At 44.7% G+C, this 491001-nt stretch overlaps 12 protein-coding genes, 1 long non-coding RNA gene, 1 other non-coding gene and 1 pseudogene across 23 annotated transcripts; 4 read left to right on the forward strand and 11 right to left on the reverse strand.

Moving 5' to 3' along the window:
- Positions 1–5179: 5179 nt before the first annotated feature.
- Positions 5180–24692, reverse strand: LOC132479841 (ATP-dependent RNA helicase DDX19B). Of its 3 annotated transcripts, none has more exons than XM_060083482.1 (12): positions 24585–24692; positions 15193–15241; positions 14255–14308; positions 13061–13196; positions 12687–12779; positions 10183–10285; positions 9493–9607; positions 7907–8084; positions 7298–7535; positions 6590–6752; positions 5938–6129; positions 5180–5506 (listed from the first exon to the last, which is right to left on the reverse strand). In XM_060083482.1, the coding sequence occupies exons 1-12, from the start codon at positions 24654–24656 to the stop codon at positions 5445–5447; spliced, it is 1455 nt and encodes a 484-aa protein (XP_059939465.1). In that variant the 5' UTR covers positions 24657–24692; the 3' UTR covers positions 5180–5444. The 3 variants fall into 3 exon arrangements, with proteins under 3 accessions (XP_059939465.1, XP_059939466.1, XP_059939467.1); XM_060083483.1 differs by lacking the exon at positions 24585–24692 and adding an exon at positions 22012–22150; XM_060083484.1 differs by lacking the exons at positions 14255–14308; positions 15193–15241; positions 24585–24692 and adding an exon at positions 22012–22223.
- Positions 24693–29589: 4897 nt separating this feature from the next.
- Positions 29590–52588, forward strand: AARS1 (alanyl-tRNA synthetase 1). 2 transcript variants are annotated; one of them, XM_060083275.1, is made up of 21 exons: positions 29590–29662; positions 33317–33481; positions 37002–37190; positions 37502–37647; positions 39588–39779; positions 40291–40435; positions 40783–40928; positions 41564–41672; positions 41827–41977; positions 42691–42815; positions 43250–43394; positions 44236–44414; positions 45113–45226; positions 46529–46735; positions 47242–47426; positions 48658–48766; positions 49438–49551; positions 50083–50202; positions 51053–51139; positions 51546–51659; positions 52067–52588. In XM_060083275.1, exons 2-21 carry the CDS (start codon positions 33338–33340, stop codon positions 52250–52252), a joined length of 2907 nt encoding a protein of 968 aa, XP_059939258.1. In that variant the 5' UTR covers positions 29590–29662; positions 33317–33337; the 3' UTR covers positions 52253–52588. The 2 variants fall into 2 exon arrangements, with proteins under 2 accessions (XP_059939258.1, XP_059939257.1); XM_060083274.1 differs by lacking the exon at positions 29590–29662 and adding an exon at positions 29669–29991.
- A 1168-nt stretch (positions 52589–53756) lies between these two features.
- Positions 53757–55110, forward strand: EXOSC6 (exosome component 6). The gene has a single exon (XM_060083860.1). The coding sequence runs from the start codon at positions 53829–53831 to the stop codon at positions 54645–54647; it is 819 nt and encodes a 272-aa protein (XP_059939843.1). The 5' UTR covers positions 53757–53828; the 3' UTR covers positions 54648–55110.
- Positions 55111–55592: 482 nt separating this feature from the next.
- On the reverse strand, positions 55593–62534 carry LOC132480027 (RNA-binding Raly-like protein). 5 transcript variants are annotated; one of them, XM_060083861.1, is made up of 7 exons: positions 62448–62534; positions 61954–62032; positions 58023–58070; positions 57801–57943; positions 57542–57658; positions 57023–57159; positions 55593–56084 (listed from the first exon to the last, which is right to left on the reverse strand). In XM_060083861.1, the coding sequence occupies exons 2-7, from the start codon at positions 62022–62024 to the stop codon at positions 56046–56048; spliced, it is 555 nt and encodes a 184-aa protein (XP_059939844.1). In that variant the 5' UTR covers positions 62025–62032; positions 62448–62534; the 3' UTR covers positions 55593–56045. The 5 variants fall into 5 exon arrangements, with proteins under 5 accessions (XP_059939844.1, XP_059939847.1, XP_059939846.1 ...); XM_060083864.1 differs by lacking the exon at positions 62448–62534 and adding an exon at positions 62252–62299 and having other exon boundaries at positions 57542–57655; XM_060083863.1 differs by lacking the exon at positions 62448–62534 and adding an exon at positions 62252–62299.
- TRNAG-GCC (transfer RNA glycine (anticodon GCC)) lies at positions 59453–59523 on the forward strand. The gene has a single exon. It is a non-coding gene; the product is annotated as a tRNA-Gly (tRNA).
- Positions 62535–74366: 11832 nt separating the features above from the next.
- On the reverse strand, positions 74367–105859 carry LOC132479689 (C-type lectin domain family 18 member A-like). Its single transcript, XM_060083180.1, has 15 exons — positions 105854–105859; positions 88289–88365; positions 88207–88231; positions 87736–87952; positions 87020–87111; positions 84559–84798; positions 78937–79034; positions 78396–78517; positions 78111–78218; positions 77543–77635; positions 77047–77153; positions 76325–76454; positions 75875–75971; positions 74869–74960; positions 74367–74404 (listed from the first exon to the last, which is right to left on the reverse strand). Exons 1-15 carry the CDS (start codon positions 105857–105859, stop codon positions 74367–74369), a joined length of 1542 nt encoding a protein of 513 aa, XP_059939163.1.
- Positions 105860–113061: 7202 nt separating this feature from the next.
- On the forward strand, positions 113062–138522 carry LOC132479690 (pyruvate dehydrogenase phosphatase regulatory subunit, mitochondrial-like). Its single transcript, XM_060083181.1, has 10 exons — positions 113062–113234; positions 123171–123459; positions 124868–125001; positions 129194–129275; positions 129371–129534; positions 130350–130471; positions 131296–131413; positions 132160–132309; positions 134684–134876; positions 138420–138522. The coding sequence occupies exons 2-10, from the start codon at positions 123236–123238 to the stop codon at positions 138520–138522; spliced, it is 1290 nt and encodes a 429-aa protein (XP_059939164.1). The 5' UTR covers positions 113062–113234; positions 123171–123235.
- LOC132480391 (mitochondrial intermembrane space import and assembly protein 40) lies at positions 120717–121418 on the reverse strand. Its single transcript, XM_060084574.1, has one exon. The coding sequence runs from the start codon at positions 121354–121356 to the stop codon at positions 120949–120951; it is 408 nt and encodes a 135-aa protein (XP_059940557.1). The 5' UTR covers positions 121357–121418; the 3' UTR covers positions 120717–120948.
- On the reverse strand, positions 135778–175457 carry LOC132479780 (pyruvate dehydrogenase phosphatase regulatory subunit, mitochondrial). Its single transcript, XM_060083337.1, has 18 exons — positions 175301–175457; positions 166899–167187; positions 165596–165729; positions 161079–161160; positions 160820–160983; positions 159883–160004; positions 158941–159058; positions 158043–158192; positions 155479–155671; positions 153641–153765; positions 151623–151778; positions 151285–151418; positions 150760–150908; positions 150159–150271; positions 148706–148800; positions 147197–147286; positions 141645–141827; positions 135778–140558 (listed from the first exon to the last, which is right to left on the reverse strand). Exons 2-18 carry the CDS (start codon positions 167120–167122, stop codon positions 140154–140156), a joined length of 2637 nt encoding a protein of 878 aa, XP_059939320.1. The 5' UTR covers positions 167123–167187; positions 175301–175457; the 3' UTR covers positions 135778–140153.
- A 2888-nt stretch (positions 175458–178345) lies between these two features.
- Positions 178346–182471, reverse strand: LOC132480886 (uncharacterized). Its single transcript, XR_009530695.1, has 4 exons — positions 182398–182471; positions 181211–181348; positions 179133–179266; positions 178346–178884 (listed from the first exon to the last, which is right to left on the reverse strand). It is a non-coding gene; the product is annotated as an uncharacterized LOC132480886 (long non-coding RNA).
- Positions 182472–190496: 8025 nt separating this feature from the next.
- Positions 190497–341159, reverse strand: GLG1 (golgi glycoprotein 1). 2 transcript variants are annotated; one of them, XM_060083047.1, is made up of 27 exons: positions 340663–341159; positions 258933–258965; positions 244484–244570; positions 239716–239931; positions 234336–234539; positions 233366–233437; positions 232239–232422; positions 229715–229929; positions 225806–225927; positions 224197–224298; positions 222078–222231; positions 220133–220270; positions 217833–217919; positions 215249–215311; positions 214369–214482; positions 213441–213529; positions 212360–212477; positions 211048–211140; positions 203791–203928; positions 202304–202427; positions 201316–201458; positions 201022–201123; positions 199745–199852; positions 197665–197785; positions 196931–197037; positions 195401–195564; positions 190497–194375 (listed from the first exon to the last, which is right to left on the reverse strand). In XM_060083047.1, exons 1-27 carry the CDS (start codon positions 341125–341127, stop codon positions 194300–194302), a joined length of 3639 nt encoding a protein of 1212 aa, XP_059939030.1. In that variant the 5' UTR covers positions 341128–341159; the 3' UTR covers positions 190497–194299. The 2 variants fall into 2 exon arrangements, with proteins under 2 accessions (XP_059939030.1, XP_059939029.1); XM_060083046.1 differs by having other exon boundaries at positions 190497–195564.
- On the reverse strand, positions 275657–276321 carry LOC132480531 (STING ER exit protein-like; annotated as a pseudogene).
- A 14788-nt stretch (positions 341160–355947) lies between the features above and the next one.
- RFWD3 (ring finger and WD repeat domain 3) lies at positions 355948–397520 on the reverse strand. Of its 2 annotated transcripts, none has more exons than XM_060085050.1 (13): positions 397428–397520; positions 393768–394386; positions 388109–388305; positions 378262–378359; positions 374201–374392; positions 374010–374101; positions 369609–369723; positions 368634–368862; positions 365362–365512; positions 361656–361832; positions 359803–360017; positions 358330–358541; positions 355948–356854 (listed from the first exon to the last, which is right to left on the reverse strand). In XM_060085050.1, exons 2-13 carry the CDS (start codon positions 394382–394384, stop codon positions 356711–356713), a joined length of 2439 nt encoding a protein of 812 aa, XP_059941033.1. In that variant the 5' UTR covers positions 394385–394386; positions 397428–397520; the 3' UTR covers positions 355948–356710. The 2 variants fall into 2 exon arrangements, with proteins under 2 accessions (XP_059941033.1, XP_059941032.1); XM_060085049.1 differs by having other exon boundaries at positions 374201–374395.
- Positions 397521–397523: 3 nt separating this feature from the next.
- MLKL (mixed lineage kinase domain like pseudokinase) lies at positions 397524–425595 on the reverse strand. Its single transcript, XM_060083182.1, is given in 13 exon segments — positions 397524–397727; positions 398094–398131; positions 400391–400531; positions 400789–400838; positions 401180–401331; positions 403391–403475; positions 405342–405381; positions 405384–405476; positions 407279–407376; positions 408318–408513; positions 409369–409443; positions 414857–415089; positions 425399–425595. Coding segments are annotated over 13 exon segments (1602 nt in total).
- Positions 425596–426037: 442 nt separating this feature from the next.
- FA2H (fatty acid 2-hydroxylase) lies at positions 426038–479626 on the reverse strand. Its single transcript, XM_060084763.1, has 7 exons — positions 479357–479626; positions 448725–448817; positions 437379–437521; positions 436667–436773; positions 429120–429292; positions 427511–427763; positions 426038–426117 (listed from the first exon to the last, which is right to left on the reverse strand). Exons 1-7 carry the CDS (start codon positions 479624–479626, stop codon positions 426038–426040), a joined length of 1119 nt encoding a protein of 372 aa, XP_059940746.1.
- Positions 479627–491001: the final 11375 nt, after the last annotated feature.

Raw genomic sequence — 491001 nt, forward strand, 5'->3', positions numbered from 1 at the left:
CTGAAGAAGTGGTTTTTACCATTGAAAGAGGAAGGACTAGGAGGAGTGAGACAGAAGGGAGGGACGAACTGGGAGAAGACTCCCAAGTAGAGGTGTAACCGCGGCAGTTGATGCACCCGGTCACTGGTTGTTTGGGCCCACTTGGCAGAGGGGAGAGGTTCCCCCTCCAGGCTCCTCTCACCACACGGAGTACCGAAATCTCTGGTGCTCTGCTGAGAGGGGGGACTTTAAGAGACAAGGACTGTTGAACAGGAGGTTGGCCACAGGTGATGCCCTGGGGTGGCGTGAAGAAGGTATCCTCTGAACTTCCGTTCTGCTCCCTGAGCACCTGCAGCCTCTGAGGACTCCCGTTTTGAGTTACCTTCTCTCTTTCCTCATCCCCATCTTAGCTAGAATCCTGGAGGTGAAACATCCTTAACCTCATCCATAAGTCCTGGCAATTTCTTTGAATTTTTGTTCCTGCTTCAAAGTGGGCTGGCTCGGGGAGGAAATAACGGTCTCAAAATGATAAACTGAAGAGGGAAATGCACAGGATCACCAACCTCTCCGCGGCGTGGCCCAGCACAGAAGCAAATTTTGGCGAGGGTGGGATTGGAGCAGAGTCCAAGGGGGAAGTAAAGCAAGTGAGCCTTGAGGTGCCTTACCTGGAATGCCTACTACACACACGTGTCAGATGTACATACACAACATGGTACACGGTTTGCACTTCAGGAACATGGAAAGTAATGGGGGGCTTAAGCAGGAGAGTGGGAAAATCAGACTCAAATGTTACAAAGATCACACTGGCTGCTGTGTGACAAATGAACTAGAGGAAAACCCAATTAGAGGCAGGAGCACCTGTTAGGAAGCCAGTGCAGTAGAACAGATGACAGTGGTGATCTAGACCAGGGTCTAAGCTAACTTAAGACTATTTGGCATTTCTCCAATTGCAGAATTCCAAGGATGCTGGAAGCCTATGGATGAGGATATAACAGTTGTAAAGACTCACAAAATGTGTACTAGTACTTCCAGGAGAGTTCCATTTAAACAGCCCCCCTCCCCAACCCCGCTTCCTCTGGGAGTAGCTAGCTGTAGTCCTGCATAAAAGAAAGATCTGCCACCCAAGCACCTCTGCCTATGAGATATGGAGAAAGCAGAGCCTGTAAATGTCTCATCCGAGCAGCTGACATCCCGGACAGCGACCACTCTCAGGCTTCATCTAGTATTTTTTCTCCACCTACTCCTATTCCCCATTTTACAATTAGGACTACTAAGGAGAAGCCCCTTGCTCTGCTGAATACTAATGCCAGAACAGTTTCTAAGCCAAAGCAGAAGCATCCAACAACAGGGGCTGGAGAAAGAGGACAGAAGGTAGGAGTGTGACAAATATCCTCCAAGCAGATCCCCACCTGCCCTCTAACTTCCCACTAGGTGTTTGAAGCTCTTCCGGGAAAGCCCTGTTCCAGACTCAGGATTAGGAAAGCAGGAAAGCAGGGTACTGGAGCCTCCTAGCATCAGTCCTTCAGGTTCCCTCATGTCCACTGTGTCATTTTTGGAAGATGCTGCAACCTGAGTCAGACAACAGAATAAAGAACATTTATTCTCAAGCAGAAAAGCAAAGTCAGATAAAACTGCAGGGGGTTCCTAAGAACCTGTTTTCTATGTTCAGGATCAAGAGAAACCTTAAGAGGGCCTCTGAAATTTACAAAGCTTAGGGGTGTTAGTGAAGAATGGCCAGTCCCTTCTTGCAAAGGTGACAGGCCTGACATCATTCATGAGTCATTCATTCATGACTCAACCCTGATGTCATTTGTTCTTTCCAAACCTTCCCTTTGGATTTCTCCCCAGAATTATTTGTGTATAGTGTGTCTAAATTTTAAGAGCCACAGATTTTTTTCAGAATAACAACAGTAAGAAGGTATAAAAGTCTACCATTCCTCCTCTGCAGCACCCCTCCAGTCCATTTCTTCTTCTTCATTTTTTTCTTTTTTTGGCCATGCTGCCTGGCATGTGGGATCTTAGTTCCCTGACCAGGGATTGAATCCATGCCCGCTGCAGCGGGAGCGTCAAGTCTTAACCACTGGACTGCCAAGGAATTCCCCATTTCTTCTTTTGTGTTCTCAATACAACCAGTGACATCCTGGCACTTACTGTGTGATGGGACCGATGTAATAATCTTCTAACTGGTTTCTCAGATGCCAGCCTTTTCCAGCTCCAGTATATCCTGTATATCTCTGCTAGACCATTTTTCCCAAAACCCCATTTCATCACTTCCTGTGATCTAAGAATCTATGACAATTCACTACTAAATCCAAACCCTAATATCCAAACCCAGATATGTTCAAATAATCAAATCTCATTTTCTACCTAACAAGACTCTTCTCTGCCCATGTGGCAAGGCTGCTCCCTTCACTACCCTTCCAGTGTACTGCATTTATCCTAGTGAAGTTGCTTTGGTCTTAATAGGGCCTCATCTGCCTAGGCCACTCTTCTTGTCACTTGGAATCCCACCACTTTTTCTCTCATAAGCAAACTCAACCCTTTCATGAAATCTTTTCTAACCTCAGAAATTCTTACCTTCTGAATACCAGACACTGTGAATGAAACAGCCTTCACGTTAAATAATAAACAAGATGGGAACAAAAAAGGGAGAAGACCTGTTTCCAAGCCCTATTTGTATTCCTTTCCTAGGACTACAAAATCGAATGTAAGGCCTTTGTAATGCAGGCATCTACCTTCTTTCTGATTAGTTAGCCAGCATACGCTGGTTTACCAGCAGGAAAAACAGGAATGTAAGGAGCCCTCTGGCAACTGAGTAGGGCCCTTGGCCTCTGGTGACATCCCAACTGCTTATGTTGGAGCAATGTCAACTCTGAAATGGAATAGTAGTATCAGGTGATGACTAGTCTATGGAATAATACATAAATCTTCACTAATACCAGCAACCAAAACGTGCTGTTTTCTTTTTATACTCAGAAATGATGTCTTAGTAACATGAACATGTCAATTCAGTTAAACATCAATAAAGAATACATTAACGACTGATTAGTTCTTATGCATACAGCCAATGAACACTCCAAAAAAACCAATAAAGTCCATTGTTTATGGATAATTAACATATCCAGAATTTTCCACTGGGCCCAAATCTCCTTTTCTCAAGCGAGTTTCGTTTTGTAGGGCACAGTTTGTCATTCCATACATAGGAACTTAACTAAAATCAGCAGAAGAAACTCTGGGGACTGAAGCTCAAGGCCTCCATACATTTTTACATCACTGATGTCTCAAAATGGCACAAGGTCACAGAAGCAGCTACGGACCATTACGCCCAAGAGGCTAAGCACTGGCAGGTATGAACATGGACTGCAGTGACACTGGGGGACTTTCCAGAGCCATCCATACAGTGAGTCTTTCTTACCTTTTAAAAAGACACATACTCCTTTGGGAGTTTCTCCCCAGGAAAATACATTTAAACTCAAAACACTGCATAAACTTCATCATAAACTCCATAAAACCCATCCAGTGAGTTCTTAGGGGTCTAGCCGCAGATAAGGAACTGTTAGTCTAGATTTCTACCAGATACCCATTTATTCCTACTACTGAAGAGTCTGAAGCACATCGCTTCCCATTTTCCTGCTCGGATTTAGGGCTGCTCAGTAGATAGGTTACACACATTGTGAGAAGGCGGGATGTACTCAGCCTGCAGCCTCAGGAGTCCACACTCACTTAATTATTGCCTTTGTTTTACGTTATTTCAGGGTTGGTCCACAGGACTTTGCGGGGGTTGGGGTGGGGCATAAAATTTCTTCCCTTCTTACAAGACTCCCAAGGTGGGTCAGAGTTGGCCACAAGTACAAACAAGACTCAACACAGTCAAGTGCCCCCAGGGGAATGTGGCAGGACTGGCAGTCTGCGGTTCTCTCTGTAGCAGCTGTAACGTCAGATTAGGGAAACCACCTGGGGGGCTAACATTGGCCCCTTCCCTTCCCAAGAGACAAATCTGGCCCTAAAACACAGAAATGCCTACAAGGAAGGTCTGGGATTGGAATAGTTCTCATCACAGAAAATCCCTCTTCCAGGCCTGGTCCTAGATAAAGGGGCCCTTCTGTATCGAAGTCAAAGAGCTGAAGAGGACTCTCAGCTGGGGTTTCCTATTGCTCTTATAACTCAGTTTCATCTCATCTTTGCTCTGTCGCTCTGTGGGTGCCAACAGCTTTGGCCAGGTGTGAGGAAGTGTCCATTACTATTATTTGCTCTGACTGCTCTGCACAAAGATGCCACGTAAGGATGGAGCAAAGGCCTTGGCAGTTACTCTTGCCTTGGACAGATGAATGGCTGTAGTCCACCTTGTCCCTAAGTTGCACCTGTTTGTATTCCAAGTACTGTGAATGCAGATATTCGGAATTCCTTTATAATCAAGATGCCTAAATTCTGAAATCATTCCCCAGCTCTGATAAAAAACTTGCCTTCTGTGATCTGGAGGCAAAGCAAGGATTTCTGACTACTGCTGATCACTTCTGGAGCCCTGAGACTGGCCATTAGCAACTTGAAACCACAATTTTCACTGAGGATCCAAACCTCAGAGCACCTTTTATTTGCTTAGGGCTACTAAACGGTCAAGGTGATTTTAGGGATGTAAAAAAGATGCTGCAAGTGCCCACAAGATCAGGTTTTGTGGCAAGCCAGGACCACCACTAATTCTCCACGATGACTTCTCCACAGGACTTGCTCAAGCACAAGCACAGTTATCAGATGTGCATTCTACACAGATTGCACCCGCTGAGAAGAACAAGTCATGGTCTGCAACACAGACTTGTGTACACCAAAGATCCCAGGTTGGCATTTTGGTCCATGCTTAGTAAATCTTCCTGCTCTGGCCATCAGGACAGCGGGGACCGACAACACTCAGATGAGCTGTCCCAACCCAAATCCAAAGCAGCAGCTAGCAGGTCTCCTCTGCTGCTTCATGCCACACTCCAAACATGATGACTGGCTTACACACCAAACCTACTCGGTCTCTCTCTCTCTGTGTTCCCTCTTCACCTCTACTCTGTCACTTTCACGAGGGCTGGAGCCTGGCGTGAACAATTCTAAGCAGAGAACAGGCTGGGGCTGCCACAAAGGCTCCTGAGCAAGTGATCAGCCACAACAACTACATTAGCGTAATGATGTGGGAAAACGCTGGCCAAAAAAAAAGACGGAATTTCCAAAAGGTAAATTTCTGTGTATTCATGCCTAATCTTCAAAAGTTGTGTAAACAATTTTTTTCTACCTTCCCCATCACTTGTACAATTTTTGTCAAGTCCAAACGTAATTTAAAATGAGGTAGGTAGTTTCTCTCTACTCGTGCCTTCATCTTTGTGTTGACTGTTGAGGCCTGTGCCGTGAAAGCACTAGTGTCCCGTGAAAGCACTAGTGTCCCGTGCAGGGGGAGCACCGAGGGCGGCACCAGTGACTGAAGAAGCTTCTCAGTTGGCTATTTTCTCAATCTCGTCCAAGTCATCGGTGTCCAGTCTTTCTATTTTCTTATCTGGGGGACGGAAAAGAGAATTCAAAGAGACCAACATGGGGTTACAGAGACACACACTCAGGGAAGGAACAGCACAGCAGGGAGGGAGGAAACACAGGTCTCTGCTGCCTAGGAACGTGCTGTGCCTCTGGCCACAGAGATCCTTCACTGAACCCCAAAGGCTTCCAGTGACTGAGCAAGGGACACGGACAGCAACAGCCAGAGCCCCAGGCCCCTCAGCCTGGCCAGGGGGGACTGTCATTCAAGTCCCTGAGCCCTGAGCTCTCCAGGTGTGCATTTGAGAACTTCCACATTGTAGGGAAGGAGGGGAATGGGACAGAGACAAAGGCCTCTCTCGGGGCCACAGGAAAACCTACCCTTCACCCTTCCCTCCCCCCCGGACTTGCCCCTGTAAGGGAAGGGCCCAGCAGGGGACACTCCCAGGGACTCACTGAAATGCTCCTGGATTCTGTTCAGGATGTTCATGCTGTGCTTGCTGTCCACCATGTTCACGGCCAGGCCCCTCTTGCCAAAGCGGCCGGTGCGCCCGATCCGGTGCAGGTAGGTCTCGTTGTCCGGGTTCCCATCCTTGTCCACGGGAAGGTCAAAGTTGATGACGACAGACACCTGTTCCACATCGATACCTGCATGAAGGAGAGTTGGACAGGAGTAAGGATGGGAGACAGAAATCACTGTCGTCCACAGTCAGGCCTACACACACCAACCTCAGGTGGAAGGAACAGTCTGGGATGGGCCAGCTCTGGGATTCAGACAAAGGGGCAGGTAGCAGAACCCAGAGGGAGAAAACAGAACTGTGGCAGGTGCTGACCAAATTATGAAATCAGCCATCAGGCTCCAGAGAGCCTCTGCTGGATACCAGTATCTGGAGAAGCAGCTAAAGGCTCACGGGGGGCCCCAAGAAGAGCAGGCGCCGTTCTAAGCCACCAAGTCAGGACTCCTGGCTTCTGTGAAAGTTCTCTGCCTAGGGAATCCAAACAGGCTCTCCTAGAGAACAGGATCTCCCGCAAACCACCGGAGTGTCCCCCAGGCGAGGATCTCTCTCGCTACCCTGAGCCTGCAGACCAGGACACAGTCTCTGCTCACCGCGGGCACACACGTTGGTGGTGACCAGCACCTTCTCTTTGCCCTCTCGGAAGCGCTCAATCACTGCAGCCCTCTGTTCCACCACCATCTCACCACTCAGCAGAGCCACCTGGTGGCCTTCCTTTGAGAGCTCTGCTGCCAGCCAACTAGCTGTTTTGCGGGTCTGGAGTGAAAAGAATTGTTTTAAGTGAAGATACCTGTAAAAAAAAAAAATGAAGACACCTGCAGAAAAGTGGCTTGTTGCCATTAATATATATGAAGGCTCTACTGAGTTCAGTCAGCAGGTTAGGCTTAAAGTTTCTGAATATTTTTTAGCCATGTGATTTTTTTTTGAATAAATTCCTTCAATGATCCTAGTGTTTACCTATAAAGACTGGTTTGAGCCAAAGGGCTTCATTCCTAAGTACTCTGTATTACTAAAACTTTAAAATTATTTTCCTGGATGTTATTTGGAGGTTTTTTTCCCAAGTTATCTCTAAGAAGTGGGACCAAAGAAGGTTTAGATCTTCAGTCTTCCCCTTACAACTCATTACAACCTGCGAGAATATGTCCTGGGCAGATGGAGGTGATTCATTTCCTTTCCAGCCACAGGGAAGGAGCCTGGTCCCCCAGCACTACGTGGCGCTGGCTGAGAGGGAGGGCACAGGGCCACACCCTCCAGTGGAGCTCCTCCCCCGCAGGCCTCCTCCTGCTGCTGCTGCTACTCACATGGCAGAAGATCATGGCTTGAGCAATGGTGATGGCCCCGTAGATATTACACAAGGCCTGGAACTTCTCATCTCTGCTGTTGCACAGGACGTAATACTGCTTGATGGTGTCCAGTGTCTCCTCCTCGCGCTTCAGTTTGATGATGTTTGGGTCTGGGACCACTTTCTGGGCAAATTTCCAGACAGAGTCTTCAAAGGTGGCAGAGAAAAGCAGCATCTGGCAGTTCCTGGGAAGCATCCTGCAAGGGAAGGCCCAGGTGTTCGACATGACCCCGACCGAGTGTTTCACTGGAAGGAACAGAAGCACAGCCTCCCCAGGCTTGGATGACCTGCATCCCCAGGAAGGTGGCAAAGCAGGGAGGAGCACTGCAGGGAGGAGGGAGGAGCAGACGTGGGGCAGGGACGGGTGGTGGTAGAGTCCCTAAGTCTCCTTCGTCAACCCAGGCTGGGGGTATGGTCAGTGCGACATGGAAACGGCCCACCAAACAAATGCCTCTGAAAGCTGCAGAGTAAAGAACCTGGCAGGGGCAAGAAAAGGAGGGTGAAGGAAAAGGAGATGACGCTGCAGATCAAGAGGCCGAGAAGTTCCTCCTGGCTCAAGAGTTCCTACCTCTGGATGCGGATGCTCTGATCTTGGTGGCCCTGAGTAGCTATCATCACGTCAGCCTCATCCAGAACAAACACCTTGATCTTCTTGGGGTCAATGAACTTGAGCTTGGAGCACCAGTCCAGAACGGTCCCAGGGGTGCCGATGACAATGTGCTCACTGATCTTCTGACCTCTTTCCACTGTGGAGACAAGATGTGCTCTGTGGGTGTTTCCATGGCACAGCCAGCTCTACTCTCTGAGCAATTCTAAAGCTATGATGTATTTTAAAGCAATTGTTTTGATGTTTGCGTTAATATTTTAAGGAAAGGTTAGGATAGCACTACAGGATTTAATGGACATACACACAAAAAACAGTAATGCCGAAAAGATTTGGTAAGAGTATAAACAATGAGATGAAAATGGTATTCTTTTACATTCTCTATAATCATCAATCCTCTTTCAAGGATTTCTTATCTTTATTTCTTCTCTGTCAACATCATTCTCCCTTGCCCGGGTTTGCATTTCCTCACAAGTAGACTTTTTTAAAGTTCTCACTCCAGTATACTCTGCCTCTCAGTTCTCCCAGCGTCTATGTCAAATGAGTCAGTTGCCTTTATGTGCCCCTTTCCCAGGTCAGTAAATAAGATTCATTATGAAAGGTTTTGTCTTTTCCAAGAAACAAACTGCCTCTCTTAGAGTGCTTCCCCAGACTAGGCCTGGCACAGCATGGCACATTCTTGGCCCTGTGCAGCCTGAAATTGAGAATTTGGCTCATTTGGGGTTAGATGGTACTTACTGATTCAATTTTTAGTCCTTTAATTACAGTATAACCTTAACCAAATACATACAAGCTCCCATAGAAGTCACAGCCAAGGGACTTCCCTGATGGTGCAGTGGTTAAGACTCCACGCACCCAATGCAGGGGACCCAGGTTCAATCCCTGGTCGGGAAACTATATCCCACATGCATGCCGCAACTAAGAGTTCACATGCCACAACTAAGGAGCTCATGTGCCGCAACTAAGGAGGCTGTGAGCCGTAACTAAGACCCAGTGCAACCAAATAAATAAATATTAAAAAAAAAAGTCACAGGGAAAATTTTGCCTTAACATGAATGTTGAGTCAATTTAAAGCTAACAAATGCTCCTTTTTACTTCAGTTAACAAACCAATTACTGCCCTCCACAAACAAATGTTCAGAATCCTCTGCCATTCTAACTCAAATACAAACTGCAATATTTTAGATGTCTTAAGACAATTAGGGGGAAATGAAATGGACTAGATGTTAGTTATTAAAAATGTGTTATTTTCTTGGTTGTGGTAAGGGTATTGTGGATATGCTGCAGAATGTTCTTACTATGAAGTGCACACTAAAGTACTTAGGAATAAAGAGCCACAGTGTCTACAAATTACTTTCAAATGATTCACCAAAAAAAAAAAAAAAATACGGACATATATACAGATAAAGCAAATATGGCAAAATGTTTACTTTTCGAATCTAGGTGGAAGGCACATGTGTTCATTGTATTATTTCAACTGCGTACATTTTGAAATTTTTCAAAATAAAAAGTAATTAGCTTAATTAACAAGGATCACATATTCATACTCACATTTATTGCCACGAACAGCATAAGCTAGCTTCAGTTCAGGGTAAAATTTGCCCATCTGCTCAATCACTTTTCCCGTTTGAAGAGCGAGCTCGTAAGTTGGGGAGAGGCACAGACACTGGTAGGGAAAGAATGCAGAGAGAGGATTCAAGACACTCACTATTATGCAACAGGGAATTACCATTAGAACTTAATGATTCCTCCAGCTGAGGCTGAAGCAAAGAATATATAAAGTGCACACCATTTGACTCTTTAAGCTGCAGAGTCATAAGCTATAATTCTCAGGGGTCAGAACTCTGGCTGGGTAAAGACACTTGAGAACAGCTATTGGCCACTGGTGTACCAAAAGCCCCATGTGAGTAGGGATCTGAAATTCCAATTGGAGATAAGCTTCCTTTTCTCTTACTCAGAAGGTTCTCAGAAGTTCCTAATGGATGATAGTTGTAGATTAAGGAAGTTTTTCTTGCAACTAAAGAAGCCAAGCCTATCAGATCAGCAGTATCCCAGGACTGGCAAATCATCGAAAGGGGAACAGGATTTTTGTTATTACTGGAAGATCAACCATGTTGTTTGTGCTCAACTTACGGGGTTCTAGTTTATGTGAAAAGTAATACAAAGCTCGGCTTTTAATCCATCAAATGGCATTTCCCTTCCAGCTATGAGTTAGAAAACCCAAATTCACCAAGCCCTTACCTGGGGGTATCTGTTTGCAGGTTCTACTTGGCTGAGCATGGCCAACACAAAGGCAGCTGTTTTACCAGTACCAGACTGAGACTGGGCTATTAAGTTCTGTGGGCTGTACAAGAAAACAAACTGTTTAGGAGTATAAATCTCATGCATTCTTTCAGCGAATAAAAATGAAGCATAAAGCTTAATTAAAGAATGAATATTCCAACTTAATTTACAGAAGGAGGCCTTGGATTCTGTAGTAAAGTTACATATGCTAGCTTCACAAATAGAAGATTTTATGGTTTTGATTTGAAGTACTCCTTCCTTATCTTTTATCTGTTCTTGACATAGCAGTGAGTGATTCTTCTAAAATGTGAGTCAGCTCATGTCACTTTTCTGCTCAAAAACCTTCCAATCACTCCAGATTTCATTCACAGCAAAAGTTAAAATTCTTCTAATGCCCTACAAGGTCGCGCCTGGTGTGGCTCCCCACTAGCTCCCTGTTCTACCACCTCACCACTGCCGGCCCCCTTCCTCACTCCACCCCCCCACAGTGGCCCCGGCGCTGCTCTGGAAACATGCCAGCCATGCTCTTGTCTGAGGGCTTCTGCACCAGCTATACAGTGCCTGCTACTACTGTCCCCAGACGGTAACATGACAACTCTCTCCTCTCCTTCAAGTCTTTGCTCAGATATCACCTATTTAATGAGATTCTACCCTAACTACTTGATTTAAAGTTGCAACCTACTTTGAAAAGCCTTAAAAAAGATGTACTGGTAGATGGATACATGATAAAGCATAGTAAATAGTCACAGTAAAATGTCACTGAAAGAATCTAGGAGGTGGGTATATAGGTGTTCACTATAAAATCCTTTCAACTTTTCCATAATAAAACGTTGAGAGTAAAACTGCAGTCAGGTCCTTGGTATTCCCAATCCCCCCATCATGCTCTATTTTTCTCCTTAGCACTTATCACCTTTTTAAAAAAGAACTTTATTGAGATATAATTCATATACCATACAATTCATCCATTTAAAGCATACAAGTCAATGCTTTTTGGTATATTACATTAATGATATTTTAAAATTGTGGTAAAATAGATAATATAAAATTTGCCTTTTTTTTTTTTTTTTTTTTTTTTTTTTTTTTTGCAGTACACGGGCCTCTCACTGTTGTGGCCTCTCCCGTTGCGGAGCACAGGCTCCGGACGTGCAGGCTCAGTGGCCATGGCTCACGGACCCAGCCGCTCCTCAACATGTGGGATCTTCCCGGACCGGGGCACGAACCCGTGTCCCCTGCATCGGCAGGCGGACTCTCAACCACTGTGCCACCAGGGAAGCCCAAAATTTGCCATTTTTAAGTGTACAATTCAGTGGCATTAATTATATTTACAATCTATCACCTTTTAACAGACTATATATTTGATTTATTTTTAGTAAAAATATATCATCTATACTCCAAACTACAATGTAAGCTCCTTGTGAGCAAGAATTTTGGTCTGCTTTGTTCACTAATGTATCCAAGTGCCTAGAATAGTATCTGTTACAAACCAAGCCCTCAATAAATATGTTAATGAAGAAAAAGTACTAGAAAATTCTCCCAGATCTCTTCTAACATTGACAATCTAACACTGAGCATCTATGAAAGCATCAAGATCCATAAATACAAGTGGCAAATGTGAAACAATCTAATAAGCAGTCAATTTATTCATTTTTAAGTATGCTCAAAAGACATTATCCATCTTGAAAAATACATTATGACACAGAACAAAAAAAAAACTTTGAGAAAATACAGACCTAAAGCATCTATTTTCAGACAAATAGGGAAAGGGGGATTTAGGATTATATGCAGTACAAATTTAGATAATCATATGTGATGTAGGGATCAGTTTTTATAAACAGTTCCTCATGCTCTAGAACCTTGTTCCTCAAAATGTGGTCTGACACCAGCAGTACCAGCAACACCGGGAAGCTTATTAGAAATGGTGAACCTCAGTCCCCACCTCAGACTTACTGAAATCAGAATCTGCATTTTAATAAATTCCTATGAGATTCAAACGCCTATGAAAGAGTAAGAAGCACTGCACCAGAAAATGACCTTAGCAATTGTACTATTCTGGTCTCCTAGAACCCTGTTTGGTTTTTGTCTTCTACATTTGACACATATATTTTACTTATCCATATAATGAAATCATGGTGTATATAAATGATATAAATGTATTTACCAACATAGAAATATTATTATGTAATTATCGTATCAAAAAAACTTTTAAACATTTTATATGGTTCCTTTAAGAAAAAAGTATACATATGCAAGTTTACATAGAAAAACATCTAGAAGTCTCTACTCCAAATATTAATAGTGTAGGGGAGAGGGAGATTACAAATTATTTCTTTTTTCTTATTTTTCACTGTTTTCTAACTTTTCTAAAATGAGCATGTATTACTAGTATAGTTTTTTAAAATAATAAAAGTTAAAAAAAAACATGGGAGGTTAAAAATGGGATAGAGTTGCATCAGGACACGTACGGCTCAGCAAGCATTAAAGGCAACGCGTTCTCTTGTATCTTGGATGGACGGTTGAAGCCCATGGCGTAGACTCCCTTGAGAAGCTGTGGTTTCCTAGAAAAACAGTTAAAGATGAAAGTCACAGTCTCTTTGGTTAAGGAAAGAAGCCAAATATCTAGCTAACAGTACTGGAACTGTGAACTGGACACAATGTATAAGTGCAGCTAAAGCTTTTACAAATTACCTAGAATTTTTACTTACTAGCCCAAAGCAGCTAAATTCTTTTATTAAACTTGTGTTAACTAAAAATGTTCTGTAGTGATGAAAAAATTCTTGTAACAGGCCTAGGATTTCTATCTAAACACAAAGGGGAGAGACAGAAAGTAAATGCTCACAGCCGAAGCTCCTCGAAGGACTTCACTGAGTAGAGCGGGGAGTTTGGATCCCGCTGCAGAACTTCCACTTGGTTGGTGTTATCAACAAGGTTGCTTCTGATCAGCTTGTTGAGTAAGGACTGGGCGGCTCTGTCCTCTGTCAGGAAAAAAAGAGTATGAAGATTTTAAAAAGTCCATGAAATCCAGCGTGATGATCTCATCTGAATTCAGCTGCCATTGGTATTTTAAGCAATAACATGCATTTGTACTGGAACTCCTAATTCAAGGTAGAGCTTAGTTTAGATTTATAAATGCAATTAAAATAGTTTTATTAAAGGGAAAAATTATGATACTCGTATCATCTGTTGGGGCCTCATATTCTTCTCCAGAACTCTATTCCTAACAACTATCCTTTCTTGAGGTTACTGATTTCTCCTATCCAAACCCAAATATTTACTCCCCAATTTACACTCAATATAAATTTAAAATTATGAGCTTAAGGGACTTCCCTGGTGGCACAGTGGTTAAGAATCCGCCTGCCAATGCAGGGGACACAGGTTCGATCCCTGGTCAGGGAAGATCCCACATGCTGTGGAGCAACTAAGCCCGTGCGCCACAACTACTGAGCCCATGTGCCACAACTACTGAAGCTTGTGTGCCTAGAGCCCATGCTCCGCGACAAGAGAAGCCACCACAATGAGAAGCCCGCGCACCACAACGAAGAGTAGCCCCCACTCGCTGCAACTAGAGAAAGCCCATGCACAGCAACAAAGACCCAATGTAGCCAAAAATAAATAAATAAAATAATAAAATTATGAGCTTAAAAAACACATCACAACAATGGAAAAAAAATTAACAAAGTCTGTATCTTGATGTTGGATAAGCTGTTCATTAAATGTGTCAAAATACCAACAAATATATATAATTTTATTAGAAAATGGTGATGCAAGTTAAAATTTCTTTTATAAAGACCAATACAAGATAATCATTCAGGGAATATTTCCTGCTGATGCTGAAGTTTATCAGTTGTTCAAAGTAAAATTTCTCTAAAATGTAAAGAATTAGAATCCCTTTACCAATGACTATGTTGAAATTTTATTAGCACTGTGACTCCCATTAAAGTCCAGCCAAGTAGGGTGTAAAAATGAAACCTCATAACATTCCATTCTCTTAGACTGTAGAACTTCATGTATACGTAACTCTAGGCTAGGTTACCTTTCTCTTCTTCATCTGCCTTCTCTGTATTAGCATTGGTCTTGACCACAGCACCTTTATCAGACACAAAGCGGCCGTCATTCAAAATCACATCCCATACCCAACAGCTGAGACAATTCAAATTCTATGAGACACTAGAAATGTAAAGGCCTGGGGAGCAAAAAAATAAATGAGGAAACCAAGCCACAGATAAAAACATTTTATTGTTCCTATATAAACAAAGGTATGAAAACTGTTGCTTATATTTCAGTTCTTTCCAAGTCCTCTCACTTTACCTCAAAAACTAATATTAATCCCTCACAGCGTCAATATTTCTCTCATGTTACAGAAAGATGGTTACAGCAATGACCAAAACCACCTTGATGCTCAAGAGAGGAATATCTATATCTATGCAAATCATATTTCGTCAATATACAAACACCATAGTGCCATTAAGACTCTTTGTATATAAATTGTTGATTAATAGAAACATATATTCAATGTTGTAGTTCTGTAAAAACATACAGAAAAATAATTCAGAGTGAGGTGTTGCAATTTCTCCCCTATAATGTTAAATACATCAACGAAAATTCAGTGGACATCTTAGGTTTTTGGTAGATACGATTTCAGAATAATTACAATAGGTTAACCCTCAGGTTGTTCATACTTTGTCTATCTCATCTCAAATTGAGGAATATTTTAAAAAACATAATCATTGGTGGTATATTTTCATGGTTAGTAATACACTTTATAATTTATAAGCCAATTAGGCATCCTCATGCTTATATGAAGCAGCACACCAAACAATCCCGTTTGTTGATTCCCAAATCAAATGACTGCCAATATCTGCCAGCCCCCTGTCTGGTACACATATAATCTTTTTCCAGACAGTTGTCATGTTAAAACATTAATACTAAAGGAAATTATTTTTGTTTTCAAACTAGCATTTAGTTACTCACCATTGGCATCTGGTTTGATTTTCTCTTCCTTAAGATGCAAGTTGCTCAACTAAATGGAGAACATGGGGGGGAAAGTGTCAGGAAAATCACTTAAAAGATTTTGCATCAATAGTGCCTCCCCCAGTGAAGCTGGGAAGAAATGAACCACTCTCATGACCTATTAGTTAGGACATATTCATTAGGTTGTTCTGCTGGGCTCCTTTTGCTTACTAAATGTTAGAGTGAGAATAAACAAAATATCCCACAAAACCAGTTGAAAAAAACTGGTTACACAACAGCTCAAAATCCACACTTCCTAATTACAATCCTTAGAAAGAATTATAATTTGTGAGTTTGCTTAATGCCCGGATTACACAGATTCTCCCAATCTCTCAACAGAATACCATTTGAGTTGTCACTCTCATTCTTCAAACGAGGAAATTTAGAGAGATACTGGAAAATGCAGTCATTCTTCAGAGAACACTGAGGCGGGAAGACTGCAATGAAAAGCACCTGTGGGTGGGAATCAGTCACGCTGCAGGCTATGTTGGAGCGACAGAGCCACAGCACGCCAGTATGCATCCTCACATTCGGGTTGCCTTGTGCTAGATGTCTGGTATTTTAAATTGGGAACAGCCTAGAGCATCATGGCACACTGTGTAATCAAAATACCCAGCAGGATGAAGTGGGAGTAGAAAGGAAGGGATAAAGGAAAGACATTTCAAAGAAAGATTTATTAGGACTTTGATTAAACACTGTAAGTTAGGGATATCCTGGAAGGACTTATCTCCCCTATTAGGATGAAAATTTGTCAATTATACCTCAATAAAGCCAAAAAAAAAAAAAAAACAGAACTTAAAGACGGGATATTTTTATTTTTAGTTGACCTTCGGATCTAGCCAAAGCAGGTGCTCTAATCATAAAATATTAAGTGGGGCTTAAGACATCATGTAGAGAAGGGAAAAAGAATGAAAATCACCACCACAATCAAATGGCTATTGCTTAAAGCACCACTTGCACAGGTTTTCTGTCTTGAGGTTCATTTCTGCTTTTCCTTTAAGTCCAAGAAGGGGGAAAGTGGAGGGAGGAATGAAAAAACTATTTTAATAAGTGGTTAGCTGGGAATGGAGGAACCTCACTTCTATTGATGGAAACTGAAAAGGCAGTTTCTGGTGTCTGTCTACTTCGCTGTTAGGGTGGATGGAGGAGGAAGCAGGGGACGGGGGAACACACTGGAGAGACTGGCAAGATGGAATTGGCAAAAAAAAAAAAAAAAAGGAAATCACTATGAAGCAGTAAAAATCCTTCATTAATTCTGAAGGACAGAGAGCACACTAACAGATAATGAATGAGGCAACCTGCACCGTGTATGATATATAGTAGGCGTTCAATATATTCTAGTCTTCACTAAAGCACTCCTCTTCCACATCCTGCCAATGAACATGCTTTAAGCCTAATATTCAAGGCTGTTAAAAACAGAGACAGACAGACTGACTTACTGGCAATATTTACAAGAGCAGGGTTAATGGTACTCATGCCTAGGGTGATAACTGCTACCTAAAATAAATGATAGGGTTGAGGTATAAGTGAGTTAGAAATATCCTTTACTGTAATAATCAGCGATAAAAGGACAACCTATTCTTTTGTTGGTATATTGTTACAATTGAAGCTAACAGAGTAAATAAACAGTTAAATAAAATGCAACGTACAGAAAAAGTTGATAGCAACAATGTAAATGAAACCAGGAAATGTTGTTTTGATTACAATGTATCAGAATTCTGGAGAGGTTCCAGCAGATCCTGAAAACATACTCAGCCCTCACTTTGCTGTAAGGATCTCAAAGCCTAAACAGCAAAAGCACCAGGACAGTGAAGTTCACATCACCTACTGCAGTGTCAGTGAACTGAACGCTGAAACTTACGTTGAAAGTCCAGTTAGTTCCGATTCCTTCCTTTGCTCCATTTACTTGGACCAAAAGGGAGAAACCAATTTCTCTTGCAACTTCATTCAAAACTATTTTGCAATCCAAAAAATTAACCGAAAGGCAAAAAAGCCAAAACACCCACCTTATAATATCTACATTTTTTCAATACCTTTAGTTAATATTCTAGCTTTTTTTTTTTTTTTTTTTTTTTTTTTTTGCGGTACGCGGGCTTCTCACTGTTGTGGCCTCTCCCGTTGCGGAGCACAGGCTCCGGACGCGCAGGCTCAGCGGCCATGGCTCACGGGCCCAGCTGCTCCGCGGCATGTGGGATCTTCCCGGACCGGGGCACGAACCCGTATCCCCTGCATCGGCAGGCGGACTCTCAACCACTGCGCCACCAGGGAAGCCCAATATTTTAGCTTTTAAGATGTGTTAAAATAATTGGAATCTATACAGTTACACACTGCATTTTATTCAAAAGCTACTTGAAAAAGGATTCTCGAGACAGAAGAAGGAAGATTTAATGGTTATTCAGTTATACTGAATAAGGAATGCCTTAGGCACAATGGTGAAGTAGGAGACTTAAGAGTCTTACTCATCAGGGTTTCCTACTCCCTTTGCCCTTCTCTAAATTGAAATTTCCTAAGGAACAAGGGGAACAAAGAGGAACCACAGGGGAATTAGGAAATAAACATAAATAGGATTTAGTATTTTCTTTTCTCAAATGAATAAGAAATGGAGCTTGATGAATATTTAAAACACAGTAACCTGGCACTGCACATGTCAGAGTCACCTACATCACACAATTCCTGTGGAGATCCTCAGTGGGAGTTCCACAAAGAGCTGTCTTTACTCATTTGTTCAGTTTTAGAATATTGGGATCTATTATAATTTACCTGTGCATGATTAAGTAAATTCACAAAACTTATCCAGGTTTAACTAATCTGTACAATATGGATAAGTAATTCAAGATTCCTGCAAAGAAAATGAATTATAGATAACAATAACTATAATAATAACAATCACTTATATAGCACTTATTTCAGGCATGTCCATAAATCAGTGAGGTAGGTACTATGATTATCCCCATTTAGTAGATGTGGAAATTGAGGAACAGAGAAGTTAAGCAATTTGCCCAAGGTTATAAGTGTTGGGCCCAGAATACAAATCCAAGTCTGTCTGGCTACAAAGTCTTAGGTCTTAACTTCTACACAATAGTGCCTCTCATAGATGATACTAATCTCAAAAAAATAATAATAAACTTAAAGATGATACAATGATGCAGTCACTTTGGAAAACAGTATGGCAGTTCCTCAAAAGTTAAACACAGAGTTACTATATAATCCAGTGATCCCACTTTTAGATAGATACCCAAGAGAACTGAAAATGTCCACACAAAAACTTGTACATGATCAAGTACATATGAATGATCATAGCAACATTATTCATAATAGTCAAAAAGTAGAAACAATTCAAATGCCCATCAATGGACATCAATGAATAGATAAATAAAATGTGCTATCTATACAATGGAATATCATTTGGCAGTAAAAGTGAATGAAGTACTGATACATGTCACCACATGGATGAACCATGAAAACATGCTAAGTGAAAGAAGCCAGCCACAAAAGAGCACATATTATATGATTCCATTTATAGGGAATGTCCTGAATAGGCATATCTAAGGGGACAGAAAATAGATTAGTGGTTACAAGGGGCTGGGCTGGGAGGTTGAGGAGAAATAAGGGTGACTGCTGACGGGTACAGGTTTCTCTCTGAGGTGATGAAAATGTTTTAAAATTGACTGTGGTAATGTTGATTTAATCTTCCTATTACATAAAAAAATTAACTCAAAATGGATCACAGACATAAATGTGACATTTAAAGCCATAAATCTTCTAGATGAAAATACAGGTGAAAAGCTTTGAGGCCTTGGGTAAGGCATATTTCTTAGAGAGAACACAAAAAGAACTAATCATGAAAAATTTGACAAATTAGAATTAGCCAAAATTGAAAATGTCTCCTCTTCAAAAAAGTACTGTTAAGAAAATTAAAAGGCAAGTTCCAGTCAGGGAGAATATTTATGCAAACGACATATTTGATAAAGGACTTGCATCCAGAATACATAAAGAATTCTCCCAACTCAATAATAAGAAAACAATCAGATTTTTTAAGTGGGCAAAAGATTTGAAAAGCCACTTCAAATAAGTTATACAGGTGGCAAATAAACACATGAAAAGACTCTCAACATCATTAGTCAGTAGGGAAATGTAAATTAAAACCTCAGTGACATACCACTATACACCTATTAGAATGGAGGGAAAAAACTGGCCATGCTGTGCTGGTGAGGATGTGGAGCAACTAGAGCTCTTATACATTGCTGGTGGTATAACAAAATGGAAAACAGTTTCGTTTGTAACTTACAAAGTTAAACATACACTTAACATATAACCCAGCAAATCTCACTATTAGGTATTTACCCAAGAAAAATGCAAACATAAGTCCATACAAAAATCTGTATCCTAATGAACATAATAGCTTTATTCATAAATGCCAAAAACTAGAAAATACACAAATGTTCATCAACAGAAGACTAAGCAAGCTGTGGTACACCCACGCATGGAATACTACCCAGCAATAAAAAAGAACAAACTACTGATCCATGCAACAACATGGTTGAATCCCAAACGCATTATGTTAAGTGAAAGCCAGGTTTTTTAAAAGGCTACATATTATATAATTCCATTTATACCACATTTTGGAAAAGGTGGAACTAAAATGACACAAGACAAATCAGCAGGTGCCAGAGATGGGTGGGGAGAAGGAAGTGAATGCAAAAAGTTTGATGGAACTTTTGGAGTTGTAGAAACGTTCTATATATTGATTGTGATGGTAGCTACACAACTGTATGTCTCTGTCAAAATTCACAGAACTGTAGCACTAACAAGGGCGAATTTTACTTTATATAAACTATATCACAATAAACTTGACTTAAAACAATTAAAAGGCAGTCCAAGAGATCCAACATTCAACTGATAAGAGTCTGGAAAGAGGAAATGAAGAAAAACCAAGGGGAAGAAATCAACAATGAAATTTTTCAAGAAAATTTCCCATAACACAAGGACAAGAGTTTTCCAGATTGAAGTTCCCACCCAGTGCCTAGTAAAATAAATGAAAATAGACCCATATCAAGACACATCATCATGAATTTTCTGAATACTGGAGACAAATAGAAGATTCTTCAAGCTTAGGGAAAATGAGGTCACATCGGGAATCAGAATGGTCTCAGACATCTCAACAACAAATACAGAAATCTAGAAGCCAATACAACAATGTCTTTAAAATTTGGCAGGAAAATAATTTCCAACTAACAATTCTACACCCAGCAATACTATTGTTCAAATGATAGGGCAAAATAAGCTAATTTCGGAAAGGCAGTATCTTAAAAAAGTTACTTCCCATACACCTTCAGAAAGCTGATAAATGGCTCCACCAAATGGAGAAAGATGAAGAGAGGGGATACAGAAAGGAAGGGATCCAATACAAGAGAAGAGGAGGAAGTCCCCAGATTGAGCGCAAAGGGAAATTTGCCCTGTACCCCTCCAGCCCCCAAAATGAACTGGGGCAACTAGTACAGTTTTTTTTGTTTGTTTTTTGCGGTACGCGGGCCTCTCACTGTTGTGGCCTCTCCCGTTGCGGAGCACAGGCTCCGGACGCGCAGGCTCAGAGGCCATGGCTCACGGGCCCAGCTGCTCCGCGGCATGTGGGATCTTCCCGGACCGGGGCACGAACCCTCAACCACTGCACCACCAGGGAAGCCCCAACAACTAGTACAGTTTGAAACAGGCTAAATAAAAGACCTGGGAGAAATGGAACTGACAGATCACTTGATGTGTGGGAACATCCTGAGATAAACTTAGACAATTAGCAAAGAGGCTGGGGTTGAATTGGTGATAAACACAAATAAAAAAGGCAGTTATAAATTTCAAGGGAAAAGTTGTATAGGAAATAAAGGTATTCCTGAGTTACTAATAATATAAGCACAGAATACTGATCTAACTAAAATCACAATATAATGGAAAGATGGGGGAATGGGAAGGTGTGCTTTTGTGGTGGGGATAGGAGGATGGAGGAAAGTGTCAAAATCAATAAACACCTAAAACGGAAAATTCAAGAAGTAGCAAAGCAAGCATGTTATTCAGGGAACAAGGAAGTCAGTATCGTAAATCAATGTCGAGAGAAATAAGTTTTCTTTGGGGAGGAAGAAACTGGCAGGAACCACTTTCTAAAACTATTTGACTATCTATGTGCATATGAAACATTTTTATCAGTTATAAAAAATAAGACTAAGTCCTTGTTCTCGAGAAATTAACAGAAATAAGTACCAACAAAGAGGGTTCGAAGCACTATGAGAACTCGAGTGTTTAGGCGGGAAAAATGAATTCTACATAGTAACGTTTAACCCATATCTTGCTTACTGTGTGTCAGGCCCAGAACAAAGCTAAGCGGATCAGGAGAGGATTTACTGACTGCCAAGCCTACAGAGTCAATCATTCATCATCACTGAGCAAGCTGAGGAAGCACACAAATATGAATGAATAAGCCATGGTTCCTGAGCCCAAGCAGCTCAGAATCGGAAGGTGGAAAATGACACCTACATAGGTGATTATTACAATTCAGGGTCCTGACTCCAGGAAGACAGGCGGGCGCCTGGGCTCTTTAGCTATGGGAGCGCTCACCTGCGCTTACGTAACCTGTCGGGGGCTGGGTGGGTAAACAAAGCCAGCTCAGGGTCCAGGCTCCATCCCTACGCGCACCCCATCCCGGCCCAGACCAACCTAGGGAGTGTCTTTTCCCAGGCATCTGATCCCGGCCAAAACGGCCCCCTGACCCTTTTGCGGCTGAAGCCAACTCACCGACTCGGCTGCCGCTTCCTGCTCGTCCACCGCCAGGGCCCACGAGTCGGTGGCCATGGCCGCGGGCACGGCTGGGACGCAGGTGCCTGCAAAGTAGCCGGCTGGCGCGGCGCGATCCGCGATCCGCGATCCGCGATCCTCGATCCAGATAGACTCCCACCCCAAAGAGGGGGGAATTCTTTCGCTCCGGCGCTGGGTACCGGAAGCGGCGCGCCGCAGTGACGTAAGAGTCCGCGCCGGACCGGCCGCCCCTCACCCGCTTTGGACTGGCACTTTTGTCACCTTCAGGCCCCTACCCCTTCATTGCTCTTGGTTTCTTATCCAACGTCCAGAACCGCAGACTAAGGTAGTATCTTAAAGTGCCTAAGCTCCTGTCAACCGGCTCTCCAACCAAAGAGCAAAACCACATTTTACTCTCTATTGCCACCGTGCTGGGAGAGATGCCACATTCTCTCCCAGCACGGTGGCATAGAAGATGCTCATATAGATTGAATACACCAATACACAAAACCATTACGGATAGTGAGCAAGATGAATTTGAAAGAGATTTTTTCCTTCGCTTTTCAGGTTGGTAATTTTAAATGTCCAGGTGTTTGGATAGCCCTCTCAAACACCGTTTGGTTAAAAATTTGTCCCACAGACTATGTGCCAACATCACTTACAGGAATTTGACCTTGAAATATACTCAGAGTGGGTGCTAGGGAAATGTGTTCCAGGTAGAAAATCAGAGACAAAAAGCAAGCAGGTTTGTGGAACCAAACACAGTTTCTGGAATGATGACAAGAACCAGGGATGAAGTTGATAGGAGTTCCATGAAAAGGGCTGTGCAGAGCAGCTTATGAGCAAATGAGTTCACTCGAGGGATTGCCCCACTCTGGTGTAACTTTTAGAGTTAGCCCTGCCTGGCTAGAATCCCAGCTCTCTCATGTAAGGGTTCTGTGACTGGGAGAATTAAAAAAAATATGTGTGTGTGTGTGTGTGTGTACATGGCTTTTAGAAGAGGTAAAATAAGGATTAAGTGGGACACTTTCCCTTAACTGGGATCAAACAAGCTTCTCTCTCCTTGCTACTTCACTATAAAGAAGCTGGGCACTTCCCTGCAACCTGAGTGAGAAATGAATCCCCACTTCTTTCACTTTGCCAGTAATCCACTACAACAAATTAATTTCAAGTAACAGTGGGGTCTATGGGGAATTTTACTTGTAGACTTATAAGTAAAAATGTTTGGGAAAGTTACCCTTACAGTTCCCGCAATCCTCTTCTTGCCATGATTCTTTTTCTCCCGCACTCTTTACAGGGTTAATTTGGGGGAGATTTTTTTGGATCCTACAGGTAAGGATGTGCAAGAAGAAAAAGGTAAATATGCATTATGGCAGGCCACGACCTACATCTCCTCATGTGAGAAGCAACCCTGGAAATGTCTTGCCAAATTATATTGATCACAGGGCTAAAAGAGGTTAAGGAACTTTTATGTTTAATGAGGTTAAAAATAAGCCATTAAAGGTGCAGAACTGGGGCTTCCCTGGTGGCGCAGTGGTTGAGAGTCCGCCTGCCGATGCAGGGGATACGGGTTCGTGCCCAGGTCTGGGAAGATCCCACATGCCGCGGAGCAGCTGGGCCCGTGAGCCATGGCCGCTGAGCCTGCGCGTCCGGAGCCTGTGCTCCACAACGGGAGAGGCCACAACAGTGAGAGGCCCGTGTACCGGAAAAAAAAAAAAAAAAAAAAAAAAAAGGTGCAGAACTGTATACAATAGGATCCACTTGTGCAAACAAAACAAACTCACATATATGCTTGTACATACTACAGAAAATGTATAAGATACACACAAAACTGGTATCAGTGGCTGCTTCTAGTGAGGGGCTCTAGAAGTCTGGGGTGGGAGGAGACTTCCTTTTCATTGTGTACAGCTAATCCTTTGAAAATTTTTCCATGTGCGTGTTCTCCTTTTAAAATTGTATTTCAGACAAACAGGAAAGGGAATACTATAACAGACATCTAGATTCCCACCTCACGGCTTAAGAAATAAAACAATTAAGATTCAAATGAAGCCCCTGCATTGCCATCCCAAGAGACAGAAGCTCTCCTGAATTTTAGTGCTTATCTTTCCCATAAGTGCTTTTAGTATGTATAGCTTTTCCTATTTAAAAAGAAAAAAAAACTTAAAAATAAGCCCCAGGATTCTAGACTTTCCAATGTCCACCCCCAACACCTGCACAATGTGAGACTCCTGGTAAGAAGGAAACTGGTTCCCAAAGTGGGGCGTGGAGAGAGGAATCAAGGGAATAAGAGCACCTGGATTTGAATTCAGCCTCCTGCATTTACTCCCACGTGACCTTAGGCAGCTCGTCTCCTCTGAAATCCTGGTAAGCACTCATCTCACGGTTCGAGGATTCAACGACATCACAAGGTTAAGGGCCATCGGCCCAGTGCCTGGCCCTTGGCGAAGGCTTGATTAAATATACGCTGTTATTATTATTCCTGTCACCCACTCCCGTCCCAGCCCGGGGTGGGGGCGGGGAAGAAGCCTAAACGTGGGGAAAAAGGTCTTGTTTCTACCCTCAGAGATACTCACGTCGCCCACAGGCAGGGCGAGCGGAAAGCGCCCTACAGCGCGACTTCGGAACGGTCTAGCATCCCCGGCCATCGCCCCTCAGCATTGCGGTTACTGCCGCCAACGGCGGCTCACAGGCCGAGCCTCATTGGCTGAGACCTAGAAGCCGGTCTCGCCAGGCAATCAGAGAAGGGGAACTGCAAGCCTGGCGCATGCGCACTATAGTACCTAGGTGCAAAAGGCTAGGTCTACGTTTCAACAGGGGTAGCCTTTGGGTATTGAGCTGTTTTTTTCCCCCTCCCCCCGCCTTGAGTTTTTTAAACCGAGTTGTTTTTTCCTGAATGTCAGGCTCCCGCCTTAGGATGGAAACTCCATAAGGACAGGGCAGTGCTCTCCTTAATCTTGATCTCTAGGGTCTAGCGCATAATAGACACTTACTTGGTGAATAAATAGATGAGGAATGCACATCCCCCCTCCCTGACCCCCAGATCAAACATTTTTATTTTTAATCTATTTTTAATGAATATTTTATTTAATTTTATTGATTTTATTTTATTTTTGGCTGCACTGCACTGCAAGTGGGATCCCAGTTTGACCAGGGATCGAACCCCTGCCCCCCTGCATTGGAAGCGTGGAGTCTTAACCATTGGATCACCAGGCAAGTCCCTATTTTAAATTTATTTTTAATCTTTTTTTTTTTTTTTTGGCCAGGCTCTGCAGCATATGGGATCTTAGTTCCCCGAACCCGTTCTCCCTGCAGTGGAAGTGGAGTCTTAACCACTGTTCTGCCAAGGAAGTCCCTGTAGATCAAACTTTTTGATCTTTGCCTCTGAACAAATAGGTGAAGAAGCTCATTCTCTAGTTTAGGCCACTGCTACTCCAAGTGTGATCCCCCAGTAATAGCACAGATAATACGTGGGAGCTTATTAGAAATTCAGAATCTCAGGCTTCGCTCCAGACCTACTAAATTGGGATCTACATTTTAAGATCCTAGTGAGGCAGGAGATAGATGGACCCCAGGTTAGACATTTACAACTGGCCTCCCGTTTACACTTCATGAGACAGAAAAAAGTGGGTCAAGCTGGATACTTACAACTAGCCTCCTGTTTGCATTTCCTGAGACAGGAGATAGGTGAGCTGCAGGTTAGGCATTTACAATCAGTCTCCTGCTTGCTCTGAAATAGAAGAAATGACAGGGACAGGGTAAATAGCCAAGCTTTGTCTCTTGTGGATGCCTTAAGATAACAGTCATGGCAAGAGTAAAGAGGGGCAAAACCTTGTTTGAGTAAAGGATCAAGGGATCTCCGCTTCCCCTCACCTTGGGGCAAGGGAGACACTACACATGGGCAGAAAGGCTCCTTGGGGGTCAAAAGTCAGGGGACAACTCCAGGCCATGGTGACTCTTGCTTCTCCCAGACACCTTCACGTCGGGATCCATCTTGACTGAGAGGTGCGTGCGCACCTAAGGGGAGGGTCCTGAGACAAATTAGCCAGGGGAGAACAAAACAAGATGATTGGCCAGGGGGAAGACAAAGACCTGGAAAACTGCCCCTTTATAAAGAATTTAAGAATTTCCCAAAGGCGCGACTCTTTCTCTGAGTTCGCCCATGTGTCTTTCTGCACGTACTTTGCTTTTCCAATAAACTTTTTCCTTTTCTCTTTACCTTCTGCCTCCTCGCCTGAATTCATTCTTGACAAGGCAGGCAAGAACTAGGAATCCAAGCCCTAGCCGCTGGCCCCTGTGGTCTAGTGGTTAGGACTCCCGGTCCGGGAACTAAGATCTTGCTTCCAGCTACCACTCGCTGTTAATTGCTGCAAGCTACTGCTTACTGCTGCATGCATCAGAAATCACTAGGTGACTCCTATAGTACTTAATGGTCTGAAAACTCTTCAGTCACCCCCATTTGACCTGATAGCAAATAAATGAACATTCAAAGTCCATTTTATAGATGATAAAAGTAGCTTAGGTGCCATGGAAGAATTAGACTACATCCTTCCAAAACTAAGTATTTTAGCTGTACTATCTTGAGCCCCTGCTATCTTCTTCCTCATGCCCCCAGGTAAGGTTCAACCAGTATTCTACTGCAGAGCAAGCCATGTGTATTGCACTCACTCTTACCTACAGTCCTAAGCAATTAGCCCAGAATAAGTTAGTAGTTTCCTAAAATAGACAATTTGCATGTTGCATTAAGATAGTTTTCCTTCTATTATATAGTTGACACTATCTGTCAGGGAGAAATATTGTAACTGGGAAGAGCCAAATCTGACTACATGTTGGATCTGTTTCTTTTACTTTAACCTTTGCTTTCCGCTGCTTTGTTCACTAAAAGGGTACGGTCTGTACATAGTGGCCTGCCTCAGGGAACCCTGCCCCTGATTATTAAACCAAAGCGCCTTTGTTCAGGGAAATATCCAGACCCTGTCCACCTGTGGATGGCTGCAAGAAATAAGAAATTAACACATCCCCTCCCTGAGGCTGGCCATTACAGGGGATATTTGCAAAATTTACAGTCTTTTTACTTTACCTCCTCACCTCCTCCCCCTCTCTACTATAAAAGAAACTGGCATCCACATCCCAATAAGTGGTTATATTGAGACTTTAGTCTGCCATCTTCTTGGTCTTCTGGCTTCCTGGATAAACTCGTATTCCTTGCCTCAACACCTCATCTCTGATTTACTGGCCTGTTGTGTGGCGAGCAGAGCGAGCTTGGACTCGGTAACAGTATCATAGAGAACTGGGTAATTATCTGAATAATTCATGTAGAAAATTCATTTTTAGAAGAATGTGACTTTTGGGCTTCAACAATTTCTCTTCCTGTGTACTGAACCAATCACTGGGGAATAAAAAACATTTTTTTATCTATATTAAATTCTTGTTAGTGAAAGTGCTATATTAACAGCAACAACTATGGCAACATAGCTAAGTTATTAAGGCTACAACCAATATTGCTTTATTTTGAAAGTACAGTTTGTACAATTTTGGCTCTCCATTTTAAATGTGCGGGTACAAAAGTCTGACCCACTTCTCAGGTTGTTGTGACTAAATATGCTATTTTGGGCCATTTCATTAAATATCTTTTTTTATTTTAATTAATTTATTTTTGGCTGCATTGGGTCTTCGTTGCTGCGCGGCTTTCTCTAGTTGCAGAGATCGAGGGCTACTCTTCATTGCGGTGCATAGGCTTCTCATTGCGGTGGCTTCTCTTGTTGTGGAGCACAGGCTCTAGGCGCGTGGGCTTCAGTAGTTGTGGCACACGGGGTCAGTAGTTGTGGCTTACGGGCTCTAGAGCACAGGCTCAGTAGTTGTGGCACACGGGCTTAGTTGCTCCGCGGCATGTGGGATCTTCCCAGACCAGGACTCGAACTCATGTCCTCTGCATTGGCAGGCGGATTCTTAAGCACTGCGCCACCAGGGAAGACCTATTTTGGGCCATTTTGGATCAGAACAGTTGTCTCTCTTGGTTTTGACCTTAGCTGTCTTAACCTCTGGGTGCCTAAGTTTCCTCAGCTGTTAATAGCAGGTAATAAAAGTAACTCGTAAGGTTGTTGTGAGGATCAGTGTCTGCTGCATACTAAGTGCTCAACAAACGCTAGGTGTGATGATGATTATTAATGCTTTGCTGTGAACTGGGAAATTAAGTGACTTTTTGCTAGCTTTTGAGCTTGACCTTCTATTTGTGTAGCATGCTCTTTTACATAAAAAGAGTAAAATTTTTCTGAAGTATTGAAACCAAGCAGGACCCTGTGGGGCCGTCTTGGGCACAAAAGCCTTTCTAGGAAAGAGGTTTTATTCAGTCTCCTTGACCTTCCCAGAGTTCCAAAGGGCAGATTCAGACAGTTGCTAATCAGGGAAGGGAGGGAATGCAGAAACAAGGGAAGAGCAGTCAAGAAACAATAGTGCAGACTTGGAGTAGGGTCCTGGTTCCTCCTCAAGGAATATACATATAATATCTTTAAGTTCTTCTGCAGGAACTAAGGCACCCCACTCAGGAGGAGGATGGTAACTTCAGGCTGAGCACAAGATTCCTGGAGCACCACCCTGTTACCTCACCACCAACCAATCAGAAGAAAGTCACACACCCTGCAGCCCTCACCCTAAATTTTACCATAACCCCCCCCAAATCATCAGGGAGTTTGGGGTTTTTGAGTACCAGCCACCCGTTCTCCTTGCTTATCCCTGCAATAAACCTTTCTCTGCTCCAAATTCCCATTTTTGGGGTTGTTTGGCCTCACTGTACATCGGGCATATGAACTTGTGTTCCGTAACAATATCTTTAACCCAGTTATGACCAGCAGCACAATTTTATACCCTTGTATTTAGATATACAAGATGATGTAGGTTAATAGTGGAGAGGTTTAGGTCATGGGCTTTGGAGTTGAACAGAAACGGGTTTGAATCTTGGCTCTTTTAACTTACTTTTCAGTGTGTACTTAGGCAAGGCAGTTACTTCATCTGTAAAAGGTATGCCAGTTGGCCTGCCTCATACACAGTTTAAAAACTAAACGAAATAATGTAGGAAGTGTTTAATAATGCCTCACATATATTAACTATTACTTTTCAAAGGCAAATCGAGGACCAAATGCCAATTTAATTGTCTCTCAAAGAGTACGTTATTTTTTCCATACCAAATCCAACAAGGTCTAAAGGACAAGTGTATCCATAAAGCACAACGTATCAGAATCTGAGGTCTGCATACCATTCTGCAACTAAAACGAACATAACTAGATACTAAGAGCTGTGACCTCTAGCAAACACACGTCACCATTTCCCCCTTATTAATCATGTCAACGACTAGGATTTGGAGTATGGATACTAAAATGTCGGTCCCCAGAAGTCCACATCCTTACTTGTCACGTGACGTGCCCTAGTCCCTTCTTTCCCTGCCATTGCATCAGCCGATTTAGAGCCGCCTTCCCAGAAACCAACTAATAAGCTGATTCGTGCTCCAGTTGACTGGCATGTCGGATGACCAATAATTTCTCGGAAAGGTAAGGCGCGGCGGGGCACTTTCCACCCGCGGGCTCTGGTTGGACGGGGCGGTGCGTGCTGCCGAGGGCAGTGGTTTGGCGCTGGTACCTCTGCGTGTCTGCGGGAACAGGTAACCGTGGCTCCGGGCGCTGGGCTTTGAGGGAGGAGTTAGGAACTGCGACCCTCGGGGGAAGCAGATTGACCTCTGAGAGAGTTGTACGGCGCCGCGATAGCGGCTGTGCTTGGTGTTTGGTCCCTGGGCCAGGCCCTGTGAGTCCTCTGGAACGGGGCATGGGCTGGAGCCGGGGTTGAGGCAGCCGCTTGGCGACACGGCAGCTGGAGAGTGGCCTTTTGTCAGACCCTTGGAGCGCCGGTGGTGGAGTGGCCTCGGGTCGCCTTGCTGAGGACCGAGACCTTGGAAGGATCACTGTTGTCGCTGACCATCCGCCCAAAGCTGAGGTTTTATCTCCCCTGGTTTTAATCCTCTAGGGGCGGGCGGGGTTGCGGGCGGGTAGAGTGGTCAAGACGGGTGGAATCAGGCTGGGAGCCGTTCCCTAAATTCTTAAAATTAGCTAATAACTGATACTAGTCCAGGCCTATCTAGAAGCACTTTCCGTGCTCCACCATGTTTAGCTATTACTTTTTCAGGGTCTGCGTTTCCAGTGTGCTTTAAATTCATTGGCAGTTCGCTACTAAAGGGTTATTAATTATACCATGAAATACTTAGCAACCACTGTGCTGGATGCTGAGGACATACCCGTAATGGTGAGCAAAAACCACCAGTCATGATTCCCACTGGGCTGGAACTTACAGCCTGTTGGGGAGATGGACCTCCAGCTGTCAAATGCATGTGCAAATTATGACGGGAGACACCTGGGGCTATGAGAATAAAATAGGGAGAATCTGATCAAGAAGGAGAAGGCCTCCTTAAATAAGTCTCTTTGAAATTGAGATGCCAACAATGAGAAATTAACTAGGAAAAGGCAAAAAGGGAGAATAGGGTAGTCAGCTTACCTGGCAAGTGAAGACCATGTTGAAAGGTCCAGTGGCTGGAGCCTTAAACCCAAAGGCCAGTGTGATTTAAGGTACTTAAGACCTTTACAGTTCCTGCTGGGAAATGGAATCTGACCTCCTTTTTGCTACCTCTGTATCCAATGTAACCTTCCTGTGTATTTATATTGAATAAATGAATGAGTGGTGATGGTGACACAGCCTTTAATAGTCCCAGCGTCCATAGGGCCTAACAGCAATATACTGGATCCTTTTACATCATACTGCAGTTATTTCTGTGACTGTCTCCCTATTAAGGGCATGGACTCTCTTTCATCTTGGTTCCCAGCATACAGTATGTATTCAATACGTTGAATGAGTAAACAAAGATGGAAAATTCATGTGTCTTTTGGAATGGAACTGCTTATTTTCCTCAAGTAACACATTTAGAGGAGGAGCAATGAACATTCTGAAACAGCCATGATGTTGCTGCTCAGTCAGAATTAGCACCGTACGTTCATTGTTGCCACCATGATTAATATTCATTGAGAGCCATGATGAGAAGGGTCGAGGAAGAATGTGGTGTGACAAACTTTCTAGAAACCGTAGCCTTGACTCCTTAGCGTGAACAGAAAGTCCTCAGCTGTGGGGATTTTAGTCAGCTCCTTGGCTCTGTCTGCCAGTGTTTCACCATCTTTTTGCCCAAAGGGCTTTTTGTTTGAGTAATGAGTTGATTGAGTTGTGAATAAATCAATTGAAATTGTGATTAAACATAAATCTAAGAGTCACAGTCTCATCGTGTTCGCTGTATACATCTTTCTTTGTATCTTCCTCCTAGGAAGGAAGAAAACTTCGAGCTAAGTGATGTAAAGTAATAGTATCCAATTTGTTCCAGGTTACAAGTTGCTTCCAAATACAGGATGGCTTTTGGCCTCACACCCCAGGTGGCGTAGGCAGAGTAGATCTTACTTTTTTACAAAAAAGGAAACAAATTTAGGACAAAGTGCCTTTTTATTTATTTAATTGTTTAAAAATTTTTTTGGCCATGCTGTGAGGCATGTGGGATCTCAGTTCCCCAACCAGGGATCAAACCCACGACCCCCGCATTGAAAGCGCAGAGTCTTAACCACTGGACCACCAGGGACGTCCCAAAGTGACTATATTTTTAAAATAAATTTATTTATTTATTTGTTTGTTTATTTTTATTTTTGGCTGTGTTGGGTCTTCATTGCTGCGTGCCAGTTCTCTCTAGTTGAGGCAAGCGGGGCTACTCTCCGTTGCGGTGTGCGGACCTCTCATCGCGGGGGCCCCTCCCGCTGCGGAGCACGGGCTCTGGGCGCACAGGCTTCAGTAGTTGTGGCTTGCGGGCTCTAGAGTGCAGGCTCAGCAGTTGTGGTGCATGGGCTTAGTTGCTCGGCAGCATGTGGCATCCTCCCGGACCAGGGCTCGAACCCATGTCCCCTGCATTGGCAGGAGGATTCTTAACCACTGTGCCACCAGGGAAGTCCCCAAAGTGACGTTTTAAAGGTTAGAGCTAGGTCTAGAATTCTAGAGACTTTTAGATAATGTTGTGAATGAGAGGGTTCCTATTTTTCTAGACACCCAGTGCTACATGGCACTACAACTCCATGCCAGTGATTGGTACCCTCTACCAAGGCCTGTCACTTCTCTCTAACCCGCCTGTCAGAGAAGCCGTGTAATATACGTGAAAGAGCTTTGAAACTGTTTTATTCCTAATCTCCCTCTCTTCTGATTCCCTCTCTCTTTCACTGGCTTTGAACTCTACTTCCTCAGTGTGGCTACAGCGTCCTCACTCCCTAGCAGTCAAATAGCTGGGAAGGCAGCAGTTTAGCAGTTGGGTTCTGGAGGAGCTAAGTGGAGGCAGGTACATTCCTGCTACTTGCAAGGCAGTTCCTTGTACAGATGGGCCCATCCCCAGGTCCACTGTTTCCTCCCCTGGCCAAACCTAGAGGCCCTGGCTTTGGAGATAGTGGAACTTTGCACTGTTCTAGGCATGTGGGTTAAGACAGAGCTGGAAGGGCCCTTAGAGTTCATCTATTATGGCCCCCTTTTGTTCGTGAAGTAATTCCCTTAAGGACTTGGAGCTAGGACTGGAACCTGGGTCTCCTGAGCCTCCCTCGTCTCCAGGGGGCTCTTCTGCTAGACCGAACTGTGAGGTTTTATTCCCATTTCTTTCTTTTTCTTTTTTAAATTAATTTATTTAGTTTTGGCTGTGTTGTGTCTTTGTTGCGGTGCGCTGGCTTCTCACTGCGGTGGCTTCTCTTGTTGCAGAGCACGGGCTCTAGGCGCGCGGGCTTCAGTAGTTGTAGCACATGGGCCCAGCCGCTCCGCGACATGTGGGATCCTCCCAGACCAGGGCTCGAACCCGTGTCCCCTGCATTGGCAGGCGGACTCTCAACCACTGCGCCACCAGGGAAGCCCTATTCCCATTTCTTAATTCCTGACCTAGGGCTTGGAACAGCGGGCGCTCCATACATTTTTGCAGTGAATGAATGCATGAAGAAACCACCTCCTCCGCTTAATGTGTTGGTGTATTGAACAGATTGAGGTTGGCCCGGGAAGGAAGAGCCTGTGGGGTTGCTGTCTGCTACTGCAGCAAGTTTTGCTTCGATGATGATTTTAGCCTTGGACATTACAACATAGAGGTTTTAGGATCAAACAGCTTACCCGCGTCCTGCTTTGACATGGCCTGAGAAGCTAGGAGTCTTGTGTAATGTTTACTTATCTCTTAGTTTCAATTCCCCTAATTTTCTTTCATTTTTCCTTTGGTTAGTTCCGTAGGGTTATTTTCGAGATGGACTCAACCCTAACAGCAAGTGAAATCCGGCAGCGTTTTATAGATTTCTTCAAGAGAAATGAACACACCTATGTTCACTCATCTGCCACCATCCCTTTGGATGATCCCACTTTGCTCTTTGCCAACGCAGGCATGAACCAGGTAAGGGTGTTTTCCCTTCCCCTTGGCTTCTTTGTCCACAGAGGCAGCAAAGCAGCCCTGGAGTCAGTCAGAATCCCAGTGCTGTCCTTCCTGTGTGATCCTGCAGAATCTACTTTATGTCGTTGAACCTCTGTTTCTTTGTCTGTGAAATGAGGAATAATGATAGTGCCTGCCTTTAGGTTGCAGTGAGGAGTAAATAAAATAATGCATTTAAAATGTTTAGCACAGGGCTTCCCTGGTGGCGCAGTGGTTGAGAGTCCGCCTGCCGATGCGGGGGACACGGGTTCGTGCCCCGATCCCGGAGGATCCCACATGCCGCGGAGCGGCTGGGCCCGCGAGCCATGGCCGCGGAGCCTGTGTGTCCGGAGCCTGTGCTCCGCAACGGGAGAGGCCACAGCAGTGAGAGGCCCGCGTACAGCAAAAAAAAAAAAAAAAAAAAAAAAAAAAATGTTTAGCACAGTATTTGAAGTAGGTACTTGAATATTAACGATCATTATTTTTAATTATGAGAGACCCAGATACTCATGGATTAAACTTGTATGCCTCTCAAGAAAAATACAGCCTACACCTAGTCTGTAAAGTTTTGCCTTTTTTTTTTTTTTCTCCTAAGGAAAAAGCTGTGCTTTATTACAATCAGAGGCTGGGTTAATCTTGCTGAGCCCTGAAGAGACTTGTTAACTCAGCTCTTGTGGTTGTCCTTCATCTTTTCATTGTCCTTGTTTTTTTTCTTTATAAAATGTCAGTTCTTCAGGATTCTTTTAAGGCTTTGCTTTCATTCCCATTCTAGGCCATGCACAGTCTTATTTTTTTCTTTAATTAATTAATTAATGTATTTATTTATTTATTTTTGGCTGCATTGGGTCTTCGTTGCTGCGCACGGGCTTTCTCTAGTTGTGGCGAGCGGGGGCTACTCTTCGTTGCGGTGCGCGGGCTTCTCATTGCGGTGGCTTCTTTTGTTGCGGAGCACAGGCCCTAGGCGTGCGACTTCAGTAGTTGTGGCACGTGGGCTTCAATAGTTGTGGCTCACGGGCTCTAGAGCGCAGGCTCAGTAGTTGTGGCACATGGACTTAGTTGCTCCGCAGCATGTGGGATCTTCCCGCACCAGGGCTCGAACCTGTGTCCCCTGCATTGGCTGGCGGATTCTCAACTACTGTGCCACCAGGGAAGTCCCATGCACAGTCTTATTGATTTTTTTCCCTTTTTTATTTTTATTTTTTTAATTTTTTTATTAGTTTCTGCTTTATAACAAAGTGAATCAGTCATACATAAACGTCTGTTCCCACATCCCTTCCCTCATGCATCTCCCTCCCTCCCACCCTCCCCATCCCACCCCTCCAGGCGGTCACAAAGCACCGAGCTGATCTCCTTGTGCTCTGCGGCTGCTTCCCCTATCTATCTACCTTACGTTTGGTAGTGTATATATGTCCATGCCTCTCTTTTGCTTTGTCACAGCTTACCCTTCCCCCTCCCCATATCCTCAAGTCCATTCTCAAGCAGGTCTGTGTCTTTATTCCCGTTTTACCCCTAGGTTCTTCATGACATTTTTTAAAAAAATTCCATATATATGTGTTAGCATACGGTATTTGTCTTTCTCTTTCTGACTTACTTTTTCCCTTTTTTTAAACTTCTTTCTTGAAGCTACTGCCACGAATGCCAATTCGGATCTACTGCTGACGAAACTTTATTAGTAGGATTTGTGTTTGGGGCAATTGAACTATAAAAGACATTTAAAAGTTTTATTTTTGGAGACAAGCATTTTCTCGTGAAGTAATGAGAGCATCACAAGTTTATAAAGGTGTTTAAAAGGAGTTTTTCAATATACCTGTGACATTGAAAACTATTTAATTGGCTGGAAGTGGATTCAGGTTAGATGGGGCCCTCAGGACTTTCCTTTGGAGGTTCTCTGGGTGACTGTTTAGCCCAGTGGACCCACCAGCCCTTAGGATGCCCCTCACTGTGGGATAAGTTGACATTTTCTGTTCTCTCAGGTCTCTTCTCTGGCATGGAAAACTGGGAACATTCTCCACCTGTATTACATGAACCATGAAGTTATAAAAGTGTTTTCAGTTGTGTGAGTCCCATGCATACACCTGGAATTGAGGGCACTAATTTTAGGTGGACTCTTTCAAGGTGCTGAGTTTTCTGGAACACTGGAACAGTTTTATTCTACTCAGGCATACCTAGGCTTTGTCTTCTCCCACATGAGCTGAATGTACTTGGCAGAAGGACCATGGAGTCCAAGGTTTATAAACATTCTCTGAATAACAGTAACTAGTAGCCTGCATGTAGCACCTTCTATACACCAGGCATTGCTCTGTGTCTTATGTATATATATATATATATATATATATATATATTTTTTTTTTTTTTAAGATGTTGGGGGTAGGAGTTCATTATTTATTTTTGCTGTGTTGGGTCTTCGTTTCTGTGCGAGGGCTTTCTCTAGTTGTGGCAAGCGGGGGCCACTCTTCATTGCGGTGCACGGGCCTCTCACTATCGTGGCCTCTCCTGTTGCGGAGCACAGGCTCCAGACGCGCAGGCTCAGTAGTTGTGGCTCACGGGCCGGCCGCTCTGCGGCATGCGGGATCCTCCCGGACCGGGGCACGAACCCGCGTCCCCTGCATCAGCAGGCGGACTCTTAACCACTGCGCCACCAGGGAAGCCCTGTCTTATGTATATTAACTCATTTAATCCTCACTCTGTGCCATCCTACTGAGGCACTGAAGGCTCAAGTAAACTGCCCAGGCTCACGAAGCTGGTAAATGCTGGAGCATGGATTTGAACCCAGGCAGTCATTTGCTTATGTGCTCTATGCCTCTTGATCAGAAATACCTTGTGTTTTTTTTTTGTTTTGCTTTGTTTGTTTTTACATTTTGAATTAGTATTTATTGAGCATCTGTTCTTTTCAGGTACTTTTCTAGGTGCTGGATAATAGCTAAGTAAGATAGTTTCTGCTTTTAAGCAGTTTATGATCTAGTGCAGGACTGTACAATGTACTTTCTGCAATGATGGTAATTCTATTTCTAATCACACACCAGCCATGTGTGATTATAGAACTAGTGTGACTTAGTGTGACCAAGTGGTGCTAATTTTACTCCCTTAACAGGTCTCAATTTTTTTTCTTCCTTATCACCTTTACTACCAAGCCAGCACATTGGTTTTAGAATATGTTCTTCCAGAAAGATGGTATAAGCCCTGACTGCAGAGACTTGAGAGGAAACACAGGTTTCACTGCATCAACCTTGATTGTTATCCCAGATCTGGCAGGGCTTTCCTTTGTGCAGCTGGTGTTACTGGCAGTGGTGGAGACCGTTGGAGAACTAGGACCAGGGAGGAGCTGCTCCAAGACAGGCTGCCTCTGCTGCAGCCCACAGGGCCACCTGCCTCTGATAAGTTTCTGTATTGCAGGCTAATCAAATCCGGAAGTGAATAGTCTATGTGTGTTCTCTTCCTGCCAGCCTGTAACCACCTGATATATCTGCAGCTCTTTAAAAGTTGAAATGCTCCCTTTCTTTTTTAGTTCAAACCCATCTTTCTGAATACACTTGACCCATCTCACCCTATGGCAAAGCTGAGCAGAGCTGCCAATACCCAGAAATGCATCCGGGCTGGGGGCAAACACAATGACCTGGACGATGTGGGCAAGGATGTCTATCATCACACCTTCTTTGAGATGTTGGGCTCCTGGTCTTTTGGAGATTACTTCAAGGTAAGTTCAAAGAGGAGATCTCTGGGCAAAGATCAAAGGGATTTTGAGCAAAACAGTCATTTCTACTGTGGGAAATGGGTTCTAACTTTGATGGTTTCATGATACAAAATATCATCTAGGAGATTCAGAAGTGAAGGACATTTATCAATTCTAAGACTTCTTGGAAGCAGTACCTGTAATTTTATGATTTCAGTTTACGTGTGGATTTCTTGGATAAATTTGACTGTGAAGATACTGTATTGGACCTCTCCTACTCATATTAAATAGATTCTGGTTTGGTCATATTCCACATCTTTTTTATCTTTTTGTAGGAATTGGCATGTAAGATGGCTCTAGAACTTCTCACCCAAGAGTTTGGCATTCCAGTTGAAAGACTCTACGTTACTTACTTTGGGGGGGATGAACCAGCCGGCTTAGAACCAGACCTGGAGTGCAAACAGATCTGGCACAACTTGGGGTAAGAATGTAGCTCGCATGTGGAGAGTATGGAGGAATAAAATGGTTCCTACACTCAGTGTCAGAGTGGGGTCTTAGGACTTGGGGTGCATTGCCATTTCCTATTTTGGGGTGTGTATGTGGAGGTGGAGGTGACTGGGAGTAATTATCCTTTGGTGCATCCATTGCTTCTTAGTAGGTTTACTTGATCATTCTGTTGTTGAAAGCCAACATAAAGAGTCTCTCTTTTTTTTTTTGCTTTTTATATATTTTTAGAAATTGTACATAGAGTGCATATATTTTGAAATTTCAAACTATATGGAAATGCAAAAAAATAGGAAATGGAAGATCCCTAACATTACTCCTTGTTTTTAGTTTGATACCCCATATAGAGTCTTTCAGGTCTTTTTTCATATTTCTGTAGCCCTGTGTGTATGTGTGTGTCTTTTTCAACAGAGTGTATTGATATGAAACAGTTTATTTCTTATAGAAATATAATGGCGTCAAACAGGTCTAGGACAAAGGAAGTTGTGGGGTTTTTTTGTTTTTGTTTTTGTTTTGTTTTTGCGGTACGCGGGCCTCTCACTGTTGCGGCCTCTCCCGTTGCGGAGCACAGGCTCCGGATGCGCAGGCTCAGCGGCCATGGCTCACAGGCCCAGACGCTCCGCGGCATGTGGGATCTTCCCAGACCGGGGCACAAACCCATGTCCCCTGCGTCGGCAGGCAGACTCTCAACCACTGTGCCACCAGGGAAGCCCTGTGTGTTGTTTTTTTTTAATGTAATATAATTCTAATATAAGATCACATAGCATAAAAGGTAACATGATAGATGAGTGATATGTGTTCTGGGCTTTGAACATAATATAATTTATGAAGCTCTGTATCAAGAGGAATCTGTGGAGTGATGTTCCCCTGTAGATAACAAGAATGCCCTTGATGTCCTTGTCTCATTTTCTTGTTCTTTTTACTTAAACTCTCTTGTCGTTTAGTGCATAGCTTTTTATATACTTAAGCACTGCTACTTCTTTATTTTTATTTTTTTAAATTACTTTTACTCCAGGTATACTATTCCAGTCCAGCTTCCCCTTGTACTTGGTCTGAAATCCCTCTTTGGTTAGACTCTATAGTCTAAATGTACTTGGATGTTTTTAGTAGTAACACATGTGAAACTTAAAATACTACTCTTGACTTTCTGAATCCTGTTTTACTTGGCTTGTATATATCTGTACTTTGTTTTCAAGCAAGCATAATCTTTTCTGAGCGCTCCATTATCTAGCAACTCTCAGCACAGTCAATATTTTGGAAATGTTTTAACCTTATTAAATTCTTTTTGGTATCATTTTAAGGTAAAAGACAGATGACTAAATTGGGGCATAGAGAGGTGACTTTAAATGATCAGCTGCTTTTTTTTTAACACTTACACTGTCATAATATAATTGTTTTCATTTATAAAAATGAAGGAACATTTGCAAAGAAACGGGCAAAGAAGTTTGTTTAAATTCTGGTTGGGAATTCCCTGGCGGTCCAGTGGTTAGGACTATGTACTTCCACTGCAGGGGACACGGGTTCCATCCCTGATCAGGGAGCTAAGATCCCACAAGCCGGGCAGCCGATAGATAGAAAGACAGACAGACAGACAGACAGATAGGTAAATTCTGGTCATATTCAGCATAAACGTTTTCATTTTTATGTGTTCCTGTCTAGGCTTTATCTATATCTTTGCATGTTTTTATTTATTTATGATCACAGCATATGTGCATTTTGTATTCTGTTGTAGTCACTCTTGAAAAGAATCATGTTCTGCTTCTTTATCAGGATTTGAATGCAGACTCAGCACTAGTAATTGCCAAAGAGTGAGCCTTCTTTCTAGAAACGCATAAGGATCTCCTTTTTTGGTGGATGCAAGTCTCTGCAGAATCCTGTCACTAGCTATAACTGGGCTTATCTTCCCGCTCTCTGCAGGCTGGATGACAGCAAAATCCTCCCAGGCAACATGAAGGATAACTTCTGGGAAATGGGTGACACGGGCCCTTGTGGTCCCTGCAGTGAGATCCACTATGACCGGATTGGTGATCGGGATGCGGCGCACCTCGTCAACCAGGATGACCCCAACGTGCTAGAGATCTGGAACCTCGTGTTCATCCAGTATAACAGGTGGCCTTGGGGTCCTGATCTGTTCCTGCTAAGAGTAGCACCTTGCCTCAAGCCGCGTAGAGCGAGAGGAACTCAGAGCGCATGGCTGTCTTCTCATCCTCGTCTTTGGGGACAGTGGAGCAGTGCTAAAGGCATCATGGGATCTTGTGGACATTTGTTCAATTTTATTTCTCAGGTTTTCCCTCTGATCTCTGGGACAGGGCTGGGCCTATTCTTTTATAAACTAGTTTTATTCCACATACTACCTGCTTAAGGGCTATTCCTATAATGTCATTTTTGCTATAGTTTGAACTGCTGTTTTAACGCTCATTTCCTTGAAGCTTGCCTCACTCTTTAATGAACCCCAGAGTATTTCTCCCCTTTCTCCCTTCACTCCCCACCTCCCACCAAAACAGGCAGAGGCAAATGGCAAATAGTCACAGCCTGCAAGCTGCAAAGTGAGTTCTACCCAGCAGGGAGAGGTGGCAGCCTGAGTCCATGTTTCATCCTCCTCTTTCTCTGGATCTTGCAGGGAAACCGATGGCATTCTGAAACCTCTTCCCAAGAAAAGCATTGACACAGGGATGGGCCTGGAGCGACTGGTGTCTGTGCTGCAGAATAAAATGTCCAACTATGACACTGACCTTTTTGTCCCTTACTTTGAAGCCATTCAGAAGGTACTGGTCCTATTGCAGACTTCTGTGGAGGTTTCCAGGCTGGACCCTTAATACTGTCAGAGAGAAAACAATCATATGCTTTGCCGGGTGAGGGTACTGTGACCATCTACCAACTTCATTGTTAATAACACAGGAGTCTAAGCGCAAGGCACTGTATTTTATCATGTGCAGGGGCCTAGCTGGAGGCTCTTCACTCTTGCTCCTGTTACCTCTCTTGGAGTTACAGGATCTGGCAAGAGGGTCGTCCTTTCTCTTTATGCCCCGTCAGTCCCCTCTGAACCTCCTAGGGTGAGGCAACACTAGAAGGGCTGCTTCCTGATGAGCTGCCTCCTGTTTCTTACCTGTAGGGCACAGGTGCTCGGCCATACACTGGGAAGGTTGGTGCTGATGATGCTGATGGGATCGACATGGCCTACCGGGTGCTGGCCGACCACGCTCGGACCATCACCGTGGCCCTGGCTGATGGTGGCCGACCTGACAACACAGGGCGGGGGTAAGTGTGTTACACGTGGGGCAGGGTTAGGACTGACGCTGTTGAGTTTTATGGCTCTCTGTGGAACCTAACACCATACTTCATTGTTGTTTGTCTTCTAGGTAGTTGGAGGGATCCTTTTATTTTTTTTAGGGATAAAGGGAGTTTCAGCTCACTTGGAAGAGTTCACTATATTAAATTTCTGCTGCCAAGTACAAGATGATAAGGATTGTATTTAAGGTTGTTTGATAAGATATTGGCAGGGGCACGGGAAATACTGATGAACCCCAGGCAACTTCGTGACTGACAGCCAGGACCTGGGATTGGATTGTGGGCATCAAGTTGGCCGTCTGGTCTCTACTTCTTGCCTCCATCTCTGGTTCAGCAGAACAAGCTTGGAAAATAAACCAAGGTTACCCCAGGTTATCCTTGATGCATATTTGTGGATATATTACTGAGTTTTATGCTGGAATTAATGTTAATGACCTTGGGGGAATGCAAAAAAAAAAAAAAAGCAGGCTTAGGATAAAAGAAAGAATCTGAAAGAGAAAGATAAAAAATTGGTCATGTTGCTTGGGTAGAATTCCAAAGGACCCACTACAAAACGCTCGGCTGGGAATGTTGTCTAGCAGGAAACTGGGTTCTGCCTCTTATAGGTATGTGTTGAGACGGATTCTCCGCCGGGCTGTTCGATACTCCCATGAGAAACTCAACGCCAGCAGGGGTTTCTTTGCTACGTTAGCAGATGTTGTCGTCCAGTCCCTGGTAGGTGTATTTCCTGTTCACTTCTTCTGTACTGAAGCACATACCTTAAAAGGTGTAGAGTGGGAGATATCACACTGTTAATGAGAACTTTTAGAGGAGTCATAGTATAGTCCCTGCCTTCATTGGGCTCATATCTGTGTCTCCCGTTTACCAGGGAGATGCATTTCCTGAGCTAAAGAAGGACCCAGATATGGTGAAGGACATCATTAATGAAGAAGAAGTGCAATTTCTCAAGACGCTCAGCAGAGGGCGTCGCATCCTGGACAGGAAAATTCAGAGCCTGGGAGACAGCAAAACCATTCCGGGTAAGGACCGGTTTGTTCCTTTCTTCAGTAGGCTGGTTCATCTTTCTGGAAGAGGCAAGCCCTTTCTCACAAACTGACAGTGGACTCCTGTGTCTCCAAAGGCTGAGCATAGCTTGGTTAGACTGCTTTTGGTGTAAAATGGGGTTTATAGTAAGATTATTAAAAGTAACATATTATTGTGGCAAAGTATTCAAACAGTACAGAAGTAAAAAGTGAAAATCCTCTTTCCCAAACTCATTTCTCAGAAGTCACAACTCTTTGGAGTTTGTTGTATAACTATTCAGGAATTTTCTGTATTTGCATACAAACGTATATAGGGGTGTGTGTGCGTGCGCAAGCAAAAAATGGGAACGAATAGTATATAGTGTTTTACAACTTAAATTTTTTACCAGACAGGAAAATTAATTCCAAAAGTTTTTACTTTTTATGGAAGTATAATATAATGTTCAAGGTGAAAGCCTGATGAATTTCCACAAACTGAACACACTTGTGTTCAGATTAAGAAACAGAACTTTTCCAGGGACCTCTCGTGCTTCCCCCAGGTTGACTGCAAAAGATTTGATGGATTTTCTGACAAATACACAGAACCATTACTAACTTGCCTGGCTCTTTAATCCCTCCTGTCACTGCCAGTGTCCTCCTGGGAAGCCGTTGGGATGGAAAAGAAGGGGGCCATCCCTGTCATTCTTATGTGATTCCTTTGTGCTGTGTAGGGGACACTGCTTGGCTCCTCTATGACACCTATGGGTTTCCAGTGGATCTTACTGGACTGATTGCTGAAGAGAAGGGTCTGGTGGTAGATATGGATGGCTTTGAAGAGGAGAGGAAGCTGGCTCAGGTAAAGCATTTGGGGAGTGAGCAAGAAACTCAGCACCAATCACGGCAGGACTTGGCTGCAAGGCAAGAAAGAGTGTCCTTCCATTAAAGTCTTTGAAATTCTGTTTTTCCCAAGACCAGGGGAAATTCTGTTTTTCCCAAGACCCCCCTTACCCCAGGGGATATTTGGCAGTAGCGTATAAAGACGTTTTTTGGTTTTCACAACTGGGGATGGATGCTACTGGCCTGTAGTGGGTAGAGGCCAGGAATGATGCTCAACATCCTTCAGTGGACAGCCTCCCAGAACAAGAGTTACCTGGCCCCAAATGTCAGTAGCGCTGAGATCAAAAAACTGTTTTAGAGCTTTACATTGGGCATAGTTTTACAATTTCAAGTCCTTCAGAGTTCTTTTTCTTTGACATTAAGGTAACTTATGCTTATTTCTCTTACTGGCAGCTAAAATCACAGGGCAAGGGAGCTGGTGGGGAAGACCTCATTATGCTGGACATTTATGCTATTGAGGAGCTCCGGGAAAAGGGTCTGGAGGCAACAGATGATTCTCCAAAGTATAATTACCATTCGGACTCCAGTGGGAGCTACGGTATGTTAGTGTGCTCATCTGGGGTGGTTTTCAAGCAATGAGTCTCAAGATTAGGAACCCAGAATATCCATGGTAGCCTTGCTTGCCATGCTGTGTAGTCATGCTGTGTAATTTTATACTCAGAGAGACCCTTGGTGATTGACTTTCTATTTATTTTGGAATAATTATAGATTCACAGGAAGCTGAAAAAAAAGAAATTTACCAGGAGATTCCTTGTACCTTAATACCCAGTTTTCCCTAATTGCAACATCTTGCAGGAAACAAGGGAAATGACATTGATTGATAAAATTCACAGTGGCTGTTGAATTTTGCATCGGGATAGTAGCATTCTAAAGTTAAGACAACTCAAAAGAAATATACAGGTGCTACATGTTTTTGCTTTTTTTGCTCCAGCAGAGATACCTAAATCTATGTAAGGAAGCCCACAAAAGGAATACATTCCTTATGAATTGACCTTGGAGTAGGGAATTTATCACTACTCTTAAATACCTACTAATCAAATTCATCAGGTTTCTGTTCAGTAGCTCACAGTTAGGGTGACCATCTGTCCCATTTTCCCAGAATTGTCCCAGTGTTGACACTGACATTGTCCCTGTGTTTCCTCACACCCTGGGAAATCCCTTGGTCCCAAGCAAACTGGGACAGTTGGTCACCCCTACTGAGTATTATATTCTCCGGTAGAAAACCAGCACATTGAGCCCTTTTGTGGAGTCTAATAGGCTTCTTCCAACGTGAAATTAGACAATTAGGACCTAAGGAGAGTTTGAGAAATAGAATCCGATAAAAGCCAGCTAAGAATGTGTGCATGAAGTCATCAGCCGTGTTTTCCCCTTGTATGCAGTGTTTGAGAGTGCAGTGGCTACAGTGATGGCTCTGCGCAGGGACAAGATGTTTGTGGAGGAAGTGTCCACGGGCCAGGAGTGTGGAGTGGTGCTGGACAAGACCTGCTTCTATGCCGAGCAAGGAGGGCAGATCTACGACGAAGGCTACCTGGTGAAGGTCGATGACAGCAGCGAAGACGTGAGCCAGCAGTTCTTCTTCATTAGTGGGGAGTGGGGGCCCAGCAAGGGGCCGGGCCTGGGCCCCGGGCAGCTGCTCTGGCTCCTCGGTGCCCCCAGCCCTGAGGAGCAGACACCACCGATCTTTGAGTCGTGTTCTGTAGTCAGTGTTTCTGAAGCCGAGGGAGCTGCTGCTTGTACTGTGTTGCTTTCATCGCCGTTAGGCCCCCTTGTAGCAGGATCCTTGCAGCCAGGCTGCTTAGGTTGATCCTTGGTTCCTCCAGGCTTTCCTTGTAAGTAAGGAGAGAGAGCGCTCTGGAGGGCAGACAGCCTGGTCGAAGCCGTGGCCTGTAGCTCAGCCACTGCTCTCTCTGCGGTCTTGGATGAGTTACCGAGTCTCGGGCTTGAGCTTCCTTACAATGGCTTTAATTCTCTAAGACGCTCCTTAATGGAGAGTGTGTGTGTGTCTGTGTCTGTGTGTATATACACATGTATTACATATTTAAAGCGTTGTGTGTTTGTAATGATAAATATTTATATAGTGGTCCATATACATATGTATGTATGTATATATAATGGTATTAATGGTATGTGTGTATAGTACCTAAAGGGAGAATTCATATTTAGGTCCATTTATATATATTTATATATATACATATATACACACACATATGTATTTGGATTTATTTACGTATTGGTCTCCTCCTTGACTCCTCTTAGAAAACTGAGTTTACGGTGAAGAACGCTCAGGTCCGAGGAGGGTATGTCCTGCACATAGGAACAATCTACGGCAGCCTGAAAGTGGGGGATCAGGTCCGGCTGTTTATTGATGAGGTGAGTTTGAGTTGCTTTAGGCTGGTGAGTAATCATCTCTCCTTCCCCTTTTAAAAAACATGTCAGCTTTACTGGGCATACCTGGCATGTAGAATTACAAGAGTTGTTTAAAAGTGTACGTCATAGTGATTTGATGCAGGTTGTGAATTCATCTCCTCCTCTGGCTTTATTTATTTATTTATTTTTGCGGTACGCGGGCCTCTCACTGTTGTGGCCTCTCCTGTTGCGGAGCACAGGCTCCGGACGCGCAGGCTCAGTGGCCATGGCTCACGGGCCTAGCCGCTCCGCGGCATGTGGGATCTTCCCGGACCGGGGCGCAAACCTGTGTCCCCTACATCAGCAGGCGGACTCCCAACCACTGCGCCACCAGGGATGCCCCTCCTCTGGCTTTAAATTGGTCCGTCATTACTGTCCCTCCTAAGTGAGATTATAAGTAGATGATTGCGTGTTAGGTGCAGAAGTAAATTTTGAGGGATGTCACTGAGAGTTAAATCTGTTCCCAAGTTAGACCACAGTGATTTCAGTTGAGATCCTATAGCTTCATTTTCACGGATTGCCTTTCTCCAGCTTAACCTCAAATACTTCTTCAGGAGCCAAGGATCCTGTATTAAGAAATAGGTTCTGCTGCACGTGCCAGAGCTCCAAAATAATAGTAGCATAAAACAAGACAGAAATGTGTTTCTCACCTGAAAGTCTGAGCTGATGCCGAGGCCCTCCCCACAAAGTCACAGGGCCTTGCTCTTCCTTGCTTTTGTTCCACCATCATTCCTGGGGCGTTGCCCTTGCTTTCATGGTCCAAGAAGGTAGCTATCAGATCCATTTTCTAGGCCAGGGGTTGGTGGACTTTTTTTGTGAAGTGCCGGATAGTAAATATTTTTGGTTTTCTGAACCATACTGTCTCCATCACAGCTACTCGACTCTGCCGTTGTGGCACAAAAGCACCGTAGGCAATACGTAAACACACGGGTGTGGCTATGTTCCAATAAACCTAGATATAAAAATGGATTGCAGGATGGGTTTGGCCCACAGGCCATAACTTGCCAGCTCCTGTTCTAGACAGTGGGAAAGAGGAAGGGGAGGGTATGTTCCTTTAAGGGCACACATCACTTCTGCTCCCAGCCCACTGACCAGAATTTAGTTACATGGCCACAGTTAGCGGCAAGGGAAGCTGTAGGCTTTATTCTGGGCAGCCATGGGTCCAACTAAAAACTCTAGTACTTGGGAAGAAGTGGAGAGCAGGTACTGGGGGCCGACCAGCAGTCCGCTGCAGACCTCTCCACCAGCCTGCTCTGCCCTTTATAGCCCCGACGGAGGCCTGTCATGAGCAACCACACAGCCACCCACATCCTAAACTTCGCCCTGCGTTCCGTGCTTGGGGAGGCTGACCAGAGAGGTTCCCTGGTTGCTCCTGACCGCCTTCGGTTTGACTTCACCGCCAAGGGAGCCATGTCCACCCAACAGATCAAGAAGGCCGAGGAGATTGCAAACGAGATGATTGAAGCAGCCAAGGTAGGTTGCGTTACATGTGAGCTCTTGGGTCATGAGCTCCACTTTTTTCTGCACCATCGCTTTCTGTGTGCGGAGCCGCCCCCGCCCAGATGCTCTCACGCTGTCGAGCTGTAGTCTGTCCTGTGAACACATGTGTTCAAAGCAGTGATTCTTAACTGTGCTGGGTAGGGGGCAGTGCTGGTGTTCAGTGGGGGGCCTCAGGGAGGTCTTTGGTCCGCCCCTTCCTTAGGACAACCAGAGCTCTTTTAGTTAAATCTGTTTTACATATAGCACATCCATTTAAGATTTGGTTCACGGTTTAACAAAGTAGTTGGAGAATCCTATTTTGAGCCCCTTGACTTTGCACATGGGGCTTTATTTTGGGAGGCTCAGGGCACATGATGGGCAGAGCTGAGATCAGAAACCCAGAGCCCTGCCTGCAAGACCGCACTCTCCCTGCTGCTTCCTACTGCACCTTCAGAGAAGATCTTTTCCCAGCTTTTTTTCCTATCTTCTTTCCGTGGCAGCCCGTCTACACCCAGGATTGTCCTCTGGCAGCAGCTAAAGCCATCCAGGGCCTGCGGGCTGTGTTTGATGAGACCTATCCTGACCCTGTGCGGGTCGTCTCTATTGGGGTCCCGGTGTCTGAGCTGCTGGATGACCCCTCCGGTCCTGCTGGCTCGCTCACTTCTGTTGAGTTCTGTGGGGGAACGTGAGTACCTCGGGGGAGCAGTGGGTGGAACTGCCTGTTGTTAATTTGCGTTACCCTCGGAGGGTGTGGGTAATAGGCTAGACCAGCTCTCATTTGTCTAAGGTTGAAACAGAGTCCTCAGAAATGCAGTTGCCAAACAGCATTCCCAGGAATCAGCATCTGCGTGCTCCCATCAGACCCCTCAGTGTCTGACGTTGACATTTTCTGGGTGTGTGATGAAATGTTCTTCCAAGGAGGGGAGGTGAAAAATGTCACCTTAACACTTACAGCTGCTTGCTCTCGCTCCCTGGACGGATGACGACAGGAGGCCTGGGAATTCATGATTCAGCGGGGTCCTGGAGCTTCTGATCTGGTCCTAGCCCCTTTTCATTCCCAGGGCCTCACACAGTTCCCTTTTCAGGCTTGAGCAGCATCTGTGGAATTAACCTCATTGTCTCAGAGCCCCTGAGTCAGGCCCCACGGTAGACCCGGCTCAGTTTGGCTGTGGGCAGCCACATGTTTCTGCCAACTTGGAGTCCTCCATAGCCCTTGGGGTCTTTCTGGGACCGTCTGGTGGCCTGGGAAATTCCTGCCTGCAAAGAAATCAGGGGGAAAAAAACATTCTTAAGGCCATGGTAGAGCCCATCCAGGGCCTCCTATGAGCCTCAGGCAGGCAGAGAGCAGGTGGGTGTGTGGAGGATGGGGTAGGGATCTGGGAGGTCACATTCTAGGCCTCCCTCTGCCCAGTAGACTTGTCCCTTCAAATGAGTCCCACATCTGCCTTAATACCTCTCTACATGACACTCTCTAGAGCACTGGAAACAGCTTTCAGAGACTTTACATCATCCTTGCGGAGTGGCTGAGAGTAAATGAGCATTTGAGGTTCTCTGAGCCCCTGGGGCTGTCTGAGGTGCTGTGGTAAGACTTGAAAGGGAATCCACCGATACTCTCAGGCCGTTGAGCAGGTACAGAAGGCAGCAGTCCGGTGAGGGAGAACTGTCCACATTTCACGCATGGGAAACCTGAGGCCCAGGAACGTGGTGCCCTGCTCAGCGTCGGCCCCAGCCAGGCCTTCTCTGACTGCCTGCCCCTTGCAGGCCACAGCTGCGTTCTGAAATAAACACGAAGGGCCTTTTCTCATCATCCCCTTGAGGGGGCTTCCCTGGGAGCGACTACCACTTAGGGCTCCTGCCTGCCAGCCAAGGGCTCCTGGGTGCTGCGAGGACCATGAACTTTGCCTTCTGCCATTCAGGCATCTGCAGAACTCGAGTCACGCGGGAGCTTTTGTGATTGTGAGTGAGGAAGCTATCGCCAAGGGCCTCCGGAGGATTGTTGCCGTCACAGGTACCGAAGCCCAGAAGGTGAGCAGGTCAGGCTGGTTTGTGGCTTACTTGAACAAGGCAAGCGGGGCCCAATCTGTGGATCCACAGTGCCAGTGGTCACGTGGCCGCTGCGGTCAGAACCGGAGGTACAGCGCTCCCTCCAGAGCGTCCTCCTGTTACCCCGCCTGGCGGAAGAAAGCCAGCACCGCACGAAACGTTCTAGCTATCTTACACTTAATCTTTTAAAATATAGGTAAATTCTGCCATCAGATGTCTGTGTCTAGGTGGGTAGGCCATAGTTTTGCTGTGGCTTCTGTGCCCCCAGCACTTAGCCACATCTCCCTAGGGGTATGTACCCAGTTTGAGATGTATGGAGTACGGGGACAGTTGCTCTGGGCGTGGGGGCTGTACCTCACGCCTGACGTGTGCCGAGGCTTGAGGAGTGATGATTTCGTAGGTGGGAAGGGCTCCTGGCTCATGAGTTCTCCGTCACCCCCTGAACCTGAGTTCCGCTGGCCGGGTGTATGAGGAGGGTGGTCCTTTCTGGGGCATGAGGCTGCAAACACTTACTCCTGAAGGAAGAGAAAGTTCTGGTGTTCTGGGGGTGTGTTGTTCCATAGCCTGCCATCAGTGTCTGCCACCGTTCACAGAGTTGTGAAGCTAAAAGTTGCCTGACCCACAGTTGGCAACTCTGATTGTCCTCCTCCCAGGCGCTCAGGAAAGCGGAGAGCTTGAAGAAATCTCTCTCTGTCGCGGAGGCCAAAGTGAAGGCCCAGACTGCGCCAAATAAGGACGTGCAGAGGGAGATCGCGGACCTCGGTGAGGTAGGGGCGGCCGCCTCCTCAGGTCCTGGTTCTCGGTGCAGTGGGCCTTTGGACTGACTTCTGATGTCCGGCAACCTTGTGAAGGGGGCTTCCCGGATCCTGGCCTGCGGACCCCTGGAACCAACTGCTGCCCCCGTTGCCTATGGCAGGGCAGCCCCTTCTGAGCACTAGTGGGCACTGGTGTTGAGGGGGTGGGAGAGGCGCTGTGGGAGCCCACTGTCTCCAGGTCTTCTGGTGTTTGTTAACATTCGGGGGCTTCCCATTAGCCCATCACGGGCTGTGTTCACTGCCGTGGGGGTCCCCGCTCCCTTTATTCTGCCCCTTTCTCTCCAGCCCTGCTCCTTACAGCTCATACACTTGCTCATAAAGTTACTCGTCTCAAGGCCAGTGGCTTCCTTTTTGTTCTTGTGTTCTCTCTCCTTCTGGACACTGGTTGGGGGACTCTGGTGTCAGAAGCCAGAAGGGTGGGGTGGGCTCACATCCTCGCTCCTCGTGGCCCAGCTCCCAGCGGAGTTCCTGTTCTGGTTCCAGGCTCTGGCCACCGCAGTCATCCCTCAGTGGCAGAAGGATGAATTCCGGGAGAATCTCAAATCCCTGAAGAAAATCATGGATGACCTAGACCGGGCTAACAAAGCCGATGTCCAGAAGCGGGTGAGTCCTGGCAGTGCAGGAGCCGGGAGGATCTACCCCAGCGACGGCTGTGTTTTTTTTTTTTAATTTTATTTTTATTTTATTTATTTATTTATTTATTTATATTTATTTTTTTATTTTTTTTAATTTTTTTAATTTTTTGCTTTATAACAAATTTAATCAGTTATACATATACATATGTTTCCATATCCCCTCCCTTTTGCGTCTCCCTCCCACCCTCCCTATCCCACCCCTCCAGGCGGTCACAAAGCACCGAGCTGATCTCCCTGTGCTATGCGGCTGCTTCCCACTAGCTATCTACCTTACGTTTGGTAGTGTATATATGTCCATGCCGCTCTTTCACTTTGTCCCAGCTTACCCTTCCCCCTCCCCATATCCTCAAGTCCATTCTCTAGTAGGTCTGTGTCTTTATTCCTGTCTTACCCCTATGTTCTTCATGACATTTTTTTTTCTTAAATTCCATATATATGTGTTAGCATACGGTATTTGTCTTTCTCTTTCTGACTTACTTCACTCTGTATGACAGACTCTAGGTCCATCCACCTCACTACAAATAGCTCAATTTCATTTCTTTTTATGGCTCAGTGATATTCCATTGTATATATGTGCCACATCTTCTTTATCCATTCATCCGATGATGGACACTTAGGTTGTTTCCATCTCCGGGCTATTGTAATTAGGGCTGCTATGAACATTTTGGTACATGTCTCTTTTTGAATTATGGTTTTCTCAGGGTATATGCCCAGTAGTGGGATTGCTGGGTCAGGCGACGGCTGTGTTGACTGCTCTCTGGGTTTCGGAGTCTGAGCCTCTGACCTGAGGCCTCTCCTCTGGACTCCCTTCCTTGCAGGTGCTGGAGAAGACAAAGCAGCTCATTGACAGCAGCCCCAACCAGCCCCTTGTCATCCTGGAGATGGAGAGCGGCGCCTCAGCCAAGGCAAGCCGGGGTTGGGGCTCCATGGCACTGCCCTGTGCCTGTCTGCTGCTTGTCTCCTCCTCTCGGGGTCTCAGCCTTCTGGCGGCTGAAGTGGGAGCCTTGTGGCTCTGAGCAGAGTAGTTGCCTGACGGCCCACTCTCTGGGACTGAGGTTGGGCTGAGCCATGGAGAGAGCTGGTGGCTGGAGAGCTGTGGCTCCTCGAGGTGGAAGGTGAAGCTCCGAGCCAGAGCGTGGGTGAGGCCCTGTGCTTAGTCCTCCATCCAGGCTCCTGGGACCAGCACCTGCTCTTAGAAGGGGGTAGGGGGTGGGAGCTCTCTGAGAACTGAGCTCTCCAGACCCGCTGCACTTGTAGAGAGCGTGGCCCCGTTCCCCAGGGCCATGGCCTGATGCCAGGTTCTCCCCACAGGCCCTGAACGAAGCCTTGAAGCTCTTCAAGACGCATTCCCCTGAGACGTCTGCCATGCTCTTCACAGTGGATAATGAGGCTGGCAAGATCACATGCTTGTGTCAAGTCCCCCAGGTCAGAGTGCCCTGCAGTCTTGCTCACAGCAGCTCTGTGCCAGTGGCCATAGCTTTTCTCAGGGAGCTTGGTTCTTCTTACACCTGTTTGCCAAGACCCATGTGTGTTTGTGCAACCCCTGTTAGAAGTGGCCATTTTCCTGCTCACCTGTTTGTCACCTCCCCAGCACCCCTTCCCCTCAGGCTCTCCCCTCCCTGGTGGATATGTTTAACTGTGCTGGCTTTGCTACTCGGTATGCCTCGCCCTGGCTGTCGTACCCGCTGTAGGATCTCTCTTAGCTCTGGCAGCATCACCCAGGGCAGGATTGGGTGTCAGGCTCCCCCATCCTTTTTCCACCCCACCCCTCTCCTTGTCTCCCTCAATCCCGTCCTTTGTCCTGACCCCCGCTTCTCCTTCCTGTCTTCTAGAATGCAGCCAACCGGGGCCTGAAAGCCAGTGAGTGGGTGCAACAGGTGTCAGGTCTGATGGATGGCAAAGGTGGTGGCAAAGACGTGTCTGCTCAGGCCACAGGCAAGAACGTGGGCTGCCTGCAGGAGGCGCTGCAGCTGGCCGCCTCCTTTGCCCAGCTCCACCTGGGAGATGTGAAGAACTGAGGCGGGAGGGCGGCTTCCATGAGGAGGCATCTCCCCCGCACCCAGATGGATCCGTCCAGCCAGGAGCGCTCCATCCCCCACAAGGACATTCTAATCTTGGGACCTTTAAACAGCCCCATCTGTCCTCCTAGCAGTAACTGGAACTTAGCCTGGGAGCCAGCCTGTGACTCAATTCCCACGTCATGCTTCTGCCCCGAGCACATCAGTGCCATCTGTCTAGAACCACTACCCCAGGATTGTGTCTGTAGAGTTCTCTGCAGACCCAAAGCTCTGGGCCTGCAGGGAGGAATCGTTTTTGCTGCAGAGAATAAAAGGACCATGTGCAATACTCGATAATGCCATGTGATTTCTTATCTCCTCCTCCCCTCTCTCCCCCACCCCCCACCCCACGGGTGCCCCCAGTGTGACAGCCTGTGGCTTCCTGGGTGTCTGTAGAATAAATGCTGTGGCTCCAACTGGCTTCTGGTCGCAGTCCTTGCCGAGTCTAGCCCCAGACCCCTGAAGTTCGGGAATAATGGCCGCTGGATTTTCCTCAACATCTGTGGAGGCGGCCCACAGAATAGAGCCCCTTGTAGGAGAATATCTTCATTTCTTAGGCCCATATCCCTTTTCCTCACTTGATGTGCAGGTTGGGTGTGAGGTCAGAGGCATTCTTTGGTATAGGAGGTGTTTAGGGTACATCAGTTGCCTCCCCCCACTCCTTTGACTGCCATGTCATTCCTGGTTCCAGGACCTCACTTGGATGGTGAGGGTGGAGACTCTGACCTGGTTCTGCGTCCATTCACCCAAGTCTGAAGACAGTTGGGTTTGGTAGCAGTAGTGTACAGTACTTGGTTGTGCCCGCTCTAGCTGATTTCATGTCTCCTGAGTACAGCAGGCTGGCTCTGGGGCCCTGGGTCATTCTCAGGCCTGCTGACTTTGAGGGGGGAGGAAAAGCAGGTCTATGCTGAGAGAAGAAGCAGAGGCCAGCAGTCACAAGGCCTGGGGGTGAGGAGTGTGAAAAGCAGACAGAGGGAGGCCGCTGAGGCCCTTGGCTGCAATATGTGCATGCCAGGTGAGGAGTGTTAGGGATACAAAGAGCTCTCACAATCCAGAGCAGGAGAGACATAGTTCCATTCATTCACTCGATAACGTTTATGCCAGCCAGGGCACTGACAGTACAGGAGTGACCAAGACAGAAGGTCACTGCCCTCTTGGGCAAGGCAGTGGGGAACATGGATAAAACAGTCACACACATAAGTGCAAAATTAAAATAATTACAGCTTCACAAGTGAAAGGAAGAAGCTCTACTCCCTGAGCGCAAAGGCTGGAGGTCAGCCGAGCCGGCCTAGGTCCCACTTCCGCAGGCCTGCCCGGTACAGCCGTCCATCCATCCACTGAGCTCTGGGCGTCCTTGCGGCGGCCCCAGGACTCTGCAGCGCTCGCCGTTCTCCCTCCGGGGCGGCAGGGGGCGGTGTGGGGCGGCCTGCCGCTATCCCGACAGTCCTCGCGCGAGCGCGCGGCTTTGAGCGGGCGGAAGAGCCGGCGCGCGAGGCCGGGCCGACGGGTGAAGGCGGCTCGCACGCCAGATGCCGCCATGCCTGGGGATAACCGCCGCATCCGCGGGCCCGAGGAGTCGCAGCCGCCGCAGTTGTACGCGACCGACGAGGACGAGGTGCCGGCCGCTCGCGACCCGACGCGGCTCCGGCCTGTGTACGCGCGCGCCGGGCTGCTGAGCCAGGCCAAGGGCTCGGCCTACCTGGAGGCGGGAGGCACCAAGGTGCTGTGCGCAGTGTCCGGCCCACGCCAGGTAGAGGGCGGTGAGCGCGGTGGCGGCCCGGCCGGAGCGGGCGGCGAGGCCCCGGCCGCGCTGCGGGGCCGCCTGCTTTGCGACTTCCGCCGTGCGCCCTTTTCGGGCCGCCGGCGCCGCGCTCCCCCGGGTGGCAGCGAGGAGCGTGAGCTGGCGCTGGCGCTGCAGGAGGCGCTCGAGCCGGCAGTGCGCCTGGGCCGCTATCCGCGCGCGCAGCTCGAGGTGTCGGCGCTGCTCCTCGAGGACGGCGGCTCGGCGCTGGCCGCCGCGCTCACGGCTGCCGCGATCGCCCTGGCCGACGCGGGCATCGAGATGTATGACCTCGTGGTGGGCTGCGGCTTAAGCCGCGCGCCGGGGCCCGAGCCCACTTGGCTGCTGGACCCCACGCTGCTAGAGGAGGAACGCGCCGCCGCCGGCCTCACCGTGGCGCTTATGCCGGTGCTCAACCAGGTGGCCGGGCTGCTGGGCAGCGGGGAGGGCGGCCCGACCGAGAGCTGGGCGGAGGCCGTGCGCCTGGGTCTCGAGGGCTGCCAGCGCCTCTACCCCGTTTTGCAACAGTGCTTAGTACGGGCCGCCCGCCGGAGGGGCGCCGCCACGCCGCCTTAAGCAGAACCCTGAGCAATGACGGACGCCGAGGACAGCTGCCGCTGTCCCCGAAACGACCCGCGCCGTCGTCTTGCAGACTGCGTGCGCCAAGCTGAGAACTCGGAGCACGGAAGAGGATCTGGGGAGGCGTGCTCAGAACTGATGCACTGGACAGCTGTGTTGGTATGATTTTTTTTACAAACTGTTCCGTTAAAGGAACTTTTCTAATTGAGTTGGCTCCCAGCCACGACTCAGTTGAAGAAACCTGCGAATGCAGCCTGACCCCCAAGTTGGAAAGGACTTCAACTGGACTTACCTGGAAAGTGGAACCTGGAGCTAGTGTCTCGTAAGGGATGGACCCTATGCAGGCCAGCCAGTGACCCCCTCCTATATTATTGGGCTGCTTTTGAGAGAATGGACAGGGGGGCTGTGCTTTCCCACTTAATATCTGAGTTAAAGCAAAACCTCTTTCATATCTGAAAAATTTTGTTGTTCTTGGTACAGGATTTAAGAGAGCAAGGCTCTTCCGAGCTGCGTAGTGTGTTCCCGGACTCCTGGTGTCAAGGGCTTGGGACAGCATTATATGTGTCCTGGTGTCCCTCATCCAGTCTTGGCTCCTGGGAGAGGGCACTTGAACTGCCAGGAGTGAGAGTTTCTGGATGTTGGAGATGGAGTCTGGCCGTTTTGTAGGGCAGAGCTGGCCTGTCTGACCACAAGGGTAAGATCTTCCCTTTGTGGCTCCTGAGCCCTGCAGGTTTGTGCTCAGGTCTGGTTTGGAGAAAAGCGGGGCAGCTTGTTGCCCTTTCTGCCCTGGCTTGGTGTGAGCTTCTGAGCTTGTGTGTCTCGGGCCTGCTCAGCTTCTCTAGGAAGGGTTGGCCTGGGACAGCCAGAGGGCCAGAATAAGGCTTGGAGACCACACCGAGAACCCCTGATCGAGAGGGAAAAAATATAAATTTTATTTCCCCCCAGTGACATAATACATATTTCCAAAGCAGATCTGAAATACATGGTATCACATCAGCAAGAAACAAGCTAGAAACGACACAAAAAGGATACCCCTATTGACACCCAGACAGGATTGGGGGCTTTGAGAGGGGGAAGAGCTGCTGGAACAGTACCTGCAGTCAGAGAGTGGGCCTCAGCTTTATAAGAATGGTGAGCTGGTGCTGGGCAGTTGCAAGCCTCTTCCCTTCCCTGCCAGTCCCCAGACTGTCATCTGGAAACATGACCAAAGCTAAAGCCAGCACTGGGGGGAGGCTTCCTGGCTGGTCTGGCTGAGCCGTGCCTCCATTTCCGTTGCCCTTGCTCCAGAATGGGTTGCATGGGTGCCACTGAGAGGCCTTTGGAAAATCACTCAAGGCAAGGAAAGGAACCACTCGGGAAGGTGCCTGGAGCTGATGAGCCTGGAGGGGTTACAACCTACTGGCTGTCTTGCTGGTCTGCTGCATGATTCTTCACCTGTAGGAGAAGCAGAAGTAGGACTCTAGCCCCGAGGGCTGAGAGGTGTGGTATGGCTGGGAAAGGGAGGGCCATCTGCTAACAACTCCCAGTCTCTCACCCCCACCTCCCTTTCTTGGCAGCTTTGACATCTCAGTGCTACTGTAGATTCTTCCTGAGACTTGGGAACGGACCCAGGACCACCAGACCGAAGAAGGCATTTTCTCCGCCTACCCCAGTCTTTTCCTAGATGTGATTCAGTCTTGGGCAGCAGTAAGTGTCCCCTGGAGCCCACAGGCCAGAGCTAGGCAAGTGGAGGAAAGGAAGCTCCTCACTGCTAACCCCCCCAGCAGCCCCAGCCTTGCTGAGATGACCCTAGTAACAGTAGGGGCTTGGCCCATCTCAGGGACCACCAATCGGAGAGGAGGAAATGGTAGGGCAGGGAACATTTGGGCCCTTTGAAGCTGTACAAAAGGCTGTTATCAGATCCAGGTTTGGATATTCTCAGTCCAGGAAGGTCAGTGTGCTCCAGCTTTCCTGGGGAGTATGGTACAATGCAAGACAGCCCAAAGACCCTGGGGCAGCGGGTGGGCAGGGGCAGGCTTACCAGATGGTTTTTGGGCAAGGGATCTGGGGCCATGGGGCACACCTGTGATATTCCCTGTACAATGCTCAAAGCCCCCTCCCCACCCACCTTCCAGGAGGAGAAATGTATTTCAGCCCAGAACTGGCTCAGCTGCCCAGCTGTAGCCCCTGGTCCATTTGAGCTGACCAAGCCCGAATTAAGAGGGGAGAAAAAACAGGGCAGGGCCCCATCTTCTCCTGGGCATTGGCTGTGATGGAAGCAGACGCCTCCCCACAACAACCATTGTGGTCTCCCACACAAACCGAAGTCCCTCCCTTGCTCACAGAGAGGCCACAAGGAGGGTGAGAATGGGGGGAGGCGTCAGGCCACTCACTGCCTCCAGGTCTGTGTTGTGGAAGCTGTCCGCCTCTGGATGGGCCCTCTGGCCCCTGGGCTCCTGCTGGGGATCAGTGGTTCTGCACGAGGAACCTTTACTGCCAGAGCCCCTGTTCTGTTCACAGCCCTCTGTCCCTGCACAGGGAGAGTCACTGGTCAGTGGCTAGATTTGAAGGCCCCAGCTAACCCCAAAGATGCCACTTGATGCCCAGCACTGACCTGGGGAATCTAGGGAATCTAGGGCTCGAGAGGACAAGATGGGGATGGGCTGGGACACTGCTCTGGCTCCAGACAGCTGCTGAGTGGGTGGGGGTCATAGAACAATCTAGAAGCCAAAAGGGTCCTCAAGCCACAGAGACACCCAGAGGGAGTGGGGGGAAGTGAACTCCAGGGAGGGCGAGGAGGAGCCCTGCACCCAGGGAAAGCCGGAGGCAGGACCCCCTGGTACCTTCAGGAGTGGGAAAACCTGGAGCCCGCTAAGGGTGTGGCCTGGGCCCACACTTGTGGGGGACCTCACCTGAAAGCTGGTCCCTCTGCTGGTCCATGCGCTCCACAGTGTCCAACAGGCGGTCCACCTGGGCTTTGATCTGGCTCAGCTCTCCCCTGATGGAGTGCAGCTCCTCAGTCTGGACTGCTGGGAGAGGGGCCAGCGTTGGTACCAGTCAAGTTCAGGAGGCAGAGGGCAGTGCTGCGAGGACTCTGAACCCACCCTCACTGCTGAGGGCCTCCCAGTTCTTCCCTAGCCCTGCGGGTGAGGGCTGTGCTCCCTCACTCACGCTTTATCTTGGGGGTCAGCTGACTGTTCCTGGGAGCCTTGTGGGGACTGAAGTTGCTCTTGACCCCCATGCCCATGTGGGTCCTCCGGCTCTTGATAGGCACCCGGTTGATTAGTGGAGGGATCCTCTGGTACTCGTACACCCTGTGGACAGGATGGAGGGGGAGTCAGGCCAGCTGGCCCCACCTGCTTGCCCAGAGGACAGGGGGCAGGACCCACCTACCTGTAGGGGAGATCTTCCCCGTACAGCTTGTAATCCAGGTCATAGTTGCTGTTGAAATAGAGATAAATGAGGAAAGCGTTGTTGTCCAGGGCCAGAATCCTCGCCTCGACTCCAGTTTAATTTGGAGAAACTGATGTATGCAGCTTTTCCTTAGAATCCCAGGATTCTTGACCAGAAGAGCCCCTAGGGACTTGACCAAGGTCACTTTGGGAGACCACAGCAAACCAGCTTCCCCATAGCTGGCCTCTGTTACGGGCACGTTCCGGGTGCCTCCAGGTGGCAGGAGGGGGCAATTGCCCACAGGCTTCTGGCCAGCCAGGTCTGGGCTGTCCAAAGGCTCCTCTGCCTGACCCAGGCACTGCTGATCTTACTCTGGTTCTTAGTCGGGCAAAGGATGCAAGGGAAGGGTTAAGTCAGGGCTCAAAGCCACGGAGAGAGCCTTTAATCCTTGCGTGGGAATTGCCAGGATGCAGGGCTCAGCCCTGGCAGGGCCAGACAGTCGGGGTTAGGGCCGTGGCCAGGCCACCTTCCCTTCGCTCCAGGCCCTGGGAAAGAGGCTGAGTCTGGAAGGTCCCAGGCTGTCCCTGCCTGGCCTCAGCCCTGCTCTCATGCACCGTGCACCTCCAGGGAACTGGTGCCTAGGAGGGAAGGGAAGATGGGTGCAGAGGGACAGCTGGGTCCGGCTTGGGCAGGAAGATCCTGTGGGGATACGGCTGCAGGCAGTTCGGGTGCAGCCTGAGGCTTCAGTTAAGGCAAGTGAGGAGTTGACGGGGAGGAGAGGGGCTGCAAGCTGGGGGCAGTAAAGTTTCTGAAATAACTTTCTGGGACTGTGCGCCCACACCACCAGCTCAGGTGCAGCCGATGAGGGACAAGGCCTATGGAAGCCACTGGAGCGGAATAGGGAACATTAGGGGGCCCCTTCCCCTTCATGCCGTGAGGTCCCCAAGCCTGTGGATGAGATTTCCGGCCAGCCCTGCCCCCGCTTTCTGGTCTCAGGAAGTCTGGTGGGCGGCCCAGGAGCCGCTGGGATGCTGATTCCGGCGGTGGGAGGCCCATCCTTGGAGAAAGGAAAGCGAGCCGGTGGAGCGCGGGAGGGCAGGTACCCATCCTTTCGGCGCTCTAGGGTTAGGGTCGGGGTCCGGGGCACGGTGCAGGAAGCAGGCAGCCTCCTGAGGGTCAGCAACGACCAAGCTGGGACAGCTGGGGGCCAGGACAGGGCTCAAGGTTACGAGTCTCAGCTGAGCATGACCACTCTGGGAAAATTCTCACTTGTCCGGCCCGCCGTGGGTTGGCCATGGGGGCCCCCTCTCCCTGACTGGGTTGAAACCTCAGCAGAGATCAGACAGCTGGAGGGGAGGGGAGGGGAGGGAGATGGGGAGGGACCAGTAGCCGACCACCTGAGCTACCTCGATGAACCCTATCCTACAACAGCATTGGTGGTTCAGTGGTAGAATTCTTGCCTGCCACGTGGGAGGCCAGGGTTCAATTCCCAGCCAATGCAAGAAGCACACTTTTCCTTAAACACCTCTTCCTCACTTTTTTTCCTAAAATGACTTTTTAGAGTACCTAAAAGTTAATGGTAAAGGAATGGTAATTCACTGACTGCTGAGCACAGACTTGGGAGCTACCGGAGTTGGGACAAAGGCAGGATGAGTTTGCGGGTTAGAGGTTAGGCGGTATTCGCTGCTCCAGCTTGCTGTAGGTAGAGGGTCCCTCCCGGTCCGGGGTCATCCCTGCTCTGCCCCTGCGCCCAGTCATCAGCCAGGGCTGAGGCCTGTGCCCTGGGCGTGTGGCCTTGATCCTGTCTTCCTAAGGGGCAGTGGCCTAGTCACACAGGGTCTGCAGTCACATCTGTCCCCTGGTCTAGGCTAATGATTACAGTGCAAGCTGGGACTTCCCACAATAAGAAATAAAATGCACCATCCGTATGACCCAGTGGGCAGAGGTCAAGCCACCTCCCTCAGTGTCCTCAGGGGCCAAGTCGGGGGAGGGGACCTGGGACAATCCTTCCACCACAAACCTTTCCCTCCAGGTTGACAAATGCCATTTTGAGACCCAAGACACAAGGCCTGGACTTGACCAGTTCTCATAGAGAAGTCATCCAACAACTCAGGGGCCACCAGAACCCCATCCCTGAACCGCCCCTCTTTGGGTGACTATCCAAAGGGGCCAGAGCCACAGCAACAGCCTGCTGCTCCAGACATGCTGCCCTAGTCCCCAGAGAAGGGTTTCATTCTCCCCACTGGAGTCCCCTAGGGACACATGGGTCTTAAGGAAGCCACCCCTGCCCCAGGCCTTGAATGCCAGGCACCCCTCCAAATGGAATCTGAGCTCCTGCAGGACAGCTGGCATCACTCCCCATTGCTTCCCTGTTCTCCCAGCTGCACCTACAGGACTGGGTCCGAGCCTGCTAGGCAAGGGGGTGGGGTGACATGAAATCTGGAGAAGGCAACTGGAGCTGAAGAACTGAGGAAGGGTTAACCCAGCCTCAAAGCGGCCGAGAACTATGGGAAGAAACCACTTACCTCCCATCAGAGGGATATTTACCAAACCATATCAACTCCCAGATGAGAGTCTCATGCACGGAGGCAAACCAACACACCGCATGTGCAGTTCAGCATCACTGAGGAAATGCAAGCTTAAAAAAGTACGAGTACACACCTACCCATCAGCCCAAAACAACACAATGAAAAAGCAGTCCATGCCAGCAAAGATGATGTAGACGTTCTGGCTGCCACAGGCAGGGAGAGATTTGGCCTAATGTCTCTCGAGGTCAACCTGGAGGTGCAGAGGCTTCTCAGAGTAGCCCCTACCCAGCCCTGCCATCGCACTTCTGAGGAGATGAGACCCAAAAGAAACCAGAACCGGACTTCCCTGGTGGTCCAGTGGTTAAGAATCCGCCTGCCAATGCAAGGGACACGGGTTCGAGCCCTGGTCCAGGAAGATCCCACATGCTGTGGAAGCAACTAAGCCAGCGAGCCTCAACTACTGAAGCCTGCTCGCCTAGAGCCCATGGTCTGCAACAAGACAAGCCACTGCAGTGAGAAGCCTACACGCTGCAAGGAAGAGCAGCCCCAGCTCGCCGCAACTAGAGAAAGCCCGCGCGCAGCAATGAAGACCCAACGAAGCCAAAAATAAAAAAATAAGAAAAGTAAATTAAGTATAAAAAAATTATAAAAAACCCCCACAAACAAAAACCCAAAAGAAACCAGAACCTTTGGCAGCAGGCTGTTTACACACTGCTGTACCTAACAGCAACCACCTGCCCCACTGCCTTCCTGCCTCCCCCACTGGCAGGACAGAAACCACTCAAATGCCCACAGACAGGCCAGGAACTGATCGCAGACATCACAGGCTCCCAGCTGAGGGGATCAAGGGGCCACTGGTTCACACACACCCTCGTTACGCCTGTGAAAATGGCACATTGGCTGGCAGAGGTTGGTGAGCTCCTTTCTAAACATGTTTAAAGGTTTCTTTAAAATTCCTTGAAGCTTCCCAAGTTAGAGGGAAGATTTCATCCAGAAAGGTTCCCATTGTCTACTTCCCAAACATGTATACCCAGAAAAAGCCCCCGAGCACCCCACAGGTGAGGCTCCCCTTGGAGGACTCACACCCCCGGGTCTAGGAGAGAGGAAAGGGCACCACCAGCAGGAGGGTGTCTGGGTTGTGTCAGCTAGAAGGGGCCTTGGAATGAGCTGGGTTGACACTGCCGCCCCCCCCCCCCCCCCCAGTTTACAGACAAAACCTGTGGCCAAGGGAGACCGGACCTCCTCTAGTACTACAGAGAGCAGGACGAGCAGCCTGGCCGCCTGGGCGGGCAGCACACTGAGCAAGCCTCCTGGGGTTCTCACTCTGTCCCAGGGGAGCCCAGAGCCCCAAACAAGCTGGTGATCAGACTCCCTCCCCGGTAGGCAACCCCAGGCAGACTCACCAGGAGATGGCTCTCCCCCATGGCCTCTTCTGGCCTGGCCAGGCAGGGCCGGGCTTGGGCTCCCGAGCCATGTCTCAATCTGAAGAGAGAGCCAAAGAGTGGGACGGAGCAGGAGAGAGAGAGGGAGGGGTGGGGGAAAATGGGGCCAAGTGCACACGGGCCCCGCCTGCCTCCTGGCTGGCCCTTCCCTGCTCCTCCGCTCTGAGGCGGTGGGCAGTGCCCCTTGAGAGGCAGTGCAGTGGAGCGCCCCTCCCCAGTCAGTGGGCAGCCCGACCTGGCCTCCAGACACTGGGCCCACCTATTCAGAGCTGGGCTCCGGCTCCAGAGGGCTCATCTCCATCCTCAGAGGACCGTGGTTCTGAGACAAACAGTCCCTTTGGCTAACTTCAAAACGAAACCACCCCCCCTGAGGATGGGGAGGCTGCTCTACTGTTTCCCCCAAATTACCACGGGAATCAACCCATTGCCCAGGCCTTGGAAGTTGGGGGTGGTACCGTCAAAGGGCAGGAGAGGGGATGTCCGTGATCCTCTGAGGAGACACCCGTCCCTGGCTGGGTTAATTCTCGAGTGTTCTCCTGCTGCCTGTCTGCCCGCCCACAGGCCTGCCTGCTGCCAGGCCCACGCCCCACAGCTGCCTCTGGTCTAAGCTCCTGGGCTGGCTGTGTCTGAAACGGCCAGGATGGCTCTGAGAAACAAAGCAAGCAGCCTGCCTGGTCTGGGGTGGGGACACCCCTCTGCCCTCTCTCTTGGTGGCAGGGGAGTCGAGTCAGCTGAACCCGATTTAGAGGAGGGCTGAGAAGTCAAGCAAGGCAGCCGTCTGTGCACCAGTCACGGGCAGACTGTCTCCTTTCTGGGCTCCTTCAGTGTTCACCACTTGAGCACGTAGCTCTATGCTCGTGGGAGACGGGAATCTGCTCCTTGCCGTATTCCCGCAGCTCACTTGGGGCCTGGCCACTTAGTAGGTGCCCAGTTGCTATCTGCTGAATAAATGAATGGAACTCCATTAAATAAATTCCAGCTTTTGCTTGTGGGTTGGATCAGACCCCGGAGTTTCACCTGGGACCTCGAGGCCCCTCCCTGAGCCCACCCCCTTTCTTCCTGAATCTATGATCATCATCCATGGTCCACTTTTAACTGCCAAGACAGCAACAAATGCGAGCCTTTTCCTTTTCCTGTTCACAAGACTTCCTGCAACACAATCACCAAGAGCAGTTATCCAGCACCTGCTTGCTCATGGTGAGGAACAAGGAGACCAGCAACGATGTCCCTGAGGCATTGACAATCCAGATCGAGTGTTCATTTGGGAGGAAGCTGGCAATTCTGTACCCGCACCCTCAGCCTTCTCTTCCATTCATGATCCTGCCTTACCCAATTATCCACTCAAGAACACATTAAACAGATATCCGTGCACCAAGAAAACAGCTGTACTTCCATGTTGTCTGGCTTTCTATGTCTGTTTCTTTGACTTTCTTATTTGCAATGTCTGGAGAGGACAGAAAAACACACCCATGTCCACTGTGTAGGGCAGCAGTGCATGAGCACTATGAAAATACATAAAGAAAACCACCTCATTTAAAATGGACTTGGGGGCTTCCCTGGTGGCGCAGTGGTTGAGAGTCCGCCTGCCGATGCAGGGGATATGGGTTCGTGCCCCGGTCCGGGAGGATCCCACATGCCGCGGAGCGGCTGGGTCCGTGAGCCATGGCCGCTAAGCCTGCGCGTCCGGAGCCTGTGCTCCGCAGCGGGAGAGGCCACAGCAGTGAGAGGCCCGCATACCGCAAAAAAAAAAAAAAAAAAATGGACTTGGGAAGCTCTGAAGAGGGAACTCGCACACATGTACCATTCATTGCAGTCTGTATAACCAGCAGGAAGAGGGAAGATACGAATTATTTTGACAGAGGAGGACATTAATCACATGGGGATTTTATCTTATGCCTTTTTTTTTTAAATATTTATTTAGGACTTCCCTGGTGGCGCAGTGGTTAAGAATCCGCCTGCCAATGCAGGGGACACAGGCTTGAGCCCTGGTCCAGGAAGATCCCACATGCCGCAGAGCAACTAAGCCCGTGAGCCACAACTACTGAAGCCTGTGTGCCTAGAACCCATGCTCCGCAACAAGAGAAGCCACCGCGATAAGAAGCCCACACACCAACGAAGAGTAGCCCCTGCTCGCCACAACTAGAAAAAGCCCATGTGCAGCAACAAAGACCCAAAGCAGCCAAAAATAAAATAAAAAATGAATTTAAATATATTTACTTATTTGGCTGCACTGGGTCTTAGTTGTGGCACACAGGATCTTCATTGCCGCATGTGGCATCTTTGTTGCTGCATGTGGGATCTTTAGTTGCAGCACGTGGGATCTTTTAGTTGTGGCATGCAGGATCGAACCCGGGCCCCCTGCATTGGGAGCATGGAGTCTTAACCACCAGGGATGTCCGGCTTGTGGGATCTTAGGGATTAAACCCAGGCCCTCAGCAGTGAAAGCACGGAGTCCTAACCACTGGACTGCCAGCGAATTCCCTCTCCTGCTTTAAAAAAAAAAAAGAAATTTCCTCCCTGCCCCAGCAACAACTCTCTTACCACCACTTGCAGCCAATGAGAAACTGCCACAACCTTGAACGCTTGTTCTTTTCCAGTGAAGTTTTGTTCAAAACAGCTCTCCCCAATTTCCCCCTAAAACTTAATAAAAGCAAGCACCTCTCCTTTGTTCTCCAGGCTTGCCTATGATACATCATAACATGCTTGTCCCAAATTGCAATTCTCTGTTATTTCTGAGTAAACCTATTTTGCCAGTAAAATAACTGGATGTTTTATTTTAAAGGTTGACATTGCATGGTGTCAGAAGTGGGATCCAGAGATGCCCTCTAATGACTTGGAGGCTGGTGAGCAAGCAGGTGTTGGTACCCATGGAGTTCATTGAGCTCACTGCTTTCTTGTCAACCCTGGAGTTTGAAGGTAAGTTTTTTCATGAATCCAAGGTCTGCTCTCTCTGCATTTTGAACTCTCCAGCTTTATTGGAATCTGTTTTCATGAAGCTTTCTGGTAAGTCACCCTTTCTGTTCAAAGCGGGGAAAACGTGTGATTCCTAGTACTTTTTTGTTTGTTTTTTAAATATTTATTTATTTATTTATTGGCTGCATTGGGTCTTCATTGCTGTGCATGGGCTTTCTCTAGTTGCAGCAAGCGGGTGCTACTCTTTGTTGTGGTGTGCAGGCTTCTCATTGCGATGGCTTCTCTTGTTGCGGAGCACGGGCTCTAGGTACGTGGGCTTCAGTAGTTGCAGCATGTGGGCTCAGTAGTTGTGGCTTGTGGGCTTAGTTGCTCCGCGGCATGTGGGGTCTTCCTGGACCAGGGCTCGAACCAGTGTCCCCTGCATTGGCAGGCGGATTCTTAACCACTGAGCCACCAGGGAAGCCCCAGGACTTATTGTAGCTTCTTGTTTTTCAAATTGTGATCACAGACCATTGGTGAATTTGATTAACGTTTAATGAAATAGAACATGTACATATTGTCTGTACCTACATAGATAAATTAATAATATATATCTTCAATTTTATCTATAATTTATAGATAAATTTATTATAGATTTGTTTATTTGTACATAAGTAGAAGATAATAGTTTCATAAAATGCAAAATAGAGTGCATGCATGACATACACTAAAAATAGGAAATACAGTTTATTTAACTTTTATTTCAGTTACTTATATGTTTTTATATACGTAAGTATATGCTGGGCCATAATATTTCTTACTGTGGAATGATCCAACACATTTGAAAGCAACTGCTCTTATACCAGAGTAAATGGAGCAACAAAAGGGTCTTACAGCCAGCTGAAAAGGCCAATACAAGAACAACCACCCTTTCTGCCCTGGACACACTCAGTGATAACTTCTCAGTGCCAGGCTATAATCGCTTGTTGATAGGCTCATACTTTGTTGCCTTGTCTTTTCAAATTTACAGCCAAGTAGCAATCCTTATTTAAAAGAACATACCCCATTTCTCTTTTTTTATTCTATTTTGTAATTGAAGTATAGTTGATATACACATCCCCAATTTCTTTTTTTTTTTTTTTTTTTGGCAGTACGCAGGCCTCTCACTGTTGTGGTCTCTCCTGCTGCGGAGCGCAGGCTCCAGGTGCGCAGGCTCAGCGGCCATGGCTCACGGGCCCAGCCGCTCCGCGGCATGTGAGATCTTCCCGGACCGGGGCACGAACCCGTGTCCCCTGCATTGGCAGGCGGACTCTCAACCACTACGCCACCAGGGAAGCCCCCTTATTTTTTATTTAAAAATTTTTTTAAAAATTGAAGTATAGTTGATGTGCAATATTATATAAGTTACAGGTGTACAATGTAGTGATTCACAGTTTTTTTCCTTTTTCCTATGCCACATGGCTTGCAGGATCTTAGTTCCCCAACCAGCGATTGAACCCGGGCCCTCGGCAATGAAAGCACAGAGTCCTAACCACTGGACCACCAGGGAAGTCCCTAGAATGTAAGTTTCTAATAACTTTAAGATCATAATGCTGAACTGGTAAAAACTTCTAAAACTTTAATGAAAAACTGATTGATTCATAAAGCTGCTAACCCAAGATCAAGATCAACAAGAATTAGTTACAGGACACTAAATTAACTAATGAGGATGATTGTAACTTTTATGACTTTTTATGCTGGTTCTCCAATGTTTTACTTTTCCAGATTTAAGGAAACTTCTCTTCAACATCTATGACCTACAGCAATTTGGTAAAATACACCTTTGTAAACAAAGAAGAAACATTATCTTTTTCTCCCTAATTGATTCCTCCAGAATTTGGAAACTCTTATTAAATATTCTTATTTTTCATGAAAATATATGTATTTGCATAAGTTCAATAAGCATCTATTCTCCTTGTAATAGAAAACAATTGGAAATATTGGCTATATTACCAAGGCTTTGACTGGATTATCAAAATAAAGAGAGATATGCATAGATTCAGGTATGACCAGACAATTTTAAGGAACTGCTTGGAAAAATCAGGCTAGTACCTTGATTACAAGGTTCCAGCAAAGTAATCTTAAAAAGGACTTATATGAGGGAATTCCCTGGTGGTCCAGTGGTTAGGACTCTGTGCTTTCACTGCCAATGGCCCGGGTTCAATCCCTGGTTGGGGAACTAAGATCCCTCAAGCTGCATGGCCCAAAAAAAAAAAAAAAAAAAAAGGGCTTATATGGTCAATCACTATTCTTGCTGTATTTTTGTAAATAATCAAGCCAAATTTACTACAAACAAATTAGTTTTACTATGATTATCTTTGATAAAAAGGGTAATAATTATTGAGAGAGAAATTGTATTTGCAACTTTGTAGATATTAGATTCTTGTCCTGTTAATGATAAAGTTTCAAGGTTTTTTTATACAGCTGTAAGCTGAACTGGATTCTAAACTCTTCTAGCTTCCACAAATATCTGACTATAAATCTCCAAACTGTTTCCAATTTTCTCCCACCCTTCTGATTTGAAATCAGTAAGAACAAAGACTGCCCTTAAATGTCCTTGGAAGGGGCTATACCAGGTCCTCCTCACTACCCAGATGGCAGCCAAACCTGAGACTCAAGCCTTGGGTGTACATCTCACAGTTAAAGAAGGCTCCAACTGACATCCAGTCCGATATAATCAAGCGCTGGAGACCTCTGAATCAAATTTCACCAGGAATTGAAGCAGACAGCCGCTGAAGGAGACAGCTTTCCCAGGATGACCAGAACAGGACTGTATACTCTTTCCTGCTGTTACTTCTTCCCTTATCCTCTCCCTCTTCTTCTTGGAAAGACCAAATGCTCTTGTCCGCATTACTCAATCTATTACAAAAGGAGGAAACTTATCAGTCCACTGATTCAAATGTTAATCTCATCCAAAAACACCCTCACAGACTCCCCCAGTATAATACTTGGCCAAGTGTCTGGGTACCCCATGGCCCAATTAAGTTGACACATAGGCTTCCCTGGTGGCGCAGTGGTTGAGAATCTGCCTGCTAATGCAGGGGACACGGGTTCGAGCCCTGGTCTGGGAAGAGCCCATATGCCACGGAGCAACTGGGCCCGTGAGCCACAACTACTGAGCCTGCGCGTCTGGAGCCTGTGCTCCGCAACAAGAGAGGCCACGATAGTGAGAGGCCCGCGCACCGCGATGAAGAGTAGTCCCCGCTTGCCACAACTAGAGGAAGCCCTCGCACAGAAATGAAGACGCAACACAGCAAAAATAAATAAATAAATTAATTAAAAACTCCTACCCCCAACATCTTCTTAAAAAAAAAAAAAAAAAAAAAAAAAAGCATTTAAGTTGACACATAAAATTAAACACCATAGGGACCAAGAATCAGGAAATGGGGTGGAGGTCTTTGCCCCATCTTTACCTCTCACAAAGATTCCCAGACAGATTTCCTAAGGGACACCCTCCTGTATTCCCCCAAGTTGTGAGTGCGTGACTGCACGGAACATGGGTAGGACAGTTAATGAATGGGAGTCATAGTGAGTGACAGTGAATGATGCAAGTATGGGGAGGTTGGCAGTCCGTTGGGAAGACAGAAGAAGGCTGAAACAGAGAGGCCAAGCTGACGGAAGGACAAGAATAAGGAAAAAGGAGAGGAGCAGAAGGGGGTGGACATATTGAACAACTGGTCCCCAGAGTTCCCTGAGTTGACTCCCAGACACATCCACCCTGAATTCATGAGATGGATACAAAATAGTTCACTTATTTGCAAAGAGCTCCCAGAAAGAAAGAAAAGGGTAATTGTATCATCCCCAGTATTAAAATTGCAGTGGGCAGCTAACACTGCTTGAATTCCAGCTATTTGCCAGGCATTGTGCTACAAACTTACATCCATCATGTCATTTAATCCTCACAACAACCTTGCAGGGTAGCTGCTCCCCATCTTGTAGAAACGTTACCGAATGTGCCCAGGGTCACATGGAGAGCCACTTGAGGGGAGTAATGAGATCTCAGTCGCCTGCCTGGCAATCTCTGCGTGTTCCAAGAAGTTAGAGGACTTACTGAAAGACACTTACTGGTAGGCTCGGCTACAAGCATAGCCTGGTTCTGTCAGGACCTCCAGGCCACACTGCCTTTGTACGGGGATGTTCCATTACCCACCTTACCCTGCACAGACTCCAAAGGCTGGCGAGGCCCCTGGTTAGAGCGTGGGATGACAGGGCCAGTGCTGCAGGCCAGGGGCCCAGGTGTACCAAGTGGCTTCTTGCAGTGGACCTGAGTCATTCTCTTGCCTGTCCCACATCAGAGTCCCATTCCTGTGTTAGAAGTATCCCCCAGCTTGAAGACAGAGGCTGCCTCCCTGAAAGAAGCTGAAAATGCCCCTTTCTGCCTCCTTTTCCCAACCTCCCTTGCAGCAATGTCCTGGGCACATGACGTGGCTCCTCCAATTAGAACCACGTGCCCAACTTCAAGGTAAAGCTGCCAGTGGGAGAAGCTCATCTCAGCAATTGATGGCGGCAGTGGCAGCAGGTATATCCGGCTTTCAAAGGTGATGGCACCTCCATCCCTCGTTGGTGATGCCCGTTGTGGCATCTGTGCCCAGCAGAGGCAGTAAGGTCTCTTCCAGATCTGATCCTCTGACCTTCCAGAACTCCTGGGAGCTAACCAGTAACTTGGACAAATTCCTTTACTGCTTAGAGTCACCAGACTCAGTTTCTGTTGCTTACAGTTAAGAACCTTGATGGATACAAAAACAGGACTAGAGGTGGATGGAACAAGAAGCCCTGTGGGAAATGGGGGTGATGGAAGCCTGGCAAGTGGCCAGAGGACAGTGAAAATCCAGCTAGTATTAAGGGACAGGACACCAGTAGCCCACAGCATGCCATGGCGAGACAGTTAATCCTGTGGTCTCCAGAACAAAGCGCCCATCAAGGGCAAGGCTTTTGGGACCTGGTGGCTCTTGCCATAGAAGAATATAAAGATTACCCTGACGTCAAGGGCTGTTAGGCAGGCTGTGTGCTAACAGCACCAACAGCATAAGGGAAAGACAAGATCAAAGTCCAAATTTGCGGCTCAAGACATGGTTAGAAAATCAGGGAATTTTTATATCTTGTGGCTGCAAGGCTGAGAGAGTTACAACCCAAACTTAAGGCTTAATCAGTGGTTATAAAATGACACCATGAGGTGGCTTCACACCCTCTCTGGGTCTCTAATTGGGAAAGAGTGGAGAGTGGGGAGCAGAGAGAGTGGAGGGCTTTGCGGGAGGGTGTGGAAGACTCAGGACCCCCACTGCTAGAGGTTCCCTTGCCAGCCAAAGGGACTCTTCTTGGTCATTCTGAAGGTCTTGGCAGCAGAAATTCACTAGCTCTTTGCCAAACCCAGATCCCTTTCCTCCTGGGCGCACATCTAGGGGGGGTTGCCCACCCTCCCTCGCAGTTAGTGTGCTGCATGGCTGAGGTGTGGCCAGTGGCAATGGGAGGGCGGGATGTGCACCACTTTCATGCCTGACCCATAGCATCGTCCAAGTGACCATCAGCCCTCCTGCTTCCCAAGTTGGCCACCTGAATGCCAGTGCCCTGGGTGAGCTGGGAAGCCATGTGCTGTTGGTGGCAGGGCCTTGCTCAGCCTGGGTTCCCCCACTTCGTTGCACATGTGCAACCAGGCCAGCAGCTAGCATTTCCTTAAAAAATACACTCTGTAATGACCTTGCCCTGAAGGAGACCACTTGTGTGTCCTACCCCCTCACCCCTCATTTTCTCCAGACTTAAATAACAAGTCGTGTCACAGCAGGCCCCAGGGGGCCGATGACTTCAAATCTGGGAGGAAGATATTGAAACACCAGAAGAACCATGAGATTTTGCTAATTTATATTGACAAAACCTGCAAAATGATCTGGGAATGGATTCTGAGGGTGGAGGGTGGGGAAGGAAGAAAATGTTAAATAGTGTTGAATGTTTTGTTGTTTTTTTAATTTAGCTGTGCCGGTTCTTAGTTGTGGCACGTGGGATCTTTAGCTGCGGCATGTGGGCTCTAGTTCCCTGACCAGGGATTGAACCAAGGCCCCCCGCACTGGGAGCGTGGAGTCTTAACCACTGGACCACCAGGGAAGTCTGGTTGAACATACCGATATTTAGGATTCTATGGAGTGGCTGGGATGGTTCCAATTGTTTGCTCTGATGTTTGCTTAAAGCCTGGACTCAATTGTGGCTGAATAACATTAGCTAAATGCTAATTGAAAATAATAATAATACAAATAAGAATAGCTAAAACTTACTGAGCATTTACTGCTCTGCCAGGGACAGTTTTAAGCACTTCATTTATTTAACAAATTTACTGAGTTAACAAATGAAGTTTAGATAGTCTAATGTTGATGGAGGAATTGAGAAATGAGGGCGCTGGCTCAGCCCAGCTGATATTCATCAGCGTTTACTCTCCCCAGGCTTTGCTTCAAACACTTTAATGTATTAACTCATTTTATTATCTTCATTTCACAGAAGAGGATCATGAGGCAGAGAGATGTTTTAGGGTGACCAACTGTTCTGGTTTGTCTAGGATGGAGAGGTTTCCCAGCATGTGGGACTTTGAGTGCTAAAACCAGGACAGTTCCAGGCAAACTGGGACAATGGGTCCACCAAGGTGTTAATAACTTGACCAAAGTCACACAGCTAGTAAGCGGCAGAGCCTGTCCTCCAGTTCAGGCAGCCTGACTTTAGACCCCAACTCTGCCTCTGCCAGTGGTTCTCACACCTAAGCCTGCATCTGAAGGGGCTGGAGATCTTGTTAAAACTCAGATTAGGTTTGGGGCAGCTGAAAATCTGCTCGTCTAACAAGTTCCCAGGTGATGCCGATGCTGCTGGCCCGTGAACCAACATGGAGAACCGCAGCGTTCGGCTCCCTCGCCTCCAGATGAGAAGGTTGGAATGGACTTTTCAGGTAGGACCTGCTCACTGACACCCCAACCTAGAAACCCTGGGACGGCCCCAAGCGTGACCTTTGCCGAGGCACTGAGAAATATATTGGTGAGGGAAGCGCTGTAGCGCCAGGAGTGCTGATGGGAGAGGCTGCAGCTGAATGGGAATCCGGTGTCTGGGGTGTTAGAGGCTCAGAAGGGCCCTGGATTGCCAACCTCAGTTGCCATAAAGGTGGCTCCTGTGCTGCTGCTGTCAGAGTAGGCTCTGCATTTCCTGGGCCTGGCCGCAGTGGCATGGGAGTCTACCCAGATGGGCTTTGCAGCAGAACTTGGAGCACTGTTGCTGGCTACATAGGCCCCCAGCGTGTCTCTCTCGCTCTCCCTAGGATCCTGTGACCAACCATTATACTTAAAAAAAAAAAAAAAAAAAAAAAAAAAAAGTGAAACTTACATAACGTGAAAGTAACCAATTCAGTGGCATTTAATACATTTACAGTGTTGTACAACCACCACCTCTATCTAAATTCCAAAACATTTTTATCATTTCAGAATAAAACCCATACCCTCATTTTCCTGTTTCCCTTGGCAACCACCCGTCTCTGCATCTATGGATTTATTTACCTTTTCTGAGTAGTTCGGATAAGTGGAATCATGCAATATTTGACCTTTTGTGACTAGCTTCTTTCACTTAAAATGTTTTCAAGGTTCGTCCACCTGGTAGCATGTATCAGTACTTCATTCCTTTTAATGGTTGATTTAATATTGCATTGCATATGTACACCACGATTTGTTAGCTACTCATCCATTGGTGGACTTTTGGGTTGTTTCTACCTTTTGGCTATTGGCTATTGTGAATAATGCTGCTATGAACTTTGTGTTTTAAGGATTTATTTGAGCACTTGTTTTCATTGCTCTTGGGCACATACCTAGGAGTGGAATTGTTGGGTCATATGGTAGTTGTGTTTAATTTTTTTAAATTAATTAATTTATTTATTTTTGGCTGCGTTGGGTCCTCGTTGCTGCGTGCAGGCTTTCTCTAACTGTGGTGAGCGGGGGCTACTTTGTTGCGTTGCGTGGGCTTCTCATTGCGGTGGCTTCTCTTGTTGTGGAGCACAGGCTCTAGGTGCACAGCCTTCAGTAGTTGTGGCATGCGGGCCGTAGAGCGCAGGCTCAGTAGTTGTGGTGCACGGGCTTAGTTGCTCCGCGGCATGTGGGATCTTCCCAGACAAGGGATCGAACCCGCATCCCCTGCATTGGCAGGTGGATTCTTAACCACTGTGCCACCAGGTAAGTCCTGTTTAACTTTTTGAACAATTGCCAAACTATTTTTCACCAGCTGCACCGTTTTACATTCCCCAGCAGTGTATGAGGGTTCCAGTGGGTCCCCACCCTCATCAACACTTGTTATTGTCTGTTTCGTTGCTAACGGCCATCCTAATGGGTGTGAACTGGTGTCTCACTGTGGTTTCTATTTGGATTTCCTAATGACTAATGGTGTTGCACATCTTTTCATGTGCTTATTGGCCATTTGTATATCTTCTTTGGAGAACTGTCTATTCAAGTCCTTTGTCCATTTAAAAATCATTGCCCTTTTGATAAATTCCTTTTCTGCCATGACTAGCCAGAGCTGTTTCTATGTTTCTATTGGCTGCAACCAAGAACCGTGACTGATCTGCTTCTCCCGGTTCCATGGGCCCAGGCCACACTTGTACTGATACTTCCAACCAGCAAAGCAACTCAATGTTCGCACATAACAGTGTGCATTCTGGACACTAGTGGTAGCACCTCCCAGTCTTGCACCTGCCTGGACTCACCCTCTCACCACTATAGGGAGAGGGAGGAGATGGGGCCATAACAGACCCCAGTTCAGATTATCACAAAGAAAGCAGAGACATGTCGAAGCAAGCATAATTAATAAAGGAGGAGGTGTGAACAGAAACACAAAGCTGAGAGGCAGTGGTGAGAGGAGCTGGAAATGAGGGATACAGACAAACAAGGCTTCTAAATCTGTGCATTATTCAGGACTAAGGGTCTGAAAACCTCCAGAGGGTGGCCTGGGTCACGTGGGTGAGCAGGGATGGGACCGAGGTGGCTGGGAGGAAACCAGTCTTCCTGGGATTATTCTGGGTTGTCTGAATTCCCCTTCACAATGAGCATTCACAAGTCCAGCTGATCCATAACTTAGTTTAATCCTTTGTGGGGGTGCATCCTGGGCAGCAAGGAACCTCTGTCTGCCCCAGAGGGTCAGGCCCAGATGGAGGAGAGTGGTCTCTTCTGACCACTGCCCCAGACTCCTGTTTCAGTGCCTAATTAAGACCCATCTTCCCACTCAAAAGCAGGCTGGGGGACCCCAGGCTCCCCTCCTCCTATACCGGGCTCTCCATCGGCCTCACTTGTACCCCCCGCCCCGCTTCCTGCAAGGTCTGAGGCCTCTTTGGCTGTTGGGCCTGCAGTCCTAGCCCGGCCTTTGTTCTAAACAGGTGGGCAGGAGGGCAAGTAGGGCTGTGCCTCCAGGTGCTGGCAGGGGAGAGGCCTGAGTGAGCCTCAGGGCCCTGGGTCCCACCGGGAAATGTGCTCCTGAGCTGGAAAGGAAGAGGACAGGACAAGGGTCAGTGACGGCCCAGGTAGTCCTGGGATGGGGACCCTGCTGCACTAGGTCCAGAAATAGCCATGATCCCACTTGCAGCTCCAGATCCTTCTAGCAGGTGCTGCTGGGGGCTGATTCTGGTCGAGGTCTCACCTCTGTCGCCACCATAGTTCACTGTGCTCTAGGGAATCAGGGAACGCTGAAGAACCCGATGGGTCCCCAGGTGGCAGCTTTAGTGACGGGAGGAAAGGGGCCTCAGCCGGGCTGTAGTTCTGGTGTTGCCCCTGCGTGGCCGAGCCCAGGCCAATCTCCCTCTCTGTGCTTCAGGGGCCTACAGGGGCAGCGAGGCCCTGAGCAGGATGTCCTCGTGGCCCTGTGTGCTCAGACACTCTAGACTGTTCATCTGGATATCCCCAGGGGACAGGGACCAGAGGAGGGGAGCCGTGGGACGGCCCTCACCAAGCTGGCAGATGTAACGGTTGCGGGTTTTACAGCGCTGGTCGTTCCAGTTGAAGGCGGCCGATGCCTGCAGTTCCACACAGTTGCCAAACCTGCCAAGGTTGTCGAGTGCTCAGGGTGGAGGAATGAAATCATGAGTCCTTAAATCCTCCCCCACAGTGGGCCACCTGCATCTAGGGAGGTGCCTCTTGGGTGCCCCCATCCCACATATGGGGCTTCTGGGAGCCAGCCCCAAGCTCCATGCCTGCTCTTCAGAGCACTGCAGCTCCTCTCTTCTCGGTGTGCCGTGGGGACAGCTCCACCCACCGCTGCAGCCCTCAGCCATGCCTGCCACTGCGGGTGGGGGCAGGGGGGTTGGAACAGACAGGCCCACATCTTTCCTCCCAGCAGGAGAAGGTATGCCTGGGGGCCCACCAAGCCAGCTTCCTCTAGGGATGGGCCATGGGCCTGGGCATAGCTGCCATCAAGGAGGTCAAAGGAGAACTGGGCGGGGTATCTGGAGCCTTGGTGGCCACACAGCCTGACCACCTCCCCCCTGCCCTGGGCATTCCTGGGCTTTGAAGACCAGGGCTGGGCGTCAGTGCAGGCGGGCCAGTGGGCAGATGTGTGCACGAGTGGACACAGGTGGGTGGCCAGCTAAGGAGGGCAGAATCAGTGTATTGATACAGGCAGAGGGGGCACGGTTGGGGGGAGGGATGGAAAGATAATAGAGAGATGGAGAGACAGCTGGAGGGATGATGGGGACCGTGGATGGATGAAGCCTTCTTGGTTTCCCTCTCTTTTATGTGAGCCCCTGGAGGTCAGGGATGTACCTCATCTCAGCACTGGGCCCACACCCAGCTGTGCCTGGACTTCCTGGCACCTGGGCACCAGGTAAGGCCCAGACCCTCAGGGCGCTCAGCCAAGCAGCAGGCAGGGTGGAGGTTGTTCAGTGGTGTCTGAGGGCTCAGCAAGCAGGCCCAGGTGAGAAGGTGGGCCCAGGGGAGGGAGGGCACCCCAGACTCACCCCTGGTTGTCAGGCTGCCCAAAGGCGAAACTGGTGAAGGACTGGTGCTCCCCGGTGGTCCAGCGGAAGGAGTCCTTAGCGGTCTTGTAGGTGAGCCCTGAGCCACAACAGCCAAGTCTGGCCTCACACTCGAGATCCCTGGGCCCCACTGGCAGCCCAGGCTCCCTGCGATGAGGGCCTGAGCCCAGAGCCTGCTGCCCAATGCCTGTCGACCCCCAGCCCTTAAGCCCCCTTCCCAGCACTTCCAGCCCCTCTGGTGGCTCTCCCTCCCTTCGGCTCTCTCTGCAGGGAAAGGAGTCACCAGCCTGACTACTGGCCCCATTCTGGGCCCCAAGCCCTCACCACGCCCTTACTGGGTTTCCACGGCCCAGATTCCTGGAGCAGTGTGAGGCATCCCAGCCCCACACTCACTGCATCCCTCCCCCCTCCACCAATCAGCCAGGCACTCACCGATCCAGAAGTTCCTGGTCTCAAAGTCATTGTTGGTCACCTCGTTGGTGGTCTCCAGGCGGCCCAGGTAGAAGGCGAGGATGTCCTGCACTTTCTGGCTGTCAATCTGGGCTAGCACCCCGCCCTTTCCCTGTAACCCCCGCTCCGGGTCATGCTGGCCCCAGAGCTCAGGCCAGCCCTTCCTTTCCATCCTGCCACCCACCGTGGCCAGGGGTGTCCAATCTGTGTGCTGGCCGGGCTGTCATCAGCCCCCCAAAGCCTCCTGCCTCTTAGAGCAGAGTCTGCCTTCTCTTCCCTGCCCACAGCTCCTCTGTCAGGGTCCCACCCTCGGAAGGGTTTTGTTTCACCTGCTCAGTGTCTTTAATACATTTGAATTGGTTGCCAACATTAATTAATTGAGAGAGCTCAGTGAAACTCTGAGTTTCTGGTTCTCTTGAAAAATTCCAGGTCCTGGCCTCCCTGAACTTGCATTCCTGCCTGGCAGCCAGCAGCTCGAGCTGAGTCAGGATGGCCCCTTAGATGGGGGTTGAGTGGGGCCTTGTCCCTGGGTCCCTCAGCTCATTAAGTGATCTCCTGGCTTCCATGGACCTCTGAGTTGTAACCCCGGCTTTATACTAAAGATGAGAGTCAGGAGAAGTCAAAGGAATTCATCTCTTAGCCCAGGGTCCCTCTGTTAAGAACCCAGGGGGTTGGTCCCTGGGAAGGCAGGGGCCAACCATTACCTGGCATTTCATCTTGGCTCCATAATAGGTGTCTGCCTCTGAAGACACCATGAAGCAGTCTCCATCGATCCTCAGGTCACAGGTGTGGAAGGGAAAGTGCACCTTGGCTGCGGGGAGGGAAGCCTGATTTTGTGTGTGGGCACCTCAGAATCATTACCCTTCCGGTCCTGCCAGGATGTTAAGCTCAAGGTACCCCTTCCTCTGGCCACCAAGCAGGAGAGGGGGTTGGGGTCAGTGGTGTGCTGGTAAATGTGTAACAACCAGCTCTCCCTCAAAGAAAAAAGAAGTCTATGATTTTAGCATTGCCATTTCTGTGGTGGTGTAAAGACCCCCACCATGGCCAAGTTCAAGCTACTACTGTGACGTCACTGATCGGGGAATGGGAAAGAGGTGCGTACGATGGGCTCCTGTGAGCTGGTCCGAGCCGGACCCAGCACCAGCTGAGGGGGTCCTGGGAGGGGCTCGTCTTGTCGGGGGGCTTTGCGGCAGGACTCACTGGCACACTGGGCTCCCCCATAGCCAACATCACAGACGCAGGAACACTCCTCTTCCCGGAACCGGCCGTGCACGCACTGCACGCTGCACCGCACTGCCAGGATGGGGCAGGGGAGGGGACGGCACTCAGCTGGCAGCCACTGGGCCCCAGGCTGCCCCTCACAGACCACGGATGTGCGCAGAATGGCCGACCACATCAAGAACACCCCCCGCCCCCCAGAGATGGAACCCATCAGGGCTCCCAGCTGCTGCCACATTTGGCATCTTTGGTTTGATCATGTAGAGAGATGCAAATCGGGGTTTGGGAGTGGACCTGCTCATGGTCACAGAGCTGGGGGGGTGGGGGACAGTGGGAAAGGAATGCACTTCTGGATCCTGATACTGTCCTCCTCCCACCATCCCAGAGCCTGAGGGGCCGATCTGATTTCACTTTGAATTCCCTGCACAGCGCAGGGTCTGGCAGACCGTCGGTGCTCAGTGAATGCTTATTGGATGAGGATATGCTGTGCGAGGATCACTCCCTGGGTCCCCCCGCGTGGTCACAGTCCGGAACTCCAGGTGCCCCTCACCTTGGCAGTATCTGCCTGTGTAACCCGGGGGACAGTGGCAGTGGCAGGTGCTGAGGTTGAGATGTCCGTGGTTCCGGCAGCTCATGCGACATGGGTTCCTGGGGACCTCTGGTCGGATAAGAAGGAAACGCTGAGAGGGTGCCTCTCCCCGGCAGGCCAGGCAGGTGCCTCCCTGAGTGCTGAGGGCCAGGGCTTCTGGGACAGTCCCTCAGGATGCTGCCAGCCTCCTCCAGGATTACCAGATCAAGCTGCCCCGGCCAGAGGCAGGCAGGGTGGGGCACTTACCACACAGCCCCCCTGCGTGGTCCCAGGCTTTGAAGCAGCCCGAGACGCTGGCTGTGCAGAGCGAACACCAGGCGCCCTTCTTGTAGGGGACGATGGTCTTCCCGTTGACCTCCCAGTTGCCTCTGTGAGAGCAAGCAGCAGAGGCTAGAAGGGCCTGGCCTTGGACCTTGCTGCCTGCCCCACCAGCCCCTTCAGCTCCTTCCGGCCCAGCCAGGAAGGCAGGGAGCTGGGTGAGACAGGGAGACTTCCTAGGAAAGAAAAGATGATCTCTAAACTAATACTGGGCAGATGCCCTGGACGCTGGGTGGCGCCTCCAGGAGGGGCATCTGAGAAGAAGCCACATTCTGCGTGGCCAGAATCTTGGGTGCTGCCCACTGCTGCACCCTCTCCCTTTCCTCCTCCTTCCCTCTCCCAGCAGGGGTGCAGACCAAGGGGTAAAGGCCTGTGGGTGGGTGGGTGAGTGTCTCACCCTGGGTGACAGCACCCCCTGCCCCGCAGCCCAGCAGGGGATGGCAGGGCAGCTGCCATGGCGGAGGCTTACCCGGGAGAGTAGGCACAGACAAAGGCTTCCATCTCAGCCTGGGCCCCAGAGCAGGGATGCCGCCCACAGCCCAGCTGGCTCGAGGTGGCCCACACGAGCTGCAGGAGACACAGTGGCTCAGAAGCCCTCTCATGGGCCCCCTCCACTCCTAGTCTGGGGACCAGCAGCCTAGATGATGCTCCCCTGGGAAGGGTGGACACAGCTCTTGCCCCAAACCAAGCAGATAAACAGTTTTGTCACCTCCCTGGGGACCCCAGGAGCAGTAGTTGTGCTGGGCAGGGATATAAGGATGGGTGGGAATAGTCTAGAAACGCCTTCTGGGTCGGGAGGTGAGGGTCAGCAGATACCTGAAGGGAAGGGAGATTGTGGGTAGTGGAGGAGAGTGGGAAAAGAAAGACTTGGACATCAAAGGCCTTGTGATGACTGAAAAAATGGCCACAACCCTTCACTTCTCCCGACAGCCCCCTCTTTATAAAATGTGGCTTTGCAGTTCTTTGCATCAAGAGGAGGAATCTCTTTCCCACACCTTGAATCTGGCTGGCCCTGTGGCTTCTGTTGGCCAACAGAATGCAGGAGAAATGATATTGAACCATTTTAAACCTAGGCCTCAGGAGACCCTACAATTTCCACTCATTCTCTTAGAACTCTCATGCTCAGCCACCACGTGAACAAGGCTGCTGGAGGTTGAAGAACCTTATAGGGCAGAGATGAACCAGTTGAGGCCACTCTAGACAGCCAACTCCCAGCCAGCGCAGCAGCTGACTGCAGTTGCAGGAGTGGGCCCAGCGAAGACCAGAAGAAACTGTCAGCTGAGCCCAACCCAAACTGCCAAGCTGCAGAATCGTTAAGATGCTGTATTTGGGAGTAGTGCATCATGCAGCAACAGCTAACAGATACAGGTCTTTAATAGTATTCAAAACTTAGATTTAGAGTTTTAGAATCAGTGACAACTTGGAAATAACACAAATGGTCAATACACAGGAATAGCCAAGCAAACTCTGGTAGCCACTAAAAATGACCAGCATGAGGCAGGGAGAAATGCACATGTAGTCATACCTATGTGTCCAACAATTAGAGAATATGCATTCTTTTTAGGAGTGCCTGGAACTTTTGCAGACACTGACCCCTCACTAAGCCACAAAGCAAGATTCAATAAATACTCAATAACCAACATCCTACAGGACACATTCTATGAATTCAATGCAATAGAATGTAAAGGAAATAATTTACTATTATTATTAATTAAATTTTTTCAAAAAAATTTTTGGCTACGTGGCTTATGGGATCTTAGTTCCCTGACCAGGGACTGAACCCAGGACCCGGCAGTGAAGGCGTGAAGTCCTAACTACTGGACCACCAGGGAATTCCCAAGGAAATAATTTAGAAGTAAGTAAAGGAGAAAACATAGTTTGGAAATTTAAATATACACTTCAAAATCAAAGACAGCATCATAATGGAAAATAGGAAACTCATAGACCTAAGTGACAATGAAATCACTAAATTCCAAAACTTACGGGATGTAACTAACAAAGTTTAGAGGGAAATTGATAGCTTTAAAGGCATATACCAGAAAAGAAAAAGGAGTTAAAATTAATGAGTTAAGAAAGTAGAAGAAAGAAAATAATAAAAACAAGGGCAGAAGGACTTCCCTGGTGGCACAGTGGTTAAAAATCCGCCTGCCAATGCAGGGGACACGGGTTCAATCCCTGCTACGGGAAGATCCCACATGCTGCGGAGCAACTAAGCCCATGTGCTACAACTACTGAGCCTGTGCCCTAGAGCCTGTGAACCACAACTACAGAGCCCGCGTGCCACAAGTACGGAAGCCTGTGTGCCTAGAGCCTGTGTTCCGCAACAAGAGAAGCCACTGCAATGAGAACACTGCAACGAAGAGTAGCCCCCACTCTCCTCAACTAGAGAAAGCCCGCGCACAGCAACGAGGACCCAACGCAGCCAAAAATAAATAAATAAAAAATAAGTAAATTTATTAAAAAAAAAACGAGCAGAAATTAATAAAAAGAAGAATAAGGTTGTGGATGGGTGGAAAAAAGAGAGAAGGAAAACAAACAAAAAGCTGATTCCTTAGAATAAACAAACCTCTGGGAAGACTGGTAAAGAACAAAAGAGAGAAGGCACAAATAAATACAATTGAGAATTTTAAAAGGACATAGCTGCAGACACAGGAAACATTTAAAAAATCTGTTTAATTCTAGTTTAAAATCTCTGTTAAATAATTAACAGTTAGGACCAACAAACTGGAAAATATAAAATGGATAGTTTCCTAGAAGATAGAACTTGGCAAAACTGTCGCAAGAAGAAATAGAAAATCTGAAATGATCTACGACCATTTCTAAAAGTTGAATCAGTAATTAAAAATCCATGGATACATACACATGCGCACAAAACAATCAAAAAATAGAACAAGGCCCAAATAGTTTTACAGGACAGTTACAGCAAATATTATAGAAGCTATTCCAGGAAACAGAAAATGAGGCAAAACCTCCAACTCATTTTATGAGATTAATATAAACCAGGTGAGGGCAGTATGAGACAAGAAAAGCAGAGGTCAATTTCACTATCAAATAGCATTTAGGAAACCAAATATAGTAATTAATTAAAAACAACAATAACACACACACACACACACACACACACACACACACCTACATCGCTTTATTTCACATCACATCATATATACAATGGAATACTCAGCCATAAAAGAGAATGAAATTTTGCCATTTGCAGCAACAAGGATGGACTTGGAGGGCATTATGCTAAGTGAAGTAAGTCACACAGAGAAAGACAAATACTGTATGATCTCACTTATATGTGAAATCTAAAAAATACAACAAACTAGTGAATATAACAAAAAAAGAAGCAGGCTCACAGAGAGAACAAACTACTGATTACCAGTGGGGAGAGGGAAGAGGGGAGGGCAGTATAAGGGTAGGGGAGTAAGAGCTACAAACTATTAGGTATAAAATAAACTACAAGGATACATTGTATAACATGGGGAATACGGCCAGTATTTTATAATAACTATAAATGCAGTATAACCTTTAAAATTTGTGAATCACTATACTGTGTACCTGTAGCTTATATAATACTGTACAACAACTGTACTTCAGTATAAATAAATAACTAAATAAATATGAGTCATGAAACCGTGAGCTGATAATTGTTGAAGCTGGATGATAGGTAGATGGGGGTTCATTATATCACTTTGCTTTGTATATTTGAAATTTTCTATAATAAAATGTTTAAAATATGTGACCAGGAAGATGTAGGGTCATGCAACAGCTTTGTACACACACAAAAAAATTATTCATGTATTTCATCACTGTAAATAGTTAAGGAAAAACCTTGTAATTATTTCAATAGATGCACAAAAGGCATTTGATAAAACACAAAACCTGTTCATGACTTTAAAAATCCTTAACAAACTTAGATTAGAAAGAAATGTCTGTAACCTGATAAAGGCTACTTATTAAATTCATATGAAAGACTCAGGAGAAAGAATCAAGAATAGCCAAGAAATTTTTGAATGATAATAATAACATGGGGGATTTTCCTGTCAAAACTTTTTGTAAAGCCATAATAATTAAAGCACATATATGCAGGAGTAAACAAAAAAGCAACAAAATAGAAGAGAGAACTCAGCAGCAGACCCCTGTAGATATGTGAGCTTGGTATATGGCTGAGGTGGCATTAGAGTCTGTGGGGGAAAGATTCAGTGCTTAATACAAGAAGTAAAAAAAAAAGATAAAATTAAATCCTACATCACTAGATGGCTTAATGACTTCAGTATGAAAAAAAGGAAAACATTTGAACTTTGGAAGAAAATACAGGAAGAATATCTTGCTGATGTCGGAGTTGAAAAGGATTTCTTAAACATGATACAACAAATGGATGAACTATAATGAAAAATTAGAAAATTGACTACATTAATATTAAAATCTTCTGAAAGATTTTTCTTATAAAAGATAACATAAAGAGAAAATACAAGCCATATATTAGAAAAAAAGTATCTGCAACCAATATGACCAACAAAAAGTACAAAGAATATAGCAAAGATGCTTACAAATTAATAAGGGAAAGATGACATTAACAGGCAATGAAAAGAACAGAAAAGAGGCTCAGTCCCACATGTAATCAGGGAAATGCAAACTAAAAACAGAATGAGGTAGCATTTCACGGCCTTGAGTTGGCAAAAATTAAGGAGCTGACAATGCTCCTTAATGAATAGAGTAAGAATGGGGAGTGAGAACTGGTTTGTGGGCAGGAGTAGACTTGGCGACATCACTTTGGCAATAGCTACTAAGGTTGTAGGTGCGTGCTCCCTCTGACCCAGCCATTCCCCTTCCAAGTGTGTCCTAGAAAAAGTCTGGACACATATGTACAAGAGGACCGGAACTAGGACTTATGCATTTCAGTATGACTTGGGATAGTAAAAAAAAAAAAAAGTGGAAGTAACCCAGATGCCTGTAAATTGCAGTTTATTCATAGTGAATCACACATGCATGCTCGGATCAATGGAAATAAATCTTACAAATGTGGTCTGAAGTGATAAACACAAATTGCAAAAGAAGATGTACAGAGAGAGCACTTAGGTAGGATTTAATAACACACAACCCATTTGCACAAGTAGAAAATGTATCAAAACCCTTCTATGTGTAGTAAAGGTAGTAAAACATGCTTGGGGAAATTCCCTGAGGGACCAGTGGTTAGGATTTGGTCCTGTCACTGCTGGGGCCCTGGTTCCATAGTGGTCGGGGAACTACCATCCAAAAAAAAAAAAAAGAAAAGAAAAACAGGGAATTCCCTGGTGGTGCAGTGGTTAAGAATCCGCCTACCAGTGCAGGGGACATGGGTTTGATCCCTAGTCCGGGAGGATCCCACATGCCGCGGAGCAAATAAGCCCATGCACCACAACTACTGAAGCCCACGCTCCTAGAGCCCGTGCTCTTTAACAACAGAAGCCACCGCAATGAGAAGACCGCGCACCGCAACGAAGAGCAGCCCCCACTCGCTGCAGCTAGAGAAAGCCGGCACGCAGCAACGAGGACCCAACGCAGCCAAAAATAAATAAATAAATAAATAAATAAATAAATAAATAAATAAATAAATAAATGTTAATGTCATGCAAAAAAACAACAACAACAACTCACTACCCTGCAAGTTGACACATAAAAGTAACCATAAAAAAAAAAAAAGAAAAACATGCTTGGGATTTTGCCTGTGTTTTCCAGTGCTGGATCCTAGTACATAAACGATGCCAGTTACAGAGAAGGCATTCAACAAACTTTGTTGAGGGGGAAAGAAAGGAAACAAGGGGTGTTTTACCTGGACTTCAGCAAGGTTACCTCTGGGGAGGGAAAGAGGAAGGGCAGAAGGAGGGCTTACGCTTAGTTTTGTTCTTTTAAGAGGATGAGAAACAAATACAGTTAACATTTTCTAATGCTAGGTAGTGGGTAAGAAGGCGTCCGCTATTTGATTTAGGTTTGAAATATTTCATATTTAAAGCTGAAAAAAGTAAAACTAAACAAATGGGAGGAAAAGCAACCACCAATTTTGGGACAAACTGCAGACCTCTGAACCAGCCCAGCAGGGCAGGGGCCTCACCTGAGTGTAGTGGGTACAGGTGGCATTGGGGGCACACTCGGCCGCTGCCTGGCTGTACTGCTGACCCTCTGAGAACCACAGGCCCACCACGTGGATGAAGGACGCTGAGCTCACGGGCAGCAGCTGCACATTCCAGCCCACTTGCGGGGTAGCCCGGGGGACAGAGGCTGGGCTTGGGGCTGGGGCGCCACAGAGGGCCGCCCTGGTCTGGGCCTGTTGGGCCAGGCTCTCGCTCCAGTCCTGGGGAAAAGGAGCACAAACAGCAACATCAGCAGGGGGCCCCTGGGCCAGGCCTTAGTGATCCAGCCCCCCCACCAGCACATCCAGAGGTGCTGGTCCTGCAGAGAAGAGACCCCAGCCCAAATAGGGGTCCTGCTTGGCTGCTTGAGTGCTCTGAGCTGCTTTCACCGACTTCACTGGGGCCAGGGAAGGTCAGACAGGACCTGCAAGGGGCGCTCCAAGGTGGTGTTGGAAAAGCACCTGCCCTGTCTGGACCCCCCACCCAGAGCCCGGCTCCACCCAGGACTGACAGCTTCAGTCCTTCTGACTCCAGTGGCGGTACCCTCAGGCCCCGCCCACTAAGGGTGATGGGTGTTCCTGGGTGCGAGGTGCCAGCCCACGTGATAGGATGGGCCTCTGCCGTAATTTTTCCCGTCTGGTAATGGGAGCCCTGGATAGTGCCCAAGCCTTTCAAACTGGTTCCGTGTTAGGTAAAACTGACCCTGGCCATTGTCAGAAAGGCTCCCTCTTAGCTTCCCTTCTGTGATGCAAAAAGTCGCAGCAGCCATACCGCTGTGTCTTATTCCCTAAATCTGGTTTTGGAGTACACAGGGGCACCAGCTGGGAGTCAGGACCAGAGAGGGTGTAAAAGGTCTCCAGGGCCTCAGCGCTTTGGTCTCAGCAAGCAGAGTTCTCTGGAGTGGGCCTAATCTGCTCTTCCCACCATGTACCAGCTGCCCTTTTCCCTACCCCCATCCAACAGCTCCCCGTCCTCTGAAACAGGGGGCTCAGCAACCAGGATGACATGTGTCACCCGATTGTCATGCCCTGGTCCAGCCCAGCCACCTCATTCCAGCTGTGTGACCTCCAGCAGTCTCCTAATCTCCACGAGACTCAACATACCCTTCTGTAAAATGGAATAATAAGGTGGGCGTTCCCTGGTGACCTAGTGGTTAGGATTCCAGGCTTTCATTGCCATGGCCCAGGTTCAGTTCCTGGCCAGGGAACTGAGATCCTGTAAGCCGTGCCGTGTGGCCAAAAAATAAAACAAACAGATAATAAGGTACCCATAGGGTAAGATTGTGTGACGACTAAATGGATGCAGAGAGAAAAGTGCTGCACTTAGGGCCTGACCTGCAGCAGCCGGGGCAGATGGTGGTTGTGATTTTACTGCTGATGGGGACTGGAGCTGGGAGCAGCGGGGACTGCGTGGGGCGCCTCAGCAGCCTGGACCACCCCCAGGGGCCTCAGCCTCCACTGGGGTGCCCAGGGCCAAAGCTGTGGGTGTGACAGAGGCTGAGTGGTGGGGCTCCACTTGCATTTTTTATGAAATGCTGTTTTCTAAGACTTTGGCAACAGGGCCATGGGAAGTGTAGAAACTGACTGGAGCAGCCTCAAACGGGGCACTAGGGCTGGGAGTGTGGGGATGAGAGCCAGGACCTGGGCCTGAGGAGGGGCAGAGCTGCCGCCGAGCAGGGAAAGGGGGAGAGGCGACCCCCCTCCTGCCCACCCCACCCCCACCTCCTGGGAACCTGACCCTGGAGCTCTCAAGGTCGCCACCGCTGCGCCAGCCTCAGAGGAGTTTATGGGAAGCAGTCATGGGGAACCCTGCCTGCCCTGCACTGCCCCTCCCTCGTTCCCTCGACTGTTACCATGGGAGGGGGCAGCTGGGGTCCCATACTACGGGGCAGTGTTTCTGGGCCCTAGGATGACACCTCCAACCCTGAAACCCCGAGGGAGTGGTGGGAAACCCTATACCCCGCTCCCCGGCCCCCAGTGAATGAGCTGGGAATTGGGGAGGGGGCCCCTCCTAGTTGCCTAGACAAACTGCTGAAGAAGCAATGGGTCTGGTCACACACAAGCCTCACCCCTCCCACCCCCAGCAGGATGCTTCTCCCTCCCCGACTAGCCTCCCATCCCGCTGGGACTCTTTTGTGATGCTCCTCTTTCTTGGAGGAGGGGACCCCAGCTCTTTCCATGGCTTCTGGTCTCCGGGGCAACGGGAAGGGATGCAGGGAAAAGCCCAAGGACTGCCTTTCTGGGGGAGGAGGAAGCAACGGCCCCCCTCCACCACCACCCCGCCCCCCGGCAACCAGGCGTGGCCCCAGAGCGGGCAAGTTGGCTGGCCGCCGCCCCACCCTGCCAGGTGAAAGGGCACCTGGCACTGGCATGGCCTCCTCAGTCCTCTTCAGGATTGCCCCTCCGGTCGCCCCCTTGGCCAGCCCGGGTTGGGGGTACTCACCATTCTCTGCATGTTGGCTGCAGGGGGGTGGACCCGGCTGCGCAGGCGGTTGTGCAGGGAGAGGATCAGGAAGCTCTCCTTCTTGCTCAGGGCTGGGGTGGGAGACACGGTCAGGCCACCCGAGCAGTGGGACCCGGGCCCGGCCCCTGGGCGGTGGGGCGGGCGTCACCACGGCAAGATGAGAATGCAACCCTGCACTTATGGAACAAGACCTGAGATGGGACAGGACGATGGTCGGTGTGTATGGGACGACCCGGGGCAGAGGGATGGGGGTACAGGGAGAGGCGGAGAAAGCAGTGGGGCTGAGACGGAGAGACAGGTGTAGGCGTAAAGGAGCTTTAGGCTGAGAGCTGGGGGTGGGGTGATAGAAGGGAATGGGGGCCTGGGGGCTAGGTGTGAAGAGGGGTCCAGCCCTGGGCTCGCAGCCGCCCCTCTGGCTGGGGCTCCTCTCGGCCACTGAGTCTCTTCTGGGGTCCCTGCTGCAGGCTCCCAGGGTTCTTCCGTCACCCCCAGGCCCGGGCCCACTCCCCTTCATCCTCTGCCCCAGTCCCAGCCGCCTCCATCCATCTCCGGCCCCTGGACTGTTCGAGGGTGGCTCTTTAAATCACACCAGCCTGCCCAGGGCTCAGGCCTGGGAATTGGCTTCCAGAAGCCCCCTGCGACCCTCTGCAGAGCTCATAGCTCCTCCACTTTTTCCTCACCCCGCGGCCCCTTACCTCCAGGCACTGGAACCTGCTTCTCCTGTAGCTGGAGTGGGCGCACCTCTGCCCAGGTCATGCCAAGGAGAGCCAGGAGCACGGGCAGGAGGCCAGGCCGGTGGCCCCCCAGCCCAGGGGAGGGCTCCAGCCTCAACATGGGCCTGCTGGGTGCTCTGGGCTCTGCCTGGCTCAGCTGTCCAGCTCGCTTCCCAGACTGGATGGAGCTATTCACAATCTCTAAGAGTCAGGCTGGGCTGGCAGACAAAAGGGGGAGGCTGGTGAGTAATCGGTGAGTCCAAACAGCCTCCCTTCCTTGGCGCTGGCATGAAAGGAGACAGACAGCTCCAGTCCCGGGGCTCCCTCCCTCCCTCCCTCCTCCGGCTGCTGGCCTGGTCAGCCTGCCCGCCCGCCGACAGCCAACGGACCAACCTACCGAGTGGTTCGCAGCGACCCCGTGGCCCCTGCTAATCATTGCAGGATTATCCGAGCCCTCGGGGAGCCCTCAGAGACCCTGCTGATTGGCCTGCAGACATTCCAGGGCTGCAGATTAACGAATAGTGGCTGTGCCCACGCTGGAACAGTGTCCTCCAGGCCCATTGGCAGCTTCTCCTCCCAGCCCCAGGCCCAGGGAGGCTGCGGCCATGTGCCCTGCGGGCGGGCAAGAACTGGGCAAGACCCCAGGGGAGTTCTTTCCTTTCTTGGGAAGCCCATCCCAACCCCCAGCCATGAATTAAACATAGGCGGTGGTAACCGCACACCAGTCAGGTGCCACCGGTGGGTGGGGGCACTGGGGCAGTGGGTTTGTAGGGGAGTGGGCAGGGGCTGCCCCAGGGGGAGGAAATGGGTGCCTTAGGACAGTCTGTCTGGGTCGTGTGCGGGGCTGGGCCCCAGCCCTGGTGCCCCCCCAGGCCCACTCACGTGACTGCAGGCCAGGAGGGGGCAAAAGCGGGAGGAGAGCACGTGATGCCCTTGGCTGACTCGAGTCCTGCTGGGAACAAGTCTGGCCTCCAGACAAACAGGCAGGAGGGCAGCCAGTTGCCATGATGCTCCGGGGCCTGGTTGCAGCCAGCACAGTCCCGCTGGAATAAGCTGAGGAGGATCTGCACCATGGCCCACATTTCCTAGAAAATACAATTTGTCCCACAGGCCACAGCCAGGTGCCCACATTCCCCTCAGGGCAGATCAAAGGTTATTCAGCCATCCCAAAGGACAGCCCTGAAAGCCAGGTGCTTCTTCCTTCTGGAGTTTGTGTGACCCCTGACCCCTTGACCAGCACTTTCTCGGAACCAGGTGTCAGTTCCCTGGAAGCTCTGCTGAGAAGCAAGTGGGCTTGGCTTTTGAGGGGGAAACACCTATGGAATGTGGATACCTTTGTGGATGTTGGGGAGTGGAGACAGGGTCGGGCACAAGGACCCCTAAGCCAGTCTGGGGTTGGGGATCCGCCTGTAATACCCAGGGCCTGAGGAGTTTCTTCTCCCTCAAACGGATGACCAGACAACCTCAAATTCACCCTGTCTGGGTCCCAGCAGTGCTTAATAAAACGGATAGTTTTCTCTCGCGTTTACAAAGCAGCTTCGAATATGTGAATTCACTTAATGGTTGCAACAACCCAGGGCAATAGAAGATGAGGAGCCCATGTTTTAGATGCGGGAAGCTGGGCTCAGCGGGCCTGAGGGACTTGCCCCAGGTCACCCGGCGGGCACATGGTGCCTCCCAGCTAATCCGGGGGCTCTGTCTTCACAGTCATTCCCAGACCCTGGTGCAGATCTGCTTTAGTTCACATCCCGGCCCTTTGAATTCAATTCCCACAGCCCTGCTCTGCACTAGGTAACAAAAGACCCAATTCCTGCTCCTGGGCTTTGAAGATAAATGTGGCTAGTTTTCCTGTAGTACAATGCTGGGCACGTGACACAGGTGGCGGGAAAATATATTTGGGGGCCTGGGGTGGGACAACTTTTGAGGGGCCCTGGCGCACCGTAAGAGGAGGCCAGGGCGAGCCCGGCTTTCAGGAGCCAGAAGAGGAGGAGCTGAGTAGAGACAATACCAGACCAGACCTCTGAGGGCCTGGCTTCCATCTGAGGTGCTCCTGTGACTCGGATTGTCACTTCCACCCTGGGTCTCAGTGTCCAATGGTAGAAAGCAGGGGTGACAGTCTCGCTGGACTCCCTAACTAGGGCATTGCACTTTGGTGTATGTAATATTTCCTCCTGGGTCCAAACTTTTTACAGGAACCTGCTGAGTGGTTGTAGTGGGGTTTGAGAATGGGCATCCAATTTCTTGCAAGACAGATTTCCCCAATAAGCAACTTCTATTCTGATTTCTATCACCATAGGTTAATTTTATTTGTTCTGAATTTCATATAAACAGACTCATAGAATATACACGCTTTGAGGCCTGGTCTCCTTTGCTCCATGAAATGTCTGTGAGATTCATCCATGTTGTTGTTTAGTATTAGTATTAGTAGGTTGTTTTTGCTTTTGTCATTGTTTTTGCTCTAATTGATGGTAGTGTTTCATTGCATTTTCATTCTCCTACAGATGGTTATTTGTTTTTTTTGTTTTTTTTTTTGTTTTTTTTTGCGGTACGCGGGCCTCTCACTGTTGTGGCCTCTCCCGTTGCGGAGCACAGGCTCAGTGGCCATGGCTCACGGGCCCAGCCGCTCCGTGGCATGTGGGATCCTCCCGGACCGGGGCACGAACCCGTGTCCCCTGCATCGGCAGGTGGAATCTCAACCACTGCGCCACCAGGGAAGCCCCTGGGTTGTTTTAAGCTTTTGTTTATTATGAATAAAGTTGCTATAAACATGATTGTACAATTTAAAATTTTCATTTAATAAACATGTATAAAAGAAAGAAAAGACAAAATTACCCAAATCCTGAAGGAAAGAGGGGACATCATCACAACTGATCCTACAGAAATCAGAAGGGTTGTAAGGGAATATTAGGAGCAACTTTATATCAACAAAACAGACAACATAAGAACAATGGACAAATTCCTAGAAAGACAAATTACCAAAAGTGACTCAAGAAGAAATAGAAAATCTAAAAATAAAAAGAAGAAGAAATAGAAAATCTAAGTAGATCTATCACAACAAAAGAAACTGAATGAAAAAGACTTCCCACAAAGAAAAGCTTAAGTGCAAATGGCTTCACTGATGAATTCTGTCAATATTTACGGGAGAAGTAATACCAATCATACATAAACATTTTCAGAAAGCAGAAGAGGAGGAGGATTTTCCAACTCATCTTACAAGATCAGTATTATCCTGCTACCAAAGCCAGACAAATATATCTCAAGAAAAGAAAACTATAGATCAATATCACTCATGAATACAGACACAAAAATCCTCAGTGAGGGACTTCCCTGGTGGTTCAGTGGTTAAGAATCCGCCTTCCAATGCAAGGGACGTGGGTTCGATCCCTAGTCGGGGAGCTAAGATCCCACATGCCACAGGGCAACTAATCCTACATGCCTCAACTACTGAGCCCGCATGCCACAACTAGAGAGAAGCCTGTGCACCACTACAAAAGATCACGTGTGCTGCAACTAAGACCTGATGCAGCCAAAAATAAATAAATAAATATTTAAATAAGCAAAAAATAATTTTAAAAATCCTCAATGAAATATTATAAAAACGATCTAGCACCATAAAAAATGATTAAAACTATGACCAGATAGGATTTATTCTAGGAATGCAAGGTTGGTTTAACATGTAAACATCAGTGTAATGCACTGTATTAATAGAACAAAGGACAAAACCCATATGATCCTCTCAAAGACACAGAAAGAGCATTTGATAAAATCCCAAACCTATTCCATATGATGATTCTCTCAACAAACTAGGAATAGAAAGGAAATTCCTCCTCCTGTTAAAGGGTCCCTGTTATGGGCTGATACAATCTGCATCCCCCCAAATTCCTATGTTGAAATACTAGTCCCAGTACCTCAGAACGTAACTACATTTGGACATAGTCCTTTTTTGGGGGGGGCAGGGGTGCTGCATTGGGGCTTCGTTGCTGAGCACGGGCTTTCTCTAGTTGGGGCGAGTGGGGGCTTTAGTAGTTGTGGCACGTGGGCTTCAGTAGTTGTGACACACGGGCTTAGTTGCTCCGCGGCAACTAAGGTCTTCCCAGACCAAGGATCGAACCCGTGACCCCTGCGTTGGCAGGCGGATTCTTAACCACTGCTCCAGCAGGGAAGTCCTGGACATAGACTCGTGCTCTTATAAGAAGAGGAAGTTAGGATACACATACACACAGAGGGAAGACCATGTAAAGACACAAAAGATGGCCGTCTGTAAGCCTAGGAGAGACCCTCAAAATAAACCAACCCTCTTGACACCTTGATCTTGGCTTTCTAGCCTCCAGAATGTGAGTAAATAAATTTCTGTTGTTTAAGCCACTCAGTCTGTGGTACCTTGTTAAGGCAACCTAGCAAACTCATACAGCCCCTATGGAAACCCTATAGCTAACATTGTAGTTAGTGGTGAAAGACTAAATGCTTTCCCCACTAAGATCAGAAACAAGGCAAGGATGTCTACTCTCACCACTTCCATTCAGCACTGTACTGCTGAATGTGCAATTAGTGCAATAAGGCAAGAAAAACAAATTAAAGTCATCTAGATTGGAAAGGAAGAAATAAAACAGTCTTTATTTGCAAATGATATGATCCTGTATGTAGAAAATCCTAAGCAATGTTTAAAAAAAAACCTACTAGAACAAAGGTCTCAGGATACAAAATAAATATATAAAAATCAAGTGTATTTGTATAAACTAGCAATAAACAATCCAAAATGAAATTGAGAAATATTTCCTTTCACAATGGCATAAAAAAGCACAAGACCTAAGTGCATAAGGCTATAAAACATTGCTGAGAGAAATGGAAAAATATCTAAATAGTTGGAGAGACATTTCATATTTATGGATTAGAAGACTCAAGATTGTTAAGATGCCAGTTATTCCCAGATTCATCTACTGATTCGATGCAATTCCTATCAAAATCCCACAACCTTTTTTTTTTTTTTAATTATTTATTTATTTATTTTTGGCTGCGTTGGGTCTTCGTTGCTGCATGTGGGCTTTCTCTAATTGCGGTGAGCGGGGGCTACTCTTTGTTGCGGTGCGTGGGCTTCTCATTGCGGTGGCTTCTCTTGCTGTGGAGCACGGGCTCTAGGCGCGCGGGCTTCAGTAGTTGTGGCTCGCGGGCTTAGTTGCTCCGCGGCATGTGGGATTTTCCCGGACCATCCTGCATTGGCAGGCGGATTCTTAACCACTGCACCACCAGGGAAGCCCGCCTTTTTTTTTTTTTTTTTTTTTTTTTTTAAGAAAGTGAGAACTGAATCCTAAAATGTATATGGAAAGGCAAAGGAATTGGAATAACCAAAACAAATCTGAAAAAGGAAAAGATGGGAGAACTTATACTACCTGATTTCAAAACTTGCTATGAAACTATAATAAACACAACTATGTGGTATGGAGAAAAGATAGATACATAGATCAAGGGAAGAGAATAGACACTCCAGAAATAGTTAAATTTATGGTTAATTGGTTTTTTAAAATTTTTGTTGGAGTATAGTTGATTTATAATATTGTGTTAGTTTCAGGTGTACAGCAAAGTGATTTGGTTACACATATACATATATTCATTCTTTTTCATATTCTTTTCTCATATAGGTTATCACAGAATATTGAATAGAGTTCCCTGTGCTATACCATAGGTCCTTGTTGGTTATCTGTCTTATATATAGTAGTGTGTGCATGTTAATCCCAAGCTCCTGATTTATGCACCCCCCAACATTTCATCTTTGGTAACCATAAGTTTGTTTTGATATCTGTAAGTCTGTTTCTGTTTTGTAAATAAGTTCATTTGTATCATTTTTTAAAAAATTAGATCCCATATATGAGTGATATCATATGATATTTGTCTTTCTCTGTCTGACTTACTTCACTTAGTATGGTATCTCTAGGTCCATCCATGTTGCTGCAAATGGCATTATTTTGTTATCTTTTGTTCTTTATACACACACACACACACACACACACACACACACACACACACTGGAATATATATACCATGAAATATATGCCAATGGATGCCAATGGAATATATATACATCTTCTTTATCCATTCATCTGTCGATGGACACTTAGGTTGCTTCCATGTCCTGGCTACTGTAAATAGTGCTACAATGAACATTGTGGTACATGACTCTTTTTGAATTATGGTTTTCTCTGGATATGTGCCCAGGAGTAGGATTGCTGGATCATATGGTAGTTCTATGTTTAGTTTTTTAAGAAACCTCCATACTGTTCTCCATAGTGGCTGTATCAATTTACTTTCCCACCAACAGTGTAGGAGAGTTCCCCTTTCTCCACACCTTCTCCAGCATTTATTGTTTGTAGATTTTTTGATGATGGCCATTCTGACTGGTGTGAAGTGATAACCTCATTGTAGTTTTGATTTTCATTTCTCTGATAATTAGCGATGCTGAGCATCTCTTCATGTGCTTTTTGGCCATCTGTATGTCTTCTTTGGAGAAATGTCTATTTAGATCTTCTGCCCATTTTTTGATCGGGTTGTTTGTTTTTTTGACATAGAGCTGCATGTTTGTATATTTTGTATATATGCATTTGTATATATTTGGAGATTAATTCCTTGTTGGTCGCTTCATTTGCAAATATATATTTTCTCCTATGGTCAATTGATTTTTGACAAAGATGCCAAAACAGTTCAGTGGGGGAAAGGATGATCTTTTAAACAAGTGGTGCTGTGACAATTGGATATGCTAAATCACGAGGTTACACAGCTACTTCACATCATACACAAAATGAATTTCAAATGGATCATAGACCTGAGTATAAGAGCTAGAGCTATAAAACATCTAGAGAAAAAATTGGAGAAAATCTTTGTGACCTTGGGTTAGGCAAAGAATTCTTAGTTATAATACCCAAAGCACAATTCATAAAATGAAAAATTGATGAAATGGATTTCATAAAAATTTAAAACTTTTGGCTTTGAGAAGTCACCATTATGAAAATGAAAAGACAAGCCAAATAGAATATTTACAAATCATATGTCTGATAAAGGATTTATATGCAGTACACAAAGAACTCTCACAGTTAAACAATGAGAAGACAAACAACCAATTAAAAATTGGGCAAAGGGCTTCCCTGGTGGCGCAGTGGTTGAGAGTCTGCCTGCCGATGCAGGGGACACGGGTTCGTGCCCCAGTCTGGGAAAATCCCACATGCCGCGGAGTGGCTGGGCCCGTGAGCCACGGCCGCTGGGCCTGTGCGTCCGGAGCCTGTGCTCCACAGCGGGAGAGGCCACAGCGGTGAGGGGCCCGCGCACCGCAAAAAAAAAAAAAAAAAAAAAGGGCAAAGATTTTAATAGACATTTCACAAAAAAGATATATGAATGGAGACTAAGCACATGAAAAGATGCTAAACATCATTAGTCACTAAGGAAATGAAAATTTAAACCACAGTGAGGTACCACCACATATCCAGTAGATTGACTATAGTCCAAAAGACTGATGATACCAAGTTTTAATGAGATGTCGTCAAATTGGAGCCTGCATATATTGCTAGTGGCAGTGTAAATTTTACAGCCACTTTGGCAAACAGTTTGGCAGTTTCTTAAAAAGTTAAATATATACTTATCACAAAACCCAGAAATTCCACTTCTAGTTATCTGCCCAAGAGAAATAGACATACATGTCTACACAAAGACTTATACACAAATGATCATAGCATCATTCGTAATAGCTCAAAGCTGGAAAAACTCAGATTTCCATCAAAAAGGTGAGCTGATAAACTGTGGTATATCTATATAATAGAGTATCATTCATCAATAAAAGGGAACCAACTTTCCCCCCAGCTTTATTGAGATATAATTATCATATAAAGGAACAAATTTTGACACATGCCACAACATGGAGGAACTTCAAATGCCTTTAGCTAAGTGAATGAAGTCAGACACAAAAGATGATATATTGTATGAGTCCATTTATAGGAAATTTCTAGAAAGGGACTTCTCTAGAGGAGAAAGATCAGTGGTTGTCTGGGGATGAAGATGGGAGTAGGGACTGACTATAAATATTTATGAGAGAACTTTTGGGGATGATAAAAATTTTCTAAACCTGGATTGTGGTGAAGGTTTTACAGATGTATAAATTGACAAAAAGTCATTCAAATGTACATATACAGTGGGTGAATTTCACAGAAGATAAATTATATCCTAATAAAGCTGTTTAAAAAGCAAACAAACAGGGCCTCCCTGGTGGCGCAAGTGGTTGAGAGTCCGCCTGCCGATGCAGGGGATACGGGTTCGTGCCCCGGTCTGGGAGGATCCCATATGCCGCGGAGCGGCTGGGCCCGTGAGCCATGGCCGCTGAGCCTGCGCGTCCGGAGCCTGTGCTCCGCAACGGGGGAGGCCACAACAGTGAGAGGCCCGCATACCGCAAAAAAAAAAAAAAAAAAAAAAAAAAAGCAAACAAACAGGGCTTCCTTGGTGGCGCAGTGGTTGAGAGTCCGCCTGCCGATGCAGGGGACACAGGTTCGTGCCCCGGTCCGGGAAGATCCCACATGCTGTGGAGCGGCTGGGCCCGTGAGCCATGGCCGCTGAGCCTGCGCGTCCGGAGCCTGTGCTCCGCAACGGGAGAGGCCACAACAGTGAGAGGCCCGCGTACCGCAAAAAAAAAACCCCCCCCAAAAAAAAAAAAAAAAGCAAACAAACAGTAGGAAACACTTACCAAATCGTTTTATGAGTCCAGCATTACACTGATACGAAAACCAGACAGAGATATTGCAAGAAAAGTATGTAGGGTGAAGTGGACTGATGTCCACAATTTACTTTGAAATACACCAAAACCAGGTTAAATTAGTGAATTGATATCGACATGAATAGATGAATAAAGATCTGATAAAGGATGTTTAGAAAAATGGTAGAATCTAGCATTAAGTATTTTGATATTCATTGCAAAATGCTTTTAACTTTACATTTGAAATCTTTAAAAATAAAATGCAAAAAAGAAAATGAATTCGTATGGCTCAGCTGAGAATAATTTTTATAAAGACAAAAAATGTAAATAATATGGATTTAATCCAAAAGGAAAATAAAAGCAAAGCTTACAGAATTGGTGGCAAGTGGAAGGAACGAGTGTGTGTATACAGTGTGGGAGCTAAATCATCTTACAAGTCAGCAGAGAATATCTGAAGACTGGAAAACCAATAAAATAGCAGGATAAGCATGAATTAAGAAAAAAAGAGTTAATCCCCAGAAGAAAGACCTGTAAGAGTCAGACGATTACCCCTGTGGATTGAGAATCACTTGTAGTATTACTTGACTTAAAATTTGTGTTGGTATTACTTTGATGAAAGTCAAAATTAAACTTAAAAATCAGTCATAAAAAGCTGATACTTAAGTCATAAGGAAAGTAATAAGCAGGTCCTATGTGAGTCAGCAGCCCAAGACCTTCGCCTGGTGGCTGCATGGTTGAGCTGGAGACCAAAGTTACCCAAGGCTGGTTCCCTGAGGTCAGGGCTGCTCCTCCGTGGAGGGTTCCTGGCTGCTGAGGGTGCTGGACTGGCCCCGAGCCCTCTCGAGTCTCCAGAACCTGCCCCTGCCTCAGGTGGTGCAGTGGGGCTTAGAGGTTGCAGGAGCCTGGAGGTGGCATCTCCATCTGCCTCTCTTGTTCTCTGTTCTTCTTAGCTCCTGACTGGTTGGGCATCTGCAGGTGGAGATCCTGGAGGGCTGCCTGGAGGAGGAAAGCATGGCCTGGCTAGGCAAAGAGAATTTTACATGTGGGATGGGGTGTGTCACCGGGTCATATGGAGAGAGTCTGTGCCTAACTTTTAATGAGAAGGGTATGTGGACCAGACATTTAGAAAGCATTTGGAGGAGGAAAGGTGGAGCCCAGAACAAGCAAGCGTGTTGTAGGCCCAGAGCTCTGGCACTGAGCGTGAGTGGAGAGGAGAGTGGGATCCTGCGTTTTCAGGCCCAAGTCCTCCATGCTTGTTAACTCTGGTGTGTCTTCCTCCCGTGATTCTGCTGAGCTTCGGTTTAAAAAGCTGCCAGTATAAGGGGAACGAGTCACAAGTGGGGGCCCTCTGCTTGGGTGAGACTCTGGCCAGGCTCCCCTGAATCCACACTCTCCTCTGTGGCCAAGGGTCCTGGCTGCCTTTGCTCCTCAAGGAGCAAGGCTGGCAGGACCTTGTGGCAATGGGCTGAGAGACAGGACACAAGTTTCCTGGGAGGCTGCTGTGATGTTCCTAGAACCTAGAGCCTGTAGGAACAGAGGTTGGGTGTCCAAACTGGTCACCCAGGGCAGGAGGTCTAGCAAGCAGAGGGGGGCCAGCTGGTCCGAGTGGGAATGAAGCACAAACATCCAGCGCTACTCAGGCCCCCGAAAAAGCTGGAAAGCACAGAAGCCAAGTCAGCCAAGATCACCAGAGGGCCGAGTAGAGCTGCTCACAGGTCATCCACACACATGCATCCCTGGGCCTGGAAAGAGCTCACTCAGCTCAGACAAGCCCACTGGATTCCCAGGCTGCCTCCTGAGTGAGTGAGTCTCCACCAAGCCCAAGTAGCTCGTAAACAAGTCATAATGAGAGCAAAGCATCGGCCCCAGGGGCTCCTGGGGACTCCCGCCCAGCTCCCGCCACAAGCGTCAGGCTCACAGGCCTGGGCACAGGTCTCTCTGCTCTTCAGCTGTGTGTCACCAGCCTCTGTGGTCATTCAATTTGGCTCATCAGCCCCACCTCCCACAGTCTGGAGCCTCAGGTGCCAGGCCGTGCAGCTCGTTTTGCAAGAATAATAATAAAAGTAGCTGTTGTGAAAAATTTTCACAAATTTTGGGCCAAGTATTTTATACGCATTATTTGAGTCTGCAAAAACAAAAGCAAAAACGTATCATTGCCCATTTTACAAGCAAGTAATCAGAGGCTGTGATGATTAATTTTATGTATCAACCTGGCTAGGATATGGTGACCAGATGTTTGGTCAAGCACCAGTCTAGATATTGTTGTAAGGGTATTTTCTGGATGTGAATAACAGTAAAATCAGTAGGCTTTCCGGAAAGCAGATTACCCTCCATAATGTGGGTGGGCCTCATCCGTTCAGTTGAAGGTCTTAAGAGAAAAGACAGAGATCCTGTGGAGGAAGAAGGGATTGGGCCTCCACACTGCCTACGAACTCGAGACCCCCAACATCAGCTGTTCCCTGGGTCTCCAGCTGCCCGCCTGCCCTGTGCATTTCAGACCTGCCAGCCCCACAATCCCATGAGTCACTTTGACATAAATCTCTCCTTCTACATATATACACATCCTACTGGTTCTCTCTGTCTCTCTTTTTGCCTATTAAAAAAATTTTTTTTAAATTATTTACTTTATTTTTGGCTGTGTTGGTCTTCGTTGCTGTGTGCAGGCTTCTCACTGTGGTGGCTTCTCTTGTTGTGGAGCACAGGCTCTTGGCACGCGGGCTTCAGTAATTGTGGCACGCAGGCTCAGTTGTTGTGGCTTGTGGGCTCTAGAGCGCAGGCTCAGTAGTTGTGGCGCACGGGCTTAGCTGCCCCACGGCATGTGGAGTCTTCCCAGACTAGGGCTCGAACCCGTGAACTCTGCATTGGCAGGCGGATTCTTAACCACTGTGCCACCAGGGAAGCCCTTTTTGATTATTTTTGAAATTTCAGGTAAATAAACGTATTAGCATGTATTCTTTGGGGTTTTGTTAGACATAACAATATTATGTCCATGAGACTTACCCATGTTGTTAGGTTTGGCAGTAGCTCTTTTCCATTGCCGTGAATATACCACAACTTATGCATCCATTCTACTTTGTGAAAGACCTGTTAATTAACAAGACATGTCTTCTGCCCTGTTCTGCCTTTCCTCCTCTGCCATCCAGCAAACAGGACAGAATCACCACAGTCAACATTCCCATTGGGAAAAGGAGAAGATGGGACGCACACAGCACTCTGTTTCAGAGTAATTCTGAAATCTTGGGATGCAGATGTTACAAGAGCCCTTTATTCTCCAGGTGGAAAATGTTCTATATGATTAGATCTTCATTCTGGCTTTGGGGAGCAGGCCCCGAGCACATTGTTTCCTGTAGCTCCTTATTCTATCCTCTGGGCTCTTCATTCTATCCCCTTCCTTTTCCTCCTTGGCCACATCTGAATAGGCCACATCTGCGAGGGCTAAGCAGCTTTCTCATCCTGCTTTGATCCCAGAGAAGATTGGGGGCCCAAGTTGGTTTAAAGCTCAAACAGTCACTGCCAATTTTTGTCCGAGGTGATATTCCTCGGCAGTAAAACTTTTTCAAATACCTAGCATTTTTTTTAATAAGTTTATTTTATGTTATTTTTTAATTTTTGGCTGTGTTTGGGCTTCGTTGCTGCATGCAGGCTTTCTCTAGTTGCGGTGAGCGGTGGCTACTCTTCGTTGCAGTGCATGGGCTTCTCATTGCAGTGGCTTCTCGTCACAGAGCATGGGCTCTAGGCATGCAGGCTTCAGTAGTTGTGGCACGCGGGCTCAGTAGTTGTGGCTTGCGGGCTCTAGAGCACAGGCTCAATAGTTGTGGTGCACGGGCTTAGTTGCTCCACGGCATGTGGGATCTTCCCGGACAAGGGCTCAAACACATGTCCCCTGCATTGTCAGGCGGATTCTTAACCACTGCGCCACCAGGGAAGTCCCAGTTTTTTGTTTTTCTTTTCCATTATGGTTTATTACAGGATATTGAATATAGTTCCCTGTGTTATACAGTAGGACCTTGTTGTTTATCCATTCTACATATAATAGTTTGCATCTGCTAATACCAAACTCCCAATCCTTCCCTCCCCCACCCCACCTCCCCCTTGGCAACACAAGTCTGTTCTCTATGTTTGTGAGTCTGTTTCTGTTTCATAAATAAGTTCAGTTGTGTCATATTTTAGATTCCACATGTAAGTGATATCATATGGTATTTGTCTTTCTCTTTCTGACTTACTTCACTTAGTATGATAATCTCTAGGTCCATCCATGTTGCTGCAAATGGCATTATTTCATTCTTTTTTATGGCTGAGTAGTATTCTGTTGTATATACATACACCACATCTTTATCCATTCATCTGTCAACAGACATTTAGGTTACTTCCATGTCTTAGCTATTGTAAATAGTGCTGCTATGAATGTTGGGCTGCATGTATCTTTTAGAATTCAAGTTTTGTCTCAATATATGCCCAGGAATGGGATTGTGGGATCATATGGCAACTCTATTTTTCTGAGGAACTACCATACTGTTTTCCATAGTGGCTGCACCAATTTACATTTCCACCAACAGTGTAGGAAGGTCCCTTTTCTCCACACCCTTTTCAACATTTATCATTTGTAGACTTTTTGATGATGGCCATTCTGACTGGTGTGAGATGATACCTCACTGTAGTTTTGATTTGCTTTTCTCTAATAATTAGCAACATTGAGCATCTTTTCTTGTGCCTATTGGCCATCTGGATGTCTTATTTGAAGAAATGTCTATTTAGGTCTTCTGCCCATTTTTTTGTTTGTTTGTTTTTTTGTTATTGAGTTGTATGAGCTGTTTGTATATTTTGGAAATTAAGCTCTGTGGGTTGCATTGTTTGCAAATGTTTTCTCCCAGTCTGTACATTGTCTTTTCATTTTGTTTATGGTTTCCTTTGCTGTGCAAAAGTTTATAAGTTTGATTAGGTCCCATTTGTTTAGTTTTGCTTTTATTTCTATTGCCTTGGGATACTGACCTAAAAAAACATTGCTACGATTATGTCAGAGAATATCTTGCCTATGTGGTCTTCTAGGAGTTTTACAGTGTCATGTCTTATGTTTAAGTCTTTAAGCCATTTTGAGTTTATTTTTGTGTATGGTGTGAGGGAGTGTTGTAACTTATTGATTTACATGTGGCTGTCCAGCTTTCCTAGCACCACTTGCTGAAGAGACTGTCTATTCTCCATTGTATATTCTTGCCTCCTTTGTCAAAGATTAATTGACTGTAGGTGTGTGGATTTATGTCTGGGCTCTCTATTCTGTTCCATTGATCCATATGTCTGTTTTTGTGCCAATACTATGCTGTTTTAATTGCTGTAGCTTTGTAGTATTGTCTGAAGTCTGGAGGATTATGCCTCCTTCTTTGTTCTTTTTCCTCAGAATTGCTTTGGCAATTCTAGGTCTTTTATGTTTCCATGTAAATTTTAGGATTATTTGTTCTAGTTCTGTGAAAAATGTCATGGGTAATTTAATAGGGATTACATTAAATCTGTAGATTGCTTTGGGTAGTATGGCCATTTTAATAATATTAATTCTTCCCATCCAAGAGCATGGGCTATCTTTCCATTTCTTTAAATCATCTTCAGTTTCCTTTATCAGTTTTTTTTTTTTTTTTTTTTGCAGTACGCGGGCCTTTCACTGTTGTGGCTTCTCCCATTGCAGAGCACAGGCTCCGGACGTGCAGGCTCAGCGGCCATGGCTCACGGGCCCAGCTGCTCCGTGGCATGTGGGATCTTCCTGGACCGGGGCACGAACCCATGTCCCCTGCATGGGCAGGCGGACTCTCAACCACTGCGCCACCAGGGAAGCCCCTATCAATATTTTTACAGTTCTCAGCACATAAGTCTTTCACTTCCTCGTTCAGGTTTATTCCTAAGTATTTTTATTTTTCTGATGCAATTATATTTATTTTTAAATTTATTTTATTTTATCTTTAGTTGTGCTGCGTGGCTTGTGGGATCCTAGTTCCCCTACCAAGGATCAAACCTGGGCCCTCAGCAGTGAAAGTGCAGAGTCCTAACCACTGGATTGCCAGGGAATTCCCTTGATGCAATTTTAAAAGGGATTTTCCTTTTTTACTTTCCTTTTCTGATATTTCATTATTAATGTAAAGAAATACGACAGGTTTCTGTATTTTAATCTTGTATCCTTCTACCTTGCTGAGCTTGTTTATCAGTTCTAGTAGTTTTTGTTTGGAGTCTTTAGGATTTTCTATGTATAGCATCATGTCATCTGCATATTATGACAGTTTTACCTCTTCTCTTCAAATTTGGATGCCTTTTACTTCTTTTACTTGTCTGATTGCTATGGCTAGGACTTCCAATACTATGTTTAATAGAAGTAGTGAGAGTTTTTATCATGAATGGATATTGAATTTTATCAAATGCTTTTTCTGCATCCATTGAGATGATGTGGCTTTTGTCCTTTCTTTTGTTGATGTGGTATATCACATATCACAATGATTGATTTGTGTATGTTGAACCATCCTTGTGAGACATTTTGCCCAAGTGAAAGTATTAACTAGTTGCTATCATAATCAATTTTTTTTTTTTTTTTTTTTTTTTTTTTGCGGTATGCGGGCCTCTCACTGTTGTGGCCTCTCCCGTTGCGGAGCAACAGGCTCCGGACGCACAGGCTCAGCGTCCATGGCTCACGGACCTAGCCGCTCTGCGGCATGTGGGATCTTCCCGGACAGGGGCACGAACCCGTATCCCCTGCATCGGCAGGCAGACTCTCAACCACTGCGCCACCAGGGAAGCCCTCATAATCAATTTTTTAAAATTAATTAATTTTATTTATTTATTTTTGGCTGCATTAGGTCTTCGCTGCTGCGCGTGGGCTTTCTCTAGTTGTGGCGAGCAGGGGCTACTCTTCGTTGTGGCGCGTGTGCTTCTCATTACGGTGGCTTCACTTGTTGTAGAGCACGGGCCCTAGGCACGTGGGTTAAGTAGTTGTGGCTCATGGGCTCTAGAGTGCAGGCTCAGTAGTTGTGGCGCACGGGCTTAGTTGCTTCGCAGCATGTGGGATCTTCCTGGACCAGGGTTCGAACCCGTGTCCCCTGCATTGGCAGGTGGATTCCTACCACTGTACCACCAGGGAAGCCCTATCATAATCAATTTGAAAATTGATTTAAATCAATTTAAAAATTGCTCTTTCTCTTTAGATATAGTCTCTGTTGGTGACTGCTACAGAGGTCCAGGAAAGGTAACCACCTCCCAGGGTGGCTACCTGGGTCATACACTAAGGAAGAGGCAGTGATGGCCAGCTCCAAAGTTGTGCTCTTAACCAACCACCACAACAACCCTTTCAGCGTGGACTCTGAGAGGCTCCAGTCAAATGATGCCCCAGATCCAAGTGTCTGAGAGTCCCTAACTCTACAGAGCCTCTCATGGGAAAGACAGCGGAGGGATGGGCACATCCCTCTTTGGGAGGCTACACCAAAGGAGCCTCATTTGCTCCTGTGTCACAGGGACCACGCTGGGTTATCAGTTATCATCTCTCGGGGGAGATTTTACTAGTCTGACTTGGTTTCTAACTAATCTCCACAGTGTGTCCTCCATATGAGGGGGCTCTCTGAACCCAGGAAACCCCATTTCATCGGCCACAGCGCCACCTACTGCTGGTTTATATGAACAAAGAGAGTGACTGAATCATGCTGATCTCAGACCACTCCAGCATTAGCCCCATTTTACAGTTTGGCAAACAGAGGTTCTTTAAGAACCAGCTCAAGTCCTGCCTCATACACAAAGCTTTACATAACTACTATTTCCCCTCCATACTCTTCAAGAGTTGGCACCCAGTGGATTCCAGATACAAGGGGAGTTCCTGGAAACCTGTTTAGAAGAACAGATGTGTCTCTCAGCCTTGTTGATTCCAGTTCATGTGGAGGATATGGGTTTAGGTTCCCCAAGTGATTCTAATGCACCACCACCGTCTCCACCGCATTTCTTAGCACTGACTTGAATAGTTCAGTACTTCATAAACACTTAGATGTGAGGCCTGGTTTGTATTATCTGCAACTTGAGAACGTGCTTCTCCAGGCCTCACTTTCCTCACAGGTCAAGCAGGGATACTCTGCTGTAATTCACACAGTTTTGGTGAAGTTTCAACAAGGTAAGGCAGTTAGGGCACAGGAGCCACTTATAAAATTACTCTGTCTTACAGGGACTCTGAAATAGCGCCCTGCACCCTGCACAGCACTGAGTCCATAGCAGGTGTTTTACTGCAAAACTGCACCATGATTTGTCGGTTCAGGTTGGTGTGGTGAGTGCACTGGCTGCTTCTCTCAGACAGTGAGCTTTTTTCCCCACAGGTGTGAACAAGAATGTAGACACAGCCCTGGTTTCCACACAGACACGGGCTCACAGGTACGTAGGGGATACGCCCTGTGCCAGGTTCTTACCATGGAGTCCGTGTAAGGCTGGATGTCGAGTCCAGCGACAGCGATAGTAACTTCAGGGGGAGGAATGGGGTTTCTCCCCCAGCCATGTCCCCACTGCATGGAGAGTAACACTTGTAAACGTTTGTGTCTTCGTTATGTCAGTTCCTAAATTCTCTTTTACACTTCGGTAACAGGACAATGGTTTTATGTGCAGTGTTTATCCCATCACCCAGCAGGATGCCCGGCCACAAGAGGCCATCCATTAAACGAAATCGGCTTGTGTGGTGAGATGGGCTTGAATCCAAAGAATGGGAACTATCGAGTTGGCCCAACACGCAGGGGAGGCTGTACCATTAGATCGCTATCCAATCAAAGAATATGTACTTTGTGCCATGCGCTGTTCTAAGTGCTGAGAACATGGTCCTGCACGAGATTTAGGTTCTGTCGTCACAGGGCAGAGCTTGCAACTAGTGGGAAAGGCAGTCAACAAACACTGATCTACTTTAGTGACGAGTTCTATAAAGAAAAGAAAACAGGGCGATGTGATAGTAAGCAAGGTGATGGGGAGCTTCTCAGAGGATGTAGTGAATGATTCCTCTTCCTCTGGTCCAGACAAGCAGAGAAGGCGCAAAGAGTAAGATCCGGCCCAGAGCTCAGGTCTTCTTATCCTGCCTCCGAGTTCTGGCCGGGCCAGGAGACCGGATTTCCGATCTGCTCTGCTAGCGATTCGCCCAAGAACACCCGGGCGACTTCCAAAAAAAAAAAAGCGGCTGTCGGTCCAAGAATCTTATTTACGCCCTGACTAGAGTGTCTTTGGGCGGTGGACCACGTGGGACCAGGCCTGGGGACTCGCATAGAAGGAAGAGAGAACCCCCGCCCTCCCCACACTGCAGCGGAGCTGCCGTCATCTTGGCGGTCCCGGCTGCACCTGGATAATTTAACAGGGCCCGAGGATAGAGTCCTAAAGCGGCCTGCAGCTCACCGCCATCTTGCCAGAGGCGGTTCCCCGGTACACACACCCAGGGGCGGGGCCTCGCGAGACCCAAACAGGCCCCACGTGTCAGGGGCGGAGCCCTACCCTGGCGTCAAGGTGGACGTCGGCTGGAAGGAGGGGTAGCGCCGGCAAACCCTAGCTGGCTTCTCGCGTCCCGGGTACTTTTTCCTCCCTCCTGTCCCGCCCCCTTCCCTGTCCCACCTTCTGGACCCCGGGACCCCAGGCAACGGTTGTGGCTGCTGCACAGCTTCAGCCGGGGTGTTGCTGAGCGCGGAGCCCGAGTGCGCCCGTGAGGTAAGGAGAAGCTGCGGGGCCGCTCTGGCGTCCCCGTCCACGCGGACCTTGGCGGCCCGGGACCCCCAGCGCTCCCCCTTTCCGCTGTGGTCTCGGTCAGGGGGCTTCCGGCGTCCCTCGTTTCCCGTCGGTTCTGCCTGGTCCTCGGAAGGCGCGTCCCGGCGCCGGGACTCCGCCCGCCGGGGCCGACAGCGCGTCGCCCGGTTTCCCTCAGCCTCTCTGCGGCGGTGGCGTCTCGCGGACCCGTGCCCGGCTGCCAGGGGCCAGCGCAGCGGCTCTGCCAAGAGCCCGCAGCCCAGCCCGAATGCCCAGGGCGTCCGGGGTAACCTCTCTCCTGAGGCCCGCCTCGGGCAGGCAGCCCCCACCCCCACCCCCCAGCGTGGGTCGGGCTTGTCCAGCTGGGTCGTCTCTGCAGGCGGAATTGTTTTCCCGCGTGGCAACGTGCGGTCCGCTTGTGCTTAACTAACCACTAAAAGTGCTGCAGAGTCAGCGGTGAGGTTAGGTGGAAACGTCCAGGCCGGGGCGGTGAGCTCTCTTCCCAACGTTTGACCCTTTGGGCCTGATGTGTATGACACCGAGATATGATTCAGGCATGTTCACGTCCGTTTCGCCCGTGGCTTGTAAGCATGTTGTCGGGGGCTGCGGGGCGGCGAGGTAGCCGGGCTGAAGGGGACACGTTCCTAGGGCTAGAGATTTGTGTTAAGTTCTCAAACTTGGCTGGTCACCTGGTGCACTTGTTGAAAAATACAGCACCCTGGACCGCAGGATGAGAATCTCCAGAGAGGCAGCCTGTGAGTGAGTGAGTGTGTCCCAGGTGGCTCTCATTTGGAGGCAGGTGTGGGAAATGTTGTGTTAATTCGTCTCTTCTCACCCGGTCTCCCTTGTGACCAGCAGCCAATTTGTTCAAGGTGTTGTGACCATGCAGAGGAACAGCTCAGAAAGACGTGGAGCTGTCCTCTTGCTCTTGTTGGTGTAAGCAGATCTGAGCATAACCAGCGTCAGTATTGAGATTGTTTCGCAGAAATTCTTCTCCTTAGCAGAAATTAAACACATAATTTATTTTCAACCAGGTGTGTGTTTTACTTTGTTGTCTTTGACATCTTCCGTTTCTTCTCTACTGGCTTTATCTCCTTTGCTCTCAAGTTTTATTTTGCTTTAGCTGCCAGACCTACTGGAATAGACTGTGATGCCTCCTGTACCTTCATTGTTTGCATCCACTGTAAATCCTTTTTTTGTCCTCACCACTTCACTGACTCTTGAAGGTCATGATGAGCACAAGGTCAAAAATCCTTTTCTTGGTTCTTATCACCCTGGCCTTTTAGTATTATTTCTTCCATCTTGAAACTTATCTGTTGTTATATTTTGGGGTTTTTTTTATTATTTATTTTTGGCTGCGTTGGGTCTTCATTGCTGCGCGCGGGCTTTCTCTAGTTGTGGTGAGCGGGGGCTACTCTTCGCTGCGGTGCGTGGGCTTCCGTAGTTGTGGCTCACAGGCCCTAGAGCACAACAGCCTCAGTAGTTGTGGCTCACGGGCTTAGTTGCTCTGCGGCATGTGGGATCTTCCCGGACCAGGGCTCGAACCTGTGTCCCCTGCATTGGCAGGCGGATTCTTAACCACTGCGCCATCAGAGAAGTCCCTGTTGTTATGTTTTTAATGCTACCTTTGCAATTCCTTTTTTCTATTCGGGGAAGTGCCTTGTGTTTCCGGCCTCCCTCACAGCTACCCTTTTTTTTTTTTTTTTTGCTGTACGCGGGCCTCTCACTGTTGTGGCCTCTCCTGTTGCGGAGCACAGGCTCCGGACACGCAGGCTCAGCGGCCATGGCTCACGGGCCTAGCCACTCCGCGGCATGTGGGATCTTCCCGGACCGGGGCACAAACCCGTGTCCCCTGCATCGGCAGGCGGACTCTTAACCACTGCGCCACCAGGGAAGCCCCAGCTACCCTTTTTTAATCATCTAATCCTAGCTTACAGGTAGCATGAAGTAATGATTCAATGGCGGACTGTAGTGCTGAACTGGCAGGCTTTGAATTGAGGCTCTGCCGCTCACCAGTATTGTAGGATCTTGGATCAGTCACTTCACGTCTCTGTGCCTCCTTTACCTCAAATGTAGAATAAAAATTGTAACATCTTCTAGATTTGTGAGGGCTAAATTAGTTGTATACATAAAGCAGTGCCTGGCACATCATAACTACCTATAAGAATATAACCTTTTTAAAAAAAATTATATCAGATTATTTAGAGATCTCCTCACATCTGGGGGCCTAGCCTTGAGATCTGAGTCATCACTGAAGTTTTTCCCCATCTCCTTTGTTCTCTGTTCTCATTTAATTGTCAGGTTGTATTTCCAAGGTGCCTACTGTGGCAGCCCTGATCAAGTTATGAGTGGTCCCTGCTCTCAGAGAGCTCCATTATCCCAGGGGGCCAAAGGCTGCCACTTTCCAAGTGCTTCTGAGGCACCACTTGCCATGCTCTTCCTGCAGTTCTGCTGTAGTCTTGCAGCAGCCACGTGAGGAAGGTATTCCTAGGCCGTGTAACACACGGGCAGCCTGAACCACAGACGTGGAACAACTTGCTCAAAGTTACACAGCTAATGAGTGGTGGGGGAGATTATGAGACCCAGATCTGTCTGCTTCTGAAGTCTGTTTCCTCCTCACGTGGCTTGCTGTTTTGCTTCCCTGATTGGCAGACAGACCCTTAGAGAGTGTGATTGGCTCTGAGCTGGGGCTTGTGCAGGGTGTTTGGGGAAATATAGAACAGTTACCTAACTGAGTGTTGGGGGGAGAGTGGGAACAAATAAGATGTCAAACAGGCTGAGAGCTGCAGGGATTATCTTTATTTGCGGGGAGGGGTGGCAGGAACTATGCCCCTGAGAAGGAACAGTCTGCACGAGTCCCAGAGGTGGAAGAGAAAGTTCATGCCTGACACGTGTGAGGAATTAAAGTAGTTTAGGTTTGATGAGAGTGTGAGAGGAGAGAGGAGAGAAATGAGATCAGAGGTAAGAAGTGAGCAGGGTCTTGCACTTCCTATTAAGGAATTTGACTTTTTCTGAGGGCACCAGATAGTCATTGAAGGGTTTGAGCAGGGGCACGAAATAGGATCTTCATTTCAGAGATGTGCGCAGGCCTCTGTGTGAAGGCTGTGGGGCGTGGGGAGAATGGTGTGCAGATTAGAGGCGGGAAGCCCGGTTGGGAACCTTCTGCAGTAAACAGAGAGGGTGGTGGGCTGTGCTCAGTTCAGGGCAGTGGGGATGGAGAGTAGATCCATTGGAGGGAGATCTAGGATGTAGGGTTGTTGGTTAGGCCTTGATGATTGACTGGAGAGAGGAGATGAGAGAAAGGGAGGAACGTGGGATGACACCCAGGATTCTAGTATATGGTGTTCCTGGGGGACACAGGACGTGGAGCAGGGTTGGAGGTTGGGGAAGACGGCTTTACCTTTTGGATGTGCTCAGTTTGGCCTGTGGGAGTTCAGGTGGAGGTGGCCCTTCTTCCACTAGACGTGCAGGTCTAAGGCTCAGGAGTGCTGGGGGTTAGGTCATCAGTCATGGCAGGAAAGGGAATCACCCTGAACAGCGGTGGATGGGGAAGCGAAGCTGGCCTCAGGGAGCCCTGGGGGACGTCAGCACAGAGGGAAGGGCAGAGGAGAGAGGCCAGTGATCTGGGCAGAAGGTGCCACAGGAAACAAGGAAAGAGTGTGTGAACAGGAGGGAGTGAGATGGTGCCCAGAGAGTGCCCTTGGAAAGTAGCAACATTTGCGTTCCTGGTGAGAGGAGTGCGGTGGCCTGGTGGGGCAGGAGAGAGCAGGACGGGGCGGGGGGTGGGGGGTGGGGGGTGGGGGGATGGGAAGTGAAAAACAAATGTAAGCAATGCTTTCTGTACGTTATTTATTGTGAAGTAGAAAAGACAGGTTGTGAAACACACGTTAAGAAATTTTTGCTTAAAAAGTCCACTGGCCGACTGTGCCATCACCAAGGTAATAAAAGAAGGACTTAAGACAAAGGTGGTGGCAAACAAGTGGACGTCAGGGCAGCTCATTGCTGCAAGTTTAACATTCTGGGAAAATATAATTGACACTGGTATTGGTGACCTTTGAGTGGAGGGAAATCTTAACATCCTCTTGTTTTTCTTTTTTTGAAAATAAATTTTATTTATTTTTATTTTTGGCTGCATTGGGTCTTTGTTGCTGTGCGCGGGCTTTCTCTAGTTGCGGCAAGTGGGAGCTACTCTTGCAGTGTGTGGGCTTCTCATTGCAGTGGGTTCTCTTGTTGTGGAGCATGGGCTCTAGGCACATGGGCTTTAGTAGTTGCAGCACCTGGGCTCAGTAGTTGTGGCGCGTGACCTCTAGAGCGCAGGCTCAGTAGTTGTGGCGCATGGGCTTAGTTGCTTCGCAGCATGTGGGATCTTCCTGGACCAGGGTTCGAACCCGTGTCCCCTGCATTGGCAGGTGGATTCCTACCACTGTACCACCAGGGAAGCCCTATCATAATCAATTTGAAAATTGATTTAAATCAATTTAAAAATTGCTCTTTCTCTTTAGATATAGTCTCTGTTGGTGACTGCTACAGAGGTCCAGGAAAGGTAACCACCTCCCAGGGTGGCTACCTGGGTCATACACTAAGGAAGAGGCAGTGATGGCCAGCTCCAAAGTTGTGCTCTTAACCAACCACCACAACAACCCTTTCAGCCTGGACTCTGAGAGGCTCCAGTCAAATGATGCCCCAGATCCAAGTGTCTGAGAGTCCCTAACTCTACAGAGCCTCTCATGGGAAAGACAGCGGAGGGATGGGCACATCCCTCTTTGGGAGGCTACACCAAAGGAGCCTCATTCGCTCCTGTGTCACAGGGACCACGCTGGGTTATCAGTTATCATCTCTCGGGGGAGATTTTACTAGTCTGACTTGGTTTCTAACTAATCTCCACAGTGTGTCCTCCATATGAGGGGGGCTCTCTGAACCCAGGAAACCCCATTTCATCGGCCACAGCGCCACCTACTGCTGGTTTATATGAACAAAGAGAGTGACTGAATCATGCTGATCTCAGACCACTCCAGCATTAGCCCCATTTTACAGTTTGGCAAACAGAGGTTCTTTAAGAACCAGCTCAAGTCCTGCTTCATACACAAAGCTTTACATAACTACTATTTCCCCTCCATACTCTTCAAGAGTTGGCACCCAGTGGATTCCAGATACAAGGGGAGTTCCTGGAAACCTGTTTAGAAGAACAGATGTGTCTCTCAGCCTTGTTGATTCCAGTTCATGTGGAGGATATGGGTTTAGGTTCCCCAAGTGATTCTAATGCACCACCACCGTCTCCACCGCATTTCTTAGCACTGACTTGAATAGTTCACTACTTCATAAACACTTAGATGTGAGGCCTGGTTTGTATTATCTGCAACTTGAGAACATGCTTCTCCAGGCCTCACTTTCCTCACAGGTCAAGCAGGGATACTCTGCTGTAATTCACACAGTTTTGGTGAAGTTTCAACAAGGTAAGGCAGTTAGGGCACAGGAGCCACTTATAAAATTACTCTGTCTTACAGGGACTCTGTGAAATAGCGCCCTGCACCCTGCACAGCTGAGTCCATAGCAGGTGTTTTACTGCAAAACTGCACCATGATTTGTCGGTTCAGGTTGGTGTGGTGAGTGCACTGGCTGCTTCTCTCAGACAGTGAGCTTTTTTCCCCACAGGTGTGAACAAGAATGTAGGCACAGCCCTGGTTTCCACACAGACACGGGCTCACAGGTACGTAGGGGATACGCCCTGTGCCAGGTTCTTACCATGGAGTCCGTGTAAGGCTGGATGTCGAGTCCAGCGACAGCGAGAGTAACTTCAGGGGGAGGAATGGGGTTTCTCCCCCAGCCATGTCCCCACTGCATGGAGAGTAACACTTGTAAATGTTTGTGTCTTCGTTATGTCAGTTCCTAAATTCTCTTTTACACTTCGGTAACAGGACAATGGTTTTATGTGCAGTGTTTATCCCATCACCCAGCAGGATGCCCGGCCATAAGAGGCCATCCATTAAACGAAATCGGCTTGTGTGGTGAGATGGGCTTGAATCCAAAGAATGGGAACTATCGAGTTGGCCCAACACGCAGGGGAGGCTGTACCATTAGATCGCTATCCAATCAAAGAATATGTACTTTGTGCCATGCGCTGTTCTAAGTGCTGAGAACATGGTCCTGCACGAGATTTAGGTTCTGTCGTCACAGGGCAGAGCTTGCAACTAGTGGGAAAGGCAGTCAACAAACACTGATCTACTTTAGTGACGAGTTCTATAAAGGAAAGAAAACAGGGCGATGTGATAGTAAGCAAGGTGATGGGGAGCTTCTCAGAGGATGTAGTGAATGATTCCTCTTCCTCTGGTCCAGACAAGCAGAGAAGGCGCAAAGAGTAAGATCCGGCTCAGAGCTCAGGTCTTCTTATCCTGCCTCCGAGTTCTGGCCGGGCCAGGAGACCGGATTTCCGATCTGCTCTGCTAGCGATTCGCCCAAGACCCGGGCGACTTCCAAAAAACAAAGCGGCTGTCAGTCCAAGAATCTTCTTTACGCCCTGGATTAGAGTGTCTTTGGGCAGCGGACGACGTGGGACAAGACCTGGGGAACTCGCCTCAAGGGAAGAAAGAACCCCCGCTCTCTCCCCACACTGCAGCGGGGTTGCCACCAACTGGGCCGGCAGGACTGCACCTGCAGAAATAGCAGGGTCCGAGGCTAGAGTCCTAAAGCGACCCTCAACAGGCTCGCAGCTCGCCGCCATCTTGGCAGAGGCGGCCCCATTTAGGGGCGGGCCCTAACGAGACCCAAACAAGCCTCACGTGTCAGGGGCGGAACCCTACCTCCTAACGTAACGGTGCGCGTGCGCGAGAGAGGTCACGTGCCGGCGTACCCTTGCTAGGAACCTTAAAGCGCGGAAGGTCGCCGTATCAAGCTTCCCCGGAACTTTTTCCTCCCTCCTGTCCCGCCCCCTTCCCTAGCCGTGTCCCACCTTCCGGCCCCCGGGAACGCCGGCAACGGTTATGGCTGCTGCCCCGCTTCAGCCGGAGTGTTGCTGAGCGCGGAGCCCGAGGGCGCCCGTGAGGTAAGGAGAAGCTGCGGGGCCGCTCTGGCGTCCCCGTCCGCGCGAAGCGTGGCGACCCGGGACCCCCAGCGCCGCCCCCCTTTCCGCTGTGGTCTCGGTCAGGGGGCTTCCGGCGTCCCTCGTTTCCCGTCGGTTCTGCCTGGTCCTCGGAAGGCGCGTCCCGGCGCCGGGACTCCTCCCGCCGGGGCCGACAGCGCGTCGCCCGGTCTCACTCAGCCTCTGCGGCGGTGGCGTCTCGCGGACGCGGACCCGTGCCCGGCTGCCCGGGGCCAGCGCACCAGCTCTGCCAGACGCCCGCAGCCCAGCCCGGATGCCCAGGGCGTCCGGGGTAACCTCGCTCCTGAGGCCCGCCTCGGGCAGGCAGCCCCCACCCCCACCCCCACCCCCACCCCCTAGCGTGGGTCGGGCTTGTCCAGCTGTGTCGTCTCTGCAGGCGGAATTGTTTTCCCGCGTGGCAACGTGCGGTCCGCTTGTGCTTAACTAACCAGTAAAAGTGCTGCAGAGTCAGCGGTGAGGTTAGGTGGAAACGTCCAGGCCGGGGCGGTGAGCTCTCTTCCCAAAGTTTGACCCTTTGGGCCTGATGTGTATGACACCGAGATTTGATTCAGGCATCTTTACAGTCCGTTTCGCCCGTGCCTTGTAAGCATGTTGTCGGGGGCTGCGGGGCGGCGAGGTAGCCGGGCTGAAGGGGACACGTTCCTAGGGTTAGAGACTTGTGTTCTCAAACTTGGCTGGTCACCTGGTGCACTTGTTGAAAAATACAGCACCCTGGACCGCAGGATGAGAATCTCCGGAGAGGCAGCCTGTGAGTGAGTGTGTCCCAGGTGGCTCTCATTTGGAGGCAGGTGTGGGAAATGTTGTGTTAATCCGTCTCCTCTCACCCGGTCTCCCTTGTGACCAGCAGCCAATTTGTACAAGGTGTTGTGACCATGCAGAGGAACAGCTCAGGAGTTGGAGCTGTCCTCTTGCTCTTGTTGGTGTAAGCAGATCTGAGCATAACCAGCGTCAGTATTGAGATTGTTTTGCAGAAATTCTTCTCCTTAGCAGAAATTAAACACATAATTTATTTTCAACCAGGTGTGTGTTTTACTTTGTTGTCTTTGACATCTTCCGTTTCTTCTCTACTGGCTTTATCTCCTTTGCTCTCAAGTTTTATTTTGCTTTAGCTGCCAGACCTACTGGAATAGACTGTGATGCCTCCTGTACCTTCATTGTTTGCATCCACTGTAAATCCTTTTTTTGTCCTCACCACTTCACTGATTCTTGAAGGTCATGATGAGCACAAGGTCAAAAATCCTTTTCTTGGTTCTTATCACCCTGGCCTTTTAGTATTATTTCTTCCATCTTGAAACTTATCTGTTGTTATATTTTTGGGTTTTTTTTTTTTTTTTTTTTTTTTTTTGCGGTATGCGGGCCTCTCACTGCTGTGGCCTCCCCCGTTGTGGAGCACAGGCTCCGGACGCGCAGGCTCCGGACGCGCAGGCTCAGCGGCCATGGCTCACGGGCCCAGCCGCTCCGCGGCATATGGGATCCTCCCAGACCGGGGCACGAACCCGTATCCCCTGCATCGGCAGGCGGACTCTCAACCACTTGCGCCACCAGGGAGGCCCTGGGGGTTTTTTATTATTATTTTTGGCTGCGTTGGGTCTTCATTGCTGCACGTGGGCTTTCTCTAGTTGTGGTGAGCGGGGGCTACTCTTCGTTGTGGTGTGTGGGCTTCCGTAGTTGTGGCTCACAGGCCCTAGAGCACAACAGCCTCAGTAGTTGTGGCACACGGGCTTAGTTGCTCTGCGGCATGTGGGATCTTCCCGGACCAGGGCTCGAACCTGTGTCCCCTGCATTGGCAGGCAGATTCTTAACCACTGCGCCACCAGAGAAGTCCCTGTTGTTATGTTTTTAATGCTACTTTTGCAATACCTTTTTCCTATTCGGGGAAGTGCCTTGTGTTTCTGGCCTCCCTCACAGCTACCCTTTTTTAATCATCTAATCCTAGCTTACAGGTAGATGAAGTAATGATTCAATGGCGGACTGTAGTGCTGAACTGGCAGGCTTTGAATTGAGGCTCTGCCGCTCACCAGTATTGTAGGATCTTGGATCAGTCACTTCACGTCTCTGTGCCTCCTTTACCTCAAGTGTAGAATAAAAATTGTAACATCTTCTAGATTTGTGAGGGCTAAATTAGTTGTATACATAAAGCAGTGCCTGGCACATCATAACTACCTATAAGAATATAACCTTTTAAAAAAATTATATCAGATTATTTAGAGATCTCCTCACGTCTGGGGGCCTAGCCTTGAGATCTGAGTCATCACTGAATTTTTTCCCCATCTCCTTTGTTCTCTGTTCTCATTTAATTGTCAGGTTGTATTTCCAAGGTGCCTACTGTGGCAGCCCTGATCAAGTTATGAGTGGTCCCTGCTCTCAGAGAGCTCCATTACCCCAGGGGGCCAAAGGCTGCCACGTTCCAAGTGCTTCTGAGGCACCAGTTGCCATGCTCTTCCTGCAGTTCTGCTGTAGTCTTGCAGCAGCCACGTGAGGAAGGTATTCCTAGGCCGTGTAACACACGGGCAGCCTGAACCACAGACGTGGAACAACTTGCTCAAAGTTACACAGCTAATGAGTGGTGGGGGAGATTATGAGACCCAGATCTGTCTGCTTCTGAAGTCTGTTTCCTCCTCACGTGGCTTGCTGTTTTGCTTCCCTGATTGGCAGACAGACCCTTAGAGAGTGTGATTGGCTCTGAGCTGGGGCTTGTGCAGGGTGTTTGGGGAAATATAGAACAGTTACCTAACTGAGTGTTGGGGGGAGAGTGGGAACAAATAAGATGTCAAACAGGCTGAGAGCTGCGGGGATTATCTTTATTTGCGGGGAGGGGTGGCAGGAACTATGCCCCTGAGAAGGAACAGTCTGCACGAGTCCCAGAGGTGGAAGAGAAAGTTCATGCCTGACACGTGTGAGGAATTAAAGTAGTTTAGGTTTGATGAGAGTGTGAGAGGAGAGAGGAGAGAAATGAGATCAGAGGTAAGAAGTGAGCAGGGTCTTGCACTTCCTATTAAGGAATTTGACTTTTTCTGAGGGCACCAGATAGTCATTGAAGGGTTTGAGCAGGGGCACGAAATAGGATCTTCATTTCAGAGATGTGCACAGGCCTCTGTGTGAAGGCTGTGGGGCGTGGGGAGAATGGTGTGCAGATTAGAGGCGGGAAGCCCGGTTGGGAACCTTCTGCAGTAAACAGAGAGGGTGGTGGGCTGTGCTCAGTTCAGGGCAGTGGGGATGGAGAGTAGATCCATTGGAGGGAGATCTAGGATGTAGGGTTGTTGGTTAGGCCTTGATGGTTGACTGGAGAGAGGAGATGAGAGAAAGGGAGGAACGTGGGATGACACCCAGGATTCTAGTATATGGTGTTCCTGGGGGACACAGGACGTGGAGCAGGGTTGGAGGTTGGGGAAGACGGCTTTACCTTTTGGATGTGCTCAGTTTGGCCTGTGGGAGTCCAGGTGGAGGTGGCCCTTCTTCCACTAGACGTGCAGGTCTAAGGCTCAGGAGTGCTGGGGGTTAGGCCATCAGTCATGGCAGGAAAGGGAATCACCCTGAACAGCGGTGGATGGGGAAGCGAAGCTGGCCTCAGGGAGCCCTGGGGGACGTCAGCACAGAGGGAAGGGCAGAGGAGAGAGGCCAGTGATCTGGGCAGAAGGTGCCACAGGAAACAAGGAAAGAGTGTGTGAACAGGAGGGAGTGAGACGGTGCCCAGAGAGTGCCCTTGGAAAGTAGCAACATTTGCGTTCCTGGTGAGAGGAGTGCGGTGGCCTGGTGAGGCAGGAGAGAGCAGGACGGGGGGGGGGTGGGGGGGGGGGGTGGGGTGGGGGGGGGTGGTGAAAAACAAATGTAAGCAGTCCTTTCTGTACATTATTTATTGTGAAGTAGAAAAGACAGGTTGTGAAACACATGTTAAGAAATTTTTGCTTAAAAAGTCCACTGGCCGGGGCTTCCCTGGTGGCGCAGTGGTTGAGAGTCCGCCTGCCGATGCAGGGGACACGGGTTCGTGCCCCGGTCCGGGAGGATCCCACATGCCGTGGAGTGGCTGGGCCCGTGGGCCATGGCCGCTGGGCCTGCGCCTCCGGAGCCTGTGCTCCTTGGCGGGAGACGCCACGGCGGTGAGAGGCCCGCGTACCGCAAAAAAAAAAAAAAAAAAAAAAAAGTCCACTGGCCGACTGTGCCATCACCAAGGTAATAAAAGAAGGACTTAAGACAAAGGTGGTGGCAAACAAGTGGACGTCAGGGCAGCTCATTGCTGCAAGTTTAACATTCTGGGAAAATATAATTGACACTGGTATTGGTGACCTTTGAGTGGAGGGAAATCTTAACTTCCTCCTGTTTTTCTTTTTTTTTTAAATAAATTTTATTTATTTTTATATTTGGCTACATTGGGTCTTTGTTGCTGTGTGCGGGCTTTCTCTAGTTGCGGCGAGTGGGAGCTACTCTTCGTTGCGGTGTGTGGGCTTCTCATTGCAGTGGGTTCTCTTGTTGTGGAGCATGGGCTCTAGGCACATGGGCTTTAGTAGCTGCAGCAGGTGGGCTCAGTAGTTGTGGCTCGTGGCCTCTAGAGCGCAGGCTCAGTAGTTGTGACGCACGGGCTTAGTTGCTCTGCTGTATGTGGGATCTTCCCGGACCAGGGCTCGAACCCATGTCCCCTGCATTGGCAGGCGGATTCTTAACCACTGCACCACCAGGGAAGCCCTTTACTTCTGTTTTTGATTTTTTGCAGACCATCATTTTATAACTTAGAATTTTAAAAATTAAAAATTGCTCATTGAAGAGTGTTTTGGAGCTTTGTTTTATTCCTTAAATCCCCTGGGCGGGGGGAGGGGGTACTTAAGGAGGTGAATGTGAAGGTGTGTGAAAGAGGGAGGACAGGTGCTGGAGCTCGGTTCAGGGGAAGGGGCAGGAAGGGGGGTCCAGGCCACGGTAAGGGATTAACTTCCGACCCTGTGGAGGAAGGCAGAGGTGGTTTGCTAATGCCGGGAGGTTTACAGGTGGGAGTTTGGGAACAAGGTGAGACAGGTTATCTCCTCTGATGAAGGAAGAGAGGAGGGGGTGTTAAAAGGTTGGGAGAAAAGCCATGTTATGGGTTCAGAACCCGGATGTAGAGAGAGCTGTGCCTGTGGCTTAATAGGAAGGAGCCCGGAGCTAGGAAGGCGTGCCTGCTAGCTTAAGGCACAAGGGAACAGGGTCTTTTCCCAGCGGGACTGAGTGGTAATGGTTCAGAAGCCAGGAGGATGCCGACCGTGCCTCTTGATGGTGAGGTCAGTGGAACAGGGCTGGCCGTGTGACAGTGACAGTTCCCTCAGGAGAGCTGCACTTCCATTAAGACAGAGGGTGGAGAGAACATTCGTGAAGGGGTCACTTTGGTAAGGGTGTTCTAGAGCGCCCATAGAGAGGTTTTAGGGGAGGAAAACAGATGGTTTGGAACTGGGGAGAGAAATTGGCCATGTGGAGATGAGCTTACAGCAAGACTCGGTGTGTGGAGAAGCTTCCATCTTGAGACAGTTTGACAGGGACATGAGGCATGGTGGGACCTCAAGGTGGCCAGAAGAGTTAGTCCCTAGTTGGTTGGGGTTTCTCTTGGGATGCAGTCTGTGCCTGCCCTCGTCACACATCTGAGAGTCCCCTGACAGATGGGTGTTGATACGTGGCCTTAGGTGATTCAGGCTGATGGTGGAGCGTACTGGGTCCTGAGGCTGCTGGTGGGCGTGCTGTTGGTGACTTGCTAGCCAAGTCCTACCCTCGTGTCTGCTTGTCGCCCCCACTCTGGTCTTCAGGCCTCGTCTTCCTGTACGTCTGTGACCTCCTAGTCTGCGAGCAGGTCTGTCTTCAGTTTCTTGAAACTTGAACAGTCCCGTTTTGCTGTTAGATTAATTTCGTTAAAACCCTGCCTTTGTCATATTCAGCCTGTGGTACTGGACCAAGTATCAGAGCCTTCCATGGTCTGGCTTCACCGTACTTCAGTTTCTGCTATTACCCAGGGTTCATAGAAGCTGCGGCCTCTGAGCCAGGTCCTTCGCTGTCATCCACCAGTGGGTTCTTGGAGTCCTTAATCAGTAAAAGTTGAGGCAAGGCTTTATCGGGACTCAAGGGAGCAAAAGCAAGCGGCAGGTTCCCGTGCTCACTCCCCCGGGGTGGGGGCCGATCGGTGGGTGGGGCCGGGGGGTGGCTTGGGTGGTCTGCCCAGCCCCGTGGTGGTGCTGCGCGCGGGGATCGTGCCAGGAGCCTGCTTTTGCTTCTGGCACCTCAGAAATGGCAGGTGGGTTTTGGCCTTTTTGTATCTTTGTTCTTTTCGCCCCCGCTGCCCTGCATGCAGTTAGTTTTAGTCCCTTACTGTTTCTCTTGTTCTGTTGCTCCAGGAGATGTTTGTCCTGGTGCAGGCACTGCGACCAAGGGTCCCAGGCCCCAGCCTGTCTCACAGGAAGTTAGGGTCGGACTTGTTCTGCAGCTTGATGGTGTGTGCTTCCCTCTCTGTCCCGATTTTGCCCCTCCCAGGCTCAGCTTAGGTCTTACTCTGTACCCGCTCCTCATCCCCGTGGACCGGGCCTCCACGCTTTTCCTTGTCTAATGTAGGATACTTATTGTCCTGTAGAAGTGTGTCTTTTTTTTTTTTTTTTTTTGAATTTTTCATAATTTATATTTCCTTATATCACAACATTTTTAATTAGGAAAAGCAAATTAAAACCCACTCAAAAATCAGACAAAAATCATGTTTTCCTTTTAATTGACACTGTTTCCTCTGTCAGGTGCTACTTTGGTAATGATTAGGTCCCCACCTCTCAAGACCGTTGCATCTGAACAGGCTGAGACAGAGCCAGTGTGCACACAGACCCCAAAGCAGGGCTTTTGGGGTAACAAGAAGAGAAAAAAACGGCCTTTCTCTTCACTTACAAAGGGGGTCACTCAGAGGGTCCAAAGCTCTGTTTTCCAAACGTAGAAAACCTGGAGCTCAATGCAAACTGGAAACCAAAATATATCAGAAATGAAGCATAGTGCTTCGTCAAATACTCAAGGTCTGATCATCCCACCTCTTCTGTAAGGAATGCCCCCCCTCCAGCATTTTTAAAGGAAGATGTTTGTTTCTGTTTCACTTTCCAACTGGGTACAAAATCTACTAAAAGGGATACAATGAATCAGAATAAATCAGCTCACTCACAAGAGACACTCCCAGATAAAGATTTTTGGTTGCTGAGATTATTCAGAACATTATTTCAAAATGGCAAAATTCAGGACAATCTGAGAATTCAAAAGTGGCAGCTAGGGCTTCCCTGGTGGCAGTGGTTGAGAGTCCGCCTGCCGATGCAGGAGACACGGGTTTGTGCCCCGGTCCGGGAAGATCCCACATGCCGCGGAGCGGCTGGGCCCGTGAGCCATGGCCGCCGAGCCTGCACGTCCGGAGCCTGCGCTCCGCAACGGAAGAGGCCACAGCAGTGAGAGGCCCGCGTACCGCAAAAAAAAAAAAAAAGTGGCAGCTACATTCACTGACAGGTTATGTGAGACACACATACATACAACCCATATTTCAGTGTACATGTCAAGGGGCCAAGACCCCTGATCAACTCAATAAGTTATTTTGTACATTACAGTGCACAGAACTACAGAGGGAAAGATACTTTCTTGGAGAGGTTCATCCTCTCTGAAGGAGGCTGGAGCCCAGTGCCCAGGGCCCTCATTAGCTAGACCCCTCCTCTTCTTTGGTTGTGGTGGCTTCAGAGACAGCCGTTTCCTCTAATTGATCCGCTGGCTTCTCCTCCTCCTCCTGGGGATAGAGGTCCGGGTACTTCTGCATGCACTCCTGCATGGCCCGGAACTGGTCTATACAGTCCGACCCCTTGACATCCTCTGTGCTGTAGTGGAAGCAGGAAAAGGCCGCCTTGAACTGTTCCCCACACGGGCCGCTGGCCATGCCCCCCAGGCACGGGCAGTTCCAGTTGATGTCTCCGTTGGGTAGGATCAGTCCGTGCTCCTCGTAAGGATCATTGGGGTCATCGGCCACCAGCTCCGCACTGCTTGGAGTTTCATGGTCTTCTTTGGTCACAAATATGATTCGATCCTTCCCTTCCTGCCGGCAGTAGGCCATGGTGCAGCCCGGCGCTCCGACCTCGCGGCGACTGTGGCGGCGGCCTCACGCCGTGACCTCTCCGCTGCTAGAAGTGTGTCTTGGTGACTGGTGTGAAGTGACCAGCCTGACGGGACTCGTCATCGTCTGCTCTCCGGAGCGCACACGTGGTACCTTCAACTCCCCCCATCGCAGTGGGAGCGTGAGGCGAGCTGTCCTCCCCTGCAGCTTTGAATCCCGTCTCTCCCTCTCCTCCTCCTGGGCCTCATCCCTTGTTCTGGCCTCTCCTTTCTCTCCCGTCTCTTCCCTTTTCACTGGCTCATCCCCCCAGCGGTGACACATGCTCAATAGCTCCCGGCCCTGAACGCAGACCACCTTGCTGGGCTCCGAGTTCCCTGCTCCCGTCAGAGCACGGCGGAGCGGTGGCCTCACTGCCTCCTCTCGCTTACTCTTTAGCTTGTTCTAGTCTCTGTTCTCTCCCTGCCATTCCCCTGAGAATGTTCTTTCTGAGGACACCTGGGGCTCCGTGCTGTCACGTCTGGTGGACACGTGGCCGTCTTGCTCCCCCCTCGGCACCCTGTGTTGTTACCGCTTCTTCACACACGTTCCTCTGTTGGCTTCTGCGCCCTCTGCCTGGTTTTCTTTCTACCTCACTGGCCACTCCTTCTCGACCTCTTTAGCCACTGTTCTTTCTCAGGACGCTCTGTGCGTCCACAGCGTTCAGTCCTGTCTGTAGTCCTTTCCTTCTCTTCCTTGTGTGTAAATGCCGGGAGCCTTGGGGGTCTTGTTCCTCGAGATGCTCGGGCTTTAAATATTGTACATATGCTAATGACTCCCGGACCACACCCCCAGGTTTCAGGCTTGGGAACCCAGCTGCTGCTCCCCGTTGCCACGTGCTGCCTGCTGGGTCTCTGGCTGTTGACGTCTAAGACGGGGCCCTTTCACTGTTCACACGCATGCACACCCTCACAGCCTCCCTCCCTGTGTCTGATCCGTCTCACATGGTCCGCGGCCCCAGTTGCTCACCCCACACACTTCGCCATCATCCGTACTTCTCCGTTTTTCCCGTTTTAACATCCAGTTTGTTGGCAAGTAAGTCCTGTCTTTTCTCCTTCAAACAGTCCAGTCATTTCTCTGACTCTGCTGCCACCATCCTTGTCTGACCCACCATGGTGTCCCCCCGGAGAACTGCCATAGCTTCCTGACTCACCCCTGCTTTCCCTGTCCTTCTAGGAGCCTTCCATGGAGCCAGCCTGATCTTGGAAAAACACACCAGATTATGTCATTCCCCTGCTTTAGTATTTTCCTTTGCATGTAGAATAAATCCCACTCCTCGTGGTGGCACCCAAGCGCTGTGTACGATTGGTCTCTGCCACCTCCAGCTCGGTCTCAGGTCACCTCCCCTTCCCTCACGTGCTGTGGACACACTGGCCTCTTTTCTGTGCTTGCACTCCTCAAGCTGTGTCTCACTTCAGGGCCTTTGCACATGCTGGTTCTTCTGTCTGAACACTCTCACATAGCTGGTTCTCTTTCACCCATCAGGTGTTTTCAAATGTCACCTTCCTTCTGACCATGGTTTTTTGGTGTGCCCCTAGTGACTCCGTCGTCCTAGCTTTGTTACTTGTTTTATTTGTATATTGGCTGCTTGTCTCTGTCTGTCTCAAATGTAAGTTGTGTAAAGGCAGGGACCTCCTCATTTGTCTTCATTGCTGTATCTATACCTAGCAATGTGTCTGGAACTCAGTAAGTCCTCAGACATTTGCTGAATGTACAGTTATTGTTCTGTGTTTCAACACTTTCTCGTTAATCTTATGCTCTTGGTTTTCTCTGTCTAGTTTGAATTCTTGGGATCCGCTTCTTAGCTGAGTGAGAGCACGTCTCCCAGTTGCTGACAGGCGTGATGTTTTACTGGTTGCTGTCGGTGGTCCGAAGACCCAGAAGCAGCCGAGGATGGCAGAAGTGGTCCCCAGCCAGGAGCGGTGCGTCAGCTGCCAAAGCGCATTCTGTGGCCCTGCCTGCCCAGGCACAGGTGGTCATCTGTGGTGGTGGAATCATGGGCACATCTGTGGCCTATCATCTCTCCAAGATGGGATGGAAGGATATCGTCCTTTTGGAGCAGGGCAGGTAGGGATCAAGCTGGACGTGGCTTGGGGCTGTGCTGCACTGATTCTGTGGGCTTCCCTCATCCCTCTCATTTCAGTAGTACTGACCCAGCAGTAGCTGATGTAAGTGTCACTAAGTAGCGTAAGTAGAATGACAGAAAAGTGAAATCTTTGGTACTTTGTTTTGCAATGCCTAATACTCCTGTTTTCTGGTTTTCAGAGAGATGGCAGATGGGAACATAACAAGTAGCTAAAAGATGTGTTTATTTCCGGTTCAAAGCACGTCTTACCATCTTGCTCTCTTTGTTGTAATAATACAGCAATAAATCCTGTGACTCAGGTGCTTCCTCTTTGAGCCAAAATGAAATTGGCTACATTCTTTCTTATTTCTGTTCCTTTTCAGTTGATTAACTTACTTTAGAACAGTTTAGATTTATAGAACAATTGCAACAATAGTGCAGAGTTACCATATACCTTGCATCCAGGTTTACCTACTATTTTTTTTTTTCTTTCTTTTCTTTTTTTTTTTTTTTGTGGTATGCGGCCCTCTCACTGTTGTGGCCTCTCCTGTTGCGGAGCACAGGCTCCGGATGCGCAGGCCCAGCGGCCATGGCTCACGGGCCCAGCCGCTCCACGGCATATGGGATCCTCCCAGACCGGGGCACGAACCCGTATCCCCTGCATCGGCAGGCGGACTCCCAACCACTGCGCCACCAGGGAGGCCCCTAGGTTTACCTACTATTAACATCTTATATTAGGATTAATGTTTCAATTAATGATGCAATTGTGATACATTATTTTAAACTAACATTGCTGCTTTATTCGAATTGATTCACTTTTCACCTAGTGTCCTTTTTCTGTTCCATGCTCTTTATGTTCTGTTGCCTACCACAAATTGGACAACGTTTTAAAAATTTAAAGTGTGGTTATTTCTGAATAGGTGATACATCTACATAGTTCAGACTTGAAAATGTGTAAAAGGGTGTACAGGGGAAAATCTCCTTCTGTTCGCTGACCTCTTGCTACAAGTTTCCCTCCCTGGAAGCCAGTTATTTCCTTAGGTACCATTTCAGATATTCTTCTCCATGTATAATCACATACGTATTGGTAGGTGTGTACGTGGGGATATGCATATTCATTTTTTTCCCTTTTTCATACGAGTAGTAGCATACCTTAAACAGTGTTCCTCACCTGGCTTTTTTCATTAGGGTTGTTCCATTAGGATTGGTGCATAAAAGTGTTCATTTATTTTTTATGGCCGTAAAGTATTCTGTTGTACAGGTGAACTCCAACATTTTAAATCATTCTCATGTTGATGGACATTGCGGTTGTTTCCATCTTTGGATGTTACAACAGTGGTATAATGAGGAACCTTGAACTTCTTGTATTCACACTGCGTCTACCTAATAGCATTTGCATCTATCCTGCAGGCTGGCTGCTGGCTCTACGAGGTTCTGTGCTGGCATCCTAAGCACCGCCAGGCACTTGACCATTGAGCAAAAGATGGCAGACTACTCAAACAAACTCTACCATCAGTTAGAGCAAGAAACAGGGATCCATACAGGTAAGCAGGTAATCTAGACTGTTTTACTCAGTACTGTATTTGGTCCTTTACCAAGTCAGCTTGTGATTTGGTAATTCAGACTTGAGTTTTAATACAGGTTTTGCCACTTGTCAGGGTATGACCTTGGGCAAGTCACTTAGCTTGTTGAGCTGTCTTCACTTGCCTTATCTGTAAATCGAGGGCCTTCAGTCAGTATCCTAGCTCCTTTTCAGATTCTATAATTCTTATAAAGTGGAAGTTTTCCTGGGCCATTTCCTGTATATTTCACTCATTGAAGTATAGTAAGTGCAACACTTGGCTCCTAAATGAAGAGGAGGAGAAACAACTCAACTTTAGGTGCTTGGTAGTTAAATCATAGTTTGACCCACTGCACTTCAAAAATTGATATTAAGGGTATTTCTACCTAGAAAGCATAAACATGCATTTCTCCTTACCTGTGTAATTAAGTGGGGAGGGACACAGAATTGTAAGTTAAATAATACTGGAGTAAGTAGGGACTGTCCCAAGAAGAGGGAGACGAAGCCACGTTATGGTCCCATATGGTAACAAGGTAGAAAGAAAGTCCAGCGCTTTGTTATAAGGTGATGGATTAGCTAGAAGCCCAGAGTCAAACCCAGTCTCATGGCTGATGAAGCAGTTTGGTGACCACAGTATAATCATGAGAGGGTAGTGAGGCCCAGTGATGAAATTCAGGACAATGCCTATATAAGGCAGACCTTGCATAATTCAGATCACAGATACTTCAAGATTGATTAATATGACAAAAATGGTAGCTTTTCTTTTTGCCAACGGAAGTGTAACCTTATTTGTAAATTGTAACTTAAGACTGATTTTCTAATAACTTGAATATGATAGACGTGGACCTAACTGTATTTCAGTCCTTTTTGGTTGGATTTAATTTAATGACAACAAGGTACTTGAATCAGATACTAACCAGTATTCGAGTCAGAAGAGGGTCCACATAATGAGCCCAGAAGTGGAACTGCTGATTCCTGGTCCTTTGGTTCAGTTACTCGTGCTTTGTTGAGCCTTACATGGCTCGGCTGGTTAGACTCCAGAGGAATCAGGACTGCAGGCTTCTTTTCTGTAAGGTAAGTTAGTCTAGCTTTTGTTCGAGGTCACTGGCTGGAATCCCTTATTGGGCCTGATCTCTCTTTGATGTCTGTGGGGCAGTGAGGAAGTCAGGCAACAGAGAGTAAGGGCATCCCCCTCAATCTGTCACCCCCATTGTAGTTCACCAGTGATGCAGTGAAAGGTGATGTAGGGACTTCCCTGCTGGAGAATTCTGTTGTCCAGCAGGATGTACAGGTGTGCATTCCAGTGACTGCTGTCAATCAGTGGACTGCTTTGAGATATTAAATAAGTGACATGTGTACAACGTCGGTTTGATGATAACATATAATAAGCTAATCCTCTGAACATAGTTCATTCCTGTGAGGTGTATGTAACTGCTTTCTACTCTGAATTACTGGGTCATTCCAAGGGTCCTTATTATGCAGATATCAGTTTCTGCAGTGTTTCTTTTGCACATGATGTAATTTTTGTCAAGTGATTGAACATGATAATCTAAAAGTTTTAATAATCTTTGAAAGTATTCCACATATTATTTGATCTTTTAATAAGGAAGGATCTTTTTTTTTTTTTTTTTTTTTTTTTTTGCGGTACGCCGGCCTCTCACTGCTGTGGCCTCTCCTGTTGTGGAGCACAGGCTCCGGACGCACAGGCCCAGTGGCCATGGCTCACGGGCCTAGCTGCTCCGCGGCATGTGGGATCCTCCCGGACTGGGACATGAACCTGTGTCCCCTGCATCAGCAAGTGGACTCTCAACCACTGCGCCACCAGGGAAGCCCTCTCTTTTTTAAAAATTTATTTATTTTACTTATTTTTGGCTGCATTGGGTCTTCATTGCTGCGCGTGGGCTTTCTCTAATTGCAGCAAGCAGGGGCTACTCTTCATCGCAGTGCACGGGCTTCTCATTACGGTGGCTTCTCTTGTTGCAGAGCCCAGGCTCTAGGTGCGTGGGCTTCAGTAGTTGTGGCATGGGGGCTCAGTAGTTGTGGCTCGCAGGCTCTAGAGCACAGGCTTGGTAGTTGTGGCGCACGGGCTTAGTTGCTCCGTGGCATGTGGGATCTTCCCGGACCAGGGCTTGAACCCATGTTCCCTGCATTGGCAGGCGGATTCTTAACCACTGCACCACCAGGGAAGCCCAGCTCATTCTTTTGCAGATGAAAAACGTAGATGCAGGTAGATTAAACCATTAATTTACCAAGTCAGTGACAAATCAATTTTTAAAAATTACTTTGTGGGTTAGAAGGAACTTTTTATTTATTTATTTATTTATTTATTTATTTATTTATTTATTTATTTATTTATTTTTTTGAAGGAACTTTTAAAAAGGTTTAAACATATGTAATAAGTTATATACTCATGATAATAAATGTGAACAATACAGAAATCTAAAAATAAAAAGTGATCCTCCCCACTGAATACCCACCAGAAGGTTACTAGTCTGTGGTTAGTTTGCATGTATATACAGGTCTACTTTTTTTAACCCAAATGAGATTGTATTAAGCATATTATGTACTTTGTTTTTTCCACTTAAGACCATCTTGTACAAAAATATACGTGCATGAGATTGGTAAAATAAAACGGAACATCCCCAGAAAGGATTATTAGGTAGATGTAAAAAGAAGGAGGAAGATGTCTGTGAATTGCTATGGAGTGATCTCTGTGATAATTATTAAATGAGAAAAACAAGGTGTTAAAAAGTATATAAAATGTGCTACCTTTGTGTAAGAAGAAATAAGAAAATATGCAAATGTATACTTAATTTTGCAAAGAAAGAAACATAGGAAGGATAAACCGGAAAGTACTGAGGTTGGTTACCTCCCAGGGTAGGTGGGAAACAGGGTGCAGGGTGGGGGCCTGGGGGGTAGTGGTATTTCTGGCCTGACCTTGTATAGTTTTGACTTTTAGAATGATGTAAACATTTTGCATATTCAAATATAGAATAAAACCATCAGGAAAAGTGGGGAACGTTCATTGGAACACTATCAGAAATAATCTAGTTGCATTTCATATGAATAACAGCTTTACTATGGGGGAAGAAAGAACAAAGCCAGGGACTTCTGATCACAGTATTTAGACTCCACCTTCAGTCGAAGACAAAAGGAAGTGTGAACAAACATGGACCTGTGATTAGCAAGTTTATTTTTTACAGTGGTATGGACACAGTTCTGCTTTCTGTGTACCCCAGGATTGAGCAAAGGAGTAAATATATTGAGGATAAATTTACCACTTATAAAATCAGGCTCTGAAATTTCAGGTTTCCAAACTTGGCAATCTTGTCATGTCAGCAAAGGGCATGTCTATCTGATGGTTTCAGAAGGAACAATAAAATATTTAGATTATCGTGACTATTTCCTTTTTAAAAAGACACTTGATTGATGCAAGTTTTTCTTCATAAAAGCTAAGGCTTACTGCATTCTGGGAGGATTGTCATTGACTCGGGTGTAATAGTGGTCGTATCCAGTACATTGATGGCAAACAACAGGAATTGACCGTGGCTAACTTGGGCAAAAGGAGTTTGTTGGAAGGCCACTGGGGCCTGTAGAGTTGGCAGGAGGCTGGCAGCTGGAGGCAGGGTGGAGGCCAGGTTATAGGGACCCAACAGCAGCCGGTCCCTCAGCTGGAACAGGAATCATGTGGCCAGGACGCTGCTGCTCCCGAGATGAGGGACTTCCAGCCGTTCCCCTCCTTGCTCAAGACTCAGTATTCCAGGAGGATCAGATTGGCTGAGCTTAGGTCACAGGCCTGCTGGCTGTACTGAGGCGGAAGGTGTGCTAAGTGGCCATCACCAAGGGTTACTCTCCCACCAACAATAGGAGGAGAAAGCGTCTAATTATAATTACATAAAGGAGTGAAGAATTGATGGGTCACAGTTACTTCTCGCCCCCCCTCCAAAAAAAACCAAAGGTTTGTTCAGCAATGGTGTCCTTCATTTCTAGTGTAAGAGTGATTTTATGTACATTGGACTCATCTGATCCTCACAGAACTGTGAGCTGAGAATGATTGGGCGGTGGCAGCCCAGGACTCATCATGGGTCTTCCACTTCACAGTCTAGTGGGCTTGCTACTCTGCACCCCCTGCATTTCACCTGGTCTGTCTCAGTTTGGGCTGCTTTTTCTTCCAGGTTACATAAGGACAGGCTCGATCTTTCTGGCCCAAACTCAGGACCGGCTGATCTCCCTGAAGCGCATCAATTCAAGGCTGAAGTACGTATGAGGCTAGAAGCCTGTCCTGACTTTACTGTCAGCTGACCTCTGCCGGAGGGCCGTGAATGTCATTGTCCCCCTGTGTTCTGTGGCAGTGTTATAGGCATCCCCTCCGAGATCATCTCCCCCAAGAAAGTGGCCGAACTTCACCCTCTCCTCAATGTGCACGACCTGGTGGGGGCCATGCATGTCCCCGAGGATGCAGTGGTGTCCTCCGCCGACGTGGCTCTTGCCCTGGCAAGTGCCGCCTCCCAAAATGGTAAGCAGGTTGTGGGGTCAGGAAGGAAGAGGTCGTCTAAGGAAGCATCTCTCTGTAGGGCAGGAACACCAACCAACTTCCATATTGGGACACTGGCTCCTGGCTCCTAGAATTTTTGTCTTAATATAGTATCTGTTAATAAATATTTTTCCTCAGGGCCACATTTGTCTTATTAACTTCCAAGGAACTGCTTTTAGTCCCACTTAAAGCACTTCAGATTTAAAGGCATTTTCTCCCCCACAGGACTTGAGAAGCTCTAAGGTTGAAAAACACCTTGGGGATTTAATCCGCAGCTTGGATCATATCCTGATGTTGGAATGAATGGAGGGAAGACTAATCAGTGTCCATGGTGTTATATACTTTGGATGAACTGATTCATGATGCACGTAGATTAGGATTTAAGGATGCCCAATGGCACTTTTTCTCACCTATGCCTTTTATGATCCCTGGAATTTTTTTTTTTTTTTGGCCAGGCTGCGTGGCATGTGGGACCTTATGTCCCTGACCAGGGATCGAACCCATGCCCCCTGCAGTGGAAGCACAGAGCCCTAAACACTGGACCGCCAGGGAATTCCCATGATTCCTGGAATTTGATTACATACTAAAGTCAGTTTTTTCAGTTGGCCTGGTATTTTCAGTCTTGAGAAAGGTCCATTTACACAGTCTCAGGATGTGGTTCCAGGAGTTTTTTGGTTTTTAAAATTAAAGGCCAGCATCAACCTGGCCTCTTATGTGTTTGTTGAGAGTCTGCTGCAGGTGCCTAAGTCTGAAACATCAGATGATGATGCCCCAACTCTTTGTTTACCTTGGAATAGGTGTTCAGATCTATGACCGGACAAGTATTCTTCATGTTATGGTGAGGAAAGGTCAAGTCACTGGTGTGGAGACTAATAAAGGACAGATCCAGTGCCACTATTTTGTCAACTGTGCTGGTCAGGTAGGTTAGCGACAATACTGGGTCACTGCTTTTCTTATTTAACTTTTGTCTCCAGGATTTTTTGGGGGGGGTGGCGGGTGGTACAGATGTACAGTTAATATTGTGATGCACTAAGCAGATGTCAGGGACCACACTGTTTCTTGTTTGGACAGGAAGACTCAGAATTCTCTCACTCCAAATCGGAAGCCTGTTCTTACTCCTCAAATAGAAGCCTGGGTGACCTTTTCCTTCCTCCCCTGCTGGCTGATTGGCGCCGTCCTGGTCAGGAAGGCCAGGGGAGAGTTGGGCATTGACGGAAATCAGTCCTTGGCGTCGGGTCTGTCTGTGGTGTTTCATTTCATCCTACCACCCAGCAGATGAGTATTAGGCTGTTTTATTGTGTCAGGAGCGTGGATTCAGTTTCCAGGACACTAAACTGCTGCTGCTTTGAAGGCAGATTGATCCCTTGCCTCCCACTCCACAGTCTTAAGGGGACCTAGGAGTACTTGCTGCCATGTGCAGTTCTTTATGATTGGTATTTGGGGTTTGTGGTTGAGGCCAGGCGTTTTGTTAGAAGGGCCTCGCTTGCTCCCCACGAGCTCCTTTCACGAGCTGGTAAACCTGTCTTCCTCTGCTCGAAAAGCAGACTTTGTGGTTTAAAGGGTGTAGTGTTGCTCCCCGTCCAATAACTGAACTAAAGCAGGCTGGAACTTGGCTTCCCACAGCCGACGTGGAGGCAAGAGCGCACAGAAGCCACTTGAAATTAAACTCTTTTCAAGAGGCTGCAGTTGCTCATTTGTCTTTCTGTTCCTCTTCCACCCACAAATCAATCTGTCCGTTTGTAGTGGGCATACGAGCTGGGTCTGTCCAACGAGGAGCCGGTTAGTATCCCGTTACATGCCTGCGAACACTTCTACCTTCTGACTCGCCCCTGGGAGACCCCTCTGCAGAGCAACACACCAAGTGAGGACTTGCACTTTGTTTTTAATCTTGTTTCCTTGCCCCTGTTCTGTCCTCTGCAAAGGAAGCCTTTCTGCTCAGGACAGACTGTGCCCGGAAGAGTCTTTTCTTTTCGTTTCTTTTCTGGAGCATGGTACAGGGAGGTGGACCCCATCCTAACTTGACTTTAGTAACTCTTTAGGAAAGGATGGCCAGAGTGGGCATTGCACTTAAGCAGTTTTGTTTGTTTGCAAGCTAACGGGTAGTCCCAAACAGAGGTCTAAACTGAGAGTGTTTGGAATGTAACCTAGAGTTCTTGACTTAATGCTACACGTTGTGGAGATGTCGCAGGTGAGCTATAAACTCGGGCTGTTCAGAGACTCCCAGTGCTGTAGGGTTTGATACCACTTGGAGGCCTTCATCCCTGGAAGGGCTCTGCAGTCCCCCCTTCTCTCTGGCTTTCACATGGCACAGTGGCAGTTAAGCAGCTTGATTCTGAGAACTAGTCAAAGCTTCTAGGTAAGTGATCTGGTTAGGGATAATCTGAGAAACAGTCTCCACTGTAAACCTGAGAGGGAGGATCCTCCCCCGTGACCGGGAACAGTATTTTAAAGCTAATGAATGCCTGTGTTCACTGAATGCTGTTTGGTTAATAAGTCCAATTTGGGGTGTTTTTGTTTTGCTGCTTTTTCTGTCCATTTAGACAGCTGGCTTGCCGCTCAACCCTCTTCTCCTCTTCCCCCCACCCCCTTGTCATTTCTCTTCCTCAGCTATTGTGGATGCCGATGGAAGAATTTATATTCGGAGCTGGCAGGGTGGCGTCCTGTCTGGGGGCTTTGAGAAGAACCCCAAACCAATTTTCACTGAGGGCAAGAACCAGCTGGAGATTCAGAATCTACAGGAAGACTGGGATCACTTTGGTGTGTGAACTAGATTCTAACAAGATTGCCTTATATTTGTCGAAGATGTTACACTTTAAAGCCTTTTCAGGAACACAGGCATACCTCATTTTATTGTGCTTCGTACATACTGAGTTTTTTCTTGGTTTCGTTTTTCAGTTTTTTTATTTTCGAAGTATAGTTGATTTAGTGTCGTGTCAAACTCTGCTGTATGATACTGAGGTTTTTTGGGAGGTTTTTTGTTTGCTTTTGCAGTACGCGGGCCTCTCACTGTTGTGGCCTTTCCCGTTGCGGAGCACAGGCTCCGGACGCGCAGGCTCAGCGGCCATGGCTCACGGGCCCAGGCGCTCTGCGGCATGTGGGATCTTCTGGGACCGGGGCACGAACCTGTGTTCCCTGCATTGGCAGGCAGAATCAACCACTGCGCCACCAGGGAAGCCTGATACTGAGTTTTTTATAGATTGAGGTTTGTGTTGAACAAGTCTGTTGGGACTGTTTTCCAACAGCATTTTCTCACTTTGTGTCTCTGGCACATTTTGGTAATTCTAACAATATTTCAAGCTTTTTAATTGTTATGGTTGTTACAGGGATCTGTGATCAGTGCTTTTTGTTGTTACTGTTGCAAAAGATGATTTGTTAAAGGCTCAGATGATGATTAGCATATTTTAGCAGTAAAGGTTTGTTTTTGTTTTTTACTTTTTTTTAGAAGTTTTTAATAATACACTGAAGTCTAAGTAGAAAATTTTTTTAATGATTTTTTTTGAGGTATAATTGATGTACAGTATACAAATTTCATGTGTACAAAAAATATAGTGATTCACAATTTTTAAAGGTTATGTTCCACTAATAGTTATTATAAAATATTGACTACATTCTGCATTGTACAGTACATCCTTGTAGCTTATTTTTTTATACACAGTAGTTTGTACTTCTTGATTCCCTACCCGTCTTGTCCCTCCCTTTTTTTCTCTCTCCCCAACAATTACCACTAGTTTGTTCTCTGTATCTGTGAGTCTGTTTCTTTTTTGTTACATTCACTAGTTTTTCTTTTTTAGAGTCCACATATAAGTGATAACATAGTGTTTGTCTTTCTCTGACTCATTTCACTAAGCATAATACCCTTCAAGTCCATCCATGTTATTGCAAATGGCAAAATTTTTTTTTAAGAGCTGAGTAGTATTCCATTGTGTGTGTATGCGTGTGTATAGACAGACACACGCACACACACACTTTCTTGAGCCATCTGTTGATGAACACTTAGGTTGCTTGCATATCTAGCCAAGTAGTTTTTAATTTACATTGTTTCTAGTTATGTACATTTTTTTAGACATAATGCTATTGTACATATAGTACACTATAGTATAGTGTGAACAAAATTTTTATATGTACTGAGAAACCAAAAAGTTCATGTGACTCGCTATATTGCGATATTCACTTTATTGCGGTGGTCTAGAACTGAACTGAGGTATACCCGTAGTTCCTTATTTGATCTTTGTAACCCCTTTTGGTGGTTACAAAGGGTAGTCTACAGAGTTTGTCTGATCTAAGGATACAGTCATTGGTGAGCAGATTCAGGGACCTAAAATTAAAATCTTGGTTTAAGGGACTTTTGGCTTATCACTTATTCGCCTAAAATCATTGCTGAAATTTTAGGCTGGGAGGAAACCTTCTTTTGATAGGACTTCATTTAAAATTGAACAGAATTTTAAGAAGGAAAATAGTTTCATTAATATGTTCTTTTACTCAATTTTTAAATAATTTTAATTTATCGAATAGGTAATACAGTCACATGGGTCCAAACTCAAAAAGATACGAAAGGGTCTATAGTGAAGAGTGTCCTTCCTTCCACTTGGACTTAAAATTTTTTTCTTTAAATTTAGGAAATTTCAAACTTTTAAAAGTGAAGAGAATAATGTAAAGAAATCCCATGTACCTACCAGCCAGCTTCAGTCTGGCTTCATCTTTACCACTGTCCCACTGGATCATTCCCTGACGATGGACTTACCTTAGAACAGGCTGAGGATCTGTCTTTTGGAGCTGTTCCAACTTAGGAAAACATTGCCTTTTATTGCACATCTCTTTGGGGGTCATTTAAGAGCTTTTCTGTGAGTCCTGATCCCTTTGAGATTCCATAGCCAGATGTAGTATTTACTCTTCCATAGCTCCTTTCCCTTCTAAAGAGTATCTTTTTTCTCCGTCTTTACGCCAAGAACTCTGTAGGAATGTCCCATACTTCCCAAGGCTTCTGCTTCTGACAGATGGCCCAGTTGGCTCATCTTAGAAAACCTCCACAAGACATCTTCCGAAAGGAGAGGGAGTAGAAAAGTGTAAGGGGTAGGGAATTTTGAGTCCCCTAAAGCTGAGGACTGTGTTTGGGTCTGTTTTTGTTGCTCAGAGCCCCTGTTGAGTTTCCTGCTGCGTAGGATGCCGGAACTGGAGACTCTGGAGATCGTGAAGTTGGTGAATAGCCCCGAGACCTTCACCCCGGACATGAGGTGCATCATGGGCGAGTCCCCTTCAGTGCGGGGCTACTTCGTCCTGGCGGGAATGAACTCTGCTGGCCTTTCGTTTGCTGGAGGAGCTGGAAGGTAAGTCTTTCCCACTCAGGTTCGGCTTGCGAGCCTTCTTCCTTTCTGGACTTACTTCTGGTTCATAGGGTTTGAGATATACTTAATCCAGTATGTTCATAATAAGAGGAAGACACATGTCATGAGAGTTGTCCCCTTGAAAGTACTTGCCATGGGAGGCTCTCCCCGTGTTCCAGACATGTCACTGTATGGAATGTTTTTGGACCTCCTCTTTTGGAGTTAGCCTTGGAGCCAGTGGGATGTTTTTTTTGGAACTACTTCAGTCATAACAAATGTTGCTCATTCATGAAAGTGGAAATAGAGCAGGTTTGGACGATAAGATGATGAAGTTTTTGTTAGACATGTTAGCCTACCTGTAGATTCCCGGATGTGCTGGCTGACAGAACAGCTGGGTAAAGAGAATAGAAGTCCAGTGACTGAATTTCTGGATGGAAGCTAAGTATATAGTAAAGGATCACTGGCTGCTTCTCTCTGATGTCTTTCTCTTCCTACTGCTGTAAGCAAAAATACACAGCTCGTTTTCCACACAGACATGGGCTCATGTTACGTAACATCATACAGAAAGACCCGAATGAACTTTTTGGCCAACCCAATACTTGAGTGATGAGTGAAGTGCCAGGTTCTTACTATGAAGTCAAGTGTAAGGCAGGATGTCAAGTCCAGTGACAGGGACTTCAGGAGAAGGAGAAGGAATGGGGCTTTTCCCCCACAGCCATGCCCCCCATCGCATGGAGGGAAGGTATCTTATTTACCTGTTTTCAAATTCTCTTGTACACTTTGGGAACAGGTACAAATGGTTTTATGTACAATGATTATTCTTAGTGATGGCAAAAACATATCTGGTTACCACACATGCAGGACATTTCTCAGGCAGACACGGCAAGAGTAGTGAAAATGTCCGTTTATTCATTTACAAACTTAGTAACATAAAATAAAACTGAAATCTGACTTGGTAGAAATACAGTGCACAACGTTAATACCACATTCGCAGAGGGCAGAAATGCTGTCACCCTGTGTGCCTGTCATCACCAGGGCTCGTGAGAAACATCCCATTTACTAAAGTGCCTCGCACGTCTTCAGGACCACATGCTGATGCTACACATGGGTTAGAAAAGGGCTGAGTTGAACTGCACATTTACAAATGCAAAGAACGAGTTGTAGCCTTTACAGTAATTACAATGGCATTTTCTTACATCCCAAGAGTTGACCAGAGAGTAAAGTGTTAGCTGTGCTGCTGGAAGACCCTTCACTGAAACGAGCTGCAGAAGCTTTCGACCCTACACCCATCTGTTGAAGGTACTTTTTTTCGTCTCCTCCCACCATGTGACACTCTGGAGTGTAAGGCACTAGAACCTGGCTTGGAGGAAAGAGGTGCCCCAAGCTCCAGTTCTTGGTGTGCAAAGGAAATCCTGGCATAGATCCATTGAAACAGATGCTAAAAGTATCCTCTCCACTTCTTACAATTTCTGTCCTTGAGAGACAGAAAAATGAGAAGGCAGAAAGTCTGCAAAGGATGAAAATAGGTGTATCTAAATATCATGAGAAAAATGGCCCACGAAGAAACGTGTAATTCCCCAAGGGTTCTGCTCAGAGAAGTCACGAATCACACACAAGGAACAACTCTGGTGTTTAATGGATAAAAGAGAAAGCAAAGATGTACAAAAACACTCAGTCCTCTTGAAAAATAGTGTATTTGTCATGGTAAGGGACTGCATATGCCATCCCCGTGATGACAATGAAGGAGCCTTGCAACTAACGGAGCACCTTAAAGTGGAGGGCGGTGGCGGTGGGTGTGGGGAGCGGCTCTGACGCGTGGCTCCCTAGCTCCCTCACGACTCACTGTGGGACGCGACTACTGCCTAGTTTCATCTGTCGTCTCTTCCACTCAACTGTGCTGCTCCTGAGTCCATGTGCCTGCACACGACATGTGCCAGATGAAAATTCCTTACTCGTGAGAAACTTTTCTCTACCTCCTGTTGATAAAATGCTGCTTATATCAAAGTTTGTGAGGGTTGGGTGTGTGTGTGCGCAGAAAGAAAATGAACACAGTAGGTTATACTTCAGGACTGAGCACTGTTGACCAAATCTCTATCTTAGATACTAAAGATACTTAGATCCTTGCTGCCTACACTGGCCAAGAGGCAACAAAGGTATAAAAAGGAACTTGTAGTTAATGCCTGAAAGCCAGCCAATGCAGTTGTTTTACAGAGGCAGAAATCAAGGCAGAGGGGTCATCTCTCCAGTGAAGCAAAATCACTTTAGGAAGCTCCTATCATTCCCGCCACATACATGGTGGCAGTGGGGAGGGGTTCACGTCGCAAATGCATGCAAAGGCAGGATAAAGGAGAAAGCTGAAGAGTTATTTTTCACGTTGAGTTACTTTCTTGGAAACAACAGCCTAGGAAAGAAGAGATAAAGCTAAAACTCTTGGTCTGTACAAGGAGGTAGAATCCAGGGACAGCACACCTCCTGATGAGAATCAAACAAGTGACTTGGTGCTACTCCTGCAGAAATAGGAACTTTGGGGCCAAAGTGAGACTGGGGTTAATCACTGGGCTAAATGGCATCTCTTGCATTTGGGGGTACAGGGACTCCTCAGAAAAGCACTAGAATGTAGTGGGAACTGTTCAGTTTTCTCTCCTGGAGCTTGTCCTGCCTATGCAGTGCTATGTGACCAAAACACAAGTTAAAGGACATCAAATTGTGCTATCCAAGCAGGTACAGGTAGGTCTTGTCCGTCCCTTTTTGCTCTAAAAACTTTCTGAATTAGAGCTTTTATCACAGACAAGAAATCCTCAGTGTCAGTCACATGACCATGGGATTTACATGTGGCACAAGTAGCTAAAGGCTTATCTCGAGAGGAGAAGGCTCACAGGAGACTTGCAACCTTGATTCTCCATCTGTGTGAAGCCAACACACTTTGTGTTTCTAGGTTCAAAATGATTCTTCAATTGCACATGCTGAGAAGATTGTGGAGCCCCTCCCAATACAGCACAAGTGGTGATAACAGATCATTTCAGAGAGAAGAAAAAAGTACCAACCACCTAAAACAAGAATCCAGCTACTCCTTGAACAATCCCTCCAATCTCCAGGGAAAGGTGAGTTGTCACAGAAAGCAAACACATGCAGTCCCAGTGCCCAAGTCGGGGATGACACAGAAATGAAGATGTTTTGATTGTCAACTATACTTAAGGCAGGAAAGAGTCACCCCCTTCCCTTTAGGACCAAATAGAGAAACCTACCAGATTCATATTGCCTATATTTGAATGGACCAAAGGAGACTTGAAGGATGAATCGTAAAGTGCTGGAAGGTAAGTAAGTTTCAGGGCACTCAACAAACAAGTGATTCCCCCCAGAATCTTAACATCTTGTCAGAGTCTTAGAAGTGTGACCCCCTATTTATGGACAAGATGTGATTTATGCATAAATGTAGATTTTCTTTTGGATTCAATCCCAAATAACTTTCCATTTATAAAGACGACTTTACAGTGGTGTGCATGGGATACCTTTAGTTCTATGTCTGCTTCCATCTTCTTGGGTCAGTCGGCTCCCTGCTGGTAACACCTGCATTGTCCGGTGCCAGTTTCCTGCTCTCCAGCTGGGCAGCACCTCTCCTCTTTGCCTAGAAGCAGCATCTCTCAGCTAGTTAACTTCACATTTGCACCAAAATACCAAGGCCCCCCGACAGAATTCTAATCACATACCCTCATTAAATCAGTGAAGACCTCGGAAGAAGGTGGACACTAAAGTCAGTGATCAAGTGGGTAAACAGAAATCCCAGAGAAATGCCAGAGCAGGCAGACACCTGAGAATTGTAAGCTGCTCTAATAAAATGAAAGGATTGTTTCTAATATACTTACAGACCTATCAGAACTAATGCATCCAAGATTCCAAGATAACAAAGGCTATGGTTAATTAAAATCTCTAGCAGCCATTTGTTTGCAAGGGGAAATTAAGTGTGGAGATGGATGCCACAGTCTGTGCGATCCAAGTTCCACCCTTAGAAAACAGAGACACCGCTTAAACATATGCAGGGCTTAAACATATGCAGGGCGCTCTTACCCCAAGTTACCTTCTATTCCAGAAGATGTGGAGAGATGTCTGGAAAGAGAAGACGGAAAGCAGACCTTGGGCTCAGGTAACATACGCTCTCCACACTGGGAACTCCCAAGTGGGTTATCTCTGTGTGGATCTGTGTCTTTTGTGTGGGGGAAGCAACCCTGGGGTCCCAGTAGCTCTCTTCAACTCAGCGTGGCCACAAGGTTTAGTTACTCAGCCAGGATGCTTGTCCTGCCTCCCCCGTCCTCTTCTAAGGGAGAGAGCGTGCACTGAGCCAGTGGGCCTCCTGTGGAAGGGACACATGAGGCTGAACTGAAAGTCACAAGCGCTCGGAGAAGAGGAACATCAAGGTGGGGTGACTGAACTGTGAGTCGCTGAAAGAAAAGCAGCACAGTTTCATAGAAAACTCAGCATGGAGCTTAGTTTAGTTTGAGGTCAGACCCTTTCAGCTAGGAAAAGCAACACTAAAGGCAACATGGTCTTCCCCTTTCAAACACTGTGGCTTATTTGTTTCGTCGGTTAAATAAACCACAACCCCCCCTCATTACAGAGATTAGCAAGAGATGAAGAAAATTATAGACGGGTGGCCCTAGCCCAACAGTCTGATAACTGGGCTCAGCAGGGAGGCCCAGGATGGTTGACTACTTGTCTGTGCTAAACCCCAGGTAACGCCCACACGATGCCTCTCATCAGCAAGGTAGATGGTCATCCTCCTGCTAAAGGTATCAGGGTGCCGACCCACAGCACAAAGGGATGGGAGAAGAACCTGCCTGGCTAAAAGGCGTAAGCTATTCCATACGGCTGTATCACACAGACAGCAGCTAGCCAGAATTCTCAGGTTACTCCGAGAAAACTTAGCCCCATGGAGATGGACTCTTACCCTGAGGCCTGCACACCCCAAGCCTCCCCTGCTTCAAGACACAGCATTAAGTCAGGCTGTCACTGAACCCACTTCCACAAGTGGAGTCTGCCTCTGTCCTGCCTTCCTGTCCCCACAGGAACCTGAGATGGGCGGAGGGATGACCAGTCCAGAGTATCAGGAGACGGAAAACTGCAGAAGGAGGGAGGAGAAGATGGAGGGACAAGACAGGGTGCAAAGGAAACGTTTTAAACGCTTAAAATTATATCAAGGAGATAGTAAGAGGTGGGAGGCAAAGGTTAAATCAAGAAGAGGATGGGATCAGGAGGAAGGTGGGAAGGTGGCGAGACTGCCTGGCATTACTTCCCGTGCAAGTCACTGAGCTCCACGTCATCCTTTCGGCGCTTATGGGTGAAGAGGGAGGTGACCGGGTAGAGCTTGGCCTTGGCCTGGAACCGGTGTCCTGCGATGTCAATCTCATATTCTCCCCGGTTGATGAAATCTGTTGTCACCACCTGCTCTTCTCCGGTATCCTCGGAAAAATGGTGCACGAAGCCCAAGCACACGTGGCGCTCCAGGGTGTAACCATATGCGCTGCTGGTGGTCTTGCCCACGTACAGCCCGTTGCGGTAAATGGGCTCCCCCCACCAAGGCCAGAGGTCCAGGTCTGTGTCGTGGTCGTCCAGGATGAACATAGTGAGGCGTTTGTACACCCCGTTCTGCTTCTGCTGCAGGAGGGCATCTCGCCCGATGAACTCCATCCCCTAGGGAAGAGGCAGCGCACAGACAGCATCACCACGCGGGACCCGGTGTCGCCGCAGTGGGCCGCCCGCTGCCCACCACAGCCCCGCAAGCTCCGGAGGACGTGTGCTTCCCCCATGCGGAAAACTGCATTCACAGTACGAAAGACACCTGCAGAGAATTCTTGTAACGACACAGGTACACATGGCTCTTTTCTATTTTATAAACACATTTCAATCACAAAACCACACAGAACAAAAATAGGAAGAAAAATCAACACTTGAAAATGCTTGCTAGAATTATTTTAGAAAAACAATGTTTTTATATAATCTCAACCAGCAGTCCATGCATATATGTCTGTATTCTATGCATAACATTTACATATGCATATGTCCAAAAAAGAGCAGGATAAAATAAACTCTTAACAATGCATGTCGCTGAAAAAAGAGCGATTTCTTATTCTTTATGTTTTTCCCTATTTTCCAAATCGAGTATTCTTTACTTTTATATCAGAGAAAAATAGTTACCTAATTGCTCAAAAAGAACACCAGAGATCTACTATACTGATAGGGAATGACTGCTAAGATATTTTAAGTGAAAAAGGCAAGGTGCAATATACCAAGTATATAGTATCCAACCACCAAAGTTAAGAAAGCGGTGAGGGGAAATTACTCATCTGTTTGCACTGCATGGAAGCTCTCTACAAGGAGAGGCAGGACACTGCTGCTTCTGGTCAAGCTGGCAGTGGGACTGGGTGGGCTCAGAGGTGGGAAAGAGACTTTTCATCCTCTTGAATGGTGATGATTACGAAAAAAAGGCAGTTGAATGTAAAGTGACTCATTTGTACATATATTCGTGGCATATTAATGAATTACCACAATCAACTCAGAAAAACTGCCCAGAAAGCACTCACGTCTAAAAGAGAGTAAAGTGCCCCAAACAAGTGTTGTCTATTTATGATGTTTCCATATTAAGTCTTTTATCCCATGGATACATTTTGAGGTCTCAACACCTATACACTTTTCCTCCCGCCTCAGCTCTTCCTGTTCTCATGCAGGCTCCCTGCTCAGGAAGCTGAGGGCAGAGTGGAGTGCGCACAGGTACAATACCTTGTCTAACTTCACCCGAGACTCTCGTCCGCATTCCAGGGGTGTGGTGAGGGTGTTTAAATCCTGACCCCAGAAGGCAAAAAACTTTTCAATCCGGAGACTACGAAGAGCATAATACCCAGCATTGCGGATTCCATATTTCTGTCCAACACTCATCACTTCGTTGTATACGTGCAGGGCATACTAGAGGGAGAGATAAAAGGTCAGTGACCAGCAGACCTTCAGAATTAAACACGGAATCTGTCTGGCAGTGCCTGATGGCTGACACTGTTACCTGGACAAGGGAGAAGGTTGTTTACAATCCTCAGGAACCAAAAAGTGCTGCAGCCCAGGCTTAAGCTCCATGAAAGCAGTACCCTTATCTTTTTACTTCTCTAAAATGTCTAGGATCTCAGTATAGCACTTATTAAATAATAACTCACAGAAGCTCTCTTCTGTAAACGACCAGTCTCATAACTGCCTCTCCAAAAGCCATGCATCCTCCACTGGCTTTGTTCTCTTGCGCCAGTTCCCTGAACTTGGTCCTTCCCTCATGCACTGGCCTATGCTGCGAAACTGGTGTTACACATAACGAGACATGCATGCACAACTCTGATTTGTCACACGGATTATGGCATATCTTAAGAGACCTAGAGTGGGTCACAGAGGACCCCAAAAATCAGAGCTCTCCTACCCATGTCCCACAATATCCAGTCTCTCATGTTTTGTTCTTGGTTCCAGACACGTTTAAGTATCACATAACTTAAACGAACAAAAGTTTTCCAAATTGAAAGCAAATAATCAAATACTGTTAAGTCTAAAAGCCCAACAACAAACTACACTGTTTACTTTAAAAACTGTAAAACAGAAAACAAGACACAGAGGAATGAGGAAGACAGATACTGTATAATCTCACTTATATATATGGGATCTTAAAAAAAAAAAACTATTAAACAACAACAAAACCAAAATAGCAACAAAACTCACAGACCAAGAGATCAATTTGTGGTTACAGGTGGGGATTGGAGGAAGGTGGTCAAAAGGTACAAACTTCCAGTTACAAGGTAAGTACTAGGGACGAAATGCACACCATGATGACTAGGTGGCGCTGCTGTGTGACACGTGAGAATTAAGAGTAAATCCTGAGAGTTCTCATCACAAGGAAAAAAAATTTTTTTTTCTTTTTATTGTGTCTATATGAGATGATGGGTGCTAGTAACTAAACTTATTGTGGTAATCATTTCACAGTCTATGTAAGTCAATCCATTATCCTGTCCACCTTAATCTTATACAATGATGTATGTAAATTATATCTCAATAAAATGGGGGGGGGTGAAGACAAAAACAAAAATCTGCTTCATTGGTATCGCAATTCTTTATCCTGGCAGTGTATGTTGCTCTATAAACTGCACTACTGCAGCCGAACAGGCATTGACTAAACAGACCGCTGTGATCAAGACAACTTTAGATGTGGAAAAGGGAGTCTGAGCTATTGGGTACAACACAGCCTGTGGTATGTGTGTAAGTAAGTGAAACACTGCAAATAGCAAAGGTGGGTGGAGGAGACCATTGGAGACTGGCTGGGAAACGAGAGTAAGAATGAGCTGTATCTCGGGCGGGTTCAGTGTCTCAAGCTGAATGCTCCGTACTTGAATTAAGACGACAAAGGAGGAAAGATTTAAAGCAGGTGAGAGTCTTGGGCTAGAGAAGAGCAAAGCAAAAAGTGGGTTCCCACTACTTACTCATTTTCTCACTAGATGCCAGGGATTGAGTGTGAACAAACCAATCTGCTATCTGCCACCAGGCTTTGGAAGGCAGCTCCTCAGAGACAAGTATAAGCTTCTTGAGGACAAAAGCCAGCTTGAAAAGAACCCAAGCAGTGCACAAATTACCTCTTGGACTCACAGAAAACCATAAAAATGGGACCAGCCCAGGAAAATGGGGTAGAAAACAGGGCTTCTCCCTCCTGACGGGCTTGGCTGATTAATGACCCAGGAGCAGGTGGTAACACCTGAATGACCATATGGCACTTCAGTACAGGCAAAACGTATTAGCTGCGTGCATATCAACTCTTCTCAAATCATGAATAATCCCTTCACCTTAATATTGTTATAATACTTCTGAGTGCGGAAAAGCAGATAAAATTTCATGGGCTGGTAAATCCGTGCTTCATTTAATAATTAAAAGGAAACCTAACACCATGAGTAGTATGACTAATGTCAAGAACATGACGAGGTTGAAGGTCACTGCTACTTGTCACAACTGGACAAGGGAAAGAAAATGCAGGAATAAAAATTGTTAAGAAACAAAAACTATTATTGTTTGTGTATGGTAAGACTGAACCCTGGAAATTCCAGAGAATCAACTAAAAAACAGCTATAAACAGTAAGATAGTTTAGGAGGGAAATAGGTTAAAGCATTAATATACAGGGAAAAAAGCTTTCGTAAATCAGAAGACACCGGAATAAAGACACCCTTCCCATTCACAACAGCAACACCACCAAAATATTATAAATTTAAGAAATGTACACCATCTACATGAAGAAAACTTCAAAACACCTCTGAAGGTCACCAAAAAAAAAAACCCCACATAAAGAAAGGTATATTTTGATTGTAAGATTCAACGCATGTAAGAATGTCAATTCTTCCTTATTTACAAACGTAACACAATCCAAAAACTCAGGGTGTTTTTGTTTTAACTAGATGATTATAAAAGTTTATAAGGAAAAATAAGGAAACAGGAATTATTCTTTTCCAGAGTTTTCCAAGCTATGAGGGAGGATAAGCATTACCAAGTATTAAAATACACAATAAAGACTCAGTAATTAAAACAATGTGATACTGGATACACAAATAGAATAAAAGTCCAGAAATAAATCTAAATATATATAGAAACTTAGTATGTGATAAAGGTAGAATCTCACATCAACTGGTCATCCATGTTAGAAAAAATAGTTTGGTCCATAGCTCATAAAGTGTACCAAGAGACAGTGCAAAAGGTTGGAGCATTTAAATATGAAAAAACAAAACACACAAACCCATAAATAGCAACAACACAAACTATAAAAGCACCAGAAGTGGAAAAAATTTTTAACTCTGGAGTGGGGAAGCCCCTTCTATGTATTAAACTCTAGAAGCCACTAAAGATTCATCAATTCACCTACAAAAAAGTTTTTTTGCAACATATGAAACATTTCCATAATAAAAAGTAAAATTTAGAAAACCCTTCTGGGACTTCCCTGGTGGCAGAGTGGTTAAGAGTTCACCTGCCAGGGGACACGGGTTCCATCCCTGGTCCGGGAAGATCCCACATGCCACAGAGCAACTAAGACCGTGTGCCACAACTACTGAGCCCACATGCCACAACTACTGAAGCCTACGCGCCTAGAGCCTGTACTCCGCAACAAGAGAAGCCACCACAATGAGAAGCCCAGGCACCGCAATGAAGAGTAGCCCCTGCTCGCCACAACTAGAGAAAGCCTGCGCCCAACCACAAAGACCCAACGCAGCCAAAAAAGAAAAAAAAAAAAAAATATATATATATATATATATATATATAAAAACCTTTCTACGTGGCAAAAATCCAAATCAAGACAAATGACAAACTGGAAAAAAAATTTACAACTTAATAGTAAGGATTGGCTGGCTGATTCAGAGAATGCCTAGAAATTGGGGAAAAAGACCAATAATTCAATACAAAAATGGACAAAAGATATTGCCAGGACATTCATTCATGCAACATTTACTAAGCGTTTTCGATGTGCCAAGTATTTCTCTAACTGCTGGGGACATAGAAGTTAAACAAATATCCCTGCCTTGAGCAAACCTACATTTAAACGGGTAATGTGATGAACAAGATGAAGAAAATATAAATTCTATGAGACAGTGGTAAGCATTCTTGAGAAAAATAAAACAGGGAAGGAGGCCAGGGAGGAGGGGGCCGGAGGCTGCAACTTTAAATAAGGTCTCTTCAAGAAGGTGAGGTGGGACTTCCCTGGTGGCGCAGTAGTTAAGAATCCGCCTGCCAATGCAGGGGACACGGGTTCGAGCCCTGGTCCAGGAAGATCCCACATGCCGTGGAGCAACTAAGCCCGTGCACAACTACTAAGCCTGCGCTCTAGAGCCTGTGAGCCACAACTGCCGAGCCCCCGTGCCACAACTACTGAAGCCTGCACGCCTAGAGCCCGTGCTCTGCAACAAGAGAAGCCACCACAATGAGAAGCCCGCGCACCACAACGAAGAGTAGTCCCTGCTCGCCACAACTAGAGAAAGCCCGTGCGCAACAACAAAGACCCAATGCAGCCAAAAATAAAAAACTAAAAAAAAAAAAAAAAAAAAAAGGTGAGGTGTGGGGACCTCCCTGGTGGTCCAGTGGTTAAGACTCTGTGCTTCCACTGCAGGGGACGTGGGTTCAATCCCTGGTTGGGGAACTAGGATCCCACAGGCATGCGGCGTGGCCAAAAAAATTTTTTTTTAATTAAAAAGAAAAAAAAAGGTGAGGTGTGAATAAGACCTGAAGCAGGTGTGGCTGTGAGCTTGGGAGGCTCTACATGGGGGAGGGATATGCCAAAGAAAGGGGAAGGGCAAGTGGAAAGGCCCTGGGGCAGAAGCATGTCCAGCAAGGAGTGAGAGGCAAGAAGACAGGGCGAGATGAGGAGCAGCAGTGTGGAGAAGGGTCGGCAGAGCTGTGTGGGCCCTGCAGATGGGCTTTTACTCGGAGTGAGATGGGTTTTGAAAAGTAGCTTTTTGATCTCTTGCATGAAACTGCACCCATCAGCCCAAAGTCTGACAACTCTGTGTGCTGGTACAAGCAATAAAGAAAAAGACACTCTTGTACACTGCAGAATTTTTTATAACAGCAAAGGACTAGAAACCCTATAAATGTCTATTAGTACTGAACTGGTTAAATAAATTACGATTCAACTACATAATGGCATACTGTATCATTTTCATTAAAAAATAAAGAAAAGGGCCTCCCTGGTGGCGCAGTGGTTGAGAGTCCGCCTGCCGATGCAGGGGATACGGGTTCGTGCCCCGGTCTGGGAGGATCCCATATGCCGCGGAGCGGCTGGGCCCGTGAGCCATGGCCGCTGGGCCTGCGCATCCGGAGCCTGTGCTCCGCAACGGGAGAGGCCACAACAGTGAGAGGCCCGCGTACGGCAAAAAAAAAAAAAAAGAAAAAAAGAAAAAGGAAGCTCTTTCTCTTTAGGTACTGGCAGGGAAAAATCTCTACGTTGCTAAGTAAAAAAAATCAAGATGAAGAACAGCAGTAAGCCTCCATTTGTGTTTCTAAAACAGAGGGTTATGAATACGTCTTTGAACTTGCTTCCATATGCACAAAAATCTCTGACATGATATAAACTAACAATTATATCACTGGTGGTGGTTGGTGAGAACTAGTCGGGTGGCACTGAATACTTTTTAGACCATGTAAATATATTACCTACACAAAAAAAGTACATAACTTAGCTAAAAATGTTAAAATCTCTTTAACGCAGCCTACCTCAGTGACCAAGGCCCGGTCAGACATGGCGCTCTAACCCTGCCAGCACCCATCCTCTCGTGGTTCTCACCTCTATAGGAATGTAAAGCATGAATCCTGGCTCTCCCGTGTGAGTCATGCTCATCACCCGGATCCCATTTGCGTAGCCCACACTCATCTCCTGTGGAAACAAAGGGAGAAGGTCATCGTGGAAACTCGTTAGGGGAAGTGGGCCCCTCCATGTTTGTTAGAAGAATGAATGCCTGAGGCAACCCCTCTCATTAGCTCTGTACCCTGTGTTGGACGCTAATGGAGCTACATGTGAATGAAAATTTCTCCCTCAAGACAGTCTGTTTCCAGGCGTTGGGGTCATTAGGAACAGAGCACAGCCTATCCAACGCCTCTTCTCATGAACAGCCCCAGTTCAGGAGTGCCAGCCAAGCTACTGGAGGGAAGTGGAGGCAAAGGCTTTGACAAGCATGAAATACTTCTTTTTACAAAGTCGTGCTGAAGATTTGTTTTAGTCAGAGACGCCGGGAGCAATGAAGACCAGGCAAATGTGTTCTCTGGCGGACCTGGCAGACAAGTCCTGGGTACCTGCCCCACAGAAGATGATGCTGGATGACCAAAGAACACCGTTCACCTGCTACCCTGGGGGAAGAGACTGGGCTTCTCATGTTCAAAACGTGTTTCCGGCAGCTCAGTTACCCAAAAGGGGCCCCTGACTCAATCACCGTTCCTGCAATGGGAAGTGGTAAGCCCCAGATGGCCCTAAAGCAGACTGTTTCCACGAGGAGTAGGCATGGCATAGAATGCTGTAGGCGCACGCATGTGGGTTACTTCTTCAAGGAGCAAAGAATGTACTGTGACAGGGTCTGCTGCCAGCTAACAGAGTTTCCTGTTGCTTTAACTGTGCCATGGAGAAAAAGGAGAGCTGTAAAATCACTTAAGAGGTGGATCCTAACTTCGGTTTGAACTTCAAAGAGCATCCCATCAGTAACTGTCCCAAAGCTGCTTGTTACAGGCTGCCAAAACATGTCTGTCTGGACCTCTCTAATCAGCCGCTTCCCAGAGAGTGTGTTCAGTTATCATTCCTTTTATTCAGTTACAATTTGTTTCACTCAGCTCTAGCTGCCAAGTATAAGAAAGAAAATTTATAAGAAAGAAAATTAAGTAAGCTGTTTAGGGATTCACCTAAACCATTTCTTACCTGAAGGTGCCACATACACAGAAGTTACTTTGTGTATGGAAAAGAGGAAGCACTGCATGGAGAGAAGGGACCTGACCCTGACTGGCATTTTTTGGCATCCGCGTCATAATACTGTAACTTAAAATTTTAATCCACCTCTACACAAATCAATAAATATATAGAACTGATATTCAGAGAAATTAGGTCTTCAAAGATATCAATGTTTATTAAACAAGAAGAACATGAAGATTGAAAAATAAAGAAATGGATTTACTCAGTCATTCTGTTTGCTTAATAAAAGTCAGAACACGCTTTGTGGGTATTAACACCATAGTGAGAACATGTAATTACTGTCTCTATAAAAGAAATATTCCCTGCTTATTTAAAAACTAGAACTTTACTAGTACCCACCTTGCAAAACAGACTTGGGAAATGGTCTGGAGTCATAGGGGCGTAGGACAACTCAGACAGCACATCCACAGCTCGAGGACCAATCAGATTGAGGGCTAAACGGGAAAGAACAAGAGATGTCTGGCCGCTCCAGGTGAGGAGCTGAACCAATGGGAAAGGGCTGCTCTGGACTTGCTCACCTATGGCCAGGTCTGGGTGGCAAGACCATGAAAACGTCCATTTGCTTAGGCAATCCTAGGGTGGACCTCGATTCTGGCAAATACACTTCTCCTGACAGGGCTGCTAAATGCTGCTACTGACTCCTGGCATCTGACAGCCTGGCTAGTGTGTTGCCTCTTCCTGGGTACAAAGGAAGACAAAACTCCACAGCCTCCTTTGCGACTAGATTGGGATCATGAGGCCGGGGGATAGGAGCCCACTCCCGGGGCTGGCCAAAAACCCCCTGCACAATCCCTGTTCCCTGGGACTTCCCTGATAGTCCAGTGGCTAAGACTCCACGCTCCCAATGCAGGGGGCCCGGGTTCGATCCCTGGTCGGAGAACTAGATCCCACATGCCGCAACTAAAGATCCCGTGTGCTGCAATGAAAATCCTGCGTGCCTCAACTAAGATCCGGCACAGCCAAATAAATAAATAAATATTTAAAAACAAGACAAAACAAAAACAATTCCCATTCCCCTCCTCTTCCCAATGTGGCTACATGATGGAAAAAGCCCCAAACCCAAATCAGTACCAGGAGAGCCCTGAGGAGAGCTGCCCACCCAGCCTGGATTCTGTCACATTTACGACAGCACCTAAGCTAATTACACATCAAATACCCTTAAATGGACTAGAAAATAGGCTTGCTTCAATAAGCTTCTATAGTTTTCTAATCTGGTAGCAAGAAGGTAATCATATTTGCTACCACGATGAACTGAGGATGAGGGCCTGGTGGAGGTGAACGGGCCAGGGTCCACTGAGGGTAGGGAGGGGTTAAAGCTGGAATCAGGTGGCAGAAGAGGAGGGGTTGCTCCCTGAGAAGACTGCTGAGGGAGAGATAATACGGAAATTAAGTTATCTATCCTTAAAAAGTATTTACTCATTAAAGAAAAAATAAAAACTAAGGGGAAATTTTGAAGAAAATAATACTTAGGTAATAAATATAAAAATACTTTAATAATGAGTCACTCATTCATTCAACAAATATTTGCACTCTGATATGCTGGCTGTAGGGGATACAGCAGTAAACAAAACACAAAGAAACTGAAGCACTAACTCACTCACACTTCACTTATAAAAACATGGGGAAGCATTAGAGATCAATTTTCTATGACCAGGATCCTCTTCCAAGATTCTAATTCTGACACTCATTTTTGAATATCAGATATAGAGAAGGCAAGTGGAGAAGACAGATCTGGATCAACTTCGATCAGCTGGCTTTTCCTCGCTCAGCTGACTGCAGAGGGCCCCCTTACCAGTGTATTTCCAGGTGACGTCCTCCAGAATCAGGTTGCTGTCTTCTGGCATGTATTTCTTAAGCCAGGCCCAACAGTGGACCTGTTGGTCGGTTGGAGAAATCATGAAGAAACTGAAAGTGAGACCCAAAAGTAATCAAAACCAGGCAGCAGGAAAATGATCAGGAAGCAGTAAGTTCTCAGCTAGTTTCAAAGCAACGAACAGAATACTGGTGAATGATCTCTTAGCTTTTAGGGAAGGCCAACAGCACATACTTCTAGGATATACCACATAATGACAAAACAGAAGATTCTGGCTTTCTGCTAGTGCCAAGAAATCATACAGACCTACTAACACAAGATAAGGCATTTTTCCTCAGTAGAGTAACTAATTTTTCCACACCAAGTTTAATCTGGTGGGTTTCTTTTTCTTTTTTTTTTTTTTCCTCCTGGTGCTTTGTGTGTGTGTGTGTGTGTGTGTGTGCTGGGCTGCTGATGAACTGGCCGTGACTTAACGACATGTTTTGTTGTCCTCAGTGTTACTAGTTTCCTGGAGAGGTGAGCTGAGCGCTCGGCTGCGCACAGCCATTAGGTGGAGGGAGCGGAGTGGCAGCCGGCTCACCTGCGCTTGCTCAGCCGCGCTATGCTGCAGTCATTTTCGTACCCTCCACCCTCGTTGAGCATGCCGGTATGCACGATGTGGCCCACGGGCACGTCAAGGTCATTGGAGAAGAGGTATTGGAGAATTTCTAATGCCTGATCCCCGGTGGACTGTAGGGTTAGGGAACGAAGCAGAGAGAACCAACATGAGAACCTCTGGCCGGTAACGCGGCCTGACAAGCAAAGTCACTTGCGGAGAAAATTCAATTAGCCGGTACTCGACTCGTGCAACAGTATCTGCAGATTTGCTCCACTGCAACGAGCTCCAGAGAAGGCTAGCTATTGAGTCTAGTGTCAAATGAGCCTCTGCAAGCAGAAAAAGAACCAGAAACAAAGAGCTAAAAATTCCAAAAAATGTTATAATACAGGTGAAACACTAAAATATATCAGAGTTCTTAGTCTGCTTTGAAGTGACAGATGAAAACCAAGAGGCACTCAATAAATATGCAAGTTTCCAAATCTGTTCTTGTGGTTCCCACATACTTACTGTTATTTCAAACTTTGTGAAAGAGGACATGTCAATGGCACACACGGCCTCCTTACAGCACTTGACTTCGGACTCCACAATCTCAAACCAGTCCGGCTTGTAAAAAGTCTTGCTCCGCTCCAAGGCCAACAGGTCTACAGGACAGAGAGAACCAAAGGAAGACAGAAAAGCAGGGGACTTGTACTGGTGAGTCTCCTTGACAGATTAGTAGAGTATAATAGGTTTTTATTATTTATTCTCCTAGGAAGACAAACTAGCTATACACATTTATAAACAAGGTTTACTATTCTTCAGACAAAAAAACCCCCAAAACCAAAAATGAGAACGTGCCTCCTTACCCTTGTCTGGTGGCACAAAGTACTTTGGCCTCTCAAATCCATGTTTCTCCATCCACCTGGCTCCTTGTGCATCCAGCCGGTCATACAGAGGAGACGTGCGTAACTGCCTTCCCGTCTGGAAGTCCCAACGGGGAACCTTCAGGTCGTACAGCAGAGCTAGGAGAGAGAAGAGCAGTCTATGAAAGCCCGAGGCACAGAGCTGAGCACCAATATCCATGGGCCTCTGGAGTTGCTCCTATTCAAAAAAGCATACTTTCAGGCTGCTGTAACCTAATTTGCCAAACAGTACCCAGTGTGACACGAATGTTCCAGAAGAAAGGATCACATTGCAAGAGCTGGTAACGCCCCTCCACAGACTTATATAGCTGTGAGTCACATAACAACTCTAGATCTTTGTTTATAATTACTGTTCCAAATTAGTAGGTAGAAACAATGGGAGAAAGGTCAGAGTTCTAAACCTTGTTAAGCTCCCAGCAGAGATGAAGGTTATGTCTACACGGGACACAGGTGGTTACAAAGTGTGAAAAAATGGCACCTGATTCTTTCCAGTGCCCGTGTTGTTGGAGTCTCAGACCTGTTACACACTTTTCCTAATATTTAGCCATTTCTGAAGCAAAAGGGCACACAGCATACCTTGATTTGGTGGTTCTGAAATCTGACAGGTTGCAAAGTATTGTCCCAGTGACATTATTTACATTACAAAGGGAGGGTCAGAATTCATTTCTCCTAATGTCCAATCTGCAACAGTGAGTAAGTAAAATATCCAGAAAGAGTGTGATCTCTAGTCTCTTGCAGAGAGAAGACCGGACTTCACACCAGGCCAAACAAGAGGTACATCAGCATCGGGGGAGACTGGGAGATGACAGAGAAGGAAACCAAGCTGGCGTCCTTATACTGTGACAGTCTCCTCTGGGCTTGAGGTTCTACTTTCCCTTTCCCCATTTTCTATCATGCCTGCAACTTCCATCTCATGAGAATCAGAGGCGGCCACCAAAAGTACCATATCATCAAGAAGAAGCTCCAGCTCATTTACGATTTGCACAGCTTCCGAAGTAACGATAGATGTAGAAACCTAGACTCTTAACAGTTCAACACTGTAACCAAAATATTCACTAAAGAACCTTAGCAGTTACACATACTGCTTCCAGGTCCTTTAACTCCCATGGATATGAATTCTCTGCCACAGACCAAAAGTGAGCACACAGGTGTGAAAGGTCATCCAAAGGCCTCATTGCTAATGGAACCTCTAGCTACTAAACCAGCAGTCCATCCTTAAACAAGAATGCTGGTCACAGCCAATGCAGAATCTTAGTCCTGAACTATTCCCCAAATAGATATATTTTGTCAAGTCTGAAAATAGTTCCTTGGTATAGAAAAATGAAATTACAATCTGATTTGGTTCAATTCCTGATTCAAAAGCTATCTCTAAAGGGCACACTGGAAAATAAAGCCAAGACAAAGTAGTAACAAGTTAAAAGCGTCCAATCCTTCAAAGTCAGAGAGAAACAAAAACAAGGAGAAAGAGCAGGAATGTATGTCTGGTATTTACATGAGAAATGGTTTCCTATCTTGCTAGCAAAGGATGGGTTAATGACGAGAGTCACTCAAAGGAGCCTGAAGCTTTGAGACTAACTCGGCAAATTCTCTGCCTTGGAAAGCAAACCATGATCTCAAAGACCAAGTGGGGAGTGAGAGCATTCATTCTGACATAGCAAAGTGGAAAGGAAGCAATGCTGGGAATGTTCGAGAAGCTGCTGCCAGGAGTCTGACAGGAATCACCACCTGTACATCCCAGTCCACTTTCCTGGTCCCCGAGGTAACTAAGATACGATACACTAAAGAAAATGTTCCATAAATGTCACGTGGACATTATGCCCCCAACACAGGCCTGAAACAGCCAAACTCAGAAGACCAACTTGAAGCAATTACTGAAGAACCAAGGAAGAATCTGCCCCTCTGGATGACAGAACCAGTCAGATGCCTGCAATGATGGGCAACGGGGATGAAGCTTCACTTACGCATGACTTCCATGACACGGTGGCGCAGGAAGGTTCGGCTGCTCTGGAGGGCTCCAAAACGCTTCAGGTCCAGTTCCCAGACACTTTCTGAGGGATAGCCATGCACCATCCACTCAGCGAGGTACCTGTGTAGATGGGGGAAGTTGCTGGGCCTCTCAGCACCGTGATACTCTCAGTGCTGTACTAGGAATCAAGCACCAACAGAATCGAAAGACTCTATCTTGTCAAGAGTGGTTGAGCAATTCTGGGCAATTTCCTTAACTTCTGGAAGAAACAAATTATATCCATATACTGCTTTCACAAGACTGCTATGAGGATATGAGCTCTAATGATAAGATTCCCTAGAAAGTATAGAGATAAGCCACAACTATGAAGAAATAAGACTAAAATATACATACAAATGTACTCCATACATCCAATGGGGTTTTTTTGTTTTTTGTTTTTTCCTGTAAAAAGTCACCTCAGGAGGTTATACAGTTATCTGGCCATATTGCCTTTGCTCCAAACATTTTTGGTAACTTCTACTTCATAACTGTCTTCAGAGCCATTCTACAATTCACTCAAGAACACTGGTCAATTAATAAAAAATGTTTTTAAATTGTGGTAAAAAAACACACAACGTAAAATTTACCATCTTAACCATTTACAAGTGTATACTTCAGTGGTATTAAGAAGTACTTTCACATTATCTGTAACTATCACCGCCATCCACCTCAAGAATTCTTTTCATCAAACAAACTCTATATCCACTAAGCAGCCCCTCCCTACTCCCTAGCCCCTGGCAAGCACCATTCTACGTCCGTCTCTATGGATTAGACTACTGTAAGTATTCATATGGGTGGAATTATACAGTATTTGTCCTTTCAACACTGGCTTAATTTTTAATTTATTTATTTTTGGCTGCGTTGGGTCTTCGTTGCTGCGCACAGGCTTTTCTCTAGTTGCAGTGAGTGGGGGCTACTCTGTTGTGGTGCACATGCTTCTCATTGCAGTGGCTTCTCCTGTTGCAGAGCACAGGCTCTAGGCATGCGGGCTTCAGTAGTTGCGGCACGTGGGCTCAGTAGTTGTGGCACGTGGGCTCTAGAGTACAGGCTCAGTAGTTGGGGCGCACGGGCTTATAGTTGCTCCGCGGCATGTGGGATCTTCCCGGACCAGGGCTCGAACCTGTGTCCCCTGCGTTGGCAGGCAGATTCTTAACCACTGTGTTACCAAGGAAGTCCCTCGCTTAATTTTTTTTTTTTTTTTTTTTTTTTTGCGGTACGCGGGCCTCTCACCGTTGTGGCCTCTCCCGTTGCGGAGCACAGGCTCTGGGCGCATAGGCTCAGCGGCCATGGCTCACGGGCCTAGCCGCTCCGCGGCATGTGGGATCTTCCCGGACCGGGGCACGAACCTGTGTCCCCTGCATCGGCAGGCGGACTCTCAAGCACTGCGCCACCAGGGAAGCCCCCTCGCTTAAGTTTTATAAGTACCAAATTGGAAAACAGAAACTTGTGTGATCAGCATCATCTTCTACTTCACTCACCACACTTGGCTGTTTCCAAACTCAAATACATATTCAAAGGACCAACATTTGTTATAACTGAACTAGTACAGAAGAACATCCCACTGGCTCCAAGGCTAACTCCAAAAGAGGAGGTCCAAAAACATTCCGTACAGTGACGTGTCTGGAACACGGGGAGAGCCTCCCATGGAAAGTACTTTCAAGGGGACAGCTCTCATGACATGTGTCTTCCTCTTATTATGAACATACTGGATTAGGTATATCACAAACCCTATGAACCAGAAGTAAGTCCAGAAAGGAAGAAGCCTCACAAGCCGAACCTGAGTGGGAAACTTACCTTCCAGCTCCTCCAGCAAACGAAAGGCCAGCAGAGTTCATTCCCGCCAGGACGAAGTAACCCCGCACTGAAGGGGACTCGCCCATGATGCACCTCATGTCCGGGGTGAAGGTCTCGGGGCTATTCACCAACTTCATGATCTCCAGAGTCTCCAGTTCTGGCATCCTACGCAGCAGGGAACTCAACAGGGGCTCTGAGCAACAAAAACAGACCCAAACACAGTCCTCAGCTTTAGGGGACTCAAAACTCCCTACCCCTTACACTTTTCTACTCCCTCTCCTTTCGGAAGATGTCTTGTGGAGGTTTTCTAAGATGAGCCAACTGGGCCATCTGTCAGAAGCAGAAGCCTTGGGAAGTATGGGACATTCCTACAGAGTTCTTGGCGTAAAGACGGAGAAAAAAGATACTCTTTAGAAGGGAAAGGAGCTATGGAAGAGTAAATACTACATCTGGCTATGGAATCTCAAAGGGATCAGGACTCACGGAAAAGCTCTTAAATGACCCCCAAAGAGATGTGCAATAAAAGGCAATGTTTTCTTAAGTTGGAACAGCTGCAAAAGACAGATCCTCAGCCTGTTCTAAGGTAAGTCCATCGTCAGGGAATGATCCAGTGGGACAGTGGTAAAGATGAAGCCAGACTGAAGCTGGCTGGTAGGTACATGGGATTTCTTTACATTATTCTCTTCACTTTTAAAAGTTTGAAATTTCCTAAATTTAAAGAAAAAAATTTTAAGTCCAAGTGGAAGGAAGGACACTCTTCACTATAGACCCTTTCATATCTTTTGAGTTTGGAACCATGTGACTGTATTACCTATTCGATAAATTAAAATTATTTAAAAATTGAGTAAAAGAACATATTAATGAAACTATTTTCCTTCTTAAAATTCTGTTCAATTTTAAATCAAGTCCTATCAAAAGAAGGTTTCCTCCCAGCCTAAAATTTCAGCAATGATTTTAGGCGAATAAGTGATAAGCCAAAAGTCCCTTAAACCAAGATTTTAATTTTAGGTCCCTGAATCTGCTCACCAATGACTGTATCCTTAGATCAGACAAACTCTGTAGACTACCCTCTGTAACTACCAAAAGGGGTTGTTACAAAGATCAAATAAGGAACTATGGGTATACCTCGGTTCAGTTCTAGACCACCGCAATAAAGTGAATATCGCAATATTGCGAGTCACATGAACTTTTTGGTTTCTCAGTACATATAAAAATTTTGTTCACACTATACTATAGTGTACTATATGTACAATAGCATTATGTCTAAAAAAATGTACATAACTAGAAACAATGTAAATTAAAAACTACTTGGCTAGATATGCAAGCAACCTAAGTGTTCATCAACAGATGGCTCAAGAAAGTGTGTGTGTGCGTGTGTCTGTCTATACACACGCACACACACACAATGGAATACTACTCAGCTCTTAAAAAAAAATTTTGCCATTTGCAATAACATGGATGGACTTGAAGGGTATTATGCTTAGTGAAATGAGTCAGAGAAAGACAAACACTATGTTATCACTTATATGTGGACTCTAAAAAAGAAAAACTAGTGAATGTAACAAAAAAGAAACAGACTCACAGATACAGAGAACAAACTAGTGGTAATTGTTGGGGAGAGAGAAAAAAAGGGAGGGACAAGACGGGTAGGGAATCAAGAAGTACAAACTACTGTGTATAAAAAAATAAGCTACAAGGATGTACTGTACAATGCAGAATGTAGTCAATATTTTATAATAACTATTAGTGGAACATAACCTTTAAAAATTGTGAATCACTATATTGTTTGTACACATGAAATTTGTATACTGTACATCAATTATACCTCAAAAAAAATCATTAAAAAAATTTTCTACTTAGACTTCAGTGTATTATTAAAAACTTCTAAAAAAAGTAAAAAACAAAAACCTTTACTGCTAAAATATGCTAATCATCATCTGAGCCTTTAACAAATCATCTTTTGCAACAGTAACAACAAAAAGCACTGATCACAGATCCCTGTAACAACCATAACAATTAAAAAGCTTGAAATATTGTTAGAATTACCAAAATGTGCCAGAGACACAAAGTGAGAAAATGCTGTTGGAAAACAGTCCCAACAGACTTGTTCAACACAAACCTCAATCTATAAAAAACTCAGTATCAGGCTTCCCTGGTGGCGCAGTGGTTGATTCTGCCTGCCAATGCAGGGAACACAGGTTCGTGCCCCGGTCCCAGAAGATCCCACATGCCGCAGAGCGCCTGGGCCCGTGAGCCATGGCCGCTGAGCCTGCGCGTCCGGAGCCTGTGCTCCGCAACGGGAAAGGCCACAACAGTGAGAGGCCCGCGTACTGCAAAAGCAAACAAAAAACCTCCCAAAAAACCTCAGTATCATACAGCAGAGTTTGACACGACACTAAATCAACTATACTTCGAAAATAAAAAAACTGAAAAACGAAACCAAGAAAAAACTCAGTATGTACGAAGCACAATAAAATGAGGTATGCCTGTGTTCCTGAAAAGGCTTTAAAGTGTAACATCTTCGACAAATATAAGGCAATCTTGTTAGAATCTAGTTCACACACCAAAGTGATCCCAGTCTTCCTGTAGATTCTGAATCTCCAGCTGGTTCTTGCCCTCAGTGAAAATTGGTTTGGGGTTCTTCTCAAAGCCCCCAGACAGGACGCCACCCTGCCAGCTCCGAATATAAATTCTTCCATCGGCATCCACAATAGCTGAGGAAGAGAAATGACAAGGGGGTGGGGGGAAGAGGAGAAGACAGGGTTGAGCGGCAAGCCAGCTGTCTAAATGGACAGAAAAAGCAGCAAAACAAAAACACCCCAAATTGGACTTATTAACCAAACAGCATTCAGTGAACACAGGCATTCATTAGCTTTAAAATACTGTTCCCGGTCACGGGGGAGGATCCTCCCTCTCAGGTTTACAGTGGAGACTGTTTCTCAGATTATCCCTAACCAGATCACTTACCTAGAAGCTTTGACTAGTTCTCAGAATCAAGCTGCTTAACTGCCACTGTGCCATGTGAAAGCCAGAGAGAAGGGGGGACTGCAGAGCCCTTCCAGGGATGAAGGCCTCCAAGTGGTATCAAACCCTACAGCACTGGGAGTCTCTGAACAGCCCGAGTTTATAGCTCACCTGCGACATCTCCACAACGTGTAGCATTAAGTCAAGAACTCTAGGTTACATTCCAAACACTCTCAGTTTAGACCTCTGTTTGGGACTACCCGTTAGCTTGCAAACAAACAAAACTGCTTAAGTGCAATGCCCACTCTGGCCATCCTTTCCTAAAGAGTTACTAAAGTCAAGTTAGGATGGGGTCCACCTCCCTGTACCATGCTCCAGAAAAGAAACGAAAAGAAAAGACTCTTCCGGGCACAGTCTGTCCTGAGCAGAAAGGCTTCCTTTGCAGAGGACAGAACAGGGGCAAGGAAACAAGATTAAAAACAAAGTGCAAGTCCTCACTTGGTGTGTTGCTCTGCAGAGGGGTCTCCCAGGGGCGAGTCAGAAGGTAGAAGTGTTCGCAGGCATGTAACGGGATACTAACCGGCTCCTCGTTGGACAGACCCAGCTCGTATGCCCACTACAAACGGACAGATTGATTTGTGGGTGGAAGAGGAACAGAAAGACAAATGAGCAACTGCAGCCTCTTGAAAAGAGTTTAATTTCAAGTGGCTTCTGTGCGCTCTTGCCTCCACGTCGGCTGTGGGAAGCCAAGTTCCAGCCTGCTTTAGTTCAGTTATTGGACGGGGAGCAACACTACACCCTTTAAACCACAAAGTCTGCTTTTCGAGCAGAGGAAGACAGGTTTACCAGCTCGTGAAAGGAGCTCGTGGGGAGCAAGCGAGGCCCTTCTAACAAAACGCCTGGCCTCAACCACAAACCCCAAATACCAATCATAAAGAACTGCACATGGCAGCAAGTACTCCTAGGTCCCCTTAAGACTGTGGAGTGGGAGGCAAGGGATCAATCTGCCTTCAAAGCAGCAGCAGTTTAGTGTCCTGGAAACTGAATCCACGCTCCTGACACAATAAAACAGCCTAATACTCATCTGCTGGGTGGTAGGATGAAATGAAACACCACAGACAGACCCGACGCCAAGGACTGGTTTCTCTCAATGCCCAACTCTCTCCTGGCCTTCCTGACCAGGACAGCGCCAATCAGCCAGGGCGGGAGGAAGGAAAAGGTCACCCAGGCTTCTATTTGAGGAGTAAGAACAGGCTTCCGATTTGGAGTGAGAGAATTCTGAGTCTTCCTGTCCAAACAAGAAACAGTGTGGTCCCTGACATCTGCCTAGTGCATCACAATATTAACTGTACATCTGTACCACCCGCCCCCCACCAAAAAAAATCCTGGAGACAAAAGTTAAATAAGAAAAGCAGTGACCCAGTATTGTTGCTAACCTACCTGACCAGCACAGTTGACAAAATAGTGGCACTGGATCTGTCCTTTATCAGTCTCCACACCAGTGACTTGACCTTTCCTCACCATAACATGAAGAATACTTGTCCGGTCATAGATCTGAACACCTGTTCCAAGGTAAGCAAAGAGTTGGGGCATCATCATCTGATGTTTCAGACTTAGGCACCTGCAGCAGACTCTCAACAAACACATAAGAGGCCAGGTCGATGCTGGCCTTTAATTTTAAAAACCAAAAAACTCCTGGAACCACATCCTGAGACTGTGTAAATGGACCTTTCTCAAGACTGAAAATACCAGGCCAACTGAAAAAACTGACTTTAGTATGTCATCAAATTCCAGGAATCATGGGAATTCCCTGGCGGTCCAGTGTTTAGGGCTCTGTGCTTCCACTGCAGGGGGCATGGGTTCGATCCCTGGTCAGGGACATAAGGTCCCACATGCCACGCAGCCTGGCCAAAAAAAAAAAAAAATTCCAGGGATCATAAAAGGCATAGGTGAGAAAAAGTGCCATTGGGCATCCTTAAATCCTAATCTACGTGCATCATGAATCAGTTCATCCAAAGTATATAACACCATGGACACTGATTAGTCTTCCCTCCATTCATTCCAACATCAGGATATGATCCAAGCTGCGGATTAAATCCCCAAGGTGTTTTTCAACCTTAGAGCTTCTCAAGTCCTGTGGGGGAGAAAATGCCCTTAAATCTGAAGTGCTTTAAGCGGGACTAAAAGCAGTTCCTTGGAAGTTAATAAGACAAATGTGGCCCTGAGGAAAAATATTTATTAACAGATACTATATTAAGACAAAAATTCTAGGAGCCAGGAGCCAGTGTCCCAATATGGAAGTTGGTTGGTGTTCCTGTCCTACGGAGAGATGCTTCCTTAGACGACCTCTTCCTTCCTGACCCCACAACCTGCTTACCATTTTGGGAGGCGGCACTTGCCAGGGCAAGAGCCACGTCGGCGGAGGACACCACTGCATCCTCGGGGACATGCATGGCCCCCACCAGGTCGTGCACATTGAGGAGAGGGTGAAGTTCGGCCACTTTCTTGGGGGAGATGATCTCGGAGGGGATGCCTATAACACTGCCACAGAACACAGGGGGACAATGACATTCACGGCCCTCCGGCAGAGGTCAGCTGACAGTAAAGTCAGGACAGGCTTCTAGCCTCATACGTACTTCAGCCTTGAATTGATGCGCTTCAGGGAGATCAGCCGGTCCTGAGTTTGGGCCAGAAAGATCGAGCCTGTCCTTATGTAACCTGGAAGAAAAAACAGCCCAAACTGAGACAGACCAGGTGAAATGCAGGGGGTGCAGAATAGCAAGCCCACTAGACTGTGAAGTGGAAGACCCGTGATGAGTCCTGGGCTGCCACCGCCCAATCATTCTCAGCTCACAGTTCTGTGAGGATCAGATGAGTCCAATGTACATAAAATCACTCTTACACTAGAAATGAAGGACACCATTGCTGAACAAACCTTTGGTTTTTTTGGGGGGGGGGCGAGAAGTAACTGTGACCCATCAATTCTTCACTCCTTTTTTTTTTTTTTAAGGATTATTTATTTATTTATTTTTATTTTTGGCTGTTTTGGGTCTTCGTTTTTGTGAGAGGGCTTTCTCTAGTTGCGGCAAGCGGGGGCCACTCTTCATCGCTGTGCAGGGGCCACTTTTCATCGCGGTGCACGGGCCTTTCACTATCGCGGCCTCCGTTGCTGTGGGGCACAGGCTCCAGACGCACAGGCTCAGTAGTTGTGGCTCACGGGCCTAGTTGCTCCGTGGCATGTGGGATCTTCCCAGACCAGGGCATGAACCTGTGTCCCTTCCATTGGCAGGCAGATTCTCAACCACTGCGCCACCAGGGAAGCCCCTTCACTCCTTTATGTAATTATAATTAGACGCTTTCTCCTCCTATTGTTGGTGGGAGAGTAACCCTTGGTGATGGCCACTTAGCACATCTTCCGCCTCAGTACAGCCAGCAGGCCTGTGACCTAAGCTCAGCCAATCTGATCCTCCTGGAATACTGAGTCTTGAGCAAGGAGGGGAACGGCTGGACGTCCCTCATCTCGGGAGCAGCAGCGTCCTGGCCACATGATTCCTGTTCCAGCTGAGGGACCGGCTGCTGTTGGGTCCCTACAACCTGGCCTCCACCCTGCCTCCAGCTGCCAGCCTCCTGCCAACTCTACAGGCCCCAGTGGCCTTCCAACAAACTCCTTTTGCCCAAGTTAGCCACGGTCAATTCCTGTTGTTTGCCATCAATGTACTGGATACGACCACTATTACACCTGAGTCAATGACAATCCTCCCAGAATGCAATGAGTCTTAGCTTTTTTGAAGAAAAACTTGCATCAATCGAGTGTCTTTTTACAAAGGAAATACAGTCACGATCATTTAAATATTTTATTGTTCCTTCTGAAACCATCAGATAAACATGCCCTTCGCTGACATGACAAGATTGCCAAGTTCGGAAACCTGAAATTTCAGAGCCTGATTTTATAAGTGGTAAATTTATCCTCAATATATTTACTCCTTTGCTCAATCCTGGGGTACACAGAAAGCAGAACTGTGTCCATACCACTGTGAAAAATAAACTTGCTAATCACAGGTCCATGTTTGTCCACATTTCCTTTTGTCTTCGACTGAAGGTGGAGTCTAAGTACTGTGATCAGAAGTCCCTGGCTTTGTTCTTTCTTCCCCCATAGTAAAGTTGTTATTCATATGAAATGCAACTAGATTATTTCTGATAGTGTTCCAATGAACGTTCCCCACTTTTCCTGATGGTTTTATTCTATATTTGAATATGCAAAATGTTTACATCATTCTAAAAGTCAAAACTATACAAGGTCAGGCCAGAAATACCACTACCCCCCAGGCCCCCACCCTGCACCCTGTTTCCCACCTACCCTGGGAGGTAACCAACCTCAGTACTTTCCGGTTTATCCTTCCTATGTTTCTTTCTTTGCAAAATTAAGTATACCTTTGCATATTTTCTTATTTCTTCTTACACAAAGGTAGCACATTTTATATACTTTTTAACACCTTGTTTTTCTCATTTAATAATTATCACAGAGATCACTCCATAGCAATTCACAGACATCTTCCTCCTTCTTTTTACATCTACCTAATAATCCTTTCTGGGGATGTTCCGTTTTATTTTACCAATCTCATGCACGTATATTTTTGTACAAGATGGTCTTAAGTGGAAAAAACAAAGTACATAATATGCTTAATACAATCTCATTTGGGTTAAAAAAAGTAGACCTGTATATACATGCAAACTAACCACAGACTAGTAACCTTCTGGTGGGTATTCAGTGGGGAGGATCACTTTTTATTTTTAGATTTCTGTATTGTTCACATTTATTATAATGGGTATATAACTTATTACATATGTTTAAACCTTTTTAAAAGTTCCTTCTAACCCACAAAGTAATTTTCAAAAATTGATTTGTCACCGACTTGGTAAATTAATGGTTTAATCTACCTGCATCTAGGTTTTTCATCTGTAAAAGAATGATCTGGGCTTCCCTGGTAGTGCAGTGGTTAAGAATCCGCCTGCCAATATAGGAGACATGGGTTCAAGCCCTGGTCCGGGAAGATCCAACATGCTACGGAGCAACTAAGCCCATGTGCCACAACTACCGAGCCTGTGAGCCACAACTACTGAAGCCCACGCACCTAGAGCCCGTGCTCTGCAACAAGAGAAGCCACTGTAATGAGAAGCCCGTGCACTGCAACGAACAGTAGCCCCCGCTTGCTGCAACTAGAGAAAGCCCACACGCAGCAACGAAGACCCAATGCTGCCAAAAATAAATAAGTAAAATAAATAAATTTAAAAAAAAGAATGAGGGCTTCCCTGGTGGTGCAGTGGTTGAGAGTCCGCCTGCTGATGCAGGTGACACAGGTTCGTGCCCCGGTCCAGGAGGATCCCACATGCCGCGGAGCAGCTAGGCCCGTGAGCCATGGCCACTGAGCCTGTGCGTCCGGAGCCTGTGCTCCGCAGCGGGAGAGGCCACAACAGTGAGGGGCCCACGTACCGCAAAAAAAAAAAAAAAAAAGAATGATCCTTCCTTATTATAAGATCAAATAATATGTGGAATACTTTCAAAGATTATTAAAACTTTTAGATTATCATGTTCAATCACTTGACAAAAATTACATCATGTGCAAAAGAAGCACTGCAGAAACTGGTATCTGCATAATGAGGACCCTTGGAATGACCCAGTAATTCAGACTAGAAAGCAGTTAACATACACCTCACAGGAATGAACTATGTTCAGAGGATTAGCTTATTATATGTTATCATCAAACCGACGTTGTACACATGTCACTTATTTAATATCTCAAAGCAGTCCACTGATTGACAGCAGTCGCTGGAATGCACACCTGTACATCCTGCTGGACAACAGAATTCTCCAGCAGGGAAGTCCCTACATCACCTTTCACTGCATCACTGGTGAACTACAATGGGGGTGACAGATTGAGGGGGATGCCCTTACTCTCTGTTGCCTGACTTCCTCACTGCCCCACAGACATCAAAGAGAGATCAGGCCCAATAAGGGATTCCAGCCAGTGACCTCGAACAAAAGCTAGACTAACTTACCTTACAGAAAAGAAGCCTGCAGCCCTGATTCCTCTGGAGTCTAACCAGCCGAGCCATGTAAGGCTCAACAAAGCACGAGTAACTGAACCAAAGGACCAGGAGTCAGCAGTTCCACTTCTGGGCTCATTATGTGGACCCTCTTCTGACTCGAATACTGGTTAGTATCTGATTCAAGTACCTTGTTGTCATTAAATTAAATCCAACCAAAAAGGACTGAAATACAGTTAGGTCCATGTCTATCATATTCAAGTTATTAGAAAATCAGTCTTAAGTTACAATTTACAAATAATGTTACACTTCCGTTGGCAAAAAGAAAAGCTACCATTTTTTGTCAGTATTAATCAATCTTGAAGTATCTGTGATCTGAATTATGCAAGGTCTGCCTTATATAGGCATTGTCCTGAATTTCATCACTGGGCCTCACTACCCTCTCGTGATTATACTGTGGTCACCAAACTGCTTCATCAGCCATGAGACTGGGTTTGACTCTGGGCTTCTAGCTAATCCATCACCTTATAACAAAGTGCTGGACTTTCTTTCTACCTTGTTACCATATGGGACCATAACGTGGCTTCGTCTCCCTCTTCTTGGGACAGTCCCTACTTACTCCAGTATTATTTAACTTACAATTCTGTGTCCCTCCCCACTTAATTACACAGGTAAGGAGAAATGCATGTTTATGCTTTCTAGGTAGAAATATCCTTAATATCAATTTTTGAAGTGCAGTGGGTCAAACTATGATTTAACTACCAAGCACCTAAAGTTGAGTTGTTTCTCCTCCTCTTCATTTAGGAGCCAAGTGTTGCCACTTACTATACTTCAATGAGTGAAATATATACAGGAAATGGCCCAGGAAAACTTCCACTTTATAAGAATTATAGAATCTGAAAAGGAGCTAGGATACTGACTGAAGGCCCTCGATTTACAGATAAGGAAAGTGAAGACAGCTCAACAAGCTAAGTGACTTGCCCAAGGTCATACCCTGACAAGTGGCAAAACCTGTATTAAAACTCAAGTCTGAATTACCAAATCACAAGCTGACTTGGTATAGGACCAAATACAGTATTGAGTAAAAGAGTCTAGATTACCTGCTTACCTGTATGGATCCCTGTTTCTTGCTCTAACTGATGGTAGAGTTTGTTTGAGTAGTCTGCCATCTTTTGCTCAATGGTCAAGTGCCTGGCGGTGCTTAGGATGCCAGCACAGAACCTTGTAGAGCCAGCAGCCAGCCTGCAGGATAGATGCAAATGCTATTAGGTAGACGCACACATCGGTGAATACAAGAAGTTCAAGGTTCCTCATTATACCACTGTTGTAACATCCAAAGATGGAAACAACCACAATGTCCATCAACATGAGAATGATTTAAAATGTTGGAGTTCACCTGTACAACAGAATACTTTACGGCCATAAAAAATAAACGAACACTTTTATGCACCAATCCTAATGGAACAACCCTAATGAAAAAAGCCAGGTGAGGAACAATGTTTAAGGTATGCTACTACTCGTATGAAAAAGGGAAAAAAAATGAATATGCATATCCCCACGTACATACCTACCAATACATATGTGATTAGACATGGAGAAGAGTGTCTGAAATGGTACCTAAGGAAATAACTGGCTTCCAGTGAGGGAGACTTGTAGCTAGAGGTCAGCGAGCAGAAGGAGACTTTCCCCTGCACACCCTTTTACACACTTTCAAGTCTGAACCATGTAAATGTATCACCTATTCAGAAATAACCACACTTTAAATTTTTAAATGTTGTCCAATTTGTGGTAGGCAACAGAACATAAAGAGCATGGAACAGAAAAAGGACACTAGGTGAAAAGTGAATCAATTCGAATAAAGCAGCAACGTTAGTTTAAAATAATGTATCACAATTGCGTCATTAATTGAAACATTAATCCTAATATAAGATGTTAATAGTAGGTAAACCTGGATGCAAGGTATATGGTAACTCTGCACTATTGTTGCAATTGTTCTATAAATCTAAACTGTTCTAAAGTAAGTTAATCAACTGAAAAGGAACAGAAATAAGAAAGAATGTAGCCAATTTCATTTTGGCTCAAAGAGGAAGCACCTGAGTCACAGGATTTATTGCTGTATTATTACAACAAAGAGAGCAAGATGGTAAGATGTGCTTTGAACCGGAAATAAACACATCTTTTAGCTACTTGTTATGTTCCCATCTGCCATCTCTCTGAAAACCAGAAAACAGGAGTATTAGGCATTGCAAAACAAAGTACCAAAGATTTCACTTTTCTGTCATTCTACTTACGCTACTTAGTGACACTTAAATTAGCTACTGCTGGGTCAGTACTACTGAAATGAGAGGGATGAGGGAAGCCCATAGAATCAGTGCAGCACAGCCCCAAGCCACGTCCAGCTTGATCCCTACCTGCCCTGCTCCAAAAGGACGATATCCTTCCATCCCATCTTGGAGAGATGATAGGCCACAGATGTGCCCATGATTCCACCACCACAGATGACCACCTGTGCCTGGGCAGGCAGGGCCACAGAATGCGCTTTGGCAGCTGACGCACCGCTCCTGGCTGGGGACCACTTCTGCCATCCTCGGCTGCTTCTGGGTCTTCGGACCACCGACAGCAACCAGTAAAACATCACGCCTGTCAGCAACTGGGAGACGTGCTCTCACTCAGCTAAGAAGCGGATCCCAAGAATTCAAACTAGACAGAGAAAACCAAGAGCATAAGATTAACGAGAAAGTGTTGAAACACAGAACAATAACTGTACATTCAGCAAATGTCTGAGGACTTACTGAGTTCCAGACACATTGCTAGGTATAGATACAGCAATGAAGACAAATGAGGAGGTCCCTGCCTTTACACAACTTACATTTGAGACAGACAGAGACAAGCAGCCAATATACAAATAAAACAAGTAACAAAGCTAGGACGACGGAGTCACTAGGGGCACACCAAAAAACCATGGTCAGAAGGAAGGTGACATTTGAAAACACCTGATGGGTGAAAGAGAACCAGCTATGTGAGAGTGTTCAGACAGAAGAACCAGCATGTGCAAAGGCCCTGAAGTGAGACACAGCTTGAGGAGTGCAAGCACAGAAAAGAGGCCAGTGTGTCCACAGCACGTGAGGGAAGGGGAGGTGACCTGAGACCGAGCTGGAGGTGGCAGAGACCAATCGTACACAGCGCTTGGGTGCCACCACGAGGAGTGGGATTTATTCTACATGCAAAGGAAAATACTAAAGCAGGGGAATGACATAATCTGGTGTGTTTTTCCAAGATCAGGCTGGCTCCATGGAAGGCTCCTAGAAGGACAGGGAAAGCAGGGGTGAGTCAGGAAGCTATGGCAGTTCTCCGGGGGGACACCATGGTGGGTCAGACAAGGATGGTGGCAGCAGAGTCAGAGAAATGACTGGACTGTTTGAAGGAGAAAAGACAGGACTTACTTGCCAACAAACTGGATGTTAAAACGGGAAAAACGGAGAAGTACGGATGATGGCGAAGTGTGTGGGGTGAGCAACTGGGGCCGCGGACCATGTGAGACGGATCAGACACAGGGAGGGAGGCTGTGAGGGTGTGCATGCGTGTGAACAGTGAAAGGGCCCCGTCTTAGACGTCAACAGCCAGAGACCCAGCAGGCAGCACGTGGCAACGGGGAGCAGCAGCTGGGTTCCCAAGCCTGAAACCTGGGGGTGTGGTCCGGGAGTCATTAGCATATGTACAATATTTAAAGCCCGAGCATCTCGAGGAACAAGACCCCCAAGGCTCCCGGCATTTACACACAAGGAAGAGAAGGAAAGGACTACAGACAGGACTGAACGCTGTGGACGCACAGAGCGTCCTGAGAAAGAACAGTGGCTAAAGAGGTCGAGAAGGAGTGGCCAGTGAGGTAGAAAGAAAACCAGGCAGAGGGCGCAGAAGCCAACAGAGGAACGTGTGTGAAGAAGCGGTAACAACACAGGGTGCCGAGGGGGGAGCAAGACGGCCACGTGTCCACCAGACGTGACAGCACGGAGCCCCAGGTGTCCTCAGAAAGAACATTCTCAGGGGAATGGCAGGGAGAGAACAGAGACTAGAACAAGCTAAAGAGTAAGCGAGAGGAGGCAGTGAGGCCACCGCTCCGCCGTGCTCTGACGGGAGCAGGGAACTCGGAGCCCAGCAAGGTGGTCTGCGTTCAGGGCCGGGAGCTATTGAGCATGTGTCACCGCTGGGGGGATGAGCCAGTGAAAAGGGAAGAGACGGGAGAGAAAGGAGAGGCCAGAACAAGGGATGAGGCCCAGGAGGAGGAGAGGGAGAGACGGGATTCAAAGCTGCAGGGGAGGACAGCTCGCCTCACGCTCCCACTGCGATGGGGGGAGTTGAAGGTACCACGTGTGCGCTCCGGAGAGCAGACGATGACGAGTCCCGTCAGGCTGGTCACTTCACACCAGTCACCAAGACACACTTCTACAGGACAACAAATACCCTACATTAGACAAGGAAAAGCGTGGAGGCCCGGTCCACGGGGATGAGGAGCGGGTGCAGAGTAAGACCTAAGCTGAGCCTGGGAGGGGCAAAATCGGGACAGAGAGGGAAGCACACACCATCAAGCTGCAGAACAAGTCTGACGCTAACTGCCTGTGAGACAGGCTGGGGCCTGGGACCCTTGGTCGCAGTGCCTGCACCAGGACAAACATCTCCTGGAGCAACAGAACAAGAGAAACAGTAAGGGACTAAAACTAACTGCATGCAGGGCAGCGGGGGCGAAAAGAACAAAGATACAAAAAGGCCAAAACCCACCTGCCATTTCTGAGGTGCCAGAAGCAAAAGCAGGCTCCTAGCACGATCCCCGCGCGCAGCACCACCACGGGGCTGGGCAGACCACCCAAGCCACCCCCGGCCCCACCCACCGATCGGCCCCCACCCCAGGGGAGTGAGCAAGGGAACCTGCCGCTTGCTTTTCCTCCCTTGAGTCCCGATAAAGCCTTGCCTCAACTTCTACTGATCAAGGACTCCAAGAACCCACTGGTGGATGACAGCGAAGGACCTGGCTCAGAGGCCGCAGCTTCTATGAACCCTGGGTAATAGCAGAAACTGAAGTACGGTGAAGCCAGACCATGGAAGGCTCTGATACTTGGTCCAGTACCACAGGCTGAATATGACAAAGGCAGGGTTTTAACGAAATTAATCTAACAGCAAAACGGGACTGTTCAAGTTTCAAGAAACTGAAGACAGACCTGCTCGCAGACTAGGAGGTCACAGACGTACAGGAAGACGAGGCCTGAAGACCAGAGTGGGGGCGACAAGCAGACACGAGGGTAGGACTTGGCTAGCAAGTCACCAACAGCACGCCCACCAGCAGCCTCAGGACCCAGTACGCTCCACCATCAGCCTGAATCACCTAAGGCCATGTATCAACACCCATCTGTCAGGGGACTCTCAGATGTGTGACGAGGGCAGGCACAGACTGCATCCCAAGAGAAACCCCAACCAACTAGGGACTAACTCTTCTGGCCACCTTGAGGTCCCACCATGCCTCATGTCCCTGTCAAACTGTCTCAAGATGGAAGCTTCTCCACACACCGAGTCTTGCTGTAAGCTCATCTCCACATGGCCAATTTCTCTCCCCAGTTCCAAACCATCTGTTTTCCTCCCCTAAAACCTCTCTATGGGCGCTCTAGAACACCCTTACCAAAGTGACCCCTTCACGAATGTTCTCTCCACCCTCTGTCTTAATGGAAGTGCAGCTCTCCTGAGGGAACTGTCACTGTCACACGGCCAGCCCTGTTCCACTGACCTCACCATCAAGAGGCACGGTCGGCATCCTCCTGGCTTCTGAACCATTACCACTCAGTCCCGCTGGGAAAAGACCCTGTTCCCTTGTGCCTTAAGCTAGCAGGCACGCCTTCCTAGCTCCGGGCTCCTTCCTATTAAGCCACAGGCACAGCTCTCTCTACATCCGGGTTCTGAACCCATAACATGGCTTTTCTCCCAACCTTTTAACACCCCCTCCTCTCTTCCTTCATCAGAGGAGATAACCTGTCTCACCTTGTTCCCAAACTCCCACCTGTAAACCTCCCGGCATTAGCAAACCTCCTCTGCCTTCCTCCACAGGGTCGGAAGTTAATCCCTTACCGTGGCCTGGACCCCCCTTCCTGCCCCTTCCCCTGAACCGAGCTCCAGCACCTGTCCTCCCTCTTTCACACACCTTCACATTCACCTCCTTAAGTACCCCCTCCCCCCGCCCAGGGGATTTAAGGAATAAAACAAAGCTCCAAAACACTCTTCAATGAGCAATTTTTAATTTTTAAAATTCTAAGTTATAAAATGATGGTCTGCAAAAAATCAAAAACAGAAGTAAAGGGCTTCCCTGGTGGTGCAGTGGTTAAGAATCCGCCTGCCAATGCAGGGGACATGGGTTCGAGCCCTGGTCCGGGAAGATCCCACATACAGCAGAGCAACTAAGCCCGTGCGTCACAACTACTGAGCCTGCGCTCTAGAGGCCACGAACCACAACTACTGAGCCCACCTGCTGCAGCTACTAAAGCCCATGTGCCTAGAGCCCATGCTCCACAACAAGAGAACCCACTGCAATGAGAAGCCCACACACCGCAACGAAGAGTAGCTCCCACTCGCCGCAACTAGAGAAAGCCCGCACACAGCAACAAAGACCCAATGTAGCCAAAAATAAAAATAAATAAAATTTATTTAAAAAAAAAAGAAAAACAGGAGGAAGTTAAGATTTCCCTCCACTCAAAGGTCACCAATACCAGTGTCAATTATATTTTCCCAGAATGTTAAACTTGCAGCAATGAGCTGCCCTGACGTCCACTTGTTTGCCACCACCTTTGTCTTAAGTCCTTCTTTTATTACCTTGGTGATGGTACAGTCGGCCAGTGGACCTTTTTTTTTTTTTTTTTTTTGCGGTACGCGGGCCTCTCACCGCCGTGGCGTCTCCCGCCAAGGAGCACAGGCTCCGGACGCGCAGGCCCAGCGGCCATGGCCCACGGGCCCAGCCACTCCACGGCATGTGGGATCCTCCCGGACCGGGGCACGAACCCGTGTCCCCTGCATCGGCAGGCGGACTCTCAACCACTGCGCCACCAGGGAAGCCCCGGCCAGTGGACTTTTTAAGCAAAAATTTCTTAACATGTGTTTCACAACCTGTCTTTTCTACTTCACAATAAATAATGTACAGAAAGGACTGCTTACATTTGTTTTTCACTCCCCCCCCCCCGCCCCGTCCTGCTCTCTCCTGCCTCACCAGGCCAGCGCACTCCTCTCACCAGGAACGCAAATGTTGCTACTTTCCAAGGGCACTCTCTGGGCACCGTCTCACTCCCTCCTGTTCACACACTCTTTCCTTGTTTCCTGTGGCACCTTCTGCCCCGATCACTGGCCTCTCTCCTCTGCCCTTCCCTCTGTGCTGACGTCCCCCAGGGCTCCCTGAGGCCAGCTTCGCTTCCCCATCCACCGCTGCTCAGGGTGATTCCCTTTCCTGCCATGACTGATGACCTAACCCCCAGCACTCCTGAGCCTCAGACCTGCACGTCTAGTGGAAGAAGGGCCACCTCCACCTGGACTCCCACAGGCCAAACTGAGCACATCCAAAAGGTAAAGCCGTCTTCCCCAACCTCCAACCCTGCTCCACATCCTGTGTCCCCCAGGAACACCATATACTAGAATCCTGGGTGTCATCCCACGTTCCTCCCTTTCTCTCATCTCCTCTCTCCAGTCAACCATCAAGGCCTAACCAACAACCCTACATCCTAGATCTCCCTCCAATGGATCTACTCTCCATCCCCACTGCCCTGAACTGAGCACAGCCCACCACCCTCTCTGTTTACTGCAGAAGGTTCCCAACCGGGCTTCCCGCCTCTAATCTGCACACCATTCTCCCCATGCCCCACAGCCTTCACACAGAGGCCTGCGCACATCTCTGAAATGAAGATCCTATTTCGTGCCCCTGCTCAAACCCTTCAATGACTATCTGGTGCCCTCAGAAAAAGTCAAATTCCTTAATAGGAAGTGCAAGACCCTGCTCACTTCTTACCTCTGATCTCATTTCTCTCCTCTCTCCTCTCACACTCTCATCAAACCTAAACTACTTTAATTCCTCACACGTGTCAGGCATGAACTTTCTCTTCCACCTCTGGGACTCGTGCAGACTGTTCCTTCTCAGGGGCATAGTTCCTGCCACCCCTCCCCGCAAATAAAGATAATCCCCGCAGCTCTCAGCCTGTTTGACATCTTATTTGTTCCCACTCTCCCCCCAACACTCAGTTAGGTAACTGTTCTATATTTCCCCAAACACCAAGCACAAGCCCCAGCTCAGAGCCAATCACACTCTCTAAGGGTCTGTCTGCCAATCAGGGAAGCAAAACAGCAAGCCGCGTGAGGAGGAAACAGACTTCAGAAGCAGACAGATCTGGGTCTCATAATCTCCCCCACCACTCATTAGCTGTGTAACTTTGAGCAAGTTGTTCCACGTCTGTGGTTCAGGCTGCCCGTGTGTTACACGGCCTAGGAATACCTTCCTCACGTGGCTGCTGCAAGACTACAGCAGAACTGCAGGAAGAGCATGGCAACTGGTGCCTCAGAAGCACTTGGAACGTGGCAGCCTTTGGCCCCCTGGGGTAATGGAGCTCTCTGAGAGCAGGGACCACTCATAACTTGATCAGGGCTGCCACAGTAGGCACCTTGGAAATACAACCTGACAATTAAATGAGAACAGAGAACAAAGGAGATGGGGAAAAACTTCAGTGATGACTCAGATCTCAAGGCTAGGCCCCCAGACGTGAGGAGATCTCTAAATAATCTGATATAATTTTTTTTAAAAAGGTTATATTCTTATAGGTAGTTATGATGTGCCAGGCACTGCTTTATGTATACAACTAATTTAGCCCTCACAAATCTAGAAGATGTTACAATTTTTATTCTACACTTGAGGTAAAGGAGGCACAGAGACGTGAAGTGACTGATCCAAGATCCTACAATACTGGTGAGCGGCAGAGCCTCAATTCAAAGCCTGCCAGTTCAGCACTAGAGTCCGCCATTGAATCATTACTTCATCTACCTGTAAGCTAGGATTAGATGATTAAAAAAGGGTAGCTGTGAGGGAGGCCAGAAACACAAGGCACTTCCCCGAATAGAAAAAAGGAATTGCAAAGGTAGCATTAAAAACATAACAACAGGGACTTCTCTGATGGCGCAGTGGTTAAGAATCTGCCTGCCAATGCAGGGGACACAGGTTCAAGCCCTGGTCCGGGAAGATCCCACATGCCGCAGAGCAACTAAGCCCGTGTGCCACAACTACTGAGGCTGTTGTGCTCTAGGGCCTGTGAGCCACAACTACGGAAGCCCACACACCACAACGAAGAGTAGCCCCCGCTCACCACAACTAGAGAAAGCCCACGCGCAGCAATGAAGACCCAACGCAGCCAAAAATAATAATAAAAAACCCCCAAAAATATAACAACAGATAAGTTTCAAGATGGAAGAAATAATACTAAAAGGCCAGGGTGATAAGAACCAAGAAAAGGATTTTTGACCTTGTGCTCATCATGACCTTCAAGAATCAGTGAAGTGGTGAGGACAAAAAAAGGATTTACAGTGGATGCAAACAATGAAGGTACAGGAGGCATCACAGTCTATTCCAGTAGGTCTGGCAGCTAAAGCAAAATAAAACTTGAGAGCAAAGGAGATAAAGCCAGTAGAGAAGAAACGGAAGATGTCAAAGACAACAAAGTAAAACACACACCTGGTTGAAAATAAATTATGTGTTTAATTTCTGCTAAGGAGAAGAATTTCTGCGAAACAATCTCAATACTGACGCTGGTTATGCTCAGATCTGCTTACACCAACAAGAGCAAGAGGACAGCTCCAACTCCTGAGCTGTTCCTCTGCATGGTCACAACACCTTGTACAAATTGGCTGCTGGTCACAAGGGAGACCGGGTGAGAGGAGACGGATTAACACAACATTTCCCACACCTGCCTCCAAATGAGAGCCACCTGGGACACACTCACTCACAGGCTGCCTCTCCGGAGATTCTCATCCTGCGGTCCAGGGTGCTGTATTTTTCAACAAGTGCACCAGGTGACCAGCCAAGTTTGAGAACACAAGTCTCTAACCCTAGGAACGTGTCCCCTTCAGCCCGGCTACCTCGCCGCCCCGCAGCCCCCGACAACATGCTTACAAGGCACGGGCGAAACGGACTGTAAAGATGCCTGAATCAAATCTCGGTGTCATACACATCAGGCCCAAAGGGTCAAACTTTGGGAAGAGAGCTCACCTCCCCGGCCTGGACGTTTCCACCTAACCTCACCGCTGACTCTGCAGCACTTTTACTGGTTAGTTAAGCACAAGCGGACCGCACGTTGCCACGCGGGAAAACAATTCCGCCTGCAGAGACGACACAGCTGGACAAGCCCGACCCACGCTAGGGGGTGGGGGTGGGGGTGGGGGTGGGGGCTGCCTGCCCGAGGCGGGCCTCAGGAGCGAGGTTACCCCGGACGCCCTGGGCATCCGGGCTGGGCTGCGGGCGTCTGGCAGAGCTGGTGCGCTGGCCCCGGGCAGCCGGGCACGGGTCCGCGTCCGCGAGACGCCACCGCCGCAGAGGCTGAGTGAGACCGGGCGACGCGCTGTCGGCCCCGGCGGGAGGAGTCCCGGCGCCGGGACGCGCCTTCCGAGGACCAGGCAGAACCGACGGGAAACGAGGGACGCCGGAAGCCCCCTGACCGAGACCACAGCGGAAAGGGGGGCGGCGCTGGGGGTCCCGGGTCGCCACGCTTCGCGCGGACGGGGACGCCAGAGCGGCCCCGCAGCTTCTCCTTACCTCACGGGCGCCCTCGGGCTCCGCGCTCAGCAACACTCCGGCTGAAGCGGGGCAGCAGCCATAACCGTTGCCGGCGTTCCCGGGGGCCGGAAGGTGGGACACGGCTAGGGAAGGGGGCGGGACAGGAGGGAGGAAAAAGTTCCGGGGAAGCTTGATACGGCGACCTTCCGCGCTTTAAGGTTCCTAGCAAGGGTACGCCGGCACGTGACCTCTCTCGCGCACGCGCACCGTTACGTTAGGAGGTAGGGTTCCGCCCCTGACACGTGAGGCTTGTTTGGGTCTCGTTAGGGCCCGCCCCTAAATGGGGCCGCCTCTGCCAAGATGGCGGCGAGCTGCGAGCCTGTTGAGGGTCGCTTTAGGACTCTAGCCTCGGACCCTGCTATTTCTGCAGGTGCAGTCCTGCCGGCCCAGTTGGTGGCAACCCCGCTGCAGTGTGGGGAGAGAGCGGGGGTTCTTTCTTCCCTTGAGGCGAGTTCCCCAGGTCTTGTCCCACGTCGTCCGCTGCCCAAAGACACTCTAATCCAGGGCGTAAAGAAGATTCTTGGACTGACAGCCGCTTTGTTTTTTGGAAGTCGCCCGGGTCTTGGGCGAATCGCTAGCAGAGCAGATCGGAAATCCGGTCTCCTGGCCCGGCCAGAACTCGGAGGCAGGATAAGAAGACCTGAGCTCTGAGCCGGATCTTACTCTTTGCGCCTTCTCTGCTTGTCTGGACCAGAGGAAGAGGAATCATTCACTACATCCTCTGAGAAGCTCCCCATCACCTTGCTTACTATCACATCGCCCTGTTTTCTTTCCTTTATAGAACTCGTCACTAAAGTAGATCAGTGTTTGTTGACTGCCTTTCCCACTAGTTGCAAGCTCTGCCCTGTGACGACAGAACCTAAATCTCGTGCAGGACCATGTTCTCAGCACTTAGAACAGCGCATGGCACAAAGTACATATTCTTTGATTGGATAGCGATCTAATGGTACAGCCTCCCCTGCGTGTTGGGCCAACTCGATAGTTCCCATTCTTTGGATTCAAGCCCATCTCACCACACAAGCCGATTTCGTTTAATGGATGGCCTCTTATGGCCGGGCATCCTGCTGGGTGATGGGATAAACACTGCACATAAAACCATTGTCCTGTTACCGAAGTGTAAAAGAGAATTTAGGAACTGACATAACGAAGACACAAACATTTACAAGTGTTACTCTCCATGCAGTGGGGACATGGCTGGGGGAGAAACCCCATTCCTCCCCCTGAAGTTACTCTCGCTGTCGCTGGACTCAACATCCAGCCTTACACGGACTCCATGGTAAGAACCTGGCACAGGGCGTATCCCCTACGTACCTGTGAGCCCGTGTCTGTGTGGAAACCAGGGCTGTGCCTACATTCTTGTTCACACCTGTGGGGGAAAAAGCTCACTGTCTGAGAGAAGCAGCCAGTGCACTCACCACACCAACCTGAACCGACAAATCATGGTGCAGTTTTGCAGTAAAACACCTGCTATGGACTCAGCTGTGCAGGGTGCAGGGCGCTATTTCACAGAGTCCCTGTAAGACAGAGTAATTTTATAAGTGGCTCCTGTGCCCTAACTGCCTTACCTTGTTGAAACTTCACCAAAACTGTGTGAATTACAGCAGAGTATCCCTGCTTGACCTGTGAGGAAAGTGAGGCCTGGAGAAGCATGTTCTCAAGTTGCAGATAATACAAACCAGGCCTCACATCTAAGTGTTTATGAAGTAGTGAACTATTCAAGTCAGTGCTAAGAAATGCGGTGGAGACGGTGGTGGTGCATTAGAATCACTTGGGGAACCTAAACCCATATCCTCCACATGAACTGGAATCAACAAGGCTGAGAGACACATCTGTTCTTCTAAACAGGTTTCCAGGAACTCCCCTTGTATCTGGAATCCACTGGGTGCCAACTCTTGAAGAGTATGGAGGGGAAATAGTAGTTATGTAAAGCTTTGTGTATGAAGCAGGACTTGAGCTGGTTCTTAAAGAACCTCTGTTTGCCAAACTGTAAAATGGGGCTAATGCTGGAGTGGTCTGAGATCAGCATGATTCAGTCACTCTCTTTGTTCATATAAACCAGCAGTAGGTGGCGCTGTGGCTGATGAAATGGGGTTTCCTGGGTTCAGAGAGCCCCCTCATATGGAGGACACACTGTGGAGATTAGTTAGAAACCAAGTCAGACTAGTAAAATCTCCCCCGAGAGATGATAACTGATAACCCAGCGTGGTCCCTGTGACACAGGAGCCACTGAGGAGCAGCTACATTGGTGCAGCCTCCCAAAGAGAGGTGTGTTCCCCTCCCTTGGCTGTCCTCCCCATGAGATGCTCTGTAGAGTTAGGGACCTCAGACACTTGGATCTGGGGCATCAGCTGACTGGAGCCTCTCAGAGTCCGCGCTGAAAGGGTTGTTGTGTGTTTGGTTAAGAGCACAACTTTGGAGCTGGCCATCACTGCCTCTTCCTTAGTGTATGACCCTGGGAGGTGGTTACCTTTCCTGGGCCTCTGTAGTAATCAGCAATAGAGACTATATATAAAGAGAAAGAACCAATAGGATGTATAGAGAGAGAGAGGGAGAGATTTATGTCGAAGTGACTCATGGGTTTGTGGGGCTGGCAGGTCTGAAATTCACAGGGCAGGCGGGCAGCTGGAGACCCAGGGAACAGCTGATGTTGGGGGTCTCGAGTTCGTAGGCAGTGTGGAGGCCCAATCCCTTCTTCCTCCACAGGATCTCTGTCTTTTCTCTTAAGACCTTCAACTGAACGGATGAGGCCCACCCACATTATGGAGGGTTAATCTGCTTTCCTGAAAGCCTACTGATTTTACTGTTATTCACATCCAGAAAATACCTTTACAACAATATCTAGACTGGTGCTTGACCAAACATCTGGTCGCCATATCCTAGCCAGGTTGATACATAAAATTAATCATCACAGCCTCTGATTACTTGCTTGTAAAACGGGCAATGATACGTTTTTGTTTTTGTTTTTGCAGACTCAAATAATGCGTATAAAATGCTTGGCCCAAAATTTGTGAAAATTTTGGCACAACAGCTACTTTTATTATTATTCTTGCAAAACGAGCTGCACGGCCTGGCACCTGAGGCTCCAGACTGTGGGAGGTGGGGCTGATGAGCCAAACTGAATGACCACGGAGGCTGGTGACACGCAGCTGAAGAGCAGAGACCTGTGCCCAGGCCTGTGAGCCTGACGCTTGTGGCGGGAGCTGGGCGGGAGTCCCCAGGAGCCCCTGGGGCCGATGCTTTGCGCTCATTATGACTTGTTTACGCTACTTGGGCTTGGTGGAGACTCACTCACTCAGGAGGCAGCCTGGGAATCCAGTGGGCTTGTCTGAGCTGAGTGAGCTCTTTCCAGGCCCAGGGATGCATGTGTGTGGATGACCTGTGAGCAGCTCTACTCTGGCCTCCGGTGATCGTGGCTGACGTGGCCTCTGTGCTTTCCAGCTTCTTCGGGGGCCTGCATGCTGCTCGTTGTTCACACCTAATGTTGGTCACTTCTCAGAATCTTCTTTTCCCTTCATAAGCATTACTGAACCATCTCTCGGCTGCTCCTGTGAACCTGCTGGGACCTGCAGAGTTATGTTAATGGTGTTTAACTGAGCAAAACTTGTTTTGCCTCCACTTTGAAGACACCTTCCTTCACCAGATAACTGGGCGCCCCACCCTGAGAAGCTCCTACGTCAGAATTAGAGGGGGATTCTTTCCTTAGCTGTTTCCGGTGTCTCTTACCAGGAATGGCTGAATGACAATACCCAACCTTTTGAGGAAGAATCAAACACCCCCAGAACTCTCTCCCTCCCTCACTCCACCTGCTCACCAATGCCCAGCAGATTCTCGAGTTGCCTCTTCATCCTACGAACCCCAGGACATCTGCCCGCTGGCCGATTTCTGCTCAGTGATTTGTTCTTCTGTTAGGAGACTTGACATGTGTTTTCTTTCCTCCAGTTGCAACTAGAGTTAAGTGAAACACACTGAATAAAAAAAAAAGGATCCTGAATACTCTCTAGGAAGCAGCTAATAAGAGAGGTCCAACCATTTCGACACCTTGATTGTGCAACTAGGAGACAACTATTGATGGAGGCTCTTTGAAGTTCAAACCAACATTGGGATCCACCTACAAACTATTTTTAGTTTTCCTTTTTCTCCATGGCAGAGTGAGAGCTATAGAAAATTCGCCACTGTTAGCCATCAGCTGCCCCCTTCCCAGCACTCTCTTCGCTGCTTAGAGGAGCACCTAGAGGGGCCCCTCACGTCAGGCTGCTTCTGGATGGGATTTACCACTTTCCCTTAAAGGAACAGCAACTGAGGCAGTGGTTCCTATTAGATAACTGAGCTGCTGTAAATATGTTTTGAAAATTCGGTGCCCAAAACTTGCACATGATTGTTCATAGCAGCATTATTCAGAAGAGCCAAAAAGTGGAAACAACCTGGATGCCCATCAACAGATGAGTGGATAAATAAAATAGAGTATATCCATACAATGGGATATTATCCAACAATAAAAAGGAATGAAGTGTGGGTACAGCTGCAACATGGATGAACTTTGAAAACATTAAGCTAGTGACAGAAGCCAGACCTAAAGGCCACATATTATACGATTCCATTTATAGACAATGGTCAGAATAGGCAGATCTATAAAGACAGAAAGATTTATGGCTGCAACAGGCTGGGATGGGAAGCTGGGGAGAAATAGGGGTGACTGCTGACAGGTATGGGGTTTCTTTTTGGGGTGATGTAGATGTTCTAAAATTTATTGTGGCGATAGTTACACAACACTGTGAATGTACTAAATACCATTGACTTCTACACCTAAAATGGGTTAATTGAATGGTATGTGAGTTAAATCTCAATAAAGCTGTTTTAAAAGAACACTGGATGCCAGTCTCTGCCCCCAGGGGAGCCGGTGACTTGTGTTCTGTGGGTATCAGGTGTGGTCTTTTGTGGGGCAGGTGCCCAGGGTACGTCTGCAGAGCCTGCGACCGTGGGACTCTGTGAGAGCTGCAGGACTTTGTTACTGGGTGGCCTTCGGTTCCCTGATTTTTTGACATGAATCCAGTGCTCCGCCCCTCAGTCTATTTCTCCTCTCCAGCAGGGACATTCATAAGTGCTCAAAGGCAATGATTTTGTTTTGTTTGTTGTTTGTCTTCTAACTCCCTGCAAAGGGCCGGTGCTCAGGAAGATCTTTAGGGAGAAGGGCATCGGTGGGCACTCAGAAGGCCTGGAGAGCCCGTGTGTCAGTGGCCCCTCCCCACCCACGTTCCTCAAGTGCAAAACGATGGGGCCAGGCCCCGTGACACTGGCCCTCCCCTGCCCCATAGCTGCGTACTTTTCTAGACTTTCGTTGCTCCCTGTAACATTTGGGCTGAATTTCTATTGGGCCAGAAGGAGGAAGACTGTGGCACAGCCACAGTCAGGAAACAGCTCTGAGAGCAGCCACTGGTCACGTATGGAATGTCTGCATAATAATTAATGAGGGGCATCGAGAAGTGGGGATTTAAGGACTTGCCTTGAAACTGTTTCATTATTTTGGCAGGAGGAGTTGATGGGAATTACGGAGGTGCCAAAGCCCTCCCAAACTGCCCCCCACCCCATGGGAATGGGACTGCTCCCCACGTGAGACCACGAGTTAGCGGAACTGGGAGTGAGGGGTCTGCACCTCTGAAGGAAACTGCTCAGTCCTAGACACAGCTGCCATCCGAGATGTGGGGACCTGCCTGCTGGAGCAAATGTGGGAGGGTCAGGAGGCCCCGACACCCAGCTGGAAGATTTCCAGAGGAGACACCCCATTTTCAGGAGTCTAAGGAGGCATGGGGATGGACCAGCTTCTCACTGGGAAGCTGATTTCAGGAAGCTACTCCCATCCATTAGGCCGCCTCACCACCCCACGGTGCTTACCCAGAAACCAGAGAGCAAGGGCAGGGTAAGGCCCCGGGCACTGGAGTCAGGCAGACCTGGGTTCTAATCCCAGCTCCGGCTCTGGCTGGCTGCTTGATCCTGGGCAAGTTATTCCACTCTGAGACTCAGTTTCTCCATCTATAAAATAGGGCAAAAATAGTTATCTGGAACATAGTATATTTTAAATTTTATTTGTTCATAATCTGAATTTATCAATTTTATTCATTTCTTAAAATTTATATTTAATTTTAAAACAACATAGATAATATAAACATTTTAAAGCTCCAAAAAATATACATTGAAAAATCTTCCCCCATCCTTGTTCTCCTTCCTCCATAAATATTACCTGCTGCATCTCAGAGTAAATGTTATTCATGTTAAAAGCTACCATTTATCAGGGGCTCACTTTGTGTCAGGACAGTGCATTGTAACGTCATTGCATTCACCCCTGTTTGGCAGACAGCATTACCCCTGTTCTGGGTGCAGGAAGTAGGCTCAGAAGGAGGGAATATTTTGCCTGGAAATATAAGACCTGTAAGGAGGGAAGCAAGGATTTAAAAATGCAAGTGAGGGACTTCCCTGGTGGTTCAGTGGTTAAGAATCCGCCTGCCAATGCAGGGGACATGGGCTCGAGCCCTGGTCCAGGAAGATCCCACATGCTGAGAAGCAACTAAGCCCGTGCACCACAACTACTGAGCCTGTGCTCTAGAGCCCGTGAGCCACAACTACTGAGCCCGTGTGCCACAACTACTGAAGCCCGCACACTGCAACAGAGTAGCCCCCACTCGCCGCAACTAAAGAAAGCCTGCACGCAGCAATGAAGACCCAACACAGTCAAAAATAAATTTATAAAAAAGAAAAAAAAAGCAAGTGATTTCATGTTTGTAAATCTCCTAGGACAACGGATGTTAGCTCTTCCCACCCAGACACCTGATGCCTTTCCATCAGGAGCTGGGCAGACGAGCTCCCTGAGAGAGAATGAGAGAGGGTGTTTTTATATCCATACAGGCATCAGACAAAACCATAGTGAAAATAACAGTAGTGGAGCCAGGCCAAGTCTAAGTTCTTTACATGCATCATCTCATTGAAGCCTCATCACCACCCTCTGCGGTAGGTGCTACTGTTTTCATTTTATAGAAGGTAAACTTGAGGCTCAGAGAGGTTAAAGAATTTGGTCAATTTCTTACAGCTTAGAAAAGAAGGAGCAGAGACAGGATTCAAATCCAGGCAGTCCAGCAGGAGAGCCTAAGCCCTTCAACACTCTACTCTGTCCCCTGGGGAGGCGGCTAAGAGAAGGCAAAGGGTCAGAGGGAGCTGATGTAACAGATGAGAGAATGTGGTAGGACTGGAGGAGGGAGTCGCGGGGAGAAGGGGGCAGGACAGTCAGGAGCAAGGTTCTGGGGCTGGCATTCCAGAAATGAAAGAAATGATGTCTGCCTGCTAGGAACTGAGGGTTTATTGAGAAGACAAATATAAACCACATGTGGAGGAAAAGAACTAGGTCAGTAGTAATAACACATCACAGCTATCAGACTCACTGTTTCAGTCAGCCACCACTGCATACGCCACCCCAAACACAGAGGCTTATGACACCCATCATCTACTTTGCCCACGAATCTGCAGCTGGGGCAGGGCTTAGTGGGGTCAGCTTGTTTCTGCCCCATGTGGCACCAGCAGGGGTGGCTGGAAGGCTGGAAGCTGGGATCATCTGAGGGTTTGCTCACTTGCAAGCTGAGGCTGGTCATCAGCAGCACACCTACATGTGGTCTTCTCCCTGCCGATACTCGGCTTCTTCCCAGCTTGGTGACCCCAGGTAACATCATTAGTCATTGGGGAATGCAAATTAAAACCACAATGAGATACCACTACACACCTAGTAGAATGTTTAAATAAAAATGACCTGCCATACCCAGGGTTGTCAAGGATGCTCTCATACAACTGCTTTGGAAAATCCTTGGCAGTTTCTTTGGAAGTTAAACACACATTTACCATATGACCTAGCCACGCAATTCCAAGCTATTTACCTGAGAGCAATGAAAGCAGATGTCTGTACAAAGATTTACACGTGAATGTTCATAGCAGCTTTATTTGAAATAAACAAAAATGAGAAACAACCCAAATGTCCATCAATAGGCAAATGGATAAGTAAATTATGGTATAGCTATACAGAGAAATACAATTCAGCAATAAAAATGAATTCACTGTCGGACTTCCCTGTTGGCGTGGTGGTTAAGAATCCAACTGCCAGTGCAGTGGACACGGGTTCGATCCCTGGCCAGGAAGATCCCACATGCCACAGAGCAACTAAGCCCGCGTGCCACAACTACTGAGCCCATGTGCCACAACTACTGAGCCCATGTGCCACAACTACTGAAGCCCATGTGCCTAGAGTTGCAACAAGAGAAGCCACCACAGTGAGAAGCCCGCTCACTGCAAGAAAGAGAAGCCCCCACTCGCTGCAACCATAGAAAGCCCGAGCACAGCAATGATGACTCAATGCAGCCAAAAAATTTTTTTAAAATTTTTAATTAAAAAAAAATGAATTCACTGTTGATCCATAAAACAACATGGATGGTTCTCAAAATTATTATGCTGAGTGGAAGAAGCCAGACAAAAAAAGTGCATGCATAGTATTATTCAATTTATATAAAAGTCTAGAAAATGCAGTTAACCTGTAGTGATAAGAAAGCACACCAGTGGCTGCATGGAGATGCTAGGGGTGGGGTAGAGGGAGGGATGGCAAAGGGGCATGAGGAGACTTAGGGTTGATGGATATGCTCAGTACCTTGATAGTGGTGATGGTTTCACAGGTGTATACATGTTAAATTGTACCAAACTGTACACTTTAGGTATGTGCAGTTTACTGTGGGCCAATTTTAAAAATAAAAAAATATTAGGTTGGAAAGAGAAAGAAGGGCATGTGCAGCTCATGAAGCTCAATACCAAAGAACAAACAACCCGATCAAAAAATGGGTGGAAGATCTAAATAGGCATTTCTCCAAAGAAGACATACAGATGGCCGAAAAGCACATGAAAAGATGCTCAGCATCACTAATTACTAGAGAACTGCAAGTCAAAACTACAATGAGGTATCACCTCACACCAGTCAGAATGGCCATCATCAAAAAATCTACAAACAGAGCCTCCCTGGTGGCGCAGTGGTTGAGAGTCCGCCTGCCGATGCAGGGGATACGGGTTCGTGCCCCGGTCTGGGAGGATCCCATATGCCGCGGAGCGGCTGGGCCCGTGAGCCATGGCCGCTGGGCCTGCGCGTCCGGAGCCTGTGCTCCGCAACGGGAGAGGCCACAACAGTGAGAGGCCCGCATACCGGAAAAAAAAAAAAAAAAAATCTACAAACAATAAATGCTGGAGAGGGTGTGGAGAAAAGGGAACCCTCCTATACTATTGGTGGGAATGTAAATTGGTACAGTCACTATGGAGAACAGTATGGAGGTTCCTAAAAAAACTAAAAATAGAGCTACAATATGACCCAGCAATCCCAGGCATATACCCAGAGAAAACTATAATTTGAAAGGATAAATGCCCTCAGTGTTCATTGCAGCACTACTTACAATAGCCAAGACATGGAAACAACCTAAATGTCCAATGACAGAGGAATGGATAAAGAAGATGTGGTACATATATACAATGGCATATTACTCAGCCACAAAAAAGAACAAAATAATGCCATTTGCTGCAACATGGATAGACCTAGAGATTTTCATACTGAGTGAAGTAAGTCAGACACAGAAAGACAAATATTATATGATATTGCTTATGTGTGGAATCTAAAAAAAAGGGTGCAAATGAACTTATTTTCAAAACAGAAATAGAGTCACAGATGTAGAAAACAAACTTATGGCTACCAGGGGTTAAGGGGGGAGGGATAAATTGGCAGATTGGGATTAACATATACACACTACTATATGTAAAATAGATAACTAATAAGGACCTACTGTATAGCACAGGGAACTCTATTCAATACTCTGTAATGGCCTATATGGGAAAAGAATCTAAAAAAAGAGTGGATGTACGTATAACTGATTCACTTTGCTGTACACCTGAAACTAACACAACATTGTAAATCAAGTATAATCCAATAAAAATTTTAAAAAAAGAAAAAAAAAAAAAAAGAAGGGCACATGGGAGGTGATAGGCTGTGGTAGCCATCTTGTAAAACACAAACCTACCTCATTCACCAAGTATTTCCAACAGGCAAGGCACTGTCCTTGAGTCCTCCCAACAACCCAACCCAAGGGCGAGATGAGGTGGCCAATTATCTTCTATGATGATGATGATGATGATGGTGATGATGATCTTGATTGTTATCACAGAACCATGAGGTCTTGGTCCCTGGGAGGGAAGGGTGTCTCAGGTCTCTGATGACCGAACCTCGAGGCTTTTACCACTGAGCTGTAAGAGAAACTGCTGTCCACTTCTTTGGACCCATCAGGAAGCAGAGGCGCCCTTTAGAGAGCGACACGGAGAGGCAGTGAGGAGGAGGCTCTGTGGGCAGAGGCTGGGGCACGGCTGCTGAACTGAGAGGCACCTGTGTCTGTCCCCCACCCTCCCTACCTAGGGAGGAAGAAGATACCAAGCCCCCGACAAGGAGGGCTCAGTTCGAGAAGCGCTGTGCCTTCTGTCCCGGGGCAGATATGGAGATGGTAACCCAAGGAAAGCTTCTGAGAGGAGCCATAGTCTCCCGGCTTGGCTGGACCCTGGGGCTTTGGCTGCTCTTCTCTGCCTCAGGCGAGGTCCTTGTTGCCCAGCCCCCCACCCCCTGATCCTTGTCCTCTTTCTCCTTTTTAATGGGGGGGTGGGTGGGTTGCCCAACAGACAAATCCTGGTTTAGGAGCCCATAAAGAAGGGGCCTCCTAGGTTGGGGAGGGTATCAGAGGCCATGGGCTGGAGGGCAGAATCCTGGTGCACAACCCTGTGGGCCCCTCACTGCCACCCCCCATGAAGAACACCGGCCTGAGGGATGGGAGGGCAGGGGGCAGGGGAGCGGTTACTAGGGCTGGACCTGGACGGACGGGCTGTGGGAGGCCTGGAAGGGCAGTTGAAGGGTGGAGGAACAGCACCAGGCACAGAGAGGCAGTACTCTGGGGGGGCAGTGGGGGATACCTTGTTGCAATGCTGTCCACTGAAGCTTTAACAGAAATAGCAGAAGTGGGCCACACTGATTAGACAGCCACCTCGCGCTAGACGTTCTCTCCTTTAACCTTTCTGACAAGTCTGTGATGTAGGTTCTACACCCCCCACTGCATAGGTGAGACGGGGTTATCCACAGTCACACAGCTAGCAGAGCCGACCTGGGGAGGGGGCGGCGGCCAGCAGGCACAGGAGCCACTGCAGGTCTGGGTGGGTGGGCCTGGCGCACGTGGTGGAGTTCTGGTGGAGGATGGGCTGGAGCAGGAGAGAGGGGGCAGCGGGAGCAGCAGGGAGGCTGGGCGCCACCCAGGCGGCAGGCAAAGCAGACCTGGTCTCCGCAGGCTTCGGTGGAGGGAGCCCGGGTGGGAGAGGAACCTGCAGAACCAGAGACAAAGGGCGCGTGCTGGTGGAGCCCGGCTACCAAGGGGCAGGGGGCGGGGTCTGTTCCTCGTTCTCCTTCGGGAACTGAGACCGGGTGCAACTGAGCCGCCCTCAGCAAAGACGGACGCTGACCCTGATGGGAGAGAGGGTGAGGGAGAGAGAGGCCAAGGACTAAGACGCAGGGCCCTGGAGGGGTGACGGAGGGGGTAGGGAGAGGAGGGTGGGAGGACTGGCGAGGTTCTGAGCCGGCGGCATCAGGGGTGAGCGTGGCTGGAAGGCCAGGAGAGATGAAGGTGAGACGTGCTTAGGTTCTGGGCCTTGGTGTTCGTGTGTGGTGCCAAAGGGGCTTGTTCTTTTCAAAATGTGAAACTTGAACATTTTTGTCCGATTAAAGTATGAAAAATACAATTAAACAGAAGGAGAAATATTAAAAGTTAAAAGATCTCCCATAATCGTAAACCCACACTCTGCTACTATGAATGGTTTCAAATATTTCCTTCTGATTTTGGAATATGAACAAAAACAGATAAAATACCTATGTATGAGGATTCCAGTGATTTCACATCTTTGCCAAAACGAAACATTCTGTCTTTTCATTTTAGCCATTCAGGTGTGTGTGCAGCTGATCTCACTGTAGTCTGCATTTCAGTTTCCATGATATATATGATTCTTTTCCATTATAGGTTATTTCAAGATATTGAGTATACTTCCCTGTGCTATACAATAGGTTCTTGTTGGTTATCTATTCTATATAGTGTGTATATTTTAACCCCAAACTCCTAATTTACCCCCCCACCAAAGCATTTGACTTAATAGTCTAATACATTACTTTGATCACTTCTCCAGTAAGGCTAGAACTTTAGAGCACTTCAACTTCACTTGCCTTCTACCAACGTTTGTGGGTTTTTTTTTTAAGACATTTTAAATCAACGTATATTTTAAAGACATTTCTATTGCTTTGTACAATATTTATATATTTTTTAATTTAAAAAATTTTAAACTTATTTTTAATTTTAAATTTCACTAAAATTAATATACATCATTTAAATTTTTGCTTATATTTAAGCACATATTTACCTTTTCTGGTGCTCCTCCTTCATGCATTTCCATATTTCCATCTAGGATCATTTTCTTTTGCTTGAAGATTTTCCTTTAGGATTCTTTCTGTGCAAGTCTCATAGTGACAAATCCTCTAAGCTTTTATCTGAGAACATCTTTATTTTAAAGGTTATTTTCATCAGGTAAAAAAGTTCTACATTGGCAGTTTTTTTTAATCACCCCAGGACTTTAAATGTGTCTTTTCACTGTCTCCTGACTTCCATCATTTCTGATTCGAAGTCAGCCATCAGTCTTAGGGTAACACAATACGATGGTCAAAAAAAGTGTTTTTTTCATGTTCAAGGCTTCTTTATTGGTTGCATCAAATTATTACAAAGTAAGAACTGCTGTTGGCCCCCGGGTCTCAGCAGTGGAGAGGCAGCCTTAAAAACCTAGTGACCCAATTCTCCAAAAAGGTTACCTCAGATGTGTGTTAGGTAAGAAAACATTTTTTTTTTCTGGTCCAGATCACACACTGCATTTAGTTATTATGTCTCTGTTCAGCCACCTTTAATCTGGAACAATTCCTTAGTCGTTATCTTTCACGATTGAGTGCAGGGCAGTTATTTTGTAGAATGTTGCTCAGTTTGGGTTTGTCCGATGTTTCCTTATGATTGGATTCAGGCTCTGCTCTTTTGACGACAGGAAGGATGCTGTGTCCTCAGTACATGTATCAGGAGGCACGTGATGTCTGTTCATTCTCCTCCTTTTGATGTTAACGTGTATCACGTGGTTTAGCTGTGTTTTCTCCACTGTAAATTACTAATTTATTTTCTCTCTGTAGTTAACAAGTAATTTGAGAAGACACTGCTGTGCTGCGGGTTGTTTTGAGCAAGGGAGGTGGGAACCCAGGACCAAGGTCAAGAGCCCCCAAGAGAGGCCTGTCCAGGGTCTGCAGGCTCTGGGGTCAGATCAGCAGCCTCTGCCCAGAGCTGGATGAGGGCTGGAGTTTTAGTTTGGTCACATAGGTCCCGAAGCCAATCTGGCTAGTCAGAGAAAAAGCATATGGCAGGGGCAGACACTCTCATTTTGCAGCTAATCAGCCGTATGTGAAAACAAGTCCGTCCCCGCCTCTGCACCTCACTTTTTCTTTCTTTTTTTTTAAAATTTATTTTTGGCTGCATTGGGTCTTCATTGCTGCACGCAGGCTTTCTCTAGTTGCGGCGAGCTGGGGCTACTCTTCATTGCGGTGCACGGGCTTCTATCATTGTGGTGGCTTCTCTTGTTGTGGAGCATGGGCTCTAGGAGTGCAGGCTTCAGTAGTTGCAGCACATGGGCTCAGTAGTTGTGGCTCACGGGCTCTAGAGCACAGGCTCAGCAGTTGTGGTGCACGGGCTTAGTGGCTCCGCGGCACGTGGGATCTTCCTGGACCAGGGCTCGAACCCGTAGTTCCCTGCATTGGCAGGCAGATTCTTAACTACTGCACCATCAGGGAAGTTCCTGCACCTCACTTTTTCATCTAAGTGAGAGACTTGGACAGTCTAAGCTTCTCCCCTTTTCGGCTAAAACTCTTTTGTTCTTAGTCCCTCTGGAAAAGAGAGGCCAGACGCCTCTGAGGATTGAAGTTGGCCAAGGATCTTTTACCAGAAAAATCACACACAGAATTTGGGAGTGGGGCAATTCATTCAGAGACTGCTAAGGTGTCAGCTGGGCAACACGTAACCCATTCACTGCTGTGGTGTCCCCTCGGGGGGCTGAGGGCAGCTTGGCTGGGGAGCCACTTCTCCCTTGTAGAGATACAGGTGACGAGGAGCCTGAACCCACAGCTCATGTCCTACACTTACACCAAAGCAGGGTAGCCTCTCCAGGGCATGCATTCAGGGCTGACGGCTGCCCTGAGCCTCCTAGATAAAGGAATATTCACATTGGGACTCAAAATGCCCCTCAACCCCTCCCTCCTTTCTTCTACTCTTCACCTTCGCCCATGTCCACTGTGCACCTAGGCCTACGACCTCCCCAGTGACAGTTGCTGAAAATGGATTTGAGTTCTGAGAAGAAACCCTGGGTTCCAGGTTACCCCTCCTTTCTCACTGAACACCCCATTTTATTACTTGAATGTTAGTACGGCCATTACTACTTAAAGAAATCCTTGCTACCATGCAATTCCTTAAGCTGTTACTTTTTAACAGCCGATGCACATCGGCTTTGCTGAGTAGAGGAGGTAGGAGACAAGGTTCGGGAAGGGTGTCATGAGGTCACTGACCTCAGGGCTGGGTTGTTGGAAGGGGGAGGCAAGCACTGACTAAACGCGGACATAGCAGGGCCCAGAAAAGAAATGTGGCCTAGTTCTGGGCCTGAATGGGAAGGCGGCCATCAGAGACCAGGTGCCATTCTTGTGTCACATCTGTAAGGAGAAGTTCCAGGTATGTGTTCCCCCCAGGAAGGAGCCTCAGGGCATGGCTTAAACACATCAGTAGAATGAACAATTCTGGACACATGAGCTTGAGAGTCAGAAAACCCCAGATCTGGCTTCCAGCTCTCCTGTAAAGGCCTATGGTCCTACTCTGTTTGACCTAATTAGCCAAGAACACGGACATTCTAACAGTAAGTTTCTGAGCATCCGTGGCAAATTTACAGTCAGTACTCACAGCTCCGGAGACTTCTTCCAGCAGAGCGTGTGGTTGGAGGAGAGTCCTCCCAGTCACCACAGAGAAAATTTAACAAGTAAAAACCTGCAAACTCTTTATTAAATTCTCCCATTTCATCTGTACAGAAAAAAATGCACATTATGTTCAGAATCTCAGTAACATCTCAAAATTACACAGCATGAACATGTAAAAACAAGAAACTGCCAGGATTTTATACATAGAAAGGAAAACCATTTACAAAAGAGGCTTGTTAGTTTTACTTTTCTTTTTTTCCTTCTTAAAAAAAAAAATTAAAGGCCTAAGATCTCACACAGCATTTGCTGTACAGTCTGTTTTCCTGCTTCGATTGACCTGGGAACATTGTGTTGGGAGAAGCCGCTCAGGAAGCCTCGGGCTGCCAGCCCCTCCTGTCGGTCACTCACTCTAGTGCCCCTCAGTCTGACAGGGGACCTGTTCAAACCATCTAGCATGTGTGGTACAGGGCCTGCTGGGCTCTGGGGTCCAGTTGTCAATTCTATGTTGGGGGGAAGGCAAAACAGAATATAGAGGCACTATCTGAATTTTCTCCTTGCCCGAGGAGATTCCTCCACTGCATGTATCCCAACACCCCTACTTGTGCGTTGTGGCAGATCTTGGAAAGGGAGAAGGAGAGGAAGCCACCATCAGGATCCTGTCACTACCAGCCCAAGCAGACAGTCCCACCTTTGTGCTCCAGATGACCAACAGTCCCTGGGTCTCCACAGTGATCTCACTAGATGGCCTGGATGAACCTGTCACTCTGCAGAGTCAGTCTTGGTTTGCTAATGACTGATCTTTTGTCTGAGGTCTGGGCAGGAAGGGGGAATCGGCTTCAAACTTGATTGCCCTGACATGTGACCCTGGTCCTAGGGGAGAGGAGGACCAAGAGGAGTGTAGATGGAGAGATGACCAACCAAAGACAAGTGAGAGAGAGAGAGACAGAGACCAGAACATCAGCTCTGGCCCCAGGCCCTTTGGGAATTGAAGACCAGTGGGGAAGAGGTGACTTAGGAGTGGAGTATCCCTAAAGGCCTGGGGGAAACTCAGGGCACTGGAATGCTGCATTTTATAAAATTACTTAGGTGCCATCCAAATGGTGAGAATAAATAAAAGGAGTCTTTGAGGTTTTTCAAATTCCTAAGAATCAGAAATATAAGTAAACATACCAAAATGCATATGATTCAAAAAGCCATATTCTTCTTTTTGTTCTATGGCCCAAATTTAGTTTGAATGTGTCAGGCTGTGTTGGCTGGCTTCTAAGGGTTCCTACTCCAGGTTCCTTCTCTGTATCTGCTTGCTTAGAGTAAGTTATATGCGGAAAACGTTTACTTTTTGGTGGGGGAGGGGAAGAAATGGGATGGGGAGGCCTTTTCTCAGAGGAACTTGAGACCAGGTAAGGAGGTCCCACAAAGCAACCTACCCCTCCCTGGGTGACTCACACTAGTGGGGATCTTTAGGATAGAAGTGGTACCACAAGCCTGGAGGTGGCGCAGAAGTCAGGCTCATATAGGAGAGTGAATCTTCTTTTGGGAAGGTGGAGGGAAGTCAGCACTCTGTCTGATAAAACGTAAATGATCCTACGATTCTTTACTACTGGCTTCTCTTGTTACTTGACCTCAGGAAACAGGAAGAAATGAAATCCGATGGTAATTTCCTGTCACACCTAGGAAAGCAGAATCTCCCTCCTTCCCCAGCGTCCCCAAGAAGAATACGTGCAGGACGTGAGACAGTCAAAGGCTTGCAATGAATACAAGTCAACACCTACTCACTCCGTATTAGAATTCCCCTCGCTTCTAAGGATGCACCGGCTCAGAACAAGCTGATGGGACCCACAGCACTGGGCCTGGTAGTGGTACCAGAATTTTAGGGAACGCTAAGAAGGAGGGCTTTCCTGCTGGAGTGAAGCCAAGCCCAAGTGATGGCTCCCACCTCATCGAGCATCTTGCCAGCAGACTTCTTTTAGGACAGCAGCAATAGCAGAGGAAGGCCAGGGATGCTCCAGGGTCAAGATCTCACCCCCACAGCCACCCTTCTGTGTGAGAAGCTCCAACGCAGGGAGAAGACAGCCTTGTTCTTGACGTTCTGCTCAGATTTCTGATCTCCTGCACTGCAGGGCCTCCAGCCCAGAGACTGACCTCCTGGCACCTCTGGGGTGTTGTAGAGACACCAGGTCTGAGTGAGCTGACAAGGCCTGATGAGTTCTCTGGCTACTGTAATCTTCAGCAAGTGCTTGGAGCCTTGGCCTTGGACAAAAACCCTACCTGCTGCTTATGTTATTGTTCATGGGCTAGACATCAGAAGAAGAGAAAAAGGACACAGGTCTGTCATCAGCTCCCCTAGGGACATGGCTTCTTCTTGACTAATTCTTGACTAGCTGATTTACCCAAGAGTGATCTATGAGTCCAGTAACCAGAGGTACCCCAGAACCTCTTGTTTTGTTACACCAATGAGGTACAGAATGGATATAGTTGGGCTGTAGTTTCAGATGGTGCTGGGCCCCTTGGATGTAGGAAACTGCTCAGTCATATGAAACTATTCTAAAAACCAGTCACTGAAACTATTCCAAGTCGGATGGTGAAATGTTTTCTGACAACGAGCAAACAAAGATACCAGCCGAGTTATCCCTTCTATCTATCCGGATCATTTCTAAAGATGACAAATGTTTCAAGAATCAAACTCCTTTTCAAACTTCCAGATCTGCTGCAGACAATTGAGATCATCTCTCAGTTCAGAAAGAACAAGTATCTAGACACATTAAACTATGGAGATGTTTTACATACACTGGGAGGGAGACTGAAGAGATGGAGAATGGTACTCCCACTCTCATCAAATAGGGAACAGTCATTCTACCCTGTAAATCACATCAGACATGTCAGTGGGGGCCTGTGTACAGATATATCCCCGGTCCTCGATCCCAGACCCCACCACCCAGGGAGGAGCCCCTGGAGGTGGACTATCTAGATTAGCTCAGTTCAGTCCAAAAGTGGTGGTAGGAGTGGGTGCTGCTCGGACTCCAAGGGTTTCAAGTTTTATGAGGCTGAAGAGCCCCAGGACAGTTGCTAAGAATCAGGAAGACCCTAAGAGCAGGACTTGGGGGACCAAGCAGCTTAGAAGCTCCCCTTCATGACTTGGAGTACCCTAGGCAGGGGGGATATGCAGCTTCTAGAACCCACTGCCTCCAGGAAGGGTAGTAGAAAGGAAAAAGAAAGAAAAAGAAGAAAACCACAGTATTCAAATATATGTCAGTCAGGTTAGACAGGGAGTCATTTGGATCAACCGAGCCACAAACTGACCCACTTTGTACTGAACACATTCCAGGGAAGACAGATGTGGGGAGGTCCCTCAGCACGTGTGGACAGTGGCAAAGAGGGGCAGGGCAAGGAATGGAGCATGGTCTATGTGGACAGTTTTAGGCACGTGATTTATAATACTTTGTGGACGTCTAACAGGTTAATAAAATATATATTATATAAATATATCTTCTACTGTACACGCCGCCCTCTTGTGCAGCCACTGGATTCCATGCCCCAAATTCAAGTCCAGGTGCACCAGGTTGAACTGTGATGCCTGCACTCCTCCCTTTTTATACTCCAAGCCTGTCATCTCTACACTGGAGGGATGAGGGATGGTCAGGAATATTGCTTCCATAAAGCTCAGATTCAGGAAAGACTGATGAATCATCAAAGTACAACATTTAGCCAATACCTACTGTAGTGGGTGTATGCAGCAAATGGACAGAAAGAAAAAAACGGAGAAACGCCTCCATCTTTTAATGTAGTAACTTTCCACACCTTCTCCATGTAGAGGCCTAAAGGAGCTTGTCTGGGAAGGTGGCCTTGAACCTGCAGAAAGGTCAGGTTGGACTGCCAGTCACACACTGAGACCAGGCTAAATCTTTATAAGCCACTGTCTCTGACCTGTACTGCTGCCTGAGACGTAAAGCAAAGTCAATCAACCCCCTGCTCCTCCTTCCCGCCCTGGGCTCCATCCCCCATGGTCACGGCCTCCCGGTGAAGCGGAGGACTTCTGGAGGAAATGCCACCCCAGCAGGATCAATCCGAACGCGGCTTGAGTCCTGCACTGCCCTGGAGGAGGAAGGTCACTGGGACACTCTGCCTTGGGCCTCAGGGTGCAGCCTCTCCATGCAGAGCAGTGGACTGATCAGCTGCACACACTTCTGATCCCCTCTCCAACCCACCTGCCCTCGGCCTGGGGAAGCTCACGCTCCACTTCACTGAGGTGAGGAGGTCACACAAACACCCACGGCTGTGGGGTCTTGACCAGCAGTGGCTCTACTAGGGTAGGAACTGGAAGGCATCACTGTTTCAGCAGAAGAAAACAAGACCCAAAGCGGGCTGGTTAGTCGTTTCCCACTACTCGGTGAAGTCCATGGCCCTGACATGGGCCAAAGGTGCTTTTGAGAAGTAAGCAAGACATCCCAGTTATAGCATATTGGGTGGTGTGTTTCCCCTCTAAAGTCCTGCCTTCATTTTACACTGTCACACAGAAGAAATAACCCCATTGCTCAAATCAAGCCTGGAGGAGATGTGTTACTATATACATTTTTTTCTTTAAAAATTTCTTTTTTTTTTTTTTTTTTTTTTTGGTGTTTTTAAAAAAAAGAATCATTTGAGTTGCAGGTCAGGTGAGTTGGTTCTGGAAGTACTGGTAGTTCCATCGGTATGAGAGACTTGTCTATGGGCAGGTAAACCCGAGTTTGCCAACAAAGGCAATACCCAAAGCGGCCAGCTGCTGCACAAATGGTCGAGGAGGAGGATACCATGGACATGGGTGAAATCTGAGACGGGACAACGCGGTGGATACCTGCTGCTGCTCTAACATGGGTGTTGGTGTCCCCTCGCAGAAGGACGAGGTGAGTGGGTACGCTATACAGGAGGGCTGTACAAACTGGGCACTGGACAGGTAGTTCCTCTGGTGCTCAAGGTGGCTCTACCTGTCCTTGAGCTCTCGTGTCACTCGTTTGGTGATACGTCCACACATCAGGCCAATCAGGAACAATATGCAGATGCTCCCACTGATCACAGAGAGAATGTAGTTCTTTGAAGGGGATGTCATCACTTGCATGGCGAGGTCAGAGAAGCCATCCGCTGGGGCCACCTGGAAAACACACAGGGGCATCATCCTCAGAGAGAAGTGGGCTGGGACAATGCTTGCTCTAACTTGCCCCCTGGACTCCTACTGTAACTTAGGTCATTTCTTTTGGGGAGAGAGGAGGGCAACGGGCAAGAAAATCAAACACCGAGCTACAACTGTTTTTCCCAATAATACAATTCATCACAGTGATCACTGCTGCCCACGTAGTAACAGCTCTCACACTGAGGACCTGATGGTGTGCTGGCAAAGGGCTCAGCATGTTTCAATCATTTAGTCCTCACGTTAATCCTGGGACGTAGATTTTACTACTCCCACATTATAGATGAAGACCCGGAGGCCCAAGGGGTGGGAAGTGGTCAAGTGACTTGCACAAGGTCACAGGTTCTTACGTATTTTGATTTATTTTCTTCATGTTGCTGTCTTTTTAAAAACAAAGAGAAAAGTTGAGATTCTGTCGGGTGCTAATTCTCTGTCGTGACTTGTTTCCACTCACCATCGTATCATCAGCATCCCCCCCACCAAAAACAACTTGCAAACATGACTTATATACTTAATATACTTAATCTGAATATACTTAATCACTCCCCCAATCGTGGACACTCAGAGTCTAACCAGTTTTCATCCTCAGTTTTCCTCAGTGCTTTCTCCAGTGGACCTCTATGGTAGGCTACTATGGCAGAATCAGGACCAAAAGGTTCCCCAGGTGCACACGGACCTGTTCTGTCGAGTCTCAACTTAGCCTGGGTACTGAAAAGGGTCCAGCCCAGAGACGTCTGGGCTGCTTCTATGCTCATCCATGTACTCAGAACAAAGCAAGGAGGCTCCAGATTAATCTGATTTAAGCATCAGCATCTGCCAACAAAAAACTAGCAGTGGAGTCACTGTGAAGCAATGCTTGGTGGCTCAAAGGCGGAAACCAATGACGAAAGAAGGGACTAATTAATGTCTCTGCTGTGCTATCTGGAGATGACGGCTCCAGGCTCACAGAGCCCAGGCGTCTTACAGTGCACTGAGAGATTATTTCAAATAAACCTACTGCCAGTCTCACAACAAGGACAAGGAGGCCAGTGAAGTATCTCAAAGAGACCTGGGAGAGGGCCTCCCTGGTGGCGCAGTGGTTAAGAGTCCGCCTGCCGATGCAGGGGATACGGGTTCGTGCCCCGGTCTGGGAGGATCCCATATGCCGCGGAGCGGCTGGGCCCGTGAGCCATGGCCGCTGGGCCTGCGCATCCGGAGCCTGTGCTCCGCAACGGGAGAGGCCACAACAGTGAGAGGCCCGCATACCGCAAAAAGAAAAAAAAAAAAAAAAAAAGAGACCTGGGAAACTGATAGAGGAGACACCACATCAGGAGATTCTCGTGGTCATTACCTTTGCTGCGTAACTCCACATTTCAATCCGGTCATTGAGACGTTTTTTGCACTCAGGTTGTAACCTCACCCGCTTATCCTCCAGGGCCTCCATAAGGCAGGACATTTCTGTGCAAGGGAAAGGGATAAGAAGCGTCTGAAGCTGTACAGAACAGAAATTTCGGTAAGGATGGGGAGAAGGGTACCTAACCACCAGAGAATTCAGATCTGGAGGCTATACAAAGTTAAATCCCTTCAAGGACACTTAATCCAAGATCTAACATGGAGAAGAATACTTAAGGTTGGCTGTCCAGAGTCTCTCTTAAAACCTCTCATTTTTTTCATTGGACACACATGGCTCAGAAACAACCATATACCTGCCCAGGTTCCACCTCACACAGAACCTGTCTGCTGAGCCCACCGTGGCCACTGGGGAAGCTGATGAAGCTGTTCAAGGTTGGACAAGGCAGGGAAGAGGGCCATGATGATAGCTTAACTTTTGCCTCCCTGATAAATAACTCAACTTCCTCTTGTCATCAAATCTTTACCTCGGGTCATGGCTCTGTCAGTTCAAACCTGCAGCAGGATTACTCCTAAACTCACTTTGCCACAAAGGCATCAGCCAGGCCCCCAGGGGATGCTGTCTACGGTTGAGCTGCAGCTACAGAACAGAGTAGCTGGAACTGATGTCTCAGAGGGAGGCTTTGCTCCTCCCAAGATAGTTCAGACAGGGTCAGAGTGAACACCGTGACTTACGACGCCCTCGGCCAGGGGTGATGGCTGCACAGTGGTGTTTAATGTCCAGGGCACAAGCTGTATGAAGAACTGGGTCCACAAAGATGTCTGCTTTGCTCTCCTTCAGCATGTTTAACACTTCCTAAGAAGGGAAGATCATAGAGAGAGCTTTTACAGAGGAAATACATCAGATCTGTTGTCTGTAAATACTTTACATACAAACAAAAAAGTCAAGGAGGGATGATTAAGCCAACAGAGGCTACTCTGAGACAGGTGGCAACATGGTGATGATGCAAAGAACGCAGATGGTTAGCATCCAATTTAATTCAATAAATACAATTTGGGGACCTAGTGTATGCAGAGCTGTTTGCTAATAAGCAAAGCGAGGCAAGTTTAAGATCAGGTTTGGGTTTGGGGCACTCTGGTATGCTATATTATTAAATACTAAGTGTTAGTCTTTATATTGACTTGATGCAGTTATTTTGTTACTTTAGAAGTCTGAAAATGTGAAAACTGAAAATCAGAGTAATAAGCTATATTAAAATTCCCAAACAGAAAGGTGCATTTGCAAAATGTTTCACTTTACTTCCATTATCCTCAAAAGGAAAGAAAGAACTGACAGAGCATAACTTCTACAGCCAGAATAATTCTTATTTGAGTTTAAAGATGTTCTGAACAACAGGAATACAAACATGATAGAACTGAAATCAACTCTGCAGACTCTCCATTTATACATGATGAAATTATAGCAGGTAAAGACAGTCAAAAATTGCTTTAAGTAAAAATTACTTTGTGCTTCACAGACTGTAAAACAACAATAAAACAAACAAAAACAAAAAAAAACTGAAATGTTGTTCAAAAAGTCCTCCTTGAAGTTAAACGGGATAATTTGATGAAAAAGTATTCAAAGGAAAATATCTGGATTTAGCCTTTAGCCAACTTCTACCACTCCTCAGACCATGTGGAATTAAAACATTTTTAGCAGATGAAAATATCTGCACACAATATTCACAGTGACTCAGTAATATCATTGAAACACTTTTCCAAAAAGAGATAGTTTTTAAAAAAAGATCAAATATATTATTTCACTTTCAATTTTGTAAGATAATATATGCTTAGCTATCTTTTTTTTAAATTAATTAATTAATTTTTGGTTGCATTGGGTCTTCGTTGCTGCACGTGGGCTTTCTCTAGTTGTGGTGAGTGGGGGCTACTCTTTGTTGTGGTGCACGGGCTTCTCATTGTGGTGGCTTCTCTCGTTGCACAGCATGGGCTCTAGGCGTGCGGGCTTCAGTAGTTGTGGCACACAGGCTCAGCAGTTGTGGCTCGCAGGCTCTAGAGGGCAGGCTCAGTAGTTGTGGCACACAGGCTTAGTTGCTTCACAGCATGTGGGATCTTCCCGGACCAGGGCTCGAACCTGTGTCCCCTGCACTGGCAGGAGGATTCTTTTTTTTTTTTTTTTTTTTTTTTTTTTTGCTGTACGCGGGCCTCTCACTGCTGTGGCCTCTCCCGTTGCGGAGCACAGGCTCCGGACACACAGGCTCCGCGGCCATGGCTCGCGGGCCCAGCCGCTCCGCGGCATGTGGGATCCTCCGGGATCGGGGCACGAACCCGTGTCCCCTGCATCGGCAGGCGGACTCTCAACCACTGCGCCACCAGGGAGGCCCCTGGCAGGAGGATTCTTAACCACTGGGTCACCAGAGAAGTCCAGCTATCGTATTTTGATAAATTTGTTTTTATGTGATGTTTCTGAAATGAACTGAATTTGTAGTTTCACTGACTTTTACAAATGCACTACACTTACTGATATATTGGAATTGACATTTTACTTCGGCATAGCACTTAAACAATGACCTTAAACAATGGTCTAGTCATGGGGATGAGACATATTCACAAGTAATTAGTACACGTGAAAGACTATTTAAGTTACAGACAATTAATGGTCAAAAGGCAAATTAGTTTGGTAAGAGGGAACAAGATAGAACTCTGGGAAGGAAGGTTTAGATTTTAGCACTAAGATGTACAGACTATAGCTTTAAGAGGAAGAAGAGGAAGAGGAGAGAAAAGCAAGTGAGAGAAAATGGTGACTGATGGTAGTTACCTTTTTACACATTTCTGTTTTGATTTTGAGCAGGTTAACTTTGAGGCACTCCTCTACTTGACCTGTCTGCTCCTGGGCTGCTGCTTCTTCGGCACATAGACTGGCAATCTGTTCAGGACACACACAAAAAACAAGGGAACCCCTACTCTCACGAGACACCTTGGTCTCTGAAGCATGTCGATTGGAGCTCCTCCCACACATGTGCCCGGGGCTCTTCTCAAACGGATTCCTGGTGGATTTCACTCCCCTCCCTCCCATATGGGATGCCAGGCTCTGTTCTTCACAAGGACTGGCACAGAATTGAAAAACAGTCAGTTCATGCTGTCAACACCAAGACCTGAGTCATCGACTGTCCCAGGGCTGGTCACAAAGAAGGCTACTCTCTGATTCCTCAAGAGGAAGGTCATACAGCCAAGTAAAATCCTAAAAGCAAATGCTTGACATTGACAGAGGTTCAGAGTCAACCCAGCTACACAACTTGGAAACACACACACACACACACACACACACACACACACACACACACACACACACAAAGGGGTCCTGACACATGGCCTGCAGCACAGTTAAAAATTTAACCTTCTTTGGACAGCTTTATGAGTAAGCTTTTTTGAAATATCTTTAGCTATGTTCCCATATAATGGACATATGTTTTTTGGTTTTTTTGTTTTTTTTTTGCGGTACGCGGGCCTCTCACTGTTGTGGCCTCTCCCGTTGCAGAGCACAGGCTCCGGACGCGCAGGCTCAGCGGCCATGGCTCATGGGCCCAGCCGCTCCGTGGTATGTGGATCTTCCCAGACCGGGGCACGAAGCCGCGTCCCCTGCATCAGCAGGCGGACTCTCAACCACTGCGCCACCAGGGAAGCCCTGGACATATGTTGAACAAGGTTCACTACACAACCTTTTCTAGCTAGAAAGTTAAATAATATCCAAGGACTGGCACTTCGTTAGAGGTATTACAGGAGCACTTTTATCCTTCTGGAAAGTGTTGGGAGTGTTCTGCGTTGAACATCAGAATAAGGAGAGGGAAGAACAAACTAGACGTAGACAGATATAAAAAAATGCTGTTCGATAGAGAAATATGGAATCAAAACTGAATAGTGACAGGACCAAGGATAAACCAAATTCAGTGTTACACAGAACCAGGAACTCAGACAGTGGAGAGCCTAGAAGAGCCCTGGATTCAGGGCTGAAGGGAAACAGAGTAAAGAACTTTTCTCCAGTAAAAACTTCTCTGACCAGCTCTGTTCACAACCAGTTTTGTCCCCAAATCCTACCTCATCTGAGCAGTGTAGCTGGAGCTGAGGATCGAGTCGGTAATCTAGAGCAGACTCCTGGATAATAATCCGGATCTGGTCTTCACAGTCTGAAGAGAGGCGCTACATGTGACAAGGGAGAATATGTCAGACTATTAGAACATGTCAGCTTTTTATCTGGGCCCTGGCTTGGGGAAGGTGTGCAAAAAGGTCTTGGGGAAAGTAGCAGCAAGCTAAGGACCTCCAAAGAAAAAAGTGCCAGGACTAGTGGAGGTTCCATAAGTACACCTCTGTGAAAAGCCCAGGGCAGTTTACCTGGTCAGCATATCTCAACTTGAGGCAAGAGATGACTTGACCTTCTAACTCTGAATCATCCTTGGCCTTAGTCAGGATACCATGACAGAATTTAGGAATGTCAGCTTTACAGGCTTTCCTTAGCACAGGGTTTAAGCGGTAATCTAGAGCAGAAAGTAACAAGCACACGGTAAAACACTCCACCTGGATTCACAAATGTTTTGAAATCCACTTACCCAAAGGGGGCATATTATGTCAATGACCACTAATAAACCACTGATTTGTTTATTCGGTAAATGTTTACTGAGCTCTCACTACACTGTTTTATTTTATTTTTGGCCATGTCCTGCGGCTTGTGGGATTGAACCCGGGCCATGGCAGTGAAAGCCTGGAATCCTAACTACTAGGCCACCAGGGAACTCCCTCAACACACTGTTTTAAATCAGCAATATACTGTGGTGGAAGAGCAGACGTGGAGACCCCCAGGAAACGTACTCCACAGTAGCTCTGCAGGATCTATTGAGGCCAACATGCTAAGCAGTCCTCACAAAAATCTAGCAGACATCAGCAACCTTCCCCATGATATATATTTTTGAAAATTCTGAGAACAGAATATCCAACTCAACTTGACCACTAAGTTACAAGGTCTTGCAACTCAGAGATTAAATTTCTCTATTCTAAAACAGATTACCCATATATTCTCCTGCCACATGCATGAAGTTTTACTGAATTTCTAGACTTTTCAATGAACTTTAGCCCTAATTCATTTTGTACACCCTTCAAAGGCAAGTTTCCCATGTTTTCAGCCTTCTCTTTCCCATGACTTTCATTCTGTTCTTCTAGATGCTCTTCAAGAAAGAAGTAAATCACTTTGCTCATTATATCCAGACTCTTTCCTTAATGTTCAGGAGCAACAAAGCACCTTTAGTTTAATTAGGCAAGTATATGCCCACTCAATTCCTTTCAAGCCATACCCAGCAGGACCAGGAAAGCCATGCCAAAATGTTACCAGTGTTCTGGGTGATCTGGCGCTTGGTTATCATCTGTTTGCATTTGGGATCCATCAATTCACTGTTCTTATTTTGCTTCAAGCATTGCAACATAGTTTTGGAATCCGCTTCTGGACAGAATCTCTGCAAAGAAACAAAGTTTTATAAAAGTAGTTACCCAAATATGGCAATTAACACCATATTTGTCACTCTTACATCTTTTGGGGAGCTTATGACAGAACCTAAAGGTATCACTTGGGACGAGTGATACCCAGTGATACCCAGCCTCAAGTTCCCCTTTATCTATTCTCTACTATATTTCTCACATTTCTTTTTACTACTTGTTTCCTATTTTGGATAGGATGGATTCCCTACTTACATGGCTATGCTACATTACACGGCCTCTCATAAGCTTACATACTGTTTATGCATGAACGTAACATTGTACCAGGTGACCACGTAGCCCTCAAGCCACATCTACCCAATCCCAATGGGAAATTTAGGAATTACCCAGCAACCAGTGTGAACAGGGATGTGGAAGAAGAACCTATCTGGTTCACCACTTTAACCAGAGGGGCTATAATCCTACCAAATCCTGTGGAGCCAGCCCCTGTACACTTGTTAGTGTCCTTGAAGTCAGAGATTCATTTTGCACTAGCGATAAACTCCATCTCTATCTGCTAATCCACAGTCTATTAATTATAGTCCACTGTTATCTTAATATGGGGACATGGATTGCTGACTGATTGGTATAGAAGTCATCAAAATCTTACAAACCTCCCTCAAATCAGAGACTGACATTTCCACTTTTACAGAGGACTCAATTCTTCCAGACCCAGCTAAAGAGACTTCTAACTTTCACAATTCTCTTTGGAGTTTATTGATAGAGTGAGGAGTATCATTTTATTTTAAAGGGAAGCTGAAATAAGGGGTTAGCACTTTAAGTTTAATCTCTTTGTACGTGTGGACAAATAAAGGAACTGACATCCAGGTTCTCCTGTCAGCCCTGCTGCATGGGGCACTTATTGGAGAAGTAAATGAAGCAAAACAACCTGTAGAACTAAAAAAGCCTTTGATGGTGATAGATGGATGATCAGGATATTTGATGGTGGCTTCCTCAGTACACCTACCACCAACCGCGCTCAGAACCAATCACATATTTAATGGACATCTATTTACTTGTTCCTCAGGTCAAAGTGAGGTTAGCTATCTTAGCTTAATGGTTCTGAAACTTGAGCTTCATTGGAACCCCCGGGGGCTTGTGAAAAAAGAAGGCACCACTCCCAGAGATTGACTCAGAGATTGGGGTGGGGCCTGAGACTTTGTAAGTTCCCAGGTGGTGCTGACGCTGCAGGTCTAGGGACCAGACTTCGAGAACCACAGCCGTAGCTGTATAAAACAGGTTGACACTGAGAGATTATATGAATTTTCTCTGAAATTTAAAGAAGTTTGTGTTTTTGTTACGTTGACTTACCCTGTGCTCAACCCTTGGTTTTGGGTCCCTTACCTTTATCATCTGCTTGCAGACTCTCATGAGTGTATAGTCTAGTTCTGGGTCCATCATCTCTGTCTCCTGCAGCTTAAAGACTTTCTGGTGGCAACGGGTGCTCAGCTGCTTCTTGTTTTCTTTCAGACATTCAATAATCTAGGGCATAAGTTACGGGCAAGTTAAGAGGTAGATCAGGTATTGATAATCCATGTTTTCTGATGAAGCATTAAGTTCTTAGTACATTCCTCACTTTTCTATACAGGTACCTTTCATTTCTAATTCCTAGGTAATAGGAATCAGGATGTCCTCACAAAGGAGAATTATATTTATAGATTTACAACCCCAAGGCTAATAGCAAACCAAATGTATAAAAATTATGGATAGGGCTTCCCTGGTGGCGCAGTGGTTGCGAGTCCACCTGCCGATGCAGGGAACATGGGTTCGTGCCCCGGTCCGGGAAGATCCCACATGCCGCAGAGCGGCTGGGCCCGTGGGCCATGGTCGCTGAGCCTGCGCGTCCGGAGCCTGTGCTCCACAACGGGAGAGGCCACAACAGTGAGAGGCCCACGTACCGCAAAAAAAAAAAAAAAAAGGATAAAGAGCAGGTTGTACTGGAGTCTAAGGGGAAGGAAACCCTCTCAAGATTCCTGGTTTCTTCTTCCTTCCAGGGCTATTCCTTGTCAAGATTCCTTTTGGAGCATACATCAGGCTCTCTGTCTTTCCCTGGAGCAATAACCCTGACTCAACAGTAAGCACAAGCCAGGAAGTTCAGTTCAACTCACCATTTACCACATGAGAAAAGAGCATTAGATGCCAGCTATGAATGAGACTCAATCCTTACCTTTGAAGACTATATAGTCTCACAGGGCAAAGTTATATAAACAAACAACTACAATAAAAAAGATGAGTGAGGGGCTTCCCTGGTGGCGCAGTGGTTGAGAGTCCGCCTGCCGATGCAGGGGACGTGGGTTCGGGCCCCGGTCCGGGAAGATCCCACATGCCGCGGAGCAGCTGGGACCATGAGCCATGGCCGCTGAGCCTGCGCGTCCGGAGCCTGTGCTCCACAACGGGAGAGGCCACAACAGGGAGAGGCCCATGTACGGCAAAAAAAAAAAAAAAACAAAACAAAAAACAGATGAGTAAGTTAACATAAAAGAATAAAGTGCCATGGGATAGATTTTAAGATAGTGAATTAGGTGTATCCTAAAACCTCCCCTTCCCTACAACAAACTTTTAGCTACTATAAAAAAAAGGTAAAGAAAGAAAGCAGATGGGAAGCTGCAGTAGCTAGGGCTGTAGCATGTAGTCATGAGACTTCTAAGAAATCCTCAAGGCACAACCAAGAATCACCAAATACAGTTTACCCTTCAATGACAAGGGTTTGAACTACACAGGTCCACTTATATGAGAATTTTTTTCAATAGTAAACACTACACTACTACATGATCTGTGACTGGTTGAATCTGTGGATGTGGAACTTCAGATAGGGAAGGCCCAACATATATGGAGGGCTGACTCTATACACAGGTTTTTAACTATGTGGACGTGTAGCACTCCTAACCCCATGCTGTTCAAGGGTCAACTGCAGTTAAGGAACACTAATACCGTAAGAAAGATGATAAACAAAATAAATCAAGGCCTCAAAACTGAGGGGAAAAGGCAACAGAGCAATCAAACGTATATTTAATATCTTCAGAACAACAGAGAAGAAAATAGTAAATAAGAATCAAGAACAGGTAGTTATGAGAAGAACCAATGAGAAATGTTACAAACGAAAAATAAGTGAAGGGGACAAGACGGTGGAGTAGAAGGACCTGAGCTCACCTCCACTCGCGAAAACACCAAAATCACAACTAACTGCTGAACAATCATCAAAAAAGACTGGAACCTACCAAAAAAGATATTCTACTTCCAAAGACAAGCCACAGTGAGATGGTAGGAGGGGCGCATTAATGATACAATCAAATCCTATACCCACTTGGTGGGCAACCCACAAACTGGAAAATAAGTATACCACAGAGGTTCTCCCATAGGAGTGAGAGTTCTGAGCCCCACCTCAGGCTCCCCAGCCTGGGGGTCTGGCATCGGGAGGAGGAGCACACAGAGCATTTGGCTTTGAAGGCCAGCAGAGCTTGATCGCAGGAACGCCACGGGACTGGGGGCTCACACAAGGTCTTGTGTGCACTAGGACCTAGGGGAAAAAGCAGTGACTTCATAGGAGCCTGGGCCAGACCTACTTGTTGGACTTGGAGGGTCTCCTAGAGAGGCAGGGGGTAGCTGTGGCTCACTGCGGGGACAAGGACATTGGTGGCAGAGGTACTGAGGAGTACTCATTGGCGTGAGCTGTCCCGGAGGCCACCATTTTGACACCAAGACATGGCCCCCACCCAACAGCCCTTAGGCTTCAGTGCTGGGATGCCTCAGGCCAAACAACCAATGGGGCAGGAACACAGCCCCACCCATCAACAGACAGGCTGCTTAAAGTCTTCCGGAGCCCACAGCTGCCTCTAAACACACCCCACTGACACGGCCCTGCTCACCAGGAAACCTGCACACCCCTCTTAGCCCAGCCTCACCTACCAGGAGGCAGACGCCAGAAGCAAGAGGAACTACAATCCTAAAGCCAGTGGGACCAAAAACACAGAAAGTTTGAAAAAATGAGATGGCAGAGGAATATGTTCCAGATGAAGGAAAAAAGATAAGACCCCAGAAGAACAACTAAGTAACGTGGAGCTAGGCAATCTACCTGAAAAGAACATTCAGAGTAATGATAGTAAAGATGATCCAAGATCTTGGAAAAACAATGGAGTTACAGACTGAGAAGATACAAGAAATGTTTAACAAAGAGCTAGAAGATATAAAGAAGGAACACAGACGAACAATATAATAACTGGAATGAAAATACACCAGAAGGAATCAATAGCAGAATAAATGAGGCAGAAGAACAGATAAGTGAGCTGAAGACAGAAGGGTGGAAATCACTGCTGCAGAGCAGAATTAAAAAAATAAAAAAGAATGAAAAGAAATGAGGAGGGTTTAAGAGACCTCTGGGACAATGTTAAATGTAACAACATTTGCATTATAGGGGTCCCAGAAAGAGAAGAGAGAGAGAAAGGGCCTGAGAAAATATCTGAAGAGATGATAGCTGACAACTTCCCTAACATGGGAAAGGAAACAGTCACCCAAGTCCAAGAAATGCAGAGAATTCCAGGCAGGATAAACCCAAGGAGGAACATACTGAGACACATATCAAACTGACAAAATTAAAGACAAGCAGGAAATATTAAAAGAAGGGAAAAGCAACAAATAACATACAAGGGAATTCCCATAAGGTTATCAGCTGATTTTTCAGCAGAAACTCTGCAGGCCAGAAGAGACTGGCATGATATATTTATCAGTTGAAGGGACATTTGCAATACTCCCCCTCTCCGCTTTTTTTTCTTTTGCGGTACGCAGGCCTCTCACTGTTGTGGCCTCTCCTGCTGCTGAGCACAGGCTCTGGACGCGCAGGCTCAGTGGCCATGGCTCACAGGCCCAGCCGCTCCGCGGCATGTGGGATCTTCCTGGACCGGGGCACGAACCCGTGTCCCCTGCACTGGCAGGCGGACTCTCAACCACTGCGCCACCAGGGAAGCCCTGGCATGATATATTTAAAGTGATGAAAAGGAAGAACATACAACCAAGAATACTCTACCCAACAAGGCTCTCATTCAGATTTGATGGAGAAATCAAAAGCTTTCCAGATAAGCAAAAGCTAAGAGAATTCACTACCAAACCAGTTTTACAACAAATGCTAAAGGAACTTCTCTAGACAGAAAAGAAAAGGCCATAACTAGAAACAAGGAAAATATGAATGGGAAAGCTCACCAGTAAAGGCAAACATACAGTAAAGGTAGGAAATCATCCACAAATATGGTATCAAAACCAGCAGTCGTGAGAATAGGAGAGTACAAATGCAGGATATTGGAAATGCATTGGAAATTAAGAGACCAGCAACTTAAAACAATCTTGTGTATATATATAGACCGCTATATCAAAACCTCATGGTAACCACAAACCAAAAATCTACAATAGATATACACACAAAGAAGAAAAAGGAATCCAAACACAACACTAAAGACAGTCATCAAATCACGAGAAAAGAACAAAAGAGGAAGGGAAGCAGAAAGACCTACAAAAACTAATCCAAAACAATTAACAAAATGGCAATAAGAACATACATATAGGTAATTATCTTAAATGTAAACGGATTAAATGCTCCAACCAAAAGACACAGACTGGCTGAATGGATACAAAAACAAAACCCATATATATGCCATCTATAAGAGACCCACTTCAGATCTAGGGACACATACAGACTGAAAGTGAGGGTATGGAAAAAGGTACTCCATGCAAATGGAAATCAAAAGAAGGCTGGAGTAGCAATACTCATATGAGACAAAATAGACTTTAAAGACTATTACAAGAGACAAAGAAGGACACTACGTGATGATCAAGGGGTCACTACAAGAAGATATAACAATTGTAAATATATATGCACCCAACATAGGAGTACCTCAATCTATAAGGCAAATGCTAACAGTCTTAAAAGAACAAATCATCAGTAACACAATAATAGTGGGGGACTTTAACACTGCACTTACATCAATGGACAGACAGAAAATCAATAAGGAAACATAGGCCTTAAATGACACATTAGACCAGATGGACTTAACTTATATTTATAGAGCATTGCATCCGAAAGGAGCAGAATGCACGTCCTTTTCAAGTGCACATGGAACATTCTTCAGGATAGACCACATGCTGGGCCATAAAGCGAGCCTCAGTAAATTTAAGAAAACTGAAATCATATCAAGCATCTTTTCCGACCACAACACTGTGAGATTAGAAATCAACTACGAGATAAAATAGCATCAGAAAATATAAAGTACATAGGGATAAATCTGACAAAAGATGTAGAAAAGCTGTACACCAGAAACTAAAAATCATTGCAGATATAAACCAATAAGAAAACCTAAATAAATGATAATATGAGGGGAAAAAACACCTTATCTATAGAGAAAGAGATTTTAGTAGATTGAATTTTGGTTCCCCAAAAGATATGTGTAAGTCCTAAACCTGTAGTTGTGAATGTGAATATCTGGGAGAAAAATTCTTTGCAAAAGTAATTAAGTGAGGAATCTCAAAATGAGATCATCTTGAGTTATCTGGATGGGCCCTAAATCTAATGTAAATGTCTTTATAAGTTTATAAGAATAAGAAAATATACATAATACACAAAGGAGAGACACAGAGGAGAAGGTCATGAGAAGATGGAGGCAGAGACTGGAATCATGCAGCCCCAAGTCAAGGACTGGAACCACCAGAAGATGGAAAAAGCAAGGAAGCATTCCGCCCTAGAGCCTTAGGAAAGAAAGTAGTCTTGCCAACACCTTGATTTCAGACTTCAGGCCTCCAAAACTGTGAAATAATAAATTTGTTTTAAGGCACCCAGTTTGTGGTAATTTGGCAGCTCTATGAAACTAATATACAGATGCAAGAATTACAGTGGACCTCTCATCAGACACTATGCAGAAAACAGTGTGAAGTGAAATATTTAAAGTATTGAAAGAAAAAAAAATCCAGCAACCCAGAATTCTATATCCAGCAACGTAGAATTCTATATCCAGCAACCTAGAATTCTATATCCAGCAAAACTGTTCAAAAATGAAGAGAAGAGGGGCTTCCCTGGTGGCGCAGTGGTTGAGAGTCCGCCTGCCGATGCAGGGGACATGGGTTCGTGCCCTGGTCCGGGAAGATCCCACATGCCGTGGAGCGGCTGGGCCCGTGAGCCATGGCCACTGAGCCTGCGTGTCCAAAGCCTGTGCTCCACAATGGGAGAGGCCACAACAGTGAGAGGCCCGTGTAGCGCAAAAAAAAAAAAAAAAAAAAAAAAGAAGAGAAGATAGACTTTCTCACACAAACAAAAACAGGGAATTCATTGCCCATACATGCACCTTGTAAAAAAAATGTTAAAAAAGAAGTTCTTTGGGCAGAAGGGAAAATATATAGGTCAAAACCTTGGATCCACATAAAGAAAGGAAGAGCATGAGAGAAGGAAAAAAGTGAAAAAAATGATTTATTTTTCTTATTCTTAATTGATCTGATAACTGCCTAATAACAATGTACTGGGAGACCATAGCATATGCATAAAAAGTGAATAATAGCAATGTCACAAGGGATGGGTGGAAGGAATTGCGAATGCTCTCTAATAAAATACATACACTGTATGAGAAAAAAAAAAAGAAATGAAAAATAAAACCCAACTGGTAGTCTCTCTAAAGAGCAGGATGGAAAGTGCTAAAGGATAAATTATGAAGCTGGGAAACAGAACTGAAAAATTACCTCAGTGTAGTACAGAGAGATGAAGAAGTGAAAAGCATAAAAGAAAAATTGAGAGACATGCAGAACAGATTCAGATGCTCCAAATGTCTAAAAGGAGTTCCAGAAGGAAGGAAAAGGAAGGCAATATTTGAAAGGTTTGAGAATTTCCTAGAACTGAAGTAAGACATGAATTTTGAGACTGAATGAGCCAACCAGGATAATGAAAACAAAAACCATATCTAATTATATCACAGTGAAATTACACATCATTAAAGGTAAAGAGAAAACTCAGAGGTAGATTAACTACACAGAAATGAGAATCAGATTGACATCAGACTTTGCATCACCAACAGCAGATACTAGAAGATAACAAAGCCAAAGGCTCAAGTACCTGGCAATGCCCTGAACTAGAAGAGGTAGATGAGTCAATGGAAGAACATTAAAAACAAAAACAAAGAAACACTTGATTGCATTTCATTCCTGACGATTCTGGGCAGGGCCCTGTTCTGTGAATTAGGGAAAGAAAACCTCCCATGATGGTTCTTACGTGACCTCTAGTTAAGAACTTCTGTGCAACGGGATCATATGAGGGAATAATTAATTTTGGAGGTGCAGAGTGTTGGGAAAGCTATAGAGAGGAGGAGGCATTTGAAGGATAATTAGGAGTTTACTAGGCAGACAAGGTGGGGGAGGACAAGGTAACCTGAAAGAGGAAAGAGAATGAATAGGTGACAAAGAGGAATGAAGGTGAGTAAAAGTAGTCTGTTTGGGAAAAGCAGCCTGGTGTAGCTTAAGAAGGGATGATCAGGCTGGATAGGACGTGATGGGGCCTATCTCACCAGCACAGAATTAATTATTAAAAAGGTACCTTCACGTTACCTTTACAATTAAAAAATAAAAACAAAAAGTTACCTGAGCATTGCCATATTGCACAGTGGAACAGTGGTTCTTGATGTCACTCTTGCAGGCTTCATACAGATCTGGTTCCAGACGGATGTCCTCTGTCTGTATGAGGGGGAACCAGCATGGAAAAGTGAGCTTACTCTAAGCTGGAGAGATCAAATGTTCTACATATTTATTTGTTGATTGGATCTCGTCTGGTGGCCATAACTTCTACACAGCTAAGTGGCGGCAGTGTGGTCACTGCAGTAAACGGAGAAGTAGGATTGAGTTTCAGTTCTGCCACTACCTAGCTACAAGGCCTTGGCCTTTGTTTGCAAAATGAAATGCTACCATCTACTCTGACTCCTTCACAGGACTGCTGTGTGATGAAATAAGATAGTATGATGGGGAAACCACTGTGAAAGCTAAAACCATTATACAGATGTAGGACTCTACTTTTATTATTATTATTATTTTACTGAAAGAGCCAGGTTCAAATCTGAGGACACGAAGTTTCTATTATAGAAGTATGTTTAGGCCAGTTCCACTTAAACATAATTACCACAGAATCACTACCTCTGTATGTGAAAATCTCGTACTGCAACTTCGGGGATATTAATAATACCTGGTGTCCATTACTAGTTTTTGCTTAGACTGAGGTGAAGTAAGTATGATTCACAACACAAAACATATTAAAATATGTTTTTAGCCGTCTTAACGTGGCTTAGGCTTATCCTCAAAAGTAAAGTGAAAAGTAGTGTCCTCTCATAGTGCACACTGTGGGTGGCTTTCCAACATCCACCTCCCCTTGATTATCAGTAAGCTCATCAGTGAGTGCATCCCCTGATGGGGGGTGGGGCACAGATCTCAAACTGACGTAATCAAATTGAGGAGAAGGACCTTTATTTCGTGCTGGGGGCAGTTTTCTCTTGTTTCTATTTTCCTGCTGGAGATGAATATTGCAACAGGTGGCCCAGTTGTTGCAGGCAGCCATTGTGAGGCCATTAGGGAAACCAGCCTTAACAACGAAGCTGGTGTCCAAGGCAGCAGACTGGAGAGGGAGAGACCCTCGATCCTCGAGGACATTACTGATGCAATGACGACATCACATGCTTACAGCTTGTCTTACAGCTGGACTTCCAGTTATGTGTGGTAAAAAATACTTTATCATTGAAAAAAAGGGAAACAAGAAGCTGTCCTATGGTAGAATTTTAGCATGTAGCTCCAAGTCTTAACCATCATGCCTGTGGCTAAAATCTTTCAGTTTGCCCTCACCCTTCACCTAACTCTCTAAGCCCTGCCCTGTGGTTTCTGGACCAGAGGCTGTGCTCTGCGGCATTACCATCTCCAGCTCCTCCACCCGCAGCTGCTTGCGGCACTTCAGGGACACCCTGTGTTCCTTGGCTTCCTGGAGAGTGTCGTTGCGCACGGTGGTGCTTAGGCAGATCACCACGTCCACCCTGCCAAGGAAAGAAGAGGCCTGAGACTGGCTGGAGCCACACAAAGGCAGATGGCCAAGAACTGGGCTGGGGCAGGGGCCACACCATCCCCCCAGGACCCAGGAACCCCTTTACCATGGTTTTGAATGCCTTTCCTGTAAGTCTCACTGTGTTTTCAGAGAGCTAAAAGCAGCAATTTGTCTGTATAGGTCATAAAAGTTGGGCCACAGCTCAAATGCTGACAACATTCCTGGCTGGTGGGGAGGCCAGAGAGGGGACATGCGTGCAAGGACAGTTCAACACTTGTTTTGATGAAAACATGTGACCAGAGAGGAATGCTACTCTACTCTTAACTCTGGACAGTGTCTTTGATATACTGAGAAAATCATGCCTGAAAAGTACAGAAATCTAAGCAAACACGGGAACTTGGTTTATATGAGGGGAACTGTGTTCTAGAAATGCACCTTTGCGAAGAGCAGCATGGAAGAATCTGGGCAGCCATGCTGTAAAATCTCATCACTCTCCTCATTAACACCTAGTTCTTAAATGAATACAGCTTTTGTTTCTTTACTACATCTCTAACTCAGTGAAAGCTCTGCTGCTTCCCTGAAGAGATGACACAATGGAATGATGTTCGGAGGAAATCAGTAAACATCTTATTCACACTGCAGCGTGCTCCTCTAAGTACACAATCTGTATGTGCTTCATCAGTTAGATAGCCTGAACCTGGAAAAATTAAAAATGCTCCTTTAGGATGTAGGCTCTCCATATCAGAACTACCACCACCAGGTGTGGCTCCAGGCTGCTATAAAGAGGATACGTCTAGACAATCCAAGTGTTTGGCCATACTACCAAAGGAGGGTGTAGGAGGCCTGCAGGGCTAATCCTGTCAGAGAGCAGCAGGCCACCTGACATCTTGGATGCTCATTCAGTAGCTAAGAGGGACTTTAGGGAAGCCAAAAGAATCAATGAAAAGCTACATACTTCTTCTTTATGTTGGGACAAAGTTTCAACACATCCTCCTTGCAGGCCATTTTAAACTTGTAAGAGAACCGAAAATCCTTCATCTGCACCTGAAAAAGATGATGAAAAAGAAAATCAGAAGCTCTGTGACAAGGTCTGATCAGCAGCGCTGGGCGTAAGTGTATTCACACACCGTTTGCAGCGGCTTTTCAGGCCTGTACAACTCTGTCTCTCTCAGACTTCATGACCTGCTAAGCTCCCCATGGCATCTTTTGCTCCAAGCACACCAGCTTCTAGTCACACACAGGCTGTGACTCTTCCCCCAGATCTTCCCGTGGTTTGCTCCCTCACTTTTCTTGATGCTTCTATTCAAATACCTCCTTCTCAAGTCCCTTTTCTCCATCACCCTGCAGGCCTTACACTGCTTTATTTTTCCTCACAGGCTCACCTGAAACTATATATTTATTTGTAAATGTATTTTTGCATCTTTGTTTCACAAGAATGTAAACAAGTCAACAAGGGCAGGGTCTGTCTGTTCTCCCATGTCTCCCAGTGCCCACAGTCCAGAGGGCCTCAGTCCCATGTGGGGACGGCAGTCAGGGAGGCTAGGTGTCCCAGGAAGAGGTCAATTTTACATAGATGACTGGATTTCACCCTTCTAGGAAGGAAGTGCTTGCTTTATCAGAAATACTTCCTTTAGACATGAGGTAACTAAGGAGACTATGGTTTAACCTTCTTATTCAAATGCCAGACCTGGGTAGTATGATTTAAAAGAAAAAAAACCTTATTAGATTCTAGTGTACTGATACACATTTGGGCTGCTGCATTGAACAGATATTTGGAAAAAATGATTTTTCACAGAAGAGGTACCCTGATGTTCTGAAAGAGGAAGGGATTCAGTAAGCATCCAAGCAGTCAAGACAAGAAGGATGTGGCAGGTGTTACTGACCAGCTGGAAGTGGGTGACTCCAATAGCGCACTTCTCATTCATATCCTTCTGGTGTTTGTTCTGTATGAGACACTCCATCAAGTCTCCAGAGTCTATCTGGTTATCTGCCACATCCTGGGGAAGGTAGTGCACGTTTCAACTTCTTTTGTAACTATTAAGGAACAAAGCCTGCACCCCAGCCCATACAAAAAATGCAAACGAGATTGATTCTAGAGCCTTTACAAATAAGACACATCACAAATTATGTCAAAATAAGTCTGAGACATTACAAAGGACCAACACTCAGGGGAATAAAATTTACGCAGCAAGCTGCCCTCCCTGCGTGAAGCTCCAACAAGAACATGTACTATGCAGGTCTTTTAACTCTTTTCCTTATATGATGCCGGCAGCTGGCTTTAGGGATAACATCTAACATTGTCTGCTGATTGTCAGATCCTTATGGTTCCTGGGTATGTTTCACTCCCACAATTTAGGTAGTTGAGTGACTAAAAGTAATAAAGTAACGGAATTCCCTCAACATCAGGTAGAAGGAGAGAGCTAGAAGGGGAAGCCACATTATTGTTAACAAATCCCGGCTGTATGTATCAGAAGCAATTCAGTCCTACAAATGGGGTTTCCCCCTCCCCTCTTTCCTTACAGAGGGCATCTCAGCAAGTGCTGTTAACCAACGATCTGGTCACCTACGAGGGGTAAGCAAATAAAGTTTCCCAGGATGGTGGCCCCTCTTGATGTTTACATTTTCAACTTTAACTGGTGAAAGTTGGTTATCACTTAGGAGCAATGTGAGCTGAAGACACAGATGAGTTCAATACATGTGGGGGCCGGAGCCCCAGTGAAATTGGTTCTGTTTCTAACCCTTGTTCCTCTAGACATCACTTACGTGGCAAAAGTTCTGAATTATGGGCTCGCAGGCTCTCATCAGCAAGGCTTCTATTTGAATATCCTGCAGAAGATTAAAATATCAGTAATTCTTTTTTTTTAAACATCTTTATTGGAGTATAATTGCTTTACAATGGTGGGTTAGTTTCTGCTTTATAACAAAGTGAATCAGTTATACATATACATATGTTCACATATCTCTTCCCTCTTGTGTCTCCCTCCCTCCCACCCTCCCTATCCCACCCCTCTAGGTGGTCACAAAGCACCGAGCTGATCTCCCTGTGCTATGCGGCTGCTTCCCACTAGCTATCTATTTTACAATTGGTAGTGTATATATGTCCATGCCACTTTCTCACTTTGTCACAGCTTACCCTTCCCCCTCCCCATATCCTCAAGTCCATTCTGTAGTAGGTCTGTGTCTTTATTCCCGTCTTGCCCCTAGGTTCTTCATGACCTATTTTTTTTTTTCTCTTAGAATCCATATATATGTGTTAGCATACGGTATTTGTTTTTCTCTTTCTGACTTACTTCACTCTGTATGACAGACTCTAGGTCTATCCACCTCACTACAAATAACTCAATTTCATTGCTTTTTATGGCTGAGTAATATTCCATTGTATATATGTGCCACATCTTCTTTATCCATTCATCTGTTGATGGACACTTCGGCTGCTTCCATGTCCTGGCTATTGTAAATAGAGCCGCAATGAATATTTTGGTGCATGACTCTTTTTGAATTATGGTTTTCTCAGGGTATATGCCCAGTAGTGGGACTGCTGGGTCATATGGTAGTTCTATTTTTAGTTTTCTAAGGAACCTCCATACCGTTCCCCACAGTGGCTGTATCAATTTACATTCCCACCAACAGTGCAAGAGGGTTCCCTTTTCTCCACACCCTCTCCAGCTAAAATATCAGTAATTCTGCTTTAGAAAGAGCCAGGGGTGGAGGAGGAGCAGTTTCTTTCTCTGCATCAGTATCATCTGATGGGTAAATAGTCCAGTATGTACATTTGGAAACTATTCCAGTATTTCGGTTAGGTAGCCCCAGCACAGACAGAACGGCAGCTCTACGCTACTCCTCTAACGCTCCTTCGTTATACTTTGAAAGGCAAGTTTTCTAGAGGCAGATTCCCCTCGTGCTTGAGCAAGAGAGAAGACACAAGTAAGAACTGTGGGGAGAAAAAAACATTTAAAAATAATGTTAGAGTATAAACAACTCTACCGCAATAAAAAATAAATAAAATAAAAAATAAAAATAAAAATAATATTAGAGTATGTAAAGCCTTTGGAATTTTTCCCCAAAGCTAAGCAGTTCAAAATGAAAACAGGAGTAATTGACGTCTATCATTCTGTCCTCGAACCAGATGACAAACTACTACCTCTCGGGAACACACACTAACTGCCTTCAAGCTGAGTGACTGCTGTGCAGCATTAGCTGCTGAAATAACATCTTCCTTTAAAGAGTTACACACCCCAGGACATCCTCATCAGCCCACAAGGAAAATGAGACAGGAGATGACACAAGATAAAAGAAGGCAATGCATTTTTGAAAAATAGAAAGAAAAAAAAGACCCTAAGAAATGTAATTTTATGTATTGCCAATTTTGACAACTTAAATGGTCCTAAAAGGCTTATATAAAAAAAAGATAGCTATTCCCTGTTTTCCTGATTTCTGGCCCTACAAGACAATTTTCACATTTTAACTGCCCCCCGCAATACTCTCTGTATTTCAAATAGTATGCCTATGCTTATGAGGTTTCTTTTTAATCTCATTTTTTGTACTTCAGTGAGTTTTAGGATGGAACAGGGATAAACATGGAATAATATTCAATCTTCCATGTTTAACTGCAAATCCCAGGCTTTTATTTTATTTCAGTGGACACACAAACATTGCCAAATGGGGACTTCCCTGGTGGCACAGTGGTTAAGAATCCACCTGCCAATAGGGGAGAACACGGGTTCGATCCATGGTCGGGGAAGATCCCACATGCCGCGGAGCAACTAAGCCCGTGAGCCACAACTACTGAGCCCACACGCCTAGAGCCCGTGCCCGACAACAAGAGAAGCCACCACAATGTGAAGCCTCTGCAACACAACCAAGAGTAGCCCCCGTTCGCCTCAACTAGAGAAAGCCCACACGCAGCAACGAAGACCCAATGCAGCCCAAAATAAATAAATAAATAAGTTAAAAAAACAAAACAAAAAAACATTACCAAATGACCTAATTGAAAGCTAAGGATGACAGAACAGGAATGCTTGGACTATTCTTGAATGTGATTAAGGGATTTGAAGTATAGCTGTTATCTTTTCTTAAAGGGGGAAAAAAAGATTGGTCTCGTCACTGTGATAATTCTAATTTATGAAGAAAACCGAAGGGCTAAGTTCAGTGTTTAGCTACAGAAGTGAGGAAAGGGGTTCAAGAAGCATCACAATATTCTTCTTTAAAAAGCAAACAGAGAATCTGACAAGGTTTCTTTTGTTCTACAGGGAATCTGAACTCTCAAGAGTCTCGAAACAAAAGAACTAAGAAGAAATGAAAGGCTGCTGACAGGGCACTCTCCTTCCATGAGCTGAAAACTGCTTACCTCGGATTCTAACTCGGTGAGGTTGCCGACTATATCTCTGCACTCTACAGCCAAGTCATCAAGATGATCCTGGAGGCATTCAAGCTCCTGCAAATAAAAAGGCACTCTCTTAGCATTTGTCAGTTATATAAATAATCAAGGGTAGATGAGATACCAGTGTCCACTTCCTTTTCAGTGGTCTTCCTTTTCTTTTCTTTTAAACAACTTCACTGAACAGAATGCTAGAGCTTTATTTGAGTCCCCAAACTGGGATTTTTGAAAAGATAATTATTTGATGTATCAGGGTGGTTAAGAGGGTCAAGGGGGTACAGCAGCCATGCAAATCCTCCAGAAGGCCAAACTGATAAGTCCAACAAGAATCAATGTTCAGGTGTCCTCCGAGGCTAAAAATCTTATCAGGCCTTTACTCCGTTCTGTCAACACCCTGCTAATCTGCATTTTGATAATGATCATTGGACAAAATATTCACAGTGAAAGACATATTCTACGACTCTTCGTGGGCAAGTAGGTTGGGACCCAGTTTCAGGGTCTGAAACACAGTAGAGAGCTGATAGCTCCTGCAAATCAAATCTGGGATTCTAACCCTAACCCACATAAAAGGATCCTCTGAGGGTAACTGCAAAACAAGTGAGCACACTAGGGTTTGAGTATCTAAAAGCTATCTTACCTGGGCTTTGGAAACTGAGCTGGAGTTACCTTGTAACATCAGTCTACTGCTATTCCTTTTAGAGACTCAGAGGTTTTAAGTTTTACATTAGCTTACTTTCCCAAAGAACATGAACAGCTATTTCTCAGCAAAGGGCTCTGTTAAAGGATCAAGTTTAACTTACTGACTATTCTGCAAGAATCTCTGTTTCAGAATTAGAATGGGAAGCGAGGAGAAGGATTGTGGGAATTATACAAGAGCCAGAAAGGGGGTGGGTGGGGGGACCCTAAAGGAAAATGCATACAACTTTTGGGAGGAGATAAATGGCTAAGGGAAACATTCCACTCATGGACTCCCTTCCTAAGTTTAGCTTCACAGTGATGGGCTGTAATGTAGTGCAGCTTTCTCTCTGTTACTTTACAGGGCGTATGAAAGGAAACTGTTTCATGGGATTCCATATGACTATATCCCTTGTTTCGTTAGACAGAGGCAACAGAAAGCTAAACTATATGGCATTTCCTAACAATAAATTCGACAGAACTGTAGTAGGCCCAGGAAACAGACTGCTGAAAATGATATTCCCAGGCCCAACAGATCTGAGTAGGCATCATGTTGCTTTTAAAAAATGTCCAATTCCTGCACATGTGACTTTCATTAGTTTAATCCCAGGGGGTGTTTTGGAGTGGTACAAATGGAACCGTTCGTGCCTCCTTCTAGTATTAACGGGGCTTTAAATAAGTAGCTATTCCTCACTGCATGGCTCCTCTGCCTTGATCTAAAAGACAAGATACCTTCCCACCTAATTTGCTAGAATGCAACAACGTATTTTTTTTTTTTTTAACTAGGCACAAAATCCTAAGAAACCATTTATAGCATGCACATTAATTCTTGGGGCTGCTCCTTTTCTACACTTTCCTGTACGGAGAGGTTATAATAAAATGGAACAAATGCCTGGCTAGGATTAGACCTGAGCTCTAGGTAAGTTAAGTCAATACCCTTCATTTCTCTGAGCCTCAACTGTATCAATTACTAAATGGAAAAAATAATTCCATTTCTACATCTCTTCTAGGACTGTTGTAGGGCAAGCATACTATTCATGCATATCAGTATTCGCATATCGATGTATATATTTATACTCTGCCTTCCCTCAAAAGGACCTAATGTAGCTTACAAAAATGAGAAAAGAAAAAAAAAGGGCAAGATAAAATCAATTAAAAATGAGTAAAAAAGAGAAAAGAAAAAGAAAATGTGTTAAGGAAAGTGGAATGAAGCCAGTAGTAAGTTAGTACACAAAATGCCTACCACAAAATCTAATACACCTGCTAAAGGCACGCCATATCTTTGGCTCGAGGCTTTCTAAGAGGCAGCACAAAGAGGGAAAACAATCAGTTACAAAACATAATACCCATAACATTAAAACAAACTAACTAAAAAAAAAAAAACAAACTAACTGCTTAGGAAAAGTACAATTGTAGAGACCAAAGAGAACATTTTCCTCAGGATTTCTTATAGAAAGAACAGTGACTAATATAACAAATCACACACCTGTGAAGCTGATGGAGATGGATTTTACAGTGTTTGTAGTCTATATAAAAAGTTAATCATGAACATTACTATTATTACTACACCATAAATAGGTAGTTTTGTCACCTACCTGTCCAGTCTCTGTTTTTTCACTGCACCATTTCCCCAGATCAATCAGGCACTTATCCTGAAGGGCAGGATCCAGCTTAACGTCCATGGCACGCTGGTGTAGGATCCTCTGGACTTCAGCTCGGCATTCCCGTGAGAGCTACATGAGAAATAATAAGCAAAATACTTCAAAGGTACCAAAACCAAAACCAAAAGACACTAGATAGAACAAATCCGTTGTCAGGAAAATAACAAATAAGTTTACAGTTATTTGAACCAAACTTTAAACCTCGAATCTCTTCCAGAATAAAAATGTTCTAGGAGGCTTCTAAACACCTTTATCTCTAGGAATGCGATTATAAATACATTAGGCATTTTCTAATATACTGTATGAAACAATATTCTTTTCTCAGAGTATCCTGATAAAAGTGAATTAGGACTGGATCACTATGCTGTATACCTGAAACTAATATAGTACTGTAAATCAACTATACTTCAATTAAAAAATGAACTGGATTTGTTCAGATGAGGTAGAGAGTTTTTTGTTTAGGAAAATTAATTTGCCACTGCTCTATGAATGTAGAGTAGAATACTGGGTCTGATTCAAGAGAGAATGAACACCTGGGTGAGGAGAACTGAGTTCAAATTTACCTAAACTCGGAACAAGCAGGTGAGAGTTACTTCAGGTCAGAACCCGACTCTTCTAGATAAGTTAATGAGAATTAGCAGAGGGTCAAACAGATGAAAACTAATATTTTGGGGAGAGTTGCGAGAAAGCTGTCATTGACAGGTACAGTCAGCCTCTCCTCCTAAAAGAGCCAACACATCTGGAGGGAGGTATGGTGGGGATAGAGAGTAACTGCTTAATCGGCATAGGAGTTTCCTTTCGGAGACATGGAAATATTTTGGAAGTAGATAGAGGTGGTGGTTGCACAACTTTGTGAATGTACTAAATGCCACTGAATTTTTCCTTCTAAAATGATTAACTTTATGTTATGTGACTTTAACCTTGATTTTTTAAAAAAGCCTGTTTTTTAAAAGGACAGCATACCAGATCCCAACTCTTTCTTTATTTACAAAGACAAGGAACCTCCTACTATAGTGACTACCAAGATGCTAGGATTTAGGAGCTCCTGTGATTAATGACAGGCTCATTATATGAAGAAAAAAGTAACAACAAATTTCCATATTTTCTTACATAGCAAAATAAAAACTGGGTTAATACTGCAGTAACTAAAGTATGACACTTCTTTCTGTCTGAGTCTCCTCATTCTGAATCCTAAACAGTCAGACTTTTGCATTAAGCTCAGAAGGGGTATTTGCAAACATGCCTGTAAAATAATACCACCTATATTTTCTGTAACAAATGCAGGGCTGATATGCAATAGAGTATCTCAGAAGGCTTAAAAAGGCCACCCTGGAGAGCAAGCAGCATGTCAGTATGGGACCGGAAGGCAACAAATGTTACCTGAGAGCCAAGCAGACACAAATATCCCAACAAGAGGCAGTACTCAGGGCAGACAAATACCAAGAGAGTGGGGCGTGGAGGGTGTAGCTCCAGCGAGTGTGCTGTCTGAGGGGCCTCATCAAGACACGCATTATGGGCTCTGCTGCCAAGGGCAGAAGCCTAAAAACCGTTTGCACCTTGGCTAAGAGCTTCTAATGGACCTTTAACGCTAAATACAGTTAGGGTAGCAGCATTTGTCTATTTGTGATTTAGATTTTGGTAATTTTAAGAAAAACTGGAAATGTCCCCTCATTTTGTTAAAAACATAAAATCAGATGGAAAGAAGCTGGTAGAACAATTCTACGTACACTCAGTGGATGAAGAAGCTTCTAGGAGTGCAGCAACCCCTCCCCGCCAGATATACTAACAAAGTTTTCCTAGGATGATAGGAATCGCAACAATTCACAACAAATGAATTAAATGATGACAGGAAGAAATGAAGTCAATATTGAGTGCATACCCTCCTGCCCTGTTCCTCAGTGCGATAGGCATGTCGGTATAAGCAGGAGAACACAGCTCCAGGAGGCATAAGTTCACTGGTTTCATTCCAACCGTGGGTGTGGCAAAGACGAGATGCATCTCCCTGGCATTTGCGGTATAAGACAGGGTCCAGCCTGTAAGGTTAAGAGTTAAGAGATAACCACTCTTACTATACCTTTCCTCCCAAGACATGCTAAGGGTTTCTGCAAGGTGCTTGTTTGTGTACCCGCTGACAATCACTTCTAGGGTAATGGAGACAGCAGGTAAGCACAAGCACATTCCTGAACTTTGTTCTTCATGAACACACAGTGGTCAATCTGCAGAAGTTTGTTAACCCTTAATATAGAAGATTTAAGTTCTGCCTCAAAGATGGTATCTTCGCGGGCTTCCCTGGTGGTGCAGTGGTTGAGAGTCCGCCTGCCGATGCAGGGGACACGGGTTCATGCCCTGGTCCGGGAAGATCCCACAAGCTGCAGAGCAGCTGGGCCCGTGAGCCATGGCCACTGAGCCTGCGCGTCCGGAGCCTGTGCTCCGCAACGGGAGAGGCCACAACAGTGAGAGGCCCACGTACCGCAAAAAAAAAAAAAAAAAAAGGTATCTTCGCAATGTAAGGCACACAATGTTACAATAATAGACTCAGCACTAACATGCCCTAGCTGAAATGAGACAAGGGTTGTAGCCATCACCAGGCAATTCACAACTTTTACTCAGTACTTTTTCTGAGTAAAAGTCAATCTTACCTGATATACTAGGTTCATGAAGATCAGGAAAGGACAAGATAAACAGTCTCCTCCTCAAGTTCTTTTCTAGTAAAACTGTTCCAGTTCTTTTTCCCATGCAAGGTAAGGCAGTTATATTTTTAGTTTACCTGAACATGCTTATCAATTAAAAACACTTGACATTTAACTGTGACTCTGGGGACAGCGGATCAGGTGATGAGCCCCCTGCCTCTCCAAATCGGACCAATGGATACTTCATTCTGTCTACATTATATGATCAACTTTGGGGGAGGGCGACTTAATGGGAGGAAAAAGGCTAATATTTAAGTAGCTTTAAAGATTGTGAAGCATCTTTTGATCATGGATGAAGGAATTACAGAAGAGGAAAAAACATACTTTTTTAAGGTAATAAACTCAGTAAACACTCTGTTATTTCGGTTTAGATAGCCAGAGTAAGCACAGGGAAATGCCCACCCAAGTTTCTGAAGTCCTTTCAAGAGTTAACTTGAGGAAACAGAAATAGACACACTGAGTCTTCAAGTAATCTTTTTCCAGTAAAGTATGGGGGTAAAACATATATTAATCACCAGAAAAATAATTAATGACAAAGTACAGTGGCTTAAAACAATCAAGCAGCAGCTGAACTTGGGAGGCAGGAGGAACAGCCTGGTCTGGAGGTGGGAAGAGAAAACAAGACATGGAAAGAGGGAGGGATTGCAGCCAAGAAAGACTTATTCTGACCGTAAGAGATACACTTCTATTTCATCTACCTCCCTCCTTTTTTCTGGCTAACAGGAGGAGAAGAGAATCAAGCTGTCGTTTATTGAGAAGAGCTTCTTAAGACAGAATAAACTCAATAATGTTGAATAGTAAAAGAAATAAAGCAAACTCCCATACCCAGGACAAATCAATAAAAATAAAAATCACCATGAGAGACATATCTGAAGATGCTCCTGCTGCCCCACAGCAGCCCAAGTTCTTTCTAGATAGACGTTTGTGGTATCAGAAACACGTGACCCTGACTTTCAATGTAGTAGTTAATGGGGACACTTGGGAATAGACCTGCAGGGGCTGTCTCTGCTTTTAGATACTGTTCTGAAAGCCAGAAAGAGGTTTTTCTGGAGATCAGAGTGTCAGCTATCCCACAACTTAACAAAAACAAATTACTACTGATTACTTTTTAAAAATACAAGGGATAGTGACTACACAGGAGAACAGGCTGAGGCTTACCTTACTATGGCTTCAAAATACTCACTTCCAGTGCTTAAGACGCTGCGCTTCCAATGCAGGGGGCACAGGTTCGATCCCTGGTCAGGGAACTAGGATCTCACATGGCGCGTGGCCAAAAAAAACCCAAACCAAACCAAACAAAATACTCACTTCCAATCACGGGAGATGAAATACTGCAGCTCTAAGAGACGGTGTTCACAGTCTTCCACCATCTTTTCTGTGTATAAATGTTCCATCAGGCACGAGAGGATCCTGGGCATAAAATAGGGGTGAAATTGTAACTAGAGAAGGTTCTGACAATGGATTCAGAACTCTCACACCAGTATTGCTTGGTCTGTAGAAAAAGCCGTTTAGCTATTTTCCTGGGGCAATCAGGGACTTACTTTCCTGAGAGTCACTCAAATTAACTCAACCTAACAGTGCCTATGCCTTCTATCAACTTTAGAGCCACTTAGCACTTAGGACGCAGCTTACACAAGAGCTGTGTGCAGCTGCTTTATATTTAACTGTTTATTATGAGAAACTTCCAACCACACAAAAGTAGAGAATCATATAATATCCATCTTCCCTTCCCATAGCTTTATCAACCTATGGCCAAGTTTGTTTTAACCCTATACCCACCTTGCTAATATTTTGAAATAAATCCCAGATACCCTATCATATCATTTGTAAATATTATACTTCAGCATGTTTCTCTATACTATGAAAACACAGTACCATTATCTACCAAAGAAGTAAATCTAAAAATCCTTAATATCATGAAATATCCTTTAAGCTTTCAAATTTTTCCAGTTATCTCATGCCTTTTCACGTCTGTTCAAATCAGGACCCAGAAAAGGTCCATAACCTGCATTTAATTGACAGTATCTCAAATCTATTTAATCTGTAGCAGTTCCCTCCTTCCTCCCTCTCCCCTGCCCCCTTAATAGTTGACACAGTTATTTTCATATTGGTAAATAGTCTTAATCAGTCTTAAGAGTGTTTGTCTACCTCCACCAACCACACAAAGAGCTTCAAGGAAGAAGACCTTTTTTTTAACCTCCTACCACAGCATGAACATCTGGAGTACATGCACAGCAGAATGATGAGAAACATGGACTGTATTTGTTTCACACAGTTGGGTACTGCCGGCTGCAGGCTATAAAGATTTTTGCAGAATGGAAAACCTGTTCTTACTTGCAACCTGGTTTTAAGAGCTGTTTGCACATCATATGGAATAAAACCAATACATGAGACTCAAATGCTTTATTATAGCATTTTACAGCTTTCCTAGATCTTGGATATAACTTCAGAGTTCATTTTGTCCATGATTACCCCCTCCAACCACTACATTTTGTGTTTTATTTCAATGATAATTAATTACTCTCTAATAATTATCAAGTTCCCAGTGTATATGAGACAATATACACATAGGATGAAAAGTATAGAGCCGAAGCATGTTTCATTTTATCCTGCGAGTTTTTCTCTCTGATTTTTATTTGACCATTAAGTAGGATTATTCAGTGACCTAACGTCTGGGACTTTACATGCTCAGTCACTGTCAACCAACATCCTCACAATGCTGGGTCTAGCTTCTCCACATCATGGATGAGGCAGAACCCAAGTCTCAATCCCAATACTAGTTTGAACAAAAGCTGGTATGTGTTCCTGCTTAACAGAATTTCAGTTAAGTTGCTAAACCGTCGGAAAGTCATTTGGGGATATATTCCCCATGCTGCACTGCCACATACAATACAATACCACATATAAGATAACCTACATTGGGTCTCCGGATCTTATGTGTTTGCAGGCTGTCTGTATTACAGATTCACAAGCTTCATTCAAAGCTCTATCAATGCGGTAATCTGCACCAGGGTCAGTCTCCTGAATCAGTGTTTGAAGCTGGATTAAGAAAAATTAAGAAGGAAGAAAGAAAGTCACTTATACATCTAGGATGAGCAACGTCATGTCTTCAATCAGTTCTCAGTCTGGTATATCACAATGTACTCTTAACAAGGTACTACAATTGTCACTGGCCGAGCTCAACAGCTCTTGTCAAATACTTTCCAACTAGTTCCTCTACTTTGCAAGTTTTTCTGTTTAACTCATTGTAGGTATAGCTTGCCTACCTGTCTGAACCATCCCTGGATGTGCGCAAAACAAGAGGACCTTACAATATAAAAGCTGCCTCTTTCCTCACATCTGTCAATCAAATTACTAAATGTGATACTCAGTGCCAAGCCAGAGTTGAGTGGAGAAGAGTAAACAGAAGACATTCCCAGTTTGAGATCTAATTTGGTCTTAAAAATCTAGAATTTGAATTCTGCTGCAAAGACAATGGCATAAAACAAGTATACTCTGCTTTATTAAAAAGAGATGTGAGATTTCAGTTGCAAGAAATACCAATTACAAAAAACAAGAATATTACTTATAATTTCCTATTTTTCCTCAACTATTTTTTATATAACCAAGAGATAAACCAGAGCTGGTTCATTACAAGTAATACAGAAAAATACTTGTCATTATGCAGTTGAAAATGAGGATATATTCTTTAACATTTACTTTTGCTTGGTCCACACTCTGTCATAGAATAAAGTGAAAGCATGAGAAGATGTGCCTCAGATTCTTTTTTTCCTGTCTGAGGAGAAAGCAGTCGGGGCACAGATGAAAAAGCTCTAAGTTAAGGATGAGAAAACCTGAGTTCTATTAATAGTTCTGTCTCTGCCAGATACTAGCTTTGAGAACAAAGGCAAGTTGATTAACCTCTAAGCTCCAGTTTCTTTAACTGCAAAGAATTATAAGGAATAATAATAATATAGAAGGTTGTGTAAGCCACAAAGCATTTTACAGATGTACAAGATCATTATTACTACAGATGGGTAGCAGATGGTGTTTGGGGTGGGAATCTTAAATAACACAAAGCAAATTTGAAAACTACGGTCCTTCTGGTTGGGGTTCCTTTTGTTCCAAGTTAAAGAATTGGAGCCCTTTTTGTGTCATTGATTTAGCCTCTGTAGGAGCCTTCTCTGATCTTCATACATTTGACCTACAATCCTATAGAGGCTCATATGAAAGCACTGACCCCATCACATACTCAATCAGAGAACAAAGATCAAAAGAAAAACCCAATTTTGTCTCTCCTAAAAGAAGTCAACAATCAAGATGAGAGAAGTATGAAAGATACCTAATATTCTGGGATGGAACTTATTTATACCAATTCTTGGTGCAATTTGGAGAAGCTTCAAAATGCAGTGGTTAGTTAGTAGGAAGATTACTACTTCTGTCAAATGACTACCAATTTTGATTTGTTGACAAAGACCAAAATATTTACTTCTTTTTCTGAGGGACATTACAAGCATCATGGGAGTCTGGAAGTTCCTCTAAGAACTTATCAGTTAAATATCCATGATTGACAGGCAAACTTTGAGAATTCTCCGTGCATGTACCAGACTGCAGGTTTTAAAAGAAGACAATGAATGCCCTACAGACTCTAGGAGGTCAAAGGCTCAAGGGATCACTGCTACTCTGGAATCCAGTGACAGCGGTGTGGGAAATAAACACGAAGTACGTGAGCTATTACATGATGATACATCTATTCCTGCCCCGATTGCTTAGGAAAATGTGAGAAAATGCTTCCAAAAAATTAGTCTAGAGAATAGACGGCAGTCTCCTTAGCCTAGGAGAGACTGGGCCCAGATTTGTTCAGCCATAACTGAAAAGAATTTAAGTTCATGATCACAGTGTATTTGGAAGAGTATATACTCATTAAGATAATAATTATTCTTATGCTTCACTATTTATTCACTTTATTATTTGTTGAGAGATCACTAAATCAAAGCACCACCAAGCAGAGAACAAGGGAAAATTAATGGTCAACCACAGACCAACATGGAAGTCTACAGTATCAAGGAAAGAAACTTTGAAAAGCAAATTATTACAAACCATTCCTCCACTTGACTGCGGATGGATAACGAAGTAGAGGACTAAGGAAAACTTTCTCCCTTGGGATCACCGATCTTCAATTTTTGTGAGCAAAGGCTGAAGACCACAGGTCCATAAAAAACAAAATGAAGTGTTTCTTGCCCACTTGGCTAAACTTAATGTGGACAAAACCACGTATTTTACCTTTTGAGGCTAACCTCTAGGTTTGGAAGCACTTTTCTTTTGGGCACAAAGCATGAGGTGGGTGCTATTTATTTCTCTCTCAACAAGCTAAATTTCAAAAAGTCCTGGAGGTAAACTAGATGCTTCCAAATAAAATCAAACTAATTTCTTTTTTCTGTACACCTTAGGACAAAGTGTAGCCTCAGTAAAAATATAAGTTTATTCCTGACCACCACCCTCCCCTTTGCATGCTGCATTAAGGACGAAATGTCTTGATTTGTTCTTGGTCTGGGGCCCAGGCACACACATCGTCACAGAAGTTTCCCAGGACAACCACCAGCAAAGACTGCTCCTGAAAAACTACATCCAGAAGGCTTCCTTCTAGCTAGGCTTGGTATTCTGGATAAGAGGCGACATTTGTCTATTTTTCCCACTATGGGATGTGTAAGTTACTGTCCACTCTGGGTCAGGGTGAGTAATAGAAGCTAAGATGAAATTTTACTCCACGTCAAAATTCTATGGAAATTTTGTGTTTCAGACTGTAAAATTCTGATTTTACCTGATTAGCAGGAAAATCAAATTCAATTAATATTCAGTTTTTAATAAAAAATGCCAACAACAAAAATAAGAGACTAATGAATTGCAGTTTTCTGAAGTTTCACTTAGGAGAGAATCTCAACCTTCTAATTTAGAGTATAAGGCTAAACTCTATCTTCTGTGCTTCCTAAAGGAATGTATAGGAAACCACAGAATTCATTGTACAGGATGCCACTATTACATTTCGTATTGTAAATTGCTCAAAGACTCTTATTTGGTAAAAAGCAATAAACATGGATAATGGTAATGAAACAGATGCACTGTATCTATTATAATATTTTGTTAAATTATATTATGTACCTGATCTATAGTTACTCAACTGTTTATGAACCTTGGATCAAGAACAACTTTATCTTCTCAAGCAAAGCACGCTAATTTTTTTCAACTATCTTTACAGAACTGACTGCAGAGTTTGGCAGTAGAGAAAGATAGACCCTCCCATGCACAGCTGCCCTTGTTGAACAAGAAAAGATGGTGGGATTTTGAAAACGACATGCTTTCTTAATCCTTCAGGCCGGGAATTCATGCCATGCTGCATGTCAGTAATATGAAGAGAATCTTAGGAAGTTTCAATTCATTTCAGCTCTCTTTCAGCCTCAACTCAATCAAACGTGGTGGGAGAGGCACATTCTCTTTTCCTGGAAGACCTTTTCTGATTTACCAGAACCTGGTTTGCCTTAGTAAATACAATCTAGCCAGATATCTCTTCTTTAAACACTCCAGTAAACAATGCATTTTATCTGTTTCTTTAAGTTTACTGTATAGCTCTTTTTATTTATTATGAGCTCAAACTTCTGCTCTGCAGCAAATTCCACGTTTTTACTCTGATATGCCTGAAGTAACGGTATTTTGTGTCTAGTTCTTAATACCTAAGGTTCACTGTGATGTCACAAATGATCCAGATAAATAAGCTGGGACAGTGTCAGGAAGAGGCTCCTTGGCTGATAAAATGTAACATTAAAAATGGCAGTGGAAAATCTGTCCTTACCGCTTGCTGGCAGTTCATTCCAAGGTTCCCTTTCTCCCCCCGAACTACTTTCATCAGACAATGCAGGGTTCGCCCTTTTCGATGCAATCCAGAACAGTGGTGTTCAATCTCTCCCCGACAGCTCAGGATGATCTCAGGGCTCAAAGAAAAGTCTTCCATCAACATGCGGCGGTAATCTAACATCTCGCCCTGGCACTCACTGCTCACTTGCCGCCCTGTTAGGATGTAAGTCACAACATTATGGATGGTGAGCTACAGGATCAGATATTACCACATATTAAAAGTACAAGTTTTTCCCTAGAATATACCAGTCACACTATTATCTAGACTGAAAAGCAGAGAATTTAGCAAAAGCTTTATCAGCATAAAATGAGTTTAATACTCCAAAGACTAGGGTTTACCTTGTCAGTGTTCTGCCTTATACAGAATTTTATACTACTGAACTAGTAATGCATATGTTTTGCCAACAGAAGTCTTATCAATAAGATAACTACTGGGGTAAAAATTAAAGCCAGGAAAATCCCTACTGGCTTATACCCTTTAAGCTTATGGAAAAATCGTCACTTCAAATACTCACTACAGCTCCCCAACTCTTCTTTGAGCTGTCAATGCCATCTGGGAAAACTTATGAAATTTAACAAAAAAACCCAGCTTTGCTGAGGTATAACTGACATATAATAAGCTACACTTTTAAAACATACAATTGGATAAGTCTGACATATGTATGCATCAATGAAACCATCACCACAATCAAGATATTGAACATATAACCATCAACTCCAAAAGCTTCCACATGTTCCTTTAGAATCCCTCCTTTCCTTTCCTCTCTACCCACTTACCCCATGCCCAGGCAACCACTGATCTGCTTTCTGTGACTACAGATTATTTTACTAGTTTGCATTTTTCAGAAGTTCATATAAATAAAGTTCATATAAATGGAATGATATGCTATGGACTCTTTTTTTTGTGTGTCTGACTTCTTTCAGATTTTTTGAGATTCAGCCACAAATCAACAGTGCATTCCTTTTTACGGCTAAGTAATATTATTTCACTATGTGGCTATACTACAATTCGTTTATCCCTTAAACTGCTGATGGACATTTGGGTTATTTCCAGTTTGGGGCTATTACAAATAAGCTGTTATGAGCATTCATACACAAGAGTTTATATGGATATATGCTTTCATATATCTTGGGTAACCTAGGATTTACACTGCTGGGTCATAAGTTAGATGTATGTGGAACTTTTTAAGAAACTGGCCAACTATTTTCTGAAGTAGAAATTTAAAATTCCCATCAATAGTGTAGATCCAGTTCTTTCACATCCTACTAACACTCACATGGTCAGACTTTTTAGTATTAAAAATCTGTATAACTTCTATGAATTATCTGTTCATATCCTTTGGCCATTTGTTTGCTGAGTCTTTTTGTGTTTCCTGTTAATTTGCAGTTTAAGGAGATTAACTATTTTTTAAATACCAAAATTAGATGTTATGCATACTGCTTTATAATATGCTTTTAGTAGTCAACAATCTCCACCTTTACATTTCAAGAAAATTTCATCAAACACCCAGACCATAATCAAAATTCTCCAATTTCCTCCAAAATGTCCTTTGTTTGCATGAATACCAAACATGCATGGTCTCTGGTTGCTATTCCATTGCTTTTAAGCTTAGGAGTCTTTCACTACCCAGATATGAGAAAAAAATTCAACAAAAAGTTCTGAGTTTTATTTAACAACTGATCTTTTTCCACTTAACTTTTTAATCACTAGGCAATTGTCCTAGCATCATTCATTCGACAGCGAGGAGTTTCATTTTTACATTCTATAGTCCATGTTAAATGTTCTTTCTGAATGACCCTGACCTCTTATACATCCTTCTTAGTTCCTTTATCAGGGATTGACTTTTGGACTGAACAGACCCTGAGTCTGACCTCATAAGGTAATCCTTCCTTCTTTCGCTGCTTAATTTCTTTATATCAACACTGTTAGAATAATAACAGTACTCATCACTTACCGTATGTTACGTGCTATGCCAAAAAACCTCATTCGATCCTCGCAAGAACTCCTCAACACAGGTAATATATTTTTTTTTTATAGATAAGAAAAATGAGGTTTGGAGAGATTAAGAAACATAAATAATGGTCCCCAGGCAGTTAGTTTGGTGATAGAGCCATCAATTGAAGTCACGTCTCTCTGACCCAAAGCTCATATGCTAAATCATTATGCTTCCCTGACTCTCCTAAAATTGCTGTGTGACATGCATTTTAAAAATTTTAAATTGGATTTGAGAAATATAACTTACTTAAAAAAAGCTGGAATGTAAAGAAAAACAAAATTTAGGGCCGTTGAGTTAAGAGGAAGGGGCTTCAATAAGACTTAGGGATACCAAGCCTTCAGCCTAGAGGTTTTGCTTACAAAGAAAGGCTCCTGAGTCACAAGGTACAAGTGTACTCAAAAGAGCCCACATAGGAGGAAACGATCCAAAAAGGAGTGAAAAAGATAAAAAGAAATTAACTCTTACCTCTATGCACAGCTGACTCCAGACACATCAGAAGGTAGGAGAGCCTGGCTTCCCGGGACCGAGGAAGGTTTTCCACGTTGCACCGGTATTTCTTCAAGTCACTCTTACAGGATTTGGCCAATGAATAACTGACTTTATAATCCTGGGCAATCAGCTTTTGGCGGGTTGTTAGTGCTTCTCGACACTGAGAAAAGAGGGTACCAAGGGAGCTGTGAGACCACTCAGGAGGCTGAGCCGTTCACATGTACCTCTAAGACAAGCAGAGGCTCATGGCCAAGTACAGTAAACAACTGCAGTAGTTACCAAAATGTCTATGTTCAAGTTTGGTTAAAATTGAGCACAAGTGTGCTGAACTAGTGTAGCAAGAAGTAGGGGTATATGAGCAGGAAAGCCTGGAATTCTATGGTGAATTGCTGATTGTTGCAACAATAGCAACTGTCCAAAACACATAAATATTTGGTAGATTCTAATACATTAACTTGACAAGGTATTCTTTTCCTCTTCAACAATATCCCTAAAGTAAATTTCACCAGAATGAAAGTGGCAACTGACATAACACTCTGGAAGCTCCATTCTATACTTTTTAAATATAATTATTCAATACTAAATGATATAAGGAAGTGAAATGAGAAACATTTCTTCAGCTGCACAGGAAAGTGTGACAGGATAGCAAAGCCAAAAATAACGACTTTCAAAAGTCATGGAGGATTCTTGCATTCATCCAGGGACAAAGAACTAACAGTAATGAGAAAGCTTAATGAGACAGGTGCTGAAAAATTAAATTGCTAATTATCTATGAAGCATATTGGTTTGGTTAGTCTAAACTTCTTGAGTACATAGGGATGGCTTCATTGTAATTCTGATATAAAATTCTCTGATTTTACTCCCCAAATTGATTCCCCATTGGTGTCCCAAAGTCCAGATATCACGAGAAGCTTAATTTTTTTGGTTTAAGTGAAATATGCTTTGGTTTCCTACTAAAAGCCAAGTATCTTACCTCTGAAAAGGACAAGCTGTATCAGTATTTTATATTTTGGTATGAGTTTACAAGAATATTGTTTGAGAGGATTTGAGAAAGCTTTTAAGAAAATGAATAAAATGCTGGTTTGTTTCAAAGTAATACTTACTTTTTCACTCATGGATTCTTCAAATTTATGGTTAAAGAGGCACTTATATACTCTGCCTTCACCAGCTTGTGTCTGTAAGATAGAATAACATCATCATCATCACTAGCTAAGCAGTTACGCTGGGCAATAACCACAATCTTATAAAGAACTTTCTGTTAAATTATTATAATGATGACTACCTTTGAACACATGGCTCAGCCATTTATAAAATTTAGTAGCCTTTGAAAGAAAGTAATGATTGCAGTAAAGATGAAAAAAAATTTGCCATGGTATTTGAATACACTGTCATGTGTTCCCAGACATACTGTTAATTAGGAAACCAAGAGAAGTGTCAATGAGTCTCTCTTCTTACAACTTTATGCTAGAGTCAATAAAACTCTAGCATTGGCTCTGATCAGTGGTTCTGACAGTTGAAGCTATTAATTCAAAACAGCAGGCAGAGTGGGAGTGTACACAAGTCACACTCAGTCCTCTGCGGTAAAGATGGAGATTATTTCTGCCTAAAGGGTTGGAAAGTTCTTCTATAGGGTGCGCAGGTAGTAACCAAGGATTTGGTTTTAAAAGTTAGCCACCTGCTGCTTCCTTCGTCTTAGCCAAAAGTAGTTAAATATAAATACGTAATATGGCCAATTTTTAGCCATGGAATATATGTGAATGGGATTCCCTGGTAAAATAGGATTCCTATATATAAAACAGACTTCCAAGAACTGAAATTGAGAAGTGAGATAGAGTAGAAAAAACAACGTATGGAGACTGTTCGAAGCCAAGTGTTAACTAGATGTTACCTCAAGGCTGAGCAGCCGTATTCAGTACCCAGACAACTTTCTGTTATCCTGGGACCAACTCCACCTTCCATTTCAGTGACTTTTCTACATGTGACAGCTTGTGTTGGTTTAATTTTGGAATCGAGTATAAAAAAATATTTAGGAAGAAAACGAAGCAAAGAAGAACAGTTTCTGAGCTGACTCACATTTTCACAAAAACGTTCCCGATCATCTCGGCAGGCAAAATATAAATGCCGGTCTAAGTGAAAGTCATCTGAGGACAGCTCAGCCACCCGGAGAATGGCTTTCTTGCAGAGTTCAGAGACTTGAATCTTAGGATCTCTTTCTTCTGCTTCCTTCACCAGGCCTTTCTCCAAGCATGATACCACCTCACCCTGTGAATGTGCATCCTAAAACAGCAAGGATACTAACATTTAAAAACTCTCACCACCATGAGCATCAGATAAACATCATTTGGTTAAAAACAAAAAACCAAAAAAACCAACTCAACACACAATTGTTTATCAATGTTCTATTGAGAAATAGGGTGAGAACCAACCACACTGTGAAAGTTACAGAAAATGCCCTCGATAATCTTTGGTAAGAATGTAACAGTTGCAAGCTATAAATGAAAATAAAGATCCTGGGAAATTTAAATCAGTTTAGTTTGCACTAGAAACAAGAACCTGACTTTTCAGAGTTTAAAATGTCGGAAAATTTTAAAGAAATTACATCAGCCCAATGTAGTGATCATAGTTCATGTCAATATTGATAGAACACTGCAGAAATATCTGTTCATTTACCTCTAAGGGCTAGGTATTTCTCAAATAATAGAGCTTTAGTCAAGTTTAAAAAATAACAACAAACCTCAAAATTCATTGAGAAAATATGTTATAGAGACCCTCTTTCTCTTTTTTCTATTTTATACTGTCCGCAAAGATCCCAATCTTTAGTGTAATGTTCACTTTGATGTTCTGGATTTATCTTAATATGATTTAACAAGATTACCACCATTTATACAAACTGCTTTTGAGAGCTTTCCTAAAACCATCCAATTATCTTTAATTGTACATTGCATCTAGCCCATAGCAACCACAAGCACTCAATCGTTCAAAATACGAAAAATTTCCCCTAAACATTTTCTATTCAAGAGTCCTAATTTTCTATACTCAGAAGATATGCTTCAAAAACTTGACAGGTATATCCATAAATATACCAAACCAAAGCAGCAGAAAATTCAGTGTTATCATTTTACTGACACACACACACACACACACACACACACACACACACACACACGTGTATATAAAATCTCGTTATAGTAAAATACCATGTTTATGAAAGCATCTGTATATAAGACTCCTAAAACTAGGTAGGGAAACATCTATTTTTTTTTTTTTTTTTTTTTTTTCTTTTTGCGGTATGCGGGCCTCTCACTGTTGTGGCCTCTCCCGTTGCGGAGCACAGGCTCCGGATGCGCAGGCCCAGCGGCCATGGCTCACGGGCCCAGCCGCTCCGCGGCATATGGGATCCTCCCAGACCGGGGCACGAACCCGTATCCCCTGCATCGGCAGGCGGACTCTTAACCACTGCGCCACCAGGGAGGCCCAGGAAACATCTATTTTACTAAAATTTCAATTCAACAAAAAATGTATATAGTTTTTTTCCATTTTGTTGTAATAGGATTTGTTCCACAGCACATTTATTTCCAAGTATTTTCATGAAAATTTTCATGTTCTCTCCTAATACACCTGTGAAAAGGGGCTACGAGCTGTGATACCTATTGTGCAGTTGAGTAAACAGAGGCCTAGAGGAGTTTATCAACTCGTCCAAGCTGAAGAACATAAGGCACCTAGCCAACAGTCCACCATTTATTTTTTTAGATCTTGGAGTGCTATGAAACTCCTACAGTTTGTATGTGGGTTTTGTATATTTTTCCTGAGGAGAGTTCATAGCTTTCATTAAATTTCAAAAGGTTTTCTGATCCAAAAAAGATCAGGAAGCACACTATACTAGCAGATTCTCGTGCCTTCCTATTTTCTATCTGTACCTCAAACTTTCTCACTAGCTTTATGATTCCATCCAATGCTTAGAAACCTGAGATGAGCAAAAAGTTTTTTAGAGAGTAATTCTGAAGGGAGAAAAAACTCTGAAGGACAAGTGACAAAAAGATAAGGACAGAGAGATAAGTGGACACAACCCCAGAAATTCAGAGTAAGGCTTATTTTTTCTTCCTAATTTATGAGTGACACTAAAATGTGTCTGACTTTGGCCCACTTAGAAGAGCCCTACCCATTTCCACTTCCCAAAGGAAAAACAAACCTGTGATAACAAAGATTTGGAAACATATCAGTCACTTACTATTTATAGTTTATAAGAGATTATTATAAACATGATTTTGTGTTAATGAAATAATGTCCTATACCAAATTTTAGTAGCTCATAATAACTTACTGAAAGGTTGCTAGCAATTAGGTCGTAATCATATAAAAGAGGTTGAAAATAATAGCATGATAGTCAACTTACGATTTAAACTTACCCTTTAGTTCTGACATCATAGGGTAAAGAAATGATTTCCCTGTAATGAGTCTAAGTGTTTCCCTGTATACTTAGGGTTTCCAACTGTTTAAATGCACCAGCACCATGGTTTGAGATCCTCTAAGGAATCTGAGATGTAATTTTAATTATAGCAATTGTAGCACCACATATTAGTATTGCGCCGTAACATCACCTCCATTAGATGTTTTCATTCATAATTTTAGACAATTTTTTCTAATAAAGATATTTCAGGAATTATTCTCAGTTTCCCAGAGTCTCTGAGCTTTTCAGTTCAGCCCATTTGAGTTATACAACTGAAATGTATGCAAATATTTGACAAAGAAGACTGTAGGGTTATTACTGAATATGAATGAAAGCAAGGGACTGTACAGCAGCACATTACCTACAAGAAAATGAAATTACTTAGGGTTAGGTTTTAAAAAGTTATTAATATGCAGGCTTGACATATGAATAACAAATTATACTGTAAATGGACGTACAATGAATTTTTAAAATTCTACTGTGGTGAGACAAATGTCTGTCTTAAAACTATTACTAGTGTCCCGATCAGTTTTTAGCAGTTCAATAGGTAATATTTTTTCTTCTCCATACACCTTGCCTTATAAAAAATTTTTTTGAAAGACCAGAGAAGGATAACACTAATCACAAAAAGGTGGGCAAGAACTCAGTTTTCATCTCTGCTATTAACCATTCTCCATTTCAACATCTGTAATGTCTTCTGTGATCTACCTCTATAGGTAAAGAGAAAAAAAGAATGTCTGAACTATTCAAAGTAGTTGGTTAAAAGCAGAAAAGGATAAAATGATAAAACTAGTGTGTGAAAAGTATAAAAGTAGTAATAATATGGGGCACTTGTCTGCAATTAAGTTCCTGTACTGGATGCCACATTCTGCTTTCTCTTCAAATGATATAAATTATTTACATTTACTTTTGGAGATCTGCCTTTTCATTTTAAAAATATTTATTTAGAAAATTCTAAAGGTTTTATTAAATATATAGTCTTTGTTCTAAAATTCTGAAAAAATCATTATAGTTTTGAAATTATGACATTTATATGTTCATACAGAGGCAGGGTATAAACAGATTAACTATGACCCCTCTCCTCTGACCTTTGGAGGTGAGTTCAAAGCTAGTCACAGAGGAGTTTGCAAGCTTCAGGGCAACAAATTTAAAACTGATGAGTGTGTTCTCTTCTGTGGTCAGAAGTTGACTTTATAAATTTTCAGGATAATTTTCAAAACTAAATAACTTGGCTTCAGAGAAGTAAACTATAGTTAGAAAAAGGCAAAGAAGGGCTGAGGACAGACTGCTATCATTTTTAAACTTGGCTGTAGCAATAGGGTGGATTACATAGAAAGGAACATGCTTTTTCAGAAGTGCAGGCATGAGTCATTCTAGGGTGCTAGGGTGGGGGTCTGGAGTAAAAAGAAATTCATCTAACTGGCAGGTATAGCCAAAGATGAAAATGACAAAAATGTGCATTTGGATGGTCCATGGAAACATTTTTTGTTATTTTAACTAAGCTGAAAAATCAATCCTCACTGTCACAGCTTTGGGCTCTGGCACTATTATATTCTGCCATGGTTCAAGTCAGTGCAGACTTAGTAACTTGTACACGCAGCTGAAAGCAGGTTTTACACTGACAATTCAGATTGCTAGTGGGAAGCTAACCAGCGATTATCTTGGTGGGCAATAGGGAAGAACTACTACAAACAGAGGTGAATTGTAATGGTTTGCTCTACAGCATGGATCACTAACCACAAAAATGAAAATGTGTCATCATTGATTCCTGAAAAGTGTGTCTGTTACACTTATATGAAGATTTTTAAGAGCGAGATTTGGAACTGGATATAACCCTCAACACCCTAAATAAAGTCAGAGGCGCTTCCTGAATTATCAGGGTGACTTAAATGCTTTTGTGCCATTTCTACAGTGTGCTGGGAAATTGAAGAATCACCCTTCTTTATTAAAACTGGCCTTTCATTAGCTGCCTGAAAGCTGTATGCCAGTTCACAGCGCTCTCAAGACCAACTCAGAGGTTCCCTGTGAAAGGGCAAGCCCTGTGCTGATATGAAGCAAAGGGTATTTGGTGACAGCCAGACAATAACCAGCACTCAAACCTTCATTTGAACTGGTGTGTGCAGTTCCAGAATCCTAACACCACACCCCCCAGTCAGGGATGGAAGCCTGCAAGTCACAGTGCTCTGAACAGAGGGCAAAGGCACAAATGGATTTTGTTTTCTCTCGTACTTCCTAAACAGCAGATTAATGAGCAGCAGCAATTAACAGCTGATGCCATACATAGGTCTCAGACTACCTCTCCCACTGGCATCTGCTACTTTTCAGGAGTTCTTTCATTTTTGTGAAGCAAACAAATTCAGCATTAACCTGGCTGAACCTCCATTGTGACCCTCTGGACAACAGACTAATAAGGACAAAAATAAGATCAGATATAATTAAGGAAGAAGAACCTAGGTAGTTATTTTCTTTCCTGTCTTTACTGAAACTAGTTCTCCTGAGATGAACATAACATATATCACATTTACAGAGCAGCTTTCTTCTGAGAAGCTAAAAGTACCTTCCATATTTTAAAATTTTTTAATTTTTAAATACGTTATCTTCTTTTATACTGGTGTGCTTACTAAGTAATTTTTTTATGGCAACAGTGAGGTATATGCAAAGAAAGGTTAGAGAACTTGAGTCTCTCCTAATCCAACTACTTTTCCCACAGGACTACTGAATACTTTTCTAGAGGAACATTATAGGCAACCAGCAGCTGGTTTTGCATTTTGAAGCTAACACTAATCTTGGCAGATATTAATTCCTCCACTCCCCCATACAGTATCTAAACATCTTGTTACAAACAGATGAAGTGTACCCACAGGCCAACTAGCCTTAGATATTGGGGCTGTCTGGACCTCAACTTTAAGTCTACCTCTAGCCCTAAATTTTTTCCATGCCAGTCATACAAAGCTTTTCATTCATCGAGTCTGTAAGACCCCTTTGGTGAAGGCAGGGTAGTAGATACCTTTTCTCCAAGCCGAATGCTCCCACATTTCAGAATGTTGATGTCATTTTTACAGTCATCCATGAAGCCACAGATTAGACGGTAATCACTGAAAATGATGGCTGTCATCTTGGTGATGTATTGGTGACACTGGTACTCAGTGATGTTGCCTCGGTGATCCACCAAGCAGGAAACCAAGTAACCTTTTCCAACTGGTTCATCAGCACACTCTTTGATCTGCTCAAAGGAAAGTGGCTGTTTTACACAAGTATTCTATTCTCTTACCAAACAACTTTAACAAAAGAGAGAAGGATATTTTCTTGTTTCTTCTTCTGGGGAAGAAAAAGGAAAACACTTAGAAATGCTTGTGTTTTAAAGAAAATAGTGTGCCATGCCTATTCAGATCATTGCACCTTCTAGGAAATACCTGATTAATATGCTTTGCAAGAAAATACATACATATACAAATGCTTAGGTAGAATTCATGTTTAAATGGAGTAAAAAGAGCTTTTTAAAATTTTTCAGCTTTGTTGAGAACGGTTATTAAAATGTATTTATTGAAAAGAGCTTTTGACAGCTCTTTTAATAATGATTCTACTGAGAAGTCCCTTTATCCATGCAAAGAACACAATGGACAGTGAGAAGATTAGTCTAAGGAATAGGTCTGAAAAACAGGTGCAGAACTAAAGTCTAGTTGTATATCCCAAGTCAAGCTACACAGCAAACTATTAATGTTAGGTAAACCTAATGACCAAGGGGAGGGAGGGAGGAAGGCATACTATTACCTCTTGACATGACATTAATGTGTTCTGAATTAACTATGGATTTGGACATATGTTTTGAACCTAGTAGAATCCCAACTTCAACACTGTGGTCTAGAACAGAAATATGTTTAAATATGATGTTTAGGGACCTCCCTGGTGGTGCAGTGGTTAAGAATCTGCCTGCCAATGCAGGGAACACGTGTTCCAGCCCTGGTCCGGGAAGATCCCACATGCTGCGGAGCACCCAAGCCCGTGCGCCACAACTACCGAGCCTGTGCTCCAGAGCCCACAAACAACAACTACTGAAGCCCGCGCGCCTAGAGCTCGTGCTCCACAACAAGAGAAGCCACTGCAGTGAGAAGCCCGCGCACCGCAACAAAGAGTAGCTCCCACTCGCCGCAACTAGAGAAAGCACGCACGTAGCAACAAAGACCCAATGCAGCCAAAAATAAATAATAAATAAATAAATTTATTTTAAAAAATGTTCAGTGCAGTCTGGCAAGAAGTTTGGGAAGGGGAAGGCCATTGCAAGTCTAATTTTGGGTGGTTTAGACATATGATCTAGTGGATCAAGCACAGCGTGACTCCACATGGGTAGTGTTCCTACAAAGTACACAAAATCACAAGCACTAATGAAGGAAAACAGCCCCAAAATGTTGAAATTCAGCCATAAAAAAGTGAACTCTACTTACAGGGTTTTAAGCTTGAATTATAAAGCAGAGAAGGTTGTTTAGAAAAAGCCTGTTGCATTTGGAGCAATTAAAAAAAAAAGGCAGTTTTGATGAGAGGAAGGAGCCAAATGTAAATGTCTGTTTCCAATATAAATGAGAAGGGGAAAAAAATGAGAAGGGAATATTTTACTATTTTTTTTGAAACCAATAGAGACCATTCTCTACTATTACACCACCTATGGTAAACATGTACGCTTGATAAGACAAATACAATCTCCTTTTCCAAAAGGTGCTAGGTGAAGGACATACCACATACTAATTGTCCTGTGGGCCGGTGGGTCTCTTCATGTCTAACCCCAGGATTAAATCCAGAGCAAGTCAAAGACTCAGTTCAAGAGAGGAAATTGTATTCACTTTTAAAGAAGCAAACCTGGAAATTTAAATGGCCTCACACTGGCTTCAAGAGGCAGCAGAGATCTTCAACAGTCAACAAGCTGAATGCAATGTTTTCAGCTTAACCTTGAGCTCTTTTTTTTGGGTGATGCCTAAAGAGAGGGCCGTGCATGTATTTCCAAGAAAAGGGTTTTTTGTTGGTTTGTTTGTGATTTTTTTAAAGCAAAACAGAGGTAAGTTTCAAAAGTGAAAGGAGAAATAGCTGCTTAAAAATCTCAGCATTTATAATTCAACCACTGGAAAAACCCTGCATAAAAAACACAGGACTAGGGCCTCCCTGGTGGCGCAATGGTTGAGAGTCCGCCTGCCGATGCAGGGGATGCGGGTTCGTGCCCCGGTCTGGGAGGATCCCATGTGCCGCGGAGCGGCTGGGCCCGTGAGCTATGGCCGCTGGGCCTGCGCATCCGGAGCCTGTGCTCCGCAACGGGAGAGGCCACAACAGTGAGAGGCCCACATAACGCAAAAAGGAAAAAAAAAAAAAAAAAACACAGGACTAGTGGCAGACACCTGGGTTTTAAAACAATGAAGTAGAAGTATTCATATAGGCTCTAATACTGGGCAATCAATGGTTTAAAACTCTGAAGAAAGACCAAGAGACATTTTGAACTGGAGCCTCAATAAGAAATTAAATGTATATTTAACTTCAATCACCTGAGATTTTACTGAAACACCTATTTGTTCACCACCAATTACAACCAGATGTAGTGTCTGAATTAAAAGTGTATGCTTTTCTTCAACCACTCTGTTGGAGAGAAGTCTAATACAATAAAAGAAATTTCTAAGATTAACAGCAAAAAACAGCATTAAATTGTCAGCATATGAATGATAACACTGCAGGCATGAGATCTGGAGTCTTGAGGAACTCCTGAAAGGCTAGATTATGCAACCAAGAAGTGAGTGGGTGTAAGCTCCCCCTGGGGTGAGCCTTGACCAGTGGGAAATGGGAGATGAAAGGGGCTGGAAAGATAAATTCTGCCTCCATTCCATCTTCCATGGACTGCTCTGGGGTACAGTTTCTCCCTACAGCCCTTCTAGAGAAGTCCCATGTGCCATGTGAACATGCCTGCCAAGTGACCTGCTGGGGTCTCCTCCTGGGTCATGAATGGGGGGATGGGAGGTATCAAACTGCATCATAATTGCTCTGCATTGTTCTTTGATTTATTTTCTTCTTTCCCTTCCTGTCCTGGGCTTCTATCTCCCAAACAGTATCAGCACCTTAAATGAGTTAGAAGGCTCTGCTTTCTAGGGTATCTGGGCTCTGAATCATTAAACATTTTACCAGCTCATGAAAAAAAAAAAATCGTCAACATATTTATGAATGGAAGTAAACTCTGAAATGGCTGGGGAGCAGGTTCTTAAGGTGCCATTAAAAAATGCTATAGTCACTCTACTTTTGACATGAGGCAGGAGAAAAGCAGGCAATATTTGACTCAATCATGGAGAGTAAAAATTTGGCTGGCAGTCTTCAGTATTCTTATGATGTTGTTTTCCTCCTTGGAAGGATTCCAAAATTAAGAAAGAAGATAAGACGGAGATGTAGAATAAAATGTTTTGTTGGCAACGATGATCTTCCTGATATTTAATTTTCTTGACTCCAGTATAATCTCCCTCTAGGGAGGGAGAAGTGTCCCTGTTACATTAATCTTTTATAAAACCACAACACCCCAAAAGGTTACAAGAGGGCCATAACATAACATATACATTACAAGGAAGCCAGTTTCATTTTATAAATATAGATGGGTAAAACCGGCAAAGAGGGAGATTATTCTGACGAAATCTGCCTAGTCTATGAGCTAAATTTCCACATGGCACTCAAACTGGTATGTACACGAGTCACATAGGGAGTTTGAGGTGCATAATACTGAACCTAGAAGCTGAAGATCAAGGTTTTAAAATAAGCGATTCTATTCTGAAGCCCCAACGCATATGAAGAAAGGTCACTGCTTTAAAAGAATAAAACATATCTGATTCAGTAGTAGAAAGTCTGAGGAAGAAGACAGGTTCCACAAGATACCATAATAACGAAAGTCAGAAACACAAGCTGAGGACTTATCTGGTTGGAGTAGAATGTTCCTTAAGACCTCAGGAGAAAATGGTCCTGAATTAAGTCATCAATAGGGTCATTTGGGGACAAATCTATATGATGCAAGATCTGTGATTATTAACTTTGAGGTAAAAAAATAGCAACTATTTTCTTTGTGATTCTTTCAGTATGAAGAAATCCCCAGCTTCATGGAATTTCTATCACTAATTCTAAAAAATAAAATAAATTAAAATTAAAATTTCAATACCACAATTTTCACTAATATTATTTGATATTTACACTGAGCCAAGAGAAATGAGTGAAAAATATCACCAATTAGCAACCATATAATGCTATACATTTTTAGTAATTATTTTTATTTTTGTTTTTATACTCAATATCCATTTATAACAATATATACAATCTTTTTACAAACCTTTTTAATGCTAACTCCTATTATTTGAAGCATATGCCCTGTGGTTCAACTGGTCCAAGTGCATAGCCAAAACACTAAGGAATGTTTATCAGCCTCCTGGGGAAACCATTCTGATACGCCTCAGCCATAAGCAGATTGTACCATGTGTGAGAGCACTGACTGATGACAGAAGTGATTGTATTCTCCATTTGGGGACAAAAAGAGCCTGATTTCCATCTTGTCTGAATCAACAGCATCCTACTGTAAGTGTAGGTGAACGTTAAGAAAAAGAAGTCTAATTACACCCCTTTAGCCTATCTCTGAGCCAATACATATGTTAATTCCAAGAAAAGTAAAGTAACTGAATCAGTCATTCCTCCCTTAATGACTGGTCTGGTCAACAGATGTAATTTTCGCTTCTAAGTCATTAAATATGCACAAAATTCTTTCTTTCACAACCTACCTCTGATATGGTAGACTTGCAAACCTCTCTGGCCACAGATTCGAATTTGGGATCTGTAGTTAGGTTCAGCTTATAATTCCATAACAACTAGGTATAAGAGAAAAAAACAAAACAAAACAAAAAAACAAAAAAACTCCAGTTAGAATAGTATGAAATTTAACATCAATGGTTACTATAAATGATAAAATTCCATTATACAGAGTCAGATAAAACATATTCACACTTCAGTTAACAAACAAAAAGATAAAATGTCACTGTATTTACAGATAAAAGGAAAAAAACGTGCAGACAAAATAAAACACTACCGTTCGGACATACACTTTTCTCTATTTTTACTTAAGGACAAATTTTTTTTTAAGTCAGGAAAAAAATTAAAATGAAAATTCCTGATAAGGGTTTCAGAGAAAATATAAATAGGTTGTATATGCAAAATTCTTAAATCAAAAAGTCTAACCCAGAAGCTCAAGAATTGGTAGGTTTAGTTGCAGATTTCACAATCAACCGTGCTTTTCACACATCATTTTTATGAAGGAGTGTTGTCCAGAGTCTAGTTTCCTGACACATCTTTCTTTATTCCTCTAAAACCCTCAACGTGACATACACACACGATAAGGTCTATTTTACACAACTGTTTTAACATGTCTTAAGCTATGAAATCTCTAAAGCCATTACTATTCATGGGCGAGGGCTGAATATTACTTCATTTTTGCAGCTTCAGTTAAAAGATTTCAATACATGATTCAATTCCTGAAAAGTAGCAAAAATGAGCTCTTAAACTCTGCTCAGATGGAGAGAGAGCAGGGGCTTTGTATGACGTAGAACATGAAGAGGTTTGGGGGGTGCAGGGCAGTTCACAAGCCTTTCTTTCAGACGGCTGCACTCCAAGACTAAAGAATACAATCACTCATTCACTGATTCATTCAAACATCTGCTTAGCACTTCTTACGATGTACCACACACAGTCTAATCTCAAGGGCTTCATAGGTTATTACAGGAAACAGAAGCAAATGTTTGAGCACACACTGTGTTAGGAACTGGGGGTTAAAACAGGAGGAGAAAGACAAACACTGTCCAGTGGTGGCTATGGTAATAGCAGGTAATGTGTATTTGGTTAATGGCATCACAAGGTGCCACAGCAGTACAGGGGAGGACTACCCCACACTGCAGTAGGGGGTTTGGTCAGGGAAGGTTTACCAGAGGAAGTGCTATCTACGATGAAATCTGAAAAATTAGTAGCAGTTAGCCATATTAAAAAGGGTAAGAAGACTGTTTTAAGTAAATAAAGCAGCATGCGTGGAAGCTCATTGGAATGGGAAGCAGGGCATGTTACACGAACTGAAAGTCCAATGGAGGATTGACTCTGGAGACACAGGCCAGGACCAGATCATAAAGCCCTTGTAAGTCATGTGTGAACTTTAACCCAAGAGTAATGGGGAGTCACTAAAAGGGAAATAAAGGAGTGACATGACCAGATTTGCTTTTTAGAAGGAGAACAGAAGCTAATATAAAGTGCATTAGGAACAGCACAAAAACAGGCAGTAAATTCCACAAAAGAGTGCTGAGGAAGATTTTGTGAAGAAATAAAATATAAAGGATGAGTAGGATTTCTTCTCCTCCCTCCTCAAAAACAAAAAACAAAGAAAAGGAGTAAAAAACTCTAATCACTCAACTATCATCAATAAGTGAGTTTTTAGAAAAAGGGGTAAGAATCTGGCTACCATCTATAATGAAAGTGTTAAGAGAATGGGACTTTTGCCTTGTTTACTACTATATGCCCAGTGCCTAGAAGAGTGCATGCAACACATAGGCATTGATAAATATGTGTTGAATAGATCAACAAAAGAACAAATCTATACCATGGTAAGTTCAACCAATAGGACATATAAGGCCAAACTGAGAATAGATGTAGGAGAAGCTTAGTTCTAACTGAAGGCATCTTAGGCCTCCTGGCTCCTCAGAAGTAGATCCCATGATTCAAAAGATGTGGTTAGAACTGGACAAATATATTTTACTATTTATCTATCTACTACCATCTATCTAAGTCAGTACTACATGGTAATTAAATGTTATATTTTAAAATTAAAGCAACACATTCTGATTCTATATGTATATCAAACCAAAGACAGATTAAAAATGTCCTCCTTATTGAGTGACTTGCAGCTGACCCAATGCCATTTCTTCCATGTAAAAAAAAAAAAAAAAAAAAAAAAAAAAAGGAAAAGAAAGAAAGAGAAAGAAAGAAAGAAAGAAAGGGAAAATGCAAGAAAGAAAAAAGTTGTCTGGTACTTGGAGTGAACAGCAACAAATGTCAAAAAAAAAAAAAAAATACAAACCACAGAGTATTTCCTTACTTTATCTAATGCAAACTCAGATGTCCTATGATTGGGCTAGAAACAGATTTTCTGACAAAAACCATTCAGATGATCATTTAGATCTTTTGAATGTCTTTAACTTTTCATTTGGAACCTTATTTGTTCTCATAATAGGTGTAAATTTCCTTACGAACAGGACTCCTCCCAGATAACTATGATACTATTGTCTAATGCTAAATATTCTACCTCTCGTCTTTTTTTCACTTTTTCAGTTATAATCCACATACCATAAAATTCACGATTTTAAAGTGTACAATTCAGTGTTTTTTTCGTATATGGTTGACACTTGAACAACGCCCACATTAGGGGCACCAACCCTCTGTGAAGTTGAAAATCTGAGTATGATTTTTTTTTTTTTTTTTTTTTGCTGTACGCGGGCCTCTCACTGTTGTGGCCTCTCCCGTTGCGGAGCACAGGCTCCGGACGCGCAGGCTCAGCGGCCATGGCTCACGGGCCCAGCCGCTCCGCGGCATGTGGGATCTTCCCAGACCGGGGCACGAACCCGAGTCCCCTGCATCGGCAGGCGGACTCTCAACCACTGCGCCACCAGGGAAGCCCTCTGAGTATAATTTATAGGGGGCCCTCTGCATCCACAGTTCCCCATGCTCAGATTCCTGCAGTACTGCAGTATTTACTACTGAAAAAAAAACCTGTGTGTAAGTGGACCCGTGCAGTTCAAACCTGTGTCATTCGAGGGTCAACTGTATTCACAAGGGTGCATAATCATCACCACTTTCTAATTCAAGAACATTCTCATCACCCCAGCAGAAACCCCATGCCTGTTCTATCACTCCTCATCCTCCTTACTCCCATCCTTTGCAACCATTAATCTACTTTCTGGTCTTTCACTTTTAATATGACTTATTAATGAATTATTATTCTCTTTCAGGAATATAGGTAAAAAGGGAATTCAACATAGGTTGCCACAAGTACATTTTCCTCTAGAAAACAGATAAGCACACATTACACTTGATTACTGAGAGCTGATTATTTACACCATATTTGATAAGTGTCCTTTCCTCTGAGTGGCTATAATCAACTAAGAAAAATAACTGCAATTTGACAATAAATACTATTGGCTAGCATGATGTATTTCAGCTTCAATTTCCTTAAATTTAAGAGTCTCATCTTTGAATCCATCTATGCACCCAACTCCCTCCCCCAAATATGTACTGAGTAACTACTATAATCTGAGTATCGTGTTAGGCGACAAAGTTGAGAAAGGTGGAAGTAAAAGAAAAAAAAAAAAAAAGCTGCTGTCTCAGTACTCAAGAAGCTCAACCACAGGAAACAAAAGATGGAAGAGTCAGATTGGAAAGAAAATAAGCAATAAAAACACAGTGTGAGGGCCTCCCTGGTGGCGCAAGTGGTTGAGAGTCCGCCTGCCGATGCAGGGGATACGGGTTCGTGCCCCGGTCTGGGAGGATCCCATATGCCGCGGAGCGGCTGGGCCCGTGAGCCATGGCCGCTGGGCCTGCGCGTCCGGAGCCTGTGCTCCGCAACGGGGGAGGCCACAACAGTGAGAGGCCCGCATACCGCAAAAAAAAAAAAAAAAAAAAAAAAAAAAAAAAAAAAAAAAAAAAAAAACACAGTGTGATAAATGTAGTAACAGAAGCATGCAGAAGATATGGGAATACAAGGAAAGAACATATCACAGTGATTGTAGAGGAGGGATAGGTGAGGCTGGTAGTGGTCAAGTTATACTGGGCCAGGAGTAAGAAGGGATTTTGTCAGATGAACTGAGGAAGACTGGGGTTCTAGGACTGCAAGGGTAGAAAGGACAGAAAGAATAATGATAACTTCTGGGAATCCCATATTTCAGAATGGCTGGAGTTGAGGGTGTGAAAGATCAGGGGAGAAGGGGTGTTAGATCACACTACTATAGCTGATATTAAAGAGTCTGGATTTTATCTTAAAGGAAATGAGAGGCTAATAGATAATTTTAATCAGAGAACTCAAAAAATGAACTCTGGTTGTATAGAGAAGGGCTACACTGAGGGGGTTAGTACGCCAGTTAAAAGGCAAGAGTTTTTGGATGGGATAAATTTGAGATATTTATTTAGAATCATGACAAGATTTGGGTGTGGGGAGTGAAGGAAAATTCTTTTTTTTAATTTTAATTTTTATTGGAGTATAGTTGACTTACAGTGTTGTGTTAGTTTCAGGTGCAAAGTGAATCTGTTATACATATACATATATCTAGTCTTTTGTAGATTCTTTTCCCATACAGGCCATTACAGAGAATTGAGTAGAGTTCCCCGTGCTATACAGTAGGTCCTTATTAGTTATCTATTTTATATATAGTCGTGTGTATATGTCAATCCCAATATTCCAATTTATCCCTCTCCCCTGCCTTACCCCCTGGTAACCAGAAGTTTGTTTTCTACATCTGTAACTCTATTTCTTTCTTGTAGGTAAGTTCATTTGTACCCTTTTTTTTTTTAAGATTCCACATATAAGCAATATCATAGGATATTTGTCTTTCTCTGTCTGACTTATGAAGGAAAATTCTTCCTTCACAGTCAAGCTCCTTTAAAGTATAGTCTAAGTTTATTTAATCGACTTACTCTTCCATTCATCCTTAAAATTTTTTAAATCAAAGCTGTCTGTTTAGTTAAATAGTCAAAGGGAGTCAATCTAAACAAACAAGCAGTCCCCCGCAAAGTCCCTTTCTAAAGTCCTACACATTACCCAGAGACAATTCTTTTAGCTTTTTCTTATGGTAATTACCTCCATACGTTTAAGCTATTAAACTGCTATTTCCTGACCTGTTAGTTTTAGATATTGTATAATAGCTTTATACTATAGAAGGTAGGAAGGAACTCTTACACCCTCTTCCTGATCCCAATCCTCCCAATATAGTTAAATCATAATGTCATTAGATACTCAGTATTTACATTATTGATTATGTAAAAATACTATATATAATGAGCCATATAGAATATATTTCTTTCAATTTTTAGTTTGTCATATAGTTAAGTCATTTATTTCATAAGCCTATTTTCGATATACCCATTACTAATTAATCCCCCATCTCTTCACTGGAAAAGCAAATCTCTCAAAATGTTCAAATGCTTCAAGTGATCTCTCAGGTGAGACATTCCTCTTGGAGTCTTCCATCTTCCTGCTTCAGTCAGGACTGGTTGCCATCTAAGCCTCTGCACAGGTGTCATCCTTCACCATCATCCTTGGAATTCCTTTGCTTTTTCTTAGGCTGATGCACTAATGACTGGATTCTTTAATTTTCTTTGTCTTGCTGTATTCCCTCATTTTGGTGAAGCACATCCTCTAGTAGCTTTATGAGAAAACATGTATGGGTAGTAAATGTCTTGAAAAATTTTATGTATGAAATGTCTATTTTGTATTATCTTGACTAAATATAATTTTTCCTCAGAATTTTAAAGGCACTGGTCTACTCTCTTCTAGTTTCCAGTAATGCTAATGAGAAATATCATATTATTCAAACTCCCAGTACTTTAATTATTATTTTTTTCTCTGAAAGCTTTTGAGATCTTTTATTTACTCCCAGGGTTCTTTTCAGAACCCTAGAATTGGTTTGGGTTATCTTTCCACCCATGGTGTGAGGCACTCATGGGCACTTTTAATCTAGAAACTCATCCTTCAGTTCTTGGAAATTTTCCCATATTTTTTTTTTTTTTTTTTTTTTGCGGTACGCGGGCCTCTCACTGTTGTGGCCTCTCCCGTTGTGGAGCACAAGCTCCGGACACACAGGCTCAGCAGCCACGGCTCACGGGCCCAGCCGCTCCGCGGCATGTGGGATCTTCCCGGACCGGGGCACGAACCCGTGTCCCCTGTATCGGCAAGCGGACTCTCAACCACTGCGCCACCAGGGAAGCCCCTCCCATATTTTTCATTCAAGTTTTTTCTTTTTTTTTTGGAGTGGCTAATATATACCAGGCACCACTCAAGACAGATGTGAGCAAAGAAGGGCAAAATCCCTGCCCTCAAGTAGTTTACATTGTATGAAGGAGAGAAAGATAATACACAAATGATCAAATAAATAGATCAGGTATTGAATGCTATAAAGAAAATTAAGCTAGTATAAAAGAATTGAAGTGATGGGTGAGGGGTGCTTTAATAGAGGGGGACAAGGAAAATGAATATCCTGAAAAGGTGACTGTTCCATGATGAACAGCAAATGCAAAAGACCTAAGTCAGGCACATTCTGTGAGTATCTGAGGGATAGCGAGGAGGCTGCTTGTGGCCTAAGTAGAGTTATCAATGCTGACAGTGGTAGAAGAGGCCAAGGAGCAGGTCTCTGCTCTCTGCATGTGTTGTAGGCCACTGTTAAGGACCTGGGAGTTTAATAAGTGAGAAAAAAGCTTCTGGGGTTTTGGGCAGAGACGTAATACAACCTGTTAGAGGAATCATTCAGGCTGTAGCATGGAGTACAGACTGTAGAGGGATAAGGGCAGAAGAAGGGAGACTACTTAGGAGGCTATTAAAGAAGCACAAAAGAGAACCGACGATGGCTTGTACCAGGGGGTAGCAGTGAAAATGGTCAGATTCAGGACACATTTCAAAAGAAGCAGCCAGACAGCAAGGCTGCTAACAGACTGAAGGTGGGATATAAGAGGACAAGAGGAATCAAGGTTTTTGATTTGAGCAATGGGAAGAACTGAGATTGGGAAGACTGTAACAAGAGAGGTTTAGAGGTAGAAAATCAAGAGTTCAGTTCTAGAAATGACTGTGAGACAGCGTAGAAACGTGAAATCAGCACTTGGAGTCTGGAGTTTGTGGAAAACTCTGTGCTGGATAAAAGACAGGAACCACAAATTGTCAGTCAGCAGGGCAGCATCAATTGTTCCTCTCCAATGGGAGTCATGGCAACAGTCTATGTAGCCATCTGGAGTTATCTTCTCTCCAGATGACAGCTCAGGTGTGAGAAGACAACACTCCCAACAGGCACTGGAAGAGGCAGTTTTGGCTTAGAAACCTCAAGCCCCATGCGAGCCATTATCTCTTGAAACAGCCCTCTGGGCATAGTTTCCAGGATCCCTGCAAGGAACACACACACCCAGGTACAAGAGTCACCACATTCAGGGAAACCTATAGTATGGCACCACCAATGAGTATTTATAATTCATTTATAGCTCTCCCCAATCCATATAGAATTTACCAATCAGGGTCATTTTTATCATAAGTAATACTGCCTTGAACCTTAGTTGGTATTTTACCCTTATTAGGTCACCAGGGAACTGAGCTACATAGCTAACAGGATTGAAATGCTCCTGAAGGGGAAAGAAAGGTTTTGTTAACTGTTTACTCACAGGGCTATTATGAGCTGCTATAAATGTTCCTTACATGGGTAGACAGATACATAAGCATTTCTGTGGGGTAAGTACCTGGAAGTGAAAAGGCTGTATTATATACTATGCCTAAGTTCCGCTTTAGTAATACCCAACAGCTTTCAAAGTAGTTACACTAATTTACATTATCACTATCAGCATTTGAAAACTCCCTTATTCTAGCATATGTGCTGCCGAAAACGATCACGAAAGCGCCCTTATTTTATATTCACAGTAATGCTTGGTATTAACACTGTCGGTCTTTTGAATTTTAGCAATTCTAATGGTGAATGTAGATACCGGTATCTCACTCAGGTTTTAATTTCCATTTCCCTGATTATTAATGAGGATGAGCACCTTTCCATTTATTTGTAGATCATTCAAGTATCATCTTTAAGACATGGATGTTCAAGTATCTTACCCATTTTTCTTTTCTTTCTTTCTTTTTTTTAAATTAAGGGTTTATCCTAAATTTGTCCATCCAGTAGTTATATTGTATCTTAAGGAACAATTTCTATTTTAAAAAATTCAATTTATTTAAACTAAAACAACAACAACAAAAACCAGCTCACCCATTTCTCCCACCTCTGGCAGCCACCAACCTGTTCTCTGTATCTATGAGCTTGGTGTTGCTTTTTTTGTTTTTTTGTTTTGTTTTTAAGATTCCACATAAAAGAAAGATCGTATAGTATATGTCTTTGTCTGACTTATTTCAATAGCATAATGCCCTCAAGGTCCATACATGTTGTTTCAAGTGGCAAGATTTCCTTCCTTTTACGGCTGAATAATATTCCATTGTGTGTGTGTGTGTATGTATGTATATGTATACACACATTTTCTTAACGATTTAACACTTATATTGTTTCCCATATCTTGGCTATTGTAAATAATGCTGCAGTGAACATGAGGGTGCACATATCTTTTTGAGTTAGTGTTTTCATTATCTTCAGATAAATACCCAGAAGTGGATCATATGGTAGTTCTATTTTTAACTTTTTGAGGAACCTCCACACTGCAGTGGCTGTACCAAATTGCATCCCCACCAATAGTACACAAAGGTTCCCTTTTCTCCACCTCCTCACCAATACTTGTTATTTCTAGTCCTCTTGATGACAGCCATTCTAATGGGTTTGTGGTGACATCTCATTATTTGGTTTCTCTGATGATTATCTTTTCATGTACCTACTGGCCATCTGTATGTCTTTTTTTGGAAAAGTGTTTACACAGATCTTCTGTTCATTCTTTAATTGGGTTTTTTTGTTTGTTTGTTTTTGCTGTTGAGTTGTATGAGTTCTTTATACATTTTGGATGTTAGCCCCTTATCTGATATTTGATTTGCAAATATTTTCTTCCATTTAGTAGGTTGCCTTTTCATTTTCTTGGTGGTTTCCTTTGCTGTGCAGAAGCTTTTTAGTCTGATATAGCCTCACCTTTTTTTTGTGTGTGTGGTACGCGGGCCTCTCACCGCCGCAGAGCACAGGCTCCGGACGCGCAGGCCCAGCGGCCATGGCCCAGGGGCCCAGCCACTCCGTGGCACGCGGGATCCCCCCGGAACCGGGGCACGAACCCGCGTCCCCTGCCTCAGTAGGCGGACTCCCAAACACTGTGCCACCAGGGAAGCCCAAGCCTCGCCTTATTTTTGCTTTTGCTTTTGGTGTCACGTTCAAAAAACCATCACTAAGACCTATGTGAAAGAGCTTACCGCCTTTTTTTTTTCTAGGAGTTTTATGGTCTCAGGTCTTGAGTTAATTTCTGTGTCTGGTGTAAGGCAGTGGTCCACTTTTCTCAATACCATTTACTGAAGAAACTGTTCTTTTCCCCACTACATATTCTTGGCTCCTTTGTTGTAAACTAACTGACATATATGCATGGGTTTATTTCTGGGATCTATATTCTGTTTCCCTGATCTATTTGTCTATTTTTATGCCAATACCATATATATATATATTTTTTTTTGCGGTATGTGGGCCTCTCACTGTTGTGGCCTCTCCTGTTGCGGAGCGCAGGCTCAGCAGCCATGGCTCACGGGCCTAGCCACTCCGCGGCATGTGGGATCTTCCCAGACCGGGGCACGAACCCGTGTCCCCTGCATAGGCAGGCAGACTCTCAACCACTGTGCCACCAGGGAAGCCCTACCATATTGTTTTAATTACTATAGCTTTGTAATATAGTTTGAAATCAGGGCGTGTGATGCTTTCAGCTTCGTTCTTCTTTCTCACGATTGCTTTGGCTATCTGGGGTCTTTTATGGTTCCAAACAAATTTTAGGATTGTTTGTTCTATTTCTGTGAAAAATGTCATTGGAATTTTGATAGGAATTGTACAGAATCTGTATATTGCTTTGAGTAGCATGAACATTTTAACAATACTAATTCCACCAACCCATGAGCATGGAATATCTTTTCATTTATTTATGTCTTCTTCAATTTCTTTCAGTAATGTCTTGTAGTGTTCAATATACAGGTCATCTTTCACCTCCTCGATTAAATTTATCTTCTCCATTTTTCTATTCTGTTGTCTTTTCTTTTTTTAAAATTTATTTTATATATTTTATTTTTGGCTGCGTTGGGTCTTTGTTGTTGCGCACAGGCTTTCTCTAGTTGCAGTGAGCAGAGGCTACTCTTTGTTGTGGTGTGCGGTCTTCTCATGGCAGTGGCTTCTCTTGTTGTGGAGCACGGACTCTAGGTGTGCAGACTTCAGTAGTTGTGGCTCGCAGGCTCTAGATCACAGGCTCAGTAGTTGTGGCGCACGGGCTTAGCTGCTCCACAGCATGTGGGATCTTCCCGGACCAGGGCTCAAACCCATGTCCCTTGCATTGGCAGGGGGATTCTTTTCTTTTTTTAATAGTTAAGACTTTTTAATATTTATTTTATTTATTATCTTTTATTTTTGGCTGCGTTGGGTCTTCATTACTGCACGCAGGCCTTCTCCAGGTGTGGCGAGCAGGGGCCACTCCTCACTGGGGTGCGCAGGCCTCTCACCGCAGTGGCCCCTCCTGCCATGGAGCACGGGCTCCAGACGCGCAGGCTCAGTAGTTGTGGCTCACGGGCTCTAGAAAGCAGGCTCAGCAGTTGTGGCACACAGGCCCAGCTGCTCTGCAGCTTGCGGGATCTTCCTGGACCAGGGCTTGAACTCGTGTCCCCCTGCGCTGGCAGGCGGCTTCTTAACCACTGCGTCACCAGGGAAGCCCTGTTGTCTTTTCTTTATTGCTTTGTATGAATTCTTCATATATTCTGCACATACTGTCAGATACGGATTAAAATATTTTTTCCTTCTCTATGGCTTGCCTTTTCACACTCTTAATACTATATTTAATGAAACAAACTTTAATATAATCTGATTTATCAATCTTTTGCTTTTGTTTACTGCTTTTTGTTTCCCATTTATTAAATCTTTGCTTATCCCACATAGTTTCTTATGTTATCTTCTAGAAGTTTTATTATTACACTTTTCACCTTTAGATCTATAATGCATCTAGAATAGATTTCTGTGAATGGTGTGCAGTAAGGATTAAGATTTTTTTATTTGAGTGTCTATCTATATATGAGTCTATTTCTGGACTCATTCTGTTTCATTGGTCTACTTGTTGACCCCTGTGCCTCTGCCACACTGACTTAATTATTGTTACTTTAAGTCTTTAATCAGGTGGTAAAATTCTCTCTGCTTGGTTCTTTTCAAGACTTTTGGCTATTATTGGTCAAAACTGTGTTCCCATGTAAATTTTAGAATCAGCTTACTATTTTTTGTAACAACAGAAATGGGATCGTACAGAATCTGTAATTTGGTGAGAGCTGACGTCTTTATAATATTGAGTCTTCCAACTCACTAGCATAGTATATATTAATATATCTCTTCATTTATTTAGGTCTTCAAATTTCTCTGAATAATATTTTATAGTTATCTGTAGAGATGTCTTACATACTTTTGTTAGATTTATTCTTAGGTATTTGATGCTTTATATGCTATTTTAAATAGTGTTACTTTTAAATTCACTTTAGGGCTTCCCTGGTGGCACAGTGGTTAAGAATCTGCCTGCCAATGCAGGGGACACGAGTTTGAGCCCTGGTCCGGAAAGATCCCATATGCTGCGGACCAATTAAGCCTGTGCGCCACAACTACTGAGCCTGCGCTCTAGAGCCTGCGTGCCACAACTACTGAAGTCCACGCACCTAGAGCCCATGCTCTGCAACGAGAGAAGCCACAGCAATGAGAAATCCGCATGCCGCAACGAAGAGTAGCTCCTGCTTGCTGCAACTACAGAAAGCCCACACACAGCAAGGAAGACCCAACACAGTCAAAAATAAATAAATAAATTTATAAAAATTAAAATAAAATAAAAACTTTAATGGGAAAAATTATAATGCATTCCATCCCAACCCAAGTGTATTAGTTTGGTAGGGCTGCTGTAACAAAATATCATAAACTGGGTGGCTTAAACAACAAAAATTTATTTGTTCACGAATCTGGAGGGTAGAAGTCTGAGATCAAGGTGTCAGTAGTACCAATTTCTTCTGAGGGCTCTCATCTTGACTTGTAGATGTCCATCGTCTCCTGTGTCTGTGCCCTAATCTCTCTTTATTAGGACATCAATCCTTCCGTTTTCTGTATACTATTTGTCCCCATTTTCAGTGGTGTAATATCCTTTGGAGATCAGCTTCTTTCTCCACCCCTCTGGAACTTCTTTCTGGGCTTCCTCTCTGTCAGATTCAGTCTATTAATAGATTTTTAAGGATTTTTCCCTAATCTTTTGCTTAATAAATAATGCCATAATAATGCCATAACAAATATCATTTTAAGTTGACTGCTTTATAAAGAAGTTTTTCTTATTTATATTCCTATCCATAGACTAGAGCAGAGTTTAGCAAACTTTTCCCGCAAGGGCCAGAAAGTAAATTTTTTAGACTTTCAGGAAACTATAGTCACTGTTGCAACTACTCAACCTTGCCATTATAACATGGAAAGCAGCTACAGTATGTAACTGAATGAGTGTGGCTGTGTTCCAATAAAACTTTATGCATAAAAACAGGCAGTGGTCTGGATTTGGCCAATGGGTAGCCATTGACTGATGGGCTAGAGAATGCTTAAATCTCCATATGCTTGTCAATATTGTATATTTATCAAATTTTTAATATTTGTTAATCAGATGGATAAAAACAGTGCACTTATTTTTCTTTTAATTTTCACACTTTAAATTATGAAAGAATCGAAAGTTTTGTTGTTTACTACACATCTTTTTCTTTTCCTGTGAATAGTCTATTTATGTCTGTTTTCTATGTTTATTAACAGCACTTTCTATTAAAGAATGTAGTCCTTTTCATCTGCACTGCAAATATTTTTTCATAATTTACATATTTTTGAGGAAAAAACCCTCAAATCTCTTTTTTGAGTTTTTTTTTAAAGTTTTTTTTTTTGATGTGGACCATTTTTAAAGTTGTTATTGAATTTGTTACAATATTTCTCTGTTTTATGTTTTATGCTTTGTTTTTTTGGCTACGAGGCATGTGGGGTATCTTAGCTCCCAACCAGGGATTGAACCTGCACCCCCTGAATTGGAAGGTGAAGTCTTTACCACCAGGGAAGTCCCCCTTTCTGAGTTTTTAATGCAATCAGATTTATAAATCTTTTTTTTCTTTAAATATTTTTTGATGTTGTATCATAGTTTTAAAAACCCTACCCCCTGTTCATGTTTTCTTCTACTACTCTTATGGTTTTATTTTTACTTTAAATCTCTGACCTATCTAAACCTTCTTTAGAATAAGTAGTCAACTTAGGCAGCCAACCTGCTTCTCTATTCTTGCAGTCTCCCATTCAAACTATCAAATAATGTGGACAGGGCTTCCCTGGTGGCGCAGTGGTTGAGAGTCCGCCTGCTGATGCAGGGGACATGGGTTCATGCCCCGGTCCGGGAAGATCCCACATGCCGTGGAGCAGCTAGGCCCGTGAGCCATGACCACTGAGCCTGCGCATCCGGAGCCTGTGCTCCGCAACAGGAGAGGCCACAACAGTGAGAGGCCCACACACACACACAAAATGTGGACACAGAGTGATTTCAGATATATAACTACTCCTCTTTTAAGACACAACTCAAGTAGCATCTCCACTATTAAGTGTTTCCTGACATCAACCCACCTGGGCAAAATTCACTCTTGTGTCCCCATTGCACTCTTACAAGTTTCTGCCGAAGCACCTGATACTTTCTGCACAGATCTGATTTCACATCACTCTCCTTTTAATGTCAGACTGTATATAATATGGGGAGATATATAGACACTGAATGTATTACAAATATATATATGACACATATATATGACATTGAATGTATTAATTGTAGTTATCTCTGGAGTTCTTATCTGCTAACTCTAATATATGTCTCTATCTTCAAGGTGCTTATTTGTGTCTTTAGTTTCTACCACAGTGTTTGGCACAGAGTAGATGACTGTATGATGACTAAATGAAACAACTTTAAAATACAAAACTCTACAATTGTAAGCCTGACATGCAAAGAAACAATTTCATATGGTAGCTGTAACTGAAGAAAAATGTAAACTTAAGTATATAAATATTATTTGGCAGAGCCTACTTATTTCGACAATAGAGGAGTATGTGTAGATTTACCATGGCCCTTAAATAAGGTTAATCATCCTCTTGTTAAGATTAAGTGAATTTAAGAAAACATTATGCTTCCCAGAACAACAGGAAAAGCATCCCAATATCTGTCATCATATATATAAAGCACGTAAAAGGTGAATTATGGAAAATCCATACTTACATGATTGCAGTCTGAAGAAATTTCATTTTCAGGCTAAAAGGAAAAAAAAGAAGAGATGATGTTAAAAAAATATCCTCTCAAGTTTTCAAACACCACCAAAATAAACTCAAAACAAGAAATCTGAATATTCAACTGAATATAATACTTCAATATGAGGAGTAAAATGGGGCTTATACATCTTTTAGATTGCTGAGGAGAAATATACCAGAAAAGGATGAGACATAGTCCCTTCCCAATCAATGGTACAATCTGGAAATTGGGAAAATGGAGAAGGATGTACTAAAGACATAAAGCAACAGTGACAGAAGTATCCTTACACGATACTTCATAATTTTGAAAGCTGAAGAGGATCAGGCACAATACAGGTGCCCTCGCTTTATAGAAAGTTAGATATCTGGAAAAAAGAAGGCTTATTAAAGAGGGCAAAAAAGGTCTGACAATGATTTAAAAATTAGTCTCACATGTCACCATTAGGGGAAGTGAGGTGGTGGGTACATGGGACCTCTACGTCTATGTTTGTAACTTCTTATGAGTCTATAATCTTGCAGGTCTATGATTAAAAATACAAAGTTTAAAAAAACAGAAATTATTTATATATTCCCATGAATACATTTGCTCATAAAGCCAGGTACATATAACAGAGATAGAATGAACTTTCAATTCTGTGACAAAAAAGTAGACTAAGTTAGGCCTTATATTGAATAGCTTTGCCATACACTTCTCCTTTAATTTCCTTGTTCATACAAGGAAATTGTTAAAGGAGATTGTTAAAGGAGATACAATTGTCTTAACGCATGCCATAATAAAGCACTATTTCCTTTGAGATTCCATAGTACTCCAACCTGCTCAAACAAAGTAAATTGTGTCCCCTCTATGAAATATTCCCGACATAGGTTGTAAAAGATGCCACTTTCAAAATAAAAAGATTCTCCCTATTCAAGGATAGAAATAAGGCAATACAGAAAACAGTAAATATTAACAAGTTAAGCAGACACACCTAGCATCACTTTAGGAAGAAAAAGGTTTCTAGGGAACTACTCATTCCACTACATTATTTAGCAGGCATTAACTCTAATGTACAAACTCATTTTTGTATTTACTTAATAAAATATTATATTAAAATTGACTTTAATTAGATTGCTAGGCCATCGTGAGATTATAACACACCACTTCTGAACTTTCTCCTTCCTTGTCTAAGTAAGAATAGATATTTTAATGTGTTTCTGAGGTGTCTTTCTACATCTCAGAAATCAGCCTCCATACTATGAGTTAATCTAGCCTAACTCTGTTCCCTTCACTGAATTCCAAGTGCTTAACTTATAGCCCTTAACAGTTTATTTGCAAGAATACTTTATTTTGTATAGGCAGTTTTCTACCTTATCCCCTTTTAATCTATCCTTTCAATTTTTTCCAATCAATCAGTAATTCTAGCTCTTTCTCAAAGCACAGATGGCAATTAATACCATTAGCATCTCTACTTGTGTTCATTCCTATTAAATGATAACTTTGGATTAAAGGGGCATTCTTGAAAGAAATTCAGAGCATTGGAGAATTTTCAAAGTAAAGTAGTCAAAGAAGATTTAAGTTACCTATGGAAAAAAAGCACTGCCACGTTTACAGTGCATAGGACTTAACATCAGCAAATTAATGATTGTTTTAACGTCTTACTTTCCTACAGTGATGGAATGGATTATTTCCCCCAGTTTTCTACTCTTCTTTAGTAGGATGTGATACCCAGATCCTTCGCCCTGTAAGTCTGCAGAACCTCCTGCTGTGGAATGAGTATATACCCTGCTCCACTGATGTTAGGTTAGGCCACTGACTTGCTCTGGCCAATGGGATTTTAGTAGGCATAATATGAGAAGAGGCTTTAAATGTGCTTGGGTGGTTTGGCTTGTACTCTCGCACTCCTGACATTCCCGATGCGAACAACATGTACGGAGAACTGCTAGTACAAGGAAAAGGGGAGACACGCGCAGACCTAAACCCAACCCGCAGCCCAGCGCACAGCCACCCTAACTGACCTGCGCGGCCATGAGCGAGAAGAATAAATATTTGTCATTATAAGCCCTTGAAAGTTTGAGGGTGTTTGTAATGAAGAAAAAAATGACTAATAAGCCCATCAGGCAAATGAAATAAGAAAAATCTCAAAACCTTTAAGTTGTAATTGGTAACTGCAATGATTTAATTTAGTGAATTATATTAGTAAGTACAGAGTACTACACCTTTTACGAAGGAATGACACAGTCCACAGAGACATACGTGAACTGCAAATGTGGAGGTCAGTGTTTGGTTTTCATCTCTCTCGTTGTATCAATTTGCAATTGACAATAAACTGGCTTATTTTTTTTCTTTCTAGATTTAGTTTTTCTACCCACAAAGAGAAGACAATATAGGAGTGCTATGAGAACAAGGTTATGATGTTAAGCCACTGAGATTCACTGAACTGAACAGCTATAAAGAATTTCTAAGTGTAATTATGAATAATTACTCTTATAAATTTAAAAGAGCCTTTAGAATCAAAGGACAAAGTAGTGGTTCAGAGGAACAGAACAGAGACTTGCAGAATATAAAATATAAAGTAGTATACGCAAACAGTGGGAACATGAATAATGCCAGCACAAACTAACTTTAGAGAAAGTATAAAGAGAAAATGCTATGGTTTGGCACTCAGCCATTTGATAAGAAACTAAAAGACAGAAATTTCAAGGAACAAAAACAAACATGGGGGGCTTCCCTGGTGGCGCAGTGGTTGAGAGTCCGCCTGCCAATGCAGGGGACGCGGGTTCGTGCCCCGGTCTGGGAAGATCCCACATGCCGCGGAGCAGCTGGTTCCGTGAGCCATGGCTGCTGAGCCTGCGCGTTCGGAGCCTGTGCTCCGCAACGGGAGAGGCCACAGCAGTGGGAGGCCCGCAACCCGCCCCGCCCCCAAAAAAACAAAAAAAAACATGGGTGCTGACACAGGTCTGGTTCTGAGCCTACACCATGGCCATGAGGTCCCAATCAAGTCACTTCATCAGACGTATCTATTTCTGCAAATCTGTAAATGTAAATAGGCTCGATGATCTTTAATCTTAGAATACGAATAGTATGAGGACTAACACCAGAGCTACTAAGGTTAAAAAAAGGCTGAGGATTTTTTCCTTTTATTAACAATCAGTGAAATAATACTCTGAAATGATTCCAAGAAATCAATCAACAAGTAAAAATACTGAATAATTATGAAGTACCCAAAACTGTGCTAGGCATTGTTGTGGGATACAGAAGAAAGGTAAGACACAAATTGTCCCTAACCTCAGGTAGTTTACAATCCAGTTACAGAAATAAAATAGTGAAATCAAGCAAGTAAGCAAGAGCAGGGACTGGAGCTAGGCCTGAAGGTTTAGACAGAAGAATGATTTCCAAAGGGGATGCAAGTTAGATGATCCCCTGAGGCTTAGGAAGAAAGCAATGGAACCTCTCTTTTTTGAAAAGCTCATGCTTTAACTTATACTTTAATGTTTTTATAATATATGTTAGAATAATTAATATTTTATGAATATATATCTACTAGGGTATGCTTAATAATTTTTTCAAATGATAAGAAGAACATGATCAAGATAGAAAACTGAGAGTTGAAACCTTGCTTCTCACCAGTTTAGGAGTCCTACCCCCATCCCTACCCCTTCAAATCAGAGGCAAAGTAAAGGTTCCTAGCTGTGGAAGCAGTAAATTAGAAGCTAAGCTTTGCCACATTATTAGCTGCTATTACGCTGGAGATAGAAATCTGGACTTTGAAAAGACTCTTACATCAAATGTTTCCTCTTTGGAATTAAAATAATTGTCCTCTTAACGATGGAAAACTGGGAGGAGAAAAATTTATGAAAAGCCTCACAAATAACTTTCTGTTAAGTTAAGGATCAAATGTTGGAAAAGAGACTGCTGAAGTTACATATATTAATATCAAAAAAGAAATGATTATGAATAGAGGAAAGAGAAAAAGAAGAAAATGTGAAGCATCCCAACCAAACACAGCAGTGACTAAAATAGAGAAGGAACTCAGTTAATGCTGAGTAAATGATGCAGCAATAGCACTGTAGGAGAGACAAGCCCTGAGTACTTGGAGACACCTGCCTGACTCCAATAAAGAATCTGACGGGTGCAGCAGAAAACAGCAGAAGTTGTCAACGGATTGAGCTAGGTGCTACATTTATTTCCTACAACATGATAGATTGCAAAAAACATGGTACTGCATCCAATTTACAGATAAAGATATTGAAATACAGAGAAACCAAGTCATGTAACCAAAGGTACATTGGTAGGAGACAACAAAACTGGAATTTACCTGATGACAGTAAATGACAACCATGTGTACTGTGATGCTTTCACCTTGATACACCCGAAAAAGAGCGAGTAGGTCAGGGTGACCACAATGATGGGGGGCCTCTGGGAGGTACAAGAAAAAGAAAGGTAGACAGGGACTTCGTGGGGTCCAGAGGTTAAGACTCTGAGCTCCCAATGCAGGGGGCATGGGTTCGATCCCTGGTTGGGGGACTAAGGTCCCACATGCCAGGCCAATTAAAAACAAACGGGCGGAATCAAGATGGCGTACTAGGAGGACGCAGAATTCGCGTCTCCTCACAATTAGGGCACCTACCAGGCACTGGTGGGGGACCACGGACAGCTAAGGGGACGGGAGGAACCCCCATTGACTGGGTAGGACGTGGGGCGTGGGGGTAGTGAAGGGGGAGGAGAAGTGGAGGCGGGATGGGACTGGCGCCCCTGAGGGGTGGCTGTGGGGGGGGAAGGGACCCCACGCCCGAAAGGGGAAATTGGGGGACCACTGGGAGGGCAGAGGATCAAAAGGGAGCGTGGCCAGGTTTACCATGCCCACTTGGGCCCCCGGGAGCCTGCTGAAGACCCAGGCCTGATCCTCGGCCCACAGAGGCCCCCTCCAGCTGCGCAGGTCCTGAGGGAGTGGGAGGAAGGCAAGGCAGAGTAAAAGTAAAGGCCGGACCTCCAGGACCAGCACCCCTGAGGGGTGGCTGGGGGAGGTGAGGAGCTCCTACACCAAGCGGCACCCACCCCCGTTAGGGGGTGAGAACCTGGGAGAGAAGGTGGGGAGGGGCACGGAGGAATGGAAGGAAACGCGGCCAGTGCATTCCCTGTCCACTTAGGCACCGGGAAGGCTGTTGGGCTCCCGGGCCTAGTCCTCTGTCCTTGGAGCCTCCCTCCTGTGCACAGAGCCCAAGCCCCGCCCCCACACCCCCACCCAGGGCCCCACCTCTACACTGGGAGACCCCATCCAACGAGCTGGGCCTAAACCCCACCCACACACCCTCACTCAGGGCCCTACCTCCAGACTCCGGAACCCCACACTCCAGAGGCCCTCCTTTGGATGTGCTGCCTCTCCCCTTCCCCAGGTCCTAAGCAGAGGCCCCACCCCACACTTGAACATGCCCGCTAGGCCCTACTCCATGCCCAAACTTCACCCGCCTACCTGCCTAGGCCCCGCCCCACCCAAAACCCCACCCCTGCCTAAGTTCCACCTGCTCCTAAACTCCACCCCCATAGCCCTTTTTTTTTTTTTCTTTTCTTTTTTCCTCTTTTAGATTGGGATTCTGTTATACCTTGTTGATTCATTGTTGTTGATTCTTTTATATTTTTATTTTTCCTAATATGTTTTACTTTTCTAATTTTATTTTATTTTTTATACTTTGTTAGTGGTCTCTCCTTTTTGGCTTGTTGCCCTCCTCCCTCTTTCTTTTCTTTTTTCTGCTATGGTTTTATTTTACCTTACTGCAGTTGTTTCAATTATAGTTTTATTTTTGCTAATATATTTTTTATCTTTCTAATTTTATTTTGTTTCTTATTCTTTGATATTGTACAGCTATTTTTTTTTCTTTCTTTCTTCGTTTTTTTTTTTTTTCTTTCTTTCACCACGCCATGAAACTTGCGGGATCTTGGTTCCCAGGCTGGAGGTCGTGCATGAGCTCCTGTGGTGGGAGCTCCAAGTCCAAACCACTGGACTAAGAGAGAACCTCAGACCCCAGCGAATATCAATTGGAGTGAGGCCTCCCAGAGGTCCTCATCTCAGCACCAAGATCCAGCTCTATCTAACTGCCTGCAAACTGCAGTGCTGGACGTCTCAGGCCAAACAACCAGTAAGACAGGACTACAGCACCACCCATCAAAAAAAAAAAAATGAAATGACAAAAAAATATGTTACAGATGAAGGAGCAAGGTAAAAACCTACAAGACCAAATAAATGAAGATGAACTAGGTAACCTACCTGAAAAAGAATGAATAATGATAGTAAAGATGATCCAAAATCTCAGAAACAGAATGGAGAAAATACAAGAAACATTTAACAAGGATCTAGAAGAACTAAAGAGCAAACAAACAGTGATGAACAACACAATTACTGAAATTAAAAATACTCTAGAAGGAATCAATAGCAGAATAAATGAGGCAGAAGAACAGATAAGTGAGCTGGAAGATAAAATGGTGGAAATAACTGCCAGGGAGCAGAATAAAGAAAAAAGAATGAAAAGAATTGAGGACAGCCTCAGAGACCTCTGGGACAACAGTAAATGCACCAACATTCGAATTATAGGGGTCCCAGGAGAAGACAAGAAAAAGAAAGGGTCTGAGAAAATATTTGAAGAGATTATAGTTGAAAACTTCCTTAACATGGGAAAGGAAATAGAGAATCAAGTCCAGGAAGCACAGGGACTACCATACAGGATAAACCCAAAGAGAAACACACAGAGACACATATTAAACTATCAAAAATTAAATACAACAGGTTTCCCTGGTGGCTCAGTGGTTAAGAATCCGCCTGCCAATGCAGGGGACACGGGTTCAAGCCCTGGTCTGGGAAGATACCACATGACGCGAAGCAACTAAGCCCATACGCCACAACTACCGAGCCTGCGCTCTAGAGCCCACGGGCCACAACTACTGAAGCCCGCATGCTTATAGCCTGAGCTCGGCAACAAGAGAGGCCACTGCAATGAGAAGGCCACGCACTGCAATGAAGAGTAGCCCCTGCTCACCGCAACTAGAAAAAGCCCGCAGGCAGCAACGAAGACCCAACGCAGCCAATAATAAATGAATAAGATAAATTTATTTTAAAAATTAAATACAAAGAAAAAAATATTAAAAGCAGCAAGGGAAAAGGAACAAATAACATACAAGGGAATCCCCATAAGGTTAACAGCTGATTTTTTAGCAGAAACTCTGCAAGCCAGAAGGGAGTGGCAGGACGTATTTAAAGTGATGAAAGGGAAAAACCTACAACCAAGATTACTCTACCCAGCAAGGATCTCATTCAGATTAGATGGAGAAATTAAAACCTTTACAGATAAGCAAAAGTTAAGAGAATTCAACACCACCAAACCAGCTTTACAACAAATGCTAAAGGAACTTCTCTAGGCAGGAAACACAAGAGAAGAAAAAGACCTACAATAACAAGCCCAAAACAATTAAGAAAATGGTAATAGGAACATACATATCAATAATTATCTTAAATGTAAATGGATTAAATGCTCCAACCAAAAGACACAGACTGGCTGAATGGATACAAAAACAAGACCCATACATATGCTGTCTACAAGACACCACATACAGACTGCAAGTGAGAGGATGGAAAAAGATTCCATGCAAAAGGAAATCAAAAGAAAGCTGGAGTAGCAATTCTCATATCTGACAAAATAGACTTTAAAATAAAGATTATTACAAGAGACAAAGAAGGACACTACATAATGATCAAGGGATCAATCCAACAAGAAGATATAATTGTAAATATTAATGCACCCAACATAGGAGCACCTCAACACATAAGGCAAATGCTAATAACAGCCATAAAAGGGGAAATGGACAGTAGCAAAATAATAGTAGGGGACTTTAAGTGGGGACACCCCACTTTCACCAATGGACAGACCATCCAGAATGAAAATAAATAAGGAAACACAAGCTTAAATGACACATTAAACAAGATGGACTTAATTGATATTTATAGCACATTCCATCCAAAAACAACAGAATACACTTTCTTCTCAAGTGCTCATGGAACATTCTCCAGGATAGACCATATCTTGGGTCACAAATCAAGCCTTGGTAAATTTAAGAAAATTGAAATCGTATCAAGTATCTCTTCTGACCACAATGCTATGAGATTAGATATCAAATACAGGAAAAAACTGTAAAAAATACAAACACATGGAGGCTAAAGAATACACTACTTAATAACTAAGAGATCACTGAAGAAATCAAAGAGGAGGGCTTCACTGGTGGTGCAGTGGTTAAGAGTCCACCTGCCGATGCAGGGGATACGGGTCCGTGCCCCAGTCTGGGAAGATCCCACATCGGCTGGGCCCGTGAGCCATGGCCGCTGAGCCTGCGCGTCCAGAGCTTGTGCTCCGCAACGGGAGAGGCCACAACAGTGAGAGGTCCGCATACCGCAAAAAAAAAAAAAAAAGAAAGAAAAAAAAAGAAATCAAAGAGGAAATCAAAAAAATACCTAGAAGCAAATAACAATGAAAACATGATGACCCAAAACCTATGGGATGCAGCAAAAGCAGTTCTAAGAGGGAAGTTTATAGCAATACAATCCTACCTCAAGAAACAAGAAGAATCTCAAATAAACAACCTAACCTTACATCTAAAGCAACTAGAGAAAGAACAACAACAAAAACCAAAGTGAGGGCTTCCCTGGTGGTGCAGTGGTTGAGGGTCTGCCTACCGATGCAGGGGACACGGGTTCGTGCCCCGGTCTGGGAAGATCCCACATGCCGTGGAGCGGCTGGGCCCGTGAGCCATGGATACTGGGCCTGTTCGTCCGGAGCCTGTGCTCCACAACGGGAGAGGCCCCTGTACCACAAAAAAAAAACAAAAACCAAAGTTAGCAGAAGGAAAGAAATCATAAAGATCAGATCAGAAATAAAAGGAAACAACAGCAAAGATCAATGAAACTAAAACCTGGTTCTTTGAGAAGATAAACAAAATTGATAAACCATTAGCCAGACTCATCAAGAAAAAAAGGAAGACTCAAATCAACAGAATTAGAAATGAAAAAGGAGAAGTAACAACGGACACTGCAGAAATACAAAGGATCCTGAGAGATTTCTACATGCAACTATATGCCAATAAAATGGACAACTTGGAAGAAATGGACAAATTCTTAGAAAAGCACAACCTTCCTACACTTAAACAGGAAGAAACAGAAAATATAAACAGACCAATCACAAGGACTGAAATTGAAACTGTGATTAAAAATCTTCCAACAAACAAAAGCCCAGGACCAGATGGCTTCACAGGCAAATTCTATCAAACATTTAGAGAAGAGCTAACACCTATCCTTCTCAAACTCTTCCAAAATATAGCAGAGGGAGGAACACTCCCAAACTCATTCTATGAGGCCACCATCACCCTGATACCAAAACCAAAGATGTCACAAAAAAAGAAAACTACAGGCCAATATCTCTGATGAACAGAGATGCAAAAATCCTCAACAAAATACTAGCAAACAGAATCCAACAGCACATTAAAAGGATCATACAGGGACTTCCCTGGTGGCTCAATGGTTAGGAATCTGCCTGCCAATGCAGGGACACGGGTTCAATCCCTGGCTCGGGAGGATCCCACATGCCATGGAGCAACTGGCCCATGTTCCACAACACCTGGGCTTGCGCTCTGGAGCCCACGAGCCAAAAGTGCTGAGCCTGTGTGCCGCGGCTGCTGAGGCCCGCGCACCTGGAGCCCATGCTCTGCAACAGGAAAAGCCACTGTAGTGAGAGGCACATACACTGCAACAAAGAGTAGCCCCCGCTCACAGCAACTAGAGAGAGCCTGTGCACAGCAACAAAGACCCGACACAGACAAAAATAAATAAATATAAAAAAATAAATTAAAAAAAAAAAAAAAAAAAGGATCATACACCATGATCAAGTGGGGTTTATCCCAGGAATGCAAGGATTCTTCAATATACGCAAATCAATCAATGTAATACACCATATTAACAAACTGAAGGAGAAAAACCACATGATCATCTCAATAGATGCAGAAAAAGCTTTTGACAAAATTCAACACCCATTTATGATAAAAACCCTCCAGAAAGTACGCACAGAGGGAACCTACCTCAACATAATAAACGCCATATATGACAAACCCACAGCCAACATCATTCTCAATGGTGAAAAACTGAAATCATTTCCACTAAGATCAGGAACAAGACAAGGTTGCCCACTCTCACCACTATTATTCAACATAGTTTTGGAAGTTTTAGCCACAGCAATCAGAGAAGAAAAAGAAATAAAAGGAATCCAAATCAGAAAAGAAGTAAAGCTGTCACTGTTGCAGATGACATGATACTATACATAGAGAATCCTAAAGACTCTATCAAAAACTTCTAGAGCTAATTAATGAATTTAGTAAAGTAGCAGGATACAAAATTAATGCACAGAAATTGCTTGCATTCCTATACACTAATGATGAAAAATCTGAAAGAGAAATTAAGGAAACACTCCTATTTACCATTAAAACAAAAAGAATAAAATACCTAGGAATAAACCTACCTAAGGAGACAAAAGACCTGTATGAAGAAAACTATAAGACACTGATGAAAGAAATTAAAGATGACACAAACAGATGGAGAGATATACCATGTTCTTGGATTGGAAGAATCAACATTGTGAAAATGACTATACTGCCCAAAGCCATCTACAGATTCAATGCAATCCCTATCAAACCACCAATGGCATTTTTCACAGATCTAGAACAAAAAATTGCACAATTTGTATGGAAACACAAAAGACCCTGAAGAGCCAAAGCAATCTTGAGAAAGAAAAACGGAGCTGGAGGAATCAAGCTCCCTGACTTCAGACTATACTACAAAGCTACAGTAATCAAGACAGTATGGTACTGGCACAAAAACAGAAATATAGATCAATGGAACAGGACAGAAAGCCCAGAGATAAACCCACGCACATATGGTCACCTTATCTTTGATAAAGAAGGCAAGAGTATACAATGGAGAAAACACAGCCTCTGCAATAAGTGGTGCTGGGAAAACTGGACAGCTACATGTAAAAGAATGAAATTAGAACACTCCCTAACACCATACACAAAAATAAACTCAAAATGGATTAAAGACCTAAATGTAAGGCCAGACACTATAAAACTCTTAGAAGAAAACATAGGCAGAACACTCTATGACATAAATCACAGCAAGGTCCTTTTTGACCCACCTCCTAGAGAAATGGAAATAAAAACAAAAATAAACAAATGGGACCTAATGAAACTTCAAAGCTTTTGCAAAGCAAAGGAAACCATAAAAAAGACAAAAAGACAACCCTCAGAATGGGAGAAAATATTTGCAAATGAAGCAACTGACAAAGGATTAATCCAAAATATACAAGCAGCTCATGCAGCTCAATATCAAAAAAACAAACAACCCAATCCAAAAATGGGCAGAAAACCTAAACAGACATTTCTCCAAAGAAGACATACAGATAGATGGCCAACAAACACATAAAAAGATGCTCAATATCACTAATTATTACAGAAATGCAAATCAAAAGTACAATGAGGTATCACCTCACACCAGTCAGAATGGCCACCATCAAAAAACCTACAAACAATAAATGCTGGAGAGGGTGTGGAGAAAAGGGAACCCTCTTGCACTGTTGGTGGGAATGTAAATTGATACAGCCACTACGGAAAACAGTATGGAGGTTCCTTAAAAAACTAAAACTAGAACTACCATATGACCCAGCAATCCCACTACTGGGCATATACCCTGAGAAAATAATTCAAAAAGAGTCATGTACCACAATGTTCATTGCAGCATTATTTACAATAGCCAGGACATGGAAGCAACCTAAGTGTCCACTGACAGATGAATGGATAAAGAAGATGTGGCACATATATACAATGGAATATTACTCAGCCATAAAAAGAAACAAAATTGAGTTATTTGTAGTGAGGTGGATGAACCTAGAGACAGTCATACAGAGTGAAGTAAGTCAGAAAGAGAAAAACAAATACCGTTACTAACATATTTATGGAATCTCAAAAAAAAAAATTGGTTCTGACGAACCTAGGGACAGGACAGGAACAAAGACACAGACATAGAGAATGGACTTGAGGACACAGGGAGGGGGAAGGGTAAGCTGGGACGAAGTGAGAGAGTAGCAATGACATGTATACACTACCCAATGTAAAATAGATAGCTAGTGGGAAGCAGCTGCATCACACAGGGAGATCAGCTCAGTGCTTTGTGACCACCTAGAGGGGTAGGATAGGGAGGGTGCGATAGGAAGGGTGGGAGGGAGATGCAAGATGGAGGGGATATGGGGATATATGCATACATATAGCTGATTGTTACACAGCAGAAACTAACACACACTGTAAAGCAATTATACTCCAATATAGATGTTAAAAACAAACAAACAAACAAAGCAACCAACCCCCCAAAAACCAAAGAAAAGTAGACAGGATGAATAAACAGAACTAGTGCTCTAGACTGATTTGTTTAATGAATTCAGATGCCCGCAGCTTGGGTAAGAAACTGGTAATTAGATCAACTAGGGATCTGGATTAGCTCTTCGAATAACCACAACAGGTTATAAAAAAAACTTTGCTTAGTTCATTTGGCTTTTCTAAATCAATGACTTAAATGTTTGGGGTATATTGTACTTTAATCTCCTAATTGGCTAAGTTAAGTTGAAACAGTTGATTTTAAGGCTTAATACCCCTAGCCCTTCCTCTAAGTTCTATAAACTCAGTATGGGCTTTAAGGGATAGAACTGTGGAGAAAGAATAATAGACTAGCAGAAGTATTTAGCTATAGAAGCTCTGTGATTTTATTTATTTATTTTAAATATTTATTTATTATTTTATTTATTTATTTTCTCCTTTATTTTTTTTGGCTGTGTCGGGTCTTAGTTGTGGCACATGGGCTTCTCCCTAGTTGTGGCTTGAGGGTTTTCTCTCTCTAGTTGTGGTGCTCAGGCTCCAGGGTGCATGGGATCTGTAGTTTGTGGCACTTGGGCTGTCTAGTTGAGGCACGCAGGCTCAGTAGTTGTGGCGCACAGGCTCAGCTGCCCCATGGTATGTGGGATTTTAGTTCCCTGACCAGGGATTGAACCCACATCCCCTGCATTGGAAGGTGGATTCTTTACCACTGGACCACCAGGGAAGTCCCTAGAAGCTCTGTGATTTTAGATGTGTCACTTCTCTAGACCCCCAAGAACAGGCTTTGGACTATAACAGGGATTTCACCACCTAGGATCCATGACAGACTTAGGAGTGAGATTGTCCTGAAACTGAATACAAACTTCTGTGTGCAAGTATATTTTCCTGAGAAGAGAATCCACAGCTGTCATCATAATCTCAAAAAGTCCATAAATAAGTCAGAAAGAGAGATATAGCATGATATTGCTTATATGCGGAATCTAAAAAAAAAAAAGACACAAAACAGATACAAAACAGATACAGACTCACAGACTTAGAGAACAAATTTATGGTTACCAGTGGGGATAGGGCGAGGGATAGCTAGGCAGTTTGGGATTGACATGTACACACTGCTATATTTAAAATGGGTAACCAGGGACTTCCCTGGTGGTGCAGTGGTTAAGAATCCGCCTGCCAAGGCAGGGGACACAGGTTCGAGCCCTGGTCCAGGAAGATCCCACATGTCACAGAGCAACTAAGCCTGTGCGCCACAACTACTGAGCCTGTGCTCTAGAGCCTGCAAGCCACAACTACTGAAACCCATGTGCTACAACTACTGAAGCCCGGACACCTAGAGCCAGTGCTCCGCAACAAGAGAAACCAACGCAATAAGAAGCCCGCACACCACAAGGAAGAGTAGCCCCCGCTTGCCGCAACTAGAGAAAGCCCGCATGCAGCAACCAAGACCCATCCCAGCCATAAATAAATACGTAAATAAATAAGGAAAAATAAAAATTAAAAAATGGATAACTAACAGGGACCTCTTGTATAGCACAGGGAACTTTGCTCAATATTATATAACAACATAAATGGGAAAAGACTTTGAAAAAGCATAGATACATATATATGTATAACTGAATCACTTTGCTGTACACCTGAAACTAGCATAACATTGTTAATCAACTATACTCTAATATAAAATAAAAAGTTAAAAAAAAAGAACACTGGACAGCCTTCAAGACAATACTATGGCAGTCTTCAGAATAATAATCAAAGCCAACAATGCACTGAAGTACAGTTGACCCTTGAACAACATGGGTTTGAACTGCATGGGTCCACTTATATTTGGATTTTTTAAAATAAATGCACACTATGGTTTAAAAAAAAAAGAAACATGGGTCTAAGATGGTCAAGATTCTTTCCAGCTTTCTGAGTCTATAAAAGCTGAGATGTGGAACACAAAAATAAAGTATTTGTTGAATTACCACACAGGTAATTTTTGTATTATGATTATGGTTTCCTACTACTTCATCTTAATCATTCTCTGCTGGTCAAAGTCAGAACAAACAGGTTGCAGAATATACTGCTGAAAAGCCTGAGTCTCAATGTTCTCAATTAATTCAACCATCACATTCACTTAAGAGGATGATTTTTACAAAGAGTAGAAGTCTGGAACTACGATTTCCCCAAAGGCGAACAGGCTGAGTTAATGAGTCTGGCAGGAGAAATTAAAGGATTCACAAAACTAACCTGGAAGTTGTCCCAGTTTCTGAAACAGAAATCTTGGGAATTAGACTGTGTCTAAAATATGAAACATTCTATAGTCACATCCATTGACGTTGAACTACCCATCAGATCACACCTGATACTAAATTAAGTGGCAATAGACTCTGTTTATTAATCACTAAGAGAAAACAAAAAACAAAACAAAACAAAAAAATCAGTAGCATTGGTGCTTTCACGGCCTTGCAAAAATCTAAAGGCTGGGCAACAGCCTGATGCCTCCTTCTGATTAGAAACATTCTGCTACAGTAGTAAGTAAATTCTTCTTCTGGGAGTTTATACATTAAGAACCCCGTAAACTTCCAATCATATGAGCAATTCATTTATTAACTTGGCCCAAACCACTTCACTCCTGCCCACCAAAAAAAGCACACTGAAAATAATATAGTTGGTAATGATTAGATAAACTCAATTGTTTAGTCTGGGTAAACGTTCCCTGAGCAAGGGAAAGTAAACTGAATATTAACCCTCAGTCAGATTCATAACTAAGTTCCTTTAGTGCCTTATTCTGGCTTAGTCAGAATTAATTCTTAAATTTATTTATTTATTTATGGCTGCATTGGGTCTTCATTGCTGTGTGCGGGCTTTCTCTAGTTGCGGCGAGTGGGAGCTACTCTTCATTCTGGTGCAGAGGCTTCTCATTGCGGTGGCTTCTCTTGTTGCAGAGCATGGGCTCTAGGCGCGCAGGCTTCAGTAGCTGTGGCTCGTGGGCTCTAGAGCATAGGTTCAGTAGTTGTGGTGCACGGGCTTAGTTGTTCCGCAGCATGTGGGATCTTCCCAGACCAGGCCTTGAACCCATGTCCCCTACATTGGCAGGCGGATTCTTAACCACTGCACCACCAGGGAAGTTCCCCAGAATTAATTTTTATTTGTACCCAGGATAGCTGCTAAGTATTGTTTTTCCAAAAGAACAGTGATAAAACATAAGCTTCATGCCCTCCAACCATGCTCTGATTCACTAAAGAGTTTTGCTTTTGTATGATTCTTTAACATTCATCCATCTTTTCAGAAAGGATTTACGTACAGGTTCAGTGCTAGATAAAAAGAAAAGGTATGAAACAGAGTTACAGATGCTGGCTCTCAAGTAAATTACTGTGGTAGAGGAGGTAAAACATGATTCTGTACCTAACAGTCACACAAAGTTGAATGTGGAGTTGAAGGAGCTGATATCTTAAAGAACGAAAGAAGTACCACGACCCCTCATGAGTTAGGATGACAGAATCAGAGAGAATCTAATGGAGGAGGGAACAATTGAGTTTGGCCTTAAAAGGAGGCTGTGATTTGGTGATGTAATACTGTGTCTAGGTTGAGGCAGATGAGAGGGGCTGTGAACAGTAGGTGTGGAGGAGTTTGAAAGGTATATTCTGTACAGAAGGCAGAGACCTGAGCGAGAAAGTGAGGAACTCTGTGGTGACCATTCTTAGGCTTACATATTTGGCATCTCCTAATACACGGTGAGATAACTACAAAATTTTAATAAAATCCCAACATTGGTCCAATAGTGGTTTGCCATCGTCCGTATTAATATGTTATGGTAAACTCAGTGCAGAGAGCGGTGCTTCAATTTACTGTTATTTACCTCTGTGCTCCCCCAATGGGTGGTGGGGTTAACAACAGGTAAATAATGCATAATTACTTTTTAATAATCTTTAAATATTTATTAACTTTGAAGAAGGAATAAGAACAGCTACTTTAGAAACTGGAGAGACACCCAAGCACTGATCTATTCATAGAGTTTTTACACAGCTCAAGAAGTGTACATCATAGGGGCAAAAAATAGTACAGAAGACCTATATACTATATACAGAAAGATTCAGAAAAATCCATTTCTAGAAAGCAGATCATATGGATTCACAGACCTCAATGAATCTAGGAGAATCAAAGGGAAGCAACATAAAGCCTTCTGCTGGGGCATCAAGGTAGGAACCAGTCCATGTATTCTAAGAAAAGCTTTTTCCTCTTGATCTAAATGTTTGCTTCCAGCTGGGTTCAGAGAAAGGTCCTGATCATTTGAACTGGTTGTTAGTCAAAGTCCCTTTCATGTTTGCTTTCTTGGCTTCTAGTTCAGCTAGCTCTTGCAATTGCCTGTTGCTCAGGACTTTGCGTTCCAACTGTTTTTCAATCACTTTGGCATTCTGTGCACACAAGTCAGCAACTTCCCTAGCCTCAATCTTCTCTTCCTCTTCATCATTAGCAGACACAGTGACAGAGCTGAATGTGCCCATGTCTTTAGTCCATTTGGTCATTATCACCTTCTTAGGAGGCTCTTGTTTCTGGGTGTATGTATTTCATTTTCCCAAAACCCTGGCCAAACTGGACTACTGTTCCATCCACAATGGAGGTCATGGGAGCATTCTTCAGTGGGGACTGGCCGAAGAGTGGCAGTCTACACTTCGTACACTTCTTCCTGTGCTGTCCTTCCACACCTTCAGGCCTCCAAAGATACACAGTATCTTCAACTTGTGTTACAAAATTTGTGACTGTGTTTGGCAGCATCAATTACATAGACCAATCCTGGCGACTCTTGGGTAATTTCTCTGACAGTCCAGTACCAGGACCATCTGGCAACACGAAGAGTAACAGACATCAAGGGGCTTCTCACCATCATCATATTCCTCCCCAGGTCGGAGGTGTTGGAGCAGACTACTGCCCAGGGCACTACTTTAGGTGTAGTTCAGAGAAACAGCCCAAAAACTCAACACCAAGAATGTTACTCAACGTTACTGCTATAGGAACATGATACAATTTAAAGGGATAAAAGATAAATAGGCAAGACCCCCCACACACAAATTAGGGCCCATTTAACCCTGGTTCTTGGACAGTCAGGGGACTATGATGAGGTCAAGACTTATTTGTCTTGTACCTTTAAAATGAAAAATATCCTCAATGGCCTTTAATTCTAATTATATATATATATATATATATCCATATCTATATCTATATTATAGTGGGAATTAGCAAATGGTTCTGCTCTGGTTCAGGTAACACAGTTACTCATAGATAAAAAATACTGGCAAGACTTGCAGCTTTGTCAAGTACTAATTCATTCATCTTCAATGAGGCTTTAGCTCTATTTTAAAAATATGAAAGCACAATAACCTGGCTAATTACTGGACTTGACAGCTCACACACCAAGACTGAGCAACTCTTGACTCATTGACAGAATGATCCATATATCCATGAAGATGCTATGCCCCAAAATTCACTTTGAGAAGTCAAATTACATCTTATTTTTGCCTAAGGAAACTCTAAAACTACTTCAAATGACCAAATGGAAACACTCAAAATTAATAAAATTTATCATCTTCTGCGCCCAGAGCAAGGAATGACAAATAAGGATATAGTAATCTAGTTACTGAACAAAAACTGCATCATTACATTATGGCCCAAAGGATACACATTGGATTATCATTTTACAAATCTCAAAGTTTATTAAAAATGTAAATTACAGGGCTTCCCTGGTGGCGCAGTGGTTGAGAGTCCACCTGCCGATGCAGGGGACATGGGTTTGTGCCCCGGTCCGGGAAGATCCCACATGCCGCGGAGCAGCTGGGCCCGTGAGCCATGGCCGCTGAGCCTGCGCGTCCAGAGCCTGTGCTCCACAACGGGAGAGGCCACAACAGTGAGAGGCCCGCGTACCGCAAAAAAAAAAAAAAAAAAAAAAGTAGATTACAAAACCAAGTAATTTTCTGTACTATAAGAAATGTTGTGAAGTTTTTCCCCACCCCACCCCCCCATTTTTCTATTATGAATCAGAAATAAAGGTAGCTATAAACTGTAGGAGACAGGTCATCCTCAAAAGAATGTTTAGAGAGATTTCTTTCACATACAGAGCTCAGTCAACCTTTTCATCCACCTTCCATTTGGGACTGCCTAATACTGAAGAAATGCAGGGATGGTTCTGTGATGACAAGTGCTGTAAAATCCAGTTATGGCCTTTGCAAGGATTCTGCCTCACTTCACCATCGTGAATGAATGAGTTTGTCTGGAACTAAATCATCCTCATGAGAGCCTACTATCAGCAAGGAGAAAAAAGTTACCTCCTACCAACTCTTTTTTTTCTCCCTAGGAGACAACTTAGAAATTCAGAATCCAATTTAGTCCTAATGTGGGGGGACGGGGAAGAAAAAAGAGTCAGGCATTCTATCAAATGCTTGGCCAGATTCCCCTTTAAGCTTCAACGGAAAGAACCTTGGACAGGTCTATCAATGTGGCTTCCAGCCATGACAGGCACACAGATGTAAAGAGATAAAAGACCTTGTTTTTCATTGCCCAGTTTCCTGGATAAAGTCAGTTTGGGTGCTCATGTTACAAAAGTGGCACCTAGAGCATTATCATTCACTCTAAAGTGCCTAACGTTTATAAACTACTTTGCAGACAATTCATCAAAAAGGACACATTTCCTCTGAACGGTGAGGCTGCAATGACTACTACTGCTATGCCAACACTACAAAAATACAGCCTCAAAATTCTTCTGAAATAGCCACTCACAGTGTCTCATACCTCATAAAAACAGACACCCTATAGTAGATCCCCTCATTTCATCGTGTTTGAGAGGAAACATGGTAGAAAGAATTCTGGATTAGGAGCCAAAAACCTTAAGTTCTGATTCCAGTTCCATTGTATATTCATTGCATAACAAGCCTTGATCAAGTCACATAATTCTTCAGGCTTCAAACTTCATGTCTACAAAACAGATAACTCCTGCTTTACGTACTTCACAGGGCTGTTATGAGTAGAATTATTTAAAAGGCCTTTGAAAATTATACAGGGCCTTGCAAATATAAGATAATACTGGGGGCTTCCCTGGTGGCGCAGTGGTTGAGAGTCCGCCTGCCGATGCAGGGGACACGGGTTCGTGCCCCAGTCCGGGAAGATCCCACATGCCGCGGAGCGGCGGGGCCCGTGAGCCATGGCTGCTGAGCCTGCGCGTCCGGAGCTTGTGCTCCGCAACGAGAGAGGCCACAACGGTGAGAGGCCCGCTTACCGCAAAAAAAAAAAAAAAAAAAAAAAAGAAAAGATAATACTGGCCCTTCAGTCTCTGCACATAATCTAATCAAATAAACATCAAAAGCAACATTACTGCTTTCTAGCAGTCCACAATTCATGCAGGAGAAGAATAAGAATTCAAAATAAATGACATACATATTTGATTGTATTTGTATATACTATCTCTGCAAGGACACATAAAAATATTTACTTTCACTATATACCCTTCTGCACTTTTTGAATTTTGTATCACATGCAAAAAAGAAGAAGAAAAAAAGAAAAACCAAAGATAATTCCACTTTAAGACATAAACATAGACACCTTCGAAAATATCTGGTATACATCTTCATGGTTGGGGCACCGAGGAAATTTAATGATATACCCTCCTCAGTCCGTATTTTTCTCTTTTTTTTCTCTTCCACTGTCTATTCCAAATAGGGTAGTGGTGGGGAGGAAATATGGAATATCAACATCCTCTGGGACATGGCAAGTGGAAATCTGGCCCTTTTAAGAGCCCTACAGGGGACTTCCCTGGTGGCGCAGCGCTTAAGAATCTGCCTGCCAATGCAGGGGACATGGGTTCGAGCCCTGGTCCGGGAAGATCCCACGTGCCACGGAGCAACTAAGCCCATGTGCCACAACTACTGAGCCTGCGCTCTAGAGCCAGCAAGCCACAACTACTGAAGCCCACGTGCCCTAGAGCCCATGCGCCGCAACTACTGAGACTGCGTGCTGCAACTACTGAAGCCTGCACGCCTAGAGCCCACGCTCCACAATAAGAGAAGCCACCGCAATGAGAAGCCTGCACGCCACAACGAAGAGTAGCCCCTGCTTGCCACAACTAGAGAAAGGCTGCGCAGAGCAACGAAGAGCCAGCACAGACAAAAATTAAATAAATAAATGAAAGAAGAAATGTGTATTAAAAAAAAAAAGAGTCCTACATTGGTAGTTCTACTCTAAGAAAAGCACATTAACAATTTTTTTTTTTTTTTTTTTTTTTTTTTTTTTGCGGTATGCGGGCCTCTCACTGTTGTGGCCTCCCCCGTTGCGGAGCACAGGCTCCGGACGCGCAGGCTCCGGACGCACAGGCTCAGTGGCCATGGCTCACGGGCCCAGCCGCTCCGCGGCATATGGGATCCTCCCAGACCGGGGCACGAACCCGTATCCCCTGCATCGGCAGGCGGACTCTCAACCACTTGCGCCACCAGGGAGGCCCCACATTAACAATTTTATGGCCTAGTTTTCCCAGTGTGGTCAACTGTTACATGGGAGTTTTAAAATGAGAGATGAAAACAAAATTCTCTGAAGAGCATTATAGGAATTATGAGCAGAATGTCATCCTCATACACTGTTGGTGGAATGATAAACTGATGCAACACCTATGGAAACAGTACAGAGATTCTTCAAAAATTTAAAAATAGAACTATCGTACGATTCAGCAATTCTACTCCTGGGTATTTACCTGAGGAAAACAAAAACAATAATTTGAAAAGATATATGCACCCCTATGCTCACTGCAGCATTATTTACAATAACAAAGATATGGAAGCAGCCTAAGTGCCCATCAACAGACGAATGGATAAAGAAGACATGGTACACACACATACACACACACATAATGGAATATTACTCAGACATAAGAAAGAATGAAATCTTGTCATTTGCAACAACATGGATGAACCTAGAGGGTATTATGCTACGTGAAATAAATCAGACAGAGAAAGACAAACACTGTATGATATCACTTATATGTGGAATCTAAAAAAAAAACAACACAAATGAACAAACATAACAAAACATAAACAGAGTTACAGATACAGAGAACAAACAGATGTCTGCCAGGGAGAAGGAGGGTAGGGGGAAGTAAGAAATAGGAGAGGGGTATTAAGAGGTACAAACTTCCAGTTGCAAAATAAATGTCATGGGTACGAAATGTACAGTGTGGGGGATATAGTCACTAACCACGTAATATCTCTGTATGGTGACATATGCAACTGGACTTATCATGGTGATCATTTTGGAATGAGGAGAAACAATGAATCACTATGTTGTATAACAGGAGCTAACATAGTGTTGTAGGTCAATTATATTTCAAGAACAAACAAATAAACAAACGAACTTATAGAAAAAGACATCAGATTTGTGGTTACCAGGGAAGAAGGGCAGGGGGTGGGGAGGGTGAGAGGAATTGGACAAAGGCAATCAAAAAGTACAAACTTTCAGTTATAAAATAAATAAGTACTAGGGATGTAATGTACAACATGATAAATATAATTAACACTGTTATATGTTATACATGAAAGTTGTTGAGAGTAAATCCTAAGATTATCATCACAAGAAAAAAAATTTGTTTTCTATTTATTTAATTTTGTACTTCTAAGAGATGATGGATATTCACTAAACTTTTGTGATAATCACTTCATGATGTATGTAAATCAAATCATTATGCTGTTTACCTTAAACTTATACAATGCGGTATGTCAATTATATCTCAATAAAACTAGAAGGGAAAGTAAAGGAACAGAATGTCAATTTTAATATGGTACCTTTTATACTCTTTATTTGCTATCTCAGATGATTCGGAACAGCTGAATATAGGTACAAATGTGTCAAAACAGTGGCTACTACAGCCAAATGCAAAGTGGGAAAGGAGACTAAAATAGAGTCAAAATTTCCAGACATCTGACAATACTATTAATGTTTATACCCAGTAAATCTGGAATGATTCTATCAATGTAGCTCATTACCTCCAATCCAACTATGTTACTGCTATAATTGTGAAAAGATAAAACCAAAAAATGGATATAAGATTACAGGATGAAAAAAAGTCCTGAAATTAAATATACTTTCTCATGCTCCATACCCAAGTATCTAAAAATACCACATTTCTTCCATACTGACTAGTGGTGAGTGCACTGTTTACTTTTACTGGCCTGATGAGAAGCCAATAGGGCTGAATTGCCAGACTGTACAGAACCCTTTCTGTATAACCCATTTCAGATGATTGGTGCTGCTTAAGAGAACAGCTGTGATTCAGGGACTGGCCTTCTATCTGAATTAAGTCTGCAACTACATTGCATAATTCTGAAGGATGTGCAAGTTTTGAAGCAGGAATGAGCAGGAGATAAAAATTCAGTTAGATGAGAGAGATGAAGAACTTAAAAAAAATTTTTACTTACTTACTTACTTATTTTGGCTGTACCGTGTCTTAGTTGCAGCATGTGGGATCTTCATTGCAGCGTGAGGGATCTTTAGTTGTGGCATGCGGACTTCTTAGTTGTGGTATGCGGACTCTTAGTTGTGGCATGCATGTGGGATCTAGTTCCCCGACCAGGGATCAAACCCGGGCCCCCTGCATTGGGAGCACGAAGTCTTGACCGCCAGTGAAGTCCCAATGAAGAACATTTGAGTAGGGCTTCCCTGGTGGCACAGTGGTTAAGAATCCACCTGCCAATGGAAGGGACACGGGTTCAAGCCCTGGTCCAGGAAGATCCCACATGCCGTGGAGCAACTAAGCTGGTGTGCCACAACAACTGAGTCTGCACTCTAGAGCCCGCAAGCCACAACTACTGAGCCTGCACGCCACAACTACTGAAGCCTGCGCGCCTAGAGCCCATGCTCTGCAACGAGAGAAGCCACCGCAGTAAGAAGCCCGCCCACGGCAACGAAGAGTAGCCCCCGCTCGCCACAACTAGAGAAAGCCTGCGTGTAGCAACGAAGACCCAATGCAGCCAAAAAAAGAACAGTTGAGTATGGTAAGTTGGAATGGGGGAAGAAGAGTACCTGATACCTTAACACCAGTGGATGCTTAAATGGACTTGAAAAGTGGTAGAGGGACAGCAAAGAGTTATCACATGAATAGTCTCCTCTCAAAAAAAAGAACAGTTGAGTATGGTAAGTTGGAATGGGGGAAGAAGAGTACCTGATACCTTAACACCAGCGGATGTTTAAATGGACTTGAAAAGTGGTAGAGGGACAGCAAAGAGTTATCACATAAATAGTCTCCTCTCAAAAGGGAGTCACATGGAGAAACTGAAAGGGCAAAAGAAATCACTATTGAACAGGGACTTCCCTGGTGGTCCAGTAGTTAAGAATTCACCTTCCAATGCAGGGGACATGGGTTCAATCCCTGGTCGGGGAACTAAGATCCCACATGCCGCGGGGCAACTAAGCCCGCATGCCACAAATACTGAGCCTGTGTGTTGCAACGAACTGAGATCCTACAAGCCGCTCAGCACAGCCAAAAAAAAAAACACCCTTTAAAGCCACTTGACCTCAGACCTCAAAGCCATTTAAATATCCCATTTTTTACTTCTTCCTGTCAAGGTGGTATTCTCCTTTACTGTAGTAAGTTCTAATAAATTCAACTTTGCTTTATTAACAGATTGGTGAAATTTGGAGGAGTTCATCAGGTTCTATGCCAATAGATCCTTCAACATCCAGTTCAAAGGCATTTAGGGCTGAACAGGGAAAAACTTAATTGATATATTTTAAAAACAATCTTCTGGGGTTAACAACATCAGTAATGTACATAAAATCTAGAGAAATCTTCAAAAGTTTTCCATATTTCTTCTTGCTTAGATAATATCATTCTATAGTTGGTAGAACAAAGGTACATTAATTGTATGTTAATAATTACCATTATATCAAACTATAAAGGCTGAAATGATAGAAATTAAACACTTACTTTGGGAAATACTGATAAATTAATATAAACATTAATAAAGATGCAATATTTAATAAGAATTATCCATAATCTCTAAATCACATCTTTGCCTTTTAAAGTGGTAATTTTCTATTATAAAATTGATTTGAAACCAAAGTGCAAAGAACAAAAAACCAGGAGGATCCTTTTGCTGGTAACTTCAGTTGAGCCAATAATCACTATATGACCTGAATATATAATAATTCCCCACACTTCAGTTACAATAGGTAGGAAACTGAATAAAAGGCAAGACATTTTGACTCCAATTGGTTATCTAATATGATTCTATAAAAACAGATAGGACCTCCCTGGTGGCGCAGTGGTTGAGGGTCCGCCTGCCGATGCAGGGGATGCGGGTTCGTGCCCCGGTCTGGGAGGATCCCATGTGCCGCGGAGCGGCTGGGCCCGTGAGCCATGGCCGCTGAGCCTGCGCGTCCGGAGCCTGTGCTCCGCAACAGGAGAGGCCGCAGCAGTGAGAGGCCCGCATACCGCAAAAAGAAAAAAAAAAAAACAAAAAAAACAGATAATTACCTTTTTGAGGAAGGAGAAATACTGTTATAGAAATAACTGGGAGAGGCGAAGGGAGATAGGCAGAACAATCACAACTCCTTTTAGAATTATAGTTTTAAAACACTGTAAGTTTGTCAGTGGTTTAAATATGCATTACTTCTCCAGTAAAAAAATATTTACTTCCAATAATGGAAACAAAGGACACTTCCAGGTATTTTGGAGCACTCATTACTGTATAGTCTGTAGAACTGGCTATGCAGCATAGACTTTGGAGAGACATACCTGGGATCAGATCAATTTGGGCTCTTCCAGGTACTAGCTGTGTAACCCTGGACAAATTATTTAACTTTTGTAAGCCTAAATTTCCTTACCTATAAATGAGGATAATAAGAGTATTTATTACACATGTAGCGATAAGTAGAGCAAAACATATAAAGCACCTAGCACAGTGCTCATTGTAAATATACAATAAACATTATCTATAAAAATAACATTTATTATTATTATAGTATACTTCTAGAAGAGTTAATTTTGTACTGCCCCAACCCCAAAATAAACCAATTTCAAAAATAAGGACAAAAACAGAGGTTTTCTTTTTAAATCTAAGATACGTAGATTCTTAGCCGTAGGAAGGCAACTTCAGTTTAAGTAGTTCAATTACATTAGGATAAACTAGAGTAAAGGAATAAATTAATTTAGGAAATTAAGGTAGAAAAATCTTATCCTAATGGAAAGAACAGTCTTTAAATCACTTCACCAAGTTCTCAGCACAAATAAGTGTGTGTGGAATCTGTCTTGCTCCTCACTCTAATCTCTCAATCAAACATCCATATACAAATCCAGATTAGGTATCTGTTTTGAACTTCATTTAGGTTTTTGTTTCTAAGTAAACATCAGAAGTTAAATAGTTTTGATTTTGTTCACTCAACTGTTTTAAGGCTCCAAACAACCTCTGTATTTAAGTCCAACTGTTTAGATGCAAGTATCTTTAAATATGCAAACACACCAAGGCTCTTAGTCATCTAAAATCGCTTTTCTAAATTTTACTTGGTAAATGTTTCTAGCCCTCTGCTGGCAATCAATGCACTTCTCTCATCACATCAAACTCCAGTTGATTCATTTTGTGAAAGTAAATGCTGCTTGTCACCAACTGTCAATTTTAATAAGCAAGACTGATGCCTTTGACAATTCAGTCAATGCCATGCATCTGTCTGGGTTTGTTACTTTAAATCACCTGACAGCCACCTGTGAACAGATCGTACAAAGCAGTGCAAAAGTGGTCCAGGGTTACACTACCATAATTCTTTCAAATACACTCAGACCTTACAACAGTATCTTTAAAATTTTGATCATCACAGTTATTATTCTTCAGAAGAGTACTGGGAAATCTAATGTCTAAAATAGAAGCCTTTGACTTAAGGTCTCTGAATCTTTAGTCTACACCAGAAATACAGAAGATAAGGATCTATGACTGGAGGAAAGTTCACTATTTCAAAGATAATATTTTAAATTCTGACATGTGATACAAATGAAATGCCTCATGGACCACAGAAAGAGAACAGCACAAGTAACATAAGTGAGCCACAGAAAACACACAAGCATTTTCCCAGCTGAAATCTTACTAAACAATCCACGTCACAGAACTCGACTGCGGAAAGGCTCTCTGCATTAGGTAGGGCATAACTATACCTATTCAGAAGCAGGACTTAATATCTAATAACCCCAAACATATTTTTGTTTCAGTTTCAGAAGAAAGAAAAAAAAAGACTGGGGAGAGGGGAACAGTAGAAAGTCAATTTTGGATTGCTTTCTCTCTTGCTTTTGGTGCCAAGGAATATTTTTAACCTTTTACCTAGACTCTCTATGATCCTTATTTTCACCTCAGTATGCAAGAAGAAAAGATTCAAGCATTTACCTGAGACTTCTCTCTGTAATATGGACTAAATAAAATCCATAAAATGCAACATTCTAAGACTTATTTAAAATACACACTTCAGGGACTTCCCTGGCTGTCCAGTGGTTAAGACTTCACCTTCCAAAGCAGGGAGTGAGGGTTCAGTCCCTGGTTGGGGAGCTAAGATCCCACATGACTTGCGGCCAAAAAACCCAAAACATAAAACAGAAGCAGTATTGTAACAAATTCAATAAAGACTTAAAAAACATTTTTTTAAATTAAATACACACTTCAATTGTAAGCTGTACTGTACACACCTTTATGTCTACTCTGAGTCATCTGTCTGGTTAAGAATCTTACAACATTATGAATGTTGGTGGCTAGTTATGCCATTAACATAAAGAATTCAGAAGCATATACATAAGCCAAAATATGTGATTCATGACCGATTTAAAAAGAAAAATTTAGGACATAATTCATACGAGATATCTTAGTATCATCTAATTAAGTAACTTACTAAAAACCTTTAGCCAGAATTTTAATTTTTAAACTTCATCTCAAAATTACCAAATATAGGGCTTCCCTGGTGGCACAGTGGTTGAGAGTCCACCTGCCGATGCAGGGGACACGGGTTCGTGCCCTGGTCCGGGAAGATCTCACATACCGCGGAGCGGCTGGGCCCGTGAGCCATGGTCGCTGAGCCTGCGCGTCCGGAGCCTGTGCTCCGCAACGGGAGAGGCCACAACAGTAAGAGGCCCGCATACCGCAAAAAAAAAAAGGCCATTATTAAAAAGGCTACAAATAACAAATGCTGGAAAGGCTGTGGAGAAAAGAGAACCCTCCTACACTGTTGGTGGGAATGTAAGCTGGAGTAGCCACTATGGAAAACAGTATGGAAGTTCCTCAAAAAACTAAAAACAGAGTTGCCATATGATCCAGCAATCCCACTCCTGGCCATATATCTGGATAAAAATATAATTTGAAAAGATACATGCACCCCTATGTTCATAGCAGCACTATTCACAATAGCCAAAACATGGAAACAACCTAAATGTCCATCAACAGATGAACTGACAAAGGAGATGTGGTACATAATACAATGGACTACTACTCAGCCATAAAAAATGAAATAATGCCATTTGCAGCAACATGGACAGACCTAGAGATTATCATACTAAGTGAAGTAAGCAGAAGGAGAAAGACAAATACCATATGAAATCACTTATATGTGGAATCTAAAATATGACACAAATGAACTTATCTACAAAATAGAAACAGACTCACAGACATAGAGAACAGATTTGTGGTTGCTAAGGGGGAGTGGGGTGGGGGAGGGATGGATTGGGAGTTTGGGGTTAGCAGATGCAAACTATTATATATAGAATGGATAAACAAAGTCCTACTGTATAGCACAGGGAACTATATTCAATATCCTATGATAAACCATAATGGAAAAGAATATGAAAAGAATGTGTGTGTGTGTGTGTGTGTGTATAACTCAAGCACTTTGCTGTACAGCAGAAATTAACACAAAATTGTAAATCAACTACACGTCAATAAAAAAAAATTCCTAAGTTTTTCTGGTTTTATTTTGCTCCCTGGCCCCCTTAGAGGTGGTAGTACCTCAATTAAAAACAGTAACAAAGGGCTTTCCAGGTGGCGCAGTGGTTGAGAATCCACCTGCCAATGCAGTGAACACGGGTTCGAGCCCTGGTCCGGGAAGATCCCACATGCCGCAGAGCAACTAAGCCTGTGCGCCACAACTACTGAGCCTGCGCTCTAGAGCCTGTGAGCCACAACTACTGGAGCCCACGTGCCCCAACTACTGAAGCCCGCATGCCTAGAGCACATGCTCCACAACAAGAGAAGCCACTGCAATGAGAAGACTGCGCACCACAATGAAGAGTAGCTCCCACTAGCGGCAACTAGAGAAAGCCCGCGGGCAGGAACTGAGACCCAACACAGCCATAAATAAATAAATAAATAAATTTATTTATTTTAAAAAAAGTAACAAAAAAATTCCTAAAAATGTAAGTTATCTCTGCAACCTTCTCTCTCTTTCACCAATAGCTTATTTAATATAATTATACATCCTCTCTAAAAATCTCAGGAAAAATAGAATAGAAATAATGAATAGCATATTCTTTTTCCAAAGATGACTGATCACTTTTGCCTTAGAACTTAAGATTAAGTAGATCTAATTTACATAATTAATTGCCACCAAACTAGATCAGACACAACAAAAGTGTCTTATATCTGTGTATTGGCTTAAGGCTACAGTTTCCATTAATGACAAAATTCAAAACATTTATTTCACATTTAGCTTTCTTTTTGTATGGTGAGGAAAGCAACTAAGACTATGAAATTGTTAATTCCTATCCCTATTCTACCAGTTAACTCATACTATGACTTGGGAGGAGCTAATCATTAATCCCATCCTCTGCCATTACAATGCTTTAAATTTTAAGTATGGTGAAAAGAGAAAAACACATTTTTCCAAACCTTTCTCCCATAAAAATTAGAGCCATACCTATCTAAAGCCATCTGACAATTCTGATAGTATAATCACCAACTCAACAGTTAACATCTGTGAAAAATATCCACTTCCTATTAATAGAGGGATCACTTAAGTTGTCTCTGATATCACAAGTTGTATTCTTATTATATATATAAAAATTGATTTAATCCACTGATGACAACTTAAACTTGCATTTCAGAACAGAAAAATAATTCTGAGTGAAAATTTCAAAGTTTTAAAGTCAATATCCCAATATCAGTTTCTGCATGAGAACCTGGGCCCTTCAGTTGATCCTCCATTCTAAAAATATCTGCTGCAGGATACCTTTATTCAATCTGAAATTGAGTAAGAATTTCAAATCTATGTTCTAATTCTTACTTGGTGCAACTATGACATCACAGAGCAAGCAATGAAACATAATTTTTGACTCCAAGTTATATCTATCCTGAAAATCTTCCTAAAAATATTAAAATCCTAATAAAATAAATTCTGGGTTGATCACAAACCCCCACAAGTCTCTGGCAAAAATTTTCTTCTTAAGATAACTTATATTTAAGGAAGTTCCTGGAAGGCAGTAATTACATCCCGTGCTACACAATACTAGGCACACACTGGCATTCTACAAATATTTGTTACTTGGTTGACAGAAATTCTATTTGATCTCTAAGCTTCCAAAGGCAGGCTGTCAATCACTGGGGTCACAATGAAATAAACAGCTTCTCCTAAACTTCTTCCTTTTTGGTCTATTTTTCAGGCCTTTCATTTTAACATCAATTCCCTAAGATATCCCCAAATTAGGACCAAAACTATGCAATGAATTTAAGCTGGACAGGACAAGAAATTATTAAATAAGGATGTCAAAGAGCACTATTCTCAGAAAACTAAATCCACTATTTTGGATTCTTGATGGAATAGTACTAGGATGGAGAAGGAAAGGATTATCAAGAATTACATTTCTGGAGTTCCTCTGCACACCTTTAAAGGAATGCATCACCCTTATTCATTTAAATCCAATTCCCTCAGGAGAAACTGCTCATCCTTCAGGTGAAGCTTTTAAAAATGACTAAGGAAGCAGCCGCAGAGCACAGGGAGATCAGCTCGGTGCTTTGTGACTGCCTGGAGGGGAGGGATGGGGAGGGTGGGAGGGAGGGAGATGCATGAGGGAGGGGATGTGGGAACAGATGTATATGTATGACTGATTCACTTTGTTATAAAGCAGAAACTAATAAAAACAATGGAAAAAAAAAATGACTAAGGAAAAATTTCATATGAATAAACACCAATGGATTAGATCTGGATGAGAGATGGAGAGAGACAGAACTAACAGCAAAAAATGATTATCTCCCTAGGACAACAAACAAAAATAATTCAAAAGGGAAGAGGAAGTAATGGGAAAGTCAGCTCCTATATGGAAAGAAAAACGCCTTTCCTTAGCTTCTTAACAGCTGCTTAGAAAAGACATTCTTGTTAGCTTCTACTGAAGTCTAACAATTCATTTCTAATTCTATCCCGTGTTCCACTATGTTCTTCACAAAGTCCACTCAGTCTTTGTGATGAGGACCCTGAAAATCTAAGTCAACAAATATTTTACATAAAATTTAAAATGCTCTTTAGCCAACTAAAATCTGCTGCTAAATAAAACAGAAAGGAACTTTACTCTTCTGTAAAGTTATAAAACATTACTCTTTTATTTACTTACTGAACAGGAAACTGCCTCTACCTAATCGTGTCAAACCACTGCAAACAGACATTCAATTTGTTATGCCAGTACCAATTTTGTTTTGTGAGAAAACTGTAAATTATTCTTCTGTTCTATAGAAAATGGAAAACTAAGAGTATCTGGGAGTGGGGAGGTAAAAGCCAAAAGAATCTCTGTTTTAGCCTTAATTAAAAAAAAGTATAAGGGGAAATACAGATTGCTACATGCCTTAAGAAACGTTGTAGGGACTTCCCTGGTGGTCCAGTGGCTAAGACTTCGCACTCCCAATGCAGTGGGCCTGGGTTTGATCCCTGGTCAGGGAACTAGATCCTGCATGCTGCAACTAAAGATCCCATGTGCCACAACTAAAGATCCCACATGCTGCAACTAAGGAGGCTGCATGCTGCAACTAAGGAGCCCACATGCAGCAACGAAAAGCCCACACGTGGCAAGGAAGATCCCATGTGCCACAACTAAGACCGGGTGCAGCATAAATAAGTAAATAATTTTTTTTTTTTTTTCTAAAACACGGGGGACTTTCCTGGTGGTGCAGTGGTTAAGAATCCACCTGCCAGGGCCTCCCTGGTGGCGCAAGTGGTTGAGAGTCCACCTGCCGATGCAGGGGATACGGGTTCGTGCCCCGGTCTGGGAGGATCCCATATGCCGCGGAGCGGCTGGGCCCGTGAGCCATGGCCGCTGAGCCTGCGCGTCCGGAGCCTGTGCTCCGCAACGGGGGAGGCCACAACAGTGAGAGGCCCGCATACCGCAAAAAAAAAAAAAAAAAAAAAAAAAAGAATCCACCTGCCAATGTAGGGGACATGGGTTCAATCCCTGGTGGGGGAAGATCCCACATTGTGATGTGGCTACTGTCCCTAGTGTGAGAAAATGTTTGTTGAGATTTACAGTAAACAAAATTATACGCTCCTGCACCAAGCCAGCTGGAAACCCCTCCCATACATATCTAAGCATGTATTCTAATTTTAAAAAGAAAGAGAGATGTCTTATTAAAGTTCAGGGCAATTCTCTTAAGTTCAGAAAGTAAAATTTTGTACACATGTACAGAAAGCGAAAGTATTATGTAATAAGGAGATGGTCAACTCCCAACGAGAAGATCCCACATGCACCACTACTACTGAGCCTGCACTCTAGAGCCTGAAATCCACAACTACTGAAGCCCATGCTCCACAACAAGAGAAGCCACCGCAATGAGAAGCCTGTGGACCTCAATGAAGAGTAGCCCCCACTTGCAGCAACTAGAGAAAGCCTGCGCACAGCAATAAAGACCCAACGCAGCCAAAAATAAATAAATAAATTTAGTTAGTTAGGAAAAAAGAAAAAAGAAACACTGTAGAATCTGTTGATTCTTTAAATTATGTGTAACTTTTATTAAAAAAACTTAAAAAAGAAAAAATAAAATTATAATAAAATTAAAGAATTCTGAAACTTCTTAAAGAGACCTTGTTACTAAGTGTGCTGAGTTTATTCTTGTGAATCTCAAAACTTAAAATGGGTGAAAATTTACTACACTTCCTGTTAAGGCCTGATCTTGCTTAGAATCTCTACAGATTCTTGACCCAAACCACAGGGCATACTTATACTACCTAAACTCAAGTTGACTGTATTCAGTGTATATGGTATTCAAAGGGTAATTTCAGAGTTGGTAACTTATTGGATGTGGAAGTGAGGGAAAGAAGAATGAAGGATGATGGCTGCCCTACTTTACAAGCTGGGGAACAAAGTGGAAGGTGGTACCTTCCCTGAAAAGCGAAATTCAGGCCCAGTAGGCTTGTATTAGCAGGTACTGAGCTCAGTTTCAGAGATGTTGAGACTGAGGTGCCTGTGGACATACCCTGCAGGTGTAGTTGGCAATATGTGTCTGGAGCTCAGGAAAGAGATTTAGGCTAGTCATAGAGATATGGTAATCATCACATTTAGGTCAGAATGAAATCACCTAGGCTGAGTGAGAACAGAACCCTTGATAGAACATTCAAGCCCTTGGCTGAGGAGGTGAGTGAAAAACAACAGTCTGATAGGGAAGCCATAGAGAAGTGTTTTAAGAAGGGAATGGTCACATGTTGATGATTGCATTTATATAAAATGTCCCAAAATGCAGATTTTGAGACATAACGTAGATTAGTAGAGTCTCAGTAAAGGAATGAATGGGGATTAACTATAAATGGGCACGAGACATATTCCTGGGGTGATAAAAATGTTCTAACTGATTTATGGTGATGATTACACCATTCAGTAAAGTTGCTAAAAATCAACGTAAACTTGAAATGGGTGGATCCTGTGATATGTAAAATACACTTCAATAAAGCTGTTAAAAAAAAGATCAGGTTGAGTATTGCATCTTCCACATTGTGATGTGGCTACTGTCCCTAGTGTGAGAAAATGTTTGTTGAGATTTACAGTAAACAAAATTATACGCTCCTGCACCAAGCCAGCTGGAAACCCCTCCCATACATATCTGAGCATGTATTCTAATTTTAAAAAGAAAGAGAGATGTCTTATTAAAGTTCAGGGCAATTCTCTTAAGTTCAGAAAGTAAAATTTTGTACACATGTACAGAAAGCGAAAGTATTATGTAATAAGGAGATGGTCAACTCCCAACGAGGTACATTTGGAAATGTGAAGGGATATTTTTCTTTATCACACCAACTTGGGAGGGGGAGAAACACTAGCATTTAGAGGGCAATGTTTTCACTATCATTTACTGCTTTTAAAAACAGTAAATCAGAAATACAAACTGGTCTTCATTTATATGTAATAAAAGCAGCCTCAATGTTATTGGGTCAAACAGTTGTAAGAAGGCATTCAACTTTTTATATGAATATAAAAATATAAAAAGAGGCTGAGTATACTAAATGTCCTTCAATGTATAGGACAGTACTACGCAAGGAGAAATGATTCCTCCAAAATGCCAAAAGTATTCCTGCTGAAAAACACTGATTTAAACCACGTTCCTATCTAGTAACACTTCTTATTCTAGAAATTTAAATATAAGGCATATACCTTACTAACAAAACACTTCACCATATTCAAATTAAAAATATAATTTCCCAAAATTTTAACTTTGAAAAATCGCACATGACTATTAGATGTTCAAATTTTAGGAATACTGTAACATAAAATATTTAAAGATATTTAATTTTTCAGTTATTTGTCACTTAGCTTGAACCAGCCTTATAAATTTCTCTGAGCTTTAAGCACTTTTTTGACAGACCAGGCAATAACATTTATAAGCACTTCGCTGTGACACCAAAGTTTTGTATTTTCCTTTGAGTCTTTAGAAATTTTAATTTCAGGAGCTGCCTCAAGATACAACCATAGTATACTGTATATCTTTTCAGTAAAGCATTATACTGTATTATAACCTGCTTATATGTTTCTGGAGGGTGGAATTTTGTCTATTCCATATACACATTGCCCAATACAATTAACACAGTAAATGCTCAATAATATATGTTTCAAGAATAACTAAAGTTATTGAAAACTACAGACATAATCTATATGATGAACAAAACTTAGCTGTGTGCCTTTATTTTCAGAAGAATTAGATAATTTTATACTGGAAAGCCTTAATAGTAATTTTATAAGGTAGAGGAATGTTTGGATGAAGGTTACAATGAACTAAATGGCTGCTCCAGCACAAAAGAGACAAAGAACAGGCAGCAGAGGGTGGTTATTTGGAAAACACTGTACACCTATTCAACAAAGGGCAGAATACACAGAAGTGAGTAGAACAGCAATTATTCCCTCTTTCTTTCACATTCTAAGCTCTTTCCATCACAGAGAACTACAACTTTCAGCCCATCTTCCTACACTTACACCAACACCTAAGATTAATGTTTGCAAACCCTTTTCCTTCTGGGTGTTTGGGCAGGGGAGGGGGTGAGCGAGAGAGGAGATAGCTGTGGAAGGATACTAGCAGTTAAGGAGCACTGAAACACTTACTGACTGTATTCTAAAAGGTACATATTTTCCTTTCTTGCAGTAGTCATTCAAAAGCTTCTTTCTGAGGCTGGGTAAGAGATTCCATAAAGCCTTGAGTATGTATTTTCATAATGTGGTCAAATGTTAAAGCTGGTAGGAAAGAGGGCTACAAGACTCAACTGATAGGATGTCCTGGAATCTTAATATATCTTGGTCAATATGTTGGCTTAAAAAGATAAGCATATGGGGAGCAGCGGCTCTGCTTCATGGCAGGCAACGTCTCCACAGGGTGTGGGTTTCCTGGTGGGACAGCAGTCACACCATATGGTGCTGCTTTTACTGGCATGGGCAGGACACAAGCTGCCAAAAACTGAATGTGCTATTTTGGTCCATAAGACGTGATAAGTCCAAAATTTAAAACATAAGAATCTTTTAATTAAAAAAGACTTTTTAATTTTACGATTTCAAAAATATTGGACTTTTATAATTCAAGGCTCAACTGGGTAACAGCTCTCAGCCTTTGAAATAAGACAAAGATTCAAACAAAAGTCAAAAGATGGGGAATAAGCGTGGCAACAATTCTTTGAAAAAATTTTTTTTAAAGATTTAAACAAAACTTCTCCATAGCTATACTATAAACATAAAGATGCTATGTATAGAAACAGCTTTTGGAATACTATGCTGTGATAACATCAAACAAGGGCAGTAGATGTGAAAAGCTGAAAGACGGTTCACCAATGGGATGGATTCTATATTTCTCTCTAACTACTTCTCCAAGTTTTTGCATAGTAACACACCTCCAACTTCTCAAATAAGCTGATCTAATGTTTGAAGTTAGGACAACCTTGGAAATATTCATGTTGAATCCACAGACAAACTATTTAACCCTTACAAACACAGCCCTAGATTTGAGTAACTAGGTCCAAGATTCTAAAAACAACAAATTCAAATGCTATATTGAGGCCGGTAACATTAATTTCAGAAAAGCAATTTTTGAGAGCTTCCACACTTGTTTCAATGCTGGCCATTCCCCCACGCCTGCTCCTTTTCTGAGAATTAGGTTAATTATATGTAATAAAAATAGCTTTTAGTTTGGCCTGAGATGACAAGATAGGTTTTATGAACTGCTTTATATAAGGCAAGAAAAATTTTAAGATAAGGACTAGGTTAAATCTAAAATTATGAGAACTCCATTTTCCTGCCCATTCAATTCCTTGAACAACAATAAACACAAATTATCTAGATTAAGGTGAATCGTAAACTCAAATAACATTCACCTAAAGAGGGCTTTTGTCTGGGCAACCCAAATGTGTAGGAATATTCATATAAGCTACTGTGATTCTCAAAGTGCATCAATATCAGCATCTGCAAATTCTTGGACCTACTGAATCTATGTTGTAACCAGGCTTCAAAGTGATTTGATGCATGCTCGAGTTTAAGAACCACTTAAGTAACAGTATTTGGACTTTCGATATGAGAAAGACAAAGTATGCCAAATACAGATCACACTGCTGAAAAGCAATTTAGCAACTTTGGTTTATTCTGTCATACTGGCTGTTGTAACTTCTTGAGAATATTAATGCCTAGAAGTTATAAATTAATCAGAGGACTATGACAGGATTATCCAAGAAATGCTTTTAGGGTTTTACAGAATTGTATCTTCTCATCCCTTCAAATGCTATATCTTTTTTTTTTTAATAAAAGAAAAAACAACTTTAAAGTGTCGGTTGTTTTGTGTGCACGTGTCTGTGTTCGGGGGCTCACCTTTAGGTGTCATGGCAAAGGCTATAATGATGTTCAATAGCCAATTTCAAATGAATGAGGTAAATCATGTACCAGGAGAATTACTGGGGAGAGAAAGGAGGAGGAAGAAGGAGAAGGCATCTTTTTAAAACTACTTTTTTTCACCTGCAGGCTCTTAAAAATTCTACCCATTCCTCCAAGTAGGCACAACAGAAGCTAGCCTAGAACAGGAAGTTAATTACAACCAAAAGAAAATGGCAAACACTTTTCCAGTTTTTCTTTTTTACCAGTCCTATACCTATCCTCCTGAGGAGTTAAGTTTTAACCAAAGAAGTTTGAAGTGTGTATAGCTTAAGACACTGCTATGACCTAGTTTGGAGGAGTGGAAAATAGACTATATTTTCCACCAAAGATCACCATTTTTTCTTTCAAATGTCTTGACTTGGAAGGTATGAACTCCGTTAAGTTATAGGTCCTTTTGCTTAAGCCAGTGTTCAACCTCTGCTTTGGTTCTAAGTTGCTTTACCAGTTTTTTTTTTTTTTTAATATTTATTTATTTACTCATTCATTTGGTTGTACCAGGTCTTAATTGTGGCAGGCAGGCTCCTTAGTTGCAGCTCACCAACTCCTTAGTTGCAGCAAGCGGGCTCCTTAGTTGTGGCATGAGAACTCTTAGCTGTAGCATGCATGTGGGATCTACTTCCCTGACTAGGGATCGAACCCAGGACCCTGGCATTGGGAGCACTGAGTCTTAACCACTGCACCACCAGGGAAGTCCCCCTTCACCAGTTTTTAAAACATTTTAGTGTAGTACAAACACTAACTTATACACTAAGGAATTAAACAAGGAGTGGAAGAAGACTTTGAAGAATAGTTGTCATTTGAGCTGGGCCTTGAAAGATGAGCGGCGAATTACAGTAGATGAGAAGGAAGAGAGATTTCAGGCTTAGGGAACAATGTTCACTCCTTCACAAAGCCCAGGTGACTCTGAGGTAGGTGATGGAGACACAGTGCTGTACAAGACAGACAAGGGCACTCCCTTGTGGAGCTTTCATGTGAGAGGATGAGATAAACAATGAAAAAATAGGCAGACAACTAAAATAATGGCTAATTTTGTCATGAAAGAAACTGGGGAATAAAGAATACCAGTGGAAATTTTTACTTTAGGTAAGGAGGGCAGGAAAACTTTCTCTGTGGAGATGTCATTTAAGCCTAGATCTAAACGGAGAGGATGTGGCTATGAACAAGTGGGTGGGGAAGGTGGGGGTGGATGGAGAGTATTCTAGGCAGAAGGAACATCATATTGGAAAGAGCCTGGCATGTTTTAGCAACTAAGGAGTACAGGTATGGGCAAAGCCCAGTGAAAAGTAAAGTGGCAGAAAATACATTCAAAAAGAAGTCAGGAAAGAATTTGGATTTTACTTGAAATGCAATGAGGAAGTGTTAAAAGAGTTTAATCAGGGGATAGATGTGATCAAATTACTTTTGCAAAAGAGATGCTGTTTAGTTATTATTTTTCTTTTTCTTTATTTTTTATTTTCTTGGCTGTGCCATGTGGCTTGCAGGATCTTAGTTCCCCGACCAGAGATCGAACCCAGGCTGACGGCACTGAAAGTGCAGAGTCCTAACCACTGGACTGCCAGGGAATTCCCTATTTATTATTTTTCAATAAAATTCTTTTTAAAAATAAACTTCGAGGGGCTTCCCTGGTGGTGCAGCGGTTGGGAGTCTGCCTGCCGATGCAGGGGACACGGGTTTGTGCCCCCGTCTGGGAGGATCCCACATGCCGCGGTGCGGCTGGGCCCACGAGCCATGGCCGCTGGGCCTGCACGTCCAGAGCCTGTGCTCTGCAGCGGGAGAGGCCACAACAGTGAGAGGCCCGCGTACCGCAAAAAAAAAAAAAAAAAAAAAAGGGAAATAAATAAATAAACTTCGAGGTATACTTTGGGTAAATATCTAAGGCTGGAATTTCTGGATCATATGTTAAGTGTATGTTGAAATATAAGAAAATTTGCTACTATGTATAAAATAAATAAGCTACAAGGATATATTGTACAGCTCAGGGGATACAGCCAATATTTTATAATAATTTTAAATGGAATATAATCTATATAAATTGTGAGTCAGTATGTTGTACACCTGAAACTATTATAATATTGTAAATCAACTGTACCTCAATAAAAATTTTTTTTTTAATTCAAACAGTTTTCCAAAGTGGTTACACCAATTTAGAACCCACCCCACTAGCAATGCATGAGAGTTCTAGTTGCTCCACCTCTTTGCCAACAATTGCTCATGTTTTTAATTTTAGCCATTCTAGTGGATAGTAAGTGGTATCTCATGGTTTTAATTTGCATTTCCTTGATGACTAATGATATACAGTTTTTCCAAGTGATAAGTGGCCACTAATATCATTTTTTTGTAAAGCATTGTTCAAATCTTTTTCTTATTTTTAAAAACTGAGTTTACTATTATTGAATTTTAAGACTTTATTCTAGGCACATCATATGATGGATATATGTTTTACAAATATTTTCTCCTAGTTTGTGGTTGCCATTTCGTTTTCTGATAGTGCTTTTTATTTTTTAAATTTTTTAAAATTTTATTTATTTTTGGCTGTGTTGGGTCTTTGTTGCTGCGCGCAGGCTTTCTCTAGTTGCGGCGAGCAGGGGCTACTCTTCGTCACAATGTGTGGGCTTCTCACTGCAGTGGCTTCTCTCGTTGCAGAGTATGGGCTCTAGGCACATGGGCTTCAGTAGTTGCAGCACACAGGCTCAGCAGCTGTGTCTCGCAGCCTCTAGAGCGCAGGCTCAGTAGTTGTGGTGCACGGGCTTAGTCGCTCTGCGGCATGTGGGATCTTCCCGGACCAGGGCTCAAACCCGTGTCCCCTTCATTGGCAGGTGGATTCCTAACCACTGCACCACCAGGGAAGTCCCGATAGTGCTTTTTAAAGAGCAGAAATTTTAATTTTTATGTAATCAAATTTATCCATTTTTTCTTTTTAGTTAGTGCTTTTATGTCTTAAGAAATCTTTGCCTACTCCGAGTTGATGAATATTCTGTATCTTCTTCTAGAGTTTTTATTTTTAGCTTGTAAAAAAAAAGAGAGAGCAGGCCCAAAATGGCCCCACATCAGCAAATCAAGACAATACCTAACCTAACTGCAGTTTCAGTCTTTACCAGGAATGTAACCTTTAACCAGTCAATCTGGTTAATTACTGGTCAGCATTAGTGAGGTAATCTGCCCGAGACCCCTTCTGTCCCCCAAAGGAAGGTGACCTTGCCTGAAACAACACACTCTTTGCTAGAAATTTCCTTTTCTGTCCCTTTTCACCTATAAAAGCCACTCATTTCATATAGCTCTTCAGAGCTCCTTTCTATTTGCTAGATGGGATGCTGTCCTATTCATGAATCACTGAATAAGGCCAGTAAGATCTTTACATTTTTACTCAGTCGAATTTTGTTTAACAAGCTTTTAAATTTATATCTATGATCCATTTCAAGTTATTTTTTGTGAAGGTGTGATGTAAGGCTGAAGTTAATTTTCTTCCCGTATAAACACAACAGATTCCTCAACAAATTGTGCTTGAACAACTATCCTTTCCTTTTTGATTGGCATCTTTGTTGAAAATCATTTGATCATGTAGGCAGATAGGGTATAGGAGCCCCGGAAGAAAAGAACCAGATACAGCCTTTTTTGACATAAAAGAAGCCATTTTAGGCCTAAGCCATTTTGTAATCTAAGCCAGACCACAATGCTTGCCCTTAACAGGTCTCAGCAATTAATGATCCTAAGTGAACAAAGGAATGCAGGAACAGAGGAAAAGCAGTCAAGAAACAATAGTTCAGGGACTTCCTTGGTGGCGTAGTGGTTAAGACTGTGCACTCCCAATGCAGGGGGCCGGGGTTCCATCCCTCGACAGGGAACTAGATCCCACATGCATACCAAAACTAAGAGTTTGCATGCCACAAATAAGGAGCCCGAGTGCGGCAACTAAGGAGCCTACCTGCCACGACTAAGACCCGGCACGACCAAATAAATAAATATTTAAAAAAAGAGGGCTTCCTTGGTGGCGCAGTGGTTGAGAATTCGCCTGCCGATGCAGGGGACATGGGTTCGTGCCCCGGTACGGGGAGATCCCACATGCTGCGGAGCGGCTGGGCCCGTGAGCCATGGCTGCTGGGCCTGCGCGTCCGGAGCCTGTGCTCCGCAACGGGAGAGGCCACAACAGTGAGAGGCCCACGTACCGCAAAAAAAAAAAAAAAGAAAAAAAAGAAAGAAAGAAACAATAGTTCAGCAGTAAAACAGAGTCCTAGTTCCTTCTCAAGGGATATAAATGACAATCTGATACATATCTTTGAGCTGTTCAACAGGAACTAAGGCCCCATCCAGGTGGAGAATGGCAACTACATGCTAAGAACCCCAGACTGGCCAGAATCTAAGGAATTATAACGTTGACCTTTTCTGACCCTCATGACTTTAATCAGCTAAAGCTTGGACTCAACCTCTGCCTCAGTTCTATGCTGAATTCTCCTCTGTTCAAGCCCCTTCATGAATATGCATGTACCCTTAGCTTAAAACTTCCCCAGTTTTGCTGTTCAGGGAGACACTGCTTTGGGAAAGATCTCCCGTGTTCTCCTTCTCACTTGCTGCAAGTAACAAATCCTTCCTTCTCCCAGGTTTGGCTTGGTTGTATCTTTTGGCTTAACACCCACCAAGAGGTGAAATCAGTTTTCAGGTAACAAATCAGGCATATGTGGACCTATTTATCAACTTTCTATTCTGAACCACTGACTAGACAGTATTTTAGGCTTGGGGCCATATATAGTCTCTGTTATACTCAATTTGGTAACTAGATCAAAAGCAGCCCTAGGGAATACGTAAACAAATAGGTTTAGCCTTGTTTCACTAAAACTTTACTTACAAAACACATAGCCATTTTGTGAACCTCAGGTTTATAAGTTTATCTTTCTGACAATACCATACTGTCTTTTTTTTTTTTTTTGGCTGTGTTGGGTCTTCGTTGCTGTATGCGGGCTTTCTCTAGTTGTGGTGAGCAGGGGCTACTCTTCATTGCTGTGCGCGGGCTTCTCATTGCGGTGGCTTCTCTTGTTGCAGAGCATGGGCTCTAGGTGCGCGGGCTCAGTAGTTGTGGCAAATGGGCTTAGTTGCTCCGCGGCATGTGGGATCTTCCTAGACCAGGGCTCGAACACGTGTCCCCTGCATTGGCAGGCGGATTCTTAACCACTGCGCCACAAGGGAACCCCTACCACACTGTCTTGATTACTTTATAGTAAATCTTTATAATAAGTGCTGAAATACAAGTAATGCAAGTCATCCAATTTTATTCTCTTTCAGCTGTTTTAGCTATTCTAGCTCACTTGCATTTCTATATAAATGCAAGACTCAGCTTGTCAGTTTCTATTCCCTAGCCCCCCCAAAAAAGCCTGCTGGGATTTTGACTGTGATTGCATTGAACTGATCTGCAGGTCTTCCAAATCTAGGAAGAATATTATCTCTTTCTGTTAAGTTGCATCTTTACTTTTGTGGACAAAGGATGTTGCCTGCCATTCCAGTAAACAATGTTGCCCGTCATTCCAGTAAACAGCAAATGTGGCCACCACCAAGCCACCAGCCACTGCAGCCCCTGCCCTGCTACAGTGCCACAGTGTGCTATAAGGGGAATTCAGGATGGAGAAAAAACAGGATACTGGCCCTAAATAGTTAAGATGCGTATCTAAGAAATAATTTCAATGAGCCCAGACTCTAGCATCTTCCCATACACAGAAAAGCAATAAAATCATTAACTTGAAATGTCTGGGGCTTTTTTGTGATTAACAGTTATCTTTTGATGTTCAACTACATGATTCTTTTTCAGCAAAAATTCCTATGTATCCTAGCTCCTCCCTTACCTCTTTGGAACAGTTCCTCAGAGCTATCTGAGAGGCTGTCTCCTGGGCTACAGTCCTCAGCAAGGTCCCGAAATAAAACATAACTTGCAATTTTTAGGTTGTACATTTTTCTTCAGTTGACGCTTTCTTTGAGCAAATTTATTCTTATGTATTTTTAATGCAAATGTTAATATCTACTAAACACATAAAAACAAAGCAGAGGGCTTCCCTGGTGGCACAGTGGTTGAGAATCTGCCTGCTAATGCAGGGGACACGGGTTTGAGCCCTGGTCTGGTTAGATCCCACATGCCGCGGAGCAACTAGGCCCGTGAGCCACAATTACTGAGCCTGTGCGTCTGGAGCCTGTGCTCCGCAACAAGAGAGGCCGCGATAGTGAGAGTCCCGGGCACCGCGATGAAGAGTGGCCCCCGCTTGCTGCAACTAGAGAAAGCCCTCGCACAGAAAGGAAGACCCAACACAGCCCCCCACAAAAAAAATAATTAATTAATTAAAACAAAACAAAACACCAAAAAACAAAGCAGAGCTTATGCTTTTTTTTTTTTAGCTACGTTGAGTCTTCGTTGCAGCACACGGACTTAGTTTCCCCGCGGCATGTGGGATCTTAGTTCCCCGACCAGGGATCGAACCTGCGTCCCCTGCATTGGAAGGTGGACCACCAGGGAAGTCCCAAGCAGAGCTTACTCTTTGTTATACCAGCTCTCAGATTCTCCTACGTTAACTGGGTGTCAGTTTAGTTCTGACACTGTGAAATAAAATTCATATTCTATGGCAAGACAAGAAAAATTTAAACATAAAAAATTTTCTCTGCCCTCTGGCCTCCTCTCTCCCCATCTACTGTGTATCTGCTTTATGCATCAACCAAACCTCCCCCATCAGAAGAAATACCTGCTCAAGTGAAGCAAAGAGCAACATTCTCCTAAAATCAACAAGACAACTCCTAGAAAGATAACATTCCTTCTTGATCTTGTAAGGGCTATGCTTAGATCTGGATTGTGTAAACTGTCAATAATACGTAATTTAACGTACAGCCCTCTGTCTAAAAAAACTTATGTAACTGTGTTTTGACTTCCAATGGGAGGAACAGTTCTGGGAGCTTTCTGAGATGCTCTTCCCAAGTTATAATCCTCAAATTTGGCTCAAATAAAAATTTCCACTACTTTGATATACTGACTACTGATTAATTTTCATCGTCACACTAACTACCCAGAGTTAGGGCAGACCCCACAAGTTGAGGGCTTGGTTTCACAAGACTGCCCTTTCTTCAGATGCCAGTCGTGAATCTCAGGTCCCAAGGACACTTGTAATTCTTCTGACTCGGCTACAAATTTGAGGCTCCCCATGACCCCCTCCTCAAGTTTAATAACTCTCTCTAGACCAAATCACAGAACTTAGGAAAACATTTTACTTACATTTACCAGTTTATTATAAAAGATACAACTCAGGAACAGTCAAATGGAAGAGATGCCTAGGGCAAAGTGAGGGAAGGCGCCACAGAGCTTCAGGCCCACACAGGGCATGTCACCTCCTGGCACCTTGATCTGTTCACCAACACAGAAACTCCCCAGGTCTTCTAGTTTGAGTTTTTATAACGCTCAGTCTCCAGAGAGCCATCCCACCCCATCCTTGGAGGCTGGTGGGTGGGACTGAACGTTCCAACCTTCTAATCACTCCTGATGACCGGCCCATTCTCAGGCTACCTAGGGGCCCCATCTTAAATCACTTCATTAGCATAAACTCAAGTGTAATGAAAGGGGCGTGTTATGAAGTAACAAATCCTATTACTCAGGAAATTCCAAGGGTTTTTGGAGCTCTGTGCCAGGAACTGGAGACAAAGATCAAATATATATTTTATTATACCATTCTTTTAAAAAATGAGGAGGTGAAAAAAAAATTAATTACATGGGACTGAGTGAACTGATGAGGATGATTATAATTTTTGTGACTTTCTGTTTGAATAAAAAAAAAAATCCCACAAGGACTCAGAGGCAAAATATATACAAATCAATTTTCACTGCAAAGTAAAGAAGCTGTTACCGTGGAGGATTACTGAATGTCAATATCATGACATAGTATGAGTGTGGTTTGTGTTTGGTAATTGCAATCGTTGTTTTTGTTGTGGTCATCCAGTTACAATGCTTGGTGTCAGTTTATTTATCTCTTGTAAAAATAAAATACAGTGTGTGTGTGTGTGTGTGTGTGTGTGTGTGTGTGTGAAAAAAAAAAAAAAACGAGGAGGGAAACCTGGTTTCTTGTAAACACACCTCTAATTCACCAGTGTGGAAGTGCAGCGGTGGTGTGTATGAGGTGGACCGCTCAGTCTCCTCTACAACTGCCTTTAAAAAACTATCAAAACTAGGCCGGGTCGCTTCGAGCACAAGGGCCAGAAGAATGTGAGCAGCTTCCCGTGGGGATGCCTTTACAGCGTCACTGCAGCCACCCCTCAGAAGAGTCGGGCGGGCAAAGATTCAGGGAGGGCTCTCCATCCTCCCTTTCTTAAGAGAAATCTTCCCTCTTAATTTGTACTGAAGTCCATGGTTGAGTCACAGGACCTTGTTTTATCTTCGCTCAAAATTTGATTGTTTTGACAGATTCTAGCTTAACAGTGTTAGTCAGACCAACGGCAATTTTCTGGAACATTCTTTTTTTTTTTTGTTTTGTTTTGGCCCGGTGTAGAAGTGGGGAGTCCTAACCACTGGACTGCCAAGGAATCCCCTGGAACATTCTTTAAAATATGGACTCCATAGCAGTTTCCATTCTAGTTCTTATTACACTTTGCCATTATTTTGGTCTTCTTGTAGCTGTTAAAAGCTGAGTTTTCACTGTATATCCAAATTCTATAATTTGGCATAATAAACAGCTCTTTTATAGAAGTAGCCATCTGATAATAGCAGGACTCACATATACAAAGATACAAATGATCCATCTAGATTTCTCATGGGATTATTAAAAAATCCTCAACCATGGGAATTCCCTGGTGGTTAGAACTCTGCACTTTCACAGCTGTGGGCCCAGGTTCGATCCCAGGGAACAAAGATCCCGCTAGCCGCATGGCGCAGCAAAAACAAGAAACAAACCAAAAAAACCCTTCAACCCAAAGCATATGCATCCAACATTCTTAACCACGGCAACATAGTTTACAACCATGCTAAACCTCAGTAACATAAGTCTTTAAGAACCAGGTACAACACAAAATGATCTTTAAAGAGATACTTGGGAATTACTATGCTCACAAAAACAGTCTTGGGGAATAAAAACCAATTTGTACAATTCCTCAGTACTACTTATCTAAACCCTACTTTGTTTGAAAATATTTAAGACAGAATTTTTTCAATAAATGGGTGAGATTCCTACACTCTTCTGAATATATTACTGCTAAATATCAGTTGGTCACTGAAAGGTCAAATGGGACATCATTAAATCAGGATGAAAATGACTAGTCAGGGAAAGAACTATGCTATACCCCAGAACTTTGGCAAAGTGCATGAATAAAATTATTTTCTAATGGGATGGATCTTATTAATATTCATTTCCTCAACTTGCAAATTCAACGACATCATTGCTTTGTCACTTTAATTAGCTCTCTGCTCAACAGTGGACCTACTGATAGATACCCCAATAAAGATGAGATGCTAATATAAAAAGATGTAATTTCCTTCAGTTTATTTTATAGGATTTTGTGGTAAAATGGAAAAAAATAATTTAAAAAACAGAGCTGTGCTTGGAGATATTAACTAAATGGACTATTCTCACATACTGATCAAATGATCACTGTGGTAGTTTAAAAGTTCACAAATTACAATTTTTCCTTCTTTGAAAACTGAATCAGGTCACCAAATTCCAAATCATAATCTTGTCTTGTTTAGTGGCTTTGTTTCAGACAACGAAACATAAAATAGGTCAGTTATTCATGTGGTGAAGGGACTTGCCATACAGAACAAAAACAAAAAACTTAAAACTTAGCACAAATTTCCTTTAAATCACTAACTCCATCAATACATTTAAAATGTGGTTCTATTCTTCAAAGAATGATTTGCCACTATTTTTACATTTCTGTATAAAATAACCATGCATAACATCAAGATAACTGTTAATGTGTGTTAACCAGATTCTTAATATTCTTAATTCACATACTGCAGAAGACGGCAAAGAAGAAAGTCTCCTGCTAGCTCCTGTTTGTACAGCAAGAACTAGGATCATGCCTGGGCTTTCTATCACTTACTTATGCTAAGGAACTCGCTTTGGAACACATAAACTCATATTTGTATTTTGCTTTGGAATTTCATATGGTTTTACCTAGCAACAGAGTAACTTTATTAATTACGTTTTTCTTGAGCTAATTATTAATAAAGTGTGCTCCCATTCTGAAAACAGGTTGAGCAATGGCTCAGAAACAATTAGCCTAGGATAGAAACAATTTCTGTGGCAAAACAGCCACTAATTCATACAGGGACAATTATAAGCTGGTGAGTTAATTCTAAATTCCTAAATCACACACACACACACACAAATACCCTTTTGCTTTTACTACAAGAAAGTGAAACACTCCTACAGGAGAAAAGCAAGATGATGGAAACGGGCAACGATATTGAATATTTTTATCACATTATAAACCTTGGTTTTAAATACCAGAAGTTCTTTTACTAGAAAGTTTAAAGTTTTTTTTACCAGGAGAAGTGGACTTCTCTCCACAAAACGTATGTTTTTGTTTGAGGCTGACTCAAGCACATTTATTTCACCAATTTTTTTTTTTTTTTCCGGTATGCGGGCCTCTCACTGTTGTGGCCTCTCCCGTTGCGGACCACAGGCTCCGGACACGCAGGCTCAGCGGCCATGGCTCACGGGCCTAGCCATTCTGCGGCATGTGGGATCTTCCTGGACCGGGGCATGAACCCGTGTCCCCTGCATCAGCAGGCGGACTCTCAACCACTGCACCACCAGGGAAGCCCCTATTTAACCAATTTTTGTATGGAGCACCCTGTTAGGCAGGTTATATGGAAAATAACCTAAAGTCTGGAGCCAAGGGGTAAAAACAGAGCTAAAACTAACAGTCTAAACTGTATGTAGGTTGTTTACATTATGTAGGCAGATAAGAACAACTTATAAGAACAACCCTAATAATATGTCTTTAATTAACTTAATCGCATTCTCATAAAGAAAATGTATTCAGATTGTCACTGTTCAGAACAGTGAAGTACTTTACTTAGTAGGAGGAAGATTTACCCTCCACACTTGAATCAGTAGGGTGAGTCTATATTTTCCTACTGACCAATTTCTCCCTCAATCCCCCATAAAATTGCCATAGTTAGCAAAACTAGAAGGAACCCACGGTCTCTGATTTAATAGCTTTGTAAATCCTTATCTCAAACATCACAAACTTTTCTATAACTACATAATATTTGAGTTGTGAGTTTCATTTTATTTTTAGGGATCTTTATTCACTAGATAGTTATCCATTTTATTTTATAGTAAGTTAGATGAAGTAAAGCAGTAAGAATCTCAATTGAGAGAAATTTTAATCATAGACAGTTTTAGGTACTAAAGTAGGCAGGAAGCTCTATTAGGGTCTAAGAAGCAACGGAGTATAGGCTACTCTAAGAGCATGTGATTGGGTGACGGTGAACACAATTTCCAGACACTGCTAGATCAAAGCCCAGGAGAACACTTTAAAATGTTAGACACACACTAAAGAAAGTAGTAAAACAATGAAACTCTGGGTAATTAAGAATTCAAAATATTTTCATTTTTATTTACAGATGGTCCTCAACTTTCATAATCTGATTTTCATACATTATATACTTACATACCTAGGAGAATTTTAAATGTTGATTTTAAATATTGTGTTTACCAGCTGGCAAATTTTTAAGCTACTGAGTGGAGGTACTACTTGCCCAGCAATATTTCACCTTTGGCAGTATCACCTCTTAAGGCGTATCATTGTGAAATTATTAGGATACTTTATTGGGCTTAGAGGGAAAAAATGGGAAGAAAAATGCAAGTGCTAAATACTAGCAGAAAGAAGGATTTCAAATTTAATTTACTGCTTTCTGGCCTAAAGCCAGTCTTCCATGAATTCAATTATAAAGGATGAATAATAAAATGAAAGAGTGTGCATAAATGCTTGAACTATATTATTGAAGACTGTACCTAAAAGGTTAAGAGTAAGTTAGGATTTTATAATATTTGTTAACTCGCCAAGCACCTGCTTTATAACATGTAAGTTTAACTTTAACCTATATGACTTTTATCCTTGTATCCATGGATACACATTCATAAATTTGAGTACTTGAGAACCTCAAGACATTTTTAGTGGATGTGAAGAATCTGCTTTCTTTCTTGGGCCAGGGGGGTGGGGGTGGGGGGAACACTTGTTTTTCCCCCCAAAGTTAGTTACTTTGGCCCTACTTTGGGACTGGAGTAGTTAGAAGAAAAGGAATATCCCAAGAGAGGGGCAGATAAAATACAGTTGACTCTTGAACAACTAGGGGGAGTTAAGGGCGCAGACCCTCCTCATAGTCAATAATCCAAGGATAACTTTAGAGTTGGCCCTCTGTACCTGTGGTTCCACATCTGCGTACTCAACCAACCTCTGATCATGCACTACTGTAGTATTTATTTACTGAAAACAAATCTGTGTATGAGTGGACCTGTGCAGTTCAAATCCGTACGTTCCAAGGTCAACTGTAAAATGAAAATTTAACTTACTTCTATTATCCATTCTGTCACTGACTGTGCATCTTCCTTTCACTTTTTTTTTTTTGCGGTACGCGGGCCTCTCACTGTTGTGGCCTCTCCCGTTGCGGAGCACAGGCTCTGGACGCGCAGGCCCAGCGGCCATGGCTCACGGGCCCAGCTGCTCCGCAGCATGTGGTATCTTCCCGGACCGGGGCACAAACCCATGTCCCCTGCATCGGCAGGCGGACTCTCAACCACTGCGCCACCAGGGAAGCCCTTCCTTTCACTTTTTAAATGAGGAGTCAGACCACATTTCCTGATTTCCTGCTTCGTGTGATTTTTATCATGAAGAGTAATCTTCTCTATCCCATTTTTTGGCTTTCTGCTGTTTTCAATGTTTAAAAAACAACTCTCTCCTCCTTAACCCTTTATCTTCTTTAACCCTCCATCCTCTCTTAGTTTTGGACAGTGACACAAGATTATGTGTCAACTTGACTGGGCCAACAGGTGCCCAGAGATTTGGTCAAACATTATTCCCATCCAGGATTTAGTCTGATCTCCTTAGCTTCAGTGTTTCTAATGACCTGACAGTTTTTGAGGAAGCCTGGTCAGGTATTTTGTAGAATGTCCTTCAACTTCAGTTAGTGTGATGTTTTTCTCATAGGATATAGGTTTTGGGGAAGAACTGCCATTCTCAACACATCGTATCAAGGGCAAACATACTGATGATGCCAACTTTGATCACCCGGCCAAGGGAGTGTTTGCCAGGTTTCTCCACTGTAAAATGACTCCCTTCCACCTTTCCACATTCTACTCTTTGGAAGCAACTCACTGAGTTCAGCCCATACTCAAGAGGGGAATGGGGAGTTAAGCTCTACCTCTTGGAAGAGGAAGTACCTACATAAATTATTTTTAATTTTTTTTCTACCATGGCATCATCATTCCCCCAGTAAGCAACACCCACATACCCAATGGAACTTTGGGTTTACTTTTGATTCCTTTTTCTCCTGCAAGTCCCCTATCTTAGTCCTTTAACAAGCTCTCCTTAGTCATCTTTTTTCAATATTAGATTTAGTCAATCTCCTTTCTTTCTGTCATCGCTTTAATCCAAATCCTCATTTTCTAGATGACAATCTCTGAGCAGGTCACTTTTTTTTTTTTTTTTTTTTTTGTGGCCTCCATGCCTTCTTATGTTCCAATCTGCCTTTCATCTATCATACAGTCATATTGTATGACACAGAAATTTCCGGAGAGACAGAAAGAGTATCCCTGATTTGTACCTAGAATGTAGAAAGTACATAATAAATAACTGTCGGGGAAGTAGAAGATACAACAAAATTTTTCTTTACCGTAGTTTAGTCTCCATGCTAGGAAAATAAAAACAGCTTGCAGAAAATTAAAGAAACAATAGAAATATTTAAATGTTAATTATTTTAAACAACACATATTGCTGAGGTGTGGATGAAAAGTATTTATAATACAGGAAGAGTGTAAATGTCAGAGGAGAAAATGTTTAAGGTGCTGCAAAACTACAACTAACTAAGAAGCTAAGAAAAGGAAAATGCCCTTGCCCAGGAAAATAAACTAAGGAAATCTTTCAGACTCCTCAATGGTCTCTTCAGATCTGGTGTTTTGAAATTTTTATAGAACATCTTGACTAAAATGACATAGCCTATTCCACAGGGATCCAATCTTGTCTCTTGACCTATGAGCTGGAGATAATGTGGTATAGCTTTTCCAACTATTTAACATATGAAATAAAAAATGGTAACAGTGGCAAAAAAGTGTGTGTGGGCGGGTTACAAAGGGGACACATTTTTGTTGAGAAAATAAAGTGTAAGTTACCCAAATGTCATTTACTTTTTTTTTGCTTTTATAGAATGCTCACAACATTTCTGACTAGAAAAGGTTTAAAATTATATTTAAAATAGGGAAATATGATTGCATAGAGGTTGAAAACTTTAAATCAGCAAAACACCAAAACTTTACTATGAAGTTCTCAAAGTTATTGCTGAGGACTAACAGCTGGGATCTACAATTTGGGTTATGGAACATGAGCAGTGGCCTCTTGGACTTGCCTTTCATTAAAAGAGACAGAGAGAGGGCTTCCCTGATGGCACAGTGGTTGAGAGTCCACCTGCCGATGCAGGGGACACGGGTTCGTGCCCCGGTCTGGGAGGATCCCACATGCAGCGGAGCGGCTGGGCCCGTGAGCCATGGCCGCTGGGCCTGCACGTCCGGAGCCTGTGTTCCGCCATGGGAGAGGCCACGGCAGTGAGAGGTCCGCGTACTGGGGGGGGGGGGAGAGTTGCACAAAATAAATAAATAAAAATAAAGAGTTGCACATACCTTATATATTATAGTCTAAAACAAATTTGTTCTGTAAAGGAACATAGAGTAATTATTTTAGGCTTTGTGAGCTAAAAAAAATCTCTACAGTCTTGTGGTATCTTCTTTTAACCTTTCAAAAACTGTAAAAACAACTCTTACCTCCAGAGACATACAAAAAACAGGCTGTGGTCTGGATTTGGCCCATGGGCTGTAGTTTGCCAATTTCTAGTCTAAGATACAAATGGGCATAGAGGAGTGCTTGATAAAACAAGGTTGTGAAGAAATTAGAGAACTGATCTATTCTAGACTTCAATTTAATAGCTATTTAGTAATGCTTTAACAACAACTGCTAAGCCAAAAAACAGTAAAGCTTACTGAAGTTTATTTTTTATTCTTTTCACTTTAAAATATAACTGACAACGTTCTGTTTACTCATGATCCTGAATGAGTACCTGAAGAAATATTTTATTTTTATTTCTTGGAAGAAATCATGTACCAATTCTGATTTAGAGAAATAGACGTCAAGATGTTATTGAGGGCAAATTTCTAATGACTCCTATCATACTTTATACATGGGACCCCACCCTCCACAAACCCGGGCTTCAAATATAAATACACAAAAAATAACTTTTAAAGGATCATCCTATTCACTTTTGCTAATAGCAAAGCCTATCCAGGCTCTGATAACTATCAAGAAGGAGAAGTAAGTCTCTAGGACTAGCAAAAAGCCAAACCAAGGCAAGAGTTTTTTTATTTGTGCTGCCTAGTATGTACCTGTTTATAGAAGAGAAAATAAATTTACTGCTGAGTTTTATATAAATGGCGTTTTCAGTAGTTATTAAGAGAAACTTAAAAACTGAATGCCAATTCAGGAGGGTCTCAAATTAACCAGACATATACCCTTAGCTGTTCCCATGCAGAGTAAAACTTTTCCAAATTTAAAAGCCAGATTCAGGGACTTCGCTGGTGGCGCAGTGGTTAAGAATCCGCCTGCCAGTGCAGGGGTCACGGGTTCGAGCCCTGGTCCGGGAAGATCCCACATGCCGTGGAGCAACTAAGCCTGTGCGCCACAACTACTGAGCCCGAGTGCCAGAACTACTGAAGCCCGCGCACCTAGAGACCGTGCTCTGCAATAAGAGAAGCCACCTCAATGAGAAGCCCGGGAACCGCAACGAAGAATAGCCCGCGTGCAGCAACAAAGACCCCAGGCACCCAAAAATAAAAATAAATAAATATTTAAAAATAAAATAAAATAAAAACCAGATTCACACAAGTTCTAAGTAAATCTATTCTGATATTGTTTGAATCATAAAGGAAATCATCACCAAAAAGTAGACTCTAGAAATGATTTCTAACGAAAGAACTCTGCAGAGCTAATATGGGTCATGACTGTGGATCCAGAAATGCAAAAGAAACATAGCTAGAAGACTGTAATCTATAACAGAAATATAAAAATGAAAATCATAAAACACAAAGGGGCGATCGATAGTTGCTTGAAGTATTCTGACTTCACACTGAAACATTCTTATAGCAATGACTTAGACTTGCTGCTTCCCTTTCTCTGTTAAAACTAAAAAAATGAGTAAGACACAACTTTGTGGATTTTTGTAGGTTTTTTCATTTTTTGCTTTTATTTTTTTAAATTAATCAGACCTAAGTAGCAATGAATTTGATCTCTTTTTTAAGAAACTGTTTAGCATATGAGTATGTTGATTACTCATGATTGATAAATGAGACTGAGACAAGAATGAAACGGACGAAAATTGATCTCATTAGAGTAGGTCAAAGCTTTCTGTAGAACTTGGCCAATTAATGCCACATTCTAAAGCCAATGACTTGTATGAATCCTGTCTGTGGTGCAGCAGTCTATTTTATCCCTTAGCTTTGTAGGATTTCTTGCTCTACAAAGTTCAATTTCAGAGTAAATACTGTTAAGTGTGTTTTATAAGGACAAAATGTAGATAGTTTGTAAGAAATCAATAGATAATGTCTAATAAAAAAAGAGAACAATGTAAGTATTCTACTTAAAAATTAGATAAATACAAAAATGAAGAACTAAGAGTTGAAAGTAGGGAAAGCTAAAATAGGATATTACATTTTCCCATTATAAACCTGCTTGTGCTCTGACTTTAACTTTTATGTATTAAAACTATATATGCACTACTGAATAAAAAAAGGAGGGGAGGGCTTCCCTGGTGGCGCAGTGGTTGAGAGTTCGCCTGCCGATGCAGGGGACACGGGTTCGTGCCCCGATCCCGGAGGATCCCACATGCCGCGGAGCGGCTGGGCCCGCGAGCCATGGCCGCGGAGCCTGTGTGTCCGGAGCCTGTGCTCCGCAACGGGAGAGGCCACAGCAGTGAGAGGCCCGCATACAGCAAAAAAAAAAAAAAAAAGGAGGGGAAGAAACAAAATCCATATGCCTGCCAGGACATAGGGAATCTATGTGAATATGGGAGCATTTTCTGAAGATGTACTCCTAATCCTACTCTGCTGTGCTTCAGTACACAAAGAAAGTTATCTGGTCTAGTGATGCTGGTTTGGTTTTGTTTTAATTCCCCCCAAATACCATTTGCATAGGTTATCTTGAATCACAGCTAAAACAAGATTTAAGAAAAGACCTTTGAAACAATGTTTTTCCAAGATAACATGGTCTAAAAAGGCATTTCAGTAATCTTTAACTAGCTGAAAACAGGTAGATGTGTTCTGCATTTGTTAAGAGCCAGTCCTTAATAATCCATATAAATGAGTTGGTATCCTGAATCAGAGGGTTCAACGCTGCCCCAGGAATGCTGAATAGCAATACTGTACCAGGATTTGAGATATTAAATGCATAAACTGTTTTAAAAACTCAAGAGATCGTCATTTAAGGATATTAGCAAAACTTTTCCAGAATAGTTGAATCTCATGCTGCACCACTGTCGAAAACACGTATCTAAATCCTAAAGGCTATCACATTTTTTTTTTTTTTTTTTGCGGTATGGGGGCCTCTCACTGTTGTGGCCTCTCCCGTTGCGGAGCCTGTCCGGACGCACAGGCCCAGCAGCCATGGCTCACGGGCCCAGCCGCTCCGCAGCATGTGGGATCTTCCCAGACCAGGGCACGAACCCCTTTTCCCTGCATCGGCAGGCGGACTCTCAACCACTGCGCCACCAGGGAAGCCCAAGGCTATCACATTTTAAAGATGCTAAATCAAAAAACTAAATTGAAAATGTTGCTCTAAATGGGGTTAAGAACAAACACCAGTTAGGCTTTTCTGGGCCTATCAGGAAAATGGGAGATCCAAGAGTTGGGTAAGAGAAAAGCAACAGTACATCATAGGAAGTACTTAAGAAGCAAAACCACATTAATAATAAATACAACGAAGTTTTTGTTTTTTAATCAGGCCCAATTTTTTAAAATTATAAGTATTGTTAATATATGTTTAGCTTTTTTTCCCTAACGAGTGACAGGCTTGTACTTCACATTATTTGCAGAGATGTACACAATATAATCTTTTCCCCAAAATTCCAACTAAGAATTACTAATTAAGAAAAATAATTATGAAATATATACAATGTTTTGTGACTTAGAAGTGAGCAGTTAACAAACCTGAGATAAGGAGATGCTTCCCGTTCCACTTTACCACGTTCACTTTTAGAGCAATTCAGTTAGGTGGGATTTTTCTGTCTGGTTACATCACCCAGTAGCAGTGCCTGGGGAGTCCTTTATTAAGAGTTTTTTGAAAATATCAACTAATGCTTGTGAACAATAAAATGTAAAAAACTTCAAAAATTTTTTGTTTGCTTTTGAACTGATATGCTGTTGGTGCAATAACAAAAGCCAACAAAATTGCACTTCCAGGAATATTATCTACAACAATATGAAACTACATAAAAGCAAGGCTATTCACTGCAGCATTGCTCATAACCGCAAAATACAGGAAATAAACACTCATGCACAGGACAGTGGCTGAATAAACTAAGGAAGATCTCTATGAATTGATATAAAGTGATTTCCAAGACATAAGGTTAAATGAAAAAAAGCAAAGTACAAAAGAGCATCAAGTATGCTATCTTCCGGGTAAGAAAGAAGGGGAAATAAAAAAATATATACATATAGTATCTGCTCATTGTACATAACGAAACAGAAAGTATAAACTAAAAACTGAGACTGGCTACCCTGCAAATGGGAAGAAAAGGGTGGAAGGATGGGAATGGGGTAAAAGGTGTAGCAGGGAGGCAATTCTGGAACCATGTTATTTTTAGTGACTCAAAATTTTATTTACTTTTTAAAAATATTTATTTACTCATTCCTTCAGTTATTTATTTATGGCTGTGCCGGGTATTAGTTGCAGCATGCAGGATCTCTTAGTTGCAGCATGCAACTCTTAGTTGCGGCATGCATGTGGGATCTAGCTCCCGACCAGCGATCAAACCCGGGCCCCCTGCATTGGGAGCACGCAGTCTTACCCATCGGACCACCAGGGAAGTCCCCAAAATTTTAAAAATAAGAATGAGGGAAGGCAAAAATGCAATTCAAAGAAAAACAAATGAACCTAACTGTATTTCAAATGAATACCATAACCACAGGGGGGAGAGGGGAAGGAAGAGGGAGGTTCACTCGAGTGGCTTATAAAGGCAGTATGTTGACTTTATAACCTCAGTACAATGACAAAAAGAGCTATAAACAAATACTGAACCCTAGTTAGTAGGTTTGCTTTCTCATAGTGACATAGTTTAGCATTCTGAAACTATTGTAAGTGTATTATATGATTCAGCAATCAAATAAATAATTTGTGGTTAGTAAGAACCAAGTTTTTCACTGTCGTGGAAGGGAATTATAAACATGGAAAGGGAGAAAGCTAGAATGAACCTTGTGGTATTGGAGGCATCAGTATGAATAAAAATCAGCTTTTAACATGTTTGTCTATATATATACACACAGATATGAACAGATGTCTGTGTATATACACATATGTGTACGTGTGTGCATATGTCTATATTAATGCATGTATGTAGATGCACCCACACTATACATTTTCTAGCTCTGTCTACTGAAGCAATGACACATGAGTAGCAATGAGCACATCTAGCACCCAGACCCTGGCTTCTAAAGACCACTCTCCACTAAAAGGAAACAGAGTTCCTTAGAGAAGTGGTTGATTCCAGGTCTGGGACTGGAAAAGTACAAGATGAGCCAGGAAAACTTCTAGTCTCTGGTCCGACATGTAAAGAGCTTGGAAATCATCACTCCCATCCTCACAATGAGAAAAAAGCTGAACAAACTGAAAATCAACAACTCTTCTGAAATCCATCAGATCTAAAGTCACTCGGCAAACTGTTGCCCCAAAATCGGAGACAGGTGAATACAGGGAATCACAGTTTACTGGAAGCTGAAGCCCAGAAGAAGCCCACTACTGGAGCCAGCAACACTTAAACTGTTACTGACAATTGCTCCAGTGTGGACAGAGATAAACTTTAGCATATATAGTCAAGTGACTTTCAACAAGGGTACCAAGACCATTCAATGGGGAAAGGACAGTCTTTTCAACAAATGGTGTTGGAAAAATTTAACATCCTCATGCAAAAGACTGAAGTTGGATCCTCACCCTACAGCATGTACAGAATTAACTCAAAATGGATGAGACCTAAATGTAAGAGCTAAAACTATGAAATTCTTAAAAGAAAGCATAGGGGGAAAACTTCATGACATGGAATTTGGCAATGATTTCTTGGATATGATGGCAAAAGCACAAATAAAAGAAAAAATAGATAAACTGGACTACATCAAAATAAAAAACTTCTGTGTATCAAAGGACACAATCGACAGTGAAAAGGCAACCCATGGGATAGGAGAAAATATCTGCAAATGATTTATCTGATAAGAGTTTAATATTGAGAATACATAAAGAACTCCTACAACTCAACAACAACAATAAGTAATCCGACTAAAAACTAGGCAAAGGGGCTTCCCTGGTGGCGCAGTGGTTGAGAGTCCGCCTGCTGATGCAGGGGACACGGGTTCGTGCCCCGGTCCGGGAAGATCCCACATGCCGCGGAGCAGCTGGGCCCGTGAGCCGTGGCCACTGAGCCTGCGCATCCGGAGCCTGTGCTCCGCAATGGGAGAGGCCACAACAGTGAGAGGCCCGCATACAGCAAAAAAAAAACAACTAGGCAAAGGACTTGAATAGACATTCCTCCAAAGAAGGCATACAAACGGCCAATAAGCACATGAAGATGCTCAAATCAGTAATAATCAGGGAAATATAAATCAAAACCACAACGAGATATCTCTTCACATCCATTAGAATATTATTTAAAAAATAAAAAAATAGGGAATTCCCTGGCAGTCCAGTAGTTAGGACTCAGTGCTTTCACTGCCATGGCCCAGGTTCAATCCGTGGTCGGGGCACTAAGATCCCGCAAGCCATGGGGCATGGCCAAAAATTAATTAATTAATTAATTAATTTAATTTTTAAAAACTTAAAAATAACAAGTGTTGGAGAGGATGTGAAGAAACTGGAACTTTGTGCACTGCTGGTGGGAATGTAAAATGGTGCAACCACTGCAGAAAACAGTATGGTCATACATTCAAAAAATTAAAAACAATTATGATATTATCCAGCAATTCTACTGATACTTCTAAGTATATGTATATCCAAAAGAATTGAAAGCAGGGTCTCAGATATTTGTATACCCATGTTCATAGCAGCATTATTCACAATAGTCAAAAGGTAGAAGCAACCCAAGTTGCTTGATGGCTGAATGGATAAATAAAATGTAGTCTACACATACAACAGAATATTATTCAGCTTTAAAAAGGAAGGAGGGGCTTCCCTGGTGGCACAGTGGTTGAGAATCTGCCTGCCAATGCAGGGGACACGGGTTCGAGCCCTGGTCCGGGAGGATCCCACATGCCGCGGAGCAGCTGGACGCGTGAGCCACAACTACTGAGCCTGTGCGTCTGGAGCCTGTGCTCCGCAACAACAGAGGCCGCGATAGTGAGTGGCCCCCGCTTGCCGCAACTAGAGAAAGCCCTCACACAGAAACGAAGACCCAACACAGCCAAAAATAAATATTAAAAAAAAAAAAAAACTTTAAAAAAAAGAAAAAAGGAAGGAGGTTCTGACACATGCTACAACATGGATGAAACTTGAAGACACTAAGTGAAATAAGCCAGACACAAAAGGACAAATATTGTAAAATTCCACTATTATATGAGGTACTAGAGTAGTCAAATTCAGAGACAGAAAATAGAATGGTGATTGCCAGGGGCAAGGGAGAGGGAGGATGGGTAGTTATTGTTTAATGGCTATGGTTTCAGTTGGGATGATGAAAAGTTCTGGAGATGGATGGTGGTGATGGTTTCACAGCAATGTGAATATACTTAATTCATTTTGAACTGTAGACCTAAATAATGTTTAATAATGGTAAATTCTATGTTACATATATTTTACCACAATAAAAAAAATGGATGACACAGTTTGGGGTTCTTTTTGAACTTGTATGTTGCTGGTACGATAATAAAACAAGCAGTTGGGTAGATACCAAGTATGAAAACAAACTATACATGGGACTTCCCTGGTGGTCCAGTGGGTAAGACTCTGTGCTTCCAATGCAGGGGGCCCGGGTTTGATCTCTGGTCGGGGAACTAGCTCCCACATGCATGCCACAACTAAGAGTCGGCATGCCGCAACTAAAAGATCCCACAACAGAGACCCGGCAGAGCCAAAATAAATAAATATTTTTTTAAAAAAAGAAAACAAACTATACAAAAACCAGACACTCCTTGTTTGCATTAGTGGCAGAGAAACTTAAAATAATTTAAGTTTCTAATTACTCATAGCTAATAAAGAGTTACTTTCGGGGCCTCCCTGGTGGCGCAGTGGTTAAGAGTCCGCCTGCCGATGCAGGGGATACGGGTTCGTGCCCCGGTCTGGGAGGATCCCATATGCCGCGGAGCGGCTGGGCCCGTGAGCCATGGCCGCTGGGCCTGCGCATCCGGAGCCTGTGCTCCGCAATGGGAGAGGCCACAACAGTGAGAGGCCCGCGTACCGCAAAAAGAAAAAAAAAAGAGTTACTTTCTTTTTTCATGCAGGATTTATTGAGCATATAAGATGCACTCGGCTAGGAAGGGGGAATACAACAGTTGTGTTGCTGTGAGCATGCACATACACCCAGAGCCTAAGAGGCCAGGTGCTACTACTCGGACACAAAATCAGATGACACACTGATAAAGTTTAGGCATTTTACGACGTATTGAAAAACTTCTAGCTGAATAGAGAAGGTTCACTCTTGCAGTCCTGACATTTTGCATTACTAAAGCTGTAACTGTTCTTTACAGAAGCTATTATGGTGCTTTTCCCAACTGTTCTGCATCTATTCCAGAATGGCATTTAAACCATTTTTTTTGTCTACTTTCCTATAGGCAACTAGGCTTACTAAATATTATTTGTGGGGCACAAAGCCCCAAGTGTTTGGCTCCACCCCAAAACTACCTTGCAATACTAAACAACATGGTGACAATTTAATAAATGACTACACAATTACTTTGAACAATAGGGATAAACATCTCTATTTACTTTCACTGAAATTTAACTGAAGAATGAAACAGTTCTGAGGAAGGAAAAAAAGAAGAAAAGCAGAATAATCTTTACTCTGTGTGTTGTAAGTTAAACCTAAGATAGCAACTCTCTTGGGAACTGGTAAGGTCTGTGAAATTCACAAGGGCTATAGTCTTTAAGTTCTCCCAAAAAATTACAAATCATGTTTTCTGACACCAAACTGATTTGAATCTCCTCCTCCTTTCTTTCTTTATGAGCATTTATATTTACCTTCTTACTCACCAGCATCTCCTATCTTTTACCTTCTACTTGTTTCTTTCTCTCTGCCTTTAAACTAAAATGAATTTCCTTAATCTTGAAAAATCTTTATTTAACTGAGATGGCCTCCCTTCCAGGTATTCTCACCTCTTGTCACTATCACACTTCTGAAATAGACTAATATAGTTTCAAATAGTCCAAATCTGGGTTCTACAGAACCTGTTCTATCTCTTTTACAAAAACCCATGCCCTTTTCTCAGTCATTAACCTTAACTGTGTTATTTACCCTAGTGATTTACTACCTCCTTTCAAATGTCCCTTTTCTTGGTTCCCACAACTAAAACTTTCCTCCTTGGCCTCCACAATTAAAAACTCTTCTAAATCTTCTTTTAACTCTCAACCATTCCTTCTGTTCCCTGTAATTCCCTCAACAAGCTTCTTTCCAACCTTCAATTGTGAGCATTCCCCAGGGCTCAGTCCTTGGAATCATACTCTTCTATTTATATTCTTTAAGAGGGCTCAACCATTTTCATACCTCCAACTACAGCCTTTTTTAAGCTGAATGACTAAACTTTAGATTCAGTTCAAGATCTAGTTCCAAATTTACACCCTCTTACTGGAAATTGCTTGACATGCCTGGTTGTCACTTCAAATTCAACACAAGCTAAGAATTATATATTTTTGGAGGGAGCCTAACAGTTAAACTTTAACCTCTTTTCACTTGGTTAAATTCTACTGTTCCTTCAGCTCAGCCAATGTCTTCTCAGGAAAATATTTCCTGACTCTCTGATTAGCCAAATGTCTACATAGATCTCTTTCAAAGCATTTACTGTAGCTATAATTTTCCATTTATTTTGCGATTCTTTAATGGCTATCTCCTCCACTAGATGGTAAGCCCCATGAGAACAAGGATCATGCCTCTGAGGAGTAGGAGATGAGTGGTATGATAATCTCCATATTCCCAATACCTACCATTAAGTTTCAGACATGTAGTAAATAATAGTTATCCAAAATCTGGCAAATGAATGAACAAAAGCACTCAATTTTTCCTAAGTAATGAGTCTCCCTTCAATCCCATTGCCATCTCCATTGCTACTAGTCCACTGTGGTCCACAGTTTAATTACAAAAGCAGCTTATTCAGTGAGTTCCTTCAGATCTTCCTTACTTCAATCCACACTGCCACAAAAATAATTTCCCTAACTAATTTGTCATGCCATTCTCCTACTCAATAATATTCAGTGACTTCCCATTTCCCTCAAAAACAAATCTAAGATAATGCAGACATTTCACTAAAGAGTTCAATTTGCCAAGAACAACTAATGTCAGCTGCTCAGGGCAGTTCTCCCATTGGCCATGGCATTGAAAAACAATGACTAATTCTTCTCTTTGACTCTCCTTTATTTTAAGTTCCTTGCAGACCACCACCAGCATTATTACCTTGAAAATGTTACTATTAATTGCATCACAAAGGCCTAACATTAAGTAACCAAGTTTTGTTGGTAAAACATTTACAAACTATCTCTTAGGGTGTTTCTTACAAGGTATGATTAGTATTATTACTTATAACACTGTTATCAAGTAGAGTTTCAGACAGCTGCATTTTATAAATTTGTCCTTAAATTCCAATGCTCACAGATTCAAAATTCTAAATAAAATTATGGCAAATTAATTTAGCTATCTAAAATAACAGATGAACTCTGGTTCAACATTAGGAAAGAATCTGTTAAAAAAATATAGCCCGTTAAGAAACTTCAAGTTTCTTTTTCAAGGGATAGTTTCTGTACAAAATAAAATTTACAAAATATATACCTAAAAATAAGAAAAAAATTCAACTATAATGTGTTATCATGCTATGACACTAAAATCTTTATGAAATGTACTAGTATGTAATACAGTCAAGTGGCTTAGTTTTTCTTATTTAAGTCCAATCATTTAAACTGGGTTTTCTAAAGGTAAGTATAAGACAGATTATTCACATCATTTATAGTAAGAGCCACACAGAACAAAATATTAACAAGCTTTCAAAAGGTTATTTTCAAAACACATATAACACTTCTAAGTGATTTAATCTCATGTCTGCAGAGTTTTATGCACGCTTCAATACAAAGAACTTCCTGAACTGAAAAACTGCATTATTAAAGTTAGAGTACCTCTGAATTAGAAAAAGCGTAGACAGAACAAGATGGTGGACGACAGAGACAAGGAAGGCACAGAGAGATCAGAACAATGATCAGGTCATTAGGAGGCTGCCCTAGTGAAGGAGAGCTACATGATCTGATTGCAGAGGTAGAGGAAGAAGAAGAACCCACTGGATACAGTGAATCTGAAAAATTTCTTCCTGATGACTGAAGTACTACTGGAAAGAAGAATGAGACCAATTCCGGAAGATCTCCTTCTTCAAGCTTTTGAGGTATTAGATCCAGCTAAACATGGGTTTCTTTCTAAGGAAGAACTGATTAACTATATGACTGAAGAAAGTCAGCCTTTTTCTCAGGAGGAAATGGAAGAAATGTTGTCTGCTGCAATTGATCCAGAATCAAATTCAATTCATTACAAGGACTATATAACAATGATGGTGATAGATGAAAATTAAACACTCTAAAGACTTCATTTCTTTCTTTCTTTCTTTTTTAAATATTTATCTATTTATTTTTGGCTGCACCGGGTCTTAGTTGCAGCATGCGGGATCTAGTTTCCCAACCAGGGATCAAACCCAGGCCCCCCGCACTGGGAGTGCAGAGTCTTACCCACTGGACCACCAGGGAAGTCCCTCTAAAGACTTCATTTCTAACTGAAAGGATAATTTTAAGAATTGCTTGTCCTTATACATATTCCTGTAAGCACAGCTTCAGTCACATCCAAGTTTTGGTATGTAATATTTTTATTATCATTCAGTTCAAATTATTTTCTAATTCCAATTGAGATTTGTTTTTTGGGGGGTTACTTAGAAGTAGTGTATTTCATAACTTCTAGTTACTTTTTTGTTACTGATTTGTAGCTTAACTACAAGTCAAGAAACACACTTTGTATAATTTTAGTACTTTGAAATTTGTTAAAATTTGCCTTACAGCACAATATGGTCAGTTTTAAAAATGTTCCAAGTGTGCTTGAAAATAATTTGTAATTTAAAGTTTTGGAGTATAGTGACTATATATCTGCTTGTTGAATCAAATTTGCTGCTCACGTTATTTAAGTTTTTTATATCCTTACTAATTTTTTTGGGTGGGTGTCTCCTGGTTCTGAAAGCAGTATCCTATATCAGTGAATGACAGCAGTATGTTAAATCTCCTATTATGATAGTGAATTTCTCTATTTTTTCCTTGTAGCTCTGCTGCTCTATAAGTTGAAGTTAAGTGCATACAAATTTAAAACTTCCTGGTAAATTGGACTTGTTGATATGAAGTGCCCTTGTTTATTTCTAGTAACGCTTTTGCTTTCAAGTCTACTGTATCTGTTATTATATAATTTCCTTTTGGTTTATATTTGCACAGGATATCTTTTCCAGTTCTTACACTTTCAACCTTTTTGTACCATTGTTTTATTTTTTAAATAAATTTTTAAAATTAAAAAAAAGAAAAACAATCTTTTAACCTTATATTTATATAGGAATATATTAACAGAAGTGTTCCAAAATTGTATGAAATTCCTGAAATTCTAAGATGCCCTGATATAATGTTATCAGTCCTAATTTAACAATTTATGTCACAGAAATAAGCAGATCTGTTTGTTAATCCCATTACAATGATTTCTCATTAGGTCTTTAATAATAAACATTTTCAGAAGGGAGGGACAAATTGGGAGATGGGGATTCACATATACACCTTACTATACAGAAACCAGATAACTAATAAGAACCTGTGGTATAGCACAGGGAACTCTACTCAATACTCTGTAATGGCCTATATGGGAAAGAATCAAAAAAAAAAAAAAAAAGTGGATATATGTATATATGTAACTGATTCACTTTGCTGTACACCTGAAATGAACCCATTCTGTAAGTCAAGTATACTCCAATAAAAATTAAAAATTAAAAAAAAAAAGAATTGCTTGTCCTTAATTTCACACTTTATCTTATAATTCCTACATATGCTAATTAATGCTTTGTGACAACAATTTCAAGATACTTTGTTTTTTAAAGGTGATCATAACAATTTAAAACAAATTTATTTAGTATGTCTAGCCTTATGGAGTGACAAATTGCTAATTATTTTTAAACTACTCTTAAAATATTAAAAAAAAAAAAGAAGAGAAAAAGCATGGGGCTTCCTTGGTGGCGCAGTGGTTAAGAGTCTGCCTGCCAACACAGGGGACATGGGTTCGAGCCCTGGTCCGGGAGGATCCCACATGCTGCGGAGCAACTGGGCCTGTGCGCCACAACTACTGAGCCTGCGCTCTAGGGTCTGCAAGCCACAACTATTGAAGCCCGTGCACCCTACAGCCCGTGCTCCACAACAACAGAAGCCACCACAATGAGAAGCCCGTGCACTGCAACAAAGAGTGGCTCCCGCTCACCGCAACTAGAGAAAGCCCACACGCAGCAACAGACCCAACACAGCCAAAAAAAAAAAAAAAAAAAAAACTTAAATGCCCTCCTGGCAAAAAGCAGTCATTACAAATACCAACAACATTTTAACATATAGCCAATCATATTAAATTGACTCTCAGAAAGCTCCAGCTGACAGCCATCTTCTGAATCCAGGAAATATAGTCACTGCACAGCAAGAATACACCTACGTCCAGACTTTAGCATGCCAATGGAAGTGATTTATCATCACAAAAGACTGAGCTCTAAATCATCCAATGGAGAACAAAAATAATGGAATTTTTTTAAAAGTACACTAAACATACACATCAAAAGGTTGACAACATCCTATACAGGTTATTATTATAACTAAATTATTAAACAACTATTTTGGATGACGGAGAATACTAGCTCAGAGGAACAAATACTCTGCGCTTTTGCTACACTCTACTTGCTACATTCTAATTAATCTAAAAAATGAATCTATTATTATCTCAATATAATCTATAAATCACCATTGCATGGCATCATTAAACTGAGCAAAAGTTTCAACATGTATCAGTTTGAAATGCCATGCCATGTTGCAGGGTCAGCCATGCAGGAGACAGCTCAATTTCCCAAGCTTGGTATATCTTGAATCATCTGGAATTCCTTTTAGGTTATATAAACTTATAACAATGGAAAGGCCAGATCTAGAAAAAGATGACCGTGAAAACAGCATCTTCAGAAACTGAGGAAAAATGCAAAGTCTAAGGATTTTGGCTCATCATAGCAGAATGAGCAGACCTGCTTCAGAAAAAGACACTGGTTTTCCCAACCACCTTGAGGAGGAAAAAAAAAAAGACTAACACAAAATAAATGCAGTTGTTTTTAACTAAGATACAATTTCTCTTTTCTTTCTTTTTTTTAAAGTTCTGGCAGTAGGAGAGTGTTTTGTTTTTATTAAGCACAAGAAAAGCTATGAACTAAAACTGACTTGGAATGCAATTTTTTCATATAGCTTACAGTAAATGTTTAAAACATATTTATGTGATAAAGCAAGTAGAACAAAATGTTAATGGTAAAATTTTAGTGGTCGGGTATATGGGTGATGAATGTATGATTTTTTAAAACTGTTCTGTATCTTTGAAATTTTCCATAATAAAATGAGGGCTAAAACTAAATCTACCTCTTAGAGTAATGGTGATTAAATAAGATTATGTATACAAGCACATAGCAGTTGCCCAGTAAATGTTAATCTACTTCCTCATCTCTTTTGAACAAAGTCACTTATCCAAAGAATGAGCTGCCTCAGAACTCAAGAACTTCAGGTTCTAGCGATATATATGATATATATCTTTCAGAACTTGAAAAGTCTTCAACAATAAACATGAAGTTCTTTCAAAGGCATAGATGAACTCAGGAGAAAGAGGAATCCCCTAGATGCCAGGAAAAGGAGGGAGGCAGGATTAAAAACCATGGCACCAGAAGCAGAGGAAGGAAGAAGGGGGACTGTTCCATTAACCTAGGGCTTGGGGCTTAATGCCAGGCATAGGACACAAGGTCTTGACCCTTAGCAAGTATAAAACTGGAACTGAGATCACTACACAAGGCTGAAACTGCTTCCATACTTTAAATCAAAGAGATCATAACACTGAAAACTGATCACATGGAAGTATTTCCACACATTTAGAGAAAAGAAAAATCTGATTGCTTATAAACAACTTTCATCTTCCTAGAGAAAATGGGAAGGAACATAACTGCTTGATATGACAAATAAAAGGCTGGCACATGAACTTGACCTGACTTGCCCAGATAACTGTGACAGAACTTGCTAGTTGTCTTGCTAGCATTTTGTGCTCCCCTTTTCACAGTGGGGAGCTGTCACTAGGAGCGCATTACCCAGTCCCCTGTGTATCTAGGTGCTGCATGTGAAGAGTTCTCGCCTGTGGAATGTGAACAAAAGAGTTGATCACCTCGAGGCCAGGGCTTTTAAGAACTTGTGGTTGGGGGACTTCCCTAGTGGTGCAGTGGTTAAGAATCTGCCTGCCAATGCAGGGAACACGGGTTCGAGCCCTGGTTCAGGAAGATCCCACATGCTGCGAAGCAACTAAGCCCGTGAGCCACAGCTACTGAAGCCCACGTGCCTAGAGCCCGTGCTCCACAACAAGAGAAGCCACCGCAATGAGAAATGAAAAGCCCAAGCACTGCAGTGAAGCGTAGCCCCCACTCGCCACAACTAGAGAAAGCTCACGTACACCGTCGAAGATCCAACGCAGCCCAAAATAAAAAAAAAAGAACTTGTGGTTGAATTTTATGGTATGTCAATTATATGGAAGGAAGGGTAATAAGGACTTAAAAAAAAAAAAGAAAGAAAAAGCAGCAGGCAGGGTTTCTAATTCTCTTGTCTGCCTGAAAGTGGAAGACTCTAAAGCCCTAGGAAATAGGACCACAAGTCGGGAGGAACCAGGGTCTCCCGATCACCAGATGGCTGACAGTCTTCCACAACTTCTCTTGCGGTAAGCCACTGGTAGTTTGGGGTTTGGTATGGCAGTTAGTTTTGCCCTAAATAATACATTAAGGAAATCTTTTATCTTCTAAGTTGGTGAAAGGCTTGGCTCAACCCAGTTACAAACAAGCTGACCTTGGCACAAAATGAAATTATACCTGTGGAACTCTCATACTGAGATAGTTTAGTCAACATGAGCAATGGGGAAAAAAAAAGGTCTTTATCTTAATTTAAAAAAAAAAGTTAAATGGGTAACACATACATACAGCTCAAATATTTTTTTAAAAAATCAAAAATATAGTAAATTCCCTGGTGGTCAGTGGTTAGGACTCGGCACTTCCACTGCCATGGGCCTGGGTTCAATCCCTGGTTGGGGAACTACGATCCCACAAGCCACACGGCACAGCCAAAAAGAAAAAAAGTCAAAAATATAAAGAATAGAGTGGAAAGTTTCCCACCCATTCTTATCCTCCATTAGCCCTAATTTCTTCTGTACCCTCTGGAGCATTCTAATGCAGATACAAGCAAATATTAATAAATATTGTTATTCTTATTTTTCCCCTTTGATTGTAAAAAAGGTAGTATACTATACAAAGCGGTAACTTTACTTTCTTAATTTAGTCACAGATCTTGGAGCTCTTTCCATACTTGACATAAAGAGTTTCTTTTCCACAGTAATACAAGAGTTCATTGTATTGATGCACAGTAAATTTATTTAATCACTTCCTTACTGAAGGGTGTTAGGTTGTTTCCAATTGTTTGCTATTACAAAAAAAAAAAACTTCAATTAAATACCTCCTACACACTGATCATACTGTTATGTATAGATTTTCAGAAGTAGGATTGTTAGCTCAAAAGACAGATATATACATTTGCAATTTTAATAAATAATGCTCAATCTCCTTTTCTAACAAATTCTTTTATTCATTTCCATTTGATAGGTCAGAAGATAAACTTCAAGGGATGGTGATTTCTACTTCTGCTCACAAAGGATTACTTACCACAGAAATTGCCCTCAGAGTAATTAACAACTAGACAAAATATATGAAATAATTTTCAGTCACTGGACAACAGGCAGCATAAGCCTATGATCCCTGAGAGAAGTGAAACAATGTGAGCCTGAAGACCACCCCATCTTACTGCCAGGAGGTGGTTTCTAGGCTGCAGCACAGGGAGGAGGAACCCAAACAGACTCTAGTGTACTTGCTGAGTAGAGGAGAGAAATCAAAGTTCAGGGGATCGAAGGCAGCCAGAATTTGCAAGACAGAGAGAATAATGGAAAGGAGAGCTGTACAAAGATCCCAGGAGATCTTCAGAGGGACCGCCCTGAGTCAAATCCTATCCTATGTGTGTACAGTGGGAAACGAAACACTGAAAAGCAAATACGCCAAATAATTCTTGAAGCTCACAAGGCAGGGAGTAGTTCATTCCCACCAACCAGAAAGGAGAGACCTCACATAACTTGGGACATTGGGTAGAGTCCCAGAAGAGTCACATCTCAGCAGTAGAATTAAAGTAGACATAGACTAAAGGCTGCTCTGGACTTGCCCTAACAAAGTTTAAAAGCAAGCCTCAAAAGGATCAAACTGATCTCCATGTAACCTGTGTGCCAGACAAAATCTAACACTCTTTAAGGGAATTCGACCAAATTCAGCAAAGATGTAAAATGCACAATGACCAACACCCAATAAAAAAAATCACCACACATGCAAAGAAGTAGGAATGTGACCACAAGAAAAATTAATCAGTGGAAAAAGACCAAGAAATGACAGATGATGGAATTAGCAGATGAGGACCTTTTTAAAACAGCTATTACAAACGCATTCAAGGTTGTAAAGGAAAATATGAACATAACGAAGAGAGAAATGGAATATATATGTAAGATCCAAATCAAACCTCTACAGATGAAAAATAGAGTATCTAAAATAAAAGATATACTGGACAGATGGCACTAACAGCAGACTGGAAACCACAGAAGAAAAGACCTATGAACCTAAAAATACAGCAATAGTAATAATCCAAAATGAAACAGAGGGGGAAAAAAACCCCCAACCCCACTGCTGGTGGGGAGAGGAGGGTAAAGAAAAGAGCCTCATGATTGTGAGACGACAGCAAGTAATTTAACCTGTGTAAGATTAGCGCCCAGGAGAGGAGAACAGAAAAATTATTTTAAGAAATAGGGGCATACAGTATGTGTTCAAATATTTGTTGGCAGATTTAAATAAAAATGGGCTATAAAAATAATTAAAAATATGAAAATATATCATTTATGTAAATGTGAAAATTATCAGAGAAGCAATGTGGTAACACGGAAAAACAGAGGCTTTAAATTTAAAAAGGCTTGAGTTGGCGTCTAAGCTCCGTTTCTTAATACTTACAAGACTTGGCCAAATCATAATCCATCTGATTCTTGTGGTTTTTCTGTCTATAAAATACGGCTGATATCTGTCCTATCTACCACATACCATTATCAAGAACTGCAAATGAGGGGCCTCCCTGGTGGCGCAGTGGTTGAGAGTCCGCCTGCCGATGCAGGGGATACGGACGGGTTCGTGCCCCGATCTGGGAGGATCCCACATGCCGCGGAGCGGCTGGGCCCGTGAGCCATGGCCGCTGGGCCTGCGCGTCCAGAGCCTGTGCTCCGCAACGGGAGAGGCCACGACAGTGAGAGGCCCGCAAACCGCAAAAAGAAAAAAAAAAAGAACTGCAAATGAGATTAAAAGGGTTCCATAAACTAAATGTTAGCTAGCAACTTAACTCAGAGTAACTAAATATTTAGGAAGAAGGTTGTTAGGTCAATACTCAATTTTTAAAAAGCCAAGTATATTTGGTGAGTTCTTCCCTGACATTTATACCTGGTTCCACATTTCCCCTATTGTAAGAGAAGTAAGAAAAGTTTTTCGGAATACATTATTTTTTAAGAAACAAAACTCTCATGCCACCTTTTTTTATGCCAAATAATCATCTTGCTTATTAATTAACCCCTACAGTGAGTGCTCAGTAAATATTTCACAAATGAATGAGTAAAAATATAAAACAATCTACACTGGTTCTCTTCTTTTGGTCCTAGGGGCAGATACACCAAATGAGAAGCTGGGAAAAAAATTTCAGGAAGACTCCCAAGGGGAAAACCCTACACTAAAATGACTAAATTTCTCCTGTCTCTAGAGTTTAAGATGATACAAAAGGAAACAATGATATTGCTACAGAAGCATATACTGCTTACTCAAAACCTGAGCAAGATGAACAACAGACTGAACCATATGAAACTGCTTTTTATAAATCAAGTATGATCAAATATTAGTAATTCTTATGGTTCAGCCTGCTAGTAAAAACAAGCCAGAAAACAATGCTTAAAGGAGAACTGGTAGGGGGTAGGGGCAGTGGACTGTGCAAAGGGAAAGGTAATGAGCAACAGTCTGGGGCAGGTACTTCTCAAATCACTGAATATAAAATCTTTGCCAACAAAATATTTACATAAAAACTCAACAGCTGTAACTGGCACTCTCTGGAAGCCAATACCATTAAACGACTTGGGGGAAAGGTAGTGAACAGTAGGATATCATGTACAGAGCTGGTGGGAAGCAGGGCTGGAGAATGGAGAAGCAGCCTGAGACCATGGGCTAAAGAATGTGAATTTGTTTCCAAAAGAGGAAGGGAACCGTACCAATCTCTTCCGACTTCCGCTTTCACTGCTCTAATTTCTCCTGTTTCAGATGATACTTTCAAGTTGAAAATCAATATACAATCGTATAAATTCTTTTAACTTCTTATAATGATTTAAAAAAAGAAAACCAACAACTCTACACACTAAAAGCTTTTATCTATACACATGTCAGGTCCTAATCTAGCAAATCAGAGTTTGAATAAGAGATTGTGGATTTTTTTTTTTTTTTTTTTTTTTTTGCCACACCATGTGGCATGTGGGATCTTAGTTCCACCAGGGATTGAACCCGTGCCCCCTACACTGGGAGCGCAGAGTCTTAACCACTGGACCCCAGGGAAGTCCCGAGATTGTGGAATTTTGTCTATTTCAAAACTATTCAAAACTAACTCTACTACCTAATTACCTCAGAAAGAAGGCTTACATACTGAGAATATATTGTGCTGTCCTTAATGTATGGTTAATTTATGTATTTATACTTCAATATAGACTGTTTCATAGGCCAGAAAATGTTCCCACCTTACCAACATAAAAGTCCTTACATATTACTTTCCCTCTGAAAAGTTGCCAACGTTCAGGAAAATTTAAGTGATTTTTATATTTATCTGGTTTTACAAAGGGCAAAAAGATAACAATCAATGCCTTCTGTTTCTCAGCTAATAAAAGTTACTTAGTCATTCCATTCTACAGAGGGAGGATGTTTTAAGCAACACAGTCTTCAGAAATAGAAGAACTAATTTTTTTCCTCTTATATCAAAGAACAGAGATTTCCTTTGTCTGATAAGCAGTATATTCCAAATTTAGGCATCATTTAGGCCAAGAGAATGAAAGCACATTTGGTAGAACTGAATTCCTTCACCCAGAGAATTCACTCCTTTGCACTCCACAACCTCAAAGTGTACACATTTTAAATACCTGGTAAAGACTCTACAAAAAGTTGTGTTTTTTTTTTAAATACTACCTTTATTTTTTTTTAAATAAAATTTTATTTATTTATTTATTTTTATTTTTGGCTGCCTTGGGTCTTTGTTGCTGCGCGCGGGCTTTTCTCTAGTTGCGGTGAGTAGGGGCTACTCTTCGTTGCAGTTCCCGGGCTTCTTATTGGGTGGCTTCTCTTGTTGCAGAGCACGGGGCTCTAGGCGTGTGGACTTCAGTAGTTGTGGCACTCGGGCTCAGTAGCTGTGGCTCACAGGCTCTAGAGCGCAGGCTCAGTAGTTGTGGTGCACGGGCTTAGTTGCTCCGCAACATGTGGGATCTTCCCGGACCAGGGCTCGAACCCATGTCCCCTGCACTGGCAGGCGCATTCTTTTTTTTTTTTTTTTTTTTTTTTTTTTTTTGCGGTATGCGGGCCTCTCACTGTTGTGGCCTCCCCCGCTGCGGAGCACAGGCTCCGGACGCGCAGGCTCCGGACGCGCAGGCTCAGCGGCCATGGCTCACGGGCCCAGCCGCTCCGCGGCATATGGGATCCCCCCAGACCGGGGCACGAACCCGTATCCCCTGCATCGGCAGGCGGACTCTCAACCACTTGCGCCACCAGGGAGGCCCCAGGCGCATTCTTAACCACTGAGCCACCAGGGAAGTCCTATAAAAAGTTTTTGACCTTACTACTCTTCAAGTAAGTTCAACTACAGCTTTCTTGAAGAAGCCTTGGAAGGATTATAATAAAAGGTGTGGCACATTACAATTTACTTCAGATTTCTCTTAAGACAGTGAACATAAAGCCATATCTTGAAGGACGTCATCTGCAACAACAAAGGGCAGAAAGACCACTGATGGGCAAGGGCAATTTGATGGATGCTCTATATATTTATATTTTTTTCATCCTCTTCATAACCCTGTGGGAGTGGTTTTATACCTCAATTTTACACATAAGAAAAGTGAAGGCTGAAGAGATAAATCTGTCCAAGGTCACAGTAAGTGGTAAGTGAGCTAGGATTTGAATCCAGGACTGCAGTTCCAGAGCCCACTCTTTTACCACTCACCACACTGCTCCTCCTATGATGAGCTCCACATGACTATAGGACCTTATCTCTGCTGATTATTTCATGTGCAACAAGTATGCGCAGTAGATGGCATTAATTAACAAATGGCAGACTTTGTGTGTGATTAAAACTCTCCATTATATTCCCTTCTCCCTCCTTGAAGTTTCTGTTCACTTTATGTTGTTTATCACATTACGGAGCTGATTTGGCCAGCATAGGAACTTTGGGAATTCTGTTAAGTGACTTGCAGTCTGTCTTTCTATGTTAAGTTAAATTACAAATGAAACCTTCCTAGACATCAGAGCATTTTCTTTAAACATGGTTTTTCTCTTTCATTTTTTTTTTGGTAACTCTGCATTTGAATTGATTTATAACATATGCACATTCTCCTGGTTAATTTCTCTCACATATCATTTCACTTCACTGTTTATCTTCCTTATGATTTTAAGTATACATCATTTTTTTTTTTTAAAGGAACACAAAAATGCTTTAAGAGTTTGTTCTTTGTTCTATTTTACAAGGATACAGATCCAGGAATTCAACCAAGTACCCATTTTCACCTTGACTCCCCCTGTACAGAGTTATAATGTTATTCAAGGCTTCAATAGGAGAATTTAGAGGTACTGTAAACACCATGCAGTCGCTCTAACATAATATTCTAATTTCAGTAAAATTATTAAAACTGAATGAAAATAAATGTCTGGTTCTCTTAATTCATTGTTTTTAGATTCCAGTCCACACTTCTTGTTCCTCCACACTCTATTTTAATGCAGATACAAGGGTTAGTACTGGCACAGTTCTGAGGGCCATCACTTGACATTCTTTCTTAAGTTTTAAATATATCTAACTCAATCAAATAAAGATGAGTCACTTACTGGCTTCCAGTTTTATGAGTACAGCTCCTCTTAATCTGAAGGAGCTACTGTACCCCTTTACAACTCATAAAGTCGGCATGAGGAAAATGACATCCATCTACTAACCAGGCATTTTAAGGTGGCTAAATTAAGAATTTCATGATACGAACATCGATTTAAGACTGAAAAGCAGTGAAGAGTTTTTTTCTGATTCTCCCAACCATTTCCTCTACGATATGCACATAGCATTTAATTTATCTTTCTCTTATGGTACTTACTACTTTATAACTTGTATTATAGTTTTAATACAGATACCTTTTTCTTCTTCCAGATGAGTGCTGTCCAACAGAAATATAATGGAAGCCACATATATTACTTTATGTCTTCTAGTAGTCACATTAAAAAATAAAAAGTAAAACTGGCTTTAATAATGTTTTTAACCCAATATATCCAAAATATTATCATTTAAACATGTAATCAATATAAAAACTGAGACAGGAATTCCCTGGCAGTACAGTGGTTGGGGCTCTGTGCTTTCACTGTCGAGGTCCCGGTTTCGATTGCTGGTGGGGGAACTAGGATCCTGCAAGCTGTGCAGCGCACCCCTACCCCCCAAAAATTGAGACAGCTTACCTTCCTGTGTGTTCTAAGTCTTCAAAATCAAGTGTGCATTTTACACTTACAGCACATCTCAACTCAGACTACTCATATTTCAACTGCTCAGTAGCAACATATATAGCTGGTGACTACCACACTGGACTACCACAGGCAAAGGGGGAGGGGAAATGAGCCATTTTACAGTTGGACAGACTTGCTTTCAAATATCAATTCCACTACTTACTGGCCCTGAGAGAGTTCCTTCATTTAAAAAATAGTAATAATTAAAATAATACTAATGATATATCTCTCATAGGATTAAATGAGATATAACACCTAGAGAGCATCTGGTCCCTTAAGGCAGGGCACACAAAAAGCCCTCGATAAATGCTAGGTATTATCATATATTTGTAACCTTTAACACTAAGCACAGTGTCTTGTACACAGTATGTATTCAATAAATGTTTGCTGAAGGAAGAAAAATTAATTTGCATGACATCCTACAAGCCATTTTTTTTTTTTTTGTGGTACGCGGGCCTCTCACTGTTGTGGCCTCTCCCATTGCGGAGCACAGGCTCCGGACGCGCAAGCTCAGCGGCCATGGCTCACGGTCCCAGACGCTCGCGGCATGTGGGATCTTCCCGGACCGGGGCACGAACCCACGTCCCCTAGCATCGGCAGGCAGACTCTCAACCACTGCGCCACCAGGGAAGCCCCCTACAAGCCATTTTAACTGCTTCTTTTTAAAATACTACATACATTTCTCATATAAGCAAGAGAAGTTTTTTGGGAGGATTGTTGCTGATGAAATTTGTTTTGAATACATTAGGAGAAATGTATCATCTTATCTCTTGGACTGACAGAGTATTTTATTTTCTTCCAAAGAGCAATGAAATTATTCAGCAACTATATACTGTAAAGCAGTCTTATCAAGAGGCTCCTTAAAAAGTTCCTTCCGTAAGTGACAGTGCTATTTTACAGGTAACTCATTTATCTGTGGGCATATTTTTATCTCAGGGATAAAAACAAATCCCATTTCTGGGCTTTACGTGGAGAACAAGCCAGTGGTGCTTTATCATCTGGGCTCTGAAAAACGTCTCCAACTCTCTACTTCAGCACAGTCAGTGCAGCCCCCTTCATGTCTCAAAGCGTCTTCCCTTTTCACTTGTGCTTATGATTCCCTTGCAAGGTTTTGTATTTCTACAGATGACAGAATCGCAAAGTACCAGAGCTGGAAGGATCTTAAGCGATAATCCAGTCTTAGAATTGTCCAAAGCATGTACCATAGGTGGTAAAGCAAGATGATTTCTGGTGGTATGTGTTAGGACTGCCTACTTTAACGGTAACATAGTTTGTTTAACATAAAAAAGAAAAATATAACTAGCACATCAAACTCAAGAACTCATGTATATCTTCACTTACAACAGGGCTAAACTGTCCCTACTTAAGGGTAAAAAAAAGTGATAAGATTTTTAAGCCAAGAGTAGCAGAGCGGAGTTCCATCCAAGTCTAAATCCTAATTTTGTGCTCTTTTCATTGCCCTAAAGAATTTACTGTCTGTGTGACACCAAGTGATGAACACTCTCTCTCTTTTTTTTTTTTTTTTGCGGTACGCGGGCCTCTCACTGTTGTGGCCTCTCCCGTTGCGGAGCACAGGCTCCGGACGCGCAGGCTCGGCGGCCATGGCTCACGGACCCAGCCGCTCCGTGGCATGTGGGATCTTCTCGGACCGGGGCACGAACCCGTGTCCGCTGCATCGGCAGGCGGGCTCTCAAACACTGCGCCACCAGAGAAGCCCGAACACTCTCTTAAATAACTGTTTTTTGTGTGTTTTGGGGGGGTTTTTTTGTTTTTTTTTTTGCTGTACGCGGGCCTCTCACTGTTGTGGCCTCTCCCGTTGCGGAGCACAGGCTCCGGATGCACAGGCCCAACGGCCATGGCTCACGGGCCCAGCCGCTCCGCGGCACGTGGGATCCTCCCGGACCGGGGCACGAACCCATGTCCCCTGCATCGGCAGGCGGACTCTCAACCACTGCACCACCAGGGAAGCCCATATAACTGTTTCTTGATCACAATTCCATTTATCAAACCAACTGTAAGCAATGGTAGTGTCTTAAAGTAGTAGTGTTCTTCTACAATGCTAAGTGCATAATAGGAGATCAATAATGCCTTGATTATGTGGTGAGACTGTTTCCAACCACTGAGAGTCAGCATAGAAGGAAATTCCATATTGGCTCAAACAAAACAATCATAATGTATCCTAAAGCCAAACGATGTTTGGATTAACTGCTGTTTGCATTATTCATTTCACTATTCCACCCGTGAATGAATAAGGAACCAGGAAATGGCACACATATAAATCCTAGAAACTATAAAATACATACATACAGAGAATATACACAGGAAACAACTCATAAAGGTTAAATAATAGGAATCTTAGAAATCGTACTATTTCCCAAACCTCTCATTTAACACATGAGGAAACTGAGACTAGTCCTAGTTTACTCTGTGTGGTGTTCCATTGATTCAATACAAATAGTAGGGGAATATATCTAAATTCTTCCATTATACTAGTACAAATCCTGCTTAAGGTGAGATGGGATCTGAAAATCTTTTCATGAAGCAGAAACTCTACTTGTAATGGACTCAGACTAGTAATTAAATTAGCTTTGTCTAATAATGCCAGTTTGTCCACCTGAGGAATCTGTAATACTCCAATGCAAAGATGCTGCTCCTACCCAGTTGTTCTTGGTAGTGAAGAAAAGAGGATTCTAATTCCAGGTGACTCTTCTCCTTTTGTGTGCACTTATGAACCCCTGGCGTTCTCAACAGCCACATACTAATTTCCCTAGCTGCCACCATCCATGGCAGATTAGAAAGAATACAATCTTTGAAGTCAAGGAGAACTTACTGAATACCACCCCTACAACTTAGGATACAACACTGGACAAATTACTTCATCTCTCTGAGCCTGTTTCTCAACTAAGATAATAACACTATTCACCTCACAGGATAAATGAGATAATACAGATATTATGGCATACTATCTTAGGATACGTATAGTTAAGAGAAAGGCTAAGAATAGAAAAAGAAAATGTTCACCTATGAGTTTGAAAGTAAGTTTACAGTTTGTAATGTTGAAATATTCCTGTTCAATATGTAAAGTAGTCCATCTTAAACAAGTTTTACAAAGTATTCACTCTGTGTGTGCATAGTTTAGAGATAGTGGTCACAAATTTATAAACTGAAACTGATATATCAAGACAAGGTACCAAGAAATTCAGAAGAAATACTCATAATGCTTTCAAATACTAAAAAAATAACAATTAGGTTCTGTTTTTTTTTTTTTAAGTCCTTATCAGAGAGTCACACTGAAGTATTTATAACAGAAATGACAGTGTCTGGAACTTGCTTTAAAATATCCATTCTCGGGCTTCCGTGGTGGCGAAGTGGTTGGGAGTCCGCCTGCCGATGCAGGGGACATGGGTTCGTGCCCCAGTCCGGGAAGATCCCACATGCCGTGGAGCGGCTGGACCTGTGAGCCATGGCCACTGAGCCTGCGCGTCCGGAGCCTGTGCTCCGCAACGGGAGAGGCCACAACAGAGAGAGGCCCACGTACCGCAAAAAAAAAAAAAAAAATCCCTTCTCCCAACCCCTGTGATTAAAAAAAAAAAAAAAGTGAGGCTAGCTGAAGCTGGGTGATGCGTATGTGGGGAGTCATCATACTATTCTCTCTATTTGTGTTTATGTTTGAAATTTTCCATATTATAAAGTTTTTTGTTTCTTCTTTTTTTAAATCAAACAACAAAAAAAAACAACCTAAGAAAAACTATGCACATCACTAATAAACTTCTAAAGAACCAACATCTCCATCTGCAACTTCTAAACACAAGATACTATTGGTGGCACAGTGGTTAAGACTTCCCTGGTGGCACAGTGGTTAAGAATCTGCCTGCCAAAGCAGGGGACCCAGGTTTGAGCCCTGGTCCGGGAAGATCCCACATGCCGCGGTGCAACTAAGCCCGTGCGCCACAACTACTGAAGACCGCGCGCCTAAAGCCCGTGCTCTGCAACAACAGAAGCCACCACAATGAGATGCCCGTGCACCACAACGAAGAGTAGCCCCTGCTCGCCGCAACTAGAGAAAGCCTGCACGCAGCAACGAACACCCAACACAGCCAAAAATAAATAAATAAATTTATTAAAAGAAAAAGAAAAAGATACTGTTGGTCATTTCAGCCAAAAAAATATAAATTATTTTAAAATTACTCTCAACATACAGCATGTCTTATCTCTTTATCAAATACTTGACAGTAATACCTTTGATATTACTTCTCCTCCACCTGGTAGAACAGCCCAGGATGTATTTTTCCTTTTTACCCTTATACTTTCTAGTTATATATTCTTATAACTAGAACTACTACTAACTTCATATACATACACACCACGTAACCAGGACTACTATCCATCATTACTGCTAATATACCCACTATGTAACAGGGGGCCCGCTGGGTATACTTCACCTTTTAAAAAGTATGACTCAGCTGAGAGGGTTAAAAAAAGAATCCCCCACAACATATAGCCTTAAAATAGTGGCCAAAAGGAGAAAAAGCTGTGAACTAATCTTAGTCTATGTGCAGTTTTAATATAGTTCACACATAAAATTTTAATTTGGTGGCATATGATGCATTAGACAAACGGAAAGTATCCGCTGAAATTATTTAAAGGTAAGTATAAATATCTTCAAATAGATTCTCTAAGTGAATTAGTACATAACTTTGAACACTAAAGAGAACCTTAAAATATCTGAACTTAAGACTTAACCTACCCACGTTGTTTCAAAATAAAAATGTGGTTTACTATACTACCATTTAAATACTCACATGCTTTTCCTTTTCATAATTCTAATAGCAAGAACACAGAGAACAATCTTCCCCAAATATGTATCCAAAGGGATACAGAAGCACAAACGTCTACTTTCCTATCAAACTGTCCTACTTACCAAAAAGCACATACAAAACATATTCCACACTTTCACTTCAAATGCGCCTAGCTAGTTTACTTTTTTAATCGTTATGCTCTTTCAAACACATAATTGAGATTTAACTAATTCTCTAAGTGGAATAAAATTTCTTTTTGCTGTCTTTAAAGGAAAAAAGAAGTAGTTTAAAAATAGCTCCACCTCCTAAAAAATATACACAGCTGTTCATGATACTATTCTTTCAATTTTTATGTATATAAAATTGGAGGAAAATTAATTAAATTGGAAATTTGGAAACCCCTGCTCCCCCCAAACCTCCTCTTCCAATTTACATGACACCTTTTCTTTCTCTAGAGCATAAAACGGGCTCCATTAGCTTACTCACCTTCAATCAGTCAACACTATTCACTGAGTCTCAGCACTGAATTAGGTACTCCGAAAAGTTACAAAGGAAATACAGGACCTAGTAACTACCTTCAAAGAGTTTAAATCCCTATAAAGGAAGAAAAATGTAGTTACCAAAAGAATACCCCTGCTGAGAATCTTACACTCAAAGGTGGAGCAGGGACTGCATTTTCAGGCCAGGTTCTTTACACTAACTAATGCAAGAAAGATAGTACCTACCAAATTAAACAGACTCCAAAGGTGGTCAAAGCTAAGTTATTTATAGATTATATATGCTGCTGTACACTTCTATATGCATGACAAAGGAAGACTGCTCCTGTGAGTGACTGTTTCCAAATGTCCCTAAGGCACGTAAAGAGACACGTACTCCTTGAATGGGCCACTTTTTGCCACTTTCCCTAATAACATCCTGTTTCTACCACAAACTGCTTAACCAAATGTTTGGTCGTCAATATTAGGATCCTAGTTTGAGAGAACAGCATCTATTATATATCCTCGAAGCCCAACTAGAAAATTTCAAGAAGCTTGACAGAGTTAAGAATCATAGCTGTTATGGACTAGAGGAGTAGTTGAAGAATAAAGAATAACAAGGGATTATCTTCCTAGTTTTCAAATTGTAGATAAGTCATCTAAGGCCCCACATTTCTGGTGGCTCTAGAAATTTCCCTTCTCGCTGTCTCCTGAGCATGTATATCTTTTCCTCCTGTGAATTACTCTGCGTGGAATACCAGAGCAAATATCACAGGGGGATGAGGGGGGAAAAAACTGCCAAAACTAGCATTTTTCTACAAGCCAGTGGTTTTCCTATGACCATGAACACCTTAGACAATTCTCTTAACAATTTCCCAAATAAAATATTATCCAGCGGTGGCTTCTTTCTGTCAACCTTTGGGCCTAATTCTATATACCTAAACCTTAAAATAAAAGTATCCCTACCAGATTTGCTCCCAAACTTTGGTAACTGTCAAAAATGCACTTACGTCTGTAGCATTAAATCCAGAGAAGAAATTCTCTGTTACTTAACTGAATCACATCAAACAACATCAAACCTAGACTGTATTAAAAGGTACTGTTAAAATCATATTCAGACGTCAAAAAGGCAAAGACCCCACAATCCATCTTCAAATACTGCCCCAACTTTTCAAGCTCTGGGACTCTAAATCACTTGGAGTAATAGCTTACACTTGAGATTCATTACAAATTGACCAAAAGAAATGAAGAAGCAGAAGAAGGGGGAAAAAAGCATATATTAGCTTCAGCAGCTGGTAAATAATAGGAATTTTTGAATTACAAAAGAATAGGGTAAAGACAGTAAATTCGGTTGCTGTCTACAATACACATCAGAATAGAACCAGTTACCTAAACAAACATTATCTACTGCCAATAAACAGCAGGGCATTCTTTAACAGCTGAAGTACGCCAACCATTTTTCATGTTTAAAAGGGTTGCTACAAATTATCCAAGTCGAAACGGATGGCAAAATCCTAAACAGGTTTTCACCGAGGAGCCACCGCGCTTAGAGCATCACACAAAAGACCGGAGCAAATATAAACACGCTCTGGGCCTTCGCCGACTGCAGCCGGGAGCTGGGGTCTGCGTCCCAGACCCCCGCACCCAGAGGTAATGAAAGGTGGGGGTGGGGTCCCTTTCTTGGAATGCGCCGGGGAGCGAGGGGCAGAGAGGGAAGGAGCGAGCGCAGCTCAGAGGAAGCGAGAGAAGCAGCAGACCGTCGTCAGCGGCTTCCAAGGCCGGCGACACCGTCGGGCCCGCACCAGGCCTGGACCTCCCGGCCCCGTCCTGCCTCCTCACCTCCCTCACGTCCTGCAAGCACTCCAGCACCGCCAGGTTGTTGCTCCAGGTATGCTTGGGACACACACGGGTCACGTCCTCCCTGCAGGACTCTTCCTCCGCCAGCTTCCAGCCCCCGCCAGCCCCGCCAGGCCCTGATCCGCCCCGCCGGGCCGGAGACCCACCCGCCGGGAAAGGCGGCTGCGGCTGCTGAGGCGGTTGTTGCTGCTGCTGTTGCTGCTGCTGCTGCTGCTGCTGCTGCTGCTGCTGCTGCTGGAACTGAGCTGACTGAGGCAGCTGGAGCTGACCCCCTAGAGCGCCGCCTCCAGGCTGCCCTCCGAGGGGCAGAAGGTTTGCCCCCGGGCCCTGGCCTGGGCTGTGGCCTCCCTGGCCCGGGAGTTTCTCGGCCCCGGCCGCCGCGAGCAGCAGTAGCTGCAGCGCCGCCGACAAGCGGAACATTCTCCGTACACGTCCACACGCCGCCATCTTGAGTCCGCGGCGAGCTCGACGCACCCGCCGGCGCGGCGTATTTAAATGAGGGGGCGGGGCGTCGGGCGGCGCCCGGCGGCGTACATCCGAGCCCTTCCCCTGCTGCCTCAGACCCGCCAGCTGGGAGCAAAGCCCGGGAGTGGCCGAGCTCCGAATGGCCCACGCCCCGGACCTCGGCGGGCGGGAAAGCTGCGCTCTCTGCCGGGGGCGTTTCTGGTGCTCCTTAAGATATCTGGGTAGGGCAGCTTTGCCTAATTCCCTTGGTTGTCGTCACAGAAAAATAAAAAAGGATTGGGATTGCCACAATCAAGATGGCCGGTAGAGTATGTCATCCGTTCAATGACTAGAAAAAAAAACTTTATGTGTAGAGGTGAACTTTACACGATCAGGTGTATTCCGGCATCTAAGAACCTCTTGCATTTCTCCTTGCTTCCTTCCCCCGGCCCCAAAAGCCTCTCTTACCCAGAAAAGGAGGCAGCATTGAATCAGGGTTAGGAGCACTGGTTCCAGAATGAGAAAAGAGCCTGTTATAATCCTTGCTCTTCGGCAGACTAGGAAAGTCCTTTAACTTCTCTGACCCTCATTTTTCTCGTCTGAGAAAGAAAAGGAGGAGCTCTAATGTATAATTGTGAAGATTAGAAATAATAAAGTGCCTGGCCCACAATAGGGAATTCCAAAAGTTATAGCCAGTATTATGAATAAACTGGGAAGCCCTTTGCATGTGAGCCAGATTTTAAGCCAGAATTTAAACTCATGTTTCAAGGAGGGAAAAAAAATAACAAAACATGTCTTTGAGGCCTCAGGTTAAGTCTGTGCCTCATAACTGTCTTGCTGACCTGAATGCAGCATCTTCAACAAGCACTATAGGCAGGGATGGTTGTTTCACTTAACACCAGTATCCCCTCCTTCTCCATAGGAGAGATGTTATCTTCCTAAAGCATCTTCACATCTATTGTGTCATCTGAGCCATGCATCAGGCCTGAGTTGGGTTCTCACTCAACTGAAGAACGGCAGAGATGGTAACAGTTCTGCACAGCAGGGTTAAGTGTCCTGCCCAGGATGAACTTTGCCAGCCTGGGACCAGAATCCCTGGCCTCTCACTTGGCGTGATGCGCTTTTATCCCACTCTGCCAGTATACCATGTTGGGGAGTGAGGGCAGCTTGGGACATGTGATCCCCACTGGTCATCCATGTTCAAAAATGCAGCTTCTGCTGTCTTGACCCACAAATGGGCAGTGAAGACCAGACCAGACATAACTAGAGACTGAGAATATTTTAGGGGTACAAACTGTCCACTGTGGCTGACACAGGCCTCTATCTCTAGGAATGAGGACAAGTTGACATCTCTACCAAAACTCACTCCTGCTACTGCCATAATGTGGTGCGAAGGCTGCTGCCAACCTTGAGCATTGACTAAGACAGCCCAGGGTAGAACAGATAAATGTACATGTTCCTTAACAGATATGTGGCATAGGTAAATCTCAGGCAGGCTAGAGACCTGAAGTTCTTGAAAAGTCACTTAGGGTCATTACTTTTTTTAATTGTTTAATTAATTAATTTTTTTTGGCCATGCCACGCGGCTTGTGTGATCTTAGTTCTCCGACTAGGGATTGAACCCAGGCCCTCAGCAGTGAAAGCCCAGAGTCCTAACCACTGGATAATGGTCATTAATTTTCAATGATGGGTCTCCATGTGCGCAGACAACAAGTGGGAGTTTATTTTTTAAGCCAGTTTAAGGCCGGAAATTGACAAACCGCTAAGAGAAGGCAGCAGTTGCCCATCTCACAGCCTGCAGTGAGGAAACCCTAGACCCAGCCACAGACTGCCTCTGGAGATAGGGAAGAGTATATGTGCCTATCTTGAAATCACAGTGACCAACAAGCAAGAAACTGAGAGAAATCTGGGAACCTGGCCAGCTCAGGCTGTGTCAGGCAAGTCAGACTTTACAGAAAGCACAAACCCACAGGCCAGTGGGAAGAGGGTTGACCTGACCTGGGTCGCCTGGACTCAGTGACTTTTCTCTATCACAAACTAGGAATTCATCTTACCCTTTACTGTACCCTTTGTTTCTTGATCCTCACTTCCGTAACTCATCCAATAGATATGTGTTGAGCATTTTTTAAAATATGTCACGCATTGCTCAAGAACTGGCTTATATGAGAGAGAAACAATAAGATAGTGAATAAAGAGCAAGATAATTTCAGATAGTATAAGTACTATGAAGAAAATAAAAGATAGGGACTTCGCTGGTGATCCAGTGGCTAAGACTCTGCACTCCCAATGCAGGGGGCCTGGGTTCGATCCCTGGTTAGGGAACTAGATCCCACATGCCACAACTAAGAGTTTGCATGCTGCAACTAAAGATCCCACATGCTGCAACGAAGATCCCACATGCCACAACTAAGACCCGGCACAGCCAAATAAATAAATAAATATTTAAAAAAAAAGAAAGAAAAGATAAATGGGATGACTGGGGTGGGGAGGAGATTTTATATAATGGCAGCTAGTGATCATTGAGTTAAGAGTGAATTGGCATAAATTTGTGAAAAAAAAGGGGGGGCAGATCTAAAGATACTTAGTCTGTTCAGACTTCTGTAACAAAATAGCACACACTGGGTGGCTTATAAACAACAGAAACTTATTTCTCACAGTTCTGGAGGCTAGAGGTCCAAGATCAGGGTGGTAGCATGGTCAGGTTCTGGCAAAGGCCCTCTTATGGGTTGCAGACAGCCAACTTCTAACTGTGTCCTCACAGGGTGGAAGGAGCTGGGAGCTTTGTGGGATCTCTTTTATAAGAACACTAATCTCATTCATGAGGGTTCTACCCTCGTGATCTAAGCACCTCCAAAGGCCCCACCTCCTAATACCATCACAGTGGGCATTAGGATTTTAACATATGAATTTAGGGGGGACAAAAACATTTAGACCATAACAAAAGAGTTCCAAAAGCAAAGGTTAATGACGAGTGCAAGTTCAAGACAAGGGAATAAGCATTCAGAATGAAGGCCTATGTCGCTGCATTGAAATGAGGAAAGAGGGGACTAGAAGAAGGAGTCAGAGAACCCATCAAGGGCCAGATCATGTAAGGCCCTGCAGGCCCTATATATACATGAAATTGGGGAGGATTCTGATCCCAAATATGAGTACAAATACAAATTTGTATTTATGCTGAAATAAAACCATAAAAACTAGATAAAATATATAAAATATCTTTTGAGGGGTTAGAAAGTAACTAATACAGTGAGGAAATGGGGGGCTACAATCTTTGAGAAAAGAGAAGTACACAGGGAAGCTCCAGCCCAGATTTTTTTCTGAGGGGACTGTCCAAATTGTGGCCCAGAAGAATTGAGCCCTTGCAGAAAGCAGTAATCTTATTGGGCTGAAAATATACAGGTAGGAGTTCAGAATCCTCCAAGTGGCTGGGACATAAAGGTCAAAATACTGGAGAGAAGGAAACCACAGAGAAAGAGCCAGAAATCTGTGAACAAATTTCTCTCAAGTGGCTGACTGTCTCCTAAGCTGTGCATGCACAGAGTCAGACTCCAACAAATCCTGAAGAAAACAATAGCTGAGAGAGCAATAAATTGAGAGAGATTTCAGCTTGGAGCTTGGACCCTGCTGAGGTGTAGAGGCCTTGGTAAACACCCCTGGCTTTTAACTGAGACCTCAGAAGTGTTACACCCTAGGAACAAAGGCCATATTGCAGGAGGAAGGATAACACCCCAGGGGTAAGGACCTTGTCCTAGAAGAAAAGGCAAAACTACCATGGGCCTAATAAAGCTTAAAACATGCCTCAGTGGGGTTAAGGTGACCCTCCAGTACTCTGTCTATAAGAAGAAAAATTAACCTTTTTGGAGAAAGATTAATACCATTCAGAGCTTCTATAATTTTTAATCTGCATGGTCCAGCTTTGAATGAAACATTATGAGGCATGCTAAAAACAAAACAAAGCTGAACTAAGCTAAACTAAATAACCAAAAACAAAAAGTCAGCAAAAACTCCATATGATTCAGATATTGGACTCATCAGATGGTGACTTTAAAATAACTGTGACTAGTATGCTATAGAAAATAAAAGATAGATAAAATAGGTGAAAATAGAGAATTTCAACAGAAAATTGGATTCTATACAAATAATCAAATGGACATTCTAGAACTGAATTAAAATTCATTAGATAACATAAACAGCAGACTGGACATCTTAGTCTGTGTGGGTTGCTTTAACAGAATATTATAGGGAATTCCCTGGTGGTCCAGTGGTTAGGACTCCATGCTTCCACTGCAGGGGGCACGGGTTCAATCCCTGGTTGGGGAACTAAGATCCCGCAAGCCAAGTGGTACGGCCAAAAAAAAAAATTAAAAAAAATTAAAAAACCCCAAAAAACAGAATACCATAGATGGGATAGCTTATAAACATTGGAAATTTATTTCTCATAGTTCTAGAGGCTGGGAAGGCCAAGATCAAGGTGCTGGCAGATTCAGTGTCCAGTGACAGCCCATGTCCTGGTTCATAGACAGTCTTGGCATGTCATTGTAAAACTGGTGACAATCAAAGAGAGAAAGAGAAAATCTTAAAAGCAGACAAAGATGCATTATCTTCAAAGGACCAATAACAGGCATATCTGATTTTTCATTAAGAAACTATCAAAGCCAGAAAACAGTAGAATGACATAATTTAAATACCAAAAGAAAAAGAAGTGTTGCTAACCTAGAATTCTACACCCAGGGAAATTGTGCTTCAAAAATGAAGTACTAGGGACCTCCCTGGTGGTCCAGTGGTTAAGACTCTGTGCTTCCACTGCAGGGGGCACAGGTTCCATCCCTGTTTGGGGAACTAAGATCCCACATGCCGCGCAGCACGGCCAAAAAAAAAAAAAAGTAATTAAGCACTGATACATGCTACAACATGGATGAACCTTGAAAACATAATACTAAGTGAAAGAAACCAGAGACAAAAAGCCACCAGTTGTAGGATTACATTCATATGAAATATCCAGAATAGGCAAATACACAGAGACAGAAGTAGATTAATGGTTTCCAGGAGATGGGAGGAGGGAAGAACTGAGAAGTATGGGATTTCTTTTGGGAATGATGGAAATATTCTGGAATCAGATAATGGTGATGAATCAGATAATCACAATCATAACATTGTGATTATACTAAAAACCACTGAACTGTGCACTTACAATTGTTAAAATAGTGGAGTTTATGTTACATGAATTTGATCTCAATACGTTTTTAAAAATGTAATTAGATTCATTCAAAAAAGTTGAAATAAAGACATTTGCAGGGACTTCTCTCGTGGCGCAGTGGTTAAGAATCCGCCTGCCAGTGCAGGGGCATGGGTTCAAGCTCTGGTCTGGGAAGATCCCACATGCCGCAGAGCAACTAAGCCTGTGTGCCACAACTACTGAGCCTGAGCTCTAGAGCCCGCGAGCCACAACTACTGAGCCCGCATGCCACAACTACTGAAGCCCGCGTGCCTAGAGCCTGTGCTCTGCAACAAGAGAAGCCACTGCAATGAGAAGCCTGCACACTGCGGCGAAGAGTAGCCCCCGCTCACCACAACTAGAGAAAGCCCATGTGCAGCAACGAAGACCCAATGCAGCCAAAGATAAATAAATAAATTTAAGTAAATAAATTAAATAGTTAAAAAAGGCATTTGCAGACAAACTAAAGCTGAGAGAGTGAGGTAATTCATTGCTAGATGGTCTGCAGTACTCTAGGCTGAAGGAAAATGATCCCAGATGGAAGCATAGTACTGCAAGAAGGAATAAAGAGCACTGGAAGGGTAAATATGTGGACAATTAATATTGTTTTAAACAACAATAATGAGAGATTTTTAACATTGTGTAACAGTGAAATATATGACTCCCATAGCATATAAAGAAGGATGCAGATTGTAACTGCTAGGCCCTGGCGTCTATGATAAATACTAAAAGAATACTACAAGAATGTGTAAGTGTAAAGCATTTGATTAATCCAAAAGAAGGCAAAAAGGTGGGAATAAAGTAACAAAGAACACGTAGGATAAACAGAAAACAACTGCACTAGGTTTAAGTCTACTTAAATCTAAGTGCATTGGGAAGCTGTTGGAGAGGTATCAGCCGGGGTGTGGTTTAATCGCCAAGCAAGAGCTAATAGAGTGTTTTTTTGTTTTTTTTTGTGTGTGTGGTACGCGGGCCTCTCACTGTTGTGGCCTCTCCTGTCGCGGAGCACAGGCTTCGGACACGCAGGCTCAGCGGCCATGGCTCACGGGCCCAGCCGCTCCGCGGCATGTGGGATCTTCCCGGACCGGGGCACGAACCCGTGTCCCCTACATCTGCAGGCGGACTCCCAACCACTGCGCCACCAGGGAAGCCCAAGCTAATAGAGTCTTTAACCACCTCACAAGTACCCTCAGTGCTCAGCATGATGTCGGGCACATAGAGGGCAATCAATGAAGGCTTACTGAGTTGGCCAAGCTGCTCCTCCCACTGCTCAGTGGCTGAAGTGACTTCCCTGAAGCCCTCTAAGTGTTCTTCTCGTTGTTTGGGCAAGCAAGGTGAAAAGAAGTGGTGGGCCCAAGCACTTTCCTCCCCTGACTTCTTACCATCTTTCCCATTTGAGGACTATGGCAGCTTCCAAAATACAGGAATGCTTTCCCAAACTTGACTGTGCAGCTGAATCACCTGGAGCAATTTTCAAATGTTTCTGATTATGGAATCCAGGAATATGCTTTCCTAACAACTAAGGCAGCACTGGTCCCTGCCAGTCCTTGGCAACTATTGCTCTAGTGTAGGACTGCATCAGTGGTCTCTTTCCTCAAGCACCTCCTGACCTTTGCCATATCCAAAAATTTCAAGATCATGTAGATGTGACATTGACCCATGAAGTTCTAACACTTTCTTCCTAAAAATTTTTTTTTCTTCTCCTTTCATGCTCAGCTCAAAAGTCTCAGTATTTTTGAAGCCTTACTAGGAAAATTAACCCCTTTTCAACATGCCATTTTTAGAGTTATTCATTTATAATTCAGCAGTTCTTTTCTGAGCACCTCCTATGTACTTCCTGCCTTGGGGATAGCACTGTAGTTAGAAGAACCAGCCTGGACTGTTTGGGTTTATCTAATCCACCATTTGCCTCCTGGTGGGTTATTCTGGGCTCTGTGAGAAGCAATCTCCAGACAGGGTTCGCTGTGGAAGAAACTTAGGATTAAAGCCTCACAGGAATGGGCCTGCTTTAGCATCTCTTGCCATGCTCAGTCACTGGCTGGAAGAACCCTTGGGGAGTGTGGCCTGAGTGAACCCAGCGATGGATTTCAGAGCACAGCAGCTGGTCAATTACAGTCCCCACAATTGGACATCTGAGAGGCAAATTTTCACGACCATTATATTCCATCCCTTGTGCCCCATAGGTTTATTTCTCTACACAAATTTGATGAACAGCTACTCTATAGTTTCCATGGATCTCTTTTTCAGAGGGAAAAACTCAGAAGAGGGAGGTTAGTGAGATAAACTAATGTCCATCATTGCTGGTGATCTCAGGGCTGCAAGTGGTAGTCATCCTCTTTTTCCTCCATTCTGAATTTCCTTTACCCTCAGCTAGCACCTCAGAAGTCTTGGTGGCTTACCTGGTGATGTGACCCAAGCCTTCATTTCAGGGGTGGTGTTGGTAGTGGGCATATTAACCTTTTCATCCTGGTGTGGTATTGTTGCATGTCTGTCCACAGTTAGAGAGAGGCAACGGAGCACCAGAAGGCATCCAAGTGGACCACTTGGGCATTTCTCTTTGCTCCCATTATGTACAAGCAGCCCTACTTCCTCCTGTTGATCAGGGTTAGTTACCACTGCCAACATGGTGATTCCTCTTCTCACCTATTGGTCCCTGGGCACAAGGTCCCAAAGTGCTTTGGTAGCAGCCATAATTTATAGTTCAGTGGGACCCTTGCTGTGTCCTCTGGCAAAGTGCACCCCTGTAGGAACCCAGGACCTTCAATGATGTGGAGCCCAGGTTGCTGGGATGGGAAGTACAAAATCACCCAGGTTATTGGGAGTGACAGTAAATGGAGCCACTCCTGTTTCCCCATGTTGGTTCCTGGACCCATGTATGCTGCCTGCTGGGGAAACAGCACCAATAGAGGTCTCTTAACACTGCATCCTGAAGAATGACACCCTGTTCTCTCAGAGTGTTGCTTCTTAGCTAGTGCTTCAGCTATGTCTTTAGAAGGTCATTATCAGTATGCTATTAGCTGGCTCTTTCTGGATGGGATAGTATATGACAAGACCAACAGATCCCATGGTCATGGATCCACTTCTGCAATCCCTTTACTGTACAATGGGTCCCCTGGATCAGGCGCTATGTTGTGTAACAATCTGTGCCTCAATATGGCATTCTGCTGGCAGAGGCCCTGAGAGCAAGAAAGTTAAATCCACACGCAGAATAGGTAGCTATCCCTATAAGGGAGAACTGCTGGCCTTTTCAAGAGGAAGAGGCCCATTGTATCTGACTTGCCACAAAGTAGCTACTTGATCTTCTCTAGGAAAAGGGCATATCAGAGACTCAGTGTTGGTCTCTGTTGCTGACAGGTTGGCAGTAAGTGGCAGTCCATTCTCCCAGACAGACTTTGGGCCCATATGTAGCCTCCGTCTCTGCCACCATGGCCACTCCATTCGTGGGCCCAACATATCAGGTCTACAGTGGCTGAAGGATGGCTGTCAATTGGTCGAGTCATTTTACCTACTTGGTTGTTCAATGCCTCTTCCATGGTAGAGGTTCTGGTGTGCATTGTCCTATAATAAAAAGTTTTTACACATTGTGCCTTCTCCATATAGTCCAACCACATGCCACTATCCCAGACCAGGCTGCTGGACCCTGCCCAGGAATCTGTTTATATTCTCACCTTAAACCACTTCTTCCATACAAAGTGGAAAGATTAGGGCACAGCTTGCAGCTCCACTCACTGGAATCTTTTTCACTCTCCACTGTCTTTCAGGGTCATACTTGCGTCCTGTAGGTATTAGTGGTGGCACTAATCTCCACCATCCTCCATACTCCAGTAAGACATTGCTTTTTTTGTTTTTTTGGTCACGCCATGCGGCTTGCAGGATCTTAGTTCCCCAGTCAGGGACTGAACCCAGACCATGGCAGTGAAAGTGCTGAGTCCTAACCACTGGACTGCTGGGAAATTCCCGACATTGCTTTTAATTTATTATCCTGGCCAGTGATTGGAGAGCAGTTTCCAAGGTTTACATTTGGTCTTTCCTGTAATGGTATTTTTTTTAATTAATTAATTTATTTTTGGCTGCATTGGGTCTTCGTTGCTGTGCACAGGCTTTCTTTAGTTCCAACGAGTGGGGGCTACTCTTCATTGCGGTGTGCAGGCTTCTCATTGTGGTGGCTTCTCTTGTTGTGGCGCACAGGCTTAGCTGCTCCGCGGCATGTGGGATCTTCCCAGACCAGGTATCAAACCCATGTCTCGGCAGGCGGATTCTTAACCACTGCACCACCAGGGAAGTCCCTGTAATGGTAATTCTTACCGCACAAGCCAGAAACACCACACGTTTCCAGATCATTTTCACAATGATCTAGTGTTTCTAGGTCTAGATTATTCTAGATCATTTCCAGTTATATACTTGGGGACTGGGGAAATGATCACTGGATGAGTCCACATAACCAGTGGGGCCACTGTGAGCCATAATCTAGCCAGGACTCCATTTATAGTACCAGGTCCCCAGGGGCCAGGGACCTATGATGATACTTTTAGTCTGAGTATCAAAGGCAACTCTGACCAAATGTCCAAGGGTCCTCAAATAGTTGGTTATTTCTCTTTTGTCAGTGTATGGTCACCCAAGTAAATGGCCATTGAGTCTCTCTGGGGAAAGACTGAAGGAACCATATGCTTGGCATGGTGTTGTAGGGTCTTTGTTCCTAGGCTCCCAACTACTTATTCATCAATGGGTTCTGGATCTGAAAATTGGCTCAGGTCTAGAAACTGAGCAAAGTAGCATGACCTTTGGGGATGACCACCTTTAGTCTCCTGCCCCTCCTTTCTTATGGAATTTTTTGTTTATAGATGTTAAAAAGCACCTTCATTGGCTGTGTCTATTTTGCCCCTAGGGATGCTGTCTTTTATTAACTCTCTCCCCAACTCCCTGCTGGTCAAGACCCCTTAGGCAGCTCTTCAATCTTGCTGGTAATAATGGAATTGTGGTCTCCTGGCTTCTGGAAGTTAAGCATTGCCACCTGGTCTTTATTATTCTTGGGCCTCAATCATCCCCATCTTACCAAATTTCCCGGAACACTCCTGGCATACCCGTGTTATCTAGGTCTACCAGGAAGCAGAAAACAAAAGGGGATTAGGCATCAACAAATAACCGAACAACCCAATTTAAAAGTGGGCAAGGGGGGTTTCCCTGGTGGCACAGTGATTAAGAATCTGCCTGCCAATGCAGGGGACATGGGGTCGAGCCCTGGTCCAGGAAGATCCTACATGCCGTGGAGCAACTAAGCCCGTGTGCCACAACAACTGAGCCTGCGCTCTAGAGCCCACGAGCCATAACTACTGAGCCCACGTGCCACAACTACTGAGCCCACGTGCCACAACTACTGAAGCCCATGCACCTAGAGCCCGTGCTCTGCAACAAGAGAAGCCACTGCAATGAGAAGCCCGCACATCGCAACAAAGAGTAGCCCTCGCTCGCGACAACTAGAGAAAGCCCATGCGCAGCAACGAAGACCCAATGCAGCCAAAAATAAATAAAATAAATAAATTTTAAAAATAAATAAATAAATGAAAGTGGGCAAGGGATTTGAATAAACATTTCTCTAAAGAAGGTATACAAATAGCCAATAAGCACATGAAAAATGCTCAACATCACTAATAATTAGGTAAATACAAATCAAAACTACAATGAGATACCACCACACACCATTCAGATGGCTACTGTCAAACAAACAAACAACCCCCCCCCGACAAAAAAAAAACAAACCAGAAAGTAACAAGAGTTGAAGAGGATGTGGAGAAACTGAAACTCTTATGCACTGTTCGTGGGAATGTAAAATGGCACAGCTGCTGAGGAAAAACAGTATGGCAGTTCCCCAAATAATTAAGAACAGAATTACCATATGATTCAACAATTCCACTTCTGGGTATATACCCAAAAGAATTGAAAGCAGGGTCTCAAAGAGATATTTGTACACCCACGTTCATAGCAACATTATTCATAATAGCTAAAACGTGGAAACAACTCAAGTGTCCACCGACAGATGAATGGATAAGCAAAATATGGTATATGCATGCAATGGAACATCACTGTCTTAAAAAGGAAGGAAATTCTGATACATGTTACACATGGATGAACTTCGAAGACATTATGCTAAGTGAAATAAGCCAGTCACAACAAGACAAATACTGCATGATTCCACATAGATGAGGCAATTAGAGCAGTCAAATACACAGATCTCACCCTGTGTGAAGTAGAGATAGAGAGGGAGGAAGCAAGGATGGTTAGGTGGAAACAACTTAGACTGAAGTTCAAGTCTAAGAAAGTTTGGCCAACACCATTGGAGAGTCCTCAAGCTAAAGGTGCCTGTCAGGCATTCAGCGTCTCCCAGAAATGGGCCTGCCTTAGTATCCCTGCCATCCTCAGTCACTGGCTGGGAGCAACCCTTGGAAAGTGCGGCCTTGCTGTGATGCAGTAGTGGATTTCAGAGCTCAGCAGCTGGAACAGCAGTCAATTATGCCCTCCTTGGCCAGAGATCTGAAAGGCTCATGTTCATGGCCACCACACCTGGGCAAATTCTTTCACTTCTCTGAGAGTTCCTTTCATATAAAAGGTATACCACAGCATTAGGTACATACTCAGTAAATGTAAGCTGTTATTATAAATCTAAAATGAACTATTCTGATTATTTTTTAATTTTTAGAAACAAAACAGTACGACTACTGAGCTGGAACGACAGCAGTGGCTTAATACCAACAAGAGTAAAGGGATGGGGCTTCCCTGGTGGCGCAGTGGTTGAGAGTCCGCCTGCCGATGCAGGGGACACGGGTTCGTGCCCCGGTCAGGGAAGATCCCACATGCCGCGGAGCGGCTAGGCCCGTGAGCCGTGGCTGCTGAGCCTGTGCGTCTGGAACCTGTGCTCCGCAACGGGAGAGGCCACAACAGTGAGAGGCCCGCGTACCGCAAAAAAAAAAAAAAAAAAAAAGAGTAAAGGGATGAAAAATGGAATAACATACTTCCAGGCACTCCAAATTATCCAGCTAAGGGATCTGAACTTGTTTGTCACATAGGGTGAGAACCCTAGATTGTCTAGGGTTGTAAGACCCAGAGAGAAGAACCCAGTATTCTGGAGTGTGGGTGTTCTACCTCCCTTACAACAATTTGCCAAGTTGTACAAACTATGGTTCCTAAAGGAATTTCACGTCTTTTTTTTGGCGGGGGGGCGGGGGGGAGAGGGGTCTTAATCAGAGAAGCAAATGTTAGCATCTGCTAATGTATTTGTTTCCTTTCCTTGACTCAGGCAGCAAGTGACTCAGGTGAGGGAAGGGGCATATTGTTTGTCTAGTGATGTTAAGTACTGTCACTCTCTCTACCTTGTCAGGATCCCACCTTCATGAGAGGAACTGCAGTCATGGCCAACTCCAGGGCTACCACTGGAGCCCGAGCGCCACAATTAGAGAGCCCGCATGTCACAACTATCTCGAGAAGCCTGCGCATGGCAATGAAGATCCCGCGTGCTGCAACTGAGACCCAACACAGCCAAAAAAAAAAAAAAGACAAAAGACATCAGGAGTAGGTACACATGGTGAATGCTTTATTTTCACATTAACATTAAAACATAAAACACAGAACATGAACAGAGATCCCACTGTCCGGTTTTCAAAGCAGGTATAAGGATAGATACAACAAGAAAATAGTTTTGAGTCTGCTTAACTCCAAACCCTCAAATGGGAAAACAACCTTAGAGCAGGGGTGAGGGAACATGGTGGGGCAGAGTCTGGGTCTACAGAGGTAATCTCTCCTGCCAGGCAGAGGAGAGCGGGGGCAGGGGCAAAGGTTTTTTCCTTTGGAGAAATCAGTCCCAAGAATTTGCTTCTAAAACATCTAAATTTACTAGAGGAATGCAAGGATTGGTAAGACATGAGATTCTTCCAACTTCCCTAGTAATACAAGTCCCTTGGTTCCTACACTTGGGGGGATTAATCAGCATCAGCTGAGTGTACTTCAACATTAGTCAAATCCTAACCCTGCCCTGGGTTCTGCCTCTGCCAAAGACAAAGGCAGCCAGGGCCTGACCACTTGCATCCTCTCTGTTATCATCAGCTGAAACCAGATGAGCTCTGCTTTTTAATTCAAATCCTTTTCTGCCACTGAAGCTCTAGGCCTGGGCAGTCATTCTTAATCATCCACATGTCAAAAGGAACACCTCCTCTAGAAAAGGGGGCTCTTTCCCAGGCTCTGGAAAGCACAACTAGAATGTGGAACTCTGGGGAAATCTACTGCAATAACCCCTTGCTGGTGAGAAATGCTGGAAACAGTTCAGGAGTTGACCAGTCAGAACTGTTTTAAAATAAAAATAATAAAATTTCTACAATTATTTAAGAAAATCATACTGTTAGCCATCCTGCTCCCAAGAACAAGGAGCACACACCTTGAGACATGTTCTGTTGTGGACAACAGTTTAGAAGAGTAGCCTTTAGCAAAGCAAACAGATATAAAGTGAGCCCTCTATGGGAGAAAAGTGCAGCTCCCAAAGTTGGACAATCCAAGGGCTGAAATGAAAGCTGGTGGGCATCTCCCTGCAAACCACATAGGCCTCCAACCACTATTATCTTCCTAAGAATAACTGTTTTACTAACAACACTTTTTTTTAAAGTTAGAAAGGGAGGCAAATCAGAGGAACTTGGAATCAAACATCAGTTTCACCTGGGGGAAGGATTTAACCTGGGAATTCTAAACACGCTCAAGAATGGCTCCTCACTCCAAGGGGCTGACTTTATTCAGAGACAAACTCTTTCAAAATGGAAAAGACAAGTCCTTCTTTTGCTTTCAACAGCAGTCGGAGTAGCTTCTCTTTTGTAAGCCTCTCTTGGTTATTAGCCCCTTGCTCCTGATCTCTCATACCAGGAGACTCAAGTAAGAGCTCTGACATATGGCTCATCTTTTCCTAGTGAGAGGGACACAAAGAGTGGCCTTCAAAGCATTGGCTTATACAAAACCAATCCTGAGATCCTAAGCTGGCTAGAAAAAACTAGTGAGTCTTCCTCACTGCTCAAACAACTGGTCTCTTTCCTTGACTCCCACAATGTGATGAACTCCGTACACTCAGCATTAGGGAAGGGTCTACAGCTCATCAGCCACCACCATCACTGGGTTTACCAATATCCCAGCACTGCACATCTGAACATTACTGTTCCTGCCACAAAGCAGACCAGATGTGCTCTACCACACACTTCTGTAGGGATGAGACCAAGTTACTAAAAGGTTATCAGCCCGCAAGGTCAGAAATAAGATCAAATCCTTTGGAAGATTCTACAGTGTCCTCTTGTGTTCAACTAAATATTCTCTTGCATCCAGGCTGCATCCAAGCAGCGTCAGGAAGATAGTCCCTTCAGGAACATACGCATTCCCAAGTCATATAGCTCAAGTGACAAGACCACTCTGGTGGGATGTCACATCCTCTGGAAATGCTTGGTGCACACACATATCCTAAATGACTTCTGGGAGGATACTCTCCGAGGTTCAGCAGAAAGTTTGATCAAAAATATTTATTCTCGGGCTTCCCTGGTGGCGCAGTGGTTGAGAGTCCGCCTGCCGATGCAGGGGAAACGGGTTCGTGCCCCGGTCTGGGAAGATCCCACGTGCCGCGGAGCGGCTGGGCCCGTGAGCCATGGCCGCTGGGCCTGTGCGTCCGGAACCTGTGCTCCGCAACGGGGGAGGCCGCGACGGTGAGAGGCCCACATACCACAAGAAAAAAAAAAAAAATTTATTCTCAGGCTTCACTGGTGGCACAGTGGTTGAGGGTACGCCTGCCGATGCAGGGGACGCGGGTTTGTGCCCCGGTCCGGGAGGATCCCACGTGCCGTGGAGCGGCTGGGCCCATGAGCCGTGGCCACTGAGCATGCGCGTCTGGAGCCTGTGCTCCGCAACGGGAGAGGCCACAGCGGTGAGAGGCCCCCCTACCACAAAAACAAAACAAAAAAAACCCGCCAAAAAAACCAAAAAAAAAAAAAAAAAAAAAAAATTCTCAACTAAGATTCATGAAGGCTTTTACCCCCAAGAAATGTATAACATGATGGAGTACCAGACACTGACTCTTTTTTTTTTTTTGCGGTACACAGGCCTCTCCCGTTGCGGAGCAAGATCCGTGGGATCTTCCCGGACCAGGGAACGAACCTGTGTCCCCTGCACCGGCAGGCGGACTCTCAACCACTGCGCCACCAGGGAAGCCCGACACTGACTCTTTTGATGGACACTGCCACGATCCCAAAAGTTCTAGGCCACAGACAATAAGCACAGATCTTGCTCAGGGCTGCCAGGTGCTAACAAACAACATGTAACATTAACCAGCAGCATGTCCGACAAGTTTCAAGACCATGGTCACTCCCACCTATGGATGTGGACCATCTTCTCCGTTAAGGTAGCCAAGTAGCTGTTATGGTTCACCTGAAATGGGCAGATGTCCAAGACAGGCTGATCAGCCTGCAGTTCCTGCAGCAACGAGCCACTGCCAGCATCCCACAGCTAAAAAAGAAAAGCAGAGATAAAGGTCAGCGAGGTCCCTTCAGTTCAGCTAGGGACGTGCATTCTTTATCCTCACATAACTTTGAAAGCACTGCAGAGACAGCATTGCCTGCGGAGCAAAACAGACTGTCCCTAACCTTCACAAGGTGGCACAAAGCCAACACACCTGACATAGGTCATGTATGGCCTCACCTACTAAAATCAGCAATTAGTCTACCTGTGAGTGGATCTGAAAACCAAGCCTAGTATTCACCCCTTCAATCTATGTGCCAAGAACTCTTTTAGGGAAAGAAGGGTCAACAAGACAAAAAGTCCCTGTCTCTGCCCTCATGGAACCTATATTCTAACTGGTGCTTTCTTCTCCTTTAAAAAAGTTTTTTATTGTGGAAAAAAAAATTAATAAAAAGTACAATAGTACAACGAGCCATCTATCACCCAGATTACTAGCTTTTACCATACCTGCTTTATTGATTTTATTTTTTTCTTTGCTGACATCATGTCATTTTACCTTTATATACATAAGTATACATCTCTAAAAAAAAGACATCTTCTTGGGCCTTCCCTCGTGGCGCAGTGGTTAAGAATCCACCTGCCAATGCAGGGGACATGGGTTTGAGTCCTGGTCCGGGAAGATCCCACATGCTGCTGAGCAACTAAGCCCGTGCACCACAACTACCGAGTCTGCGCTCTAGAGCCCACGAGCCACAACTACTGAGCTCGCACGCCTAGAGCCCGTGCTTCACAAGAGAAGCCACCGCAATGAGAAGCCTGCACACCGCAATGAAGAGTAGCACCCACTCGCCACAACTAGAGAAAAAAGCCCGTGTGCAGCAACGAAGACCCAACGCAGCCAAAAAAAGACATTTGCTTTAGTTTCTACTGTACAGCAAAATGAATCAGCTATACATATACATATATCCCCTCTTTTTTGGATTTCCTTCCCATCTAGGTCACCACAGTGCCTTAAGCAGCTTCCTGTGTTATACAGTATGCCACATAAGGCTCTTTACATCTAAATTAAATTACATAAAATTTTTACAATTAACTTCTTCATTTACATTAACTACTTTCAAGTGCTCACATGGCCCGTGTGACATAATTGGACAGTGCTGCTCTATGGGTTCAAGGACACCACACAGAAGGCATCGTGTGTTTCATTTTGCCTAACATCAAGTAGCGCTTTTTTTAAAAGGTAGCGCTTTTTTTAAAAGGTTCACAATATGGCCCATGAGACACTATAGCTCACATAAAAAGAGTGAGGTCCATCTAAAGATATTGGTATGGAAAGATATCCAAAACAGGAAGTTAAATGGGAAAGAGCAAACTATAGAGTAGTATGTATCAATGAAGTGTGACTTGTGTAAAAAATAAACTAAGCAACCACACATACACACGTATGAAGATACATGCAATTATGGAGAACTTTGGCTCTTTGCTTTATATAAGTCAGTATAAGGAGCTGACAGACTACTCACCAGGGCAGAATTTGACACTTCATCCCCGGTACACACCAGGATGCCGCCATCATTCTCTGGATTTTGGAAAATGGCACTTTTGGTCAGTAGTTTGCAAGTGGGTCCCCCACGGAATGTTTGTACAGGATGGCAGGAGCAGATTGGCTCTCCAGCATCATCCAGCTTATAGGACATCTCCATGAGTACACTTCGTAAGGTGTTGTGATTTTTATCTATGAGACAGAGAAATCAGTATTGATCCATGGGGATGGTCCAAAGAAATTAGCCAAAGGTTAACTTGGTTACCAGTTAGTTGAGTGGAAAGGGCACAATTTTATCAAACCATCATGAATAGCTACAGAGCAAACATAACAAGAACAAAATAATACATCACAAATGAAATTCAGAACCCTAGGCTAGGATGAAGCAAGTTATCTACAATAGGTTTTTGTATATGAGGGATACAATTCTGAGAATGAGCTAGCCTTTTTAGGAAAAGCACAGTAACCGGCCAGACCTCTGTTTGGGTTTTTGTCTTCCTTAAGGGTTCTGACTACAAGGTTTTTTCCTTCCCCCAGTCAGGACCCCATTAATCCCTGGAACTGTACATATGAAGCAAAAGCATATTATTACAGAAGGGGAAACATATACAAGTGGTTCTGCTGGGAGGCAAACAAAAGCTAGAGAACAAAATGGGATCCTCAAGCTTTCTAAAGTCATAGCAAATCCTTGGAGACAGAGGACCTAGATGACTAAAACCAAAAGGGAAAGAAGAGTCTGCTGAAGCAGCTTCTCAGCTCAAACAAAACTTAAAATGCTTAGGTCAATCCACAACTAGCAGAAGTATGAGCACTTTAATGACTATCTCTTATAAAACATCTGCCTGACCATCAATATAGCTCATCAGGAATTTAGATTCATACCTTTCAGCTAGGAAAAACCAGTGAATTTTAGCATGGTTGGTAGTCAAGGGTTGCAGTCCTGGTTCTGGAGGCCATGAGAAGTTCAGCTGGCTAGGGCCACTACGGTTGTCCATCTACTCTTCACTTACGTTTGTTGGCCCCAAATAAGGAAGAACAGCTAATAGCCTAGAGTCTGGGCTCTCTACATGACTCCCCTTATCTGGGCCTTTCTTTTAAGTGAAATGAGGGGCAAGTAGAAAACATGAAACTGTTCTAAGGGTAGCTCAGTGGCTTCAAGCGCAGGTCTCCTCATTCCACTACTGTCTTAAGTCACAGGGGATCCTAAAGGGGCTAATTCACTTCCAAGGAGTACCTGGCCAAATATGTCCCAGTTCACACAAGTGAGGAAAGGGAGACAGGCTCTATGGAAGAACTTGGGGCCACTGTCCTCACTGTAGTAGCAAGAGCTATTAGTCTGTGAGGGGCTTACCAGTACCTCCTGAAGGCTAGGACAGGCTCTCCTTTTCTCCCCTCTACCAACCTGCTCCCAAACAAAACAAAGGTCCCACGAGGACATGCCAACAACACTCACCAGGTCTGTAGGTCACAAGACAGTGCCGGGTGCTGCTCTCTGTCTGAAAGTCTATGCAGCCCCCAGGCTCCATGGGCAGCGCATGAGGCCAATGAGTAAAGCCCATTTTCAGTTCCCAAAAGGAAGCATTCTCCAAGCTTCCGGCCAACACCCCACCATATGGAAATGCAGCCGAGGCAGCTCTGGGTACGTATGACAGGGATACCAGCGGGCATCTGAAGGGAAAGAAAGGAAATCATGCCTCACCTTCCGATACTTGGATTGCGCCAGACCCCACTACCAGGAGCCCTCGAGGACTTTCCTAACTCTATAGAAAAGGTTAAAAAACTTCTGAGGGTCACTATCCTCTGATAGCTAATAAAACTACCAACCACTCTGCAGCAACAGAAGAGCCTACATATACTATTCCACATTCAGTTTCAGAGGAGACACCACACGCTCTAAAAGCCACAGGAGGAAAATGGACTCGAGGAAATTTAAAAGTACAAGAGTACAAACACAAGATCTGATCGGCGTGAAGCTTCTGGAAATGGGGTTAGCCACATACACAAGAAGAGTCAGGAAGGAAATGCAGCTGATACATCTAATAAACTAAAGCTTCCAAGCTGTAGTTGACAGACCCCCTCAATTAAAATCCAGCCTAGGGAATTCCCTGGCAGTCCAGTGGTTAGGAATCTGTGCTTTCACTGCTGTGGGCCCAGGTTCGACCACTGGTCAGGGACCTAAGATCCCACAAGCTGTGTGGCACAGCCAAAAAACAAACAAACAAAACAGCCTAATGCAACTACATTTTAATTCAGAAACAGCATTGTTTCTTTAGAGATTTTCTAAATGTCTTTCTTCAATCATATGACCCAGACTGCACGCCAAGAGTTCTCTCAGAAATATTAGCCTACAGACTATGTTCCTATGAACTCGTTTCTGCTGAAGCTGCCAAAGTGATCATGTTGCCTGCTTTGTTTCATTTCCTTGTCATAATGAAGCTAACCTAAGCAAACTAAAACAAAAACGAATACATATTCTTCCCTTGCTATTTGCTGTATTTTATTGTCTACTCTACGTGGATCCTCTACATCGATGGCAGTCGCCTTGTCTGCCTGGAGTTCGTATTTGTATCAACTTACATCAGTCACCTTCAGGCCCATGAACCACATCACTGAAGAACGGTTCCACTCAACCCAAATGAAAAGAAAACCCCCCAGTGTTGAGGCTAGGTTTCAGTAAACAATTATTACTATAGTGATATCTTTATGTTCAGATTGCTCTACCCGCTTCTAGTACACTCTGAAGAGCCAAACTGATGCTGGTGGCTACCCATCCTCAGAACCTGGGCCAACTTCACAAACCTCCCAACTCTATGACTGGATTATAAATGGATAAATCATAGTAATATGGTATTCTTAGACCAAGTTGGTTCAGCTGTGGATTAGGGAAGTTTTAAATCACTTTTTATTGGGCTGCTCTTTACTGATCTCTTCCTGTGTGTTAGACATGTGTCTATTAAAGCAAGACTGTGCTAACCATATTTCACAGATGAAGCTCATAACAGGCCAAGAACTGTGACCAAGGTCACACAGCTCATAAATGGTGGAGCTGGGTTCTGAACACAGATCTGATTTCATTTTGGCATGTTGGGTGAATCTGGTTATATTTGGTACCAGAACTTTCTACCATATGAACTATCATGAACACAAACTCTAAGGATCTTACTGATTCTGAAGTGAGAATAGATCAGTGGACTCAGAGAACTGCCCTCTGTTAGGAATTCTGATCAACTGTGAAACACTCTCAAAAGACAGGATTAATACAATAACAGTCTAAGAGAAAGCTGTTACCTACAGGTGGCTCCTTACCTAGCTTTCTGAGGTGCTAACTCCTGGATATGAGAGCTTGTGTTTCGAAGGTCATACAACAGAATTGAACCGTTGACCAATCCAGCATACATGTAATTGTTTTCATCAAGACACCAGCAGCAGCTCCAGACAGGACGTCCAGTATTGTAAGTCTGGACCACAGTATTTGTCTCCAGGCTGTGGAGTTAAAAAATACTTTTACAACTATGCATTACAAAAATCAAATACAGAAGAAAGATGTAAAGATTATCATTTTAATGATCATCCTTTAAGAACATAACCACACACCAAAACTATCTGGATTCCCAATTTCCCCTAGGGTCTGCCCAGGTAACTCCTTTTAATGCCAAAATATTTGTTCTGGGGGACACAGGTTTTCCTCCTGAGCTGTAAGGAAGTAAAAGAATAAGTTAAAGGGACAGATAGACAGTACATTCCCTACTCTACCCCTATTACCTTCTCCATAGCTACCTATTACACAGGTAATCAATATTTAATATTGAAAAATTAGAAAACACATATAAGAAAAATAAAAATAAATTATAATCCAATCATCCAGAGGTAGTCATTAATAACACTTTGCTATTTAACCTTTCTTTCTCCCCCTATTTTTCAACACTACTAAAATAAGTCATAGCATATAGATATACATAAAACATAATGGTACATTGATTTTGGGGGTAAAATTAAGCTGAAGCATTCTTGAAAAGTCAAAAGGTATATCAGGCCTGGAGCAGGCATCATGACGTCCCTCAGATTTAGCTGCAGAAATTAAATAAGAAGCCAACTAAGAGACATCTAATCAGAACTACTTTTTTAAAATTAATTTTTATTGGAGTATAGTTGCTTTACAATCTTGTGTTAGTTTCTACTGTACAGCAAAAGGAATCAGCTATACATATACATAGATACCTTCTTTTTCGGATTTCCTTCCCATTTAGGTCACCAGAGAGCACTGAGTAGAGTTTCTTGTGCTATAGAGTAGGTTCTCATTAGTTACCTTTTTTATACATAATAGCAATAGTGTATATATGTCAATCCCAATCTCCCAATTCCTCCCACCCCTTTCTTTTTCCCCTTGGTATCCATACATTTGTTCTCTATTTCTGTGTCTCTATTCCTGCTTTGCATATAAGATCATCTACACCATTTTTCTAGATTCCACATATATGTGTTAATATATTTGTTGTTCTCTTTCTGACTTACTTCACTCCGCATGACAGTCTCTAGGTCCATCCACGTCTCTACAAATGACCCAATTTTGTTTCTTTTTAGGGCTGAGTAATATTCCATTGTATATACCTACCACATCTTCTTTATCCATTCCTCTGTTGATGGACATTTAGGTTGCTTCTGTGTCCTGGCTACTGTAAATAGAGCTGCAATGAACACTGGAGTGCATGTGTCTTTTTAAAATAATTAATTAATTAATTGGTTGGTTGCATTGGGTCTTTGTTGCTGTGCACGGGCTTTCTCTAGTTGCACTGAGCGGGGGCTACTCTTTGTTGCGGTGCGCTGGCTTCTCATTGCAGTGGCTTCTCTTGCTGTGGAGCACAGGTTCTAGGCGTGAGGGCTTCAGTAGTTGTGGCACATGGGCTCAGTAGTTGTGGGTCACGGGCTCTAGAGTGCAGGCTCAGTAGTCGTGCAACATGGGTTTAGTTGCTCCGCGGCATGTGGGATCTCTCCAGACTAGGGCTCGAACCTGTGTCCCCTGCATTGGCAGGCGGATTCTTAACCACTGCGCCACCAGGGAAGGCCGCAGCATGTGTCTTTTTGAATTATGGTTTCCTCTGGGTGTATGCCCAGTAGTGGGATTGCTGGGTCGTAAGGTAGTTCTATTTTTAGTATTTTAAGGAACCTCCATACTATTCTCCATAGTGGCTGTATCAATTTACATTCCCACCAACAGTGCAGGAGGGTTCCCTTTCCCTTTTCTCCACACCCTCTCCAGCATTTACTGTTTGTAGATTTTTTGATGATGGCCATTCTGACCAGTGTGAGGTGATACCTCATTATAGTTTTGATTTGCATTTCTCTAATAATTAGTGATGTTGAGCATCTTTTCATGGTTGGCCATCTATCTGTATGTCTTCTTTGGAGAAATGTCTACTTAGGTCTTCCGTTCATTTTTTGACTGGGTTATTTGTTTTTTTGATATTGAGCTGCATGAGCTGTTTGTGTATTTTGAAGATTAATCCTTTGTCAGCTGCTTCATTTGCAAATATTTTCTCCCATTCTGAGGGTTGTCTTTTTGTCTTGTTTATAGTTTCCTTTGCTGTACAAAAGCTTTTAAGTTTAATTAGGTCCCTTTTGTTTGTTTTTATTCTCATTACTCTGGGCAGTGAGTCAAAAAAGATCTTGCGGGCTTCCCTGGTGGCACAGTGGTTGAGAGACCACCTTTCGATGCAGGGGACACGGGTTCGTGCCCCGGTCCAGGAAGATCCCACGTGCCGTGGAGTGGCTAGGCCCGTGAGCCATGGCCACTGAGCCTGCGCGTCTGGAGCCTGTGCTCCACAACGGGAGAGGCCACAACAGTGAGAGGCCCACGTACCGCCAAAAAAAAAATCTTGCTGTGATTTATGTCAAAGAGTGTTCTGCCTATGTTTTTTTTTTAAAAATAAGTTTATTTATTTACTTATTTATTTTTGGCTGCATTGGGGTTTGTTGCTGCACATGGGCTTTCTCTAGTTGCAGTGAGCAGGGGCTACTCTTTGTTGCGGTGTGTGGGCTTCTCATTGCGGTGGCTTTTCTTGTTGCGGAGCACAGGCTCTAGGTGTGCAGGCTCAGTAGTCGTGGCATGCGGGCTCTAGAGCACAGCCTCATTAGTTGTGGTGCATGGGCTTAGTTGCTCCATGGCATGTGGGATCTTCCTGGACCACGGCTCGAACCCATATCCCCTGCATTGGCAGGCAGATTCTTATGCACCCCCAGGGTAGTCCTCTGCCTATGTTTTCCTCTAAGAGTTTTAAAGTGTCTGGCCTTAAATTTAAGTCTTTAATCCATTTTGAGTTTATTTTTGTGTATGGTGTTAGGGAGTGTTCTAATTTCATTCTTTTACATATAGCTGTCCAGTTTTCCCAGCAACACTTACTGAAGAGGCTGTCTTTTCTCCATTGTATATTCTTGCCTCCTTTGTCATAGATTAGGTGGCCCTAGGTGCGTGGGTTAGAACTACTTTCTAAAAGATAAAGGCATGGAGCACACTCAGATCTGGTTCAGGGTACTTGCAGAGCATGTGAAAGATAAAATGTAGTAACTGAGGGTTACTGATGAGAGCAGTCATCATGGCACCCAGGACAATGAGCTCCTGGTAGGTATTTCTGTCAGGCACAATCTGGGAACAGACAAGGAATAAGCAGTCCCAAGCTAGTATGGTGACTCCACGGTGTCAGTACCAAGGCTCCCTCCATATCGTCATTCTACCAACTCTAGGGTGTTACTCTCACCTGCATGACTTAATATATATTTTGTAACATATGTAATTTTAAAGAAATGGAACACCACACGTTCTGTTTTGTCACCAGCTGTGTCCACTTTTTAAAGCAATACATTTTAAATTCAATGAAGCTGGATCTGAGAAGACAATGCCTTAGACATCTCCCATCCCACCCCCACAAAAGCCAAGGTCATCATAACACAGATGACTAATTTCCACACTATTCAACCCTAGGCAACCCAGGGCCCATCTTCCCCACAAAGCACTCACCTGGTCAGTTTAATAGTGTTGTCTAGGGAAGCAGAGAGAAGTAAGCCTTTGGATCGACTGCTGAAAGCCAGTCCACGTATCTGTTTGCCATGCATGGGAATATACTGACTGCTTTTCATGTTGGCAGTACTCAATATCTTAACACCAAAGCCTGCCAAAGACACGAGAGAGTGAAACAGATCACTGAAAGTCAATTTAGGGCAAAGCAAGCTACCATTTCAAGTAGGTCCTTTCTTCACCTTTCTTGGCATGTCTCTGGGAAAAAGCTAGTCGAACAAAGAAAATAAAAATTCCCCGGGGTTCTAATTTATTTTAAAAAACACATTCCATCCCAAATATCTATCAATAAGCGAATGATAAACCATTGTATATACATACAATGGAATACTACCCAACAATAAAAAGAAATGAACTACTGATAGACACAATAATATGGATAATCTTTAAAAAGTTATGTTGAAAAAAGCCAGACAAAAAAAGAGTAACACTGTATGGCTCCATTTATGTAAAATTCTAGAAAATATAAACTGATCTATCATGACAGAACGTGGTTGCCTGGGGATGGGGAGAGGAGGGAGGGATAGGTGGATGATGGATTACAAAAGGGCTTGAGCAAACTTTCAGGGCGATAGATATGTTCATTATCTTAACTGTGGTGATGGTTTCAGGAATGTATACATATATCAACACTCACCAAATGGTATACCACATTAAGTATGTGCAGTTTATTGCACATCAATTATACTTTAATAATAAAGCTGTTGGGGGAGAGAGAGAGAGAAAGACACTATTCCACCTGAACCACAGATACTCAAGATGTAGAATAGATAGTGAACAAAAAAGAATGGAGATAGGGCTTCCCTGGTGGCGCAGTGATTGAGAGTCCGCCTGCCGATGCAGGGGACATGGGTTCGTAACCCCGGTCCGGAAAGATCCCACATGCCGCGGAGCGGCTGGGCCCGTGAGCCATGGCCGCTGAGCCTGCACGTCCGGAGCCTGTGCTCCGCAACGGGAGAGGCCACAACAGTGAGAGGCCCGCGTACCGCAAAAAAAAAAAGAATGGAGATAAGTAATTTCTGTGTCAGGTGGTCAAGATATGTTACATTTTTCTGAAACTGAATGAAAACAGATGACATCAAGTATGCTAATCAATGTATATCATTCCAAGAGAGGAAAAGAAAGCCAAAAACTTGTCCTTTTAAATTTATTTGTTACTCTGTTCTCTTATCAGGTTATGATAATACATTTATTTTTACCAAGTATCTATTTTACCTGAGTTATACACAAACAAAATCTGTCAAATCCTAGATTCAAGATCACACTTCTGCTTCACTAGGGGAAAAAGTGAGAGAAAGTTTACTGTGTTTTCTCCTGAAACAGAATTAGGAGAGCCAGAAAAACAAACACAGAAACTACAGGCTTTAAATCAACAAGGGAACATGAGTATTTGCCTAGTTAATCATTAAAGGAAACAAGAGGAAATTAGCATCATCAGTCTACCAGGAAGAGCTAGCTGTGCAGTATGGAATAGACACATTAAGAAATAAAGGAACAGGGCTTCCCTGGTGGCGCAGTGGTTGAGAGTCCGCCTGCCGATGCAGGGGACACGGGTTCGTGCCCCGATCCCGGAAGATCCCACATGCCGCGGAGCGGCTGGGCCCGCGAGCCATGGCCGCGGAGCCTGTGCTCCGCAACGGGAGAGGCCACAGCAGTGAGAGGCCCGCGTACAGCAAAAAAAAAAAAAAAAAAAAAAAAGAAATAAAGGAACAGATCACACCCAATTTGGGGAAACAACTGGAAGAAATAAGTATTTTTCCAATTAATGGGGAAGGTTTTATATGATGATAAATCTTTTTATTAAAGTTTTGAATGGGGGGCTTCCCTGGTGGCACAGTGGTTGAGAGTCTGCCTGCCAATGCAGGGGACACGGGTTCGTGCCCCGGTCTGGGAAGATCCCACATGCGCGGAGCGGCTGGGCCCATGAGCCATGGCCACTGAGCCTGCGCGTCCGGAGCCTGTGCTCCGCAACGGGAGAGGCCACAGCAGTGAGAGGCCCGCGTACCGCCAAAAAAAAAGAATGGGATATAGGAACATTATAAACAATCCTTTTACTTTCCTCTCAATTGGAGCCTCCTGATAGCTTCTCAACTCATAGGTAATATTAGTGAATAGAGAAATATAAGATAATCTAGGGATTCCACCACCAATCCTATATATACCTAAGTGTGGGGGACATAGTTTTGAAGCATTTGAATGTAACTTCTAAGTCGGGGGACAGGAAATCAGGCTGAAGCAAAGGGACCTGACAGTTGACAGAAATCATATGCTGAAGACAGCAGGAAAAACATCTACAACACTGGGCATGTGAGATTTGGTTTTCAACATTAAGACAACCTAAAATTAAGCTTGAAAAGCACACAAAAAAGATAAAAGCAGTATAATATTAATAAAATAATAATGTTCCCAAATTCTGTTATTTGGAATTTGTCAATTTGAACACTACTGAAAATAAGCATTAAATCTTGTTTTAACTTGAATTAGAGCTTGCGGTAGTGTTTTTTCAAATATTTCTAGTCTAAAATGAACCTGTACTTTAGTGGGACATACAAGAATGATGTTCTTATCCTTGGACAACCCACACTTCTAAGTATATCTTCTCTCACTTTACCATGGTTCAGTATCTCTACCCTTTTGGTGAACAAATTTACAGAATGACGTCAACAGACAGTACAGACATCTTTGCAGTACCCTGAAGTATCTGTATTAACAGGAAAGTGACTGGGAAAAAGTGATTTGGTGGGCTGTGGACAGTGTTCACCTACTAGTGAGTCCTGGATTCTTCAAGAAGGGAGGAGAGAAATAGAGTCCAATAATGAACATAAAAACTGAGGTTCTGGGGACTTCCCTGGTGGCACAGTGGTTAAGAATCCGCCTGCCAACGCAGGCAACACGGGTTCGAACCCTGGTCCGTGAAGATCCCACATGCCGCGGAGCAACTAAGCCTGTGTGCCACAACTACGGAGCCTGCACTCTAGAGCCCACAAGCTACAACTACTGAAGCCTGGGTGCCTAGAGCCCGTGCTCTGCAGCAAGAGAAGCCACTGCATCTCTTAAGCCCATACACCACGATGAAGAGTAACCCCCTCTCGCCGCAACTAGAGAAAGCCCACGCGCAGCGACGAAGACCCAACGCAGCCAATAAATAAATAAATAAATGTTCCTTAAAAAACAAAACAAAACAAAAAAAACACCTGAGGTTCTGGACTATTCACCTGGAAGGAAGGAGGCCTGAGGAGAAGGCTGTGATACTACCAGGCAGCTCAGAGCATCATAGTATGTCATGACTCGGCAGTTTCCCGTTTGAGACACTGTGAATGTCTTCTGGAAATGGTACTTGTGTTGGCTCTGGCTGGAGGACAGGCTGCTTAGGAAACGTGCTTGGGAACTCCCGGTCAGCTGTGAAATCTGACCCTGATGCTGCACAATAAGTTTTTTCAAGTCCTAAAACGCAAAAGATTTTGTAAATGTGAAGCTTTTTCGTTTGGTATTCCCCTCATACACAATTCCTTGATCTAATACAAGAATATTTCTTATCCTTTCCAAGAAAATGTTAACATGAATCCTAAAGAACTGCTGCAGTTTTCACAGTATTTCAACAAGCAATTGAAATAGGGAGAGCATGGAATCATAAAGCAATGAAAGTCCTAAGTGGTCATTTTGTCTGTTTAATTCTCATTTAATTGGTAGATTCAAGGAAGTGAAATGACTTAAACAAGTTTTGATTATCAGGTGGCTGTTCGATTTTTTTAAAATTCACACTGCAGGGGCTTCCCTGGTGGCGCAGTGGTTGAGAGTCCGCCTGCCGATGCAGGGGACGCGGGTTCGTGCCCTGGTCCGGGAGGATCCCACGTGCCGCGGAGCGGCTGGGCCCGTGAGCCATGGGCGCTGAGCCTGCACGTCCGGAGCCTGTGCTCCGCAGCGGGAGAGGCCGCAACAGTGAGAGGCCAGCGTACCGCAAAAAAAAAAAAAAAAAAAAAAAAAAAAAAAAAAAAAAAAAAAATCACACTGCAGTAGAATTCATCATAAAGCATGTTATATAAGCCCTAATCAGAAATAGAGTTGATCATGTTTACTTTCTGAAAAACCTGCTAAATCCTATTTGTATCTGAGATGAAACTAAATAATATTTAGATGCCTTCTTAAATTCCTACTCCAAAAGTTCTTTGGATTAGAGAAGGCAAACTTACCTGAACACGACTCTGAAGCTTAGTGCATTCCTCAGTGAGGACTTGAAGCTGGAGCCGGCACTGTGCCGATTCTAACTCAGCCTTCTTCCTTAGCATCTGCTCCTTTTCTAAGGAACTAGAGGGGGAAAGCCAGCAACAGGTGGAGATTAGAAAGGCTAGAGAAGACTTCTCATCAAGATGACATAGTAAATTCATGCTATGATATACACTTTGCTGTAAATATGTCATGATAGTGAATAAAATATAACAAGTGAAAAATCTCTCAAGCCCAGAAACACTACAGAAAAGTATCATGCAGGGCTGAACTCATGAGCCTACTGGGGTGGGTCTCAGTGTTGAAGTAGGCAGTGATGACCAGGAATCTGGCTCTTACTAGGGAATGGGGACCTAAAATGCAAAATGAGGGATTACAGCCAAGCTCACCGCTTGAGTTAGAGCCAAATTATAAAAGAGTAAAAACGACCTGTTAAAAGACCAAGGTTATCTACTGGATAAAAAGAAAATAAGGTACTGGTTGTTCATCAGATATTCAAATTAAAGAACACTATAAAAAGAGGCTGGGGGCTTCCCTGGTGGCACAGTGGTTGAGAGTCCGCCTGCCGATGCAGGGGACACGGGTTCGTGCCCTGGTCCGGGAGGATCCCACGTGCCGCGGAGCGGCTGGGCCCGTGAGCCATGGCTGCTGAGCCTGCGCGTCTGGAGCCTGTGCTCCGCGACGGGAGAGGCCACAACAGTGAGAGGCCCGCATACCGCAAAAAAAAAAAAAAAAGGCTGGACTTCCCTGGTGGCACAGTGGTTAGAAATCTGTCTGCCAGTGCAGGGCACATGGGTTCGAGCCCTGGTCTGGGAAGATCCCACATGCCACAGAGCAACTAAGCCCATGTGCCACAACTACTGAGCCTGCGCTCTGGAGCCCATGTGCCACAACTACTGAAGCCCACGCTCCACAACAAGAGAAGCCACCGCAGTGAGAAGCCCGCACACCACAACAAAGAGTACCCCCCCCAGAGAAAGCCCGCGTGCAGCAACAAAGACCCAATGCAGCCAAAAATAAATAAGTAAATTAATTAATTAATAAAAAAGAGGCTTAAGTTAAAAAGATAGAAAGTATACACTAGGCAAATGTTAAAAAAAGACTGATTAGAATTAAAAAGGATGAATAGGCACAAAGAGGAACAATGTGTAATGAAAGGACACATTCACCAGGAATAAAATTCATAAATCTGAATGTTTCAAAATATGAAATGCAAAAAAAGAGATTTCCACTTCAATGAGATAGGAGAGAAAAAAAGATGAAAATTAGAAAGGAAGGGATAAAGTGGCTCTTATAATTCAAGAGAACCCATGAACTATTAGAGTTCAGCAAGGCTGCTGTAGTCAAGATCAAGAAAATTAGATCAATAGCATTCCCCATATACCAGATAACTGACTAGTAAATATAACAGAAAAAAATTCATTCGAAATAGCATTCTAACAACAGCAACCTAGGAATAAACTTAAGGCCTTTAAGAAGCAAAATACAGTTATAAAAGATACAAAGGAAACAGGGAATAAGTGAAAGGATATTATATAATGTTCACAGCTGGAAAGACTAAATTGAAGTACTGGTGCAAGAATTAACAAACAGACCCCAGAACAACAGAGTAGTCTACTCATAATATAGAAACTTAATTTAGGATAGAGGTAGCAATGGAAATTTATATAGAAAGAATATTTCTATATAAATTTTTATTTATTAATTTAAAATTATTTATTAGTTTTTAAATGATTAATTTTAACAATTAATACAATTGTGGCTATCCATAAAACTAGATTTTAGGTAGACTAAAAACTAGTGTAAAAACTAAAACTTTTAAAGACATTTAAAAGGGGCTTCCCTGGTGGCACAGTGGTTAAGAATCCGCCTGCCAGTGCAGGAGACACGGGTTCAAGCCCTGGTCTAGGAAGATCCCACACGACACACAGCAACTAAGCCCATGCGCCACAACTACTGAGCCCGTTCACCTAGAGCCCATGCTCCGCAACAAGAGAAGGTGCCGCAATGAGAAGCCCGCGCACCGGAACGAAGAGTAGCCCTCGCGTGCCACAACTAGAGAAAGCCCACACGCAGCAACAAAGACCCAACGCAGCCAAAAGAAAAAATTTATTAAAAAAAAAAAAAAAAGACATTTGGGGGCTTCCCTGGTGGCGCAGTGGTTGAGAGTCCGCCTGCTGATGCAGGGGACACGGGTTCGTGCCCCGGTCCGGGAAGATCCCACATGCCGCGGAGCGGCTGGGCCCGTGAGCCATGGCCGCTGAGCCTGTGCGTCTGGAGCGTGTGCGCCGCAATGGAAGAGGCCACAACAGTGAGAGGCCCGCGTACCCCGCCCCCCCCAAAAAAAGACATTTAAAAGAAGATATAATGTCTCCATTATTCTAATGTAGTAGGGACAAAAACAAGAGACTGATAAATGACTACGTTAAAACTAAAAACTTGTGTTCAACAAAAGATACAATAGACAAGTTAAAGAGGCAAACCATAAACTAGAAGATGACGTTTGCAACGTATACAACCAACAAAGAGTTGGTATAAGGAAAACAAAGAACTATAAATCAGTAAGAAACAATATATTTTGTTCAATATAAATGAGCAAAATATTTGAGCACAATGTATAGAAAAGTAGGTTCAACTGCAATTGAGGAAAAGCAAATTTAAGTAAATACTACTTCACTCCATGAAACTGGCAAAAATTAAGTATGATAATATAAAGTAGATGAGGGTATGAAAAAAAATGAGAAATCTCTTACACTGCTGCTGGTATATACTGGAATAGCCTCTTGGAAGAGCAATTTGACAATATCTAGTAAAGTTGAAATTACATATACACTATGATAAAGCAAATCCACTTCTAGACCTAAAGAAACTCACCTATCTCTCTGCAGCATGGCTTATATTAACAAAAACTGGAAACCACCTAACTGTCCACCAATACGAAATACATATAGGTAAACTCTAATTAGAGAAATAGAATATTATATAGAAATTAAAATGAATCAACTAGAGCTACATATATCAGCTAGGATATGTGCCTCAGGGTATTAAGCAAAAATCAAGTCTGATTAAGTATATCTTTGTACATATCCTTAATCATTTCTTTAGAAAAAATGCCTGAAGCAGAATTACTTTTAGACTTCTGAAGCATATTGCCAAAGGCCTCTCTAAATGTTTGTGCCCGTGTACATTTTTACCAGTAATACATGAGCGAACCCACATCCCTGTAGTCTCTCAGTGCAGGTTCTTTTAATTTTTTTTTGGCTGTGCTGCGAGGCATGTGGGATCTTAGTTCCCTGACCAGGAATCGAACCTGTGCCCCTTGCAGTGGAAGCGTGCAGTGTTAACCACTGGACTGCTAGGGAAGTCCAGTGCAGGTATTTTTAATCTTTAATGTTCTTAGAGCATATTTTATAAGTAGTGTTATTAGCATTTGTTCATGGGCTTCCCAAATCTTGATAATTTCTTGCATTGTACGACAAGTGCAAAGCTTCAGTTATGAGACTTCTTTGCAGAGTACTGTTGCAGGAGGGCTTAGGGACACAAGAAACAAAAATCCTCAGTTTTTAAAAAGTATCATTAAGTCTATTCTAGTGACGAGATTGAGACTTGCGAGTGTATTCTAGATGACCATGAATTGGCTACAAAGAGTAAGACAGAGGATTCCCTGATTCAGTGTTCACAGTATTTAGCAGCAGAGGCAGGCAGTAAATGTAATCCCTAGGGAAGAATCTGGACAGGCTACAAAAAATCCAGGCTATCTTTCTGATTGGGTCTGCTTCCCAGCCTAGGTGTGAGGTACTACTGTATGGCTAAAGGTTTCTCTATGACTTTTTTTTTTTTTAAATTCATTATTCATTTTTGGTTGCATTGGGTCGGTTGCTGTGTGCGGGCTTTCTCTAGCTGCAGTGAGCAGGGGCTACTCTTCCTTGTGGCGCGCGGGCCTCTCATTGCGGTGGCTTCTCCTGTTGCGGAGCATGGGGTATAGGCACGCGGGCTTCAGTAGTTGTGGCTTGCAGGCTCAGTAGTTGTGGCTCATGGGCCCAGCTGTTCCATGGCATGTGGGATCTTCCTGGACCAGGGCTCGAACCCGTGTCCCCCGCACTGGCAGGTGGGTTCCTAACCACTGTGCCACCAGGGAAGCCCCAGATCATCATTTTTAATGCTATATGGAGAGCAAACCATGCTTCAGATGATCAGACACGTATCATAAATCATAGTGTTAGACAGATTGCCAATGATCCCCAGAGATCCCCAGTCACAGCCCAAGGAAAGCCTCAGAACCACACTAAGAGTGACTCATACCTTTTTCAGAGGTGCACACAAAGAACCAAAAGGGAATATTCCAGCTAGGCAGACTTGCCACCTACCTTTTCGTGAGCTCTTGTTCACTAGTGTCCAAAGCTCTCAGGGTTCGGGCATAAAGGACAACGATGTCACTGTGCTTGGCTTTCTTGTTGCACTAAGGAGCCCAATGGGACACAATAAGTGTGGTTCTAGGAATCCTCCTGACTTAACATGCTGACTATGCACATGCACAGTTTTAAACTATGGTCTTTACCTGAGGACATTTTCGTGTCTGTCCTTTGAGCCACTTAGAAATGCACTTATATCCAAAGAGGTGCCCACAGCGCAATGCTGAGAGCCGGTGATCCCCAGCATTGGTCCACTGTTCCAAACATATTGTGCAAGTGTCCACTTCTTCCTCATCCACAGAAGCAGAAGCTAGGAGAGGATTAGACTTCTGGGGAGACTGCTAGATGGAAACCAGAATACATTCAAATTAGAGAAAATGCAAAATCAGTCTTGAAGAAGATGTGAAACTCTATCAAATTAACAAAAAACCACACAAAAATGATACAAACACAATTGAAAATGCCAAAGAAAACCCCCAACACCCATGAATCACTTCCCATTCTTTCCAGAATGCAATCTGGTCAAAGGTAATATAAGCCATGAAAATATTATTAGCCTTTGAGCTTATAAAATTCTTGATTTTCTTTCATTCAAATGACAAAAAGGAGCTATATTTACGAAGATATTAAAACAAAACAAACCTAGAAGTGACCCAGTTAAATAACAACAGGGAATATTAAGTTTGTTATACATTCGAAATTAGGTCCATAATCAATTCAAGTAGCTATAAAATACCTGGCTCATGTGAATAAAGAAAAAAAAAATACCAGGAAAAAAAGAAAGGATATAAACAACTCACAAAAATACAAATGGTCGGTAAGTGTTCACTTATAATTAAAGAAATAAAAATTCAAGTAAGAGACCACATTTTTACTTTCTCATCTATTAGATGGCATAAATTGATGTCTGATGACACCAAGCACTGAGGGTGAGGGAGAAATGGGCATGCTTACATACTGTTGCTGCAAGTAGAAACTGGAACAAATTTTCCTGAGGGCAACTTGGCATTATTTATCAAAACTGAAAATACATACATCTTTCCTTTGATATAGCAATCTTTCTGCTAGAAATATATCCCATGAATATAATCACAAATATTTGCCAAGACAATAGTACAAAGATGCTCAGTGCAGCATGATCTTATTAGGAAGCAACAGCAACAACAAAGAAATAAAGAAAAAGGGAACAACCATAGTGTACATGGCAAGGGAAGAGTTAACTAAAAATGTATTCCTATGTAAAAACACTGTGCAGCTATTACTACCAATAAGAATGAGATTCAATTTTATGTACTGACACTAAAAGGCCCTCCAAAATGCAGTAAGTTGGGGGAAAAGGAACCAGTCTCAGAACAGGATATTATATAATCCCTCTTGTGTGAATTTTAAAATAGAATATTTAAATGAATTCAGTAAAGTTGAAGGATACAAAATTCATCTACAGAAATCTGTTGTATTTCTACACACTAAAAATGAACTATCAGAAAGAGAAATTAAGAAAATAATCCCATTTGTGAACTACATCAAAAAGAACAAAATACCTAGAAATAAATCTAACTGAAGAGGTTAAACACCTGTACTCTGAAAACTATAAGACACTGATGAAAGATATTGAAGACAACACAAACAAATGGAAAGATATACTATGCTCATGGATTGGAAGAATTAACACTGTTAAAATAATCATACCCCCCCCGGCAATCTATAGATTCAATGCAATCCCTGTCAAAATATGAATAACATTTTTCACAGAACTAGAATAAATAATTCTAAAATTTGTATGGAAACACAAAACTCCAAATAGCCAAAGCAATCTCAAGAAAAAAGAACAAAGTTGGAAACATTACACTCCCTGATTTCAAACTATACTACAAAACTACAGTAATCAAAACAGTATGGTACTATCACATAAGCAGACATATAGATCAATGGAACAGAACAGAGAGCCCAGAAATAAAGCCACACTTATATGGGCAATTAATTTACAACAAAAGAGGCAAGAATAGACAATGGGGAAAAGACAGCCTCTTCAATAAATGGTGTTGGGAAATCTGGACAGCTACATGTAAAAAAATCAAACGGGACTACTTTCTCACATCATATACAAAAGTAACCTCAAAATGGACTGAAGATTTAAATATAAGACCTGAAACCATAAAACTAGAAGAAAACATAGGCAGTAGGCTCTTTGACATCGGTCCTAGCAGTATTTTTTTGAATATGTCTCCTCAGGCAAGGGAAGCAAGCAAAAATAAACAAACAGGACTACATCAAACTAAAGATTTTGCACAGCAAAGGAAACTATCAACAAAATGAACAGGCAGCCTACTGAATTGGAGAAGATATTAACAAAAGATATATCTGATAATATCCAAAATAAACAAAGAGCTCATACAACACAACAGCAGAAAAAAACCTGATTAAAAATGGGCAGGGGCCTCCCTGGTGGCGCAGTGGTTTGAGAGTTCGCCTGCCGATGCAGGGGATACGGGTTCGTGCCCCGGTCTGGGAGGATCCCATATGCCGCGGAGCGGCTGGGCCCGTGAGCCATGGCCGCTGGGCCTGCGCATCCGGAGCCTGTGCTCCGCAGCGGGAGAGGCCACAACAGTGAGAGGCCCGCATACCGCAAAAAGAAAAAAAAAAAAAAAAAGGGCAAAAGACACCAACAGACATTTTCCCAAAGAAATAGCCAACAGACACATAAGAAGAAAAGATGCTCAGCTTCACTAATTATCAGGGAAATGCAAATTAAAACCACAAAGAGGGCCTCCCTGGTGGCGCAAGTGGTTGAGAGTCCGCCTGCCGATGCAGGGGATACGGGTTCGTGCCCCGGTCTGGGAGGATCCCATATGCCGCGGAGCGGCTGGGCCCGTGAGCCATGGCCGCTGAGCCTGCGCATCCGGAGCCTGCGCGTCCGGAGCCTGTGCTCCGCGACGGGGGAGGCCACAACAGTGAGAGGCCCGCATACCGGAAAAAAAAATAAATAAATAAAAAAAATAAAACCACAAAGAGATATCACCTTATACCTGTCAGAATGGCTATCATCAAAAAGACAACAAGTGGGCCTCCCTGGTGGCGCAGTGGTTGAGAGTCCGCCTGCCGATGCAGGGGATACGGGTTCGTGCCCCGGTCTGGGAGGATCCCATATGCCGCGGAGCGGCTAGGCCTGTGAGCCATGGCCGCTGAGCCTGCGCGTCCGGAGCCTGTGCTCCGCAACGGGAGAGGCCACAACAGTGAGAGGCCCGCGTACCGCAAAAAAAAAAAAAAAGACAACAAGTAACAAGCATTGGCGAGGATGTGGAGAAAAGGGAACACTCATGCACTGTTGGTGGGAATGTAAATTGGTGCACCCACTATAGGCAACAGTATGGAGTGTGGACAAATACCATATAATCTCACTTACATGTGGAATCTGAAAAATAAAACAAAACAAAAAAACCCAGACTAAGAGACACAGAGAACAAATGGGTGAGTGCCAGAGGGAAGGGGAGTGGGGTATGGCAAAATAGGTGAAGGGGATTAAGAGGTACTGACCTCCAGTTATAAAATAATAAACCATGGGGATGTAATACATAGCATGAAAAATGTGGTCAATAATATTGTAATAACTTTTTATGGGGACAGATGGTTACTAAACTTATTGTGGTGATCACTTCATAATGTATGCAAATGTCAAGTCACTTTGCAATACACTTGAAACTAACATAATACTGTACATCAACTATATTTCAATAAAGAAAAAACATTTATACACATAAGTAAATTTATATGAGAGTAACTTTTCTAGAGAGAATAAATAAAAATAGAAATTTGCAAAAAGTGGATCAATGATGTTTTGGAACTGGCAGGGTCCACAGCTGGTATAAATAAGTCTCATATTAAGGACAGTGATATCTGTAATTTTAAAAAATAAAAACTGTTTATCTCATAGCAATCTTTCTGCCAGACAGTTCATAGACTGCATTCATATCTACTACTTTAACTGATACTTAACCTTGTCAGGTGGACAGGACAAGTTCTCCTCACATCTTCCCCTACTCCATGTTTTTAAACCTAAGGGGAGGCAGTCACACAAATAATGAGTAACTTGTACAGGATCTACACCTGGACCCTCTGCCTACAAAGTCTGTGGGCTTTCCACTTTAATCTGCAGCTGCCTTTTTAAATGTAAATCGAAACCTCTCATTTGAAAGGATGTTCGTATTACCTGTTTGCGGAGAGTCTCTCCTCCACCAATACATGTAACTTCTTGCCCTGTTGAGATATCTCTGAGTTGCTCTGCCAAGTCATTACCTCCTAGTTGCTCTGCCAAGTCGTTTCCAGAAATGATGGGATAGGTAATATATAAAAGAAGATATAAGTCAGGTATGAGGCTAGCAGGAGAGGCTGACTCACCACAGCTTTCCATTTCTAATTGATACTGTTGCTGTAAAAGGAATGACAATTTCCCCAAGTAGCATCAATGAATCCTTTTTTTTTTTTTTTTTTTTGGCTGTGCAGCATGTGGGATCTTAGTTTCCTGACCAGGGACTGACCCCAAGCCTCCTGCAGTGGAAGCATGGAGTCCCAACCACTGGACTGCCAAGGAAGTCCCAATGAATTCATTTTAAAATGTAGACACAATAGTAAACTAACCCACAAGTACCCATCACCCAATTTCAAAAATAATATTTTGCCAATCTTGTTCCAAATAAGCCCCCATTCCCATTATTTTCTTTCCTAATAACAAACCCTAAAATGTGGTTTCACTTGTAAAAACTTTTGTAGCACTGATAAGGACTTTTTTTTACATAAACACTATACCTAACAAAATTAACAATACTATATCTAACAAAGTTAACAATAATCCTTCAATACCATCCCAGACACCCAGTTTGTATGTAAAATTTCCCAGTTGTTGTTGTTTTGTGGCCACATAGTGAGGCATGCAGGATCTTCCCCAACCAGGGAACGAACCCATGCCCCGCGTAGAGTCTTAACCACTGGACCACCAGGGAAGTCCCTCCCAATTGCTTTAAAGTTGCTCTTTACAATAGATTTACTCCAATCAGGATCCAAACAAGGTCTTCAAACAGTGAGCTTGGATTGTTAGGTCTCTTAAGTCTTTTTCATTTATAACAATTCTCCTTCACTTATTTCTATGCCCTCCTTGTCACTGATGTGTTGAGGGAGATTTGGTCATGTGTCTTGTGAAATGTCCTACATCCTGGATTTGGGTGACTGCTTCCTGTGGTACTCCTTACTTACTGCTTCACTGCCCGCCTTTCCTATAAACTGGCCGTTAGACCTAGATTTTTTTTGTAGATTCAATTCTGTTTTTTGGAAAGAGGAAGGGCAGCAAAAAACTCAGGTTGTGTGCTTCTGATAGCAGGACACCAGGAGGCTTATACTGGGTTCAAGCGATGTCAGTCTGACCCCTAGACTATCTGGTTCCTCAACAACATTTCACAGCTTCTATTAATGGTCAAGAGAGTAATCTTAATTTTTAGTTGTTTTTCTTTTTGAGGCTCAAATTGTTCCATCGTAGGCCAGAGAGAATCCCTTCAAATTGGCACTTTAAAAAAAAAATCTTTTATTGAAATGTAATATGCATACAGAAAAGTGTACCATAAATATTTTTAGTGAATTTTCACAAACTGAACTATAAACCAGAACATCACCAACAACCCTAAGAGTGCCCCTTATACCCTTATGTCCTCCTTTTATCTTGGGTGACAGGCAGGGAGGTGACCTTGCCCCCCAAAAGTAACTACTTTACTAAATTTTAACACCATCGACTGGTTTTGCCTGTTTTTGTATATAAATGGCATCTGAGTTACCCACTTTCTGCTATTTCTGTTTGACATTCTTTGCAAGATTTTTCCATAATAATGTGTGGAGATGTAGTTCATTTCACTTCTGTACAGTGTTTTACTGTGTAAATATATAGCATTTATTTAACCATTCTACTGCTAATGGGTTTGTGGATAGTTTTCAGTTTTTTCCTATTACAAACAGTGTTATTACATTCTTGTACATGTCGTTCATGAACACATGTACTCATTTCCTTGGCTATATACCTAAAAGTGAAATTGTTGAGCCACTGGTTCTATATATATATAGTGAGTTTATAACAATACTAGCAAAATGTTTGTACCAATTTACATTTTGATGTAAAAGAGGACATCAAAATCATAAAATGTGGGGGAGGAGAGTAAGAAAATGTAGATTAAAAAAAAAAATGTCCTTAAATGTATTTGAGCCCACATGACTACCAGTCTAAGGCAAGCAGATATAGGAAAGGGTTACTACACTTGAAAAACAGGGTAACCACAAATTAAAAACATACACAAAAACCAAAAAGAAGAGAACATAAGTATAATACAAAAGATAATCAGGGGGAAGGAATAAATTGGGATACTGGGATTGACAAATACACACTACTATATATAAAATAGATAACTAATAAGAACCTACTGCATAGCACAGGGAACTCTACACAATACTCTGTAATGACCTATACGGGAACAGAATCCAAAAAAGAGTGAATATATGTATATGTATAACTGATTCACTTTGCTGTACAGAAGAAACTAACGCAACATTGTAAATCAACTATACTCCAATAAAAATTAACAATAATAATAAGAAGAATCAAACCACAAAAGGAAAAACAAAAAGAAAAAAAGGGAAAAAGAAGAAATGTAAAATCAATGGGAAAACAAGGTTTAAAATGGCAATAAATACTCATCTATCAATAATTACCTTAAGGACTTCCCTGGTGGTGCAGTAGTTAAGAATCCGCCTGCCAACGCAGGGGACACGGGTTTGATGCCTGGTCTAGGAAGATCCTACATGCCACAGAGCAACTAAGCCCATGTGCCACAACTACTGAGCCCATGTGCTTGAAACTACTGAAGCCTGCGCGTCTAGAGCCCATGCTCCACAACAAGAGAAGCCACTGCAAGGAGAAGCCTGTGCACGGCAACGAAGAGTAGCCCCCACTCACTGCAACTAGAGAAAGCCCGTGCACAGCAATGAAGACCCAACACAGCCAAAAAAAATAAAAATAAAGATAAATTTTTTAAATTTTAAAAATTGAGAAAATAATAAAGAAACTGTAACATTAAAAAATAAATAGGGCTTCCCTGGTGGCGCAGTGGTTGAGAGTCCGCCTGCCGGTGCAGGGGACATGGGTTCGTGCCCCGGTCTGGGAGGATCCCACGTGCCGCGGAGTGGCTGGGCCCGTGAGCCATGGCCGCTGGGCCTGCGTGTCCGGGGCCTGTGCTCCGCAACGGGAGAGGCCACAACGGTGAGAGGCCCACATACCGCAAAAAAAAAAAAAAAAAAAAAAAAAAAATAGGAGGCTTCCCTGGTGGCGCAGTGGTTGAGGGTCTGCCTGCCAATGCAGGGGATGCGGGTTCGTGCCCCGGTCTGGGAGGATCCCACGTGCCGCGCAGCAGCTGGGCCCGTGAGCCATGGCCGCTGGGCCTGCGCGTCCAGAGCCTGTGCTCCGCAACAGGAGAGGCCACAGCAGTGAGAGGCCCGCATACCGCAAAAAAGAAAGAAAATAATAATAATAAAATAAATAAATAAATAAATAAATAAATCGTACATTTCTTTAAAAAAAATTACTTTAAATGTCAATGGACTAAATGCTCCAATCAAAAGACACAGAGTGGCAGACTGGATTAAAAAAACCCAAAAGCCTACAATATGCTGCCTACAAGAGACCCACTTTAGGGCAAAGCACACATACAGATTGAAAGTGAGGGGATGGAAAAAGATATATGATGCTAACGGAAATGATAAGAAAGTGGGGGTCGCAATACTCACATCAGACAAAATAGACTTTAAGAAAAAGGCCATAAGGAAAGATAAAGGACACTATATAATGATAAAAGGATCAATACAAGAAGAGGATTTTTAACTCGTCAACATATATGCACCTAATATAGAAGCATCAAAATACATAAAACACAGTTAACAGACATAAAGGGAGAGGCTGACAGGAATACAATAATAGTAGGAGACTTTAACACCCCACTCACATCAATGGACAGATCTTCTAGACTGAAAATCAATACAGCAAACAGAGATCCTAAATGATACAAGAGAACCGTTAGACTTAATTGATATTTTTAGAAATTATCTCAAGCATCTTTTGTGACCACGACAGCATGAAACTAGAAATCAACCACAGAAAAAGAAATGAGAAAAAAACAATTACATGGAAACTAAACAACATGCTACTAAAAAAACCAATGGGTCAATGATGAAGTCAAACAGGAAATTAAAAAATACCTTGAGACAAATGACAATGAAAACACAACCATACAAAATCTATGGGATGCAGCAAAAGCAGTTCTTACAGGGAAGTTCAAGCGATACATGCCTTCCTCAAAAAACAAGAACATGTTTTTTGTCATAAACATGTCTGTTTATGACAAACTCACAGACAATATAATACTAAACTGTGAAAAGCTGAAAGCCTTCCTGCTAAAATCTGGAACAAGACAAGGATGCCCACTCTCACCACTCCTATTCAACATAGTACTGGAAGTCCTAGCCACAGCAATCAGACAAGAAAAAGAAATAAAAGGTATCCAAATTGGAAGGGAAGAGGTAAAACTGTCATTATATGCAGATAATATGATACTATATATATAAAATCTTAAGGACTCCACACAAAAACTACTAGAACTGATAAAGGAATTCAGCAAGGTAGCAGGATACAAGATTAACATACAGAAATCGGCTGCATTTCTTTACACTAACAATGAAGTATCAGAAAAGGGATGTAAAAATACAATACCTTTTTTAAAAATCACACCCGCGGGCTTCCCTGGTGGCGCAGTGGTTGAGAGTCTGCCTGCCGATGCAGGGGACACAGGTTCGTGCCCCGGTCTGGGAAGATCCCACATGCCGCAGAGCGGCTGGGCCCGTGAGCCATGGCCGTTGAGCCTGTGCTCCGCAACAGGAGAGGCCACAACAGTGAGAGGCCCACATACCGCAAAAAAAAAAAAAAAAACACCCACAAGGGACTTCCTTGGCAGTCCAATGGTTAAGACTCCGCACTTCCACTGCATGGGATATGAGTTCAATCCCTGGTCGGGGAACTAAGATCCTGCATACTGTGCAGCCAAAAAGAAGAAAGAAAAAAATCACACCCCCCAAAATAAAATGTTTAGAAATAAATCTGACTAAGGAGGAGAAAGACTTATTCACTGAGAACTATAAAACATTAATAAAGGAAACTGAAGATGATTCAAAGAAATGGAAAGATATCCCATGCTCTTGGACCGGGAGAATTAATACTGCTAAAATGGCCATACTACCCAAAGCAACCTACAGATTTAATGCAATCCCTATCAAATTACCCATGACATTTTTCACAGTACTAGAACAAATAATCCTAAAATTTATATGGAACCATAAAAGACCCAGAACTGCCAAAGCAATCCTGAAGAAAAAGAACGAAGCAGGAGGCATAACCCTCACAGACTTCAGACAATATCACAAAGCTACAGTAATCAAAACAGCATGGTATTGGCACAAAAACAGACATATGGATCAATGGAACAGAAAATAGAGCCCAGAAATAAACCCACACACCTACAGTCAATTAATCTTCAACAAAGGAGGCAAGAATACACAGTGGGAAAAAGACAGTCTCTTTAGCAAGTGGTGTTGGGAAAGTTGGACAGCCATATGTAAATAAATGAAGTTAGAACACACCCTCTCACCATACACTAAAATAAATTCAAAATGGCTCAAAGACTTAAACATAAAACATGACACCATAAAACCCCTAAGAAGAGATCATAGGCAAAATAAATCATACCAATGTTTTCTTAGGTCAGTCTCCCAAAGCAATAGAAATAAAAACAAAAATAAATAAATGGGACCTAATCAAACTTACAAGCTTTTGTACAGCAAAGGAAACCATGGCAAAATGAAAAGACAACCTACAGAATGGGAGAAAATATTTGCAAAAGATGCGACCGACATGGGCTTAATTTCCAAAATATACAAACAGCTCATACAACTCAACAACAAAAAAACAACCCAACCAAAATATGGGCAGAAGAGGGACCTCCCTGGTGGCGCAGTGGTTAAGGATCCACCTACCAATGCAGGGGACATGGGTTCAATCCCTGGTCTGGAAGGATCCCACATGCCGAGGAGCAACTAAGCCCATGTGCCACAACTACTGGCCCACATGCCACAACTACTGAAGCCCGCATGCCTAGAGCCCATTCTCAGCAATGAGAAGCCCAGGCACCGCAACTAGAGAAAGCCCACGCGCAGCAACAAAGACCCAACGCAGCCAAAAATAAATAATAAATAAATAAATAAATATCCTATGATAAACCATAATGGAAAAGAATATAGAAAAAGAATATACATATGTATAACTGAATCTCTTTGTTGTCCAGCAGAAATTAACATTGTAAATCAACTATGCTTCAATAAAAAAATAAAGTGAACCTCTTATAAGCAGCATTAAAAAAAAAAATTTACACTCCCACCAGTACTGTATGAGAGGTCTGGTTGCTTTATATCCTTCCCAATACTTGATATTGTCAGTCTTTTAAATTTTAGCTGTTGCGGTGGGTGCATATCAGTTACCACACTGTGGTTTTAATCTGTATTTCCCTGATGACTAATCAAGTCTCTGTATATATTTATTGGCCATTTGGCTATCTTGTTTTGGAAGTACCTTTGCAAATCTTTGGCCCATTATTCTATAAGGTTGTAGAAGTTATTTATGTATTCTAGATATAAGCCCTTTTCTGGATATATGTATTATGAATGTTTTCTCTAGTCAATGGGTTGCCATTGCACTCTTTTATGACGTCTTTTGATTAAGAGAAGTTCTAAATTAAAATTCACCTGTTTTGTCACTCATTTGTTGGAGAAATCTGGTCACTGGTCCTGTGAAATGTCCTACATCCTAGATTTGACCAACTACTTCCTCAAGATATTTTTAAACTTATTTACAGAGTTGTACAATCATTACCACAATACAATTTTTTTGTTTTTGTTTTTGTTTTTGCGGTACGCGGGCCTCTCACTGTTGTGGCCTCTCCTGTTGCGGAGCACAGGCTCCGGACGCGCAGGCCCAGTGGCCACAGCTCACGGGCCCAGCCGCTCCGCGGCACGTGGGATCTTCCCAGACTGGGGCATGAACCCGTGTCCCCTGCATTGGCAGGCGGACTCTCAACCACTGCGCCACCAGGGAAGCCCCCACAATCCAATTTTAAAACATTTCTATCACCCCAAAAATATCCATCACACCAATTTAGAATCATTCCCCATTTGTACCAGCAGCCCTTACGAAACCACTAATCTACTTTGTCTCTATAGATTTGTCTTTTCTGGACATTTTACGTAAGTGGAAACAAAATATCTATGCTGGCTGTCATAATTTTTAAAAAAATTTTATGTAATTTTCTTATATTTCTTCTATATTTTGAAGTACTCCTTACTCCTAGATTTTATCACTCATGTATTCCTCTAATACTAAATGGTTTCATTTTCCACACTAGATCTCTAACCTCTTATATCCTAGTTTATAGTATTGAGGAACGAATCCAAATTTGTTTTCCAGTTAGCTATACAGTTTTAACAATAATATTAATTATGTCTATTTTTTCCCCACTGATATGAGATATTCCCTTTACAATGTATTAGATTTTCATATATGTATAGGCCTTCTTCTAGATGTTCCATTTGTAGAATGTCTTACATTTTAGATTTGAATGACTGCATTTTTGAGTAATTGCTCATCTTGTTCCTTTATTTCCTTCCTGTAAACTGCTTAAACTGTTTATTATATCTAGAGTCTCAAGTTGATTCAGGGTTTTTATGGGGGGCAACAGTACTTACTAGGTGGTATGGACATTTTCTTTTTTTAAAAAAAATTAATTAATTAATTTATTTTTGGCTGTGTTGGGTCTTTGTCACTGCACACGGGCTTTCTCTAGTTGTGGACAGCGGGGGCTACCCTTCGTTGTGGTGCGTGGGCTTCTCATTGCAGTGGCTTCTCTTGCTGCGGAGCACGGGCTCTAAGTGTGTGGGCTTCAGTAGTTGTGGCACACGGGCTCTAGAGCGCAGGCTCAGTAGTTGTGGCGCATGGGCTTAGTTGCTCTGCGGCATGTGGGATCTTCCCGGACCAGGGATTGAACCCGTGTCCCCTGCATTGGCAGGTGGATTGTTAACCACTGCGCCACCAGGGAAGCCCTGGACATTTCTGATTGCAGCACATCAAGAGGCACATAAAATCTGGTGGTTTCACTTTCTGAAATGCTAAGATTGATCAATGGGTTCCGGTGGTGTCAGCCTGGTCCCTCTATTAAAGACTCCCACCAACCTTCCAACCTAATGGTTTTAAGAGTTACTGATGATCTTTGACTAGATACATCAATTCATTAGGAGTCACAAAATGATAATTTTTCCCCCTATCATTCATGCTACAATTACTAGCTGGGATTTTTCTATTAAACAAAACTTCCTTAGGGGGTGGGTGGAAGGGAAGAATAGGCAGGGCATAGAGGACCTTTTGGGCACTGAAAATACTGCATATGATATTATAATGATGGATGTATGTCATTATACATTTGTCCAAACTTATAGAATGTGCAACACCAACAGTAAACCCCAAGGTAAACCAAAGACTTTGAGTGATTATAGTGTGTAACTAATGCACCATTCTGGTGAATGGTGCCAATAATGGGGAGGCAATGCATGTATGTGTGGGGGAGGAAGGGGGGCAGCTGTATATGGGAGATCTGTCTACCTTCCTTTCAGTTTTGTTGTGAACCATAAACTACTCTTAAAAAAAAAAGTCTTTAAAAACAAACAAACTTAAAAGACCTTCTCCATCAACTATTTGGTTTTCTGGATACAGTTCAATTAGGAAAGGCAGGATAAATGCTTAATCCTTTATTCAAGTTTTCAGAGCAATGAGTCAGGGCTCTAATAACTTATGATGGTGATAAGTAAGGTGTTTTTTTTTTAAAGTGCACAATTATGAATTTATAGATTCACACAGATTTGATGTATTTCCATCTGTAATCTAAGAATACATTCATTATTCTTTTTAATGCTCAAACTGTCCCAACTTAGTCCAGTAGGATCTCTTTCAAGGTTGCGCCTGTGCTTACTGACGTAACTCTGTAAGACTCAGACGGCTTCCTTGCTTTCCAGCACAATAAAATGCCCTAGGCCCATCTTGTATATTTCCTATCACAGACCTAGAAAGCCATTTCTCCAAGCCTTGGTTACCTTTACTGTGAGAAGACCACAGTGTAGGGTATCAGATAGGTTTTTTGGTTTTTTTTTTTTCTGAGTAAAGATTTTATTTATTTTTGGCTGCGTTGGGTCTTTGTTACTGCGCACGGGGCTTTCTCTAGTTGTGGCGACCGGGGGCTACTCTTCATTGTGGTGCGCAGGCTTCTCCTTGTGATGGCTTTTCTTGTTGTGGAGCACGGGCTCTAGGTGTGTGGGCTTCAGTAGTTGTGGCTCGTGGGCTTAGTTGCTCCGCAGTACGTGGGATCCTCCCAGACCAGGGATCGAACCCGTGTCCCCTGCATTGGCAGGCAGATTCTCATCCACTGCGCCACCAGGGAAGTCCCCAGAGAGATTTTTAATACAAGCGTATGCTTAAGGGGTCTCTGCCCATCTACTGTTAAATAAAGTTCCACTTGCACAACACGTAACATTACACTAGGACTTAAAAAGTACTGGACTAGACAGGGTACTAAATGTACGAAGATTTTCTTTTAAATAATCTACTTCCTTCTCAAATGTCTAAGAAAACGAAAGGGAATGTAAAATGCCATCATAAAGTGACCAACTCAATGGGTCACAAATCACATTAAATTGCAAGCCAGATCAAATCCTCTCTATACAGTTATGGCCAGTGAAAGCTCTGTACTATAAAGCATTAATCTATGACATTTGGGGTGAAAAGGGAAAGTATCAAAACACAAGTCTAGAATTTCTAGCCTTCTGGAGTCTAAGCTTTCCGGATATTGACCTTGTGAATCAAATCTGGATAAAACACTCACCTGCTAAAACCACAGCTTCAGGTTCCTCTGCCTGGACAACCCCCTCTTCATACTCTGTGGAGCCGTCACTGTCAGAACTACCTGATACCTGCAAGTCTTCAGAGACAGGATTCCTAGTCTCTGAACCATAAGAGGTGGCTGGAGAATGAGGCTGCGTCCTGTTTACTTGAAAGTAAGCATCCAACGGTGCTCTCAACCTACATATGCAGAAAGACAACAGAATTCTTGTACAATGTACCATCATCACAAGAATAATCCACAGTAATTTGGAGGTAAATCCTAGTCATTTTAATGCATCACCAGGCCATTAAATGCTGCCTTTGAACGTTCAAGTAGGAATAGAGATTCAGGCAGGTGCTGACTGGACTAGCTGGCTGACTGGCTCTTTCCACTCAAGTATTCCATTAGCCCACACTGAAGCCTGACCCCTCTGCTAAAAGCTAATCCTACTTTACTGGCATTTCTTTTGTCAATACCTTTTAAAGACATGACTCATTAATATAAAGGAAGGAAGGAGGGGGGGAGGGCTGACTCAGCAATTTGTCTGCTGATATTAGGGGGTTGAAAAGAGAGTGGGCAAGACGAAAAAGGGCCCTACTTTTTTTTTTTTTTTTTTTTTTGCGGTACACGGGCCTCTCACTGTTGTGGTCTCTCCCGTTGCGGAGCACAGGCTCCGGATGCGCAGGCTCAGTGGCCATGGCTCACGGGCCCAGCCGCTCCGTGGCATGTAGGATCCTCCCAGACCGGGGCGCGAACCCGCGTCCCCTGCATCGGCAGGCGGACTCTCAACCACTGCACCACCAGGGAAGCCCTAAAAGGGCCCTATTGATCAAATATGGCCTCATGGGATTCTGCTTCTGCAGCTACTAAGACCAAGGTCTTTTGAAGGTATGAAGCCTGGCTATGGTCATCATTGTTTCACCTCTTATCCTGAGCCACTTTTCAAGTCAAAAATGTCAAAGAAGGAGAAAAGTTCTCTCTTTTGCCTGCTCAAACCTGCTGTTGAGCTCTCTAGTGATTTTTTTTCCATTTACTGTGTCAATTCCAGTATTTCTATTTTGTACATTTTTATAACTTCAGTCTCTTTATTGATATTGTCTATTTTGTTGTTTTATACTTTGCTTTAGTTCTTTGAATATATTTAAATAGCAGATTTAAAGTTGGTCTAGTAAGTCCAACATCTTGGCTTCTTCATGTACAGTTTCTATTTTTTCTTCCTGTGTACTGGTTATACTTTCTTTTTCTTTCTTTTTTTTTTTTTTTTTTGCTGTACGCGGGCCTCTCACTGCTGTGGCCTCTCCCGTTGCGGAGCACAGGCTCCGGACACACAGGCTCCGCGGCCATGGCTCGCGGGCCCAGCCGCTCCGCGGCATGTGGGATCTTCCGGGATCGGGGCACGAACCCGTGTCCCCTGCATCGGCAGGCGAACTCTCAACCACTGCGCCACCAGGGAAGCCCTATACTTTCTTTACATACCTTATTTTTTCTTGAAAACTGGACGTTTCAAATAATATAATGTGGTAACTCTGGAAATGAGATTTCACCCATTCCCAGGGTTTGTTGTTGTTGCTCTTTCTTATAGTTGTTACTATTGGTTTAGTGACTTTTCTGAAGTTAATTCTATAAAGTTTGCATTCTTTGTTGTGTGTGGCCACTGAAGTTTCTGTTTGGTTAGCTTAGTGTTCAGTTCATGACTAGACAAAGATTTCCTTAAACACTTGGAATCAGTATACCTCCCAGTCTTTGCTGAGGGACTTGATGTGTGTGTTGGGACACATCAACAATAATCAGCCAGGCAGGTGACAACTCTGCCTTAGCCTTCATTTCCTGCTTACGCAGAGCCTCAAGGTCGGCCAGAGCTGAGAGCTTAGTGCCTTCTTAGGTTTTTACTGATTGTGGGCCCAGCTGCACACAGCCCTGGGCATGTATGTGGCCTTCTAGATTCCCAGGAATATGTCAGAACTTTTCAAAACCCCATAGGAAGATCTCATTCTCCACCTTTTCCTTATAAGCTTTTTGGTTAGTCTAATGTTTGCCCCAATGGTCATCCACTGCCACAGGCAGACCCTGGGGAAAAGGCTTTAGAATTTTTGAACTGGACAAGCCAGGGATTGCCTTTCAAGTGGGATCTTCCAGGAAACCAACAAACAGGTCAAAGAAAGAGAATTCTCTGGGGATGAGGTTTTGAAGGACCTCCAATTCCATTCTACTCTCTCTAGTTGCTTCCAGGCTGCTGCCTTTTCACTGTGATTGCAGGCATTTAGTTTTCAAGACTGCTATGGAGGGACTTCATAGTAAGTCCCTCCATAGTAGTGGTTAAGAATCAGCTTTCTAATGCAGGGAGCATGGGTTCGATCCCTGGTCGGGGAACTAAGATCCCACATGCCGTGGGGCAATGAAGTCCGCGTGCCGCAATGAAAGATCGATCCCACATGCTGCAAATAAGACCCAACGCAGCCAAATAAATAAATAAATATTTTTTAAAAAAGACTACTAAGAAGCTGAAGAGGGGGATGGGAATAGGGAATGCCACAAAGCTCACAGTTCTTACTGAGATTCAGCTGGTTTTCTTTGAGAATCACTCACTGAATTGCTACAAGTATTTCGTTAATTTCCAGAGTACTGAAAAGTTGATTTTGATAAATTTTGCCAGTTGTTTTAATGATTTTATCTATTTATCTATTTATTTATTTATTTATGGCTGTGTTGGGTCTTCGTTTCTGTGCGAGGGCTTTCTCCAGTTGCGGTGAACGGGGCCACTCTTCATGGCCTCTCACTGTTGCGGCATCTCCTGTTGTGGAGCACAGGCTCCAGACGCGCAGGCTCAGTAGCTGTGGCACACGGGCTTAGCTGCTCCATGGCATGTGGGATCTTCCCAGACCAGGGCTTGAACCCATGTCCCCTGTGTTGGCAGGCAGACTCCCAACCACTGCGCCACCAGGGAAGCCCTGTTTCAATGATTTTATGGAGAGAATTTTCTGAGGTCCTTACTCTGCCGTTTTCACTGATGTCACTCAGGTTTCCTTTTCAAAAAAAAATGCTAACCAAGTTTACAAACTTATTTTAGGAACTGTGCATGAACAGCAGCTATAGCTACTCATGAGAATAAGAATATAAGAACAGTATTTCCTAAGAACATTTTAACCAAATGAAATACATAATAAAGTTAGGCTATTACATGCATATCAATAGCATTCTGCATAGAAACCAGTAAAAAATTAAGTGATTGACTATTTTTTAAAAAATCACTCATTAATATTGCTTTTACATAGCAAAATAGGCATTTCCAAGGTCAGGTGGGGACATATAAAAGAGGAACTATGAAGAGCAACTGGGAGGCAGTGCTAGGAGTACAGTCTTGGAACCCAAGGAATTCTCCTTTTTTCCTGCACTTATCATCTCTGAATTAAATAACGTACAGTAAGTTCTTGCCCCTTGCTTACCCTCTGTAGTCCTAGATTCCCTAAGCTCCAAGAGAAAAGGTACCCTGATATGTCCAGTTCACCAATGTATCATCAAGGCAAGAGTTCAGTCTCTCACATAGTGGAGTGTTACAAATATTTGATGAATAAGTGATGACGCTGGCTGTCAGAATCAAGCAGCCTCAAACAAAGAAACAGGAAAGGAGTTTGTGACCTTGGCTGAGAAGTAGTTGGGAAAAATATCCCACTATGCAGGTTTCCCCAATTTTTGGCTTCTTGGTGGAGTCTGAGGCAAAAGCTGCTCACCTTGGCCCAGGCTCTCAGCACCTGGCCCAGGAATGGTCTGTCGGGTGAGTAACGCCTAACACCATAATGAGAAATTCACCTCAAGAAATTCAGAAGGTATAAGCAATGAGTCGTGGAAAAGCTCAGACTTTTATGTGAATTTAGTGTGGAATTTGTTTACAACACAATTTAAAGGAAAAAAATTTTAACGCCACATTTATCTGGCTCCAGAATCCATGTTCTCTCCACTGAACTGCATAATTCCTTGCCTTTAAGGTTTATTCTCTTTGTGGAGACAAACATATGACCGTCAGTCAAACAGCTTAACTGATACCATTTAACATCTAACTTCTGTAGCTCAGTCCCTGAGCAGAGATTCTACACACATCAAGCTATTTTCTGAGAGTCTGGCTTCTGTGTAGCAGCATCCCCTGGGAGAATCATGCTGACTGTGCCAACAGGAGAATTCGGTCTCTGTGGTGTTTCTAAGTTTCTCTGTAAATTGGCATCTGGTTTGTAAGTGTCACTCTCCTGTGAACTGGTTAACACAAAAGTCCCCAACCAAGAGCAATCTCCACCCCTGCCTGCTCATGAGTGGATGAACAACCAAGCGTGAGGACTACTGCAAGAGGCCTCTTGACAGTTCTTGGGGACACCATTCTCAACTGTCAGCCCCCTTACTTCAACAGGGTCCCCAAATTGCACTACAGGGTACCTTCGCCTATGACACAAATGTATGAAATCCTACTTTGCTTTCAAAATCCGAGTAAACAGCATCTTAAAATAACAGAATAGCATACATCTGCAACTCTTGTCAACACAGAACTAGGCACCTCTCACCCTTGATGGATCACATCCAGCAGTGACCAGGCATTACAGAGACTAAGCCACAGTAATAGCAGGCCCTGATACAGTCATCAGCAGGATCCATGGAAAAGGATGCTGAAATCCAGAATCAGAAGGCACAGTCCAGTTCCACAGTTATCCCAGTCAAATCACAAAACACCCCATCATCTTCCTCATTTGTAAAACATAGGTATTAGATGGCCCAGCTACCACTTTTTATTGTCACCTCATTATTTTCACAGTGTTAGAAAACAAATGGGTCTGACTGAAGTTTCTTCTATCTGTTTTTGTTGACCACAGTCAGATTCAGGTTCAAACACCAGCTCTAACCTCCTCTGTGCTGTCGCTATGAGACCCTGAACAAACCACTCTCTCAGGGTCCAAGTTTCCTTCATATTTAAAATGAAAAGGTTGAATTCAATCTCTTTCAACATTATGAAGATACTTAGAAGCCCAAATGTGAAACAAAGTATTTCAAAAAAGCTGAAGGAAGTTAAAAAACAAGTAAGGCATAGACAATTGTTATTTTTCATAATAACTCTATCAAGACTTGAGAGCTAAGCCCTTCAAGAGGCAAATTCAAACCAAAACCTATGGAAGAAAATTATTTTTAACTCTACAACAGTTATCAGGTGAGGAGGGCTAGAATGTTTCTCACTTAGTCAGATAAGCTCTAAATTAATTCACACTCTACTTTTCACAAGGCTTCTCTAAATCCAGCCTGCCCATCTTCCAAAATCTACTGCACCACTAAGTGGAGAACAATGAAACATGGGAGTGGAGTGGCCTTGCAAGTTAAATGTTTTTTTGATGAACAACAGACAAATGATCAAAAGAAAAGCCAGCCTCTACAGAAACCGCTGCCAACAAACTACCACCGAGTTTTCAAAACATATCAGTGTAACTTATCCCCTCCATTACTTTGTGAAGTAAATAAGCCAAGCACTTTTATTCTCATCTGACTTATGCGGTAACAGGGTTTCAGAAAGGTCACCTGACTTGCCAAGTCACAATGCCAATTCTTGGCCGCACTGGAGCTTCGATCAGGGCCTAAGGTTCATAATTCCCAATCTGGCACTAATCCTACTGTTTATACATATATTTACCTGGCACTGTTTGTCCTGTGAGACCCTCCAGCTCTTGCCCTCTGTGAAGCAGAACTCCTCCTCCTCCTGGCTCTCACTGGCCCCACCCTGTGGTCCGAAGTTGGTCTCAGGAATTCCAGCATGCCACGAAGTCTCTGCAGCCCACTGATGAAGCTGTCCACTGGATTCAATGAAGATACTTGGGCAGTGTGGTTAGCACCAGATTCCTGCCTACGCTCCTCTGAAACTCCTGGATTGATGTTCTCCACAGTCTCTTCTGAGAGCTCCTCTGTCACATCAATGGACACCTGTGGAGCAGGCTGGAGCAGGGCTGGTCCCTCTTGGCTGCTGACCACTTCATCAGGAGGGGGCTGGAGCAGGGCTGGTCCCTCTTGGCTGCTGACCACTTCATCAGGAGGGGGCTGGAGCAGGGCTGGTCCCCCTTGGCTGCTGACCACTGCAGCAGGTGCAGGCTCAAACAGGCGTGGTCCTTCCTGGCTGCTGGCCACCTCAGTATGAGAAGGCTGGAGCAGGGGTGGTCCCCCTTGGCCGCTGACCACTTCAGGGGGAGCAGGCTGTTGTGCAGCACCATGATCTAACTGCACCTGAAGATCATACTTCATTGCTTCATGAGCCATCACTGAAGAAGCAATATTTGTAAGTATTAGTAAAATACATCAGCTATAAGACGTTTTATCTAATCATATCTGTTCTTTAATATTTCTGTTTAAGATCATTCTTGGCAAAACTGAGAAACTTTAAGAGATGATTTTGTTCGACTTTTTTTTCATAATAAGTACTTATAACCAGTTTTCCTGTTTGCCCTTTGAAAACATGAAGTCATGTGATCACAGCACTATCCTTTAAAATAGATCTAGGGACTTCCCTGGTGGCACAGTGGTTAAGAATACGCCTTCTAACGCAGGAGACACAGGTTCGATCCCTGGTCCAGGAAGATCCCACATGCTGCAGAGCAACTAAGCCCATGCGCCACAACTACTGAGTCTGTGCTCTAGAGGCCGCAAGCCACAAGTACTGAAGCCTGTGTGCTGCAACTACTGAAGCCCATGCACTCTAGGGCCCACATGCCGCAACTACTGAAGCTCGCGTGCCTAGAGCCCGTGCTCTGCAACAAGAGAAGCCACCATGTTGAGAAGCCTGCACACCACTACCAAGAGTAGACCCCGCTCGCTGCAGCTAGAGAAAAGCCCACGCACAGGAACGAAGACTCAACGCAGCCATAAATACATACATACATACATACATACATAAAAATAGATCGATAAGAGGACTGAACTACTGAAAGTAGTGGATCCACAAGTACAAGGCGAAGGGAGTATGAGACACACAAATCAGTTTTTCCGGACTGATAACTGGTAGGACTGTGTGCTGTTGAGAAGCAAGCTAATTTCCACTGAGGGGACTGTAAAAACCACGTACCAAAATCCTGTGAAAGTAGTTAATCTGTCCCTCAGGCAAACTATCAAAAAACCCCTCCCCCTATGCTGCAGACAACTGGAGGTGTGAACCAGACAGACTTAAGACCAGCAGTGAAAACAAAGAGTTAAGTGCAAGTCTACAAACTTTCACAAGTGTGAGACACTTCCAACCCTTCTCCCCAGCTGCACAAATCCAGAACGCAATATTCTGGTTTACATACATTCTCTATGCCTCAAGGCAGGAAATTACAGGATTGTTCCCTAGAGAAAACCAGCTCAAGAGGAAAGATCTATAAATACCGACAGCTCTGACTCTCAAGAAAATGGCTGGGTCTCTGCCCATACATCTAACAGTAGAAGTCCATTGGTTGGTAAGGTTCAGTCATTCATAAAGAGCTTCCAATCAGTTTTCTGGGGGTCTCTCCTCAAAATGAACAAATAGCCAAAGAACAACTGACATTCAAGAAAAGCCTCCAACATGAGAGAAAGAGACCAAAGCAGACAAAGAGAAGAAACTCGGAGAAAACAAAGGAACACAATGCAAGAAACAGAAATAAGTAAATAAATAAACAAATCCAAACTTAAAAGAATGCCAAGGAAAAAAAGATCAAATCAGAAAACAAGAGAGAGCTCTTAGAAAAAGAAAATTTACAGCCAAAGTAAATGCTTTAATAGAAGGACTGGAAGATAAACATGAGTAACTCTTTCAGAAAACAAAAGACAGTTAAAAAAAATAATAATATTAAAAGCTCAAGCTAGAATACTTGACTAACTAAAGTACAAGAATGAGAGAACTCAAAATGGAGAAGAAAGTGAAGCAAAACCTCTGGTCAAGATGTAACCATACACTCTCTTCTAAGAACCCCAACACGGTAAATTTCCTCAAAAATTGTATCAGTTACAGAACAACCTCCATTATTAATTCCAATTTTAGGACACTTATATGCAAAACCACACTACTATATGGATTTATAGATATAAGATAGTATAAAACAAGCCCAGGCATGAAAAATACCAAATTCAGGAGAGGAAGGGTGCAGAGGTACACATGAAGCTTTGAATACAGAATTTTTTTAAGGAAAAAAAAAAAAGAATTCTATCAAAAAGTCAAAGCCAAGATTTGTCAGATCTGGGTGGTGAATGCACGGGTCTTTTAAAAATTATTCTGTGCACTTCTCAGTATGGTTAAATATTAAAAAGTGAAATTTCTTCCCATCATACGCCAGATCTGATTAGAGAACAACCAGTTCTGATGAGATGTGAAAGGCCCAGAGCCGAATCCAAACCTGATTCATCGGTGTATCCTACACAGCAAGAAGTACAGAGCAGATGCTAAATATCTACTGAATTACACACCATCCACCTAAAAACACAAAACCAACCAAAATCTCCCAACAACTAAGAACATATTAGCACCGCGGGAAGTTCTCTAACCAGCGCCATACTGGAGCAAAGCTTCCCAATCAAAGTGGGGAAAACACAAATCCCTCCAGGCCTGGGGCTGAGCAGCGGTGCGTCGGCTGCCCCCCCCACCCCCACCCCCACCCCCACCCCCCGCCCCAGGCCGTGAGCAGCCTGGTCCTAGACCTCCCGTAATCTTCCCAACCTTTGTCACTCAGATTTCAACCAATGTCCGCTCCAGGCGGGAAGATGGCTCCCGGTTAAAAGAATAAGAGGCGCCGGCGGAGAGTGGGGCCGACCTGGGTTCAAATCCCTGCTCTGTCACATCCTACCTCTGGGACCTTAGGAGGTTCCCTAATTCGACTTGCTCCTCTGTAAAATGAGGATAATAAAAGTGTTTACGTCACAGTGTTGCTGTGAGATAAAGTTGGATAGAACAATAGGTCTTTCGTTCAACTTGAAAGTGATGCATGTAGAGGGCGCTCCACGGGACGGCAGTTATTTGCAGATGATGAGTCTGAGGCTCGGCTGCTTGGAGAGCAACCCTGGACCTATGACTCCGGCCCGGCGGCCAAGTCGGCTCCTTCCGGGATCCCCGATGTTCCTGCCTTCCCCGCCCCCACCCTCACCAGCAACCCCGAAAGAGCGGGGATTCGGGAGCCTCAGCCCCGACAGTTGGGGCCGCCCGGAGCGGCCGAACCTCCTCAGACAGCCGGGTTCCAGGCCGGCCCGCAGCCCATCTCGTGGGGCGTCCTGGGGCCCCGCGTCCATGGACCCAGCCTGGGAAGTCATCCCGGAGCCAGAGGCCCAAGGTCTGGGAAGAGGAAAGCGCCCACCTCACCTGAAGCCGGAAGGACGCGGTCCGACTCGCAAGACCGGCGGAACACCTGCAGTCTCCTTATAACAACTCTCGCCGGACACCCACTTCCGGAGCAGCTCAATCCGCCAGCCTGAGTTGCGGGCTCGGCCTGCTCCTATTGGGCAGCAGTCCCAGTCGGCGGCCAATACCTTCTCTTCTTCTTTCTTTGGTCGCCACTGGCTGAAACAGCGGCGCTCTCATTGGCTGATCCTTCGTAAACGGACTAGGCGGGACCACGCTCGAGGAGGCCTCGTACAATTGGTAGAAACCTACGTCCGTCAACTCTCGCCCAAAGAGAAAAGCGGAAGAAGGGTTTTACCGCTCTTCATTTGAACTTTGTGGCGGGAGAAAGTCACAAGAGAAAGATTTCTTGGTCCATTTTGAAAAGATGAAAATATTAAAACTGTGCCTCATGCTATTTCTCCCTAAGTCTTTGGTGAAGGAGATGTCTTTATCCAAAGGCTGGTAGCTAATCCAATAATTTCAAAATGTTGCCCGCAGTATCCCGGAGCCTGTAAAGAGGAGTGGGACAATCCTGTTCATATATTGTATATCCTCCAGTGTGTTGAAGAGCTCATGCAAAAGAACTTACCTATACAGTCTCTTCAATCCCAAACCATTGCAACAAATTGCCTGCTACTAAACTACCGTCACATCACTTGACAGCAAACATTTTTCAAGCATTTCTCTGAAAGACGAAATCTCACCTTTAGGAGGAAGACCTAAAAATCTAAACCTCAGGCACAGACTGCACACTGCCAAATTTCATTTACTCAGCTTCCAATTCTGAGTGGAACTAGTAGCAGAGGAGAGTGTAAACAACTGAAAGCCTTGGATTATCCAAATAATTGGCTTTTCAATATTTTCCTCCTCCAAACCTGTCACTAAAGTGAACATTAACATTTGTAGTTTTATTTTTTCCTTTTCCTGCCCCTAAGGGAGCTTCTACTGAGCTATAGCAAGGTTAATATGAGGAAAAGGAATGTTATTTTGTAAACAAATACATAATATTATGGCATAGAATGAAAAACATTTTGAGTGATTCTCACTGTTATATAAGTAACTGCATGTCCAGTGCATAAAATTTAGACAATACATAGAAGCAAAAAAAGAAAAATTATCTCCAGAGAAGTCATTAGTTACTTTGTTTAAAATCGTCATCTATCTAAATGTGTATATTTAGGTATAGATGGAATTGTGTTTTAATCTCAAAATATATCTTGAATTGCTTTCCTTGTCAATGAATACATAGGCACATCATCAAACACTGAGCGATTCTTTGAAAATTAAAAAAATAGGTAATATCACATGGCAAAAAAAATTTGGACAACACAGAGGGCTGCTTAGTGAAAAATATACAGAATGTTTCTAAAAGGTTCTGAGAGTATATTCATTCATGATCCACCTAGTGGCCATGTTTACTAATTATAAGAGAAAGAATAAACACACAAGCAAGAAGGTTATAGTCTTGTCTCCAACTTCCAAAAGTTCTATATAGTTAGAGGAGAAAGTTATTGGCTGTATTTCATTTTAGGGGTGAAATTCCCATTTACAACTTTATGGGTGATTACTTAAACACCAACCCCCCGTTGGCTCATTTGTAAAAAGACTGAAAAAAAAATGCACTAAGTGCCACTTCATAGAAGAGTTGTTTAGATGGATGTCTTTTTTTTTTTCCTCCACCAAAAGACAAAACTAATGTGTTCCCCTAAACTACATGATAGTAACTACTTTTATGGACCTGAATGTATAATTTAAATGAAAAATTTGAAAGAACTGTCAAGGTTAAAATATGCCAAAGAAAGTTTACACTTGTGGTAAGCCCCATCCCCAGGCTCTGGGGAAAGCCATGAATTTCCCTCTACCATTAGCAGTACCTTCATTCATTCATTTTCTAGTTCATTCGGTCAACAAATATTGGAGTAGCCACTGTCCTACTCCAGGAGAGGAATGTGAAAGCAATGGACTCATAGGTGGTTTCTGAATTTGTGGTAATGTTCTAGTCTTTAACCACGGGTGGATATGTGATGTTCTTTTCCTCTGACTTAAAAAAAATTGCACATATATATTTTATACACTGCTGTACTGTGACACATATCACAATAAAGATAAGAAAAACATTATTTTGTATCTGAACTCTGTAGCAACTTCAGTGGAAACACTTGCCCAATCCGGGGATACTGCCTGTGAATCATGTTCTCTTGTGTCTGGAGCTTTGTGGAAAGTCTGAGAAATTTGGATCTAGAGTGGGAGAGGGAGACATTCCCAGGGAGGGAGACGGTGTAAAGAAACGGAGGAGCAGCTGATAACCTGGTGAAATAAAAGTCTGAGTAGAGGGCTTCCCTGGTGGCGCAGTGGTTGAGAGTCCGCCTGCCGATGCAGGGGACACGGGTTCGTGCCCCGGTCCAGAAGATCCCACATGCCACAGAGCAGCTAGGCCTGTGAGCCATGGCCACTGAGCCTGCGCATCCGGAGCCTGTGCTCCACAACGGGAGAGGCCACAACAGTGAGAGGCCCGCATACCGCAAACAAACAAAAAGTCTGAGTAGAGGAAATTACCCCCAGGATGTTGATAAAAGAGAAGGAAGGGAGAGAAAGAATATAGGGTGGAGTGATCTGCCTTCGCAACCCACTTTCGACTAAACAATGCCCTTAGGCTGGGTTTCTGAACTCCTGTGCTATTGATATCTGGGCCGGATAATCTTTGTTGTAGGGGGCTGTCCTGTGCCTTGTAGGATGTTGAGAAGCTTCTACCCACTAGATGCCAGTGGCATGTCCACCCCACCCCACCTCCCCTGAGTTGTGACAGCCGAAAATGTCTTTAGACATTGTCAAATGTCCCCCGAAGGGCAAAACAACCCCTGGTTGTGATACATAAGGAAAATCTTTCACAAATGTTAAGTAACACATGTGGTCCATGCTCTTTAGACCAGAAAAAGCCCTACCTTTAACACAGGGCCTCCTGGAGGGCTCATATGCACAGCAATCATCAATGATCTCCTGCAACTGTGAAGGGCAATCTTTATCCACTGGCTCTTGGTGCCGGTCCACAGCCACCAGCTGGTAGATCTTCTTGCAATCACAGCCTGGCATGGAAATGATAGGATGGGAGGCTTAAAAATTTCTCTGGCACACACACATCTCTCTGGATGCTGATGGCTGGCAACGGAACTAGGGACTTTGAGAACTGAAGAAACAGGAGCTTCCAATGACCCCAATGACAAGCGCAGGCAATGCCCACATTGAAGAACAAAGCGCCCAGGACAGCACTGATGGGAATCTCTAGTCTCTTGGAAGGCGACCTAATCCCAGCACCATCTGAGTCAACTTTCACACTGGTTACCTTCAAATGGGCTTTTCCCAGTGGCGATTTCCCAGAGGACGATTCCAAAGCTAAAAGAGAACCAAGAAACTGAACAACCATAACAAGTTTCCCTTTTCCCATGCCCCTCTAGCCATTTCCAGAAAACACAGTGGATTTTCTTTTTTTCTTTTTGGCCGTGCTGAGCAGCTTGTGGAATCTCAGTTCCCCAATCAGGGATTGAACCTGGGCCACGGCAGTGAAAGCACAGAGTCCTAACCACTGGACCACCAGGGAAGTCCTCACAGTGAATTTTCTGATTACCACCCAATTCCATTCAACAGAGTTAAGGTGCTCCTCCCTACTGGCATTTGACTTGGACTTTCTTGTCCCGTTCATCTGAGTTAGAACTTGCATGAGAACATAAACATACCTGTATATTTCAGCTTTTATGTCATATTTATTATACACATTTTCCAGTCTCTGAGGTGAGATGTATGTGGCAGAACTGACTCTCTCTGCTTCTTTTCCTTTAGTTGGTCAGCTGACGGAAGTCTGTGTTTTGCTCAACTCAAATCCTGCAAGCTAGATAGAGAATGACTCAGGGACAGAAAAAACCAGCACCATCTCGGCTGGGGGATAGAGGGAAGGGGTTGGTGCTACACATGATTTTCAGGGGATGGTCTTTTTCCTTTGGGATGTATTTCCAGTGGTGCCTTCTGGCTCTGTGGCTACTCTCCTGGCTGGCATCCTGGGTTCAATTTATTATGGTGTAACGACCAAGAGAAACACAAAGAGGTTTCTTCTCTATAAAATGGGGCATGAGGGTTACTTGAGGTGATGGTTATAAAGCACCTGTAACACTTGGTATGTTGTTGTTCTAGTGTTACTACGTCAGATACAGGGCTTTCTCAGTTGACGACTCAGCTCCACTGAGTGAGGGTGGACAGGGGTGCCTGGAGTCACTGATGGCTCATTTTCTCTCAGAAGCAGACAAGAAAAACACACAGGAAACCAACACAGGGGTATCCTCTCTGATGTATCTGAACCTATAGGCAGGCTGTTACCCCACTGACCCTGCACGGTCAATGCCATGCTCTTAAAGAAGCCACAGCTCAAGTCATGGTAGTGTGCATTCTCCTTGGTCCATGCACATCTGTCATCAGCACCATCCATGTGCAGAGGGCTGCCAGCCCTAAACGCAGCCAGGGATCCAAAACTAGGGGCAAGGTTAGGAAAAGGATTAGGCACTTAGGTGGCTCCTTCCCCTTTCATTCACATGTTCAGTGAGCACTGACATCCTCTGACATCTGGCTCCACGTTAGCCACCAGGGGTGAAAGGCTGAACAGCACATGTTACAGTCAGGTGTGAGAAGGACCGTGTTTTGTGAACACTTATATTACACCAGCTACGGGGAAAGACATCTGAAAGGCAGAAAAGACCCGTCTTCTGTTATTCAGAGAAAGCTATCCATGGATGACAGAGAAAATATTCTTTTAGCATTTGGGAACTGTGGACCTCGAGTTAACAGAACCCCTTTCTCTTCCCCAGAAGAACCTGAATTTCAGTGGACCTTTTAGCTCTATTCCCCTGGGAAACCGACAAAAGCTGACTGTTACCTATGCTCCTAAGTAATATTGCTGCTGATTTAAAAATGATGGGTGATTAGTAAGTTGTTTATGGACAAGAGGTCGGGGGGATGGGGACTATAAAGAGCTATAGGGGGACTTCCCTGGTGGTCCAGTGGTAAAGAATCCGCCTTCCAATGCAGGGGACGCGGGTTCAATCCCTGGTCGGGGAACTAAGATCCCACATGCCCTGGGGTAACTAAGCTGGCACACCACAACTACTGAGCCTTTGCACCTCAACTAGAGAGCCCATGTGCCACAACTAGAGAGCCCACACACCGCAACTAGAGAGAAGCCTATGTGCCACAAGGGAGAGCCTGCGTGCCACAGTGAAAGATCCTGCACGCCTCAACAAAGATCCCATGTGCCGCAACTAAGACCCGACGCACCCCAAAAAGTAAAGAAAATAAATAAATAAATCTCAAAAAAAGAAAGACTATTGACCCCTGTGAGTCGTGAGGTTTCTAAGCCTGGATGGCCCCGCACCCGCCCGAGGGGAGCCTTTTTCTGTCGCACCTGGGGTGAGGATGAGGAGAATATCTCCTGGAGGATTGTGGGGACAGGTGTGGTGTCTCCGGCTGGAGAGAAGGATTTGATGCTGCCCTGCTGGCAAGCTGTGTTGCGTGATACCCTTCTAATTGCCTCCAGGTGCCAAGTGTGGGCTATGGCTGGCCTGTGAATCTGAATGCCTACCTGGGCTTAAGAAGATCCCCTCATGGGTGTTGCAGGGACACAGAAGTGGTGTCCAGGCATCTAAGGGGAAATGGCTCTTAGCCCATCCCTGCTGAGTGCCTGAGAACTGGTGGATGACGGGCATCAGAAGAGCAGGCAGGACTGAGTCTGTCCTGTGGTGGGTACACGGGAAGCTGTCCAGGCAGGGGAAGAGTTGAACTCAGTTCTAAGGTGAAGGCAGAGAAACGAGCAGGCACAGGCCTCTGGGAAACGTGCGTCCCTCTCCCAGCACCAAACAGTCACACAGGTCGAACTCAAAGGGCCCCTGGAAGGCCATACTCACCTTCACATTGCAGTCTTTAGTTACCAGGAAGCTCGTGCTGCTGATGTTTCTGTGGAGTTCTGCAGGTGTTTCCGGATGGTGTGGCCTGACACGACCAAAGGCAGGGAACATTAGTGACCTTTGCACAGACTTTGCTATCCACGGGTAGGTGGGGAAACCAGGATGCAGAGGAGAGATTTGACAATTGTGAGCTGTACGCCTCTGTGGTGCTCTGCCTGGGAAGCATGGAGCAAAGCAAAGGGATCAGAGGCATAGCTGGATGGTTGGACCATACCTAGGACCCTTCTGGTTGAAACAGAATGTGAAGCTGGGGTTCCTGCCAACTTAGTAAGTGGTAAGTGTTTTGGATTAATGGAGCCCCTGCCTCCCAGTTTGGGGTGTTATCACAGAGTTGGCCTTAGGTTGGGTTCTCCCAGAAGCAGATCATGAGCCATGGATTTGGGTACAAGTGATTGATTAAGAAGGTATTCCCAGGAGAAACCAGGTGAGAGAGTAGAGGAAGCAGGACAGAGAAGGAGAAGAAATCAAGCAAGGGTGTGACTTCAGGTGAAGTTCCAGGCTCAGCCTGACCCCACGGGACCTCTAGAGGATAATTACCCCCTCAGGGTTTGTTCTGCACGAAGCAAAGGAGCTGGACTTTTGTACTCACACCTGTTGTTCAATGACTGTGGACTGGGTGGGGTGGGGGGAGAGGAACAGGGACAGGGACAGGTGGCTATAAAGCTCCCGGGCACTTTCAGCTCTCAGGGCCAAGGGGCACCAGCGCCCATGGATATTCCTCTGCAGATGGCAGCCATGGGCTGTCAGCAGCAAAGTATGCTGAGTGGGGGATGAGTGTGCACAGAAGGTAAAAAGGATCAGAGGCCACCTGGGTAGGCACTAACAGTGTCTCCTACAGCCCAAAATTACTTCTCATAAAACCCACTAGTGTAGGGAGTCGAGAAGGAAGAAACTTTATGATTTCCAAGAAAGAGCTAAGGCAGTATTTTTAAAAGTATGGGTAAGTGGTATGCAAAATGACATAGTGAGAAAATTATTCTTCTTTTAATTCCAGTCTTTCCGATTACGCCAAGAAGAAAGTCTCAGTTTGGTGTTGGATGTCTTTAATACCTCCCTAAATCTGCTGACATCTCCCCTGCACAAAGAGAATGCCAGTCTGAATTGCAGACCTTTGGGCAGGAGGCATCATGCAGCCAGAATTTAATAACATTGTTTTGGTTTTATTTGTGGTCACCTATTTGTGATAAGTGATTCTCGTCTTCAATTTATGGTAGTAATAGAAAGTGTCCTTTTTAAAAAAAAACTTATTTAGGTTTTTAAAAAGTGAGCTGATTAAAAGGAAAATATTAAGTAAATAATACTGGCATTATTGTGAATACGGTAATAACCATGTAAGCGGTCTGTGAGTGACTAACCTTTGGGGGCCCTTGGGCTAAAGGAACCATAGACTATGTGTGAGCTTCCAGATAAAATACAAGACACCCAGCTCATTTCTAATTTTGGAAAAATCAATACTTTCTTTTAAAAAAGTATTATGGTTTATATGAAATTCTGTATATCTGAAATTTTAGTAAAAGTATGTCTCATGTAATATCTGGGATATACTTATACTAAAAAATTGTTCATTGCTTATCTGAAATTCAAATTTAACTGGACATCTTGTATTTTTATTTGTTAAATCTGGTAACCTTAAGACTAAGGCCTGTCCAGTTCCACAACAGCAGCCTGGACGTTAAATTCAACCCTCAGTTCTGGGAGCTGGTGCTCACTGGATTAAGCCACATTTCCCCCTTCTGTCTCAGGTGTTACGATCAGAGTTAAGCAGTAAAACAACTTATGGAAGGGAAGGCTACCTGGGGCTTCTGGCCTCTTCTCTCCTTATCTCTGGGACTATCAGTAAAGAAGACAGACTCATTCCATTCTTCTTGGTGCCCTCTCCCCCATCTGGTACCTGTATAAGCCTCTGTTTGCCCCCAGGACCAGGATGATGCACTTGGAAGGGTGAGGTCCTTTTCCTGATCTAGCAGTTCCCTCAGGGTCCTGAGCTCACAGTACTCCATGACGATGGATAACTGAGGTGGGGTCACTGATGGAAAGGAGCCAAACACTATGAAGACCCAGCCCCACTCAGAGGGCCTACTCTCTGCAGCCCACTCCACCATCTCTCTACAGAGACAGACTCGCCTCTGCTATGTTTCTCCATCTCCATCTCACGCAGTTTGACTCCTTGAACGGGTCCAATACCCACAGAGTCTTTGTGGGTATTCTTTGTGGCGTCTGGCATGTCAGAATTCTACATTTCCCTTAGTTATTTGAGTAATGTCTCCCAGACTCAACCATTCCAGGAGGGCATACAGTGCTCACGGGGAGCTGAGTAAATATGTATGGAAGGAAGAAATGAGGCACAGACTGCAGGGGCTGGTGAGGGGAGCTCAGACAGGAAGTCAAGGGCATGGGCCTGAGATGCAAGAACTGACACACACAGAGTGAGTCAGTCACCTTGGCCGTCACCCAGGAGGATTAACATCACTGGAGGTTTTCCTTTAGACTGGGATTCTATGTTCCAAAGTCAGGTCGCCTGAAGCTGTGGAGAAACTTCCAGAGAGGATAAGATGGGAGTTACTCTGTCCTCTCTGTAGCAAGAGCAGCAAAACAGAACCAGTAGGAGAGGCCATGCTGTGAGGGAAAATGCAGCCACATTAAAAAAATTAAAGTAAAAATGAACCTGAGGGGCCTCCCTGGTGGCGCAAGTGGTTGAGAGTCCGCCTGCCGATGCAGGGGATACGGGTTCGTGCCCCGGTCTGGGAGGATCCCATATGCCGCGGAGCGGCTGGGCCCGTGGGCCATGGCCGCTGAGCCTGCGCGTCCGGAGCCTGCGCGTCCGGAGCCTGTGCTCCGCAACGGGGGAGGCCACAACAGTGAGAGGCCCGCATACCGCAAAAAAAAAAAAAAAAAAGAATAAAATGAACCTGAGGAGTGAGGTTCTTGGTAAAGGGGTAGGTTAATTTAGCTTTTAGATTCACTCTACACTAATGATCAACGTTAGATTCCTTGTTTGGGTCAGTCAGCTTTATAACATTTTATTGCAACAAAACACACCCATCACCCAGGTCAGCATCTGAACAAGCATTTCCTTGGTTCCCAGTGAACCAGCAGGAGGAGATACAGTCGCATTAGTGCAAACCAGCCCTGGGGCTGAAGCCAACTTCAAGCCTTCTCCTGAAAGAAGATGGGAACCTGAATCTTGGGATGTGAAAAAATTAACGTTGATAAAAAAGCACTGTAGGGCCTCCCTGGTGGCGCAAGTGGTTGAGAGTCCGCCTGCCGATGCAGGGGATACGGGTTCGTGCCCCGGTCTGGGAGGATCCCATATGCCGCGGAGCGGCTGGGCCCGTGAGCCATGGCCGCTGAGCCTGTGCGTCCGGAGCCTGCGCGTCCGGAGCCTGTGCTCCGCAACGGGGGAGGCCACAACAGTGAGAGGCCCGCATACCGCAAAAAAAAAAAAAAAAAAAAAAAAGCACTGTAGATGCCACCCTTTGAGCTGTTCTTTAAAAATGCAATGCATGGGGCTTCCCTGGTGGCGCAGTGGTTGAGAGTCTGTCTGCCGATGCAGGGGATGCGGATTCTTGCCCCGGTCCAGGAAGATCCCACATGCCGCGGAGCGGCTGGGCCCATGAGCCATGGCTGCTGAGCCTGCGCCTCCGGAGCCTGTGCTCTGCAACGGGAGAGGCCACAGCAGTGAGAGGCCCGCATACCGCAAAAATAAATAAAAAATAATAAATAAATAAATAAATAAAATATGGGAATTAAAAAAAATGCAATGCAGTAAAACACAGAAGACATATGACAGACCACCAAAAGCATACCGAGTCCTAGAAGCAGCCTTACCTGTTTCATCAGTGCAAATCCCAAACATACACAGGATGTTGGGGGAATCAAATTTCTTCATGGTTCTGATATCATTATTGAAAGTATGCCTCACTATTCTATGAGAATAGAAAGGGAAATTAGTATTTCAGGATTGGCAGGTCCTTCAGAGAACACTCAGTGTAGTGACCATCTGTGTATATGTGGGGTGTGAGGGATCGTCAGCATCTCCCAGGGGTGAGTATAGGTGTATACAACCTGTTCTGAAGAGTCATCTGGTAATTCTTAGTCAATTTAATATATGCATACCCTATGATCAATCAATTCCTCTCCTGGCAATATAGCCCAAAGAAATTCCCATACAGGTCCATAAGGGGATACTTAAGGCAGCATTATTTTTGATGCGGGAAAGTTAGAAACAGGTTGTTTTCCATCCCTGGAAAAAAAGGCAAAATGTGGATCTCCACCATGGACAACAGTCAGAAAGGACTACAAGTACAGTACATGATGCTGAGTGAGAATGGTAAGAAAAGTAGGCAGCAGACATATAACACTACCATTTGTGAAAATTTTAAATGCACACACATATAATAACAACATACATTTTGCCAGAACACATACAAACAAAACATTTTATTGTCTGTGGAAGGGATGGGAAACTAAGAAACAGGAATAAAAGGAAATACATCTTTTCTTTTCTTCCCGGCCGCACCTTGCAGCTCTCGGGATCTTATTAGTTCCTTGACCAGGGATTGAACCTGGGCCCACGGCAGTGAAAGCACCAAGTCCTAACCACTGGACTGCCAGGGAATTCCCAGGAATACATCTTTAAAAATATCTAAATACATGAATAAATAAGAGAAGTTTCCAGAATTGATGTTGGAAGACATGTCTTTAAGTCTAGACGCTGCTCCTTAATAGCGGAGAACAAGTCATTTAACTCTTTGGGGTCTGGGTTCCCCTATATCTAAATATGAAGACAATATGCCTCTCTCCTTGTGGAGTTATAGAGAGGAAGTAACCTGGGGAGTTACAGAGAGAACTCTGCACAACAACTTACCCAATGTCTCTGGCCTGGGGTTTGTTGAATACTTTTATGGCCACTGGAGATTTGCGGTATTTTTCTTCATAAAGTGTGCTGAATTAATTTTCCTTTAGCAGCATCCAATCAGCTTCTGGAAGCTTCTCCTTCTTAATCTCCTTGACTTGATCTTCTGAGAGCCCCTTCTTGCGTTTCTGTGGGACTGACATCATCCCTAGGAGAGAAGGTAATAAAGAGTCAATAAGCTGAGGAGGGTGTGTGTCATAAGGGAAGCAGCATCTTAGCAACATGTGAATGGGAAGCCCTACACCGTGAACCAAAGCTGGCCCTGCCTGGAGCTTCTGATTGACTCATCCCAGAAGCAAGGTCCCAGTGCTTCTGGGTGACTGGTACAGACACATCTGGACGGTTAATAGAAATGTCTCATGTACTTCCTTTCCCTCCTCTTCAGATCCTCCCTGTCTCCAGCCTACACCCCCATCTCAACCCATCTCTCTTATCTACTCCTACTGCCACACAGCTTGGCACCTGAGCATTTGGCATCTTGTCGAGTGATTTCAGTTCTAATAGGTATATACGTAGTTCAAGCTCGGTAACCCCCCTGCTGTTCTGTGCTCACGTCTCTCTTTTCTCTCCCTTCCTCTAGGCCATGGCTGGGAGCTCCCGGAAGGCAGGGTCTTTCTCTGCATCTTAGTTTTCTCTATGTACTGGCTCCAGCATAAAGCAGAGACTCACAGATGTGTAGAATGGATGAGCATTTTAAATTTGATTTGAATTTCTTCTTGGAAATTCAGCAAATGACTTGAAGCTTTGAAGCTACCTAAAGGAAGTTGTCAGCACTCGGACAGGTGCTAGAAGATATCTGGCTGGTCAAGAAGTTCCCTTCAAAGGCTACTCCAGGGACAGAAGCCTGGGCCAGCCATGAGCACATCCCCAAACCTGTGGGCTGCTTCCAGCCATCCAGCCCAGAAAATGGACAAGGGTCGGGGCGGGGTGGGCTGGAGTTCCTAGTAAACTAATGACTTCCAGTTTGGGGCAGTCAGAAGCAGCAGGGCACGTGATAACTCACAGCTCCTCAAGGTTTCGATGGTTTTCTTTGTGTTGTTTTCCAATTGCCTCAATAAAGTTCCTATGGTTTCATTTTCTGCAAGAAAAAGAGCAGCAGATACTCAAAAATAGAAATGCTCATTAAAAGCACACCAGGAGGGCTTCCCTGGTGGCGCAGTGGTTGAGAGTCCGCCTGCTGATGCAGAGGACACGGGTTAGTGTCCCGGTCCGGGAAGATCCCACTGGCCGCAGAGCGGCTGGGCCTGTGAGCCATGGCCGCTGAGCCTGCGCGTCCGGAGCCTATGCTCCGCAACAGGAGAGGCCACAACAGTGAGAGGCCCGCGTACCGAAAAAAAAAAAAAAAAAAAAAAAAAGCAGCACACCGAGATACCCTTTTTCATCTATCATATTCATTGCAGTAGGAATGATTACTGCTCACGAATATTCACCTCTCCACTTCTAAGCACACAGGAAGTGCCCCGAGGCATGGCTGTGTGCCTTGCTTTGGCCAAGAAATTAAGTGAAAGAGATTTCAGGAAAGTCTGTGTCAACATCAAAGTGCCATAATATTGAAACATCCTGGAAGGAGAACAGCTACCTTGGAGAGTCTCCTGGACTTTCCCTGAATGAGAAATAGACATTTCTTTCTTTAAGACACTGAGTTGTTTGTTTTTTTTTTTTTGAACCATAGTATAATCTAACCTATCCTGATTTATATATTCAGAAATATGTTAAAAAATTGATCATACACTACATAGGGTGGCCAACCATCCTAGTTTTCTCAGGACTGAGGAGTTCTGAGGATATGGGACCTTCAGTGCTCAAACCAGGAAAATCACAACAGACAATCTCAGACATGGTTAGTAGGAGTGATATTTCTACAACCTGTGTGGAGGGTAATCTGCCAACCTGTATCAAAATTTAAAATGTCCATACTCTTTGACCCAGCAATTAGACCCAGTAACTCTACTTCTAGGAATTTTCCCTAAAGATATCCTGAAATATAGACAAAGATGCTCACAACAGGACTATTTACAATAGTGAAAAACTGGACACAACTTAAATGCCCATCAACAGGGAGATGCTTAAATATATCTGGTCCATGTTTACCAAGGAATATGAGACAACTCTATGGGCATATATACAGAAGAATATTCAAGGTTATTTAATGAGAAAAGCAAGAAGGAGAACAGTGTGTTTAGCATGCAACTGATTATACAATAACAACAACAACAACAACAATAACAACAAACAACAAAATATAAACTTAAATCTCCAGAAGGCTATTCAAGAAACTGGTAAGAGAGCCTGTGTCTTGGAATGGAACCTTGCTGTCAAGGATGAGAGTGGCAGATTTATGTCTCATGCTGGGTCCTTTTTGTACCTTTTGAATTTTGTACTACATGAATGTATTACCCAATAAAAATGTTTTTACAAAATTGCAGGAAGTAAATCCTTTCCTCCAAGTTGATGACACCAACGGGCCACTTCCACTAGAAAGTGGACCAATGAAAACTCTGAAGACTAGAAGGCCTGCCCTTTGGCTGGATCAGCCTCTGCACCGCCCCCAACCTCACTCCAGCCCAATTCCTGACTCTCTTTTTCCTTGGCAGCAGGTACTTGGTTGGGGGATTAAAAATGCCTCACTTTTCCTCATCCAGAAAAGAACCCATTTTGCCCACAGGTCTCTTCCATATCTGGTTTGTCCTGTTTGAGTGTCTCCTGCTGACCTGACTGGGGTCCCTGTGGGGACCAACCTCCACATCAAGGTGGCAGAACAGTTATCCCTCTGAGTTCCATTACCTGGAAGGTTCATCCAAATGTCTTTCACTGTCTCCTTAATTCCTCTCCCTCCACCCACAATCCTAATAAGAGGGAAGGATTTGGAATTCATATCACCAGGATCTGCAAAATTGTAAAGAGGTCACGGGTCCATCCTTCCCTCTCTTCCCTCTTCTGGTGGTCCCCGGCTCTACTGTCATCCCCCAGTCCAACCTTGCCCGTGTCTAATCCCTTTAGAGCATTGCCCTCTGCCGAGTCCAATTCGAGCCACTCTAATTCAAGCCACTGTCATCTCTTACCTAGCCTCTAAAGTGTTCTCCTAACTGGGCTCATACTTCCACTCTTTTTTTTTTAAACTTAAAAAAAATTAATTACTTTATTTATTTTTGGCTGCACTGGGTTTTCGTTGCTGCACGCAGGCTTTCTCTAGGTGTGGCGAGCAGGGGCTACTCTTCGTTGCGGTGCGTGGGCTTCTCATTGTCGTGGCATCTCTTGTTGTGGAGCACAGGCCCGAGGCGTGCGGGCTTCAGTAGTGTGGCGCACGGGCTCAGTAGTTGTGGCTTGTGGGCTCTAGAGTTCAGGCTCAGTAGTTGTGGTGCACGGGCTTCATTGCTCCGTGGCATGTGGGATCTTCCCAGACCAGGGCTCGAACCCGTGTCCCCTGCATTGGCAGGCAGATTCTTAACCACCGTGCCAGCAGGGAAGTCCCCATACTTCCACTCTTGCCTCCTGGGGTTTTCTGAATTATTGTTCCCAATTCTTCACTCCCACGTAGTAGTATTATACATCCACACTCTGGCCACAGCCTCATAGTGGGCACCCCACCCTCCCTGTCCCTTCATGTTGGGCTTGCCCGTATGACTTGCTTTGGATGCTAACGGATGTGATACAAATAGAGTCTTGAAATGTGCTGGCACTGTTGAGCTTCCCTTCTTGCCATTCTACCTCGGAAAGAACATTCTCCAGGTACTCATTGCTGCTTCAGCCTTGGCTCCAGAATGAGACACGTGGAACAGACCCAAATTGGACCTGGTGCCTAAAGGCCAGCCCAGCCAAGCCTACATGAGATCAGGAGAACCCCAGCAGATCCACAGATCTGTGAGCAAGAGAATTAATGATTATTGTTTTAAGCCTCTGAGTTCTGGTATGGTTTGTTATGCAGCATTAGTGCAGCAGTAATTGACTAATACATATCCATTTGCCATATAGCAGCCTGGGTGATTTTCTTTTCATACAAATCAAATCATGACAGGCCCACATTTAAGGATCTACTTTCACTGACTTCTAATGACTCAGAATAGAATCTAAAGTTTTTTTTTTTTTTTTTTTTTTTGTGGTACGCGGGCCTCTCACTGTTGTGGCCTTTCCCGCTGCGGAGCACAGGCTCCGGACGCGCAGGCTCAGTGGCCATGGCTCACGGGCCCAGCCGCTCCACAGCATGTGGCATCTTCCTGTACGGGGGCATGAACCCATGTCCCCTGCATCAGTAGGCAGACTCTCAACCACTGCGCCACCAGGGAAGCCCTAAAGTATTTTTAAACAAAGTTAATCTCAACAGTTCTATTCCAAGAAGGTAATTGGTCTGGAGCCCAAATCCGGTTTAATTTAATGAGTAAGAAACTAGCAGAAGCCAAACCAAATAAGCAACTAATTGATACATTTTTGTTGTTGCCTTAGAGTTATACTAATCTAACAAGAGAAGTAACAGGTATTAGGGCATGCCTAAAAAGACTCAATGGGTCTCAGGCTGCCCAGCTATTCGCAGTTGCTAAGCAGATAGCTTCAGGGCCATTTCTTGGGATTCTTGAGGGCAATAAACTATATACCTTTCTCTGGTCCACCGGAGACAAAGGCAGATGTGAAAATGTTGCCCAAGGAACCTTGAGGATTTCAGCTTCATAGCTCCAAGCTTCAGTTATCTTATTGCCAGCCTCATCAAAAAAGCCATATCTCAGAAACAACCAATCAAAAGATAATCGGAAAAAATATCCCACTCATCAAAGCAACAATTTAAAACAATACATTTCGCAGGAAAAGTGATAACGTGGTATGAGGAAAACCACAGAAAACAAAGCTTCAAGAAATGGAGAGGGACTTCCCTGGAAGAGAAGTGGTTAAGACTCCATGCTTCCACTGCAGGGAGCTCGGGTTCCATCCCTGGTTGGGGGACTAAGATCTCGCATGCCTCCAGGCGTGGCCACAATAAAAACCAAAAAAACGGAATGGAAAGAACTGTCATTTTTCTGGCTGGGAAGATTAAAAATGACAAACCTAGCAATCCTTTCCAAAGGTAAATCCAATTTAATGCAGCTCCAATAAAACTCGCAATGGCACGTTTTGGTACTGAAACTAAATGATCCTCAAGTTCATTTGAAAGAGGAAATGAGTAGGGATAACAAGGATTTTTTTTTTTTTTTCTTTTTTGCGGTATGCGGGCCTCTCACTGTTGTGGCCTCTCCCGTTGCGGAGCACAGGCTCCGGATGCGCAGGCCCAGTGGCCATGGCTCACGGGCCCAGCCGCTCCGCGGCATATGGGATCCTCCCAGACCGGGGCACGAACCCGTATCCCCTGCATCGGCAGGCGACTCTTAACCACTGCGCCACCAGGGAGGCCCAACAAGGATTTTTGTAATAAAAAGGGACTTACCTATAAGATATTAAAATTATAATTACTAAAATTGTTTAGGGCTTATTAAGTATAGGATAAAGATACCAAAAGGATGAAAGGGAATATAAATACATATATATTTTGACTCAACAATGTGAATTTCTAGGAACTTGTGCTGTGGAAAAGCTCATATGTGTACAGATAGTTGGATACTAAGGATGTGCATTGAGGTGCTATTTGTAATATGTAAAACTGCTCACAACCTTGATAAGGATATGTTACTTGCAGAAAAACAAGGAGGGGTAAAGGTCACTAATTTTAAAAGTGAAAAATCTGGGCTTCCCTGGTGGCGCAGTGGTTGAGAGTCCGCCTGCCGATGCAGGGGACACGGGTTCGTGCCCTGGTCTGGGAAGATCCCACATGCTGTGGAGCGGCTGGGCCCGTGAGCCATGGCCGCTGAGCCTGCGCTCCCGGAGCCTGTGCTCCGCAACGGGAGAGGCCACAACAGTGAGAGGCCTGCGTACAGCCACAACAGTGAGAGGCTGCGTACAGCCAAAAAAAAAAAAAAAAAAAAAAAAAAAACTAAAAGTGAAAAATCTTAAAACGGTAGTAACAATATAAATCCATTGAGAACTCTAATGCCATTTCCTCCTCCCCTCCGAAAAATGCCATCAAGCAACCTTTCCTGATGAGACATTTTAATAAGGTTACTCTCCTTGTGTCTAAAATGGGCCCCCAGAAAAGGAAGAGGGCATTAATCATCAAGATCTGGAATCATCTCCCTTGGCAATGTCCCACTGTCTGGATTTGTCTGTCTGGGGCTGCTTGGCCAATTCTTCTGAGCTGGGTTCCCGAGGCCCTTCCACAACGACCTCCACCTGGAGCCCACCCCTTTGCCGCGCCTTCTTTAGCTGGAAGCAGTCGGAGACACGAGCGGGCGGCTCCACCCTCAGAGCCGAGGAAAGAAGACCAACTCGGTCCTGAGTTCCAGGAAATGGGACCGTGGGTCACCCCCACCTCCCACCGCGGCTCTCCCCTCACTGCCCAGGAATCTGGCTGCGCCCTTCAGCCCCGCCGCCTCCGGGGACCGCGCGCGCCCCGGGACGACTGCCAGACTCACCCTCGTCCCTCCTGAGGGCGTCCAGTCGGTCCTTGCACAGTTCCAGGCAGACACCTCGGCTTCTCTTCTCGGACGACTGCTTTCCTCCCGGGCGAGAAGTCTGCGAACGCGAGACCCTGGGGGAAGTGCCGAGTCCCCGCGCCTCCTGCCCTCGGTGCCCGTGCCGCGCGCCCTGCGCTCCGCTGGCGGAGCGGGACTCACCCGACGCCGGCTGCCACCGGCCGGATGTGTCCCTTCGAAGTCAAGCGACGTTCGGCTCACGGCCCGAGCCCGGCCCCTCCACGTGTCCCCAATCAGCTTTATCGGTGGCTGTTTTTGCCCTGAGCCAGCTAAAGGACTGGGTGTCGGACAGGGAAGTCTGACCCACCTTCTCGGAGCTTTCACAGGGCTCTTGTAGCCAAACCCCAGGCTCAGGGTGCACTGGTTCCCTAGAACCTCTTTCCATCTGGTTCAGAGCGAAGGATCCTTCCTTCCTCGTGGTATTCTCCCCTTGCCCTTTCCACACTCCCCCACCTTCCCCAAATTTCTCAGTAATTATTTACAGAGTACTCCTGGGGCCAGGCCCTCTGCTTGGGGCCGGAGATTCAGAAAAGAATAAGGTCCCAGGAAACAATTATAGCCAGGACACAGTATGGGAAAGATTAGATGAGCAAAAAACAGAGCTAGAGAGAAGGTGCTTGTGTCTGCTTCTCGGTGCTTGAAAATATTGGGGTTGGGGGAAGGGAGTGAAGGAAGAGACACACTTAAGCTGGGGTGGGGGGGAGGGTTTGGAAATCAACTTCCTCCTCTAAGGTCATTGCAGAGCTTTCTGTTTTGGTACGAGTCATGTCTTATTACAGTTAGCTGTGTCCCCAGGTAGAAAGTCTGAGGAATGACATTCATTAACTCATCAGGCTGTTTCCTCTAAAAGGACAGAATTGGATTGTATGAGAAGACTTTTTGGATAGGGAAGACCTGGGTAGAGGATGTCTGGGGTGTTTATTCATTTATATTCTCCTGCTATTTTCTCCACCTACTGCATCATCAGTTTTCTTCTTAGGTCAGGTTCCCTAGTAGCAGAGTCCAAAAAAGAGAATCAGGTACATTGTGATTTATTGAAGGAAGGCTCTCAGGATAGAGGGTCGGATAGGGCAGGGGGAGAAAATAGCTAAGCAAGGATGCGGTCTCAGTGCAGACTAGCTTCAGCCAGATTCCATGCGGAGGTCTGGAGCAAGAAGCTCTGGAGCAAGAGGCAGCTTCTGCTCTGGATAGATCAGAAGTTAGGCCACAAGAAGTCTTAACAAATTGAAGAAGATTGAAATCATACCAAGTATTTTTTCTGACCACAGTGGAATGAAACTAGAAATCAATAGCAGAAGGAAAACTGGAAAATTCATAAATATGTGGAAATTAAACAACTCTTGAGCAACTATCCTGTCAAAAAAGAAATCACAAGAAAATTAGAAAGTACCTTGAAACAAATGAAACACAACATACCAAAACTTAGGGGATGCAACAAAAGCAGTACTGAGAGGGACGTTCACAGCAATCAATACCTACATAAAAAAGAAGAAAGGGCTTCCCTGGTGGCGCAGTGGTTGAGAGTCCGCCTGCCGATGCAGGGGACACAGGTTCGTGCCCTGGTCTGGGAAGATCCCACATGCCACGGAGTGGCTGGGCCCGTGAGCCATGGCTGCTGAGCCTGCTCATCCGGAGCCTGTGCTCCGCAACGGGAGAGGCCACAACAGTGAGAGGCCCGCGTACCTCAAAAAAAAAAAAAAAAAAAAAAGAAAGATCTCAAATAAACAACCAAACTTTACACTTCAAGGAACTAGAAAAAGAAGAACAAACTAAGCCCAAGGTTAACAGAAGGAAGGAAATAAATATTAGAGCAGAAATAAATGAAATAAAAAACAGAAAAATAATAGGAAAAATCAGTGAAAGTTTATTTTTTTAAAGGTAAACTCTACAAACCCTTAGCTACACTAAGAAAAAAAGAGAGAAAATTCAAATAAAAAGAATCACAAATAAAAGACATTACAACTGATGTCACAGAAATAAAAAGGATCAAAAGACACTGTAATTCCCTGGAGGTCCAGGGATTGGGATTCCAGGCCTTCAGTGCCAGGGGCCTGGGTTTGATCCCTGGTTGGGGAACTAATATCCCACAAAGCCCTGCAGCATGAGCAAAAAAAAAAAAAAAAAAAGAGAGAGAGAGAGAGAGAGAGATTGTGATGAACAATTATATACCAACAAACTGGGTAACCTAGAAGAAACAGATAAATTCCTAGAAACATACAGCCTACCAGGATTAAATCATGAAGAAATAGAAAGTCTGAACAGACCTCTAATTAGTAATGGAGACTGAATCAGTAATCAAAAACCTCCCAACAAAGAAAAGCCCAGGGCCAGATGGCTTCACTAGTGAATTGTACAAAACATTTAAAAATGAATTAGTACCAATCCTTGTTAAACTCTTGCAAAAAATTGAAGAGGAGAGAACACTTCGAAGCTCATTTTATAAGCTCAGCATTACCCTGATACCAAAGCCAGACAAAGCTATAAGAAAAGTACAGGCCAACACCCCTGCTGAATATAGATACAACAATCCTTAAAAAATACTAGCAAACCAAATCCAGCAACACATTAAAAGGATCATACACCATGACCAAGTAGGATTTATTCCTAGGATGCAAGAATGGTTCAACATATGAAAATCAATTAATGTGATACACCACAGTAACAGAATAAAGGATAAAAACATATGATCATCTCAATAGGTGCAGAAAAAGTATTTCACAAAATTCAACACTCTTTAATGATTAAAGACTCTCAACAAATTAGGAATAGGAGGAAATTATCTCAACATCACTAAGGCCATATATTACAAGCTCACAGCTAACGTCATTCTCAATGGTGAAAAACTGAATGCTTTTCCTCCAAGATCAGGAACAAGGCAAGGATGTCAACTCTCACCAGTTCTATTCAATATAATAATAGAAGTCCTAGCCAGAGCAATTAGGCAAGAAAAAGAAAGAAAAGACATCAAAATAGGAAAGAAAGAAGTAAAGTTGTACCTGTTTGCAGATTACATGGTCTTATCTATAGAAAACTCTAAAGATGCCATTTAAAAAGCCCACAAAACTGTTAGAATAAATGAATTCAGTGAAGTTGCAGGATACAAAATCAATGTAAAAAATCAGTTGTGTTTCTATACACCAACAACAAATTATCTGAAAAGGAAATTAGGAAAACAATGCCATTTTCAATAGCACCAAAAAGAATAAAATAATTAGGAATAATAAATCAACTAGGGAGGTAAAAGACTTATACACTGAAAACTACAAAACACTGATGAAGGAAATTAAACAATATACAAATAAATGGAAAGACCAGTGTTCATGGATTGGAAGACTTAATATTGTTAAAATGAGCATCTACCCAATGCAGTCTACAGATTCAATGCAATCCCTATCAAACTCCCAATGTCATTTTATAGAGAAATAGAAAAACAATTCTAAAATTAATATGGAGGGACTTCCCTGGTGGTCCAGTGGTTAAGACTCCATGCTTCCACTGCAAGGGGTGCAGGTTCAATCCCTGGTTGGGGAACTAAGATTCCTCATGCTGCATTAAATTAAATTAAATTAATATGGAAACACAAAAGATCATAAATAGCCAAATCATTCTTTTGAAAATTTATTTATTTATTTATTTTTGGCTGCATTGGGTCTTCATTGCTGCATGTGGGCTTTCTCTAGTTGTGGTGAGTGGGGGCTACTCTTCATTGTGGTGCACTGGCTTCTCGTTGCGGTGGCTTCTCTTTTTGCAGAGCATGGGCTCTAGGTGCATGGGATTCAGTAGTTGTGGCTTGTGGCCTCAAAAACTAATCATTAGGGAAATGCAAATCAAAACCACAATGAAATATCATCTCACACCTGTCAAGATGGCTATTATAAAAAAGAAGAAGACAACAAGTGTTGGTGAGGATGTAGAGAAACTGAAACCCTTGCACACTGTTGGAGGGAAAATGGTGCAGTCATTATGGAAATCAGTATGGAGGTTTCTCAAAAGTTAAAAGTAGAACTACCATATGATCCAGCAATCCCACTTTTGGGTATTTAACCACAATAGTTGAAATCAGGATTTCAAAGAAATAGCACATCTATGTTCATTGCAATACCATTCACAATAGCCAAGAAGTGAAAACAACCTAAATGTCCATTAACAGATGAATGGATAAAGTAAGTGTGGTATATACCTACAATGGAATAGAATTCAGCCTTAAAAAAGAAGGAAATTCTGCAATATGTAACAACATGGATGAACCTTGAGGATATTATACTAAATGAAATAAGCTGATCACAGAAAGACAAATACAGCATGACTCAGCTTATAAGAGGTATCTAAAACAGTCAAATTCATAGAATCAAAAAGAGGAATGGTGGTCCCAGAGGCTGGGGGAGGGGGAAATGGGGAGTTACCAGTCATTGAGCATCAAGTTTCAGTCAAGAAAGATGAATAAGCTCCAGAGAACTGCTGTACAACATTGCACCTACAGTCAACAATAATATATTGTACACTTTAAAAACTGTCAAGAGTGTAGATCTCATGTTAAGTGTTCTTTCCATAACAATAAAAAAAGAAATAAAAGGACTGTAAGAGAATATATGAACAATTGTACACCAACCAAGTAGATAACCTAGATGAGATGCACACAAATAACCTAAGTGATTCAAGAAGAAATAGAAAAATTTGAACAGACTTATAACAAGTAAAGAGACTGAATCAGTAATCAAAACCCTCCCCCCAAAATAAAAGGTCGGGCCAGATGATTTCACTGGTGAATTCTACAAAACATTTGAAAATGAATTAACACTAATCCTTCTCAAACTGTTTCAAAAAGATAAATGGAGAGAACACTTCCTAACCCATTTTATGAGGCCAGCATTACCCTGATACCACAAGAAAGAAAACTACAAACCAATACCATTGATGAATATAGATGAAAAAATCCACAACAAAATACTAGAAAACTGAATCCTAAAACACAGTAGTGGATTGTACGCCTTTATATGACCAAATGAGATTTATTCTAGGAATGAAAGTGTGGTTCAACATATGAAATCAATATAATACACCATATTAATAAAACAAAGGAAAACCCCCCACAGGATCATCTCAATTGACGCAGGAACAAATTTTGACAAAATTCAACACCATTTCATGATGAAAACACTCAGCAAACCAGGAATAGAAGGGAATTTCCCCTTGATAAAGGACATTTATGGGGCTTCCCTGGTGGCGCAGTGGTTGAGAGTCCACCTGCCGATGCAGGGGACACGGGTTCGTGCCCCGGTCCGGGGGGATCCCGCGTGCCGCGGAGCGGCTGGGCCCGTGAGCCATGGCCACTGAGCCTGCGCGTCCGGAGCCTGTGCTCAGCAATGGGAGAGGCCACAACAGTGAGAGGCCCGCGTACCACAAAAAAAAAAAAAAAAAAAAAAGGACATTTATGAAAAACCCACAGCTAACATCATATCTAATGGTGAAAGACTGAATGCTTTCTCCCTAAGATCAGGAATAAGAGAAGGACGCTCATGTTCCTCAGTGCTGTTCAACATTGTACTGGAAGTTCTAGACAGAACAATTAGTCAAGAAAAAAAAACTTAAGGCATTCAAATTGGATAAGGAGAAGTAAAAATGTCTCTGTTCACTGATGACATAATCTTGTATGTAGAAAACCAAGTATCCAATAAAAATTTTACTAGAGCTAATGAAGGAATTCAGCAGAGTTGCAGGATATAAGATTAACACAAAAATTGGTTGTGTGTCTATACACCAGCAATGAAAAATACAAAAAAGGAAATTATGAAAACAATTCCAATGACAATAGCAGCCAAAAGAATAAAATATTTGGGAATAAATATAACCAAGTAGGTGAAAAGACTTGTACACTGAAAACTACAAACCATTGCTGAAGTAAATTAAAGAGTTCCAGGTATAAACACCTGGACCGCCAGTCTCTTGCCAATGCCTGTATGTGCAGAACTGGCAGTCAATATGCAGAAGAACACACTGTTACAGTTCACACAGATCAGCCTCACAGGGTACTGAGAGGGATGGGAAAGAAGGGGAGAGTGAATCCGGAGAGTAAACGGCAAGTTTCTAGCCCATCTCATAATTCCTGTGTCTGACGTCTTTGTTGGTGTATTTGTTGCATGTTGTTTCCATCAGCATTCACTCACGGTGCCTTCTTTCCCTGTGTGTTTTGTTTTGTTTTTATTGTGAGCTTATAGTCCTTGGAATTTTATCTGTGGGAATTTTTTGAGGCCTGGATTGAAGCTACATATTTTTCCACCAAAATTTGTAAGTGCTTCTCCTGAGAGCCTTGTGGCTCCACCTGTCAGGGATATTTTACACTAAAATTTTGACTTGAGGTGTTTCAAACCACACAGTTTATGTGAATCCAGGCTTCAGACCACCATGAGGGCTATGTTTGTGGTTCTATATTCTCAAAAGAGCTTTTTCTCCACTCCATGAAGGTAATTTTACTTGCAGTGCCCCGGGAAGGTGGTTTTACTTCTGGTTCGCTCTTCCACTGAGGATCTAGCCTTTTGGGGTCTGTAGCAAACATGTCTGGGATCCTTGTCATATCCCTTCAGTCCACCTCTGGTCTTAACCTCAGTTGTGGTGGAAGGTTCTGTGGGAACTCAGCCACAGTTCTGGTGGATAGTTCCTAGCAAGCTCACACTCAGCTTGTACTGACTGCATCCCACTTCAATTGCACACATCTGTCTTTCTGCTTTTGTGCCAGGACCTTTGTCAAAGCCAAGGAATCTGGTTGCGTTGCACCCTGGGACAGCAGATCAGTGAGAAGGGTGTTGACACCAATGCTCAACCAATAGGAGAGGAAGCTGTGGGTAAATGTTCCAGCCTCTTGTCCTTTAGGTGGACAATTCTGGCAGGTATTCTGGCTGCTTCTCAAGATGCCCCTGTGGAATCTGTAGGAGAACCTCACGTGCTCATTCTTATTTGGCTCCCCCACTGTCTAATCTTTCCCAATTTCTCACTCTTTATTTCTGCAATTGCCTCCCAAATAAACTACATGCATCCACGTTCTTGTTTTAAGGTTTGCTTTTTAGGGAACCTAAATGAAGACGGCCCCCTACCGTCACGCTTTTGCCGAAATGATAGTTTTTCTTCTTTTTCTTATCGCTCCTTCTTCCCCCTCCCCCACTATAAGCTAATAAGGTGTCTGGGATGGAGTGCAGATGAGACTCTTGGCATTTTCCGAATTTCACATTCACCCTGTAGCATCCTTAATAGATAACAGTTATTCATTGTGCAGTTATTACCTCATTGTAAAGAAATCTCCATCTTTTTTTGCAATCATGTCTTTTTTTTTTTTTTTTTTTTTTGCGGTATGCGGGCCTCTCACTGTTGTGGCCTCCCCCGCTGCGGAGCACAGGCTCCGGACGCGCAGGCTCCGGACGCGCAGGCCCAGCGGCCATGGCCCACGGGCCCAGCCGCTCCGCGGCATATGGGATCCTCCCAGACCGGGGCACGAACCCGCATCCCCTGCATCGGCAGGCGGACCCTCAACCACTTGCGCCACCAGGGAGGCCCTGCAATCATGTCTTTATAGAAAGTTAGAACTGGAAAGTTCATATGTATAGTTCCAGCTTCCTCTCAAAAACAGTAGATGACACAAAACAGTAAGTTAAGAGAACAGGTAAGGTGGAAAAGGGATGGAATTTTACAATCAACAGACATCTGATTTCCAGTCATAAGAGGGCAGAGCCGCATGCTGTCACCAGAGGGCAGCAGAGGCCAGGGGACCGGTGGAAAACCAAAGCCCAAACAATGTAACCTGCTAGAGATCTGACAAAGACTAACATTTATTGGGGCCTGTTACAAGTTAGGCTTTGCGCTGAGCACAATTAGAAACAGTACAAAGTTCAAAGACAGAGATGGGAGGCTAGAGCCAATGCAGGAGTGGAACGGAGTCAAGTTAAGAGGGCGGTTCTTCAGGTCAGCGGGGAAACGCCCAAAGACAGCGTGTCTGGAGGTGGAGCGATGCCAGAAATAAAGATAACGGCTATGTCCCCAACCACTGCCAGGGCAGCTGGGTTGTTGCTAGAGAATCAGGTAAGTTGCTAGGGTCATTGAGAGTCAATCAACCTGCATATTTACTTTACACTGATCAGAATTTAAATGGCCCTTCGCCCACGTAAACATTAAACTTCCTTGATGATTTTTCTGTCTTCTCCCACTACAGAAATAATCACGTGCTCCAAGTTTTAGGCTTTCCCATCATGCTAGATGTGCTGGCAACTTGATAATGTCCCTTGCTGGCTTTAGCATCTAATCTTTGACTCCTCCTTGGGTCTCTTTCACTTGAAGATAAAATTCTCTGACTCCAGCAGGGACTGCACTGTGAGTGCCAACTGGTTTGAGGTTAAGGGCACTTTCTATATTATTCTCTTCTGTAGGATGGGGCTCATTCTCTCCCTTCCAAGGCCTTGTGGAAATTCCTAACCCCCTGGAAAGTTCTAGCCAGCACAGCAGGAAGCTCTGGGGGAGTCTGTCCAATATTCACTGAGTGGACCTTTTCATTAATAGATTGGCTTGTTTTTTGTTTTTTGTTTTCCCCTTTTTTGTTTTTTGTTTTCCCCTAAATCTTCTCATTACCATGCTACAAACTCACATAGGTTTTGGCACTTCTTACTAGCTCTGTTTTAATCTTTTTAAAGAATTTTTTTTCCAATTAATTTTTTGCTCAAACTTGCTCATCTTAGACCTGTCTCCGGTAGACTCGCATATTTACAACTAGTTGATCTCTTCCTTTACTCCTGCTTTTTGTTTCTTCCTTCCCCTGGGGAGTGATGCTCCATGGTTGGATTCCCAACAGCAGCTAGGGAATGGAGGTTGGATTTCTGCTGCTTTGATGGCCTGATTCCAGGAGCTTGAGGGAGGGTTGGCTCAGACAGGTCGCCCTAACCTTTAGGCTGGGAGCTGCTCTCTGGAGCAGGGAGAGGCAGCGGGAGCGGGGGCCCCTCCACGTGGCCACAGTCTCGCCAACATCAGCTTGCCTCCGCTTTCATCTTTGCCTCCGCATCCTTGTGCAGGCGAATGCAGAGCCCACCTCTGCCGCACCTACTGAATGAGACTCTGAGTGTTGAGGACTTGGATCTGTGGTTTGATAGGTTCCATAGGTGGTTCTGATGTGGTGGCTGGGAAGATATCCTGGGAAACTGTTTCACCCAGACTGAGCTGGCCTCAAGTTCTAGTTCCTACGTTGGGCATTTGTTGCTGGAGCCTTAGAAAAGTCAACTAGAGTCTTAGCTGTGGTCTGATAAATTCCAAAAGAAACACCTCCTCTGTTGTGTACCAAGGCAGTTGGTGGGAGTGACGCCCCCTTATGCCCACCTCCAGGTATAAGCAGTGAGGGGGAGATGCTGTCTGCAGAGAATTGAAAAACAGTAACGAGGGAATTCCCTGGTGGTCCAGTGGTTAGGGCCTCGCGATTTCACTGTGAATGGCGTGGGTTTGATCCCTGGTCGGGGAACTAAGATCCCACAAGCCCCGAGGCAGTGGCCAAAAAAAAACCCAAACAGTAATAAAATCGAATAAAAGGATAGGGGTTGCTCTGATTTTTATCATCACTATACCCTAGCAAGTCTACACAACCTGGTCAGCGATCGAATAAATACTCCTTCCTGCTCAACCAGCCACACCCCCAAACCCTTCTGCGCCTCCCCGGCCTCGACAAAGTCTGGTGAGTCGCCATCAGCAAGTAACACCTCATCTTTTTTGGTTTCTTTTCCAATGTGTTTATTTTTCAAAATATACAATTTATTTACACCTTTATTTCACAACAGTAGTTTGTATATTTATTCCAAAATCTTTAAATAACCCCGCAGTAAACAGTACAAATCACAGGATCGGTCAAACTGCTTCCCTTTAGCCTTTACACACATAGAGTTTTTAAAAAGTTTCAAGTAGTAATGGTTTGTGGGTAAGAAGGGAACAAAAATAAGACAAAAACGTTTTTACATAAGCTCGACATGTAGGATTAGAAAGGTCTGGGGCAGCTACTTGGTCTGGGGCCCGACTAAGAGTATTTATATAGTTTATAAATAAGACCCTCTTATGAGCAGCGAGGGTTTTGGTTATGAGGAAGAAAGGGTGGGAACCTCATCCGCTGGGGTGGGAGGGGCTGGGAGATAAGGCACCGCATCAAGGCTTCTTCTTGGCTTAAGGAGGCACTGGCTGGAAGGGTCCTGAGTGAGGCGGGCAGGGGCCCACTTATGCCAGGTGGAGGTCGAGAATGGCTGGGGACAGGATAGGGGTCCCATCCATGGAGAGGTCTCTTTAGCCTTCCTTGGGGAAAAGCTTTGTGATTCTGGAGGCGGAGAGATGGCTAGAGCAGCTGGTGCTTCCTAAAGAAAGGGGCGTGGGCTCCCTCCAGCCTTGAGACCCGCAACAGCTATTCTCGGCCCACCTGCACAGACAGGTGAGGGCCAGGCGTGTGGGTGCTGGATGTGTCACAGCCCGAGGCACCTGGTGATGCAGCTGGCATTTGTCATTGGCAGGGGACAAAGGTGCCGCCCCAGGATTGGGGATGGCCTGTAGGAGGCTTCCTGCTTTCTCCTCTTCGGAGAGTGCTTCATCCACCTCTGCGTCCTCCAGTCCTCAGGAGAACAGCCAGAGCCACCACACACTCCCCGGGAACAGAAGGTGGGGAAGACGAGGGTCATGGCCCTACAGACCCCATTCTTCACTGTTAACACTGGCAGCTTCAGGGTGCTAAGACACAGGTGGGACACCAGCTGGTCCCAGGGGTCAGTTGCCTTCACTCCCCTTAGGAAAGTCCCCACTCGCCAGGTCCTGAAGCAGTCCTGTGGGCTAAGGCACTGGGCGGGGGTGTGAGTGAAGAGGCTGGGATGCTCCAGGAAAAAGCTAGTCCCTGAGGGCCACTGGGCCACCAAGTGGACGTGACCCTCCTGTGCTGGGTCAGGAGGGCAGTCTCAGGGTTAGCCTCGGGCTTCAGGGTTTCCCCAACACCCTCCACCAAGCCCAAGGGCCGGACAAAGCCCGCACTGCCTGGTCAAGCAAACCTTCTTTGCAGGGTCTGGATGGGGGTGGACTGGGGTAGGGGCCACAGCGGGGCTCAGGGCAGGACAACAGGGCTGGGAGTTGTCACTGTATCTTCGGGTGGGGTTCTTCCAGAATAAGGGTGTGGAAAAAGTGATCCCAAACTTTAGTGCTGATGCCAAATCCTAGAGAGGGAGACAAATGGGGAGAAGACGAGGCATTCTTGAAGGAGTCAACTTGCTCGGAAGGGAGCCTAGCTGGGGCTAGCACGTGGGGAAGATTTCAACATCGGTCCCCGATGGCCTTCCCAACTCTCAGGGTCATTCTGGCAGAAGTCAAGAGCAGGGTACCAGTGCTTCTAGACTCCCAAGGATACTGTTGGAATAACCCCAAATTTCTTATCTGCCCTGGCTTCCTGGGAGAGCCTGGCTGCTGCCTGCCTCCTCCTCTCTCTCTCCCTCACACTCCAGCCGCCTCCTTCTCTTTGAAGATGCCAAGTTCATTCCTGCTTCAAGGCTTCGCACCTGTTGCTCCTGGGGTGCTCTTTCTCCAGACATTGGATTGCTGGCTTCTCCTAATTCAGGTCTCAGCTCTAATGACGTCTCTGCAGTGACACCTTCCTGGACCACTTTAGCTAGCATTCTGCTGTCCAGCAGGGTAGCCACTAGCCCATGTGACTCCTGAGCACTGGAAATGTGGCCTGAGCTATGGAGGGACTAAATGCCCAATTTCATTTCATTTTAATTAACTTACATTTCAATGTAAAAAGCTATACTCGATTCAGTTACTGGAAAACTTTTAGGCACGTTTGGAGCAACTCATGTATGTGAATCTACCTTTTTGACTGTAAATTTTATAAACTCTAAATATGGATCAAGTATTTCCAATGAACATTTAGCCCTTGAATGGCGATGGGCTTGTAAGTGTGAGATACACACCGGATATTGAAGACTTAATAGAAGGAAAGAACGTAAAATTTCTCATTAACAATTTTTTTTTTTTTTTTGCCACGCCGCACGGCTTGAGGGATCCCAGTTCCCCAACCAGGGATCAAACCTGGGCCCACGGCAGGCCGAGTCCTCAGGCTGAAAGCACTGAGTCCTAACCACTGGGCCTCCAGGGAATTCCCAACAATTTTTATATTGATCACACATTGAAATGATAATATTTTGGTTGTATTAGGCTTAATAAACTACATTATTAAAATTAACTTCATTGGTTTAATTTTACTTGTTAATGTGGCTACTAGAAAATGTAAAATCCCATCTGTGACTCACATTCTATATTATTAAACAGTGTGGGTCCCCTCCCCCGCTGACATGGTTTCTGTAACATCACTTTGCTTTATTTTCTTTGTGGCACTTTTCACTGCCTGAAATGGTCTTTGCTATTTACTGGTTTCCTTGTTTGTCTGTCTCTGCACAGCCCCCTGCCCCAGGGACGAGGATGGGAGTTCCACGCTTGCCTTGCTGACTGTGTATCCCCAGAACCGTGCCTGGCCCTGGCTAGAAGCTCACGGGTAGCTGTCACATAAGAAATGAACAAACGAGAAGCGGGGAGGCACCGGCAGGTCCTCACCTGACTGCTGATTTGCGAAGTGGTGCTTGACGTGGTAGGCCTTCAGGTTGTACAGGTAGGAGCCCTTGTGCGGGGAGCCGAAGTGCAGATAGTAGTGGGTCATGTCGTAGATGACGTAGCCCAGGAGGCCCCCTGCAAACACAGTGCCCCCCACCGCCTCGGGCAGGATAAGCCGTAAGAACATGTAGAAGAAAGCTATCACCAGAGAGGCTGGCACAGGGGGGAAGACCAGGCGGGACTCGTCGAAGGGTGCCTGTGAATGGAGGGGCTCATGTGTCAGGACGCAGCCCGGGGCCCCAGAGCCTGACTGTGGTCACACACAGCATGCCAGCCCAGAGGTGCTCCCATGGGGGATGGGGCGGAGCAGCCCAGACAGTCCAGGGAGGGTGTAGGCTTGGCACCCTCAGTGGCTTTGGGGAGGGTGGGCCACCAAGCCTAAAAGCTCTGGAGAGCCTGTCCCACCCCTAATTTCCAAGCCAGGATGGGACCTGGAAAACCGGCCAAGAAAACAGGGGTGGGTGTGATGTGGGCAGGATGCTCACAGAGCAGAGCCCCTCTTTATGCTCAAGAGGCCCCTGTGGCTCTGGAATTTGTTCGGTGCTAGAGAGGAGGCCCAACCCCCCACCCCAAGTACCAGGCGGGGCACCTGGACAAGGCCTGAGGGTGATGAAGGCGCACATGGTAGACGATCCTGGAAGTGTTAACAGGCAGGTCCCCCACCCCAGGTGGCCTTCTTTGTTCCAAGGGGGTGTTGTCACAGTGAACCAGACAACAAAAGAACCTAGTCTTTGGCTCTGGAGCTCCACAAGCCAAGGGCCTGGCAGACAGGTAAGATTTTAGAGACTGTGTGAGTATTCTGAGGAGAGACCCTCTCTGGGCTGAAAGAGGAGAGAGAGAAATCAGGTGACAGAGAAAGAGCAATATACTGATGTGGGCCTCCCTCCCCTCTGACCAGGAGCAACAGGACTTGCTGGCCATGTGCCAGAACACCAGCTCCAGGGCAAAGAAGGAACGAAGGGAGGGGGGAGGATGGAGACCCTGGGACAGGCTGAGAACAGCACGGTGCAGGGACAGAGAAGCAGCAGGGGGACACAACTTCCTCTGGGCAGACCTGGCTTCCAATCCCAGCTGCTGGGACCATCATGTTGCCCTTGAGGAGCCCCATGGCGGGTGGATGGCTGAGAGCACAGACTCTGGATTCCACAGGGGACAACATCCAGGTGTGACCTTGGGTGAATTCCTTAGTTCCTTTATTTCCCCAAGCCTCAGTCTGCCAGTCTGTGGAATGGGGAGAACTGTAGCACCATCTTCAGAATGAAGCTCCACAAGGGCAGTGATTCTTGACTGTTTTGTTCAATGGTGTCTAGAACAGTGCCCAGCACATAGTGAGCACTTAAGTGAGCATTTACTGAATGAATGAATAAATGAAGGAATGAAGTTGCTGTGAGGATTAAAGTTGGACACACATGCTCACTAGTCTTTGGCAGGTTAGGACCCAGGCACACGCCCTTGATTTCCCCTCGCTCTCAACCTGACTCCCACCATGATGGGCAGCTCCCACGGGTGGGTCACAGTGGCAGGGACCCGGGTGAGAGCCTGCCCTGCTCACCTTGTGGTGCTGGCCGTGCATGACGAAGTGCAGCATGATGAGGTAAGAGCTGTCACTGGGGGGCTTCATGTGGAACAGGAAGCGGTGGATGAGGTACTCTACGAGGCTCCAGAGGAGCAGCCCCAGCATGAAGAGGGCCGGGAACGTGGACTCAGGCATGGCTACTGAGTACTCTGCAGAGGGGCAGGAGAGAGGCAAGGTCAGGGCAGACAGCCCCGGGGCACAGCAGTGCCTGGTAGCTCCAGAGATCCTGTCTCAAGGCCCTGTCACCTTAGGAGCTGCTGCCCTCTGCCCAGCAGCTATGGGGCCCAGCCCCACTATTAGGGCCTTTGAATCAAAATGGGAAGGAGGCTGTGACGATCTATGTTGGGCTTAGGAGGAGTCCTCGCAGAGGACTATTGATGTGGGGTATTACATGGATTTCAGATGTTGAACCACCCTTGCATTCTGGAATAAATCCCATTTGGTGGTGGTGTATAATCCTTTAATGTGTTCTAGGATTCAGTTTTCTAGTGTTTTGTTGAGGACTGTTGTATCTATATTCGTCAGTGATATTAGTTTGTAGTTTTCTTTCTTGTGGTGTCTTTGTCTGGCTTTGGTATCAGAGTAAGATTTGGCTAGACATCTGAGATCTTCCTTAAAGGGACTGTAAGAGGAACAGCTATGGCCAGCACTGGACCTTTACCTGGTGCTATGGTCGGAACGTGTTCCCTCAAATTCATATGTTGAAACCTAACCCCCAAGGTGATGGGAGGTGATTAGGTCATGGAGTGAATAGGACTAATTCCCTTACAAAAGAGGCTTGAGAGAACTCTTCCGCTTTCTGCCATGTGGGGATACAATGAGTCTTTGACCTAGAAGAGGGCCCTCACCTGACCATGCTGACACCCTGATCTTGGACTTCCAGCCTCCAGAATCGTGAGCAATTAATTTCTGTTGTTTACAAGCCACCCAGTCTGTGATGTTTTGTTATAGCACCCTGAATGGACTAAGACACCAGGAAAAAGTGACCTTGCCCCAGCAGCATGGAGGAGAGGGAGGGACGATCCTGATGAAGCCAGCAGAGCTGGGGGGCTATTGGTGGAAGATGTTAACCACCCGGGACTGGGGGGCCAGGAGGGCCAGGAAAACCCAAGGAGAGATAGGTTCGGGAACAATACTTAAAATCATGGCATATGAGGAAGATGTGAAAAACCTGAAGATGATTAGCCCGGAGACCAGAAGACTGGAGAGATGTAATTATCGTGAAGTGTGAGGTTCCCCACGCCCAGCCCTCGGCGGACAGCCTGCAGTCCTTCCGGCTCTCCTTTCTTTTCTCTACTTCATCCATTCTTTGACTTCACCGACACTTGAGCTTTTGTCACAGTTTTCTTCATGTCTATGCTCACCCTCTTAGTTCTACTTCTTTTCTCCACAAGCTATTGCTTTGGCTATACTTGCTCTCTCTTTTAAAAAAGAGCAGCTTTATTGAAATATAACTCACATATCTTACAATTCACCCATTTAAAGTGTACAGTTCAATGGTTTTTAGTACACTCAGAGTTGTACAACCATCACCACAATTTTAGAACATTTTTATCACCCCAGAAAGAAACCCTTTACCCATTAGCAGTCACTGTGCATTTCCTCCAGCCCCTGCCATTTCCCAGAGCCAGGAATCCCCTAATCTACTTTCTGTCTATTGCATTTGCCTATTCTGGATATTTTGTATCAATGGACTCATACAGTATGTGGTCTTTTGTGACTGGCTTCTTTTAGTTACAATATTTTCAAGGTTCATCCACGTTGTAGCATGTATCAGAACTTCATTCCTTTTTAAGGCTGAATAATATTCCTTATTAATATGGATGCACCACATTTGTTCACCCACTCATCAGCGGATGGACAGCTGGGTTGTTTCTACTTTTTGGCTATTATGAATAATGCTGCTATGAACATTCATGTGTGATTTTTTGTGTGGACGTATGTTTTCAGTTGTCTTGGGTATATGCCTAGGAGTGGAATTGCTGGCACCTACTGCAACTATGTTTAACTTTTGAGGAAACTACCAAACTGTTTTCTAAAGCTAGCCATTCTCTTTTGACCTCAGCTGTCCCCATGACCTCCCAAGCCGGGATCAACACAAGAACCTATTTCTCCACTCCACACGCAAGCTGCTGAACACAGAGGAGACGTGTGTAGCCATGGGTCTGGCGCCTTCAACCTCAGCTAGACCTCAAACACTGCCTGGTGATCCTTTTACGTCTCCAGGTTCAGCTCCCTCCCCACTGCCCTCAAACATCCCCCGTTCCTTCCACCTAGCCTCCTACTTCACTGAGAAAAGATGCCTTGGGGTGGAAGAAAGGAAGGTGGGGGAGGACAGCTCCTTCACATCCGCCCACCTTCAACCACACCTGATTGTGCCCCAACCCTGAAACTTCCTTCTTGCTCCTCAGAGAAGAAGTGTGTACCCAGGTACCTGGGCACTGGATGGTGGCAATAATGATAATAATAATAATAGCAGCAGCAGATGTGTATTGAGGCACCCTTCATGCCAGGTGCCACTCAAGTGCTTTACATGGGCGACTTCACATTTCATCTCACTCCAGCCTCTCGAGGGAAGCACTAGCACTGCCCACGTGAGTGAGGAGGTGGAATTACAGACAACTTACGTTACTTGTCCAGCTCACCCCGCTAGGTAGTGCTCAGCCCTCCGGCTGCCTCCCCTCTGGCCCCTCCATCCCAACCAACCACTCTGGGCATCTTCAGCTTCTCCTCCACTGGCTCTTCTGCTCATCTTTAAGACTTCCCCATCATAGATGCAGTACCTTCAGAGCCAAACCTACTGAAAAGGCTGGCTAGACTCAAATCTACTTCACCTCTTCCCATTCGCTCAAGTCCCTAAAGTCTGTCTTCTACAAAGAACTGCAAAGGCCATTTGTGATGTATTTCTTGCCAGAGCGTAGTAATTTTTTTCAATTCGTCTCTAACTTGGCTGTGGCCTATGACATTGGCGACCACTCTATTTTTGAATCTGTAACCCCATAAGTTCCCATTCTGAGGTTTATGAATACCCAGAGTCCTTGATCGGATTTCAGAGTGAACCTATTGACATGGTATCCCAAACGATGCGTCTGTGTGCATCTTTCTGGGGGTTGAGTCCACAAATTTTCAGATTCTCAAAGGAACTGGAACCAACAAGGTTTGAACACACAGCTCCACTCCCTGCCTGCTGGGATACTTGGCTTTTCTCCTCTTCTCTAGATGCCCTTTGTCAGGCTCCATCGTGGAAACTGCCTCTGTCCCCAGGGTCAAAACCTTGACGCTCCCCTCTTATATGCTCTCTGTTTGATCTAGGATGTCAGCGCACCTGCCTGCTGACAAGCCCCAGATCTATGCCTCCAGCTCAGCCCTGGGCAGCCACTTGCTACTGGGCATCTCCATGCAGCTGTCCACAGCCCCGCCTCCAAGGTCAGCAGCTTCCAAATGAAGCCAATCATCTTCTTCTTCCTTCCTGCCCACCCTATCACCCCAGGCTGTACCTCAGTGGGGGGGTTAATGACTTCCACACATTACCTAAGGCTCAACTTATTCCTCTCTCCGGTGTCCAACATGTCACCAAGCTCTGCCAGCTGCCTCTCCTTAGTATCTTCTGGCAAAGTAAAGAAAAAGCCAGACACAAAAGACCACATATTGTAGGAGTCTATTTATATGGCATGTCCAGAATAGGCAAATGTAGAGAGACAGAAGTAGACTGGTGGTTGCCAGGGGCTGGATGAGGGGGGGAATGGGGAGCAGCAGCTCAGTGGGGATGGGGTTTCCTTTTGGGGTGATGAAAACCTTTTGGAACTAGACAAAAGTGATGGTGGCACAACACTGTGAATGTACTAAATGCCACTGAATTGTTCTCTTCAGAATGGTTCAGTTTATGTTATATGTATCTCACCTCAATTTAAAAAAAAATCTCTTGGCTCAGTTCCCTGCTCTGACGCCCCCACCGCCTCATCACCCGGTGGCTGCATCAGCTTCCTACTCCAGCTCTCTGGCCCTACATGTGTTAAAACCCTCCTGTGGTGCCTCGTTCTCTTTAGGTAAAGTCCAAACCCCTAGCCTGGCACTCGAGCTCCCTTGAGACCCAGCCCTGCCAGCCACATCCCTGCCTCATTGCCCATCACCCTGTACGGGGGCCAAACCGAACCACTTGTGGCTCCTGAGATGCCCACGTTCCCCACCCACACATATCTTTTCCTTCGCTGGAATTCCCTCTCTCTTCCTTACCCCACGTGTCTCCTCCTGTGAGAAGCCTCCGCAGACGCCCTTTGTCCCGACCTGGGCCGGGTTCGAGGCCTGCCACATCATCCTTTATCATGTTGAGCTATGGCTGCTGTTCTACTCAGTTGTCCCCACCAGGTTGTGAGCATTTTACGGGCAGAGTGGGTATTTCGTTCTGTATCTCCTGTGCTTAGCACAGCAGGTGCTCAGACACTCGTGGGAGATTCAGGGGCCAGCCCAGGTCTCTCTGGAGGGCTGGACAAAGATGAGATTGGACCCGTACTGTTCTAAGAGCAGAACAGTGGCAGCCTCTGGTTGTGTTTAAGAAAGCACTTCTGAAGGACTGTGCCCAGTGTGAATGACCGCAGGAAACTAGTGAGTAAGGAGAGAGCCCAGGAAGGTGAGGAGGAGAGGTGGCTTTCCTACTCTTTGGACCAGATTCCAGGCCCAGGGCCATTCTGATAGACGGTTCCAAGTGAGTCTCTAAGCTAAGGAAGGATTTTTCACACCTTGCCTGGAAAGTAACACACAACGCAGCTAAGGTGCAATCCCCAAAGGACCCAGCCAATCTTTCTCAAATCAGGTGTTGAGCTGGTCTGACAGTTCTCATCAGTGGGGCCTGCTGTGTCCACATCTGGCATGAGACACTTGCCTGACAGCATTGCCTGTCAGTGGCCATCCAGCCCTGGCTGGGCTGCTCTGGGTGGCCAGGTCCCACTTTGAGGGAAGGCTGGACACCTCTGGGGTCTTTCAGGACACCCTAGTGAAGTGCAGGGAGCCTGGGCTTTGGATTTGCAGACCTGGGTTCAGATCCCAGCTCTGTACCATCTACGTGTTTTCTCAACAGTAAAATATCCTACCACTTGTGAAGGGCTGTGGCTAAGACAGAGGGAATATAACACCTGATTATGTGATAAATATATATCTTATATATAAGGATAATATATTGTATATTAATACTTATAATAATATAATATGCCTCATATATAACAAGCAGCAACAACAATTTTTAAATATAATGAGTCAAAGTACATCTAAGTTCCACACAGTCCTCCTTGCGCTGTGTTTCCTCAGTTCTCCTTGCAGGGCTCTGGAGGGTCCCTGGTTGGGAGAGAAGGAGTTTCCCAGCTCCCCCGCCCCCCTGCCCCAGAGTGCAGGAGCCCTTCCTCGCTGTGTAGCTCTCTCATCAGCAGGGAAAGGACTGGACATACAGAAGTATTCCCTGGCCACAGACTTTGGTCTTGACCTTGGCTGGGGCTCCCACCACAATCGCATGGAGGCCTGAATCCTTGCCTAGGACGCTGCTCTGCACTCACTCTAATGCGCCTCCAGGAACCGTGCTGGGGGCCAGCCTGGATGTGCAGAAGCCCTCTGCTTTCCAAAGCATTTTCACACACGCGCCTAGGAATTTCAGCCTTGCACTGGTGTCTCCGTGCAGCTTCCACTGCTCCCTGGCACCCTGAGTCTCCTGCATTTCCTCCAGTGCACCCTTGGTCCAGCAGCTGTGCTGGGACCCTGCTGAGTTTCCACGCGCCTTGCTTTGTGGCTCGATTTTTCTCTCCCTGTGGCCTGCGCCTTGCCTGATGAGCTGCAGGTGAGGGAGGCGTGTGGGGCTCTCACGCCACCATCGCTGGCATCACGGTCACAGTCCCGCTAACCCCCGACACTAGACCTTTATTAGACAGCACATTTCAGCTCTCTGCAGAGGCCCGTGGTTCTGATGAAGCCGTCGAATCACCCTCCCTGCCTCGCAGACGAGTCCCCTCCTATAGGTCAAGTCTCCGCCCGCCCCCTCACCCCAGCATCACCCCCGTCAGCCCATCAGGCCGGAGCTGGTACCGAGTGGCATCTCTGGAGGAATCCTGCAAAGGGACCTGGGCCAAAGCTCCGGCATCCCGTTCCCCCTCCGGCCCCAGCCCTGGCAGCCCCGCCACTGTTGGTGATTGTTAGGGAAGCGCCCGGCAGACAGTGGGTGATTCAGCGAGCAGGCCGTCTCAGCAACAAGCCCTGTGCTGTGCCTAAGCTAGTCAGCGTGGGCAGAAAAGGGTAACCTTGGCTCGAGGGGTACACACATTAACCCCTGGGGACCGGGAGCAGCCTGGGCTCTGGGGGACTTCCTGCAGCTGGCTCAGCCCTTCCCCATCCTGGACCAGGTGGGAAAACTGGGGCTCCCAGCGCTGTGGCTGTGGCCCCTCTCATCTAAACCATTCAGCCCTCCACTCCTCCTCCTGGGGGAGGCGGGCAGGAGAGAGCCTCGGAGTGTGGAGAGAAGGAGCCTGTGTCTGGCAGAGACAGGGGTTCAGAGGCTCACAGTTCAGAACATGACATGTGATCAGGAGAGGAAAGCCCACCTGAGCTATTCCCAGCACCCCTCTCCCACCTGTCCCCCTACCCAGCCTCTGTCTGAGCCATTTGCCATGGGCAAGCACTTCCCCAAGGCAGGTTCTGCCAGGACGGACAGATGACCTGGGCAGGTGGCACGCACCTGGAGACCAAAGGTAGGTGATGAACTTGGGAAGCAGGCTGGCAGAAGAGGCCCAAACCTGTGGCTGCCCTGAGAGACTCAGCCTCACAGGCTCTTTGGAAGTCACCCCATGTCAGCCCTTCTCACTGTCCCCTGCCCGCCTGGGTGGCACCTAGCATCTACATCCTAGCCACGTGACCCTGAATTGCTCGCTTGACTTCCTGAGGTTCCATTTCCTTATCTCTAAAGGGGTGTACCTTTCTTGTGGGGCTGTTGGGAGGGTTAAATGAGATGGTCCCTGGAAAGCACCAGGCATGTGATAAGTACTCAGTAGAGGTTAGTGGGTTGCTACTCTGAGTCAGGGCTTCTGCCGCCAGGCCTTTGCCCTGGGGGACATTCTAGGACACTCTGGGATCCTTCTCTCCCAGGCTCTAATCTGTGTTCTGTTCGAAAACCATTCCAAGTTCAGCTCTCTGCTGTGCCACCTGGTGAAATGACTTCATTTAGTTTCCTGACGAACAATCCCAGGTCACACTTTTTCTATTCTTAGACTCAGTGAGAAACCCCCGTCTTTATTGTTACACCACTTGATGAAATGATTTCATGTAGTGTCTGCTAATGTGTGGCTGGTTGTTTTTTAAAACTCACTTTGTGGAGGGTGGGGAGGTCTGACATTTCTTTTGGAAGAATATTTCTACAGATAGACCTCATTTTAAAACCTTTGTGATATGGCTTAGGGTTCTACGTTCTCAGAAACTCAGGACCAGGGAGAGCACCAAGGTCTCTGGCCTTCAGGAGCCACGGGAGCAATTGAGGAAGGACCCGACATTACCTGTGGTGAAGGACGTGAAGAGTCGGACGTTGCCCTGGGCGAGGGTTCGGTAGTAGGACCAACTGAGATACAGCATCAGGGGAACCCAGATGATGGGGACGCTGTACCTGCAGGAAGGTCGTCAGGGTGAGAGATATACATGCACAGAAGCTTGCGAGGGTCCAACTTCCCTAGAGACACACCTCTCAACTAGAGGGGGATGAGATGATACCAAAGCATGTGCACAAAGCATATGGAGACCTGTGGTCCAGGGGACACTGATGTGGGGGGTGGGGAGGGGAGGAGGAGAAAAGAAGAGAGAAGCCGTGAGTCTGTCTCAGTCTCTGAGATGAATTACTGGCAGGAAAAAAAAAAAAAAGAGTCCCTCTGGCTAACAGTGCAGCTAGATAGGTGCTGACCTCTTGTGGCAGAGGGGCTAATTGCAGGCAAAATAGTCCACCATGGGCAGGGAAGGCTAGAAACCCCTCACAGGAGTCTGGAGTAGAACAGGAGTGACATTCAAAGTGGTTTCTGGCTACATGTTGGATTGTCACTCAGTGGACAAAATCATGCATATGAATGGATTATGCCTATGGCATGTTCCACTATCACCAAGAGCTTACAGTACAGTTCTGGGCTCCAGGGAGGGATCCATTTGCCCCTTCCCCTTTGCATCTGACTGGCACCATCAGGAGAGAGGGATAGCCCACCATGGTCCGAGAGCAGGGCTCACCAGACAGTCTTGCTGAGGGCCTCGACGAGATCTGAGTGGAAGAGGCGGATGGGCCTGGACACCGGCTGGTGGACCCACTCATCGTACTTCTCTCCCAAGTGGCCTACCTGCCACAGTAGGGGCTTCCGCCAGTCTACCAGGTCCTGCAAGAGATAAAGTCAAGTGGACACTTGAAATTCACACCTGTGCACATTTGTTCTCCCACCTCCTGGTTACAGCAACCTACTCCCCAGCCCCAACTCAGCTTATGTGGTCTGTATGGAGCTACCAACCCTCCTGCTCCAGTGCTTGGGGACTAACAGTTCATCCCAACCCAAGGGCCACAGAAATGGGATCCAGGATAGGCCCACGGCCTAAGCTGGTTCAATGAGCCATCAGACAACCCTCTCCTCTTGCTGGGATTGCTAGGTTGGCAGGGCATGACCCTGGAGTTGCCAGTGAAGGCTGCCTGAGGATGAAGTCAACACAGAGGATGGCCAAGCCAGGAGCTGGAGACACTGAATCCTGGTGATGACATCTGAGTGCCCAGATTCAGCCATGCATGAAGCTTGAAGTCTTAACCAGCATTCTTTAGGTATAGGAACCAATACATTCTGTATTAGGAATCAAGTAGGCCCTTTCTCCTCCAACAAGGGCTTTCTTCTTTTTTTCTGTGGCTGCACTGGGTCTTCATTGCTGTGCACAGGCTTTTCTCTAGTTGCGGTGAGTGGGGGCTATTCTTCATTGCAGTGCGTGGGCTTCTCATTGCGGTGGCTTCTCTTGTTGTGGAGCACAGGCTCTAGGGGTGCGGGCTTCAGTAGTTGCAGCACACAGGCCCCAGAGCACGAGGGCTTCAGTAGTTGTGGTGTGCAGGCTCAGTGGTTGCAACTCACAGGCTCTAGAGTATGCACTCACTAGTTGGTGGCGCATGGGCTTAGTTGCCTCGAGGCATGTGGGATCTTCTCAGACCAGGGATCGAACCCATGTTCCCTGCATTAGCAGATTCTTTTTTTTTCTTTAATTTATTTATGTATTTTTATTTATTTATTTTTGGCTGCGTTGGGTCTTCGTTGCTGTGCGTGGGCTTTCTCTAGTTGCTGCGAGGAGGGGCTACTCTTCGTTGTGGTGCATGGGCTTCTCATTGCGGTGGCTTCTCTTGTTGCAGAGCATGGCCTCTAGGCACGTGGGCTTCAGTAGTTGTACCACACGGGCTCAGCAGTTGTGGCATGCAGGCTCTAGAGCGCAGGCTCAGTAGTTGTGGCGCACAGGCTCAGTTGCTCTGCGGCATGTGGGATCTTCCTGGACCAGGGCTCGAATCCATGTCTCCTGCACTGGCAGGTGGATTCTTAACCATTGCCCCACCAGGGAAGTCCAAGGGCTTTCTTCTTAGTGGTGGCCTGTGTAATTCATTCATTCACCCATTCAAACAATCATTTGTTCAGCACTTTGCTTGACATATATCTATATTTCTATGTTAGTTGCTGGAAAGAATAAACAACAATGTAAGAGACCATCTTTGCTTCACATAGCTTAGTGCTGAAGCACAGTTCAGACTCTAGAGACAGGCTCTATCACTTACTGTGTGACCTTGGGGAAATTACTTGACCTCTCTGAGCCCCCGTTTACCTAGCTATGAAATGAAAGTAATAATAATGGTGCCCACATAAAGTACTCAGCAAGGTGAGACATGCCAGGCAAGATAATTTAACGGTGATGCAGGCAGGCTGAGGTTGGGAGGCAGAATGATTGGTACAAATGCCCGGGTCTAGGGTAGGAGAGGAGGGCTTTGCACAGAACCTAGGGTTTGGGTAAGTTCATACAATATGGAATACTTGGGAAGGGGGAGAAGGGAAAGGAGGTGGGGAGGGAGTGTGGGCATAGATGTGGAGTTGAGAATGACTGTGGCCCATTTGATTCCTTGACATTGGTCTGTGGGGCAGTAGAAAGAGATCTGCTGAGGGCTTTAGATGACAGAACACCCAGTATCAGGCCCAGGAGTTGTCACTTCATCTTCCAGGCTGGCTGTCTCCAAGGTAGGGATGTATGTGTACCCCAGGGATACTCACAGGCTGATCCCCAGAGGTGAGGAGAAAATATTAGAGACTCTTTTTTTGTGTGTTACGCGGGCCTCTCACTGTTGTGGCCTCTCCCCTTGCAGAGCACAGGCTCTGGATGCGCAGGCCCAGTGGCCAAGGCTCATGGGCCCAGCCGCTCCGCGGCATGTGGGATCTTCACGGACCGGGACATGAACCTGTGTCCCCTGCCTCGGCAGGCGGACTCTCAACCACTGCTCCACCAGGGAAGCCCGAGACTCTTGATATATTTCTTTCATATATAAACCATATTGAATGTTTTCTAATGTACATAATACAAGAGTACATTAGCTCGCACAAATAATTTGTAGATAATTTAAATGGACATATAATGGAGAATGTGCTCAAAACGTTTTACTTAATAGGGATGCAAGGTCAAAAAAGTTTGGAGGCTGCAGAAGCCCTTGAAGACAATGGGAAGTCCTTGAAGATTTCTGATGAGTCGGTGTATTGAAGATTAATCTAGACCAAAATCAGTAAAGAAAAATAACCTTGGAGTCAGGTGACCACCTTCAAAGCCTGACTCTGCCTTTTATCAGCTGTGGGATCCTGGGCAAGTGCCTTTACCTCTCAGAGCCTCTCGGCTCTCTCGTCTGTAAAGCCGGGTGTGCCTGGACCCACCACCCACAATAGGAGAGAGGGCACCATGTGCCCAGTGTCTGGTGCTCAGTGGGTGTCAATGAACGTCCAATGCAGGGCATTCGGCGGCCACTGCAGGTGACAGGGGCGTGGTGTCAGGAAAGGAATGAAGAAGAGCAAGGGATGGATATGGAGGAAGAGCACTGAAGCCTGGGAGAAAAAATCAATCGTGATTCAGAAACCCACCTGCCTGCAGCCCCAGCTGGAACCTCATCCTTGCACTGGCCTCCATGCCAAAGCTGGCTCAGCCCCAGCAGGGCTCCCAGCCATACCAGAGGTGAAGCTAGCCCTGCCATCACAGCCTTGGAGCAGTGGGCTGGAGGTCTCGGGGCAAGTGGGGAAGGTCACCGAACACTCCCTCTGTGCCGGCGACCAAAGGGAAAGGCCCAAAGATAATTGTGGTTCCTGCCATGTGAACTTGGCAGGTCCCAGGTGCTGACTGCCTTCATGCTTCTCAGGCTGGAAGATGACCCAGGTCAGCCTGGAGCCATCCCATCCAGCACCAATTAAACCAGGTAATCATACAAACCCCACCTGGTCGTTGCGCTCCTCCTGGCCCCACCCCAGTCTCTCCTTGACTTCATCCTTTGGGTCTAGCAGCAAACGGATTACTGGATGCAGGCTGAGTCATTCGTCCCATTCCTCTGCCTCAGGTCTCTCCACACACACACACACACAACTGGAGGAACCAGGTAGTGGCCTGTATTCACATCTTATCTTGAAACAGCCTGCAGAGCCTCACCTCAGAAGAAGCTCAGCCAGGATCACGGTGAGAGCCTGAGGCTTTGTCCCAGATGCAACAACACTGAGGGCTAAGAGTCACAGAGCACTGGTTATGTGCTAAGCATGTTTCTAAACACCTGACGTGAGTTAAATCCTGTGATCCTCACTGTACCCATAACTAGGTGGATACTTTTACTGTTGTCGTTTGCAGATGAGGAAACTGAAGGTGAGTAACTTGTCCAAGGCTGCCCAGTTAAGACATTTTTGATGAATTGGCCCCTTCATTATTGGGATAGTCCCTGGTAACACTCCTTGTCCTGAAGTCCACTTTGTCTGATTTTAGCAAGGCTTCCTTATACTTGGTGTTTGCATGTTCTTTCTTTCCCCACCCTTTTACTTTCACCTTGCACATGCCTTTAAATTTATTTATTTATTTATTTATTTATTTATTTATTGGGCCTCTCTCTGTTGTGGCCTCTCCTGTTGCGGAGCACAGGCTCCGGACGTGCAGGCTCAGCGGCCATAGCTCATGGGCCCAGCCGCTCCGCGGCATGTGGGATCTTCCCGGACCAGGGCACAAACCCGCGTCCCCTGCATTGGCAGGTGGACTCTCAACCACTGAGCCACCAGGGAAGCCCATGCCTTTAAATTTAAAGTTCATCTCTTGCAGACAGTGTATAGTTGGGTCTTGCTTTTCGATCTAGTCAGACACTCTCTGGCTTTTAACTGGAGTGTTCAGTCCATTTACATTTAATGTTGTCTTGCTCTTTGCTCTCTGTTCTTCCCTTCTTGACTTGTTTGTGTTGATCAAGAATTTAAAATATTCTATATTATCTGCTCTGTTGGCATTTTAGCTATGCCTTTTTGTATATTTCTTATTTGCTGTTCAAAGGATGATAATATGCATCCATAGCTTATCACCATCTATCTCAAGTGAAAGCCCTGGTTTTTACGTGTTCCACTTTTGCATGTTACACACGACACTTAATTCAGACTCAGCTACCTTAGACAAGGAACGTTTCCAGCTGTGGCACAGGTATGTGAACAGGCAGGCCTCTCTGTCAGCCAAGCAGTGGTTTGGGAAATTTTTTTCTGTTGATCCGTTTTGCCCTTATTTTATAAAGTGAACAGAAAACAGCATGGGATTCATAAGCTTGATTCAGTTGAGACCCAGGAGGAAACGTCTAGGTCTAGCACCAAGCAGGGACTCCAGACTGAATCTAACACACTGTTGCGAAGGGAACAGAACAGACGGACAGAGAATGTATGGAGAAGCTGGAGTCAGATGGCCGGAGAGCTGCTTGTTTACAGGCATGATGGAAACAGAGCCAGCCTCTCCCCCCAGACACAAGCGTCTCTCATTTGATGGCCTGTTGCCCACTGGATCTTTGGACATGACTTGGGTTCCTCCCTGGCTAGACCAGTGGGCACTGGCCACTGTACAAAGGGCGGACTTGCTGTCTTGAGTTGGTCCCAAGGGTCCTCTGACCTGCTGTCTGGCCTTAGAGGGCCTGGAACCTGGGCTCTGTGTCTAGCCCCCCGTGCATTTCTGCAAGGTAGCCCTCATTGGTGCCCAGGAAGGGCCACTTCACCCTGGGGGATGAAGGACCACGGAATCCCAAGAAGGCTCACTTTCCTGTCTGCAAAATCCCCCTCAGTCCTCAAAGGCTGACACCTGCACTCGCCCCGCTGGCAGTCCTGCTATTCCAGGGGCAGTAAAGCTACCCTTCCACATTAAGTGTAGAAATCCAGCTTGGCTGACTTCCTCCCCACTTTGAGAAGGAGGACACTGAGGCCCAGAGGGGTTAGGTGACTCTGCAGATAGGGTTGGTTGGTCCTGTAGTAGGAGCCTCCCTTTCCGCCTCCCCCAAGCTCGTAACATCCTCCACACAATCTCCCAGGAGCTGGGACATTCACCATGGGCTCCACCCTGGTTTAGACAGTACATGCACACACAGGGTGTCTCTTCTCAATTCTCTTCCAGTCCTGCTCACTGATGAGAAAGTCTCAGGTGGGTGCTAGTTCAACACCTCTCGCTTGCTGGTCATTTCCAACATGGCAACTGGCTGAGAAGGGAGGATGGCAAGAGATGATGGCTCGGATCCAATGAGGTGGGAAGGGACTCAGGATAAATTTCACTTCCTACTCTACCTGGCCGGGACCGCTTGGCCCCTTAACCCTCCCACATAAATGGCTCTCTTCCTCCAGAGCTGGTGCCTGCTCCTGGCCCTCTCCCACCCTACTTCCTAAGGCTCAGGGAAGACAGGGAAGGCGTCAGCAAAGGTCTGCGGGACTCGGAAGGAGGCTGGGTGGGGGAAGGAGGGGGGAACAGGCCACTGATCACGCCTCCAGTTCCCAGGCATCTGGGGGTTTCCGTTGCTACCCTCACGATAGCAAATCCTCCTTTTACAGCTGTGGAACCTGATGCTCAGAGAGGGCAAGTGATTCACTCAGGGTCACCCAGCTAAAGCCAGACTGCATGGATAAGGGTGAGGATACGTCCAGAAACTGCTCTTGAGTGCACTTGTTGGTGGGGGGGGCAGGCTTGAGTGAACTCAAAAGACCCAGAGCCACAGGCCAAGTCCCAGGGAGCACACGTGTAACTCGTGTAAGTCAGGGTGAGTTTGGCCCAAACACCTGGTGTCCCATTCCCCTCCCCCAGGCAGCTCTATCCCTGCCCTAACGGGAGGGAGGGGGAGGGAGTCTCCCCAGGCTATGCCAGGAATGCAGCTGCAGCAGGGCCAGCGGGGGGGAAAAGGGCAGCCTGCTGCCCAGAGGGTGGGTGGAAGGGCGCTGCCAGGGTGGGGCAGGGGCCTCTTTTCTCGCCCCACCCATTCTCCAGAGGCCCCTCCTCCTGGGCAGCACAGGGGCCAGGGGGCCCATAACTTTCCAGGGGCAGCCCCAGCTCAGGAGTGGGAAGCTGCTCATCCCCAGACAGGGCGAGGGGCAAATGTGGGGAGAGGGGGCAGCTGCTCTCTGTCAGCAGCTCCTCCCACCACCGCAGATGTGAGCTGAGGCGATTGTTAAAAGAAATGTGTACCCAAACCCCAGAGCTCACAGCTCTAGGGCAGCTTTCTGGGCCAGGGAGGTGGGGGAGGGGCTTCCAACCAGCAGGAGCGGGGGCGGGGCGGGGGGCGGTGCCCGTGAAGGACGAGAATTCCAGCCACTCTTTCTGCATCCTTGTAACAGGCCCCTGGGCTCAGACTTCAGGTCCAATATTCTTGGAAGCTAGAATTTTGAGAGATGGGGCCCCTGATGAGCTCATTTGACAGATGAGGAGACTTAGGCCAGATGCTCAGCTACGTATGCTGCACCTCAGCCGCCCGAGGTCCTAACCCCAGGGCCAGGAGGCCCGCTCTCAGCTGGCTCAGGACCCCCACGGCAGTGGGTTCTCTGGCACAGAGTCTGTGAGGGATCCAGCGGGGGTGTCTAGTGCAGCGGCTCTTGGTGGCCTTGCAGGGGTGAGTGCAGGCCTGTCCCCTGAGGTCTAACTGGGGGCTCCCAGCTGGACAAGCTCAAGTCCACAGGGGCGGGTTCTGCCTCCCCTGCCCGTGCCCTATAACCTTCCCATACCCAGAGGAGATGGCCTCATGCTCCCTGCTGCGAAGGTCCAGGGGATGAGAGTGACAGGGAGCGGTGGGGGGCGAGTAGGCCGAGGCCCATGGAGAGCGGAAGGATGGCATGCTGTGCAGAAAGCCAGTACCACTGCAGTCCTGCCCCGGCTGCCCAGCCCAAGGCCAGGCGGGGTGGTCTTTCACTGGCAACTCACTTTTCGATACCACACACAATACAGGGCAGGAATAATTTCCTCCTTCTTCTTTTTTTTTTTTTTGCAGTACGCGGGCCTCTCACTGTTGTGGCCTCTCCCATTGCGGAGCACAGGCTCTGGACGCACAGGCTCAGCGGCCATGGCTCACGGGCCCAGCCACTCCGCGGCATGTGGGATCTTCCCGGACTGGGGCACGAACCCGTGTCCCCTGCCTCGGCAGGTGGACTCTCAACCACTGCGCCACCAGGGAAGCCCTCCTCCTTCTTCTTGTTGGAGAAACAGGCCGCAATTGCCTGTGGTCATCCAGTGGCACCTCCTGCCCCCCAGCCTGCCTTGTCCACTGCCCCTGCAGGGACAAAGAGGGCAGTGCCCAGCCTGCCTGCCTGGTGTCTCCCCGGGGGGTATTTTTTGAGCATAGCTGAGCTCTTTAGAAGAGGGGCCCAGACCTCTGGGCAAGGGGACGAGCAGGGAGGAAACTTGAGAGGCTCTGGGCCAGGAGGACAATCCTGGGGACACCCTGGATCCCTCTGCAGCCAGACCCTCCACACCCCTACTCTGGGGAGGGCCAAAGGGAGAAGGGAGGCTCAAGGGGGCCCCAGGTGACTGGGGGGCAGAGTCCTGGGAAGGAAGCCAGCACCCATGGTGTCGAGGTCGGCCCTGTCCCAGGGGCAGCTGCCCGAGGGGCGCTGGTTCAGATCCAGGTGCTACTTGCCCAAGTTCTCAGTGACTTATGTGAGGGTCGTGAAAGGGTAAAACTCACTGGGCAAAATCAACATCTTTGCCAGGCAGCCCCTGATATGTGTGTGGGGGCGGGCAGGGAGGTTGGGGAGCTGCAGTTTGCCCTGTGACACCTGCTGGCGGCCTCCAAGAGCCTGAGGGAAGCAGGATGCAGAGTGGAGGTGCCAAGCTTTGAAGACACCTCCCTGAGTACCTGCTTGGCCTCCTCCATGCCTTCTGCCACCCCACCCCCCCCCCCCCCCCGCCAGTCACAGGCCTCAGGGTCTTATTCTTGGCCAGCCACCAGGGTGGAAGGGCTCCAGGACACATGGAGGGGGCCGGGCAGGAGGCTCAGCTGTGATCCCCTACGCTAACCCACAGAGTGACTTTGACCTTGGGCTGAAGCTCTTCCTCATTAGTTGAATCAGGATCATTATCACCTTGTGTTGTTGATAAAGGATAATATCATTAAAGTGCTTAGCCTACAGCTGTAAGAGCTCAATGAAAGAAGAGTTAATTCAGTGTGAACTCCGCTGTCCCAGGGGATCTGGGCAGGGGGCTCTGCAAACCCCTCAAATCACACTAGTTCAATCTGGTTCCCAGGACCCTGGCCCCCTAATGGGAAGCCCTGCCAAGGACACAGTGAAGGAGCAAAAGAGGTCATGGGACAAATGGAACAGGTGTGCCCAGAAGCCAGGAGCAGTGGGCGCTCCGTCTACCTCTACTGGGGTAGGTTCCGAGCTGGCTGGGTTCCAGGAAACAGGGAGAGACAGGTAGGGCGCAGCGTGGGGTAAGGAGCCACAACCTGGTTTCTTGTCCCACAAGGAAACTTGGGTCCTGCCCAAGAGGTGATGCAAGGTATGATTCAGAAATTGTTCCAATAGAATCCCATGCAGAGCTCGAAAGTCAAACGATACTGCACCTCTAAGCAGGGCAGGGCCCCCCGGGCTCGCCTCCTGGCCTTTTCTCCTGTCTTTTCAGAACTCTCCGCCCTCCACTCTCTGCCCCAGCACCCCCATCCCAGTTTCCCCTCACGCTTTCCAGCATGGCTGACCCTGTCCCCCAGCTTCTAGGACCAGGGAGGCTGGGCCATGGTAACCAAGACTCCCTTCCTTAGCAGCACCTAGAGGGGCTTCCCATGAATGCAAAACATGAAGGGTTAACCTTGGCAAGTCCACCCCAGGCCCGGGACCCCAGGCTGAGACAAAGCTGCTGACCTCTTGGCCTTTCTCTAGAGCTCCTCAGGGTCCAGACCCTGGCCTGGGTCAGAAACAGATGGGGGGTCTCCCAGCCTCTCATCTCCCCACAAAGGGGCTGGGACTGACCACGTGGTAGATGAATAAAAAAGGAAAAAAAGCAAGGAAAGCACTGTCCGCTCTCCCTGGGAAGTGAGTTCCTCGTGCTGGGTCTTCTCAGGGCCTGGGGGAGGCACGAAGCTGACCCCCCATTGCTCCCAGTGGGTCTCCACACCGTCTCCTGGGCCAGCCCTTGCCCCTCTCTCTCAGCCCAGGGACAAAGGAAGAGGGAGAGGAGGAAGAGAGAGAGTGTGTGTGAGAGAGAGAGAGTGACAGAGGCGGGGAAGGTGAGTCAGGTATGACCTGGATGTGCTGGAGAGGAGCCTGGGCGGGGCCCGGGGAGGAGGGGGAGAGGAGGCCTCTCTTCCTCTTGGGTGGGGGCGGGGTGGATGGCAGAACAGGCCTGGGGGACTTGATCCCTCTGCCTTGTGCCGAGGGCAGCCCAGGGAAACTGGGAGGATCCCTCCCCTGAGCAGGGCTGGTGATCTGCCAGTCCCCAGCCAGGCTCGTGTGACAGTCCCCTCCCTTCTAGGATGATTCTTTCTTGCCTCCCCACCCCAGGCCTGCTCAGCTCTCTGTAGAGTATTTTCTTTCCAACCTTCAACCCCTAAACCAAGCCCACAGATGCTGGCCCCAAGGACCCCTCTTCATGTGGTCCTTTCAGCACCGTCCACTGGCCGCTGAGCCCAGAGCTCGACAGGCTGCAGCTCACTCTCTGGTCCTACCCTCATCCCCACACCTTCCTCGTCTTCCACCACAGCTCCTCCTTTTTCAAGTCGAGGTCCTGACTCCACCAGCTTCCAAGATCCTTGTCCCATTCAAGCTGGCCGTCTCCCCCTCCATCCTGTCCTCGTGAAGAACAAGCCCAGGTCCCCAAAGTTTCCAGAGAAGTCAGCCGTTTGCACTGAGACCCTCAACTTGTGCCCCTGGCCTGGGCAATGAGCAATCGTGGCTGAGTCCGGCGTCAAGGTCAGGAGACCAGGTCCAGTGAGCCCTCTGGGGACATACTGCATGGCCTATGCGAGCCTTTCCCCTTGATGGCCTTCAATTTCCCTTTCGGTCACAGGCCTGCTTGAAGGGGATGGGGCACAGGACAACTTGTCCTGGCCTCTTTAGTGAAGCACCCAAAGGCGTCTTTGCCCTGGGCTGATGGGCTTCCCCAGAGGCAGAGGCGATTCCCACGTGACAGATGCCATCTCTGAGTTCCTGGGGCCAGGGCCTCAGGAGTCCTGGCAAAAGGGGCCCAGCAAACAATCAGTGGGGGCCTCCTCTGGTCACCTGTGTCCCTTGGGTGTGTTTCTTGCATCTCCCCATGTTGTAATAACATGTCTCGGGGGAGATCTGCCCTCTGTACCATATTGTGAGCTCCCTGAAAGCAATGGCCTGTCCTGTTGGTCTCTTGTTCCCAGTGTCCAGCACAGGTTGGGGACATTTATAGACATACACACTTATGTCTATTACAGGAGGAAATGGCGACATGACACTGAGAAAGTCCTATGACCCAGGTTGGAGGGAAATGACACCCAGGTCTGGTTCTCTCCAGAGCCCCCAGACAATGCTACCCCTCCCTCCTCATGGCTCCACTGCCACCTGTGACTACCCAGCTCCTCTAGGACTTCCCTAACCAGCAAATGGGTGTGCCTAATCACAGCAAGATGCTGGCCTCCGAGCGCCAAGAGAGGTTTGTCATCGGGCTCTGCAGCCACATGCTACAGAAGGCTCCAGCACTTTCCCTGCCGGCCTCAGCAGGCTCCCGTGCCGGGCACTCCTGAGGGTGGTGGCCGGCACCTGGGGCAGCTGTGTCTTGTGCACCGGCCAAGCTGGGCGTGTCTGGGCCTCCTGACCCTGTCATCGTGCCCTTCTCAGCTTCGGGGGTCCCTGTGGAAGACCTCCCTCTGGGGTCTTTGGAGCCTGGCTCTGCACAGATCTCGTGTGTCGTTTCCCCAGACCCACCATAACCTCGGCCCAGGTTTGCTGCCCCAGGTCGTGCTTGTGAGCTGTGGGCACCTGCTCCTCGGTCCTCATCTTCCCTGGGCAAACATCATGAATAACCATAGCCTGTGGCTCCATGCACCCTCCCCTCGGCCCTGGGAGCCCCGACCATCACCCCACCCTGTCTTGTGCCCACTACCTTGTCCCAGTCCACTTCTTTGAGCTTCGGCTCCATCGCAGGGTCTGTCTTCTGGGTGCTTGCAGAGGTCACAGCCCCACTCTCCATGGAACCCTGGGGAGAGAAGACACAAGGGGATTACCCACAGTGGGCGAGGGAAGAGAACCCCCAACTGCCACACGATGAGGCAGTCAGCAGTGGTGGCAGCACCATGGCAGGACAGGGTGGGCAGAAATCAAGGGCACCGAGCGCACTTGAAAAAGGGTAGACACTGATGTGGGTGGTCTTATTCTCTGCACTTTTCTTCTCCCTGAAAAAGAAAATAATACCCATAAAAACAAGAGGCAAAAGGTCTGGGGGAGGATAGAAGCTGGCAGAGAGACTGGAGGGAAATGAGAGCAGTGAGTGGGAATGCCCTGGCCCAGGAGATCCCTGCCAGCCTTTCCCCAGGCCCCTGACAGGTGTCAGGTAAAGAGTCACAGGGTGGCACCCAGGGGACCTGGCAGGCTCACTGGGTCACGCCCAATGACTACATCACCTGCCTCTCTCCCTGGTAATTCTACAGAGCTCGTGAGCCACAGGCTGGGCAGCTAGGTCCACGTGCCCACAAGAAAGAAAGGCAGCAGAGCGTGAGGAAGCCGTCCCTCCAGGAACTCCCAGGTGTGGGTCAGCGGCCACAGGTGGGGCGGGACTGGCAGAGGAGAACCCAGATGGGCTCAAGGTCAAATGGAAGGAGCAAAGAGGCAAAGGCAGAAGGAAATGGAATGTACTGGGAAAATCACATGGCTCCAGCTGGCCCTGACATCATGTGGGGTGAGGCCGGAGAGGAGAGGGCAGGCCAGCACGTAGGTAAAATGCAGGCTTCCCTCCAGGAAGGGTGGGGAGAGCACTTACCGATGGGGGGGGGGGGGAGTGTCCTCTGAGTCCCTGTGACTAAAGGAAGCTGTGGTGGCCATGGAGAAGGGGCCCTTGGAACCTGGATACTGGCAAGAACCCAAGAAGAGTGTTTGAGCAGCCAGTTGGGGTTTCTGTTCCTATGATTCTTACATTTTTGCTTCCAAATGAATGAAGAGAACTTGATGGTGACAGTGACGCTGTCATTTTCTGGGAAAACCCATTTGTAACCCAAGTAAAAGCGGGCTTTCATGGTCCTGTCTTGGTCTGGGTATCTCAGTATTTTTAGTCTTTGTCACCAGGCTAATACCTGAATTCTTCTAAAAAGCATCTCTGATGATCTCCTGAAGATGGAGTGGATTTTATAGTATTTCATACAAGGAAACTCCCTAAGTATCAAATACAAATGTCATATAAGAATCTTGTCCCTTCTAATTCTGTTCTACCCTTAATATACCTCCGAGCGCCTCCAATCATGGACCTATTGGTTCTCCCTCCCTCCTGGATAGTTCTTTTCTCCTGGTCACCCCAAGTCCTTTCTTAAGTAGGGTGATCTAATTCTTCTCTGCACCTCCAACCCCTCTCATTCACTACAACTCCATCCAGCTCTCTCCACAAAAGGCTTGTCTTGGGGTCCACCCATCCCAAGCAGGGAAGGGGTTATCACTCGAATTAGCATTTGATGTTTTTGTCTGCGCTACACTTTTCAGACATCCCTGAGTGGCAGACACACATCTGTTTGGGGCACATGCATCTAAACAACCACTGGAAGCAGAAGAAATGGTCATCACTTTTCAGCACTGGGCACAGAGCACACATCTATCCAGCCTGTGCTTCTGGTCACGTAAGGCTGGGCTGTTTTCTGAGAGCTCGAGTCCTTAGGAAAGTCTCCCTTCTGCTCAGCTGGCTGCCTCAGTTTCCAGGGACCACTCCTGGCTCTTCCCCTCTAGGTCTTGTACAGGCTCTTTTTCGCCTGGCAGCTTATACATACATGAGGACCACTGCCATCTGCTTTTCCACAAGACCCCCTTAGGACATAACAGGGTCTCTAAGCATAATGATTGGTTCCTGCTCCTCTTCCAAGGTGGGTGTGATGGGACCAGGCCAGAACCCAGCAGGGCTCATGCCTCCCCGACATGGAACATCCTATTTCAGGCCACGGGAACTGAGCTCCCATTGGCACTTTGACCTCCATCTTATGCGGCTCATTCACTTAGCTTATAGCCACCTGAAGCTTTTTTCATGGACTGCTGCTGCTGGCGTGGTGTGGAGAGCTTGTGTGGCCCAGGAGGCGAGCTGGACCTGCAGACCCACTGTGATGAAGACTGGGGTGCCCGGAGTAGTGATGGACAGGAGGGCAGAAGGCGGTGGAAACCAGAGAAACCGTAAGAAATGGGATCATCGAGGGGGGTTTGCGGGGACGGAAGCCCTGGTTCCATATCCGCCTCCTCTTCAGGGGCTGGTGGTCTCAGTGAAGTATCACTATGGTCCCCTGCCTCTTCCCTTAATTCTTCCCTCCTACAAGGATCTGATCCACACCCACTGCTGTAACCCACTCATCCACAGACATACGTGTTTGAACATCTGCAACGTGCCAATCACACATCAGCTCAGAAGACTCTGCAACGTCTCTCTAACACTGGTCCTGCTCCTTGCTCCGGGAGTACGTTTCCAACGGCTGACATTACAGGTTGACCCTCTGACCACATTCCTAAGAGGGAACACACTAACTTCCTCTGTAGGTCGGCTTATCCTTGACTTCCTTGTATTTAATGTCTTTCCCCTGTATTTCCAAGCTCTTCTCCTGTCACGCCTTGAATTAACCTAAATTTTTCCCTCTCACTGGTAGGGACAACTTGCCATTTTCTTTTTTTTTTTTTCTTTGCGGTACGCGGGCCTCTCACTGCTGTGGCCTCTCCCGTTGCAGAGCACAGGCTCCGGACGCGCAGGCTCAGCGGCCATGGCTCACGGGCCCAGCTGCTCCGCGGCATGTGGGATCTTCCCGGAACGGGGCACGAACCCGTGTCCCCTGCATCGGCAGGTGGATTCTCAACCACTGCGCCACCAGGGAAGCCCGACTTGCCATTTTCTAAACATGCCTCACGTTTTTCTTCTCAAATGTCATCCTACCTAGCATGATGACAACGGTTAATATTCACGAAGGCCTACCATGTGCCCAGCCCTTTCATCTTCATAACAACCATATGAAGCAGGCATGATTATTATTCCCACTTGACGGATGAGAGGGCCAAGGCATGAAGGAGCCCCACAGCTAATGAGGGGCAGAGCCGCAGTTGGGCTCCAGAATATTCTCTTGACAACCATGTACTTCTTCCCTAACCATTCTAGCCAGAAATGAGCTCTTCATGTTCCAACTGTTAAAAAATCACACTTTCCATGTGTCCCACTGCCTCAGTTGGTTTTACAATTTCCTTCCTCTTATTGTGTTTGCATGTTTGGGCCATGATCTTGTTTGTCCCATGGTGGACAAACAATAGATTCTAACAGGCCAGGAAATTACTGTTTCTTCTCTTCAAGTTACCTAGGGTGGGCTCTTGAAAATATTACATCTCCACTCACACTTCTTGAGTGGATCATGTTTCAGTGTTTGCTCTTTGCCACACAGCCACGATCCCCTGACACTCCAGACCCCTGAGATGTGGCAGGAACCTCAGGGGATCCTGGCTGTGTTGCTCGGGGTGGAGCCCTGAAACTCTGCCAGGCTCACGCTCCTTGGAAATATATAAAGTATGGGGGGTGAGCACATTTGCTTGGAAGAGAGAGATCGCCCAGGACACTGAACACACCATCTTAGAATGCCATCCGGGCTGGGTGGGGTGGTGCCCAGACACAAGGGTCAAAGTCCAATAATCTGGGCCATATATTCTCAGTGCCCTTTGGCCAGGGACAGTCCACAGGATAGGCATGAACAGAACTGAAAGTACATTAGTCTGACATGAAATTACCAGCATCTTATTTTGCCAAATAAAAATATTAAAAAAGGGGCTTCCTTGGCGGCGCAGTGGTTGGGAATCTGCCCGCCAATGCAGTGGACACAGGTTTGAGCCCTGGTCTGGGGAGATCCCACGTGCCGCGGAGCAACTAAACCCGTGTGCCATAACTACCGAGCCTATGCTCTAGAGCCCGTGAGCCACAACTACTGAGCCCACGCGCCACAACTACTGAAGCCCGCGTGCCTGTGGCCCGTGCTCTGCAACTGCAATAAGAGAAGCCACCGCAATGAGAAGCCCACGCACCACGATGAAAGGTAGCCCCTGCTCACCTCAACTAGAGAAAGCCCGTGCGCAGCAACAAAGACCCAATGCAGCCAAAAAAGAAGAGTAAATAAAATAAATACATGAAAAAACATATTAAAAATATTTTAAAACTTAGCAGCAGCATTTCATAAATGAAAGAAATAGGTAGGAAACACATGCTTGCAGAATAAAAGGCAGTTCTTCCCAAGGAAGGGCATTTGGCAAATTTACAGGGGGATAAAAAAAAGAAAGGTTCCATTTAAAAATATTTATTAATGCAGAAGAAATTACAACCTAAAATTTTGTTTTGTGAGCATTAATTGTACGTCATTGTTTCCTTGGTTCATGGTGGTCAGTGTGGGTCTCTAGTCTCTGTGTAACAGGAAGTAGGTCAAATGCTCTCTTTGTTCCAGTTCCAAGGTTTTCTTAACAAATTACTAAAAATCCAGTTTCACAGAGAGATGTTGGCTGAAAATGAAAACAGAACTTTCAAGGGTTTTTTGTTGTTGTTGTCATTCAGCTGGAAATATTCCGGGTGGAAAGAGGGAAATGGAGGGAGGATCCCCGTGGCTCTCTGCCTCTTTCCTGAGAGCCAGGAGAAAGGGTAGCGGCTCCTGCCCAGCACCGGGCTCACCAGCTTGCTTCCCCAGCCCTGAGCAGTCAGGGACTCTCCCAAGACGCTGCCCTTGAGTCTTGCACCAGCACCTGTCTGAAGGCTGGCACAGGCCATGCGCTGCCATGGAGGGTGGGGAAAGGAGAGGAGGAAGGGACGGGAGAAGGCTGTTTCCTCCTGTCCTCCTGCCACCCCAGCTAATCACAACTTGAGGGTCCTGGAACCACCAGGCAGTCATGTCGTGGGTGATAGGCTTTTGGCCAATAGGTGGCAGACTGACAATAGAAGCAAGGTGCTTTCTGGGTGGCCTCATCGGGGGACCACAGCCCTCCATGGCAGGAGCCCAGGTTTATTAACCACAAGATTGTACACAGCTCCAATACGGGAGGAGATTTCAAGGAGAACCAGAGCAAGCAGCATGTGGGTGCTGCCAGGAGCAGAAATGCCCTCAGGTACAAGGAAGTGTCCTCTAGTGCGTCTTTTATTGACTCTTTTTCTAGGGTCTAGTTGTGAGTTTTCAAAAGGTCTCCCATTTGCACTCGGGGGCTGCTCCCATCCGAACCGGGGCAGGGGGCGGGTGCTCCAGGAACCGAGTCCTGCTGGGAGCTGCCACACCACACACACTGATCTGAGCCATGGTTTCCAGACTTCCCTGCCCTGTGTTTATTTTATGGTTGAGCTGGGCTCACCCTTGAATTCCATGGGCAAACACCATCTATGAATCAGAAGTGTGTAAAGGTCATTCCTAGGGACTAGGGTACAACTCAGACTCTAAAAGACTTTTTAAAAAAAGTTTCTTGGAAACTTCCACAATGCATTATTCAAAAGACTCTCCTGATCCTGGAAGCAAGCCTGAAAACCAAAAACCTTTAAAAACCAAAAAGCAGCGGCAAGTGAAGAATACATGGACTCTTTTCCAGGTTTTGGAAATTGTTCTGGGTCCTGCCTTCAGATTGCATTAGCTACAGACTTTGGGGAAGGGAAGTGAGTAATTCTGCAGTCAGACTCACAATGGCTTTCACAAGAAAAATCAGCCCAAGTGTTGATGGATGTGGCTTGACATGCGGCGTCCAACCCACCTGTGTCAGATGACAGCTTTCCTAGAGGGTCTACCCGAGGGTCACAAGATTGTCCCAGGGTAGCAAGAATGGAGCTGAAGACCCCCCCCCTTCTCTTGAGCCCCGCTGACCTTTCCATCCTGGGAAGGCAGGCAGGAGACCTGGCTAGAAGCACATTTATGGTCAGGCCCAAGGCTGTTTGGGAGAAGCTGGTGAGCCTGGCAAAGTATCGATCATTCAGGGGCTGAAAGCATCTTGCTTTCCTATGCGTTTCCCTGTGATTGCCTCCCAGGCCAGAATGCAAGCTCCATGAGGGTAGAGACCCTGCTGACTTGCTCACTGCTCTGTTCCTGGCAGCTGGCACGGGGTCAGCACCTGAATACGTGCTGAATGGTATATTTGAGTAGATGGTGGCCTGTTTAGGGTCTGGGGGCCCAGGCAGGCAGGATGCCTACTTGAGGGGAGAAGGTCAATGTGCCCTGCTAAGGAGACTAGGTAGGCAGGCACTGCCCACCCTGAGCTGGGAACCACTGGACATGCTGGGCAATATGGGGGAGGAGGTGTGGAGGGCATTTTGATCTCCTTAGACCCTCCCAGCCACAGTCCAAGGCTGCAGGGAAAGAAGCCAATGAAACAGCAGCACCAGCCCTATTTTCTCCCAGTACAGTGCCAGTTCCCGGCTGCTAATGAATCGTGATGTCCTCTCAGGTCAGCCCGAGCCACTGCTCTTGTCTCATGGAGACGGTCCTGCTGCCAGCACCGCCCCCCTTCCTGGGCTCCCTCGGCAGCCGCCTCCTCCCTCACACGGAGTTCAATGCCCTCGGACCCGAACTCACAGAGGACCCAGGAGTTGTCCCCTGCCCGCTTGCTGAGGTTCCAGCCAGTTCCCCCAACATGCCTGTCTCTCAGGGAGGCAGCCCTCGGGGGAAGAATCTGGGTCCGACCATCTATTCCAGACCCTGCAGATTCAGCTTTAATGAAGAGACAAAGTTCTAGACCAGCCTCCCTCATCAGCTTGCTTTGTGACCTGAGGATCTTCCTCTTGGAACAAGAAGTGCTTCTCTCCGGCAAAGGCACCCTGAGTTCTTGCTCTGTGCTCAGAAGGTGGGCAGGTGCCTTCAATGAATGAAGCAGGCAGAGTGTGGTTCATAGTACAGACTCATTTTGTTTGCGGACTAAACACGTGGAATATTCTTTTTTTAAAATTTTTTTTCTTGTGATGAGAATTTGTTTAATTTTAATTTTAATTTATTTATTTTTGGCTGTGTTGGGTCTTCGTTGCTGCGCATGGCCTTTCTCTAGTTGTGGCGAGAGGGGGCTACTCTTTGTTGTGGTGCGCGGGCTTCTCATTGCAGTGGCTTCTCTTGTTGTGGAGCACAGGCTCTAGGTGCACAGGCTTCAGGAGTTGTGGCTCGCAGGCTCAGTAGTTGTGGCTCACGGGCTTAGTTGCTCTGCGGCATGTGGGATCTTCCCGGACCAAGGATTGAACCCGTGTCCCCTGCATTGGCAGGTGGATTCTTAACCACTGCACCACCAGGGAAGTCTCCGTGAACTTTTTTTTTTCTTTTTTTGGCTAAATACATAGGAATCTTCTTTACTTCTATGAGGAAAGATGCTCACTCTCCTTTTTCTTAAACCACGAGGCACCAAGAAACAAAAGACAAGCAAAAACATGAGGAGCCCTTTTGCTAGAGACGGCAGTACAGAGAAAAAAAGAAACGCAACACGTGCAGTCATCTATGGTCACTGTCGTGGGGTCTTGGCATGGGGGAGGCTGTGGGGAATGGAGGGGACTGCAGCAAACTGGAGGGGGTCACACCCCGTTGAAAGCGGGCAGCCCCGACTGAGGTTCAGGTCAGGTGAGGATGGGGCCCAGTGTTGTCAGAACTTCCGACTTCTGAGAAAAACTGGAAAAGGAGATTTCTCTGTGAAATCTCCAGATTTCAAAATTTGACTCATGTTTAAAACAAACACACGATGTGGGCCAAACCAACCTGCCTGAATACAAACACAGCCCTTGGCCCGCCAGTTGGAAAAGCCTGGGTGAGCTGCAGCCCTCCTGCCCCCGGGACAGCCTCAGAGAAGGATGGGCGTGGACGGGCAAGAGCAAGCGTTTTGTCCTCCTGTTCCCACAACAGGGAATGCACGGGGAGCCCACGTGCACCCACCCAGCTGTACCAATGCCCTGAGTGGGCTGGGGACAGGCGGGCAGCACTGGGAGGACCAGAGCCCCAGCAAGGCTCAACGAAGGGCAACCCGGGGGCTTCCCTGGTGGCGCAGTGGTTGAGAGTCCGCCTGCCGATGCAGCGGACACGGGTTCGTGCCCCGGTTGGGGAGGATCCCACATGCCGGGCGGGGAGCGGCTGGGCCCGTGAGCCACGGTCGCTGAGCCTGCGCGTCCAGAGCCTGTGCTCCACAACGGAAGAGGCCACAACAGTGAGAGGCCCGCGTACCGCAAAAAAAAAAAAAAAAAAGGCAGCCCGGGCCTCTTTCTCCCTCCAGGCTAGCCGAGAGGAGGCAGGGTGTCAGGGAGCAGAAGTGGGTGGTGGATGTGGATTTTTACAGGCGCTCTTCCCCCTCATGGTGTCTGGAAAGGAGACAAATCCGTGAGGGTGAGGGAATCGCAGCAGAGACGCAGCTGTGCACCAAGGATGTTCCCCCCTCCAGGGAGGGTTGACTTGATCCTCCGCATGCCCACCCCACCTCTAAATTCCTATGTTGATGTCCTAACCCCAAGTCCATCAGAACGTGACCTTATTTGGAACTAGCGTCACTGCAGGTGTGATTTGTTAAAGTGAAGTGATTAGGGTGGGCCCTAATCCAATGTGGCTGGTGCCCCTATAAAGAGGTGAAATTTGGAAACAGACACACACACTGAGAACACCAAGTGAAGAGGGAGGCAGAGATCAGGGTGAAGCATCTGCAAGTGCCAAACCGCCAAAGATTGCCAACAAAGTACCAGGAGCTAGGGAGAGGCCTGGGACAGAGTTTCTCCCACAGCCCTCGCTAGGAACCAAGCCTGCCACACCTTGGTCTCAGATTGCTAGCCTTCAGAACTGTGACACATAAATTTCTGTTGCCTAAGCCACCCAGGCTGTGGGACTTGGTTAGAATCCAAGCTGAACCAGTTTCCCCTGGGTTTGCCTCAGGGCCACAGAAGGAGAAGGAATCCAACCAGGAATGAGAACAAATGATAGAGGCATCCAAGGAGATGTGGAGACAAGATCTGAGGAGGCGGCAGAAACCAGGGACTTGCAATCAGCACAGTCTTCCTGCCAGGCCCTCGGTGGCAGCCCACACAGACGGCGCTGGGAGGGGTAGGCATTCGAGTACAGCAAGTCCCCTACATACGAACCTTCAAGTTCTGAACTTTCAAAGATGTGAACGTGTGTTCCGTCAACGTCAGGCATGAGTGAAACTGCAGCCTGCCCTCCATCTCCTGTTGCTGACGATCCTTCAGCTCTACCATCTCCCACCTCCTCTCCCTCCTCCAGTCAGTAACTCTTCTTGCCTGTTCCCTCGATGCCAGCCCCTGTATGCCAGCTGTTGTGCTGCACTACTGTACTTTTCAAGGTACTGCACTGTAAGATTTAAAATGTTGTCTTTATTTTTTGTGTTTGTTTTTTATGTATTATCTGTGTGTAAAGTATTATAAACCTATTACATGGGCTTCCTGGTGGCGCAGTGGTTGAGAGTTCGCCTGCCGATGCAGGAGACACGGGTTCGTGCCCCGGTCTGGGAAGATCCCACATGCCGCGGAGCGGTTGGGCCCGTGAGCCATGGCTGCTGGGCCTGCGCGTCTGGAGCCTGTGCTCTGCAGCGGGAGAGGCCACAACAGTGAGAGGCCCGCGTACCCCCCCCCCACACACACACACAAAAGAAACCTATTACAGTAAATACTATATAGCCGATTGTGTTAGTTGGGTACCTACTTAACTTTGTTGGACTCATGAACAAATTGGACTTACGAACGTGCACTTGGAACAGAACTCGTTCGTAGGTAGGGGACTTATTATACCTCCCTCCCCAGCCCACCGTTCCCTGTCTAGCAGCCAGGGGTGGCCTTGCTCCCCTTCTTCAGGGCCTGGGAAGTCACTCCCCAGCAGCTGGAAGCACTGTGTTGGGGAGGCAGGCTGAACTGGGGTGGGGGGAGGTCTGGTGCACCGCGACCCCCTTTAGCACAAACCTTGGCCTACTTGGCGATCCCCACCCCCCACCCAGCCACATGGCTTCGGGGACAGCTACGCCACCTCCACGGTGAGTGCCATTACCACCTGCATGTGTGGCCAACATCTCATCGGGATCAACACAATTCTCCCTGAGGACGTGTTCCCTGGATGAGGGAAACGGAGGCACAGAGGGACCAAGTCACTGATTCAAGGACTCGCAAACGGTTGCTGGGAGAGCCAGCCAGGAATCCACTTCCAGGGCTGTCCCTGCCACGGTCCTTCCCACATCCCCTTCTATCCCCTCCGGGAGGACTCACCGGGATGCTCCAAGCCCCTGCCCTGAGCCCCCAAGCCCCTGTCTAGTGCCCCAGACCATCCCCAGAGAGGGTGTGCTTGGATGGTGCATGAGGGGGAGAGAAAAGAGAACAACAAAAAGCCTGCCTTCTGCACGGCAAACAAACAAGCCGACGGCAGAGGCGGTGAAAGGAGGCTGTGTGCAGCGGGGCGGGGGCTGCAGGAGGCGGGGGAGCCGGCATAAAGGAATGTTGTTTGGGAAAGTGGGGCTGGGCACCAAGGGACAGACAGATGGCCTTTTATCCCATGGCCTGGGTTCGGCCTGAAAACCCTTCTTCTGAAATGAGACGGTGCCCCAGGCCCTGTGTCCAGCTGCCCCCCTCCCACGGAGGCCCAGAGGCCCACGTGTCTCAGGATACCTGGGTCGCACGTGGCCCAGGCAGGCCCCGGAAGGAGAAGGACCGTAACTGCACCAAGAGGCTTCGTTGGGGAGAAGCCAGTGTTAACAAGCCCACCCCAGGGCCCCCCAGGGAGCAGCCTCCCTGATGCTGGTTGTTTTCTGCAGCCAGAAACATGGGGTGAAAATGAAGGTGGCAGGACCTGCTTGCTTCTGTCTCCAATAAGCTGCTGTATGATGAGGTCCAAATCAGAAGCCAGGCCCAGCCAGGTCCTGTGGCCTATCCAAGCCTTAAAACATTTAAAATAAACCCCTGACGTGCACAAAACCCAAACCAAAACAAAATCCATGCCTGGCAAATGACAAGCCACAGAACTCCCAAAGCACACCCACGTCCCACTCACCCAGTCACTGCAAGGCAGCTAGCTCTGCCAGACACTCTCCCTGTATTCATGGTAGGAAGATGAAAGGAAAAGAGAAAATGAGTAGGAATAGGAAACTTGTACCTGAGGTGTGCCCCACACCTCTCTCTCAGAAGACGTGGAGATGTGGACAAGACATTCCCAGCCTCCTGACTCCTTGACGTCAGTTTGCTGTGGACCCAGCATTGCTCTTACTCATGAAATGAGCCCCCTTGGATGACATCACCAGCAACCTTGTCACCAGAAGCAGGAGCCAGCATAGGTGGACATTCCAAGACATCAGAAAAGGGGGCCAGTGGATTGAAAATAGTAAATTACCACTCAAAACTCACCATAGCACCCCACAAGTTTTCAGGCTACCAACTTGATTCTCTACCAAATCCTGCCATGGACCATCTGTATCCAGGCAGATCCCTTCTGCTCTAGCCTCTAAAATTAGATGAGGGCACCATTTCTAGGAAGTCACCAAGAGTCAAGTGGACACAGTTTTTTCCCAATGAAAGCCAATCACAGGGATTTGGAACAGCCCGAGGGGAAAACTCCATCTGGGAGCCTGGGCTGGGGAGGTTGACCTGGGCATGGTCATGGGGGGACCAGGGGAGCTCTCTGAGGCTCACCTCCTTGGTCCTGCCTTACAAAACCCTGCCTCGCCTGCAGCGGTAGGATGGGTGGGACCAGAGCTTCAACTCTGATGAGCAGCATCAGCAACTGCAGGAAATGAGCTCCTCAAGGTTTAGCCTTTTGCAGATTCCACGGGACATTTCTAGACTGTGCTCTCTCAAGTCTTAGACCTCAAGGCTCCTCAGGTGGGCTTACGGAATATGCTATCCACAGGGAAGACACACTTAAGCCATCTAAAATATATTATCTCCTCACTGACCCAACTTCTATAAAAAAAACCAATTTCAGATGTAACACTCCGTCTGTAAGGATTAATCTCAAAATACTATTTTGCTGTTTTATTAAAGGAAAAACAAGACCATTGATTTACAAATAACCTCATATATCACGATTCCAGAGACAAGATTCCTAAATGTGCCTTTTGTAAGCTAATAATTTAAGAAAGAAAAATACTGTTGTTCCCTTTGTTTACAAAATGGCAAATGATTATATTGCCAGAAACAATAAAAGTCACTGAACTGTTTTGTAAACAAAACAATAAAGATAACAACAAAAAACAACCTGTCTTATACCCACTACTTCTTTTTACTTATTTGAGCAATTTCCCCCTCTCCCTGCTCAGGCATGGAATCTTCTCCCATTTGTAGCTGAGGATGTTGATGTTCAAGAGGCTGACTGGCTTACCTCCAGTGACACAGTTAGTTCAAGAACATAAGACTGCTGAACCCTAAACCTGTCTTCTTTTCCACCCTCATTTATCGTGACAACTTCCAAATCCACTGCACACTTCTCAAACTAGCCAAGTCTACACAGTGAGCCCTAGAACTGGTACGTCCTCATGAGTAATAGCCTACACGCCACGTTTTATGCTCATGTGTTTATACTCATCACTCTAATGAGGCTCAGCCCCAGGGGATGATGTCCTTGATCAGCCTCAAGGCAACTTGTCCTTCTGGGTGGCCAGTGCCTCTCTGACATGGCCACATGTCAGGGACATCACTGAATACACGATATGGTGTGATCATGTAGAGAGCGAGCAAGAAGGAGCCATTTGAGAAGGATGCAGGCACACCAGCTTTCTGGCCCCAAATCACCAGATTAGGATGCCACTATCCTAGAGAGAAATGCCTTGTGACTCTGGGCCACAGCTCAGACCAACGCTTTTTTGACCAAGAGAACTTTCTGCAGTGATGGAAATGTTCTAGAGCTGTCCTGTCCAATATAGTAGTCACTAGCCACATATGTCTACTGAGCACTTGAAATGTAGCTAGTGGGACTGAGGAACTGAATTTTTATTTATTTAATTTAAAATTAAATTGCCACATGTGCCTAGTGGCTACCATGTTGGACACCAGAGTTCTGGACTCATATATTCAACTACTATTTGAAATCTCTACCTGGGTGTTTCCTGGGCATCTCAAACCTAATAGGGTCCTACTGAACTTTAATTGCCCCATCCCAAACCATGGACCTCCATCCCAGTATTCATCATTCCACAAATCAAACCACCTAATTGCTCAGGTCAAAACCTTGATGTCACTTTCAACTCCTCTCTTCCCTCACTCCCAATGTTTAATCCCTCAGCAAGACATTTCCAATTTCTATCTACTTCTTTCTGTCCCAATGGCCTCCCAGTCTAGGCCACCTCTTTTTGTCATCTGGACAACAGTGATGGCCTCTTAGCTCTCTTCCTGTTTCCACTCTTTTTAAATTAATTAATTAATTAATTAATTAGTTAATTAATTAATTTTTGGCTGTGTTGGGTCTTTGTTGCTGCACGTGGGCTCTCCCTAGCTGCGGCGAGTGGAGGCTACTCTCCATTGTGGTGTGTGGGCCTCTCATCGCGGTGGCCTCTGTTGTTGCAGAGCACAGGCTCTAGGTGTGAGGGCCTCAGCAGTTGTGGCATGCAGCCTCAGTAGTTGTGGCACGCAGGCTTAGTAGTTGTGGCGCATGGGCTTAGTTGCTCCGTGGCATGTGAGATCTTCCTGGACCAGGGCTTGAACCCGTGTCCCCTGCCTTGGCAGGCAGATTCTTAACCACTGTGTCACCAGGGAAGCTCCCTGTTTCCACTCTTGACTCCCTTCAAGCTACCATCCACATGGCAGCCAGAATGACCTAATAAACTATAGACCAACTTTGTCAGTGTTCGCCTCAAGTCCTCCAGCCCCTGTTCTCAGAGTAAAATCTAAGCCCCCTACAATGACCCGTGAGCCCCGCTGAGGCAGGGTTCCTGCTTACTCCCCACTTCAGCCCACACCACACCCCCCGTCGCCCACAACACTGCAGCAACAGCAGAGCCGCCTTTTGGGTGCCTGATGTCACCAATCCTGCCAGACCCCAGGACCTCAGTGCTTGCTGTTCCTCTGCCCAGAATGCTTTTTCACCCAGTTCTTACGACAGCTCCTTTTCATCCATCACGTATCAGTTCCCCAGAGAAGCCTTCCCTGACCACCCCCATCAGAAGCTGCAGCTGTCACTCTGTCACAGACCCCTGATCTAAAATAGATTTTCTGTCTGTCTGTCTATCTAAAATATATTCTGTTACAGCTCTTGCCACCACCTGTAATTGTCCTATCTGTCTCCCTCTGTCTCCTGGTAGGTACCCCCCATGAGGGCAGCGACCAGGTGTCTTTTTATCCCCAGCGTCGAGCTTGGTCTGGGCATAATGAGACTATATCCACTATGTTTGCAGGTGAATAGAGGAAGGAACGGTGGGGAGAAAGGGGCAGCCCTGCAAGCCCCTGGGACCACTGGGGCGGTCGCCAGCCTCTGTTTCAGAGACCAGCTGTCCCTGACCAGGGCACGTGTCCCCAGTCCAACATCGTACTTGTCCAGGTGAAGACACAAGGAGGACAGCAGGTTGGTGCAGACCCCACATGCCCTAGCTGGGGGGAGGGGTAACTCTGAGAGACTGAATGTCACCACTCTCCAGCTCCTCCAGGGGCTAAGTGGCCTCACCCAAGAGAGTCTGAGCACATAGCAACTCAGATCCTAAAAGCATCCATCCCTCACCACCTAACAGGGATCTGCCTTTTCTTAGCAGAAGCTGGGGCTAAAGGGGCTCGTAATCATTTATCTCAGTTTAATCTACATGTTCTGTCTTACAGAGCTCACATGATGTCATTGAAGCCGCAGAAAATCCTGTAGTGATGCAAGGAATAAGGAAATCAAGGCCAAGAGAGGTTTAGTGACTCATGCGATGTCACATAGCTAGTAAGACCCAGAGCTAGACCCAGAGCTGCAGATCCCCGGCTCCTCCTTTCTCCTGGAGGGGAATAGGATGGGCTGCTAATTCAGCGCCCACCACACAACTGCTCTGCACTAAGCTCCACTCTGGGAGCCTAGGGACGCTGATTCTTCAGTAATTCCAAGAGATCTACCTACTGAGCCACTTTCAGTGACTCCAGCTTTTCCACCTCCATTTTCCCTCTGCCCTTAGCCTTCTAGGACAGTGGGTTGCAAACTTTATGTTGCTTCTAAGGCACACAGACAGCTTGTTAAAAGTACAGATTTCTGGGGTCTTGCCTTCAGAGATTGATTTTGTAGATTTGGGGAATGGCCCAAGAATATGAAATATATATATATACATACACACACACACACACACACATATATATATCTATATGTGTGTGTGTGTGTATATATATATATACATATATACATATATGTATACATATATATATCCTTATGGCAGTTAATTCTCTAATTTAGTTTTATGTCTATCTTTTCACCCCCAGTGAAACATTAAACTTTTCACACAAGTCTTAAAATATTAGAATCTCTGTTGCTACTAGAGCCACTTATCTGAAATATAACGCAGTTCTCCAGGGCCTATCACATTCACTTCCTTCTAGGTTATTTGAGCGGCAGATGTTGTTTAACGATATCTGTATTGGGAGGAATAGTATCTCCCTGCACCCCACCCCTGCCAAATTCATGTCCACCCAGAACCTTGCGAATGTGACTTTATTTGAACATAGTGTCTTTGCACTGATCATGTTACCATGAGGTCATACTGAGTTAGGGTGGGCTCTGAGTCCAATACGACTGGTGTCCTAGTAAGAAGAGGGGGAATTTGGAGACACAGATGCAGAGACACAGGGAAAAATGCTTTTGTGCAGATGGCTGCAGAGACTGGAGTGATGTATCCACAAGCCAAGGAACACCAAGCGTTGCCGGCCCTACAAGAAGCTAGGAAAGAGGCAAGGAATAGATTTTCCCTTAGAGCCTCCAGAAGGAACCAACTTTGCCAACTCCTTGATTTCAGACTTCTAGCATCTAGAATGGTAAGAATAAATTCCTTTTATTTTAAGTACCCACTTTGTGGTATTTTGTTACAGCTGCTCTAAGAAACTAATACAATGTCACTAGAAATGTGATGCCTTGTTACACGTAACCATTCATGTGCTGTTACCTTGTTTTATTTTCCCATTCATCCTTTAAGAACATATTTGGGAGTGATGTCCATGATGTAACTACCCAGTATTTTTCCAACTTTTTATTATGAAACAATTTAAACATGCAGCCAAGGTGAAAGAATCTCACTGTGAATACCTGTATCCCTACTACCTAGATCCTACCATTCACATTCTACTCTTTCTTTTTCAAAGCACTTTTGGTACATACCTTAATTTAAAAATATGTTATTGCTAAAAAATGCTAACCATCACCTGAGCCTTCAGTGAGTTATTACCTTTTTGCTGTAAGAGGGGTTGAAATATCGTAAGAATTACCAGAATGTGACACGGAGACACAAAGTGAGCAAATTCTGTTGGAAAAACGTCACCAATAGACTTGCTTGACACAGGGTTGCCACAAACCTTCAATTAACAACAACAAAAAATGCAGTATCTGCGAAGTGCAACAAAGTGAAGTGCAATAAAACAAGGTCTGCCCGTATGTACTGTGTGATTCCACTTCTGTAGTATTCTGTATATGTCTGAAAGAGGAAGAAGATCAGAGGGCAAAGAAGTGCCTCACACTATGTGGACAGTCCTAAGTAAAATGTTGATACTTGCACCTCCTTACCAGCTAGTCTCACTGCCCTCCCCCCAAGGCTCTTGGAAACCCAGTCACTACATCACAGTATGCTCCTATTACCCAAACACCACCACACTGGGACCTCCCTGCTTCCCAGAGCCTTTCTCCAAAGCCATCTCCTCACCACAAAATCCAAACCAGCATTCCCTCAGTGTGCTCCAATTCTGCCCAGTTCTAGCCGGAAAAAAACCTAATTTACGTGATTGACATTAAGATCTGAATGACCAGAGACAACCCTTTTAACCTGTCAGAGTTTTCATGCTTTTAATTGAGCTAAGATTGCTAATCTCTAGTTGATAGACCTTCAGACAATACTACTCAACGGTAAAATGATTAAAAAAAAAAAAAAAGCGATTTTTAAAAGCTGGTGTATACCAACATCTAACGCTTGCAATCATGAGGTCATATCTTTAGAAGCAATTACTAAATATGTGTTAAATTTATTTGCCTTCTTTAAAAAAATTGGGTATAAACTTCATATAGTAAAAAATTACCAAGCTTAAGTGTATTGTTTGATATGTTTTGACAATTATATGCCTCCTTGCAGCCAATGCCCACATCAAGATGTAGAACATTTCCACCGTCCCAGAAAGCCCCAGGAATCTATTTTTAGTAAGGCCTCATTTGATTTTGATGAAAGGAAGGTAGTGGGGGATAAGTATTCAGTTCCCTTGACCAGAGGGACAAGAAGTTTTAGATTTACAGGGCTTTACAAGAGAGGTGCCAGTTCCCCTGATAGGGCTCCTTCCCGTCTCTCCTAGCCTCCCCTGTTCATACACACATAGAACTTGACCTGTAGGCCCCTCCTCCAACTACAAGCTGTGGACACAAAGCAGGAAAGGTACACAGGACCCGCCCCCATGCTGAGTTCCAGCGGCAAGGCTGCCTCCAGACATTCCCTCCACACCCCTCCTCATCCTTGCATTCCCTGCTGAAATCACTACCATTCCACAACCACTGCACACTCACTGTGCAACCCCCCTTCCCATGGGCTTTCGGACTGCGGCTGCAGCCTGTCTGAGCTTCCCTGAGCCACTTCCTCCCTGCTCCAGCCACACGACATCAGGGTCAGGGCATGCTGGGCAGCCACAGCCCCTGAAAGTCAGACTTGACTGTATTTCCCCAAGGCTGGCAACATGGTCCAGAATTGATGCTCAGCTCTTGTCCTGCCCTTTGCTTTCTTTAGTGGAGCAGGTGGGAGCAGGATAGAATGGAACAGAAGGAGGAAAGGGGGAAAAAAAACCCGAATGGCTAAAACCTAATAAGAAAATGAGTGATTTCATTAGTATAGCATAGAGTCCAAGAATAGACCAAAATATATCTGTGAATGTTTGACGTGTGATATAGGTTTTTGTTTTTGTTTTAAATCAGTGAGAAAAGATAGCTTATTCCATAAATCTACTGGGATAACCAGTTGGTCACTTGGAAAAATATAAACCTAAAATAATCTCTATTTTGTTCTTTTTTTTTTTTTTTTTTTTTGCGGTATGCGGGCCTCTCACTGTTGTGGCCTCCCCCGTTGCGGAGCACAGGCTCCGGACGCGCAGGCTCAGCGGCCATGGCTCACGGGCCCAGCCGCTCCGCGGCATATGGGATCCTCCCAGACCGGGGCACGAACCCGTATCCCCTGCATCGGCAGGCGGACTCTCAACCACTTGCGCCACCAGGGAGGCCCTCTATTTTGTTCTTTACACCAAAAAAAAAAAATCCAGGTAGATAAAACATTTAAGCAAAAACAAACAAACAACAACAGAATCATTAAGGATAAAAACTATGAGAAGGATACAAAATATTTTTTGCTTGCTTTTATATATAAAATCATAAAGTAGAGGTGGTCTTTCTAAGAATGATAAGATGACAGCTTTTACTACATGGAAAACTGAAAGGTTTAAATGGAGAAAAGAAAAAAAATTAAACAAGCCAAAAGACAAATGAGAGCTGGAAGACAAGTAGTATTATGTATGACGGAAAATAGGCTAATATTCTTTATATATAAAGAGTGATATAAATCAATAAGAAAAAGATCAACTATCCAGTACAGATGGACAAAGGACCTGAACATGCAGTTTACCAAGAAGGTGCAAATAATTTAGAAATGTATAAAAAGACACTCACTCTCTCATAATTTATATAAATGAAAATTTGAACAGGGAGCAATTTTTTATACCCATTGGCAAAGATTAAAAATACTGGTAGTACACAGCATTGGTGAGGGTGTGAAGGAACAGGCATTCTTGTATGCTTTTGGAGGGGGTTTTAATTGGTACAACCTTTTTAGAGGGCAGTTTGGCAAAATCCATCAAAATACAAAATGGATATCATTTTGATCTAGAAATTTCACGTCTAGGACTCTATATTACAAATTTATTTGCATATGTGTGCAAAATGATTATGTAAGTATGCTTCTTGTAGCATTGATATAATAGGGAAAAACATCAATAGGGATGGCTATCAGAAAGAATGTTGACAACCTAGAAGAAATGGACAAACTTCTAGAAACATACAGCCCACCAAAATTGAATCAAGAGGAAACAGATAATTTGAAGAGACCAATCACTAGATGTGAAATAGAATCTGTAATAAAAAAAAACTCCCTACAAAAAAAGTCCAGGACCAGATAGCTTCACAGGAGAATTCTACCAAACAAACAAAGAAGAACTTATACTGATTCTTCTCAAACTCTTCCAAAAGATTGAAGAGGAGAGAACACTCCCAAAGACAGTCTCTTAAGCCACCATCACACTGATACCAAAACCAGAAAAGATATCACCAAAAAAGAAAATTACAGACCAATATCTTTGATAAATATAGATGCAAAAATTCTCAGCAAAATATTAGCAAACCGAATCCAACACATAAAAGAGATCGTACACCACGACCAAGTGGGATTCATCCCAAGTTCACAAGGATGGTTCAACATATGCAAATCAATCCATGTAATACACCACATAAACAAAAGAAAAGTCAAAAACCACCTGACCATCTCAATAGATGCAGAGAAAGCATTTGACAAAATTCAACATCCATTCATGTTTTAAAAACTCCCACCAAAGTGAGTATAGAGGGAACATAGCTCAACATAATAAAAGCCATTTATGACAAACCCACAGCCAATATAATACTCAAAAGTGAAAAGCTGAAAACCTTCCCACTAAAATCTGGAACAAGACAAGGATGCCCACTCTTACCACTTCTATTTAACATAGTATTGGAAGTCCCAACCACAGCAATCAGAGAAGAAAAATAAATAAAAGGTATCCAAATTGGAAGGGAAGAGGTAAAACTGTCATTATATGCAGATGACATGATACTACATGTAGAAAACCCTAAGCACTCCACACAAAAACTACTAGATCTAATAAATGAATTTAGCAAAGTAGCAGGAAACAAGATTAATATTCAGAAATCAGTTGCATTTTTCTACATTAACAATGAAATATCAGAAAGGGAATGTAAAAAAACAATAACTTTTAAAATCACCCCATCCCAAAAAAATACCTAGGAATAAACCTGACCAAGGAGGTGAAAGACTTATATGCTGAGAACTAAAACATTAATAAAGGAAATCAAGGGACTTCCCTGGTGGTGCAGTGGTTAAGAATCTGCCTGCCAGTGCTGGGGACATGGGTTCATTCCTGGTCCAGGAAGATCCCACATGCCACGGAGAAACTAAGCCCGTGCGCCACAATTACTGAGCCTGCGCTCTAGAGCCAGTGAGCCACAACTACTGAGCCCGTGCACCTAGAGCCCGTACTCCGCCACGAGAGAAGCCACTGCAATGAGAAGCCCGTGCACCTCAACGAAGAGTAGCCCCCACTTGACGCAACTAGAGAAAGCCTGAGCGCAGCAGTGAAGACCCAACTGGAACGTAAATAAATAAATAAAATAAAGGAAATCAAAGAGGACTCAAAGAAGTGGAAAGATATCCCATGCTCTTGGACTGGAAGAAAGAATGAAGAAAACTTTTATTGCTGATGTGGAAGTACAAAACATGTCACTAGGTGAAAAAAGCCGCAAGTTGCCAAGCAGCCTGTACCATACAACTCCTTTATGTGGGAAATAGAATAATATATGTGTTTCTCTGAGGCCACATAAGAAATTGTTGGTAGTGTTTACACAGGGACTAGGTTGGGAGGGGCACTCAATATTTTTTTTTGCACATTACTTTTTTTTTTTTTTTTTTGCGGTACATGGGCCTCTCACTGCTGTGGCTCGGGACGTGCAGGCTCAGCGGCCATGGCTCACGGGCCTAGCTGCTCCACGGCATGTGGGATCTTCCCGGACCGGGGCACGAACCCGTGTCCCCTGCATCGGCAGGCGGACTCTCAACCACTGCGCCACCAGGGGAGCCCTGCACATTACTTTTAATGATTTAAATGTTTGTATGAACTATGTTCATGGGTAATTATCACAATAGAGAAAAGGAGGGACAAAGTGATGGCTGGGGTTACTACCATCTGACAGTATACAATATAACAAAATGCAAACTGACTGCAGAGTGAAAATTCAAAATCAATGCAAAAACTTAGAAAATTTCATGAAGTCAATGAAAGTGAGAGAAAACTGTTTTAGTTACAGTTCCACTGCCAAATAAGGATCTGGCAAAGTCAGGCTGTTTAACACTGAAACACAGGCAATCAACAAAGGATGAGGCCCTTCAAAAGAGGAGGACTTGTTTATTAAAGGATCAAAAGAGATCCTTAGCCCTTAAATACTCTTGCTAAAATGACCTTTTTTAAAAAATTTTAAAATTTTGGCTGCATTGGGTCTTCGTTGCTGCACGCAGACTTTCTCGTGGTGAGCAGGGGCTACTCTTTGTTGTGGTGCGTGGGCTTCTCATTGCGGTGGCTTCTCTTGTTGCGGAGCATGGGCTCTAGGCACGTGGGCTGCAGTAGTTGTGGCTCACGGGCTCAGTAGTTGTGGCGCACGGGCTTAGTCGCTCCACTGCATGTGGGATCTTCCCAGAGCAGGGATCAATCCCGTGTCCCCTGCATTGGCAGGTGGATTCTTAACCACTGCAGCACCAGGGAAGTCTCTAAAATGACCTTTATGATCACACTGTGAACAGCCAACGCAAAGTTTAGAATGTCACAATGTGCTTTCATATGTTTTTGTCAGAAAAACCACACATGCGCAAAACAACACTACTTGATTCATTATTTGCTCAATTTAAGAATCAGCATCCAAGTGCAATCTTAATTTTGCTGTCAGATTTTTTTTTTTTGGCTGTGCCACGGGGCTTGCAGGATCTTAGCTGCCCAACCAGGGATCAAACCTGTGTCCCTTGCAGTGCAAGCACAGAGTCCTAACTACTGGACCACCAGGGAATTCCCTTGCTGTCAGATTAAAATAAACTAAAGCAAACAACAAAAAAAAACTTTTCAGTTTCATTTTTAAAGAGAATCAGTTTCCTTCTCTCAACCACTTGGCCCATTTTCTATGAAATTTTGGTCTTCATTTAAAGTAGATTCACTTTAAGTGACCTTTTTTTTTTACATCTTTATTGGAGAATAATTGCTTTACAATGGTGGGTTAGTTTCTGCTTTATAACAAAGTGAATCAGTTATACATATACATATGTTCCCATATCTCTTCCCTCTTGCGTCTCCCTCCCTCCCACCCTCCCTATCCCACCCCTCTAGGTGGTCACAAAGCACCGAACTGATCTCCCTGTGCTATGCGGCTGCTTCCCACTAGCTATCTATTTTACCTTTGGTAGTGTATATATGTCCATACCACTCTCTCGCTTTGTCACAGCTTACCCTTCCCCCTCCCCATATCCTCAAGTCCATTCTCTAGTAGGTCTGTGTCTTTATTCCTGTCTTAACCCTAGGTTCTTCATGACATTTTTTCCCTTAAATTCCATATATATGTGTTAGCATATGGTATTTGTCTTTCTCTTTCTGACTTACTTCACTCTGTATGACAGACTCTAGGTCCATCCACCTCATTACAAATAGCTCAATTGGTACAGCTACTATGGAGAACAGTATGGAGGTTCCTTAAAAAACTACAAATAGAACTACCATATGACCCAGCAATCCCACTACTGGGCATATACCTTGAGAAAACCATAACTCAAAAAGAGTCATGTACCAAAATGTTCATAGCAGCCCTATTTACAAAAGCCAGGAGATGGAAACAATCTAAGTGTCCATCATCGGATGAATGGATAAAGAAGATGTGGCACATATAGACAATGGAATATTACTCAGCCATAAAAAGTGACCTTTAATCCTAGGAGTCAAGGACTTTCCTATTCAGGTTCAAGAACAACTGAATTTTTTTATGGCACCCTGTCTCCAACCTGCATAATCTTTTACACCTGGCACTCCAAAGGGTCTTGCCCAGGACATGGGGAAGCAACAACAAAATCGGGTTGGTCTGTCCTGGTGCCTAACTTGGGATCATGGAAGCTGTATTTATTCAGCTAAATGTAACTTCTCCTTATTCCTCCATGGCAGCCAGTCTCAAAGTGTGGGCCTTAACTTGATTTAAAAATGTGAGGTCTTTCTTTGATCTTTGTGGGTAAATGATGCTTGTTTCATAGACATTCATTATTACATAAGTCTAGGGGCTATTTATTAGCAACTAAGTGGGTTATTATGGACTATTAACATTTGGGATTTATAAAACAAAGCTAGCCATTACTAGAGATCCCTAAAATCTCCAATTCCATTTTCCAGTGGGAAAGGTAAGCATCATGCAATGCTAAGCAATGTTAAAAAGGTTCTGCTGGGCATAGAAGAATGTACAGAACTAGAACTTTACTCCCTTTAAATTCTATTTGTTTTAAAGGAGAAACTATGACTAATTCACTTAGGTAATTATCAACCACATTTGTTGTAGATTACATGGTTCACTCTATAAGTGTGTAGTCACATGTACTTCCATCAAAAGAATTTTTGGCTACTAGCTTTCCTCTAACAGGACCTTAAGACATTCTGTATGCATCGTAGTTCAAAACACATCCCCCCAAATTTGCTTATCTGGTACTGCTATTTTAACACCTTGCAATACAAATACTATCGAAGTCAGAAAACAAAGCATTTGAATAATTATGTTTTAGGGCAATGCTTCCCAACAACAAATCCTGAGTATGAGGTTTCTATTTCTCAGTGATAACTTTATGGCTGTTGCTAGCATCAATTTTGTTGTTCCCCAGTCTTGTTACTATGACTGAGTTTGTTTTCCATCAGAGGGCAAGAGCAGGTGGGGAAACGGTCGTTAGAATCTTCTGCCCATCTTAGATGAGCAGCAGTTAGAGAAGATTGAGAATCACCATTCGGAGATGACACGCTTTAGAGACTTTTGCATGAAAAGACACAGGAAAGAGTAAACAGAACTGGAAACCCAGGAACCTGGGTCCTGCCTGTGCACATCATCCAGACACTCACAGACACATGGGGACGGGTCACAGCCCTGAGAGCAAGGAGGGCTCTCAATTGGCATTTTCTATGGTTAATTTCACTTCTAACCTTGCAGGGGACTCACAGGCAGGGATGAACTTCAGTAGCCTGGTATGGAAGACACTTTGCCAACTCTTTCTGGCTGTAAAACACTGAGGGCAAAGGTAGAAATGAGTGACTCACTTGATAGTCCTCCATCCTTTCTATCAACTCCCAACCCTTTTAGCTAACAAAGAAGAAACTGGAAAGGGGTCTGTTTCTGTTTTTTTTTTTTTTAATATCTTACTACTTGAAGTATCTTGTGTATGCTAATATCACCACTTTCCTTGTCAATCTGGTACACATATCAGTTTTCCAAGCAGCTCATTCATTCATTTATTCAGACATTTGTTACTTCCTGTTGGCAGGCACCAGTGTGCTACCATCTCCTAGGGAAACCCAGATGAATCAGGCAATTCCAGTCTTCGGAGAGTTCACAGTTTAGTAGAGAAGATAAGACACATAGTGAAAACACAGTGAATAAGGAAGAGCATTTTGAATGGTGTCATGTAGGGAGAGGCCAAGTGCTATGAGAGTCTGGGAGAAGGAAAAACTCCGTTCTAGATGGGGAGATAAGGAGAATCTCTGTGGAAGAAATAGAGTTTGAGATGGACTTAAAGGATGTGGCAATCGGGAGCCACTGAAGATTTAGGAATCCCGCTGTAACAAAACCACATGCTCTTTGGAAAGCTTCACAAGGCAATGGGCTGAAGGAAGTCTTGGCAGGGAGAGACCTGCCCAGGAGACTGTTGCAGTAATACGCATAACGCAGCTCTGGCCAAGGTAGGGTAGTAGTGGGTGGGCATCCTGGAGGGAAGACTAAGGAGGCTCGTGAGGATCGGCATGGGGTCTGTCCCAGCCACTGGCTCTGGTTTTTTCCAATTATCCCCCATTTTCCCCTCTACAGCCTCTGGATTCTCTAGGACAGAGCAAGGAATGGAGACCGTTGAAAAACACAGATCATCTCCCAGACGTAGTATTGGGTGAAAGAAGCTGTACAGCAGAGCACACACCGTGTGACTTTTCTGGGAAATGAGGAGCAAGAGAAACTAGCAGTGGAGACTGAGCCGTAACGGCCAGGGGTATAAGGGGTGAAGTAGGCGGGATAACGCACCCCCCTTTCAAAATCTACGTCCCAATACCTGGAACCCGTGACTATGTTACTTTACATGGCACAGAGGACTTTGCAGGTGTGATTAAATGAAAGACTTTGTGATGAGGAGATGATCCTGGATATCTGGTGTGGGGGGGGGTTCGGGGGGATGGGAGCACAGTATAGTCACAGGGTTCCTTATAAGTGAAAGATGGAGGCAGGAGAATCAGAGTCCGAGAACGAGAAGGGACAGGAGAGCAGAGGTCAGAGCAATGTGACTGCTGGCTGGGGGCCAGGAGCCAGGGAACACAGGCAGCCTCTAAAAGCTGGAAAAAGTGAGGAAACGTTCTCCCCTAGAGCCTCCAGAAGGAAGGCTGCCCTGCCAATTCATTTCTGACTTCTGACCCTCCAGAAACACAAGAGAATAGATGTGTGTTGCTTTAAGTCACTGAGTTTGTGGTAATTTGTTACAGCAGCAATAGAAAACCAAAGGGGCGAGGTATCCAGAAACCAGCTGAGGACAGTGTGTCAAGCAGGGGGGAGCGATCGCCATGTCGAGAGTTGCTGCCAGGCCAGGTGAGAACTGACCACCAGGTTTAGCCAGGTGAAGGTCCCGATGGCCCTGGCAAGGGTACTTTCAGTGCTGTGGTGGGTTTCAGAGAGAACAGGACGCTTACTTCCTCTCTGTCTAAATGAATGAAGACGACATATGGACCAACAGTGAGTTGTGTGTCTTAAGATAAATAAATAAATAAATAAGGAAAGGGAAGATGATGGATGCTGCTCAGGCATCACTTTGGGTTCTCTGCTGGGAATGTTTCCAGAAATGATTACCCTCAGGTGTTTCTGAGATTCCTGTCTATTTCTTTTTATTTCCCCCATAGAGTCCTAATTTCCAACCTTTGCCCTAATTTGGGTCTCGAAGCCCCTTCAATCACTGAATTCTGAGGTGACACCAGGGGGCACTCTTGGAGCCTGTGTTTACCCTGTGTCACATGGAACCACAGTGACTTGGATCCCTGGCCCTCTCCCAGCTTGCCCTAGCTTCATCCTCCAGGTAAGGCTCACCTGGCACCACAGCAGGCCAGGGCTCACAAGTCCCTGGCAGGTAGCAAAGGACAGTGGCTGCTGATTGGCCAGGCAGGCCCACTTAGGAAGCCTTGTTGTGGGCTAAGCAGACCTCGACCCCCTTCAATTAGCAGATTTCTCATATCCACTCCGCTCTGCAGGCAGGGGGAGTTTAGCAAGTTTCCCAATCATCAGCTTTTATCTGAATTCTCAGCTCAGACCAGCATTCCAAGCTGGGCTGTGCTCAAGCTGTTCCGGAGCCCCGGGTGGGGTGGGGACCCTGAGTCTTCCTGCATTTAGATCTCCTCCCTATTGTCCATCCCCATTTAATTACTCAAGCTCCAAAGTTCTGAATGGCTGGACCCCCAAAGCCTGTCAGAACCACATGTGGCAGAATCTGTGGACTTCTCAGCCACTCATAGACAGATACACCTTGTGGGATTAGGATGAGACACACGTTCAGACAGTAGGGTTAACCCAACAGCAGGGGCTGGGGAGTCAGGGCTTGCCTTCCTCTAGGGTCTCCCCAAACAGAGGGCTTTTCTCCAGGGGCACGGTCAGATGTCTGCCCACAGGAGGCCCCCTCAAGGTCTGGGTGTGTAAGACGGGGGGAGTATGATCTGCCCTTTCAGTTATTTTCCTCTTGGTGACAGGTGTGGAGTGAGGGAAGGATTCTGGTTGGACTGTGATGAAAGCTGCAGCTCTCTCACCAGAAAAATGCACAACCATGCATGTTTTACACACAATTTCATCTCTTCCATCAATCCCAGAAAATGGTCCATAGAACTCCAGGGTTAAGAAGCCCTGCTCCTTGTGTCTTCCAAAGTGTGATACTTACTCCACTGATGGTGCTCAGGATTTTAGGGGATAGGAGGATGAGCATTTATTTTAATAGCTCTATTTTTAAAGTGCATGTAAACCCTGATTTCAGGGTAATATTGCCTAGGGTGAGTAAACGGTAAAATAAAAAGTGAATCTACTTAAACATAAATATTAAATAGTTCAAGTCATATGCCAATTTGGAAAAAAACTGGGACAGTGATTCATGGATGACAAGTCTGGGAAACAGTATCTATGGCCTTGGGAGGTTTGGACCCGAAGTTCTTTTCTTTCCTATTTCTTTTAAAAAATTGCTGGTTGCAGCTCAGTCAATGGATTTCATGCCCTACTAACAACGTGAGGCACTCTTATCTAAGCTTGGAGTGAGGAGCCCTGAGCGCCCAGTCAAGAAGAGGGCCTGGCTTCCCTGCTCAGCCATCACTGATTCACTTCCTCAAGTCCAGGGTTACAACAGATCTTGTCTCATCCCCACGGTATGTTGGCTCAAACAAGTTTGACTTGTTTCATGTGTGTGTGCTTCCCTGTGAGTGTGAATGTGTGGGTAAGTGTGTTTACAGGGTGGTGTGGCAAAGTGGGGGAAAGGGGAAACCAGTGGGGTTGAGCCTTGTCCCTGGAATTTCATGGCAGAGCTCCAGCAGGCTCCCTGCTGAGGACTACACTTGGGAAGAAGGATTCCAAGGAGGGGCACCATTCAGAAATGAGCTCCAAACAACAGAGCTGGTTCATGACACTCCCCTTCCCCATCAACGCCCCTTCTGGTCCTCACACTACAGGAGCCGGGTTCTAGCCTCAACAGGTGTCAGCATTCCTGGTCCAGCAGGAGGAGATGGGAGAGGTGGAGAAGGTAGCATGGGGGTTGACAGAAGGGCTTAACCAGAGAGAAGAACAGATATGTCTTCTCTCCATTCAGCCCTTATGAAGATAGCTTCTCTCTGAAAAGATATCTTCTCCAGATTTCTCCTCTGAATACCTCTCTTCTCCAATATAAAGACAACCCTACACTAGTTTCCAGAATAATAGATAGAAGCTGATGAGCAACTGGAGTATTGGGTGACTACGGCCATTGGTCAAGTTTGGGCCACGGGTTTGTAAATGTGGTGTTAATTTTTGGTTTTTTTCCCACATCCTCAGGTGGGGGCCCAGATACAAGGATGCCTGAAACATGGCCACACTGGGACTCTTGGGGTAACAGGTGAGTGCAGGGGTAAGAAACAAATTTAGACTCAGTATTCTCTGAAGGTCAGGTAAAGCAAAGCAAAACGAAGCCAAATCAAACCATAGTGCTGGGTAGCTAGCAGAGCTGGGAGGTAAAGCCATCTAGGGCAGCTAGCCAGGAGAGATGCTCTAGATGGTGCTGGGAGGAGAGGCCACACCCTAAGGCTCCTGTTTATAGCACACAGTTACAATGTAGGATGGCTTCCATGAGCCATCACGAGCCTGGAAGCCTCCAGTATTCTGGCCCCCACCTCTCCTTTCCTGCACTCAGCTTCCGTTACATCTATGGCTGAACCATCTGCCCCTTTAGCATGACCTGACACCTAACATCAGCTTCCAAGATGAAACCGGGCCCCTGCTGCAGAATGCTGGGTCCTGCCATGTCACGTATGAAGTCTCCAAAATTCAACCTTCCCCTTCCCTTGGTCATCGTCACCGTTACCTCTCACTCGGGCTATGCGGTAGCCTCCTGCCTGGTCTCCTCACACCCACGTGGGCTCGTCCACCCCTTCTTGGCATCGCAGCCAGGATGCTCTTCCAAAGATGCAAATCTGACCAGGCCACACCCCTGCTTGAATCCATTACCAGGCTTCCCATTGTTCTTAGAATCAAGTCCCAAATCCTGACCACAGCGGCCCTGGCTGATCTCCGGCCTCCTTCCACTCCCTCTCCTTGCCCAACAGCCTCTGGTCACATTGGTTTTATTTCTGTCCCTTGACTCTGCCAAGCCCTTACCCTTCAGAGCCTTCACACATTCTTTTCCCTCTGTCTGGGAGGTTCTTCTCACCACACTTCACCTGGCTTGATTAGCTCCCAGGGTAAATAGCACTTTCTCCAGAAAGCTCTCCCTGATTCATACTCTGATGGCACCAGGTAATTTACGAATTGCTGTAGGATTCGTATGTTACCTCATTAGCCTGTTAGGTCCATGAAGACCGTATTGCTTTTGTCCATTGATACCTCCTCAGTGCCTAGCTCAGTGCTGTCAATCACTAAGGGACCAAGTGAGTGAGTGAATAAATGATTAAAGAATCAGGCAAGATGGCCTAGTGAAAAGCCACCTGGAACAGTGAGAGGCAAGTCCTTTCATCCAAAGATCTAAAAGCACTTGCTGGGGCCATCTTGAATGCAAGAGCTAGAAGCAGGGAACAACTGTTGGTTTATGTCCAAGCATGATGGCCTCACTGTCACCAGTCCTACAGCTGGGCCTGGGGAAGTCCTGAAGAGTCGGTTTGCCTCTGGCACAAGCCTACCTGCAACCCAACGGATAGGATCATCTCCCAGGCCCAAGGGTCCTTGGGATGGAGAGAGCATTGATTTTGGAATCAGACACACTTGACTTTTCCAATAACTAGCTCAAATTACCTCAAATTCCAAATTGACCTCAAATTCCAAATTGACCTCAAATGACAGTGCCTCCTTGATCCTCAGTTTCCACATCCTAATATGGGGATAACAAAACCCACCCCAGGATCAGTCAGAGGTCTAAATACAATCACGAGCCTGTGGTGCACAGCAGCAGGCAGCCCAGAGTGCTACTCCCTTCTCCCCAGCAAAACTGGCTTACCCCTGCCATGTCACTCTGCTGGACACCCAAGCCAGCATGCAAGACAAGGAATAAAGGGAGGTCTGAGGGGTGGGAGGACATAGGCCACCTGAGACACTGCGCCAACCTCTCCACGCAACCAGAGAAGCTGTTGTGCAAGACTAGGGTGGCACCAGGAAATCCAAACTAGCTGAGAAGGGTGACTGGTCTGTGCCTTTTGGATGCAGGGGTAGGGTGAGATGGGGAGGAGAGGACAGGTGAACTTGGAAGCTATTATTCAAACAGAAATGAAGAGCAGTTGCGAAGAGGGAGAGGCCGATAAGGGGACAGGAAGGAAAGATTGAGTGTGTGAGGGGCTGGGAGGGAAAAGGTGATCCAAGTTGTCAGATGGCAGAAGCTGCTGCAGGAACAAGTAGCAAGGAGGAGGCACCTTGGGAGGTGGGAGAAGTAGCAGATAGAGGAGGGACAGGGGAAATGCTGGAGAGGAAGGGCAAACTCCTGGTTGGGGGGGTGGTGGTAGGCAGGGACCTGTTACCTGGAGAGAAGAGAGGTGAGGGCGGAGGCTGTCACCTTGGGTCCTCCTAGAGGGCAGGTGAACGCGGCCTGCCGGGGAGTGGCGAGTTGGGGCGGGGAGGGTGGGGGGAATAGAGGGTGTGTGACCCCCGGGCCCGGCTGTACCTGAGGGTCTCCTTGCAGGTCCCCCACGTAGTACTGCTCGAGCCAGCGGCGCGCGTTGTCCGAGTGCCGGTGCGGTGGCCCGTCCAGGTCGGCGCTAACATCCTGACCAGCCCGTGCCCGCAGCAGCTGCTCGCCCCCTGGGTGGTGCCTCACGAAGCCGGTGAGGTCGTAGAGGCGGGCCCCGCAGCGGACCCAGCAGGCGCCGGCCGCCAGGCGCCGCTGGACCTCGGCGGGGGAGAAGGAGGCGGCGGGGGGCGGAGCGGGGGCCATGGCGGGAGACGGGAGCTCGCAGCTCGAAGCCTGCGCGTCTGCTCTACGGCCGCCCAGCGCGCCTCTTAACATCCCCTGAGCCGCTGCCGCCTTGACTGGTCAGCCGTCGCCGCACCTGCTCATTTGCATGCTGCGCTCCCATTGGCCGCTCCTAAGGACGTTGCCCGTGTCCGGAGGGGCCCCTTCCCCATTGGCCGGCAGGACGCCCAGCCGACCCGAGCGGGGCGGGCCGGGGGATGCCCGCCCTCCGTCAGGTGGTCCTGTTCAGGTAAGAGGGAGCGTCAGCCAAGTGTGTCTCATTGCAAGAGAGCAAAGGCGGCGGGAGGACGCAGGTGGAGCAAGTCTTCCTGTTGCCGGCGGCTGTGTGGACCTACGTCCTCGATAGCCTGATCGCCACCGGAATAACTCTTCTGCTGCTGCCTTATGGGAGAAACTTGCAGTTTTCCTTCCTCAGGCTGCAGGAGTGGGTGAAGAGTGCGGGAGGCGGAGTGAGAACTAGAGTAAGGCAAGGGAGACACTGGCCTCTGGCGCCCCCAAACTCAGTAATCACGATATACAATATTTTAATGTAATATTTTTTAAAAAATCATGTCGTGTACAGAACAATATGAATGTGCTTAATGCCACTGAACTGTAAAGTTTAAAATGGTTAAAATGGTATATTTTATATTATGTATATTTTACCACAATAAAAAATATATGTAACAAAGAATTTTTAAAAATAGGAATATTGGCAAACCACAGCCAGTGGGCTGGCCACCTGGTTTTGTATATAAAGTTTTAGTGGAACCAGGACTAGTGAGAGGAGTGAGGCAGGTTGGTGAAAGTGAAGGGTTGGATCTCGTCTTTAACACTGTAAATTCTGGTATTTTGTTCATCATGGATTTTTTTGTTTGCATTAGTTTTGAATTTTTAAAATACACTTTTTGGGGCTTCCCTGGTGGCGCAGTGGTTGAGAGTCTGCCTGCCGATGCAGGGGACATGGGTTCGTGCCCCGGTCTGGGAGGATCCCACATGCCGCGGAGCACCTGGACCCGTGAGCCATGGCCGTTGGGCCTGCGCGTCCGGAGCCTGTGCTCCGCAACGGGAGAGGCCACGACAGTGAGAGGCCCACATACCTCAAAAAAAAAAAAAAAAAAGAAACAAAATACACTTTTTGTTTTTGTTTTCGGCTGTGCCACGCGGCATACAGAATCTTAGTTCCAGGAGGAGGAATAGAACCCCTGCCCCCTGCAGTGGAAGCTCGGAGTCCTAACCACTGGACCGCCAGGGAATTCCCTAAAGTATTCTTTATCTTGATTACTGAGTTTTTTGGCACACCCTTAACTTTTGCCTGCAGAATGACTGCCTCAGTTGCCTCACTCTAGTCTCATCTTCTGGGGAGGATCCTGAGGGACGAACAGAGAATCATGCTGCCATTATAGGAGGAGAAATAGGGACCTAAAGAAGTAAAGCCTGGTAGTCATGCTGGATGGAAGGGAAGAGCAAGTGTGCTCAATCCAGTTTTGTTTATAATAGGGGAGAACTGCACACAACTTTAACTGCCCAGCAATTGGGGATCTCACCTGAACTCATAATTTGTAATAAAAGGATCCTGGTACTGAGGTTGCCCCATTCAACTGGCCTTGGTCTCTCTCAGCAAAAGGTATTTTCAGGGTCACCCCTGTTTATGCTCTTCTGGGGTTGGGCCTCTATGCTGGGCCAGCTCTGTGGGGGAAAGCCTAGCTCAGATGCCCTAGGGGCCACCCCTACTACAGACACATCCAAGGCCAGGAGAGTTGTTCCTTCCTTCTCTCCTTCCCAAGACTTTCCTGGCTCACCCTCAGGGAGTAGGCAAGAGTTTGGCTGAGTATATGGGTCGGCTGTGGAACTGCTGTCCAACAGGCCTGGAGGGAGGCCTTAGGTCACTAATTTTGCTTTTCTCAAGCAGTGAATACATAGTCACTCTCACTCCACTTCCACACCTACTCTGTTCCAAATACCTTGCATGTGCAGAAGCATTCAAACACTCCTGGGTGTCCTCAGGTACTTCCTGATGACAATATCTGTAGGCCACCCACATTTGGATTTGTCACCGTTGCCTTAAACTCATATTATCTGAAGTTAAACAAGCAATTTAGTCATCTATTCAGAATTGTAACATTTCTTACCATAGTAATTCCACTTCTAGAAATGTGACCTTTCAGATTACTGTATAAAGATGTGTAGGGAGGAAAAATAATTTTCCTTCTACCCTTCTAGGTTCTCGGCTGAGACACTCCCTGAAATAAAAGATTAACAGGAGAACAACAAACTTAATTTCATATGTAAGAGGACCCCAAAGGTATGAGACCCAAAGAAGTGACCAGAGCAGGCAGCTTTTATACCTTTTGGACAAAGAAACAATAAATTTGTGAAGAATTGACAAGACAAAGGAGTTTGGGCTTGGAGCAGTATATTAGTAAAGAAGTAACAAGATTTTTTTTTTACAGACATCTCAGCTCTGAACTCCCTATCTCTAGTGATAAGAATGCCCTCTACCCTTCTGGTACATGGGAGGTAACTTTCACATGGAAGACTTATTTCCTGCTTTTAGGGGGACAAAGCAGGGTCAGAGTGTCCTTCTTGTACCAGCTGTTTCTTAAGTAAATTTAATTCAAAATAATCAATATGCCAAATGGCATATTTTGGAGTGGCCTGCCCTGAACCCCATCAGATGTATGCATAATAATATTAATTGCAGGGACACCCCTGGCAGTCCAGTGGTTAAGACTCTGCCCTTCTGCAGGGGGCGCAGGTTCAATCTCTGGTTAGGGAACTAAGATCCCACATGCTGCGCGGTGTGGCCAAAAAAATAAATAATTAATTAATTAATTAATTACGACATTGCTTATAGACTAGAAACAGCCCAAATATTCATCATTAAGGAAGACTGATTAAATAAATGATGGTGTATTCAGTGGAATACTATGTAACCGTTAGAAAGAATGAGGTAGATCTATGTGTACCGATAGGGAACAATCTCTATGATATTGTAAGTGGAAAACAAGAACAGTGTGTATGGTATGCTAATAATTATTTTGCTATTTTAAGTTCCTTAATTTTTAAAATACTTTAAATGCAAACAAAAGAGTATGTATACGTTCTAAAGCAAAAATAGTATAATTAATTCAATGAATTTCCCTCCCAACTCAAGAGCTAAGACATTACAAAAATTGCACCTACTCCTACACTCCAAAACTTCCATCTCTCTGCCTCCTCCCAAGAGGTAATCACTGTCCTGACTTTTGTTAATGTCCATGAATCATTTTGTTAATGTCCATGAAAAAAATTTTTTATATTTTTATCACATCTATATGTATGCTTATGCAACATATTGTTTAGATTACCTTGTTTCTGAATTTTATGAAAATCACATGACACTGTATTTTGATTTATGTAACCTTTCATGTTTTACTCAATATTGCTTTAGGGTTCATCCATGTTCTTGAGGGTCACTGTAGGTCATCAGTTTTCACTGCAGTGTCATATTCCACAATACAAATTTATTTACCCATTCTCCTTTACTTGCAGATACGAACTTGAGTTTTTCTTTTTTTTCTATTATAAGCATTCTTGTACATATGGGTACTTCAACTATACTTCAATAAAAATGTTCTATTTCAAATAATAAAACTCAGGATGTATTTTTTAAAGTTAATTAATTAATTAATTAATAGCTGTGTTGGGTCTTCGTTGCTGTGCATGGGCTTTCTCTAGTTGTGGTGAGTGGAGGCTACTCTTCGTTGTGGAGCACAGGGTCTAGGCACACGGGCTTCAGTAGTTGTGGCACTTGGGCTCAGCAGTTGTGGCTCACGGGCTCTAGAGTGCAGGCTCAGTAGTTGTGGTGCATGGGCTTAGCTGCTCTGCAGCATGTGGGATCTTCCTGGACCAGGGATCAAACCTGTGTCCCCCTCATTGGCAGGTGGATTCTTAACCACTGCACCACTGTATTTTTTTAAAAAAAGAAATGAAAGGTATAAAGAGCAGAGATGAAGGCTTAAAAATCTCTCTGTTTGCAGATAACATGATTATTTACATAGAAAACATCAACTAATTTGCAAAGCAACCAGAACTAATAAGTGAATTTAGCAAGTTCACAGGGTCCAAGGTCAAAATACAAAATCAATTATGTGTTAACTACTATCAGCAAACAATTGAAAAATAAAAATGTTAAATTCCATTTATAATAATGTCAAAAAGCATGAATTATGTGAACTAATTGAAAACTACAAAACACTGCTGAGAGAAATGAAAGAGCATCTAAATAAATGGAGTTCATGGATATAACAAGTTCCAAGATCATGGACTGGAAGGCTCAATATTAAGATCTCAAATCCTCCAATTGATCTAAAGATTCAATCCAATCCCAATCATAATCCCACTATGTTTTTTAAAGAAATTGATAAACAATTATATAATTGAAATTTGCTAAGAGAGTAGTACTTAAATGTTCTCACCAAAAAAAGAAAAAGAAAAAGAAAGACAAGAAAAAAATTGACAAACTGCTTCAAAATTTACATGGAAATGTAAAGGACCTAGAATATCCAAAGCAATATTGAGAAAGAACAAAGTTGCAGACTTACACTTCCTAACTTCAAGACTTAAAACTTCACATTTGAAAGAGTGTAGTGCTCTCATAAGAACCGACAAATAGATCGATGGAACAAAACAGAGTCCAGAAATAGACCCAAACAGATAAGGCCATTTTGTTATTTTACTGAGATACAAAATTTGACCTTTTTAATGTATAGTTGTCCCTTGGTATCCACAGGGGATTTGGTCCAGGACCACCACCCTCTCCCCACAGATACCAAAATCCAAGTATGCTCAAGTCTTTTATATATAATGGTGTAGTATTTGCATATAACCTATGTGCATCCTCCTGTATACTTTAACTCAGCTCTAGAGTACTTATAATAACTAGTACAATGTAAATGCTATGTAAGTAGCTGCTGATGCATAGCAAATTCAAGTTTTGCTTTTTGGAACTTTCTGGAATTTTTTTCCCCAAATATTTTTGATCTGCAGTTGGTTGAATCCGCAGATGTGGAACTCATAGATATGGAGAGACAACTATACAGTTCTATGAGTTTTGGGCATCTTCTATACTGTTATAAAGATCAGGTTTGTCTCTCCTTTTGTCAATACCACATTGTCTTTGTTATTATAATAACCTTATATTAAATCTTGATATCTGGTAAGTCTACTGCTCACTCCCTGTTCTCCTTTAGCGTGTCTTGGCTTATATTTGGATTTTTCCTTTTTCATATAAACTTTAGAATCATTTTGTTAATGTCCATGAAAAAGCCTATTTGGATTATGAAAGGAATTGCATTGAATCTATAGATTAATTTGGAAAGGATTAATACGTTTGCAATACTGAGTCTTCCTATTTATGAACTTGAGCTATATCTCTACTTATTCTAGTCATATGTAATATAGTTCCATGAAGTTTAAAATTTTCTGTATACAGGACTTGCATATATATGTTAAATTAATTTATAAGTATACCTTATAGGGTTTTGTTTTGTTTTTGCTATTGTCAATGGCTCCTTTTTAAAAAAAGCTTTTTTCGTTGAAGTATGACATCCATAGAGAAAAGTACACAAAATCATAAGGGTACAGTTCAATGAGTTTTCCTAAAATGAACACACACTTACCAGAGGATAGAACACTAGCAGTCCCACAGAAATCTCCCTCATGCCCTTTTCACATTACTACTTCTTTTCTTCCCCAAAGAAAATCACCATGTTGGTTTCAAAAACTGTACATCAGTTTTGTCTGCTTTTCATCTTTATATTAATGGAATCATATAGGGTGTGCTCTTTTGTAGCTACCTTCTTTCACTCAAATTATGTTCCTGAAATTCACCCATGTTTTGAGGTGTAGTAATCATTTGTACATTCTTGTGGCTGTATAGTATTTCACTATATGAAAAAGCCACACTAATGTATTCATTCTATCATTGATACCTATTTGAGTTGCTCCCAGCTTTGGGAAGTTAAGAATAAAGTTGCTATGAACACTCTTGTACATGTCTTTTTTTTTTTTTAGTATAATTGACCTATAACAATGTTAGTTCCAAGTGTACAACATAGTGATTCAATATTTCTATATATTACAGGATGATCACAAGTCTACTTACCATCTGTCACCAAAGTTATTCCAATATTCTCGACGATATTCCCCATGCTGTACACTTCATCCCCGTGGCTCATTTATTTTGTAGCTGAAATAGGTACCTCTTAATCTCCCTCACCTATTCCACTCATCCCCCTTCCCTCCCCTGGCAACCACCTGTTTGTTCTCTGTATCTATAAGCCTGTTTCTGTTTCTTTGTGTGTGTGGTTGTTCATTTGTTTTGTTTTTTAGAGTCCACATATAAGTGAATTCACATGATGTTTGTCTTTCTCTGTCTGACATTTCATTTAGCATAATACCTTCTAGGTCCATCCGTGTTGTCACAAATGGCAAGACTTCATTCTCTTTATGATTGAGTAATATTCCACTGTATATATATACCACATCTTCTTTATCTGTTCATCTATTGATGGGCACTTAGTTTGTTTCTTTTTTTTTTTTTTTTTGCGGTATGCGGGCCTCTCACTGTTGTGGCCTCTCCCGTTGCGGAGCACAGGCTCCGGACGCGCAAGCTCAGCAGCCATGGCTCACGGGCCCAGCTGCTCTGCGGCATGTGGGATCTTCCCGGACCGGGGCACGAACCTGTGTCTCTTGCATCGGCAGGCGGACTCTCAGCCACTGCGCCACCAGGGAAGTCCACTTAGTTTGTTTCTAAACCTTGGCTATTGTAAATAACGTAAACAATGCTGCAATGAACATAAGGACGCATATATCTTTTTGAATTAGTGTTTTTGTTTTCTTTGGAAAAATCCCCAGAAGTGGAATTGGTGGATCACATGGTTGTTCTATTTTTAATTTTTTTAATTTTTTTTTTTTTTTTTTTTTTTTTTTTTTTGCGGTACGCGTGCCTCTCACTGCTGTGGCCTCTCCCATTGCGGAGCACAGGCTCCGGATGCGCAGGCTCAGCAGCCATGGCTCACGGGCCCAGCCGCTCCGCGGCATGTGGGATCTTCCCGGACCGGGGCACAAACCCGTGTCCCCTGCATCGGCAGGCGGACTCTCAACCACTGCGCCACCAGGGAAGCCCTCTATTTTTACTTTTTTGAGGAACCCCATACTATTTCCCATAGTGGCTGCACCAATTTACCTTCCCACCAACAGTGCACAAATGTTCCCTTTTCTCCACATCCTTACCAACACTTGTTATTTGCTGTCTTTTTTAATAATAGCCATTCAAAGAGGTGTGTGTGTGGGGTATCTCGCTGTGGTTTTGATTTTCATCTCCCTGGTGGTTTGATGTTAAGCATCTTTTCCTGTGCCTGTTGGCCATCTGTATATCTTCTTTGGAAAAATGCTTATTTTAAAATCAGATTGTTTATTTAGTTGATGTTGAGTTGTATGAGTTCTTTGTATATTTTGGCTATTTAAATCCTTACCAGATATATCGTTTGCAGATGTCTTTTCCCATTCAGTAGGCAGCCTTTTCATTTTGTTGATAGTTTTCTTTGCTCTGCAAAGGATTTTTAGTTTGATGTGGTCCCGTTGGCTTATTTTTGCTTTTGTTTCCCTTGCCCAAGGAGACAGGTCCAAAAAAAAATATTGCTAAGACCCATGTCAAAGAGTGTACTGCCTATGTTTCTTTCTAGGAATTTTATGGTTTCAGGTCTTAAAAGCTTTTTAAGTCAGTAGCCCTTCTAGATTGCCTTATTTCTGTCCACGATACTACAGCTCACCTAGCCCTGACATGCAAAATCTTAGAATCACCCAAGACCTATACCGCAGGCTTCTCCTTTAAAATGCATCTTCTGTAACTTGTATTTTCTTTTCATCGTAGAAAGGATAGAATTAAAAGTGACCCAAGAGAAGGAATATGGTTCAATTTCATCATTTGATAGATGAGGAAGATTAGACCTGAGACCATAGAACTAGTGAGGAATACAGCTGAGAGCCTAGTTTAACTTCAAATTTAATGCTAATTTTTCTATTGCCACTAGACATGAGCAACTCAAGGGCAGGGGCCACTTTGCCTCCATCATTGCTGTTTTTCTCCTCACAGAGCTTCAGACACATACTAGGTGCTTAATAAATATGTGTTGAAATTGAACTCCACACTCTAATTCAGATGCTCCCCTGATGCTTAGACTAGTGCAATAGCCTAACAGTCTCTTTTCCTTCAAGTTCCGCTTCTTCCGATGCATCTTCAACACCACTGAAGAAGTGCAAATTAACTAAGTACATGTCATTACCCTGCTCAGAAACTGTCGGATGTTCCCTCTTGCAAAAATGATTCAATCCAAATTCAAGCTGGGATGAGAGCCCTAATCACTTCCTCAGGCTCACCTCACCCTCCTTCAAATGGAAAGATCCTCTGCCTGGCAGGCCTGACCCCTAGATTCAAGGACCACCTCTCCAAAGAATCTTCTCTGATTCCTTTGCTGTCTGTCCCACTCATATTGCCCTTGCCATACAGTGTCCTGTACTATTACCCTCACTCCCTAACTAGACTGGAAGTGCTCGAGGGCAGGGAATGATTCCCATGTTAGTTTGAATCTCCAGCACTTAGCACACAGTAGAAAACCAATAAATATTTACTTATAATTATGCCAGTAAGTATAAACACAAATTTGTCACAAGCAAACATGCACACATTTCAAGCACTCTTTTTTTTAAATTAATTAATTAATTATTTTATTTTTGGCTGCATTGGGTCTTTGTTGCAGTGCGTGGGCTTCTCATTGCGGTGGTTTCTCTTGTTGCGGAGCATGGGCTCTAGGCACGTGGGCTTCAGTAGTTGTGGCACTCAGGCTCGGTAGTTGTGGCTCGTGGGCTCTAGAGTGCAGGCTCAGTAGTTGGGGCACACGGCTTAGTTGCTCCACGGCATGCAGGATCTTCCTGGACCAGGGCTCGAACCCGTATCCCCTGCATTGGCAGGTGGATTCTTTATCACTGCACCACCAGGGAAGTCCCTCACTCTTTTGAACACTAAGCATTTTGCTTATACTAGGAAAATCTGAAGGTAACATCTTTTTCTTCCACATGTTATTGTCTACGTACCTCATTCATTGCGGGACAAACCCTGGGGTTTTTGTTTATTTCTTTTTGGTGGGCTTTTTGTTTATTGGCTGGTTGGCTAGCTGGTTGGTTGGTTTGCTAAAAGACAGCATAGTGTCTGTTGAAGCATTGGGTTTGGGGGGTTTGTTTTTTCCATTTTATTGAGATATAATTGACATACAGCTCTATGGGAGTTTAAGAGGTGTCTGATGATCTCACTTCTATGTGGAATCTAAAACAAAACAAACATCACAGAAAATAGATAATAGATCATATCTGTGGTTACCAGTGGTGAAGCACTGGTTTTTGAGTCTGAAGCCCTGAATCTACTGGAGGTCCTAACATTGACCCTGGTGACTTTAGCCAGCTTCTTATGCTAGTGAACACTGGTTTCTTTTGTCTTTCTTTCTTTCTTTTTTTGCGGTACGCGGGCCTCTCACTGTTGTGGCCTCTCCCGTTGCGGAGCACAGGCTCCGGATGCGCAGGCTCAGTGGCCATGGCTCACGGGCCCAGCTGCTCCGCGGCACGTGGGATCTTCCCAGACCGGGGCAGGAACCCACGTCCCCTGCATCGGCAGGTGGACTCTCAACCACTGTGCCACCAGGGAAGCCCCTTCTTTTGTCTTTTAAAAAAAATTCTCACACAGATGAGAGCCATTCGTCTTGACTGCGTAGTCTTGCAACTGCAAGATGAAATTTCCCCTTCATCTGGTGAGGCATCTCTATCTTAGAGATGATGACAGTCCAGAACGGGAACGGCCAGGCAAATAATAGCAGGTGCTGCAAAGACGAGCCTGATTCCTGTGCAGCCGCAGGAGCCACCACAGGCAGCACTGAGGCTCGCCATGGTTTTTCCCCAAGTGTGGCTGTGACAGAACCGCCGGTGTCCCGTCCAGGTGCCCTAACTGGGGCGCGCAACTGTCCTCCAGCTCCAGGGCGCTGGCTGCTAACTGCTCACCCCTACACCCTCCTCCTGTCCTTGGCTGGCCACCACGGCTTTGTCTGGAGGTGCCTGGAAGGTCCTGCTCCATCCTGGGAGGGAAGCCTGTGGGCCAATGACTCATCTCTGCCTCTGGCTGCGTGTGGAAGGACAACCTCGGTGATACATGTCACGTCCTAGAGCTCCCCTGGGATCAGGCTGAAGCTACACTTAATCCAAAGAGCAAATTGGCTGGTTAGCATTGTCATTTCAAAGTCCCCTAGAACTCAAAGATTATCAAAGTAGCAGCTGAGGATGACTTCCCAAACCCAACTGAATATTAAATCAGTAGTAAATTTGTAAACAAACAGAAAAAAACAGTATGCTTTACTTGGCACTATACTTTAGAAATCATTACTTAGATGTCCTTGAAAGGCAAACAACTTTTCAGTAATGTTTGTCTACTGCTCACTTCATGATATAAATACTAAGCACATGAGGCCAGATACTGAGATTAAGGTTCAGATATCAGAATATCCCTTACCTTGATTCGACCCTTTGCTGGAAAGCCAGGACTCGTGTGGCTGTCAGGTTTTCATAGGGTACAGGTGTATGGTGCTGCCTTCCATGCTTTTAAAATGCCGAAGGGCGCAAAGCCCACAGCGAGACCACACCTTTGAACGTCTTGCTGATTTCTGAAGAGTGAGTACCAGGGCAGATGCCACCTCCTCCTTGAAGGCCTCTCTAATGCCGTGGGCACGGCTCTCCTCCCTGTGTACTCCAGTGGTACTTGACACATTCCTCTCTGCATGGCCCGGTTCAGGGTAGATATTCAATAAATTGGTTAAGTGTAAACCTAATAAAGTGTGTTTCACGGGAAATTATGTGGAAGCCACCAATGGAAATTGAAATTGCCTAGTAGCCACATCAAAAAGATAAGAAGAACCAGGTGAAATTAATTTCAATAATATATTTTAGTTAACCCAATATACCCAAAATATTATCAAGACAATATGCCATCACTATAGAAAACTTTAATGAGTTTTTTTTTTTTTTTTTTTTTGGTCCATGCTGCAAGGCATGCGAGATCTTAATTCCCCAACCAGGGATGGAACCTCGGTTGTCTGCAGTGGAAGCGCATAGTCTTAACCACTGGACCGCCGGGGATTTAACACAAACAAAGGCAGTAACAGAGGTGTGTTTGAAGAAGAGTTCGCAGACCAGAAGTTTGGGAAAGAGAGCTGTGTAGTGTGAAAAGATAAAATCGGAGACGCGGGTGAGATCCTAATGGTCACGTAAAGCCC

This window comes from Mesoplodon densirostris, chromosome 19 (genome assembly GCF_025265405.1).
Source record: "Mesoplodon densirostris isolate mMesDen1 chromosome 19, mMesDen1 primary haplotype, whole genome shotgun sequence".
NCBI lineage: Eukaryota > Metazoa > Chordata > Mammalia > Artiodactyla > Ziphiidae > Mesoplodon > Mesoplodon densirostris.

Coding starts and splice junctions, on each gene's coding strand:
- EXOSC6 (XM_060083860.1), top strand. CDS start 53,829: ATGCCTGGGGATAACCGCCGCATCCGCGGGCCCGAGGAGTCGCAGCCG.
- LOC132479690 (XM_060083181.1), top strand. CDS start 123,236: ATGTTTTACTGGTTGCTGTCGGTGGTCCGAAGACCCAGAAGCAGCCGA. Junction 129,276..129,370: donor CGCATCAATTCAAGGCTGAA/GTACGTATGAGG, acceptor GTTCTGTGGCAG/TGTTATAGGCATCCCCTCCG. Junction 131,414..132,159: donor TCTGCAGAGCAACACACCAA/GTGAGGACTTGC, acceptor TCTCTTCCTCAG/CTATTGTGGATGCCGATGGA.
- LOC132480027 (XM_060083861.1), bottom strand. CDS start 62,024: ATGGCTCGGGAGCCCAAGCCCGGCCCTGCCTGGCCAGGCCAGAAGAGG. Junction 58,071..61,953: donor TGGGGGAGAGCCATCTCCTG/GTGAGTCTGCCT, acceptor CTATTTCAACAG/CAACTATGACCTGGATTACA. Junction 57,944..58,022: donor GGGGAAGATCTCCCCTACAG/GTAGGTGGGTCC, acceptor TCCTGTCCACAG/GGTGTACGAGTACCAGAGGA.
- LOC132480391 (XM_060084574.1), bottom strand. CDS start 121,356: ATGGCCTACTGCCGGCAGGAAGGGAAGGATCGAATCATATTTGTGACC.
- LOC132479780 (XM_060083337.1), bottom strand. CDS start 167,122: ATGTTTTACTGGTTGCTGTCGGTGGTCCGAAGACCCAGAAGCAGCCGA. Junction 153,766..155,478: donor TTTGCTGGAGGAGCTGGAAG/GTAAGTTTCCCA, acceptor CCATCTACACAG/GTACCTCGCTGAGTGGATGG. Junction 141,828..147,196: donor TGCTTTACATTCCTATAGAG/GTGAGAACCACG, acceptor CTCTCCCTCTAG/TATGCCCTGCACGTATACAA.
- AARS1 (XM_060083275.1), top strand. CDS start 33,338: ATGGACTCAACCCTAACAGCAAGTGAAATCCGGCAGCGTTTTATAGAT. Junction 42,816..43,249: donor AGGAGAGGAAGCTGGCTCAG/GTAAAGCATTTG, acceptor TCTTACTGGCAG/CTAAAATCACAGGGCAAGGG. Junction 43,395..44,235: donor GGACTCCAGTGGGAGCTACG/GTATGTTAGTGT, acceptor CCTTGTATGCAG/TGTTTGAGAGTGCAGTGGCT.
- FA2H (XM_060084763.1), bottom strand. CDS start 479,626: ATGGCCCCCGCTCCGCCCCCCGCCGCCTCCTTCTCCCCCGCCGAGGTC. Junction 437,522..448,724: donor AAGAAGTGGACTGGGACAAG/GTAGTGGGCACA, acceptor TATCTCTTGCAG/GACCTGGTAGACTGGCGGAA. Junction 427,764..429,119: donor TGCACGGCCAGCACCACAAG/GTGAGCAGGGCA, acceptor CTCCATTCACAG/GCACCCTTCGACGAGTCCCG.
- RFWD3 (XM_060085049.1), bottom strand. CDS start 394,384: ATGGCTCATGAAGCAATGAAGTATGATCTTCAGGTGCAGTTAGATCAT. Junction 378,360..388,108: donor TGAAGCTGTGGTTTTAGCAG/GTGAGTGTTTTA, acceptor ACGACTTGGCAG/AGCAACTAGGAGGTAATGAC. Junction 374,102..374,200: donor AGACACGAAAATGTCCTCAG/GTAAAGACCATA, acceptor TGGGCTCCTTAG/TGCAACAAGAAAGCCAAGCA.
- LOC132479689 (XM_060083180.1), bottom strand. Junction 75,972..76,324: donor GACCAGGAACTTCTGGATCG/GTGAGTGCCTGG, acceptor GTTGTGGCTCAG/GGCTCACCTACAAGACCGCT. Junction 74,961..75,874: donor GGGCAGCCTGACAACCAGGG/GTGAGTCTGGGG, acceptor CAACCTTGGCAG/GTTTGGCAACTGTGTGGAAC.
- LOC132479841 (XM_060083482.1), bottom strand. CDS start 24,656: ATGGCCGGGGATGCTAGACCGTTCCGAAGTCGCGCTGTAGGGCGCTTT. Junction 13,197..14,254: donor GGCAGATGAAGAAGAGAAAG/GTAACCTAGCCT, acceptor TTTTCCTGACAG/AGGACAGAGCCGCCCAGTCC. Junction 6,130..6,589: donor CACCAACGTGTGTGCCCGCG/GTGAGCAGAGAC, acceptor TCCTTCATGCAG/GTATCGATGTGGAACAGGTG.
- GLG1 (XM_060083047.1), bottom strand. CDS start 341,127: ATGGCGGCGTGTGGACGTGTACGGAGAATGTTCCGCTTGTCGGCGGCG. Junction 220,271..222,077: donor CTGAGGAACAGGGCAGGAGG/GTATGCACTCAA, acceptor TTTCTCATGTAG/CTCTCACGGGAATGCCGAGC. Junction 202,428..203,790: donor TCTGCAAGCAGATGATAAAG/GTAAGGGACCCA, acceptor GTTTCTTTGCAG/AGATTCTGTCCAGAAGCGGA.